Below are 576,716 nucleotides of genomic sequence, written 5' to 3'. Positions count from 1 at the left end.
ATTTAATATTAACATTAAAGATGGACCAAAACAGTTGCCTTTGCAGTTCATATAATTTTACAGCAATCTATGGAGGATTTATTTTTACAGGAGTTTCTTTTAGAATATGGGTGTACCATTAAGAATATGAGGCTACATCTTTACAGAGCAATTGGTTGGCCTAAATACTGACTTTGCATGCAAAGAATTTAATTTTCTGTTCTGAGACAGAGAGGAACTTCTGGCAGACATGACATTCAGTTTGCAGTAATATCTGAAAGTTATGTGCTATATAAGCTCTTGTCCCCAAACAGATAATAAGTAATTTTGACAAAATTGCTAGTCAAAAGGCACTGAAGGAACACTTTAAGAGCAGCTTTTCCAAAGAATCAAGATTTCCACATTACCTTTCATTTGCAAACGAGCCAGGCTAGAATCTACTCTCGTGCCATCTGAAGTAAAAGAGTGCCAAAAGCAAATGGCTGATACAAGGCAATGAGGCTTTTATTTACTGTAGGGGCCTTAATGGCTCCTAAAAAATTATCTTAATTTTTAATGTTACATTTTATTTTGAAGAGATCGAGTAGAGTTTCCTGAACACTTCTCAACTGAAACTTTAAATGACAGAGTACCCTCCTGGCTTTAAACTGAAGGATATTCATTATTTATAACCACTTATACGTTTTAGTAATCCATCAAGTCATTACCTAATACTTGCTCTTCATTGTCCAAATTCTATTTGCTACATACATATATGTATATGGTAGAGTGCACACACGTTCACCTGCTCTGCATGGCCTGAAAACTTGTGAGTGCCAAGCTATTGCCAATACCAAATATCTTATGCCATCCACAAAGTTTCCATTGTGCAACCAGAAGGCTTAACTCAGTGGCTTATAAATTCCCAATTTGCATTTCTTCCTTAAAATAGTAAATATGTAATTATCTCTAATATGGAGGTCAATAGAAGCAAATATTCTAGATTGGTGTGAAATTTGTTTAAGTTTTTTTTTTTAATCTGTTCAATTGTGTCCCGTTCTTGGAGACTGCCTGAACAAGTCCCTGCAGTTTTCTTGACAAGGTTTTATTTATTTATTTATTTGTTTGTTTGTTTGTTTGTTTGATAATCAGATTTATTACTGCCCATCTCCCAAAAGGGACTCTGGGTGGTTTACAATAAAACATAAATAAGAAAAATATAAAACTGTAAAATACTATAATACATAATAAAATAAATATGATAAAAACCCCAATGGCTGGAAGTTCTCTGTGATTTGCAAGCAGAGCAGGGTCCTTCTAAGAAACTAACCATCCCCAGGAATGACTATTCTCTCCCGCCCCAGGCACAATTACAGAACCAGGTCTTTAGTTGTTTCCTAAAGCCCAGGAAAAAGGAAGCCAATCTCACTTCTGGGGGAAGGATATTCCAAAGGGCAGGGGCTGTTGCAGAAAAGGCCCGCCTCCTGGACCCCGCCAGATGGAATTCTCTTACAGATGGGGTCCGTAGCATGCCCTCTCTGCATGACCAGGAGGAATGGGTTGATATGATGGGGAGGAGACAGTCCCTTAGGTAACCTGGACCCATGCCATGTAGGGCTTTAAAGGTGATGACCAACACCTTGAATTGGATCTGGAAGCATACTGGCAACCAATGCAGCTCGCGGATCAAAGGGGTGACATGTGCTGATCTTGGGAAACCCAAGATTGCCCATGAGGCTGCATTTTGCACCAGCTGTAGTTTCCAGATACTCTTCAAGGGTAGCCCCATGTAGAGCATGTTTTAAGTAGGCCAAAGATTTAATTACATTTTGAATAATCTTCTGGAAGGAGGAAGGTAGGAAAATCAAGGTATGTAGGCATAGATTTATAATTGGAAATGCCTATGGATCATGTGGTCCAAGCTCATGATCAGTGCAGGATCCACTACAACATCTTTGATAGATGATCATCCAACCTCTGTTTGAAGACCACACCCACCACCATGACACACCTCTTCTTTTTCACACCTCTTCGATTTCTTTGATCCATGAGAAACCATGTGTCTTCTACAATGTTCTGTGACATGGTTGCTCAGATAGCTCCTGATCATCCTCTAAAGTGAGAGCCTGCTCCTGGTTTTTGAATTCAGGCACCAAGTACCTCCTGATCTTGCTTCCTTGCAAACACTTTTTCCATGTGTTTGCCTCTGCTAAAGGTTGTTTTTCTCCCAGTACATTGGCATTGTCTTCATTACTCTTTTCTTCCTGGAAAGTTTCTGTTCTCCTATCTAGGAACCTTTCATCTTCCTTGAAAATTTCAGTGTAGCAACTCAAGTCCCTTCCCTTTTTCTTTCCAACAAGCAAATAGAGTCCCACCTTGGGAGGGAGATGGGCAGTGATAAAATTTGATAAATAAAAGTAAGTAAGTAAATAAATATAGTTTGCTTTGGGTGGGAATACAAACACTGCACATATTTTAAAGGTCAAGATGATGCTTCTCTAATTGTCCATGTTGCTTGGACCACTTCCCTGCCAGCTCCCCTAGCCAAACTATTTCCCTGTTCACTTGTTCTGGTCACAAGCTTCCAGAAGCTGCCTTTCTGAGTGTGGACTAGCCTGTACTGATCTACTAAAAAGAAAAAAGAAAAATCCTACCCTGGGCAACCTGTATGGTAGTATTTTCTAACCTATTACTCTAACACTAAATCAGAATACTAAAAGTTGCTGTCCACTGGGGAAGACTGCAGGATGACATGATCAGATATTAAAATGAATAGAGCAATTGATTCTATAGGACATCTGGAGAGGGCTGTGTGATTCCTACTGTTTATGAGACTCTGTGAGGGTTCAGGGGCCAGAGGTTGCACACAACTGAATTAAAGGCTAGCATTTATCCCATTATGGGAGAAGATAGATAGATGGTAGATAGATAGATAGATAGATAGATAGATAGATAGATAGATAGATAGATAGATAGATAGATAGATAGAATCTTGAATATAACTCACAAGTCTAAAAGCAATCCAAATCCTGTTATGATACAAGCTCTGTTCCTCTGCATGCAGTGTAATGGCATGTGTACAAAAGAGTGGAGGTTGCATTGTGCTGTCACGCTACTGCTTTCATCATTTGCCCCCGCTCCCCTGCAGATACCTCTGGGTAGTGTAAATGTGCAAAAGATTTACCTATATGGAGGAAGTAGCATGTTGTTCAGATTTGTTCTGCAGAGAAACGTGAGGAACTAATTTACAACATGGAGAGATCCTCCAGCAATCAACAGACCCCAGATCAGTTATTGCATTCTTCCGCAACTTGTTCTCCTCATAATATCTGTGAAATAATGGATTATCAGGGCCAAGCAGGATATTTTAAGATCAACCATGGGTGGTGATCTTTATTAACTCCACAGCATGCTGAAAGACCAGATGCAACATTTCACTCCTCACCCATAATGCTGACAAAAACCCTTCCCTGGGAGGGTAATTAGAAGAAAGTCCCATTGGTACCAGTGAGAACTTTTTTCCCCTAAGAGTAATCACCAAATTGTGGGAAATGAAGAGCAAGATGATGATGATGATGATGATGATGATGATGATGATGATGATGATGATGATGATTTTAAAAATCCTGATATGGTTGCTGTTTACCATTGAAGTGATATCTAGTTTGGTTTTTTGTATGATCAATAATAGAGAAAGGTGAAGCAAACAGCTCATTTCTTTATTCTTCCCCAACATTACACTCTCTTTGCTGTTCCTCACATTTCTCCCACTGAAAGCTTTTGGAAAGCTTCTGCACTGGTTTCTCTAAAGCATCCCTGCCTGCTCCTTATCTTTAGGCACTGTGTAGCAAATTCTCATCCCAGTTTTGGGAACATTTACTTTCCTTCTTCCTTTCTGAATTGAAGCTTTGTCAGTTGTGCCTGGCTGAAGCACAAATAAGAACTGTCACAGCATTTTGGAAACTCAAATGGAAATACCACAAATCCCATGAGATCCTGGCTGCTCTGAACATTTTGATAGCTGCAGATTTTCATTTTCATTTTTTGTTTGTTTGCTTTTCTTTAGAAAATACTGTTCAATATCCTCCAGTGGGCCCATGCTTGGCAGTGCATGGTGACCTGGGGAACTTTGCCTCTTGCCTGGAGTGAATAATAAACATTTCCCAGGGGAGGCATATGCTGTTTTATGACCTTGTTCTGGTCTAGGCATTTTTAGACTAGGCATGTCTACTCTAGGCATATTCAACAATGCCCATGTGGAAGTGTGAAGAGCAATTTCAATCAAGTCTATGTCAGGGCTGCACAGTTTCATATATTATACTATTTCATTTATTTTTGTTGCAGTTTATTAAAAAGGCCCCTGAAAGCCTTTATTCAAAAATTTCAATTGGTCTGTATATTTATCTACATCTGTACATATATTTATAACTGTGTTGATATACATTAAGACAACTACCCATAATATATGACTTTACTGTTATCTGTCCATGTTATGACACACAACCTTATCTCAAAGACTGCATCATTTCACTCCCATAGACATTTGTGGCACATTTCTTCTATATCTTAATTGTATTTTTTTATATTTTATGGTTTTAATTGCTGATTTTATTGTGAAATGCTCAGAGTCCTCCTTTTTGGGGGAGATGGGCAGTGATATAAATTTGAATAATAAACAAATAAAATGAATAAATATCTCTCTTCCCATGTACCTTTTCTTTTCCTATGAAACCCTCTATAATTTCTAGAGAGAAGTGAAATCTCTCTCCTCCCAGCTTCCCCAGTCAACAGCCAGGACCTAACCAAGAATTAAAATATCCATGATTATGTTATCTGTTTCTCTCAATTTTAATACATAGCTGCCTGGGGAAGAGGCAGCAATTCAGATGCAGAATGTAATGTTTGCAGGAAGAGATTTAATCCTTTTCATCAGTGTTGGATTGTTAAGGACAGTTGGATTACTTGAGTGCTGTCATTAAATATTGAATTTCTATCCTAAACTGGCCAATTTATTAATAGAGGGATTCAATAAGCAGAATGGATACTTAATACTGAATAATTGCCTTCTCTTTCTGTATCATTTTGGTATCTAGCATCAGAGACCCTAAAACAGATCTTATCTTTAAAGGTGCAAGCAGCTGGGACAAAAGAGAGAATTTTTTTATATTGTGTCATCCAGACTATGAAGTTCCTCAGAGGGGTTCAAAAGATCTATCCTCTTCTAGATAAGGAGCAAAGCCATTTATTTCTCCAAGCTTTTTGAATCAATTGTTATCTCCCCAACTCTCTCTACTTTGATAATATCATCTGTTTCATTGTGTTTCTGATTTTTACTATATTTAAGGTATTTATCTGTTAAAATGTGAGACACAGAAGCTCCTCTGATAACCTGTCAAGAGAAGTGTACTACCTCCTTGGGGCTCATGTTCAGGACATGATGGAAAGAATCCCATGACTTTTTAAGCCCACTGACAATTATCCCTTTCTGCTGATTCATGTGGGAAGAAATGACATAGCACTGAAGACACTGCAAGGGACTATGAAGGTAGGCGAAGAGCGGGACTGAGAGCACAGTTGGGGGGTTTTTACTTCTTTTTTTGTCCTTCCTCTTGTTGAAGTACATAGCTCAGGAGAGGAGGAAGAATACTGGTAGCAAATAATTGCCTACATGGATAGTGCCAATGGGAACAGTTTGGATTTTTTTACAATGGGATGCTGTAATGGTATGTAAGACAGACCTTGGGAGCCTGCGCAAAGAGACACCGCCAAGGGAACAATCAGATAAGAGACAGCATAGTCCACAGCTAGACTGTGGGAGGGGGTTGAGGCTCAGAAGAGACCCTCCCTAATTTATCGGGCTGTAAAGGTGATGTGGGGCACAGAGAATTATATTGGCATACTTGCAAGGTTCTGTCAGTGTAGCTTTACAATAAAGTAGAAATAGCTCATCTGGTTGTGGTTCCTATCTGATTTACCCCAGGAGGCTGACAGATGCATTTCTGCTGTAAGGAATTCTGGCAAGAGATGGGTGGCACCTCACCAGAGCTGAGAAGGATGTGTTTGGAAGGCACCTTGCCAACCTGATCTGAAGAACCTTCAAATGGAATTCTGTGAGGGAGGGAAAAGAGAGTCCAGAAAGTAGTGTGATGCTGAGTACAGTGAATGGGACAGGGTGTGATAGCTGCCCTTAGCCACTCAGAGCTGGTCTGGAATGGAATAGCATGGAAATCTTAGTAATAAATTAAAAATGCACAGGATGTGGAGGCACCAAATAACAAGCATATAAATGTAGGAAATAATAGGCCCCAAGGGTAGAAACACAAGGAAAGGGAAACAACAAAGATATTATTGTCACTATGCATTATAAACCAGCAAGCCAAGCAGAACACCTGGATAATGCCTTCTTGGACCAGACGGCAGAACTTTCAGGGAGGAGAGACATAGAAGTAATGGAAGATTTTACTATTCAGACATCTGGTCTTTCTTTAGGAAGTTTTTTCTAGCATTCAATCAGAATCTGCTTTCCTATAGTCAGTCAACTATTCATAGTCCTGCACTCTGGAATGACAGAAAACAGGAGTTGACCTTCTTTAACACAGCCTTCTTTCAGTTATTTTAAGACTGCTACCATATTCCCATCAGTCAACTTTTCTCCTTCAGTCTTTCTTCCTAGACCTTCGTTTCTAGCACCCTGATCAACCTCATTGCCTTTTCCTTAAACTTTTCCAATTGTTCTGAATCCTTCTTAATGTGTAGTGCCTAGAAATGAACAGAGTAGAGGTGGAATATGACCAACACAGAATGTAATGGTCCTGTGAGTTAGAAAATGTTCTGTGGGTTAGAAATGTTTATGTCCCATGATTTAGAAATGTATATTTCTGCTGATGCAGCCCAAAACTGCATTTGCCTTTTTTGTAGCCATATCACATTGCTAAAACACTTTGTAATCTATTTCACAAAGCACTGTTGCCAACTCAAGTACCTCCTATCCTATACCTTTATAATTAATAGTCTACTTCAGTCTACAATCAACTACTATTCTAAGAACGTTTTCGTAAGTACTATTTCCAAGGCAAGTATTTGTTGGCAGAGTGCTAGAAAGCATTTGGCCCAGGAGAGATCAGAAAAGTCACACACCAGGCATTTCTATAAAAATAAATTTATTTACAGAAAGCACAAAAACATATTTATAGGCTTTTTGCTGAGAGGAGAGATCTCTCTCAGCTGCATACTCTCTGCAAGCCTAAAGAGAAGGAAACTGAAACTAACAAGCAAAAACTGCCCTCGCTTCAGGCAATTCAACTATTAAAATTCAATTCAGCTATTAAAATTGTCCTCTTTTCAACCTGAAAAGAGGACAATTAAATTCAACCTCTTCACCCAGCCAAAAGTTACCATAGTAACCTTAATCTGTAGCAGAAAACAATATACCAAACAGTATTCCCATCCTATACCAGTTGATTTGATTTTCAAAATCTTTGCACTGCTCTCTATTAAATTTCATCTGTTACTTTTGACCTATTTTATAAACTGAATGTGATCATTTTAAATTTTATTTCTATCAGTGATACTACCTAATTCAGTCATCTCCAGATTTGATAAATATTCCCTTTACCTCTTCATAAAAATATTAAACAGTGGAAGATCCAAAACTGATTTTTGTGATACCTCACTTGATACCACCTCCAACGTGATAAGACACCATTGATGAGAACTCTTTGAATACAATTTTTGAGCCATCTGTATATCTACTTAATTGATATTCCATCAGCCTATTCTTAACTAATTTGATCATCAACACAACATTGGACACTTTGTCAAATGCTTTGACTATTTAAAACAATTATATCTACAGCGTTCCTACAATCTATTTAGGACATTACCCAATCAAAACATGAGTTAAGGTTAGTCTCACATGATTTGTTCTTGACAAATCCCTGCTGACTTCTAATAATTGTTTTCAAGACACTTACAGTACATATAAATTTCTTTACAATTTTCTCTAGAATCTTCTTAGGTATCAATGTCCGATTGACTTGTCTGTACAGTACAGTAGTTTGTTTGATTTTCCTTTCTCCCCTTTTTGAAAAGAAATAACATTTGTTCTCCTCTAGACATGTGGCACTTAACCTGTTCTCCAGAAATTCTCAAGAATAATACATAAGTTTTCAGCCAGGTGATCAGCAATCTCTTCAGTATCCTAGGATATAATTCATCTTGTCATGGGAATTCAAATTCAAAGTAAAGAGGTATTTCTGGATCCTATTTTTATCAATCTCAAGCTTCAGTATAGCCCCTGTAAGGATTGCCTACCCTAATAGACTCAGACTCACAAGCAGGAACTTAATGATATCTGATTTATTAAAGAATAGTATGCAAATACAGAGAAAGCTGAGAATGAGCAAAAGCGCGCCAAATACAAACTAAAAACCCTCAGCTCAAACGTAATCCCTCCCCTCCCAGACAAAACACGCATCAGCCAAATGACATGCGAAACGTTATGATGTAACATTGGAACGGTGAACATGACATACCGCCCCCCCAAAAAACACTAAGGAGCAGGTTTCAGAGGATAAGCTAGATGAAAGCGTCTAACTAAAACAGGAGAGTGAACATCACGGGCATACACCCACTCAGGGTGGGGAAAGTGTTTCCACCGAATGAGGTACTGCAGGGTGCCACGAAGTCGGCGAGAATCAAGGAACTCCTTCACCTCAAAATGTTGCTGTCTGTCAATCATGATCGGAGCAGGAAGTGGGGGTTGCGGATGCCAATGATCGGAGTGGTTGACAGGCTTGAGCAAACTGCAATGAAAAACAGGATGTAAACATTTCAGATTGTGTGGCAAATCCAGTTTAAACGTGACAGGGTTCACAACTCCCACAATGGGAAAAGGACCAACAAACTTAGGAGCCAACTGCTTCAAGGGCTGAGGGGACTTAATGAACTTGGTGGAAAGGTAGACCTTATCACCATCTTTAAAAGCAGGTTGAAGGGCTCGTTGCTTATCAGCGTGCAGTTTATAGGCAGATTGGGCATCAGCCAACGCCTGCTGAATCACTGGCCATGAATCTGCCAGTTGAGCAGCCCAATCAGAAGCAGAGCAGGGCTGCGCGGGGGGTTGAGGCAACTCAGGAATGGGAACAAAATCCCGTCCAAAAACAATATGGAAAGGGGTGTGCCCTGTGCTCTGATGGACGGCATTGTTATAAGCCACCTCAGCAAAAGGTAGCAGATCAACCCAATTATCCTGCTGATAGTTGACAAATGCCCTCAAAAATTGCTCCAGGGTCGAATTAAGAACCTCCGTAGATCCATCAATCTCTGGATGCGACGCAGTGGACAACGCCTGCTTGGTGCCCACCAGCTTCAAAAATGCCTTCCAAAATTGGGAAGTGAACTGTGTCCCGCGGTCCGTGACCAAGCGGGAGGGGCTACCATGAATCCGGTAGATGTGGATTAGAAAAAGGCGGGCCAATTGCTGAGCAGATGGAATAGAAGCACATGGAATGAAATGGGCTTGTTTGGAAAAGTAGTCCTTTACCACCCAAATCACAGTCTTTCTTTGACTAGGAGGCAAATCCACAATGAAGTCCATAGAAACCTCCTCCCAAGGATGGGAGGGGCTGGCCACCGGCTGCAGCAGCCCATGCAGCTTACCCCACTTCCGTTTTGACATGGCACAGACAGGACAAGAAGCAACATAATTTTTTACATCACGTCTTAATGTGGGCCACCAAAATTGGTGGCATACCAGATGCAAGGTTTTGACAAACCCAAAATGACCATCCACCATGAGACCTAATCAAAATTTCCTTTCGCAAACTGTCACGGACATAGAGGCAGTTTTGCTTCCAAGCTAAGCCTCTGTCAAATGTAACATTGTCTCTATTCGCTTGCAACCAAGTATCAGATTTCACCTCTAGCAGAAACTGTTGTTGCAATTGCGAGGGAATTGGCGTCCTTCCCCCGGCTGGTGAAACTGAAGCTGGGGGCAGCTGCGCACGAGTTTGACTGCGTGTGACAGCTTGCAAACCCAATTGGGGTTCTGTCCACAGTGTACCCACGTCAGGTGCCTGAACCAAATCCTGGGGCAGGTGGGAAAGCGCATCAGCTAGGAAGTTTTTCTTGCCCAGAATGAATTTCAACTTAAAGTCAAAGCGACTGAAAAATTGAGCCCAGCGGATCTGCTTAGGACTGAGCTTATGGGGCATGCTGAGCACTTCCAAATTTTTATGGTCAGTCCAAACCTCAAAAGGACATTTAGCCCCCTCTAACAGGTGGCGCCATGCCTCCAAAGCAGCCTTGACTGCAAAAGCTTCTTTCTCCCAAACATGCCACCACCTTTCCGTCTCAGAAAATTTCCAGGACAGATACCCACACGGCTTCAGGCGGTTGCTAGCATCCGCTTGCAGCAAGAGCGCTCCAATTGAGAAATCGGAAGCATCCACTTGAACCACAAAGGGTTTAGTGGGATCAGGGTGTTGAAGAATGGGTTCAGCAGTGAACAGGCTTTTGAGTTTGTCGAAAGCCAACTGGCAGTCAGGTGTCCAATTGAGCAATGCCCCCGGGTTCTTTACCTTGAGTGTGTCCCCCAACCCCTTCGTACGTAACAAGTCAGTGAGAGGCAACGCAATTTCGGCGAACCCCTGGATGAATTGGCGGTAATAGTTGGAAAACCCAAGAAAACTTTGGAGCTGCCTGCGGGTGCGCGGGCGCTCCCACCCCAAAATAGCTTGAATCTTCGCAGGATCCATCTCAATGCCCTTGTCAGAGATCCTGTACCCCAGGTAGTCAAGCTGAGTCTGATGAAATTCACACTTAGAAAGCTTAGCACAGAGCTCAGCCTTTCCCAGTTTGCTAAGCACCTGTTTCACCAAGTGCTCATGCTCCCCTTCCGTTTCAGTATAAATCAAAACATCATCCAAATAGACCAGTACACCCTTGAACAAATGTTCATGTAACACTTCATTGATCAATTGCATGAACACCCCTGGTGCCCCTGCCAATCCAAAAGGCAAAACTTTATACTGAAAAGAACCCAGTGGACAATTGAAAGTAGTCTTCCATTCATCCCCCTCCCATATGCGGATACAGAAATAGGCTTTCCGCAAATCCAGCTTAGAGAAGATTTTCCCCTTAGCCAGATGTGCTAACATGTCTTTTATTAATGGCAGAGGATATTTGTTTAATATCGAGACCACATTTAATCCGCGGTAATCTGTATAAAGTCTCAATGTCCCATCCTTCTTCGCTCGAAACAAGATGGGGGCGCCCACTGGCGAATTTGCTGGTTCAATAAAACCCCTGGCCAAGTTTTTGACCACAAACTCCCTCAACGCCGCCAGTTCCTTTTGAGTCATGGCATAAATTTTTGGTTTGGGCAGTTGAGCGTCGGGGACCAACTCTATCGCACAGTCAGTTTTTCAATGGGGTGGGAGTTGGTCCGCTTCTTTCTCACCAAACACATCCGCGAAGCCTTGGTATTGCTCCAGCAAGCCCTCCAGTGGTGTGACAGCGAAATGCGGGGTTGCTGCTGCCGCCCTCCCCACTGCAGTCTCCGGAGCGTCGTCCTCCCCAGGGGCTTGATAGAAACCATCCCCAAACGTCAAAGTCCTTTGTACCCAATTTATATAGGGGTTTTGTTGGACCAACCAAGGAATCCCCAGAATGACTAAAGAACCCCCCACAGGCACCACCACAAACGGCAGCCCCTCACGGTGGCTGCCCATTTGCAATGCCACCATGCCCGTGTAATGGGTGACCGGTTTCCCCCCCCCCCCCCCACCGTAGAACCATCCAGCTGGGTGAAAATCATGGGACGTTGCAGTGGAAAGCTGGGTAACTCCAAAGCAGCCACCACGTCAGGGTGCATCAAGCAACGCGAACACCCCGAATCGATCAATGCCCAAACTTCAACGGTTCTTGTGCGGGAGCCTAACTTCACTTTCACGTTCAGTGTGGGATAGTTGGCACTCACCAAAACATGTTCACACCCATCCTCCACCACCTGCCCACAGGCGCTCCCTAGATCAGGTGGCTGGCGTTTCCCGCCGGCTGGTGTAGATCGGGCTCCCCCTCGCCCCCGAAGTAAGGAACCTCCTCCACTTCAGTTTCAGCCTTGGCTGCCTTCATTTTCCTGGGTAGGGAGGGAGATTTCCCCGTCAGCTTTCCCGAACGATCATCGGTCTTGCCCTTCGGGCACGCCGCCACTCGGTGACCTTCCTTTCCACATCAGAGGCACTGCCCTTTCGCATAGCAGCGCTCCCTCTCCACCTCCCAGGCACATTGACTGGACTTTCCAGTAGGCGCAGCAGGGCGGGAACCCTTGCTGAGCCCGGAATATCTCATCACCTTCCTGTGAGCGAAGGTTTCATGAGCATGCTCAGCCTTCCCTGCCAGCTGTATCCATTCATACAGGGTATCTGGGTCGTCCCTACCGAGCGACCACCTCAGGACCTCCGTGTTCAGACCGTCCTTAAAAAGTTCTATTAAGGTAGATTGGGACCAATCCTCAACCTTCCCAGCCAGAGCCTTAAATTCCAGAGCATAGTCTGCTACCAATCGTGGCCCCTGGCTAAGCTCCCTCAGCGCCCATTCTGCCCTTTCTTTAGCTAACGGGTCTTCAAAGTGTAGCTTAAATGCCCACAGGAATTCTTCGAACTCCTCCAGCTCAGGGGCATCCGATTGACATAACTGCACATACCAATCGGCAGCCCGCCCCTTGAGCTTAGTGGCAATGGCATTAATCTTGGCTCTTTCTGAATGAAAATACGGTTCCCATTCATCCATATAACTCCTTGCATTGGTAAGGAAGAATGATAGCTTAGTTGGATCTCCATCAAATTTAACTGTAAAGTCCTTAACCCCCACTCCGGGCAGTCCCTTCACCACAGCTGGGCGGTCAGACTTTCTTTTAGCTCCCAGGAATCTCTGCTCTCGAGGAGGGGACCTTGAAATTCTCACCCTCGGCGCCCGTGCCTCCTCTCTGCGCCGGGTCCTACTCCTTTCCTCCGAAGAAGGTGGGGGCGAAGGAGACGAATGCTGATTACTAGACTCCTCTCTCCTCCTCTCCTGGGGACCCCAGTCCATTGACATTTTCTGAAACATAAATTCTAGTGATTCCAATTTGGCCTCCACCAGTCTTATACGGTCAGGGGTTTGGGAATTCTCCTTTCCCTCCTGCCTCACCACAGTTGGGGAACTCGGGTACCGCTGTTTCCAAGACGTTTTGGATGTCCCTGGTAGGGGTCCCTGTGTTTCATCCCAGGTGACCAGTTCGCCTGGCGACTCGCCGGTCGGTTCAGGGGCTCTTTTACCTCCAACCTCCTCTTCTCCCAGGCTGGAGCTCGACACCTCCCGAATTTCTGAGAGCTCCCGAGTAGGGACCCTCTCTGTTCTTATCACCATGGAGTCGGGTTCCCCCTCGCTCGATTCCTCGCTTTCTGTGGTTTGGGGATTTGGTTTGCTCATCGCTAGCACTTCTCCCTCACAAAATAAATCTGGAAAGGGGCTAACGGAAATTTTTTTGAGATTCTCAGCTTTATGTAAGGATTGCCTACTGTCATGTTCGTTTCAATGATCTGTGTACATCGTAACGGTTCACATGTCAAACCTTTCTGCTTACTATATTCACGTTACTTCATGCTGGGGGTTTTCCATTCCTGCCCTCCTCTTTGTTTCCCAACACTGGAATGTATGTTTGGGTTTGCAAGCCTGTTCAAGGTTACTTTCCCAGGCGCGTGTAACGGTTGCTTGCACCTGGGAGGGAGTGCTGGCTGTCATGCATTCGGGGCGGGACTGGTTTGAACACAAGGCTCTTAAGTTTGTATTTGGCGCGCTTTTGCTCATTCTCAGCTTTCTCTGTATTTGCATACTATTCCTTTAATAAATCAGTTATCTTTAAGCCCGAGCTTGTGAGACTGAGTATTTGGGATTAGGCAATCATTACATAAAGCTGAGAATCATTTCAATCATCTCCCGTTAGCCCCATCCAAACGTTGGATAAAAGGGAGCGCTAGCGATGACCGACCAACAGCTTCGCGTGAGTGAAGGGAGCGAGGAAGAGCAGGATTCAACAAGGACCCGGCCCGCTCTAACTTCGAGAGCGCAAAGAGCAGCACGTCGAGAAATGCGGGAAGTTCAATTAGATGAGTTGCTGCTATCCATGCAGGAGAGCCTCAGGAGTGAACACAAATCCATAGTGGAAAGGGCACCGGGGAGGGGGTCCCCACAACTATCCTGGGAGCCCGAAATCCCCTTGTCACCGAGGGTGGTGGTAACCAACCAACCTATGGAAGAGCCGGTCACTCCTGCTCGTATAAAAGCAATCGAGGACAAAATGAATCTGATAGTGACAATCCTAAAGGATCTCCCCAAGGGTGCAGAGCCAACTCAGGAAGATTGGGAGGAAGAGCCGTCACAGCTGGCTTACCCAAGACACAGCACCCTGCCACCCAGGGGAAGGAGCAGGACTCGAGCGTCCCGCCAGTTGGGGGGGCGAGAGGCAAGACTGCCCAGAGATTGGCCACCCCTGGGGGCTCGGCGTACGTTGACGTTTACGGAACTGCCACAGCCAGCCGAGCCGGTAAGAAACTTCCCACCGTTTGGGGTGAAGTTTGATGGGGATCCCACTACACTCTCCTTCTTTATTACTAATGCTAAGCATTATATGGAGGATTGGGGCCGAAGCTTTCATTAGGAACATGGCAAAATCAATTTTATTGCCAACAAACTGAGAGGGAGGGCAGCTGATTGGTATGTGCAACTGTGCCAAACCGAGGCAACAGAGTTAGAGGACTTTGATGACTTTCTGTGGGCACTTAAACAGCACTTCGAAGACCCTTTAGCCCAAGAGACAGCAAAAAACACCCTGAGAAAACTCTATCAAGGGTCCCTCTCCGTTGCCAACTACGCGCTTGAATTTAAAGCCTTATCAGGGAAGGTGGAAGATTGGTCCGAGCCAACTCTAATCGAAATGTTCAAGCAAGGGCTAGAACCAGAAATCCTCCGTTGGGCGCTGGGAAGAGACGACCCTAAAACGCTATATGGATGGATTCAGTTGGCGGGCAGCGCGGAAAACGCCCTGCAGACCTATGCCCATACTAAAGAACTTAGACAATCCCGAATTGCCAGAGGAGCGCGTACGACTGGACTTGCCAGCCGCCCCAAACCAAAAACCTGGGAAGAGGAAAGGGAACGACGGTTTTCAAAAGGTCAATGCCTGAGATGTGGAAAAGAAGGGCATCGCGCCACTTCGTGCCCTAGACGCCGTCCAGAGGAATGGCAGGCGAAACCTTCAGTGAAGTCGCCTGCCCTGCCCAGAAAATGAAAGCTGCCATCGCGGAGCTAGACTCACCAGAACTACCATTCGGGGAAGAGGAAGAGGAATTACAATTCGAACAGCCGGCGGGAAAAGGCTACCACCTGCCCTGAAGGGTACCATTGGGCAGGTGGAAGAAACCGGGTGTGACCACGATTCGGTGAGTGGGAATTTCCCTACACTGACTGTAAAAGTTAAAATAGGCTCTAAAACCAAAACTGTAGAAGTCTGGGCCATGCTCAACTCGGGCTGCTCCCGTTCCCTTATGCACCCTGATGTCGTAGCGGCTCTGGAACTGCCCACATTCCCTTTGCCAAGACCTAGGATCTTCACCCAATTGGATGGAACTATGGCGGGGGGGAAAGCAGTCACTCATTCCACAGGACTGGTTGCCTTACAAATGGGTTCCCATGGGGAAAAGCTACCATTTGTTGTAGCTCCAGTGGGGGGCCCTCTGGTTATTTTAGGTATGCCCTGGTTCGTACAACAAAATCCTTTCATCAACTGGCTACATAGAACTGTCACCTTTGCGGATGGATTTTACAAAGTACCCGAAAAGGATCTCCTAGACGACATGGAGGGTGGAGGGGTAGCGCACACCACTGTACAAACACTTCAACCTCTCGAGGGACTACCCAGCCAATACCAGGATCTAGCTGAGGTATTCGGGGAGAAGGAGGCAGATACATTGCCACCTCACCGAAAAACAGACTGTGCCATTGACTTCCTCCCTAATGTGAAATTACCTCCGCCAAAAATCTACCCCATGTCTCCGAAAGAACTAGCTACGCTAAGGGAATTCATTGACAAAAATCTTGCTAGGGGTTTCATTGAGCCGGCAAACTCCCCGGTGGGGGCACCTGTTCTATTTAGACCAAAGAAAGATGGTTCCTTAAGGTTATGTACAGATTTCCGCGGGCTCAATGCGGTATCAATATCAAATAAATATCCTTTGCCCATAATCAAAGACATGTTATCACATCTGTCCAAAGGCAAAATATTCTCAAAATTGGATTTAAGGGAAGCCTACTTTTGCATTCGCATAAAGGAAGGGGATGAGTGGAAAACGGCTTTTAACTGTCCCTTGGGTGCCTTCCAATACAAAGTTTTGCCTTTTGGTCTCTCTGGTGCCCCTGGGGTTTTTATGCAACTTATCAATGAGGTCTTGCATGACCACCTATTTAAGGGGGTATTGGTGTATTTGGATGATGTATTGATTTATACTGAAACCATGTCTCAACATGTTCACTTGCTGCGTCAAGTGCTTACTAAGTTAAGGAATGCGGAATTATATGCCAAATTATCCAAATGTGCTTTCCATCAATCACAAATAGACTACTTGGGATACCGAATTTCTGCTAAGGGTATTGAAATGGACCCTGCCAAAGTTGAAGCCATTGTGGCATGGGAACCTCCCCGCACCAGAAGGCAATTACAAAGTTTCTTAGGATTCGCAAATTTTTACAGGGCATTTGCCCAAAATTTTGCAGAAATTGCCCTCCCCCTCACTGAACTGCTAAAAACCAAGGCGCAAGGCGATACGCGCCGTTCCAAAAATCCGGGAGTGCTCCTTAAATGGACTCCTGCTTGCCAACAGGCTTTTGAGTCGCTCAAGCAAATCTTCACAAGAGAACCAATTCTGCAGCACCCTGACACCACTAAGCCTTTCATAGTGCAAGTGGATGCCTCTGATTTCTCCGTGGGAGCTTTACTGCTCCAATCTGATAACTCTAATGCCTTAAAGCCCTGTGCCTATCTCTCCCATAAATTTACAGAAACAGAGAGACGCTGGCACGTTTGGGAAAAGGAGGCGCTTGCTGTAAAAACAGCTTTGGAAACCTGGAGACACTTATTAGAAGGCGCATCCAACCCCTTTGAGGTCTGGACTGACCATAAAAATTTGGAAGCATTAAGCACCAGCCGCAAACTCAGCCCCAAACAACTTCGCTGGGCTGAATTTTTCAGTCGCTTTGATTTCACCCTTAAATTCATACCCGGCAAGAAAAACTTTCTAGCTGATGCCCTCTCCCGGAGACCACAAGATGCTGGCCCGGGGCCATCAATACAAGGTACAGTCTGGACAGAAAAACAATTGGGTTTGGCAGCGGTGACGCGCAGCCAGGCGCAAGTGCAACAACCTCAGCCTCCTTCCGCTCCGCCGCCCTCCACTCCAGCGCGCTTGCCAATTCCCTCAGATTTGAAACAACAGTTGCTTTCCCACCTCAAAACTGATACTTGGTTGCAAGCAATCCAACACACTGTAACTTTTGCGGACAGTTTTGCCTGGTGGAACGATCGTCTTTACGTTCCTGCAGCTTTACGAAAAACGGTCCTCCAGAGATGCCACGATGACAAATTAGCTGGACATTTTGGGTACCTCAAAACCCTTCACTTGCTCAGACGCCAATTCTGGTGGCCATCTTTGCTCAAAGACCTAAAAACATATGTCACTACTTGCCCTGTCTGTGCCATGACAAAACGCAAGACTGGCAAACCACAGAGACTTTTACAACCCGTTTCCACCCCATCCGTCCCATGGCAGGACATATCTATGGACTTTATTGTTGACCTCCCTCCCAGCCAACGAAAAACCGTCATTTGGGTGGTCAAAGATTTCTTTTCTAAACAAGCCCATTTTATACCATGTGCCTCCATTCCTACCGCACAGCAGCTCGCACGTCTGTTCCTCCTTCACGTGTACCGGCTCCACGGAATACCCTCCCGTTTGGTGAGTGACAGAGGCACACAATTTACGTCACACTTTTGGCGGGCATTTTTGAAACTCCTTGGAACCAAACAAGCCCTTTCCACTGCTTGGCATCCACAAACAGATGGATCTACTGAAGCCGTTAACTCTACTCTAGAACAATACCTGCGAGCATTTGTCAACTATCAACAAGACAACTAGGTTGACTTACTCCCCTTTGCAGAAGTTGCCTACAACAACGCCGTTCATCAAACTACTGGACAAGTTCCCTTTAAGACTGTCTTTGGGCGTGAGTTCGTCCCAATCCCCGAGCTCCCGCACTCACAACCACTTCCGACTTCCCTCACGGACTGGGCTGACAACCTCAAAGACTCGTGGCACAATATTCAACAAGCTCTAGCCCACTCCCAAACCACCTACAAAAGACTTGCCAATGCCAAGCGCTCCCCAGAACCTGCCTTTGCTGTCGGGGATAAAGTCTATTTATCCACAAAATTCCTTAAGTCCCCACAACCCTCCAAAAAACTGGGTCCTAAATTTGTGGGGCCATTTCCCATTGTTGCACAAATTAACCCTGTTACATTTAGACTTGATTTACCACACAACCTAAAACGTTTACATCCTGTTTTCCATTGCAGCTTACTCAAGCCGTATTTGCCATCCGACCGCTGGCACCCCCAACCAGTCCCACCTCCTCCGATCCTGATTGATAACCAACAACACTTTGAAGTGGCCGACATCGACTCCCGTCGCCAGCGCTCTATTTTGCAATACCTTATTCGCTGGAAACATTTCCCTCATCCCGAATGGGTGTCTGCCACTGATGTTCGTTCACCTATCCTTGCGAATCGCTTTCATTCTGCCCACCCTACCAAGCCGGCCCCTTAGCAATTTTCTGGGGGTGGGCGATATGTCATGTTCCACGTTTCAATGATCTGTGTACATCGTAACGGTTCACATGTCAAACCTTTCTGCTTACTATATTCACGTTACTTCATGCTGGGGGTTTTCCATTCCTGCCCTCCTCTTTGTTTCCCAACACTGGAATGTATGTTTGGGTTTGCAAGCCTGTTCAAGGTTACTTTCCCAGGCATGTGTAACGGTTGCTTGCACCTGGGAGGGAGTGCTGGCTGTCATGCATTCGGGGCGGGACTGGTTTGAACGCAAGGCTCTTAAGTTTGTATTTGGCGCGCTTTTGCTCATTCTCAGCTTTCTCTGTATTTGCATACTATTCCTTTAATAAATCAGTTATCTTTAAGCCCGAGCTTGTGAGACTGAGTATTTGGGATTAGGCAACCATTACACCTACCCTAATAGACTCAGACTTACAAGCAGGAACTTAATGATATCTGATTTATTAAAGAATAGTATGCAGATACAGAGAAAGCTGAGAATGAGCAAAAGCGCGCCAAATACAAATTAAAAACCCTCAGCTCAAACGTAATCCCTCCCCTCCCAGACAAAACACGCATCAGCCAAATAACATGCGAAATGTTACAATGTAACAGTAACATTGGAACGGTGAACATGACACCCCTTCATTCTGCACTTCACATTTTTCTTGTGGAACATATATTTCTTGTTGGAAAGCTGAACCATTTCTTATGAACAGACTATTATATTTTAAAAACTGGATTACAGAACATAACAGGCATGTTCCATTTTCTGTTAAATATAGTTAGGATCAAACTATTTCAGTCAAGTTAAACTTAACACCAAATGGCTCAGATCTCTGTGGTGCATATATAGCACATGAGCCATTTTCTTGACAGCTTTGGGTATGGCCCTACAGCCTTTTCATTCTTAAAAAATAATTATCAATTCATCAGATGCACAAGCTAGTTACGTTCACAGAAAACCATTAAATCCAGAAGTAATCATCACTTTGGTTTGCATAGGGAAGCATATTCTAATTTTTTTCTGCCCTACATGGAACTCTATTTGCATTTTCCTCACTACATAAACCCTGGCCCACAAATTTTCCCTCTGTTCTTGACTTAAAATGTACTACTAGCATAGTAGTAGATCTTATTTAAATCCTAAATATTTGTTTAAATATCTGGGTAAGGGGAGATACAGATCTCTTTACCACTGCCTCAGTCATCTTGGGAAATGCAGAGATTCATCCAGCACCTATATTATCATCCTTTTGATCACAACAAAGTAGTTCTTTTATTTTCACAGATATTTGTGGAACTGCTGGTTTTAGTGAGATCTTACCTGCTGCTTTATCATCACTGTTATTGAAGCAATTACTGCTTTGAGCAAAGTATTTATTACACAGGGATGGGATGGTGTAACACATACATATTTTCTAGATGCTTGACAAAATGATTCACATTACAATTTGACTTACACCTTGAAGCTACACTGGTCCACTCCATTCTGCTCTGGAGAGGTTTTTGCATTATCATCAGGCACTGACATTATCAAGCCTTTAGCTGGACTCACTTCTGTTTAAGTTCCCCATTACACATCCAGCTGATCTATGATCTGAGTGTGCTTTAATTTCCTGAATATCTACTTTCAGAGTTCTCAGTCACAATTCCAAAAGGTGTCATGTCAAAAAGAGCCTTTCAATTTCAGTTTTTCTCTTTTGTAAACTGAGTGAATGTTTTTACATGTTATCTCCAATAATCAAAGCTCAAGAATATTATTATATGATTTCTTGTTTCTAAATATTTAATGGTCAGATAATATACAAGGCATGCAATCTCAGGCTGGGAGCATCTGTTTGAATTGTGAATTTTTGCTCCATGCTAATAGGTGCTGGGCCCGGGATTGTGAGATAGGTCTAGGATGGCTGAATGAAAGATATGCCATAATTGTAGAGATTAAGGCAGAGGTATAAGAGTGCAGAGAGTCAGTTTGGTGTACTGGTTAAGGTACCAGGCCAGAAACCAGGAGACTGTGAGTTCTAGTCCCACCTTAGGCATGAAGCCAGATGGGTGACCTTGGGCTAGTCCCTCTCTCTCAGCCCTAGGAAGGAGGCAATAGCAAACCACTTCTGAAATCTTGCCCAGAAAACTGCAGAGATTTGTCCAGGCAGTCGCCAAGAGTCAACACTGACTCAAAGGTACCAAAATAAATGAATAAATAAATAAATAGTGCAGCTTGGGGCTATATGTGACCCAACAGCATTTGTCTTATGAGCTGAGAACCCCTGCAGAATGAGTAGCACTAAAAATGTAGGGCCTTTTTTATATTTGGTGGAGTTTAAAGGAATTGAAGTAACAAAATAGGGCCTTAAGTCTTGCAGGTGTTTAAGGTATCCATTTCACCTCCAAAAAACTCTCAAAGTGTAGCCTTGAACTGTAATATACAGACTGGCATTGTCCTCAAGCTGCTAAAAGTTGTTCCCCTGGCTTAGGTGAAGAAAATATGGTGGTACATCTCAGCTCAAATGCACTCAGCTCAAATGTTCTGCCCTCTTTTGTACCATGCTCCTATCTGCACTGATCATATTCTATTCATATGACTATGTCTAGGCTTCAGTGTAAACTTTTTCAAGAAATGGCAACCCTTTTACAACAGTGCAACAAGTGCTCAAGTTAAACAAGGAACTCACCTATATGTCATGAATACCATTTCTTATGCATTCCTATGCATAAGAAATGGTACACTTTGAACAGAAACATTTGATGTGCATAATACATTTATATGCTCCTTTTCTTCTTTCTCCCACATAGATATAACTTCAAAATTCTACTTATCCAGTTTCAGCCCCTAAAATATTGCTCACCATTACAGTGGGGACACTGTAGCATTAAGGACAAGATATACCAGCTATGGTTGAATTTCCCAGAGAAATCTATCCCAATTTTTTTGAGCAATTAGGCACTATGACAGTATTTTACACCTCTTTTCTAGTCTTTTCCAGTAAAGGCTTTTAACTGTCAATGCATTTCTCTGTTTATAATGTGTTTATAAAATACATTGATGTTAGAGATAACTGATTTTTACCCCTTTTTGTTATGTTTTGCTTCAAGTAAACAAACCACATCAAAGACATTAAAATCAATAGTTACAATTTAATGTAACTACCATTCTATAAAAGGTAAAGGTTTCCCTTGACGTAAAGTCCAGTCGAATCCGACTCTAGGGGGCGGTGCTCATCTCCGTTTCTAAGCCATGGAGCCGGCGTTGTCATAGACACTTCCGGGTCATGTGGCCAGCATGACGACTCGGAACGCCGTTACCTTCCCGCCGAAGCGGTACCTATTGATCTACTCACATTTGCATGTTTTCGAACTGCTAGGTGAGCAGGAGCTGGGACGAGCAACGGGAGCTCACCCCGCCGCGCGGTTTCGAACCGCCGACCTTCCGATCGGCAGCTCAGCGGTTTAACCCGCAGCGCCACCCCACCCCCGCCCCCAGTGCAGATGGCCTTGAGGTTATCAGCCTTCTGGAAGGCCCTGAAAACCTAGCTTTTCCCTCAGGCATTAGCTAGGTTTTGCAGAGCCTGCTATATGTGTGTTTGGGATTTGGCTTGTTTGCCAGATGCCTTGACTTTGGTGTTACGTTTGCTTTTAATTGTTAGCTGCCCAACACTGTTTGCTGTATGCATTTTTTTGAATAAATAAGGAAATTCTTATAGTCAGTTGATTAAATTAAAGCCATATCCCTCAATTTGGCATCATAAAACCCCTAGCTCTCTAGGAGAGTAAAAGCTCTCCTTATTAGTTGCACGTGATCGACTTTTAGATTTTTGGGGTCTTATGAGCATGACCTGCTCCAAGGCAGGTCAGTGCTTGAATTACAGTGGAGCATAGAAAAACATCCCATCTTATCTTTTGTTTAGGTTCCTTTTAGAAAGGCTGATTTTGGAATCATGATTAGGCTAAAATTGGGGAAAATTTACATGGTTTGTCATTGCTTCTCTTGCACACATATCTTTTTGTACTTGAGCACATGTTCGTGCAATATTAATTAAAAGTAGGGCATCCTTCCACAAGTTCTTTTTCACCACTACATCCCCTTCCATGCATATTTGCACCTGGATTCCTTGTTCCAAAAGAAATGCATATCTGGTATTTTAGATTTTGTTCCCCAGCCCCCAGCCCTAGCCATTACCTTAATGATCCTTTCTAAAAGGCAGCTGCCACACCCATCCACTTGTATAAAAGAAGGTTAAGGAATCATGAGTTGGCATAGCAAAAAGGAGCTTAGCTTTATTTATAAATGTGAAATAAATTGTCCCCAGCAAGTCAGAGGTGTAAATCAGGTTCTGTCTCCATAAACAGACACATTAACAAGAGGGCTTTAAAATTAATGCTGTTCTTAAATGCCATTTGATAGTGCAGGCTTTTTCCTAGAAAGAAAAGGCTCTGTGATCACAGATCACTTTATTTATCCTAGTCTACGGAGAATGTTGCCCCCTCTTGATCATGTACTGAAATGTCAATAGATGACAATACTATGAAGTATTCTAACCACAAAGGCCATAAGTGAGCTTACAGCTGGCTTATGCTGGTTTTTATACTCAGATATGTTTGAGGGTTAATTATATAGACTAAAGATCCTAAGGACAGCACTGATTTAAAAAACAAACTTTTTAACAAGTCAGTTCCACTTAAATTTAACACATCTCACTTACTTTCTTAAATTCTCTAGCAGGAATGTAGACTTATATTTGAGCCCTGGATCCTTGCACTGAAAATAGTGCAATAAAATGCAAGCAATGATAACAACAGTGAAGCTGCTTTTATAAAAGTTGAGGAGCAACCCTTCTACTAGTTCTAATTAGCAATATCTTCTGAAAGTCTTCCTAAAGTCTCCCCACCTTCCCAAGGACAAAGTTCTAGCAAGTTTGGCAGAGGGGCTAATATATTTTCTTAACCAAAGTAAGGACTAGTATGTACACATACCATTGCATATGTAATTGTGATCACTATACCAAGATACTTCATCTTGAAATGGATAAGGATATCATTCCATCTGAAACAGCTCAGGTTTTCCCAAGTGTTCTGCCTATTCACAAAAATGTGAGCATCCAATTCAACTACTGACAAAAAGGTGAAAGATGCAAATCTATCACAATTTATGTCACTGTTCTTCTGGTCCCTAAAATCCAAGAGGTTAATGGTTGGAGCCAAGAAATAAAAAGATAGTGGAGATAATCCAGTCTTGTTTCTATAAGACAAAGAAGTTTTACCAGAACATTGGAAGCACCCACCCATACTGCAGCTGTTCTATGTTGCAAGTGAGTTACAGGAAAAAGAGAAAACAGCAGAGGCACAATACCACCATGCCTGGGATTTGCAGAGTTTTGTTGAACTAGATTGCTTTATTCCTCTTCAGTACAGATCAGATTAGATGATTTCTTTTCAGAGCATCCTATTTTTATGTTAGCTCCAAATTCATTAAGCATTCCTAATTTATCTAAGTCATTAATTAAAAGTCATTAATTAAAAGTCATTAATTAAAAAAATTAAAGATAGAGAGCCTAAGACTGAAACCTGTGGTTCCCAGCTTAACACCTCTTTCCCATTTGATGAGGAACCATTGATCACTCTTTGAATTTGTATGAGCCACCTATGTATTAATTTAACTGTCAAGCTATTTAGCCTTTACTTACTTAGGCTGCTAATCACTATATCACGGGGCATTTTGTCAAATGCTTTGCCTATAAGTTTTATTTTGCCAATAGGTTCTATTGTGACTTCTGAATTCCCACATTCTATTAAAAATATTACTGCATGATAAAAATGTGATGAAGTTAGTCTGGCAAGACTTGTTCTTGACAAATTCATGCTTTTGGTAATTGCCACAGTGTTTTCAAGGAACACGAGTAATGATCTGTTTGATTGCCTCTAGAATCTTCCCAAGTATTGATGTCAGATTGACTAGTCCATGGTTTCTTCCTTACCCCCTTTTCGAAGATATAGACATTTGTTCTCCTTTCACTAGATCATTAGCTAATTCCTTCAATACCCTATAATGAAATTCATCTAATCCTAGAGATTTAAAGTCATTCAAAGTGAAAAAGTACTTCCTGATTGTGTTTCTGTTAGTTTCAATCCTCTGCACTGCCAATTTTCTTCCTTTTCACAATTTTCTGGTAGAAGATATGATTTTTTTTTTTTGCTGAAGATCACTGAACCAAAGAAAGAATTTAGTTGCTGTGTGTTTTCTGTACTACCTGGGAACTTTCTGCCACAAAAGAAAGAAGGCCAGGGCACAAAGACAAAATAGAAACAGGTAGACTACAGCTGTAAATTTCATGCCAGGAAAGTGATGCTTAGAACAGATGCTAAGGATAGCAAAAAAGACTTCTTTCTATATGTTCTTTTTTTTTCCTCTACTGTTCTTGTTAAAATATCTGTTCTTCACTGTGTTTTTTGTAGCCACATTATCTTCTTCTGCTGATCTCCATTTGTTTCCTCATTGATATTTTTTTTTTGCAATTATGTTTTTAGAACCTGCCCAGCCCCCATGCCCCCCATCTTGGTTTCCTAGCCATTCATCTTTAGCTTGGTCTCTTATGGCACTACCAGCTGTACTCTTTTTGTTTCTTCTTTTTATTTTGCAGGCTCTCAGGTTATACAAATACAAACAGTGCCTTGCAAAGTAAATCAGAGTTCATAAAGTTATAATAATTCATCATAAATTGACTGTTCAGTTATGACACTGGATACTGTAAATATATTACACTAGGAATATGCAGCAATTTGAAACTAAAACAGGAAAGATGCAACCCTGTCAGACTCCTCAGTTTAAGGCATATCCTCCAAAGTCTGCATGGCTACATATAAGTACAGGAAAAAGTGAAGCTCCTTTAAAAAACTGACAGGTACCATGAAAATACCACAGTGTATCCAAAGCACCTTTCCAATCCTCATATTAAACCTAAATCATTTAACATTAGGGCAATTGCACCATATTTAATAAAATATTCCTTATCAATCATAATAGCAGATACAACAAAGTTTCTGAGAAGTCAAATAACATTTACATAGTAGTTTAAAAGGATTTCCTCTTAGTTTGGCATCAATGATTTTACAGGAAGGTTTGATACATTTTTCATCACTCCTCAGAATCTCTTATTTTTCTGAAACAGATGAAATACAGCCTACACCATTTGGGTGAGAATATTAATGAATCCAATCAAAAATCTCTAATAAAAAGTATTTGAACATAGGCTAATGGAACAAAAGAATTCTGAGAACAAGCTAAAAGTAGCGTGATAGAAAGTATCAGGGGCATCCATGGTGGGAAAATAAAAAAATCAGGATGGCAGGTGAGACCATGTGATTGAAGCCCCAACCCTTTTTGTATGTGTCACATCCTTTTTAAAAAAGGATGGGGTTTTGATTGCATGACTGTGCCCCCCATCTTGACTTTTCAGACCCACCGTTCCCCAGTAGATGCCACTGGAGAGTAAGCTACGTTTCTTATTCTAACTGGTTTTGATATCTAATGACACTGTATCCTGTAACTCAAGGCCAGGAAAGACTATAAAATGAGGGTATTAGAATCATATATTCTTTTACATAGGCATATTTCTGCAAAGTGACAGAAATTTTTAGAAAATCCACTGCACAGATATTGGGAATATTATTTTACTTGATTGATTGCTTATGTGCCATCAAGTAGTTTTCAATTCCTAGCGACCACATAGATAGATTTTCTCCGTGATGATCTATCCCCAACCTGGTCTTTCAGGTCTTCCAGTGGTATACTCATCACCACTGTAACTGAGCCCATCCATTTTGCTGCTGGTTGTCCTTTTCTTCTCTTTCCTTCTACCTTGCCAACATTAGGGCCTTCTCCAGACAGCTAGTTCTTCGCTTAATGTCAAAGTAGGATAATTTGAGCCTATATTTACTTGAGATACACACAATTAAATATTAGATTAGTTCCTTCCTACAAGCCAGTTCAGATAAACCTGTTAAACAATTTTCTTTATAAGCCTGATGTATAAATATGTTAATGATCTGATTATGTAAATGCTGTGCCATACTAAACTGATGTTGTAATCTTTTAATACTATTTCAGCCTGCTATAACCTGTAAAAGAATTATGTTTTGGTAAGAAGAAAGTACAATATTTTTTGCCTCAAAGAATGATTTAAGAATTTTAAAAAGATTAAGGAAATCTATTACTATGGAGATTTGTGTTGCTTTACCAGAGAACTACAACTCACATTGCTCTGACACAACCAAGGTTGACAGAACAATAAGGTCAAGGAAGAGCAGCAATCTTCTGCTCAATCAGTTTTTTGTTTGTTTGTTCCCCCACTGGCTTAAAAATAGCAAGAAGAAGAAGAAGTAAGCAATGGCAGGCATTCAAGGAAAATATATTTTAAAGCAGACCAATGACTTTTCTGATTTTTATTCCAGGTTGTCCAGACTGTGGGTATTGGAGGGTGGGAGGAAGAAGGGATTTGGACCTTTTAAATCAAATCCCTTCCCACTATACATCTTCATGAGTTTCCAACTTTGAAGATTTCCATATCATTCATTCATTCACTCATTTACTCACTCACTCACTCACAATATGTATAGTCTATCCCAATTTCAAGACTCTGGGTGGTACAGATTGGTTCTTTCGCAAACAGGTGATATGGAATTTTGAATTCTGCCTTCCAGTGTTGGAGCATCTCTTCCAACTTCAGAGGGAGGAAAATGATCAATGGATTAGGATACAGCTTCAGCCAATGGCAGTATTAATTGAAGTTGATTGGAGATATTGTCAGTGAATCTTGAGGGAATGCCATTGAGGAAGACTACGCCAGAATATGTGAAAATATCATCTTATACTTTCCAATAATGATAGTGAAATCTTCAGGAGCAGAAAAAGCTGATCTTTGACAAGAAAAAGTTGGAAATATGATGTGATAGGCTTTCAGAGAAAATAATGTTGAAGATGCACTAAGCTTTGATTCAGGCTGTTAAAATTATTAGACAGGAAATGGCTGAATATATCAGCACTTTTAATGGGCACTTTGAGAATGGCTGTTAAATTAAATCTATGGCCCCAAGCAGTGCTTGTTATTGTGAATGAGATTCTTTATGGACCTTGAATTGAAATTTATGGGATTATCATTCACCACCCAGTTCTTGCAATACCAAATTGTAATCTTTTGTATTTTGCAGGCTCAGCTCTGCCACACGAATTCCTAGACAAATATTAGTACTACAGTCTTAGCAGGCAGGCTGATGCCATTTATACTATGTATCTGACTGTTCTGGATGTAGCTGGTATTGGGAAACTGGGTCAGTTTGATTTAGCAAAACTGCTAAATGGAGTGATGCTGGGCAGCAAAGTACACTCAGTTCACTGGCAGGGCCATCTTAATTGCACAACTCCCACTTCACTGTTGCTGTTGTCATTAGGCAGCCAATAAGGCTGGGAAAGACCTGGTGGTAGAATTCTAGGACCATACACCTGAAATCATGTCTATTACCATTTTAATTATCCCAATATATGTACATCAGGGGCAGTGTAATTAAGACAGTGCAACCCAGGAGAACAATCTGACAGTCTGTTTGCCAAATACCAAATTATGGGAATAGAGTGCTGTGCACCCTGGGATACCCATTATAAAAGGGTCATAGGCTCTCGAAAACCCAGGAACTGATTTTTGCAAACAAAGTTGAAAGTCAGCTGGAAGCAGAGTAACACATGGGATGGACAGAGAAGCAATATATTTTAGATTATCAACTTACAGAAAAATGAGAGAGAAAAAGAAATTGTGGATAATGGAGATACTACTCAACCCTGAACTTCAAATACATGGAAGTTGCAGATCTCAGCCCTCTTTACATGTTGCATGTTGAGAAACATCTTTTTTATAGTCCTTATTCCTCCTTCCTATATGGTGTTCAGCAAAACTGGCAAGAAGTTTTACTTGCTCTAAAGACGTATTTGTATAATTAAAATACCACCTCCCCTCCCCACAAAAAGGAAGGTTGTATAGTGATACCTAGAGCTGATATATAACTCATATAACTAAATGGTTAAACATGCCAACCATTTTTGGTCCCAAATTAATATTTTGTCAGCAAAGCTATAAGCATGGACAAAAAAATGTATGTACAATGAAGAGCAAGAAATAGAAAGTGTGTGGCCAGGAATATTAGCATCAGGAAATAGAAGAGTAAGAAAAATGGATGGAAGAAAATGAAACAATGAACTTTACTATTGGCCATGCTGTGTGAGGCCGCTGAAAGCTGTAATTTGGCGACATCATGCACGGTAGGTGTCAGATTGTCCATTCCTGTTTTTAAGATGGAAATGTTTATGATGAAATGTGTTTATTTTCATTACCACAAACTAATATAACTTTCTCAACCTTGTGCTCTCCAGCTGTATTGGATTTTAAGTTCATAATTCCCCAGCAATTACTATTCATTTCATTATATATACCAGATTGGACTAGCAGATCAATCTGTATCAGTGCAAGAAAGAATGGGAAAAGAGAAAAATGAGGATCATGGGTAAGGTAGAGAAGGGTGGGATCATGGATTTTCATGTACAGTAATTCTAGGTGGAATTGTACATATGAATTACACATAAGGACTATGAAGTCTGGTCTATTCCTAAAGCAGATTGCAAGTGAACCTGCAAGAGAAAAATAAACATACTTTCTAGCAAGTGTAAAATTGCTATTGTTTATTAATAGTGCTGAACATTTAATCAGTGTTGTTGCTGACCATTTACGTAATGCATGTATGATAACGAACTAGATTTTTTTCAGTTTGCAAGGTATTTAGTCCAGACTGCAGATTTACTACATCCTCCCATCCTCTCATTGGACAATTCCCCTTCTGCTGGGCCCTCCCAATTTCCCATTGCAGGAAAGCAATTGCCAATCACTTTCCTTCCTGTGGGAGATCTTACTTGATATATATACTACATGCACAATGACCAGTTTTAAACAGAAAAACCTTTCCTGTCACTCTTTAGGCCTCTTATCTCTTCTGAAGCAAATATCAGCAGTGATTGCTACAACAGCATAGTGGTTATAAAACTTTCCTGATATGTAGGAAATAAACCCCACAGAAGTGGGTTTTTTTTAATATAATTTTCTTTCCATGAATTTCCCACTTTTCTGTTGGCCATTTTTCCCCTAATCAGTCTGTAGGATGCCCTTTCTCATTTGTTCAGTCATTTGAGTTTGTTCAGTGCACTGATGGAGTATTAAAAAAAAAAAAGCCCAGCATAAAAAAATAAGCTGAGGGAAAGAAAAATAATAATTAAAACAAAATATTTCTATCATCTTCTATATGTTAAGGAAGTGTTGTAACTACTATGCTATTGCACTAGCATTGCTAAAAATAACTCCAAAAAAGAGTAGAGATCTACAAGGCAGAACCACTGATTCAGCTGAGGGAGTACTCCCTCGTTGCTCATTAGGCATCACTAAACTTCTTTCTGTGATCATGACCCTTTTAATTGTTGTTCTTGTTGTGTGTGGGTTTTTTTTTTTTTTACATTTTCAACAGCTATTTCACTATCTCTTGGAAGAGGTGGTACTCATCCATGTCACTTCCCTCCATTACCATAGCTACCACCAGCACCACACCACTCAGGTGTTGTTGAAGACAGCCCATGTATTGTGCTTTGGAAATGTTACAACCCAAACAAGACTAAAATTGGGGGGAGTCTTTAGCTTGGAAATATGGTGAATGAGAATGGACATGATCAATGTGTATAAAACAATGCACAGCATAACAAAAGTGGAAAGGATATGTTTTTCATATTTTCTCACAACATTAGAACTAGTGATTATCCAGATAAAATGACTGAAAGATTTAGAACAAACATCTTCACACAGCACATAATTAACCTGTGGAATTCATTACTGTAAGATGTGATGATGGTCACTAATGAATGGTTTTAAAAGGTATTGAACAAATTCATGGAGGACATGACTATCAAGGCCGTTTAGTCAATGTTATTTCCAGGTTAGGGGCAATATACTTTCAAATACCATGTACTGGGGAAAAATGGCTGGAGAGGGGTATGTTTTCATCTTCTGCTTGCAAGCACATGAAAGACATTTGGCTGACCACTTGAGAACAAAATGCTAAACTATAAGCCTTGACCTAATCCAGCACAAGTGCTGTTATGTTCTTATATATTGTGGAACATCAGCCTAGTGCAGTTCAGTGGTGCAGTAGAACTGTAGATACTTTAATGAATTATCCTATGCAGAGGGATTAAATGGCCAGATTGCTCAGATGCTAATGCCAAATCTCTTTGCTTCTGTCCCATGACCTGCCTTTATCTGGACGACAGATGGGAGAGAGACTGACTTTGAGGCCCTGAATTTTGGGCCCAAGCAACATTCCTACAACTCTTGTATCCCCAGCTAGTACTGCCATTGCGAAGGCTGGCATAATTAATTGCAAATCATGCCTCTTTAATTTGGAGCTGCTTATGAAGCACATCAATAGAAATAGTGATACAATCCTGAAAGTTGGTGTGCTCCAACATATCTCATTGCTATATTGGGATGTGATGAGCATCAGTAAGCAAAACTGAGTACCGAAGATATTCGTAACTCCAGTCTCTTCTTTAAAATGGCTGGTTTAACTACCCACCCACTTCAAGTCAGTAAGTAGCAACATTGGGAAATTTAATACATCAAATATCTATTTTCAGGAAGGAATGTGGTAGTTTGTATAGAGTATGCAGTCAATATTCTACCAATAGTCTAAGTTCCCTTAACTGGACAATTTCTTAATACATAAATGGCCAATTGGAACCTTAATGCCAAATTCGGAACATGTCATTTATACCTAGGCAAGACAGGAGAAGTGTAATAATCATAAATAAACTGTGCTTTCAGAAAATGCTTTAGCTGTATGTATTCAGTTCTGCAAGTTTACATTTGCTTAACTCTGAACCACAAATCTCAAGATTGAATTATAAACTGATGTGTAAATATCATCCTCTGCATTACTCAAATACCACCTCCTCTAAGGTCAAATGCTATGTTTTTTTAGCCAGTCAGTTAGAGATCAATAACATTTTGAAAGAAAAAATATTATATTGAGTTGTACATAGAAACTGTATAAGTATTTATGAATTATCAAACATTAAGCACTGATAATTTGTTCTTAATTTTTAGCTGGAAAATCAACATCAAGGAAAGCCCTATTTTTTACCTGTTACTTCAAGGCTCCTAAAGTTGCAGCAGTCCTTGAACATAATCAGATTATTAGTAACTGGTTCAAAAGGAACAATGCCATCTAGTGTTATATGCAAAAGTAGTCACATTGGCAATGAAAAAAAAATCCTTATCAGTACAAAATTTGACTCAAGATCTTTTTACAACCATGAATTTATAGCTGTAAAAATCAATTTCTGGAATAGATGAAACTGGTTTATCAAGTTTAGCCTTCAATCTCTAGACCTCTAATGTATTAACTGAGTCTCAGCAAAGTAAGTCTGAACTGAGTCTGAACTGAGTAAGAACAAAGAAGTCTGGTGAGTTAGCATCTAGTTGGTATTGGACCTATGTCTGAAATGGGGAAGAAAGTTGACTTCGCACTTTGTAAGTCATCCTATAGCACAATGCAGTTCCCCTAAGATTTCTAGGGAAGCAGGAAACAGAAATATGTAAGAGCCATGGATCCTCATCTTCTGCTTCAGTCTTATACAGTTTTATATTACAGAAATATGATAGGCCTCCTTTGGCTTTCTTCTAAGGAAACTAAACCAGCATGGTTCTTAGAATTCCTGGTCCTTCTTGCTGCCTGAAAGTAGAGAGTCAGTACTGATGTTGGGAGTGAGACTGTGTTTTCTAGAAGACAAACTGAGAGTTGATATGCTAACACAGAATATCTAGAATGAGCATACTAGAAACAGAAGCACTTGCCACTTTAACAGCAATGAGAGCTGACAACCAAAAAGCTACTAGTGGACAGCAGTAGCTCCAGCTGCTGCAGAGTCTGAAAATGACTAAGTATTATTAAAGGTACATCAGAACATACCTCAAAGCTTAGCAACCAAATTTCTAAATAAAAAAAAAAAACCCTGAAGAAATCCAGGGAATAAATTGGCACTGAAAAGCTTGTATTGTGGAGATTTGAAGTTGGTAGTAGATAAACAAAATGCTTGTCCAGAAACCTGCTGGCATGAATGGGAATAAGAAATTGGTGGTGCTGATGCAACCCAGAATACCAAAAGTGCATGCCATGGGAAAATCAAATTGCAGCCTGAGAATAGTGAACTTGGTTTAGAGTCTTATGACTAGAAAACAAAAAAAGTTTCTATTTAAATCATAAAAATTATTTATATAAATTTATATGTACCATCCATTGTTCTTTTTAATTATTCAATTCATTTTTCTGCTCTTCTCTTTTCTGGCAGGGGGAATGTGTAAGTGGCTATTCTAGTTAAAAGTGAACAAAATATGAAACTGCTAGCGGTTTCAGAAATCGAAAGCAGATTTTTCAACCTATAGACTTATAGGTTTAATAATGTTGATAAATCATTTATTGTAATTTATGATATTTTGTATGTTATTCTGTAAACCATTTAAAGTCATATGATTTGGGGAACACACAGGTATTTCTAATAATGAGCAAATAAATGAAACCTTTTTATAATTAATTGTTATAAAAGTGGCTGGGGAACCCTACAAAGTGGTAGTTTGGAAATTCTCACATGATAACCTTAAGTAAAAGGTGAGCAGTAAAAGAATTACTGTGCAAAAAAGCAAATTCTCTAATAGATCAGTTTGGTTAAGTGTGGAAAGATTTGTGCGTCCATTATGTGTTTTTTCCAGCAGGTGGGGCTCTACGGTTTCCTTTCTGCTCAAAGCTGAGAAAGTAAGCTTCCATTTGCTTTCTTCAACAGACAAGATTATGTTTTTCCTCAACTTTGCTTGTGACATTCAAACAAACAACAACAACAGAAGCACTTCACTGAAATGGAAGGAAAGAAATAAATAGATTTCACATCAATATGTTTGGTAGTGTCCTGATTACCAGGAAACACACTGAGACAATGACTTGGTCTCTAATATTTATTAGTAGTACTTAACAAGAATCCTAACAAACTGAGGAAGCGTGGGAAAACCCAGCCATATAAACCCCAAAGGTTAAGGCGGTCCCGATCTGTGTCTCTTTGAATGGCTGAACAGTTCCTCAGTGCTACGCATGCGCTTGACAGTCTGGGTGGGAGCCCCCTGCTCGCCATCCTTACTCATGACAGGTAGAGTGAATTATATCACAGCCATGATTTATTAATTAATTTATTATTTATTTATTAATCAAATTTGTAAGGCCAGCTATCTACCTTACAAAACTCTGGGCAGTGAACATACCATATAAAATATCTCCAATAAAAAAATACAAACACACACACACACAAAATGGTTGAGGCCCTCTCATTAAAAACACAAAAACCTGTGCCATACATCTGCATTGGAGCTCCCAAACTAACAGCCTGGTCCCAATGCCTGGGGGAATCACCAGGTGTTCACTGCCTTTGGAAAAGCCAGTAAGTTTGGGGTTGTCTCTGGGGAGACTGTTCCATAGGGCAGCTGCCATTATACAGAAGGCCTACTTCCTAGGACCCACCTGGTGACATTTTCCCACCTAGAGGACCTGGAGCATGCCTACTCTGCCAGACATATGGGATGGGCAGAAACGATCAAGGAGAAGCAGCCCCATAACTAATCTGGCCCCATGCCATGCAGGGCTTTAAACATGAACAATCAGCACCTTGAATTGTACTGAGAAGCCTACCAGGAGCCACTGCAGCTCACACAGCAGTGGTGTTGTATAGATGTACCATGATGCATCCAATACTGCACATGCTGCCAAATTCTGGACCAGCTGAAGCTTCCAAATGCTTTTCAAGGGCAGCCCATGTAGAGTGCATTACAATAGTTTAATCAGGAGTGACTAAGGCGTTAGTGACCATGAGCACTGCCCCCTGATTAGCACAAGTGGTGCACAAAATATATTTGTGCAAAGGTCCTCCTGGCTATGACTGCCACCTGATCACTGAACAGCAGTCATGATTCCAGGAGTACCTCCAGACTGTACACCAGCTCTGCCTGGAGAAATTTAACCCCATTCACAGTTAACAATGGAAAATCACCAGATATGGGTTGCCTTAAAACCCACAGCTATTCAGTCTTGTCAGGGTTGAATCAAAGCTGGTTCCTCCCCATCTAGACCCACACTGTCTCTGGGCACTAGGAAAACACTTTGACAGCCTGGGGCAGAGGTGTACAACTGAGTGCCATCAGCATACCCAGTGCCCCCAGACAACCTTACCCAGCAGTTTCATGTAGATATTAAATAGGAGCAGGGAGAGTGTCAAGTCCGGTGGCACCCCACATAACAGCTAAGCTAGCTGGCACCCCACATAACAGCTAAGCTAGACCTCTCCCCTCCTACCAACACTGACTGCAACCAGTCTTGGAGAAAGGAAGAAAACCACTGAAGAACTGTGCCTCCTAGTCCCAAGCCCCAGAGCTGGCCCAGAAAGATATCATGATCAGTAGTACTGAAAGCCTCTGAGAGATCAAGAAGGGCCAGGATGGCAACACTACCTGCATTCTGAGCCTACCAGAAGTCATCTAGAAGTGTGATCAGTGCTGTCTCGCTGCCATATCCCAGTCTGAACCTTGACTGCAATGGGTCCAAATAATCCACTTCCTCCAGGGTCTTTTGAAGCTGTAGGCCTCCCCCTTTTGGAGGCTGAACAAAAGTTGTCCAGTATTGCTTGGTCCTGTGATGGCCTCTTGAGGAAGAGGCAGGGCACCACCTCCTTCAAGGCAGGTAAAACATCCCCTCACATAAGGAGGCATTTATCACTACTTGAATCCAGCCACATGTCACCTTCTGGGATGCCCTAACCACCCAGGAGAGACACACTTTTAATATACAGGGGGCAGGGGGCAGCATCCCAAGGATACTCTCCATTTCTTTTGAAGTAATTGGATTGAACTCAGCCCAGATAATCAGACAAGACTGTGCCTTAGTTATCTCCATGGGGTCAGCACAGCTGGAGTCCAACCCCAAGTGGATCTGAGCAATCATCAGATGCAGAACATAATCCTCACATCAAACCTGCTAGGGATCCCCTATCAGCTTTGCAAGGTAGTCCAGACAAGAAACACACTCAGGAGTACTAGTTCTAACTTTATTGTAAGGTTACATTAACAGAGTCTTGCAAGTCTGAAAGTATATCTCTCCCTTCACACTTTACAGTCCAGAAAACTAGACAGGCTCCCTTCTGAAAAGTTTGCCACATCCCCATTCCTTTAGCAAATTCAGTTGCCTCTTATCTGACCATTGTCTAGTCTGCTGCTCTTCCTCTTGTCTCCCAAGGTCATTCCCACATACCATAACATCCTCTGACCCCTTATAACCCAGGAACGACCAAATGATCTGAAACAGGGTTACCTGGCACTATCTGTGGTTGTAATAAGGGTGGGAAAATAAGCATGTTTTGCAGCCCTTATTGCCATAAGTTAGTCCTCAATGCAGGCTCTTACCTTTGCTCTGTTGGACTTCCTCTATCTTCCTCCAGCAGTGATCTAGCTGTCTCTTCCATCACTCCATTTCCCACAGTGCCTCTGAAAACCAGGAGACTCTTCAGGATCTTCACACACAGAGTCCACCAGCGCACAGTCTGATCCAAGGCCACCACTGCTTGTTCATTCTAATCAGTAACTAAGGTCTCATCCAAACTATGCACTAGAGCTTCAGAAATTGTCCCACATTCTCCCTGGAACCTCACCAGGTCCATCAGTCACCTGGGACTGACTGATCAAACAGGTGGGAAGAAGCTGCAAAGAACTCCAAGGCCAACAAGGAGTGATCTATCCATAACAGGGACAGATGACAGCATTTTCCAACTCCAGATCATGTTGCCACTGGCAAGATAAAAAACAGTTCCAGTGTTTGACTCCCATGGTGAGTCAGGCCAACAATAACCTGGAACAGGTCCATGGTTGCCATGGTGACCAGATGACCAGGCCCCACTTCTTTCCTAATCTCAGGGGTCACAGGATTTCTCTGTCATTGGATTCATTTGACCTGGAGAGCCACATATGGTACAGCATGCTTTAATTTCTTAGCACAAGAAAATGGTGTCCTTTCTAAAGAAGAGAGACCTCAAACAAGCCAAAGTACCCAGTAATTTTACAAGTTTCCAACTATCAGCTTTGGCCATACAATTGTCCCCTCTATTCCTCTTCTCATCCATATCAGGGTAAAACATATCATTTCTTTTTCCTGCCATAGAGAAAAACATTCTGTCTATTTCTCATTAACAGTTTTCCAGTGATCAGCAACTTCTTCCTTCACTATCAGCAATTGTACTTCCTCTTCCCTTTAACTACATAGGCTAAAGATCAGGCATGATTGCAACATGACAGCTATCTTGTTCTTTACATTCCATTCATCCCTTACAACACAGTTTCCCTACCCCATTCTTACAGTTAAAATGTCTTAAACTAGCAGCTGCATGTTTACTATATGTTTACTACATATGTGTGTATTCTGGATACATTTATTTATTCGTTTGCTTGATTTATATGCTGACTTTCTATTGCAAAGGAACACTCAAAGTGGCTTACAGTTAAAAAAAAAAATTAAAATATTTAAATTAAAATACAAAAAGTAGATACAAGGACAGTTGTACTAACTCCCCAAAATGTAGTAGTCATATCTTGGATATTGTCTGTTTGGTGTCTCATGATAATAGAAATAGCTAAAAATGTGCTCTTTGGCAGGGAAGGAAAACTCAAAGATGAATCACAATGCTGTCAGGAATGACTTCTGCCAGAAAAGTCTCAGCCTATGCTGATTTCCATGCACAAAGAGGGTGTTGCAATACTTTTGACAGTGACTCAGCTTGTGTGTATTGGTTTTCAGCAAGCCCCTATAATTTGAGGTGGCTGCAATCAGATATATGGTGATATATGTCAGAGATGCAATTCTTCAGATATTTTCTAATGGGGAAAGTAAGGAATGTAGCTGTGATATATTTTGGTTCCTTTTTGACATTTTAATAATTTATTTAAACTCTGTTATTCTCTAACATAGTTGAAGTCTGCATTCATACATCTCTGTTTTAACTCAGACCCACAAGGTAAGTCTTATAGACCAAATGTGGTCCCATTGTCTGCAATTTGTTTCCATCATTGAAAGTGAGGATGAGGACGGGACAAAGTTTCCTCATACTTTTGCAATACTTTTCCTCTTATTGTGCCAAATGCTATAGTCCAGCTGTGAACAGTTTTTCCATCTGTGACCTCAACCTGTGTGAACTGCTGGTAGAATAAAAGTCTTGTGTATTGCTTTAGCCAATTAGAAGAATAGGGTAAGGCAATCTGAATGAAACAAATCAGTGCTCTGTGCAATTATCTTTGTTTCATTACTTTCAACACAGTGCTGGAGGAGTTGAAATTTTATTCATTCTTGAGGGACAATCCAGATAAAAAGTGGGATATTTTTAACTACTTAAAGTAGGATTTAACAACTTTAAATCCTGACTCAACTAAGATGACGGTTAGGAAATAACTAAAGGCACTGCAATAATGTCTGAGGTGTTACACTTATTTGCATTATTAATGGTTCCAAGATTCTTCTACTTGCTTAAGCTATTGCATCAATTTTACAAATGAACATTGATTTTGCAAACTTTTGAAAGAGATTGTGAGTCACATCAGAGAGTATTTTCAGACAAAGCTGTTATAATGTGAACATTCACAAACTTTATGTGGAAAAATTCAGATATTGTCATGTTTATTTGGTAACTGCTTTTTTCACATTACTTTTTCTATTCTTTTTAGTTATGAAAGAAAGGAGAAAAAAAATCATAGGAATTGGGTCTGAGAGCACCCCAAGATTCTACCACATGGGGATTCAGAAACTGGATATCTGCATAGATACAAAAAGAAGGCTGATTGGAGTGTCAGGTTTTTAGTACTGTATGTGAAACCACACCCTGTACAGTTGTAAACCTAGGAGCATGTATAACTGTTACATTTATAAATCTAACTGTGGATAATTTGTTGTAAAAAAGATGCCACAGAAACGAGAACTTGACAAATACAGAAAGAGGTCCTGGAAGTAATCACATGCTTTTTTTTTTTTTTATGAGAAGGCAGCCCTTCCTTCTCTGCCCTGCCTCAAATTACACTCCTAATTATCATATTTATGTACTGGGAGGGAGAATCCAAGTTATTTTGGCTGGATCTATTTTGCTTTCCTCTCCAACCTTTTTGCTGCAAAAATCCCCTGCTTGTGCTAATGAGTTTGTTTCATTAGACATATTCATTCTTTGTTCTTCTGGAGTGTCTGTCCTCCTCCTGCACTACCATCCCTCCTGTTTTCTGCAAACTGTAATTTGGGAAATCAGTAGTTGCATTATTTTATTACATGGGATAGTTTATTATATTATGAATATTCAGAGAAAGAGATTATGCTTCTTGCAAAAGATTGTTCTATATTCAGTACAATATACTGTATATATAAGATAACTTCTTTAAAACACATTGAGGTATAGCAATATGCGAATGTATGAGGCACTACATTGATGCTATTATTGTGAAATGGTGGCACATTTGCAGATCAGCTTCTGGGCACAGAAAGTTTCTTTTGCACTTGGTTTTTTTGGCTGAAACTTGCAGCACAGAGCACACAGTGTAATAAAATCAGAGATGAGTTCATAGCCTTAGCTCCAGTGTGTCATGCTGCCCTTCTTAAAGAAGGAAACAATTATGTGTCCTTCCTGTCCACAGATTTACTGGAATCTTAATGGTCACTTTGTGAAAAAAATAAGCACCAGCTTAGCCAATGGCTGGCAAGTGCTATGAGCCATGGTTTGGCTTCATGCAGTCTTTGGCATAAACTGAGCCATCATTTTTCCTCTCACTTTGAATTAAAAAATTGTCTCTTATTTTTGAAGCCTCAAGCAACTTGGGTCTTATATATCTCAAGATACTGTTCTTCACATATATCCTGTTGCAAACCATACCATTTCTTGAGTTGACAACATGTAGCAAATTAGAGTAACAAAATCTATTTTCCAATTTGATTTAGAAATTCCAGAAATTCAACATTGCCTAGAGCTTGAAGTTATTTTGGAGTGCAGCTGCATATTTCAGTTGCTGCACTGATTGGTGAGCAGGGACTCTTTAAATACTAGAGTTAACATGAGCGATGTGCAAAGGAAAGTGACACAAAAGCCAACCATGTTCCTTAGGGGGGGAGAAATCTTTATGCATTTGTAAACAAGCCATTCCAATCTTGTGCCCCTGATTGTTGTTGATGTACCACCACAACAATTCGCACTAGGGTGGTCTTTGAGAATTCCCAGTAAACACATCTGGTGACACTAGGTTAGAGAAGGCTGCCATAAACCAGTGAACTTAACCGAGTTGCAAGGGCTCGATAAATTGGATCTGATCTTAGCATCTTTGCTAAGTCTTTTTCATTTCAAAGTAACATTTCTTTCTAGTTTTCTTTCATTAAGCACTAGTAATCCCCAATCCTGCAGTATTGGGTTCTTGTCAGCAATAAGCTACCTCTAATATCAGAGGCAGCATACTTCTGAATGCTGTTTGCTGGCAAATAAGAATAAGAAAGTCCTCCTGGACTTCAGAAAACAGTTGAAGACCTGGTTTTGCCACCATGCTTGGAGTGGGGAGAGGAAGAGCCATTCTCGGGCTGGTTGGTTCCCTAGTCCTGCCCGGGACCAGTTTTATCACCTTATCAGCTGAATTAGATCTGCCGTTTGTTGGATTTGACTGTATTTTACATATTTATTGATTACTGATATTATTTATGCTTTTATTGAATTTTAAATTCTTTTATTGTGAACCACCCAGGGTCCCCCATGTGGGGGGGCAGTGATAAAAATATGATAAATAAATAAATAAATAAAATATATGAGCTTCCCATAAGTATATAATGCCATTGTGGGAAAGAGGATGCTAGACTCAGTAGGACTTTGGTCTCAGCCAGCATAGCTCTTCATATTCTTATTTTCCTCTCAGGAATGTTTTCATTCTTATGTTCCTTTTATACAAAAGGCAATGTTGTTGCTGCTGCTGCTGCTTCTCCCCTTGTCCTTGTCCTCCTCCTCCTTAAAAGTCTCCCTCAAAAACAGGTCTACCATGAGGCTAAGAGGAGCAGTTATCTCAGGCAGCAAGAGCTTAGAGGTGGTAGTAACACTCTGTAGGAAACAGCTGCTTGACATATAGTCTGCCCATTAATTGCTAATCGAATACATTTTTTTCAATAAAATGTTTTCGGCTGTACCTTCACATCACCTTTAAAGCTTCTGTGCATACAGCTGGCATTAGCTTCCAATTCTAGTTCCAGTTATGGTGTTGATCACTGTTAATTTCTACCCTCTGTCAGATATTAACACCACCTCCTCCTTCTTCAGAGCAGAGAATGTTAATTAACTACTATCTCATCCAAGCACACAAAGCAATTTTTTTTAAAGTACAGGATGTATTCACCTAAAGTACAAAGTATAAAAGTTGTACTGATCCAGAATGTCCTTTTAATGGTAATAAAAAAGAAAATAAATTATTTTTAAGTAGTATGGCCACATAAATCAATTACTGTAGAATATTTGGATTCACATAATGCCTGGTTATCCAACACAAATCAAACACAAGTACACTCAAACACAATTAGCTAAAAGTAATTATATATACTTAACAAGCCTATATTGAGCTTCAACTCTAGGATATGACTTTTTCAGGCAGGATACACTACATAGTTCTATATGCTTTTTCTGAGAAGATTGCAGTGGTGATCTGAGAGCAGGCTGTTCATGGGGAAGTTAATGTTGATGGCTGATCCTGCCTTCCAGTCCCCAGTATCCACCTCCGATATTTGGTCAACAGATCCTTAGTGGCCTCGTGATTTGAATTAGGCAGCAAGACCTGGCATGTATAACTGGGACTTGGGTGGCCCCAGAGAGGGGTTCTCCCCATCAGAGATATGCCCACCTGGATTTTGAGTCTGGCATCAGTCATGACCCCAGGGTAAGGGTGTAGAGTTATAACTTTCATTAATGAAGGCCTCATGACTTTCAGGGGGTCTGCAGTGCAGATAACTAGATGTGAGAAATCCTGTGAATCTGGACTTTAGGGAGAAGTTGAGTTTGTTGCTGCTGCACTGGCCTCCCTACTTGAGCCGCTCAGCTCCATCACCAAGAGGACTGTCATTCAAGAAAGACAAAGATCAAATCCAACTAAGCATGAATAGGAGCCCATATTAGAGGTTGCATCGTAGTGATAAGAGCAGAAAAACATCTATTTGTACTTTATTTGTAATCTAATTGCATCTGCATAGACAGGAACAGCCCCTTTTAAGGCAGCCCTTTCCCTGCTGGGGAGAGGTGGGCTACAAGAACATCTACTGTACAGGGCTGCTTTATCTGATGAATAAAGTTGTTTGGACTTTGGGTTCAGAGTTAGACTTTGGGCAGGTCCAATCAAGATGACTGAGGCAAGTGTTGCTCAGTTATCTGGGAAGAGTTTGATCCTGGAACTCCTTAAGAAATAGAAAGGGTTCTTGGACTGTTATCCCTGCCATCTGTTAGATCTATGTCCCTCCTTAGTGAAGACTTCTCAGGAGGTAACATATTGTTGAGATCCATGGACTGGTGACTTCCTCTGTGAGGGAGGGGGTGGTTCCACCTACCTACCCTCTCCTCAAGAGGCCATTGCTGGATCCAACGGTCCTGGGCAAATTTGTCTAGTCTCCAACCTCCCCTTTCTGGGGAGGTTGTTAAGAAGATGATTGGGCTGCAGCTTCACAGGGTCCTGGAGGAAATGGATAATTGGGACCCTTTTTTAGTTGTGCTTCAGGCCTGGCCATTACACTGAGATGACATTAATCACACTTATTGGTGACCTCTGCAGGAGCTGGGACAGGGATGGTGCAACAATCCTGACTTCCTTTTATGTCTCAGCAGTTTTCAATATCATTCAATCACTTTATCCTTCTGAATAAACTAAGGAGATTGAGAGTAGGGGGTATGGGGTTGCAATGATTCTCCTCCCTTCGTTGTTGTTAGTTCTAATTTATGTTGACAGGAGGAGAAAAATCAAGTCCAAAGGCCCTGGATATGCAGGGGTTCAAAGGGCTCTATGCTTTCTCCTTCTCCTGTTTAATATCACTATTATACCACTTATAAACAAAATGTTGTGCAGGTGAGGACAAGATGCACTTTGAACTCTGCCAATAAGAGCTAGTAAGGAAATATCCCCATTCCTGCCAGTTTTGCATGACTTGGGGCACAGGGTTACACTGAGGCATTGAATGACATGTTCCAGACTTGACTTCCAGTGGGAATATGGCCAACTGAGCAGCTGTGTCCATGGGCTCTGCAGGCAGAGCTGACAATGCACACTTTTTGGGGGGCTCTGCAGGCTTTTTTCTGGAGCCCAGAGATTTTTCATGAATAAAAAAATAGCTTGGAATCATCCCATCTGCTCTCCTGAATGCCGTCTTGCAACCAGAGAATCACAGTGTTCACGACAATCCAGTAGAAGATGACAGGAGGCGGTGGATGTCACCATTTCCTAGCCTCATTTGTAGCCTTAAGGGACATTAGGTCGAGCCACCCCATTTCTAAATCACTAGATATATAGATACAGATATAGATATATTATAGAGACAGAGTGTGTGTGTGTGTGTGTATGTATGTATCTATGTATGTAGATAGATAGATAGATAGATAGATAGATAGAGAGAGAGAGAGAGAGAGAGAGAGAGAGAAGTTTATGTACCCCAAGAGAGGCTTTCTACATCAGGAAGAAGCAGACTGTCTTGGTGCCTACCGTTATTTCTGGATTAAATTTTTAAAAAACTTTTAAGTTTTGGCTTGTTTTCCCGTTTAAAAATTAAGGAGGACTGAGAATAAATAATTACCTTCCTGTTATCATTTTTGTACTGAATTTGAAGGATTGAATATTTTGGATTTGCTGTTTTGAATCTTCAGCTTTTGTACACTTTCTCTGGGACCTGCTTGTTAGTGTACTTTCTCTTGTGCCAATTTCCTTTGGAAGCTTTTCATTAACTCATTAACTCCTATCTGAGTCAAGTATCTAGGGGGCGCCATAATCTACTGCCTGAAACATGGAAGATTTCAAAGAGGATTTTTCAGAGTTCCATTGTGAGCTTAAGCAGACCTTCAAAGAGATCCTTTCAGAATGCTGTCAAGCTATTCTGCAGAATATTCAGGACTTTGGGGAAGAGATTATTTCTAAAGTGTGTCATCTGTCTGAAGATGTTATGGAGAAAGATGAAGATTTTGGTAAAGATGGAGATGTTTCTGCTGTCAGTGAGATTGAAATAATGCCAGGCGAAGATTACATTTTGGTGCTGAAGGGGTTAAAACGACAGTCTGAGCTGCAGATTACAAAGAAAGTTGTTTTTTTCTGTGGAATTGTTATGGCTTTCTGAGGGAATGTTATGGGAGAGAAGGGAATTTGTTTGTGGGAGTTTTTTTGCTGAGAAGTCTGAGTTGTCAAGGGGAGCCATTGGGCTGTTTGATTTCTGTATGAAAAATGCCTTGTGTGTAAAATGGAGATTTATAAATGTTTTAGTTTATTTCAAAGTGGGGTAAAAAATTTAAGAATGCTTAATTGGATTGACAATGAGGGTTTTTCTTTTTTTTATGTTTTTTTAATGATTTGGATTAAGATGTATTGGTTTCTTTTTAAGGTTTGTTTGATTTTTAAGATTTATAAGGTATCTATGAGGTATAATAATAATTGCTTGGTTTAGGTTTAATAGGATTTAGATTGTTGTAGTATTATTAATATAAAAGTAGACAATTTATATGTTTTTATAAATTTGATTTTTATTATAGTGGACAGACGTATATAGAATAGTGTTAAGAAGGAAATAATTGAATAAATGTTGTGTTTAGGGGAGGGAAGTTGGTGTATATATATTTTTTTAAAAAATTCCCTTCCAACACATATGGGTGGTATGTGTCTTCCGCAACCTCGGGTCCTCTACCAGAGCCCTGGGAGTTTGAGGGTTCTGCACAGTATCTTAGTTGTTCTTAGCACTGCACTCTTCTGGACACAGAGCTCTGATGTTGTTCCTGGGATCTGTTGGAGCCACTCTTTCAGTTTGGGGGTCACAGCCCCAAGTGCCCCTACCACCACAGGGACCACTTTGGCCTTCACTTTCCACATCCTCTCTAGTTCCTCCTTCAGGCCCTGGTACTTCTCCAGCTTCTCATACTCCTTCTTCCTGATGTTGCTGTCACTTGGCACTGCTACATCTATCACCACCGCTGTCTTCTGGTCCTTATCTATTACAATGTCCAGTTGATTGGCCAGTACCTGCCTGTCCGTCTGGACCTGGAAGTCCCACAGGATCCTAGCCCTGTCATTCTCCACAATTTTCTGTGGAATCTCCCATCTGGACTTGGGAGGGTCTAGCCCATATGCTGTGCAGATGTTCCTGTACACAATGGCAGCTACTTCGATGTGCCGTTCAGTGTATGCTGTTGCTGCCTGCATCTTACACCCTACCACTATGTGTTGGACTGTCTCTGAGGCCTCTTTGCACAGTCTGCACCTTGGGTCCTGTCTAGTGTGGTAGACCCCTGCTTCTATGGATCTGGTGCTTAGTGCCTGTTCTTGTGCTGCTATGACCAGTGCCTCAGTGCTGTCTTTTAGTCCAGCCCTTTCCAGCCACTGGTAGGATTTCCCAAGGTCAGCCACCTCAGCTATCTGTCGATGGTACATCCCATGCAGGGTCTTGTATTTTTATTTTATCTATATCTATATCTATATCTATATCTATCTATCTATAAAATATAAAATAAGGGGAAGGAGCAATTATTTTGTGATTTCTATGTGTATTGATGGATTGATTTATAGAGTGATCTTGGTTTGATACAGAGTAAGGGATTGATTATGGAAATTGCTGTATATTCTTGTTGTTGAAAGTTGGAAGTCACTTCTTCATGTAATCTTTAAAATTCTTTTTCTTGTGTTTCTCACTTTTTTAGGTTTTTTTGTAGGGTTTTTTTTGGCTTTTTTGTAGTATTTATCTTTGCTCTAAACTAGTTCTTATAAAAAAAAGAATGACATGCCATACACATATAGATGACTACCCTTTCAAATAGCCGGTAATAGGAAGATGACAGTGTGTCTTTCTCCTGTCCATGATGCCACTCACTAGAGACATCATGGAGATGTCACTGGCTGCTAGGCAACAAGTCAATCATACTCTCCACTATTAATACAGCTTTGTCAATGTTCGGCAACAATGAACAATGAGCAGAACCAGGTCACCTCACCATACAGCAAAGGGGGAGGTTACTATGATCCAGGCTTACTATTTCATGATAGCCCACCAAGATAGCATTAAGAGATCACCTAAGTTAGGTATGAAAAGGCACTCAGTACTGATCTGCCCTCTATCACATGGCACTGGCTGCATTGGCAGTAGAGGTCTCTCTGTGGTGCCACTGGGTCAGGTGCTTCTGTGGTGACTGGAGGTACAGGGTTTCCCTTAGTCTTTGAAATGTTGCACAGGACAACACAGGAAGGAATGTCATTCTTTTCTGCCACCTGTAGCCACATGCCTAGGAAGCACTACTGAGCCTTTAGCCATCCAAATGTGTGCTCTACAATGTTTTGGCAATGGTTGAAGATGCAATTATTAAGCTGTTGCTTTAGCCCCAGGCAGCCTGGGAATGATTTCATGAGCTACCATTATATCGGTTATATACTGCTCCTATGGTTATAGGGGAATGGAAATACCCCTGTAGATAACTGTGGGGTTCCCAGGGACAAACATACCAGCCTCCATGATGCTTCAAAGCAATGAGTTTTGCCTATAGCGTGCATTAACTGGAATGTAGCAACCACTGGCAGTACTGTATCTCCCTGTAACTGTCCATGATCTGGAAAGTAAAACAGAGATATTATGGATACACTACGTGCTCTGCTAGGACATGTTTTATGAACCTTGCAGCCAATTAAGAAACATGCACTCTCCATGGCGTAGGTAAGTTAGCACTATCCAGACGAGTGGACTCTGGCTGCCTTTCCTTGCAGTGGTTCCCAAGGCAAACACCCATTTTCAGCAGAGCATTCTCAGTAGCTGTGCATTCTCAGTCATAGTTGTTGTGCAGTTTCCCAATAGAAAGCCTTAGTTGCCAGTCACTACACCATAATTGCTTCACACTCCTTGACTCGGATTGCTTTCTTGATGGTTGTGTCTTGCTGCTGCAGGTGGTGGCAAAGCTGGTCAGAAATTTCAAAGAGGTTGGTGCAGAAGTTATCAGGCCAATACTCATTGTCCACGCTGTCAGCACCACTTTGGACCATCACCAGGATCCACTTGGGGTACACACCATTGGCACCTCCTATGTATCACTTCCGGTGGGCTGGCAAGGATCAACCAACTTCCCAGTTATGTCTACAGAGTCACTGTCTGAAGTTGTCAGGAGTCTTGTAAATAGCCACTGATGTAACAAGATGTAATTGCTACTACCACAGATTCCTGGTCAGTCTCCTCCACTGTGGTTGCAATGGTGGAAAGGGCATTGATTCCACAGCCAGCTTCACTGACAGTCATTAATAGGGAAGGCATAATTCCCTGCATTCCCTGAACCCAAGACTCCATCATAGCTGTTAATATGCAGTGCTAAACATAGACACAAGTGGCCAGTAAGATGAGCCAACAGTCACATCTACCAGCTGTGACCTCCTCCCAAACTATTGTTTGTTGACTTTGGAAAGTGAGTAGCAGGGTATTGGATGGCATACAGGGCATTGGATACCAATCGAAGTAAATATTTGTAGCTCAGGGTTGAATTGTGGAGTCCTTGGTGCTTTCTGAGCCTTGTTGTTTTCTTGCAGACATTTCATTGCCAGACTAGACAACATCTTCAGTGCAAAGAGGGAGTGGGCCTTGCTCTCAGTTTATATACTGTGGCTTGCCCTGCTTGTGTTGGTAGGGGTGTTGTTCTCTCCTTGGGAGTTCTTTGATTGGGCTGTTGTTTGCTGCTTTATTGCCTGAGTTAATCGTTCTTTGATTAGGGTGTATTGTGCTGTTTGATGTTTCATCTGGTGTTAATCCTAGTGTTGATTTTTGCATATCTGGGTGTTGATTGCTGGCAAGGGAGTGTATTGGTCTTTTGTCTTTTCTATTGTCTCTTTTGAATGGTATGTAAATGTTGTTTACCTCTGTGTGTCTGTTGATGGCTGCTCTGTCTGAGTGCCAGGCTTCCAGGCACTCAGGCAATCAACCAAGCAGCAAACAACAGCCCAATCAAAGAACTCCCAAATCAAAGAAAACAGCAAGGCTCAGAGAGCACCAAGGATTCCACAGAGCACTGGATGGCACGCAGAAAAAGAGATCAATGAAAAATACATCAACATTGGCCCAGAACTATTTCCACAATTTTGGATGGCCAGTCAGCCTGCTTAAGTCATTCTTTGATCATCTTCAATCATCCTCCTTCAGTCATCTGCTCTTGTTCTTATTCTTCATCATTTTCATTTTTTTTCCATGTAGCATCACGTGATTCATGCCACAACTACTCATGGCACATATTAACACAATCTACATATTATCCTTAGAAGTTCATGCCATGTGAAATAGTTCATAGCATGTGATAGACTATCAAGCATAAAGTACTTGAATTCTCACAAAATGTTGTGAAGAACAAGAGGAAGAGGGAAGTGGATGGAGGTCAGTTTTATTTTTTAAAGTATGTTTCATGTGCCATTTACATATTGATTTAATTTCCTACTGCTTTCCCCTGCTTCATTCCAGTGTCTTTTCATGATAAAAAAAGGCATCTGGAATTTTATGGATAGAAATGTAAATGGGGCAAGTAGCAGAACGCAGACAGGATTCAGAACATGCATATAACATTTGAACAGGCACTCTGGAAGCTGGTTTTACTGAGCTACTGAGAATTTCCAACACTCATATGCCAGCAATGTGCTGTTTAATATACAACTTGGGAAACAATGGAGATTTAGCTTGATTCTTCATTGCCATGTTTTAGTGATTAAGCTGGCTTAGTTGATTTGCTATTTAGGGTCTATTAGCTAAGGCAGGAAGATGATTTTAGAAATATCTGATTAGTTAGGGTCAATGAATATATCTTCCTCTAAGTGCTGAGGTCAAAAAATTTGAAAAGTGAGACTGAGTTCTCTTTGTAATTTCCGGCTTCCATAACATGCCAAACTAATTTACAATGTCATTAAATGCAACTGAGTGGAATTTTGCTATGATCGTCAGGGACTTACATGACTTTGTATAAATACTCTCATGAAATGCTATGATTGTGAATGGCAGCAATCCCTGTTAAATCAAAAGACCTAGAAACAGGGATCACAATGCACAAAGGCATACTGCAGTCACATGGAATCCTTTTTATTAGAGTTGAGTTATGCTTTCAGGAACTGGAAACATTTTTGTTTTGTCCTTACTGAAACAGTCTCCTTGGTGGTGGCACTTTCCTTTGCTCACATAGGACAGAATCATCATAGGCACGTACTGCTATGAGAGGTAGGGAAGGTTTGGATGTCTGTCTTCACATAGGATGTAGTGCAACTCATGATAAAATGTGTACCATGTTAGGTCATTCCAGGCCCTATCACCATTTATTTATTTAGTAAAGCTGCCCATTTGTCTGATAGAATTCTGGGTGATGAACATATGATACAAAACATCAGCAACAATAAACAAACAAAAACCTAGGTCGAGGCCTTCTTATTAGAAACACAGAACACCTATGCCATACACCCATGCCAAAGTTCTCAAACTTACAGCCTGGCCCCAACACCTGGGGAACAGGCAGGTCTTCCTGGCTTTCCTAAAGGCCAGTTAAGTTTGGGTTATCTGTATCTTTGAGGGAAGGCTGTTCATAGACTAGAGCCATAACACAGAAGGCCCACTTCCTAGGATCCACCAGTTGTTATTGCCTCAGCAAGAGGACCTGGAGTATGCCCACTCTGTCAGAGGTGGTGGGTCAGACAGAAACCACATAGCAGAGGCCTCGGGCTGAACCACACGCCCCCCCCCCCAAAAAGAAATCCTTACTGGAAAACAGCCAAGAAGGAAGGAGAAAACCACTGAAGAACAGTGCTTCCCACCCTCATCCTCCTCAGCTGCCCCAGAAGGATATCATGATTGATGGTACTGAAAGCTGCTGAGACCATGGCTACCATCTGCTTGTAATCCAGTCGGAGTGATTTTGGTTTGGTTATGCACTCTGGCACTCTGAGTGCAGAAATCCCCTGATCCACAGATCTGCTGCTATCTGTACAACCACAATGATGTTATAATGACTGGAATTACTTCTGCACCTTGTTTTTACTCCGTATTTTCAGGAAAGTAATGTTTTCATCTTTCTTCCATATGGTCCTGGAATGGCACTTAGAGGGTTCTGTGATGCATCACCCAGAATTATGCTGCCACCCTGGATAAACATAGGGAAGTAGAGCAGTGTAATCACAACAGCAAATAATTGGGCACAGGAAAGATAAAATTGAGGCAGCAAAGAAAGCAGGTAGATTGGTCTTTTCTTCTATGGGAGATTGAGTAGTAAATTGCACATTACAAAATAAAATTGAAGCAACTCAAGTTCTTACTTGAAAGTTTTGCAAGGAAATGGTGGGATGACATAAACTTTTGGTCCAGTCCTCCCGATATTGTCTTCCAACTGGTCCAAGCTCCCATTAAAGATCCTGATAACCATAGGAACATCACACCTCCCTATGAAATGCATCCAAGTTGTATGCCCTACATAACAGTTTCATCACAGTTCAAATTGGATGAACAAAGCATGTACAGCACACCTGTCCCCAAAGCATACCCACGGTATCACTTGCCCACAATGCAGCATGATTTATGATTAGCAGCTGTAGAGATAGTTTTGGGACAGGGCTGATATTTGGTTGTTGGAACAAAAGGCTGATGAAAACAGTACATTAACTCATGATGAATGGGAAAGTCATGTTTGCCAGGTGATAAAACAGTAGTTTAATAGGGATGTCTGTTATTGATGAATTGTAATGAACAAAAAGTATGCATAGCTGCATTGTGCTTGCATGGTCCCAACATGTAGTCAACTGGTCAACCTAAAGGTGCTCCCCCAAAAGGAAACAAGCAAGCAAGTTTTGGGGAAGCGATTCTGTAAGCCTCATGTAGGCAAATCCTAAATAAGCAGTTAAGGGCAGAAGCCAGTGTGCCAAGGAAGAGGACAGTTCCAGAGCATAGTTATGGAATCCATATGAGGACCCAGTAACTGCAATGGAGAACATGTTATGCCCAGCAACTGCCCCAATGTGCATTTACATGCCACACATTGACACCATGCCATAACTCTCTCCAGTAGAAGGCCCACTTTGATGGGAAGCTCAGGTTGAGCAGCAGAGCCCTTAAAGATGCTGCCAAGTGCTTCAGCTTCATGAAGAGGAATATGGACATAGCCAGTTGCAAGTTTTCATCTAATGCTTCAGACAAATCAAACTGAATGCAATATACTACTGAACAAAGTAAAACACTTATTGCTATATAACATACTGGGGAGAGAAAATACATTTATGTGCAGTTAGGGAGAAAATAGTACAATTTTATAAAGAGAACAAGTTGGTAAGAAAGTAGTATTACAGTATGTCATAGGTATTCAGAACCAAGGCATTACACATTCTATATGTCAAATGACAGGTTGCTCTGAAAACACTTTGCTCATTTTTATCATAATATATTCATTCTGTAGAAGTAGAATGATATACTTACCTGGGGGTTTTACTCAGTTACTCTTCTATATGAACTATATAGGTAAAATGGAAACATTTTCCTTTGCATCAAGGAGTTGAATCTAGTTTAGATCCTGTTCCTTAGATGTTTTCAAAAATATATCAGAGATACTTCCTAATGCGGCTGTTTGTCTTGATCAGACATCTGTGATGCCTAGGACATCTGCACAGTTTAAATTGATAACACGGTTGTCACTCTTCCTAGCAAAAAACAGTTTCTGGTCGGTTTCCATCTATATAACGTGACTGTCATGCAGGTTTTATTTAGTGTTCCATTAACAGTAACCAGTTCCATTTCAGACAAGATGTCTGCAGTTTATTGAATTTCAGGATAGTGTGGTGTGTGATAATAGATAGCAACAACACAAACATTTTTGCACTAAGCATTAGCTTCAATGATTTCTCTCCATTTTAAATCTTCAGATTCACTCAGATACAAACTCACAGAATTTGCACCCAATATGGCCTAAACTTTGTGGCTGGGAATTCTGGGAACTGTAATCCTAACCCATATGTCAGGTATCAGGTTAGAGCGTCTGCCTGTTTGTTAACACCACAGGATCTGCATATCTACCTATTGTTTAAAAAATGTTTTAAAATGTTAACTGTTACTGACTAAAAACAGTAAAAATACTTACCATTTAAATACAGCATCTTGATTTGTTCAAAATAGAATTACTTTGTGTTTTGACCAAGAGAGAGATACATTACTCTGTATACTGTACAGAGACCTAGTTATGATCTTATTTAGTAATAATATGCATGCATTTACTTGCAACTATATACTTTACTTGTAACTATATACTGAAATATTATTTCTGGGAGTTCAAACTGTTAGCCAGTAAATAGAATTCAAGTGTTTGTTAGAAGAAAACAGATTTTAGCGGGTTCTCTTTTCACCACAATTAGAAAACTATTAACAATTAGAAAATTATTAACATATAAAATAGTGCTGGGGGTTATAGTATAAGTCGTCCGTTTACTTGAAAGTAAGTTCCATTGAATTCAAGGCGCAATACACTGCAGCTTGTCCTTCGGACGCAAGCCAAATTAATCACATTGCTTGCCCATCTCTTTCCCATTTTCGGAATATTATACTTTTTCCTTAAAAGAAAACAAAAAACCCACATCTTATTCCCCGCTCATTTGAAAATTGAAAATTCTGCAGCTTCCCTCCCTCTCTCACTTTCCGTCTCTCTCCCCTTTTATCTACTAATGGTATCGCCCACTTTCTCGCCAATCCAGACAGTGATTAACGCCGGTCGCCGCCAGCCGCTGGTGCCGGGAGCTTCAAAACCTGATTGGCTGGTAACTAGCTAAGTACGCAGATAATATCTCATTATGATTGGTGAAAGCGCTTCTAGGCTCCTCCTCTATTCTTTCTGCTATTGGTCACCATGTCACAGCAAGCCTCCCTTCCCCTCCCTTCCGAGGTCATTTAAGTTTATGAAGGAAATAAATAAATAAAGGAAGAAATAGAAATGCGTAGAAAAAAGAAACGGGGGGAGCGGGCGAGGGTTCGCAACCTAACATGCTAGGCAGCGTGAAGATCATTTGGAGCCAATCATTTGCAAGCTTGGGTCACTCTGGCAGCTAGCCCGGGCAAATGAAACACGAGTTATTAAAAAGGTCAGCCTTAATCATAAGGATATCCTCCAATGATAAGCATCACCGATGTCTGATTGACAAACGTCAAGACCAATACACCGGGGACATAACGGAGATTTATTTTCTTAAAGGCTGGAACCACTCCAATGAGAAGGCAGTAAATAAAGGCGGATAAGAAGGAAGACTGTATGGTTGTTGGGGGAAGCGAGCTCACTATGGAGTGGCAGAGGCGTCAGCTAATAGAAAAGTTGAGCGGAGCGAGTGGGAGGGGCTAAGGGCCAATGAGAGCGTCGCCTGCGGGGAGGGTGGTGGCTGTTCTACATTAAAGAGTTGAATTGGCGCGGGAGGCTGACAGAAGATGAGAGAGGTATCGCTCTTCCGGGGTCAGTGGGGGGTGAGGAGGTGTGGTTGGTTGAGACTCCGCCCTCTTCAAGGGTAGTGAGAGGGGAAAGCAATTAGGGCTATGTGTAAAAATAAAATAAAATAAAAGCTCTGAAAGACTAAAGCGCACGAGAGTGGAATCCTGTGCAAGTCTCGTGGGAAGTAGATCCTTGCATTCAGGGAGGTTTACTCTCGGGAAAGTGTGAATGTTATGAGCTGCGTGTCGGATCAGGAACAAGCCCCGCCGTGTTTAATTGGGATTTCCTTTCGGGGAAGTGCGTACTGCCCTACAGCCTTACATTCTCGATCCGTGTGAACGGAGTGACGAGGTAAGGCTGCAGTTCTGCGCGCACTTCCTCGGGGATACGTGCTTGGGAGTTTGCTTAGGAATCCCGCGTCAGGTTGTATCTTAACTTTGCATGCTGAGAACCTTTCGTCTCATGTACAGTTACACTTCTATACACACGGATCCGGACACAGACTCACACAGAAAAATAAGTGGTGGACTAGAAAGATAACCTTTCTGCATTTTATCAGAACAGTTACAAAGTCGGGGTGGCCTTTGCGGACGGCGATGATTCTCGCGTTGGACAAGCAGTCGTGAAATGCAGTGATAGATCCCTCTTCTTCCCCCCAAATTTTCTTGGGTCGGGCTGATTTCAGGACGCGCACTCTTTCTCTATAAAAATGCTTTATATTCATATCCGAACAGTGTGGTCGGGTTATACAGAATGGATGGTTGTAAGAAAGCTAAATGGATCTGGCAAAACAAACTGGCGCTAACAACCCGAACCCAATGCACGCTTGTTCAGAGAAAAGTCCCTTTCAGTTCAAGGAGGGTTTCTCTTGGGTAAATTGAGCCCAGGAGTAAAAAAAGGTTCGCATGTTTGCAGCCGACTCCTATACTCCATCTTGGACCATTGGCTTTAGTACCAGCCACGTTTTCTCCCTCCCTCCCTGCTTAATCCAGTTATTTTTTACCACTTTCCTTAATAAAAGAGTTCTTCGGAACTCGAATTATTTCATAAACGTTCAGCTGTTTTAATAAAGACGCTTCCTTAATGGGTTTAAAATAGTAATGTAACTTGGGGGAAAAAGTAATTTAGAAAGTTAAGCATAACATTTGAATGCTTTCCATGAGAATTTTTATTTTACAGTGAACTTGAGTTAATTTATATACTCAATGATAATAAATAAATATTCAGCTGAGGATAAGGTGCCTCGGGCTGGAGAATAGGGCAGTAAAGAATGAGGAGAATGAATGGACTCAGTCAGAAACTTGTTAGTGATCAAATCTTTAACTTCACTGTTCTTGATAAGGAATGTTAAACTAGGTCATCTGATCCACCAGAGCATCCTTTTTGCTGAGTTGCCACTGGAACCTATGTTGATGCTTTCTGTTCCACAGTTAATCTGTTTGGGTAATAAAATTTGGTTTGTGTTTGAAACATTGGGCTGAAAGCAGCTATTGGCAATCCTATAGGCTATGGAGTAGGGTAATTGGATGAATGCACTTTGTGGCTTACTCTCAATTTGTAGCTTTATCCTTTCACTCTTATCCACTGGCTAAGGTCTGCTTCTTTTCTTTTTTCTTCTTGATAGAATGGGAAAGAGCAGGCTTTGCTCTGACTTACCTTCCTTCCCTAACTCAAAATAGTTAAATTCAATTCTGTATGTTTGAGGAGAGAGATTCAGGAAGGAAGGAAGCAGAGGAAGCTGGTGTTGAGTGACAGGACTGAAAAATGGTAAGCTGAGTGGGGATCGTCATGCTAAGTCACAAGCAAAGCTATGCCCATTGAAGAAAATGGGTGATATTACCCTTCTTGGACCTTGGATGTAGGTTACGCAAAGATGTACTATCAATAAAGGATCTCTCTGGTGTACTTATTAAAAGTCTTCATATACTATTTTTTTATTTAAGAAATAAGACAGTGTGTGTAGTATTGTGATCATTAACTAGCACAAGGGAAATAAGATAGTGAGAATAGGTAAGTCCTAAAGAGATTGATACAAATTGTATACACACTTCTGAACAGATTTAATAAAACGTGATGCAGCAAATTAAATTTGGTTACCAACTACCTTATTTTGCACGCTGCAAAGTTACATTAATAATATTACACTAAAAGAGCATAATGTAGACATTTCTGCACTAATCACATGATCATTAATGTAGATTAGAAACAACTTGTCTGCTAACAATGAAATCCCACTCATACTGCTCTGAATTAACAGTGATTGAACTCTAAATTTCTAAATATGTTTATCTGGTATATATATTCCTAAACTCTGAAATATTTTAAGTAGCCTTGTTTTATATAGATTGGAGAAACCTCTTAATACATTTAATCAAGCTTTACTTTGCAACACAACAAATATAGGATTTTTTCCTTTACTCATCAGGTAGATATTTATGAGACAGTTTTATCAGTACTGTTCTAAATCCACTTTCTTCCCGGATTAAGTTTGAAAGCTTTCACAATATTGAAAATAGGTTTAGACTTTCAGTAAATTATTTTTTAAAAAACAGCAAGTACAGCTGTTTCAACTGGCTGGTCACACTGATATGGTGTAGCTATTGTGCCTTTCATTTGTATTTAGTATGGAACTTTACCTATTGTTTTTCTTATGCTTTTGCTTTGCCTACAGCAGACCTGCTAGAAATTGCTCATTACCCTGCTGTCTGAAAACAGATCATAGAAGGAGATTGGTAAAACAGCTAGGCTTCCCCTCTCCCTGTGATACTGCTCGGGAACCCTGAAAGGAAGATTAGGTTTCCTATTCTCCTTGCATAATCCTGTTAAAATCTCTGGTTGCCTTCAGGCTGAGGTAGCACCGCTTTAATATCTGAAAACAGTTCAAATCCTGTCTGTGGGGTCCACAAAAATTAATTTTAATATCTTGCAGAATGAATTGTGATAAATCTAGTCAGGAGAAACTTTAATGTTCATGGGGACATATCCGGAATTGCTGCAAACTTCATATATATGTGGCTTGAGTTGGAATGATGTGACACTGGCAAACAATACATTTAAAAATTAATAATAAAATAACTTTTAGATGTGGCTTGGAATATCATCTACTTTGGAAGCTTTAAAATTCTTAAGAATTTGGAGTTTTATGTGTGTGTCCTCCCTTCTTTTTTTAAGGGAGACACTTTCTAAATTAATGTTTTTGTATCATAATTTTACAGTGGGTATTAGTGTCTTGGTCGCCAGTTGTGGAATATATATGCCTGCTCTTCCAGCAAAAAACTGTAGTAAAGGACTGGCAATTGTGACCCACCCATATTACAAAAGAAATGTATTTGAAAAATGTGAGTATTATGCAGTAGGCTTTGGAACGCATAAAAGCTTTTTTCTCCATTGTGCTGGACTACAACTTAATTCCCAGCAATGCAGCTATGGTGCATGTTGCAGTTTTACAAATGTGAAGGACACCAGGTCTGGAAATGCTATAACAGCTTGCCATAGGAAGGTTACTTCTAATTTATCTCAGTAAACAGTAAAGATAAAGGCTTAATAAACCTTGAACTTGTTTTGTAAAATTGTATTGTATACCCATCTGGAAACTAAGACACTAATCCTTACCATAAAATTATGATCTGGAAATGTTAATTTAGAAAGAGTTTCTCTGAAAAGAAAACAGAAAAGAAAAGGGAACATGTAAAACTCCAAATTAATAATGTTATTTTAAAGCTTCCAAAGCAAATGACATCCCAAGCCACATCTAAAAGTTATTTTATTATTAATTTTTAAATGCGTTAGGTGCCAGTGTCACATCATTCCAACTCCTGGTGTCTTGAAGTTAGCTTAAATACAGTAAAACCTCTATGGTAAAGAAAATGTGACATATTTACATGAGTAATCTTGAGCGTGTCTCCTAATTAACTTGGATCATTCCAGCCTGAAGTGAGTCTAGCCATACATGAGATGGAATCTTGGGCTATGAGTGGTCCTGCTTCACCCCCGGGAGATCACACCATGCAGCAATCCTAAAAAAATAATCTGTGCATCAGAATGCTAAAGTTAATGCCATTTATGTCATCAATATTCTTACAACGATATGATGTTTATGCTATAGCACTGCAAGAAAGCTGTTGCTAGGTATTTAAAAAGAGGAGGAAAGTTAAATTTTGCCCCAGCCTGATAGCTAGTGGAACCCTGTGGTATTGGGGATAGATTCCTGCCCCCACCTCTTTCTGAAGGTTCCCTTCAGTGTGTCATAATGAGTTCAAGGGATCAGGATTTGGGCTTGCTATTAATCTTCAACTATTAAACAGATAATGCAATGGAGATGGACGTGAATGCTTCTGAATATATCTTCTTGTCCCTTATACATATATAGATTTATATCCAGGATGCTGCATGAAAGTGCAAAAAAGAATCTCTTAGTTTCACCCTTTCTTTCTTCAAATGACATCTTCAAATCCCTTGGCTCAACTCCCCTTCTCTCAGGCTGAGGGGTGGACCTGCCCTTTGAGTGGCATATTTCTTTTGAGGGAGAGTAGAGGTAACCACTTCACATATAATTAATAATGTTCCTCTTCCATTATATTAAATATTTCAATTTTGTGGCAGTGATTTGAAGATATCACCCAAGTTTTCAGGAGCTACAGGTGGGTTTCAGGCCATAGGTTGGTGTATTTAAGTCTTGGACATTATATGAAAGCTCATAGGATCATTTAGGGGAGAAATGGGGATGCAGTATGAGCTTTCCTTTATTGGTAGACATGTGTATACTTGTGCAGTGATAAAGAGTCCCCATAGCTATCAGAAACCCTTTTATTTTGTGTAGGTACTCAGATCCTCCAGAAATTATACCACTGAATTTTGGGAATTGTATGATTTCCCACTGTTTTGCAATGGAAAATATCCCCCTTCCTGGTATGCAAGAATTTACATAAGCTGAAAATCATAGTATCTTTTCCCCAACCAAGCCCCAGGAAAAAAACTGTTTTACCCCTCCCTTTTTTTGAAGTCTGTCCCTCTATCATGTCAGTGGGTTTGCTGGGGAAAATTTTGTTAGACACTTGTAATAAGTATGACTTAGGCACTTAGCTTTTAAGGTTGAATTCTGTACCCAGCTTCCTGGAAATAATGTCCATTAAACTCAATGTGTATACTTAAATATACTATATTTAATGTGTATACATTACTTGTGGCTTAAATTCCAGTGCAGGCAGACTTTCATGTTTAGATGAAATAAAGTATTTGTGATTAAAACAATTCTTGTAAAATTATGCTATTCCCTTTTGTGAAAACACTGAAACAGTATCAGCATTCCTAGGCATAATAGGAGTTGTGAGCTGGTAAAATAGACCTGGTCTAAAGAAGCCCTAAAAACTTTTTGAAAACCCCAAACCTTTATTTCAAAAATGATTATTTATATTAGAGTTAACACATTTCAATGATTGAATTTCTGAAGTGTATTTTTATATGCAAAATTAACAGTTATACTGCATTTCACCAGTAGTTCATGTTTCTGGAGTTCAGCTTTGCAAATGTTAGTAAGTCGAGGCAACCCATTCCCTAATAGTCGAAAATATCCTCGTTTTCAATAGGTAATTAAACCATGGAAAGGTTAATAGCAGTATTGTCTATGAAACTTTGTTCTTTGAAACTTGGGGATAAGTTTAATGGGAAATAATGTCACATTTTGACAGATAGATCATGTTCTGTAAGTGGAGTTATCAAATACCATTAAAATGGAAATATGATATGAAATTTCCTGGACACTTTAATTTGTTATAATAATCAGCATCTCAAAACCTAAAAAGTACATCTTGACATAAGGGTCAAATTATAAATAGGAAATTGTTTTTTCTTTCTTTCTTTTTTGGTGTGAGCAGGCATGATAGTGTTGAATCTAAGCTAGATCAAGACACACAAGGTAAGGTTTAACACTTTGTCTCATCATAGCCCCAAATGAATTTGCTTACTGGTTCCAGTGGTCCTTAGAAAGAGCCAACATTTAATTAGATAACTTAGAATTGTACTGTAAGAGTGGGAAAAGTTTTCAGAATTAGTAATTCCTAGCATATTGTTAAATATATAGCAATTTGATATAACATTTTCACTGGCTTATCTGCCTGGTTTTCTATATGGAATGAGAATTGTTCACCTGTTGCCAAATTGAAAAGCGATGTTTTTTAAACTGGGAGGCATATGTCTTGAGGGTTTTCTTCATGACAGAGATATTGTCCTAACAGTCAGAAATCACGCTGAGACGAGGAGTAGGTCTGTAGTGTTTATTACTGCTACATTAAACAGAATCCTAACAAACTGAAGAAGCGTGGGAAAAACCCAGACAGATAAACCCTGAAAGTTAAGGCGGGTCTGATCTGTGTCTCTTTGAATGGCTTAATTCCTCAGTACTATGCATGCCTTTTCCGCCTTGGATAGAGGCCCCCTCCTGCTCGCCATCAGTACTCATGACAGATATGCTGCAAATTATAACATGGGCATTTGTGAGCAGGCACAATATTCTACATGAAAAGATTAGGGTGGTTGTTAAGCCTTTTTTAGCTTTTTTTTTCCTGGTGTATTGGGCGGTTTGCTTCCAGATGCACATGTCTTTTTTACTTCATTTTATTGTTTCTTATTTTTGGGCTGTAAGTTGCCCAGTCATTTGAGAGTTGGGTAGCCTCAAAATCCAGTAGAGAAGTAAGTAAATATCTAGCCAATTTTGACTGTTTTTGAAAAGGTAAGCAGTGGTAGACCTGGGTGATACTCTGACGGAAGATCATTAAGAAATCCAAGGGCTGTAGGCTAGACTTGATTAAACATCCTAGAAGAAGATAGGGCAAAACCATTTTTCTATGACTGTCAAGAAAACTACATGGGTGTGTTCATATAGTCACCAGGAGTTGAGTTACACTCAAAGGGTCTTTACTTATAGTATTCTATATTCTTACTACACGGTACTATCCATATCAGCAATTAGTGTACTATGTGTTCCTTGTTATTAGTCATTCTTCAGGGTACTCCTGAATTAGTCAATCCCCCACTTTCTTTAGAGTTAGAATTTCTTTTCCTATTTGTCTCTTCCTTGTAGATTGGTCCAATAAAATTGCTCTGTGTGTCTTATGAATTGGATTAGCTGAGAAACTATACAGTGAAAGAAAAAGGTTTTCTACAGTGATGCTTAAAAGTTTCTGAACTCTTTTGAATTGTCAATATTTCTGCATAAATATGACATAAAATGTGATCTGTTCTCTACACAAGTCCTTAAACTAGATAGAGAACCCAGTTAAACAAATGAGTCAAAAACATTATACTTGTACATTTATTTATTGAGGAAAATGATCCAAAGCTACATATTTGTGTGTGGTAAAAGTATGTGGACCTTTACTTTTAGTAACTGGTGTGCCCCACTTGGGCAGCAATAACTGCAACTAAATGTTTCAGATAACTGTTGATCTGCAAATCAGCTTGGAGGAATTTTAGCCCGTTCCTCCTTACAGAACAGCTTCAACTCAGAGGTGTTGGTGGGCTTCCTTGCATGAACTGCCTGCTTCAGGTCCTTCCACAATATTTATATGGGATTAAGGTCAGGACTTTGACTTGGCCATTCAAAACATTAACTTTCTTCTGCTTTAATCATTCTTTGGTCATATGACTTGTGTGTTTTGGGTTGCTGTCTTGCTGCATGACCTACTTTCTCTTGAGCTTCAGTTTATAGTCAGATTCCCTGATATTTTCCTGTAGAATTTGCTGGTACAATCCAGAATTCATAATTCCATCAATGATGGCAAGCCATCCTTGTCCAGAGGCAGCAAAGCAGGCCTAAACCATGGTGTTGCCACCACCATTTTTCACAGATAGGATAAGCTGCTTATGCTGGAATGCAATGTTTGCCTTTTGCCAAATACAATGCTTTTCATTCAAGTCAAAAGATTTTGGTCTCATTCGTCCACAGAACATTCTTCCAATAGCTTTCTGGCTTATTCATGTGATCTTTCCAAACTTTTAGGACCTGTGTGGAGAACAGATCACATTTTAGGTCATATTTATGCAGAAATATTGATAATTCAAAAGGGTTCACCAACTTTTAAGCACCGTATATCTCTGCTCTATATAAATCCATAATGACACAAACATATGATTTTTAATAATTACAGGAATCAGGAGAATGAAATAGTTGAGAGAAGAAGCAATCAAGTCATTTTTTGAAAAATGCCTCAAAGAAATGGATCTGTAAACTTACATATGGTCCCTTTTTCCCAACCAAAACATCTTATTTGTAAATAGTAGACTATTACCAGTGTGCTGGAGAGGGTATCAAGGTTGTGGACAGAGGGTTGGGAGGGGAAAAAAAAGGCTGGTTTTATTGTACAAAGGCAAAATACCAAGCTTTGGCAAATAATATTGTCAGAAAATTGTCCCAACCTAGTAAATGGGCCCTTCAGCAAAGGATCGTTACCTTGTCGTGGTGCTGGAGCTTGAGCACCTCAATGATGCCATGAGCTAAACCGTGAAGGGCCACCCAAGACGGGAAGGTCATGACAGAGAGGTCAGACTAAATGCGATCCCTGGGGAAGGTAATGGCAACCCACCTCAGTATTCTTGCCGTGAAAACTAAATGGATCAGTACAACCAGAGATATGTCGGTATACCATCGGAAGATGAGACCCCCAGGTCGGAAGATGGTCAAAATGCTACTGGGGAGGAACAGAGGATGAGCTCAACTAGCCCCAGACGTGATGACGCAGCTAGCTCAAAGCCGAAAGGACGGCTAGCGGCCGACGGTGCTGGTGGTGAACGGCGAATCCGATGTTCTAAGGATCAACACACCATCGGAACCTGGAATGTAAGATCTATGAGCCAGGGCAAATTGGATGTGGTTATTGGTGAGATGTCAAGATTAAAGATAGACATTCTGGGCGTCAGTGAACTGAAATGGACTGGAATGGGCCACTTCACATCAAATGACCACCAGATCTACTACTGCGGACAAGAGGACCACAGAAGAAATGGAGTAGCCTTCATAATTAATAGTAAAGTGGCTAAAGCAGTGCTTGGATACAACCCAAAAAACGACAGAATGATCTCAATTCGAATTCAGGGCAAGCCATCTAACATCACAGTGATCCAAATATACGCCCCAACCACAAATGCTGAAGAAGCTGAAGTAGAGCAGTTCTATGAGGATCTGCAGCACCTACTGGACAACACGCCTAAAAGAGATGTTATTTTCATCACAGGAGACTGGAATGCTAAGGTGGGCAGTCAAATGACACCTCGAATTACAGGTAAGTATGGCCTGGGAGAACAAAACGAAGCAGGACACAGGCTGATAGAATTTTGCCAAGACAACTCACTCTGCATAACAAACACTCTCTTCCAACAACCTAAGAGACGGCTTTATACATGGACTTCACCAGATGGACACCACCGAAATCAGATTGATTACATCCTTTGCAGCCAAAGGTGGCGGACATCTGTACAGTCGGTAAAAACAAGGCCTGGAGCTGACTGTAGTTCAGATCACGAACTTCTTCTTGCACAATTTAGGATCAGACTAAAGAGATTAGGGAAGACCCACAGATCAGCTAGATATGAGCTCACTAAGATTCCTAAGGAATATGCAGTGGAGGTGAAGAATCGCTTTAAGGGACTGGACTTAGTAGATAGGGTCCCGGAAGAACTCTGGACAGAAGTTGGCAGCATTGTTCAGGAGGCGGCAACAAAATACATCCCAAAGAAAGAGAAAACCAAGAAGGCAAAATGGCTGTCTGCTGAGACACTAGAAGTAGCCCAAGAAAGAAGGAAAGCAAAAGGCAAGAGTGATAGGGGGAGATATGCCCAATTAAATGCAAAATTCCAGAGGTTAGCCAGAAGAGAGAAGGACTTATTTTTAAACAAGCAATGCATGGAAGTGGAAGAAGACAATAGAATAGGAAGGACAAGAGACCTCTTCCAGAAAATTAGAAACATTGGAGGCAAATTCCAGGTCAAAATGGGTATGATCAAAAACAAAGATGGCAAGGACCTAACAGAAGAAGAAGAGATCAAGAAAAGGTGGCAAGAATATACAGAAGACCTGTATAGGAAGGATAACAATATCGGGGATAGCTTTGACAGTGTGGTCGGTGAGCTAGAGCCAGACATCCTGAAGAGTGAGGTTGAGTGGGCCTTAAGAAGCATTGCTAATAACAAGGCAACAGGAGACGACGGCATCCCAGCTGAACTGTTCAAAATCTTGCAAGATGATGCTGTCAAGGTAATGCATGCTATATGCCAGCAAATTTGGAAAACACAAGATGGCCATCAGACTGGAAAAAATCAACTTATATCCCCATACCAAAAAAGGGAAACACTAAAGAATGTTCAAACTATCGAACAGTGGCACTCATTTCACATGCCAGTAAGGTAATGCTCAAGATCCTGCAAGGTAGACTTCAGCAGTTCATGGAGCGAGAATTGCCAGATGTACAAGCTGGGTTTAGAAAAGGCAGAGGAACTAGAGACCAAATTGCCAATATCCGCTGGATAATGGAAAAAGCCAGGGAGTTTCAGAAAAACATCTATTTCTGTTTTATTGACTATTCTAAAGCCTTTGACTGTGTGGACCATAACAAATTGTGGCACGTTCTTAGTGGTATGGGGATACCAAGTCATCTTGTATGCCTCCTGAAGAATCTGTATAACGACCAAGTAGCAACAGTAAGAACAGACCACGGAACAACAGACTGGTTTAAGATTGGGAAAGGAGTACGGCAGGGCTGTATACTCTCACCCTACCTATTCAACTTGTATGCAGAACACATCATGCGACAAGCTGGCCTTGAGGAATCCAAGGCTGGAGTTAAAATCTCTGGAAGAAACATTAACAATCTCAGATATGCAGATGATACCACTTTGATGGCTGAAAGCGAAGACGAACTGAGGAGCCTTATGATGAAGGTGAAAGAAGAAAGTGCAAAAGCTGGTTTGCAGCTAAACCTCAAAAAAACCAAGATTATGGCAACCAGCTTGATTGATAACTGGCAAATAGAGGGAGAAAACGTAGAAGCAGTGAAAGACTTCGTATTCCTAGGTGCAAAGATTACTGCAGATGCTGACTGCAGTCAGGAAATCAGAAGACGCTTAATCCTTGGAAGAAGAGCAATGACAAATCTCGATAAAATAGTTAAGAGCAGAGACATCACACTGACAACAAAGGCCCGCATAGTTAAAGCAATGGTGTTCCCTGTAGTAACATATGGCTGCGAGAGCTGGACCATAAGGAAGGCTGAGCGAAGGAAGATCGATGCTTTTGAACTGTGGTGTTGGAGGAAAATTCTGAGAGTGCCTTGGACTGCAAGAAGATCCAACCAGTCCATCCTCCAGGAAATAAAGCCAGACTGCTCACTTGAGGGAATGATATTAAAGGCAAAACTGAAATACTTTGGCCACATAATGAGAAGACAGGACACCCTGGAGAAGATGCTGATGCTAGGGAGAGTGGAAGGCAAAAGGAAGAGGGGCCGACCAAGGGCAAGATGGATGGATGATATTCTAGAGGTGACGGACTCGTCCCTGGGGGAGCTGGGGGTGTTGACGACCGACAGGAAGCTCTGGCGTGGGCTGGTCCATGAAGTCACGAAGAGTCGGAAGCGACTAAACGAATAAACAACAAAAGTAAATGGGCCAATGAGCACATTTGGCATGTTGAAAGTATCTTGTGAGTGATGTCAAAATGGCTATATGATAAGAGTCACAAAATGGTTGTCATGGGTGGGCATGGCCAGTGACAATGCATTCATTTTCCAGAATGAACTTGATGAAATTGTTCCTTGTAATTCCTTCTAGCCATTCAGGATGCTCAGTCTACTTTGTGTTTTTTTGTGTAGGTGGCACATTTCCAAACAAAGCATTCAGCTGCAGCCACCAACCACTTCTATTTTCTAAGAATGTATGTGGAACCTGTACGCGGAAGCACAGAGGAAACAAATATGAAATTGGAGGTTCATCTTCCAAACTTGCAATTTATTATTAAAAACATTAATACATATAAAAACTAAAGTTGAGTAAGGTAACTTGGAATCTGGGGTTCATGAACATCACACTGCCTACCCTTGGATCAGCACTGGTCCAAGGAAATTTGATTTCCATTAATTTCCTATCGGAACAAATGAGTGGTAGTTTTGGATGATCAGTTCATCAGGGATGATTTGGGACAGATGTGGTAGATTAAAAAATGTAATTCTGGAAATTTTGCGAGATCAGATTTGTTGTTTCCAGAATTTTGATTACAGGCAATATATTTACTTGCATTGAAATAAATACATTTTTTTTTTTTAAAAGGGTAGACTGCACATTTGTTCATTTTTTAAAAAGTGGCGAAATCACGTGCCCAAGATGAATGCATTAGCATTCTTGTTAATGGAAAGATCCTGCATCCCATATTATAGCAAATATTGAAGCATAATTTCCTTTCAGTATGCATATATGTTATCCCCTTTAAATCATAGTATTTTCCATATCCACACTGATGAACTGTTTTGCATGATAGCCCCTAAAATATGACTGGACTTCTAGTTCACCATTCAAAACTTATATGATTTGCTAGTACTCATTAAATAGTAGACTATATAGATTTTAAAATAACTTTTACTAAACAAGCTCCAGTAAGGCAGAAAGGGCTTTCAGAAAGTAATTTGATAGGAAGATAGCAGTAGCAAATGGTTAAAAAAAAAATAATTGCTTTTGTCCATAGCTTTTCTGAGGAAGGAAAAATCACATGAACAAAAGGAATGTAAAGTGCAGAAAGAACAAACTGTGTATGTCCTGTTTCTTAAACAGTATATATAAAATCACAAGACAAAAAGTGAAGTGAAATGTGTGGCAGAATAGATTTCAGCTGTGGAAAAATTATTCATTTGGGAGGGAGGACTATCCTCCAGCAGTCAGTAGTGTGAGACTGAACAAGAGTATGATTAAATTGTACAACAGGGAAGTGAATCCAAAGCTCAAGGTGTCATTTTTCTGTTGGGATCGTTAAACACATTATTTCCTCTTGTTACAACAGAAATTTTATACAAAGGGTTGCTTAGGCATATTAGATGTCCTTAGACACCTTAATAAAGCTCCAAATATGTGGGATTATGACTTTTTATTTTTTTAAAAAAGGAGGGGGTGAGAATCCTATTCTTTCAATTTGAGGCTGATACAAAAAAATACATTGCAATTATCATATATAGGTGACACTGACTATAGTGTAAGGGGAGGCCTGCAAAAATGCTTTTGTTAAACCATTTTTCAGCACACAAAAGCATTTGATTGGCACTTCACTGGTTTAATGGCCCATTTGTAATGCAGAAAGAACATCACCAAAGATTGTAGCATTATCCTAAATTTAATAATTGAATTTATAGATGCAAGAATCCAAGATTTCTGACACATAGAAAATTTTTGGAGAGCATGAATGAGAGAAGTTGTAATTTTGATGTCTAGTCTTTTATCTCTATGGTTTTTAATGTAATGTATTTGTGGAAAATTTGAATATAATGATTATGTGACTAAAAGTTTTTCAGTGGCCTGCAGCAAATCTTGGCTGCAATCTTACATTCACTTACTAGGGAATAAATCCTTCAGAAAACTTTCTCAGTAAATATGAATAGGATGTATTACCACAAAATACATTGCATGGCTTACACTTTTTTGTGTGATTTTATATTTTTGTCTGTAAGCTGCCCTGATTTTTTTTACATAATAGGAGAGGTTCTCATCTAATTAACTGACTCATTATTAAAAATACTACAGCAGGATCTATTACAGTCAGAAAATATATTTGTTAACATTTATTTGCAGATAGCATGTGAACATTAGACTCATTATGCAATACAGTAATGCTGAAAAAAGTCTTCCATGTGATCTTTAACAATATGATTCTTTTCAAGTGTTTATGAAGTTTCCAAAGAACTTAAATAATGTCTGCATCTTCCTACTAAAAAGCGCTGAAGTTTAGATATTTAACAGTGTACAATATGGCAACCACATATATAATGGCTTTTCTTTATGGTGAGTTGCTTCTTTGATTTCCTGAAATAGTGCCTCCTTTCGTTTTGTCAGATAATTCTTCACACTGTCTTATGAGCTGAGCTGTACAGTTGAAAATACAGTTGCTTGCTTTTTCTTCAAACGCTGCTACAAGCTTGCATTTGCTGCAAATACAAGTTGATTTTAGATAGAATACTAACCTGCCCCAAGCATTGCAGGGTCATGCCTGCAGAGTGATTTTTGTTCATCTTCGCTTCTATCTCTTAAGTTGGCATCATCAATAAAAAGCCCTTCCTTTTGTCAAGTACATCCTACTAAGGCAGTAGGAAAATCTGTTTTGAACTTTCCCCTTGAATACTTCTGGTGAACTCACTGAACTCATTCCTTGGAAACTGGACATCTTACAAAAATTTTGAGAGTGTCATTGCTTTTAAATACTCATAATTACAAGCCATGTGCAGGTGCAGTTCTAGCTATAGTGGGCTCAAATCACATTAACCAAAGGTAAAATGAAAATGGGTACTCATTCATGCTCACTCTCAGATTGTTTCTTAAAATATATTTTCTTTTTTTCTTCTGTAGCTCTTGCTACTTCTGCTCAGCTCTTGTGACAGTATTTTAGATTGGCTTTCCACAAGAGCTTACAAATCAAGCAGGTTAATGTCTTCATTAAAACTGAATTGCAGTTTACTTTGGGAAAAAACATATTTAATATTTCAAGGTATTGAACACTAAACTACCATTAAGCTTTAACTAATGCGTTTACTTTGCTGACACTTGCTCTCCGATGGGACATGTAGCTTAAGTTATATCAGTAGAAGTGATGTTTAGAGAATGCTTCAGAGAATGTTTTAAACCAAGTTTTGATTCTTTTATTCTCAAACGCACTCTCTACAACTGAGAAAAAGTTTTAAATGAGTGATCTAGTTTCCTCATTAACATTACTTTAGAAATGGATAAGGTCCTTTTTATTGCTATAAGTTGAAATACCCTAAAAGTATAGGTGTACACAAGACAAGACAGGGAAGTATTCACTTTTGAATATGGAAGGAATAATTTATTTGGAAGGAATAATTTATTATTATTGGCGCTGTAATATTATTATTGGCAATGCAAACATGGATATTATATCTGTATATACTAGGATTTTTTAAAATTGTCCTGTATGTGATATAAGACTTCAGGACTGGTACTTTTTCTAATTGGCCTGATTGGTATTCTGAGGAAATAGCATTATCTTCTCCAACATTGTTCTGGAATTTGCCATGTATATTTGGATAATAAAACAATTGGATTTCCATCCCTACCTTTTTTTTTTTAATATGTAACCTGGTGAGATATATTTATTTTATGTATTTATTTAAAACATTTGTATGTTACATGTGTAATGTCCAATTACACAATTTCAAAGTGGTTTACAGTACAGGTAGTCCTCACTTTCTGACTGCCTCACTTAATGACCATTTGAAGTTACGACTGTATAAAAAAACAGCTTTGCAACCAATCCTTGCATTTACAACCATTGCAGCATTCTGTGGTCACGTGATTGCTATTTGTGTGCTTCCCAACTGGCTTCTGACAAGCAGAGTTAGTGAGAACATGGCAGTAAAATCGCAACTCACAATCATGTGATATCTCACTTAATGACTGAATGGGAAATGTCATCATAAGTCTGTTGCAATCACATGATTTTGCACTTAGCGACTGCTGTGCTTATTGTGGTTGCTATGCAAAGACTACCTGTAAATTACATAGTTTACGTACATAGTTTACCTACATAGAAAGAAGGAGGTTTAAACCAAGATACGAGAGAGGCTAAATAGTAGCCCTTCTTACACTTTCCAGAGATAGTGCCCCATTGAGTTATAAGGAGGGAACAGGGACTTTGCCTTCTCCTCTCTGCTACATCAGTGGGCTGTTGTGATCCCTGAATTATATTCAAAAAAATTCTTATTTTCTAGAATAGGAAGCAAACCGCAGATTTTAAACTATTGTTCTTTATTCTACATTTGAGGCTAAATAGGTAAACATACAGAATCTTATATCCAAATTCTTCACATATGTGTGAGTATGTGTGCAAGCACAAATTTGCTTGAGGCTGACGTATCTGCTTTACAGTATGATGTGGAGAATGTACTGAATCACAGTGCCTATCCTTTGTGATTCCTACATACAGCACCTCTAAAAAAACCCAATTAGGAGTGATTGTTGTTCAGTGGCTTTCAGACCATTTAAAATGGGATTGTCCCATATTCTAGTTCTCATATATTTGAAATGCCCTTACAGAAATATGGCACAGGCAGATGCTGCATTAATGGCCAACTTCTATATCCAGGAAGCTGACGCATCATTCTACTCTTCTGTGTTATGATCCATGATAATTACAACAGCTGTGTGGATCACCAGTACAGTTGAGGACCATACAGAAGGTGATTTGGTTTTTTAAAGTGGCCAAAGTACCATCCCTAAAGGCAGATCTTTAAGGAAGGGCTTATTTTTCCTTATATTCTTACCCTCTTTATTGAACTATATATATTCACTCTTCAGAGCAAAACATAAAAAGGTCTGATTTGAAGTGCCAGTAATATGTGTGACAAGATACTAGAATATTTTATTCTCACTGTACTAAAGAATAATTAAGATGTAAAGAAAAGGGTGAGTCATTAGAATTTTTGAAGATAAATTTTGGGATCCTATGGCTGCAATTCTAAATACACTATTATGGAAGTAATTTGTGACTGCCACTTCTAAATACGTATCTTTAAAAGCAGGCTGTAAGTGGCAGGTTAAGCTTTTGTGCACTGGAAAATAAATCAGACTTTCAGAGCAATTTGTCTAATGTTGAAGGCAGAACATGCTGGTGCAGCTGTTTGGGACAGGGCTGGATTTTGTTTTTGCATAATAACTGAAGAAAAATGATAATTTGTTTTTAAAATAATAACACACAAAGAACCTTGACTCTTACTGAAAAAGCAAGCAAAACATGTTGCAAACTATATTATCAAACAATATAGCACAGATTCTAGTGAAAGTAACGATTAATAAACATGTGTTGTCTTGTACTTAAAAAAAAATCCCATTCACTGTTAGATACTAAAAACAGAATCAGAAAACCTCCTGTTTAAAGTTTAACATGTTTGTTAATAATTTTAAAGTAAGATGAGAGTACTGCCATTCTATCACTGACAGTTCAACTTGATTTTTAACCAGATTGTGTTGGTTTCTGCCGGACAAACAAACACGAAGAACAAGTTGGAGGTCCTGGCTTTAATTGGCCTAATTGCCAGCTTGTATTTTTCTTTCTTAAACAGAGTTATGTGAACTTAAATTAGTATCCAAAGTTTTTGAGCCTTATGTCCTTGAGAACAGATGTTTGAACAGAATTATCCAGGACAGATTATAATGTAACAATTAATTTGGAAGTCAGCAATGATTCCTTACAGAAATCAAAACACCTTGCTTTACACTTTTGCAAGTATCTGTGTTTATGCCATGTGAGATTACATAAGTTAAAGAAATTTTTGATGGTCATTGAGCAGAATTATGGGGTAGTGGTGGTAGTTATTGTTACCTACAAGAACAATTGTTAGTGGTAGAAATGGTGCATACAAGAGCAGTTTTCTCATGCTGATCTCTTCAAGCTTTTAGGTTAAAATAGGCTCATCCTGCTGATTACAAATTTAGGAATCCATTAAGTGGATTTAAAGCTGTAGCCTTTATGTAACGGCTCTTTGTAATGATTATTGCAACAAAGCTTCCTTTAGATTTCAGGGTTTGTTCTTTCCTTTTTTTTTCAATTCTTGGAAATGACATGTCACACACATGCTACTGGACCATAATAAAGTTGATGTTTGGGTTTCATCTGATTTTGTTAAACTAGGACTAAGGATAAGCTGATGTATTATATAAGCTTTCCTAGAATACAGTTACTAGACTGGGAATGCTATTCAGGGCTCCAGCTAGGCTAAGTTTCTATGCAGGAGAAGGAAGGGAGCTTAGGAAGCTTCCTTTTAAGGAAGTGAGGTATAAACCTCTGCATAAAAAAAGTGAGTTTTCACATTTGGCCAGTTACTACTTTACAAGTGAAACAATGCAGCAAATACAGTACAACATGCCTGAATTCCTTCAGGTTATTTTCACACAAAATGTTCCTTAATCTTCACTGTGAATTTTCCTTGTCTAAAAAAATAAAATAAAATTAGATTTACCAAATGGGAGATATGCAAATCTGTTGGGGGCTTTTTTGGTCTCTGATCATAAATCAATAAAGTAAGCATGTATTGACATATAGTTGAACAGCATTTGATCAGTAAAGATGAAGGTAAGTTTTAGGAAAGGCTTATTTCCTAAACAGGTAAACCCAGAAATAAGTACTGTTGCATTGGGTCAGTTTTACAACAATGTTCTCTGTTACATCCTGGTTTGGTTTGTGCAAGATTTGATGTACAAGAATCCTATTTAATGTAGTTTAGCATATTCACACATAGTAATATATCTAGATAATTATTAATGCTTTTGATATCTGATAATTCAAGATTTACACAAATATGTTCAACAGGAGCACGTTTAAGATGTCACTAGTGCCTTTTGTGAAGGACTGGGGACTAATCCACTTTTTTTTCCTGCAATCCAGTTGATGAGCCATAAATGATTAACAGGAAATAGAGGGAATCAGAATAGAGCTTCCCTTCTTCTGGCGATTCTGATTAAGATCACTGTAGTCTCTTTATTTTCATCATCGACCACTATAGATTAAGATTACTATTTCCCTATTGTTAATAGCATTTTTGCCTGCTATTAGTATTTCTTTGAGAGAGAAAACTAAGTATTTCCTTTCCCCTACAAATGCTAATCAGGATCATGGGTGGGTTGGTGACTAACTTAAAGCCGGATTCCCACTCTACAGTAGTCCTGCTGCAATGTAGAAAACGCAGTGTAGGTGGACATGAATCTTCATGTATGAAAGAGAACAGTAGAATGTGTGATCTATGCCCACCCCACACTGCTAGTCTTGTCCAACTTATAGTTCTTAATGTTCCTGCCCTGCCCCCTGCCCCACACTTAGAGGATGCAATAACTTTTTCTAAGGTTGTCTTTGAAGTTGCTGGAGAGGCAGCATTGGTACTGTGCTTTACAGTTTAGCCCTTCTTTCTGGTTAAAGATGGCTTATTTAGGGGTTATTGGCCATGACCATTGGCTGCTATCACAACCCCATTAAGGATTTTGTTGTTGAGCTCATCTATTTATCTCTTTTAAAATCTTCTACCTAACTCTTTGATCAGCCCTGTATTGTATAAGCTATTGTCAGAAGGGTCAGACACCTTCTTTTCCTGTGGTTCGTGACCAAGCCGGGAATCCAATAAAACACACCAGACAATCAATGGAGGTCAAAGGAAATACATTTATTCAACTCCAACTTGTCAGGTAATGTTGGGTGGTGTCTCCCTTCTTACAGATTTTTAGTTTAAAGATTTAGCCAATCATCAATAGGATGGAATGCATTGGCTTATTACAATAGTTCATGCTCTATCAGCATGAACATCTTCCTCCCGTACAATCCTCCTTTCTTCTGATATCCTGTTAAAACAGATGTTTCCTCATCTATAGTTAACCACATACAAATGGACATTTTTATCTTTCTATACATATGTCTTCCTATACATAAGATATATGTTTTCCTTTACATCTGTTTTGCTACGTGATGTGCTCATTTATTTATAATGGTGGGAGCCAGCCTTTCCCTTTTATAAAATGGCATTACTACTGCCTATACAATCTTTCATCAATCCTTATTTTAAAGTTATTGTGAGCATATAAATATAAACAAACAAACAAATAAATAGAAAATATTCCAATGCTACTTTCAGTACTGTGAGTCAAATTTAAATGATTTCTATCATGCCAATTATGAGAAGATGAATAACAGTATTTCCCATATTGCTGCATTCTCTCATATTTGAAACCTAAGTTGATAGCCTTCCACCATCTTCAATATTAATCTTCTGTTGCAAAAGCACTATCATACAATGCACATCCATCGGTACAAATAGCTTTTCTTCACTACCTATACCCACATAAAAACACCAAGCAGTATAATGTATGAATAGCAATATTGTATACTAATTATACAGCTATGCATACTTTGGCAAAAAATTAAACTTCTGTATAAGAAAATGTATATAAATAAGAACTGCATTTACATTTGTTTGTGTAAAGTCATCAGAAACCTGACAAGTTTCCCACTGTTGTTCATCCTAGGGTCTCTCCTGATTTCTTTTTGTAAAATTGTATGCAAAAATAGAAAAAGAAAAAAATACATAAAAATACGCATCTTATACACTAAATATCCATGTCCTGTTATAAGATTAAACCATTAACATTTAAATTAACATTTAAGTCATGCTAGTTAAGAATTGAAATAGGAAATTAAGGATATAAGCACATATTTAGTCTTATTTTAAAATAGTCTTATTTTCTGATTTCTAATGGCTGCTTTTAGAGTCTCTTCCATATTTTTCAGAAAGTTGTTGGGACAATTTAGACATAAAGTTTGTCAATTCGACTGGCCTGCAGTACTTTTAAAATTCCATTTTTATGAGTGTTCCAATATTGCTTAAGGCATTTCTAGTCAAGTTAGATACCTTATGTAGAAAGATAGTCCTGATTAATGATGTTTGCAGAATTACCGAAACATTCTGAATACCTCTGTTTCTTGTAATCACAGATTAAGTACTTTCCTATTAATTTGCTTTTAGAAAATGCTGATTATTCATGGTATGTAGGCTAAACCTTAGGTTTAGGTTTTAAAAAATACATAATCCTTGCTGAGCATTTTTTAGAAACAAAGTCACTTTGAAAAGATAAATCTACGATTGCAATCATGTATTATACCATGAATTCCTTTAAGAAGTACATGATTTTATTTAAAAAATAGCTGAGAAATCTATCTCAGAATATCTTACCTGATTGGTCCCAGAGGCCTATAAACTCATATTCAACAAAGCACCTTTAGTGAGTCCCATCAGAGACATATTTAATATCAAAAGGTAATACTGTCTTTTCCATTGTAGATCCCAGCTTGGATTCCAGTATCAAGTTAAAGCCAGACTTCTCTGTGGTACAGTTCAGGAGGGGTCTGGAAACATTTTGAGACATCCAGTATTTCATTTTATCAAACTCCTAAATTTTTCACAGTTTCTTAGAATTTTTATGTTGCTGGATTTTAATGGTTTGTTAGTTTTGTCTTTATTGTGTATGAATGCTTATAAACTGCCTATAGCTTCAAAATGAGAATGGGTGGCATGGAGTTTCTGAATGAATAAATAAAGTTGGGTCGATTTGCTTATGAAGAGAGAGGTAGGTTATTGATTTGACCACAGATTTAGAATCTCTGAAAACTTAGACAGACATTGCTCTGTTTAGATAATATTAAAGTTTATTTTGGACTCAGCATATTTGACCCCAAACATACTAAGAGTTGTGTAGAACTGGCCAAGACTATTAAATTCCTCCAGTGATTCCCATAATAATGATGAATGTCTTTCATAACTCTCTTCATAATTAATACAGGCTTCATTGTGGCCACTACTATTCTCATATTGATCATCTCAGCCATTTAAATTGGGACTGGTAAAGCTGTCTCTGTTTACTCTGCTGAGCAGACGTTTATTTTATTTGGATAGCTCTCATCATTTGTAAATTATGTTGGGGATATTGACTGTCATGGAAACTACAGGTATTTCAGTGCTCTTGTGATGCAAGAGCTGGAGCCTTTTTAGCTTTTGAGGTTAATGCTCTGCTCTGGTGTTTTTTTGCATGAAGACCTATAAGAGCTTTATGAACGCTAATTAGTCAAGCTTTACAGAGGAGCATTAGCAGCCTTGTTTTTACTCATGGCTAAGGCTTCATCCCCCCCCCCCCCCATCACTACAGATGTCTCTGAAATATGTTGAGTGCTGCAAGAGCTAGACTTGTACATTTACAAACACATGTTAATTGTACCACATGTGCACATTATTCTACAATATATGCACAGTTGAATTGTATGTCACAGACAGTTTATTTATGTGTGGGTGCACACATAAACCTCTCTCATATCTTGAATTTTACTCTAGTAAAATGACTGGGCTATGCATTCCATCAAGCACATGGAAGATGTCATAGTAGGAACTTCTTTTCAACTTCATTTTAAGGAACAGAAAGTTTTTGCTCATCAAACAATGCAGGACTTCTAAGTGCTGTTACCATTTCTCGCTAACTGCTGAATTAATTAGGTGGGGCTAAATAATATTTTGTTTGTAGTGGTTTTTTTATCATTTATATCTAATCATGGCATAGTTTTTAGCACTAGATTATTACATCCTTCCTCCTGTGCTGTATGTAAAGCAGTGTCTTAGGAGAGTGGTTCAATAATTTAATAAAATTGCTGCTTGTGTCTTATACTGGAGCTGGTGAATTTGGTGTTCCAACTTTCTATTATCAGGTGTTTTAATGTTGTAACTTAATGGGGGGGAGTGTTCTAAAGGGTTTCATTTGTGATGCCATGATTGCCATCTTGCCTGTTTTAAACACACCTCCCTGTGGATGCAGCTTTGCAGATTACCACAATCTGGAGTTCTCTAGCCTTCAGACCGGTTGTCATGTGCAAATGCTCCTTTGTCCCACTCATACAACTTTGTCTCTTGCTTATTTGGACAATGAGGATGGAGAGAGATCCACTTTGCGAGTACCAACAACTTTTTTTGCAATTGTGATCACTATAAAATAGTTCTGTTGCAATTGCAGAAATGGTTGCCACAAGTTCTACTGTATCCCGAAAAAGTCCAGGTCACCAGAACTATTTATTTGTGTACTTCTATACATTGTGGGGACAAGAAAACAAGAAGCCAGCTTGCATACAAAATTGACTACAAGATAAATAAGATTTGGGTTGTGTATGCTAGTAGTATATACCATTTCAGCCCTGAAGATAAATAGTGAGACTTTGTTCCTTCTGTCCTTTTTTTTTCTATACGAGAGCTTTCAAACATTTGAACCTCAATGTGTTGTCTAAACTAATACAGTATAGCAACAGACTGCATCATTAGGAAAGAAGCATAAATCATTTTGTTGATTGGAAAATAATTTTAAAAAATGATTGAAAACTTATTTTTCTGGAATGGCAATTCAAAAAACATCCATTAACTAACTACTAAACTGCAGATTATAAACCCCATCTAAAAATGTTTTGGGAAAGAGTATGGGCTGAGAATGGGATTATTTACTTGATCAATTAATTGTCATTAAAACCTTTGAAAGGGTAGAAAAAGAATATAAATTGCTCAAACCTTCTGAGTGTCAGTATATTCAAATAACAGACTTGTTATGTTTTCTGTTTGGACAACTTAAATTGGCTGCCTCATAAATCCCTACTCTTTTGAGTGTATTTAGAGGCTAAATACTCAGTTTTATCAACAATTAAAGAACTTTACTATAATAAATATGGATAATTTACAATAAAAATTAAGAGTTGGAGATTCTATTTGGCCATAGCAGTAGTCCCAGTTTTTTAAAAAAATGTTGGATATATTTCTTACAATTCTAAAATGAGATTAGGTCATCCAAAAATGATGGTTTACTGGACCTCTTAATATAGGTTCAAAAAAGGATTGCCTATCTTCTTATGTTGGAAACTCAATAAATGTGAAGTTTCATTAAAACATACGGTTTGGTTATGTCATGAGCACTGATGGTGAGCAGGAGGGGCCCCTATCCAGGGGGGAACACCCATGCATAGTAGTGAGGAGTTGAGCAGCCATTCAAAGAGACAGAGAACAGACCCGCCTTGACTTTTGGTGTTTATCTGTCTGGGTTTTCTCACGCTTCTTCAGTTTGGTAGGATTTTCTGTCTACTGTAGCAGTAATAAAACACTAGAGACTTATTCCTCGTCTCGGCATGGTTCCTGCTTGTCAGGACAGCTTATGCCCTTTGGTTGCTCATATTGGTTGTTCCAGGTTCCTGGAAAGAAGTTAAGAGTTAAAGATATTAATGTGTTGTTAATTATATCCCCCCTGCAAAAATAGAATTTATCTAGAGAGAGATTAGGATTTATTGCTAAATTCTTTGCCGTGTTGTTAGAAAGATACTTATGTACCAGATGCTAAAGGTTCTCTTGATGAAATGTGTTAAATTTCATCCTTTGAACTAGCTCTTTATCAGGGTAAAGGAAATCCTGGACAATATTTATTTATCATCATTTATTTATCATATTTTTATCACCGCCCATCTCCCACATATGGGGACTCTGGGCGGTTCAATATGTTTCTGCATGGTCAAGGTTCAACGTTATTTAAAATTAAATTGTAGTAATTTTCACATACTTATCATTATTGTTATCTTATTATTTATTATCTTATAAAAATGTATAATATAAATTTTGGTTGCTGTTGGTCTGTTTGTTCCCTATGCCTCTGCTAATTAATTTGTATTCATGTGTTAATGATAACTTTATTCTTTTGGTAAATTATCATTTATTATAATATAAGATATTTATTGTATGCTAAACTGTAAACTGCTAGGTATTATATGATTTTAGGTGTTATAGTAACATTTCTAATAAATAACATTAAATTATTGATGGAGATGAGGGGTTGAGAGAAATTCTAAAAAAAAATCATCCAGATTGGGTGAATGGGCAATATGGTGGCAAATATGATTCAGTGTAAAAAAGAAATGAAATATATATCAAGATAAAAAATCCTTAATTCACATATATAAACTTATATTAAAAACTGGCCTTGTGGTGAGTGATTGGGAAAGAATATGTGGCTACTGTAATAAAAAATTTGAACTATGGCAAAATGATAGGAACCTTAGAAAAGAGAAGGGTACCAATATAAAAGACATTGATGAACAAAGACCCCTTTGTTATGACATAATATATTTCTGATAAAGAAGACACTTTCCAACTTCTGTAAAAGTCTTAAAACATATGCAGCTGAAAGGAAGATGGGCTCATTCAGGAATTTATTGATCCACAGTACTTAAATCTTAAACTAGGTAATGAAAACAAATAGATGTGTAGTTCTTTAAGATAGATATAACATAAATAAGTCCAACTGAGCAGTAAAATATTTTTCTTGTACTGGCCTGTACTAGTTGAAGCTCAGAGCTGTGATCAAGGGCAGCCCCACTTGGATTAAAGTAATACCCCTGAAAGTATTGTTTGTTACTATTTGTTAATATGCAACAAAGCGGATTATCCCTGCTTATGAATGACCACAGATAGAAAATCAGCCAAAGCTAGTAAAAAGTGTGTGCCACTGATATCACCTGAATCAGTAGTGTTAAGACCAGATCTACAATCGCCTCTGGGCTATTCAGTTGCTCTTGTGAGGATAATGAAATCCCGTGTAGAATAAATGAAACACTGATTTATTGAGGAACATCCACCTCAGTGATGTCTCCTTGTAGGATTTGGTTTAATTTATTGAGCATTATTGAGAATTTATCAAATTCAGACACATCTGATTGAAGATATAACCAGATCTAGATCCTAAATTTATCATTCTTTTAGCACATGGCCTGCTGCAGCATTCTGCTTGGGGGCAGCTTGCCTATGTTGAGGCATATCTCTACCAGCAAAAGTACATCCCTTTTCCTTTCTGACTAAAATTCCCCTGTCCCTGTCCCAATGCCTGGTCTTTTTGTTTCTGGGAAAAGAAAATGCTACTTTCAAATGCTGGCAGATATCAAATTCATCTCCTTTACTCACTCAATTTTTACTATCCACTTTGCTAACATAAATAAGGATAACGGAAAGAGGTTGAATTGGTGACCTCCATAGCACCTAGTAGCACATTAGTTCTTCATTTTGCTGGGACATCTATTTTCTAAATCCAGATTAAATATCCACAAATGGGCTGTTTCCTTGTAAAGGTGAGTTTGGGGGACTTGACATTCCTAATTCAACTTCACTGGTTTCTGTTCTCTAGGAGTCATAAGCTTTTCTATTGATGTCCCATCCTTAAAAAAATATATTCCTCTTGCATAAACTTTTGAAGTCTTTAGAAAGATCTGAGTGGTGTCCAATATTATTTGAAATAAGATTTGTTGTGAAATGTTGCATGTACATTTTATTTCTCTTGTTTAATTCTCATTATGCCTTAACTAGACATTCCATGGGGATATTGTACATTTGCATTATACTTTTACGTTTTTGTTGGCCCCTGCTGTTAGAAATCAAATGTACTGTCCTCTTTTTATTAGTTGGGTATAAAAACCCTAATTTTAATCTGTCCATACAGGTATCTAATTTGAATCAGACTGGCAAACTGCAGGGCTCTTGTGTTTGTTTAATTGGTATCTTTCTCATCACATTTGAATGAAGTTGCACACGCACTGCAGGACACCACTAGAGACAACTGAATAGTTAAGGCTGTCACTCTGGAAACGGGATGGTGAGATGCAGCCAAGCTAAAGAAAAGCTGGGATCAGATAGATTTTTAAAAAGTGTCCCCCCCCTCTTTTTGAGAGGGGTACATAATTCTATGAAACTACTTGTTATGACTGATGCCATACGTAATACATGGCATTGATAATTTTATACAAAGCCACCATTATGTCTAAGTATTGTGCAAACTGTATATGTCTGCCAACAAGTATATAAAACTTTTATGTGGCAGAACTTCAGACTGACTTTGTCTTTTTTACCAAGATTGACAGGAACATGCTCTTTCTGGGACAATCTCCAACAGTTTCTGCCAGAATTGGCCAACAGGAATACCAGTTGTAGTTCATCATTATCTGAGGATTGTTGGTTCTCTGTCCCTGGTCTACAAAATGACTGCAACTTTATGGACACTTATTACCAGCAGGCTGAATCAAAACCCATTCCTAGTTGCTATACAAAGTTGCTTGTTTAGCCCTATTTCCAAGGCTACATGGCTCTTCTTAACCTCTCAGGTGTTAAGGAATAACTTGCAGCAGGAGCATTTTCTCTCTGTGGAAGTTCTTCATATAATTTAGTACCCTGAAAAGGTAGGTAAAAATTGCCCTTTTCCCAAAATATTGGCATAGCCTGTGCTGGTCTCCATTACTGGAGTTTGGATAAACTTCAGATTCTTTATTTTGCCGACAGCAAATATTTGCTAACAACCAAAATGCTCCATTTTCAGATGTTTCATAATCACAGCAGATTGGTTAACTGTGTGCCAAATTTTGACTTTCTTTTAATGCCTCAACTCCCTAAGATGCCTTAACTATTTGGGATTTGCTTTTAAGTCCCAACTGTTTCATGTGAAACTCTGTATGTTCCCAGTTGTCATATATTTCTAGTACAGTCATGCTTTCATTTATGTGTGCAGCAGTTTTAATACTCTACTTGTGAACTATTCTGGACCTTACAATACTGGACAATGTTTGTCCAGTTTCCAACCTTCCCTTTCTGGGGAAGGTTGTGGAGAAGGTGGTTTCCTGAAGGAAACAGATTATATGGACCATTTTCAGTCAGGATTCAGATCTGAATATGGGACCGAAACAGCATTGATTGTGCTTCTGGATGGTGTATCCATCATTATGCTTCTTGACCTCTTGGTGGCTTTTGATACCATTCATCATGGTATCCTCCTGGATCAGCTCTGGGAACTGGGACTGACATCTGGCGGGGCCTGAGAGAAGAGCCTTTCTTTTGTGATGCCTGCCCTTTGGGACATCCTCCCCTGAAGATCAGATTGGCCTTTCGTAAGTACTGTATTGTGCTGGTTCTATTTCTTTTGTGATGATGTCCTTTGGGACATCATCCCCTGACCCTGTAGGCCTTTCGTAAGTACTGAATTGTGCTGGTTCTATTCCTTTCTCCAGGGTTGGTTCCAGTCAGTGTTGGCCAAGGAAGAGAGATCAAGCCCACAGCCCTACTTTGTGGGATCCCACAGGGCTCAGTTTTCTTTCCTTTGCTATTTAACATGTACGTGAAGCCACTGTAAGATTATCCAACAGCATCCAGTTTTATATCTCCATCCCTGGATGCTCAAATGATGCTGTAGCAGTTCCGTCTGTATCTGGAGGCAGCGGGGGGGTTGGATGGGAAACAATAGGCTTTATCTTAACCCTAGCAAGACTGAATGGCTTTAGGTATTAGGGCCTCTGGTTCTGGAGATCTTCCATCTTTAGTTCTGGATGTGGCTAAACTTCCCCAAATATAGCCAGTACGCAATCTGGGAGTCCTCTTGGACTCACAACTCCTGTTTGAGGAACAGGTGGCAGCTGTGAACAGGAAGGCCTTTGCACAGGTTAGTATTGTGCACAAGTTACGCCCTTGTCTGGATTATGAGGCCCTGCTCATAGTTACTCATGCTTTAGTTACCTCCAAAATAGACTACTGCAATGTGATCTACATGGGCTGCCCTTGAAAAGCATCCAGAGGCTACACTAGTAGAAAATGGCGGTGCAGGCAGTTATGTGTACTCCTTCATTAGTGCATGTTACAGCTCTGCTCCACAAGCTGTATTGGTTGCTAGTTTGCTTCTGGGTTCAATTCAGGCTGCTGGTTGTAACCTCTAAAGCTCTTTGTGGCCTGGGGACCATAATATTTGAGGGAGCGCCTCTCCCTGATTATGTCAACCTGTCCCATTAGGTCTGTCAGAAGAGGCATGCTCCAGGTTCTACCTGCCATCTGGTGGGGCCTGAGAGAAGAGCCTTTCTTTTGTGTGCCTGCCCTTTGGGACATCATCCCCTGGAGATCAGATTGGCCCTTACCCTGTTGGCCTTTCGTAAGGTTTTAAAAAGTTAGGTTTAAAGGGTCGGGATGTGGAAATGAGCCTGTGCATTGGTTATATTAATTTGTGACTGATGGGTCTGTTTTTATTCCAGCTGCTATCTTATATGGGTTTGGTTTTTGTTTTTCTGTTTTTTTATGCTCTTATGCTTTTTTAACACTCTTAGCACTCAGTCATGAATCTGAGATGGGCTGCTGTATCAACTGATATTATTATTATTATTATTATTACTACTACTACTACTACTATTCTAACAACTTCAATATAATCTTGGTCATCTCTGATAATGTCACTTTCCTTATGAACCACTTTTCAGCAGATCTTATATGAAAATTATATTGGCAGGTACAAAAGAGATCTTTTCAGTTGTGGCTATGAAACTTCAGGAGAGTTACCCACAAGAAAGCAGACTGACAGGTTTTCTGTTACCCATACAACAGCAGGTTAAGCTCTTCCTTTTATTAGAAGGCAGTTCTCAGAGTGGCTTACATAAAATACAATAAATGATCAGTAGAAAACTACAAGAGTCAGATGAGATTTTGGTAAAAATAGAAACAATAATTAAAATTAGCCTCTGAAATGTAAACAAGAAAAAAAAATCAACTAAATCGTGTATATTTATATTAAAACAAAATTTGGTATCAGCTAGGTCTCTTTGAAGAGTTTCAGAGAGAGAGTGTCACTGCTGCATCTCTGACTCATCCACTTTACATTAGTTGGTGAGAAGACGACGAGTAGGGTCAAGGTCAGTTACAGCCTTTTTTCCCCAAAAAAGACATCAGGTTAACAAAAGAATCTGCACAAATTCTTAGAGTATAAAGATATTTTAATAGCTCTTTATCAAGAGAAAAAAAATCAATACACGGTAAACAAAACTGCTTGAAACAACATGTTATCGATCATACCAAACCAGATTGCATTAAGCTGGATCTGGAAATAACTGAAGGCACAATAACTGTGGCACAATTTATATAGTGAAGTTTCACATAGTAGCATTAAAATCTCCCTTGAAGTTTCCCTAGTTCCAAGACTTGTATAGTATAGCGTTTGTAGGTCAAAACTAACTCTTTGCATTGTGTCCTGAAACTACGGTATCAATATTGGAAAAACAAAAGCAAGCATTTGGAGAATTAAAGCTTACTTTACTACCACTTGGTTCTTCCTACTATCTGGACTAGCTTTAATATTCCAGAACCAGGAAGCAGTCTACAGAATTTTGATTTACAAGTTTTGTGTGAACTCGGCCAAATCCTGTTTTGGATGTAGAAACTCTTAATATGCTTTCTTCTCTAATTGTCTTAATTTTTTGCATTTATTTTTATTTCGATGATAGTATGTATTATTTTCTGTTTTACAGTATATTATAGGCTGTTATTAAAAGGTCATATAAAATCTGGCATATAAATAAAATTTCACGGTAAGTTGAGCCAAAATGGTTTTATATTAAATTATATCCAATTCCTATTTATATCCCATCTTTCTGCACATGGAACCTAAGATGATATAATACAGACCAGAATGGTATGCAGACCATGAGAAGATATAAAATGCAATTTCACAGGAAATGTTGCAACTCAACTTTAGATTGATATTTGATGTAAGTACCCTACATAAGTCATTAAAAAACATGCAGGTTGGGAAAACTTCCTCCTTATATTTTAATGATATATTTTAATTAAAAATTTTAATATTTTAATTAATATATTTTAATTAAAATTTTAATATTTTAATTTCATGCATTAGAAGTTGCCATTCTGGCATAAATATGACATCAGTTTAGTCTAAAGGGGAGTTGCAGACCTTAAGGCTACAGCACAGAGCCCAGAATAAATTTAATGTATGTTAGTAGCTATCACACTATGTTTGTAGCATTTACAGACATTTTAAGTTTTGGTAGTTTGGAAGGAAATGTTCAAATAGCTTCACTAGCAGCCTGATTGGTTTTTCTTATTTTTTTTTCAAAATGAAAATCTAACTATTAGCACAAAAACAAAACTACTTGGTTACACCAGTTGGTTGCCATGCTCAGGAATGTTGTTAACTTGAAACAGTCTAAATTAGTTAATGCTGTGAGAGTTGAAATGAAAGGTTCAATATACTTTTATGTGGAAAAGGACTCCTAAGATACCTTTTCAGTCTGCACTAAAGGTGATTCTTTCCATTAACAATAATATTTTATACTTTGAGGTAGAGGTTTGGGGAGCATACTGAGCTAATTATCCTAGACCGTTTGGCTATTAAAATTACTAATATGTACTTGAGGAGCTGATAATTATTTAGTGCAAGCAGACAAGTTAGATGCTCTTTAAATAGCACCATCAGATTAAAGAATTTATCAGATTCAGAATGAAAGTCTTTGAACTCAGTAAAATTTTCTATTCAATGACACTAGAGAATTTTTCTGTTCCTACAGTACTTCAAGATGAGTTATATTAACTTATTAGTCTCTAAACTTATTTTCCTGTTAAAGCAAGTGATGAATAAAACTAAAGTAAAAAATTAGTACTTTAAATACTAAAATTATTAAGAAAAACAATTAAAATTATGTAAATAAATAAATCAAGAAAGAAACTAATTATGGAGATGATTAGATGTAAATGACATGCTAAAGATAAAATGAAGAAATGTTCTGCAACCTTCGGTTATAAAGGAGGCAGGCAAAATTTCACCATATTGAAATTAATAAAGGATAGGGCAGGATTGCATCCATCCAACAATTCCTGAAGAACTCAAATAAATATATACACACACACACAATTTGTATATATTTCATTTGAACCATTATTTAAAGGAAATGCTAACTATGTCAGTTCCATAGTATGGTTGCCTATGAGTATGAGGAACAATTATGGGCATGATTTAGTTAAAATTATGTGTGTGGGGTCTGTTGATTTGGAGCTGATTCACTCTAAATGCAAGAATGTATGGAATTTCTTATTGGCCTATTGTGACTTCCCAAAGAACAGAATGAGGTGAGCAGTCCTGTGAATCATTTCCTCAGTCGTGGCTGAAGAAATAAGCTGCATTCCCCATTTTCTCTGCCGTTAGTTATTTCTTCCTCCTGGGTTGGTGGATTCTTTTCCAATTCATTAGGAGAAAGTGAAATGACTTCAACTTTAGTAATTCCTTGGGAGAAATAATGGGAGAAGAAAAGAAGAAATAGCTAGTTTTGTCTTCCTTTGTAAGCAGAGGGTTGTACTTTATCCTTGGTATAAACAGTCTACTCACTAACTTAAGTTACTGCACTACTGCTTAAGTAGTATAAGGCATAAGTACATGAAACATATGTCTACAATTCCTAGTCCTATGCTATATCTATCTGGCCAGAGTATTTCTCTCTTTAAATATTTATTTTATTTATCAAATTTTGCCACCGCCCATCTCCCCCCAAAAGTATATTTATACTTAAATATACTTTGAATTGCAGCAATAGGTCAAATTATTCCAGTTAGGTTTAGAACTGAGGTTGAAAATTCAATTTTTTTTCCAACTTCAGAAATAGGGAGTGGCCAATAATCAAGAACTTGTATTACACTGACTTCCAGTGGGAGATTGGCAACTTGAGACGTGTCTCCGTGAGATCCGTGGTTGACCTGGCAATACAGACTTTTTTGGGCTCAGGCAGGATTTCCTAGAGCCCAGAAGTGTTCTCCGGATTATGGAGAACCCCAGGAATTACCCTATTTGTCCTCCGGATGTCTGGAAGCAGACAGAAGACCGCAAAACAGAGTTTCACGATCAACTGGTAAGCTAGCAGCTGGGAGGCAGGGATTGCCATCATTTCCTAAGCCATGTTGAAGCCTTAAACGGACTCAAAAGCTGCCTACCCCATTTCTAAAACACCATTTTTTTCTTTTTTAGTTATTACTAAGGAGAGGCTCTTTGCAACAAAGAAGATGAGTTTGACTTTACAAGGCAGGTTGAGGATTACAAGGAGAAAGCCTTGTGTGTAACAGTGAGATATATAAATGCCTTAGTTTACTTTGAAGTAGGTTAACTGTTTAATTATGCTTATTAGGATGGACTTTTAAAGGTTTAGACAGATGTTTTTGCTTTTGGGATAATGAATTTATCTTGGGTAAAAGGATATTAATAAGGTTATTGTTTAAATATGTAATGGTGGAGATATAATATTTAACTATATAAATGTTTTGGTTAGGAGTAAAATTGTAATGAGGAAGGATAATATTTGATTATCTGTCTATTAAGGGGGGAATTTTTTTATGTTACTTTTTTATATATGCATTTCAAGGGAAAAATAGTATGTTAGAGGAAATATTATATTGAGAAAGGAAATGTTTTATAGAAGTAATGCTCATTCCAATTTGAACTAGAGTAAGAGATTGATATTGACTTATTTATATCTTTGTTGTAGAAAGTCAGAAGTTAGTATGTACAGTATGCATTATGTAGTATGTAGTCTTTTTTTGTATTTTCACAATTTTTAGTTCCTTTTTTCTCTTGTAGTATACTTTATTTCATTTCTTGTAGTTTTTATGTATTAGTTGAAAAACTTAATAAAGCTTTATTAAAAAAAAACTGGTATTACACATGGTGGAAAAATGCACCAACAACCCCTCCACATCACTCTATGAAGCCTTTGCTGACTTCAGATGTACTTTTGCTTTCATCTCAAATCCAATGGGAAAAGCTCAAGTCTTTAACTAGAGATAGCTGTTTTCTCCTCATTCGTAAATTGCACAAAATGACAAGCATGTATGTAAGATGAACTCCACAGGGGCAGTTTTCAAACTTGGTTCCTATACAGAAAGCAGCTAAGTGGGGATTTATATTATACCCTCTTTAATTTCCATGCTAACTCTGTTATCAAGCATCACCTCAAACTAGACCTTCATCCATCCAAGATAGCTGGTAAGTGTCTGTCATTCCTGCTATATGCTCATGCAGTGGTTTTGTCCCAACCTCAATTTTGTTTTAAGAGAATGTGAAGGGGCCTTTCCTAATATTGCTCTGATAACCACCACCAGATTTACCAGAAAACAGTGATTTGCCAAGAGATGTAGAATAAGCAAATGGCAAATTACAAAGAGTAGTAATATCAAGCAATGAGATGTTCTAACTAGCTATACATAGTTTTTTGTGCCTCAGGCAAGAGGAAGGCTCAGACTGAACCCACAATGCTGATAGTGCAAAGAAGTGCTGAGGTTCTTTTCTCAAAAGGAAGAGAGCTTGCTTCTGTTGTATAAAATTATTTGTGACTGTGCCTTTGGCATCACTCCTCTTTGGAGTTCAGTTGGCTCGTAATTCCAGCTACACTTCTCTGGAGTCAGTTCCATCAACAATTTTGAGAACAGTGTTCCAGTTCGCCAGATGTTTACTGAATGTAGTCTTGCAACCAGAAGAAGGGCAACATACAGTGGAAACTTGAGCTTGTCAGGAAATTTTCCATTTCTGGCTAAAGCTCAACTTTGGCCCAGTAGGTTTGGTTGCCTTAACAGTCCATGACAAGTGTCAGTCTGACTGGAAAGAAGCCTCATTGAACAAATTGCCATCATATGGTGTTCGTAAGGACTCTTGTAACCATGAAATACAAGGTAGAGGGATTCTAAAACAATGAGTTATGGTCACAATTGCAAAATGATCTAAAGCTCCAATGATAATAGGTTTTGGAGACTGAATATTAGTGTGGAGCTGACTAACTCTCTCAGTACCTTGTAGTTATCTAGATGGAATATAGCTTTTGGGCCCAACTTTAATGCACTTGTCTTGCTAGAAAGATTTTGTGTGAGAAATGAACAAGTCCATATAGGACATATGTAGTCAGAAGAGCTACCCATGGCTTGTTTTACTGTTATACGGACAGAGTGAATTAATTTTGTCAAATTTTCCTGGCCAAACAAATGATTTTTACGTAGTCCTTTCTCTCTAGGCATTACATATAGTGCAGCCAAAGTCTGTACAGCAACAAGTGAAATGCAAGAAGAGATAACAGGCTCTGTAATATTCCTGTAAAATTTGAGGATTCAATTACAGGTTGCCTCAGTATAGTTACTATTCAAGTATTATCTTTGCTTTTGGTATGCCTTATACTTAATATTGTGGCATTTTGACTTAAATAATAAAGTTTCATTTCAGTCCAGGCCATCTGGATTGAGATTGCACACTCCCTTACTTCTTACCACCCTGCTTATCTGCTTGTTATGTAAACAGAACTGTAATATTAAATAAATAATATTTAATATTTACAGGCTGTGAACAGAACAAAAATATTTTTTCCTTGTATTGTTGCTCTATCAGAGCTAGGAAAAAAGATATATCCCAGTGCTCTTGGGGCTTGACTTGTAGCCTGAACTGTGTGCCATTGTCACAGCAGAAAGGATGGCTGGGAGGGGGTTTGAAATCTTAAAAGACATAACGATTCGCATTTCTGAGGCCGGAAACATGAAATTCTACTATGTCAATGGTAAATTGCTTAAGTTCTCTGAAGTTGATGAAGCGGAAAATTTGTAAATAAATTATTTAAATAAATAAAACATAACAAAGGAAATGAGACTAATTGTATTTATGTGTTTGCATACGTAGTGTGATGCCTAAGCATATGGCAGCACCCGGCTGACCTTTTCAGCTGAGAAACTAAGGAGGATTAGGCTTGGTTGGTACTTGGAGGGGACACATCTGAGGAATATTAGGGTTGTTGACTAGACTGGGAAATCGAAAAAAAATATCCCAGAAGTGCAACTTAAAGGCAATTTGACCTTTACCTTGTCTAAGAATGAGAAGATGAGTTCCTTCCCACATCAAAGGGACAATGTAAAAATACAATTTGAAGATTGAGTTTGGCAAATATATTATTAGCTTTGCCAAAAATTATCACAACTCTGTTCCTAAAAATTTATTGTGACAATGTTGAAATAATTACTTTAGTTTCCTTTACCAGAAACCTTCTGTGGCAAGACAAGATAACTTTGAGTCTTGATGGTAGTCGATGTGAACTTTTTTCTAAGGCACATAAACCAATCGTCTGATTTAGTAAGTTTTTTGTTCAGAGCTATAACATTTGTTCACATGCACTCATTTCTAAGCTAGTCTGTTAATGACAGTCATAATGAGGGAACATCTTAGGACTGTATCTACTTTGTATTTGAACTTGTATATTAAACTTTAGTTTGTTGTGATACTGAATTCTATCTTGGTCATTCTCTGATGCATGCATGTATATTATTACGCTTATCAGATATGAGCTGCAAAAAAATCCAGGTGATGACAAGAAGGCAGCAAAGATATACAGAAGATCTTAACTCTAGCAGTCATTTGGATTTTTGTAGTTCAGTTATGGTATGTGTAATATTGTGAGCTATATTCGTGATATAAAGTTTAGTATTGTGTTGCACATACCATTATAAGTAGTTGCCTGTTTCTTACCTGAAATAGATAAAGTAAGAAAGACCTCAAAAATGTAGTACTACGGCTGTCATCTTTCTAACAGTAGTGAACACCCATAAGTAACAATGATCTGGGGGGAGAAAAGTTTGTTGACTTTTAAAAATTGTAATTATATAGTTATGTGGAAGTTGCCAAATATAGAGATAGGGTCTCATGGTCCTTCAATTGTTGTTGGGCTCCAACACCTCTCAGCTTCTCCAGCATGATCAGTGGTTGGAGTAGATAAGACTGTGACTCACCTTCACTTTTGGGGCCTTTCTATGATCATGAGTGAACAAATGAACTTCTAGGGGAATCTGCTCAAGAGATACATGCATAATGTGCATCACATACATACTTACCTAGATGTGCTCCTGTGTTGTACATTGCTGTAGAGTGGCAAATCTTTGTCAGTCTGATGACTCTGGATTTCTTTGAAATATTAGACCAGCTTTTCTGAACTGGGGTTCCATGGAATCCTACGGTTCTGTGAGAATTCTCTAGTGGTTCTGCAAAACCTTGTGATTGGGAAAAAATAAACATTGTTTTTGGATTTTGCGTGCCACATGATGCTAGTGCTTGCAGTGGTGAGAATTTTTCTGTTCCATGACTCAGCTGCTGGCCTGCTACTTTGCTGCTGTTGTAAAATATGATTCTGTAGGTTAGAAGTGAATTGTATTGTGAAATTTTTGTATTTTTTGCAATTTTTATCCAAGGGTTCCCTGAGAACTGAAGATTATTTCAAGGGTTCCTCTGGAGTAAAAAGGTTGAGAATGGCTACATTAGATTGCTGTGCTGAAAATAAATTGACCATGCTGTGTGTTCTAGCGGGCTATGGAAAATTAAGGGGCACATGCTATTGGAATATTTTGATACTATTTGTTTTTGCAAACTGACAGTTCTGAGTGGCTTACTTTTACTTAGAAATAAACCTAGTTGCTTTGTTGCACAGTCGAACCAAATTCAATGTATAGTATATGGCAGCATTTCTCAACCAGAGTTCCATGCAACCCTATGGTTCTGCGAGAGGTCACTAGGTGTTCCCTGGGAGATCATGATTTATTTAAAAAATTATTTCAAATTCAGGCAAATTCCCATTAAAGGGAGAAGTTTCATTCTTTATTTTTAGTTTAAGAACACTGTTTATATATACAGGCCTACACATGAAAAGAATATAATAATTTTGTAATTTATGGCCTATATTTGAGCCTATGGGGGTTCCCTGAGGCCTGAAAAATATTTCAAGGGTTCCTCCAGGGTCAAAAGGTTGAGAAGGGCTGGTAAATATGTTCTAAATATAGTACATAGTTAGAATTGGGTGATACTGTGTGAAAAGTATCTTCTGCTTTTACAGTTTGGAAGGGAACATGAAAAAAGCCAGTAGATCCTTTTCAGATAAAACTAAGCATTTACCTGCCTTATATCTTTAAGTATATACATATTTTAAATGAGGAACATATTTAACATATTTTATTGTCCAGACAGTGATGTTTCCCTTCATGTAGCCTACATATTTCCCTTCATGTAGCCTCACTCGTGAGTTGAACTGAATGTGAATTTTAATAACTATGTCCTATTTGCAATGAAAAATGTTTATTTCTGCCCTTTTTATAGTATGTCCTGCACTACAAACTAGTAAATTTGCACCTGTTCAGTTATAAGCAGAGGGTGTTATTATACACGTTATTATATATTATGTACGTATGTATGTAATTTGAGAGGAAATGCTGGGATAATGACCTTCTCTTAATTTGTGCCCTGGCAGCATCTTTTAGAGCTTTCATCTCCAACAAGATCAGTTTTCCATGCTTCACTATTGTCTTGGGAAATCTGTCTTCAGTAGTTGCTTTCTTAAAAGATCTCATGCCCAGCGTCAGTGAGCTTTGTGTAGTTTGCCTATCAAAAGAGATATGTTTACACCTTCCATGCATGTGTTAAAGCTATCAGGTTACAAAGCAGAGTGGCTGATGCAGTTCAATCCTTCCTACTAATATGCACAAAAAATGCATCTATGGTAATTACATGGATTGCCTGGAACAATGCATTCCAACATCCTGTAACATAAATAAGGAAGGTGGGGCCAGCTGACATTAAACGATATGTTTGCCAGCAATCTTGATCTCCACTACATATACTCTTTCTGTTACACAGTCTCAGTCTGGCAGTGCTGAACCTGTTGCTGCATTAGCCGAGTTGTATTTTGCTAGATAGGGAAGGAGGCTTGTCTGCTGTCTGGTAGGAGGGCTTTGTCTCTCTCTCTCTCTCTCTCTGTGTCTTTCTCTCTGTCTCTCACACTCTCGCTTGCTCTTTCTCTCTCTCTCTCTCCCGTCTCTGTGGTTTGTAAGGTAGGTTGCAGTGTGTGTATATACACAACATCAAGAGCAGGAAAATGGACTCATTAGGGAGACAGGCAGTCATTACCATTCACACTGCACTTCCAGGGAGACAGCGACTATGAGGAGACAGACTGAGGACTGGGGAGCAAGGTAGGCCAGCCAACTTTTATAAAAAATGAAAAGAAAGAAAAAGAGAGCAAAATTCCCTTCCTCCCCCCACAACACCCCTTTCCTCTTGATACTCCTCTGTTATCTCATCTCTTGTTGCTTTTTTATTTATATTTTAGTGATGTAAGTTTGCGAGACCTGTTAGTGGGTTTATGTTTTGGAACATATATAGGCCTGCTTCTCCATAAATGCATGCCCCCTTTCCACTTATTCAAGGATATGCTTTTATAATTCACTTTAATTACTTTATTTTAAATCAGTGAAGGAAACAAATATGTTTTTCCAACACTAGTTCCAAGTAAATCAATATCTTTCACTCCTTTAAAACAACCCTCTCCGTATGTTAGTGGGTTTCTGCTTTTTTCCCCCCTTTCTGTTTATGCAGTTCCATCTGTCTGTCCATATATCATGTACTCCTTGTTTACTGTTACATGTTTTTGGATTATTTTTTTTTTGTTAGTATTTGTAAACCAGTTTTAACTGTAATGCCGGTGACCAGATATTACAGTGACTGCTCTTTGTTTGGTGTATGTAAGTTTAAAGTCCATAGTTACTAGGTATAAAAACAGATTTCACCCTGGTATGTAGGTTTTACTATCCTGAAAGGTTTTTTGTTGAAAAAATAAAATAAAATTCATATTTAGGGAATGGATGCATTGTTGTATATGTATCTTTCCCACTTGATATCTTTAAAAATACATTGCTCCTAGTTCGTCAGATAGAAAAAGGGGTCTTTAATTTTGCTTATTTATTATATTAAAGAGAATATAAGAAAACAAACTTTTAAAAAGGGAGCTAGTGTCCTTGATTTCTTCCTTTCCAACCCCCTCCTTTATATACAGAACTCTCCTCAGCTGATTCTCTTCCTTCTAGTCTTCATTCTGTGTTCTGCCCTGTGTTACTGAAGGGAGGTGATACCTTTTACAGTGTACCCAGTATATATTATATAATTTTGAAAATTCATCTGATAACTTGTATATTCGTCAGGCACTGAAGATAGTTGTAAGTTTATTTTTATTCTTCAAAAAAAGAAGGTGAAGTATGTGTGTACTTTATTGAAATTTTTTTGAGCAGCTTTTCAAATGAGCTTTTCCCCCCCTCCTGTTTTTAAGTCTGTATAAACTGGACTATTTAATGGGCTTTTAAGCCTGAATTTGTGTCAGGGCTGCCACAGGGTAAAACTGCTACTCTCCTGGTTGTATAAAAACATACCTAGAGAAACTACAAGGAGTTGTGTAAAAGATTCTGGAGAAACCTTGAGTAATTACTAGACTTTGGAAAATAAATGCTAATCAAAGGGAGTTAAGTTTTTAATGCTTAGTATTTTTATTTTGTATGTGTTTATATTTAAACAGTGATAAAAGCCCCTTATTTTTCAACAATCCATTAAAAAACCAAGTTTATTAAATAACAAGAGACTGTTCTTATTTTAAACTGTATTGGGCCTTTCTTGATATCAGAGGCCTCGAAGCTAACTCAGCTAGCTTTATAATGGAGTTTATTTGCATCATTCATGTCCTTTTTTCAAATAAGTTTTTGAGGCTATCTGTGTTGTGTACTTAGAAATACAAGGGTTCCTTAAACAAAAATAAATTGATAAGGTGCCCACCTTTACTGAGACTGCTGCTTCTTGCTGGATGACCAATAATCCAGAGGCTTGGAAAACAGAGCTCCCCCTTGCTTTGATCTAAGCGTACTTTGAAGGAGTTTTTACTGACTTACACCATTTAGAGTAAATGTTTTAGGTCTGGGGTTATTGGTACAATTCTGCAGTATCTGCCATCCCCCAAATATATTATTTGTTACGGCAATAGAGCATGCCCATGTAGCCTTACTCTTCATATACTTTATGAGCACCTCAACGGTTGCCTATAAATATAATTCAGTTGAAATATATATGAACTAGGGTATATGTACATGTGCAATTCTACTACTGGGAATGTTAAATCTTGAAATGTTGATTAGATATTGATAAGTTATTAAGAGGGCTGTAGTGCAATCATTTAGTGCCATTGAAGGTGGACCACTTGGTAAGTTTTAGCAGTGATTGGGAGCCACTTATCCCAATAGCACAATGTCATTTAACCGATATTGGTATAGCTACTGTTTGGGAATAGGTTTTTCACTTGGAGGGATTCTTGTGTAATCTTTATTTAAATCTGTTTTTTTTTTAATGGCATAGTAGTAAATGCCAAATGAATTACCCCTTGCACCACCTTAAAATGTAAAAATAGATTGTTTAATTTAATGCAAGCCTCAGATGAGGTATATATCTCATTACAGAAAGCAAAGTTGTGTTTGAAATAATTTATTTTACTGGTTACAAAATAAAAAAAAAACCCTGCCTTTATAAAAAGAGAATTTATCAATAAAATACTGAGTTTTTCATCCAAAATAGATTTCTTCAAAAAGTTGTAATCAGAGGAATGGATTGTGAAGACAGCAAAACTTGCAGAAATGGCTAAACTGATTTGTTTAATTAGGGAGGGAACAACAGCTACTTTTATAAAAGACTGGAAATCCTTTATGGGCTTTTTGCTGAAAATGGATAAAAATGTACTGATGATCTCTGGATTTACTGATTAATAAGGGTTGGGAAGGGGAGAAGGGAACCATGTTACATAATTTAGAAGGGTAATGATCTCAGGTGTCATAACTGCTGTAAAGAAGAACAGAATTCGCTTCTTTAAGTATTTTTGTTTTCTTTTTCTTTCTCTTGGCTTTTTATTTTCAACACTTTTTTCTTTTTCTTTTTTCTGTATTTTGTGTTTAACTTTGTAAAAAAGTTTTTTACAATTTTTTTATATATAACTTTTATTAATCAGATGTGCCAAATTTGATAATTTACACAAAGAAACAAAGAAAAATGGTTTTGGTGTAAGCAATATAGCAGTAACTCACAATAGCCAAGCTGGGTGTAATGAATTATGCACCTAGAAACTCTTTGAAGCCCCTTCCCATCTAAGTCTAGAGCATCCTATCGTAACATTGGTTCAGTCACAGCATGCTTTATTTTAACATTGGAACTGACAGTTATCTAACACACCCACATGAGGAAATGCTCTGAAGTAGTTATTTCATGCTTTGCCATGCCCTGTAGCTAAAATAATTGTTACTGTCTATTTTCTAGTAAGGTCAGAATATGGAGATGCCAAATGGTAAGATTTAGTCAACAGGTTTTTTTTTTTTCAGGAATTATTTTGGCTGGATTTGGCCAAAATACAGTTTATTGACTTCAGTGGACTTTGATTTTCTCTAGAACTTTAACCAATCCTATTTATTTTGATGAAGTTGCTTGTTTTGAACTTTTTTTTTTGGAATGGTTTTATAAATCACTGCAAATATTAAAATGTCTTTCACTTTTCTATGCCAGTTCAGTTTTAACTTATGAGTGAATAGCTTTGCAGCAGTAATAGAGATGAGAATCTGTATTCTAGAATTTTAAATCACTGTAAAATAACTTTACCACATCTCCATTCCTTAAAGTATTACAGTTGCAAGAAGAATGGTTCCAAGTAGCATTCTGTCTATAATAAAACATATTTTAAATAACCTGTCTTGATTAATGTTATTCTTATATAATTATATTGAACTTATTGGGTGACATGACAAAGATATTCCAATGGTAAAGAACTTCAGCATATGAATAATTCATGTTTTATTCAAAATTATTTAGTTTTTTTAAAATGAATCTTTTCATTACTTTAAAAATATTTCATTGGAGACTTTCTTTCCCACTAGCAACTCCTCTCACTGTGTAAAGTTGGCAGTACTGCTACTGCAGCTAAATAGAAGCTATAGTAACAAAAGTGAAACTGATTTCAACTAAAATGCTTATCCAGCTCAAGCAGTAACAGATTAAACAATAAATGAGATCAGTTAAAAAGAAATATTTCATCACTAATAAACTAAAGTTTTCTTGGAGAACAGTGTTGCTGTAGTAAATTCCTTATGCCATGTTTTACCAATTTCATATCAGCAAAAGTTTGTTCTTGAGTTTGGGCCAGATCAACTTATTTGCAATGTGCGTGAGTATTTTGTTACTCAAGATTTTAAAGATTCATAATTAACTCAACACTGCTTCAAGCAACAAGATAAATAAATGGAAATGAACTGTGCCAAAGACTGGATTCTTTATTTTTCAGTGTAACTGTGCCTCAGTCTCCTGAAATTATTTTTTTGGTGAGAATTCAAATGAAGAGTTTTGTGGAATCAGTTTTAACGTCTTTTTTAGTTATTCCAATTTGGTTTAGAATAGATACATATAGTAATAAAAAGAACTGATATTTCCAGATTTCATTAGGCACAATTATGAAGAATATCTAACTTGGTGCTTTTGGTATGGGTTACTTCAAAATATAATTATACTGGTCTGTATGCCAATGAAATAGGCTCCTATTAATTATCTTTCATCCAGATTGCATTCAAAAGGATGATGCTAGAATTGGGAGGGGGTCTGTGTTATGAATTCTGTCACTTGGATCTTGAGTTGGCTGTCACATAAATGTTAGCCATTTTTTTTTAAAAGAATTGTTTTCTTGCTTTTACCTCTGTTAATTTCAGTTCCATAAATACTATGTTTTACACTCTTAATATACCAGTTATCATCTAATAATACTTTATTGCAATGTGTATGTGTGAAAATGTGATGAAATGCTTTTTTACCTTTGCCTCCTGATTCCCTATTCACAATTTAATTCAAGTTTTGGAAAATAATCTGTAATTTTCTTTGAATTGTAAACAGTATAAGACTGAATCCATACAATAAGGAATTAGTTTCAGATTAACTAGAGTAGTTAATCTGAAACTAAACAAGCCACATAATGATTTAGCATGTTAGGAGCAAGGCCATGATATTAAATCATGATGTGGTTTGTTTGGTTTGATTTAGCATATTGTGGGGACACTACCGTTGCAGTTATTTAGCTGTGATTGATGGGCTTAACGTGTGAAGACAGCATATACTACGTGATTTAACCAGTAAATTTAACTGAGTGACTCAATATCTGGGCCACAATTTTGGAATAGTCAGTATACTCATAGGGTTTATCCTTCTGTAAATTCCCAGCTTCATGTAAAATTTTCCCTCTGATTTTTTTCCCCTCATGAAATGAATTTCTGCTCTTATACTTTAGTGTTAATTAAAATTATAACCATACACCATGGTTTGGAGAATTTGATGCAATTGTAATTGGTTTGTGCTGTTGACATTAAACCTCGATTATAAAATACCATGGAAATTGGAATTTGATAGAATGAGAAGGAATGAACTTCCATGCTTTAGAAATTGGGATCTTATATCTGAATGGAAAAAATATATCAGTAAAATCATATGCTTGGTATAGATACAGGTAGTCCTTGACTTATGACCACAGTTGGGACTGGAACTTTGGTCACTAAGCAATGTGGTTAAGTGAGGCATCACATGACACCACCCAATTTTACAACCTGTTTGACATGGTTGTTAAGTGAATCACCATGCTCATTAAGAGAACCAATTGGTTGTTAAGTGAATCTGGGTTTCCCCAATGACTTTGCTTGTTGGAAGCCAGCTGGGAAGGTCGCAAATGGTGATCACGTGACCCCAGGATGCTGTAACAGCTGTAAATATGTGCTAGTTGCCAAGTGCCCGTGGGGATGCTGTGACGGTACTAAGTGTGAGGACCAGTCATGTCACTTTTTTTAGTGGTGGTGTAACTTTGAACTGTCGCTAAATGAATGGTCATAAGTCAAGGACAACCTGTAAACACTAAGACTAGTCATGATGATATACATTTGTGACAGAAAATTATTTGCACTCTAGTCAATGTGGGCTTATTTGTTTTAGTTCAAATTGAAGTTTTTGCACATATTTACATAGGAGTAAATACTAAGGAATCTAACAAATTTCTTCTGAATGAACACGGCAAAGTTTGAACTGCTTAAGGAGATTATTTTGGTTTGATATGGTTTAAGACTTATTTGTCAAATTTATATGGCTGCCCATCTCACATGAAGTGACTCTTGGTGGCATACAATAAAACCTACTATTAAAACATACTACAAAACCAATTAAAAACAATTAAACCAGTAAACATAGATGAAAACAAGACCACAAGTAGGAGAAGATCACACATGATACAGCCAAAACACAGGCTCTCTATTACCAGGCAATCCCCAGGCTTGTTGAAAAACCACATTTTAAGGGCTTTCTGGAAGGCTAACCTTACCTCAGGATGGATGATGTTCCAGAGGTGGGTGCCACAGCAGAAAAGGCTCTCCTTCTAGGTTCCATCAGATGGAACTCTCTTGCAGACAGGACTTGTAGCATGCCTCTCCTGCCAGACACGATGGGAGAGGTAGATGTAATCAGGAAGAGGCAGTCCCTCAGATAACCTGGCCCCATGCCATGTACGGCTTTAAAGCTCAAAACCAGCATCTTGAATTGGACCCAGAAACAAATTGGCAACCAATGCAGCTCATGAAGCAGAGACGGAACATGTGTCCTTTTAGGGACACACATAGCTGCCTGTGCTGCTGCTTTTTGCACCAGTTCAAGCTTCTGGATACTCTTCAAGGGCAGCCCCATGTAGAACAGATTACAATAGTCCATACAGGAGCTGACTAGGGCATGAGTAACTGTGAGTAGAGCCTGATGATCCAGGAGCAAGCATAATTGGTACACAACATGAAGTTGTGCAAAAGCCCTCCTGGCCCCGACTGTGACCTGCTCCTTGAGCAGGAGCCTGAGTCCAGAAGGACACCCCCCCCATTGCAAGCCAGTCCTATTGGGGCAGTGCCACCCCATCCAGTGCCAGAGCTGGCAAAGTCTCAGATCTGGAAGGCCCTAAAACTCAAAGCTGCCCAGTCTTGCTAGGGTTCAGTTGAAGCTTATTGTTCCCCATCCAGACCCTTACATCCTCCAAGCACTGGGACAGGACATCTACAGCATTGCTTAATTTGCCATGGGCAGTATCATCAGCATACTGATGGTATTTCACCCTATGGCGATGGATGATCTCCATCGGCGGTATCATGATGTTAAATAGGAGCAGAAAGAACACTGAATCCTGAAGCACCCTACATAGTATGGGCTGAGGGTGGGATCTCTCATTCCCAGTCAATGCCAGCTGGTATTTGCCCCTGAGGAAAGAAGAGAACCAGCAGAATACTGTGCTGCCCACTCCCTATCTCTGGAGCCAACCCAGAAGGATACCATGGTTGATGGCATTGAATGCCCCTGAGAAGTTAAGCAGAGCCAGGATGGATGCACTAGCCCTATCCCGCTCAATTTAAACCTCCTAAATAACTAATTCCTCTGCAAATGAAAATTTTCAGGCCTGTTAGTGTCACTGCATCACTGTACATAGAAACTGTAACTCTTGGAGTCAAAATAATCAATGAAAAGTGCAGCCTTCCATTTTCCACAATGTCCCTGATGTACTTAAGGTAGTCCTTGGCCTACATCCATACATTCAGTGACTGTACAAAGTTATGGTGCTGCTGAAAAAATGGACATACAACCGGTCCCTGAAGTTCCATTGCAGCACCCCCATGGTCACGTAATCTCGATCTGGGCACTCGGGTGCCTGGCTTGCAATTACAACATTGCAGGGAGACGTCACATGATCACTCTTTGCAACCTTCCCTGCTGGGTCCCCACAAGCAAAGTCAATGGGAAACTTGGCAGGGAAGGTCGCAAATCACTCCAGTATGTTGTGCCCACAGTCTCTGCCAGCACTCCCCAGCCTTCCTTAACTCTCACATGGCCTGTGCTGGGGCTCCCAAGCCCTCCCTAACCTCCCACGATTTTCACATGGCCTGCACCGGGCCTCCCAGGGCCTCCCCCACCCCCTCATGGCACCCCCATATTCCTTACATGGGATTCCTGCCACTTCCTGCTTAACGATCAATGCATCTTGGGCTTACAATAGCAACTGGGACTGTTGGGATTGCCGTCGCTAAGTTATGCAGTCACACAATGTTTTGTTTTGCGACTGCATTGCTTAGCAATGGAAATCCTGGTCCCAACTGCCGGTGTAACTAGAGGGCTACCTGTACACTTAAAACAATTTTATGGCTAGATGTCTGGGACTGACTACTTTGTATAGCCATAGTATGAAAAACACAAAAAAGTATAAAGAACTTAATAAAAACTTCAAAGGAGGCAGCAAGAAAATAGGTAATATTTATTAAAGTCTTGTGTTTCCAAATGTATAAATGATATACAGTATGATTACCAACAAGGCAAAATGTTGTAGACCCAAACACAGTTGTTAAGATTACCATCTTGATAGGGTGCCAAATGAGATAACGGTGTCAGGAAAAAATAGCAGATCTGTTTATCTTGTTAAATGAGGTACATCCATTTTCACCATAGCACATATGCTATATTACACACAGCATAATCACACGGAAGCAGGTCACTAAAATGCATTTTGTGCAATGCATTCCCACTCAGCTGAGTTCCTATCTTATTTCTTGCTAGTTATTTTCAGTCAAATGTAGCACTCAGGTGATTGCTGCTATCTTTGGTTGAGGTAACAATGAGAACATACTCCATTGCTAGTTCTTAGGTTGAAGAGGAAACATCCTGTATACTTTATAGTGACAAACACCTAAATTCTTTCTTTCAAAATGAAATTTTAATTCCTTTTTAGAAATTTTTACATGTTCAGACTACTGTACCCAACTTTATCTAATTTTTTAAAATATAAATTTATTTTCTATCCTGCCTTTATTATTTTTATAAATAACTCAAGGCAGGGAACATACCTATTACTCCATCGTCCTCCTATTTTCCCCACAACAACAACCCTGTGAGATGGGTTGGACTGAGAGAGTGACTGGCCCAAGGTCACCCAGCCGGCTTTCATGCCTAAGGTGGGTCTAGAACTCTGTCTCCTGGTTTCTAGCCCAGCACCTTAACACTAGACCAAACGGACAAAGATTATCGTATTTTTCCCTAAAATGGTATTAATTGCAAAATAAAGGAGGAAATCTTCCCTGGAATAGGTAAAGGTAAAGGTTTCCCTTGACGTAAAGTCCAGTCGTGTCCGACTCTAGGGGGCGGTGCTCATCTCCGTTTCAAAGCCTTGGAGCCGGCGTTGTCATAGACACTTCCGGGTCATGTGGCCAGCATGACTCACGGAACGCCGTTACCTTCCCGCCGAAGCGGTACCAATTAATCTACTCACATTTGCATGTTTTCGAACTGCTTGGTGTGCAGAAGCTGGGACGAGCAACGGGAGCTCACCCCGCCGCGCGGTTTCGAACCGCCGACCTTCCGATCGACAGCTCAGCGGTTTAACCCGCAGCGCCACCGCGTCTTTCATATATTTTGGGGTTGCCTTTATTTTTTAAAAATCTATTTTTCAAAGCAGCATAAAAATTAAAATTGCAAAATTAACAAAATATTAATTAAAAACAGTTTTTAAAAAGCACATAAAACAAGCTAAATAAGTTATTTTAAGTACAGTCAGCCAAGTAATTAATGAAATCAACAAATAGGTATAGAACCAGAACTTGAGCTTCTGCTTAGTATTTAAAGAAAAAATGCAAGATAGATATCACTCAGAAATTGGTCCTTTGGGTAGCTTCATTCCAGATGGTTTAAAGTTCTATAGCTTAAAATCAGCACGTTGAACTGTGCCTGTGTGAAATTGATTCTTCAAGAACTTAACTAAAATGGCTTGTAAGTTAGGGTGTGAGAGGAGTGTGAGTTTGCTTGGACTGGAAGGATAGTGAATGGATGGGGATGGCTATTGGCGACCCATGGCAGTGATTTATTCCCAAACTGCTGAATACCTATGTGCAGGAAAGCTGGGGAGATTATGTGGTGGTTATGTGTGTGAGGAGATACAGTTGTCTCTCATTGAAGGCTATGATCTGGAGGAGGAAGAAGTTAGGGCAAGTAGTTTAATCAAGATCGTGATGAGTAGAAGAAGATATGGCTAGAAATTGCAGGTTGGCTGCTCATGGGGATGACAGGACCAATGGTTTAAGTCCATCTCACCCTCCAGCTCTCAAGATTCATCCCCAAAGCCAGGTTATTAGATCATTGATGGTCTTGGGCTCTGACAGCTGTTGAATGCCAGGTTGGTTTATAATGAGACTATTATCATCAATGATTTTATTGTGGAAGAGGCAGCTGATCTATCTTCTATAACAAGATCTGGTTGGGCCTGGCAGAAGGAGTTCCTCTTCACAGATTTGTCAACCTGAGTTTTGGGTTTGACACCAACCACTATCTCATGGCAGGGTGGCAATTGTAAATTTATGAGATTGCAACGACTTTTAGAGGCTCTGCTCCCCAGATAACTGGGTATGAGACCCTGTGGCTGATGTTGGTCTCTAGAGAGCTGTTGAGTTTGTTGCTGCCATACTAGCCTCTCTGCTGTGCAGCATCTTATCTACCTGAGCTGTTAGATTCTGTCACTGAGTTGGAAATGAAATCCCCAAGGTTCTGGGCACTTCAATCTGTCCATTGGTGGTATGGAATCTGGAGTTCATGGAAACTATGGACATGGCCCAAGTTGTGGGGGGGCTTACATGCTAGAACTGAGTTTTGTCTTGGGGCGGTTGCAGTGTGATCTGGGAATGGAGGATATTACCATCAGTCCTTTGCCCTGAGTCCTGTCTTGTGTAGTTATCTGGAGTTAGAGCCTGTAACACCTGAAGAAGTAGACAAGATCCTTGAAATGATTAACCTAGCCATCAATTTCATGTCCCTCACTGGCAGAGGGGGTGGGGTGATGTGCAGTTGGCTTTGTTGAGGCTCCTGCCTTGAAGTCAATTAAATGTAAGCCCCCCTCCCCCAAGAACCCTTCGCTGGACCCAATTCTGGATAATTCTTTTCTAGTCTGCAACCTTCCCTTTTGGTGGAAGATTGATGAGAAGGTGGTTGAGTTACAGAGGGCCTTGGAGGATATGGATTATCTGAACTCTTTTCAATGAGGTTTCAGGCTGGTTGTGCTGGTTGCACTTGTTGATACCCTTTGGCAGAGCCAGAATGGGGATGGTGCAACTATCCTGGTTCTCCTTGAGCACGCTGTAGTTTTTGGTACAATTGATTATGTTATTCTGGAGGGCCTATGGGATTAGGAATGGGAAGCGTGGTGTTACGATGGTTCTCCTTCTTTCTCTGTGGTTGTAATGATTGCCTATTCTAGAACACCATCAGACTCATGAGCAGGATCACAAAGATATCTGATTTGTTAAGGAATAGTATGCAGGATCACAAAGAAAGCTGAAAATGAAAAAAGCGCGCCAAATGCAAACTAAAAACCCTCGGTACAAATGAGATCCCTCCCCCTGTAGAATCTTCCCAAGATCACAATCCCAGGTGCTCCTAACGGCTTCTGATGGTCCGCGGGAAAAGTCCTTGAACAAAGCACATAACCCAAACACATTCCATTGAAATGAACATAGATACAGAGCTTGGCACAAGGTTTCACAGCAGCTCCCTCCCAAACAGAAATGCGCATCAACGCCATGGCATGTGAAACGTTACAATGTACAGTGCACATTGAAACAGTGAACATGACATACTGCACCCCAGAAGAAAGAAAACACTAAGCAGCAGGCTTCAAAGGGTAAGCCAAGTGGAAACAGTTTACTAAATGAGGAGCATTAACGTGGCGAGCAGGCACCCATTCAGGATGAGGAAAGTGTTTCCAGCGGATCAGATACTGGAGAGTGCCTCGAAGCTTGTGAGAATCAACGACCTCCTTGACTTCAAAGTGCTGTTGGCCGTCAATCATGATCAGGGCAGGAGGTTGGGGATGTCAGCGGGAAGAGTGGTGGAAAGGCTTGAGCAGGCTGCAATGGAAAACAGGGTGCAAGCATTTCAAATTGTGAGGCAGGTCCAACTTAACAGTAACTGGATTGATCAGACCAACAATAGGGAAAGGACCAATGAACTTGGGAGCAAGTTTTTTAGGGGGTTGTGGGGACTTGATGAATTTGGTAGATAGATATACTTGATCCCCAATTTTGAAATCATGTTGCAAAGAACGACGTTTATCGGCTTGAAACTTGTAAGCAGCCTGGGCATCAGCCAAAGCCTGTTGAATCACTGGCCAGGAATCAGCCAGCTTAACAGCCCAGTCAGAGGCAGAACAGGATTGCGGGGGGGGTTGTGGCAGCTCAGGGATGGGAACAAAATCGTGACCAGAAACCACACGAAAAGGCGTTTGCCCGATACTCTGATGGACAGCATTGCTGTAAGCCACTTCAGCAAAAGGCAGCAAGTCCACCCAATTGTCCTGATGGTAGTTAATGTATGCTCTGAGGAATTGTTCAAGGGCGGAGTTTAAAATCTCAGTAGAACCGTCAGTCTCAGGATGGGATGAGGTGGACAGCGCCTGTTTGGTGCCAATCAATTTTAAAAATGATTTCCCAAACTGGGAAGTAAACTGTGTCCCGCGGTCGCTGACCAAATGGGAGGGCTACCGTGGAGACAGTTGATGTGGATGAGAAATAGGCGGGCCAATTGCAGGGCCGACGGGATGGACGAACATGGAATGAAATGGGCTTGTTTGGAGAAAAAATCTTTTACAACCCAAATGACAGTTTTCTTCTGACTGGGAGGTAGGTCCACAATAAAATCCATAGAAATCTCATCCCAGGGACGGGATGGACTGGCCACTGGCTGTAGAAGCCCCTGTGGTTTCCCTCCTTTTCGCTTTGACATGGCACGAACAGGACAGGAAGCAACATAGTCTTTTACATCACGCCTTTAAGGTTGGCCAGCATAGTTGACAGTGAACCAAATGCAAGGTTTTGACAAAACCAAAGTGTCCAGCAAGTTTATCATCATGGGAATGCTGCAAAACATCAGCCCTTAAAGTTTCAGGCACATAAAGGCGGTGTTCCACCCATGCCAGACCGTTTTCAAAAGAAACATTGTCTCTATTAGCTAGCAACCAAGTGTCAGATTTCAGTGCCTGGAGAAAGTTCTTCTGTAGCTGACAAGGAACTTGCACTTTCCGCTTCCCAGACTGGGCTGGGGGCCGGGTTGCCTGCGCACAGCTCTGGCTCCGAGTGACGGCAACCAAGCCCAGTTGTGGTTCAGTGAGAACAGTCCCAACTATATCTGCCACGTGGTCAAGGTCCTGAGGTAAATATGACAAAGCATCAGCCAGAAAGTTTTTCTTTCCTGGAATAAATTTTAACTGGAAGTTAAAGCGACTGAAAAATGGAGCCCAGCGAATTTGTTTAGGACTGAGACGCCGGAGGGTGCAGAGGGCTTCCAAATTCCTGTGATCAGTCCAAACCTCGAAAGGGCATTTAGCGCCTTCCAGGAGGTGACGCCAGGCTTCCAAAGCGGCTTTTACAGCAAAAGCCTCTTTTTCCCAAACATGCCACCAGCATTCAGTTTCAGAAAATTTTCTGGACAAATAAGCGCAGGGTTTTAAGTGATTTTCAGAATATCTCTGTAACAATATAGCCCCTACTGAGGAGTCAGAAGCATCAACTTGGACCACAAAGGGGTGTTCAGGATTGGGGTGCTGTAAAATAGGCTCAGCAGTGAAGAGGGTTTTTAACTTCTCGAATGCTGCCTGGCATTCAGGCGTCCAATTCAGCACTGCCCCAGGGTTTTTTACTTTGCGCGTCTCCCCCAAACCCTTGTTACGGAGTAAATCAGTAAGGGGCAAAGCAATCTCAGCGAACCCCTGGATAAATTGGCGATAGTAATTACTGAACCCGAGGAAACTTTGCAATTGCCTCCGGGTGCAAGGACGTTCTCAACTTAAAATCGCCTGAATTTTTGCAGGGTCCATTTCAATGCCCTTGTCAGATACCCTATAGCCTAGATAGCCAGGTTGGGTCTAGTAAAACTCACATTTGGAAAGCTTGGCATAAAGCTTGACACCTCTAAGCTTACTTAACACTTGTTTGAGAAGGCGTTCGTGTTCCTCCTCGGTTTCAGTGTAAATGAGTACATCGTCCAAATAAAGGACCCCTTTAAACAAATGATCATGTAATACTTCATTAATAAATTGCATGAAAACTCCGGGCACCCCTGCTAACCCAAAAGGGAGGACATTGTACTGAAACCAACCCAGTGGACAATTAAAAGCAGTTTTCCACTCATCTCCAGCTCGTATGCGGATGCAGAAATAGGCTTCACGAAGATCGAGCTTGGAGAAAATCTTGCCCTTAGACAAATGAGCTAACATCTTCATGAGTGGCAGAGGGTATTTGTTGCAAATTGAGATGGAATTTAACCCCCGATAGTCTGTACAGAGTCGAAGCGTGCCATCTTTCTTTTCCCGGAAGAGCACAGGTGCCCCAACTGGGGAATTTGCAGGTTCAATAAACCCCCTTGACAGATTTTTGTCAATAAAGTCCCGTAATGCTTCAAGCTCCTTCTGAGTCATTGGATAAATTTTTGGCTTGGGCAATTGAGCGTTGGGAACCAACTCTATTGCACAATCAGTTTTCCGATGGGGGTAGCTGATCTGCTTCCATTTCCCCAAAGACATCTGCAAAGTCTTGGTATCGATCGGGCAAGCCTTCTAAATGTGCCAAACTAGGGTGCGGTGTGGCAATTGCAGCCCTTCCAACCCCCGCACTTGAAGCTCTCTCCGCGGTAGGGACTTGGTAAAACCCATCTTTAAAAGTCAGAGTTCTGTGTTCCCAATTTATATGTGGGCTTCGATAGGTCAACCAGGGAATCCCCAGAATGACCAAGGGGTTGCCAACAGGTGCCACTACAAATTTCAAAGTCTCACGGTGGCTGCCCATTTGCATTGCAACAGTTCCAGTGAAATGGGTTGCCCCCCCCGCCGTTGAACCATCCAACTGTGTGAAGATCAAAGGCTGCTGGAGGGGGAAGCTAGGCAGATCCAAAGCAGCAACCAGATCAGGGTGAATCAGACACCTGGAACACCCAGAGTCAACTAAAGCCCAGACCTCTGTAGTCTTTGTGCGGGAGCCCAATTTCACTTTTACTGCTAAAGTGGGACAGTCAGCACTCACCATAGCATCCTCGCGCCCATCCTCCTCCACTTGCCTGCAGGCGCTCTTCATGGCAGGTGACTGGCATTTCCCGCCGGCTCCTTAGAGTCATCTTCAGGCTCTCCCAAGAAGTAGAATACTTCCTCAGCGTCGGCTGCCCCCTTGGCTGCTGTCATCCGCCGCGAGGGGGGCGGCGATTTGGCCGGCAGCTTGCCTGCTCAATCTCCAGCCTTTGCTTTTGGGCAATCAGTTGCTCGATGCCCTTCCTTTCCGCATCGTAGACACTGACCCCTTGCATAGTGCCGATCATCTCTCCTCTTCCCAGGCTCTATAGCCTGGCCGGGCAGCAGTTGCAGCACTTCGGGGTCCCCTCGTGGTGGCTGGTTGTTTTTCAGGTCATTTGATTTTCATGAAGGTATGCTGGGCATGCTCAGCCTTGCCGGCCAGACAGATCCATTCATACAATGTCTCTGGGTCATCTCTACACAACGCCCACTGCAGGACGTCCTGGTTGAGTTCCTCTTTAAACCGTTCTTTTAAGGTTGACTGAGACCAGTCGGGGATTTTCCCAGCTAAAGCCTTAAACTCCAGGGCATAATCAGCTACAGACAGTTGGCCCTGGGTAAGATCCTTCGGCGCCTTTTTAGCTCTTGCCTTGGCTAGAGGATCCTCAAAATGCAGCTTTAATGCCCACATGAAGTCCTCAAAATACTCAAGCTCAGGGGAGTCAGCCTCACTTAATTGAACATACCAGTCAGCTGCTCGTCCCTTCAACTTGGTGGCAATGGCAGTTATTTTAGCCTTTTCGGAAGGGAAGTATGGTCCAAACTGCCTCATGTAACTTTTAGCATTAGTGAGAAAGGAAGATAACTTGGTTGGATCCCCATCAAACTTGACAGAAAAGTCTTTCACCCCCACTCCTGTTGGAGCTGTATCAGCGGCTGCTTGAGTGGTTGGGCCCCAGTTTACAGTAGTTCTCCCTCCTCGGGGTGAGGACACTGGTGGTCGAACTCTGCGGGGTGGAGATTCATCCCGGCACCATCTCCGGCCCCGCTCCACCGGCGGTCCGGGTGGGGGGATGGGGGATAATTGCGTGGAGCTGGAATCTCCTCCTCGCCTTGGCTGCCCCCCCCCCCATGATAGAGACAAGTTTCTTAATATGTACTCCATCGATTCTATTTTGGCCTCCACCACTCTTACCCTTTCAGGGGTTTGAGATTCCTCCCTCCCTTGTGTGTTAGGCTGTCTCCCTGTTGATACCGTGGTAGATTCTACGTTTGGGGTCAGCGGGAACCGATACTTCCAGGATGCCTGGGATGTCCCTGGCTGGGGTTCTCCCATTTCATCCCAGGTGATCAACTCTGCGGGCTATTTGCTGGGTGCCAGTTGCTCTGGTTCTCTACCATCGTCAGATTCCTGCATCTCAGGGCTGGAACTCGAATCCTGCCGGAAACCTGAAGGTTCTGGGGTGAGGCTCAGTTCTCTGCTCTTGACCGTTGACTCGGGCATCAAGCCAGTCGGCTCCCCAAGTCCCCCGGTCGTGAGCTTGGACTCGGCCATTGTTAACTCTTTTTCCTCACAAGAAACTAATCTTGGTAGGAGCTAACGGTACAACTTTGGTGATTCTCAGCTTTATGTAATGATTGCCTATTCTAGAACACCATCAGACTCATGAGCAGGATCACAAGGATATCTGATTTATTAAAGAATAGTATGCAGGATCACAAAGAAAGCTGAGAATGAAAAAAGCGCACCAAATGCAAACTAAAAACCCTTGGTACAAATGAGATCCCTCCCCCTGTAGAATCTTCCCAAACTCATAATCCCAGGTGCTCCTAACGGCTTCTGATGGTCCGCAGGAAAAGTCCTTGAACAAAGCACATAACCCAAACACATTCCATTGAAATGAACATAGATACAGAGCTTGGCACAAGGTTTCACAGCAGCTCCCTCCCAAACAGAAATGCGTGTCAGCGCCATGGCATGTGAAACGTTACAATGTACAGTGCACATTGAAACAGTGAACATGACAGTGGTCAGGTCCAGTTGGTGTTTTCAGGCGGGAGAGATCAAGCCAGAGTCTTATGTCGGGTGCTTCATGTCTTGATGCTCCCACCCCTTCTATCTGCATAAGACCACTGGGTGGTTTTATGCAACCATCTGCATAAGGCCACTGGGTGAGGTCATCTGTCAATTTGCAGTCCACTTCATCAGTATGCTGATTACCGAGCAGAATGTCCCTGGGCTGACCAGGTGATGCTGGCAAAATCCTGTCCCAGTGTCTGGAGGCTGTCTGGGTCTGGAAGGGGAGGAATAGACTCAAGTTGAGCCCTGACAAAACTCTGCCTGCCGATTAGACTATGCTTTTTTTTCTGGGGTTTTTGCTTTTTAGGCTATGCGTATCACTATTTTTTATTCTTTTTATTTTGTAAAGCAGAGTTTTGATGGAGTTGGGCAGTCTATAAATTTCATACATACATGCTGTGCAGTGTAAAAATCTTCTCTATTTGTTTTCTTTGCCATTCATTTCCCAGGCAATTAAGAGCAAGAGTCTTCTCTAGTAAGTTCTGCATTGTAGTATGGTTACTATATGGAATCTTTTTTATTGTATTTGCTATTCCAGAAGAACATTACCAACCATGGCTTCAATCAACATAAAATTTCACAGCAGGAGTAAGGGGCCTGGGATGGTGGAAGATGCCAGTTGCATTGATCTGAAGCCATATCCAGAAATGGCCTTTTATATGAGCTACCTGGCCCTTTGATTTATGCAGCAATCAGAACTTTCCTGTTCTTGTACTTTCAAAGACACAATAACAATTTACTTTTTACCCCTGAAAATTCTTATTTATATTGGACCACTTACAAAAGGACATCCTGCCTTTTTTCAGGCTGTCTTGGCATTTAAACTTTATAGTCAGAATCTACAATCCAAGGTTATTGTAAGATATGATTTAAAATATTTAGGTAGGTTTCTAAAAATATATCTCAGTTTGACCGTGCTATTTCTGCCTTCAGTTGCAGGCTTGATACAGTTTTCTGTATATCCTTCCATGCACTGATGTATAGAAGTGTCTCTAGAATCTATGGTGGAGTTCTCAAAAATAGACATTGGAAAAAGCTACTATTTTGACTCTTCTATTTTGGTGTTTCTGTTGATTAAAAAAGTAAATTGCTCAGAAGCCCCCCCCCCCCCACTGCAGAAAGCTGAAGTTTGGATAACACAAGCCTTTTGATCTAGTAGATGTACCAACATAACTAGTGGGAGCAATAGATGTCTCTTCAAAAGGCTGGTTGGTGCTGATTCATGGACATACTATTTGAAGTCCAAGTAATCTGTTTTGCAACTTCCAGCATTTCATTTGTACTGTATCTATATTGGCATAGTGTGTTATATCTATTTTGTTCAAGTTTTTTTAGTAATGTTTCCTAAATAAGCTGGTTCTTTCTCTGACATACAGACTTCAAACAATTTGTCCTATGAGCCAGTACAGTTCGGCCTAAAATATTTCACTGCTGTGAAGGCAGCTGCTTCTGTCTTGTTCAGAAGTCTGTAGTGTTTTTTTCCACATTATGTTCAGCTGAATCATTACTATTATGTAAGAAAAAGTCTAGTTTTTCCTTACCAATGTAGGGATTTATTAAGTTTTTCTTTAGCTTGTTCCCAGTAAAATGTTTTGTTTTCTTGCCAAAGGGTTTAATTTTGTTTAATCTGATTTTTTTTCTTGATATAAAAATGGTGGGAGGATATCCTTTTGTTCATCAGATAGTTTAATCAATTATTTATATAGTAGTGAGGCTTGATTTATTTCATTGGAATTTACTAGAAATGCGCATGCTTACGATCGGCACATATGCTGCAGATAGGGTGATTACAAGTTTTTTCTTTTAAAGACTCTGTGGTAGCTTCCTGTAAATGCAACATGCAGTTGGGATCATAAAAATATAGAGGAGAAAGATAGGACTTTTTAATGCTATAGTAGTAGTCTTAGTGAATAAGGAATAATTCTTGAAATGTCTAAGATTGCTTCTTCTAAGTATTCGAGATTGATGATTCCTATTTAGGAGTCAGTATTTCTGAATCTAGATTGCAGGAATTAGAAACACTAAAACACAACTGATGATTTCTAAAATTAGAATGGGATGAAATCTAAGAGTTTGTTGTTATTTTTTTCCAGTGGAAATGAAACAACCTTCCATTAATTTAGTGGAAATGCATATTGAATTAAATACATTTATTTGCTAAAAACCTTGAAGAAAGCTTTTACTTCTGGTATAGTTTTATAGATGAGCCTATTAAACATGATTTGCTTTCTATCTGTTCTTGTTAAGTGTAAACGAGATCTCATGAGTCTGTTTTAAAAAGCTATAAAAATAAATAAAAATACAATTAATTAACTGGCCATACAGTCTTTGTATGGTATTTTTTCACTAACACATTATTCTAACATGGTTAAGCAGAATTATAGGCAATCTGCAAAATTAAACTATGTCTGGATAAGATACCAGTACCCATATTCTCCTGTAATTTTTGTAGTTTTACATTCTTAGTGTGATTGTCAACATCAAGCTAAGAAATCTTACACAAAGGGAATGCAAATGTTCTAGCACAGTTGGGTCAGATGTTTCTGGGATAAGAATTAATTACTGTTGTCACTATTCAAGACATTTTTACACTGCTGATTTTATAGTCATAGACTGTATAAGCTGTTGTTCCCCTAAAATGTTAAATCATACTAAAGGTGGTGATATCCCATCCATCTACTAACCAGACCTGATCCTGCTTAACCTTTTCAAGATCAGCCAAGTACTGTATGGTGAAGTGTCTGGAATTAGATCCCATAGAAACCATCTTATTTCTGAATACAAATGATACACTTGGAATGGACAGTAGGAATTGTATACTATGAATCTGAGTCAGAATGAATTTCAAATCATTAGTGAAAAGCCTACATTGTAGAAAGCACACTGATTCTTTCTCAGCAAAGCTTGTTCTTCTAGGTTTTTTAAAAAATAGTTTATGACTACCCCCCCTTACATATAAAAATATTATTTAATAATACAATCATTTACATAGAAGTTAAGCTTGATGGGTCTGCAATTTCTTCAGGCATTTTACTTTCTCTTAGATTATATAATTTTAAAAATAGCGTATGGAAGTTTTTTCTAATTCTTTTGCAAGTGGGCAGATACATGTGACAAAACTTGGTGAAATAATATAGCACATCATTTCACATTTAAGATTTTTGAGATACCATTTGAGACAGCCATATTACATATATAAATCTTAATATAGATAGCTATATTAAGATTTATATATAAATAAATATTTAATTGTTAGATAATTTCAGATTTATTTATTTTTTTTGCTTTGATTTTTCTAACTATAAGACAAACTCCGGGATTTTTGGGGGAAAGGCTTGGTTTTTTGATAAACCAGAAGAACTATGTAGATAATAGCTTTAGTCAGGGCTAGATCCATTTTGTTTCATTGAGTAAAACTTCAATTTAATGGACCAATTGGGGGTCCCAATGCCTAAGTTTCCATTAAATTGCAAATTATGTCATTTGTGGCAATGTATGCCATTTGCATAATATTCTGTATATGATGCACATTATTTGCATCATGATGTCATTTGATTCTTCTACCATTGTGTGATTACACAGTCTTAAGTGTATCGATACACATGATCAGTTCAAAGACTGAAACATAAAGGGCTGTATAGACTTACAAGTACCTTTATTGATGGGAAGACTATTTCTGCTGAGAATACTTTGCAGAAGATATTGTCACAAATTCCAGCCTGGTTTGAAAATGAGAGAAATACATTATTTTTTCTTAACCTCATAGGATTTTGCAGATCAGGAACATCAACTATGTTTGAAGAATGGTATATATCTATTGGTTATGTAGAAAACTCAGTATTCTGAGGATCAGCAAAATGTTCAATTTTTCTTCCCCAACATGGTTATATAGCTGACTTGGGATGGTTTATAGATTTCCAGTAGTAAATCTTCCAAAATAGGAATTGTTTGCAGTATTTTGGATGTGGTCCATCCATTAATATATACATAATTTAAAAACAAAGAAAAATTTTATATAAACATCATATGTCACATTATGCAGGCTCTCTTGAAAGTCTTAAAAATATGGGAAGAGGATTTGAGATTTAAATGATTGTTCAAGATTCAGGATTTAAATTATTGAATTTTTCTATGGTACAAAATTCTTGTTAAATCTGTTTCAACTAATTATCAAGAATTAACCCTAAAAGTAATTTATAGAAGTGCCATGCCCCTTAAAATATATATTAGTCAAAAACTTTCTAGATTATTCATTTATTTACAGTACTTGTATCCTGCCCTCATTCTAAAGGACTCTGGACATACAATATCATACAAGGGGAAAATCATAATAGATAACCCCAAATCTATATCAGAACAAAAAAGAAGCAAAGATATAATCCAAGATAGGCATGGATAGTCAATCTGGGACTGAAAACAAATTGAAGATAATTGTGCACCAGTTGTGCCTGTTTCTGGAGCAAGAAGTCCCACCCATGTTCATTCATGTGCTGATCACCTTGCATTTGTATTATTGCAACATGCTGTACATGAAGCTACCTTTGAAAACCATTTGGATGCTGTAGTTGGGCAGAATGTAGTGGCACAGATAGTCATGGTGTGTCCATGTAACACCATTATTTCATGAGCTTCACTTGTTCCCAGAAGGTTTCTGCATGCCATTCAATATGTTAGCTATATAAATCTCTTCATAGCACAGGCTGATTATGCATGGGACCACCTGTTTCCAGTTATCTGTGCTTGTTCCATGTGATTCAGCAGGGTAGGCATGCTTTGAGTCCCTTCTATGAAACTGTCTTCTAGTGGGACCCAAGATTTGTGCCTTCTCTGTTGCAGTGCCTGCCCTGTGGAACAACATTCCCTTTGAGGTTTGGAGGGCCCTGACTCTACTGGTCTTCTGTAAGGCTCTGAAAACCTGGTTCATCCCCTGGGTATTGGGCCAGATCATGGGATGAGTCTGTCTAGTATGAAGGCTCTTGAATGGACTAAAAGTTTGTGGCATTGTATTATTCCATGCCTGTTGTTATTCTGATTTTTTATTTGTTTGTTCCATATATGTGTAGTATTTTGGTTTGTTTTTATTTCCTTGTTTTTGTATGCTTCTAAAAAGCGAATAACTTAGAATTGAATTGAGAATTGGGTGGGCATATAACTAAAAAAAATATACAAATACATAATTGCTTTATTGTCCACTGTTAGTGCATGATAGTTGTATTTGCTATCATAATCATTTTAGAAGTAGACATTCACAACCTATGGTATGAAGGGAATAATGCTTTAGTCCTTATTTCTTGTTGGCTAGAGAACACAAATTAAAGTAAAAACCAAGGTAATGGAATCAGAGCAAATTGAAAAAGCACAGCAACTGAAAACCATAAGAAGCAATTAAGTCTAACTCTTTTTCATAATGATCCTATTTTGTATGATAAGATGTGAGCATACCTCATTTTTCTCTTAATATGCATTAGAATTTGAAATTAATGGTGATGGCAATTGTCGCGTCGCGCGACCAGTCCTTCGCCCTTCGGTCTATGGGATTCCCTGGGGGGGAATGAGCCAACGATTCCCTCGCAAGGGTGAGGTCGAAAAAACAACGGTAGGCACAGGATTCTTTTGTGGCAAGTGACGCTACATCTCAGGAGGTTGCTGGTACTGCCCCCTGGTGCCACGCCCCCACCTCCTTTTATTCAGCAGTTCTATCAGGGCGGGGGAGTGAGTACAAAGAGAATAGGGAAATACAAGTCATGCCCTTATAAGGGAATATACAGCATTCTGAGGCTACGTGAGAGACATGCAATCTAGCTGTGCAGTAATGGAGTCAGGTTCGTCACATTTCCACCTTTTTTATTTAATTTTGTCCTCCCCCCAGAGGGTCTGAGTCGGGGAGCCAGGGACTCTTCAGTCCAAGGAGACCCATCCCAGCGTCCTCTCTCGGGGGGTAGTGTGACTGGGGGTCCTTGTCCATTTCCGATTCACTATCAGAGGACCATCCCAAGAGTGGTGTTTTCTCCATACCTACAGCAGTGACCAGGTGTTGAACAGCAAGCTTTGTCTCGGATACCTCTGAGTCCAATGTATGAAGTCTCTGCTTTAAGAAGCGGAGAACGCGACCCAGCACACAGGGGCCTATGGTGCATACGAGAATCAATAACAGGAGGGGCCCTAACAGGGTGGACAACAGTGTGGTTAGCCATGGAGAAATGCTAAACATATTTTGATACCATGACATGGATTGTTGGCGCTCCAATTCCCTTGTTTTCAAACGGGAATTGAGCTCTTTCATAGAGTCCAATACTACCCCTGAGTTGTCGGCATAAAAGCAGCAGTCTTCCTTTAGAGCAACACACAGACCCCCTTGTTTGAGGAACAGAAGGTCGAGACCCCTACGATTTTGCAAAACCACTTCGGATAGAGAGGTAAGGGAATCTTGTAGCGCCACAATAGATTGTTCGATGGCGCGAAGGTCAGTGTCAATGATAACGCTAAGGTGACGCAGGTTCTGATCATTGACAACAAGGGCTGACACACCGGTGGCGGCTCCGGCCGCACCTAAGCCCAGTAGGACTGATAAAGTTACAGCAGTCACTACTTCGCGCTTAGCCTTGAGGGGATAATGAGGGGGTTCTAAAATGGAAATAAGTTCGTCAGGGGAATAGATAGAGATTTTGGGGAGTAGGAGCACCTGAATACAAAAGGCGTTAGTTCGTAACAAAGTATCACCATATACACATGCGGTGAGGCCAGAAGAACATGCCCAAACAGAGTTGTTCCCAGGGATAAAGTATTGCCCTGTCAAGCGGGCAGAGATATTACCAGAGGTAGTGTAGAGTACACCGTAGCCACCATGGCCGGTGTAACCATAGATGTTCAAGCGATTTTTTGGAAGATAGAGGGCACAGTGATCATGAGAAGAATTAAGGCAATATTGAGTATAGTTAGCAGGAACACGGCCAAGGCAGCAGCCCTGCCCTATTATGGAGGTGATAGTCAACGTGGTGTTTTGCCAGCGGCAGGAGGCGGCTGAGGTAGAGTTTCGGATAGGGTCAGGAGAACCGACTGCTTCATAGAATGGTGGAGAGGAAGACAAACAAAGCCAACATCGAGATGTGTTAGAAGCGGCGTGAACAAGGGAAAAGGAGGAGTTAAGAAGAGAGACAAGGGGGTTTTCTTGTTTGGCGAGGGGTTGAAGAAAGGTGGAGTGAATGTCGTCGGCATTGGGCCCAACAGGTGGGGACTGAGGGAGAGTGACCTGTCGTTGAATGTAGAATATGTTGCCATAATGATATGCGGGCCATCCGGGATATATGCGACCTCCCCATTTTACACCTGAGTCCCAGGCATTCCCCTGAGCTTTTCCTGCAGCAGTGAATTGTACAATAACCGGATTACATTTATTCCAGCCCCCCTGTCCTGCCGCACCCTTTCTGGTCGCGGTGCACTCAATGTCCTCTCTCAACCGAGTGAGAGTGATGTAATCAGTCTTATACGGAGGGGTCCAGTAGATGTGGCCGGTGGAAACGCAGGACCAAGACTTGCAAAAGTAATCTGCTAAGCCTCCGCAGTCGTGCACGTGGTCAGGGCGGGTGTCATGTCCTGGGCACACGTAGAGGGGATGGCTTTTAACGATGGAGTGGGTGGGCTGTGTGAAGCCGTCGAGTCTCCTGTAGGCTGTCACCCCTAAAAGCATTTCTGAAAAGTCAAAATACAGGTTAGGGAAACAAGATACAATTGGGCTATAACAAAAGGAGGTATTAAGGATCTGTCCCAAGGCATCGCGGATTGTCCAGGTGATATTGTAAGGGCGATGCGATTCCTGGGCGTCGGATGCCAGCAGGCGTCGTCCCTGCCAACGGGCGGGCTCAGGAAGGGAGAGTTGAAACAAGGTGAGCGTAAGGCGAGATGAGGTGGCGAAACCCTTAATTAATTTTGTTATTTCACAGTGATATTGTCCTAGATCGGTCAACTGTACGTTGGTGATAGCAAGGGTAGTTTGGCGAAAGTGATAAGTGATGGAGTAGGAATCGCCATCTTGGAGAAGAGTGTTGTTGCGAAACCAGCGCCAGAAGGTGCCTTTTCTTTTGATGGGAGAGCGTTGAAGACATTCCATGGCGTTGGATGCTGAGCTGCAGCCGATGGTGGCAGGGTAGCGTAAACGATGGGTTCGAATGAGAGAGGTTGTTTTAGGGTTCGTTGTGAGGGGAGCAAAGATGGAAGAGAGATAACAGAGAAGGAGGGTCAAGGAGGTGCTTGTCAGGAGGCTGCCCATGATATGGCCGGATACAGCGAGCAGGAACCCAGAGCACTCGATCAGGAAGTTGCACAGCAGCGTAGCCTTTTCCCCAGGTGACGAGTTGCGCAGGGCCTTTCCACTCAGGGCTGGGCAGTTGCCTAAAATAAACAAGGGGACGGGAAGAGGGAACTACTGGCTTAGAAAAGTGTCGAGATGCAGCCGTAGCAGGGGGGGTACCGGTAAGATTAAGGAAGTTCAAGGTAAACAAGGTGAGATTAAGGATATTTTGTAACATCGGGAGGCTTGGGGGGCCTAAGGCCTTTTTCCCCGTTTGCCGATCAAGGGCATTCTTTAGGGTCTGGTTAGCCCTTTCCACAATAGCCTGACCTTGGCTGTTGAATGGTATACCGAATCTGTGGGTAATGGACCACTTACGGCAAAACTCAGCAAAGGGAGTGCTGACGTAAGCAGGGCCATTGTCAGTTTTCAAAGTTTTGGGACATCCCGATGTGACGAAAGTGCGAATACAATGATTGATAACGTTTTTTGTGGCTTCTCCTCTTTGCAAAGTTGCCAGGATGAATCCCGAATAAGTATCCACAGATACATGGATATACTTCCAAGGTGCAAAAGAGGGATAATGAGTGACATCCATCTGCCATGTGTCACAAGCTTGGATACCCCTGGGATTAACTCCCTCAGGGATGCACTTTGCCTGCAAACTGCAGGTTGGACATTGTTGAAGAATGGCGGTAGCTTCTTGATATGTAATGCCAAATTGGCGCACCAATGCTTTTTTATTTTGGTGGAAATAAGCATGGCTGTCCCCTGCTAAAAGCGGTGGAGGAAGAGGGGAAGAGGCCATAATTTTGCAAGCCTCATCTGCCATGTGGTTGCCTTCGGACAGGAAACCGGGTAGCTGTTGGTGGCTTCTAATATGCGCTACAAACAAAGGGGATGTTCTGTCCTTCAGGAGAGTTTGAAGCTGCAAAAAAAGCGTCATGAGAGAGGGGGGGGTAACAGGGGAAATATATGCATCAAACATGGCCACAGCCATTTGAGTGACATACATACTATCTAATATAACATTCAAAGGCTGTTCTGGGAAAAGAGACAAGGCTAACAGAAAAGCGGCTAACTCAGCCTGTTGGGCAGATGCTTGTGGGCCTGTTAGGCGTTTATGCCATTTGCAATTATTTTGCCATGTACAAGCCCCTATGGTTTTGGAGCCGTCTGTAAAAACAGTGAGGGCTTCCTTGAGTGGCTGCTGAACGAACGGCGAGGTTAGTGTGAAGGGTACTGTTCGCAACAGTTGCAATCGAGGATCAGGGGGAAGATGGCATGACACCTGGCCACACCAGTCCTCCAAGGCATCCTGCAGTGCAGTGGAGTTTTGTAGGAGGGGTTCCCATTGAGTAGCCTTAAGGGGAATGTACAGGGTGGAAACATCCAGTCCCATTAGGGCTCTAATCCTCTTCCGGCCTTTCTCAACAAGAGAGGCCATTTGTGCTGCTCTGGTGATGATGGATGTCTTAGGTGTGTGTGGCAAGTGTAGCCATTCTAAAATATGTAGATGTTTGTTATCAGACGTTTGGACAATGATGGCAGTTAATAATTGATGTGTTGAAAGAATGGCAAGAGAGGGTGGTTTGTCAGTGAGCGCACGGTCCACCCATTGGGTCGTAAGGACGGCATTGACCTGTTGTAGGGCATGCAATTGTTGTTCTGTAAGGTACACCTTGTCAGCTGGGTTTGTCAAACCCACTAACGCTTGGAATAAAGGTGATAACATGGGTGTAGTTAAAGCGAGGTATGCGCGGGCCCAGTTAATGACCCCCAGACATTGTTGTAATTGGACCAAGGTGGTCGGCTGGGGAAGCGTGAGCATAGGTAGAAGTGGGGCAGCCGTGGAGGCTAAAACTTTGTGGCCTAGATATTGCATTGGATAACGAGACTGGACCTTTTCTGGTGCAACGTGCAACCCTGCCGTCGCTAGGGTGGCTAAAAGAATAGGAAAAGTTTTTTGAACTGTCCCTTTCGGGCCCTCAGCAGCGACTAAAATGTCATCCATATAATGATACACAAGAAAATGCGGAAATTGGGATCTATAGGGTTGCAATGCTTTATCGACAAAAAATTGGCACATTGTGGGTGAGTTCAACATGCCTTGTGGGAGGACCTTCCACTGGTACCGAGCAGTAGGCTTTGAATTGTTGAGCTCCGGTACCGTGAATGCAAAAATAATTCTGTCCTTTTGTGCCAAAGGTATGGAAAAAAAACAATCCTTGAGGTCTATTACAATAAGGTCGTGTCCTTCCGGAATCAAGTTGGGGTTGGGAAGTCCACACTGCAGAGGTCCCATGGGCTGAAGGATGGTGTTGATAGCCCTAAGATCCTGTAGGAGGCGCCATTTGCCAGACTTCTTTTTGATGACAAATACCGGAGTATTGTATGGGCTGGTGGAGGGTTCGATATGGCCTTCAATTAACTGCTGCTGGACCAGGATATGTAAGGCGTCCAGTTTCTCTTTGGTGAGTGGCCATTGATCAACCCATACCGGCACAGAGGTTTTGAGAGAGAGAGAGAGAGACCCTAAAGGGTCCTGTAAAGCCATTAGGGAAGTTGAATAAAAGCGTGGAACTGTGAAAGCAAGTCACGGCCCCATAGGTTACAGTGCAAAGGCAAGATATAAGGCTTTAGATACGCTGTAATATGAGAATGAGCAGTCACAGCAGAAAGCCAATGACAGCTGACCTTAGCGGCCTGTGCTCCGCCTACTCCTTGCACCGAGGAGGCTTCGGCAATAGGCCAGGAGGAGGGCCATTCAGCGGAACGAATGACAGAGACGTCGGCGCCGGTGTCAATCAAGCCTTCGAAAGAGCGACCATTTAGTGTGACAAGGAGGGTGGGTTTAGAGGTTTGGACTGGTTGCTGCAAGGCAAACAATGATGGCATATCAGGAGAAGGGAGAAGTATGAGCGTGGCGACAATTGTTCCTTTATTTAAAGAAAAGCACCTATCTCCCACTCCTGCCAGAGCAATTTGTGTCAAATCTGACGAGTCATACAAATAGGGAGCAGCAACCATTCCCTCAAGCGTAAGCGAGGAGTTGGGAATAAGCAAAGCAGGGGTAAGAGGAGGGAGGGGTTTATGCAGCGTGACAACAAGAGGAAGGGAAAGGACAGCCCCCGGATCGTCATACAAAAGATCCTCTGCCAACTCCACAGGGAAGCTGGTGATGGGTAATTCAGCCTTTGGGGCGGGGTTAGCTGACAACCCCCGATCTAGTTTTCCGAAGGCTGGTGAGGGGAGGAGTTGTTACGACATTGCGAGGCCCAATGATAGCCTTTGCGGCACCTGGGACAAGGAGTTTTAGGTTTGGAGGGGGGGGGCGGCCCCTTTTGAGTGGAAGGGGGCGCCCCACCTCCCCCGGGTGCACGGCATTGATTCTTAAAGTGGCCCGGCTTCCCACAATTGAAGCAATTTCCATGACGAGTGATTGCGAGGGCTTCCGGGGAATGGAGCTGAGGGGAGGGGTTAGTAGAAGGTAGCGAGGTGGTAATGGCGGCAGCGAGAGCGCTCACTTTATGAGAGGTGGTACCAACGATTCTGCAGAGTTGCAGGAAGTCTGCAAGCTTTACACCCGGTTGATTGACTGCGGGTTGCAGAATGGTCTGGCAGTCATGATTAGCGTTAGAGAAAGCAAGTTTCATTAGCAGCTCTTGTTTAGCCGTGGCATTATCAATTTGTCGGTCTAAAGCAATCTGAAGGCGACTTATGAAGGAAGCATATGGTTCATTTGGTTCTTGCATTATTTTCAAAAACGTTTGGGTGGATTGAGAGTCGGAATCATCCACTCTTTTGAGAGCATTCATGGCGCACATGTGAATAATAGCAAAACAACGACGGGGGGAGTTCTGTTGCTGGACTAAGGTTGCGAATTGTCCCTTTCCTAATAATTGATTTGCGGTCACCCCTGCGGGAAGACCTCTTCTAATTTCTACTTCCACCCCTTTGTCGTATTCAGATTGCCACACAACGTATTGCGCCGGGGTCATAAGCATAGAAAAAAGCATTTTCCAATCATACAATAACATAACAGTGTTAGCAGTAACTAAAGAGTCTAAAACTCCCCTAGTAAAAGGAGAGTGCAAGCCGTAGGTGGTTACAGCATCTTTGATTTGTTTCAAAACCTTAAGTTCAATATTGTTATACAAATTTCCTCCCGCCGCCCCTAGGCCGATGGTCATGGGAAAGGCAGAGGGACTCTCCATTTCCAATGAGAGGGGGGAGGAGAGGAGTTCAGTGATGGCGCCTCCTAGGGGGTGGTGTTGAGGGGAGTCGGGGGTTGGAGCTGAAGGGGGAGGAGGAACGGCTGGGTATGGAGGGGGTGGTGGTGAGGCAGCATCGAGATGGGCGGCAAGAGGGGGTGGGGTTTTTGGGCCGGGAGGAGAAGGGCAAGTTTCCGAGGAAGACGGGGGAGGGGAAAGAGTGTTGATGGCCGCCATAACAGCCTTCCAGGCAGTCAGAATAGGCACGGGTGCTCGTGGGGTATCATGAAAATATTTTCCTATCCTTTCCCAAGTGGATGCTTTGAGCGTCCCCTCTGAAGGATAGACAGGGCAGTGTCTGTCCATGTACAGTAGGAGCTGAGTCACCGATTTTTTTGAAATGGGAAAGATGGTCGTACCGTTAGCCTTTTGACAAGAGTTAGCCTTCTTCACTAAATCATAAAGTTCGTCCCTATGAACTGACGAAACTTTGGAGAGTGGGGAGCCCATTACTTACGATTGCAGAGCCTTTTCCAGGTGCGTAGTAACGAGAGTGAAGGCAGTGCACCTCTAGACAGAGATCACACTGTGAGACCGAAGGGATCCCGGACGAGCCCCCAGTTGTCGCGTCGCGCGACCAGTCCTTCGCCCTTCGGTCTATGGGATTCCCTGGGGGGGAATGAGCCAACGATTCCCTCGCAAGGGTGAGGTCGAAAAAACAACGGTAGGCACAGGATTCTTTTGTGGCAAGTGACGCTACATCTCAGGAGGTTGCTGGTACTGCCCCCTGGTGCCACGCCCCCACCTCCTTTTATTCAGCAGTTCTATCAGGGCGGGGGAGTGAGTACAAAGAGAATAGGGAAATACAAGTCATGCCCTTATAAGGGAATATACAGCATTCTGAGGCTACGTGAGAGACATGCAATCTAGCTGTGCAGTAATGGAGTCAGGTTCGTCACAGGCAATGATTGAATTTTATGGATAGATTCATCAATGAACTCTTTCATTGCAGATTAAAAACTGTTCACCAATTAAACATTTAAATTAAGACTGGATGATGTATTATTGTACTGTTTGTAGAAAAACAATGGTCCCTTCCTCCCTGTGCCATATTTGATAAGAAAAAAAAGTTAGATGGCCTTCCTTCAAACACTTACATATTTTTATTTAGTTTGGAATCGCTGTGGTTACTAGAAAAGGAAGCTGAAACTCATTTGAAAGTAATGTCAATATACCTTTTAAATCTTCATCTTCCATGATAATTATGAGATTTATGCTTGTTCCTTTCAAGTCATTTTTGTCTCTACTATATTAGTTAAATGGAGACTAGTCTGTACACAATTTCCCTACCACTGAAAAAGGCAAAGACAGTTTATAATTGAATAAACAATGTTAACATTCTATCTCAAACTTTTAAAGGAACTTTTTCCACATCTTGAGATTTTTAGAATATACAATATTATTTGTAATAAATTGAATACTTGAACCCTCTGTTTTATTATATCTTTTCTTTCCTTCTGGAATTCAAAGTGGCATACGTAGTCCTCCCTCCAACTTTTACAACAATTTTAGTCACAAGTATCAGAATTTTTATGAATATCAATTGATTTAGTTTTTACTCCTAATTTTTGTCTAGACAATATATGATCTTATAATAGAGAATTCCCAGGCATATTGCATGACATTAAGGCCTGACTGTCTTCTATGAAGCTGTTTGGTTCCTTATACCAGTAGTAGAAGCTCTTTTATTTAGATCAGCAGGAAATGTCAAAAGCTCAGTTGCCAAAAGCTCAGTTATCTGGTACTCATGGACGACCTTCTGTGTGGCTCCGGGCTATGGAATGTTCTCCCTGGGGAAGTTAGTGTGTCCCCAACTCTCCCAGAAAAATGGTAAAAAACATATTTTTGCCACAAGTTTTAATTGTTAATGGATTGTAATATGGATATTTATTTTCATTTTTTATTGTATAAAGTTACTGTCATGATTTTTATTTTGTAATTTGTTTCAGTTATATTAAGAAGCTTTGACTTCTAATGTAAGGAAAGAAATTGTTTCTTAAAAGTTCAAGGAGAAGTTATGAGTAGATTCTTACACTGAAAAACAGAAGCTGACATGGGATGCCAGTCAATTACATACGTGTATATTTCCTGATGCTTAGGAGATGGCAACATTTACCTAACCTTGACTTTTCTTGAAATGTTGAACAGATCTGGACCTAGTTAGAACTTGGATGGGAGAACCTCAGGAAAAGCCAAGCCTGTAGGATGGATCCTGAAAAATATCTGGAAGACAGCAGTGCAGAGAGCAAACTACTTATGTGCTGGTCAAAAAACTATACATATTCACATAATTCTATTTATTTATCAAATTTAGTCAGCACCCATCTCACTCAGAGAGCAACTCTGGGCACCATGACTTAATTATACAGAAGGTACTAATATATGCAAGCAACCAGTATCCATTGCTCTTTCAAAAACTGCATACAAATAAAATACATTTGAAGCAGTTTCATGAAAAAAATAATGTATTTAAGAAAGTTGCATTCAAAAAAGATCCATACTAATATAAAATGTATAAATTGCTATATTGGATAAAGTTATATCGGATTCTGTTCCATTTGAATAGAAAGGCAGGACATAAATAGTGTAACTTTTCTTTTTTAAATTGTAGGGAAGTTGATTGAATAAGTAAAATAGGTTGAGTCATCCATATACATGCCTAGACTTACACCAATACACCTGTCCTTGTTTGTTTAGGATTTGTCACAAAATTTTCAACTACTGAATTTCTTTTGGATTTGATGGTTTCCAAATCACTTCTCTTTTGTGTGGCATTGTATGGGTACATCAACAATGTGGTTACTTTTATTTATTAAATATAATTACAGTCATTGACCAATATAAAACACTGAAATAATGATAAAATAAAACAGAAGCAATAAAAAGTCATATAAACTCTAAGAAATTGTGATTTAAACACGTTATCATCATGTTTGTGATTTCTAGACTTCAGACCATTTTATGTGTGTGGTTTTAAATATTTTTATGTATTGTGTCAATTGATAAAAATAAAGGGAGCAGAAACTGAAGCCGACAACTGTTAATGTGCCAACTGAGGCATTAACTACAGAATATTTCTAAATAAGCTCAAAAAGTATTCAGAACAGACCCTGGCAGTGGAAGTATAGGCAAACTGGTGACATCATTTATCCTTATTTCTTGAATTACTGTTTATTTATATTTCATACTTTGTCACCACCCATCTCACTAAGAGCGACTCTGGGCAGTTTACAATAAAATTAAAATAACTGCAGATTAAAATACTATCTAATATAGATCTAGGTAGAATCTATTCTACACTCTTCCTTCATGCTGTTTGCTTAAATGCAGGGCTTGCAACAAGTCAAAACTTAACTTTCGGAATCTTTTCTCTTTGCCCTCTTTTCCCTGTTATGTAATGACTGTATTACTCAACCTGCCATTAAATTCGATTCATATGTGACTATAGTAGAAATCCCTTTAATGGAGGGTAGTATACAGAACAGTGAAAAAGTTGCAAATGAAAGTTCCTGCATTTTCCCCAAGTTAAACAACCCAATGAGTTCAAACCTCCTCCGTTTCTCAGGTGTGCTGCCCCCCTCTTCATGTCAGTCAGTTCAGCTCCGTGCAGATGTCTCCAACAGCTCGGCAGCTTGATCTTGTATACCAGAGATAATCCAAACAAGATGCTTTCACACTCCTGGCATGTTCCCCCTCCCAGTTCTACTGACCCGCAAGTCCCAACACGTGTTAACTCCATTCATGCATGCAAATCCAATCAGATATTCTGGGAATGTTTGATCAGGGAGCATGACAGTTACCAAATTTGTATTAAGTATTCCTCAACTGCCATATTTTTGAATTTTTCATGGATAGCTGATGCTTGACGCTGTGTCAGTTTCATCTTTGTCTTTACCAATTCATCAGAACCTCATTTGTGACAAAACAGAATAGTGACTTCCTTGCCTACTTCCCCTTTCAAATGTGTGCCTTTTTCCAAATTGTAGTGGCTTAAATTTGCACTCAGGTCTGTCTGTGTCTCTCTCCCCTGCCCTTCCCTTCCTTCTGCATTAGAAAATGTGATGCTTTTTCCATAGATTTGTCTGTCCATCTGTCTGCTGGTCTTCATTAAACTGTGTAGCAAGACAGCAGGTTACTATCTGTGTATGCGTGAAATTAGCTAATTGGTGTTAGCAGCAATATTTTTGCATGTTTTATAAGCAGAGTGCAGCAAGGTATATAAATGTAGATATGATCCAGACACACACACACATACACGAACACAAGCCTGTAGCTGCTCATGCATAGATGCTCAGAAGTAATTAATGTTAATAAGATTTTAATGTGCTTGTGAGATCATAATGAGGAGAAATGAATGCTCTGATTAGAAAAAGGTAACTGTGAGCGTGTTTTAGATTAGACAAGATTTCCTTTTTTTCTTTTTAATAAACTGTAATTTTAGAAGTTGTTTGTGATTGCACCAGTTGTTTTTTATTTTTATTTTCAAATTAGAGGTCTGTTTAGCCATTTGAATGATTAGTCAAATAAATAGGTAAGCCCTTGATCAGAAAGAACTATGCAGAATTCTTCATTTGTAAAGCAGTATTTATATGAAGCTAGGCTAGGCTCATTAGTTTTGTATAGAATTTGTTTTTGCCGTTTTAAACTAGTGTTATAAGTTAATTCTAGAAAGAATTGTTGTTTTTATACATCTAGCCACAATCTGTATCCATTACAAAAAAGAAACAGAATTGTCCAATGATGTATTTATATTTCTCAGTTAATTGACTTGCATGTGGAAATTTGCTTTAATTAGACAGCAAAATAGATGCTATGTTATTAATTGGAATATTTTAAAGACATTTGAAGCTATTTGCAGTAAGAATCAAAGAAACCAACTTCTTTCTTGTCTGACTTTGGTTGTGTTTGATTTGAAAGTATACATGTATTTAATTTATTGTGCAGTGGCAGTATTGTAGCCAATGAGATTTATCTGAGGTGCAATTATTGCTAATTGAAAGCTTTTCCCAATACCCTGCCTTGAAGACTTGAAATATTCTTCTGGCCTTCAGGAAGAGCATCAAGACCTGGCTCTGCCAACTAGCTTAGGGATCCAAGAATGATAGGTAGCCCTGGGGTGGTTGGTGGCTTAAAGATGCTCTCTCCGCCTTTAGTTTCCCTCTTTTATCTTCTATTTTTGTACTTTTTCTATTTTTATAATGGTTTTATAACTTTTATTTGTAAGTCGCCCAGAGTCACTTTTATAGGGAGATGGGTGGTGTATAAATTTAATAATAAATAAATAAAATATACCTCATAGAAACCGTAGGGGTTGTTCACCCGGCCAATCAGTTCAGTTTATTATGAACACAATATTTGCCTTCCATTTTCATGGTGATCATTCAGAAAACAAAACTGAAGAGTTCTGGAGTAATAGAAACATTCTGGTTTTAAACACACATAGCAACAAGGTATTGTAGTATCTCTGTAGGAATATGTTAGATTGTTTGATAGCTTTGTTCATTTCCTAGTGAAAGAAAAGATAAATTGTTTGAAAAATAAATATGCAAATGAAATAAGATACATCTTTAAATTTTTAAACACAAATCAACTTATAGTTCTTTCAACACAGTATATTTATAAATCACCTGATCCTTAAAAAGTTCTCCAGACAACTTTGCATAAAGGTTTCAGGCTTGAGCTATTTTGGAGAATCAGAAAATACTAGTATAGTACTCCACTCAATTCATCCTGCTTAATTGCTTAATTACTTAGTGTGGATCATTGAGTATTAGTACAAAGCATGATTGGAGTACAAGTGACCACAAAGTCATTAGTGTAGCACCAGCTTTCAAATAAATTCTTTCGATCTATGGAATACTTTTTGTGAAACTGTTCTTTGTTTTCTTAAAAAAATCTAAAAAAATTTCTCTTGTTTTAAAAATTAAAAAGAGTCCTCCGTTGGGGGAGATGGGCGGTGATATAAATTTAAATAATAAATAAATAATAAAAATTAAAATTAAAGAAATACCCTGCATGTGTGTCAGTCTACTGCATACATCTTCTGTTTGATGGGATATGGGTTACATCATGGTGACCTGCAAGACGGTCTCTAAATATAGATTCTAGCTTGAATAGAATAGCATGAGCATGTTTGGGGTAAAACTGAATTTTGCTTTTGCTTATGGCATACAGGCCAAAATGTACCTGTAAGTTGTCAGAAAATGCTTCATTTGGCACAAGTATGGTTAAGGTTGGCTACCTAATCTACATATTTTCTGTCTTACAAAAAGGTGCTATGCGAAATTCTGGATTGACCAAAGTCATAATGATTGGTGGAAAATAATCCACCAACAGAATGAATGGAAAGTGGAAATAAGGGAAGAGGATATGCATACTGCTTAGAACAGATTGGAAAGAATTACATTAGATGTGTCACAGGAGTGTAAGGAGTTATGCTAATGTGAGGCATGAAAAAAGATGGTTTGTGAAAGACTGAAGTGAAAGAGACTATGGATAAGAAAAAATAATAATAACCAGAGCTAATTGCGTGAATACTTCTTTGGCTTCTGTCATTACAGTGAAGTTCTCATTAGACAGATTCTAGACAAATTTTTTTAAGATTCCAGAAAGATTCCAGATCCATTTCTAAAGCTCTGGGTTTCCACTGATCTTCAGTTAAATACATAATTTTGGAATGGGGATAATTTGAGATGATATTAATGAGAGGACATTTGTCAAAATCACTCTCAAGAACACACATAATTGAAAAAAGAATGGGCCAGAATTCCTACACACTGATTTGAGATACTGATTACCACTTACAAGAAGCATTTGATTGCAGTTATTATAGTTAAAGGTAATGCAACCAGTTACTGAATGATTTTCATACTGACACATTGGATGTTGAATTACTTTTGTTTATTAAATAAAACAGACAACAAACATTGTTTTTGTTCAATCTCCGATTCACTTATGTAGGACTCACATGAAGCTCTAATAATACTCAGTGGCAAACATATGCAAAAATTCAGAAAATCTGAAAGGGAACTTTTACATAGAACTCCATATTTTTTCTTTCATATTTCCTTCTTTTCATTTTTGTGACACATAATGTTTTTGCTTAGTGCCATGACTACATAGTAGCATTGGCTGTTTCTGAATAATGGCTGTGAATTATCCTGCTGTACTAGCATGACATCCTGAATAGGCTTGCAATGTTGGCACAAGGCAATCAGATCTACTTTGCTGCTGCAGCTTTATTATTTTTATTTATTTATTTATTTTCTCTGTTATTCAAGTATTCATTTGCCATGCATCTTATAAACTGATTTGAAAGAAACTCCCTGGCTTGAAAAGTCACATTTATGATAGAAATAATGGTTTAGGTTTACTGAAGTCTGAGTATAAAATCCAGTTGTTCCTTCTTGTGTACTTTATAGCATTTAGTTCCTTTTTCCTCCAACAAAAATGTGCTATCTTCTGAAAATTAGCTTATAGGATGCCTAAAATGGAAAACTGGGAGTAAATTTATGCAGAATCCAAAGCAATCAGCTATTGATCTGGATTAAAAAAGCCATAGACTTTTTTTTCCCCTTCCAAAGCCCAGAATATTTTAGTTCCCAAGACTTACCAATTTAAACCCTGTAAACACTTAATAAATGTCAAAATTTTCCATAAGCCATATAGCCATTCTATCCAGATTGCAGAGTATAATTAAGGGAAACATGAAGGCTGATTGCCACATGAAACTAGGATAAAACATCCCATAGTGTTCATAAGCCTATAGTTTGGGGGAAAAAAAGGAAACACAGCTATTGAGATCCTCTCTCACAAATGAACTTTTTGGTGATAGTTCATAGTGTACATGCTGCTACATTACAAATTCAGCGTTTCCTCACCCAGCTCTCTGTTTTAGAAGACTGGGAAGGCTAGTTCAGCATGGTGTAGTGCATATATGCAGACAAAGATATTTCTGATTACCAAGTGTGGGATCACTACTTTTCAGTGCGTGCAGATTAGAGGCTGTCACTCCACTCAGATGAGATCTAACAGAATTCTCAATGAAAAGTCAATTAACAACTTGAATATTTTTCAAATTATGGGTTTGATTTTTGTAATCTCTCCCTCTTTCCCCCTCCACCCCACAATAATTATTGAGCTCTTGAACATCATGAAGATCAGCAGGGAAGACGGAAGAAAAATACCCAGTCTTGGTGTTTGGTATTAGCAGAATAGGAGTACTTTTGTTGTTCACACTCTGTCTAGCACTATTATATTTATATTATATTAATAAACTTATGCTAAGTGTCTTAGAAATGTAACTCTTGAACATAAAGTTAAGATAATGGGTGCTATGATTCATGCATGCATCATCAAATACATGTTTAATCAGTTAAAGTTTTAATTGCAATATCTAGCTGTGGACAAAGTCTCATTGAACTTAGTGAGGCTTGCTTCTAAGACTTAAAATACAGGATTGTACAGTAATTGGATGACAATCCTAGTATATTCCTCTCTTGAATCATGAGAAAAATTTAGTTGAAAATGTTGCTAAATTGTATAGCTTTTTGGAAAGCCTAATTTCAATTAATTAAAACAAGTATAACATATTAAGATAAAATTACATTTGGGCTCTGGCATTCAATCCATGTTATTCTTTGAATATCTCTGTATAGTTGAAAATGCAATATAAAGATAATAAATAAATAAATTATAATTGAAGATTGTGCTAAAGAAATTTTCTATCACAGAAAAGTATAACTCAAATGTAATAAAATGCTGGGTTTTGTCCTAATATATTTTATGTTAAAACATTGAAATACAAAAGAAGCTAAGAAAAGAAATAGAAGAAAAAAAAAAGACTGCTACATACTCATAAAAAAAATCAGTAAAAACTTTCTGATAGATCCTCCCTTTCCCTCCATTTGTGTTCCCAACCACTATCTATAGTTTGAATTTATGTGCTTTACATAGAACATTAGTCATTGTTAATTTATATTGAAGACCTAAAAACTTCAGATATATAAACTTGCCTTGTTGTGTGATACATTGTATATAAGAGAGCCAACGCTGCTTAAATTTGGTTAAACTTCTGCGATTAATATATACTGTCAATTTTTCCATTGCAGCATACTCCCTAGTTTCAATCTCCTAGTCTGATAGGGCAAGGTATCTCTTTTCCAATCTTGTACTAAGTTTGTTCTTGCTGCTGTCAACATATATCTTAGTAAATTATGATATTTTCATTTATGTTTTCTGGAATCATACCTAATAGAAATATCTGTGGTAATAAAATGTTCTTTAAGGAAGTTGTTGTATTAGGAATTGTCCAGCATTATTATGGATGTTACTGTATAATTTCCATTATGCCCATTCTACTGTTATTTTACCATTTTTACTGATTGTAGGAAACAGAGCAGAGACCAACTAAAACAGCATTCTTTTGATATGCTGTGTCTGACTTACCAGACATTTTTTGAAGAGAATCTTTCCTGCAAAAAGATGCACAAAAGACTCCTTTGGGGTGAGACTATCAAGGGATTATTATAACTAGGTAAAATACTTTTTGTGGTTTAGATTTAGCATATTGTTTTCACTGTGACTGAAATAAAGCATATCCAGTGTGAGTAGGTTGCATCTGGAGGATGTTGGACTATGTGTACAAACCAGTCTTTTGATGATAAAGTTTCACATATTTGCTGGCACACCCCTCTGGCACACATGGGCAACTGTAGCTAAATTCTGAAGAATCGGGATTCTTTTATCTCTTTGTCTGGCACATTTAATTTTACATGTTTGGAGAATCTTGTTCTGTAAAAGCAGACATTTTATTTTCTGGATTCATCAGAAGCAGAGATACATGGCTTGGGGATAAGCCCTCTGTATGCCTCAGATTTTGTGATACTGGAGGCCAAAATGTCTAGAAATGAAGAGAAAACAAAGCAAAACAAGGTTGTGTGTGGGGGTGTGTGTGAGAGAGAGAGAGAGAGAGAGGTTTATTGGATACATAGTTATGTATCTTTATGTTTTATATTGTTTTCTGGGAACAATTTAGAATGATTTAACTTGTGCAGGATGTCCAGGGCTATATCTCTTGTGCAGTCACCTCTTCTTTATAATATTTGCATAGTAAATGAGGAACACTAATTAGAATGCCAAATTTTGATAACTTTATTTAGAACACATTTGCACTTTCCATTAAAACATATAGTAATTATGTAAAATATTAATAGTTAGATTTAACATTCTGCAAATTTCTGTGTTTTTATTAAAAATTGGGAAGTGACAGTGACAAAACAGGATAAATAAATTACTTTTTTTTTAAAAGAGTTGAGAAGGAAATCCTTAAATAGGTTGATTGAGCAGCCCTAAACTAACAAATAAAAATGTATTTTAAATTTAAAATTTTTTTTTAGATCTTCAGTATGGTTTGTTTCTCCATGAGAAGGAGAAACTAGGAAGAGAAGTCATTAATGAAAACATTACTATGGAAAAGACACTGGTCCTAGTAATTTGTGCAATGAAAACAATGAGACCTAAAGCAGATGCTCCATTGACCATCTAAGGAGGGATGGGTTTGAGGATCATAGATGATTATGATTAGAACGTTCTCAGTCCAGTTTGCTAGAAGCCTCAAAGAATTTAAGACTAGTGGACTAGTGCCTTAAAACAGAGTGACAATCAGTTAAAGTATCTGAGATGTGTCTTCATTGGCAAAACAAAGCTACTGAGCTCTGCTGAGCAACATGTTGAGGGCATCTCCATGTGGAGATTATCTAAATCCAATTTGGAAATTGATGAGTCCTCATGACAGTAGCTTAGCACTTAGATGTCAGCAAGACTTTCAATTAACTCTTGGCCCCACAGTTAAAATAATCTGCTTTCCTAATTTTTCTGGTTTGTAGATTAAATAGACTTTCCCATGTTAGTATGCTGGTCTGTGACCAAAATAAAATTGATTGATTGATTGATTTCCTATGTTAAAACAAGAACAATCTAGCAATTCTTGGAAGTGTTTCATTCCAGTAAAGGAGCGAGGGAAGATAGAACCAATCCAGAATGCCAGATAAGTATAGCTTCTAATGTGGTGCGATGCATTTACTACAGGTAATTCTCAGTGGTAGCTGCTGCAGATTAAACAAAATTGCAATGCTTCTCAGCTTGTATAGTATGTTATTGGTGGCAAAGCTGACCCTAAGTGTGTTTTACTGTAACTTAGTGTGCCACTCTTCTTCCTTAACTTCTAAACAGTGTTCCTTTTATTACTCAATATTCAGCTAATGAGAATAATGTTTCAGTTTTCTAACCCTGTATCTTAGACTCTATTTGGTTTCAACTTTCATTGCTAAATAAATGTTATCCAGTTCCTTAGCATCTGCCTAGCCTTATCCTTCCCCTTTAATTTTGGGGGTATACACTATGTTATTAATTAAACCAAGATGACAATTATAACATTTTATTCTTAGATTAGGCACATTGTCTCCTTTGGAGCCTTATTCCAGCAAAATTCATTCATCCAGAACTTTTTAAAATCTGACTTTCATATCTCACTATCCTTTTTGTATCCATTGACTCATAGAGTAATCATCTATAGTTACTATAAGATGGTTTTGTTGTGGTTTGCTAAAATGTGGTTACACAAGTCACATTTCATAATATTAACAAAAAGATGGTAAATGGATTTAAAAGAATCTATTAACTTAAAACATCAAACATTAAATTTTGTGTTGCATTATTAAAAGGGATATATAATAATAAATATATAATAATAAATATTAAACAGTAAGAATGTATTAGTTACAGAAAAGTCATAGCTTTAATAAATTTTCAGTAAAAGCAAGGGAGTGGATGAGGGAAACAGGTAAATAGTTTTTATTTAAACTGCTTATGTGATTCATATTCATATATGTTTTTAAAATTTATTTGAACATAATGTTAGATAAGCCTGTAAGTGAGTGATCTCAGTGGTGAAAGTGCTGAGGAAATAAAAGTTTTTATTTCTGTAATGTGTTCCCTTTGGAAAGTGATGACAAGGAGGGGTGGGGACCAAAGTGGACTCCTACTGAAAGTATGCATATCATTTTGCTGTACATTGTGAAATGTAAGAATTAATTACATACACAGCACTAATTTTTGCAGTAATTATTGGTGATATTTGATTATTTTCAAATTTTGGTGCTACATTAAGCTTTGTTTTTCTTTTTCTTTTCTCTCTGTCTCTTTTAGTATTGAGTAATTTTGGTATAATTTAGAACTGCAGCATGGCAAGCAAATATCAGTCCCACAGGCCAGATTATGCAACAGATTTTTCCACTATTAAACTGCATAGTCTTTTTTAAACAATGCATAGTTTTGATCTGATTCTCTTAAATGTCCTAATTTGAAAATGTTAGACAGCATATTAAGAACAATTTTATTTTCAGTGAAATTATTTTCTGATCTTGATTTTCTTTCACTACTAAAGGCATACATGATTTAATTGGATTTTGTTCTTGAACTAACCTGCTGACCTCCAGAATGCATCCTCCCTATACAAAAATCTATTCCTGTTGGAGGCAGGAATATTTGAAAAATGTTTAAATGTTTAAAATAAGTTTAAATGTACTTATTAATGAAATGGATTCCTTTTGGAATGCTTACTCTTATTTATTTAATTTTATTTAATTTTTATTTAATTTAATTTAATTTATTTAATTTCTATAGCCGCCCATCTCAACAAGTGACTCTGGGTGGCTTACAACAATAAAAACCATAAAACGATAAAACAATTACAATTAAAACAATTACAATAAAAAATAAATATACATGGCTGCCAAGTAAACAATGTAAGATGTTAATACAACCAAGAAACGGGACCATTACCACACTCGGGGACCCAGGCCCAGGCACATAACCAGGTCTTCATGGCCTTACGGAAGGCCAACAGGGTTGGGGACATCCTGATCTCTGAGGGCAGAATATTCCAGAGGGCAGGTGCTACGGCTAAAAAGGCACGCCTTCTAGTCCCCGCCAACCGACATTCTTTGGCTGATGGGATCCATATCATGCCCAATCTATCAGATCGAATTGGACAGGTAGAAACAACTTTATCCCCAAATAACTGCTTTCCTAGTTTAGAATAACTAGGTATTTATCTCTGAATTTGAAGCTGAAACACAAGGTACAAAATTTTCCACAAAGTAACATTCATTCATTCATACATTTTGTATACCCATTCAAAACCAAATTTTCCCAGGTTGGTTTATAATATATTAGTGTCTGCTTAATATTCAGGTCAGACCCCTGTTAGATAGTCAATACTGTATGATTTTAGATGCCTATATGTTGATTTTTACTGAATGAAAAGTGCAAGTTATCCCAACAAACGTGTTTGTAGTGCAGGACAATGAGAACAGGTTGCACTGTCTGAGAAGATCACAAGTGAGTCCTTTAGTGCAACAATATCAGTGGTTGTGTTCTGCAAGAAGAAACTGCTTGTCCTAACAACCAGGAAACACACTGAGACAATGAACTGGTCTCTAATATTTATTGCTAGTACTTAACAGGAATCCTAACAAACTGAAGAAGCGTGGGAAAAACCCAGACATATAACCCCCAAGGGTTAAGGCGGTCCCGATCTGTGTCTCTTTGAATGGCTGAACAATTCCTCAGTGCTACGCATGCGCTTGACAGTCTGGATGGGAGCCCCCTGCTCGCCATCCTTACTCATGACATCACCCTCCCCTCCAGATTCACATTCCATTTCATCCCCCTCCCCTCCAGAGTCTTGATAAGATGTGCTGTCTGCTTCTAAAGTCCCATGGGAACTGGGCAAGGAAGGCAAGTCTTCAAAGGACAACTCCTCCAAGGACGAAGCAGTGCTGCCCTCCCAATCCGATAACACCTCCGGGCCAGGTGGCTGCTGCTGGAAAACATCTAGAGAGTTAGCAGGGTCAGCCCCCCTCCCCCCTGGGAAATGCAAGCCCGAGGTTGAGGGCTGTGGTTCCCCCACCTCCTCTGTAACTGGAGTCGAGGCTTCAGGCGGGGGCGGGGGGAAATACACACTCACAAACTCCTCAGCTTGGGCTTCTTCGGCCTGCTCAGGCGAAAAAGGAATCTCGGGTAAAATGCGAGGCTTGGGTTTGTGAGGGAAAAGCTGATGGAATCGATGAACCAGTGCTGGAGCATGTACATCTCTGGCATTCTCCCACGTGCGCTCTTCCTCAGGGTACCCTTTCCAGTGTATGAAATATTGGATGCCCCTTCCCCTTCTCCTAGAGTCCAGAATTTCCTCCACTTCGTACTCTTCCTCTCCCTCCACAATTACTGGAGGTGGGGGGGGGGTAGTTGCGATCGCAAGTTACTTGGGGGAGGGTCTTTGGCTAGCAAGGCTCTGTGAAACACTGGATGGACCTTCATGGATGGTGGGAGCTGTAAACGATAAGCTACTGGATTTATCTGCTGCACCACAGTGAAAGGGCCGACAAACTTAGAGTCCAATTTCTTGGAGGGTCTGGTAGAGATCAAAAACTTGGTAGAGAGCCATACTTTGTCTCCTACTGCAATTGCTGGTCCCTCCTGCCTGTGAGCATCCGCCGCCCTCTTGTAAGCACTCTTTGCCCTGTTCAGCTGCTCCTTTAACAACTCCTGTGCGGCTTGTTGCTCTTTAAGAAAATCAGCTGTGGCTGGAACAGTTCCCTGCTGGGAGGAGGTGGGCAACACCTGAGGGTTAACCCCTTAGAGCGCTTGGAACGGAGACATCTGGGTAGATGACTGCACAGAGTTGTTATAAGTAAATTCTGCCATGGGCAGCAGGGCTGGCCAATTGTCTTGCCGATAAGTGGTGTAACACCTGAGATACTGCTGTAACCACTGGTTAATTTTTTCGGCTTGCCCATTACTGGCAGGATGATGCGCTGATGACAGGTGGATCTGGACCCCTAATGACTGGAAAAGGGCCCTCCAGAACCTGGAAGTGAACTGTGGGCCTCTGTCACTCACCAAGTGATTCACCATGCCTCTATATCTAAAAACGTGGTCTATGAACAACTGCGCTGTGGCTGGTGCAGATGGGAGGCCCTTGCAAGGAATAAAATGTGCCATCTTTGTGAAAAGGTCCACCACCACCAGTATGGAAGTCAGGCCCTGGACCGGGGGTAAATCAGTGATGAAATCCATGGAGATCGTATCCCAAGGCCTACTGGGGGTGGGTAGGGGTTGCAAGAGTCCTGTGGGCTTCCCTGGGAGAGGCTTGGCTCATCTGCAGGTGTGACAAGAAGCAACGTACCCCTTAATGTCTGCAACCATCTTAGGCCACCAGTAGTCTCTCAGAGCTCTATGGAGAGTTTTGAAAACGCCTCCGTGGCCTGCCGTCTGGTGGTCATGACACAGTCTCAGTACTTCTTCCCTCAATGAAGGGGGAATATATAATCGCCCACTATGCCAGAGGATTCCTGCCTCCACATTGAATGGGGAGGCAGTGTCTTGCGGGGCCCTCTGGAGGTCATCCATCCTGGCCCTGGCATACGGGTCCTGTTGCTGCTGAGCTCTGGCTCTTGAAAATAGGTCCTCTGCTTGTCTGCCTGCTGCTAAAATCTCTGTTTGGCTCCCCCTCATCGGCTGATCAAAGTTGTGAGGTTGTTGTAGCTGCTGTAGCATGGCAGCTTGTAATGTGTTGATCTGGAGATCTACTTGTTGCTGGTGTTGTTGTAGGGCTGCTGCTAATTGTTGGATGGCGAGCCGCATTTCTTGGTTTTCTGAAGACATTTCTAAACGTATCTCCTTAATTGCTTGTTCCTCCCTCTTTCGATGGGAGTAGGAGTTTGTTAGGATTGATGTCCTAACAACCAGGAAACACACTGAGACAATGAACTGGTCTCTAATATTTATTGCTAGTACTTAACAGGAATCCTAACAAACTGAAGAAGCGTGGGAAAAACCCAGACATATAACCCCCAAGGGTTAAGGCGGTCCCGATCTGTGCCTCTTTGAATGGCTGAACAATTCCTCAGTGCTACGCATGCGCTTGACAGTTTGGATGGGAGCCCCCTGCTCGCCATCCTTACTCATGACAGTGCTGGTGCTTTACAGGCCAGTTAATCAAGGCAACCTGGTATTCAAAATAAAATATTTTCATATATTTGCTGTGGAAAGAAAGAAGCATTACCTTGGGGTATGTGGCCATGAAGGCACTGGTATGGTGAGAGAGAGGAACCCATCCATATCACTCTGGAGCCTTCACTGAAAAAGCAGTATTGGATTGCACATTATTTAAAAATGAAACACAACTGCAATTTTGATTGTGGGTGGGGCCAAGAGAAAAATTAAAATGATCTCATCTTATTTCATTTACTATGATTATTCCCCAGTTTAATAGTTTATTCTTCTGCCATATTCTAAATTACAGTCCTTATGGGAACACTGGTGTATGGGAACAGTGTCAAGGCTTTCAAGAACTTTGGATCTCTGACTTAAATGGCAGTAAAGAATTCTGTTTTTATGTTAAGGGAATTTATTTGCTAAAAAGTGCAGTTGAAATGAGAATCCTTACCTATATTATGTTAGATCTGAATCAAAGTATTTCCAGTATTGGAACCAGACTGAGGACAAGCTGAAAACACAGAAGTGAGGAAGTATGTGTCATTATGTGCCAAGAATCCACAGACTCATATGGAATGCCTGCAAGAATTTTAGCACTCCCATATTTCCTTAGAAGACTTTGGGTAACTCTAAACCAACCCACTGGATGGGATATGTGGATGCAATAATGATGGAGAATAATTGCTGTTTTATCATCATATTGCCACTATAGGCTTGAACAGAAGTTCTTTCTACTGCTTGGTTGCATGTATTCTGGTTTGTTTGGTTTTTTTTTTTTTTTGCCATTGGCACCTAGGCATCCTTTCAGTTGCTTTATTTCTTTCACTTCCTCAGTCAACTGAGAAGCCTCTTGGGGTCAGCAATTAGGTAGAGGCTAACTGGAGCAAAATCATGAAGTTATCTGGCCACCTCTGTGTTCTACAGTTTGGCCAGCCACAAGACAGAAGTGCCCACACAATTGTCCAAACTCTCTCTGGAATCATTAGGCAGCTAGGTTGGATAATTTAAATCAGTCGTCGGTCCTTGTAGAGATCCAGATTGTCAGCAGGTTGATGAAGCAGTAATAAACCAATAATCTGTCATGACAAAGGACTCTTGTCAGTGTCCTCCATATTCAGATCACTTCTTATCTGATCCAGAGTAAGGTAATGTAAAACCAGATCTAGCATGTGCTCTCCCATATGAGTTGGGTCACAACTACTTGTGACTAGCCCATGGTGGTCATAGAGTCCATGAATTCACAAGTGATACTGGAACTATCCCCCAAGGCATGGAGGTTAAGTCATTGAGATTAAAAGCCTTGGGTGCTGCAACACCAGCCTTTAGATGAGGTCCAGGAACCTAAGGACTACTGCTGGGCAGCCAAGGAGTTATAACACTGCAGTAACCCTAACTTGTCAAAGCTGCCCAGTTCTATGTATGCACAGGCATTCTTATCCAGTCAATGTACTCACATAAATATTTTAATACATTACAATTTTTTATAAAAAATGAATACTTAATCTTTTCAGATAACCACTATTAAATGAAAAGACTCCTTCCATCTTTTCTGTAAGACAGTAGAGATAGAGGTGAGATCTGTTCTACAAATCTGTGACTATCTGTATGATGATCTGAAGTAAGTAAATGGAATGACATACTGTTGTCTTTAGATATATGGAAATAAGGACAATGCTGCATTTTTCAAAATCAGATAGCTTTTACTATTTTGAAAAGATACTCCCTTTATCAAAGAAGAAATTAGCGAAGTAAAAGTTCATTAGAAGTCTAAATATAGAAGCTGCTGTAAACTGGAGATATGAAATATTTTGTTGCATTCCATAGCACGCTTGTGGATCTTGTGACTCTACTCATTGCAGAATTAAGGATAACTCTATATGAATTCTCCACCCACTGATCTTGCTGTCCTTGTGGGTAGTATTTTACTCTTTTAGGTTTTTGGAGCCATCGGATGTGATTGAACACAGGAAGTTACTAGTGCCCTTAGAATCTGCTCCTTGAAGCTGTGAAGTCACTTTCAGAGGTCTAGTGAATGCATTTAGGTCTTCCTTCTGTCTTTTGTAGATGCCACTGTTATGGTGAAAGCAACTTCTGTGCGTACACCTGCATGATTAGGACAGCCTCAAAGCACAACAGACTCATCAAAGTTTAAGTAGCTTTGCAGCTTCAATCACTGGTCTGAGGCTTTGAATGATTTGCCAGGTCTAGATGGCAATAATCCTGTACTTCCTGGCCTATATATGGTTTGTACCTAAGAAGGGTTTGATTAATATTTAATCTCTCATCTCATTGCTGACAGAGTTATTTTACTGTGGAGTGGAAGCATTGTGGGTATATTCTGCCAAGGAAGTCGAAAAACATGTTGCTCATAAATAGATTTAAGGGATTTGGGGGCATACTTCAAAGGAAGAAAGACCCATTTCATGCAGATTTGAAGTATTAAAAAAGAAAGTTGAGTTCATTACTGTTTGGATTCTGTGTCACACCTTTCTATAGGTCAACGTCTGAACCATTGTTAAGTTGTCACAGTAGTTGTACATTATGCTTTTGCAGTATTATTGAGTTAGGCTTCTCTTGAAACCATACCATATTTCTGGGCAAATACAGAATTAATAGGTTCTGAGTAGGAGGAGAAGAAAATTATTTGGCAGACTTAAAACTATGCATTTTTAATTTGGCACAGGAGACATCCTAAAGAATAAACAACAACAAAAGATGAAGACCTGCCAGAATAGTAGGAATTTAGTACTGGACCCAAGCCAAAATCATTTAATAGAAAAAGCACTCTGTTACTTAGAAAAATAATAGTTTGATTCTGTGTGCTATTTAAAGGAAGGTTGTTGAAACTTGCCTTCACAGTATAACAGGTACACTTACTGACAGATTTGCACAGTACTTTTTATATGAAAATGATTCCATTTGATCCCCTAATTTTTGACAGGGTCAAGCACCATCATTAGTTTGCTGCATGAAATCATGCCAATCTACTATTGTATTCTCTTAAATAATCCTTCTATATTTCTAATGGGACCCAGTGGAATTATAATATTTACTTTTGAAAATTCTAGCCTCTGAATATTTATAATTATGTTACCAATAGAGTTTATTCTATTCGCTTTTCAGGAAATCACTCTATAGCTTGAAATCTTGGCTTGATTCCTTCAGTAAGCCAAGATTTCAAGCTGTAGGGTGATTTCCTATGAACTATGAACAAAAATGTTATTCATTATTATAATAGTATCCAGTTTTATATCTCAAAGCATTTTAATATATAAAATATTATACATTAAGCACAAACCATTCCAGTTTGGGTGACTGTAGGGACTTTGGTACCAATAGAATGATTTTGAGAGATGAATGATAAGCCTTTAAAGTAAATGATCCACTGTAAGTGTAGCTTGTGGGTATATATCCACCGTCTTGCTTGGGGCGGAGAAGGGAGTAGCTCCACTTGAGGATGGCTAGCACCCTAGAGTGCTCCTCACATACTGTACATGGTCTGTGTTAGATCTTGCCACTTGGACTTCATTTTTACTGCTAACTTTATAATTATTTATTAATGCTGTTTATATTTTTATATATTGTATTGTTTTTATATTTATTGTTTTAATTGACTACTTTTGTGGTAAACCGCCCAGAGTCCCTCTGGTGGGAGGAGATGGGTGGTGACAAATTTGATAAATAAATAAGTAAAAATGTATCCTGACACCATTTACTGTGCCGCTTAAGAATATAGACATTTCTATAGATTAATTCCTTTCACCATATTTTAAGCAAATTATCCTTCACATTGAAAAATTCTCCTTCCCATGGAATATTTGGAAGAAGACTACTTACAACTTTTCAAATGCAAGATTTATATTAAGTAGTTTTATTTGCATGTGCAATTGTCTATTATAAAAATATTGTTGATTGGCAGGGCCCAGGAAGGGAGCCTTCTCTGTCATGGCCCCCACCCTATGGAATACTCTTTCCCCAGAGGTGAGGCGGGTCCCTTCTCCTCTGGCCTTCTGGAAAGGGGTAAAGACCTGGCTCTGCAATCTTGCTTGGGGTGGGAGTGGGGTAATCAACCCTGGGGGTGGTTAGTGCTCTAAAGTGGCCCCTGTGTATTTATGAATTTAAATTAAGAAGTTTTAATATCTCCATCTTATACTTTATATTTTATATTTATATTCTATTTGAGAGGTACTGTTTTTACTGTATTTTTAATATGTATTTAGTTTTAGTTTCATTGTAAATCGCCCAGAGTCCCTCTTTTGAAGGAGATGGGCGGTGACGTAATTTGAAATATGAATAAATAAATAAATAATCATCAGAATTTTGTGATTTGTAGCACATAAATTTTAATAGGTAAAGTGTTCCATACTAGGAATTGGTGTCTGCTCCAAATCTAATCTGTAAATAATTTTGACTATCCAAAATACCTGTAGATTTTCTGAATTATAAAATAAGAATTCTAAAGAAGTCAATATATTTATCATGTGTATGTAACAGACAAGAGGGTTCCATTTTCAATTTTGGCCTTCCTGGTCATGAATACAGTCCATATGACATTTTTTTCATTTATAAATGTTTTAAACTGCTTAATAGCTAAACCTCTCTGGATGTTTACAATAAAACACACTAAAATACAATTTAAATAAAAACATACAGAATAAAATCAAATAAAATGCAAAATAAAAACATATACACTAGGAAGAAGCAAAATTTAAAACAATATGAATTAAAATACAATTAAGAATTAAAAATTAAAAAGCCTGGAAAAATAGAAAGGTCTTCTCCTGCTGTCAAAATGATGTTAATATATAGGTACCAGTTGAGCCTCTCTGGGGAGGAAATTCCATAAATGGGTGCCAACACAGAAAAATCTCTCTCCCTTATAGAGACTTATTTCATTTATTTAGGATCAGTAACTAGCACTGTTGTTACAATATTAAATAAAACAACACCTAAAAGGTTTGAATACAATAAGCAATAAAACTCTTAAGGACTTGCCAGTTAAATTTTACATATATAGAAAGTAAGCAAAATAAAACTGCAAAACAAAATAGATAAATAATAAATTTAAAATAAAAGAATGAAAGAACTTCCTCATTATATTCTTCCAAGATTAGGACATCTTAAGCCTTCTTGTGGCAATAGCTGCCAATAAGAACTTAGCAATTCTTTTTGTGATAATAGGGTTCTAGTCCAAGAGTGGGAACTCAACCACTTCTCTGTCATTAGAAGCTTGATCTCTAAGAGGAGGAAATATAGGTATATCTGTACCTATCTCTTCTCTTACTGGGGGATCTGGAGGGGGGCCTCACTGAACAATCTTAAGGTATATGAGGAAATTTAATTTTAGTGAGGAGATACTGATACAATATGGTGTTGTAGTTTGGAGACCTGATCATCTAGATCTTCTGAGGACTGGTCTAAAACAGATTCAAAATATGAGTTAAATAGGTTTTGTATAATTTGCTACTTATTTCTAGACTGTGAAAATACGGATAAATGCTTTTTAGTTTTAGCATTCTTCCTGAATTGCATGCTTTAAGCAACTGAAAATAGCAATTGACTTTTACTCACTAAAACTACATGTGATAATCTTTATGTATGAATATACTATGTTCATGTAAACTTCTTTATGTTAGCTAAGTGTCTCATGTTTAGGTTGATGTTGAAAAATTCTAGGATTTTGCTTTGAAATTGTGTTCTGTCTATGTGTGTGAATTAGATAGGATCAATGATTATCTAGAGTGATAGGGCACAAGAATTTTTTTAACTACACTTCTTTTAGGAGTACCTAAATAGCTGTAGAGTTATGTCCCTTCTCATACTTGCCAGTTGTAAACTACAGAGGACCACTAAATAGTTAGCATAGCCTTATTCCTTCTACTCTGTTTTCAGTTGTCCTATTCAAGCCAATATTAAGTAGATGAATTGCATAGAAAGAAAAGGTTTGTATACACAGAAGTCATAGGAAATTATTAGGTGATGAGATTTTTGATAGACCGTGGATAGTATTTTGAGCTCTTGATATCTAAATCTAAATTACAGCTGTCAACTGAAACCACAATTTCTCTGAGTGAAATGTGTTAGTATATTAAGTTACTGTACATGATCCAGAGGTGTTCCTCTCGTAAAATTTCCTTGTAGGAGAATTGAATTTTCCTATCACTCAAACAGCTACACTAGGTCACACTAAAAAATGTAAACTCAGTTTATGGGGAATGTAACTGCATGACTTTACAGGAGTGTGTTGGCCAATCTGAAGACTGTTGCAGCTTGTTCAGTAACACTCTGAATGCATATGCATTTTTAATCTGTTTAATATTTTAAGGTAGAACTATGCATTTTAAAAAGGTGCTTTGCAACCTTCAGGAACATGAGCAAAACAGCTCTCTAGAATCCTTAAAGCAGCTGTGTCTTTTGCAAGGCTCCTTTAGCTGTGTTGAAAGCTGTTCTTGACTGTTTTCCACTTCCATTTTTCTAGAGTTTAAAAGACTGAATGTTTCACATGTTTGTAACTGAACTGCATTAGTGCAGTGTTCTACATTTTCAAAAGCAGACAGAGACAAAGCTACCTTTACTGGGAGACCATTTTAAGCTAGATATCTAGTTAATCCAACACCAAAGTTCTTATAATATCTGATTTTTAAAAAGTGTTTCTAAATCAGGAAGTCAGAAAATATTCTAGAAGAAGGCCCTGGCAAAATACTTTTGTAATGTAGTCAAGCAAACAGCATCAGAATAGTCCCTAGGAGCAGAGCTCAGCTCAAGCGCTTCCTGTTTTCTATCCCCAGTTTCACAGCAAAGTTCCTTTAAAGGATGTGGGGACAGGATATATTTTTTTAATGTTAGATGGGAGCTGGTACAATAATTTTTTTTCTCAATCATTTGCAAATTTGGCTTTGGGGAAAGATTTTTAGTGGCAACTTAGTTTAGCTGAGTTCAATTTTTTTTTTTTTTTTAAATAGAGTCACAGGAGGGGGGAAGTATTTAGGTTTGCTTATTTACATTTATCTATCTTATCTATCCATGTTTCAAGGATTTCCATGGTATCGACATTTTCATCCGAGGAATTTGAATAATGTTCCATTATGTGTGTGCCATGAAACATATTTACTTTTTCCATGTTTTATTCTGCCAACTTCCTCTTGCCTGCCAAAGTTTAAATGGAGCTGTTATAACAAGATTATTTTTCTCCCTGTCCCCATTCTCATACCCCATTCTCATTATATCAAAAAATCTATTTTATTTTCTGTATTAATTCTTGTCTGTCTTGAATTTATGTAATGCTCTCATTAATGGTTATATCTATTTAAATTATCCAATAAAACAGTGCAGCTTTAATTCAAATAAAAATTCCATGTGTTTTCCAGTTTCTTTTCTGTTGTAACAGGTCAGGCTGCTTAACAGATGCCTAAATAACTTTGTTGATAGCAGGAATTTCTCAGACCTCTTTGTTACTTATTGAAATGACCTATATATGCAGCAGATGGAGAGGAATTTCGCTTACCCTAATATTGAAAGTAAAGCTTTTCTGCGTTGCGAGATTTGTGTTTGTGTCTGTGTTATTTTTATGAGCACTTCTGTTCTTAACTGAAATACTATTTTAAATCAGTTCTACAGAGGAAAAAAAGGAATACTTCATGCGTGTGTATGTTGAGAGAGAAAAAGAGAAAGATCCTAAATGGCCACAAGTTTAGAGTAGTTCAGACATGTACTGCTTTTATTAGGATTTTAAACTTGGGACTACATAGGTATGATTTTGGGATGAAGTCTTTTCTCTTTGAATGTTTCCCATGCCCCCCTTATCAGACACGGGGGGACACATGTTCAGTTAGATGCCACAAGTCTCACAAAAATAGTTTCTTGGCATGCTGATGTGCCAGTCTGTGTTAATCTGAATTTTAGTGCAGAAATGAAAAAGGACCTGTTTTCTGAAAATATTACTGGATGATGTGCTATATATAAAGCCTGCGGGCCAGCTGTGGCGTTGCAAAGTATGAAGAGGTATTTAGTGGTAGATTCTGCAGAATGACTCCCAGGTATTCTATGTATTAGTGCAGGTGGAAATTGTTCTTACTGCTTTTAATGCAGGTTTGATTGGAATATCATTAATTACATACAAAGTAAAATAATACAACAATAATGCATAAGCATGCCTATTTAAAAAGCAGTATGATGAACATCTCTATTAATCAAGAGTTTATAGGAAAAAAGCACAGTAGACTTGATGACAGCTATCAGTGATGTGACTAGTTTCAGGTCATCACTATTACCCATTTCAACATTAGTATTACAAACACTATTTTAACTCTGGGCAGTTCACAAAAACATAGAAAAATAATCTAGTAATAATAATATAAAATACCAAGACTTCTGGTGGGACATGGCTGTCTGAACAGGTGTGCCCATGGGCTCTGCAGGCAGAACTGACAACATGGCAGTTTTTGGGGGCTCAGACAGGTTTTTCCTGAAGCCCAGGAGCATTTTTACAGAGAAAGGAAAACTCTTGAAATCACCCTGTCTGTCCTCCGGATGGCTGCTTGCAACCAGAAGATCACAAACAGCATTTGCGTTTGACTGGTAAGAGCAGCTGGGCGGCTGGGGCGTCACCATTTCCAAGCTGTGCTGTAGCCTTTAAGGGACATAAAGACCGGCTACCCCATTTCTAAATCACCCAATCTATTTTTTTTTAAAGTATGCGTACCCTAAGAGACGCTTTCTACAGCAAGGAGAAGTGAGTCCTCTTGTTACTTATTGTTATTTCTGTGATTAATTAAAAATTAAAGTTTTGGACTTCACTTTCCATCCAAATACTAAGGAGGGTTGAGAGTTCCTAATCGTCTCTCTGTTATTATTTTTGTACTAAATTTAAAGATGTTAGCATTTCCCTACACGTTGAATCTGCTGTTTTGAACTTTCAGCTTTCTGCTGCTACTTTCCCTGGGGAACTGCCTGCTATCTTAGTCTTACTTGTGTAAACACATTCCAGAATTTTTCTATTACCTTCCACTTTCCCTGGTTAAGTACCTAGGGCGTGCCGTAATCTACCGTGTGAGACATGGAGGATTTCGATCAGACTTTTTCTGACTTCCATTGAAACTTAAACAGATGCTTTCTGATTCCTGCCAAGTTCTCATGCAAGGCATTCAGGATATTGTGGAAAACATGAAGTTTGGGGAATGTCATGGATGAAACTGACAAATTTAACAGTGATAGAAATGTTTCTTGTAACAGTGAGATTGGGTCTTCTGTTGAAATGCTGGATGAAGATTGAAGAGTCGAGTTGAAGAAAATTAAGGGAAAGATCCAAGTTGCAAGCCACAAGTGAAATGGTCTTTTTGATGGAACGCTATTGAAAAGAAGGGGTCATTATGTATGGGAGGTTTTCTGAAGAGAAGTTGGAGTTTTTGAGGGGGCATTTGGGTTGTTCGATTTCTTTATGAAAAAAGTTCTGTGTGTATTGTGGGATATGTAAATGCTCTGGTTTATTTTGAAGTGGGGTAAGGGTTTAAGAATATTTATCTGGATTGCTTTTACAGTCTGGTTGATTTCATTTATCTTTAACGATTTAGATTAAGATTATTAAGGTTTTAAAAAAAACAAATGGTTTTGGATTTAATATGATTAAGATTATTATAATTGTATTATTAATTACAAAGGCTGATAATTTATTTGTTTTTTTTAGTTTGATCTTTATTGTAGTAGACAGGAATGTATAGATTAGTAGTAGGAAGGAAATAATTAAATGTTATCCTGGGGGGGGAGTTGATTAGGAGATATATATATATACCTAATATATATTAACATAAGGGGAGGGAGCAGTTGTGTTTAGTGTTTGTGTACAAGTTGTGTACACAAGCAGTTGTGTACAAGTTTATAAAAATCGTACACCTGTGCTCCCAGATAGTACAAAATATCTCTTTTAAGTGTATTCTTTTAATCTGTATACATTTCATGTATTTTATATTGGGCCAGTGGAATGATTTATAGAAATAATGTGGTTTTGGTTCAATATAGAGTAAGGGATTGATTGTGGAGGCTTGTTGTATATCCTTGCTGTTAAAAGTCGGAAGTCATCTCTTTTTGTAACTTTTTTTTTTAAATTCTCTTGTGTTTCCATACTTTTTTAGTTTGGTTTTTTTTCTCTTTGTAGTTTTTTGTTTTTTTTTAGTTTTTATCTTTGTTTGAAATCAAATAAAATTCTTAATTAAAAAAATAATAATATAAAACACCACATAAGAAAAGTGAAGTTTGACCAATCCATGCATCTTTTTAAAATGCTGTTATTGATAAATAATGATATTGAGTTGTTTTACAACATGATTGTAGAAAAAATGAATTTCTTCACCATCTAAGGTAAAAGGGATAAGTTGTAGCCCTGCTAGATTTTTTTCTTTGTTTCAATGAAGTAAACCTCTTTGTATTCCAAAGATAATGTAAAATTGGAAAAATATTTCCAAGGTAAGGTTGTATCTGTCCCCCAATATTTTCCTCTTCCAGATTGAGTTGAAATGTCTAGCATGGTGGGGATGGAAGGAGAAATAGTGGTTAAGGGGCTGGGCTAGAAACCAGGAGACTGTGAGTTCTAGTTCCACCTTAGGCATGAAAGCCGGCTGGGTGAACTTGGGCCAGTCACTGTTTCTCAGCCCAGCTCACCTCACAGGGTTGTTGCTGTGGGGAAAAGAGGAGGAGGAAGGAGTATTAGGTATGTTCACTGCCTTGAGTTATTTATAAAAATAATAAAGGTGGGATAAATAAAATAAATAAAATTAGTTCATCTCAACCATCAAAATGTTATGTATTTTTATTATTATAACAAGGGCAGGTTTTCATTAGGGAAGATTTCCTTGTTTTCTGTAACATTTAAATCAGATAAAATTTATTTAACACATTGTTTCTGGCAGTTTTTTTCTGTTCTGTAACATAAAGTTGTAGAACAAAGAATTTGCATTCATGACCTATATTGTTTCAAGAAATGACTTCTTTCCAAAGGAGAAATATTGATTGCTTATTTGAAAGCATTAATTGATAGCCTTTATTATTGAAAGGTTCACTGACAAATGAGGAAGTATGGATGTAAAAACTAGCTATTCAGATACATTGTCCTGCATGTTTCATCTCAGATGTTTATAGCTATTTAAGCACCTTGGTTAAAATAAATCCTTGAGTACCTCTAGCTGCTTTCAGCACTTTTATAAAAATTGTACACCTGTGCTCCCAGACAGTACAAAATGTACTGTCTCTCTTAAGCGTATTCTTTTAATCTGTATACATTGCATGTATTTTTTGTTTAGACAGAGAGAAAGAGTATGGAAAGCACAGGAAGTGTATGGAAAGCACAGTGGAAAAGGATACATCCTGTACTTATGAAAACAATGTTGGTTAGCATCATTTACCACAGAATATAGAGATAGAGATAGATATAGATTATGTGGCTATGTGTCTTACTATCTTTTCAAATTGTTTAGTTTTCATTCTATATATATATATATATATATATATACACACATACATACACATATACATACATACATACACACACACATACACACACACATAAATACAAAGATCACAATCTTTTCATGTTTCTCTTTAGTTAAAACTGAGACACACACATAAACATCTGTATCTATATATCTGTATCTATATACCTATACCTATGATACAGATATAGTTATGTATCTGTGTGTGTGTCTCAGTTTTAACTGAAGAGAAACATGAAAAGATTGTGATCTTTGTATATATATATATATAGAATGAAAACTAAACAATTTGAAAAGATAGTAAGACACATAGCCTCTTCAGAAATGTTTTTGAAAATATTATTAGATGATGGCTCTTTCATCATAAATGCAGTACCCTGAGGATCATAAATGCAGTATTAATGCTTCAATAGCATTGTTGTGAGGACATCAAGGCAGTCCTTTTTAATCGCTTGCTGGCTTGAACCCCAATACATAATGTTCTTGTAACACTTTATGGGTGACTGCAGTAAATTGGTAGTGAATGTATTCCATTTCTTTGGCTTTGGTTCTTATCTGATCTGCTGGTGGAACATTTTGTCCTTACACTTTTGTATTGTAAAGGCAATTGATCTACTTTTGGATGTATGCTCAATTTTGTCTTTAATTTTTTAAACAAAACTGCTCCATATTGTAAGACTGTGATCTGTAGAAAAGTGGAATATCACCAGAACTAGAAAGAAACCCGAGCAGTTGGTTTAGTCCTTTTCAAATCCACCCACTCATATCCATGTTCTTCAGGCACTGCCAAATAGGCACACATTTTCTTTCCCCATTGTTTTAGTTGTTTCAGTTTGTTCAGACAATGCTTGGAAAATTTATTTGTCTGTAATTGGACAGTGTTGCTTCACATATGTTAATTTTGAGTCCAAACAATTATTTAAAATTTCATTGTGCTTTTCTGAAAAAATAGTTAAGATGGTTGTTGAATTAAACTAATAGTATAAGATCAAGATCTTGGCTAAAGATGTAATCTGATTGAATTAATATGTATGGTTCTGCCCTGTTCTGAAAAGAATAAAAAGCAAAGGTATTTCACATTATATACAAAGTTAGATTATAATAACAGGAATCTTTTGATGTCTTTAACATCAGTGAACATAGAATTAAGTATCTAAAAGTTGAAACCCAGTTTTCCATTCCTGATGGTTTATTAAATTGCACAAGTTGCAGATAATGTGAAGAAAAAAAAACAAATCAGTGATGTAATGTGTTATTGCTCTCTAAAAATCATAAAAGTTAGTGGCCTTAACTTGCATGAAAAAGTTTAAGCATTTCTCATCAAATGTTTCCATGAATGAATAAAAGCTGATACAACCTTGCATGGTACAGAGTTACGCCTGACACCTTTCTGCAAATTTGAATGCATACTTGCTATTTATTTGCAGTCCTTTACAGATTCAAAATAAGAAAACAGTGAATATGGCAGGTGCAGAAGCTTGGAAACCTTTGTAACAAGTTAACAGTGTTCACATGTTTCCTGAGGCCAGCAGGTATCTTTCTGTCTTCCTTTTGCCATTTTTCCTCACTCTTTTCTTGCAGAATCTCTAGCTCATAAAAGTTCTGAAGGTTTCTTGCATGCACTACATGTTTGAGATCTCTGCATAGATTTTAAAATAATAGTCAATTCTGATAACTGAAAAGCCATTCCCAAATGTTTTCTTTCTGTCTTGTAAGTACAGGTAGTCCATGACTTATGATCATTCATTTAGCGACTGTTTGAAATTACGAAGGTGCTGAAAAAAGTGACTTATGACCAGTCCTCGCACTATAACCATCACAGCAACCCCAGAGTCATGTGATCAAAATTTGGGTGCTTGGCAACCAGATGTATTTATGATGGTTTCAGTGTCCTAGGGTCACATGATTGCCATTTACAACTTTCCCAGCCTTCTTCTGACAAGCAAAATCAAGGGGCGGGGACCTGGATTCACTTAACAACCATGGCAAAAAGTCATAAAATCAGGGTGGTCACATGATGACTCACAACAACCTCATCACTTAGCAACCAAAGTTCCAGTCCCAATTGTGGTTGTAAGTCAAGGACTACCTGTACATCATAAGTTTTGCAGAAATAGCCAACCTGTCTTTATGTTCTTCACTGACTGAGGGACATTAATTTGAAGACCAAGAAAAACCTCTGCTAGAACTTGGGTACCTGTGGTTGTCTTCCTTGGTTGCCCACCCCTGTTTATACCTGTTTTCCTTTTTTTTTTTTAGATATTTTCTAAGTTCTTTTAACATCAACATGTGGCTTCTTCTGCTTTGTTTTTACTCTTTGGAATTGTTTGGAACTCTGCATTATATCACTTTTTTAGGAGTTCCCATTATAAGCTCCTTTTCTCATTAGCTTCCCCTACTATCGAGTGCTAATTACAGCTCTGATACATATTTGACTGCATTTTTTTTTTTAATCCATTCAATCATTTCTGATTCTTGGAGACTGCCTGATCAAGTCCCTGCAGTTTTCTTGGCAAGGTTTTTCAGAAGTGGTTTTGTCATTGCCTTCTTCCTAGGGTTGAGTGAAAGTGACTGACCCAAGGGCAACCCAACTGGCTTTGTGCCTAAGGCAGGACTAGAACTCACGGTCTCTCGGTTTCTAGCCTGGTGCCTCAAAGTACATTTTAATCTCCTAGTTTGAGAGGATATTGATTCTTAGCCGGATTAATAGATTGTGATCATAACCATTTTCTGATCATGGCATAATACTATGACTTAACAACAGTTGATAAGCAACTCGTTCAAATGAAATGGTTTCCAGTTGGTAGATAGTAAGAAACTAATCTGATAAAATATACTTAACTATATTTTGGAAAACTGTATAAAATGTCCCCAAAATACATTTAAATATATATTCCCTGTGGCATCCCTTGTCCTGTGGACCTCTTTTCCTCCTGAGATCCAAAAGTCCCCTACCTTCTTAGCCTTACAGAAAGTCTTGAGGAGCTGATTCTTCCTGCAAGCATTGGTGTGGTTAGAGCACAGTCTGGGGGAGCGTTACCTCTGTGAGACGGGGATTTTTGTTATGGTTTTATAGCTTTTTAATTTTTTTATCATTGTGTGAATTACCCAGAATTATGATATATAAAATATATCATATTTTAGTGGCCCTGACATTTTTTTAAAATAAGTACTCCTTTTATAGTTCTTGGCTTTCAAAATGATCATAGAATTGTAAGTTGAAGAGTTCATTTAGGCCATCAAGTCCAACTACTTGGAATCCAAAGTAGAGCATTCCTGACAGATGGGCTATGGATTGATTAGTGCTACCATAGTCATGAGAATTAGTAATACCATATTCTGACATGTAGTAAAGGTAAAGGTTTCCCTTGACATTAAGTCCTGTCATGTCCGACTCTAGGGGGTGGTGCTCATCTCTGTTTCAAAGCTGAAGAGCCAGCGTTTGTCCGTAGACACTTCCGTGGTCATGTGGCCAGCATGACAGTCACAGAATGCCGTTACCTGCCCACCGAAGCGGTACCTATTAATCTACTCACATTGGCATGTTTTCGAACTGCTAGGTTGGCAGGAGCTGGGACTAGCAACAGGAGCTCACCCCGTCATGCGGATTCGAACCGGCGACCTTCCGATCGGCAAGCTCAGCTGCTCAGCGGTTTAACCCACAGCGCCACCGCATCCCTACATTCTGACATGTAGTACATTGTATATTGTTCTGCAGAGTAGAAAATAGGAGTATGGCTGGATTGCTGATCTCTGGAAAGCCCACTGGGTTCAAATAAATGCTGTTTGTTAACATGGAGCATGCATATAGTTGTTATTTATTTATTTATTTGTATATATATCAAATTTATTCACCACCCATCTCGCTCAGAGAGCAACTCTGGGCAGTTTACATAATATAGGAATAAAATATTAGTTTCAATACAATAAAACAATACAATAAAAACAATAATATAACCACAATAATAATACATTATTATGTATCATAATAATCTTTGATACAGCACTGCCCTTTCCCTCATTTTAGCCCCTTTTACTGCTTTGAAAATAGCCAACCTTTAAAAGAGTGGTGAAAATGTTAGAAATCTATTTAAAATACAGTGAAACCTTGATTTAGCAGTTCTCTCTTTAATGGACTTTGGATGCAACAGACTAAATCTGTGTTTGGAATTCATCCCCAAAATAATGTAAAAGTCTGTTGTTTCTGAAGGCTGCCCAGACAGTTGGCATAATTTATGACATTTGCATAATGACATAATTGTCATTTTTACATCATTTGCGTCAATTTGCATTTGTCATTTGCATTATGTAAAATGTCAGTTACATCACTACACAAATAACACAAATTGATGCAAATGATGTAAAACAATTGAATAATTATGTAAATGGCATAAATAATGTCTGTTCTATAGATTCGGATTTAACAAAAATTTGGATTTAATGGACACATCTTTACCCCAAATGTCCTGTTAAATTGAGATTTTGATCTATGTATAATTATTATAATTCAAACTATATTCCTTCATTGGTGTTACATTTATATATCTATATTAGTGATTTCCTATAATATTTCTTTCTTTTCAAAAAATTACTGTACTTTTTTTTTATGTTAGGAAAAATAAATGGAAGCTGATGTGATGCAGTGTTGGCCAAGGAATACTGAGCAACTGAAATACATACAATATGTAGTATGTGTTTGCATTGTCTTGCTTGAACTGGTGAGCATGGATATCTGCAAGGTGGAAGGGAGGCTCAAGAAAATATTTGCTTGCCCCAGATAAGTCATAACACCATGTTTCCTGATAAAAAGAGCTAGATGTCTCAGCCTTCTATACTTTGAGACATTATTATTATTATCCATTATTATTCATTAGTCAACATCCATTAGTCAACATTAGTTGTTACTCATTAGTCAATTCACTTTTTAAGTTGCTTTTCAGGGTATTAAGCCTATGAATGGTTCCAGTAATGATTGATATACACACTCTGGAAAAGAAAGTGTCCAGTGCAAGCATGCTCTATTTCTTCCCCCATCTGGCTGTCTTCATCTTCCCTGGATGAAAATGTGTCCCTTATTAAAAGAAGAAGGAGAAATCCAGACTTTTGTTGTAATTGTGATTAGATAATAGTGTGTCTGCCTAAAATGAAAAGTAAGAGCGAAGTCAGCAGTGTGCAATTCTTGAATTCATTTATTTTAAAATGGGGGATTTTTGGGACTTTCTAAGGATTTAAGAAAATTATCCTGCTAGTATATGCAGATGAAGTTCATCATTGCTCATTGCATGTTGCAAAAATCAACATGGTGTCTGAGGGGCTGGGAGTTAAACCACTCCTGCAAGATAGTCTGTTATTGTTACGCCCAGGCAAAGTGATATATAACAATCATGCATAGTAGTCCTGTTTTTTATCCAATTTCCTGATTTGCTGGGCAATGTAATATATCTGTGTGAGGAGAGCTTTGCAATTTATTAAGGATTAGGGAAGATCTGTGTAATAGATCTACAGTGTTAAGCAAAGGTGCAGGTTTTTCTATTCGTTTTTTCCTGGTGGAAGCTTTTGTTGTGTCTTAAAGCAGGCGGTGTTGAGGCAATATGGCCACATACAAATCAAACAGCTGAACTGCCCCTCTTAAAAACTCTGACTTTTTAGCAGAAAACCTCCCATAGAAAAAAACCTCTTCCTTCTCATAACTTTCCATCAGAAAAAAACAATTCCATTTATGGTTTGCAATTCAATCTGTTCCTTCAGTTCCACAATCTGGTTGTCATCAGCAAAAGCTTCAATCTCGTCAGTAGAAACATTTCTATCGTTGTTGAGTTACTCAACCTTTTCCACAACATCCCCAGCCAGATGACACATTTTAAAGCTGATGTTCTCAACAGTGTCCCTAATACCTTGCATAATATCTTGACAGGAATCTAAAAATATCTGTTTAAGCTCACAATGGAACTCTGAGAAAGTCTGTTTAAAATCCTCCATGTTTCAGGCAGTAGATTATGGCGTCCCCTAGATACTTGACTAGTGAAAGTAGGAGTTAATGGAAAATTTCTGAAAGATGTTGACACAAGTGAAAGTATGCTAACAGGCAGTTCCCAGAGAAAGTGGCAAGAGAAAGCTGAAGATTCAAAACAGCAGATTCAATGTGTAGGAAAATATTAAATTCTTCAAATTCAGTACAGAAATAATAGGCAATTATTTGCTGTCAATACTCCTTAGTATTTGGATGGGAAACAAGCAAAAACTTAAAAAGATTTTAAAAAATTAATCCCCAAAATAACGACAAGCACCAAGAGAGATCACTTCTCCTTGCTGTAAAAAGCCTCTCTTAGGTTACATAAACTTAAAAATATATATATAAATTGGGTGATTTAGAAATGGGGTGGCTGATCTTGTCTCTTTAAGGCTACAGCGTGGCTTGGAAATGGTGATGTCCCAGCTTTCCAGCATCTCTTGCCAGATTAGTGCGAACACTGTTAGCAATTTATCTGGCTGCAAGGCGCCTTTCTGGAGGACAGATGGGATGATTCTGAGTGATTTCTCTCCATGAAAATGTTCCAGGGCTTCAGGGGAAATCTGACTGAGCCCTCAAAAAACTGCCGTGTTCTCAGTTCTGCCTGCGGAGCTCGCGAGCACAGCTGTTCAGATCAACATATTCCCACTGGAAGTCGCAATATAAATCTCTTACATGTTACTTAGAGAGCAAAATCTAGGGTTGGTAATAAGCAGAACATGTAACAGCTGAAACTGGCAAGGTAAGAAGCAATACAGCTCAGAGTAGACCAAAGTGTTGTATAAATATAGGGCAGATACATTCTAATATCAGTGGTCAAAATTCATTGACATTAAAGGGCAGCAAGAGAAGGCTTAAGTGTGTTCTCTCAGGCTCTCTCGTACACACACGTACCCATACAACACAGAGATAAATGGGCTTGAAGGGGTATGTTCCATGCTGGAAGGGTACTTTGCAAAATATGATTTCCACCTTTTCTGAAATTAATCCAGTTATATAGGAATATCAAATCCTTGAAGATTCTTCAGCTATCTAATTCAGGAGTGTAGGGTTCCGTTTCTGGAAAAATAGAGATCTGTAGCCATGCCTGTCCTGTAGTTGGAAACCAGAGAAAATAAAGATATTTATATGCCACTTTCCCCTTGAAATTGTACTCAAAGAAGCTAATGAAGTCTTGTCTTGGCTTCCCTGCTGCTCAAGGTACAAAACGGTAGCTTCAAGGGTATTTCTGCTATATACAATTGAAGAAATGAAAATGCTATATTACATTAGCTGATGAAAAAGTGATTGTTCAACAGTGTGAACGTTTACCCATTTCTCCTGGCCAAGTAGATCCATTTATCTTCATCCTCATTGTAGACAATACGTCCCACAAATTCTGACTGAATAGGCATCAATTTAGTGGACTTCAGATTTAATGGACTAAAAGCAGTGGAAAATTAGACATCGAGGGCGTGGTGAAGTATGTTATGTTGTAAGTTCCATAGCAAGATCAGCTGAGGGGAAATGGGAGGGAGAAAAGAGAAAGCATTGGAAAGTTCCAGCAGTGAGCACGTCCACAGGACGTTGGTAGCCATGATGGCTAAGGAGATGGTGGGAAGGAAAGATCTGGAATGATCAATACAGTTAGTCCTTGATTTATGAACAAAATTGGGAATTTCCATTGCTAAGTGATGTGATCATAAAGCAAGATGTCATGTGACTGCATCACTTAGTGACTGCAAACCCGTTGCTCCCCTTTGCCATCATTAACCAAGAATTGCAGGTCGTTAAGCGAGTACCCCTTCAGCAAAGGATCGTTACCTTGTCGTGGTGCTGGAGCTTGAGCACCTCAATGATGCCATGAGCTAAACCGTGAAGGGCCACCCAAGACGGGAAGGTCATGACAGAGAGGTCAGACTAAATGCGATCCCTGGGGAAGGTAATGGCAACCCACCTCAGTATTCTTGCCGTGAAAACTAAATGGATCAGTACAACCAGAGATATGTCGGTATACCATCGGAAGATGAGACCCCCAGGTCGGAAGATGGTCAAAATGCTACTGGGGAGGAACAGAGGATGAGCTCAACTAGCCCCAGACGTGATGACGCAGCTAGCTCAAAGCCGAAAGGACGGCTAGCGGCCGACGGTGCTGGTGGTGAACGGCGAATCCGATGTTCTAAGGATCAACACACCATCGGAACCTGGAATGTAAGATCTATGAGCCAGGGCAAATTGGATGTGGTTATTGGTGAGATGTCAAGATTAAAGATAGACATTTTGGGCGTCAGTGAACTGAAATGGACTGGAATGGGCCACTTCACATCAAATGACCACCAGATCTACTACTGCGGACAAGAGGACCACAGAAGAAATGGAGTAGCCTTCATAATTAATAGTAAAGTGGCTAAAGCAGTGCTTGGATACAACCCAAAAAACGACAGAATGATCTCAATTCGAATTCAGGGCAAGCCATCTAACATCACAGTGATCCAAATATACGCCCCAACCACAAATGCTGAAGAAGCTGAAGTAGAGCAGTTCTATGAGGATCTGCAGCACCTACTGGACAACACGCCTAAAAGAGATGTTATTTTCATCACAGGAGACTGGAATGCTAAGGTGGGCAGTCAAATGACACCTCGAATTACAGGTAAGTATGGCCTGGGAGAACAAAACGAAGCAGGACACAGGCTGATAGAATTTTGCCAAGACAATTCACTCTGCATAACAAACACTCTCTTCCAACAACCTAAGAGACGGCTTTATACATGGACTTCACCAGATGGACAACACCGAAATCAGATTGATTACATCCTTTGCAGCCAAAGGTGGCGGACATCTGTACAGTCGGTAAAAACAAGGCCTGGAGCTGACTGTAGTTCAGATCACGAACTTCTTCTTGCACAATTTAGGATCAGACTAAAGAGATTAGGGAAGACCCACAGATCAGCTAGATATGAGCTCACTAATATTCCTAAGGAATATGCAGTGGAGGTGAAGAATAGATTTAAGGGACTGGACTTAGTAGATAGGGTCCCGGAAGAACTCTGGACAGAAGTTGGCAGCATTGTTCAGGAGGCGGCAACAAAATACATCCCAAAGAAAGAGAAAACCAAGAAGGCAAAATGGCTGTCTGCTGAGACACTAGAAGTAGCCCAAGAAAGAAGGAAAGCAAAAGGCAACAGTGATAGGGGGAGATATGCCCAATTAAATGCAAAATTCCAGAGGTTAGCCAGAAGAGATAAGGAATTATTTTTAAACAAGCAATGCGCGGAAGTGGAAGAAGACAATAGAATAGGAAGGACAAGAGACCTCTTCCAGAAAATTAGAAACATTGGAGGTAAATTCCAGGCCAAAATGGGTATGATCAAAAACAAAGATGGCAAGGACCTAACAGAAGAAGAAGAGATCAAGAAAAGGTGGCAAGAATATACAGAAAACCTGTATAGGAAGGATAACAATATCGGGGATAGCTTTGACAGTGTGGTCGGTGAGCTAGAGCCAGACATCCTGAAGAGTGAGGTTGAGTGGGCCTTAAGAAGCATTGCTAATAACAAGGCAACAGGAGACGACGGCATCCCAGCTGAACTGTTCAAAATCTTGCAAGATGATGCTGTCAAGGTAATGCATGCTATATGCCAGCAAATTTGGAAAACACAAGAATGGCCATCAGACTGGAAAAAATCAACTTATATCCCCATACCAAAAAAGGGAAACACTAAAGAATGTTCAAACTATCGAACAGTGGCACTCATTTCACATGCCAGTAAGGTAATGCTCAAGATCCTGCAAGGTAGACTTCAGCAGTTCATGGAGCGAGAATTGCCAGATGTACAAGCTGGGTTTAGAAAAGGCAGAGGAACTAGAGACCAAATTGCCAATATCCGCTGGATAATGGAAAAAGCCAGGGAGTTTCAGAAAAACATCTATTTCTGTTTTATTGACTATTCTAAAGCCTTTGACTGTGTGGACCATAACAAATTGTGGCAAGTTCTTAGTGGTATGGGGATACCAAGTCATCTTGTATGCCTCCTGAAGAATCTGTATAACGACCAAGTAGCAACAGTAAGAACAGACCACGGAACAACGGACTGGTTTAAGATTGGGAAAGGAGTACGGCAGGGCTGTGTACTCTCACCCTACCTATTCAACTTGTATGCAGAACACATCATGCGACAAGCTGGCCTTGAGGAATCCAAGGCTGGAGTTAAAATCGCTGGAAGAAACATTAACAATCTCAGATATGCAGATGATACCACTTTGATGGCTGAAAGTGAAGAGGAACTGAGGAGCCTTATGATGAAGGTGAAAGAAGAAAGTGCAAAAGCTGGTTTGCAGCTAAACCTCAAAAAAACCAAGATTATGGCAACCAGCTTGATTGATAACTGGCACATAGAGGGAGAAAATGTAGAAGCAGTGAAAGACTTTGTATTCCTAGGCGCAAAGATTACTGCAGATGCTGACTGCAGTCAGGAAATCAGAAGACGCTTAATCCTTGGAAGAAGAGCAATGACAAATCTCGATAAAATAGTTAAGAGCAGAGACATCACACTGACAACAAAGGCCCGCATAGTTAAAGCAATGGTGTTCCCTGTAGTAACATATGGCTGCGAGAGCTGGACCATAAGGAAGGCTGAGCGAAGGAAGATCGATGCTTTTGAACTGTGGTGTTGGAGGAAAATTCTGAGAGTGCCTTGGACTGCAAGAAGATCCAACCAGTCCATCCTCCAGGAAATAAAGCCAGACTGCTCACTTGAGGGAATGATATTAAAGGCAAAACTGAAATACTTTGGCCACATAATGAGAAGACAGGACACCCTGGAGAAGATGCTGATGCTAGGGAGAGTGGAAGGCAAAAGGAAGAGGGGCCGACCAAGGGCAAGATGGATGGATGATATTCTAGAGGTGACGGACTCATCCCTGGGGGAGCTGGGGGTGTTGACGACCGACAGGAAGCTCTGGCGTGGGCTGGTCCATGAAGTCACGAAGAGTCGGAAGCGACTGAATGAATAAACAACAACAAAAAGCGAGTACCCACCCTATCCAAGCCATTCTGGCTTAGATGGGTTAGTGGGGGAGTTGAAGTGTGCCTGCGGTCGTAAATGCAGGCAGGCTGCTAAGCGTCCGAATTTTGATCAGGTAATCATGGTCCCTCCCAGCCCTGAGCCTCAGGTAAGAGACTGCCTCCAACTGCCCTCATCCTCGTATCTCCCCCCATCTCTGCCCTTTTGGCTACCCTGCACCCTGCCTTGCGGGGCGGCAAGCAGCCCCAGAATCACAAGGCTCTGGGGCTTATTGCCACACCCCGGGAAGCCACAGCAGCTCCAGCCCAGTCCCAGCAGCAATTTTGCCACCCTGCGGTGCAAGACCCCTGCTGCCCTGTGCTCCACAGGTGACCTTCTGACCTTCGCCGTCTTCTTGTTCCTGCTGAGGCATGGCCAGCCTGGCTGCTGGGCTGGGCTGGGGCTGGACTTCACACTGCCAAAAAAAAAAAGCCAAAAACAGTCCCTGAGCCACAGCAGCCAAAAAGCCCCTTTGCAAAGAGTTCCTGGGTGGGGCTGGGCTTTGTGTCCCCTCCCCCAAAAAGCCCAAAGTGGTGCCTGAGCCATGGTGTGCCAAAAAGCCCCTTTGCCTTTGCTGCTTTTGGCTTTTTTGGTGGGGGGGGGATGTGAAACCCAGTTCAGCCAGGAGCTCTTTGCAAAGGGGCTGTTTTTAGTTGTTGCTGCTTCCCCCCCCCCCCAGATTTTGTATCCTGCCTTTATTATTTTCATAAATAACTCAAGGCAGGGAACATACCTAATATTCCTTCCTCCTCCTATTTTCCCCATAACCACAGCCCTGTGAGGTGAGTTGGGCTGAGAGAGCGTGACTGGCCCAAGGTCATCCCAGGCAGCTTTTTTTTCTGGAACATGAAGCCCTGCCCTGCCCAGGAGCCTTTTGCAAAGGGGATTTTTTGGTGCACCACAGCTCTGGGATTGCTTTTGGCTTTTTTTTTTTCACAGTGCAAAGACCAGCCCAGCTGCCAGGCTGGACACGCCTCGTCAGAGGCAGGAATAGGAAAGTGGTGAAGGTCAGCTGGGGTGGTGGAAGTCAGGGTGTCCGGCAGCCAAAAGGCCATAGATGGGGGGGAGATAGGCGAGTGGGGGAGTTAAAGTGCTCCTGCAGTGGTAAGTGCAGGTGGGATGCCAAGCACCCAAATTTTGATCATGTGACCATGGGGGCGCTAACTTCAGGCATGGGTCATAAGTCTGTTCAGCACTGTCGTAACTTTGAATGGTCAATGAATGAATGGTCATAAGTCAAGGATTACCTACAGCAGGCCAGTGGAAATGTTACATGGGGAGCTTCTTGCTAACCTAAGTTGTTGAGTGTGTTTCTGAGTTCTTGTGGCAAGGGCCATGAACCTGAAGCCATTGTAAAACTGCATAGTTGAAGGAGAATGAAATGGATTCTGTTTCATGAATGGAAAAGCGATTGCTTCTCTCTTATCCAAAGAATTACAGATTGGTTCAAGCACTCACTGTGGGAGATTTTGTTCATATTGTGTAAAATGAAGTAGTTAAGAAGGAATTACTAGAGAATAACTGTACCCCAAGGACAAGAGAACACACAATTCATGACTTCTGCAAATATACACACATGGCTTCCATAAAGAAACTGGATCTTCTGAGATTCAGCACTGTAATGCCAATCATGTTCTTTTATATATGTCTGTGCAAAGACAAATATGTTCTGTTAAGATGCAAAGAAAAGGATCTTTTGGTCCCAGTAGAAAGCACTGTTTTTCTGCAGATCTGCTTTCTGACCGCCTGTTTACTGTAATAAACAAGTTCCCATCTGTTACATTAAACACGCTAATATAGGTCTACAAAGTACAATGACATCTAGTGCTTAAAATATCCAAATGAAATGTCAGAGTCCAATTGCATATACAGAGTTCAAAAGTGGTGGTGTCCTGAATCCACCTCTGTTACTAAAAGGGCATTTCATAATCCATGTAAGTATCTCACTAACATCCTTAAGTAATTGGCATGTGTGGGACCAGATGTAGATATATGATTATAGCATTAAATTCTGGCAAAAGATTTTTAACCACATTATTGCAACGATATTTCAGCTTTGGGGATTTTTTAAAAGGTTTCCTTCCATGCAATTGAGTTCTGAGATTTATACAGGCATATGACTTTTTGTAAAGTCTATCTTGAACTATTGAGATAAACAGTATTGTTTCATTGATAAAGGACAGGTTCTTCTGGATAAAGCAAGGTATTTTTAAATTCACTTAGTGTCACAATATAAATGCAGTTAACAGGACTGTGCTATTTTTCCCCTACATTTTTCTATAGACAGTTAATAAATGCTCATTTTAATATATATCCCTATGGTGACAAAAAAAGTTGAGTATGTGTTCTCTTTTGTTCTTCCTCCCATTTGTCTCCATGCATTTTTAAATTTACAGGCATTGTAAAGAACAACCTTATCTCATGTTTGTGGCACACATTACTGTTTGAATTTTGCCCGAACAAAAGGACCATTCCTCAGCTGGCTTTCAGTGTTTTGGCTATGTTTGCTATGTAGGTCTGCAAAACATTGAACACAAATATCTGTATTGAATATAATTTGTCTTTGTTCCCTAGTTAACTGATTTCTGAGGACTGTTTTAAGTAGGGAGAAAACTGATCACTGGATAAAAAGAGTTCTTTAAAGATAAGTGCTCTAAAATTTTTGATAAAAAAATAAATTGTTTTGCAAAATCAAAAGGACTATAAACAACAGTTATTTGATGTCAGATATAAACAAGTAAACGTATCTAATCATTTGTCTTTCACAAACAGAAATTGGTATTGTGAGCAGAAGTAACATCTAAAAAAATAAATAAATTTCATGAAAAATTGTTTTAAACGAAATGGACAGTAGCTGGTAAATCTCAGAATTTCACTGCAGGATTCACGTTAAAACAGAATTATGCAAAGTGAAATGTATTTCACTTGCAAAATTCTGCTGTTCTTGTTGAAGTATTTGGACAATGGTAATGGTTTGTATGTGTTTCTATTACAATGTGAAGTAATTGAGACCATAATGACCACAGCTAGTTCAATCTGTCTTTGGCCATCTGTTAAAAATCTGAGGAAAAAAAATATGTTAGGAATAAAAAGACCTTGTTTTTTAATCAAAGACATACCAAAATGTACATAGATGCAAGATGCACCTTTGTAAACATAATTGCACATGCATACAATAATGACATAATTGAACATGTTGCTGGGAATGAAATAGCTTACTGATATGGTGGCCTAATTAAAACATTTCTTTCTCACACCATACAAAAGGTAATTCTATTCACAGTGGTATGATTTAAACATTCAGTGAAGAATAAATGATGTCCCATGGACAGTAGAAATGGATGAAATCTTCCCACATGTACTATGGAGACAATCGTTTGATATCACTCTGATTTCTGATTTGATGAGAAATGTCTGCAGAACTTAAATTTTATTTATTTATTTTTTATCAAACTTTATCACCGCCCATCTCTCTCCCAAGGAGGGACTCTGGACGGTTTACAATAAAAATGAAGTTAATTATCTAACCATACATAGAAAGTAGTAAATAGAGCATCATAAAGGGTGGCTCAGAGTGGTCTCTCTACCAGCTTGCTCAACTCCAGTTACTGACAGAACATGCAGTTCAAGTTAATGCAGCACAATCATGGCCTTTCTGTAATCCTGCCTTGAATTTTTTGAGCTTGTATCTAACCATTGCTTTATATCAACAATTGAGCAGAGGAGGGACCTTTGCACTTCGAATTTGGCACTTTAGTAATAATAGTTTGGTCATATCTAGATGGGCAAACAGATCCCCTTTAGAAGCAAGAAAATGACTTACTGTCAATGAAAGCTAAAGTATGTCACTGTGTGTTCCTCAGTGAATTTTTTCCCCACGATGTATGTGGAAGGCTACTAAAATGTGTTATACTGCACTGATTTGTTTAAGATTTCGAGAAAAGCAGTCTTCTTTTGCTTAAAAAAAGAGAAGAATACATTAAAATATTCATAAGTGAAAACAAAGTAATATTGTGATGAATGCCATAAATAGGTTTGAAATTATTAGTTCAAGGGATGTATAGTTTTACCAATTTGCATCATGAAATTTCTCATATCTGTGTACTATCTACTTACTTGTCAAGTCTTTGTCTCTGAAAAAAAGTAATACATCCAATCTCAGTAGTATTTTTCTTTTTGTTTATGTCTTAAATTTGATAGTAATGAATATTTGTGTGAAAAAAATCATTTCAAGTCTTGATTGTTCTGAAAGTGAATTAAATTAAAGTGACAGTCCAATCAGTGTCAGTGGAGCGAATTGGAGCTAAGTTGTGAGTATCTATACATTTCAGAAAACACCCAATTTTCATACAAGATAAAGAAGTCTCTTGTGTCATCTTTGTAGTTTAATGCAGGTAGTTCTCACTTAATGACTGTCTAGTTAAGCAACTGTTCAGAGTTACTTTGGTGCTGAAAAAGTAACTTTATGATTGGTCCTCATATTTATGACCATCACAGTGCCTTACAGTCATATGATTGAGACTTGGACACTTTACAACCTATGGGCGTTTACGACTATCACAGTGTCTTGCAGTTACATGATTGCCATTTGCACACTTCACTGCCAGATTGTGACAAGCAGAGTCTATGAGGAAGCTAGCAATAACATCGCAAGTCATGTTCATATGATGGTCTCGCTTAATGACCATGTTGCGTAGCAATGGAGTTACTGGTCCCAATTGTGGTGAGGATCTGCTGTAGATTTATTGCAGCACATAATGTTTATGTTGCAATTAATCTGGTTGAACTGAAGATCAAAACAGAAGTGTCATTCGGCTTTGCAGTGGGGAGTTCCAATCCTTTAGTGTCTTCTAAGCTCTACTGTGCCACCTGTAAAGTTCTTTCTTCTCAGGTTGAAGACCATCCACAGGGGCAGACCTTCCTGAAATAGCACTGAATGTGATTCAGATAGCTGCAGTAGCAAATCGAAGAGGAAATGTGCAAGCAAAAGTGCATGGTTCATGTATTTTTGTGTGTAACAGTTGTTGCTATATTAACAGCTATTAAAGGTTGCCTATCCATATTAATACATATTAATACTTTTCAATCAAGTTGCATAATATCTTACGGCAGGATTTCCCAATCTTGGCAAGTTTCGGATGTGAGAACTTCAATTCCAGAATTCTCAGCAGTGGCCATGCTGGTTGTAGGATTCTGGGAACTGAAGTCTGTACATCTGGAATATATTATACTTAGTTATAATAGTAACTAGCTATCAGTTACTAGCTTATAATATGCTTTTCAATGAAAACCCTTCGAAGGAGTATAAAAAACATTTTAAATGAATCCACTGAATTTATACACAACTATTAATTTTTTTTAGGTGACTGCAGAATTATTAATAAGCCACCTATATTTTAGCAGTAGAGGTAGGGTATTGGGTTTTTTTTTAAGATCTTAATTTTCAATATATTATTAAAACTGATCTGTTTGGTTAGGGCATCCATGAGGGAGGCAGTGTAAAGAAAGGTAAAATGATAGATGCAATTGCAGGATCAAAGCCACCATCTTGACTTTCTTTTACTTCTCCCCATGGACACCCCACTATATTGACTTATTTTTGCTGTTGCAGTTTTAAAACTCTGATGTAATTGATTTGTTTTAATTAACCTATACTACCATAAAGAGAAAGATGGGATACACAGATATTAAATAGTAATTCTGTGGGAGATATTTTCACAGAACTTTAAAGAAAATAAAATTTTCTTAAATTGACCTCAATAATAATAATAATAATAATAATAATAATAATAATAATACACTTGCTGTATTACAGAAGATATTCTTATGGAAGTTATCTTGGTTGTGAGAAAATGTTTTATTTATTGTCAGTGGTACACTCCACTTTATATTGTGGACACTGGAACAGAAAAAAGAAAAGCTCTTAGAATACACATTATAGTGTGAAAATAAATCTGTTGGTCAGCAGCCAGTTTAGTTTTTTAAGCACAGGCATTTGATGCCATACCTTGCATTGTTTAGAAACCTGGCTGACATATATTCCTGCATGTTTTACTAGTCAATATGGGTGATAACCAAGGCAAGGATAGCTGTCGCCAGTCCAACTGGCTCAGGAAGGGCCACAGCTGGTGTACTAACTGTAGTTATTAAAAAGTGCTCCATGCCATAGCTGCCAGCCACAAATCCAGTGACAGCTGAGGGTCAAGGAGCACTCCCAAATTGTGAGACTGCTCTTTCTGGGAGAGTGCAATCCCATTCAGAACAGGGTTCACCTGAGTACCAGAGTCTAATTTTGTCCTAAATAATACACCTTATTCAGGTCTGGATTTGATTTCACTTTCTTCTCTGAAATCTGGCCATTATTGAGGTTAGGCAGAGTTCAAGGATACTGATTATTTCTTTGGAGTAAGACAGTAGAGAGCCATAGAACTAGGTTTCATCAGTATAGGAACAAGATACAACCTGTGGAACACCGTAAACAGTAGCTTAGGTGTTGACAGTAGTCCCCAGCACTGGACAGGTTCCAATATGAAGGAGCAGAATAAGACAGCCCAGAAGGATAGCATGGTTGATAGTATCAAAAGCCCAATAGGTCCAGGAGAACTAGCAAGTTTCTACTTCCCCATCTGATTTTCTACAGAGGTCAACCAATTACGCAACCAAGGTTATGTTACTACCATATCCAGATGAAAATGAAATGAATCCAGGTAAATGGTTACAGCCAATTACATAGAGAGCTGCAAGGACATCACTTTTTTGATCATTTTGCCCAGGAATGAAATATTTGAGAGAGGTTTGTTACAGTTTACAGGTACCTTCTGGGTTAAGGAACGACTTTGTAAATAAAGATCTTACAATTGTCTCCTTTAAGCAAAGGAATATATATCCCATGTTTAAGGAGAGAATGATCATCTCCTTTATCTATAGGTTAGGTACTCTGATTTAATCAGCCAGGAGGAACAATGGTTGAGCAAGTCAAGGTGACTCTAATTACTGTATATTCACTGACCTTGAAATATATAAGCTGAAAAAAAATCCATATGAACAGAACAGGCAGTTGCCATGTTTATTTCCCTATGACCTGCCCAAACTCGAAGGACGAGATGCTGGACAATACTTATTCTATGTTCCCTACCATCCTGAGCTGAGGAAGAAAAGTTAGCCCTCTTAACTGAATCCATTGCTGTGAAGCAGTGTTTCACATAAGTCTTTTAAAAGGTCTACCATGTATTTGATCCAATCCCATTTATGAGTTGCTCCTATCAGTTTCATTATTCTCAGCTAAAACAAGGTGATTGATGAGATCTACCAGAGGAAAAAGGGCAGTTAGTGACAGTGTCAGCCACTGGGCCATCTCTGTGTTCCACAGGATATTAATAGAATCAATTTCCCTAAGCATATTCTGGAAACCACCTGCTATAAATCCATCATGTCCTGGGTGAGACCATTTTATTCTTTCCTTCAAAATTGCAGATGTTTATAGAAGCGGCTGGTCTAAAATTGAGAAGAGTGATCTGTCCATGACAAAGAGCTCCTCTGCTCTCTTTACAGATAGTATGGTGGCCTCTCTGGGAAGGAAAGGGAGTGGGGCCCTTTTGCCCAGATAGCCCAGCAGCACTGAATGGACTTCCTTGCTGTCTCTTTTTTCCTATTACAGAATGTGCTCCTAGAGGCTTTAGTGAAAAGGGAGAATATAAAGAATAATGGAGTTGGATGAATATCTATGCTTTCCCTGCCCATTTTCTACTAGAGTTCCAGAGATGTGGATGACGCTGTAGCCCTGAGATTACTAGAAATTTAGAATTGTATTGATTGATTTGATCATTTGATTTATATCTTGCCTTTTCTGTAGGAACTCAAGTTGGCATACATAGCATTCCTTCCTCCACTTCTTTCCTACATCAACTTTGTGCAGCAAATTGGTGTGAGAGAGGGATGGTCCCAGAGTCACCAAGTGAGCTTTCATGGCTGACAGTGGACTTTAACCTGGGTCTCTCTGGTGTAGTCCTTAAAAGCTACACCATACTGGCTCTTGGGTACAACTGTTAGAGCGATGCAAATTGTAATTTTAACTTTAATGTGAGAGAAGGTAAAATTATTAAACATAACTAAAGATTAATTAGAATAATTATATAGTGATTAAATATAAATCTAAATGAAATTAAAAAACTAATCTTGGCTTTGTTCTGGCCTTACCCACTACTATTTGAGCAATTCAGTACAGTCCTTCATTTGAAAAAAAGTGGCATAATCACACTAACTAATTGAAGATTCTGCCTAGAAAAAAGGGTAAGATTCAATAGAATCATCAGCTAGATGATTCATGGATTTCTTTTCCTAAGATGAAGTTGGTGAAGAGATTTCTCTGAAAATTAAAAGTAGGTAGCTGGTATTCTAGAGAACTGAGATTATGGGCAGAATTTATTTCTGATGGTGGCAGGACAAAAGGGGTTTTCCCCAGATAGATAGAAACTTGGGCAAGCTAGACCAACCATCTTTCAGATAAGATACTCTAATCAAATCTAAAGTATTGTATTAAAAGACACTTTGAATTGTACCCAGAAGTGGATAGGTAGCTAATGAAACTGATGCAATATGGAAACTGGGACTCATGTGTTTCTTATAACCAGCCCTGGACAATAGCCTAACTTCAATTGAAATTTTGGACACTCTTCAAAGGCAGTTCAATTTAGAGGGCATTATTGTGGTCCAGTTGCTAAACATATTTCCTGTGAGCCTGATAAAACATCTTAGGTGTTCATATAGAAATAAAATGAGTCTGCAGTGTCACACAGTTGCATTTGTGGTTTCCAGCTGAGTGTGTACTCTGGATCTGGGTTTGCTGCTGTGTAATATATTCAGGGACTATACAACATTTTAAAGGTATTCGGAAAAAAATATTCATTTTGCCTTAGCTGTCAGCATTATGATCAGCTTTCAGCTTATTAAATGGAGACTTTTATTTGTATTGTGGCAACTGAAGTAGATTCCTGGGCGTTTGGGACTTTAGAATCAAATAAGGGCCAATCCAAGTTAGCACTACACTGAATATTTATTTAGATATAATTTAGAAGGGCACCCAAGTCAATGCTGACTCTAGGTTGTATACAAATTAAAAAGCAGTATATTTGTGTGATACATACTAAAAAAGTTAAGTATGTTTCCCCATTCCAGTACTTCTGGTGTATTTCTCTTTTGAATTTATTTCAAAGAAGAAAACAAATACCAATGTTCCAGGGAACTGCATGGCTATCTATATGACAATTTCAGTAAATGTTAATGTTCATAGTCAGTTTATGAGGCCAAAGGTCTATTTGAATTAAAACATATTTGCATGACTGGGAAAGTCATTAAAGATAGCACTGCTTTTCTCATAAAGTCTCGGAGTCGAGGATCATCCTTTTATTGGCTATCTTTACCAGGAACTAATGGTGAAAGTGCTGAAGTCATTGCTGGATATCTGGTGGGAGGAGATGGGTGGTGACAAGTCTGATAAATAAATAAATAAATAAATCATTCCAATGCACACGGAGGTTGCTGGAATAAGTGAGTAAACACAATAGTGTTTATTTGGACAGGGTTAGCTATGGCATCTCTTGTCTCCAACAGCATCTCCTGATACAGAAATTACTACATCAGCATACATTTTCCCTATTACCAATCATTGGTGGCTGACAGTCTTCCTAGTGGATTGCCTCATTATTCATGCTAAAAGTATAGCAGCCTGAGATGTGGCCAATGCTCAAAGCAAAAGGGATTTTACTGATAAGCAACCAACTTCAGTGAGGTTGCATAATCTTCAGTGACATATTCCCCAGAAGGCTGGGAATTCTGTCTGGAAAGTTTTTAGCAATGTTGCTTAAGATTATAATGGAAGCAGCATTCCACATGGTCATCTGTATACGCACCATTTGAAAGTATACTTTCTGTTGACAAACTAACCATTGTGTTCGTGGATCACTTGCAAATGTGTTCTGAACATGGCATTTCTCTATCAATTCTCAAAGACTAGACAAATTTAGTCATTAATTTGCATGGACAGTACATTTTTTTCCTGTGTTCCAGAGAACAATTTCAGCTGTCTGAAGTTGAACTGGCCAATACATTATTAGCTATATATTTTATTAAAAATAATGCCAGCAGTCTAACACATGAATAGAATTTCAGGATGACCACCTATTAGAGCCATTATGTAGCTAACAAAAATTGTTTTACAATTAATTCCATAAAAGAAATGTGATGTTGGAATCTTGTATAGTACTTATCTCCCTCCTTGCCTGGAATTCTGGGGCAATGTAATATAGGAGTTGTAATTTAAATGTTTAGTACTGCTTTGTAAACTTTGGTTGTAAGGTAGAAAACTAGGAATTTAGGGAAGACTGCAATAATCCTGGTTGCTAGTTTTCTGCATGCATAAAATCAAATGTTTTATATGAGGGCTCATTTCAAAACTATTTTAACATCTTGCAGTATTAAGTAATACAATCATTTGGCTATATCAGCGTTCTGCTTTTTTGTTTTGTTGCATGTGTGTATCAGGCATCATTCTTATATTTTCCTATTCTTTGCTCCTCTTGTGAACCATTCATACAAATACCTTATTGCACATGCAGTTGGGCACAGGTACCTTTATGGAATGTGAGCCATTGTTTACTCTCTCATGTAGCCATTTTTATCTGCACCCACAGCATTGGCTGACCTTGCATTGAAGATTGGCTTTCCAGTTCCTGTCTTTGCCTTGGCTTCTTTGCTGTGACTCATCATGATTAGAAAAACAAACAAAGGAGATAGGCAAGGATGGATTTAATCTCCGTATCACTCATCTCAAGATAAAAGTAAATGTATTTTACCAGCAGGCTCAACGTGGATGGATAGATTGTGTGTGTGTGTGTGTGTGTGTGTCCATGAGCATGCATGTGCACGTGCACACACACACTGCTCAAATAGTTTTTTTTTTCTGCGGTTCAATTGTGTCTGATTCTTGGTGACTGCCCGGACTAGTTCCTGCAGTTTTCTTGGCAAGATTTCAGAAGTGGCTTGCCATTGCTTCCTTCCTAGGGCTGAGAGTGACTTGCCCAAAGTCACCCAGCCAGCTTTCATGCCTAAAGCAGGGCTAGAACTCACAGTCTCCTGGTTTCTAGCCTGTTGCCTTGACCACTAGACCAAACTGGCTTTCAAATGATTTAGCCTTGCCCTTTTTCTGGAAATGACTAGCTCTTCTGCCTTGAGAAGTTATGAACTGTCCTGATTCACAACAATACCTACAGGAAAATAACAGTTTTAGGTATAATAAATAAAGTGGGCATTCTTTAAAAATCAGTGTTATATTTTTTTTTCTTATTTTTCCAAAGGTTACATCTCTTAAAAGTGAAAGTAGGAATCCTTCTTAAGAATGTTCAGTCTGGTAGATTGAAAGAGAGAAGGTTCATGCCTTTTGTTACAGAAACCCTTTCTGTCATGTATCAGGCTTTTTCAGATTTCTGAATGTGTTGGGAGGGGGGCCCTCTCTTTACAGAAAAGCGAGAAACTTGAAAAGCTCTCTTCCCCTTTGAAAGAGATGTTATAGAAAATTACTCTTGTAAAGAAAAGGCCAAAAGACGTTGAGTTGTTTTTAAGAGCAAAAAAGTTCCACCTTCCATGGATCCCTCTCACATTTTTCCAGCTGTACAATTACTGGAATAATTAATGCAGCATTGCCTTACCACAACTAATGTTTCCTTAAGCTGTTATTCTGCACATCTCTCTTTGCTATTTACTAGCTTGTTTTCTGTCTGGCTGCTTAGAGAAATCATTTTTCTAGAGAGATTTTTGTATTCAGGAAAAATCTGACAGTACTGCTAAAAGAATTATACGCTTGCTAAACAAGTTTCTTGGTACGGACCAGGCAGCACTTGCAAACATTTGATTTTAAACAATGACCACTACTGTACTTTAACACACACTGAAATACAATATGGGCAATGGCAGGATGGGGTTAACTAAAGCACATTTTTTAAAAAAAAATGCTTTTCTAAAGGAATTGTTTTGCATTCTTAAAGCAAGCACGTATTTCATGCTCTAAAACTCTGAGGTTTGTAGTTGAAAAAGATTAAGTAAATAATTCAGGATGTGATGTGTTTACCGGTTAATAATTAAGTACATTTCTGTGTGTACTTTTTATAGGTTTTTGAGGTTTTATTTTATTTTATTTCTGGTTCATGTGTTCTGATTCTTAAATTAATGAAGCTCCGTATTTCTATGAAAGGAAGAGAAAGACTGCAATGGCTTATATAAAGAACCGAATACACCCCTCTCCAGTTTAGCAGTCATTTTATTATGGAAATGTGATTACCCACCATTCCCCAGTTAAGTAAATGCTAGAACCCATTTTGCCTTTGAATCTGATCACAAAGGACTTTTAAAAAAATTATCTATCTTCCTCATTTAATAATATGCTTTATCAAATGCAAGTGTCGACTGCCCAGATAAAGAAAAGGTTTTGTATATGAAGGCTGCTGTTTTAATCTGTTATAATCAATTATCATTAAAACAGAAAGGGAATGTCTCAAATGAAATTTTGTCAGTGGGAATTATCTGAAATTTTTTGAAGTAAAAATACTGGTAACCTAATAATATACTAAATATGTTGAAATTTGAAGCTAAAAATTGCATGAAGACTGCTGGAAGAAAAATGGAACAGTAGCGTAACAAATGAGTGAGGTACTCTCCCATTGGAAGCAGCAATAAATTGCCATTACTTTTATTATAGATAGAAAAGTGCATCTTTTCAGTTTTACTCTGTAGATTCTAGGACTAAGGTTTTCAAAGAGCACAGGAAGAGCAGAATACTTTTTCTCCATCTCTTCTGATAGTGCTTTGATGGCATGGGTGAGTGAAACTTCAACAAAAGCTATAGCATGTAGTTCTCTTTGTGGCCACTTGGCATAGAATTGTTTTGCAAATTTTGTTTTTATGATATACTTATTCTCTTGGAATCCTACATATATAAAGCACACACTAATTTGATAGGTAAAATCTGATAACTTTCAGTTAATATTTAGAAATTGCATCCTGAAGGGGGTATTTGTATCCCCTTTACAAACTTTCTAACTGTAAAAAACACCTGCTTTTCTTTTTCCCTGTTCTGCCTACCTACTGCTGTACAATGAATAATAATTAAATGTATATAGCTTTTACAAATGGTGCTTGGCTCCTTTATAGAGAAATAATGCAACAATTGAATAAACCAGTATGAAAGCATTTTGAAGGGTGTGTGGTGATGAGGGGGGAAGGAACCAGAGAGGTTTTTAAAAAAAAAAAAATTAAACAGTGGGAGTCACTAATGATGGATTTTTGAAAGCACCTTGTGCATACAAAAAGCTTTCAGGCATTTTTTAAAGGTGACACAAGAAGAACAAAGAGAGCTATCTAGAAGGAACAAATGCCACACTTAAAGGGCTTTTAAAGATGTTGGCATTTGTTTGCTCATTTAATAAGGCTGATTTTCAGCACCCACCAGAACAAATCTTGAATTGATAGGTCATCAGTTTGATGTACACAAATGAGGTGAGGTCTTAGTAAAAAGAATTCTTGCATAGACCATTTTCATTTGCCAGAATAAAATTCTGATTCTTAATATTTGCTTAAGAAATTATGGCCAGTTTGGTAGCATTTTGGCTAAGGTAACAATCATGTACATAATTTCTTGAAATAAATCCACTTCATGTTGTTAATTTTTGCTCCCAAAATCCTCGAAAACATAGGCTGATCCACAGTCAACAGAGCCACTGCTGATTTCAAAACATTGGGCACAAGAAATAGAATGTCAAACAATTACTCTCACAGGTCTTGAGCAAAAGCCCTTATTCCCATTCCACAGAAGAAATGAAATAAATAGCACTTCCTTCTTTGGGACTTCATTTCATGTTAGGCATGTTAATCTGGTCACTTGGAAAAAAAGTCTGAGTGGTTGAGCTGCTAAACCACTGAGCCACCTTTTTTAATGAAATATTGCAAGGACTGCTGAAGCTGGGAGGTCGAGTGAGACAGATCTTCTCTCTAGTAGGAAAACGGATTGCTGTTGCTAGCTGGAATTGCATCCTTTCAAAGTGCTGCAAAAGAAAATACTGGGTACACTTTGGTTTCAACTATGTTGCAGCAAAGCCACAATTAAATGAACTCAGCTCTTCAGTAGTGCCAATGCTGGAATTAGAAACATTTTATTGGTGCAAAATTGTATGAAGTGCCCTAAATTCCATTGAATTATTAGGCAAGTATAGATCACACTGTAAATTAAATGTTTCTAATTCTTTGGGGTGGCATCTGTTGGCCTAATAATGTGAAGCTGTGTTTCTTGTAGTTTCAGGTGCTTGCTGTTTTTCTGAGCAATCAGATCCAACTGAATTTATTGTGCTACATACATTCCAAGAGCAATTTTGAAGAAGTGGGTATTCTAACAGTGTCAGTATAGAGGACATGATGCTTTTAGTCTGAATAAAACTTAGTAGAGGTGGTAGAAAATAATACTTTATTTATTTACAGTCACAATGACATCTCACTTTTCAGATAAATTTGAATTAATTTTTTAATCTTATTTTTTATTATAGTAAAAAAGAAAGAAAGGATGTGTATATAAACATTTAGGAAGGGGAGGAGTTCAAAGTAAAGTTCTATCTTCTCATTTGTTTCATTTGTATTAGAGAAACTCTAGATTTGGGTTACATTTCTTACAGTAGATGATAGCCATTCTTACTATATGGCAAAAATGCTTCTTATTAATTAGTTTAAAACATATTTTATACTCTGATGAACATGGCTTCATGAGGCCCTCAGGACACCTGACAACATAATAAAGAGAGGATAAGTATAATATCAAATTAAACTTCATAATTAACTGTATCACATACACTAGAACTGAAAATGAGGAAAGCTTATTTTGAAATCTGAGTAACAAAGAGCACATCCAAAAGTATAAGTTGTTGCTTACAGCTGGAGAGAAAATCCTGTAACAAGTTCCCACCCATAAAATCATTTTGTTCAGTATATAATGAGGACAGGTGTGTGAAAGGTCCCCTGTGCAAGCACTGAGTCATGTCTGACCCTTTGGGGCGACACAGCTTTTGCAACGTTTTCTTGGCAAACTATAGCGGGGTGGTTTGCCATTGCCTTCTCCAGTCATCACCTTCCCCAGCAAGCTGGATACTCATTTTACCAACCTCGGAAAGATGGAAGGCTGAGTTGACCTGAGCCCGCTACCGGAGAGAGAATCCAGCTTCCACTGGGATCGAACTGGGGTCGTGGGGAGAGTTTTCGGCTGCAATACTGCTGCCTACCACTCTGTACCACACGAGGCTGTGTAATGAGGTCAGGCAGTAAAGAGGAAATACATAATGATATGTATCCCATGACAATTTAAACAGTTTAATTTAAGTATAAAAACCAGATATTTCAATATATTGGAGAATATCACTTTCCAGCTCAAGCCAGGTATTAGAGTAGCTTTGCAGCCATTATTTCCTTTGGTTGTTTTGTCTTTCAGCAAGACTTGGAGTAGACAAGCCTTCAAATGGGCAGTGCTGAAAGACAACTGTCTTCTCTAAAGCTAAATCTGACTACCCTATTTCACATTAACATTTATATTATTTTCTGTGTCATTTCCTAGGAGTGGTGTAATTTTGACTGTGTATTTATATGGTTAAAAATTAGTAATTTACCATCTGCATGTGAAACAGTATTTTTGGGGATGTCAGGAAAAGTATGAGTTGTCCATTTTCGTGGAAGTCTAAATATGATACATACTTTCAGACATGGAAGAATTCTGTGCTTTTCAGTCTTTTGTGGTGATTCCACTCATGAGAATATATTAGACTGAGTCATATTACTTGTCCCATTTAATATCTGCATGATACTACTGAGAGAGGTCTTCAGAAACTTTGAATTCAGTGTAACAAAACTCTTAAATAAGTATTTCTTTAGATGAAATGGGTTTTCTGAATGTGTGCATGGTGGACAGTTAGGTGCTGAATGAGAGAAACACACTCAAGTTTATGAGTTTACTTAAGTTTATTTGAATTACATCAAGCTGCCCCAAATGATGCCATTAATGTCAGCTAAAAATTCTTCATAGCAAAGTGCAATGCAGTAACTTTTCATGACTAATTGTATTAGCACACTCATATTAATAGCCACAAGGCTTTTTATTCTTGGACTTACCTACCTGCTTTGGATGAGGTCACATTCTGTTTTAAGGATCAGTTGAATTTTATTTGTTCAGTATGGGAGGGGCATTGTAAGCTAGGCAAGAATCAGTAATTTTCTTAGGAAGAAAAAAAATAAGATACCTCTCTAACCTGGTTCTGCAAGAATCAGGTGGCTATTTCCATGTGTCTGAGAGAAGTCTGGATTTGTATTTTTCAAATAGCCTTTTTCTATGGTACATGTCATAGGCTTTGGGAAGAGAGGGGTTTCATCAGTTTATAATACCGAATGACCTGCTGTTCAAAAGAGAAATGCCAAGAAGTTACTGGGCTTGTGTGAGACCTTGGGCGCTCCTAAAATAAATACTTGGTTCCTGGCTTTTGAGTGATTCTGAGGATTTTGAAGTTTCTGACTGCAAAATGACTAAAGGAACTATAATAGAACATATTATTAGAAATGCATAGATTTTCTCTGGGGAGTGAATTACAAAATAAGGAACTTTCAAAAATAATTTTACCTCTTTTATTTTGGGCTGCTATTTTTTGAGGGCTTTTAAAATAATAATCTTTACTAAAGAGAAAAAATCTTCTAATAACACTTACCTAACATTTGAGATGTTCATGAAGTTTCACCAGTCAACACAAAGCCATTTGTAGAGAGATTTTAAAAGCACTAGATGCTATTATTCAGATTTTTAAAACAAGTGATTTTTAGCTCCTAAATTATTTGTAGTATTTATTTGTAACATTTCTGATAAATGCATATTTAGAGAGAATGGTGTAATCTTCATTATCACAAGGAATTACTTTCATAGCTAATAGAAAAATAAACCTCCCTTTAATTAAAAATAGGTGATAATTTTAACTGTGGTCTGTTGCCACCTCCATAACATGAGGCTATGTCTGCTGTATGCCTTTTTAAAAACTCAGTTATATAACTGGCAGAGTTACTGCTAGTTTTCATGCAAACTTACTTATCACCTGCACTATAAATATGACTGAACATGGTTTTGTTTTGTCTTATTCAAACAGATGGCTATATGTTGATATATATACACAGTAAGACAGCTAAATGCTGAGTCTTTCAAATGTTATGAAAACGAAATATGTTGTTTAAGTAGATCCCTAAATACAAATATTTCTTTTCTTTACAGCAGTGCAGAAAAGAAGTGTTAGGAACCTCTTTTAACCCTTTTGGAAACTGAAGAAATGGGACCACTGAAAATATTTTAGGAAGATATTGTAAGTGAGCGCTTATCCTTTAAGTGAGGAGTAATCTCAGTAATTTCCTTTAAAATCGGTTAGGCCTGTTTTAGCCTCCTCTAAGATTAATATGGAAATCTGGGATCTTCTTTCTCCCCAAATGACTTTATTCCTAATCTCATAAACTGGCCCATTATTCAGTGTTATGAAATAATTTAGTGGAGAACTTTATGGGCATAGAAACATCAAGAAAACCTTCTGAAAAATTCATCTCTCTCTGTCTCAATATTATGTCATATAGTTGCTCAAATATATATTTTTCATAGCCTTTTCTCACACAGTATTCAACACCTTTTAAAATAAAACATTCAGTCATTGTATTCATCAACATTGGAAGGCCTTGAACTAACCAACCAACCAACCAACCAATTTATTTATTTATTTATTTTTATCCCACCTAACTCAAGGTGGCAAACATACCTAATACTCCTTCCTCATCCTATTTTCCCCACAACAACTCTGTGAGGTGAGTTGGACTGAGAGTGACTGGCCCAAAGTCACCCAGCCGGCTTTCACAGTACTGCATCCATAAGATATTCTGTTCAATAATAAACATTTCAAAATTGGTTGAAATTCGGAATTTTTGTCATGTGATTAGAGCTGTGAACTTCAGTAATACTGCGAAATATATCTTATATTGGTTAATGTCTGTTAAATATAAATACTAAAAGTTAATATTTTAAATACTGAAAAAATACATATAATGAAACTTAAAATAATACAGCCATACGCAATTGGAATCTTAATATATGTCATTATGGGCAAACAGGAAATCAGTGAAAATTTGGTTGTTTTTGGTTTGCTGCTGTTGAGCAATATATAACCATAAAATGTATTTAACAATTTCACTGTTTTTGCCTTAGAAATATAACTAAAATAATAGTATAAACAAAATGCTATTTTAATGCGTAGGAAAGATTGGATGGATTCATTTCTTTCATAAAGAAAGTAGTTCTCTCCATTCTATGCACAATATAAACACAAAGTGCAAGTGCTTACTTTTGAAAACCAAAAAATCTTGGGACCAAGGTACCTGAAAGGATGCTGGTGTCCATTTCCCTCTCCATATATTAAGGTGAGATGACTCATGACTACAGAGAATGTTCTGACTTTTCTGTTCCTGTAATTCTTTTCCCAAGAGGATCCACTTGGAAAAGTTTTTTTTTTTAATTCAGTATCAGGCAAAGTTATTTATATTCACTCAGGCTCTTAAGTATATTTATTTTCATTTATTTTTTAATCCTAGAATTTATTTCTTTTTATTTCGATTCCTGCATTTGTCTTGTTTAGTGAAAAGTCCTTTGTTAAAGAGAAGCATAGAACTATCATAAAGAAAGAGAATGATTGGAAGAAAATGCTATTTTTCTGCTTTTGCACTCCTTGGAATTGAAGTATAGAGTGCTAAAACTTCTAACAGTCTTTAAACAAAAGTTCTACAGCAACGTGCAGAAAATCTGAAGATTCAGAAGTTTAGTACCATATGTACACCTGTTAACCTGTTTTCATATCTTTCATTTCTGTGTTGATATGTCCTTGTAATCATTGGAAATTAGTTGTAAGGTTTGTGACTACCCTGGGTGCATGTAGAAGTAACGATAGAAAAAACTGTAGGGAAACTATTAATTCATGCATAAAACTGAGCTACATTATATGCTGAATACAGCTGCTTTTGTGAGCACGTACAGAAGGTCTCTAGTTTTCCAGACTTTTCTGACAACCTTCTTGACTTTCAAGGTCTGAATGCCTGCAAGGTTGGAAAATGCAAACTCCCAATTTCATGTGCTTTTTCATTTTAATTTTTTTTTCTGGGCTTTTACTTTCTGTTTAAACTACTAATCAAATGAACCTTGATGGGAGCAATCAAATAGGGTAGAGATTTTACAGCTTTGTTTCTGAAATATATAAATATTTTAAACGTTTAGAATATAACTTTGTTCATGCTTTTTAAAAGAATGCAAATGTGTCCTTAGAAAGATTAAAATATTTTAAATGAAAAGCCTTAATGATATCAATCATTCCAAATTGCTTTTCTTTAGATTTTTAAAATGTGTACATTTTATATTTGGCAAAACATTTAGAATTTAGAATTTAGAAAGCTTGCCAATTTTCTGTTGTAATGCAGAAGCCAGCTGTAAAGTATGTAGGCAGATATAGTCCAGCAAAGCCAATGAGTTTCATTGAAATGTCTAATATCTGTAAATCCACATATAAGAATAATGTGCTAAAAACAAGAATATTCTTATGTTCTTATAACTTTCATTCAACCTGGACAGTTTAGTTTGTTTGCTGCAGGAATTTCCAATTATAGATTAATTGTCTTCACTAGGAAGGGTTAGGAATGCTGTGTTGCCCAATAACCATATTCACCCAGCCCCCTGCCTTTCCTAGCATAGTCTTGTCTTTTGGAAGGATAGTTTGGAGAAGAGATCTATGGATATTCCTTGGAACTGTCCTCATAGTCACAAACTCTGTTAAAGTAATGCTGGATTCTATCCTATATACATTAATATTGCTGCTGAACTAATTTTACTACCTTTATTTAAATGAAGGATGTAAGAGTAATAATTTCATTCATACAGAATCCAGTTGACAAAAACTAGTTTATATTCAGAGGTTGTACAGGGATTTCTTTTTAAAAAATTACCATTGCTTGTTCTACAAAAAATTGGAAGAACACATTATTTTATGATATTTTCATTTGCCTTAAAAAGAAATGAAAAGTAGCCAGAAATAGGAATAAAATTTTGGTTCCTGTGATAAATATGTATAGTGAATCAAATGGTACAGTGATAACCTCAAAATGTCATGATTTCTGACAATTTATTGGATCAAGTCCTGTACTCTAAAACATTATTCATTGATACATCTGTTTCTACAATATGACCACAAGATGAAGTTTAATAAGAACAACAGCAAAGGAACATTTAGAGAATTGCTTAGAAAATCTGAAATGTTAACAGGTGATAGAGAAGATAGAGAAATTTGATTCCTATCGCAAGATTTTTTCAGCTTAAAGAATAAAAGTTGATCAAAGAATGCCTAGCTATTTTGTAATTTTGTGACATGCCAGAAGACTGGAATTGGGCAATAATACCTCTAAATTGAAAAAGACGTATCAGTCAATCTTACCTCCTCTTTTGAAAGAATTACAAACTTCAGAGGTTGTGGGGATGTGGTAGAAATAATCAGTCTTGAATTCAAGGAAGTATTTTATTGTAATATTATTTGAAAGATGATAAATTTCTGTTTTGTTTTATGACTTAAGAGACATTTAAGCATTGTACTATAGTGCTTATTAGTGAGTCTTTGTCAGCCTGCAGAGAAAAGTTTTAAGGCGAATATTGGAGGGCATTGCCCTGGCCCTGTGTTGCTCAGTAGTTATATAAATGGGTTGGATAGAGGAACAGAGAAAAAATTATGTTTATCAAATCTGCAGATGACATGAAACTAAAACAGGAAAATAATTGTCAGATTTAATGCCAGGTTTGGTAATAAATCTCAACGCTGAAGGCACTTTAGCAGCAGAAGTTCACATAGAAGACAGAGCCAGATAAGTTGATTTATTGCAGACAAGATAAAAATCATGCATATATAGAAGCGGTAGTTCCTGCAAAACACAGGGAGTGAGAGAGAGAAGTGTGTGCACATGCACACCCATGTACATAGAGTGAGTTTAAATCCTAGGCCTGTTAGAGGAAATGGAAATTTGGCTGTTCTCTCCACAGCTTGAGATTGGGAGCTTTTGTTTACATCAAAGTTCTGTATAGCCTGAACACTGCTGATTCTCACCTAAGTGGTTTTGATCCTTATACCACATCTATTTTCTCCTATCTCTCTTCCTCTGAGTTGGGAGGTGTCAGATACATCTTCATCTTCCTAATTCTGGTTGGTGGTCATGGGTAACTATAGGGTTAATGTTGCATCTTCCATTTTCATTTCTTTTCTGGCTATATCTGTGAGATATTCCCATTTTGACACCTCATTCCCTCCTCTTTCCTAAGACTAACAGGAAGAAAGGGAATTTCATTTCTTCTTTTATCAAATTGGTAACATTTCCATCCCTTTTGGCCATTGTTTCTTTTCTTGACACCAGACAGGAGTAACAGGGTATTTCCATCTCTTCTCCTCTTTAACAGGAATTCCCCCTTTCTCATCTCCAGTTGGGAAATATACTGCACCCCTCCCTTAGTCGTAGAAATGTCTCCCTTCCTCTTCACCATGAGTATTGCTGGCAGGTAATTTGGTTAGAGGCTTTGCACGGTAATAAATGTCCCAAGACAAACCATAGGCCTTGACATGAACTCTTTATGTGTGGCGACAAAAACTCATAGAAGTTCTGCAATCTGGATTATTTTAGACAAAATCTCTGGGATGGCCTATGAAATGTGCTGGTCTCCCTCACAAAGTGCTTATCTTATCAGGGTAACTGATTTCATGGCTGAAATTCACTTGTTTGATGTTAGTCACAAAAGTGGTATATTTGTCCAAGCTCTCTGCATCAGGAGGGGAGTTGCCCATATTCTAGCTTTCTCTGTTACTAGGCCAATTATAACTCCAACTTGTATTGCTCCATGGGAAAATCAGGTTACTTGAGGGGGTCTAAATACATTTAAACGGCCAGCTGGCATGGCAGAATTTCAACACTAAGGGACAGAAGAATGTATAGTTGGTTGCTGTGATGCAATTCTCCCTATTTCCAGGAAAAGGGGAGGGCAAATTGGGAGTAGATCTTTAATGTTAATTTTTCTGATTTGCCTACTTTGCTAGTCTTCTCTAGCACTTGTAGTTGTCAGGAGTAGAACTGAGACAGAAGTATAAGAAAGCTCTCCACCTCACGTTGACAGACAGCAATCAGCTGCTTTAAATGGCTTCGTTCTAATTTGCAGTATGTATTCCCACCTAGCCTTGCCCTGCCACGTGTCTTGCGTAGCTTTTGCTGAGTTCCAGCCAGCTAAAGGAGTGATTTTGGTAGGCTGAACTGAATGGTGTAAATGGCCTCTTTCAATAGTACGATTCTATGACTCTATAGAATCATAACTACTCTGAGTGGAAACATTGTGTCAGTTCCCTACAATATTAACAGCATATTCACATACAGAATTTACTGTTTCTGATATAGAGGCAGTACTGTTGAGAAACTGCGTAGATAGGCAATAACACTGCTATGTGAAATAGGTGCGGAGTAAGACAGGTATGTAAACATTGTGTAAACACCACATGTGCTAGTCTGAAGAGAACATACATTGTTACACAAATTGCTTCTGCTGTGACAAACTATGGGAAAGGGAAAGTCATCTGTCTTTTACGTTTCCTGGCAGAAGACTACAAAACCAGAAACTGGGGGGTGGGGGTTGCTTTTTTCTTTTTATACTTGCTTTTATTTTGAACACTGGGCAAGGATTAGCAGGGCTGCTTGATGGGAAAAGGCCACCTGTGCTATGCGGTGGCTGCTCTTCTTTTACCTGCCATGAATGCCCAGTAGGCGAGTTAGTCATTGCATTGAGGGGAAAGGAAAAATTTGCAAAGCTGACCATTGCCTAGAGAATGTGGGCAACTACATTTTTTTTTGTCACAAAGTTAACATTGCGTGCATGTATTGGTATTTTCTCATATGCATGTAAACAATATTTTCAGTGTATACTCCTGTAAAACTAATTGAGGGAGACCAGTCATTGCCTGTGTTGATTTTCTAAAAAGGCAACACCCACCTTCTTATGCCCAATGCTGAACTGCTTCATCTATTTATAAAACAGCCATGATTGTATTATTTACTTCTTAAAAATTTTAGCATCCATTATGAAAGTAAATATTTTGCATCTTTTAGCTATGTTGGGTAAATACTGTGATCTACCACTTCCCCTTTTTCATTTCTCGAAATGGTTCCGCAGAATATTTAAGCCGGCTTTCAAAAAAAACAGTGAACGGTTGGTTAAACTATAATCTTGGGTTATATGAAAGACAGTTAAGAACCATTATTTCTGCTCACATCTTTACATTAACATTATTTTAACATGGAAAGAGAGTGTGTGTGTGTGTGTGTGTGTGTGTGTGTGTATCTGTGTATTTCTTACATATAGGTGTCATATGGGAAAGGAACAAAACAAATCTTCTCATGGCACTTATTAAACTGAAGGCACACCTCCCCACTTCCTTTGCTTTTATTATTTAGGTATTTTTCACTCTCATCTCATTTCCCTTCAGGTATCAGGTTAAAATCCAGGATATTCTCTCCTGTCTTTCAATATATATCTTGAAAACGTAGTTATTATTGACTCTTTTGCTTTAAAATCTGTTTTAAGTTATCTGAATTACTGTTGCTTGTTACAGTTGCAACAAGTGAGTGGTTTTAGGTAGAAGCAATCAACATTGAATTTTTGGTTTTCTATGCTTTTAAAACACTTAAAAATAACTTTTACATTAAGTAAAGATGAAAAGTGTGGGAGACGAGCAAAGAAGAAATCTAATGCCTTTTCTTGCTGGACTGGTTGTTGCTATCATTTTTCTTAATTTATCTGTTTAAATATGTAAATTGAGGATCAACAGGATATGCACTAATTATTTAATTAACTAACAGTAGAAAGATGTAAGAAGCTTTATTGTACAGTGGTGGAATACTTAGTTAACTAGGGGGTTAACTCACATTCCTACAAAGAATTTCTACAAGCTGTAAGGACAGTTGTTTTCTTGATAACATTATGTACAAAAACATGCTAGATAAAAAAGCTTTCTTGTCTAGGAAAGGATACCACTATGTGATATTATGTTGGTTTTACAACATCTCAGCCAAACAGGTTTGATCAATTAAAACATGGCACTTACAGGGTATTATTAAGTTAGCAAAATGAAATTGGTAGGGAGTATCATTTAGGAATTACATTCCTATGTACTATTAGTAAAGAGGATCAGTAACTCTTGTTAAACAAAATTAAACTTAATACTGACTGTAAGCTGTTACTTATTCTTAAATTCTTTGCATATGATTTTGGGTAAGGCGTAAACTGAAGACAGAGACAGTAATTATTTATTGATAGGGAGGTGTTGATAGGGAGCGAGACATCCAGCCCGCGGCCCCTCCTTTGTGGGGTGCCGCAGGGTTCAGTACTCTCTCCGCTCCTTTTTAACATCTACATGAAACCACTGGGCAAGATCATCCGTCACTACGGGGTGAGGTATCATCAATATGCAGATGATACCCAATTATACATCTCCATCCCGGGTGAAGTACGTGATGCGGTGGCCACCATTTCCGAGTACCTGGGGGCCGTGGGGGCCTGGATGGGGGACAACAGGTTGTGGCTGAACCCGGGGAAGATGGAGTGGCTGTGGATTAATGGCTCCTCGATTTCTGGGAAATTGTCATCTTTAATTCTGGATGGGGTTGCACTGCCCCAGACAGACCCGGTGCGTAACTTGGGGGTCCTCCTGGACTCACGGCTCCTGCTTGAAGAGCAGGTGGCAGCCGTGGCTAGGAGGGCCTTTGTGCAACTTCGTGTTGTACCCCAGTTATGCCCCTTCCTGGAGCGAGAGTCCCTTCAAACAGTCACTCATGCCCTGGTTATCTCCCATATAGACTACTGCAATGCGCTGTACATGGGGTTACCCTTGAAGAGTATCCGGAAGCTACAGCTGGTGCAAAATGCAGCTGCGCGGGTGATCTTGGGTTTCCCAAGATCAGCACATGTCACTTCTTTGCTCCGCGAGCTGCATTGATTGCCAGTATGCTTCCGGGTCCAATTCAAGGTGTTGGTTATCACCTTTAAAGCCCTGCATGGCACGGGTCCAGGTTGCCTAAGGGACCGTCTCCTGGCCATCACATCAGCCTGTCCCACCCGGTCATGTAGAGAGGGCATGCTATGGACCCCATCTGCAAGAGAATTCCATCTGGCGGGGTCCAGGAGGCGGACCTTCTCTGCAATAGCACCTGCCCTTTGGAATATCCTTCCCCTGGAAGTGAGATTAGCTCCCTCCCTCCTGGACTTTAGGAAACAGCTAAAGACCTGGTTCTGTAATTATGCCTGGGGTGGGAGGGAGAGTAGCCATTTCTGGGGGTGGTTAGTTTCTTAGAAGGACCCAGTTCTGCCTGCAAATCATAAAGAACTTTTAACCATCAAGGTTTTTATTATATTTATTGTATCTGTATCATAGGGTTTTATATTTTTATCTATCTTTTATTGTAAACCGCCCAGAATCCCTTTTGGGAGATGGGCAGTGATAAATTTGATTAATAAATAAATAAATAAATTACAATCTCCTTTACATAAAATATATGATCAGGAAAGTCTGTATTCATAAATAAAACATAATATGGGATAAGAGAATGAGAAATATGTAAATATAATGCAAGAAAAAGAGACCAAAGGTTAAAAAACAAAAAGGAAAGGAAACAGAGAAAGGGAAGAGTGATGCTAAAGAAAGCAAAATGCACTCTAATTACCATGAAAAGCATGATAAATCATGGACATGTATCCTTGACTTTTGACTGATAGATTGCAGTCTTTCATGCATCGCTGCCTCTTCACCTAATTTAAACTAGCATCACTATCAGTACAAAAAATGGATCACAAGAGGAGAAAAAAGAGAGTGCAAAAATATTCCTAGTGCTCTTGCGTATAGTTTATTAAATTATACATTTGGCTCCCCAAAATAAAGAGCAATAAGTGTAATTTAATCATATAACTTACTTTATTAGGGAAGGAAGTCCTGGCTGATTGGACTGTCAGCTGACAACTTCACGGTTGGCTTTCTGCTAAAGCAGAATTTATTAGTGGTGAACTGAAATGAGATAATGCATGTTGGGATCGTTTCCTCTTCCCTGTAATGCACTCTACCCCCAATGACTTGTTCCACACTTTATAAAATATATATTGTATACAAGTGTTTGCATTGTACCTGAATGCATGTTAATACACTGCATGTACCTCTTAGATGGTAGGTACAGAATCAGGCAAGACACGCCATATGTTGATTCCTTTTCAAAAATATATTTATTAGAAAAGTGTGTTGCTTTAATTCAAAAGAAATGTTACTTATCACTACCATATTTATCCTGTGTCTGTTATTCTGTATCTTATAAACTCTGTTCTATTTTCCTTATTTAACTTTATTCTAGCTTTACCTTCTATGCTATTTTACGGTTCGTTTACTTCATGCTTATTTCTTCAGTTGGAATGGAGCTGGGATTGCTGCTGCTGTTGTTTGCCATTGTCCCTAGGCCATATCTTCTAGGCTATGCAAGACTTCTTCTGTTTTAGCTTGCACTGGTTGCTACTAGTGTTGGGGCTCAGGTAGTCTGATGCCAAGTCTTTCATCTCTGCGCATGCCACTTGGGCATTTCACTACTTTTGGTCTGGAGTCTTTTTCTGCTGGATTGCCCTTCACTGGCATTTAACCAGACTGACTCCCTTCTGTTCTCTCTGAAGCTCTTCCTCACAGGTTCCCCTTCACAGGTATAAAGTATAAGCCTAAGCCCATGTTCATATTTGATTCACGATGCAGTAGCAGGGAACCAATAAAAAGTATCACTGAAAATCTTTACGAAGCTAATTAGCCATACTTCTTCTACCTAAGTTTACTACTTTCATGTTGCTTATAGGAAAGCCAGCACACCAGAATCAATAGAACTTTCCTTCCAAATAAGTTGTTTTAGGTCAAATTAAGCATTTTTCTTTGAATTCAGAGCTGAGTGGAAATGTGACATAACTAAGTTGGAATGTTTCTACTTAGTAATTTTAATGGTTATTCATGCACACAACATGAATCAAAGGAGTTTTTTTGTTAGGTTCACAGTTGTAATGATCAACAATGATGATCTTGTCTAAGATTTTTTTTGCAGAATAATTCCTTATTAATTTTGCCCTGGGTCAATATGTTCCATTGATAGTCAGGAATTGTTTCTTGATATCTTACTCTAAAAAAAATTGGCATTGTATCTTTTCTTTTGGGAGTTGTGCATATTTGTTGTGGCTGTGTATTACATAGCTTGAAAATATATATGTATCAAAAAGAACTCTTAAATATTTTCTGTACATTCAGAGATTACAAATAGGCCTGTACTTATTGTGCTAAAAAAGAGTTTGTGCTTGAGTAAGCTAAAGAGTGACCAAAACTGAAAGTGCAGCATTCCAACAGAAGCTTTTGAAGAGCAGAAGAGTTGCATGTGAATTATATACATTCTTTTAACAATATATTCCATAATCTTTTCAAATTATTTTAATAGTATCAGTATGTTGCTGACTGACATGTAGATTGTCAGAAGGGCAATTTAATGTATACTGTTATCTTGTACTCTGAGATGTAACTTGTTCTCTGCCCATTTAGTGAATCAAAGTTCCACTTTATTAGGATGTACACGACAGCCTAATGATGCTTTAGTCATTTGACAAGTATAGTTTTTTGGTCATTCATTATATTTATATTTAGAATAGAAAATAAAAAGGTACTTCTGTTTTCTTCAGTCTGAAGAGAAACCACTTTATTTCAAAAGGTGCCTCTTCTGTCAGTCATGCCAAGATTGCTGGGTTTTATTTTATTATTTTTAAAGGAGTATTCAAGAATGAATGACAAATACAAGTCCCCAACCAAATAATAGTCAGTGACATATTGGGAATTATTTTTGTCTTAAGCCTTACCATTGATGTAACTTTCACAATAGTATTTTTTGTTAACTGAGACAGGTTTTTACAAAATTAATGTTGACGTGCTGTGTATTATTTTCTGGATTTGTATGAAACTATTGACACACACTGAATGAAAAAAAAAAACCCAGAGTTTTGTGAAGCTGTGGGAAACATGTTCTGTGCCTTATATGATTTCCTTTATGAGAAAGAAATTGATTAACTACTTAATGCAGTCTTCATGTATCGTGCTTTTAACATTTTACTTTCCTGAATACGTTCATCTCTGTGAAACAAGGAGACACAGTTTAAATTCTCCTAAGTACTATCCAACTGTGAAGACTAGTTAGCAATAGCCATGCTGATTAAGCATTATGGCAGTTGAAGCCAAATGGAACTGAGACACCAGCTTGGGAAACTTTTATAAGACTGAAGCCTTATAAAAGAAAAAAAGCAAATAATCCAAGTACTAGATTATTAACATTTATTTAATTATTTATATGCCACTCTTCATATATCACTGTTCCCTAAAGGGGTAAAAGCTTAAAAACAATAAACCGTAGAAACAAATAAATAAAACAATAAAAGTACATCTAGTTCTATAATAATGACAAGTATGGGCAATAAAAATACATTCACATACAGTTGACTATCATTTACTTGAAAAAGTTTGTCCTACAAGTGCTCAGGATAATATGTTTTAAACTGCTTTGTGTAGTGAGCCAGTCTGGGAACTTGTCATGCTCACACAGGGAGAGAGTCCCAAAACGAGGACACCATTAGCAATCAGTCCTATACTGAACCATCTGTGGGCCACAAAGACAAGGGGACAACAAGCAGAGCCTACCTGGGGAATTGTAATACGCAGGTTGGACAATGCTATGATGCTGATGCTGCCAGAACTATCTGAAACTATAATCCTGGTTCTGCCAGAAAACCAGCAATGTAGATACATGCTGTGTCTACCCACAGACAATATCTATTTTATCACATCAGTCTGTTGTGTGAACAGATTGATTCATACCAAGTCTCAATCTGATTTGGCATGCCTAAACCTTATGGCTAGTATTTTAATATGAACACAAAATTACTTCATTTGCTGAGTACGGTTCCTTTTTTAAAATTTTACAAATACAAGCAGTTGACATTTTTGAGGGGTAGTATGTGCCATGTGTGAAACAATAGTTAAGGTAGAGCAAGGTTTTCTATGTCTTTCAACTTAGCAAAGTGCTCATGAACCCTAACCCCTAAAGCTATCACCTCAGCAGCTTCCTTTTAATTGGAGATTGCAATAAATGCACCAAGCTAAGTATTAAACAAGATAACATACCTAGAAATTCCCTGAGAAATTAGCTAACAAATAGATAAAATTCATTATTTCACTATCAAAATAATGAAAGTGTAATGGTTGCCTATTCTAAAACACCATCAGACTCATGAGTAGGAATTCAAAGATATCTGATTTATTAAAGAATAGTATGCAGGATCACAGAGAAAGCTGAGAATGATAAAAGCGCACCAAATGCAAACTAAAAACCTTCAGTGCAAACGAAATCCCTCCCCCCATAGAGTCTTCTCAAGTTCACAACCCCAGGTGTTCCTAACAGTTTCTGATGGTCTGCGGAAAAAGTCCTTGAGCAGAGAACATAACCCAAACACATTCCATTGTAATGAACACAGATACAGAGCTTGGTACAAGGTCTCACAGCAGCTCCCTCCCAAACAGAAGCACGCGTCAGCGCCATGGCATGTGAAATGTTACGATGTATAAACTACATTGAATCAGTGAACATGACATACTTTCCCCCCCAAAAATAAAGAATACGTTAAGCAGCAGGCTTCAAAGGATAAGCAAGGTGGAAACGGTTAACTAAATCAGGAGCGTTAACATGGTGGGCAGACAGCCATTCAGGATGAGGAAAGTGTTTCCATCGGACCAGATACTGCAGGGTGCCTCGAAGCTTGCGAGAATCAACGATGTTCTTGACTTCAAAGTGTTGTTGGCCATCAATCATAATTGGAGCAGGAGGAGGAGGTTGAGGGTGCCAACGCGGTGAGTGCAAGTGGAAAACAGGGTGCAAGTGTTTCAAATTGTGAGGCAATTCCAATTTAACAGTAACTGGATTGACAAGATGAACAACAGGAAAAGGACCAATGAATTTGGGAGCAAGTTTTTTAGAGGGTTGAAGTGATTTGATAAATTTAGTAGATAGATACACCTGATCCCCAACTTTGAAGTCGTGTTGTAAAGAGCGATGCTTATCAGCTTGAGACTTGTAAGCAGCCTGGGTGTCAGCCAAAGCTTGTTGAATTAGTGGCCAGGAATCAGACAGTTTAACAGCCCAGTCAGACGCAAAACATGTTTGGGAAGGGGGCTGTGGCAGTTCAGGGATGGGAACAAAGTCATGACCAGAAACCACGCGAAAAGGGGTTTGTCTGGTACTTTGATGGACAGCATTGTTGTAAGCAACTTCAGCAAAAGGTAACAACTCCACCCAATCGTCCTGATGGTAGTTAATGTATGCTCTAAGAAACTGTTCAAGAGTGGAATTTAAAATCTCAGTAGAACTGTAAGTCTGTGGATGGGACGATGTGGACAGTGCTTGTTTAGTGCCAATCAATTTTAAAAATGATTTCCAAAATTGGGAAGTAAACTGTGTGCTGCAGTCAGAGATTAAACAGGAGGAGCTACCGTGGAGGCGGTAGATGTGGTAGAGAAATAGGCACGCTAATTGTGGGGCTGATGGGATGGATGCACATGGAATGAAATGAGCTTGTTTAGAGAAAAAATCTTTTACAACCCAAATGACAGTTTTCTTCTGAATGGGAGGTAGATCCACAATAAAATCCATAGAAATCTCATCCCAGGGGCGGGATGGGCTGGCCACTGGCTGTAGAAGCCCCTGTGGTTTCCCTCCTTTTCATTTTGACATGGTGCTGTATAATTTTCCCATTTTTTTCCTTAGTTATTAAGATCTTTTTATTTGTTATTTCCACCTTTTCCTTTTTAAAAGATTTTAAAAGATACTTATATTTGGATATTTTAATTTTGATTTTTGTATAAATGTGTGTAAGAACTATACAAAGCTGCATATATTGTATATGGTTGATAAGGGCATATAGGAAATGAAAGGGAGACACAGACACACACAAACACATTCATACTCTCCTGATAAAGGATATTATCTAAAAAAATGTAAAATTTTCTCCAAACCAAGTGTATATTATAGCAGCTCAGTATAAATGTCTCTACCATTCACTGCTTCCCTAATGCACATTCACTAGAATCCAACAATTGCGGATCGTTTTGACCAGGCAAATGATAATCATGTGACCAGAAGAGGGAGTGGTGCAGCTAAATCAAATCCTCATCTTTTCTTCTTCTGATGATGACTTGTTTTTTTGCTTTGCTTTGGTTTTTTGTTAGCCTCTTGTACACTTCAGCAGTTGTTACCATGGGCAATACCTTCTTGTGCGTGTTATACATATGTCCAGCTAGATATTAGACATCTTAGCAGAATATGAGAACACTGATACTGAATAAGGACTAAATTCAACAAGAACAAGTTACTCGGCCAATTAATTTGCTGATTTGTATTATAAATAATTGGTTAATCATATGAATTCAATTAATAGCATTCATTTAGTTCATTTTAAAAACAAAGTAGCTTGACTACTCCCCTTTTATCATGGTATTTATAAGGCCACAACTAGCATTTTTTTAAAGTAAGTCTAAGACTAAATTTAGAAAATATAAGAAGTCTTGGCAGGCAGTTTAGTTTTTATCAAACTTTACTTAACTCTGTAGTCATTAATTTGCATTTGTTTTTAGTATCAAACTCCATGATAGACTCAGAATTACAGCAACAAGAAGTGTGATGAAACAAATATTTCTAAACAAAAATCACACATTTTTCATAAAAATAAGGTGGTATTAACTACAGGGGCTCATCTCTATATTCCATGAAGGGAAACTACAGAGGCTTAATTCTATATTCCATGAACAGAAATGGAACAGGAATGTAATGTTCACCAAACTCTGAAATTCCTTAATATATCACACAGCCTCACAGTGTACTTAGAAATAATACTTAACTCTTGAAGACAACACATATAAGGACTTCAGAGATTTCAGTTATAGCCACAGAGGCTATAATTCTATTAACAGTGTAATAACAATGTTGTACTCCTATTTCTCTGTAGGTATGTGCATCTTGATATATATTATCTTGGTCTTTTCAGCTATATTCTATTCAAGATGTTCATACTCCTACCTCTATGTTATCTGATCACTATAATCATATCACAAAACTGATATCCATCGTATATAACTCCTTTTCTCTTCCTTGTCTTGCCTCTACTCTTCCAAGAAATAAAAACAAAACATAGTGTTTTTAATTTTTTTTTTTTTTGCCTCTTGCCATCTGGGGACTTATTAACTTGAGTCAAGGTCCAAATAAATGTGCTTTGTATTGAAGGGGGAAAAATGGTTGAATTGTGAGGTGGATCTCTGAGGCTTTTGTGATTTGATTTCACAACCTTGTTCCAAGTTGGATAAGCTCTACACAACCTGTCAGCCATGTGCTTCATCTTGGTTCTTCAAGCAGTCAGTAAGATAACTTGGACTCAGACCACTGAATGCCTTGAAGACACACAGAGAGAAACAGAGTGTTCTTGAATTGGTGTCAATATCTGCAGTGTCTGTAATGTAATAACTGAAGGACTAGCCTGATGTACTCACAGTAGTTTGTGTAGATGAGCAGATGGGCTCTTAGAGTAAGTTTGAATGTAAGAATCTGCAATAAAGTAATACCAAAGAGATACTGAGCAAATTAACAACTTTTTATTAATTGTGGTATAGTTTCTTGGGATTTAAAAATTGATTTCCTGTAGGCATCAGTGTTTTTTGCTATTAGTTTAAAAAAAACATTTTAATAACATTTCTGTTTAAAAACAGCTTTAAGCTTAAATTTAAAATCTAAAGTAAAAATTTAAAAGAGCATAGGTAAATGTGCAGTGAGTAAGACCTTTGCATTTCAGAGAGGGTTCTGTAGGCCCCTATTCTCCATAATAAACCTCTAATCATGTCTCCCTAGTCTTATTTATTTATTAATTATTCAAATTTTGTTATTGTCCATCTCTCCCAAGAGGGACTCTGGGCGGTTTACAATAAAATTCAAACCACAGCAATAAACATTAAAATCCGATAAAATAAACAATTTATCAATATAAAATACAATGTAAATAAATATAATTGGCTCTAAGATGCCAATCCGGTGGGAGGGGCTCTAAGGCGCAAGCCACCCCCAAGACTGGCTACCCACCTTCCTGCCCCAAGAGAGATGGCAGAGCCAAGTCTTCAGGGCCTTCCTGAAGGTCAGGAGCGATGGGGCCTGCCTCACCTCTGGGGGCAAGATGTTCCAAAGGGTGGGGGCCACTGCAGGTAAGGCCCGCTTCCTGGACCCCGCCAGATGAAATTCTCTTACAGACGGGGTCCATGAAATAACATCGGGGCGGGCTGATATTATGGGGATGAGATGGTCCCTCAGGTAACCTGGCCCCATGCCATGTAGGGCTTTAAAGGTGATAACCAACACCTTGAATTGGACCCGGAAGCAAACTGGCACCCAGTGCAGATCACGCAGCAAAGGTGGTATGTCCCTAGTCGTCTTGTTGATACCAAATCTTCATATCCAGGAATTGGAACTGACCTGCATTCTATTTTAATCTTCACATGTCCTTCTTTTTTTAATCCAGCTCATCCCAATTTAACTGGCTACAGCACAGTTTCTGAGAAGTCAGAAATTCATAAAAAAAAAGACAGCCATGCAAGACACCCCAGTTTTCTGAATCCCACAGAATCCCATCTAGCAGAGAGAATCAGCTTCAGTGAGAAAATAACAAGGTAAATAGTAGTTAAGCAGATGCTTAGCTAAAACGTTTGATGACATAGAATAATATCAACTTAGTTCTGGTGTGAAGCAATTGAGTGGAGTTGCCCTCCTAGCTTTCATGGGACAAAGTTGTTGTTTTGAAATCAAGATAAATACTGGAAGAAGCTGAAAAATAGAGCTGTGGAAGATGCATTTAGGCACTGAATAGTAGCATCCACTCTCTACAGTTGCAGAAGACTAGGGGATCTCAGGGAAGGTGGCAGTTACTGAGGAAATGGAGAATTTGGATTGTATGGTCTATAAAATGGCAAGTGAAGTTCCTTATAAGCTAGTACAAAATGATGTGTTTTGGAACAAAAAAAAGGTACATACAATATAGAGAAATGAGGGTTGCAGTTGTCAGTGACTTATTAAGAAAGGGATACTGGAATTGTGATAAACTAAAACATTAACTCATCTGTTGTATATTGTATGCTGGAATCATGCAAGGAAAGATGAAAGTGTTTCTGGTTTTCAGCATAAATTGAAAGTGAGAGACATGAGCTCTGTTCAGGTAGTCATCTAATTGTGTGGAGAAGCTTGAGACAGAATGGGACCATACATGCAGTCACACTCCTGGCTCACTCTGACTTTACACCATTCCACTGGAGGTCTGAAGGGGAGGTGTACTTAAATTGGCTTGAATGCTTGTGTCTCCCTTCAGAGAGCTTCACTTGCATTCAATCAAACAGAAGAATGCTTAGCTTTTAGACCTCCCAGCTGGATGTGTAGAGATTGAATAGAGATGTACAGACATACCAGTGAGTAATAATCAAGGCCAGGACTCCCCAAACATGTTGGGCTAGGAAGAACATTTGAGAGAACATTTTGAATGTACTGTTGTAAAATGGCTGCTTTGGTGGTGGGAGGGAAAAAAATGCTCATTCATAAGAAGACTGCCATGTAACAAAACTAATTTACAAAGCATACATTTTACCAAAATACTCTGTCTAGTTTCCCCCCTGCCCCACACATTGGTGCTTTTGGCATTGACTCTGAGGATCCCCAAGTGTAGTTGGATAAATACTACTTCCAGAACCAGAGATAGTATGTTTTAAATGCCAGTTTTTAGGGAGAAACAGTGAAAGGGGACTATGTCTTCTCACTCTGCTTTATGCTGCCTGGATGCATCTGTATGCCTTTAATGTGACCTAAGATGCTAAACTATGCCTAAAATTGGATCTAGTGGGGCTTTTGTTTTGTTCTCATGTGCAGCAAGATTGTGCTTTTTAAACTGGAGAATTAAATCTGAATTTCAGTCATTCTGATACATGATCTTAGTAAATTCCAGTATGATCACAGCTCCTAGATGTTCAGAATAGAACATTGTTACTCACTTTTTATTTTATTCCCCATATATTCTATTGAACCAAACAACTGTTTTACTTCAAGTAAATGGAGAAACAATTAAACAGTGCACCCTTGAACATAAACAAACAAAACAGGGATAAAGCTAGCTAGCTCAGGACAAGAGGAATAGTAATTAAAACTCACATGTGTATTTAACTCTCTCTTTGTGTATGTGCACATGTGTGTGTGTGTGTGTGTGTGTGTCTGTATACAAATGCACACGTTTTTATGTCCAGAAAGACCTGCCCACAGGAGAGAGAGTGTTTGGCTTTTGCTTTCCTTGAACAGAAACGTGGGAAAGCACAGCAGCGGCAGCCGAGGAATTGTCTAGTGGGAGGAATGGTAGCCTGATGTTCAAATGAACACCTTGCAAGCTCTTACTTCAGTTGGACAGGATTTTCTTAAGGCATCTTAGAGTCAAGCTGGCATGAGCACAGGACAGGGACAGTTTAAGGGTACAGTGTGGATATGCTCTAATGACTATAATAAGAAATTATAGTTTTAGTACTTCAACTATTACTCCAGTGAGTTAGAGTAGCTGTCAAATGTGAAATACACTAAGTATATTTTTGTTATTTTTTCACTAGGATTTAAAGGAGGTATCAGTATTTATAGTGCAATGATAGTCTCTAACTATCTTGCTAATTTATCTGGACTGACAGTCAGGATTGCCACACTCTGAATATGTGGATGTAGTCTGATTCACAGCATTTTGAGAAATATTTTATTGTGTTTTTATAAAAGACTGGAAATCTTTCAGACTTTTTGCTGAAAATAAAAAAAAATGAATTGGTGATTTATGGATTTGCTGATTAAAAAGGGTTGAATAAGGGAAGAAGAGAACCATGTTGTAATTTTAAAGGGGAAGAGATAATGAATTTGTGATTGCTGTAAAGAAGATCTGAAGCCTTTTCTTTCTGTATTATCTTTTCTACTTTTATCTTTCTCTTTTAATTTCATTCTATATAATTTCATGTTTATCTTTTACTTATGTGAAAATCTTTAATAAAAATATTTTTAAAAAAGAATTTTTATTGTGTTTTGATGAAAAAGAAGTACCCAGAAGACACATACCTTATCTTCTGTCACATAGGTGCATGAACAACATCTAGAAATAAAGTGTGCCTCTTTCAGAATATTGTTTCTCTAGATAAATTAAGGAAGAATTAATCAACTGGTTAAAATTAGTATGCGCTTGTTGAGTTTATTTTTGTTTCTATTGTTTGATAGCATGCTTTATGATTCTCAGAGTAGTTTACAATATAATTAGAATCATAAACAGAAGAACTCATAATAGGGTATATGCAGTAACAGCACAGTGTGCAATAACATACATATACATATACTTTTGTGGGTGTGTATGAGAGAGAGAGAAAGAAAGAGAAAATAAAGGTGGAATTTATGATCTGCCATGAAAATAATTATTGGATAAAAATTCCAAAGCCGGGTTATAATTAAAATAACCCTCTATCCACTCAAGTTACCTATAGAAAAGGGCCTTTTGAAAAATATAGTACAGTTCTAAAAACTTACATAAATATTGTTCTGAGTGCAAGTTACTGAAATAGCGATTTTCGCCATTCCCAAGAATAGTTTTTTGTTTTTTTCTTTCTTTCCTGATATTTTGTACTGATGGAATTTCAACTCCTTAATAATACCTAGTAAATTGGATAAATGTCCAAATGTACCCAATGTACTAGTATTAGAAAACCTACACATACTAACATAAGTTGAGTACTGTGTCTGGGAACTTAAGATATACTTTTTTGTTATTAATGTGTGTTGTTTTACTGAGTTAGAATTGCTTTTCCTATTAAAAGTGAAAACTACACATTTTAGCTCAAGCTGTATTCTGCTAAGCCTCCCACATTTATACCTATCATCTTGGCAATCATCCCAAAGTATACTTGGGTTAAAATATTGCACATTACTTTTGATGAGGCTTTAGCATTTGATCTTGCTCACACCAATTTTTCTTTGTGTTTGTTGTCACAATTTACAGTTAATGAAAGTTCTAAATTCACCTTAGTTTTTGGTCGTGTTTGTACCTTCAAACTTTTTAGTCTTGCATTGAAATGCAAAACAGAATTAGGGAAAACAAAAAATTAAGTGAATAGTACCATTTTTAGACGGGATTCTAAATATTTATTATTAGTAATAGGATTATATTGAAAACATATTACAAACTGAGAGACTGTGACTTTTAAATCCTGCCTTAGGCACAAAGCCAGCTGGGTGACCTTGGGCCAGTCACTTTCTGTCAGCCCTTGGAAGAAGGCAGTGACAAACCTCTTCTGAAAATCTGGCCAAGGAAATTGCAGGGATTTGTCCAGGCAGTTCCCGGGAGTCTAGACAAGGGTTTCATTTAAAAGTATTCTTTCATTGGAGCACATTGACAATCTTGTGTTCTGATATACAAATTGGCAGTATAATAGAATAAGTTTAAAGATTTTGTGCCATGCACTGATTCCTGGAGTTACAACTACCTTACTTACTATGGTAATAATTCCTAGTTCTAAGCTATAATAAGATGTGCTTGGTGTATTGCATGAATTCAGCCATTCTGCTTTGCCAAGCCATGGTTAACAGCTAAATACAATGGATAAAGACTGCTAATTATTCAGGACACCAAGTTCAAGTATATTGTGTAAACAGCCCAGAGTCACATATGTGAGATGGGTGGCTATATATATTGAATGAATGGATGAATAAATAAAACAAATTGTTTGCACCATATGTGAATGCATTTTCAAGTATTTTGCACTCGTATTTTTCTCTTAAGGAATGGGCCTTGATCTCATAAAAGGTAGACTTGGGGAAATAGGTAAATTTAGAGTGCTTGTGCAAATCTGCCCTTGTTTTTCATTCTTTTATGTTATTATCTGCCAAAGTTTTTTTTCCACACTGTTTGCCCAATATTAAAAAAAAAAAATTGCCTTTATATTCCTGAGCAGATACATCAGCAATGCGGTGTTTATGGGCCAGACTTCCGCTGGGGACACAGTGGACTGAACAGCTGTGCCTGTAGTCTCAGTGGGCGGAGCGGACAACATGGCAGTTTTTTTGGGCTCAGGCAGGTTTTCCTGAAGCCCAGGAGTGTTTTCCAGAAAAAGGAAAAGACCTGGAATCACCCCATCTGTCCTCTGGATGGCTGCTTTGCAGCCAGAAGATTGCATAGAGCATTCGTGTTTGTTAAGAGCTAGCTGGGAGTCAGGGATGTCACCATTTTCCAAGCCACGCTGTATCCTTAAGGGGACATTAAGACCAGCCACCCCATTTCTAAATCACCCAATTTATATTTCTTTCAAGTACGCATGCCCTAAGAGAGTCTTTCTACAGCAAGGAGAAGCTGGCTCTCTTGGTGCTTATTGTTACTTTTGGGATTACTTTTTTTAAAAAAATTCTTTTTAAGTTTTGGACCTTGTTTTTTGTTATGGAGATCACTGGTGAAGAAGGAGGGGGCCCTTTCCAGGGGGAAAACACACACGCAGTGTAGAAAGCCTTGGGCTCCCAGCCAAGAAGATCAGAAAGGAACTGCCTTAGAGTTCTGGAGTTTTTCCCTTAGAGTTTACTAGTTCTGTTCAGTTTTGGCAAGATTCTGTCAATAGGGTAGAACGATAAAGACTAGAGCTACGTTCCTGACTTAGTGTTGTTCCATTGCCTTATTCCTGACATTTTCCTTCCAAATAAGGAGGATTGAGAGTAAATAATTGTCTCCCTGTTATTATTTTTGTACTAAATTTGAAGATATTAGCATTTCCCCACACATTGAACTGGCTGATTTGAATCTTCAGCTTTCTGCTTCTACTTTCCCTGGGGAACTGCCTGCATATCTCACTTTCACTTGTGTAAACACATTCTGGAACTCTTTCATATCTTCGACTTTTGCTGGTTAAGCTCCTAGGGGGCATCATAATCTACTGTATGAGACATGGAGGATTTTATATAGATTTTCTCAGACTTCCACCAAGATTTTAAAAAGAGTCTTTCTGACTCCTACCAAGTTTTTATGCAAGACATTCAGGACATTGTGGAAAATATGAGGTCTAAATGTGTCATCTGGTTGGGGATGTCGTAGATGAAACTGAGGATTTTAACTGTGGCAGAAATGTCTCTTCTAAGAGTGAGATCGGGATTTCTATTGAAATGCTGGGTGAAGATTGGATAGTGGAGTTGGAAAAATTTAAGGGAGAGAGCGACTTGCAAGCCACAAGTGAAATTGATTTTCTGGTGGAATGCCAGGAAAAAGAAGGGGCTATTATGTATGGGAATGAAGAGAAGTTGGAGTTTTTGAAGGAGGCAGTTGGGCCGTTCGATTTTTTAAAGAAAAAATGCTCTGTGCGCATTGTGAAGATATGTAAATACTCTGGTTTAATTTGAAGTGGGATAAAGGTTAAAGAATATCTGGATTATTGTTAAGGTTTGGCTGATTTCATTTATCTTTAATGATTTGGACTAAGATGAATAAGGTATAAAAATGTCTACTTGGACGGTTTTGTGTTTATTAAGATCAAGATTATTAAAACTGTTGTACTATTAAGTATAATGGCAGCCAATTTATGTCTTTTTTAGTTTGAGTCTTATTAGAGTAGACAGAAATGTATAGAATAGTTGTAGGAAGGGAATAATTATGTGTTATCTTTGGGGAGGGGAAAATTGTTTAGGAGGTTTATATGAATTTTTCTTTTCTTTTTTTTTTAATATAAGGGGAGGGAAAGACTGTACTTAGTGATTTTTATGATGTGCCAATGTGGAATGATTTATAGAAGTAAGGTAGTTTTGGTTTAATATAGAGTAAGGGATTGACTATGGAATTATTGTATATCCTTGTGTTAAAAGTCAGAAGTCACACTTCTTTGTAACTTCGAAAAAACTTATCTCTTGCATTTTCACTCCTTTTTAGTTTTTTTTTCTCTTTGCAGTTTTTTTGTTTTTCTATAGCTTTTATCTTTGCTTGAAACTTAATAAAATTGTTATTAAAAAAAAAACCAATGCGGTGTTTTTGGGCCAAAGTACCTACATGTATGGTGAACTCCTGGATCATATGAATTTAAATCATATTAAGTCTGAATTAAAACACTGCTTGTTTGGTCTGGTAAATTACCTATGTGAAGAAATGTTCTGGTTTTAATTATCCATTTATAAGAAAGACCAAGAGAACCTGTTTTGGAAGTGTTCCTATTTAGTTACTAAACTGAGTAGTGGCTGAGTAATTTCAGCTTCTTTTCAAAATGATTTTTTAGAAAGTAAATCATCTTGACTTCCACATTCATAGACAACTGGGTCTAGAGGACAGGGGTATTGGCACTTTATTAATCTTTCTGGAATTTTTGTGTTTTTGCGTTTGTTGTTATTGTCATTTCTTTATGGATGATTTCCAGTAGAAAGTTACTGTAGAATGAAGTGTTATAAAGTCATTCAATAGCTTTCAACCCTCATTTATTTTTAAAATACTTGTACCTATCTTTTCCCCTAAAACTTTACAGCCAGTGATAATTTAAAAGAGATAAAAAGCAAGTTAAAAACATCTTCCTCCCTTCCCTTTCCTCACCTTTTGAAACATCTCTCGCATTTAGGATTGCCATTCACCTTAGAAATTAGAGCCCTTTCTGCACACTAATTCAGTTTCTTTCTCAACTGCCTTTAGTTTGGACATTGAAGATCTCACTTCACAGGGATTCAGGATACAATGCCAGATCTTTGTGTTGGGAGTTGTTCCTTCCAATCAGCACTATTCCACAGAAGTATTTCATACATTTTAATGTTTAGGGTGCATGTGAAATTCTTGGAAGGTATCTGGAATTAGAGAATGAAGTAGAAAAGATGACCAAGCTCTATCTTTCATCAGAATCAGGATTGAGAATAGCTTGCTTCATCTGAGATCTGTAAAGTACAGATTAAAAAGTACTGTAAATATTATCAGTGTAGAAAGTGCAGATATTACTACTGGTTTTGAAGATGAGTTAGTTGGAAAAATATCCTTCTGCAAGCTTCTATTTAAGAGCAGGTTGGAATTATATTTTCATACCCAACCCTGGCCCACTACATTAGGCTTTTTAACAGCTTACATGGAAAAGAATAATAAAAAATACAGCTGCAAAGTGGACATGAGGTGGAACAGAAGCTCAGGACTACAGCAGAATGCAGTGCGTATACCTTTTATGGAAGTCTTAATGTACACATAATCATATTGCCTGTTACTTATATGCTATATTCAGTTTCAGAGCTTAGAAGACTGATAGCAGGGTTCCCCCCCCCCCATCCCCCATCCCCCAAATGGCTGGATGTTCTTTACTGCAATATATTTTTTACACATCACCAGACAACTAATACAGTTTTACAGTCAGGTTCCTGTGGTTTGGTGGCATCTGTTTAGTGCAACAGCTTCAGTAAAGCACATTTTTAAGTGGATTGTATGTCTTTAACTTTGGTTATAAGTCACAAGTAGTGTCTTTAAAGAGCACAGTATCCACATACTGTTTTCAAACATTTAAGATGTTAATGTGTTTTGAGGACTGGAACTGATCTTTTGTAAGCAGCAGCTTTTAACGCCAGGATGGAATGGACTATGTGTAAAAAATTCTGTGTTTCCTCTTGCATAGATGTGATCAGAAGGACTCTACATGGTAAGGAGTTAGAAAAGGAATCTATAGTTTTAGTAACAGTGGAGCAGTAGAAACAGAGGCAGAGTCCATTTCAGAGTCATGCTGAATGAATAGATAGTGGTAAATAGCTTTCCTTGAAGTTGAAAACCTTGCACATTAGAACTGTTTTCCCCTTATAGCAAAGTGAGCATTGCAAGGAAGATTTGCTTCTTTTAAAGTGCAGGGAAACCATTCCTTGATACTGTACTGCTTTTTATGGGTTACATTTAACTTCTAGACCCTCTTCCCATCTCTGCCTTGCTCATTGTCCCAGTTCACTGAGCATGACAATATGCTGAACTGGAACAGATATAAAGAGTCAGTACCATAGAGAGATAGAGTAATGTAAGATTACATTTTTTTTATTCTTTTGCTAAATTTTTAGAGCAAAGATGCAAGAGCCAACTGAAAGGATATTACTTTTTATTACTTATCTGCAACAGTGCATGGAATCATGTAGAGTCTGCTGTGTTATGGGTTTCCCCAATTTGAAACTTACACTGCATGAAGTGAGTATCACAAGGGATTTGGTGAATATTTATAGATCAGATGGTCATTGTAGTACTTCTGAACATTTCAGTTTTCCATATTTGAGATATTTCTTAAATCTTTTATTTAAATGTGACTTAATTCTATGTCAGTGAGCATCAAGAGATTCAAACAGGAATCTTTTCCTGTCTTACTTGGAGATCCCAGAGTCAGAACCTGAGAGTTACATGTAAATCATATAGTCTGTAATTCAAACACAAAGTTTTATGGTTATTTAACAGCTCAGTACATAAATCAGTTATATGGAGTTGTAAACATCAGGCAGTTTAAAAGATCTTGGGACAGCAAAGACTAGATATAGCTCAATTCACTGTTTCAATTTAATTTTTCTCTACTGATCGAAGTGTGAGTAAAAGATAGCAGTGCAAAGAAATCAGCAACTGGAACAGCTGACCATATAAGCAAAAAGAATCTACAGAAGCAGCTTTCCATGTACCTATGCCATATTTTTATATGACCTTCAACAGTTTCATGTGCATTATATCATACTGCAAAAAGGCACACAGTAGATACAGTTCCATGTGGTGCTAATTTAACACATACAAAAGAAATGACTAAATGTAGGCTTATACAAATGGGATGTAGTCACACTAAGCCATAGATTCTTAAAATCATGGTTAGCTGATCAAATTATGTATAGTGCTCTGCTTCACACATAATGGTAAGCCACAAACTCTAGCTTACAAACCATTATGGCTGGATTCACATATTGTGCTAAGCAAATAAAATAAAACATCAAATTTTGTTTAGCACAGTGTGAGGACAAGGTCTATAGGCAGGTCTTTGCCCTTCTAGCATTGCATTTAACTTTGGTTTAAGTAAAACTATGTTACACTGGCTTTTAGGCAGCTTCATGCTGTGGGTCATTTCCCAGCATCTACTTGTGTGTCTTTTGCCTTTACTTACAATTAGTAACAATAATTGTAAATAGTTAGGTGTGTCCCAATTCCGGTTGAACAGTGATTTGTATATATTTTAAATTCTAGATTATCCATGTTAGAATGAAAATATTTCTCCCTTCTTCAAAGCAGTTCTTATGAGTTCTAAGGCAGAAGTAATAGTGACCCACTTTAGTTAACAGTTTTCTTAACTAACCTTTGTACTCAAACATGTATTCTTTCCATCTTCCATCCACTATCTAGTCTAGTTTAAAAATTTTATATATGTACTTTTAAAAAATTTATTAGTTGGAGTGCTGCCTATTTTTCAATGCCATATAAGGTTCATACAAAAAAAGTCTTGCACACCAAATTCTGTATAGAGTAATTTGAAATGACCCAGATTTGAACTTGGGAACACGAGGATTTAACCAGACTTGGAGTTCTGGCTGCAGATGGGAACTAATAAAGATGCACTGTTCTCCAGAATTTCCCAGCTGCTTGGCTCCTTTTATACAAACAAGGTCTGGAGTAAAATCTAGATCTTGAGAGTATGGTCAGCAAATGTGCTGCACCCAGGGTTTTGGAAAGTTGGCAACCCTGGCACTCCATTTCAAAGTCTTTTAAGACCTCGTTTCCCAAAGGCTTTCTGAATATAATCAAATGTTAATGCAGTCACATTACAAACAAGCTTTCTCCTTCTCCACTACTGCTGGAAAATATTACCTGCTTCAAGCTTTGCTTTGATTTCATATTTCCTTCGTGCTGTCATAGAACAGAATTATATTTTATTGAGCAGGACACAGTAACACCAGAATGTAGGGTTGTTGTTTTTTTTCCCCCCACCTATATGTTTTCAACTGATTCAGCATCCTGGAACTATTCGGCCAGATGTAATTGAATCAGGCTGAAGCAGCTGTAGCTGGCATGCAGTTTCTTGGATTGCTAGCACCTGTTTTATTTATTTATTTATTTAATCTCACCAGTTACAATAGTTGTGCCAAAACAAGCATTAGAGTGGGTAAAGCATTTTGCAAGTTATATCCCATTTCTTGTCCAACCAAGCTGTGCAATTAATGCTGTTGGGGAGAGTGGTCTGATAAAATATATAACAGACTTTGGGAAACTGAAGATTTCCTGCAGTAATTATTTGGTAGTGAGTGTGGATAGCCTTGTACTGCTCCTTATCCAAGACTCACTTTAACAAATGTTCTGCCAATACAAGCTCCCTCCTCCATAAGCACTGACAGTTTTAATACTAATCAAGTGCTCTAGATTTCACTGCCCTCCTTAGAAAATTGAGCAACCCATTTTTTTCCTACTTCTCATTTAAATTCCAGGCACCAGATTTTATTTGCTGCTTGAACAGTCTTGCTAGCACAGTTAGGGGTTCTTAATCTCAAGCAAATAAATGCTTATACCTATCCTGTCCTAAACAATGAAATATCCCAGATTTCTGAACTTTGATTCTGCTGTGTGGTTTTGTTTTTTCCCCCCCAACAAAGCTTATGCTTCATAATAAGAAAATCTATTTCAAGGATAGGCATTTTGGTACCTGCTAGACTGCCTAGGCCATATCAGTTTTGGATTGTGTTATGTTACTTGGATTTTCCAGAAATCCAAGTCGTTCTTGTTTCTTGAGCTTGCGAGTTCCACAGGGCATGATGTTAACCTTGAAAGCCTACCAAAATAATTCTCTGCATATTTAAACATAACTAAGGTGGAGTTGCGCTAAGTCTCTTTCTCATACTTCTTCCCTCCCTTATGCTAAGATGTCTCTTTTTCCTCCTCCAATTTCCCAAAGTCTGTTAGATATTTTATCAGAACACTCTCTCCAACAATAGACTGGCCTAAACTTACCCTGCCAGTTTCTGTGCCTAAGGGAGAATTAGAACTAGTCCAGAACTTTAACCACTACAGCACACTCTGTGTGTGTGTATGTGTGTGTTCATTCAGTCTGTTCACTGCAGCTTGAAGGCCTCTTAATTGTTTTTGACCATAATCTACCATGCTGGTCCAGTGCAAGTTGGTTGATAGATAATAATTATATAGGTAGTCAAATATATGAATGAATATGGATACAAGTTCAAGTGAAATTACCATCAGCCACCTTCTCTACAAGGATGACGTCAAGCTGTATGCTAAGAGTAAACAAGACATCGACTCGCTGATCCACTTGATATGGATCTACAGTGAGGACATTGGGATGTCATTCGGACTAGAGAAGTGTGGCTGAATGGTGGTAAAGAGAGGGAAAGTAGTTAAAACTGATGGGGTAGAACTACCAGTGGGCCACATAGCAGACATACAGACCACCTACACGTACCTAGGTATCCCACAGACACATGGGAACCATGATGAGGCAAGAAAGACAGCAACATCCAAGTACCACCAAAGGATAGGGCAGGTCCTGAAGTGCCAGTTCAATGGGAAGAAGAAGATTCAAGCCATGAACATGTATGCCTTACCAGTCATCAGATACCCTGATGGTCTAGTGAGCTGGCCAAATGAAGACATGGAGGCTGCTGATAGGAAGACCTGGAAACTCTTCACAATGTATGTAGGCTGTACTCCTGGATGCTCTGGGTTTTGTCCAGTAAAGTGGCTTTGACACTGACCAGACCCTGCCCTCCTTCTTTTCTGTTGATGTACAGTCTCTGGATGTTGGACTTGGATGTTGGACTTTGGTCTCAGAAGTCAGGATGATGGAACTGACTGTACATTGAAGCCCTACACTTTTTAAATATGTATTATATATAAAAAACAGTGGAACTTGAATTTGCCATCTTGACTATTTGCCCCCACACTGCAGATGCTTCTGTTTGGAAGGCAATAGATAACAGCTTTCAATCAAAGCGAATACCAACACAAGCCACGGTATATAAATTGAGAGCAAGGCCACTCCCTCTTCGCACTGAAGATGTTGCCTAGTCTGGCAATGAAACGTCTGCAAGAAAACAACAAGCTCAGAGAGTACTAAGGACTCCATATAATAGCTTTCTTTAAAGATTCTGTGCACTGTTCTGAGTGCTTAGTCTTTTCAAGAAAAGAGCAGTTAATTTCTGAAGTTTTTTGAGCAGATTGTCAGCACCTGATCATTCGAGCATTCACATCATCACAGTCAGGAGGCTGGGATTCCTTTAACTGTTTTAATGAAGCGTAATGAACGGTACAGAAGGCAAGCTGCGAGTAAAGATTTCCCACTCAAACCTAACTTAAAAACTACATTTTCTTAGTTAGTCCCCTTTCCCATGAAACCATGTTATCCCCCCTCCCATCCAGATGGTATTCCTGGCATATCTCAACCCCGTGTCCTCGATGTCCTCCATAGCCATAATAAAACACTTCACACTCCAGCTTCACACCCCCTCCCATCTGGCAACACGGATTCCATTCCTTAGAGAAGGAAATGATGGTAGGTGCTCTGATAAGGGTTTCTATGAAACCTTTGATCGGGGAGATCTGACACAGATGGCCATATAGGAGATTCATGTAGGTCTGTTGTTTCCTGAACTACAGTAGTGTGGCACATGTGCATTTATCTGCATCTATCTCCAGAAAGAGAATGGGATATAGCAGCTTCTAACTATGATCTGTGGCAATCTTTGATGCCCAGCTGCTGTATACAGGTAGAAAGATAACCCTTAAACTTTTAGAGTTGGATTGATAGGTGATAATTTACAATCCCTCAGTATTTCTCACTTTTTCTTCCTGGTATGTTACACTTTTTAAATGTCCATTTCTTATCAGTGCAGGAATGCAAGAAAGATAAATGAGAGAATAATAGAGGAACTTCAGAGACACACACAGACACACAGTTGAGATAGCACAGAATTGGACATAGGACCTGGAGTGTTGCTGTTGTAGATGATTCTTAGCTCCTAAATCAGGTTTTGTAGTTCTAATAAGAAACAAATTATTTTATGTAAGAAATATTTCAGATAATGTATTGATTCTGCCTTTCAAATGCTGAATAACTTGCATAAATGATGGATTGAAATTGATTGCATATTCACACAATGCTTTTGAAATTTGGATTAAATATCAATTGGTTTGGAAATATGAAAGCAACCTAACTCCCTTCCTGTATCTGTTATAGTGTGGCAGATTTAAGATTAATGCATATGAATTGTAAAAATATGATTTACATTTGTCTGTCGAAGTAGAACACAAACTCCAGTTAATAAAATTGAAATTCTGGATAGGAAAGCAGGTAAAAATCATGATTTGTAAATTTGGATGCAACATCAAATTTACAACTGAACTAGGGAAAGCAGGTGCAATTAGAAGTGAGCTAGTTTCAGTTTCTGTGCTTTTACCATATCTGATTTACAAAGAGAAAGGAATAACTGTTAAGGTTTAGGTTCATCCCTGACTTTCCACAGAGACATATATCAAACAGCAAAATAATTTAACAATCATAAACATAGAATATAAAAATAACCTTTTGTAAATATACATTATTAAACTGAATGTCAATCAAGCAGAAGATGATTATTACTATTTATTATTTATTTTCTGCCCAGAGGGCAGAGATTAAATATGATCATATTTATTAGGATAAATAATCAGTCCAAATAGAAGGCATGGAATGAGATGTTCATTTTTTAAGTTATTTCATTATACAGAAGCACACTAGTTTATCATGTTTTTGGCCAGCCCCACTGCTTCCCAGAAGACAAGCCCAGCTAACAATTTAGCTTATTAGGATTAGGGTGATACTTCCAGGATTCCAGCTTGGCCTGATAACCAAACAGATGGAATAGGAGGATTTTAAATGACTAAAGCTTTGCAAGTTGTATGAAAATGTAGAATATTCTCTAGTTGTGCTTAATCATGAAATGTGTTACATTGGGTTGATCTCCCAGAGAACTCATTTAGCCTAATGACACATCGAAAGGCAGTATAACTGAATAATCTGCGCAGTAATGGCAGTACTTTACTTTTGGCTAAAGTCTCTGGGTTAAGTGATGTGTGGCCAGTTTAATGAGTGAAAACATCTAGTATTTTCAACACTACCATGTTAAATTTGTTACATCAATTTACAAAGCTGAAGACTCATTTACAAGTCTTTTTTTATTTCTATATGTTGACCTTTTTTCTTAAATTCTTCAGAATACATAGTAGACAGGACAGAACTGATAACTATCAATTGTAATTAAATCTACCTGAATTCTGATAACCTGCTGTTATGTTACAATAGAGTAATGAATTACCACTCAGTTGTACTGCCTGTTTGATTTGTTTTAGTAATCATTCATAGACCAGTATTCATTCACATTTCAAAGCATGTTCAAATTAAAATAGTATTATAGACTGGGGGGGGGGGAATAAAGCCAAACACCCAATGGGAATAAAAAGTTCAACAAAGAGCTAAAACAGCTAAAATAAAATAAGGAGAAATTTGGATTTTATTTTCATTAAAACAATGTTAAGCCTATTATATGGCTTTCCATATTATAGAAGGAAACCTTCAAAATGGCAAGAAACTGCATTGTTGATTTTTGACAACTGTATTACCAGAGTTCAGTTTTGTGGTCAGAGTAATCTGCAAAAAAAAAAAGGGGCTGGGTGGGTGGGGAATATGGAGACTGCATGTGTTTCTGAGACTTTTAATTGAGTGTTTTTAAAGTTCAGTTTGTACTTTTAAACTTGTACTTCCGAGTTCAGAAGTAGATTATCTTCCAATGCATAAGGCTACCTCTAGGCAGCAAAAATTGAGATGACCACCAGATGGCAGCAAAGAGAGTTTTCTTTATCTCATGATCATCCAGATTTTTGCCAACTAGTAGCTCTGTAAGTATAAATATTTCAGAAACAAGGGATCTGTGGCAATATCACTCTAGGCTTGCATCAAGTATACTTGGTGAACATTAGGTTAGTCTAAACTTTATGTCACTGAAGCCTGTAATCTGGTTCTGTCTTCATCAGTGGCCACAACTGTGGTTGCTCAGTCACTTCCAACTCTTTCTTGTTTGGTAGAATTCTCTGTAACTGCCCACATACCATCACATCAGTCATTCTCCCTGAAACTGCCAAATTTGTAGAATTTGTAAGATCAGGGAAGACCTCCTGGTTGTGACTGTTCCCCCAGAGATGCTCAAGCTGCATTTGGATTGATGGGGACTCTCCTTGCTTCCCTGTTCACCCATATTGACCAAACAGGTAATATCCCTGAGGACTGGAGAAGGGCAATAGTGGTCCTTATTTATAAGAAGGGTGTGAAAGGAGACCCAACCAACTCTAGGCCTATTAGCCTATTGAGTGTAATAGTCAACTATCCTAGGCATTTGAACCAGAAATGACAGGACTGGCTGGATTCCAAAGGTATCATCGGACTATAACAGGCTGGATTCCAAGTAGGCTGTTTCATGGTAGATCAAACATTTGTGCTGCACCAGCTCTCTCTTATATGTGGTTTTTCTTGACTTTAAGTCAGCATTTGATTTGATATCTTGAACCTTGTTATGAGAAGAGCTTTCAAGTACCAACATTGACAGATTGTTATTTCCATTCAGAAGCTACATATGCTGCAAGTAAGATGTAACCCTCAAAGAGCTCTCACAAGGAATATACATACTCCCAGAAGTGTGAAACAAGGATGTATTTTAGCACTCGCATTATTTAACTTTTATACCAATGACATGGCAAAAGTATTAGATCCCCTTATTGTCCACGCTCCCCAAATTTATGGATATTAGATTCCTGTACTATATGCTGATGATGCTGTGGTCATCTCCTATTCTCAAATTGGAATGCTATTACACATGTCTGTGATATTCACAAATTAAGTATTAGCCATCAGAAGTCCAAAATAATGGTTTCTGACTGTAAGGCTAAACGGCACAGATGAATGGCAGGGGGAACTAACATAGAGCAAGTGTCCTCCTTCAAATACCTTGGGACAATATTCCAAACCTCAGGATCCCAGGAAGCCCACCATGGACATATAAACAAAACAGCAGCTATATTCTCAATGGCCATTAGGATATTTTCTATGTCAGAGGAAGAGAGTATATTCCTTCAGCCCTTAAACTGTTTGAGGCAGTTTACATTGGCCCAGACCTTATATGCATCACAGGTTGGCCTGTTTGTTAAGAACAACTCCACAGAGGTCATACAAACTAAATTTCTGAGGTCAATACTTGCCATACCAAAAAGCATCTCTCTAAAGAATCCCTCAGACTTGAATAGGGATGCCCAAAGTCAAATATAGGGCTTGGAAGCAATTTTGACTTACTAGTTGAAACTTACTACTTGAAATTGTTTTTCCCAGTAGGCCTAGTACCACTGACCCTAACATATGACTTTGCTTTTCCATGGGTCCTGATAGTACAAAAAATAAATTAGCCACCATTGTGTCATGAGTGCCGTTGAGCTAAAGTCATCAGCGCAATGGCACTCATGACAATGACAAGGAAATAAGTGAAGGGGCACAAGTTAAGTAGCCATCATCCCACAACGACTAACGGCTAACAAACAATAGCTAAACGAATCACGGAGCCACCCAAGCCATCAGCGGCAATACAACGGGGATCGCCCAGCTGAAAGCAATCAGCAGAAGAATGGAAACCTGAGGATGGGCGATCCCGGAAACCCTCAACCAATGGCAGGGCAACGCATGGGACAAAGGGGGGTGACGTGACCGAGAGCGAGGGGGCGCTGACCGGCGTGGGGTATTTAAACCCCGCACCGGCGCGCTCCTGTCACTCTCAGCTTTTTTCTACCAACGTTGTACCTACCCTGAAATAAACCAGAACCTGCTTTGCAAACCAGCGTCTGAACGTTATTCAGAGGTAGGCAGCGCATGACATAAAGCTGAGAGTCATAAACTCAGCCTCGCCGAGCCCCACCGGACGACAACGAGCCGCGGGAGGAGTAGACGGCGAGAAGACCAGCAAGATGAGGCCGGAACGGCGCGGGCAAGGAGGGTGAGCCGCGCGGCAAGAGACAGAGGAGGACCGACCGAGGCCAGAGGCACCGCGGACTCCCGGAGCCATGGACGCCCACCCCACCCGACCCGAGCCTCAGCTCCAACCCCAAGGGGAGATGGCGACGGAGGCAACCCGACCGCGGGAGGGAGCAGCACGACTTCCGAAACCAGCGGAGGACCCCGCGCCCCACATCGCACCCCAGCAACGGGCGTGGAGCGACAGCCCCACGGTGCTCAACACGGAGGAGGACGACGGAGACACCCATCAGACGGAGGAGGAAGCGGACCCGCGGCGGAGGGATGATGAACCCCACCGGCAACCCACCCCCGAGGACGCGCCAACGGAACCGGCCCCAGCGGCGGCGCGGGCTGTGGACGAGGAGGCACGAGCTGAACTCGCGGCCATGCGGGCTCAGCTGACGGAACTCCGGACCATGCTCCAGGCGCTTATGCCCCCCACGCCACCCAACGACGTCCCCGCACAAGCCCACACCTCGAGCGAAGCACCGAACCCACACGGGCCAGCGGAGAGCCAGCAGACGGCACAGGCGGCCGACACCACACCCCGGGAAGCGAGAGGCGGGGCCGCACAAAACGCCCGGGCCCCAAAGGACTTCCCCATCTTCTTCGATGGGACCCCCTCAAAACTCTCGTTTTTCATTACCAACGCTAGGGAGTTCATGGGGAGGCACGGACACTCCTATGACTCCGAGGCCGACAAGATCGCCGCCGTGGCGATCAAACTCCAAGACAGGGCGGCGGACTGGTACGTCCAACTGTACGAGTCCAGCTCCCCCGCCCTCGCCACCTTCCCTGCTTTCATCAAAGAGATGAAAGACTACTTCGAAGACCCCCTAGCTAAAGTACGGGCGAAAAGCGCACTCCAGAGACTTAAACAGGGCACACGCACGGTCCCTGACTACGCCCTGGAGTTCATAGCCCTCGCGGGAAAGGTCTGCGACTGGTCTGAGACCACCCTGCTGGAAATCTTCAAAAGGGGGCTCAACCGCGACGTTCTCCAATGGGCCCTCTACCGCGACGACCCAGAAACGTTACACGGGTGGATCCACCTCGCGGGGAGAGCCGAACACGCGCACCGCACCTTCCTTATGACAACCACGGAAGACACAAACTATGTCGGGAAAAAGGTACCCGCACCACACGGGGGGATGGCCGGCCCCATATACCCAAAAAAGAGGTTCAACCGGGAGCCCTGCGGGAAGTGTGGCAAATTAGGGCACAAGACGGCGGATTGCTTCGCCAACCGACCGCCGACCAGCGCGCCCAAGCCCGCCCCGAAAATTAGCCCCAAACCACCCAACCCGGGGCCGCCCCCTCACCGCCGAATGACCGTGGCCACAGCGACACCGGAAGAGGGCTGGGACGCGTACTGGGGGGAAGAGGACAATACCGACCCCGACCAGCCGGCGGGAAATGCTCCCCGCCTGCTCTGAGACGCGTGGCGAGGCAGGCGGTGGGACAGCAACGCGGACCACCTCAACGAAACGACAAAAGCTCCGTAATAATGGCAGCAATCCAACTCTCTGCCGGCAACGGAGCCACCACGGCCGCGGCACTAGTGGACTCGGGGTGCTCAAAAAACCTCATCCACCCCGACCTAGTCGCCAAACTCGACCTCCGCTGCTTCCCCCTCCCCACGCCGCTGGCATTCCACCAGCTGGACGGCTCTACAGCGGGAGGGAAACCAGCCACGCTACAAACCGAGCCGGTCACCCTGCAAATGGGCACTCACACCGAGCGCACATCGTTCGTAGTCACGCCCATCGGACGGCCCATGGCAGTCCTGGGGATGCCATGGCTCGCGAAAAACAACCCGCGGATCAACTGGGCGACCCGCACCTTCACATTCGGCGACGGCAAGTATCGAGCACCAGCACCAGCTGGCAAAAGCAACCCCACGGTAGGACGAGCGGAGGCGACCACACAAGACAACGCCGCTACCACAGCAGACCTACCAGAACAATACGCCGACTTCTCCGAGGTCTTCGGAGAGGCAGAGGCAGACCAACTACCCCCCCACCGCAAGACGGATTGCCGGATCGACCTACTGCCCGACGTCCCCCTACCTAGACCAAAGATCTATTCGATGACCCCGAAGGAGATGGCAACCCTCCGGGAGTTCATCGATAAAAACCTAGACAGGGGATTCATAGAGCCAGCATGCTCACCGGTCGGAGCCCCCGTCTTATTCCGGGAGAAGAAAGACGGGACCCTACGGCTCTGCACCGACTACCGGGGCCTAAACGCGGCTTCCCTGTCCAACAAATACCCCTTACCCCTGGTAAAGGACATGCTCGCCCACCTCTCCACGGGCAAAGTCTTTTCCAAATTGGACCTCCGCGAGGCGTACTATCGCATCCGAATCAGGGAGGGGGACGAATGGAAGACGGCGTTTAACTGCCCCCTAGGCGCCTTCCAGTACAAGGTACTGCCCTTCGGACTCGCGGGGGCCCCTGGGGTGTTCATGCAGCTCATCAATGAGGTACTGCATGAACATCTGTTTAAAGGGGTCCTGGTCTACATCGACGACGTCCTCATTTACACAAAAACACACGAGGAACACGTAACCTTAGTCAGGCAAGTCCTCGACAAGCTCAGAAGGGCGCAGCTCTATGCAAAGCCTACAAAGTGCGAGTTTCACAAAGAGCGCCTAGACTATTTGGGGTATCGAATCTCCGGGGATGGCATCGAAATGGACCCCGCAAAAGTCGAAGCGGTGCTAAACTGGGAGCGGCCCCGCAACAGACGGCAACTACAGAGCTTCCTGGGATTCGCGAATTTCTACAGGTCCTTCGCCCGGGGGTTCGCTGAGATAGCCCTCCCCTTAACGGACCTCCTCAAAACCAAAGGGGTGGGGGACACCCGACGCGCCAAGAACCCAGGCACAGTGCTGAATTGGACTCCCGCGTGCCAGACCGCATTCGACAAGCTGAAAGCGCTGTTCACGACGGAGCCAATCCTCGCACACCCGGACCCAGAACGGCCGTTCGTGGTCCAAGCCGACGCCTCAGACTTCTCCCTGGGAGCCATCCTGCTACAAAAAGACTCCACGGGGCTCCTGAAACCATGCGCCTACCTGTCAAGGAAGTTCTCCGAGACAGAGAGGCGATGGCACGTCTGGGAGAAAGAAGCCTTCGCGGTGAAATCGGCACTAGAGACATGGCGTCACCTACTCGAGGGAGCCACCCAACCATTCGAGGTCTGGACGGACCACCGGAACCTCGAGGCCCTACGAACGCCCAGACGCCTTAGCCCAAAACAGGTCCGATGGGCCCAATTCTTCAGCCGCTTTGATTTCCAGCTGAAGTTCATGCCGGGCAAGAAGAACTTCCTGGCCGACGCCCTCTCCCGGCTGCCCCAAGACGAAGAGCCCGCCCCAGACACCATTGGGACGGTCCTATCCGCCTCGCAACTGGGAATGGCCGTGACCACCCGAAGCGGCGCACGGAGGCAGCTCGACGCTACGGCGCAGCCGATGGCGGGACAACCGGCGACGGAAAGAAGCCAACCGCAACTACCAGGGGGAATGCGCACGGACCTCGCCGCCGCCCTCAAAACCGACCCCTGGTTCCTGGCAAACCCCGACAAGGTAACGATGGCGCAAGACCTGGCATGGGGGGAAGGCAGAATCTACGTCCCGGACTCGCAACGCCAGGCGATCTTGCATAGGTCACACGACGCCAAGCAAGCGGGACACTTTGGGTTCCTCAAGACCCTACACCTAACACGGCGCCAATTCTGGTGGCCCGCGCTCAGGCGAGACGTAAAAACCTACGTGGCGTCCTGCCCAACGTGCGCTAGGGCCAAACGGGCACCAGGCAAACCCGCGGGGCTATTGCAACAGGTGGCAGAACCCTCCCGCCCATGGGAGGAAATCTCTATGGATTTTATAGTGGACCTCCCACCCAGCCAGAAGAAAACGGCCATTTGGGTGGTGAAGGACTACTTCTCAAAGCAGGCCCACTTCATCCCCTGCACGTCGGTCCCATCCTCACAACAACTAGCCAAACTCTTCCTCATCCACGTGTACAGGCTACACGGATGTCCCGCACGTGTGGTGACCGACAGGGGCACACAGTTCACCTCCAAATTCTGGCGGGCCTTCCTGAAGCTGACGGGGACCCAACAGGCCCTATCTACGGCTTGGCATCCGCAGACGGACGGAGCCACTGAGGTTCTTAATGCCACCTTAGAGCAATTTATACGATCATATACGAACTACCACCAAGACGACTGGGCTGAACTGCTCCCGTTCGCCGAAGTCGCATACAACAACGCCGTCCACACGAGCACGGGGAAAACCCCGTTCGAAGTAGTCTCGGGGCGCGACTTCGTCCCCATACCGGAGCTACCTCAACCCCCGGAACCACAGGTGGACGCCAGCGACTGGGGACGGAAGATCGCGGAAGCATGGCCAGTAATCACGGCGGCGCTGAAGGAGGCACAGGCTGCTTACAAAGAGCAGGCCGACAAGCACCGGCGCCAACAACCGACGTTCCAGGCGGGGGATATGGCCTATCTCTCCACCAAGTTCCTAAAGTCAACCCAACCCTCGAAAAAACTGGGGCCTAAGTACATCGGGCCGTTCCGAGTCACGCAAATAGTGAACCCGGTAGCAATACGCCTGGACCTGCCACACAACCTCCGGAGACTCCACCCGGTGTTCCATACCAGCCTCCTAAAACCGGCAACCACCTCCCGATGGCACCCAAGCACGCCACAGCCCGCACCGCTAATGATCGACGGGCAACACCACTTCGAGATCAGGGACATCCTCGACTCCCGCAAGCAACGAGGAACTCTACACTATCTGGTCAGGTGGAAACACTTCCCCCACCCGGAATGGGTGGCGGCGCACAACGTTAACGCGCCTGACCTGACCAGAGCATTTCACCGGGCATACCCCGACAAACCGCAATCAAGGTCAGCAAAACCAACCCCCCCCGCGCAGGCCCCCCCCCGCCTCCCGTGCCCCAAGGGAAAGGGCCCCCCCCAAGCCCGCGACTTGGGTGGACCTTCCCCCCCCGGGACTCACTCCCCCCGCCCCGGGCCCACGGGGTGGTGACAAACGATCGCCAGCACCCTCCCCCCGCCCCCCGGCCGCGGGGGAGTGGCAAGCAAGTCAACAGGGCAACCTGGGGGCAACGCCCAGGAGACACAACAAAGGCGACGCACTCTAAATAAGAAAAGAAGGGCCCTACCTGGAGCTGAGCAGCACCCGACCAGCCACGCCTCTCGCCTCGCTGAACTGAGCCAAACAAACAGGGTGTGGTTGGAGCATGCGCACGCCAGGTCAGAACCCGAGCATGCGCACCATGGACACACCCTGGGAAGGCACGTGGTAGAGGGAGGAGCAAAGGGAGGGGCGACAACTACTCCGGCGGGAACTTTAAAAAAAAAAAAAAAAAAAAAATGTGGCGTTTTGACAGCTCCACGGGGAAAACCAAGAAAACCGGGGGAGAACACTATTCGAAAAGGGGGCAGTATGTCATGAGTGCCGTTGAGCTAAAGTCATCAGCGCAATGGCACTCATGACAATGACAAGGAAATAAGTGAAGGGGCACAAGTTAAGTAGCCATCATCCCACAACGACTAACGGCTAACAAACAATAGCTAAACGAATCACGGAGCCACCCAAGCCATCAGCGGCAATACAACGGGGATCGCCCAGCTGAAAGCAATCAGCAGAAGAATGGAAACCTGAGGATGGGCGATCCCGGAAACCCTCAACCAATGGCAGGGCAACGCATGGGACAAAGGGGGGTGACGTGACCGAGAGCGAGGGGGCGCTGACCGGCGCGGGGTATTTAAACCCCGCACCGGCGCGCTCCTGTCACTCTCAGCTTTTTTCTACCAACGTTGTACCTACCCTGAAATAAACCAGAACCTGCTTTGCAAACCAGCGTCTGAACGTTATTCAGAGGTAGGCAGCGCATGACACATTGGCCTATCTAAAGAACAGGTAATCTCTGTTGGCTACAGTCAAGCCAAAATGAGAATACATCAAAAGTTGGAAGATGTAGAAATACAAACCAAAATTAGCTCCCTGAAACAGTGCTCCAGAATGCTCATCACCATGAATATCTGCAAACCTGAAAACTATCTAAGCATGTTAGCTCTTCCCAGCCTAAGGAAAAAATTCCTTAGAGCTAGACATAATGCATTACCTTCTGCCTTTCTCTGTGGCAGATATAGTGTAATAAAACACCTATAAATGAAAGACTCTGTCCATGCAATTCTGGAGAAATAGAAACAGTCAAGCATGTCCTCCTCTATTGCAATTACCATAGAGATCTCTGAAAGTACCATATAACACCAAACCTCCAGCAATTCTCATGAAAATCAGATGAGGTTTATACTAAGCTATTATTATCAGACACCAACCAAGAGATAGCAAGGAGAGTTGCCACCTTTTGCCGGGCAGGAGTGAAGACACAACCCTCTGAAATAATTTTAATTTTGCTCTATAATTTATATATTTTAACTATATTTTGTAAATAAAAGTATTTTATTTTATTTTGATTTGACATATACTTAATCACTAAGGCAATGCTTTATCAATTCCATCTTAACTAAGTAAAGCATATTAATTTATCCATTCCTCCATGTATTACAAAGAAGCACTCAAAAACTACCTTCTCTGACATAGGTTTGATAAGGAGAAACAGAGCTGAATGGCATCAATATTCAAATGACTTACTTGTAAAGCCATTACCAATGAATGCCGGTTAGTTTCTTCTGAACTTTAAAATCATAACTTTGACCAATATCCTTTCTTTTTAGATTATGGGATCATCTTATAGTTCAGTAGTAAAACCTGTGTTTGCATTGTCATCCTTAATTTTATATCAGTGTGAAACTTAATAAGGATGTTGTAGGTTATTTTGTTGGCTTCCAACTTACCACATCTGCTTAAGAGTTAAGTGTGTATATTATTATTTAGCATTTGATGAATAACTTGTTTTATTCTTATAGAACTAAATGCCAGTATAGAAATATACTTCTTTATGATCTTCATTTGTTTGTTTAATATATTTTGCTTTTAACTCAATTATAATAAAGCTATAAAAATAAAACAGATTACACACATATAAACACAGATATTAGGGTAAGAAAGAAACGTTAATTACCAAAGGCTTGATAAAACAGTACTTTTTTTTACTAAACATGTAAAGGTCTACAATTAGAGAATGTAGTTATTTTAGGTCTGGATTGGTGATGCTATTCCCATAAAATGCAAATAATTAAATAAATGTGAAATTACACTTGTTAGAATATATTACTAATGAGTTTTTCCAAGTTATTTTACTAATTGTGTAAATGAGACAGGTTAATTAGTAACTTCATGTCTTAACAAATGGAACTTAAGCCCCCCTCTAAATTTCTGCTACATCTTCTGTTGTCTGAATGTTACCTAATGCTTGCAGTGGCATTTGTCTAAAAACTAAGCTAGATGTGTTGTTCATCTCATATGTTAAGATTTATTAACTTAAAATGTATAAAAATGAATTACTGAGGAATTACTCATCTTAAAAATGTAGGGAAGTGGTGAATGTGGAAATCTGGAATGTATTCTGATTTGGTTCTTCTCTCTCCCTCTCTGTCTCTCATGAAAAGTTTTTTCATGTGCAATTTTGTGTTTCTTTTCTCTCATCTTTTAGGGAATTAGAGAGCTTAACACTTCTGCTGCTTCCTGCTTTTGCTGCAACAATTCTTCCTTTTACTTACAAACAGAGCTCAGCCTTGCATCCCATCCCACCCTGTTGATTTCTCTTTGGTTACATGGTAAGCACTGTATTCGCGGTATATATGGCTGGAGTAAAGTCTTCATCATCATCATCACCATCTTTATTATTATTCACCCAATACTAACATTGAGCATTGAAATCAATACCGCATGCTGATCCTGAAACAGTCAGTCTTTCCTAATAATAGAGGAAAGGTGAACGTACTGAATTAGCTGTGGAGTCAAGCTTTCGCATAACTTTTTATATATAAAATGCGAATTAAAATATGTGACAAAATTAAATCCATCAAATCTAATAAAAGAAATAAAGAGAAGCAAAGAAATCTTGGACCATAAATCCCATTAACCAGGCCAAAGAGAAAATGCGTTAAGAAGAAACTGCACTGCATCTTTTTGCATTGTCTGTTGGAATAATCTTTTTCCCCCATTAAGTGGAGTGTTTAAAAATCCTAGTTTTTCTGAAACAAAAAGAATACACAGCCACTGAGCTAGCTGGTTTTTATACCTTCTTTTTCTGAGTATTGTCCCTTACTACAATACAGAGCCATTTCTTTGTTCTCAGAAGCAAGCAGTTAAATTGTATGTAAATGTATGCAAATTAGATGCTGTCTAATAAAGAGAGGCATTAAATGGAAAAATATTTAGTTTGGCAAAAGAAGAGAAAAAAGAGGAAAAGAAAGCAGGTGTATTTTGGAAGAAATAAATCTATGAATTGCTAAAAGCCCTCTAACTTTGGATTAAGATTTCTAAAAAAACTATTTAAAATTCTTGAAGAAGAAATTTATTCTTTTGTTCTTCCATTCTCTCCCAACATTGTATATGTGTATGAAATTACATACATATAGTGGTTATATAAATTTGACACCTTTGACATGCTGCATTCAATTTCTGTCTGTTTATGTGTCTGTCTATCAGCTATTATATCTTTTCATAAACTTAGAAACATGATGGCCTAGGTGAATAGGACTCTATTTTCATATAGCTCATGTAAAAACAATTCCGTTGAGATAAATTATATCATAATTAACATGCCTCCATATATCTTACTAGTATTAGAAGAATGATGCTATACCTCATAGATTATTGTTCAGACAACATGAAGTCTTGGTTATCAAAACCAACACAAGGTATCTCCATTTATTTATATAGACAGACAGACAGACAGACAGACAGATAGATTGATTCACTACAGTTCATATGACAACAACAAAACCATAAAATACAACTGTATCTAAAGCAATAATTCCCTGCAGCCTCCCCATGGTAAAAAAGCAGTGACATGAAGTACAAATGCTCTCTGGGACAATTTTGTCTTGATGGCCTGTTTAAAAATTTCAGAGAACCATCTGAATTTGTAGATGTAAGCTCTTCCACAATAATGGAATGCATACCAGCTCGGTAACAGTCATTGCTACTGATGTTTCAAAATGAAGAACCATCAGTTTTTTGCAGTGCAAACTAAAATTATTATTATTAAATTTATATGCTGCCTGAGTCCCAGAAATTCTGGGCATTAAAATTCCAGTTAGGACCAACCCATTTAACTGCAGAGCTTAGAACTGCCTCCAGCCTTCAAAAACCTTGAGTGTGGCCCCAGAAATTTCCAAAATTGCTTACCATAATCCTTTTTTCTTTATTGTGATGGAAGAGGGAAATAATGAAATACATTAGTACAAAGTAGTTACATTTTTGTATGAATGAAATCACCTTTATTTACATGGTCTGGTCTCACCTACTAGTTTATGGAGTGAAGCCCATGATATGGCAGTCAAATAACAAATGTGGCTATTGGTTCAAGAAGAATTAAGAATTGTAGCTAGGATTTGTAGAAATAGGACTTTTCTTTCATTGTAAGCTAATGATGTGCTGTTACTAATTTCATAATATGTTGTAATGGAAGCCTTGTTGAATAGTTGCAAAAGGAAAAAGGGTCAGACTTTAGGTCAGCAATGGCAAACCTTTTGGGCTCAGCATGTCAAAAGTTCAGAAAATGCCTAACTTGACTCGGCTGGCATGTCACCTCCCCCTCCGAACAAAAGAGAAACAATTCTTTATATATTCATTTATTTTTTAAAAAATACAATCCAATCATGTGTTTGATTTGAGTTACCAAAGAAGGGGTCTTGGAGGTGGTGTGGGCGACTGCAGCTGGGACTGGGCTAGGGTGGCTGCAGCTTCCTGGGCCATGGCAAGCAGCCCCGGAGCCACGTGGTTCCAGGGCTGCTTGCTGCCCCACAAGGCAGGATTCACGGTAGCCAAAAGGGCAGAGCTGGGGGAGGAGAAAGGTGGGTGAGGAGAGTTGCAGTGGCTTTTGTTCAGTTTTTTTGGTAACTCAAACAGGGACAATAGTTGTTGTCGGGTGTTGATGAACACTGGTGCGTCACCCAAAACATCATGGCATATCACCTTTGACACACGTGTCATAGGTTCTCCATCACTGCTTTTGGTGTAATCTTCTGAACTCTCTATTAGCTCCAGCCTTTCTAAGGAATAATTGTAGCTTTATGGTAGAGTACATAAAGAACAGCATCTCCATTTTAAAAAAAATCAGAAAGTACAGGTTTTGTGCCTGAAACTTTGGAAAGCTAATATAAACTGGCAAACCTTCTCCAGCTCCAAATCCATAATTTGAATGAATTTATTTCCTCTCATTTTTTCTTTATATTTAGTTTTCACAGTAGTATATTACTGCTAAGAACCTTTGACTAACTATTCTGATCAGGAAATGTCTTTAAAATACAGTTGTTCTTCATGATCTTGTTTAAATCTGTCATTGCATACCTCCTCAGGATTAATTTCCTGTTTACTTCTTCAGCACACCATCCATCTTTATACTTGAGCCCCCCAAAATCAAAACCCACTGTCATCTGTCATAATGTCCACCTCTGTTCGTTGAAATTAAATACTCCTCCTTTGTAACTAGAGTGTCTTCTAACCTGGAGATCTCATTGTCTGACAATTCAACTCCACTATATATTTCAGTCACGTCTGTACAGTTTCCTTTCTAGCAATGCAAAAGTAGTTGGCCATTACTTTCTTCTTGATTTGATTTTGGAGATCCTTCTCCTAGGCGAGTTGACTTTCTCAAATCTGCACAGTGTATTTACTGTCACCCTATTGCAGACTATCCTTAAGTTCACTGCTATCTTTACTGGCAAGGTGAACTTATTTGAACTTCTACTCATGCTGGCATTACTTTCAGGGTAATTGAAGATACTGAGCCCCCTTCCCCACATTAAGATGTCAGTCCCTCACAAGGATGTTTAAAATATATGTATATTAAAATAATGTTTTTAAAATATTCATATGTGCACATATAGCCAGGAATTGGCATAAGCCCCATAAATACTGGAAAAATTTTCCCCAGAAATTTGAAGTTTAATCATCACTCTCAATGTAGTATTCACCATCCACCGCCAAATTTAATATTTTTGTGCTACAATCAATAGGTTGCCTCTTTACTCATAGCAGTAAGACTATATTTTTAAAAGGTAAATTGAAGGAAAGGTTTTCTCCATGTAGTAATTGCTTTAAGAGAATGTTAACTCTGAGTTTTAGACATACTCCAACTTCTTGCTAGTTGCAGATAATATTGAATCAGTCCAAAATTTTTGTGTGTATTTCTTTCATTCATTCTTTCTTCCTACCCAGCCACATACCTCAAATTAATGTGGATTTATAAATACATATTTAAAGCATCAAAATATACATAACTACAGTTATAACAGCCAATTTTAAAATAAAATTCCTTTCTTACTGCCCTGTTGGTCTCTAATGTCTTCTGTTTTTCCCAGAAATGCTATAATAACAGAATGGTTATATCCTTGCCTTGTAAATAAAAGATTACTTGTTCAAAATGTGGCAGAATTATTTTAATTTACTATTTTACTTTCCCTGATTTCATACATTGTTTTCTGTGACTAAAAACAATGAAATAGTGTACCATTGGAAAAAGTAAATAGCACAGGAAAGAAATACAGTAAAAATAGCAAATTTGGTAATGAGTGTTTTTAAAAATTTAGTGATATTGGAATATGCACTAAAATGCTTCCATTTAATGATGTATCTATTTGGATAACTAGTCTCTAGTTATCATCCCTAGAATTTATTGTTCTCTGGATGACTGTCAATTTACTGAAACAGTTTCTGGTATAAGTACTCACCAACTAGAACAATTTTTAAAGAATAATAGATTCTGTACTAAAATAATTCTGGTATTAGCAAATTGCCTGTTTGACTAGCAGTTATTCATATTATCTAGTTATTGTTGTTATTGCTATTATTTCTTTTTAATTATGCAAAGTGCTAATCAGTTTGATTATGCACAGTGCTAATCAGGTTAATTATGCAAAGTGCTAATCAGTTGTTCTCTAAGCACATGGGGAGTGCAGAGGTGCTGATGGTGAATAGCATTGCTCCATGGGGGTAGCCACGGCAGTCGTCTTCTGTTAGAAAAGAAAAGCAAGTGGAATGATACAAAGTATTTTGTCTCTTAAAATTACAACTATGAAGAGGGCTGTGTGGACAGGGGTTCTAGGAGATGTTTGAGTTTAAAATACTTTCTCTACTTTCAAACTGATTCCTTTATTAGGCAGGTTTGAATTTATTGGTAGAGACCAAGACAAATGAAGAGACTTTTTTCAGACATAATGAATTTCCAGAAAATTAGAATGTATGTGGTGTTCAACATTTCTAAATCTGTTCATTTTATGTATTTGTGCAGGATTTTGGCCACTATCTCTGTGAATATCTTTTGCAGCAATAAAAACAACATTTGTGATTGATCCCTCATAGTGCTCAAATAAGAGAGACACATGAAAATGATAGAAAATTAAGCAACTTCACTCTTTGATCAGTCAGTTAGCTTATTGGATTTTCTTTTTATAGGACTGGGTATTGAGGTGATCTGCTCTCTTAACTAAAAGCTACCTTTCTCATCTAAATTAAGATTTTGAATATTTTATATTAGAATAAAAAACATGCACTGATTATCATAACCTGTGATTTCTCTTTAACTTCTTCTTGACATTTGGTTTTCAGTGAAAGGAAAAGCTCTGTCCAAGGAGTTTTGAGTGAGCATCTTGAGAGCAAAAGGGCCTTCTTGTTTTTAAGAAAATGCTAATAATTTTCCCTTTATAAACCCAACCTTTGTAAAAATGCCTCAGTTTGAGAGGATTTATTAAGTGGAAAGAGGAAAAAAATAAGACATAGATTTTTAAAATAAATATGCTGAGTTGAATACTGGCTGTCTTAAGCCTGTAAAAATGCATGTAGGAATTTGATAATAGACTTTGTACCAATCGTGGAATTTCTGTGGAGCTTCATTTAATATCTCATTAAAGTTAATATGAAGTAGACAATAGTTTCAATATATGTTTAAATTACACACTGATTACCCCCCCTTAACAAAAACGAAAAGAAATAAAGGGAGGAGGTTGATAATGATGGTATGAAGTGGGATTTATGCCTTCTAAAATAATTGTAAACAGGTTCTTTTTAACATCATTCTAAACAGATACAATTAAAATTTTCTAATTTTAGAATGTAAGAAAATTGGTTGGTCCATTTATACAGGGACAATATCCTAATAGAAAAAGAAAGCAATTTCCCTGTTAGTAATATGGGGCCTCTAAACACATTGCAGTCAGGTTTTGATTCCTCACACATCATCAGTTAATGCTAAGACTTGGGCCAAAATATGAGTACCCATAAAGGAAAATTGGAGGTCTACCAAAGTATTGTCCTTCTCTTTCTATGCACATACACATGTATTTGTGCTTGTGTGTGTTTGTATACACCAATGAGAAAAGGTAGGAGGACACTGGATTTTTTAAAATTAATACCTAGAAATCAGGAGCTGTTCTTTTTCTACCCCTGAATTTTACCCCAGGATTGACATAAGCCCTGATGCAAGAAAACACTGAAGTTCTATTGAAAAATAAATAATTTTGCATTGAAACTTGTAGGCAATTTGAATTTTATTTCATTATGTTTTATTGTGATTTTGAAAATTTAGCTCTTGGACAGAGTTAATGACCACTAACATTGTTTAACAATGTTGGGATACTGAAGCTCACCAGAGGGAAGGAGAAGTTGGTAGATCAGGTTTCAGAATTGGAAGGACTTTATATGTCATACTCCTTTCTTTAAAATTCTGCTCTTAAGGTTCTGTGCTGTTACTTTGTTCCTTAAAAGATCAGCGCTGTTTGGATAATTAGGAAGATTCAAGGAGATTCAGAGATATTCTACATTTCTGAATTTTCAGCTTTAAAATGAAAGTAATACTCTAACCACTTTAGTTACATAACTATAAAATTTTCATGTGCTACGTGACCTAGTTGTTCACAAAGCAGAAACCTTCTCCTGACTTCCAGCATTTTATCTATGAACTGCAGAAAGTACTGGATTGATAGACAAGCACTTCCTTCTATAATTTTATTAAATAATAATTGAACATACAAGATTGCTTATATTTTTCTTATAGAGCAATATGTTAAGATATTCACCATTTTCATCCTGAAATATATCTATAGGGGTTTTTTTTGTTGTTGTTATTTATATACGCTACAGTAAACGTTTAGGAGGGATTTGGTCCGTCCTTGGAGGGAGCAATACCGAGTCTCACTTACAGGGTTGCCATGAGGAATATGCTGAGCATCTAGTGGATAAAGTCACATTCGCTCCTCGTTGGACTCCAGCCTTAAGGCAATGCCAGTGGAGGCTACAGGGGCTAAGTCTGGCATGGTTATCTGCAGGGAGTTTGATCCGCTTGCACCTGAGGAAGTAGACAGGGCCCTTGCAGCTGCTAGTTCGGCCACTTCTGTATTAGATCCATACCCCTCCTGGTTGGTCAAGGCTGCCTGGGAAGAGGCACGTGATTGGGTCTGGGTGGTGGTTAATTCCTCTTTGACGGATGGGGTGGTCCTGCCGGCTCTTAAGGACGTGGTGGTGCGCCCTCTCCTCAACGCTCGACCCAACCAGCCTGGATAGTTTCCGTTCAGTCTCCAACCTCCCGTTTTTAGGGAAGGTTGTGGAGAGAGTGGTTGCATGGCAGCTGCAGAGGACCCTGGATGAAGCGGATTATCTGGACCCCTTTCAGTCAGGGTTAAGGCCGGGTTATGGGACTGAGATGGCATTGATCACACTCTTAGATGACCTCTGGTGGGAGGGGGATGGGGGCAGTGCAACCATCCTTGCTCTTCTTGACCTCTCAGCAGCCTTCGATACCATCAATCATGATATCCTTCTGGACCGGCTTCGGGAGTTGGGGATGGATGGCACAGTGTTGTGCTTGTTCTCCTCCTTCCTCCAGGGTCGGTTCCAGTCGGTGTTGATGAGGGGGAAAGGTCCAGCCCACGTCCCCTACTTTCTGGGGTGGCTCAGGGCTCGGTTCTCTATCCTATTTAACATCTAAATAAGGCTGTTGGGGTAGGTGATCCAATGGTTTGGGGTGAGGTATCATCAATATGCTGATGATACCCAGCTTTATATCTCCACCTCTGGCCACCGGAGTGATGCTGTGCATGTCCTGACCCAGTGCCTGGAGGCTGTAAGGGCCTGGATAGGGTGCAATGGGCTTCAGCATAAACCAAGCAAGACTGGATGGCTTTGGGTTTGTGGGCTTTCCGGTGACAAGGTTTTCCCATCGTTGGTCTTGGATGGGGTTGCACTGCCCCAGACAGACCCAGTGTGCAATCTGAGGGTCCTCGTAGACTCACGGCTCCTGATGGAAGAGCAGGTGGCAGCCGTGGCTAGGAGGGCCTTTGCACACCTTTGGGTTGTGCACCAGCTGCGCCCATTCCTGGACTGGGAGGCACTACTCACTGTCACTCATGCCCTTGTGACCTCCCATATGGATTACTGCAATGCGCTCTACATGAGGCTGCTCTTGAAGAGCATTCAGAAGCTTCAGCTGGTGCAGAATGCGGCTGCATGGGTAGTAAATGGAGTAGGATATTCGACACAATGAAAGCTGCATTGGTTGCCAGTGTGCTTCCGGGTGCAATTCAAGGTGCTGGTTGTCACGTTTAAAGCCCTTCATGACTTGGGACCTGGTTACCTAAGGGACCGTCTTCTCTCAGTTGTTTCTACCTGTCCAATTCGATCTGGTAGATTGGACATGCTATGGATCCCGTCAGCCAAAGAATGTTGGTTGGCGGGGATTAGAAGGCGTGCCTTTTCAGCCATAGTGCCTGCCCTCTGGGATATTCTTCCTTCAGAGATCAGGATGTCCCTGACCCTGTTGTCCTTTCGTAAGGCTGTGAAGACCTGGTTATATGCCCAGGCCTGGGGCCCTGAGCGCAGTAATGGTCCCGTTTCTTGGCTATATTAACATCTTACATTGCTTACTTGGCAGCCATGTATATTTATTTTGTACTTTAACTGTTTTAATTGTAATTGTTTAATTGTTTTATAGTTTTTTATTGTTGTAAGCTGCCCAGAGTCACTTGTTGAGATGGGCGGCTATGAATTGAATGAATGAATGAATGAATAAATAATTTCTTTTAAAAGCACTTAAGCAATTGCTTCAATGAATACAGAATCTTCCATTGAAAAGTGGCCCTTTTGAAAAAAAAAAACAGTTCATAACTGGCTAATACCTTTGCTACAAGTTAATTTTTTTACTTTCATAATAGTGTGATCATTTACATTCAATTTTAGATGATACCTCTTCTCAAAAGCAATTTATAGTGCAATATTACATAAACAGCATCTCAATTGTAGCTTTGTCTCAACAATAAATTATTGATTTAAATTAGTATCTTTTTTAAAAAAAATTGTTGTGCATAGTTCCAAAGAGAGCATGGTGAGAATCCTGCTATAGATAAAAATCAGTTAAATAAGGTATTATTTGTTATAACCCAAAGTCTGCCTTTTCAAAACGAATTTCCATCTGCAAAACCTATCTGCAGTAAGGTATTTGTGATCAGTAGGTGTGAAATACATTAACTGTAGTATGTTGTACACCTAACATCACAGTATGTTGACAAAGTTATATACTGTGATGTCAGGTACATTGTGGTAAGGTTGAAAAAGTCAAGACAGTGACTGCAATCATGCAGTCAAAGCCCCATTCCTTTTTAAAATTCATCACATGTAAGAAAGGGGCAGGACTTCTTTTATGCCTACCCTTTCCCGCTGCAATGCTCATATGTAATACTACTCATTGTCTTGGTCAACATACTGGTTGTCCTTTGCTGAATTTGTACATCCATTGTATTTTTAAAGTGGAAATAATTTTAAAGAATAATATAAAATTAGTTTTCATGAATATATAGTCTAGGTTGTTTTTTTTCTCTCATCTGGATTGTCATTTCAGTCAGTTACATAAAAAGAATAGGCTCTGCAATTAGAAATATATAGACTGTTTCTTACCTAAGAAATTTCTTTTTACTGTGTTTTGGAAATACAATTCTCACTCGGATTATATAATGTTGGGCACATTGATGCACAAAAATCAGATATGTCATAGCTGTCAAGCATAAATATTAGTAATGATATTAATGATACTATGTTACACCCTATTCTGAAAGTCAAAACAATACATCTGGCATGGAAATAAGGAATTTAATTTGTATGAAGAATTAAATTGCAGTGCTTACACTATAAAAGTATTCAGATTTTGCTTGCTGCATCTGCTTAAAAGAAAGTAAATGAAATGTCCAGCTCTGAATGAATTTTTTCTGTGATTTTTGATATTGTAGTCCAGTGATTAGAAAGTAGTTGCTTTATTTAGCGGTATTCTTACTGGTAATTAAGTGACAATTACTGGTTGACTGGGCTGCTGTCTTTGAACTCCATATTTTGCATGTGTAAAAGATTTGTCTTGAGTTCTAGGCAGTTGCATTTCCTTAGATCATTGAATATATTGGCAAAACTCTTCTTTCTTCGAGGTATTGATTTAATATGTATATATACTGGCAGAATGTATTTCCTTTGACATGTATCTTCAGAGTCAACAACTATCACTCAGGAGAATCTCTACTGCTTAACAACAGTTGGATATATTGGGCTTTTCTAACTTTTCAAGTGGCTACATGATTTGTTAGTTAAGAAAATTTGTTTGAAAGTTAATGTGAATTTTTGGAGCAAAAACAGTAGTTTCCTCATTCCTTCTGCACTGTCTAACAGGCCCTTACTCTTCGGCAGTCGGTTGAGAGGCCTTGCAGAACAGATAGAGTTAGGTAGGAGACAGAGAGAGACAACAAGGAAAGAGCATTAATATCCTTGTTTAACGTATTAAAAGAGAAGTAGCTTACTATGGCATGATAATAATAACTTGTGGTGAAAGACGCAAGTATAAAAATAGAACTGCTGAATCCAGAGGGCTGTTATCTCTTCATTCTGATACCACCTCACTATCATTCGTGTCCCACTTCTATATTAGTAAATGTGTAAAGAAGGACACAAAGTGTCTTATAGAGAAAAACCTATTTATTTTCTTCATAACTTAATAATTGTATCTTGTTCCCCCTTTGAATCAATACAGCAGTGAAAAATTAGAGCAAAATATTAGCAGATTAATAACCCACTCATATACTTTTAAAAGAAATCAAATTTAGTTTTGTTGTAGCTCTACTCATTTCTCACAGGCTAAGTGAGTAAAGAGCTGTGATTGACTGACTGATTGATACGTGCTATCAAGTCATTTTGGATTCCTAGCAACCACATAGATTGATTTTCTCCATGACAATATATCCCTAATCTAGTCTTTCAGGTGTCCCAACAGTGCACTCATCGCACTGTAACTGAGCCCATCCACCTTGCTGCTGGTTGTCGTCTTCTCTTTCTTTCCACCTTTCCCAGCATTAGAGCCTTCTCCAGTGAGCTAGGTCTTTGCATAATGTGTCCACAGTAGAATAATTTTATGAGTTGTGTTAAAATAAAGAGATTCAACTGAGAATGTAGTCAGTTATATATGAACTTTTTTCCCCTTCATAAAATCTAGAACTGCTTTTCTTGATGTTCTGTCTCAGCAAGTGGCGGTGGCTATGGAATGGGCAGTGCATAACGTATTGAATTAGGAAATGGGGAAGATACAAGAAAAGGAAAGGGAGATCTGCTCCCAGGATGACTCAGACTTCAGTTCTTCCCATTAACAAGGGAAACTGCAAGGTCAGGGAACTGTGTAGTGACTTTTGAGAATTAGTGATAGGCCTTCTTTCAGTTCATATCAGGATAAAATAAGGAAGAAATCATTTCCAAAGAAGCCCTAAGTTTGGGTTAATGATTTTGGTTTATATAACTGAATGTTTGCGATATCAAGGAAATATCTTGATTAAAATTGTACAGCTGATACTGCTCTAGAAATGGAAAGCAGAAATAAATGCTGGGTTGTTAGGAATTATCTTTGTCTTTCTGCCGTGACAGACATAAAAGAAGAAAACTCTCTAAACACATACATATCTTATTATGACACAGACATTTGGAAGAAGCCCATTGGCAAAAACTATCATAAAGTGACACGTTGTTTAAAAACTTGTTTTGAATTTCTTCTCCTGTTGATCATATGCAATCGGGATAAATAAACACCCTGTGTGTGGGGCAACCAGGCTGAGTATTCATGCTCCAGCAACTGTTTACATCTTTGGATGCTCCATGGCTGTTTGTTTATTGTAAACATCATACCTGTATATGTTTGCAATATATACATTAGCAGTTGTGGCAGAGTCTTGGCTGCATGGAAGTTTTCTGTACTCACCCCACATACACACCGATCCTTCTAATGCAATGAATTAATCTTTGTACTTCTGTTGAAACTGCTTATTCAAGCAGGACATAGTGTGCTCTGCTAAAATTAATGAAGGTGAATATGCAAGAAGAGCAACATAGTCAAGCTCGTTTAGCTTTTTGTCTAATATAAAATAAAAACAAGTCCACTGGGGTCTTGGTTTACATACTGATGGTGGAGATGATGCATATTTCCCAGCAAAGTGGATTATTAAAGATACTATAGATATACAGTGAACTAAATCCTTGTTTCAGAGTTCAATGCCATGTTTTTAATAGTATTTTAAACTTATTACTTTTACTGGTAATGGCTACATTCAAAGAGAACATTGAGTATGACATAAGGCTCATGTACTTCTCCTACTCTGATGTAGTCTCGAGGACGTCTTTTTGAACCAGCACTAACTATGCTTAGTTTTAACTATAGTTAAAAATATAAAAGAAGAAAAGTTTATCATTTAGTCTGTTTAGTTAAATCATATCTAATTTTTTTTGTACATAATGAAAACCTGCCTTTAGCATAATGAAAATGTACAAAATGCTGAAAATTTGATCTACCTTTTCCAAGGTTCAGCAGGATGGAAAGGCAGGGAAGGTCAGTTACTGACTTGGGAGACTTGCCTTCAGGGGCTGGGTGGGAAAAGGGTAGAAAGGATTTCCAGTATCATATTTATGCCTCTGAGATTGGAACTCTCTTTTTTCCCTCTGAAGGAAAAATGGAACCTTTTGGCCCTGTGATACTGTTCTTAGGATCATAGTTTAAGTTTTTAAACATGTAAATGTTAAGTTGCTTTCAAGCTCTTTTTAAACCCAAAATTGATGCAAATAATTTATATCATTATAAAATGTATCTTTAAAAATGATTTTTTTTCTTCTTGTCACTATAAAATGATATAAATTATAAATTTATTTGTGGGAGAGGAAAAAGTACTCTCAAAATATGCCAGTTGAAAGGAAGTAGAATCTACTACTGTAGAGCCAGTTTGGTCTAGTGGTTAAGGTGCTGGGCTAGAAACTAGGAGACAGAGAGTTCTAGTCCCACCTTAGGCATGAAAGCCAGCTGGGTGGCCTTGGGCCAGTCACACACTCTCAGCCCAACTCACCTCACAGGGTAGTTGTTGTGGGGAAAATAGGAGGAGGAGGAAGGAGTATTAGGTATGTTGGCAGCCTTGAGTTATTTATAAAAATAAGGCGGGATAGAAAATAAAATAAATGAATTTTTTTTTTTACTAGGAATATGCTGTCTGTGAAAATTGCTCTCATGTTCTGTATTAACTACAATATATTTTGTCTAACAATAAATATTTATATATTTTTTAAAAAAATATTTTAACTTTCTTGTAGCTGTTCCCCCCTGCCAGTTGTATTACTGACAGTCTAAAAAGGGCTTCTTAATAATAAGAGGCTTTAAATGAACCCAGTCTGCATTTTAATGAAAAAATAATACAAATTTTGAGAAAAAAATCATCCATATCTTCAACTATAATTAAAGTTACATGATTTTTACACACTTCAAATGGCTGCTATGCACTGTTAATAGGATTTTTCAGACAAGTATGTGGACACTCCAAAATGATGCCAATGTGGGCTGAAGTATGTCACTCTGCAGACACCACAAAAAGTGGAAATTGCAATGCACTCTGCTATAATTGTTTTTAAAAATATACATGACAGTACTGGTTGTATTACCTGCATTTTCAACAGAGTAAAACTATTTGAGTTTACTGAGTGAATAAGCATATGAAATAGTATGTTGCCTGTCAGCTTAATGATTGTAACCAGCTGTAACATAAATTCAGTATGATGTTAGATGCTGGGTTTCAGTTATGGTGTAGCTGGATTAACCTACATTTGGCAGACAAAGCAATAGGAGCCATTTATAGTGGGTTGTGTATACCTTGTCTTGTACTGCTCCTCTACTGTGCAAATAAGAAGTCCTTATTTCTGATGTTCATCTGATGTCTTCCTAGAATTTTTAAACATTATATTATAATAAATTTGAATAGTATAATGCAAAGAGGGACTTAATTTATTCTATTTTGTTCTATTTATTTGAATTCAAGATCAAACTGATATTGTGGGTATGAGGAGAGGAATCTACACAGAACCTCAGTTTGAATAATTACTGAGATAGATGCAAGTGTGTGTGTGTGTAAATACACACACACACAAAGAACACTTAAACCCAAAAACTTGAACCAGTTTTAGTTCACATATGTGAAGATGTGTACAAGTTCTTAATGTGTACATCAGCAGTATCATACATAAATTAATTACAGTTTTTTATACTAATGCCTTTGTAATAAAGAGGAAGTAAACCCAAGACACATCTGTAGTTCTCATAGCTTTTTTGTCAATTTGATTTTTCTTTTCCAGAATTGGAGGTGATACTGAGACTGAATAGATCACTATGGCAATTTAAATTCTGTTGTTCTAGCAGCTTTGGTGGTGGATTTAGCACAGACAAAATAAAGATTGGCAGACTTATTGAGTCCATTCCACAATAGGTTCATAAGTATTTACTATATTTTCATTTATGTTCCAATAATAATTATATTATTATCATTATTATTTCTGGTCCTCTTGCTCTTTTTGAACTCATACTACAGGTTAAATAAACAACTTTGTAGCTTGACCAAAACTACTCATGTTAAATTGCATCTGTTTATGAGGCCAGAAATGACTGAGTTAGCCACATTAATTCATAGATCTAAATATATAAATATTAAAAAGGCATTGATAGGCATACATACTCCTACCAGCTCTATCTCATGAATAGGAATCATATCTTTATAGTTACCTTACATGGTGTATTTTGAGGCAATGCAATATATTATACATTGAGTTGCTTTTGGTAGTGTAGTCCAAAAGTCTCTCATTCATGTGATTTCCCTCCCCCCCACCATTTCCCCCTCCTCTGAATCCCCTACCCCCCCCCCCACTGTTCAATGACTTATGATCTGGCCATATTTTGTTTTGTTTTCCAGCAATTCAAGTGCTGGTTCTGACTTATTAAGAGTGAAATGGCTGTAATCTAAGATAAAAACACTGTCAGTTCTAAAATAAATATATAGTTTAAGTCACAGTGAAAGCACCAATATCAAACATTCAGCTTCCATCATGAAGAAAATTTTATGTACCTTTGAAATACATTTGATTGTTTCTCATTCTTCTGTGTGATGCTTCTATGATATTTTGACAGTTTTATAATGAGATGTATTTGCACCTTCTACTTTGTGTTTGTTTTGCCCTTTACTTCAAACTCTTTAATTGCTGTAGTCCCATTGATACCAGGGGCATTTTAGCCCAAGTAAAATTCAGCCACCTGGTACTCCCTTCTTGCAACACAGTTGAGGATTATTTTGTCAGGTATCTTCTTAGTTTACTATTCGTTATCAACTAAATCTTTGTGTTTTTGTGTATGTGTGTGTAGAGCCAGGAGAAGAAATAGCTGGAGATGACTACGATGAAATTACATTTGAGAGAATTATCTGTCTACAAGAAGCACAACAAGTGAATTGAAATTAAAGCGAAGAGGTTGAAATGGACTAGTAATCAATCTAGCCTCCTATTTCAATAAATTAGGGGTGTTTTTCCCCTCACAAATTCAGGATAGATATCTCAGCAGTGCCACAACAACAAGCCTCTCCCCCTTCTATTAAATTGAGATTTGAAGACTGGATGGTACTGACTCATAAATTAAATTGGAGTAATACATACAGTGTATATATATTTCTGTCACTTTGTCTCAAATTAAACATGAACCTTCTCTCCTGACAAGATGATAGAAAAGTTAATTGCTCGCCCTGGCTTTAAATTGGAATTTGAATTTGCAAAATGCTAAAGGTTTATGAGATCTAAATCATGAGCAGCTTAAATTACATTCCTGTGATAAAATATTAATAAATCAATTAAAACATAAGCCGAGTATAATATTACTTTTCAAAGGAACCTTGAACACAATAATTCATTAAAATGTGCAGTAGCAATTATTGTATCTTTTTAATATTAGATTTCAGTAGTTTTAAAATGCAGCCTAGACAACATTTCAGTAGAACAGGTTACACTGAGGGTGAAGTGGAATTACCTAGTATGGATCCAGAACCCTTTTGATCAAGAGAGTGAGTAACGGGATGCATTTTCATACTTTTTAATTCCAAATATTCTGTTGTGAAGCTGGGTTTTCCAGTAAGATTCCACATATCCTCTAGCTGCAGGTGTTTCACAATTGGTGAATGTTGCTCCTTCTTGGGAAGATGCCCATTGACATCAGTAGAAACATTGGCTTCAGTGGCCTTTGGACTGAATTTGCAGAGTCTATCATTTCATAATTGCCCACATTATACTGCAGAGAGACTTACATTAACTGTGATGCTAGAAAATCAATGCTGTAGCAGATGTCATGGTATCTGGCTGCACCTGACCCATGGAACATCATTTCCCCTGTGACATCCACACAGTCCTGACCTTTCTATCTTTTTGTAAACCTTTAAAAACCTGTCTTTTACACCAGGCCCTGGGCCAAGGTGAGTTGTTTACTGCTACCTGATACTGGATTTATTTCTTACAGCTGTGACTGGTTGTTTGGTTGGTTCCTCCAATGTGGTATAATTGTTAATCATCATCATCTAATTCAAATAGACAAGTATCTGCCATACAACACCGCAGACTTAACAAATGTTGATAAGAAAGACATAAAAAGTATGGATAGTGGACATTGCAATACTTGGAGACAGCAGAATAGAAGAGAAAGAACTGGAAAAAAATCACAAAATATAAAGACCTGCAAATAGAAGTAGAACAATTGTGGCAAAAGAAAGCAAATATAGTACCAATAGTAATATGCGCCTTGGGTGAAATTCCAAAACATCTGGAGAACCACTTGAACACCATCAGCATTGACAAAATCACCATCAGTCAATTGCAAAAGGCAGCTTTACCTGGAACAGCTTATATCCTGCAGTGATACCTTTAATATTATTAAACAACTTCTGCCTATTCCAGATCCTTGGGAAGGATTCAATAGGTGGACAAAAATGTCAAATCGAGTCTAAACATCTGGCTGACTGTGCAACAAACCATAATAAACTTTTCTTTTAATCCTAATCTGTAAAGTGCTTAGAGTTCCCTTTGTGATTGAGATGGCATACAAGACAGACAATGCTCACTATGGCAGAATTACAGGGAAACCTGGAGGTGGCTCCTTGTTCTGGAAAGGCAAAGGTTGATAAAATTTGGGGAGGGGGAGAGATTTTCTCCCTCCACTGTAAATATATAAATCATCAGTGATGTTAGCTGAAGCCAAGACTAGCTTTTCCCCCCACAAAGCTTGGTTCGTTTTATTATAAAAATATCACCCTAATCTCTCATATCTGTACAGCTTGTTTTTGGCATTATAAAAAAAGCTCTTCAAGGTACAGTGTGATCCATAGCTGCTGTTTGAAGGCAGTATACAAGATAAGCATTTTTATTTGTAAAGCGTTATTCGCAAGGAGTGTTGCGTTTTGCATATTTACTGTCTTGTGGAGATTCTGTATTGAATATCACATTGCTTGTTTTATGAAGAAGGAATGTACCAAACTTAACATAAATTCTTCTTATAAAGTACCAAACAAATACCCTTTGTCTTATCCATAAACTGTATGGTACATTTAATAGAGAGCAGCCATTTTCTGAGATGTTTATATACAATAGGTTTAAAACTGGTTATTCTCTGTGACCTCTCTATATGCTGCTAGTGGAACTGTAATTTCTTAACTACCGTTTTATCATGAACATTTTGAAGATAACTTGGCAATCATTACATTTCTCATTTCTTAATTCTTAATGCTTCAAACTTCAACTACGGTTAACCATATAGCTTTGATACAGCACACAAACACATAAACCTCAACATTTGCATTGATTTGTAGATCCTAGGTTCTTATGAGATAATGCATTTTAATATCTTATATTCTATAGTTATGATATGAAAAATGGAAGAACAATATACAAACGTAAACATGGAATAGTTAGGTTTATGAACTTGGCTCATTATATTGTTTCCTAAGGAAGCAGCTATGCATTAATTTTATGTTACTTCATGAAATAAATGCCACAGAGTGAAACTGAGTTTGTAAACGGTACACCCATGAATTGCTCCTGGATTTTTTTTTCCTAACTTAAAAGACACAGTATACTAGATTTCAGTTTAACAACCTCCCATGTTAGCTTACAGTATTTATGAAACTTAAACTAATTGTAAGCTGAACCATACAACAAAAAATCAGCAAAAAAGAATAAAACTTTCCACACAAGAAAAGCAAACAGGTTAAAATGCCTTAGTAATTAAAACTGAACTGGGAAAAAACACTAAGATTTAATCCCAGATGAATTTTTCTAAAGAGAACACGGCAAAGATGCCACAATGAAATTGGTTCACCTGATAAAGAGCGACCATCAATCAGGTCATTCATATGAATTGTTAATATCAAGCAAAGGCCCTTACACATTGAGCCAATCCATATTCAGTGCTCCCACATAAAACATTCTAAACAATATATGTATGGCATTCTGTTAGTCCTCTTGAATCTTGAATATAGCCTTCTCTTATGGCTATACTGTCATCCAATACTTTTGCTTTTAGAACAACTACTGAAGATTTACATATGGGCTTAATTTAAGGCAATTGGTGTCAAAATTATGTTGTGTAGAGTGCATCAATTTGAAGGTGGATTCCCATTAAAAAGTAACAGATTGGATTGCTCCAAATTTAAAGTTTAGGAACCATTTTTTTGGTTTTGTTTGCTTTACAGTAAGAAAAATAAGCTTTTTATGAGCTTCTGTATATGTTCATGACTTAAGGTTTACTTAATTGAAAGAAAACGGCCTGACAGCCTCATTTTCTTTTATAGCTTGGAAAAGAGGCATCAAGGCAATGGAAGGAACATTGCTTTATTCTCTTTGTGAACCTATTTCTTGTATGTTTTTAATTGGAAATATACCTGCCTCTGCCAAAGGAAGCTTTCTTTCCACTTGTAGAAGAGCTCCTATAAGAATTTCCATGTCTTTTGTGGGCACAGAAGTTCTTCTAGATTATGGTAAACAGGATTTGGTTTGTATGCTCCTATAATCAGGCTGACTTGAACTGAAACAGAGATTGCTTGCTCTACTGTGGTGCCAGGCTTCGAGCAATACCAACTGTTAAATAATAAACAGACCCTGGTTATTGGCAGCAGCTTCTCCAGTCCTGACAAATGGAATACCCATTTTCTGGGTCTCCCTGCCTGTATGTATTTGATACACCTTCACGTCTATATGGAGGTCAGAGGCATCAGTCTAACTGTAATCTGCTCAGTTTATTATTCTCTCAGGACCTTGGCTGATATAGAAAACATGCAGTGCCTTGGCAGCAATAACTGTACTGTCATAGCAGATAATATTACAGACTTGCTTAATGCCTAGGATAATTGTTTTTTCCTGTCCTCATTTTTTCCTTTTGTTTATGGATTTTTTTCTTTGTTTTCTTTCTTTTTTTGGTCAGGTTCTTAATCAGCCCCTCTTCCCCCTTTTTTTTGGTATGAATTAAAACTAATAATTCTTAAAGAGGTTTAGTCTGCTTGTTGGTAAAACTAGGCTTGCTGTCATCTTACATTAGGAAGCGTCATTGTGGCTTGATATGCTACTGCTTCAAGGGTGGTGCTAGTACGGTTAGGAAAGAATTGGAATGGGATAGAGGGAAAGTGTTGTGTCTGTTCCTTCCTAAGGTTCCAAATCCTGCATTGCAGCAATGATTTTGTACACTTAGTATAGAACATGACCAGCTATTTATTTATTTATTTAGAGACAAATTGTTCAAAATAGTAGAAAATTGCAATTCTTCATAAAAATTGTTCTCATGTTATACCATCAGATTTGCTACCATTATACCTGTAGCCATTCATTGATATGAGTTGTTGTAAGGTGTGGCTTTGAAAATAGCAAAAGGTTGAGGTGGGAGAAAACAAAAATAATTAAGCCTCCCAAATTTGTTAAAAATGAAGTATTATTTTCCTAACATTTATGTTGTGTGGTAGAATAGTATGTCGACATTTTAGGATGCTAGATCATTTTTGAAGGCCTTCCAGCAACCTTAGAAAGTTGGCTTTATAGTGTGTGTGCTGCAGCCAGTTGGACGCAATCATTTAAAAATGAATTTGTATTTTCAAGTGGAACAAAGACTTTTGTGGCACCATAAAGAAGCTAATAAACTGATATTCACCAGCTAGAAATAAATATAAACCTCATTGTTCTATAATACACAAAATATTCTGGAGAATATGAAAAGAGAATGAACCTTGTCTTATATTGAGCCAAATATTGTAGCTTTCAAACTTTGAAAATGGTATATAGTATACAGCATAGCCAGCATCTCTAGTTTTAGAAGCAATCTGCTGGACTGCTTACACATTTTTCTGCCTTATTGTTCTACTCTTGTGCATATTATCTTTTCCTGGTTTACATTAATCGAGACTCTCATCAACCCATATAATAAACATAGATGCTTCTCTATGTCATGTTAAAGAGCCTCATGACATCCTAGAGTTCCCGGTTTAATAGTTTACCTGAATGCAAAGTTGTCCTTAATATCAAACCAAAGTAGAGATTGTTCAGATTAGTTAGTCTTACATCCTATTCCTTAAGTCATAACTGTATTTTGTGTGTTTGTGGCTGTCTGAATTTTATCCCCATCTCTATATATCTATATTTTAATGACCTATATAATCTGTACTTCTGTAGTACTGTGGCTACCTATAGCTTGAGACACTAAGCAGAATAATATAACAAAAACATAAATCTATGAGATAATATTGCTTTCTGTGGAAGGTAGTGATATGCAGAGCTGTATCTTTGTTTTCTGCTGGCTGTAGGAATATGTTCTTTTAACTCCCAGATGCAATTCAAGTTACCACCTATAAAGCCTCTATGGCACTAGGCTCAGTTACTTGCAGGACTGCCTATTTCTAAATGAATCTGTTCGTCCCATTAGATTTGACAGGATGGACATGCTCTGGATCTCTTCTATAAAACAGTGTCATTTGGCAGGACTCATGAGGAATGCCTTCTCTGTCTCAATGCCTGTTCTTTAGAACCATATGCCACTCCACCAAGATTTGGCTGGCCTGACCCTGATGGCCTTTTGTAAAGCCATAAAGTCACGACTTTCCCTAGGCAATGGCGGATGAGCCTTTCTAATAGTTGGATACTGAATGACTGTCAGTTGGCCTCAATTACATCATACTTTTGGTTGTTTTACTGTTTTTGTATTTAGTTTTAATCTTATCTTAGCCTCCAAGAGTCAAAATTTGCAAGCTGGGCAGCCATATAAATGGATTAAATAAATAAACTGTAGATTTTGATATAGAAGTGAATACTTCCTGTTTTTTAAGTCAGTAAGGCTTACTGTTTGTCATTCAATATATAGAAGTGTGGACCATATCACCTGCAATTTTTTTTAAGTTACTCCTGGAGGTAATGTTTGACATATACATTCACCCATCCTGCTCTTAATTTATTTGGAATTGATTTAGAGTCAATAAACAATACTTTGAAGGATAGGAATTGGGCAAGTACAAGTGGTTAAATATATGAAGCAACATCTTGAGAAAGGGCTGAAATCATCATAATGCTTAGCCTGAACTCAGGTCTTAAAGATGATACAAAACAATACCATGGCTGAAATAAGTCATTCAAATGATTTAATAAATTATTAACCAGGTATATGAAAAAAAAGTGGAAAGAAATAGAGAAGAGAAAGAAAAGGAAACATTTAAAGAAGCAGCTTCCGATCTTCTTAAGAGCAGTTACATTAATATTTGACCCTCTTTCTCAAAGTTAAAACATAATTTCCTTCTTTATTTAGTCTACCCTTTCTAATAATCAAACCCAGAAATCAAAATGCATTTTTTCCAGCAAAAAGTCCCTAAGGGGTTTCCAGTCACTAATGTAGTTATTCTCCTCTCTCTAATCAAACAAGTCAATTTTGCCATCTCTGTCATCTTCACCGGCCATTTCTCCACTGTGGGTATTTCAGAGACTTTCCCATTTTCTGCATATGATAATCTTGCAGCTTTTACCATACATAAAAACAATCTTCCATAACTGTTTTCTAATTGTCTATCCATTAGTCCCAACAAGAAGAGTTCTGGTTTCAATTCAGTATTCATCTTTAAAATTCTTTGTATCACTGTGTGTATTTGAACCCAAAATTTTCTGACTTTTTTGCAAGTCCAGCAGGCATGATAAAATGACCCTTCATGTTTTCCACATTTCCAACATAAATTTAAATACCTTTATACATTCCAAATAATTTTTCTTGAGTCATGTACCAATGGTATATCATTTTATAAAAGTTTATTTTAAATTATAACGTAAATTTCAATCCTTTCAGCCACGTATTTTCCCATTGTTCCATCAGTATATTATGTCCAAAGTTCTTAGCCCATTTTATCATACACTCTTTAACTTCTTCTGTTTAAAATTTCAACAAATGTTTATGCATTTTAGCAATTACATGTTCATCATTTGTACATAGTTCAATTTCAAATTCTGTCTTGTGTGTTCAATTCCAAATGTCCTGTTATCTACCTTAAATCTTTCTCTTAACTGTGCATATTAAAACCATTGAAAAATCCCTCTGCAGTCAATTGATCTCTTGATTTCATCTCATATTCTCCATGCTCTCCATATGTTAACAATCTCTTTGCCTGTTGTTGTTTTTTGCTATAAAATATTTCTTTTGCAGAGACCTATAAAGGCGTTTTCTGGCACAATCTAGGTTTATATCTATTCCATATTCTTAATATGGCACTTGTAATATAAAGCTACATTAACCTTAACTTTATCATACAAAAGAAAGCCATGCCATTCAAACCTCAGGTCATGCTCTTCTAGTTTTAAGATTCTCCTATTTCTCAGCAGCACCCACTCCTTCATCCAAATCAAGCAGCAGACTGCAAAATAAAATTTCAAATCAGGCAATCCCAATTTTCGTTCCTTTGCATCTTGGAGAATTTTATATTTAACCCTTGGCTTTTTTCCCTTGCCATTCAAACCTAGATATATCTTTTTGCCATTGCTTAAATGGTACATCAGTTGTCAAAATAGGTATTGTTCAAAGCAAAAACATCATTCTAGACAATACATTCATTTTTATCACAGAAATTCTCCCCAACAATGACAATTATAATTTCTCCCATTTTAGTATATCCTTCTTAATTTCATTCCATGTCTTAACACAATTGTTCTGAAATAACATAAAATTCATATTAGTCATAGTAATAGCCAAGTATTTCACTTTTTTCTTAGTCTTAAAACCAGTTTTTCCATCAATTCTTTTTGTTCTTTTATCCACATGTTTTTTCCTTTGTTTTCTCATTATTTAAATTTTAAATCCAGATAACACACCAAAATCCTTTAATTTTTCCATTAATATTTCTATTCCGAGGGATTTTCCAAAATTACCACCAAATTATTGGCAAATGCCAGTAATTTATATGTTTCCCTTTTAATCTCAGTCGAGCATTTCTTTTGTCTTGTCTTATGTCTCTATTTAATACTTCCAGAGCTAAGATGAATAACAGTGGTGACAAGGGACATCCTTGTCTTGTTCCTTCTGTATCTCACAAGGTTTTGTTAATTCTCCATTTACAATTATCTGTGCCTTTTTTGAAGTACAAATCAATTTTATCCATTTAATAAAATTCTCACCAAAGTCAATAACTTCCAAAATTTTAAACAAGAAAGTCCAGTTCAAAGTGTCAAAGGCCTTAGGAAAGATAAATGCAGCTTGTTTTTCATTATGTTGTTCTAAGTATTCCAAAATGTCCAATACATTTATCTCTCAACTGTTTTGGGGTAAAAACCCACAGTGAGCTTCATGAATGAAGTCCTGTAAAACAATTTTTATTCTCTTGGCTAAAATAATCATAAATAACTTATAGTCATTATTCAATAATGATATTAAGCAGTAATTTTTTGGCCTTCTTTAGTTATTAATGCTATATTAGCCTCTATTCAGCTGTCTGGTATCTTTCCACTCTGTAAAATAGAGTTCATCTTTTGCAAAGGCTGTAGTAATTCCTCCTCGAAGTGTTTATAAGAGGCTGGTAACCATCTGGTCCAGGTGCTTTCCTTATTTTAGCCTTTTTTTATGGCTTCACTGACTTCCCTTATTATATGTCCATTCATTATTTGTTTCTGTTTTTCCATAATCTTAGGTAAATTTTGTTTCTTTAAATCTTTATCAACTTTTGCCAGGGAAATTTCTTTATATACTTTAGAATAATATTAATGAAATATATTTTGCATATTTACGTTGTCTGTTATTAGTGTTTCCATCTTGTAGTTTTAACACCATTTTTTTCTTCTCTTTTTCTTTCCTTAATTTGTATGCCAACCATTTCCTTGGCTTGTTTGCAAATTCAATTTTTTTTGTTTTGCATAATTCATTTTTACTTCCATTTCTGTTATTGTTAACATAGATAGATGCTGCTGTAAAAGTTTAATTTGTTGCAAAATAGTTTTCTTTTCTGGAGATTTGATTGTTTTTTCCTTTTTATCTAATCTAAAATCACTTGTGTTTTCCCTTGTTTCTTCTTTTTGAGTTTGCTATTATGTTGTATAAATATCTTCTCATGTAAGCCTTATTGCATCCCAAACTGTCCTTATATCTACTGTGTTTGCTACAAGTAATCTTAACTCAAAGCAAAATTTAAAACTTAAAAAAAATTAAGGGTTTACTATCCAGGTTTACTGTGTAATGGATTGAATTTACACATCATTAATTTTGGGATATAATCATTGTAATAAATATTCTGCTACTTTTGTGCAAGAAATACAAACCATTTTTAAAGATATCCTGCTGATTTTGGTGTGTCTTAGTTAGGGATGTATGCAGATACTTGAAAACAAGCACTGAATGTGTTTCCAAGTAGTTGTTCTGATGTCTGGTTATTTATTTATTTATCAATCAAATTTGTCACCGCCCATCTCCTCCAACTGGAGGGACTCTGGGCGGTTTACAATACAAAAGAAATATACAATAAAATTTGAATAAATACACAATAAAATTCTAATAAAATCGCATTAAAACTAAAACTAAAACAATTTCTTAACTACCCCAGCTCATAAAATCTAGATGGCTATGATCTCTTCAGTCATTATGTAGGAGGGGCACTTTAAGGCACTAGCCAACCCCAAGTATGTCGATTGTCCTCTCTGCCCCAAACCTGGTGGCAGAGCCAGGTCTTCAACTTCCTCCGTAAGGCTAGGAGCAATGGGGCTAATCTCACCTCCGGGGGCAAGATGTTATTACATTCTTGCTGCTGAAAGTAAAAACAATATGACTTCAATATGGATAATTTTTTTCTGGAAGTATTTGAAAATTGTTATGATAATTGGTTATCATAACCAATTGTTTCAGATGTAAAACAGCAATTGTAATGGTAAGTTCGACTTTACCAATTGTTGTGTTATATTTGAGTTAATGGTAAATATTCATTCTATATACCTGGGAAAGTTCACATAATGTGAACAATAGACATTCTCTGCAACACAATGGGAAAGTTCTTTGTTTAAGATAATTATGCCTTGCTTGAGTAGAATGATGTATGTGTCTCAATCTTAGAACTGCCTAAATGATTTGCAGAACTGCTTAGTCTGTAGGATTTCCATAAAAGTTTGAATTTATGATTATGACTTCTTCGTATGCAACCTCCAGCCCTTTTGGTCCATAGGATTTCAGTATATGTCATAGGACTAGGTAATTTGAGGGTTTTCCCTTGTTACTGCTTCTGGTTACTGCTTCTCCCTGGTTGGCAGGACAGACATGTTATGAGTGAGTCATCTGGCGAGACCCTGGAGAGCCTTTTCTGCTCTGTGGTGGCACCTGCCCTGTGGACCATCATCCCCCCAGAACTTAGATTGGCCCCAACCTCCCAGCCGTTAGGAAGGCCCTGAAGACATGGCTCTGCTGCAATGTTTGGGCATCTAGCAATGAGCTTTTGCAATGGCTCTGTTGAGCTGAAGTAAGGATGGATTCTGCAGCTGATCATGATAATTTTTTGTTTTAAAATGGTTGATGGTTTTATATGTTTTTATATTGGTTTTTTTATTTTATTTTATTTTATTTTATTGTTATTTTTACCTATTGTGAGCTAGGTCACTTAGATGAGATGGCCAGCCATACACACTGAAAAAATCATCATCATCATCATCAACTAGAATCTGGTTAATTTTTAAAATATAGAAATAGATTTTACAGCTATTTAAATGCAACCATCTTGCTTGAGTCTTTTGAAACTAGGTGATTCTCTATATGATGATAGTGATTCTGGTCTCAGAGAGTACTAATTTTTCCCAGATAAAGCCATTACTATATAAATACAATTACCCTCCCAGTCTTTATTTGAGCATGATCAAGAAATGAGAATAAAAGCAATAGAGGAGCATTCTACACCATGAACTCCAGGCCATTACTGCATTTCTCAGAAATGGTTGTTTATCCCTGTTGATACGTATAGTTCAGATAATAAAATGGAATGACTTCCAGCTACAGGGACTAAGAGAGTCATTCCACTGAGTTGATGGGTTATAATGAAAGTTAAGTTAGGCAATTGCTAAAGTCATTTGTATTCAGTTTGGACTATTAAAAAATATTAGCTTGGATTTTGCATTATTGACTTCTAAAATTGCTGCCTCCTCAAATTCTGTAAGCATATTGTTCAGGTCCAGGATCATTTCCCGTGAGTTAGAGAAAATTAATAAAACATCATTCATAAATAAGATTATAACATTCTTTTTATTAATCATGAACCTTTTCACCTTATTCTGAATGGAGTTAGCAAGGATTTCAATGACTGCTACAAATAGTAGAGGTGAGAATTGACAGCCCTGCTTAGTATCGCTAGGCAGTTCAATTGGTAGAGAGTCAAAAGCATTTGAACAGATCACAGCAGTAGAGGTGCAGTATAATGACTAGATTATGTTCATGTTTTTTCTCCAAAGTTCAGTTTAGTAGACAATTTGAGTAGAAAGGACCATTCTAATCTGCCGAAAGCTTTGAAAGAATCCAAAGGGAACAATGAAATAAGGGTTTTGCAAAAGTTGCTATGGTGAATAATAATCAAAATCTGCCATACTGACTCAGCTAGCTGTCTCTTCAACATAAACCAGTCTGATCATTGCACATGTATTTGGGGATAAATGAGAAATTGAATCTATTTGCTAGTACCACCATTAAAAGTTCAGCACCTTAACTGAAAATAATGATAGAACTATGAACTCATAGATAGAAGATTCTTACTCAGTTTAAATAAAATTAAACCTTGTTCTCAAGCTCTAGATCATACTACTACTTAAAATGTTGGGTAGGTTCTTCAGATGAGAGAGTAAAATTTTGCTACAATTTTTATAAAATGCCCTGACAAACCTATCTTTGCTACTTTTTAATTTTATAACTTTAATTTGCTATGTTATATTTCTGTTACAAATGTTACTTTACATAGTTTGAAATATTTTATTTTGGTGAGCTTTTTTGTCCACTAAAGTTTTATAAATTTTACGTAGGAAGACCTTTTTAATATATAAGTTTAAAAAAAACATTATTTTTATATTGGCTGTATGAATTATGTACTGTATTGGATACATACATAAAAATCTGTGGAAATAACACAAAATATGAACTCCAGTGTCATACTGATGATTATTACAACATGTGGAAAGTTACATTAATTATTTTTAAGTGAGAAACTGTAGTCATAGGTGAAGCTTATGTTTTATAGATGTGTGATTTGGTAACTAATTAGGCCTTATATACTGTGTGTGTCTGTGCGCACGCATGTGTGTGTGTGTGTGTGTGTATCTGACAATTTAACTTTAAGGAAGCTGCACTGAGATATTGAACCTTCATGGGTTTAAAAGTTTTGCCATTTTCTTTTTTTAAAGTTTTGTTTTCCTTAAGACAAAAGAATAACTCCAACAAGAAAGGGAAACCCATTTCTTTCTTTCTTTAAACTTACATTTGATTGAATAAAAATAAATACATTGTAACAAAATAAATAGAATCTTACAATAAATGAAAATGGAGCTATAAACACAAACAGTAGCTCTTTTCGATACGAAAAAATATATATTGGTGAATCCAAGACAGTTTCCTGTTCGCAGAGGAGGAAGGATATAATATTTAAAGAAATTCTTTTAATCTATAGTCTATTATCAGTTTATTTTCACATGTAATCTTTTAAACAATGCCAAAAATTTAGTTCTCTGGATTAGTTATCTGAATATCCAAATGTTCCCCAGTGTTTATCAGCTTCTATTCTTTCCATCATTCCAGTCACTAGAAGATAGAATAGAATGAAGTAGAGAAAAAATATTAAATTTCATAATGAATAAACTTCCAAGATTTGAGAATGCTGTATGTATGTATGTCTCTCTCTTAATCAGTCACAGAACTGTCAAGATATATATATATGTGGGGCCACAGAGAGTTCACTAACACTTCGAAGTTTAGTTTTTTTTTAAGTTTAAAGTTAAGAATTGTGATTTCATATTTGTGAAATCCATTTGGTTTGTCAAGCCATGGATAATCGGTAAACAGGAGCATTGTAAGTTTAGAGGGTTATTTATTTATTTATTATTAATTTGTTTATATGTGTGCTCATGCAGGTGTGTATATGTAAGTATACACATGTATGCACACATCCGTATAATGCATGAAAAGAAAGAAAAAAGTGGCAATTTATTTTGCATACTTTTGCCAGCTAAATAAATGGCTTGCAACAATCTGAATTAGAGGGTTATTTATTTATTATTAATTTGTTTATGTAGTGCAACCCAACTTAATGCTGACTATTGAGCCTAAATGCCCCAATTTTGTAAATAAGGTTAAAATATATGTACCTATAATTAAAAATAATTAACAAATTAGGAATGAGGTAACTGGAGTTATAGCACAAGATTTGGAATTTCAAAATTTATGTAGTAAAATGAATGAAATCTATGAAGACACTTGAATGAAGTAGATCTAGAGCTCAGTGTGATTCATTAATTAATATCCATATTGCAATGTACCCTCATGCAAGGCAAACAGAAGATGAATATACATTCTTCCCACTTCAACAAGACCCCATTGTTCCCCATTTGATTGATATAATAAACTAGTCATACCTTAATGTGATTGTGCTGAGGAGTCATACCATTTGATTCACCAGCTCAAATTCATAATTATATTCCTATCCTTTCCTGTACAGTTGTTGAGATTAAGATATAGTGAAGAATTCAAGTAGAAGTTTAAGTGGCTGTGAAATGTATTCAGATGAAAGACTTTTCAAACCATGTAAGCATGAGTGAAGTACCTCCCTAAATCTGTATGCATGTACATGTACCTACACAGACAATACTTCTGCTGGAACCACCAATAAACATGCAAGTATTCCAACAGATGCAGCTGCTTTTAAAGGAAAGATGTTTACCTTGTGCTAACCTTCGTTATAATGCATCTTTTTTGAAGGCTTCTCAGATCACTATATTGTTAACATGCTATCGACATTTCTAGAATTTCATAGAGGGTGAAATTAAGTGCAGTGACAAAAGACAAATTTTGGACTGTGGCTCAGCTTTTAGATAATTTATATATATCGCACCAGCTATCTACACCTAAAATTTGAATTCAGATTGTAGTCACTACTTCCTCAATTAAGAATATTCTTTGTTGCTCAGTTGCTTTATATACAAAGAGAAAAAAATATGCAAGGGGTAAAGCAAAAAGAAGAACAAACAGGGGTAGTTAAGTAGGCTGCCCCATGGTATTTTCTTGGAACTCAACTGCCTGAGTTAAGGTATAGACATTTGAGCTCCAAGAAAATACCATGGGACAACCACAAGGTATAGTATCTGTTAGTGTGTCCCAACTGTGTTCGATTGCTGTTTTGTTGATATTTTGTTCTTTGTTTTGTAATTGTTTTTATTGTTGTATGCTAAGCGAAGTTGCGTTTTTGTGAGTTGGACAGCCATATAAATCCTATAAATAAAACAATATTTTCTATGCACAATAATTTATGACCATTTATTTATTCTGCTGCTCCATAATTATTATTAGTATACAGTATCCCTTTACAGTGTCCTTTTCACATGAAAGTATTCCAGGTATGGCATGCTGTATTTCTCTCTATAAAGCTACAGAAATTCCTTAGCCCCCCCCCCTTTCTTCAAAATGTGTGGTGAGAATAAAATGAGAATAATTATGACTATACAGTTACAGCTTTCCTGAAAGACAAGATAATTCTGAGAGAAATTGCTAACAAAATCAGTAGTGTTTAATAAAAGTATGTGGCACTGTCAAACCAGAAATTAAAACAAAGGATAAATAAAGATTTTAATGCCACTGAAGGCCAGCTGAAAAGCAAATTACCTGTGTGAACAGGCAGTAAAGTTATTTAAATATATATTTGGTACCATCAAAGAAACATCTTGTATGTTACTAGAAAAGTGATGCTATCATTTATACAAAAGGAAGATGTTCCCTCACTTTTTGTAAAAGAGATGGGACAAGCAGTGTAACAGCAAGCTGGAAAGGAGCAAGTAGAATCTATGCTGTGTACATGCACAAGTGCCAGATTTATACAAATTATACATATTATATTATGCCTCTATCAGTTTATTTGATAGCCTTTCTTTAAATAATTCATGGAGAGAACTGATCACTTCATAATGCCACAAACTCACAGCAGGCAAAACTAATTTTACACAATATGAAAACAGATTTTATTTATTTAAGAGTAATATTTAAAAACAACAACTTTTTTGACACCAGCTGCTGAGAAATAAATAGAATATTTTATGACAAAAAAAATCTAAATGTGTTAAAAGCTGTTCAGAACAGACTGATGGTTTTCAGTTGACAGATATATTTTAAAAAATCCAAAATTGGTCAGTCAAAAAAATTAACTCCTAAGAGTATTATCAACATGGATATTTTTTTAATGTCCCATGCCACGAGAAGTTTTTTATAGGTAATTATGCTACCTGGAGGAAGTAGGTTGTATGTGTAGAGGGGGGAAAGGGATTTCATTCTGTACTTCACAAAAATAAAACATTCTTGTATCTCTTTTCTCAAATCACAGTTAGATTCCAGCAACATCCTTAAAGTGATTTTAAAGTAGCTGCAAGACAAAAAATATTTTAAAAATGTTTAAATTTAATACAACGTTTTGCCCTGTCTTGGGAAGCAGGATAGAATTTATCTTAATATCCTGGTTAGGTCACAGTCTAGTGGAACGTTGATAGGAAAAGGATAGAAAAAGGGGTACAATTTTTTTTAGAATAAAGGCAATGCACGTACGTTATTTGGTATATCACTTTTCAGTCAATAGACAAGTGATGTTCAGTACAAAGGTTATCTCATTGTTAACAGTTTTGTTTCTTTTTGTTTATCATTACATTCTTTAGCTCAGAAATTTACAGTGATACATATAAGTTGAATATATATGTAAAAGTTGTATGTATCAGCAGAAGCTTATTTACTTTGTTGTAAGTGCCATATTCTATGTTTTAATGGGACATTTTTCTCTAACCTTACTCCTTCTTTTTAAAGAAGGTTGTATTCCAGCAACAGCATTATGCTGCAGCCCCTGATATCATATATATGATGTGTTGTACAATATGGATATCTAAATGGAAAAAGGTATTTCCGTATATACATGTGTTGGCATCTACACAAGCAGAATGGGACCTGATGCACACAGGCCTTTGTGCTTATTGCAGGACATCAGAAAGTCTGTTCATTACACAGGTCCATACTGTATTGCTAGTGTTGTCTATACATCCCTGTTGCAGGGATGTATAGACAAAAATGGGACTTTTTTCCACAGACTGCATACATGTTTATTTAATAACTTTTGAACTTTTGTCTTATCACTTTAAGAACCAGGTAGCATGCTGTTATGTGCTCCCATAGACATGACATCACTATTTTTATGTTTTGTAATTTAGTTTGGTATACTCAAATACCAGTTGCACACATGCTTATGTTAAATTCAGAAACGTTATATCAGTGATTCTTACAGTCTTACCACCCCTTTTAAAAAATGCGGTAATGGAAAGAAACAGGGTAGAAGTTGCAAGGATGTGATGATTAATAATCAGGAGCGCATGAATATAACTATGGAATTTAGTTGTACCACACTTTATTCCCTGATCAATAAATGGAGGCAAAGTGAAAGTAACTCTTGATTATTTTGTCATGCTTTGCCTTCTGTTTAACTCTGAACTCTGTTGTTCTGTTTTTATAAATGAGGCACATCTGTAGATGCTTGCTGACATTGGTAAATATGTGCCTAAAATACATTTTGTTCTGTATGGTTATAATTAAATCACATAAACATCTCAAAATGCAGGACAGTCATAAAAGTGCTTTTGTGAGAGACTGATTTTAGTGTTCTGGCCCTGCTTTTGGTTCTGGCTCCACCTCTCTTTTAGATCCCTGAGAGTTCCTCCGTAGGGGAGAGATGGGTGGTGAATAAATTTATAAAATAAATAAATTAAATAAAGAAACATCCTAGAGGCCCTGTGGCCTTGTCTCTAGATGGGTGGAGGTCAGCAGTTGCAGGCAGTTTTATGAAGCACACTCAGGGACTGTCCTGCATTTTGCCATTCACAGATTAATAAAAATCTGCTGAGTCGATCACTTATAATTTTGCTTTGGTAATGATTTGAGCAAATTTTTAAAACCACCAGAACATTCGCAGTCTTTAATGTACTAATTTCCGACATAACTCTGCAGTGTACAAGTGTTTGTGTGCATGTGTGTACTCTATATGGTTGCTTCTCTGTAATTCCCCAGCATATTATTTTCCAAAATAGCCCCAACATATTTTCTTATTTCATGCAAAGTTTGTATTGATTTTGCACATATCTGTAAAGAAATGCTGCTTTGTATTAACTTTTAAGTTTGGAAGGACAGGGATCAATAGACTCAGTTGCTTCTGTTGTCTACAGTTGAGTCCACTTCAGTGGATCATAGTATTTCATGTTTTTTTTTAATCCCTGCTTGCAACTCAGAGTAATAGTAATTGGTTGAGTTATAATTACTTTTGGCTTCAGGGAACCATAAATGTTTCCAGGCAATTTTCAGTGAAATTTGATAGCACTTTTGATTGTCCTTATTTGTACCAATATTAATGTTTTTCCTCTTTAGCTGATAGTGCCCAATGCCGCTGCAAGGTGTCTATTATCTATTATGCTTTGCCAAACATCACATTGAAGGTTAAGTCAGGTAACAAGGACTGGGTGGAAACAAGAATAGCGCCTATTGGTTATTTAAAGCTGTTGTGGGCACTTTTGCCTCCTTCAGGTCCTGGTTAGCCACAGGGGCTAATAACATACAACTGTTTAGTGGGAACACAACAGAATGGGGAATGTCTTCCCCATTCTGTTGTGTTCCCACTAAACAGCTATATGCAGCAGCACTGTGGTTGTGGTCACAGAAGTGCTCAACTGCTCAGCCAAGAATATGGTAAGCATGTTCATTCTCTAGTCCTCTACCTATTACCTCTGAAACATAGCAATCTGGAGGCCAGTATTTGGCACCTATTTAGTAGAGGAGAGGAGAAGAAATTCTTAAGTAAAAATGCAACTTTTGACTCACCACCCTTAATGTTTCTGTTCCCCACAACATTATTAAGTTCAAATTACAATATAATGGAATGTGGAGAACACACACAGGAGATGATGGACGGAGTCCTGCAGCCAGACCCACCATGTTCTTTGATTAGCAGATGTTTTTCTCACTGACATTCAGTTACTTATCTATTATCTATGCTGTACACGCATTACAGGACACCAGTGAGTCAGAACAGAGTCAATAGAGGCAGGATAGCACTTAGCAATGGAAGCAAAAAATGTCATGCCAATGTAGTTTTCTTCTGACTCAAGCATGGTGCATAGAACTTTTAACTCGACAAGAAGGGAAAGAGCCTAAAAAAACAACAACACTTTGCTCTTTTATGTATTGTGTGATTTTTGTGTACTTCAGTTGATGTCATTTGGGAATTAAAACTTTATTCTTTATATATAGGCAAGACATATTTCGTAACAATAATACTGCAGTCTTACCAGAATGCCTCTAAGCTATGGTTCTAGATGCCTTGTTGTAGTTATACAATTTCTGGACCAGTCTCTTTTAAACTAGCATTTCCAAGGACATAATTTAAGGAATAGGCTCTGGTAATGTTTTTAATAATAAATGCAAAATACAAGGTCTGAATTTGTGAAAAAAATCAGTGTGGTATGTTCATCTTTATTATAGTAATGGAAACATGGTAACTGGCAATAACAATAACTTATTCTCCTAATGTGCTAGTTATTAGACAACTATACAAATATCCATGTGTCCTGCAAACACAAAAGGCATATTTCTAACAGTCCAGGTGGGTTGTAAAAGTTGTCATTCTAAGTTAGCAAAATTCCAAGTGGAAAAATTTAAATTCAAATAAAAACCTGGCCTGAAATATGGATTTATCTACGTCAGTAGCAGATGTATCTCTGCTTTGAAAAAAGAAAAATAAATTATGAAGATTGCACCTAGATAGGACGTAAAAGGAATCCAATATATTTGAAAATGTTATCTGTAAATTCAGCTTGTCTGTCTTTAAAAAACTGACTCATTGGATTATATTTTGGATAAAGTATATAGTTTTAAGGAATTTTAACAGATTGTATATGGCCTGATGAACAACATTTATAAGTAATTCTGTACAAGACCAAATGAATAATTATGTAAATCCTAAAGTAAATTCTAGTGAATTCATTGGGAAGAGATTAAGAAAAGGCAGGCTCTCACCCTTTTAGCCTTCTGGAAGGCCTTCAAGGTCTGGCTTTTTACCCAGGCACTGGGGCAGAGTGAGGGTGTTTGGGGTTGGTTGTTGGTGCATCCCAAGGGGATGACTGAGGCGCTAGGTTTGGGTCGTGTTTATAGTTTTATGGTTTTTATAATTCAGGGTCTTTATTGTTGCTGTGAGCCACCCAGAGTTGTGTTTTAAGATAGGTGGACATAAATCTTTTAAATAATTTTTTTAAAAACCTTATTTATTTTAGTCAATTATATTTTAAAAAGCAAGTTTGCATGTTAATATATTAAAAGAGATTTTTATCCTATTAAACTTTATAAGAGATAAACTCTCATCTGCATCCTGGAAGTTTATATGAATGAACCTTTTTCCTCCTCATTCTCTATAGCCCAGAAATAGTAGCAGAATAAGCTCACAGGCAAGTCGTTGTACAGTTTAGCTTCTTCATACATGTTACATTGCTGATTATTGCTGATATTTTATTTTCAGATTTAATTCTAGCTGGTAAATATTTATCCTAACACATAATATTTTTAAATAACTTTTGAATTACCCAGCTATCAGTGACAATTGCATTCATCTAGATTATCAGAAGAAAATCCAAAATCTTAAGCTTCTTGTAACTAGGGATATATTTGACACACTGTACCATAAGCCAAGTAATTGGTTGCTATGTTAGTGTTTTAATTGTGTTGCCCAGAAATAATTTTTTATTTCTTCTTCCTAAACATAATACATTTTAGGCTACCCATGAGCATTTTTTAGATATCAGTAACTGTAGTGGTGTTACTGCTTTGCTTCATTCAGTTGGTAGTGAGCAATGCAAAGTATGAGGATAAACTTAAGCTGTTTAACTGCACATTGGTTCTTAGCTTAAAAAGCATAAGTGTTACCTTTCAATTCATTTTTAGATGAAAAGCTAATGTGAAAAATCAAAAAGGCTTATTTTCTTATATAGATGAAAGGCTACTAAATTGCTAAAAATCTCAGTAACACAGGGTAAATGTTAAAAAAAACAACCCATAATGGTATACCTTCCAGTGTAATGAAAATGCCATCCTAAGCAAAAGCATAATGGAAATGCACTTGGATAGTTTTGAAAGTAGTATTTGTACATTCTAGAATTTATTTTATTTATTTATTTATCAAATTTTTATCACCGCCCATCTCCCCCTCAAGGACGGACTCTGGGTGGTTTACAATAAAAATTAAAGTTAAAATTCAAACAGTTATAAATACAATAAATACCTAAATATAAAAATGAGATAAAATCCAGATGGCTGAGAGTTCTCTAGCAGTCCGTGACTATAAAGGGGCCCTTTCAAAATCATTGTATGGCGCTAGCCATCCCCAGGATTGGCTAGTCCCCTTCCCGTTCCAGGCCTGCTGACACAACCAGGTTTTTAATTTTTTACAGAAGTCCAGGAGCAAGGGGGCCTGTCTCACTTCCGGGGAAAGAATGTTCCATAGGGCGGGAGCTACTGCAGAGAAGGCACGCTTCCAAGACCCGCCAGATGTAATTCTTTTATGGATGGGATCCGTAACATGCCCTCTCTGTATGATTGGGTGGGACGGGACGATGTCATGGAGATGAGACGGTCCCTCAGGTAACCTGGTCCCATGCCATGTAGGGCTTTAAAGGTAATAACCAACACCTTGAATTGGACCCAGAAGCAAACTGGAAACCAGCCCAGCTCACACAGCAAATATGGATATTGAAGACATTCATTGCAAAATTTCGTGTAGATTTCAGTAAGATTAGTTGGATTAGGTCAAAGTAAACATGCATGACATCACACTAACTTTATTTATACTTTATTTGCAAGTATAACTTTTCCAGGTCTAAATTAATGCTATTTTTTATGATGCTACATTACCAATAACAAAATTACTGTGCTATTAATCCTGTATATTTTTGTGTTTTTCATTAGAATTGAAGGGTAAAAGATATATAGCTTTAATCTCCCAAATAGCAAAGTAATAGTAACAATAATAATAAAAAATGGTATAGGCTTTATTCCATAGACATAACACTGACTTTATTATATTTGTGTTCATCTTTCAAATTTTTGATAAAGTGGGATTTCATTTTATTTCAGTGTGTTGCTTTTCCCCCTCCCCCCAATAATAATATATTACTTTTTAATACATTATGTAATTGGTCATATATTTTTTTCAGCTTGTATTTAATCATATTGAAATTAATGTGAAATCAGCAGTGGTTCAACTGGCTTTCTGCCTGCCTCCACCTTTTACATTTGTTTTTAATTTTTAAAATTGAATGGCAAAGTGGCATGTTATATTTTATTTAAAAAAATGAAAATGTAGAATATACTGTAAATTCTATGACTGATAATAAAGCACAAGCTTCTAGCATTCCTTTATTTTCAAGTATGTTGCTCTGCTTGCAGGAGGCCCATAAGGCATTCTTAGAAAATTGGAATTGCAAGGGACAACATACTTCCCCCCTAAAAGAATAATCTAAGTTAGAAAGCATTCTGAGAGGCTAGGTTGGGTTATGAGGAACATTTTCACAAGTTTATAGATAAATATATATTTCTTGACTCACCTTACCATTTATCCATCTTTGCTACTTTCTAACAGTATAACTAACATAGATGCAATATTTCTATCATTTATTTTTTTATCATCTCATATGCCTTTATTATTTTCTATTTTTATTGAAGATTAAACCACCCAGAATCTCTCCTTTGTAGGGAGAGGGGCATTGATAAAATTTAATAAAATTAAAAAATTAAAAAATAAACATTAAACGAACAAGGAAGACAAGGAGAGGGAATGCAAAGTAAAATACAAATGAACAAGGGATTTAGAAATGGCATGGATTTTATAATTTTCTAGTATAACATAGCTGTAAATTATTGAATGTATTATATTGCTTTTGCAGACTAAAAATCACTATTAAACCCTAAACTATGAATAAATACTGGAAACTATGGTCAACACAGTATAAATCACAAAGTAAACTTATATCTATAATTAATTTAATCCACATTTCTATCATGTATACAGGTAGTCCTCACTTAACAGCTATTTGTTTTGCCTGGAGTTATGACGGTGCTGAAAAAAACTGACAACCGTCCTTCACACTTAGAACTGTTGCAGCATCCCTGTGGTCATGTGATAGTTGCAGCATTCCACAGTCATGTGATTGCCATTTGACCTTCCCAGCTGGCTTCCGATAAGCAAAATCAATAGGAAACCATGTGATTCACTAACGACCATGTGGTTCACTTAATGACCATGTGATTTGCTTAATGACCACTGCAAAAATAATAAAATTGGGTTTGGATTCACTTAACAACAGCGTTGCTTAGCAACCTAAATTCCAGTCCCAATTGTGGTAATTAAGCAAGGACTACCTGTATTTAGGTATTAAAACAATAATACAATAGATATGCACTTTTTAGCATGATTTTGACCTTTTTAAAAAAAATTCTGGTTATGATAAATAAGTCCCACAATCTATGCCTAAAGTGGTTTGGGAATTTTTTAAAGTTTTAAAATGTGATCTCTAAATCTGTGTGCTTTACAAAAAGTAGAAGGCAATTTAGGTTCACTATTACTTCAAAATTCATGAACTAGATAGCTTTGAAAGATTAGATTCATTTATTGCTGAAACTGACTAGTTCACAACTCCTTGCAACTAGTGTGCTTTTGCTAATTTCTCAACCTTTTGGCTTTGAGAAAATCCAAAACCAGGAAAAGAGCTTTGTCAGGAGGAAGCTTGAACAAGAAAGTGAAATGATCAGATATTTTTAATCTCTGGAGTCAATTATTTTCTTCTCCTTGATTTTAATTTTATACAAGTATTAAGCTTCCAGTACTTGTTCAAGATAAATCCACTGTAAGATGGATACTTTTGCAACTTTTTTGTTGATGAGCTTGAAGCTTCCCATGTGAACTGCTCATAACGATAGTCAGCAATTTTAGAGGAAAAATAAAACAGCTTGGAAAAGGAAGAAAAATTTCAGAATTCTTTTTTATTTCATTATGGCATCCCATAAATTTGTAACTAGTGTTGGCAGCCTTCTGTGTAGTGCTTTAAGTTACACTCTTTTTTTGAGCAATATGACATTTGTAAACTCATATGCAACTTATCTACATGTGCATTTTGTAAGAAAAGATTAAACAAAAATTTATTAGATAAAACTCTCTTAAAATAACTCACAATGATGGTCAAGTATGTGTCAAGAATCTAATCCCTCAGTCAAATGGTAGTGGGTTTACAATTAAATTTAGCGATGAGAAATAAAGCAACAAATGTTTGTCTCACAGTTTATGCAGCACACACTCTTAAATTGCTGTCACTTTAAGAGAAACGGTTTTAGCATATTGCTTTTCTAAAGTACTCTTGTATAAACACTACACTGGAACATTTCATTAGCATTTAGAGAACAATAAAGAAACACAGTTTAATAGGGTAATACGTTTTAGTGGCCTTAGCAGAACTCTACTTAACACAGTGGGATTTTCTGCAGCACACAGACATAGGAAACTGTTCTGTATACATTTACTGTGTGGGACTTCCTCTTTCTGGGTAGCATGTGGTTTAGAGCAAAGGAAAATAACTTTCCTCCTGCAGTTTACCAATGAAAGAAGCATTTTAAAATACAGTGTTTGAGAGAGAAATCTAAAATTGTCACTGGTAGGATCAGAGACCAAACAGCTCTGCTGTATTTGTAAATATACTTTCATTATCAAAGAAAGAAACAAAAAGAATTACTTATTTTTTGCATTTGATTTTATATCAAAGCATTATGGTGGCCTTCAAAGGAATCCATATTTAAACATTATGGTAGCAGTCCAGAGGATGTGTCTGTGGGATGTGGTATATTCACCTGAATAATGCAGATAACAAATATAGGCTAACTTAGAATAACATGAAATCTGAAAAATGTAGTGCACTCAAGTTTGTCATAGGCTACTGAAACGTATTTCATATTCTGGTGATTCACACAACTCACATTGTGTTCGTAACTGAATATTTACAAAAAAATTGAGAGTGAAGAGACACAAAGGAAGTCATGTTTACTTAGGGCAGGAACCATGAATTCTGGCTCCCTGATCCTGTAAGACACTATTCCTTCAGGAATTTATTTTCCTTTTAAAAATAAGATTTTGTGGCCAATTTAAGCAGTTCATGAGCTTTTCAAAATATGCACAAAGTATAGATTTATAAATCCTGGACACCTTTTTTGCATTCAGCAAAAAAGTGGCTTCAGTTTCTAACACATCCAGCTTTTAAGCTTAGTGATACTTTTTCCAAACTATCTAGCTTGATTATTGCTCAGATGAATGTCCCAGTGTCTTAACCTTTTTTTTTTATTATTTTCTTTGAAGTTTTAAAAATGTGTTAAACAAAGTTTGGAATGACAATTGATATTTAGAAAAGTTGACAATTTGCAAATTTCTTCCCTAGATCTTAAAAGCCAGCTTGCTTCTTTCCCACAAAGAATTAAAGCTATAAAAATCAAATCATGTAAATTTTCAAGCATTTTTTAATTGTTAAGTGTTTACCTTGTAAAAGTGAAACTTTTGACATATGGCAGTGAGACATTACATGGGAAATTTCAAAATATTAAAGCAGCTTGCTATGTGCCATGGAGAGCTATTGCCAAAAGAACAGAGCCTAGAGCCATTGGATTTCAAGCCATGTCTAAATGAGTGAAGTAAGTCCATAGATTCTGACTAAGAAATAATGTCTTAAAAATTTAACGGAAATCAAATTGAATAAAAGTGCTCTGATTCTAATCTAGCTACAATGACCACCATACAGGATATACACTGCGTAAAAATAGAGAAATCCCAAAGTCCATTCAGAAATTCCAAAACCCCATACGGGGCATGACATAATATGATATTTATATCTCTCCACTCTGAGAGCTTGAGGGAAGATGATTCTAATCTAGTAATTTCTCGTTTACTTAATTTGCTACTTAATTAAGCTGTTCTAAATCTTCCAGATTTAAGCTACCCAACAGTAGCTTTGGAAGTTTATTGTCACCAAATTAGCTATTTCCACTTTGGTTTCTCAGGGGTTCTTTTAAAAGGTATCTGGGATAGCCTTCCTTCATATATGTGGAGCAATTGTTACTATAATATTGCATCATATAAATGCACAGAGATAAAACATTTTTTACAGAGTTGTCTGTTTTGTGAATTAATTTTATTCTTATGAACATGCACCTAAACAATGTTAAGGCTGTTCCCTTGAATGAGAAATGTATTATAAGAATTTTCAGTTCTCCAACTAACTTTAAGTATAAACTTTTAACTATACAATAAAAGACAAAGTAGTAGTATGGTCCTATCATAATGGATATTTTCCCTTGAAGGAAATTCCAAGTAAATTGTATTAACTACACTTACACCATAAATGTTATTAATTTAGTCATTAGTATTATAATCCATTATGCTACAGAATATTAAGAATTGTTAAAGGAATCTTGGTTTTCCCAAAGGACATTTTAGAAAACAATTCGTGGCATTTTAATCTGATTCCCTGCTAAAATGTAACAAAAAACAGATGCTGCCTAAGAAGCTAAGGTCTATCTTGAAGGAACACTGATTTTATTATTTATTTCTTTGGTGGTTTTCATGGAAATATGTCTTTCATGCAGTATTTTAGTTTATAAAACTCCTTCATTTTAACTGTTTTTCAGTTTTCACTAATGAAAATGAAGTCCTTCTCTCACTGCCTTAATGGTGATTTCCAATTACATTTTTCTTCAATTTTCATCTAATATAATTCATGTTCCTGCTGTCAGATCATTTTTGCCTGCATTACTTTATTACTGTCCAGTGTACATTTGTTGAACCAGTGTGAAAGGCATTGCTAAAATCCAAACAATTTATATCTGACACCATTTCCTTTACCCACCCAGTTTCCTACTGTAGCATGATATGTTACACAGAGATACTTATTTATATTACAGCAGAATGTATGTAAAAGAGTTGTGATTTTATGGATCCCCTGTTTATTAACTGGTATTATTTTGTGGGCAGCAATTTGAAGCATGGGAGACAATATCATTTCATATAAAAAGGAAGGTTGTAAACAATCAGAGCATTTGCACCTTTGAGAAATTGGAGAGTCTTACATGTTATGAAGACATGAAGTGTATAAGCAAACGTGCAGATGTATTGAAGGTTCAGATTGTCAGCTTCAGAGAATTTATATCTTAAATTTAGTAAAAAAATTATTTGTGCAAGGCCTCTCAAAAGCTGCATGCTGTCAACTGTTCCTGTTCTTTAGGAACATAAACAGGATCTAGGGACAGCTTGTGCAAGAAAACAGTTGGAATACTGGAATACTATAGTTTTTCTGTAGCCAGCTTACTTGTCGTCATCACCCTGTGTACGAGGGAAGTGTCAAGAGGTATTATGAAAAATGCTTAGCCCATCTAATCAGCAGTCATAAGAATAGTTTAGTATATTTTAAAATTCCAGCCTTAGTCTTCAACACATCCATTAAATTTTAAAAAGATGCATCTGCCAATGCTTTAGTAGCTGGACTTGTTAGTAAAATTATTTCACTTTTTTTTAAAAAAAGAAATAAGAGATATAACAGACAATTCTTGTGGGAACAAAACTGCATATACTACACAGAATCATTTATTCTGTATGTGTATCCCAGTTCTGTTACTCCACTTCTTTTTACTTACTGCTTAAAGGCCTCATTAATAATTTATTGGAATAAAAAGTATTTTAAAATAAAGATGCTTTGTGAACTGAAAGAGATCATGTTTGATAGTGGAAACTAAGTTGAGCAATGGGGCTGTGGTTCTGGGAAACTGTATGGTCCATAAGTTCAATACTTAATCTATATAACTATAGAAAGTTTATAGATGGAAAAAAACCATATGCAAATCCACTTGGTTGTGATTTGTTGATTACCAAGACAAGAATAATTGTGGTATTTACTTTAAGAACTACACAAGCATATAAAAACAAGAGATTCACTGATTCATTTAACAGAAGAGTAAAACCAAACTAATTTTAAATAAAAAAATTAAATTTCACTAGATAATATCTCATGGTGTGTTTGTTTCTTATTTTAAATTTACAGCTTTGATTGTGCATCTCTCTTACCAGAAGCAAAATCTAGTAAAGGGTTTGTGGAAGATAGTTCATAACTTCTCCTTGATTTTAAGATTAACATGGGATGTGTGACTTTTTTTCCTGAAAGTAATTTCTCATAATATTTTACCTTATGAATAATTGCAATGCATGAATATCTAGTATCATATTTTTTTCTCCATGAAGTCCCAAAAATCTGCTTTGCAGCATTGCCCAACCTTTTGGAGCATGGAGAAATGCTGCAGGGAGCTGGGAAATTTTTCCTTGATGGAATAGGTTCCATAATCAAAACAACTTATTGGGGTCAATTGCAAAAAAGCAGTAAGACCGTATCTCCACAAAATTATTAGTTGATTATCTTGCAATTATGTTAATTCTGAAGTATTGTTTAGAAAATAAATTAGTGATTTATAGTTCAGTAAAGCTAGCCCCACCAAAGTATCCATTATTGTGTTGATAGTATTAGTATTCCACTGAATATTGACCCTTTGTTATAATTAGTCCCTTTATAGAAGTTATTTTCAGTCTGAATGATTGAAAATAATGCCCAAGTAACTGTATTTTATACATGTTATTGCTATAGCTAGAAATAGTAAGCGTCTTCATGAAATACTTTAAAATTCATTATTAATAACAATGTATTTCCTGTTATTAATTAAAGCTGAGTTTTAGTATTGATACCGTGTGGATATTTTAAGAAGGTAGGGAAAGCAGGTAGAGGTTTTACCACCTTACCAGCAGTGGCTTTAGGAGATTTCAGTTTTTCCTTTGGGTAATCAAAAGCCTTACAGTAGTTATTGTTGCATCTGTGTGTGTGTGTGTGTGTGTGTGTTTCTGCTTCTGCTTCCCACTCATGTTGTGGCTATGTGTGTATGTTTGTATGAGTGCACTGGAAAACACATATGCTCTGATTTGGGTCATGTTAACAGGACGGAGAAGGGAAGAGGGCTTAGACTGGAGAAATCACAGCATTCTGAGTCAGTGCCAGTAACTTTTCCCTGGGGAATGCATTTGGGGTATTTTTTCTTTATTTTTTTCCTGCAGACCCCAGCCTGATCCAACCAATTTTTAAACTTGATCTTTCTTTTGCTAATTTCTCCCCTGCAACATCAAAATGATTACTTTTCAGAGAGTTATCCTGTTGATGGCAGACAGAATCTTATCTCCCTATAAATAACTTCTCTCTATTGGGTTAAAAAGAATAAAAATAGAAATGTGGAATATCAATATCTTAATAAAGAAGCAATTGTATAAATGTAATATCTACCCCCTTTTTCTATTGCAATTTGCTGTGATAAGTTTGTATATCATTTTAACTTTTATGCTTTTCCTCTTTTATATTATGGCATTTCAGATGAGCTGTATTTGAAGGGGAAAAAGGCTAAAACACCAGTTAAGTGCAAGGTCCAAAAGACTTTAGACTTGTGTTTTATGAATGATCAGCCATATGCACTGATTTATTTCACTAATAATAGCAGACATGCCTAAATATAAAGAAAATTGCAATTATCTAATTAAAATCTGGAAACAAATCAGTTTAAAGCATATAAATCACAAGGGCCATCTAAAAGTACTGTAAATAAATAAATAAATGGCGCCCACCAGTTCAAGCTACTTTAGCAAACTGATGATCAGGTATGGGACTAACCTGGGCTTCATTAACTGACTGAATTCTAGTGGAGTGTTCCTGCCAAATGTTGTGTTCTTCTAATGTTGTGTTCCTCCCAGATAGGTTTCCAATTGAGGTAGGATGGGGGGAAAGCCTTTTTGATGATCTTTACATTCAGACAGAAAGATAAGCTTTTCTTTTAAGTAATCCATTCCAAGTCATGTAGAGTTTTGTAAAGCAGGAGCAGTACTTTAAACTGCCCTGGATATGAAGCATTATCTAGTTACTTGGGAGTTAAATACTTACGTCCATGTCTCTGGTCAGTTATCTGACTGCAGTATTCTGGAAAAGTGAAAAAAGCAGTTCCACCTAGAATGCATTATGCAGTAGTAGTCCATGAAGCAGGTAACTGCGGCATTTGTCACGGACACGGCATATTTAGCACTGTAACTTTAGTTGTGCAATCATAGTCCTGTCCATTGCTAAAACCTTCAGCAACACACCCAAAGTATGAGCCTAATTCTTTAAGGGGGTGTAACCCCATCCCAAGAATGGTTGAATTCATATTACTGGTCTACCTTTTGAGTAAATAGTAGCAACTCTCTGTTAAATTTTAGTCTGTTTACTACAGCTAGGTCATTACTCAAATTAGATACTTTTTAGAATTTTAAAAATTCCTTTGAGTCAAGGAGAGATTACATTGTTCAGCATGGAAAGCAAATCTCAAATTTCTCTCTTCAGCTTCCTGTACATATTAGGTATTAAAAGGAAACCATAGCTATATCTTTTTGTGCTCTTTCCCTCAGTCATTTGACCCTTGCAGTTGTTTAGTTTACTACAGTAATGCAGTTGCTCTGAAGACAATACATTGCATGGGGAAGTGTGTGTGTGTGTGTGTTTGTGGATGGGTGTGAGATACACATACATACATAGTGCACAAATTCCTAATGCATGTGAGCCTGATTTATAAGCTTATAGGCAGCTATAACTAGATAGGAATAATGTAATATGAAATGCATGGTTCATTTAGTTATATTATCTCTGGGAAAACACAACACGGTCTTGCAATGTTTCTGGACCTTTTTTAATACTTCTAACTTACTAGCTCACCAGTATAGTGCAAAATACAAAACAAGAAAACTGCAGATACCTCTGCAGATTCCTCTGCAGGGAGTACAGTTATCTTTGCATCAAATTGCAGGTTGGCAGAATGGGTTCTGTTACCAGTTATCTTTGCATCAAATTGCAGGTTGGCAGAATGGGTTTTCAATACTAAATCAGCATGCACATGATTGAATGCAGATGTTTCAAAGTTAAAATTCTGTAATGTACAAAATTCATGTGATGCTTGGTATATTGTTTCACGAGGCTAACTGACTGAGAGCTATCTTTATATGTGGAGAAAAGCAGCTATTGATTATTAAATGGGTGTACCTTGTAGTGTTCCTTCAAGACCCTTTTTCTTACCTAAACAGATGCTCTTCTGAGGGTTCAGAACGTCATCTGCCCGCTCTACATATCCCAACAACTCTTTGGCTATGTGAACTGATTTTATATATCTCACTATGCTGATTTAGAAAGGGATGCTCTGTGCATTAATATCTGTAAATACCTGGTATCAGGTTTTGTTAAGTTGTCTGAACTAAAAATCCAGGCTGGACATGTTACCATTTTGTATTTTTATTCTGGCTTTTCATTCTTGCTTTGCTGCTTTTATATACTTTAGTTATATCTATAACTATGCAGTACTATTCCCAGAATGGCATGATAACCCTGAAACTTTGACACCACTATTCCACCTGTGTATATTTAATTTAAAAAACAACAACACTATCTGATCCTATAGTGAGCTAAGCGCAACATCCATGCCAAACTGTAAGCAGTTGTTGCTTCTTCCTTTGTTTTCTTGTATAAGTCTTATATAATTTTCTGAGAAAAGAGATTTTTAATCAGTTGTTTAGGATACTACATTTTGTTTTTCATTTCTGTGCAAGCATTTCCAGTTAAATATACTATAATTTTAAAAAATGTGAATGTAATCTGCCTTAGCAGCACTGACGCCAGCAGCACATCGATAAAGCAAGAAGATTTCCCATTTATTTCATACCTCTGTATAAAAGTAGTTTCTTTTTCATTACAGTTTTGTCCTAAAATCTCCGTGTGTATGTGTTTTTTATTGCTGATTCCTCCCATAATCATGCGTATGTAAATTCATATCTTTTTTTTTAATTATAATGCCTATTCTTTTAATAAGTTAGCTGTTGATATAAAGGTTCAGGAGATGTTCCCATCCACCCCCCACCCTTTCAGAATGCTATTTGGGAACCTTTATTTCAGAGCTATATTTTTCTACTCTGAAGTGTCGTCTTTATTTCCTTTCTTCATTACAAACTGCTCTGAAAAAGCTTTTCTAACTAAAAAAAAAAAAGAGAGCTATGCTTGACTGATAATGCATTGCTTTGGATGGTGAAACATTATGAAAGTTTAATTTTTAATTAAATCTGAAATAGCAATTATTACTGAAAGAGATTTTAACCTGTTTCTTTTCAGAGTGCCTGAAGTTACATTTTAGATGCTGAAATCACTGCACCTTAAAAACAAAAAAGGTTGAGTTGAATTCCATTCCTGTAAGTAAAAGCTTTTCTAATACTTTTTTCACTTTTTGTTTAACACACGTTTGCAGAATATTTGGATCTAGGAATATACATTCGCACACGAACATATCCATACACACAGTGATTCATTTTATACTACATTATTTTTAGTAGCACTCATTGCAGACCCTATATTTTTTGTTTGTGCTTTCATTATGAATGGTATAAAGCTTTGTCTCCATTAGCATACATTTTATTATCCTGTCACTAACAATGAGGAATATTATAAAGCAATGCTTCCCAAACTTTTTCCTTCATTATCCAAAATCACTTATCAGAAAGTCCTTTTTACCCAATATAGGTAAAACACTTAAAGTCAATTTAATGGGTTTGTGTGTCATTACCTAAAGAAAAATCACTTTTACCCAGTTTTGGATAATTTACCCAGGTTTGGGAAGCACTGTTATAAATTATTGGAATGGCAGTAGAAATAGTATTCTTTCCCTTGTCAATGGAGTGTTAAGCTGAAATAAGAATAGAGAAGAGTTTCCCACAAGAAGATTCAGATATATCAAACAGAAAATGCCTGATTCCTTGTGTCTATATTTTGGATATCTGAACTATTGCACGCCAGAGTCAAAATGGTATAATTCATTCCTTTTGAACAAGTAAGAAATTATTTCCAAAATCAAAGATAGGTAGACATTACGTTGCAGTATCTATTTTTAGTTTCTAGTTAGAACTCTAAGGTCGACTAACTGAATCCATGTGCAGAGTGATGGCTGAAGAGGATTAGTATTGAGGAATACATTTTCACTGAGTCTATGTTATTAAATAGTAACCTTTGCAGATCTGTTCACAGTTGGCCAGATATCTTCTAATAAAATCCCAAACTATGTTTTGCATTCTTTGCTATAAATGTAAATTATGTACTTATTTTTACCTTTTTTTGCCTTTCTTTATTGGGAAAATTTATTCATCAGGAGCTGCAGAACTATCATAGTGTTTCTAAAGCTGTTTCTTTTAACACACAGTACTATATTTTTCTCCTTTCCCACTTGACTGATACAGGAGTAGTGGACTTAGTTTTATGCATTATGCACTGTGCTATTTGGTTTCATTTCTTTAAAACATTGGCTTCTTTTTCTTCTTTCTCATTTACCCTTGTGGATGTCAACATTCATTACCCTACTGTGCTTTCATAATATTCTAGTTGCAATGTACAAAATTGCAATTTTTTTCCTCTCTGTCTTTGAATTTATGTTCTGTATTTTTCTAGTACATGACTTCAACTCATCTGTCACTTCAAGAAATTCATGACTCTGTCTCTTATTCTTGTTTTTTTGTTTTAGCACCTTTCTTATTATCACTTGGTTCCATATAATCGTGCTTTGTCACATTTCTTGCCTTTATGTTCAACAACTGGTTTTCTGGTTGGAAAAAGATAAAATATGATGGTTAATCAATTTTTAACAAGTACTCTTAATATAGTGTCTACCATCTTTTTTCTGAACTAGCAATAATGTTAAAATTCCATGTCTGGTATAAACAAATAAAAGCCTTCTTTATTTAACAGAATCTTCTTTGGAGTAAATAATATAGGATTGGTTTAAAAATGGACAATACTAAGGTATTATATTTAACTCTGTTAATCTTCTACCTATTGTCCTTGCTTTATTCAACTCCAGTTCTGTTTGAGCTCACAAATCTATCTTTAGCTAATCTCATATTTATCTTTTCTGGATGTATTCCCAATTTGTTGATTGTTTTGCAACATAGCAATTGAGCCTTGTTTTTTATAGCAGCAAGCTTATCTGAAAATACACTAAAATGCTCATTTCCAGGCTATTCACCATTGTTGGTTTTACAGGTACTTATGAATTTTTGTAAAAATGCATAAAGCTGGTTTTACTGTGTCAGAGTTCATCTAACTAAGGAATAAGCAAGCCAGTTATTGGCTGAATGTGGCTTCCCAGCCCCTCTTCTTCAGCATCCAGAACAGCTCCAGAATAGGCGGGATGAAAGTTTAGACAGTTTTTGTGCTTTTGTGGTGCATGATTAAAGAATAAAACAGAACCTTATTGCAAGGCTCTAGATATTATTTAATTTCATAACTCTTCCATGTGAGAAAGAAAAAGTCAGGAAAACATTGCCTCATTCTGGTGACATCATGGTGTGACTAGCTATAGTTCTTGAAAGACTCAGAGGAAAAATAAATTATGCTTCATAATCACTGCACACATTGTCCATCTGTGATTTAGCTAAGTAGACAAAACTACAGATAACTTTATATGCAGTTTGTATTTATGGAGGATGTAGTTTCCTGATACTTTCAAATGTAAGGTGGAAAACAATTCTTGATTTTTAGTTGGATGATAGCAATGGACAATTACTGGCAAGTGAATGGTACATCTAATGGATTTTATTTTTCAAATTTAAGAAGTTCAGTAAAATGGAGGATGTAGTTTCAAATAAAAGCTTGTGAAATTCTACATTCATCCTGTTGTTCTCTTCAAAGATGTACACATCGTTCCGAAAGCTGCATGTCTGTTATGTGGGATAAAATGTTATGTTTTAATAGCTGTTAGTCTCTCTTTTTCTCTCCCTCCCTCCCTCTCTCTCTTTCCTTTTTATTATATTTTGTAAATCTTGATACTCCGTATTGTTTCAATATGGTGATGTTTATATAATACAATTATCAATTATTAACATTCTATTATTTAGAAAGCTTAAAGTATTGAAAATACAGAAATAAAAGTAAAAGTTATATCGATATTAGTTACAATTTAGGCTGTCTATATTGCAAGCATAAAATTATTTGGCTTTTCATCCAAAGTTAAGTATAACATTAAAAAGAAAACTGCAACTCATCTCAAAGTATTGATTATAAGATTATTCGTTTCAATCTTAAACCCTTAATATTAAAATCTCCATTGTATTGTTACTTTATATGTAGACAGATAAAAGGGAAGAAATAAATGAAGCAAATTTAACAAAGTTTAAATATCTAAAAAGTAAAAAGAGAGGAAAGGGAAGTAATAATAAAAAGAACTATTTGTTTCTGACTTCTTCCTTTTTATACATTTGCTAATCTGTGATATTTGTAGGCATTCAGGCCCCCTTAAAAGCCAGGCTATAAATAGTTACATTTACCATGCTGCATATACATGGGAACCATTCTTGCTTAAATTTAGTTAAATGTCTAATGTGTAGTCGCTTCTTTTAAACATAATTCTAATAAAAATAGAAATAATATAGTGCTGAACAACCCATTCAGTATAGAATGTGAGCCAAGAATCAAGCCAATTTTGACTTCTTCCTCTGAGCTATATATATAGGAACAAAAACAAACATAAAAACAACACGCATATTATTATATATTTATGTATATCTGTATGTGAAAATCAATGCTATTTTATTTTTCAGGAAATAAAAAATGTTCTAACAATATAGTTAATTGTATAATCTCTAGTGCTTCACTCAGGCTGCCCACCCCCACCCCAAGTTTTTTTAATTAATATATTTTTACATTTTGTTGTAAGTTATTTTAATGTATTATTATTTGTTGTTGTAAAGAGCTTCAAGATCCTTCAGCACAGAAAGTGAATATACATATATTAAAAAAGAATAAATGTTAAATAGTCTTTGTCTATTTAAAATAGGCTGTTGCCCTGACCTTCAAAGAGAGAAGGAAGTAAAATCTGTAAAACTAAGTTCAGAACAGCACCTGGTTTTTCATTCAAAACTAGGTTATTAAGAAGTCAGTTTGTAACCATTACAGGGCAGTGATCAGTTGTAGTGAACATAGATGGGTCAAAAATAAATCCTTTGTCAGAAATGCATATATTTTTAATGGATTTGTAGCCTGGTGGATTGTAGGAATGCTTTTGACATAATTTATCTTGATTTTAGCAAAACAGTTCACAATGCTTTGATATTTTGCTTAGTGATTGGATACAAGGTAGATCATAATAACATACATATTTACATATATTGTAAAACCATATTCAAAGAATGTTTATTTTTTTGTTTCCCATTAAGCCGCAGAGAAATTTTGGTAATAACATGTGGGATTCTGTCTTAGGCCAATAGAATTAACATTTTCATCCTTAGTTTAAATTACTGTGTGGAGGAATTGTTATCATATTTATAGATTATACAAAATTATAAGGATAGTTAACTCAGCAGACAAAATAACAGCTTTTGATAATTATTTCAATTTAAACTTCTTGGATTACTATGTTTTCCATTTAGAGGAGGGTTTGTTTTTGTGTTGTAATATTAATTTGTTGCATTTGAAATATTTTTTGGCTGAAGTCAGATGATTTATTACTTTGATTTTAGAACAGACTTTTAAACATAGGATTTTAGAATTTTAAGCTGATTTATGTATATATTTATATAATATGTGCCATTTTCCATGAGTTATGCAGGTAAATCAATCACATTCTCCAAAGCACTGTGACTTTTTAGCTAATTGGCAAAACTGAAGCAATGGTTATCTTCTATTCTGAGATTTAATTTCATCTTATTAACTTTTCTGTTTATTTCTTTTGTATTTGTCATTTGTATGAACTACCATTTTCAGATCAAAGTTCTTTTTCTGTCTATTATGTTAATGACCTACACAATAGCAAAGGTCATTGTGGATCTTTTAAAGTTCATTCAATGTTAGTAGCTTGAGAAAAGAAAATGCAATAGTGTAAGATAGTGTGATGTAGAATATGCATATTTAAAATGGTCTGATATATATGGCATTGTTATTAAAGGACCAGAATTAAAGGACATCTCTAACAGAATACCTTGTTTAAGATAACAAAATGTTTCTGGTGCAACTCCTGCCTTCAAGTCCCATCTACAGGCATCACATGTATCATATCCTGAAGCATTCTTAAAATAAATGCATCACTGTTAACACAGAGACACAGTCAATTTCTTTGAGATGTTCTCTTTCCAGCCTTGAAGGTGGAAATCCAATCTGTTTTATAACACCTAAAATGCTGTCTCAGAGATTGTCTCTTGTTTATCTAGTCTAAATACATCTGAAGAAGAAAATTCACAAATAAGTTGTTGTGAGTTGTGAACTTCAATTAACTTTATTCAGAAAATTCTACAATACCCACATAGAGCAAGAGATCTGCGTTTTTTATTAAAAAGCTGAAGCTTTCTTTTCATGCCGCTTTTGAAATCAGTCATCATCACATACAGAAAGTCAAACCTGAATATTTTTTGCTTTACCACCATTCTTAGATGCTATTGTGTACAATGTAGTCCTGTGTTATAGGTCTTAAAGGGCATTTAGGTAACAATTGACACAATTTCATTTTTATTAGCCAGTATCTATAGATTATATAAAAATGTTAGGAAAACAAAGGCTCTCTGTTTGCCTGTGGCTATTTAAGTCCTACTGACAGCAATTTGCCATCTCATCCCATGCTTGAATAAGCAATCCTAAGAAGTAGCAGTATTGCCAAAATCCTGTTCAAAATCTTAAAAATATTACCACAGAATACTCGACTGTGTTGATCATTTCCCCAAGTCAGTTTGTAGTTCTGTTACAGCATTGCTTCCTGGCAACCCAGGGGAACAATAATCTTGTTATTACCTTAAACCTTAATTACCTTTGTTGCTCCTCCTACCATGGAAGGATGTGGTGAACTAGGATTAGGAGCATTGTGGGTAAAGACAAGATGTGGTCTTATTGTTCTTCAAGTAATTTAACTGGGAGTGTAGTGACATTGCTGAATGTTGTATTAGAATTGGAGTAAGAAGCAAAAAGGTAAGGAAATTCCTTGTATTAGCTGAGCTCAATTGTGGAACAAGCCAAGTGAGTTTTACTTATCACAAATAAATGAATGTTGCCCACTTTCCTTTCTTCTGGATTGATGCAGCAATATGTCATGTCTTCAATGCTTCACTGCACAAACTTGTTTAGTCGACAAATAATCAAGTACTGGGAGGTGTGAGAGAGATGCCAGGAAAGAAAATTTTGCTTCATGGAAAGGCCTCTATTGACTATTGCATGGTTGTCTGGGGCCTTACATTTCTTTTTTGTGGCTTTTGAAGTCATCTTTGACTGTAATATCAAATTTGGGATTATTGTTATTTTTAATTGGGAGACACCTGAATACTGTAGTGTAATCTGAAAATAGACCTACCATAGGTGGGTTTGTTTGTTTGTTTGCTTTTAAAGTAACCTCCCAATAAGCAGAAACAAACCAGGAAATCCTAGCCCTGCTGTCTTGCATGATGCAGCCAAACCCATTTGGTAATCATCTTCCCTGAGTCACCTTTTCCAAAACAACTGTTCAGTGTGGTCTGTACTGGCCAAAGTTTTGTCTGCCACTGATGTAAAGGAACAGGCCTGCAAAGATGCAACAAACTCAGTCCAATAGCAATGCACAGAAGAGAGGCTTTGAAATTAGAATTATAGAGTTGAAAGATGCCATTTACACCATTGAGTTCAATTCCAAATTCAGAAAGGAATGCTACACTGGCTTCCAATACATAAAGATAGACTCCCTCAAGTTGACCTCAACTTCCTGATATCCATATGGGCTTGTCCACATAGTTTTGTTAACAACAACATTGAAGTAGTCTGCCGCTGTTTTTTTTTTTTTACTTTCCAGTCTGACCTACAGCTTTGCTGTGGTCTCCATCCATTACTAACGTTCAGCTTACTAAAAGCTGAGCCTACTTAGCTTTTGTGAGATGAGCTACATTGGTAACATATGGCAAATGGCCTGGTGTGACATTTTCTGTATGTTTCAATTTCTCAGTTTGCTATCTGAAATCTCTGAATAGCCTAGAAGGCTATTAAAGAAATTATGCAAATATTTTGACTTCAACTTCTTTTAAGGAAATATTAGTTCTGCTTCTAAGCATAGATGAATAAAGATTATAACTAAATATGTGTGGTATGCACATAAAATTCACTGGTAGCTAAGAAATTATTACAGTTTTGCAGAGCATCTCTGTTTAGAGAAAAACGTAGACTTGCATACACGGCCTGGGCAGTTAAATTACTAAAGGTTTGGAAAGTGAATATGAATCTGTGAGACATCTGCATTTTTGAAATACCTGGGACAGCTGCCTGTCTACAAAATGGTGGGTTGAAGTAGATGGTACTGTCAGTCTGAGATCTCATCCACATGTCCCACTTGCTACAAGCTAGGAGGGGGACAAGTGAACTTCATAGTCTAATCCCCTCTTTGGGTGAAATATTCCTCCTGTGTATAAAGTGATCTGAAGTGGTCCTCTGAGGCTGGCAGGAATAAGAAACGAAATTTGTAAATTAGAGGAAACAGATTGAAGAGTTATACATTTCCAAAATAAGGCTGAATTCTTAGAATGAGTAACAGAAGTTAGTTGATTCCAAGACACTCTCAGAGCCTTTCTCTTCTTTGCCTGTAGCAGCTGTTTCTATTTCCTCTTGAGGAGCAACAGATCCTGGGTTGAATAGGAAAGAGGATCATTTTTATATTCCTTAAAGCAGGTAATCAGTTGTTTCTTAGCTGCATGACATTCGCTATCAAACCAAGGTTGGTTGAAAGAGTGCTGCTTTCTATTTACACCAGCTGGGCGAGGGGGGATGATTGGTTGAAGAAGCTGAACTAGTTGAGTATAAGATGGCAAAATTTGGTCAAGGGACCTATCATCTAGAATAGTTGTACAAAGTTGGAGTGCCTCATCAGTAGAGACCATTTGGGTTAATTTATCTTTCATGTGAGCTGTCCATTTCATTTGTATTTGACCCTTGGGGGTATCTTCAGATGGAATAGGATATATTTCCAAAAAGGAACACCAAAGAGCTTCAAAAACAGCACGTTGGGACAGTGATCACTTTCAGAGAAATAGGCATTATATAGTGATTGTACATTTAATAGTCTTGCAGCAGTAATCATATATAAAAATAATTTTCCATGGCTCTTTTCTAATTGGCTGTCCATTAATCCCAGCAAGAAAAATTCTGATTTCAATTGAATGTTCATCTTTAAAATTCTTTGTATCATTATATGTATTTGAACTCAGAATTTCTGGCTTTTTAATTTTTTTTTCCAATAATTTATTAAAGATTATATAGTATAGTACAGAAATACATTTTTTAAAAAAATCAAAAATGTAGGAAGTGCATTAAAATTAAATTAAAATTAAAAGTGCAGGAAAAGAAAAAAGGAAAGAGAACGTTAAAAAAAGAAAGCTTCATCCCCAGCAAGTATAGTCAACCTTAACTTATCACTATCTCTTAAAATACAACCAAAGACCTCTTCATTCCACACTTCACCCCATTTTCAATAAGCCCATCTCTTAAACCTCATCTTCTCCATATTAATCAGCAAAACTCCAGTAAGGATTATCAAAAATAACAATATAAGTATTACAAACTTTACATGTTACACCCAAATTGAATCCTTCCTTTAACTCAGTTTCTATTTAAACAGATCCCCCCTATTTCCTCTCTTCGAATAGTCACAGTCCCGGTCAAAAAACAATTAAGCATTACCAGAAATAACTATCATCATCCAGTCCCATCAGAAAACAATTAAACATCACCAGAAATAGCAACCCATTATTTTAACCTTGATCAAATAAACCAATTTTATATTCTTTCTTCTTTCTCCCATTCCTCAAAGAAAGCTTTAACAGCTGCTTTCTCATCTCTGTCTCTTCTCTCAAAGCTCTTGTCATCTTTGTCATCTTAGAATTACAACCCTTTTGTAATTCTAGTATGGCAACTCCAGCAAATCCCTTTTGTAAATCCAGTATATGAAAATTAACCACATTGCTCTTCTGATTTATTTGTATATCTTTTTTTAATTTTTAAATTTTCATCCAATTTCATGTGTAAATCCATTATTTCCATCTCTTTCTTGTAGTTTATAGTTTTTAAGTCAATTGCAGTTTTATTCAATGGGGCTTGTTCCTCTTCAATAACACCATCTGATTCTACTATAGAGTTAAATACTGTAACTCTAAGACTCTGCACCCATTCAACAAACATTTCTTTTAAGATAGCCATCTGGTGCCCTCTAGTGTCCAACCTTCAAAGTTGTTTTACCAGTTTCGAAATATAAACATAGGGATATTCCCATGAGAAAGGATTCTTTCAATTAGCTTCAAAGACTTAAATCAAGTCCATCTGACCTTAATCTGTTTAAAACTCTCTAAAGCCAACAATAATAATCCTTTTGTTATATATACAAAACAAAAATGGTTAAATTTAAAAATTTAAACTTGTAGTTAAACTCTTTTTTTAAGGCTGGATGGAAACTCACCCAGTGATTCAATAAAGCTTACCAGTCTGAAGGTTCTCAATCTTAAAAAAAAACAACAGCCAAAGGCAGGAAAAATGAAATCAAGAGTGATTAAGAGATGAACCTTGGTTGAACTTAAAGTTCATATAGGTGATATTAATGGCTATAAGCACGATAAAATCCTGTGACTCCCAGCCGATTGTAAGCCGACTTCAAAAACACAGTTCCTGCCATCAGCTCACAAAAAAACAAAAAACAGCTGTATGGAGTACATACGGATGATCTTGCAATTTCTTCTTACTTCGGAGAGTTTTCTGCAGCCTGAATCCAGTGTTTGGGTGCCATTTTCGGCTGCAATGTGTTCCTCTATTCTGGAGGAACATGAGTTTGGCTCATGGGAATTCTGAAATTTCTGGCTTTTTTACAAGTCCACCAGGCATGATAAAATGACCCTTTATGTTGCCCATGTTCCCAACATAAATTTGAAGTACTTTTATACATTTGAGATAATTCTTCTGGAGTCATATACCAATGGTACATAATTTTTTTATTATGAATTTTATTAAGTTTGAAGAGAAAGATAAAAGCTACAAAAAAGAAAACTACAAGAAGAAAAACTAAAAAGGTGTGAAAACACAAGATTTTTTTTTCAACATTACAGAAAGATGTGACTTCTGGTTTTTAACAGCAAGGATATACAAATTTTTTCCATACTAAAATCACATTATTTCTATAAATCATTTCCCTTTAGCACATTATAAAAATCACTAAGTACAGTTACCCCTCCCCTTCCATTTAAATAAAGAAAAAAGAATTCATATAAACCTCCTAAACAGCTCCCACCCAAAATAACTTACTTGATTATTCCCTTCCTACTACTATTCTGTACATTTCTGTCTACTATAATAAAAATCAAACTAAAACATATAAATTGTCTGCTATTATACTAGGTAATACAACAGTTTTAATCTTAATAAGAAAAGCAATTCAAAACAATAACCTTAAATCAAATTCTTAAAATCATACAAATAAACATTTTAATACCCTATTAATATTAATCCATATCCTTAAAAACAAATAACATCAGTCAAGTCCTAAAAGTGATCCAGATAAATATTATTTAACCTTTATCCCACTTCAAAATAAACCAAAGCATCTAGAAATCCCCACAATGTGCACAAAGCTTTTCTCTTGAAAAAAATCAAACAGCCCAACTGGCCCCCTCAAAAATTCTAACTTCAGAAAACCCCCCCATACATAATGATCAATTCTTTTTCATGTCATTTCACCAAAAAGTCAATTTTACTTATTGCTTGCAGACCCCTTTCTCTGTTAAATTTCTCCAACTCCTCTATCCAATCTTCATCCAGCATCTAAACAGAAATCCCAATCTCATTCTTCAAAAAAACCTTTCTATCACTGTTGAATTCCTCAGTTTCATCCACTACATCCTCAACCAGATGGCACATTTTAGAACTCTTTTTTTCTCACAATGTCCTGAATGTCTTGGATAAAAACTTGATAGGAGTCAGAAAAGATCTGTTAAAATCTTGATGGAAGTCAGAAAAAATCTGTTTAAAATCCTCCATGTCTCACGGAGTAGATTATGGCGCTCCCTAGGAGCTTAACCAGTGAAAGTTGAAAATATGGAAAAGTTCCGAAGTTTGTTTACACAAAGTGAAAGTGAGATAAGCAGACAATTCCCAAGGGAAAGTAGAAACAGAAAGCTGAAGGTTTAAATCAGCTAATTCAACATGTAGGAAAATGCTAGTATCTTCAAATTTAATACCAAAATAATAACAGGAAGACAAATGTTTACTCTCAATTCTCCTTTATATTCGGAAGGAAAACGAATTCCAAAACTTAAACAAAATTTTTTTTTGAAAAGTAATCCCAAAAATAACAGTAAGCACCAAGAAAGCCAGCTTCTGCTTGCTGTAGAAAGCATCTCTTAGGGTACGCATTTAAAAAATATATAAATTGGGTGATTTAGAAATGGGGTGGCTGGTCTTAGTGTCCCTTTAAGACTATAGCGTGGCTTGGAAACTGATAACATCACAGCCTCCCATCTAGCTCTTACCAGTCAAACGCAAAACGCTGTTTGCGATCTTCTGGCTATAAGCAGCCGTCCAGAGGACAGATGGGATCATTCCTGGTGTTTTCCTTTGTCTGGAGAACACTCTTGGGCTTCAGGAAAACCTGCCTGAGCCTGAAAAAAATTGTGTTGTCAGTTCCACCCACTAAGCCCGCGGTCACAGCTGCTCAGTCTGCCATGTCCCCACTGGAAGTCCACCAATGGTACGTCATATTATGAAAATTCTCTTTTAGATTATAACATAATGTAAATTTCAATCCTTTCAACCACATATTTTTCCACTTTTCATCCGTATATTGTGTCCAAAGTTCTTAGCCCATATTATCATACAGTCTTTCACTTATTTTTCTTCTGTTTCAAATTTCAATAAAAGTTTATACATTTTAGCAATTATATGTTCATCACTTGTACATAGTTTAACTTCAAATTCTGTCTTCTGCTGCTCAGTTCCAGATGTCCTATTATCTAGGTTAAATCTTTCTCTTAACTGTGCATACAAAAACCACTGAAAACTAAATCCCTCTGTAGCCAATTGCTCTTTTGATTTCATCTTATATTCTCCATTTTCCTTTTTTAACAACTCTCAATGAATTATCCATTTTTATTTACCTACTGTTTCTTTTGTGTAAAATGCTTTTTGTGTTAATTTTGGGCATGGTCTGGGTTTATCTCTGTTCCATATTCTCAGTATGGCACTCCTAATATAATGATTCTTAAAATCTACATTAAGCTTAATGTTATCGTACCATAAAAATCCATGCCATCCAAACCTCAGATCTTCTCCTTCTATTTCTAAAATTCTTTTATTTCCCAGCAAAACCCACTCTTTCATTCAAACTAAGCAGCAGGCTGCAAAATACAATTTCAAATCAGACAGTCCCAATCCTCCTTTTTCCTTTTAATCTTGAAGAATTTTATATTTAACTCTTGGGTTTTTTCTCTTGCCATACAAACTTAGATATACCATTTAAACAATGGAAGAAAGATATATCAGTTTTCAGAATAGGTATTGTCTGAAACAAAACCATCATCCTTGGCAAAACTTTCATTTTTATCACAGAACTTCTTCCCAACAATGACAATTGTAATTTCTCCCATCTTAACATGTCATTCTTAATTTCATTCCACGTCTTAACATAATCATTCTGGTGTAACATAAAATTCATATTAGTCATAGTGATACCCAAGTATTTCACTTCTTGTCTCAATTTTAAAACCATTTTTCCATCAGTTCCATTTGCTTTTTGATGTTCATATTCTTTGTTTGTCTTTTGTTTATTAATTTTAAAGCCAGCTAATACCCCAAAGTCTGTTAGCTTTTCCATTAATATTTCTATTCCTAATGTTTTAGAGGATCTGCCAAAATTACCACCAGTTTATCAGCAAACTCCTGTAATTTATAAGTTTCATTTTTAATCTTCACTCCTGCAATTCTCTCATCTTGCCTTATATCTCTATTCAATACTGTACTTCCAAAGCTAAAATACATAGCAATGGTGACAAGGGGTATTCTTGTCTAGTGCCTTTCCGTATCTCACAAGGTTTTGTTAATTCCTCACATTCACATCTGTGCCTTGTGTAAATTGATTTTACCCATTTGATAAGATTCTTATTTTTTTAAGGTTTTATCAAATTGTTGACATAGATACCTTCTGGGAAGCAATGGTGCATACAACTTATGGTACCAAGAATGATAACAAGTTGGCACTTGTTGGCACTTGTCTCCAAGAAATAAACCCAGGACACAGAAATGGATTTTCACCAAAGTCCATATCTTTCAGAATTTTAAAAAAGGTCCAGTTCAAATTGTCAAAGGCCTTTCCCACATCAAGAAAAATCATTTTCATTATGTTCATTATGTTTTTCCAATATTCCAAAATATCCAGTCCAAAATATTGTCCCTCAGCTGTTTTTTTAGGTAAAGACCCACATTGATCTTCATGAATACAGTCCTGTAAAACCATTTTCATCATCTCAGCTAAAATAATAGTAAATAACTTACAATCGTTATTCAGTAATGTTATCGGGTGGTAATTTTTTGGTGAGGTCAAATCTTGACCTTTTTAAGGTATTAATGCTATATTAGCTTCTGTTCAACTGTCTGGTATCTTTCCAGTCTGTAAAACAGAGTTCATCATGTATTGCAACCGTTGTAGTAGTTTGTCTTCAAAATGTTTATAGTAAGAGGCTGGTAAAGGCACTTTCCCTATTTTTGCCTTTTTTATAGCTTCACAAACTTCCCTTATTGTTATAGGTCCATTCATTAATTGTTTCTGTTTTTCTGTGATCTTTGGTCAATTTTGCTTCTTTAAGTATTCATCAACCTTTGCCAGGGAAATTTCTTCTCTTTTATATAATTTAGAATAGTATCGATGAAATATTTATTGCATCTTTAAATTACCAGTTGTAGGGTATTTCCATCTTATAGTTTTAATATTTTTTTTCTCTTTTTCTTTCCTCAGTTTATATGCCAATCATTTCCCTGGCTTATTTGCAAATTCAAAATTCTTTTGTTTTGCATAAATCATTTTTATCTCCATTTCTCTTACTGTTAACTATGGGAAAAAAGTTGTTTCTAGTGCAAAAGGAAACATTACATAAATAACTTTTTTGTTGTTGTTTTAAAAGAAGAACTTTTTGTTACCTTTAAACTGCCTTTGGTTTGCTCTTTTTTAAATATATGTTCTTCCTTACCAGTTTCTTTCATTTTTACCCGTATTTAGCTGTTACATCTGTTATTCCACCATTAGCTTTCTATTACCTCTTCAATAGCTAAGGGAGAAAGGGAAAGCCAGAATCCTCTTTCCCTCTTTTCCCTGCTCTACCTGTCCCAGCTCTCTCTGTTGCAGAGGACTGCTAAAACTAATTAGCCTGTCTCATTGTGACCTTCCAGTTCCTGGAGCTGTAGTTGCTAGGTGCAAGGAAAGAACTTTGGGGCTGCTATTTAATGCCGTCATGGCTCCTACACTTGGCTTGTCCATACCAGCTGCTTGGCTGAGCTACTGCTGTCTCAAATGTCCCCCACTTCAGGTTTGCCCTGCTGCTGTGGAAATGCTCTTCTCCTGGCTGGAATGATCTGGGCTTAGCATGGCTGTTCAGCTGGCTCAGATGGTTTGGCTCCTACAACTGCCACATGTTGCTCTTCTCTACATTGCCCCCTGGCCCCATTGACTTCTGGCTTTTCCCAGACAATTGCCTGGATCCTGTACCAACTTCCATCGTTGACCTGGATCTCTGCCACTCAACTCTGCTGGCTACCCTGGCAACTGATCTCTGCTGCACGGAAGTGTTGCTGTTGCTGATAGACACCTGCTGGCTGAATGTCATTTCTTCCAGAACTGGCTCCCATTATTGAAAATCCATCATTAACTTACTGGGTAGCTGGATTCTTCACACTGTTACCATTTGATCCCTATACCACCACCTTCAGTGTGGTAAGGCACCCCAGAATCCTTCAGCCACTTCCTGGTTCAGCATTTATCAGCAGAAGGAATGCACCTCTACAAGTCTTTTGCCATAGCCCCAAAGCCCTTTTCCATTGCCCACTGTGACCAGCTGCTTTTAAAAAACATCTGGCTCCTTGTATGGGATGAGCCAGCGATGCAAATGGGAGACCACATATAATTCTTATAACCTAGCTACTCTCTCTCAGTATTTGTCATTTCTTATGACTCCAGGATTGTAGCTATACAATCTTTTAAAGGTATAAGTAGCATACTGTACCATCTTTGTTGGGTAAAGCTTCACTCTGCCAGAGCAAAGGTTTCTAACAAGCATTCCTCCCATGGTTGCCCATTTTTCTCTTAAAACTAAAGCATTGTATGCCACTGTAATATTATACCAATATTCTTGTTTGTTTTTTCTTTTAGCATGATATTCCAGCAGACTGTACAGGAATAAACTTTGCTTACCCAACAGGCATAGTTCAAAGATAAGTTAGTGCTGTACATGCTGACTAACATAGTGGGCAGTATGGCTTTTGAAGCTGTACTGTTGTCACCACAGAAGGCGACATTTTTCTTGGCCCTTTCTTTAGATTCTGTATTTTGAGTTACTTGAGAGCCATTTTTTGTTATGTGTGACAAATGGTTCTTCCAAGCTGATGAGATGTGCATATTTTATTGTTTCCAAAGCACAGAGATCACAAGTGTGAAATGAAATATTGCAGGAGGCATAAAAGTGCAGAGATGAAGGTAGAATTTGCATTGGCTTCACTTCAACACAGATGGTGAAAAACTTGAAGCTACTTTTGGGTCCTGAGACCTTGCCCCCTCAGGCTAATAAATAATGGAAGAAACAGGGAAAATTAATTCCACTGAGATCAAATGATTCATACTCCTTAAAAATATGAGCTATGGGAAACCTGCCTGAGTTTCATTGTGTTCTTGTAGGCTTTGAAATATTTATTCAGTACTGTAGGATTTCTAATCAACAGTTAATCAAGGCTTAATAAAATGAGATATACTCTTAGTGCAGCATAGGCTTCCCATATATCCTGTTTGCAGAATTGGAAGAACAACTGCATCTTTATCATGGTATAATGAACCAAGAGTATCCAAGACTTAAGTATTGAACTGTAGACACACTGAAGCTGAGCCAGGCCAATGTAGCAAGGAAAATATTCAAATTTCATTTCAGGATCAGGTCACTAAAAACTTCCGCTTAGTAAGCAGAACATAATGGTTTGTTATATAGACAAAGGCAAAAGGTCAGATCTATGATATTTATACCAAAGGTTTGCTGACTGATACTTATAAGTAAGGATATTGCATATCCCATTTTCAAGTGTTCTTATCTTACCTTATCTGTATACTCACTGTCATATTGTCTTTTGTGTGTGTGTGTGTGTGTGTTTGTGTGCGCCTTTGAATCAATTTTTGACTCCTGATGACTGCCTGGACAAGTCCCTGCAGTTTTCTCGGCAAGGTTCTTTGGAAGTGGTTTGCCACTGTTCCCTTCCTAGGGCTGAGGGAGACTGTCCGGCCCAATGTCATCCAGCTGGCTTTGTGCCTAAGGTGGAACTAGAACTTACCATCTCCCAGGTACTAGCCTGGTGCCTTAACCATGACACCAAGCTGGTTCTCTGTCATATTGTCTTAGCAAGATAAATTCAGACAACAGATCTTGCAGTTTCCAAGTCTGAGATCCTTAATGGGCATTTCAGGGAAAGTTTCAAAATATCTGTTGCCCAGTGTTCATTTCATTTTTTTATGCTTTCTACAAGTATGTACCAAATTGAAAACCTCCAAAATGCAATGTCTTTGACCTGGGTAAATGTTTTCTAGATTTGTGCATATGGGCAGAACTAGTATTTTTTCATGCTTGGGGGAGTTTGGGGGGCTTTCTTGTCAAGTCATAGCAAGCTTTAATATCTTATAGTTTTTTCTGTGTTCCCACTTCAACACAGTGGGGAGTCATGTTTTTGCAATTGTATCCGTGGGCATTATTGGGAAAATAGGCTTGACTCCTCTTGAAAACTATTTTGTTTCTTTTGGGAGGGGGATTAGATTAAATCTTCCATTATGACTTCTTAAGTATTTTTCTGTTCTTAGCCACCGCCATGCAGCATAAAAGTTTGGGATAGAAAGAGAAATCATTGTTAGGCGACATGAAATCATCAAAAGAGATGTCTCTTCTACCTTGGCCTTATCCAGCCCAGTTTCTGGCCAGAAAATAAGTTAAGCAGTTGGTCCAGGTTTTTGGAGGCAAGAAAACCCTTAGCTACATTGTCTTTTTTTCTAGGGGCAGAGGAATTTATTTAGGTGTCTTCTTTAAAACTGGAGGCCTAAAAAATCAGGATAAACACCATAATATAAAATATTGTTGTATTATGTGAAACCTTTCTGTACAATTATTTTTAGCTGGATGAGTGATTAATAGAGAGGGTGGCATGGAATATATTTTGAGGAAAACAACTTATACCACATTGGAATTATCCTACCTCAATTTCAGAAAGACAGTAAAGCCAGTTTTACCTTGGATTATCTGAAGACATAGAACAGGATATTAACACCAAATGAACAATCAAACAGCACAATAAACCCTAATCATGGAACTATTAACTCAGTCAGTCAACCAAGCAGCAAACCATAGTCCAATCAAGGAACTCCCAAGAAGAGAACAACACCTCCACCAACACAAGCTGGACAAACCACTTGGACTTTTTTATTTTTTACTCTTATTTATATTATTTATTATTGTAATTTTATATTGTGGATTTTATGATTGTTGTTGTAATTGATTACTGTAAACCGCCAAGAGTACCCTGAAGGGAGGAGATGGGCGGGGACAAATTGGATAGATAGATAGATAAATAAATTATAAACAGAGAGCAAGGCCCGCTCCCTCTTCACACTGAAGATGTTGCCTAGTCTGGCAATGAAACGTCTGCAAGAAAACAACAAGGCTCAGAGAACCCCAAGGACTCCACAGAACAGGATATTCCTAAAACAAAAATACTTAAGGTAAATTTTGGCAGGCTGGAATAAGTGACATAAGCCTAGAGGTTTCTGAAACCCATTTTGAAAAAAATCATGCCCAAAATGCAGTGGCCTTTGCAAGACAAATAAGTTGTGCTGAAAAAGTAGCAGCAGATGCTGTGTTAAGCTGCTAAGAGCCTTTTAAAAAAGAAATGAAAACAGTGTGGGTGGTTGTGTCATCTTCACTTATACAACACCTAGAGAAATGTCTAAAAAATATCATAAAGTACGAATGTTTCCTTTATATTGGGTGTCCAAATGAAACAAACAAACAAATGCTTAGTTGATATAGATGGCAACAAATGAACATTTTAAAAGCGTGTAATTTCTGAAGCAGCTTAAAATTAAATATCTCTAAAATGTAATTACAGATTTTTTTCATAGTCAACTAGAATACTTAATTTTCATTTTCACTGAAAATCAGTGTGATCTGAAGTGTCCTAGTACAATACAGTTTGATAAAATGTATTCCTTGAATCAGTCATTATCAGTGGTAATAATAATTGATTTAGGAAATTATAATTTATCTTGTATGATGATTTCTGAAGACAACTTTTGATAAATTTGATATGCTTCATAAAATATGTAGAATAATTATTTTTTGGCAAAGATAAATTTTAGGAGTCACTTCATTTTACAGTTTGTAGCCATCTTTGCCCATTATGCCAGCATGTTTTCCTTTCTTCCCAGTATGAGCATTTCCTTTCCAAAATATCTTGGGATGTAGCATCTGATTTCTCTGTGAAAGACCTGTTTTCTATGAAATTCCTCTTTCCATATTTTTCCTCATTTTGTTTATAATTATCAGTTAAGTTCAGTAATAAATATAATGAGGATTTGCTTCAGATTTTGAAACGAAGTAGCATTATTTGCTTGTCTTGGATTAGGGTCCAGATTGGAATATATATATGTAGATTAGTGTGCACCATTCTATAAATATTGCCACAATGTTTTAGGTACTAAAAATGTTATATAATATGAAGCTGCTTTTAAATTATAGCCCATTATGTTTAATCTGCTGAAAGAGGTGAGACATCATGAGGCCCTGTCATTTTCAGGGCACAGAACTAGCAGTGGCTTCCTTTTGCTCATATACTTCCTTAGGAAGGGAGGGGTCACTGGAAATAATGTGCCATGTCTGCTAGAATACTCTCAAGATGCACTTTGAATAAGCATGGAAGATGCTGTGCTCCATAGCTGCTCCCAACATAAAGTGTAAAAGAAATAAAAAAGTTCTGACCTCTTAAGAGTCAGTAATTTGTAGGGGCAGCATTTATAAGTGTGTTGACTGATCTGTCTGTCTGACAGACAATTACTAAAAATGGGGCAGAAGAGACTTACTAACAGTTATGTACAAAACAGACATGGAGAGAAGTGAGATAAATCCATCCACGTGTAATGGAAGCTTCTTTATATCAGATTAAATTATCTGACCATCAGATGTAATGAACCACTTCTGGTTGATAGAATTTGTTTTGTTTTGCTTTGTTTTTATTCCAGTTGTGTATATCTGTGTGTATTCATTCCCAGTGAAAACCTTAACCTAATGAAATCCATTTAAGTAGAAAATAGCAATTTGACGTATCTTTTCAGCAATTATATACTTTACCAAATCACTGAATGAGGATATAAGATTACTTGAGTATCACTCCATTAATGCCAAAGTACAGCAAAATGTAGGCTGAATCTAAAGAAGGCACAGCCTCTATGATACAATTAATAGAGTAGTCTTATATACTAGTCTTATATAGTAAAAAAATTCAGCACAATTTAATATTCCCTCCATATGTGAATGAAATTAGACTTTATACTTGCATTCTTTCTTCCACAGATCAGTTTCTAAACCAGAATAACCAAATGGGAGGAGTGTACCATTTAGATTTGAGATGACACTTGCTTTAAATTGGCAAGCATGGAGAGAGTTGGATGGGCTTTGCAGTTTTAATGCCTCTAGTTGCATTTTGCGATCTGTTTGCCAATCATGTATAAGAAAACATGGATTTGTGTTTCTTATGAATTAAAATAAGACATACATTTGAAAGTAGCCCTCTGGATCTTGAAAAACCTGAAACCATTGTAGCCAGGAGGTGTGGATACTCGTTTTCAGAAATGTTGGAGTATATGACAATATCTAGGGCCAAACAGATCCCATAGGGAGAACATGGGTTGATAACAGGTACTGAAGGTATGCAGTGCTTTGGATAAGAAGCAGATCATTGCAGAGGAGTGCAGAGATAGCCTTGACAAAGGAATGGAAGAGTCATTAGGAGAACCATTAAGAGAAAATAAATGACAACTCAATTCTGGAAAAGGAGGGAACATGAGAAAGAGATTCAAAAGAACTCCTGCATTAATTCTATATGGAATACTGCTTACAGCTTTGGAAAAGTTCATAATGCCAAGATGTCCTTGAAGAAACATTATCAATCCATGTGATTTTCTCTAAATTGAGACTAACACCTTAATCTCCTGTTCAAACTTTTTTTCCTGGTTTGGTTCAGTAGTATAATTATATGCTTATATTGCATACAGAATATGTTAAATCATCTCTGCAAACTGCTCATTCTGCTTTTGTCTCTTGGTTTTTCAATTATTCCATATGAGTCTTTCCAGTAAAACAAGTCTTTTAGGTTAGAAGGAGATATATAAATAATCAAAAACTGAAATAGAAAACAAAGTTTGGACAAGACATTATTGTCACTATTTCTTATTATCTCATTATTGTCTATGTATCTCTTTATATATCTAACTATATGTAACTACTGTATATATTTGATAATCATTTATCTTCTTTGCAGAGAATATTTACATATCATAAGCTTAGTATTTTATTAAAATGAATTTTAATCAACAGTTATACAACTGCAGATCCAAATCACACAAAAAGACCAAGTCTGGAGAAGATCCAGACCTGTTTAGGAACTGACAGATAATAATAATAGTTTATCAGGTAAATAAACCGTATGATTACAACTGAAATTGGTACTGGAGATTGGAAACCAAAGATGTTTTAAAAATTCTTAAAGTAAGATATGTTTTAAGGAGGAAAGAAAAGAAGGGAGATATATGAATCCAGAACATTTGTACAACTGTGTTGTATGAATTTTTAATAAAGCAAACCTAATATAAGATGGGCTCATGGGAATAAAAGAAAAGAGTTTGTAAAATTAAAGCAAAAATAATAACTTTAAGTACAAAATAAAGAAACTTCTGAGGATGATAGAGGAGACAATCCATAGAAGAGAAAAAGAACACAGAAAAATGTATATATGTAACAATTTATATTCATCGTGAATATCTCCAAAATTAAAATTTCTTAGGGAACTGTATATCGCCAATACGGTATATGAGTTCATGGTATAGCATGAAATGAAGTGGTATTGTGAACAATTTACATTGTTAACTGGTATTTGATGAGGTCTTTAAATACACCTGCCAGTAGCCCAGTCAAACTTTGAAGGAAAATGGTTTTCCACTCTCCTACAGGGTGCATGTATATGTATGTATCTGTGTACGGAGAAGCAACTTTTTTTTTAATCCATCCTTTTTATGTTTTCAGAAAAAAGAATTGTTCAAAAAACATTTATTCCTAATGTAGCAGTAAAAATGTATTAATACTCTTTCTGTTGCTAATATATGTTACAATTACATTTTAAAATAGTATATTTATTTACTGCCATCCAGAGGTCTTAGACAACAACTCTCAGAGTTTCTAGCAAACATGGCCATGACAGTTAGAATTTCTGGGAACTGCAGTCTAAAATATATAAAGGCTAATAAATTCAAATAAATAAATGAAATAGTTTTGGGAAAGCTATCCTCAAGCACTTGCTAAATTGTTATATCGTATCACTGTGTGTTTTCCAATCCAGTTGTGCTTTGTTATGTCAAAAAGAAAAATCTTCATATCAGATAAATAAGCAATATATTACTGAATGCAGATTCATGCAGAATATACTGCCAAGTATCAGGATCAGAGTGGAGCTTGCTTAATAGCAATTGCAGCAACTGAACATTTATAATGAATTACAGGTCAGCACTAATTTACATATTTTGTTTGCATAGATTCATATAATTTATTTTAAGTAGGTAAAATTACATGTTATATCCCATTTTGTTTGTGGGTGCTACTGAATGGCATTTTCTTAAAAAAACATGTTTTACTGGCTGAATCATACAGGTAGAATAGAATATTTATAAATTTGATATTTAGGAATCTCAATACCAGTAAGGTACTGTAAGTGTATACCATAGGAATAGATACAAGAAAACAATGTGTTCTGGTTTTTCAGCCTGCATGTAAGACACATATATAACAGATTATGGAATTACTATAAGGCCTGTATCTGGACAAGATTTTACAGAATCCATAAACATTAATTATATGTCATACATAGATTTCTTCCAAATTTTTCTCTATGCTTGTATAATATGATGCCTCTGTGTGTGTGTGTATGTGTGTGCGTGCGTGTGTGCATGTGTGTGTGCATGTGTGTGTATGATGAATGTGAACAATTCCTTCTTCTTCAATTTGGTATCCTCCATATGCATTGGATGACAAGTTACAGGATTCTCAATCAGAAATATCTGGTAACTTATCTGGAAGACATAAAATTGGGAATAGCTGATTAAGAGTTTCACAGTCTTCTGTTATATGTAGTCCAGAACATTGATGATGGCAACTAAAGTGTTTTAACCTGCAGCCCATTTTGAGAAAAGAAAGGAAGAAAAGGAAAATAAATAAATGAACCTAATACATGGCCATCTAGCTCATAATTATTCTGAATGAACTAAGTAGTATTAGTCACAAATATACAAAAATGTAAGAGTCCTAGTGAATCAGTTGAAATGTTTCACATTCCCTTTATTGTGAGATCTGTTTTTTTTCTGCTGATCCTTACAGAGTATTGATTCATAATAAAAGTAATGCTGCTGTGCTCAATCAACTCAGAAAAAATTGGTGACCAGCAAACTGAAATCACAATCTCTATAATAGATGCAAAGTATCTATTTGATATTAAAGCAAATATGCCTTAATCTCAGACAAAACTGCAATTATATGTCCATCTTCTCAATATTTCTGCTTCTCCGTGGCTGTGTTTTGTTCAGAAAGATTTGGGTGAAAGTCTGTATTGTATGCACTATTCCAGTTGGGTGGGAATCCCTTGCTAGTACTGACAAAAAAAATGTTGCTTAATTAAACAAGTAGATTCTGTTTTGTTTAGAGAATAAATGTAACAGCTGCAAAATTAAACATTCTGAAAGAAAGATTTCATCATATCCACCTTTAATATTTCCCTTTTCTAAAAATGTGTTTAAAATGGAAAAAATCCCTGCAGCAAGATAATTTGGGCACTCAGAATATGTGAGACAAATTGACTTGGAGGGACTGATATCTTGGTTGCAGATTCTGCCAGAATGTGGAGGCTGGATATCATACTAAAGCTTGGAGCTCCATTTGGTGCCTTTTACTTCTGTCTTGTTTCTATCTGTGCAGGAGATGTGAAAACTAGCTTTGTCCTGTTTCCACAGCAGGGTTTTGGTTTATTTTGTTTTTCATAGCATTTTATTCCATGGCCCAACTCCAGAGCAGAGCGTATTGCAAAGATGGATTTGAATGTCACATTTAACAAAATGACTTGTGTATGAGACAGCCTTCACTGCTATACAATTTTAATAGCTGATTAATTAAGGGTGCAGTATAATTATTAATTTGTTGGCTAATACATGGAATAATTATATTTTACTTTACAGTTGAATTTAACTGAATAAACCTAAAAATTGAACTGTGTACGCTAACAGCTGTCTGGTTGTTTGCTATTATCTTCTAGGTAACAGAAATATGTCTCTGAACTTTTGAAGAGCAGTCCTATATTTTCCTTATTAACAATAATTTTTCCAGTATCATATACCGTATATTTCTGTCAATTGCAGGTGAATACAGATTTTAGTGTTCCCAGTTTAGTTGTAGAATACTGCATTGTTTTTTTCTGCTGGCTAAGAATAGTCTTAAGAATACTGTTTAAACCAATGGTACAAATCTCACAATTTTTGTAAACTTTTTTCTCTTGATATAGAATAGAAATAAAGGAAATACACATTGGTACCCCATCCTTCTAGAAACTATAATATTCAGTGGTACTGTTATAAGTGATGAGGATCTTGGGACAGAATTTAAAAGAATGAATGTAATTTATTATTCTCTCCAAATTTTTAAAAATATGTTTACCACTACAGAACAGATAACTGAGCCATATTTATACTGATATAGAAGTTCTTAATGAATATGTTTCTTGTGCTAGTAGCATATTCAGTCTTCTGTGTTTCAGCCCCATATAGCATATTCCACCTGTATTTAATTTAAATACTATTATTACTACTACTAACCAAGATTAAGAAGAAATACGACCATTATAAAATTATATAACAAGATGAGTAATTACAAATATATTACGACAGTTACATATACCTTACTTTTCATGAGCAGTATAATTAGTCTTGGATTCCCACTTCTCATAAAATTTAAATTAAATTGGCTAAGGATGAATAAAATCAAAATGTGTATCTTTATAATTTGTTGTCTGTCTTGTTTCCCTAAAAGATGACCAGATAAAATACTTTCTAACACAAAAATAAGTCATTTATATAAGTCATATAAATGACCATGCTATGATATCAGTAGAATTCCCCCCCCCCCTTATATTGGAACAATGCACAGTTTAAAACTAATAACAAAAGTATACAGTTGGTGGTTTGCATACTGCATGATTTGGGTGTTCCCAAAGGCAAGACTGAATAAATAGATAAATGATACTAATAAAATATTGGTGCTAATGCTAATGGATATTGATCTATTAACTGTTTTCCAAACTAGGAACACCATGTCATATGGAGAAAGACACTTCTCTACCCAATTTCTCCAACATACCCGCTATTTATTGGGAACAGTGTGTGGATTCTAATTGGACACAGAGGCCATATACTTTGTACAAAATTGTCATATAATAAATACATGTGGAAGACCAATAGTTCTGTCCCATATAACTTTCACTACTTTATTAAAATCATTATGTTGTTTCCATGTCTAGCGGTCCCATCTGATGCATGCTTGCTTAAAAGTGAGTTCTATAGAATGTGGTTGGGTTTAACTCATTTTATATCAACTTTTAATAAACTATATCAAGTAGAAGTGATTACATTACATTATAGGGATTACCAGAAATATATTACTATATGCTTTAGTAAGAAAGAGATTATAGTGTTGAACACGTAACTCCATGCATATTGCACTTCAGTCAGTGTTTCCCATCTTGGCAACTTCCAAGTATGTGGACCTGTCCCAGAATTTTTAGCAATGCTACACTGGCTGGGAATTTCTGGAAGTCAGAGTTCACACTGGCATGAAAAACACTTTCTCAGTGTTGAAAAACACTGGCATGTCTTCTTTATGAAATAGGGAAACGTGTATATCCCTACTTAGACTTACAGTATTTATTTTTCTCTATCAGGTATTTTACAGTCTTCCTTCTGAGAGTTTATAAACTTTTCATTTTAGTGGAAATATTTTTTACAGACATTCACATCATTTCATATTGTTATGGTCTGTGTTATTACAATTAAGGTGGACACCAACCAGTTGATGCCTTTCTATCCTTTCTACAAAGAATTTCATTTAACTTTTATTATATGGTGGTACTGATAGCACAAGCAGTTGTAAAATGACTATATTGTACTAGATAATCTAAAGAGGTACCATGTTTGCTCTACTAGAAATTACTTACAATAATTGGAGGAGGTAGTCGCCAACTTTTCTAGCCTGAAACAGATAAAAAATCGATTACCTATGGACTGTAATACCCTCAGTTTATAAATTATTTTGTGAAATAGTAACTATATGTGTTGTAGTCGTTTCTGGGAGGGGGAGTCAAAAAAAAGGTAGGACAAAAGAGGCAATAAGTTGAAAATAAAAGTTCAGATAGGCAAGGATGAACAGAAATGGGAAAAGGTGAGTAACTAAGAAATGAAGTGCAAACTGTTGGTTATCCAGTGAAATGGAGAAAAAAAATGTACAGATGAAGTGACAGCACTAGAAGTTAGAGAAGAAAGGATTATCTAAGAGAGACACATGGAAGTATATGAAGAAAAGAAAGTATGCACAGTGAGGTACAGAAGGGACAGAATTTATATAATTGATTAAAAAGAAAATATGGATTAAAATAGTAACAAAATTTTCTTCCAGTTAACATAGTGCTATTGTAGTCAAGTCTTAATTAAATGATAAAAATTGGCCTTAGAGCAAAATTGTACATCCCTGTTGTATTGTAAGACAATAATTAAGAATGCTGAAGTTCATTCTGATCCATCAGAAATCTTGTAGAAGCCTCCTCTCCTGCAGTCCCATCCTTTTTGCTGACAAAACATCCTTTTTTGGTGTTACTAAATGCAAATTTCATTGCTGTGAACATGAATTTCCCGCAAGAACTTCTTGGCAATCAGGATTTATTAAGGCTTTTTAAAAAAAAATAGATTCTAAACTCAAATCAAAAATTAAATTCATAGAATAAAAATGAGTTGCCTGGTATATTAACAAAATTATAACAAATTTAAATTGCAATAATTATGAATATCAGAGGAATGGGCAGAGCCTATTGGCTGAGTTCCATAATTAATTTGTTTTTATAAATTAATTACCACTCTGGTAATTAATTACCACTCTGGTAATTAATTGGAGTACCAATATGCAATCTGAATTTATTAAGCATAGCCCTCGGCACCTTGCTAGGATGAGTGTGCCAAGACTGTAAGGTCCCTGAGTGTGGTTTCGTTTCTGAGAATATGGGAAATTAGGTTCTTCTGTGTGAAGAGGCATTCCAGATTTTGAGTTAAGTGGCAGCGTGAATTTTGAGAGACTGAACTCTGCTACTCCTCAAAGTCAGAAAAAGATGTTGGTTCTCATATTTTTGAAGCCTTGAATGATGATGATCAAGTTTTCCAGGCTGTCCCAATGGAGTCATCTAATAGGAAGAAGGTTTGAAGAAGCTCCCAGAAACCACTCTCTTTAAATTCCAAGATGGTTGTTGGCATATGCAAATACATTTACTAATTTTTTCTGTATTGTATGTATTTGTAAATTTGACCAGATCTTTTCTTCTGTTCTTCACATTTCCCAAAGAGTAACTTTTGTGGAACATTGCAGAAGAAGAAATCCTGATACATGAGGAAAGCAACATGTTGAAAGGCCCAGAGGCATAATCCTCAGGTCTTCTTTAGGATGAAATCATTCATAGAAAACAAAATGAAACAAACAAATTTTTGATTCTAAAAACTAGCACCAATCTTGATAGTAGAAGATGATGGTGATATCCTTTGAACAGCCTTTTCCGCAAATAGGTAACTTCCAGATGCATCCCATCTGGAGGTGATCAGATTCAGGAAGGCTGCCTCTAATCTATTGTGCTTTTACATTTTGTAATTCTTACATTTTTGTTGTAATGAGTTTTGTATTGCAAATGGATATAAGAACATTTTGACAACCCTTTTTACTTTTTACTTCCTAATTACTGTTGTTTAAGGCATGCTGCCTTTAATTCTGGCCATCAGTTAGCTACTGAGAGCCTTATGCTCAATGAATTTGTGAAATTCTATTAAAAACCTTAATATTAAACTCTAACCTTAAAATTCTATTAAAAATTTATCTACAAATCTGATGGCAGTTAATCCCATAGTTTATGTATAGTATAAGTACTTTTTCTTAGCATCCTGAATATCCACCCATATTGTGAAAGTGGAGAAACAAATTGATAGTATTCTACCATGTCCCTATAATGGTAATAAAAGTAAATGAAAAGTCCTTCATTTAAGAAAAAGAAATCAAATACAAATATATAGTTTGGGGAATACTTATCTTAGTAATAAGACATGAGTAAAGGATCCTGGAACTGTAGTTGCTTGTAAGCTAAACATAAGTCAACAATGAGATATGGCTGCTAAAAGAGCAAATGCAATTTTAAGTTGTATCAATACAAATCCTGGGTAAAATAAAATTTCTGCTCTATTGTCCTTAAATACTGTGTCATGTTCTGTGAAACACATCTGAAAAAATATTCAGGGAAACTGGGACAGGCTCAGAGAATTGCAACAGGACTGAGCATGGAAACAGAATTTCAGGAAGAAAGACAGAGAAATGGATATGTTTAGTACAGCTGTGTGAATAACTGGAGAGATGCTTTGCTGCAACACACGTAAAATGTTGAGAATCTTTCATCTCATCTTGAGAATCTTTCATCTCACCAGAGTTCTATGGCCCATGCTTATGAATTTTTCAGCAGGCAAGCCAATATAGTAAAATTATTCCCTAAAGACTTTGGCTGATCTGTTGGTTAGAAAATATTCCCTAAAGATCTTGATTAGTACTTTGATAGGAAACTACCAGGAAATATCAGAGCTGTAGGCTAGACTGGGAAATTGTAAAAAAAAAAAAAAAACTCCCAGAGGAAGGTAATGGCATATTGTTATCAAGTAAACCTCATGGACATGTTCATAAACTCACTAATATTTGAGCCCCACTTGAAGTGAAAAGTTAAAAAAAAAAAAAAGTCACTGTTCTAAAACATTTATCTTCATCCAAACGTCACCACAGGGTGCTTGAAGAGAAAATAAACATATGTCTGTTAAATCTGTTTAGCAATATATTTGAATTGAAAACAGAACCAAATCCCAAGGCATATTTTAACAGAAACCAGGTGTTTGTGGGCCTTCTCTTTTTTAGCCAATGGAAGGCTTAGATATATATTTAACACATATATATAACATACAGAAGTACAGGACTGCTGTTAGATGTTGAGCTGCACTGACACTTCCTCCTTAACAGGAAGGGCCTGTTCTGCATTACTGTCATTCCTAAGGGAAGGAATGTAAGAGAACTAAGTGCTTCAGAGTCTAAGAAGAGACTCTGAAGGCAGCTGTTTGAGGTTACCTGAGGACAGAGTCTGCTCTACTGACTGAATGCATACTCTGTGCTACACTAGTTATAGATATATTTTAATGGGCACACCTCCTGAACCAATTTAAACAATATTGTATTCCTGGGTAGCTTCCTTTTGAGAATTATTTGTAGAACTCAGTCAGCAATTGATTAACTTATTAATTTCATTTGGCAATACATATTTCTTTCAAATTCCTTAAATGTCTTAATAGAGTTAAACACTTCTAGTAATGTGCAATACAGATAAAAGAAAAGTATAAATCACTAGCAAGTCTGCTCTGAAGACAACCAAAATAACATTGATTCTAATATACCTGGCTAAAAATGTGGCATTTAACCATGAAGGCGGGTTACAGAAGCTATTCTGTGCTATGTAAATTACATTTTGCAATTTAAATATTTTTTCTGATTATTTATTGTCTTCTGCCTGGAATATGGTGTTATCCAAGATACATTCAGAGCGGCTGTGAGGCCTGAGAAGATGTTATCCGACCAACCAAATCTGCATACATTGGCTACTTTTATATGTAATACCAAACCATAATTAAACTTTGAGAAAGTACTGACAGGCTTTGGCATCTCCCCTCACTTAACCTCCCTTACCGTTGATGTGATTTCTCAAAGCGTGTAAAGATTCTCAGGAACCATAGCAAATTATCATTTGTTTAAATCATAGTTTGCTTGATGTATCAAGATACACGTTTTGCCTATTATCTGAAAATGAAGCAGATATTTTGGGGAGGAGAGTTATGGCAGGTAAGAGCAGGAACCACAAACCCATGCAACTGCTGTGTTTTCATCCTGGAATATTAGTGTTACATGATTTAATTTTAAATTTGAAACTTTGGCGGGGGGGGGAATAGATCAATATTTACCAAATTGTTGAATAGTTTCTATCACAGTTTAGAATGCTACAAAATTATTCAAAATGAGCAGCTTTTAAAATCCCCAGTAATAATATTCCTCACTAAGGATGTCGATGAAGATTCTCAGTCATCCAGGTGGAATTGTCTGTAGGTTGAGTCATGGCAACTGGATTTCTTTTTGGTTGAAACGTTTCGCTGCTTGAAGAAGCTGCGAAGACAAGCAGCGAAACATTTCAACCAAAAAGAAAAATCCAGTTGCCATGACTCAACCTACAGATGTCACCTAGGATGTTTTGGATGTATCTGGGATAAGTTTTGACTTACATTTTCCGAAAAGTAAAATTTATAGGAAACTCTTCTACTTCTTCAAGCTGTTGAAAATATTTTTCCATGCAGAAAGCAAACTTGTTGGTGACGGCAAATCATCTAGATTTTTGCATGCAAAAATTGATTAATTAATTAATTATATGGATGAGTACCCCATCCTACGTTTCCCCTGTCTGTGGTTTAATGGTAGATTGTGTGCATAAGTTTATCTGTAGAGTACAAAGAAATTAGTATCAGTTTGGTAGTAATTTATAGCTGAACCTTAACTTCTCTAAGAATAACTCTTAGAGACCTACAGTGCCAGGAATCTAATGGCTTACAGAAAAAAATATCCTAATTTTTTCTGCAAATTATTTCTCTTGTGCAGCAATTCTTTATCAACATCTATGTATGCTAATTCTGCATGATTGCATCTCTGTAAGCAACATATCACAGTGTGAAGGAGATCCCAGCACCAAGACCAGAGGCAGAATTCCATTCCCCCATAGTATAGCGGTTTAGGTTCTTTCTAGGAGCAGGCTTTTCTAGCCTGGGGTAATTTGGAATTTGAATCCCATAATTTTCCAATAGCAGTTTGCTACAGAGGGATAATGAATGTTCACACAGTTCTACAGCAATGATTATATAAGAGAAATAGCATTTTAAATTAGAATAAACAGTAGTTGTGTATAATTCAAAGAGGAGTGAGAGCCAGTTTGGTCTAGTGGTTAAGGTGCTAGGCTAGAAACCAGGAGTCTGTGAGTTCTAGACCTGCCTTAGGCATGAAAGCCGGCTGGGTGACCTTGGGCCAGTCACTCTCTCTCAGCCCAACTTGGTGCAATGTAGACTAGCCTCCTCGTGGTGCACCCTGGGCAATGTGACTTGTCACGGCTAAAGAGACTACACATCTGGCTGCTGGACCTCACAAGGATTTCCCAGCAAGAAAAAGCAGCATGAACACTGAACTGCTATGCCATATGATTAAAAAAAAAAAAATTCAAAGATGAGAATGGAGGGAATCCTGAATGTATACCCTGGTCCTGACCTCTTATCCATGTTGTAAGTGTGAAGCCTAGGAAGACTGTTTGGATGACAACAACTTTGAATTACTAGAAGCTCTGTAGATATGGTAAAGCATATGGACATATGCTTTTAAAGATGGAAATGAAAGTATTGCTAGCTTGTTCTACTAACTGACCTAGACTGTCTCCCTGTCTTTATGCAGAGATGTGTTCTTTCTTTGTAGGTGCTAAGCTACATTACTGCTAACTATTTCTATTTTTTAAAAATTCACATTAATATATTACATTATTTTATTGGGTGGGCTCCCAAACCAGTGTTAAGCAATAATAAAAAGCAACATCAACAACAAAAAGGCAATGAAAATTCTTTAGAACCTAAGTCCATGGTTTTAAATGGTTATCAGGACGACACAGTCTAATTAACATATAGCTGAAAAGAGGAAAACATGAATCCCAGATAGATGAAAAAGCACCTGCAATCAATATTAGCCAGTATAAAGCATCAACGCTGTATAATTAAATGTTGAGTGTCCAGTATTCTTTTAGCAGAATATATTGCAGCATAGTTGCCAGTCACAGCTTCATGCTTGTTTAGCTTGGTAGCCTGGAGGTTGGTTGTTTTCATTGGAGATGGGGGTTTGTTTTGTTTTGCTTGATGACAGCCAGTTTGGTGTAGTGGTTAAGGCATCAGGCTAGAAACCCGGAGACCATGAGTTCTAGCCCTCCTTAAGCACAAAGCCAGCTGAGTTACCTTGGGCCAGTCACTCTCTCTCAGCTCTAGGAAGGAGGCAATGGCAAATCATTTCCAAAATCTTGCCAAGAAAACTGCAGGGACTTGTCCAGGCAGTCACCAGGAGTCAACACTGATTCAAGGCACAAGATTTTTTTTTTAAAGCCCTGGATAGTTCTGACTGAAAAATTTAAATCTACCTGGAAATAATAGTTGGAAAAGTTGCTAAAAACATAGGACTTTCCCCTTAAATGTGTTACTGTCTTTTGTCTTAACATGTCGAAATGATGAATCTTAGTTACTGATTCTATTCTGTTGGTTCAGCTCAAGGCTGAAAGACTCAAGACTGAGTTGTGGCCATTCTTATGTAGGGATTCCTTATAACTTTTACCTATTCATTATTACAGTGCTGAAATATCATTGCGTCTTTAAGTTAACCCAATTTAGTTTCTTCCTTTAATAATGTTAATACGTAGGCAGATACTATCACATTTCTTTTTAGAGATAAAACATGGATATTATTGTTTTTATCAGAATTTCATGTATATTTTTGTAAGCAACTGTATTATGCTGATCTTTTAAAGAAAATTTGTCTATGTGTCTTTACTGGTACTAATCAACTTTGCTCTATGAATTTTGAGAGCTAGTCTAGTACAGATTCTCCTCCACCTCTTACATGAATGCAAACCGGGTTCAGTTTATTATTCTGAGTTGCCCTGAATGTTACAAAGTAGGCCAATTTTATAATATGTCACAAATAATTATTCTGTTGCTCATAATAGTCTACATATAGGCTATGTATATATGTAGAGTCTTACTATATATGTATTGCTAAAACACATAGGTTGGGGACTAATACTGATATTCTTTCTAGGTATCCAGGTCTAGAAAGATGGACCTAACCTTTCAAAGCATCCTATAAAGTATCAGATTAATTCATACCCAGTTATTATTTAATAAACATAAACTTCAGGAATGAATGAAAAGTAGATATAACAGAGATAAGAACCCAAGTGTGTGAATTCTTAGCTCCTGAAATTCCCCACCCCCTCAACATTGATAGAATCTCCAGTACTCAGAATAGAGGTAGAAGATACCAGGCCATCGAAGATAAAATGAAGCCACCAGTGTCAATCTACTGTCATAACCCAGGCTAGTGCAATATATCACAAGAAAGAAGCAAAAAGTAAAATTGTGTGCAGAGCCAATAAATCACACAGTGTCATCTACAGATACACATCAAGGCACAAATATTTACCAGGCAACTTTGAAAAAGCCCTGCACATTTAAGGTTCTAAACATTTCTAATGATTTTGTTAAAAGAAGAGTAAATATATAGATACTGAGATGGTGCTGATTAGGGAAGCTGAGCCACTTGTCTATACCCATACTGTCACATCTGAATTGCACTACTACCCTAGATATTTTGTCTTCATCATTCTTGGAGGCATGAGATCCCTCTTCAGTAAAGTAGATGGTATCTGTCTATTTGATCCTTATTAAAGTTTTTTAGAATACATTTCCAAATTTTGCCTTCTAGACCTATTGATACACACTGAAACTTTTGTGTGGTTTTTAGATTTCACTTGCAGTTTTCTAAAACCTGAGCTTCTTTTTATTTTGTTTATGCCCTTCTACAGAATATTTACAAGATCAGCTGTATTTCTGTATCCCCATAACTGAGTGAGAAAGAACAGCAGGATAATGATGAGGGGCATTTTCCTAGGGAAGAAGACTGAAACTGTTGAACTTTCATTTAAAGAGAAAAGGTTGACAGATGGGCATAGCAATAAAGATATGTTATGAATAGTGTGAAGAGGGCACATGGAGAAAGATCATTTTCTCACAATCCTGGATAAGCAATATAACCAGTGGACTGTAAGCTGAGAAAAAAGAACAGGAAGTAATTCTTTACACAACAGATAATTTTATGGAACTGATATACTAATGTAATTGTGTTTTTGAGAGGATTTAGCAAATGTATGAAGGATACCTCTGTTAATAACTACCGGCTTGTATTTATGTTCCCTTAAAATCTGTAGTAAGGAGGAATCAGTAAAACTGTGAACTTTCTCTGCCCAATCTCTTACTAGGTATTACTGGATCCTGTCCCTTACTAGATCATTTTCTGTGTCAATGGAAGAAGCCCTTCTCTTTGGAGAGGATCAACTGTGTGTCTATATATAATTTAGAGCACCTGCTTTACTTAGAGATTATCATATTATGGCTATTAAGGTGTATTGCATTTGTTTGATTGTTGTATAATTTCATTGATTGTTGTGAGCTGTCCAGAGTCATTGAGAGTTGGGTGGCATAGAAGCTTAACAAAGTATTATTATTATTATTATTGCTATTATTATTTGTATAAATCAACTTGTTTGCTTCCACTTTTGGAAAAAAGGCAAAAAATGACAGCCTTAGGTTAAAGAACTGCAGTGTTCAAAGGTAAATATTATGGCTGAAAACATTAAATTTTTTTAAGTTGTTGAGTTGTATTTATATATGATCTTCCAATAGCACTGTTCTTTGAGTAACCCAGAATATAAAACGACATTGTACAGTTAAAAAGACAGTTACAGTCATGTGAAAAAGGAAGTACACCCGCTTTGAGTTCTATGCTTTTATGTATCAGGACATATATTTTTGTAAAATGAATAATGACAAGGTGTAATGTGTCATGTGTTGTTGTTCATCTGAGGTTCTATTTACCTAATTTTAAGACCTGCTAAGGACCAGATGATTTTTATTATGCCCTGATACATAAAACCATAGAACTCAAAGAGGGTGTACTTTCTTTTTCACATGACTGTAAATATAATGAAAATATAATATTTGCAGCATAATTTTTAGCAAGAAATATAAAAGCAAATCAGTAAAATGCAGCAATTTAGAATAATAAGATGCAGCAAAAAAAGGAGTCACCAAATTTATTTATGAGGATCTGGGCACATCTCTTTGGGAATGGTTTTCAGCAATAGCGTGGTATAGCTGAGAGCCTTTGGGCAGAGAGGATTGCTCAAGGTCAAGTCTCTGATAGAATCCTAGGATTTGCTTAAGTATGTGAGAAATAAGACAATATCTGGATCCTAAGATAATAAGGATGTTGCATAATAAAGCATGTTGCCCATACTATGGCTATCCCAGATTTAGATAGCTACCCCACCTAGGGGGCTTCCAAGCGTATGCTTTTCCCTGATCATCTCAAATAAAATGAGGACACTGAAACATTAAAAGGGACAAAATCTACAAGAGCTTCTGAGCAGCCTTGAATATCCAGGGAGAACAACAGTTAAGTCAAAATGTCAGTTCCTGTACAAATCCCAAATAAGTGATATCTCCAGGGAAAGGGCATTTTCATTGTTTGCCCATTCTACTGTTATACCCAAACCCTTCCCCATGTGGAAATCAAATCTCATTGTAAAATTGCCTAAAATATAAATTCTATAATCCATTCTTCTTTTACCATGTTATCTTTTAGAAATTGGTTTTCTGTTAACTTTTCTTAATTTTTAATACCTTTAAAGCTTCATCTGTAGTACAATTGTACCACAGTGGGCTGACTAAAATTCACTGCAGTGTTCAATGTGAAGTAATAATATCTTGGTTGTCTAGCAGCTCTAATCTAGCAAGTGTGCATAATTTTTCTGAGAACAGAATTAATGGCTGTAATGTAAGCCTGATTTCTCCTTTGTATTTATGTATTTAGACACGGGGGGGGGGGCAAGAAATTGAGACCTCTTTTTGCAGCATTCAGAATAAATAAGTAGCTGCATATGAAGGATCTTTAAAATTAAAATTTGTGGGAAGGTGTCTGTGCCTTGTGGTAAGTGGGACATATTCCATAAAATGGAACTAGTATGAAGTACAGTTTGTTCTGTGGCTTTTGGACCATCTGCAAATGACTGGTAAGAGACACAAGGATACCAAACAAAAACATAATTGTGATATAATGGAAGTATGAATCAGCCATTCGGACATTCAAACTGGAAAAAACAGGCAAAGTCTGGGAGTATTTCTAGGATGGCGTTACATTTTGTTATTGACTGGCAAGATGTGAGTTTTCAACCTTAAGAGCAAAGATTGTGAGGTTTGGAATGACCTTTTTTCAGTGTAAGATGGTAAACTGAATCAATGTAAAAGGTATTTATTGGTTGTATGCTAGCAGTTTTTTTAAATGGCTTGCCCATGTGGATTAATACAGACTGAAATACCGTAATAAGATATAGGAGGTAAGGAAAGTCTCTGAATGAAGACCAGGTAGATCAGGTAAGTCTCTGAATGAAGAATAAGAAGGTTTAGCTTGATCTGAATAACTTCATTATTGATGCTTTTTCACAGAAACTATGAAAGGCAATTGGTTTTTTAATTACTTATTCTATTTTTGTGGATGGGTGTGTTAACAGTACATTTTATTTATTTGTATTCTAATTAGATAGAAATATAGTATGTAGTTTCTTTTACAGTGGAGGCTGCAATTCTAAATGTGCCTTCTAGGGAGTAAGCCCCATTGAACACAATGAGTATTATTTCTGAGCAAATATGATACAGTCATATTAAAGTAATAGAAAGAGAAAATGTAACTGAAATGAAATTATGTTTATTAGGCTCGAAAAGAAAACATGACACTGTTGATTATTGAGATGTACTGGAAATATGCATGTATTTATTTTGAAGATATGAATTTGAAATGTCCATGTTTACATAAGTAATGTAAAAAAATGAGTGCCTGATATTGAAAGGGTGTGAGCGAGAGAGAAACCAGTAGAAATGAATGGAGGAATGATTTCATGTATATTGATTTATTTCTGACTAAATTACTCTAGTTTCAAATCTGAAACAAGAATAAAAACGAAAAGCAAATTGTGTCAGCACTGGGAGTCTCATCAATTAGTTTTCCAGAGATTATGTAGGAATATGTGTCATTCTGTCATTAAAAAAATTCTGTGGTTTGGTTGTTTTCATATTCTACACTTTAGTCAACAGGTTGTGACATTTTTTTCTGTGTTATAATTAATTTTTACCATGTACTTCATCTGTTTTGAAAGTTGAATTGGATTTCTTAACTGATGTTTTATCAAACTCATTGATAGTGGTAACATGTAAGAATTTGTTAGGATTCAGGCAGAAGATAGCTAAGGAGGCAAAGTTAATTTATTATTTGAATTTGGATTGAATTTGAATTCAGAATCACACCACAGTGTGTGTGTGTGTGTGTGTGTGTGTATTTTAACCACATTCAGTTATTACTCACTGTCTTAGATACTGTACTATGTACAATGGTTCAGGCTGTATACACCGTTTCAATAGATCATATACAAAGCACTATGCAGTCAAGTAGACTGCAAGTGATTCACCACAAAAGGTTTTTGTAGATCAGGAAACCCCAGTGCAATACTTTATGTTACATTTAGTTTACGTCAAATGCTGGGTTGAAGAAATACAGTAAGTCCATTTATTTCACATGTACCGATTTTATTAAGATTTTTAAAAAATTTCATACATGTTATTTTCTTAGATTTCTAGAGTATAGGTTAGTGTAGAATTCTTGAGGCTGATTACTTGCTGGCCCAGGAATAATCCAAGTTAAATTCATGACTGACTGGGTTATATGTAACTCATTAATGAAGCATCTTGCTTCTGGACTCATTTATTTGCCCCAGCTTGGCCTTCTGGTATTGCAGGTTCAGGCTTCATTGCCTAAGGCACACTGAGAATATTTATGGTGGCATACTAAGAGGGCCACATCTGGGGGGGGGGGAAGTGGGGCATGTGCTCTGGGCGCCGTGCAGGGGGACGCCAAAATGGGCACGGAATCCACGTTCACCCTGGGTGACACAGATCCTAGTTGCGGCCCTGCATACCAAACTGTTGCATAAGATGACAAACAAATGTGTTAGGAGGGTCAGTGCCATGAGTTAAGGGGGTAGGCAAACTGTGGTTTTGATTCTTGGGAAATTTAAATTTCATGTTATTTGATTATTGACATTTGACAAGCTCCTACCCAAATTACTTTAGTGTATGATACATGGGTCTGTCCTTGAAGTCCAGAAACTTTAGTTACTACAAAATATGGCAATAAGAGTACTGACTAGAAATAATTATTATATCATGCCTTCTATGCAATGGTTCTTGTCGGTGGTTTCTCAATTCTGGAATGTCCTGCACAATGAGGCATGTTTCATTCCTACTGTCACTACAAAAATAACCCACCAAGAAAACCACAAACTGAAGAGGGTTCAAACAATTATTAGTGCAGAACCTGTCCTAACAGCCAGGAACCACGCTAAGACAAGGAACAGGTCTCTAGTGTTTTATTGCTGCTACATAACGGGAAAATCCTAACAAACTGAAGAAGCATGGGAAAAACCCAGACATATAAACCCCGAAGGTTAAGGCGGGCCCGATCTGTGTCTCTTGGAATGTCTACCTAATTCCCCAGTGCTATGCATGCGCTTTACAGCCTGGATGGGAGCCCCCTGCTCGCCATTCTTACTCATGACAGAACCAGCTGATTACAATGAGTCACTGTTCTTCCCTGCAAAGAGCAAGAGCCACAAGGTTACATAGATCTTATATAGAATATTAATCAAATACAGTTTTGAGCATGTGCACACACTAGGAGAAGATCCCAAATACAGAAAGAATTTTATTTATTTATTTAATAAATTTATATTGGTTTACAACCCAGTAGAGAAACAAGATGGCACTAGAGGAAGATACAGGTATTTTATGGTATGAAAACATTGCAGGTAACTTGCAAGAAATACAACATAGCAGCTTTGATATGTAAGTTGAGCCAAGGCCTTAATTGTTATTCTAGCAGACTGACCCTGCATTTACAGCTTTGTAGGAGGAGATTCCTGTTAATCTGTAGTAATAACAAAAATAGATGTCTGGTAGCACTTTTCATCCATGCATATGATGAAGTGAGCTGCAGTTCACAAAAGCTTATGCCTTTTAATAAATTGTGTTAGTCTGAAGAGGCGCTACCAGACTCCTTCTGATTTTTGCATTTACAGCAGGAAGAGATAAGGAGCCATGGTAACATAAATCCTTGAGTTGCTAAGGTGTGAACTCTACCATCAATTAGTTACTAACAGGCACAGATTGGCATAATAATAAAAGTTCCATTCTTAAGGAGTTAAGATACAGTGAAGGACATCTGTAAACCTGAAGAAACATATAGCAGCAGTATCTGTAAAAACAAATACAAGCATGATCACAACATGGGTTCAACTCCAACTCACCTATTCCCCTGCTTTTTTTTATTAAACAAATGTAATGCAAAGGCATAGGGAGGAGGAGCTTGATAACCAGGACAATCTTTTCTGTTCAATTTAACAGGTAAAACAGGTGAAATAGAGGTAACAAAGCGATTAGTATAGGTACAAAAGTAAAGAAAAGTTTTGTTGTTTATTCATTCAGTCGCTTCCGACTCTTTGTGACTTCATGGACCAGCCCACGCCAGAGCTTCCTGTCGGTCGTCAACACCCCCAGCTCCCCCAGGGACGGGTCCGTCACCTCTAGAATATCATCCATCCACCTTGCCCTTGGTCGGCCCCTCTTCCTTTTGCCCTCCACCCTTCCTAGCATCAGCATCTTCTCCAGGTGTCCTGTCTTCTCATTGTGTGGCCAAAGTATTTCAGTTTTGCCTTGAATATCATTCCCTCAAGTGAGCAGTCTGGCTTTATTTCCTGGAGTATGGACTGGTTTGATCTTCTGGCAGTCCAAGGCACTCTCAGAATTTTCCTCCAACACCACAGTTCAAAAGCATCGATCTTCCTTCTCTCAGCCTTCCTTATGGTCCAGCTCTCGCAGCCATATGTTACTACGGGGAACACCATTGCTTTAACAATGCGGACCTTTGTTGTCAGTGTGATGTCTCTGCTCTTAACTATTTTATCGAGATTTGTCATTGCTCTTCTCCCAAGGATTAAGCATCTTCTGATTTCCTGACTGCAGTCAGCATCTGCAGTAATCTTCGCACCTAGAAATACAAAGTCTTTCACTGCTTCTACATTTTCCCCCTCTATTTACCAGTTATCGATCAAGCTGGTTGCCATAATCTTGGTTTTTTTGAGGTTTAGTTGCAAGCCAGCTTTTGCACTTTCTTCTTTCACCTTCATCATAAGGCTCCTCAGTTCCTCTTCGCTTTCAGCCATCAAAGTGGTATCATCTGCATATCTGAGATTGTTAATGTTTCTTCCAGTGATTTTAACTCCAGCCTTGGATTCCTCAAGCCCAGCATGTCGCATGATGTGTTCTGCATACAAGTTGAATAGGTAGGGTGAGAGTATACAGCCCTGCCGTACTCCTTTCCCAATCTTAAACCAGTCCGTTCCGTGGTCTGTTCTTACTGTTGCTACTTGGTTGTTATACAGATTCTTCAGGAGGCAGACAAGATGACTTGGTATCCCCATACCGCTAAGAACTTGCCACAATTTGTTATGGTCCACACAGTCAAAGGCTTTAGAATAGTCAATAAAACAGAAATAGATGTTTTTCTGAAACTCCCTGGCTTTTTCCTATATCCAGCGGATATTGGCAATTTGGTCCCTAGTTCCTCTGCCTTTTCTAAACCCAGCTTGTACATCTGGCAATTCTCGCTCCATGAATTGCTGAAGTCTACCTTGCAGAACCTTGAGCATTACCTTACTGGCATGTGAAATGAGTGCCACTGTTCGATAGTTTGAACATTCTTTAGTGTTTCTTTTTTGGTATGGGGATGTAAGTTGATTTTTTCCAATCTGATGGCCATTCCTGTGTTTTCCAAATTTGCTGGCATATAGCATGCATTACCTTGACAGCATCATATCGCAAGATTTTGAACAGTTCAGCTGGGATGCCGTCGTCTCCTGCTGCCTTGTTATTAGCAATGCTTCTTAAGGCCCATTCAACCCCACTCTTTAGGATGTCTGGCTCTAGCTCACTGACCACACCGTCAAAGCTATCCCCGATATTGTTATCCTTCCTATACAGATCTTCCGTATATTCTTGCCACCTTTTCTTGATCTCTTCTTCTTCTGTTAGGTCCTTGCCATCTTTGTTTTTGATCATACCCATTTTTGCCTGGAATTTACCTCCAATGTTTCTAATTTTCTGGAAGAGGTCTCTTGTCCTTCCTATTCTATTGTCTTCTTCCACTTCCGCGCATTGCTTGTTTAAAAATAATTCCTTATCTCTTCTGGCTAACCTCTGGAATTTTGCATTTAATTGGGCATATCTCCCCCTATCACTGTTGCCTTTTGCTTTCCTTCTTTCTTGGGCTACTTCTAGTGTCTCAGCAGACAGCCCCTTTGCCTTCTTGGTTTTCTTTCTTTGGAATGTATTTTGTTGCTGCCTCCTGAACAATGTTGCGAACCTCTGTCCAGAGTTCTTCCAGGACCCTATCTACTAAGTCCAGTCCCTTAAATCGATTCTTTACCTCCACTGCATATTCCTGAGGGATATTAGTGAGCTCATATCTAGCTGATCTGTGGGTCTTCCCTAATCTCTTTAGTCTGATCCTAAATTGTGCAAGAAGTAGTTCGTGATCAGAACTACAGTCAGCTCCAGGTTTTGTTTTTACGGACTGTATAGATGTCCGCCACCTTTGGCTGCAAAGGATGTAGTCAATCTGATTTCGGTGTTGTCCATCTGGTGAAGTCCATGTATAAAGCCGTCTCTTAGGTTGTTGGAAGAGAGTGTTTGTTATGCAGAGTGAGTTGTCTTGGCAAAATTCTATCAGCCTATGTCCTGCTTCGTTTTGTTCTCCCAGGCCATGCTTACCTGTAATTCCAGGTGTCATTTGACTGCTCACCTTAGCATTCCAGTCTCCTGTGATGAAAATAACATCTCTTTTAGGCGTGTTGTCCAGTAGGTGCTGCAGATCCTCATAGAACTGCTCTACTTCAGCTTCTTCAGCATCTGTGGTTGGGGCGTATATTTGGATCACTGTGATGTTAGATGGCTTGCCCTGAATTCGAATTGAGATCATTCTATCCTTTTTTGGATTGTATCCAAGCACTGTTAGCCATTTTACTATTAATTATGAAGGCTACTCCATTTCTTCTGTGGTCCTCTTGTCCACAGTAGTAGATCTGGTGGTCATCTGATGTGAAGTGGCCCATTCCAGTCCATTTCAGTTCACTGACGCCCAAAATGTCTATCTTTAATCTTGACATCTCACCAATAACCACATCCAATTTGCCCTGGCTCATAGATCTTACATTCCAGGTCCCAATGGTGTGTTGATCCTTAGAACATCGGATTCGCCGTTCACCACCAGCACCGTCGGCCGCTAGCCGTCCTTTCGGCTTTGAGCTAGCTGCGTCATCACGTCTGGGGCTAGTTGAATTCATCCTCTGTTCCTCCCCAGTAGCATTTTGACCATCTTCCGACCTGGCGGTCTCATCTTCCGATGGTATACCGACATATCGCTGGTTGTACTGATCCATTTAGTTTTCACGGCAAGAATACTGGGGTGGGTTGCCATTACCTTCCCCAGGGATCACATTTAGTCTGACCTCTCTATCATGACCTTCCCGTCTTGGGTGGCCCTTCACGGTTTAGCTCATGGCATCATTGAGGTGCTCAAGCTCCAGCACCATGGCAAGGTAACGATCCTTTGCTGAAGAATTTCATCATTACTTCTATATAATCTTTTCTATTTTTTTTCTACCACAGCTGGGATTCAATAAATTATTCTATATACATCCAAAGATTTAGGTAGAAGTTAGGGTTTATTATTTTTTTCAAGATCCTCATAAGTTACTTTTGAAAGTATGTTCAGTTTCAAAACTTGCTTGCTGTGTAAGATGAACTTACTCTTTGAAAAATGCAGGCATAGAGGCTTCAGTATGCATGACAGACATAAAAAACTTCGGATCCCTGACAGTCACAGGATATTTTTTAGAAGACCTAAAAAGACCACTGGGATAATTTTGTTTGTTTATTCCACTTTTTGTTTGTTTATTTTGTGTTAGCTATGTCTGCTTTTAAACTTTTTCTTTCTTAGTGATTCAGCAGAAATGGTTTTTAAGGGTGAAATATTGTAATGTCAGAATGTTAAAATAATGCTCATTTTTGGTTTGCTTGTTGCATCTATCTTGGACTTTTTTTCTAGGAGCTCAAGGTATCTCACAGGGGGAGCTATTTTCATGTTGTTGCACACAACAATCCTGTAACTAAGGCTGAAGAAAAAGAAAGTGACTGGCCCAAGATCATGAGCTTCTATGGTTGTTGGTGGACTTGAATGCAGGTCTCCCCAGTCCTAGTCCAACACCCTAACAACTGCATCACACTATCTGTTGCTTCTTTCTTTCAGGAGACAACACTGTTGAAATCAAGCTAGATAAACCACAAGGTATCAGGGTATTAAACTACAAACAAGTATTGAATATATGTGCATACATATATACCTTCCTTCCCTTCTCTCTCTCTCACACACACAGATACACAGATAGAATAAAAAAACTCAACATCAAATGAACCATGCTGAATCAGACCAAAGATTATATAGTCCCCATAACCATTCAGATTAAGACGCATCTTCCTACACTAGCAAACCAGATGCCTCTGAAAAGCTTACAGACGACATGAAAGCTTTGGCTGTCAAGTACTGCTGCTCTCCAAGAGCTGGCATTTTCATACTTCCATTGAACACAAAGTTAGATATAACATGCTAACTAATGATGTACAGTATAGATGGATGTATTCCTTAGAATGTTAGTATATTCCCTTATCTGGTGTCTTCTAGATTAGGACTGCGGTGCATAGAATTCCCAGGCAGCAGAACCAGTAGTTAGGCATGGTGAAAACTAAAATCCCAAGTCAACATGGAGGACCTCATATTGGGGAATGATAAAGTAAATGATTGGATCCAGTAATACAGAGCTTCATTCTTCATTACTTGTATTTATCTGGGAATAAATCCTAATGAATAGGACTTTCTTTCCAACAAGTAGACATGAGATTGAGCTTTATAGTGCGTATTGTTCTAATAAATTTTACTGAGTTTAGTAGAATTTATTACCAATAACTACAGTGGTGCTTAAACTTTTGTGAGCCCTTTTGAATTTTCAGTATTTCTGTATAAATATAACCTAAATGAGGTCTGTTCTCCACATAAATCCAAACAATAAAGAGAATCCAATTAAACAAATGAGTCAAAAACTTACTTGTCCATTGATTTATTGAAGAAAATTTAGATCATATTTATGCAGAAATAGTGAAAATCCAAAAGTGTTCACAAACTTTTAAGCACCACTATAAGTTGGGATAGTAACTTATAGTTTATAAGTGTCAGTTTATCCATATTCCTGATGGATGGTTATTCTGAAGAGAATATTTTCTATTTAAAGCTATTTGCCATAACTACCAGATTTTGAATAAGCAGTAATCAAGGCACTATGCTTACTGTTAGTAATGTGCTTACTATTATTATAAAGACATGATAAAATGCTGATATTTTATCTAAATTATCTGTCTGCATAATTGAGAACAACAAATGTAATTACAATTATAATTGAAAAATTACAAATGAAACCACAAGAAACTACCTTCTTGATATAACTGTTGCTTACATTTCCAATTCTGAAGTGTAATGAAAATTCTTCTATGAAATAATAATAAAAATAAATTTTCTAGTTAGTAATGTTAAATTCACATACATGCCTTTAATGTTGGGGTTTTTTTTACTATTAAGATGATTTTGGAAAATTATGGATATCAGTGCTTTATAACTAAAAGGATTAAACTCTGTGGTGTTAAAAAGGATAATTCAATGGATTTTAATTTTTTATTTTAAAAAGTAGCCTGATTATTACTTGCATGGCAGATTATCATACAAGGGTTGTCTGTAGACTGGACAGGAAAGTAGGAAAAACCTTCCAGAATAAAAGAATGGCTCCCAGAATAAAAGAATGGTGAACCACTTCTGTGTTGTTTCAGAGAAAATTGCATAGCTGTGTCCATGAAGTCATCAGGATTCAGTCTTGACTTGGCATTATTTAAGATACAGTAATTACTAGATTGATTGATTGATTGATTGATTGATTATGTGTCATCAAATTGTTTTTGACTCCTAGCAACCACATAGATAGATTTTCTCCATGATGATGTACCCTAAACCTCTTCTTTCAGGTCTCCCAACAGTGCACTTATCTCCTCAGTAAATGAGTCCATCCATCTTGCTGCTGGTCATCCTCTTCTTCTCTTTCTTTTCACCTTTCCCAGCATTAGAACCTTCTCTAGTGAGCTAGGTCTTCGCATAATGTATCCAAAGTAGGATAATTTTAGCCTGGTCATTTGTGCCTCTAGTGAAAACTCTGGGTTGATTTGTTGAGTGATCCATTTGTTTATTTTCTTGGCTGTCCATGGTGGTCTTAGGAGTTTTCTCCAAAACGAGATTAGTTTAGTGAACTAGTAATAGTAGAGGTAAATACTACAATTTACTTTACCATTCCAGCAATGTTTTGATTTGTGAAGACAAGCCTCTTACACGTTTTCCAACATTAAGTGTTGTATATCAGTAGTAAAGCCAGTGTGCTGCTCATAGCAAGATAAATTTAGAATTTAGAAAAATATATATGTAGTGCTTTAGATGTTCCTGTGTGCATATATGTACATAATGTGGTACATAACATTCTGGTGTGATTAAGAGAGGGTAAATAGTTTTTAGGGAATAAATTTGGTATCAGATGGAACATACTATACATGAGTGTATTCTAATATTTTTGTTGTGGAATGCTTTGCAAGTGATAGGTTAGTATAGGGAAGGTCCAAAATAACTCATTGTTATTTTGAAATTTGTTTTTCTAAAAAACAATCACCTAATAAAAATCTGTCCCTTTCTTTAGTGCCAAATATATCAGGGATACATGTATGTATCCATTTGTATCTGGATGGATTTGTATGTGTGTGTATTTCCCTATGAGAGAAATGTAGATTAGGTTAAGGAGTCTCAATATATACCCAACTATATACAAAAGACTAATTCATTTTGTGTTTAATTTATTATCATTTCCTGAGTCTCGGGACTCTCACTGATTGTTGAATCTCTTCCTCAATTTCTTAATTAATTTATTTTTTCTGTGTTTGCAGCCAATGCTTGAGATGCTGGAATAAACATAGTAATCATGATCAGTTCTCAGTCCCTGCCATTTTTTTTCCGCACAGTACACTGGGGATATTTGTATTCTAGGGCATTGTCTGCATTGTGTAATGGTAGTGAACTAGTTGCAATTATTTGAGCTTATTTGGTGCATCTTTCATAAATAAGTTATTTATGTGAGCAGCTATTTTATTTTAGAATTAAAATGAAATATAGTTACAGGAAATGTGCCTGCAACTAGATGGTATTGAGGTTTTTTATTATAATAATTTTATTTAGCCATGTAATGCTTTACCAGTATGAATAAGATGGTATAAGACTTTTATTCTTGCCTGTTCTTTATTGTTGCACTAGAAGTCTTATTTTGAGATTCTGTATATTTGGCATTGGAGACATCTGTTGGATTTTGTTAGCTAGAGGTCTTTTGCTTTTTTTATAGTTCTCTTCCATTACTGTGGCAAATAATTTGATCTTCATAAAATTACTCTGGACTTTGAATTATTAATTAATAATCAGTGAAAAAATGGAAAGATGCAATTAGCACATATATGCTTAACAAAACAGGTGCAGAGTGAACTTTAATGTATAATATTATGAAACCCAACACATGAGTTATTGACTTTATGTACCATTTGGCAGAGCATTTAATAGTTAATGTTAGCAAGTAATATTAATATGGTTTTAATTCTTTATTTAGGCTGCATTATTTAAATACAGATCCTCAGATGGTGTCACAGCAAAAATTTAGCTGAATTCAGTGGAATAGTGTGAGATTATATAAGAAAAGGATCTGAACTACTGTAAGCTCTTTATTATGAATTACTGAAATGGACTATTCTTTGTGCTAGGCATTTATGTTGTGGATGTTCATAGTATATAGGAATGGATACAATAATTTTCTAAATTTTATTGATAAGCTTTAAGAATGAGAACATGTAGCTTGTAAAACTCCATTTGCAAGCAGGATGCATATTTATTAAAACCTTATACTAAGATTTGAGATTGTTGGAAATTTAGTTGATTAATTGAATCATCTTACAATCCTGGGTGTATCTACAATATTTACAAAGATTACTTTGCTTCACATCCTTTGCACTTGATACTCCAGTTGTGAAAGTCATCATACCGCCATGTATAATGGTTCTGCAGGTCCTTGACTTCTATTTTGACATGAAAGGACCAGTAGCCCTTACATACTGTAAGTGTTGGATTAATAACTAAAGGACAATAGTTATACTCTCTCAACACTGACAATACTATATATCTCTGTGACCACAACCCAGTTTGCTATTAAACGTGATAACAAGTACCTGAGGAAAAACACTGATGTGAAGCCCCAGGCAGCAGGGCACTATCAAGCAAGTAAGAATTACACAGATTTTAAGAAGATGTTTTAATGCAAGTATTTAGGGTCAAGAGCAGAATCTTGGGACCTAAGATAGGAACGTTCAGTCCTCATTTATTAGTGGGAGCATGAAGGTGAAATTTCCCTGAATGTTCCTGACTTTTTGGAGCTGGAACTGAGCTGCTGTTTACAAAATAAGCTACTAATGAAGTACTCTCTTCTTGGTTGGTGGGTTAGTTAGTCTAGCATTCCTTCTGCTACTTTCTCAGATTTCCTACAGTCTCTATTTTGAAAGGCTTAACGTGTGATAAACCTTACCTAGTTTTCTTCTCAGCTATTTTCCAGATTCATGTTGTTGGCAAAAACTACTATTTGTATGGTTAGGTAGTCATGAAATAAGATAGCTGAGTGTTTATTTTCTTCATTCTCTCACATTCTGTAATGGGCAGTAGCAATAACCTTGAAGAACAGGAGGATGAACCACAACCAAGAAGAAAAAACAGGAGTTATTTACAACATATAGTGTAAGGACTGTAGCAACCACTATGTAGGACAGACAGGCAGAAGACTAGCAGAGCGCATCCACGAACACCAAGTAGCAGTCAGAAGACACGAAAACTCCTTAATCTCACAACGCATGGACAGACTTAACCATACTTTCAACTGGGAAACTGTGAGCAAGCCAAATCCAAAAACACTAGAGAATTCCTGGAAGCTTGGCACTCAGACAAAGCAGCCATCAGCAGACACATAGAGGTAAACAACATTTACATACCTTTCAGAAGAGACACTAGAAAAACCAAAAGACCAGAACACCTCCTTGCTAGCAATCAGCACACAAATAGGCAAAGATTAACACTAGGATTAACACCAGATGAACAATCAAACAGTACAATATACCCTAATCAAGGAACCATTAACTCAATCAACCAAGCAACAAACAGCAGCCCAATCAAGGAACTCCCAAGAAGAGGAGAACACCTTCACCAACACAAGCTGGACAAACCACGGTATATAAACAGAGCAAGACCCACTCCGTCTTCGCACTGAAGATGTTGCCTAGTCTGGCAATGAAACATCTGCAAGAAAACTACAAGGCTCAAAGAGCACCAAGGACTCCACAGAACCACAACCAAGACATCAGTCAGACAAAAGACATTTGAATCCAAAGCAGAAATGTAATTTGAGAAAGCATCTCAGACTTGACCCTCCCTAGTTCTGTTGAACATAACGGGAGGGAAGTGTATTCAGACTTCCAAGATTCCATTACTGTAACCTTATAATAAAAGTTTTTACCAGTCATAACTTTGGTTTTCTAGTCTGGTCTACCTCGAAGGGTTGATACATCCCAAGGTTAATCAGAAGATCTATTTTATTTTTCATTTGAAATTAAACATCAGTATTTTGGGAGTGCTAGGCTTATGACACTTCATAAAATAATGCTTAATTGTTTAAAATAGTGTTGATTTATATATAATTTTCTTGTCATGAGTTCTTTATGATTGATCAAATGAAACATAGTACACAAGGACCTTTTTATATACCAGTTCATTTTTTTTCTTTTATCCATGGTGTATCAAGTGTAGGCTGACAGCAAGATAATTAAGCCACATTTAGCTGAAGCATACAGAGTTTCAGCTCCCCTTAATTTTTGGCTTCTGCCTTTAAACAAATGTAGTAAACAAATGTAGTAAATTACTCTACCATTCTGAGATTTTTTTCTGCTTTAGTAGTGATACTTGCTTATCGTAACATACAATGCTACTAAACTCCCCAAGAGGTAATCAAGGTCTTTAATTAAATTTAGCAGGCTGCCCTTCAAGGAGAACTTGGTTTTCTTTTTGATGTCTTCTGTTCCTCTATTCCTCTGCTCCCTTCTTGAACTGTGTGTCTGGTAAACAGATCCCATGCTGCATTATTCTCCTTTTTGCTGATTTGAATCACCCTGGGATCTACATCTCTTCAGTCCAAGACTGCCTAACTCCATCTCCATCTCCATCCCTCTCTCCCTCCTTTTCTCTCTCTCTCTTTGTCATTTTCATTTTTCTGACTTCAAGTCCAACACTTTCAGTTTCTTAGCCCTTAATGAGAGCCTGAGTGTCTGACAAACCTTATCTGGTTTTCCTCCCAACTATTTCCCAGATCTATGTTACCAGAAACAGGTACAATGTTAGCAGATAATATTTACTTTCTCCTTTCTGTCACATTCTTGGTTTTATTAGAAGGTCTATTTTATTTTTTATCAGAACATTTATTTTATTAAGATGTGCATTGTTGGTGATCCTATTATGTGAGACATAAGGATAATTCTACTACGCTCAGTAGTGTTAATATTTTCCTAACCGTAAGCTGACTTTTTAGCTGATATCTAAGTCCATCTATCTTGATTCCTCCCAGGAATATTGGTACTTCAACTCTCAGTATTCTCAGCCAGCATGCTCAGTAGCTATGTGACTGAATACTGAGAATTGTAGTCATAACACATGTAGGAGAGAGTCCTATTCTTTGATCCTGGCAGATCCTGCCTTTAGAAGCCAATGTATCTATTTGGTATATGTTGCTTTTGTTTCTTGTAGTAGTTAGACCCAACTATCACACCCGTTCCCTTTATTTTCTTATAGGGATAATTGCATCCAATCTGTTTTTTATGGTTCCAGACTCCTGTTCATTAGGGACTCCTGTTGTTCTTTTGTGCCTATTTCTTCGGGAAATACCTCAAAGCAATTTCTTATTAATGGTGCAGATTGTCATCTGAATTTCTTGCTTCTCACAGTGACTCTCATTCTTTAACCTTGCCCCTTAGTCTGCCTCTGTTCCTTGTGGAGAGTTGCTTCCTCACTCTGTGAACTCTTGCTAAAGTGCCTTCTGTGTTTGGTTGAATAAATCTTCATGGCCTCTTATAAGTCAAAGTGTGCCCACAACTATTCTGATACTTTACTTCAAACCACAAGTTTACACTTGTTGAACTGATATGGCATGTTGTTTTCAGAAATACTCTATGTTATAAACAATACATATAAAAATGGAAAAAAAATGGGCATACTGAGCCCCAAATACTAAGGTTGGAAGTTTGTTTTCAGTATCTTACGTGCCAGTAAGCACCAAACAGAAGTCAATTTGCTGAGTAAAGAAGTAGGTGGTGTTATATAGAGTACTTTAAAAAGTAAATATTCAAAGCATTTAATTATATTACATTTGTTAATCAGTTCACCAATTCAGATTTATATTATACCAGTAACTGATTTGTGAATGGCCATTAACAATAAAGTTACTACCATTGCATTTCATACCCTACTGACCTCACTGTTCACTTTTTATTCTTCAACTATATGTACTTCTCAGGATAATACTCTGTGTAAATTGTATAATCCACAATACTTAATGATATAATAAATATTTCAGTCATTAATATACCACAATATTCGTTGTAGTTTTAAACAAGTTAGGGCAAGCAAGCAGAGTATGGCTTCTCAAATTCTTTCCAACTCTTACCCACAGTGGCCATGTGTGTATTTTATTCAGTATGCAGTAATGAAGTTATATATGTGTATGTGTGTGTATTTCTACTTTCTCCTTTTGTTGTATTTGTGTGTGTTTGTACTTTTGTACTGGGAAGCCACCCTTAGTAATGTGACCAGAAGGTAGGAGAGAGGGGGTTAATATGGGGCAGTCTTCTACTGGCCCACTACCTTTCTTAGAGATGTGTTGGTAGATTTTTTTTCAGTCCCAGATCTGGTCCATTTTTGAAATTATTCTTTCTTTTTATGGCTTCTCCCAACGTGCTAAATCTACTACCATTCTGTTAGTATCATGCTGACAGACAGAAAGACTTAATAGGGTCCTGAACCCATATACATATTCATATATACTTTTTCAACAGTCTCTTGGATTGGAAAAAAAAGTAGCTAATTTGTAATTCAGCATTCTTTTTCAAGCCATGTATTGTTAACTGCAGTGTTCACAAATGTAGCTCCCCTTCTTTGGCTGCTAGACCTAATTTGCAGTTGTTATGATTTTCAAAAATTGACAGCTTGAGACATTACCAGGCTTCATCTAGAATATGACTTGCTCTATTGCTGCCTTGCAGCATTATCAATCTCATCTCCCAGAGTTCAAGATTTTGTTTTTAAAAAAAATCTTACAAAACTCTTGGTTTATTACAACCAAACCATATGATTGCTCACCTGATGTATGCCTAGTTACATGTGGAGCACATGTGGAAGTAATTCAGTCACTTGTTAAAATGGATGCAAATTCATTGAACATATTTCTGTTTTGTCAGTGTTAAATTTGTTTTAAACTGGTTCCAAAATGTTTCAGGACTCTTTGATCCGAAAAGGCCATCTTTCTCCTTCTCTCCTGAAGTAAAGATACCATGGCACTTGCTACTATTCTCCTCTTGCTTTCTGGTTGCTCTGAGGTAGCTTTGCTAGGACTCTGCACAGGTTTTCCTCATTAGACATAAGGGGAACAGGAAGAAGCCACAGTTAGGGAAGAACAAAGAAGGGAGCAGGGGACCAGCTAGGTTTTAGCGTTACCTCTTTTGGCCAGCCCAACCAAGCACAGAGTGCGTCAAAAGGGTTGGTGAGGATATCAAGGAGCACTAAATAGCAGGACCAAAATGCTCCCAACAGTTGAGCAGATGGTAAATCAACAGCCATGTGGAAGAGGCCTAAGAATAATGATGTTTTTATTCTGCTCTCCTGGCATCTTTCTTTTTTATCTCTGATTCTCTGTATTCTTCTTGTTATCCATTACTAAGAAATGTTCAGATTAAGACTTCAGGTGGTGGTTGCACAAGAGAAAAAAAAGTCCATTAGTATATTACAACTCCTATGAATGAGATGACTATCAACGTCCTTTGTATTTATTCTTTTAAAAATTGCTCTTTTACAAAATAGATTAACGTGTTACAGTGTTGACTAGCTTGTAGGTTTTGTGATAATCTCCAAAGATGGAAGGCAAAAAGGCAAACATTACCAAGATGTGAACTCTACAATCTGTCAGAGAGCCTTGTAAGCAACTCTTAATATAGAAACTTTTACAGCTTGGATAATATTTCTTAACTGTATAAGCTGGCAGTTCTATCATTGTATAAGTAATATGTGCTTTTCATTATCAAATGGAAAATAATTTAAATCTAGAAAAAATTATATCTTATATTGCTTTTTATAGAACCATGCTCAAATATTCAGATGTTAAGCTTTTGCTGGGATTATATAAAAAGGTGATTGCTCCTTTATTTTGAAGGGTCTGCAGTCTAACAAATCTGGATGAAGAGCATAAATAGCAAATCTTTTTCAATCTTCATTTTTTTTAAAGTAACTGCAGTCTATTGATAATAGGGCAACTATGTTAATCATGTTTGAGCATTTAATGGTAAAGGTACCTTTACAGACAGACTAAATATAGCTTACAGACTTCTGTTTTTTAAGAAACAAGAAGAGAATTTTTTTTTCTAGTTATATGTTGTTTCTGGAAGGATGCCATTCACATTCATTGTATTATGTGATAAGACACTGCATAATCTACTCTTCCAGGGTGAAATGCCAAACCAGCATATATAATCGATCCATTGATTTTTTCTTTAATTAGTTTAACAAAACATCTGAGAACTTGAGTAACATAATTACATCTATATTCTAATTTTAGCTTTTGAGGTAAATAGTCAGTCTGGGGACATAGGACATGGAATATAGTATTATTTTAATCTTCAACTGAAAGACATTAGATCAAATTCACTTAAAATTAATAAAGGGAAGGGTAAAATCTTGCAAATGCATGTTGATTTAACATGTTTTTTGCGAAGTACTCAGATGTCCAAACCATCCTCTCAATACTATCTGTCAGTTCAGAAATCTGTGGACCATCTTTTCAAACTTAGTACTAATCAAAATGATAAAGAGCTACCTTTTTATTAATCCTAGCTTTGCATTTAGCTGAAATATTCTGCAGTTCAGTTACTGAGTGAAATATTATTTGCATGATCCAGAGAGGGGGGAGGGAGAGAGAGAGAGAATGATAACAACATTAAAAAAAAATCATTGAAAGCCAGCATAGTAAAGTGGTTAAGATGCTGGACTAGGGATAATGATAACCAGGTTCTACTTCTTTAGGCTCAGACCTAGACTAGAAATTAAAACACCCCCCCCCCAAAAAAAACCCTATCTACCGGTTTGCACTAGACCAGCATGCCAGGACTTCAAGGTAGACAATGTCAAGAAAGAGAAGCAGTATGGATTCTGGTAATGTTATTTATTGTTGTAGAGTAGAATCTTAAAAGCCTGTCTGTCATAAGTACTGATGGTCAGCAGGAGGGGGCCCCTATCCAGGGGGGAAAACGCATGCATAGTTTAGAGGCTTTGAACTTTCCTTCAAAGAAACTCAAAGAAGACCCGCCTCGAGTTTTGGGTTTATCTGTGTGGGTTTCTCATACTCTTTCAGTTTGGCAGGATTCTTTCTTCTAGAGCATTCAATAAACACTAGAGACAAACTCACTGTCTTGGCATGGTACTTCGCTCTAAGTTAGGACACTGTCAGAATTTCATTTTTTATACTGTGGTGGATTTTGGCAGTGGGGCTGGTTCTCAGGAAGGAGAGAGCACATTCCAAGGAGGTGGGGTAGATAAGAGGAGGCATAGTCTGGGAGGCAATGGTGGGAAAACAAAGACGTTCAGGATAGCCCTGCCCTAGAGCTCTCCCAGGTTATTTCTCCTTAGATTAGGTAGAGTAACTTTAGTCTGGCAAGATTCTGTCTATACAATGTGAGAAAATAAAGAACTGAAGTTTGAATGGACTGATTCTTCGTTGTTCTTGGGCTTGGCCCAACATATACCAAGCAAAATCAAGATGGTGTTATTCTGAGTTTCTTTCTCATGCTCTCCACTTTCCAGGAATTAGTTTTCTTTTCTCCTCTCTTAATGGTTCATTGCTCCCTTACCCTTTCGCAAGGCTAGATATACATTCTTTATAACTTTCAGTGAAAAGGCCTTTTTCCTGCAGTGGATTGATTTGATTTGAGTTGTTTTTATTTTTATTACTACTATGCTCAGCATCATTCCTATCTGAAGCTCTAGGATGGTGAACCTGTGCTGTGCAGATATTGTTGAATTACAGTTCCAGCATGGTCATTTATCTAGGGATTTTAGAAGTTGGGCTACTAGATCAGAAATTTGAGGGCAGATTATAGCTGATCCTCTCTTCTGGCCCTATTATTTTATCTTAGGAGCTAGGTTGCTGTGGTTCAAACAATCTTCTAGCTATTGCTTTTGAATACCAGGCAGAATTACAGTTCTGTCTGTAATAAATCTGTCCGCATCTGTGATTTGATTATAGATGAGAAGGCAGACTTGGCTTGGAAGGATAAAGAAGGTTGTCCCCTTCTTTGAACTATGCCCACCTGGGTTTTGGGTTTTGTACCAGCTGCAACCTCAGGGCAGGGGAGGAAATTATCTGGGAAGCTCTGCAAATTACTAGAAGCACTGTCATGCAGATAACTGGATATTAGGCCTTGTGTGAGTGATTAAGCCAAGGGAGAAGCTAGGGGTATATCAGTTGTCCCTGTTGTGTAGCTTCATCCTTATTCAAGCTATTGACTTCATAGCCAAGCTGGTCATTTATTTGCACATGGCTTCTATTTCTGGAGGTCTTCAATCTTCTGTCCTTTGATGAGGGATCTGAGGCAACTTGTGAGTTTATGGCTACTATGACAACCATGTTCCAAATTGCCATGGACCTAACCCATATAGAATGCCATACATTAGATCTTGTTTTTGTTTTGGAAAGCTGAGACATGATTTGAAGAAGCAGGGGTATTATTATCAATCCCTTGTCGCTACATATTCTCTGATTTACTTGGAGTTTTTCAGTGCTACCAATCTCTGTTGGGATATGGACTCATTTGATTGATCTACTCCAAGTTCCTGATACCGTAAAGCCATTTAGTTTTAAGAAGACAATTGGGGAGTTTATGAGACAATGGCAAGGAATCCTATTAGAGCCTAGCCAGCTTGGGAACACAGAAGCAGCCTGGCTGTGGAAGAATTGTACCTGAGCATCCTCCTACTCTGTGCCAGTACATGGTTGCTCCTTGTTTTATCAAGGGGTTCCAGGAGATTAAGATTAAGTAGCAGAAGAGATGCCCAGAGTGATAGTGGTGCTCCACAAAGAGCAAATATGTCCAAACATATGTAAGAGCCTTGAGCCTACATCATGGTAGTAAGACTAAAGAAGTAACAAAATTTCTCTGTACCTACCACATCCATTGATTGTGATCTGTTGATCTTGCTTAAGGTTATTTGGACCGTTTTAGAGAAGGATGGGCTGAAAGAGCAGTCTGTTGGCTGCTATAATGAATTGGCTGGACAAGGCTGACAGTGATGACAGAGGCTTTGTGTTGCAAGGTTATGTGGGATAAGTTTAAACCTGGGAACCCTGAAGAGGTAGAAAGGGTCTTCTGTGATTTAGCATTGCCAACTGTGTATTAGACCCTTGCCTACCTGGATAATGAAATCTGCCAGGGAGGTGATAGAAAAACTGGTTGTGGGTGGTTGCATTCTTAGGTGAGGGGGAATACGACCTGTCTTGAAAGAGGTGGTGTGTACCCTTTTTTCAAGAAACCCTTTGACCCAGCAGTTCAAGACAAATGTGGCCTGTTTTTAACTTCCTCTTTCTAAGGAGTATTATTGAAAAGCTGGTGGATCTTTAGCTACAGAGTCCCTGCAGGTAGTGAATTATCTGATCCTTTCGACTTGGATTCAACTTTGGGGTTGAAGCTCAGAGCTCAGACAGCATTGTTGATGATCTGTGGCAGGACTAGAATTGGGTGGGTGTGACCTACTGGTCCTGCTGAATTTCTCAGTGCCATTAATTAAATACCATTGATTATCATATTCTTTTGGACCACATATGAGGTTGGGAGTGGGATGCATCATGTTACAGTAGTTTTCTTTCTGAGAGTATGGTTTCAGTTGTTGGTAGTGGGGATGAGAGACTGAATCCATGGGCCCACCCCTGTGGGCATACCTCAGGTCTCAACCCTCTCCCCATATTATTTGTAATCTATGTAAAGCCACTGGGGGAGGTGATCCACTGGCACAGGCTGAGTTATCATCACATGGATGATACACAGTTGTATCATCCATATACACAAACAAGAAATACAATTTAGCTTCTATCCCAGTGGTGGGATATTGTGTCTGGATAGGAAAAACAGGCAAAACAGAGTGGAACTATAAATTTGAAAGCTCTTTGATTCCAGAAATATTCCATCTTTAGCTCTGGAAGTGGTTCTGCTCCCTGTACAGAGCTGGTTTGCATTCTTGCTTGAAGAGCAGGTGGAGCTTGTTGCCACAAGAGCCTTTGTATAACTCCATCTCTGTTTCAGCTGAAATCTATTCTGGATCCAGAGACTCTGTCTACAGTTACTATCCCCTAGTCATTTCATGTTTGTACTATTTCAGTTCGTTCGGCTTGGGGCTGCTGTTGAAGATCAGCTGGAAGCTTCAGCTGGTAGAAAATATAGCACCTTGGATTGTAATGTGTGTGACTTGTTTCACCCAACTAAGACCTCTGCTACAGGAGCTGCACTGGTAGCCAGTTGGCTTCCAGGTGCAACTGAAGATGCTTTTTGTCACCTTTATGGATTAGAACGTGTATATTTGAGAAACCAACTGTTGGTCCAGTTAGTTCCAATATGGAAAGATTCACTGGTTTCCTACCCTGGGGAATTTGGGGATGCCCCTCTATTCTTGTATAGCTTACCTCTGGAGATAAGGACAGCTCCTTCTTTGTTGGGATGTTAGGTGATGGTGAACATGAGTGTGCTTCTTTTGTTTAATGTTTGTATATTTTTACTGTTAATACTGAATTGAGGTTTTTGAAGCTACTCAGGGTCATCATGACTGGAGTTCATACAAGACTGGATAATCAAAAACTAAAAATAAAACAGTAAAATAATTCAGCAACTTCTGGAGAACCACAGTTTGGCCAGAACTAAGGGGAAAAAAAATGTTTAGTCTTAAAATTATGTTTTAGTTTTGCTTTAAATAATAAAATTTCCTCGCTACTTTTTATGTGGACATCAGAAGATATACCCTGTTATAAAAATAAGTGACCAAGTTTTAAATAGTGGACTAGCAGACTCTTTGGAGTTGGAAGAACTCATTCAGGCCCTTGAGTCCCGTCCCCTGCTTAATGCAGAAATCAAATTAAATTATTTTCAAAAGGTGGGATGCTTTTGAGCCACTGCCAGAGTGCTTCCATTAAAGGGGAGCCTATAATCTCTATAGAAAATAGAAATTTTTCATTATTCCTAACATTAATCTTGAATCAGCCGTACGTTAACTTAATTATTATTTCATGTCCTCCGTTCTGGGATAATAGTACTATTCTTGTGGCTTTCTTTGCATTACAAACTTTCAGGTACTGTAAGCAGGGTGTTGTATCTTCTTTCAGGCTTATTTTCCCAAGGACAAAAGTACCTGTTTCTCTCACTCTGACACTTAGTTTCTAGTCTTCTGATCACGCTCATTGCTTGTTTTTGAACAAATTCCATTTTGCCTGAAGTGTGGGGCCCAACTCTGCACATGCTCATCAGGGCAGGATCCAACCAGCACAGAATACAGTGAAGTTATTACTTCCCGTAAGACAGAAGTTATACTTCTATTATGATCCTAAAATTGTATAACCATTTTTTCAGCCATTTCACTGAGACCAGATCCACACTTTCTGCTTCCCTATCATTGCTACTTGTTCAAGTTCTTCACTTTGTGAATACATTTCTCTAGTTAAAGCTTGGATGTCTCTGTCAAGGCCAGTTAAAATACTGCCTCAGACAAATCTATGGAGGTGACTCCCTAGTCTAACTCGTATTAATGGGCCAATTTAATATCTGTGGAAGAAGCAAATAACATCTGATCTGGTCCATTGTGATTATCTCCCCAAAGTCTAGCGGTTTAGACAAACCATGGAGCAAGGGGAAGCAGAGAATTTTTTACTTTGATGTGCAGAGGGATAGATGTAACACTACATACTTCTTCTACAACAAGCTCATGTATCCACCTTTCACTATCCACAAATATTTTACTTGTACTATGGTTTATCAATGGTGGCTCATTAAGACACTGAACTTGTTTTGCCCATATTTTCCCAGCCTCACCACATCATTCAATCCTAATATCTCCCAGTGGATATTCTTTCTGTTTCTGTACAGGCTGGGTGAAGTGTGTTCTCTTTGCTTCCAACCCATACCCACAATACTGTGGTCCATACTCACAATTGTCATGTTCACTGTTTCAATGTACAGTATACATCGTAACGTTTCACATGCCATGGCGCTGACACGCATTTCTGTTTGGGAGGGAGCTGCTGTGAAACCTTGTACCAAGCTCTGTATCTGTGTTCATTACAATGGTATGTGTTTGGGTTATGTTCTCTGCTCAAGGACTTTTCCTGCAGACCATCAGAAACCATTAGGAGCACCTGGGATTGTGAACTTGAGAAGATTCTATGGGGGGGGGGATTTCATTTGCACCAAGGGTTTTTAGTTTGCATTTGGCGTGCTTTTATCATTCTCAGCTTTCTCTGTGATCCTGCATACTATTCTTTAATAAATCAGATATCTTTGAATTCCTGCTCATGAGTCTGATAGTGTTTTAGAATAGGCAACCATTACATAAAGCTGAGAATCACCAAAATTGTCCCGTTAGCTCCTACCAAGATTAGTTTCTTGTGAGGAAAAATAGTTAATGATGGCCAAGTCCAAGTTTACGACCGGGGGACTTGAGGGGATGGCTAGCTTGATGCCTGAGTTGACGGTCAAGAGCGGAGAACTGAGCCTCACCCCAGAACCTTCAGATTTCTGGCAGGATTCGAGTTCCAGCCCTGAGGTGGAGGAATCTGACGATGGGGGAGAACCAGAGCAACCGGCACCCAGCGAATTGCCTGCAGAGTTGATCACCTGGGATGAAATGGGAGAATCCCAGCCAGGGACGTCCCAGGCGTCCTGAAAGTATCGGTTCCCACTGACCCCAGACATAGAATCTACCACGGTATCAACAGAGAGAGGGCCTAACACGCGAAGGAGGGAGGAATCTCAAACCCCTGAAAGGCTAAGAGTGATGGAGGCCAAAATAGAATCGATGGAGTACATGCTAAGAAACCTGTCTCTGTCATTGGGGGGGCAGGGGAGGCACGGAGAAGATCCCAGCTTCACGCAACCATCCCCCATCCTCCCATCCGGACTGCCGGCGGAGCGGGGCCGGAGATGGCTCCGGGATGAATCTCCACCCTGCAGGGCTCGACCACCATTGTCCCCCCCCCCAAAGAGGGAAAGCTACTGTAACCTGGGGCCCAACCACTCAAGCGGCTGCCGATTCCGCCCCAACCAGAGTGGGGGTGAGAGACTTTTCTGTCAAGTTTGATGGGGATCCAACAAAGTTATCTTTCTTTCTAACTAATGCTAAAAGTTACATGAGACACTTTGGAGCATACTTCCCTTCCGAAGAGGCTAAGATAACTGCCATTGCCACCAAGGTGAAGGGTCGAGCTGCTGACTGGTATGTTCAATTAAGTGAGGCTGACTCCCCTGCACTTGATTATTTGGAGTAATTCATGTGGGCATTAAAGCTGCATTTTGAGGATCGTCTGGCCAAGGCAAGAGCTAAGAAGGCACTGAAGGATCTTACCCAGGGCCAAATGTCTGTAGCTGATTACGCCCTAGAGTTTAAGGCTCTAGCTGGGAAAATCCCCGACTGGTCTCAGTCAACCTTAATAGAACGGTTTAAAGAGGGAGTCAACCGGGACGTCCTACGGTGGGCGTTGTGTAGAGACGACCCAGAGGCATTGTACAAATGGATCTGTCTGGCAGGCAAGGCTGAGCATGCTCAGCATACCTTCATGCAAGCTAGAAGATCTGAAAGAACACCCACCACCATGAGGGCACCCCGAAGTGCTGCGACTGCTCCCCAGCCAAGCTATAGAGCCTGGGATGAGGAGAGAGATCGGTGCTATGCAAGGGGTCAGTGTCTACAATGCGGAAAGGAAGGGCATCAAGCAGCTGATTGCCCAAAAGCCAAGGCTGGAGATCGAGTGGGCAAGCCGCCGGCCAAATCGCCCCCCCCCCCCCGTGGCGGATGACAGCAGCCAAGGGTGCAGCCGACTCTGAGGAAGTATTCTCCTCGGGAGAGGCTGAAGACTTTAAGGAGCCGGCGGGAAACGCCAGGCACCTGCCATGAAGAGCGCCTGCGGGCAGGTGGAGGAGGATGGGCGCAAGGATGCTTTGGTGAGTGCTGACTGTCCCACTTTAGCAGTAAAAGTGAAATTGGGCTCCCACGCAAAGTCTACAGAGGTCTGGGCTTTGGTTGACTCTGGGTGTTCCAGGTGTTTAATTCAGCCTGATCTGGTTGCTGCTTTGGACCTGCCTAGCTTCCCCCTCCAGCAGCCTTTGATCTTCACACAGTTGGATGGTTCAATGGCGGGGGGGCGGCGGCAACCCATTTCACTTGAACTGTCGCAATGCAAATGAGCAGCCACCGTCACGATGCAAATGAGCAGACTTTAAAATTCGTTGTAGCACCTGTTGGCAATCCCTTGGTAATTCTGGGGATTCCCTGGTTGACCTATCGAAGCCCATATATAAACTAGGAACACAGAACTGTGACTTTTAAAGATGGGTTTTACCAAGCTCCTACAGCGGAGAGAGCTGCATGTGCGGGGGTTGGAAGGGCTGCGATCGCCACGCCACGCCCTAGCTTGGCACATTTAGAAGGCTTGCCCGATCAATACCAAGACTTTGCAGACGTATTTGGGGAAATGGAAGCAGATCAGCTACCACCCCACCGGAAAACTGAGTGTGCAATAGAGTTGGTTCCCAATGCTCAATTGCCCAAGCCAAAAATTTATCCAATGACTCAGAAGGAGCTTGAGGCATTATGGGACTTTATTGACAAAAATCTGTCAAGGGGGTTTATTGAACCTGCAAATTCCCCAGTTGGGGCCCCTGTGCTATTCCGGGAAAAGAAAGATGGCACGCTTCGACTCTATACAGACTATCAAGGGTTAAATTCCATCTCAATTCTCAACAAGTACCCTCTTCTGCTCATGAAGGACATGTTAGCTCATTTGTCTAAGGGCAAGATTTTCTCCAAGCTCGATGTTTGTGAAGCCTATTTCCGCATCTGCATACAAGCTGGGGATGAGTGGAAAACTGCTTTTAATTGCCCACTGGGTTCATTTCAGTACAAAGTCCTCCATTTTGGATTGGCAAGGGCGCCCGGAGTCTTCATGCAATTGATTAATGAAGTATTACATGATCATTTGTTTAAAGGGGTCCTGGTTTATTTAGATGATGTTCTCATTTACACTGAGACCGAGGAGGAACATGAACACCTTCTCAAAGAGGTGTTATGCAAGCTTAGAAGTGCCAAACTCTATGCCAAACTTTCCAAATGTGAATTCCACAAGACCCAACTTGACTATCTGGGCTATAGGGTGTCTGACAAGGGCATTGAAATGGACCCTGCAAAAATTCAGACGATTTTAAGCTGGGAACGTCCCTGCACCCAGAGGCAATTGCAAAGTTTCCTCCGGTTCAGTAATTACTATCGCCAATTTATCCAGGGGTTCGCTGAGATTGCCTTGCCCCTCACTGATTTACTCCGTACCAAGGGCTTGGGGGAGACATGCAAGGTAAAACATCCTGGAGCAGTGCTGAATTGGACGCCTGAATGCCAGGCAGCATTCGAAAAACTGAAATCCCTTTTCACTGCTGAACCTATTCTACAGCACCCCGATCCTGAACACCCCTTTGTGGTCCAGGTTGATGCTTCTGACTCCTCAGTTGGGGCTATTTTGTTACAGGGAGATTCAAAAAATCACTTAAAACCCTGCGCTTATCTGTCCAGGAAATTTTCTGAAACTGAGCGCTGGTGGCATGTTTGGGAAAAGGAGGCATTTCCTGTAAAAGCCGCTTTGGAAGCCTGGCGTCACCTCCTGGAAGGCGCTAAATGCCCTTTCGAGGTTTGGACCTATCACAGGAATTTGGAAGCCCTCCGCACCCCCCCCCCCCCAGCGTCTCAGTCCTAAACAAATTCGCTGGGCTCAGTTTTTCAGTTGTTTCAACTTCCAGTTAAAATTTATCCCAGGAAAGAAAAACTTTCTGGCCGATGCTTTGTCGCATTTACCTCAGGATTTTGACCAGGGGGCAGATGTGGTTGAGACTGTTCTCACTGAACCACAACTGGGTTTGTTTGCTGTCACTTGGAGCCAGACCCAAGTGCGGGGAACCCCGCCCCCAGCCCAGTCTAGGAAGCGGAAAGTGCAAGTTCCTTGTCAGTTACAGAAGGACTTTCTCCAGGCGCTGAAATCTGACACTTGGTTGCTAGCTAATAAAGACACTGTTTCTTTTGGAAACGGTCTGGCGTGGGTGGAACACCACCTTTATGTGCCCAAAACTTTAAGAGCTGAGATTTTACAGCATTCCCATGATGATAAACTTGCTGGACACTTTGGTTTTGTCAAAACATTGCATTTGGTTCGTCGTCAATTCTGGTGGCCTACCTTGAGACATGATGTAAAAGACTATGTTGCTTCCTGTCCTGTTCGTGCCATGTCAAAATGTATGGGGGGGGGGAACCACAGGGGCTTCTACAGCCAGTGGCCAGCCCATCCCGTCCCTGGGACGAGATTTCTATGGATTTTATTGTGGATCTTCCTCCCAGTCAGAAGAAAACTGTCATTTGGGTTGTAAAAGATTTTTTCTCCAAACAAGCCCATTTCATTCCATGTGCATCCATCCCGTCAGCCCTGCAATTGGCACGCCTATTTCTCATCCACATCTACCACCTCCACAGTAGCCCCTCCTGTTTGGTCAGTGACCGTGGGACACAGTTTACTTCCCAGTTTTGGAAATCATTTTTAAAATTGATTGGCACCAAACAAGCGCTGTCCACGTCTTCCCATCCTGAGACTGACGGTTCTACTGAGATTTTAAACTCCACTCTTGAACAGTTTCTTAGAGCATACATTAACTACCATCAGGACGATTGGGTGGAGTTACTACCTTTTGCTGAAGTGGCTTACAACAATGCTGTCCATCAAAGTACCGGACAAACCCCTTTTTGTGTGGTTTCTGGTCACGACTTTGTTCCCATCCCTGAACTGCCACAACCCCCTTCCCAAACATGTTCTGCATCGGACTGGCCTGTTAAGCTGTCTGATTCCTGGCCGGTGATTCAACAAGCTTTGGCTGATGCCCAGGCTGCTTACAGGTTTCAAGCCGATAAGTATCGTTCCTTGCAACACGACTTCAAGATTGGGGATCAGGTGTATCTATCTACCAAATTTATCAAGTCACCACAACCCTCTAAAAAACTTGCTCCCAAGTTCATTGGTCCTTTCCCTATTGTTGGTCTTATCAATCCACTTACTGTTAAATTGGACCTGCCTCATAATTTGAAACGCTTGCACCCTGTTTTCCATTGCAGCTTTCTCAAGCCTGTCCACCACTCTTCCCGCTGGCATCCTCAACCTCCTCCTCCTGCTCCGATCATGATTGACGGCCAACAGCACTTTGAGGTCAAGGAGGTCATTGATTCTCGCAAGCTTCGAGGCACCCTCCAGTATCTGGTCCGATGGAAACACTTTCCTCATCCTGAATGGCTGTCTGCCCGCCATGTTAATGCTCCTGATTTAGTTTGCCGTTTCCACCTTGCTTACCCTTTGAAGCCTGCTGCTTAGTCTTTTCTTTCTTTTGGGTGGGCAGTATGTCATGTTCACTGTTTCAATGTATAGTATACATCGTAACATTTCACATGCCATGGCGCTGACGCGCGTTTCTGTTTGGGAGGGAGCTGCTGTGAAACCTTGTACCAAGCTCTGTATCTGTGTTCATTACAATGGAATGTGTTTGGGTTATGTTCTCTGGTCAAGGACTTTTTCCGCAGACCATCAGAAACCGTTAGGAGCACCTGGGATTGTGAACTTGAGAAGATTCTATGGGGGGAGGGATTTCATTTGCAGCGAGGGTTTTTAGTTTGCATTTGGCGTGCTTTTATCATTCTCAGCTTTCTCTGTGATCCTGCATATTATTCTTTAATAAATCAGATATCTTTGAATTCCTGCTCATGAGTCTGATGGTGTTTTAGAATAGGCAACCATTACACTTTCATGATTTTGATAGTGAAATAATGAATTTTATCTATTTGTTAGCTAATTTCTCAGGAAATTTCTAGGTATGTTATCTTGTTTAATACTTAGCTTGGTGCATTTATTGCAATCTCCAATTAAAAGGAAGCTGCTGAGGTGATAGCGTTAGGGGTTAGGGTTCATGAGCACTTTGCTAAGTTGAAAGACATAGAAAACCTTGCTCTACCTTAACTATTGTTTCACACATGGCACATACTAACCCTTAAAAATGTTAACTGCTTGTATTTGTAAAATTTTTAAAAAAGGAACCGTACTCAGCAAATGAAGTAATTTTGTGTTCATATTAAAATACTAGCCATAAGGTTTAGACATGCCAAATCAGATTGAGACTTGGTATGAAAAAGTCTGTTCACACAACAGACTGATGTGATAAAATAGATATTGTCTGTGGGTAGACACAGCATGTATCTACATTGCTGGTTTTCTGGCAGAACCAGGATTATAGTTTCAGATAGTTCTGGCAGCATCAGCATCATAGCATTGTCCAACCTGCGTATTACAATTCCCCAGGTAGGCTCTGCTTGTTGTCCACTTGTCTTTGTGGCCCACAGATGGTTCAGTATAGGACTGATTGCTAATGGTGTCCTCGTTTTGGGACTCTCTCCCTGTGTGAGCATGACAAGTTCCCAGACTGGCTCACTACACAAAGCAGTTTAAAACATATTATCCTTAGTAATGTGACCAGAAGGTAGGAGAGAGGGGGTTAATATGGGGCAGTCTTCTACTGGCCCACTACCTTTCTTAGAGATGTGTTGGTAGATTTTTTTTCAGTCCCAGATCTGGTCCATTTTTGAAATTATTCTTTCTTTTTATGGCTTCTCCCAACGTGCTAAATCTACTACCATTCTGTTAGTATCATGCTGACAGACAGAAAGACTTAATAGGGTCCTGAACTCATATACATATTCATATATACTTTTTCAACAGTCTCTTGGATTGGAAAAAAAAAAAGTAGCTAATTTGTAATTCAGCATTCTTTTTCAAGCCATGTATTGTTAACTGCAGCGTTCACAAATGTAGCTCCCCTTCTTTGGCTGCTAGACCTATACTTTCCCAGCCTCACCACTTCATTCAATCCTAACATCTCCCAGTGGATATTCTTTCTGCTTCTATACAGGGTGGGTGAAGTGTGCTCTCTTTGCTTTCCAAGCCATACCCACAATACTGTGGTCCATACTCACAATACTGTAAAGCTTCCTTTTTGTGTCTTTGTGTACGTTTCCTTTCCCCCTAAATCTTTAAGCTCCAATGTAGGGACACTGGAATAAAGCTACAAAAATATCAGTGAGTGCTACTTTGCTTCTGTGAAGCTGAATCATAGTTCTTTGGTACAAAGCTTCAGTGGGACTTCACTGGAATATCAGAATGAAAGATTATTGTAGGATCGAAGCAACAAGGTGTAATAAGGAGAAAAAAGGAGTCAGTGTCATAGGAGAGATGTGGGAAGGGGATCTGAAGGCATCCATGTGGGCAAACATTTGGGAAGACAAAGGAAAGATGGAGGAACTAGTGACATGGGAACAGTCCTTAAAAAGAAAGGGCAGGCACATATAGGGGACAGTGAGCAAGGCATAGATCAGAAGGGCAAGAAGCAGAGGAATAGCCAGTTAGGTCCTATGCATTTGTAGTCCCGACCGAGTATCAGTCCAGCCCCAGTGTCAATCCTGGAGTCAGCTTTAGCAACAGCCAAGAACAGCACGAGAGACAAGCAACTTAGGTGCCGTGAGGATTATCCAGCCTTTTAAACCCTTTTTCACACATGCTGTTGCTGAGCCAGTTATTCCTCATCCCATTCCTGTGCATGTTTCTGTCTTATTAGTTATTAACTGTTCTACCCAATTGTGTGCCATCTGTAAATTTGGTTTTCTGTTGCACATTCATAGCAACCATATTCAGGTACAGAAAATCTGAGGACATGAAGGCCATGTACACTGAAGCTAAATGTGGAGAAGTTCATGATATGTGGAGAAGGGAATTCTTTATTCAATTTACAGTTAAAATATGAGGATGGTAATTGAGTTAGGATTTTTTTCCCCCTAATGGTCACTAGAGAGTTTAGAGATGAGAACCTATCAAAAGCTCCAAGCTCTTAATACTGTGAGAGGTGGGGAAAGGCTTCTTTCTTTTTCTATCTCTCAACATTTTGTATGTCGTCTATTGTTCAGTCTATATATCAATAATATATTTCCTTTTCCATCTTTTTTTTAAGCTAAAAGATCCAAACTGTTGCAATCTTTTCTTATTCGGGAGCTATTCTAGTCCCCTGGTTATTTTGTTTTCCTATTCCTACATATTTTCTTGTTCTACAACTTGATCTATTTGATAGTAGTATCCAAATCTGGCAGACATAGGAATATATAGAAAATATATAATTATTTTTGAATAATTTGGGAACCAAAAGCTAAGCAAAACATGGGTGACCCCACATTGTAGTTTTTATTATCACCAGGTTTAAAATTTTCAAGCAAGGTACAGTCTATTAGAGATACACTATATGTTTTAGTTCCTAAGGTAACAAAAAACCTCTTTGAAGCTTTACAAAAAAAAAAAAATGTAATCCTAGCTACTTAGACTGCCTGATTGCACAAATGTCACCATAATTGAAATATTCTTCACTGTTGCCAACATGGAAGATGATCTTTAATCTGATGGTTTTCCTGTCTCACATTCTGCTTCAGTAACACTGCATCTGGGGTTCATATAATCATCTTTCCTGTAATAGCAGGAGCTTTGGGTGTGTGTTCAAATATTGTGGTAATTGAGAATGTATCAGGAGTATAAGATGTCTAGGTGGACACTGAGAATCATGCAATGATTCTTGGAATCATTTCCATGTAGAGAATTAGCATTGGGACAGTATTGTCAGAGCACTACAACTTCTCAAGGACTGACATTTGGGTTTACATCTTTGGGCTTTTTTTTTTTTTTTGGATGAATATGTTAATTTGGAAACGGGATGTAGAACAGACATGAACATTGCTTACTGAGGGCATTGCAGCCGGAGAATTATTGTTTCTAAAGCTATTGATTTTAGCAGCAGCTGATATTTCAATCTGGATGCAGCATGTCTGTGCCTCTACGCACACTGTCAAGAAGAAATATGATAGTGTCTTAAAAGATTAATAATATCGCTGGTCCTCAGGAGGCCTGTCTTAATTCACTGGCCTGTTCCTTGACATGTACTGTAATTTATCTAGTCTGATTTGAATAGCAAATGGCAATCGGCTGCCATTAGGGAAATAGGCATCATTCTTATTGATCCAGCATAGGCTGGATTTTATTTAAGGGGAACTGCAAAATGTTATTAACTTCACAATGAGAAGCCAAAACCATTCTCTTACCTGCCCCCTCCCTAACTATATAACGCAAAACATTTTCTCCAAAATGGCACCCTCCAAATAAGTTTACAAGTTTCATCTTTCCCAGCTAGTATGCCAGCACAGACTGGAATTTATGGAGTTTCTAGTCTGACATATCTGGAAAGTATAGAGCATCTTAAAATGACAGTAAAGTGAATTATGGGAAAAGAAAGATTGAATGATTGCTCTCAATGTACTTGCAATGTATTTCAAGTAGTTAATAAATAAGTTGTATAATAGTTTTTTTAAAAAAAAATAAATGCTATTTGCGTACAAGTAGTTCCGAAAAACTATAACATGTAACTTTTGGGCAACCAAGTTTAAGCATGCTGTCAATAAGCCATGCTATTTTTTTTTCTTTTACTGACCCAAAATTCTCCATAAGGTTGGAGGCTGCTTCAAAGAATGGACCCTCAGTCCTCCGTGCAAACTGAAACCATTGTCAAGATTGCTGTTATGGAAAAGTATGAGGTGGGAGCGTTATGCCCATCTTGAATGAAATATAGGATATATATTTTAAAAAATGAATAAATAATGGCTATTTGGTGGATAGATAGGCTCGACTTTAGCAGCAATGTTATGGAAGTCCCGACAGAACTTCTCCAAATGTGCTCATTGGCTCAGAAACGTTGAGGATTCTGGAATGAAATGTAAAAAGAATGTCTGCTGTTCTTCCAACATTGCATCTTAAAATTGTAATTAAAATAGGCTCCATGATTTAAAATTTTAGCCAGCAATATTCCTGTTCTCTTTTCTTGTTTCATCTACCTAAATTTGTGGCCTTTTGATTAGTCTAATTCAAATATTACTTTGACATGGATTAATTTTTTTTTTTTAAAGGCAACATGGCTAACTTAGCTTTTCACTTGGTCTTTGTAGCAGTATAGCTTGAAAAATGAAGACAAGTTTTTTAACTAATTCAGTTCCAGCCTTTGAGATAATCGGCACTTTAAGAAAATGTCCACCTTGGGAGTGCAAGTGTCAGGTCTCCGAGAAAAGAAACCACGCTGAGACCATATTCCAACTCTAGTTCTTTATGACTCCTATCCTACAGACAGAATCTTGCCAAACTGAGGCTACTGCATAAGCTAAAGGAAATAATACAAAGGAGCTCTAAGGAGGGGCTGCCTTGATCTTCTTAACCTTCCCAGCCACCTGGTCTGGGACGGGAAGTCATTTATCATTCTGGAATGCTCTCTCCCCCTGGGAACCAGCACCCTTGCTGGAATCCACCACATCATCCCCTCCTTCAGGAACACATTCAATCACAGCAGCCACATAGATTCACAAAATTGCTGTAATGATAGGTGTGGCCAATGAAAATACCCTTTTACTGGAAGACAAACAGGTAAGACTGCCTGATACCTTGTCTAATTTCCTATAATGCATCCTAGTACTCTAGTCTACCTTTCTTTTTGTTTGTTTTTTGCTATACAAATTTCAGACATAGCATTAGTTTGCAAAGTTTGAAAGAATATCTCTGGGCCTATAGGGTTACCGAATACCTGAACAGGCAAGAGAACATGGAAAATTGGAAAGGAGGACAAATGAGGGAAAATGAGGACACACTGTTTAACTTTCTTGGCATCCATGACAAACATTACAGTGAAAAACTTCAAAAAAAAAAAAAAAAGGTACTTAGGCCTACATGTATATGAATTACTTTTTCCAGGATCAGAAAGACTAATTTTTCACTTGCAGGTAGAGCCCTTAAGAGGAAAAAGCCTTTAGCATGTAACTGATTAAGGTCTTGTCAATTTCAGGTAGCAGCCCAAGCTGGTAGGGTACTAATCAACTAATTAAGGTCACAGAGCAGAAATTGTTAACTTGCAGTTAGCACTTATTAGGGAAGCACAGTGCCATGGTGAAAAGCTGCTCAGGAAGAGAAAAAAGCTAGACAATTTGATTTTAAGGCTGTGCCTGTCAGACGGAGACATGAGGCCAAAAGAAGGATGTATCCTCCTTTTTCCGGACAGCTAGTAACCCTAGCCCAGAAGCAATTGTGAAATCAAAATTAGATGCGAAGCTGTCATTTTGTTATATTTTAGTTTGAAAATGATTTTAAAATTAAGTCAGCTGCAGCAAAAAACACTGACAGGCACAATGGGAGGTATCCACTGGCTTCCTAACCTAGATGTTAGCCAGTTTTTCTTAATACAATCAATCAATTATATTTATTTGGTCAATGACCAGCAAAGTTTAAAAGGAGTTAATTAGTTAGCACAGGAATATTATATAGGCAGTGACAAACATTCTAGTTAGTACAGGAGCATTAGTATAACCTTTTTTTTTTTAATCTGTTCAATCATGTCTGATTCTCAGGGACTGCTGGACAAGTCCCTGCAGTTTTTATTCATTTATTCGATTTCTATGGCCATCCTTCTCAGCAAGTGACTCAGAGCAGCTTACAACAATAAAAACTATAAAGCAAAACAATTTCAATTAAAACAATTAAATTACAGAATAAATATACATGGCCACCAAATAAGCCGTGCATGGATGTTAATATAATCAATAAATGGGACATTCACACATTCGGGGCCCCAGACCTGGGCACATAACCAGGTCTTCACAGCCTTACAAAGGGCCAACAGGGTTGGGGGCATCCTAATCTCTGTAAGGAGAATATTCCAGAGGGCTGGCGCTATGGCTGAGAAGGTATGCCTTCTAGTTCCCACCAACCAACATTCCTTGGCTGATGGGACCCGCAGCATACCCAACCTACTAGATCAAATTGGATGGGCAGAAACAACTAGGAGAAGACAGTCCCTTAGGTAACCTGGTCCCAAGCCATGAAGGGCTTTAAAGGTGACAACCAGCACCTTGAATTGCACCCGGAAGCACACTGGCAACCAGTGCAGCTCACGTAGCAGTGGTGTTACGTGCGTTGAATATCTGACTCCATTTACTACCCGTGCAGCCACATTCTGCACCAGCTGAAGCTTCCGAATGCCCTTCAAGGGTAGCCCCATGTAGACCGCATGGCAAGATTTTTGGAAATGGTTTGCCATTGCCTTCTTCCTAGTGCTGAGAGAAGGGTCATCCAGCTGGCTTTGTGCCAAAGGTGGGACGAGAACTCACAGTCTCACGGTTTCTAGTCTGGTGCCTTAACCACTACACCAACCTGGCTTTCAAGTATATTCTGGTGCTATATAACATACTTTGAATTCAGATATCCCATTTTATCTTCAAAACAGCTGTTCCAACCTTGCCTGCGTTGTTCCAACACAATGTTGAACATTCTGGAATATTGAGAGAATAACATTTTTAGAATAGTCTGAACAGTATCAGAATAGTTTCTATAAGACTGAAACAACCCAGTTCAAACTTGAAACGTTTCAAATATGAAACATTTTGCATATATCCTATACACTATCTGCATTAAAATTTTTATAGTGGTCCCCCCCATTTTAAAAAAAATGTTTTATGGATTCTTTCTGGGCAATTTCAGGCACTATTATAATCATTCAGTACAACTTAAATTACTATGAAGGATTCAGTTACAGTACATATATATGTCTGCAGAAATGCTCTGAAAAAATAACCATAAAAATTATCTTCAGACTCTCAGTTTCAAACCTCTATACACTTTGGGAGAAAGTCTCAGTAAATTCAGTGGGTCTTTCTGTAAAGCAGACAAAAGTGCTTGCACTGTTACTGTTGCAGAGAGAACTTTTTCACTGCATATATAGAAAATCATACTTCTTTTTTCTTCATTCTGGGAAGAAAAATTAAGACCTTTTGCTTAGCTCGTTTCTCCTGTTGCACTGAAATCTATTGTTGAATAAGACAAAATGCTTCCAAAATGATCAAATACAAAACAATAAAATAGATTGAAAATGACTTCGTTATTCTGAGTGGCAGTAATTGCTATATATTGTGAAGCTTGCATAAGAAATAAGTTAATGTGTAGAAGAATGACATGTGAAACTTTTAATTTTCCTGATGATTTCAGTTTCTGAATGAATGATTTCTTAAGTTAATAAAGAAAAAATTGATTGTTGACTTGCAATTAAGTAGAATCCTTTTAAAATAATGGAGGATGAAACCTCATATAGGTTCTACTGCTTGCCTATTTATGATTTTATCTGCTAATAGAGCCTTGAAAACAAGCAATGAATTCTAAATTGTTTCTCAGTATTTTGCTGGCCTGCCTAAGCAAGAACACTACAGCTTCCTTAATTCTCCTGTGATTTATCATTCCCAATTCATTGTTTTGCATAACTCTGCTTAAAATGAAGAAATGTCATTATTTTGCAGTGAAAAAGTTGTCATTTGCATAATGCCTGCCATTAATTATTGTGAGACTAATGCAGCTGTTGATATTTTTAGGGCACGATGGTACAGCCTGCACCCTGTATAATGTCATTCTAAAAACATTGGTAGTTAATAGGTGCCACAACATTGCACAAATGCAAGAAAGGAAAATAAAAAGAAACACAATAGAACAGGCTGTGATCTTTATTTAGCATTTTCTCCTTGAAATACTTGGTGAGAGACAGCTTTAAAAGGAAATCAAGAGAGCAGAAAGGTGCAAAATAGCAATTTTTAAAAAAGGATATAAATGCTATGTTTTTAATAACTTTTTTTTGCTATTATAAGGCAACATGCATTTACTCAGTTTAAAAAAAAATCCTCTTAAAATACAAACAATTCCTCCAAATTAAATTTAACTCCAGGGATTTGAGAGTTAGGGTTAGGGTTTCTACAAATTATATGCAACAGTGGCTATATTGTTTACCTTTGATTGTATTGTTTACAATCCCGCACATGGTTATGTTAAGGCACAGTTTCCCAATCTTGATGACTTATAAATACATTGACTTCAATACAGATACCTGGACTTACAGTTCTGGCTGAGAAACTCTGGAACTTGCACATAGCAGAAAGGTACCTAATAACACCAACTTGTTAAATTAAAGGAATTTATGCAGCTGAATTTGAATATAATTTGTAATATGAAGGTGATATTTTGTTTTTTTTTAATGATTATCAATAATCTATAAAAGTTAAAGTGGCATTTATATGGCAAATATTCTGGGCATACAATAAATTGGAGTAAGTCAAATAACTCCAATTGGCAAGAAGGTTCCAAAGGTTGTGGGGAAAACATTAGGTTTCATAAATTGTTCAGAATATTAAATGCCTGAGGATTAGTAACCCCAAGAAAATACCCGGTTTGGTGGATAAAAACATTTCAAAATGTTACGTCCTGATGAAAGAGGAAATTAAGATTACATGAATACCTTCAAGGGACTGAATTTTATATCAAGGTTGGTACGTGTTTTGAGAGCAATTCCTATGTTGGTTCTACTTAAATATTTTAAACAAATTGAAAAGTTAATGGTTAAATCTTAAAATATCCAGGAACTCCTTTTCATGATGATAGTGATTTTAATTTTAGGCAAAACCATTGGGTTTGTTTGTTAATATCAGTCATATAATGGAATGGATCATTACTCTTAATCACCTATTAAATAATGAATCTTTAAAAATATTTGCAGTTTTACAAAAGAAAAACAATTTACTTACAAATTTTACATACTGTTAAAATACTAGTTATGTACATGGTTTCACCTCAATAACTTCGTGGCCTCTAAAACTCCAGAGTGTATGTGTTGGAGAAGGCCTTTACTGAACATATATTGATAATTTATTATTACTAAAAGTTTTAGAATTTCAAAAATAAATTTGGACAGTATATAATTTGGATTATAAAGAATAGGTATATTGTGTATTAGAGAATAGGTGTATCCAATAAGTGGCTTCAGGTTTTAAGGATTTTTTCTTAAAATCTAAACATTCATTTAGTTCAGGGGAAAAAAAACACTCTTTAGGTCTGTCAGATCCCTTAAAGTATTTTTGTTAAAAAGTTGGTTCTCTTATTTTCTATGCTGGACACGTAATACATTTTAGGCAACTTTGGTACATACTGTATGTTATGGGCTTGTCCATTTGTATTTATTTATGGTTAAATATTATCACCATGATAAATAAGATTCTTAGAATTCAATTAAGGGTTAAAAATGTTAATGTCCTATTAACTGTATTCCAAAAATCTGGAAGCTTTTAATCCATGAAGACCTTTGTACGTATAGAACTTGATTTGCTGCAAAAAAGTGAATATGTATTTATGGAATGCTTGTGTCCCTGACTCTAAAAGTTGACTTAACAAAACTCTCAACCTTTAAATTAACTTTGTACTAAAGGACAGTAAGACAGCACAATATAATTTTCTATGGTCTAGAATTAATTCATTGTTTTAAAAATTGAACCATAGTGTTGAAACATAATAAAGTTATATAATTTTAATACCTTGAATTATAGTAAAATTTTTGTTGCTTTGTTGTTTTCTTAATCATAGCTCTTTTTAATAAAAACTAGGTTTTGTTTTTAAAATATTTAGTCTTTAATTCAACAGTAGCTATATAATTATATTGATATTTAACTTATATACTATATTACAAAGTAATAATTAGGTTTTTTAAAAGAAATCTTCATTGTAATGTTTTAAAGGTTTTTTGTTTCAGTTTTATGTTTGTGTATATATATATAAACATAAACATAAATATAAATGGAAGATGCCTAGCTTTGGAAACACTACCATAGAATAATCCACATTGAAGTTTACACCTTCTTCTGGGAAACCATGCTTACTTTTCTAATTTTATAGCATTGGAAAGCTTTATGTTATACACTTCTGCACGTGGGGGCCTGCTTGAAGAGGCAGGATAGATATAATTAAAATAAATAACGTGTATTGGATGCAAACACATTAGTTCGTTAGGATTACTCACTGGTAAGTGTGTTTAGGATTGCTGCCCTAAGGATCATTCTTAATCTAATCAAGACTTGTTTTCATAACACCTTTTCATATATATTTATATATATCCTTCCTATATCAAGAGATCTGTTTGTTCCTTTTCCGCTTCCACCTTAGCTAGACTTAACTGCCTTGAAGGCAGACAGTTTGTCTTGATGTAATTTTGTTAATTAAGACTTACTTTTCCTCTAAGGCTGCAACATTCTCTCAATTTATTTTATTAGATCTCTCAGTTAAAATAGTTTGGTCATCTTGCAATGTGGTCTTAATGAAACAGACAAATTTTTAAAATATTATTCCTATTTTAATATAAATATTTACAAAAATAACGAGTCATGTTCCTTTTTTTTTTAAGGTTAGCTTCTTGTGCACACATGGCCAATTCCCTTTTTTAAAACAGTGTGCCTGCTGTGGAACATATGCATATATATCACTTAAACTTGGCACAATCAGCTAAGATTATTTTGAGAAAACCATTGTTTTTCATATTTTTGGTCATCTTTTGACTCTCTATTCCATCAAATTCTCTTCTTTTAAGGACTAATCTACATTAGATATCAATTACTCAGTTGTGATGGTGGTGCCTAGATTTGAAATTTGGTATGTGGAATATAGCCATTTTTGTCTTTTGTGCCTTGCTGCAAGGAACCTTTCCTGTAAATCATAGTTCTCTTCTTTTAGAATCACCAGTTATATTGGTGTAGAATGTAAACCAATTTTTAAAAGTCACTAGTGTAAAGATAATAATGCTAACTGTGTCTTATCTGGTTTGATCCTTAATATCAGATCAATTCGTAGTCAGATTCTTGCAACTGACTTTACTAAAATTTGTAAAAATGCAACACCTTAAAAGATAATATTTGCTTTTCATGCTTTTCACATATATTAGTTGTTTTATAATGGCTGTTTATTCTCTCTTCTATGAGCATTAAAAGAAGGAAAGGAAATTCGACCACACACCCTGAATTAATAATTCTAGGATCTGTTTGAAATCTGCAAATGAGATACAGCTCCAGAGCTGCTATTCTTTCCTCAGATCATCCTGCTGTCAGCTACAAACTTTAAAGTTTGTTACTTAACATAATAAGATTCTATAGGAATAGCTAAAGAGATGGTTTGTTTGTTTATTTATTATTTTGATGACGCCTAACTCCATACTGACTCTGAGCAGCTTACAGATAAAAATTAAAAGAACGTGAAATATATCATGAAGAAAAAGGAAACCAGAAACCAAAAAGCCAGAAGCCATGCAACCAGTAACCAACCAAGGGGGCTCAACTCCCATCCTTGCTCAGGGCTCGGGAGAACAACCAGATCTTAATCAGTTTGCAACAAGTAAGAAGGGGAGGCAATACAAATCTTGGGAGAGTAGCGTTCCATAGGGCAGGAGCCATCACCAAAAAGGTATGCTTCCTAGGTCCCATAAGATGATACTTCTTTAGATGGGACCTGGCAGATGCCCACTACAGCTGAGTTGACCAGATGGGTAGAAACATATGGAGATAGAAGTTCCTTCAAGTAACCAAGCTTTATGCCAGGTAGTGATAGCACATTACAACTGAGAAGATATAGAGGAGGGCTTTGCTGCTGTTGGCTTGTTAGAGATGTTCTTCATGTAGGATATATTGGATGGTACTGTTTGGAAAATGATAGTCTATTTCATAGTTTCCTTACTAACAAAGTTTGGGAAACTCGTGTGTGTGTGTGTGTATGTGTCTATGTATCTCTAAAACATACTGTGCTACTGAAATGAAACTCAAGAGACACAGAATAGAGTGGTTTGATCACAATATGTCTCATGAGGATATTTGCATAAGATCACTGTCCTCCTGAATGTGAAGGCTAGAATTATGCCATGTACTAGACACAAACAGTGTCAGTGTGTGTGTTTCCCAGGATTTATTTAATGCACTGTTTATCTGTGGCTTCATATGAGCACAAATCATATTCTAAAAGCATGTCTATTTGGATTGTGGTTGCTTTGAAAATGAGTGTCTTGGACCTTGCAAAAGGATGGCACATCTGTTCATTGAAATAGCCCAGCTTTTTTTAGCTGTTTTCATGAGAATGAAAAAGGTGCTGCTGCTTTAATGAGTGAATTTCTTAAAGTAACCACAACTTTTTTCTGTTTTGCACCAAATCCAAAGCATTTTTTCAAACATTTTCAAAGTGTGCATTGCCCTAATATCTCTAAATAAGGCAATTGGTGGAAAACTGTCCCTGATGAAAACAATGGCAAATTTCATGCAACTGTACTGTAATTCAAAGTTTTCATGCTACTTTGAATTACAGTACAGTTAAAACCTTAGTTTAACTGATGATTCAAGGGAGGCAGTGTCAATTAATTTCAATTTACATTATTTGGGTCAATTGACACCCTTAGTCTTAATATGTAAGTGACACCATTTGCAGTAAAATGTCTAATAAACAACAGTGGTCTGTTAAATGTGTCTTAAGTCCAAATAAAAATTTGGTCCATTGTATCTGAAATCCATAGAACCAAGATCCATTGAATTAATGGCTGATTATATTTGTCAAACATATCAACAGACCTTTAATGCAGCCCTTGACTTTTTGGTTTCTAGCTCTGATTAGTAGTAGAACCCTGGTCTCTTCATGGTAGATACAGTTTTACTAAAACTGACCTAGCCAGTGAAAGGTACTAGACTTGATAAATCAGGAGTATTCTCAATTTCTATTTTTGCTGATTTGAATAAATCAAAATTTTCAAGGTAATACTAAAATAAGAATAGTAATTATCCAAACTTCATTATTATGTTGTTATAATTATGTTTTTATAATTATGATACTAGTAATTATTATAATTACTAGTATGTATATTTTACTGAATTGATAGGGAGAAGGTACTTTTGTTGCTTGCTTTTGAAACCCTAATGCATGCAAAATAAACACTGTCACAAAACATCCTGTAGAACATTTGTTGTTTTTGTTTGTTTTTGTATGTGTTGCTTTCTTCTGCATCTCTGTGCTCCTCCTTTCCTTTTCCAATATCCCCTATTGAGCCTCTGTTTGCTATTGTATTGAAACCCAAATAACCTATTTAAGTGGGTGGAGGTGGGCAATGTGTGCAGTAAATATGCTATATATTTCTGAACTGTGCAGACATGTTATCTTCTTAATGAGTTTTCTGGATCTAAAGCAGTCAGTGGTGTTTATCTTGTGAAATCTCACAAATATTCACAACATTAACACAGTAAAAAATAGTATTTCGCATACACGACAGTTAAGATCTGGTTCTGATCTAATGTACCTGATGCATATAATTGCCTTCTATGAAGCTAATTTGGGACTTCACAGCAAACAGGATCAGAGCTTATTATGAACATTTGGAACACTTTGTGACAGACAGTGTCTCTTTGTGTCTCTACAAGAGAGGAAGTAATGTGCGCAAGCTTTTGCTTTTCTGTCTGGCAAACTTTTTATAGGTCTGTGATAAAATGCAATATAAAGTACAAAATATGGTATCTTGAAATGGACCAACAGCTAGTAAAAGAGAATGGGTGTTTTTGAGGTGAACAGAAAAGCAATTTGATTGTTAGAAACTACTGTCTTTTCACTTTGGCTCATTGAATGTCTAAAATGTATGTGTGTGGGTGTGCATGCATTCATTCAAGTGCACACATACATGAATTTTTAAATATGATTTTTAAAAAATGATGTGAATGTGTGTGTTTCTGATGTAAAAGTCTGTTTCTGTTCTTACATGGGGATTTGTGGGTTTATATTGTCCAAAATGCAGATGAAGAGAACTGATGAAGTTATAGTCTCCAAGGTTACTGTGTGCAGTGTTCAGGAAACTGGAAATCTGCAGAGTGTGAGTTAGATTCCCTGAGAAAATGTAGAATATGTCTGGAAACGATACTTTCATGGTTCTTCCAAATGTCATTAGAGGTGATGTAGATTTGATAATTTGGAAAAGTTAACAAATTGTCTTTTCTAATCCCTACTTGCATGCTACTTTTCATTATTCATCACTTTATTAATTAGTGTTAACTTGACAGTGTTTTAAGGAAACACTTATTACCAAAGGAGCCATTGCTCATAAAGCTGAACCTGCAGGTGGATTTCTTTTTCTTTAAAATAGACTTAGATTTGATAACTGTCTAGTTTTGAGCAGTGTGATTGAAACAAATATATGCATTTATGGGCCTTGGACAGTATGCATTCATGAGAACCAGCCTGGTATAGTGGTTAAGGTGCTGGACTAGGAGTGAGGAAACCCAGGTTCTAATCCTCCTTGGGCAAAGGAGCCAGCCTGTCTCTCTACTCCAAAACAGGATCAGGCTCTGCAACAAATCATCTGAACAACAAACACCTCATTCATCATCTATTGATAGCTTTGCTGTGTAAAAACTAGGTAAGCCCAAATCAAACAATGCAACCAATCAGGACAAATGCTATGAAGAAGACTGTGCCTTTATGTTGTTTCACATTACTACTGGCATAGCCATACCAAATTTTAACTCAGAATCATACAACAACTAAAATAGCAACAATGCATGCATGTCTGTCTGTCTTTCTGTCTTAAAAGATTGTTATCTTACATGGGACTTTTCATTGCATCTGTTCATTCATTCATTCATTCATTCATACATTTTTTTATGTTGTTTCTTTTTCATCTGATATGCCAACAGGTTAGAAGGTGGGGCTCATTTTGATCTTCTTCTGATGTCTGAAATGTAACTGCAATACCAAGAAGGTATCAATAATATAATGCATAAGGAATATAAATACTATTATGTAAACATTCTGAATGACACATCAGTCTTAACCTCTAAATTATAAAACGGTAAAAATTTTAATTTCTAAAACTTGATTTAATTTATGAATCTAATTGTTTACTAATTTTCTGGTCCAAAAAGAATGTTGGTGTCATGAGTAAGGATGGCGAGCAGGGGGCTCCCATCCAGACTGTTAAGCGCATGCGTAGCACTGAGGAATTGGGCAGCCATTCAAAGAGACACAGATCGGGACTGCCTTAACCTTTGGGGTTTATATGTCTGGGTTTTTCCCATGCTTCTTCAGTTTGTTAAGATTCCTGTTATGTACAAGCAATAAACATTAGAGACCAGTTCCTTGTCTCAGCGTGGTTCCTGGCTGTTAGGACAGTTGGTTTCTCTGAAATGGCTGGAAGATAGGATAGAAATGTACGATTATTTAATACATAATGAAGATATATATTTGAATAAAAGAAAAGACAACAAAATGAAGTTAAGATTTTGTCCTGTTGGGAATGTTTTAGTGATGCACTGAACTTTGAATATCAACTTTTAAATATGGTTTCAGTGTAATTAAATTTGCTGCTAAATATTGAGTTTATTATAAATGAAAGCTTGATTTTTGTAAAGTATTTTTTTGAAAATGACATTGTCACAGAGAATTGCACTGATAGTAAAATCCTGGATTGAAGAATCAAAAGTAGCCTACTTACATATTTGCTGCTGCATTTATCTGGTTGAGTAAATTATCTTCTCCAAGATTGTGCAGTTCAAGAAAAAGACAATTAAGTATTGATATTAAAGATGACAGTATGTGACCTCCTCTTCCAAATATTATTGAATTATGATGAAAATTCTATTCATTAGGAAGTTTAAGTGCACCATATCAGAAAGCATCCACGTTTGGAAATTCCATCCATCTAATATGTTTGATTATTCCATAATAGTTTGCTTAGTTAAAATCTGCGGCTTATTATTAGGATAAAGCTAAATGGAAAAAAACCTAACTTTTCTACATTGTATTATCAAAATATCTAAATAATATGAAAGGTAATTTGTTGTTTATTCGTTTAGTCTATTCCGATTCTTCGTGACTTCATGGACCAGCCCACGCCAGAGCTTCCTGTCGGTCGTCAACACCCCCAGCTCCCCCAGGGACGCGTCCGTCACCTCTAGAATATCATCTATCCATCTTGCCCTTGGTCGGCCCCTCTTCCTTTTGCCTCCCACTCTCCCGAGCATCAGCATCTTCTCCAGGGTGTCCTGTCTTCTCATTATGTGGCCAAAGTATTTCAGTTTTGCCTTTAATATCGTTCCCTCAAGTGAGCAGTCTGCCTTTATTTCCAGGAGTATGGACTGGTTTGCTCTTCTTGCAGTCCAAGGCACTCTCAGAATTTTCCTCCAACACCACAGTTCAAAAGCATCTATCTTCCTTCTCTCAGCCTTCCTTATGGTCCAGCTCTCGCAGCCATATATTACTACAGGAAACACCATTGCTTTAACTATGTGGACCTTTGTTGTCGTGTGAGGTCTCTGCTCTTAACTATCTTATCGAGATTTGTCATTGCTCTTCTCCCAAGGATTAAGCATCTTCTGATTTCCTAACTGCAGTCAGCATCTGCAGTAATCTTTGCACCTAGAAATATAAAGTCTTTCACTGCTTCTACATTTCCCCCCTCTATTTGCCAGTTATCAATCAAGCTGGTTGCCATAATCTTGGTTTTTTTGAGGTTTAGCTGCAAGCCAGCTTTTGCACTTTCTTCTTTCACCTTCATCATAAGGCTCCTCAGTTCCTCTTCGCTTTCAGCCATCAAAGTGGTATCATCTGCATATCTGAGATTGTTAATGTTTCTTCCAGCGATTTTAACTCCAGCCTTGGATTCCTCAAGCCCAGCATGTCGCATGATGTGTTCTGTGTACAAGTTGAATAGGTAGGGTGAGAGTATACAGCCCTGCCGTACTCCTTTCCCAATCTTAAGCCAGTCTGTTGTTCCATGGTTTGTTCTTACTGTTGCTACTTGGTCGTTATACAGATTCTTCAGGAGGCATACAAGATGACTTGGTATCCCCATACCACTAAGAACTTGCCACAATTTGTTATGGTCCACACAGTCAAAGGCTTTAGAATAGTCAATAAAACAGAAATAGATGTTTTTCTGAAACTCCCTGGCTTTTTCCATTATCCAGCGGATATTGGCCATTTGGTCCCTAGTTCCTCTGCCTTTTCTAAACCCAGCTTGTGCATCTGGCAATTCTCGCTCCATGAATTGCTGAAGTCTACCTTGTAGGATCGTGAGCATTACCTTACTGGCATGTGAAATGAGTGCCGCTGTTCAATAGTTTGAACATTCTTTAGTGTTTCCCTTTTTTGGTATGAGGATGTAAGTTGATTTTTTCCAATCTGATGGCCATTCCTGTGTTTTCCAAATTTGCTGGCATATAGCATGCATTATCTTGACAGCATCATCTTGCAAGATTTTGAACAGTTCAGCTGGGATGCCGTCATCTCCTGCTGCCTTGTTATTAGCAATGCTTCTTAAGGCCCATTCAACCTCACTCTTCAGGATGTCTGGCTCTAGCTCACTGACCACACCGTCAAAGCTATCCCCGATATTGTTATCCTTCCTATACAGGTCTTCTGTATATTCTTGCCACCTATTCTTGATCTCTTCTTCTTCTGTTAGGTCCTTGCCATCTTTGTTTTTGACCATACCCATTTTGGCCTGGAATTTACCTCCAATGTTTCTAATTTTCTGGAAGAGGTCTCTTGTCCTTCCTATTCTATTGTCTTCTTCCACTTCCGCGCATTGCTTATTTAAAAATAATTCCTTATCTCTTCTAGCTAGCCTCTGGAATTTAATTGGGCATATCTCCCCCTATCACTGTTGCCTTTTGCTTTTCTTCTTTCTTGGGCTACTTCCAGTGTCCCAGCAGACAGCCATTTTGCCTTCTTGGTTTTCTCTTTCTTTGGAATGTATTTTGTTGCCGCCTCCTGAACAATGTTGCGAACTTCTGTCCATAGTTCTTCCAGGACCCTATCTACTAAGTCCAGTCCCTTAAATCTATTCTTCACCTCCACTGCACATTCCTTAGGAATATTAGTGAGCTCATATCTAGCTGATCTGTGGGTCTTCCCTAATCTCTTTAGTCGGATCCTAAATTGTGCAAGAAGATGTTCGTGATCAGAACTACAGTCAGCTCCAGGTCTTGTTTTTACCGACTGTACAGATGTCCGCCACCTTTGGCTGCAAAGGATGTAGTCAATCTGATTTCGGTGTCGTCCATCTGGTGAAGTCCATGTATAAAGCCGTCTCTTAGGTTGTTGGAAGAGAATGTTTGTTATGCAGAGTGAGTTGTCTTGGCAAAATTCTATCAGCCTATGTCCTGCTTCGTTTTGTTCTCCCAGGCCATGCTTACCTGTAATTCCAGGTGTCATTTGACCGCCCACCTTAGCATTCCAGTCTCCTGTGATGAAAATAACATCTCTTTTAGGTGTGTTGTCCAGTAGGTGCTGCAGATCCTCATAGAACTGGTCTACTTCAGCTTCTTCAGCATCTGTGGTTGGGGCGTATATTTGGATCACTGTGATGTTAGATGGCTTGTCCTGAATTCGAATTGAGATCATTCTATCCTTTTTTGGATTGTATCCAAGCACTGCTTTAGCCACTTTACTATTAATTATGAAGGCTACTCCATTTCTTCTGTGGTCCTCTTGTCCACAGTAGTCGATCTGGTGGTCATTTGATGTGAAGTGGCCCATTCCAGTCCATTTCAGTTCACTGACGCCCAAAATGTCTATCTTTAATCTTGACATCTCACCAATAACCACATCCAATTTGCCCTGGCTCATAGATCTTACATTCCAGGTTCCAATGGTGTGTTGATCCTTAGAACATCGGATTCGCCGTTCACCACCAGCACCGTCGGCCGCTAGCTGTCCTTTCGGCTTTGAGCTAGCTGCGTCATCACGTCTGGGGCTAGTTGAACTCATCCTCTGTTCCTCCCCAGTAGCATTTTGACCATCTTCCAACCTGGGGGTCTCATCTTCCGATGGTATACCGACATATCTCTGGTTGTACTGATCCATTTAGTTTTCACGGCAAGAATACTGGGGTGGGTTGCCATTACCTTCCCCAGGGATCGCATTTAGTCTGACATGACATTCCCGTCTTGGGTGGCCCTTCACGGTTTAGCTCATGGCATCATTGAGGTGCTCAAGCTCCAGCACCACGACAAGGTAACGATCCTTTGCTGAAGTGAAAGGTAATATAGTGTATAAAGCTTCAGCATTTTTGTGTGCACATTAACATGACAGCAGATATCTTACAATATGTTATCTCAACGCATACAATACGGTTCCTAGGTGAACTGGAATTAAGAATGGGAGTCCGCTTGTGCTTTAAAGTTAGAAACAGTTTCTTTGTGTTATTATCTTCTAGATTAATAAATATATTAAGCAATAGAGTTTTTGCTACCTTTCTGTCAGATAAAGATTACTACTCCTTCTTATTCTCAAAATGTACTGGGGCTAAAAACATGTATGCTGTTTATCAAGAACTATAGTCAAATTTCTTTTATGCAGTTAAACAAACCAGAAATTGATTTAGGTTGGTTGTTGTACAATGTACAATGCTTAGAATGTTCAAAACGCATACAACTTCAGAATGAATTGTAATACATTTAGAAACATTGCTGAAGTAATGTAGTGCTGATTTCAGGAAGCTCCCCACACAGGACTGCGACTGGGGGGGGCAAGCAGGGCATGTGCCCTGGATGCCATGCTGGGGGGGGGGCAAAATGAGCACTGGGGGGTGACAAAATGGGCGCGGAATCCATGTTTGCCCTGGGTGACACAGACCCTAGTTGTGGCCCTGCCCTCTCCCCCACCCTTAGAGTTACAGAAACAAATGTAACTTGGAAACAGTTTAGTGAACAGAGGTTTGGGGAATAATACAATATTATTAAACCAAGTGAAATAATAACTCTCATGTTCATGGACTTTTTTTCATTATATCGTAATTACAAATTAGAAAATTTTCAAAAGTAAGTGTCATGGCTAATTGACAGAATGATAAAATAACCTCAGGCTTTTGCCAGGACTGAAATAAATAATTTATACTCTAATATAACATTGCTATAGCCTAAAGGAAAAATATTAAAAACTGATTATGTTTTCTTTGAACTAGCAAACTGAAATAGGTTGATCTTGACTATGGCCATCTTGATCTGAAATGCATGTTAAGCTGCCTGGCAAGTGTTGTATATGGCAAGTGAACATTGTCCAAGCTGTGTAGGTAGCCAGTATTTGGTGGATAGTTTTATCACCTATTTTTTGGTGTGATTTCCAAATGCCCCACAGAGTTGGGCTCCACTTCATTCTTCTTGCACAAACTGGGCATTTCTAGTATTAGACAGAATTTTGCTAGCTGCATATGGGTGACTGTATCCTTTGCTATGTACCAAGTGACCTACTCCCTTTTTCCTGTAATCCCTTGTGTTAAATTCATTGGTATGTTGTCTATCTAATTGTTTCAGAAGACAGAACATATTTTATACAAATCAGATTGGAAAGGCAGTAGAATATCATTCTTTCATAACTTGCCATGTGGAGCTGTTATGAATTCTGCAAAACAGAGACAGTTCCAAACATATCAAATTACAGCTGCCCAGTTATAGAATTTCCAGTTCTGACAGTTTATAATTTATTTCTGTCTTTGGAATCTCGGTGCTCTTTATTCTTGGTATCATTCCATGCTATATACAATTGTTCCATGTTTCAATTTAGAATACATAATTTAATTGGATGAGCTTTGTACCCCTAGCTATGTGAACTTCTCATAGTACCACTGACATGGAAAATTTGACTGTCATTTCCTGGATGATCATCATGTTCAATTCAGTCATATTTACATTAAAACTAAATATAGTGCTCTGGACCTCTAAGATATTTTAGTCCCATGAATGGCCTTTTGCAGAAGAAAAAAATGTGTTTATAAAGAGCTAGCTTTTTCTTAGTGCACTGCCACATCTCTGAAGTCCACAAAGTTTTTTGATAATTATGTACTATATACGTAGAAAAGTGAGCATATAAAGCTGTATGATAACTTGACCTGTAATCTTAGAGACTTGCTTTCCAGAAAAGATATTTTTTTTAGTTTTAAATCAGCCTCCCCAGTTTTGTTACAAATCATTCAAATTAATCAGTGTGTGTGTTGAATTTGGAACAATATGAAGACTTACAGTTTGCTTTGCATAAAGTTCTTAAATGGAAATAGGAATGTTCAGATTTTAAAAGATTCTGTGCAATAGAATCTCTTTCTGCTATAGAATGACCATGTTTGTTAGTATGCTAGTTGACTAATGAGAAAAGAGAACCTGTTCCTAAACCTTTTGATATAGATGTCTCTGGAGTAAAACCAAGTTATGCAGCTTTCAGGACAATGTCATGCCTGTCAGCATGATACTATTTTTTAATAATGGTCCAATATAAACTAGAATTTACCCAGTTTCATTCCTTATAGGTCTATTTTCCCTGTTCAATATAGTAATGAAATATTTCAAGTATTCTTAGCACAAGAAACTCTTGAAAAGATTTATAGAATTCACCCCCCCAAAAAAAAATCCCTCGGGAGATTTGCCATTTGGACAGTCCTTTATACCATTTTGAACTTCATCTGTCGATATTTCTGTTTCAAATAGAACTTTTTGTTCTCTCTTCTGTAGAGATTTTACTTTTTCCAAAAAGCCATGTATTCTAAATTATTAAATTCTGTCACTGTGGAAATTCCTAAGGATGCAAAACTTTGTTGTTGATGTTGACAAATGTTTCTCTTACTGTTTTCTTTTAATTAATTCATTCTGTACAGTTGGGGGTATAATGGTTGGGGCATTAGTGGGATAACATATTTTGAAAGCATACAGTTGGCTATCCTTCCAAATAAAAAAAAATTGGGCACATGAGAAAGCTGCTAGTGCCTAGAGAAATGAAAATGTTGCCAAGTTGCACATGAATATCTTCAGCTTTAGCTTTTGTTTCTTGGGAAGTGTCAATAATCAGTTGTTGAAGAGATTTTAGCATCTTTTCCAGGATGATCTGTCGAGAGGGCTGCTTTGGTTTTCATCATTTAGGTAATGGCCTTCCTCTTATATTTGCTATAAATCATCTGGGGTGGGGGGACATCCTCCAGTCAGTTATTTCAACCTATGTATGTGTATCTTCAGTAATAAATTAAGAAGAGATTTCCTTTTTCTAGATTTTCAGAGAGGAATCTCCATATGGATAGCCAAATGCTGACATCCTGTGTTTTGTATAGAATGTTTGATAGGATGGATCCAGCATCATAACACAGGAATCATACTTTTTGAGGTTAAAAACTTGATTATTATAATAAGTTTAGTGGTACTACTTCTACAGCAATATGAAAAATAGAGTTGCATCTTTATATATTTGAAGCCAACTATGTATCTTTCCACTCTTAATTGTTTAAAGAGAATTGATATTTTTAGACATGATTTGATTATAATTGGTCAGTATTTCATTTTACATTTTATTAGCTAATACTCAAAAATTATGCTGAATATATTTTCTGAGGACCAAATTTTGCTGAAATCAGAAGAACTTCTAAGCAGTTGACCAAAGCTTTAAAAATCCTATGCATCCTTAATTGGATATTATTTAGAAATAATAGCCAATTATTATTTATTCTGAGTAAATGAACATGTAGTTGCATTTGAGATCAACGGACAATACATGATATTTGGAAAACACAAAATTATTTCAAGAAACATGTTTTTGAAATCTGAGAATGATAAAGCAAAGTATATTGGTGCAATCATAAATTATAAGTCTTGAAATATTACAAATTATTTTTGATGTCTTTCCCCTATAAAATAGACATTCAGTATTATTTGCTTGAGAATTGTATTTGTTACCTATTTTTTTAAAATAGATAAAATGCATATTTTGCTGTGTATTTTACAAGTTTTTGTTTAAAATAATGAGTAGCATTATATTTCTTCAAATGCATATTGTATGGACAATATATTTTGACTGTCCTATATTTCTGTGCATGTGAGATGCCACTACTCAGTAACAAACTATTGAATAATTATGGTTATAATAAAATATTTTGGAGGAAATTCATGTACCTAGTTATAACATGCCATGTCTTCAAGTTTATTATTTTATGATGCCAGTTTTTGCCATTTATGTTGATCAAAAGGTAACTCAAAAGGCATTAAATGCATTTTGCAGGAATGTTTTCAGGTTCTGTCAAACACAAATGAATTATATTTTTATAGAAATATTAAAGATCTGAAAAACAGTGGTTTAAAACAATAAATAAAATATGCAGTAGACAAGCTATTATCTAATATTTTAACAATTACTGTGTAGAAATGGAAAATAAATGCTCTATAATTGAAATAAGTCTGTGCAAATATATTTTACACATCCTTGGATAAATCTTGATACATGGACTTGGAAGTAGGAGACTTGGAAAATATGATTGCTTGTTGCCAGTATTTTAATACTATTTGCAATCTTAATTCTAGGTATTTCTAAGAAATAAGAGCTAGATAACTTTGGTTCTGTTTCAGTAAAAGCCAAGATTCTCCGATCCAGTGAGAATATGAAATGAGCGTTCTGAAGACCGTTGGGATCTTGAAAACTATATATTTTATATACAGTTCCTTTATTATTTAGTTGAAACATTTCTCTGAGGTTTTTGATGCTAAAAATAATCATAATCATAATGCTACCCATTATGAAAATCAGTTGTATTTTAGGCATGGTACATAATTAACCTATTTGTTAGAGTCAGCTAAGTAGAAGGATGATGAGAAATGTTATTGTCATAGCAGTTTCAGTTCAAATCACAACTTCTCTTGAATCATAGGCTTCACATTAAGAACCATTAAGGCCAGTAATTTATATATGTTAATGTTTATATTATTATGCTGGTATTTACCAATGCCATAATGTACTGTATATCGTTACAAGAGTTAATGGCCATTTTTGCCTGGAGTTGAACAATTAGATTTCTGCTGAGAGATTTTGTCCATAATAAAGAGGCCAGTCTGATGCTGCGATCTTACATGGAAATGGAACCTTAACACTTTTTTAAAAAGGAACCATTGTTGCAAACTGACTGTGAGAAGTACTTGCCAGTTCCTCTGGCATAGCTCTACTAATGGTTTTATGTAGAGGTAGTACTAGAGGCTGTGTGCCAGTACTTCTAGCACTGTGAAAGTGAGGCTTAGCCAGAGTAACTCTACGATATAACAGTATTTCGTTTTAGCAGCTGTTCCTTTGCACCAATCCATAATTGCATCAGAAGGGATTTACATAGTGAACAGTTCTAAATCCCATGTTACACATGATGCTGGCATGTTTGTATCAGACCAAATTATCACTGCTTAGCTAAAAATAGTTTTGCTGCTGTTATTTGTGATGTATGTTTTTGTGAGAGTTTGCATTTATGTGTATGCACAACATTAATTAGTCATATCTATATTTCAACATTTTTATTATCCTTCTGTTGCTGCTCTTAGAAGAATGACATGCTGTACATTCGTACAAATACTTAAGAGCAGTGGAATGTGTGTTTATATATATATTGGTAAGTGTGTATATATATATATTGTCTGTGTGTATGAGAAGCAGATGCACTGTAGGCAGATAAAGTAGATAAATATAGTTTCAAATAGAAGCATAAGTGTATAAATATAGACACTATAGGGAGTGAAGACAGGCAGATCAGCACAGTTTCATTATTGCTTGTATTCTGTATAATAAAAGAGCAGCTGACATTAAAATGACTGACTGAATGACACTGTCAGATTGCAGAAGACATAGTGTAAGGTAAGAAAATAACCTTTCTAGCAGTTTGAAGAGCAATTACTCAGGAAGGTTTAGTCTCTTTCATTATTTGGTTAATACAGTACTGTTTCCTAGGTTTTATTTTTGCAATCAGAAGCTAGAAGCAAAGCATGAATTCTTCTTCTGTCCTAAAATGAATTACTAAATTAGTTAAATAATAATAGCAATTCTAGTTTTATAACATGCTGGAGACTCCTCTGCTCCATTTCTTTAATTGTGGTAAGCTTCATCTGTTGTGATTTAAATTATTTGGCTTCTATTGCTGATGCAGAGAGGCTTGACCTACTGAGTTTAGGTGGCAATTAATAAAGATAACAAGGCAGAAAATTCTTCATGGTTTAAGCGATTGTTGGCTCTATCTTGTGCACACTATCAATGCTATACTCTTCATATTTTGATCCTGTCTGTTGTCAGAACTCTTTTGAATACATAGCTAGGCCTCAACTATAAATTTACTGTGGGTTATTAATGTAAAATGGAACTGGACAAAGATGATGCTAGAGTACTATCTCAAAGAAAACGCTACTTCTTCACATTGCTTTTTACTTGCTTCATTCTTTCCCTACACAAAAATGATTTAAAAAAAAGAATTTGAATGTTGCCAACAATTGTATCAAAAAACAGTTTCTTCGTGATATGAAATCTTATGTATTTAAAACAAATTCCTGTGTTCTATTTTTACTGGAATCACATAAGTAACAAGAACTACATGGATCTGAATGCACAAGAGTCTTTTCTTGACAGTGGCCTTGAATGTTTTTGAAAGCTTAGACTAGATATTTAAAAGTACCTCTGAGACATTTGGACATGTGAGTCATTCCCAACTGAATTTCTGCATCAAACTGAAGAGCTTAATTTAAAATTTGGATTGAGAACCTAGCTTATTATAAAATCCGAAATAATTGTTCCCATCTCCGAGTTCCATCTTTGATTAGGAGTGCACATTGTGTTCTTGTGTGCAGAAGTCTCATTAATTTTGTGGCAGGCTTAGATTATTATTTTTTATATTAAAAATGAGGATGTTAATTCAGAACAAGTCACTGGATTGGGAAAAATACATTAAGTGTGCGTGTGTGTGTGTGCATTTAATATTTATGGATGTAGCACACTCTGATTCTTCACATTACTGATATTTATTGACTTCTTATAAGTTGTTGAGTAATTTACTTTTTATACATGGGTTGAAAATAAATATGGAATCCCCACTTTAATTTAGTTTTTTTTTAATAGCTTCCCTTGTGTTATAAGAGATTTCAAGATGATGGACCTTTGGATATTCATTTGACTTAAAAAAGCTGTTATGAGATTTAAAAAGGTAAGTTATAAAATGAAGGAACAGCGTAGATGTTGGAAGATATGGGTGTCTGTTTTCTTTTTGTTTTGCTTTTTTAAACTTGTTATGCCATTTGTAGCATTTTTATATCTGTAACTGTTATTAGTGGCAGTTGCAGATGTGGATGACAAGATCTATAGTCAGATGATCTGTAGTCATTGTTCTTAGCAGAGATTATGAGAAAGATTTTATGTACTTATAAATGAAAACTTTTATATTTACATTTCCTTTTGCATAAAGAACATTATTTACCTTTTAGTCTTTTTTTTAAAATTGTTTCTATATTGTAGGAAATTCCAAAATGCAAGCGACCCTAAGGTTTATTTATCCATTCTTTATGAAACTCTCTATTTAAAAGATCAAAGTTTTCTTTTGCAAGTACAATATGCTATTTTCTTGAAAGCGTTAGCTGCATATGAAAAATCTTTTGTTTCTTGGATGAATTCCCTGTAAGAGAACTAAAGGAGGAAAATGAATTGTGAATGAAGTTTTTAAATTTGTAGAGTTGTATAAAAGCAGTGATTGAAGGTGAGCATTCAGTATTCCCCCTTTCCTTGCAATCTGAGCTTTTCACCTTGATTTTGGTGGTTGTATCACTTGGCCCTGACTTGCTCTTGAGATGCCTTGAGATAAAGGCGTGAATTTAGTGATAGAAAGCGCTCCTGTGGGAACCTGCTTTGTTCATGTCTTGAATTGCTGAATTCAGTTTGCTTTATGAAATTCTCTATTTTGTTCCTTTTGAAGTCAATATAAAATAGTTTATTGAGTCAAGGGATGACAAGAATCCTAGATACATATTTAAGTATACCACTCAGAAGGTACATAAATCTGTAAAAAACTTTCAGCTCTAGAAGCCATAAGGTTTTTTAATGGGTAAGACAATGCTTACTGCTTAAAACAAAGTTAATGCTAAATTTAGGGCAATTCCACCTCGGCATCCCAATTCTTTCATAAACCAGTTTGAAGCTGACTTTTGATTTTCTTCACTCCTGGCCTCAAAATGTCAAAAACGGGCAGGAACAGCATGATCTCATCAGATCTCCAGACCTCTAGGAGAGATTAAAGAAATGGGACTCTACCGTATAAGTTGCCACACTCTTCCACATACTGTATGAAAGAAAAACTAAATTGGTGGTGCCTGAATCCCAATCATATTTTCAGTACACATTTTGTGTATTTCTCTTGATATTTGCAAAAAAGTTATTTGGGGAAAGCTATTTGAAGACAATTTCTGTTAAAAATTCTCTGCTAGATATGATATTGGAGGATACTGTGGTGGCATTTTTTAAACAATTCATTCTACATATAGTCTCTGTCAGGAGTTTGGTGTATCCTTTTGATATAGTTAGGGAAATGAAGTCGACCATTTCGTTACAGAGCTGACTAGAAGGGTTAAGGCTGGATTCAGTAATAAGGTGCCCTGCGTTTCTTTGCTAGTACAATTAGATTGCAAGGGATAGCGTGTGCCCAGGATTTTGAAACATGGCGATGCAAGACCCAAAAATAAAATAGACCAGAATAAACCCCAGGATTGCAACAACAACAACAAAAGTCCAATTTGCTCCAGTTTTAGATAAACCTGTACAAAGCCAGAAAAATGTTGGATCAGCCCTCAAAGTAAACTGACTTCATGGGAACTGGCTGTTCAAGGGCCAATCATGGAGCACACATATTATTCTTAGTCATTCTTTGCCCTTTCTGATCAAGCTGATTAATTGCCTAAGTTATTCAGAATAAATGGTGCAACCAAGAGTTTTATGAAAGTATTTTTTTTCCATCTTTTGGATTATGGCCTAAATTAATGGGTTCCCATATTTTTAATGCTTTCAACTATTTTACCTTTACTGGTTGGCACTATTTTTAAATATATTTATGCAGAACTGCCATTAATAATACAAACTGCTTTTTTTAAGCTATCTGAAAGAATGAGGCTATCTTTGTAAACAACCAGTATATGGCCATTTCTCCATGGCTGTTAGCTAGGATGGACAGAATTAATAATTAAGAAATGGCTTATAACTAGTTTAAAGAAGCCTACAGAAGCATATAGGGTGATGTAGTTACAAGTGTATGTTTACATGTTTACAGCTCATGCAGCCCAACTGGATATTTGTTCTACCAAGATATTGAGACTTACAGCAAAAGTGGCCATAAAATATAACCACTCTTCCCAAATGACTGTTCTATATAGAGATTTCATCAGAGTAATTTCAATCCATTCAGTAACAGGACTCATATCATGGGCATGCCATGTCCACTTTCTAATCCAGAATAGAAAAAAGAAATTTGAAAAAGCTAAAAATGTGACAGAAGGATTTTGTGTTTCCCAATATCAGGCATATTTTGTTTTCTTTTAGAAATCAGTGCTTATTGGCATTTCAATTTTTATAAACCTATATCATTTTTTGCTAACTATATTGTAATCCTAGATACATTTATCCAGAAATAAATCTCAATGGATTTAGCACAACTGTTTCCCTCCCTTCTTTGTAATATTAACAACATAAAGACAGTTGTGTACTTTCTTTCTCCTACATTAATATTGACAGTTAAATTACTTTTTACTTTCTAGATTTAGAGAGAAGGGAGTAATGTTTTGCGGTTTTCTTCCTTTTTCTTTTTTGGCTTTTCTTTCTACCTTATTTGTATAATATTTGTATTTTTTATTTTATTTTGTTTCTTTTTTATTGTTTTTTTTACTTGCTTGAATTTACTACTAAAAACTGTATCAAATGGTTTAAATAAGGTAAAAATTCCTCACAAACGTGACCACGATTTTCATTATCTAAATAGAAAACACTAGATATGCATACATTGAAGTTCTTTTTTAATCACCTATTAACTTCAAAGGGATGAAAAGAATTAGGACAGTCATGTGGTCCCAGGAAAAGATGCAGCTGCTTTAGAGAGTGGCAGAAAAGTGCTATTATCACGCATCTCACACTTGAAAGCATCTTTTTGAAATAAAATTGAAAGGACTGCCCAGTCCTAAAGAAAATTCTCAAATAAGCAGAGGTTATAATGCTTCACATAATATAAATTATTATATATTCCTTCAAATGCTGGCAAGTGCTTTCCTACTGTTTGGACAACCTTCTTGGGCCCCATGGTATACGGAGGAACTGAGAGGAATGAACCTACCCCAGACCCCAATGGATCAAGAGACGTTTAGAGCATCGCTGGCAGAAGACAAAGAACGAATCCGACCGAACATGGGTAAGAGCTGCTATTAAAGCCTACCTTGTGGTGATTCGTGCAGCTAAGAAGCAATACTTCTCTGTGCAAATTGCATCTGCAGATAATCGCCCAGCAGCGATTATCTTTTTAAGGTGACCCGTATCCTTCTAGGTAAGGAGGATTCGTGGGTGTATGAAGAATTTGCAGATTTTCTGACAGATAAAATCACTCAGATTCCTTCCCAATTGGATGCCAGTGTGGATAATGGTCCGGTGGAGATGCCTGGGGTAGGTTCTTGCCCATTTATCTGGGAACACTTTGACCCCGTTGCTCTTGAGGAAGTGGACAGGATCCTAGGAGCTGTGAGCACAGCCACCTGTGTGTTGGATCCATGTTCCTCCTGGCTAGTAAAAGCCTCCCAGGAGGTGACGTGTGAGTGGGTACTGGCGGTGACTAATGCATCTCTGGAGGACAGGGTAGTGCCCCAGCCTTTTAAAGAGGCTGTGGTTCGCCCTTCCTTAAGAAGCCATTGCTGGATCCCACCCTGATGGACAGTTTGCGTCCTGTCTCCAACCTTCCCTTTTTGGGGAAAGTGGTAGAGAAAGTCGTGGCATTGCAGCTCCAGAGGATCCTGGATGAAACGGATTATCTGGACCCTTTTCAGTCAGAATTCAGGCCTGGATATGGAACAGAAACGGCATTGGTTGCTCTTTTTGATGATCTCTGGCAGGAGCAGGATGGAGGGTGTGCGACCATCCTGGCTCTACCTGACCTCTCAGCAGCTTTCGATACCATTGACCATGGTATCCTTCTGGAGTGGCTTTGGGGGTTGGGGCTGGGGACACTGTGTTGTACTAGTTTACCTCCTTCCTCCAGGGCCGTTTCAGGTCACCGTTGATTGGGGGTGAGAGGTCCTGCCCTCAGCCTCTGCTTTGTGGGGTGCGGCAGGTGTCGGTGCTCTCTCCACTCCTGTTTAACATCTACATGAAGCCACTGGGTGAGATCATCCATCACCATTGGGTGAGATATCATCAGTATGCTGATGATATTCAGTTGTACATCTCTGCCCATGGTGAGTTAAGCGATGCCATGACCACACTCTACGGGTGCCTGGAGACTGTCGAGGTCTGGATGGGGAGCAACAGGTTGAAGTGGAATCCTGGCAAGATGGAATGGCTGTGCGTTTGGGGCTCTTTGGTTTCTAGAGAATTACCATCTTTGGTCTTGGATGGGGTTGCATTGCCACAGACAGACCCTGTGTGTAACCTGGAGGTTCTCCTGGACTCACGACTCCTGCTCGAAGAGCAGGTGGCAGTTGTGGCCAGGAGAGCCTTTGCACAGCTGTGTGTTTTGTGCCAGCTATGCCCATTGCTGGACCAACGAGCCCTTCTCACAGTCATCCACACCCTAGTCACCTCCGGTTTGGACTATTGTGATGCACTCTACATGGGGCTGCCCTTGAAAAGTATCCGGAAGCTTCAGTTGGTTCAAAATGCAGCGGCCCACATAGTTTTGCACAAGCCTAGACTTGCCCATGTGTCACCTCTTTTGCGGGAGCTGCATTGATTGCTGATATGCTTCCCAGTCCAATTCAAGGTGCTGGTTATCATCTTTAAAGCCCTACATTGCTTGGGGCCATGTTATTTCCAGGACCACCTTTCCCCGGTTGCATCCACCCAGCCCATCAGAGCAGGGAGGCAGGGCATGTTGTGGGTCCCTTCAGTTAGGGAGGTACATCTAGTGGGACCAAGGAAAAGGGCCTTCTCTGTAGTGGCTCCCTCCCTTTGGAACATCATTTCCACAGATATAAGATTGACCCCCTCTTTGCTCCTGTTCCAGAAGGCCCTGAAGACATTCTGTCAACAGGCCTGGGGACCCCAAGCTTCGGAGCCAATCAAATGGCTGGTATGAATGTGTTTGCTGCCACTGGGAGGGTGTCTACTGTGTTTTTATGGTTTTTAATTCTGTAAGCTGCCTGGAGTCACCGTGTGTAAGTTGGGCGGTCTTATGAATCTGTTTAATAAACAAAAAGCAACTTCCTACATCTTTAAAAACCATTCAAGGGGCCTTTGATTTTATGATTTCTTTCTCAGACAGATGACTAACTGAAACATGGGATTCCTAGTCAGCCTAGTTCTGATATCAATGACTGAGAGTTTTTGGAGCTATGATCCCATTGTGTATAGAGGGTGCTAGCCGAAATAATGCCACATGAAGTTTGGTGGTTTTATTAGGAATGTCGTTCAGAGACATAAATTAGGTACAAACATTATTTCCTACACAGTATTCCCTTTGAATACTGATTTTCTTGTAGTTAAATTTTTATCATGTTTGTGGGTCCATAGCCAATTAATACCTTTTTTATAAGAATTTTATTAAGTTTCAGCACAAACGTAGCTAATTAATATCTTGATGACATTTCATATTTTTCTGTCTTTTGATTTTTCCTTGGTTGTAAATTTTCTTAGACTTCTGACATGATATTATACATTTGAATATTAGATAAGATAATGTATTGATTATTTTTTACTTTCATTTTATTGTCTTTTCCTGTTTCTATTATAAATTATGATTTGTAAATATGATAGATCAACCTTGCATGTCTTAGAAGTTAATATTCATTTTTGATGAGTTAAAATGAATATTTAAATTTATTCCATAATATATAAAAATAAAGTACTGTTATTTAAAAATGAGGGTTTTTCCTATGTAGAAAAGAGTCATGAAATTTAGAAAAGCAAAAAAGATGGAATTCAAGGTACTTCTTTGTAATTTATATCTAGAATAAATACTACTACACAGACAGAAGTCCCTTATGTCTTGTAGCTTAAGTTCAGATGAGGCCACACATAAGGCATAGTGTACAATGTACTGATTTATTTTGTAAACAGGCAGTGGATAATTAATCATAAAATACAACTAACATAATACCATTAGCTTTGCTTCTTGCAAGAAGTCATTCAGGACAATGAGTTGTTCATGACTGGTTATAACTTGCTAAACTAGAGATTAAATTCAAAACCAGGTTAAAGGACATGTTGCAACTATGCAAAATTCTAAGTCAGGAAACATTGATATGCCATTAGCAAAGTGAAATATAGAATTTTTGCATTTGGTTTCTTTGGCTGTTCAATTATTCTAATGTGTGAAACACATATAAAGAGATTCAGAAGTGGGAACCAGTTTTATGTGTATATCTTCATGGTTATTCCTTGGATTACATTTTTAAATGTGGTGAATATGTGTTTTTCTTACCTAGGTTGTTTTTTTGGCCCATGTATCTTAAACAATGATTAAAATATCTTGTTTAAATATATATTCTACCTGGGAATCTATCCAGTGCTCGACGTACTAGACTCAAGACAAACTTGAAGATGAAGAAGTACTTGAAGTGCTACTATATGTATGATTGATATTATAATCTAATTTTATGAACCATGCTGAAATGCATTTAATTTTTTTAAAGGTTCATTTAGCTGAAATTAGATCAAATGCACCACAGTCTCTTGCTTATGTTCAATGATACTTTACAGAAGAGCTGCATTTAAACCAGCCACTTAAATAAATTGGATGATATTTAAGTATTGTATTAATTAGAAAAAAATCTAATCCAAATAAACTAATTACAGGAAGGACCTTCCTTCCTCCCTTCCTCCCTTCCTTCCGTATAGAACTTTTGTGTTCCTTTGCAGCAATTATAGACCTATATAAAACATAGAATGTCATATTTTATGACTTCTGTATGATTGTAGTTTTTACTTGCTTACAAATCCATCTTTACTCCTTTTGTTCTTTTTCTTTCATTAGAACTGTGAAGGACACAACTTTAGGATGTTATTCCAATTTTATATGTTGTTGATCTAGTTCTGAAACAGTCCAGCTGCTTTGATGTTAATGTGACTCTTTATGCTCATGGTATACTGTATGTCTATATCAGTACCAGTATCTGGTTTAGACAGCCAGTCAGTTTTGCATTTGAACAGAGGAAAATATAGCTTGTTGTTGTTTATGTTGACTGGAATCATTGAACTCTAATTAGATGTCAGAGTGGAAAGACTTCAACAATGCCATAAAATAGTCTTTCAAATATCTGCACTTACTTTTCAAGGGGCAGTGAAACATTTTCTTAGGGGAAATTATATTCATTCATAATATAATGACAGATTATTAGTCGAATGTACATTTTGGTTCATGAAAACCTTATTTAATTCAACATGTCATCTGCACAATTTCAAAGAATACATATTTAGAATAACTCCTATAACAATAGGTTTTAAGGTAGGAATCTTGTTTGGGCTGGTTTCAGTTGCACACTCTGGAAATTACAAAAATAAATTTGAAACAACCCAAAATAGGTCTGTAAAAGCAGTGTAATCTGTTTGTTAAATATTGCTACAAGATGAGCAAATGTTATCATAAAAGCATCTTTCTAGCAACTATAGGATAGTATTTAATAAATAATTTGTATCAAATTATTTATTTAATGCTGTTCGAATGTTATTTTACTCATGCAATATTAACAAGTGGATGACAGCCTCCTTGAGCTATGAATGCTCTGGAATCAGAATTTGCTTCCTATGGGAAATGACATAAGCGTAAACAGTCAATTTCTTCCAAAACATTTCAGCTGATCATTGTTCCTGATGCTTTTCCCATGGAAATATTTTTTTAACTCCTACTATGAATTAAGCAATCACAATATATTTGATAGGCATTACTTTTATAGTAAATACATTCTTAATGAAAATTAAAACTAACACAATACTGTTTCACTGATTTTACTAAAACTAGTAAATGAGTAAGTTGAACATCCTGGAGAATTTTATTTCTGTTTTTGTTTTTCATGTTTTCAGTTCTCTTTAGTGATTAGGTAAATGCCTTCTTGAATTTAGGAAGAGTTTTGTCCCAAGTTAAACCAAAATATATTGCCATTTAAGCTTTCCTGTGTCAGAGTCCAATTCATCTGACAGTGAGCCTTAAGTGACTCCTTTCACAAAACTTTAGCTTATGGGTTTGTACCTTCTCTGACATTTTTGAGTACTGTATTTTATCTGAATATTTTTTAGGGTTGTATTTTATCTACAGTAGTAATACATTGACATTCAGGGCTGATAGGATTTTTGCTGAGCTAGATGGGCCATCAGTTCCACCTCTGTTATTAACTTTATTCTAGATTTCCCCTGGATACAACTCTTCGGGATCTAGATTGCCTCTGTGGTTGGTTGTATTTAAATCTGTATAACTGTACAGATAGCCCTTGCTTAACAACCCTAACTGGGATCAACCTCCTGTTAGGTGAAACATTGTGTGACCACATGACTGCACCGTTTAGTGATGGCAGTTCCAATAGTCCCAGTTGCGATCGTTAGGTGAGAACCTCACACTTCTCCTGCCCTGCCATGCTTGCCTCTGCTTCAACTCCCTTCACCTGCCTATCTCCCCCATCTCTGCCCTTTTGGTCTCCCTGCACTCCACTGCCAACCCCCGCTGCCCGCAGTTGACCTTTGCCATCTTCTTCCACCCACTGCTGACAAGGCGCACCCAGCTGAGGCAGCTGCTGGCATTTCTCTGGACTGGGAGGGGTAAGCGGCTGAAGCAGATTTCAGGGAAGCTGAAAAGGCAGAGATGGGGGAGGAGATAGGCAGCCATCAGCAGCAGGAGGAAGATGATGGTGAAGGTCAGTGGGGAGGGTTGTCAGGGATAAGCAGTGCAGCAGAGTGCAGGGCAGCCAAAAGGGCAGAGATAGGGAGAGATGGGTGTGGGGAGTTGAAGTGCACCCTGCGGTCGTAAATGCAGGTGGGCTGCCAAGCACCCAAATTTTGATCATGTTGACTGTGGGGGCACTGCAACATCCATAACTTCAAGGACCAGTCGTAACTACCATTTGTTCAGCGCTGTTGTAATTTTGAGCTGTCACTGAACAAATGTTGTTAAGCAAGGACTAGCTGTATTTGAAAAATGTTAATACATATGAACTTTGTCCAAGTAAGACAAGGTTTAATACATACTCTGAGTCAATTGTCTTCATACAACAAATTCCACCTCTGTTCCAAGCCTATACAAAGAACACTCAGAATGGTAGATATGCGTGCATTTCCTTAGTCCTAATATGTTTTATCTTGGCTGGAGTTGGGCTTCTTATATAGTGGATTGTTGGACCTTCAGTAGTGTGCTGGTGAATACGAAAGCAAGAGTCAGAGGACTAATGGAAGGGAATGAAGATACTAAGACTGTAAGACAGTAAAGTTATATGAGAAACGGTTCCAATCATTAAATATATGTTTATTGTATGGCTGCTTCATACTGAGCAGAGAGCATAACTTTTGTGTATAGTATAGATCCACTTTCCAAGTGCCTGAGCCTCTGAGAAATTTTCTCACAGTTTTCCCTGCAGAGCCTGTCATTAGCAGTCAAGTAAGGACAATTTTACCATTCTTTCCTGCTGCTCTAATTTTTTTTTCAATGCCAGTACATATATTTGTTATTCTTTATATTCCCTTTGAAGTTGGGAATCCAAGGGGAATCTAAAACCGACCAGATGTTTCTGCTACTAGAGATGCAGCAGTTCCAGTTTAACTGAAATACAAGGTTGTGCAAATGCCATTGCAGCTAAAATTCCATTTGCTAAATGTATTTATTATTTATTTTTATTTGCACATGCCATCCAGAAGAGGTGATACCTCATGTCACTAGCTCAGGAGGGAAAAATGGCTGAATTATCCAAGTAAACAGCATTTCAACAGCTGCCTCTGGTGATTTCCCTGATGAGTTTTTCGTTCCACTGCACTGCATATTTCCACCCACCATTTCTTTTCTAGCAAGGAAAAATAATATCTAAATCACATTGGTTTTGGAGAGTGGATATATTGATCCATCCATTTGGGTGGTCAACATGTAATGAACACTTTAGAAAGAAGAAAAAAACCCAGAAGATTAATGACATTTAATTCCTCTCCCATGTGTTTTTGTGTAAGGGGGTATACTAACTTTTGTTATTTATCTCTGTAAATTTCTATGCCACTTTTCTATGCCTTTCTTCAACCATCAAAACAGCTTACTGTGATGAAAGAGTAGAAAATATAAACTAAAGCAACATTAATACAATTAAAATTGATAATAGACATTAGAGTAAATTAGCAGTTAAACAGGTGATTGACAAGATGTGTTTTTGCCAACTTCCTAAATATTAAGTGAGTGGGGAGCAAAGACATCTTTCTTATGCAGGAAAGAAGGCCTTTTCCTGCATACCAGAAAGTTGAGCTTTTGGCAGTGATGAGGTCTTCCAAAGAGCTTTAAAAGTAAAGTATGGAAATTCTCTTGACATAAACATAGACAAGCTATACATAAAATTTATGTTTTGAAACCACAGAAGTCTGGTCTTATACCGTACCCAACTCCTTCCAATGTTTAGTGCAATTTATTTCAGAGTAATGTGGTAAACATTCTTTATTTACTGATACATTTTGGTGTTTTAAGATGCACTCCAAAATACACATACATAGTTCATCTTTAGACATAGATGACATGTTCTAATATTTTCACTTCCATTTGGTTTCTTGAGGTCTGAAAACTCTCAGGTCTTTATCAGAGATGTCAACAGATCTTTGTGTATACTTCAAATTCTTAAAGTCTATGTGGAATTCACTGGTTTTCCATAAATGACTTCGCATATCCTGGGTTGAAAATAGTAGTAGTGGTAATTTTATTTTTCATGCAACTGTAACTGGGCACAGTTCAGAACAGTAAGTTCAAACATCAAAGAAATGAATGCACTGGCTCAATAATCCAGTTTAAGATCACAACTAAAATAAAAATCTTATTTATTTATTTGTTAGATTCATATCCCACTATTTTTTTTTACAAATCAAGACAGTGTACATAATGCTCCCTCTTCCTATTTTCCCCACAAAATCAACCCTGCGAGGTGATATGGCTGAGAAAGAATGACTGGCCCAGTTACCTAGTCAGTCTTCCAGTCTAAAGGAGGACCAGATTTCTGCGCAAAGAATGAAACTAGCTTCATGAAGACCCATAAAAAAGAAACTTCTTAGCACTTTTGAATATTTTGATCAATCAGACTCCAAGCAGAATTTCAGGCTGATTCTAGAGAACTGATTTAGATAGGAAAATTCCTTCAACCATGTCTATTTTAGTACTAGAGATATCATTCATCCCTGGCTAGATGAGTGGATCATTGTCATTTTCAACATCTCATTGCATTGTCCGGAATGAAAGACTTTTGAATGGACTATACAGTATTGGCCTCAGTATGCTGTTATTCCAATAATTTGTCATTCTGTTTTTCTGGGTGTAGTTGTATTTTTTGTTTAGTTCTTATGTTTCTATCCAATTATAAAATGTCCATAGTCACTTTTGTCAGGTTGGTGGCTTTATAAATCAACTGATCAATCCATGTGTTTTTCCATATTTAATAAAAAAGTAAATACACAAGTAATTTGGATAAAAGAATATATACTGTATGTATCATTTACAAATAGTTTTTTCTTTGAATATTTTAGCAAACCACAGAATCTGATAAAAATGGATATCAAATATTATCAAACAATATAGATCTTATTCCAGAAATGTTCCATATGTTTATACTAGGATGTCCAGTTCAGAGAAATCAATCAAAATATTTTCCCAATCATTATTTTATCTTCCTTTTAATGTATTTGAAATATGCTATTTACTTTGTTATTATTACAACTTGTAGTGGGGCTATTTATTAAAGCAAAGGTTTCTTTTTATTGCTTTTGTTGCTGATGATGGTCAACCTAATTATATAAGGCTCAAAATTAGGGACTTAAAAAAAATCCCAGTTTTTTTTTCTTCTATTCAACAATTGTAGAAAATTTTATTAACTGACAATAATCAGTAATTAATATCCTGCCAAGAGAAGATTTGTGCAACCCTATTACCAGAGCACAAAGTCAGATCATTCTGGATTTGAACAATCTAATTGCTTTTAATGTGTTTCTTTAAAAATTGTGTACCACCTTAATGTCTTAATTTTAATGGAGTTTCCATTAAAATGAAACAGAGGAAAAATGCATAAGTTACACCCAGCTTTAAAAAATAAACTTTAAAGAAGGTAAATGTTTAAAATTATAGCGGTGTTCCTGCTTGATAGGGACATATGTTAATATACAATAATTGTGAGTCAACTTTGAGAGCCAAGCCTTCATAAATTGGGAATGTACTGGGAACGTTCTTACCCAATTATCTGGGAATAGTTTGATCTTGTTGGGCCCGAGGAGGTGGACAGGATCCTCCAAACTGTACATGCCACCACTTGCCAATTAGATCCATGTCCCTCCTGGCTGGTGAAGGCAGCTCAGGAGGTGACGTGTGGTTGGGTCCAAGCAATGGTAAATACATCCTTGAGAGAGGGGGTGTTTCTGGGGCCTTTAAGGAGATGCTGGTGCACCCCCTCCTCAAGAAACCATCGCTGGACCCTACTGTACTGGACAATTTTCATCCAGTCTCCCATCTCCCCTTTTTGGGGAAAGTGGTTGAGAAAGTCATGTCATTGCAGCTCCAGAGGATTCTGGATGAAATGGATTATCTAGATCCCTTTCAGTCAGGTTTCAGGCCCAGTTATGGGACGGCATTGGTCACACTTATGGATGTCTTTGGCAGGAGCGGAATGGGGGCAGTGCATCCATCCTGGTGCTTTGTGACCTTGCAGCAGCTTTCGATACCATCGACGGTGGTATCCTTTCGGGGAGGCTCAGGGAATTGGGGGTGGGCGTTGTAGTTCTGTGCTAGTTCATTTCCTTCCCCCAGGGCCAGTCCCAATTGGTGTTGATAGGGAGCAAGAGATCCGGCCCATGGCCCCGTTCTTTGTGGGGTGCTGCAGGACTTGGTACTCTTTCCACTCCTTTTAAACATCTACACAAAACAGCTGGGTGAGATCATCCATCACCACGGGGTGAGGTATCATCAGTATTGCTGATGATACCCAATTATACATCTCCATCCTGGGTGAAGTAAGTGATGACATGACCACCCTCTCCAGGTGCCTGGGGGCTGGGGGGCCTGGATGGGGAACAACAGGCTTTGGCTGAACCTTGGTAAGATGCAGTGGCTGTGGATTAATGGCTCCTCAGTATCTGGGAAATTGTCATCTTTGGTTCTGGATGGAGTTGCACTGCCCCAGACAGACGCAGCACATAATTTGGCGGTCCTTCTAGAGTTGCAATTCCTGCTTGAAGAGCAGGTGGCAGTCGTGGCCAGGAAGGCCATTGCTCAACTTCGTATTGTGCACCAGTTACGCCCTTTCCTGGATCGAGAGGCCCTTTGGTCACTCGTGCCCTGGTCATCTCCCACATACACTACTGTAATGCGGTCTACATGGGGATACCCTTGAAGAATATCCAGAAGCTACAGCGGGTCCAGAATGCAGCTGCGGGGGCAATTCTAGGTGGCCCAAGGTCAGCACATGTAACACCTTTGCTGCGCAAGCTGCACTGGGTTCCAGTTTGCTTCTGGATCCAATTCAAGTTGTTGGTCATTACCTTTAAAGGTTACCTGAGGGACTGTCTCATCCCCATCACATCGACCCCTCCCACTCAGTCATGCAGAAAGGGCATGTTATGGACCCCATCTGTAAAAGAATTTCACCTGGCGGGGTCCAGGAAGTGGGCCTTCTCTGCATTAGCCCCGCCCCCGGAACAACCAAGACAAGCCCTCTCGCTCCTGGACTTTCAAAGACAACTAAAAACCTGGTTTTGCCAGTGTGCCTGGAGCGGGAAGGGGAATAGTTATTCTAGGCTAGCCCCCTAGAATGGCCCTTTACTCACGGATTGATATGGAATCTTTAGCCATCTGGAGTTTAGCACATTTTATATTTTTATTGTCGATTTATTTATATTTATGGTATTTATAATTGTATTGAATTTTATATTTTGCTTTTATTGTAAACTGCCCAGAGTCCCTCCTTTTGGGGGGAGATGGGTTGTGATAAAATTTGATTAAATAAATAAATAAATAAATAAATAATTGGCTTCTTTCCTAGACTGCATTTGGATCATACAATGAGCATACCTATTGTTGGGTGTTGAACATGCCCAATTGCAACCGATAGCTCCTAACTGCTGCACCTTTCCAATGACTGCCCCTCAGTAATTTAAAGGCTTCTTGTGTTGTCCTCCTGTAAAAGTAAACCATCAAAACTTCAGTCAAATGAGTTACTGACCTATGTTTGAACATTTACGATGATGGAATCATGAAAACCTTTACTGGCATAGAGTTTCATACAGATGCAGCCACTGTCAAAACATCTTCTCCATGTTCTCCATTTTCTCCATGGTCCCCATCTGACTAGCAAGCAAATGGATAAGGCCCCTGAATCTATACTCCTACTCCTACTGCTAATAATAATAATAATAATAATAACAATAATAACAACAATAATATTATTTATTTATTATTTATTTAATTTCTATAGCCGCCCATTCCAACAAGTGACTCTGGTTGGCAAACAAACCAATTAAAACCAAGTACAAATACAATACAAAAATAAATATATATAGAAGCCAAGAAAAATTATAACCATAGATGTCAATACAACAAAGAAATGGGGCCCTTAACACACTAGGGGCCCCAGGCCTGGGCACATAACCAGGTCTTCAAGGCCTTACAAAAGGCCAACAGGATTGGGGCCATCCTAATCTCTAGAGGGAGAATGCTCCAGAGGGCAGAGGCTATGGCAGGAGAAAACCATACCTGCACCAACGCTGGCAGGGCAAGCTACTGTATATAAACAGGGAGCAAACTCCACACTCACTAACATTGATGATGTTACCAAGTTGGGTAATGAAACATCTGCAAGCAAACAACCAAGCTCAGAGAGCACCAAGGACTCCACTTCTTTATGAAAAATATTTTTTGTGAATTGGGTCCAAAATTTTCAGTTGCTTCGTGTCAAACATTCCAAAATATATATAAATGTCAGAAAATGTCACTTTAGAACTTGCCTATAAGATTAGTAATTATTCTAAATTTCTTGAATTTGATCATGGAACTTAGTAATAATAGTCAAAAACTTGGGGTGGGTGGAGGAAGCTGCGCTGTCACACCTTCCAGAAGTCTAGTTCACTTACCCCAAAACAATTCTCTAAATAGTTCTCCCATTTATCATGCTTTCTATATGAAATATTACTTAAAGTCTATTTTCCTCATGTTCTAAAATCAATCTTCGTTGAAGTATGGGCTTGAAGTTTGTTGTTTATAATTTCAGTTTCTAATATCATTGAGTCCATTACAATTACAAACATAAACAATGGACCAATAAACAATGTCAAAATAAATGGAGAAGAAATTGAAGTTGTCAACGATTTCATTCTACTTGGATCAACTATCAATGCCAAGGGAACTAGTAATCAAGAAATCAAATGACGTATCGCGCTGGGAAAACCCGCCATCAAAGACCTATCTAAAGTTTTCAGAAGTAAAGACATCAGTTTAAAAACAAAGGTGCATCTGACTCCTGCCATGGTCTTCTCAATTGCCACATATGCCTGTGAAAGTTGGACATTAAAAAAGGAAGATAGAAGAAGAATTGATGCATTCAAATTGTGGTGTTGGTGAAGATTATTGAAAATACCATGGACTGCCAGAAGAACAAACAAATCGGTTTTAGAAGAAATACAACCAGAATGTTCCCTAGAGGCGAAGATAACTAGGCTTAGACTCTCATACTTAGGGCACATTGTCAGGAAAGACCGATCACTTGAAAAGGACATCATGTTTGGTAAAGTTGAGGGCCAGCGGAAAAGAGGAAGACCTTCAATGCGATATATTGATACAGTTACAGCAACAATGGATGCAAACATTGGAATAGTCAGGCATATGGTGCAAGACCAAATAGCATTTCATTCTGTTATACATAGGTTTGCCATAAGTCATAAACGACTCAATGGCAACTAACAACAACAAATACTATTGAAACTATATGCATTCTGCATGCTAAACAAGGTAAAGGATCAGAACAGTTACCTAATACAGTACTGATAATATACCTGAACAAATTAATACATTTTTCATTTGTTTTTGAATATACAAAACATATACAAAAAATACATAGCACTATGCTATATATTTTAACTGTTGGAATATTTATTTTTTCTTAACATATTTAATACATACCAAGTTTATTGGTGTAAATATTAAGGTGCATTGACTGCTTACTTGGGTGGGGCAATTTTTTTTTTATTTCTCAAAATAATAAAACTTTTTCAGTTCAGGTGAAGAGTTAAGGAAGACAGTTGTTTCCTATGTGATAAATCCTATTTCTCATGTGACAATCTGAACTGAGAAATAATAGAATTATTAAAACCTAGAACTATCACATGAGTGGGAGAAGGAGAAAGATATATGATTCCATGACAGAGTAACTGTGTTGCACATAATACTGTATGTCTCTGTTATAATTGTGATAATTCATATTATAAAATCTAAGATAAAACTGGTAAGATAGACTGATCTGTAAGTTCTTTGTTTGGCCCTGGAACTTTCTAAGACTACTCATTGCACTGCATATGTTAATTTTGTTGAGATTTAGAAATGACCTTAGATTTACAATGACATATGGGTTTGTTTCCCTTTCTCTTTCTCTTTCTCTTTCTCTTTCTCTCTCTCTCTCTCTCTCTCTCTCTCTTTCTTTCTCTCTCAATATGTTACTTGTGAAGGTTGTCTAACCATTTCACACATGCCCTGAAAAATTAGGGAATATAACCCGGAAGAATGTTTGCAGAAGTGCATTGGTTGTGTCTGCACAGTATCTTAATGCCTGTTTCTAGTGCTTCATGGTGACTTGGTTCAATAGATTTATTTTTATTTAGCTTATATGGAAATGGGAAATAGCTACATATATGAAGTGGAAAACTGGGAAGGAACTGGTTAAATTCCTCACTCATCTTTAGTCATCAGGCTTCCAGAATAGAATATGTCATAGGATGAGAGTACTTTTTTTGTGGTTGTTCATACACACACACACACACACACACACACACATGCATATATACATACACACACACACATGTAAGTTGATCTAACTGTGCATCCAAAGCTTTCAGTTTATTGATTAGTCAAACAACCATATCAAATCATAACACATCATCAGGATAGTAAAATAAGGTAAAATTAATAAAGCATATCAAAATATATACAAATATTCAATAAAATAATCTGATAAGATCATTCCCTTGGCAGTTAACCCAATCTAATCTAGGTAGGAAGCTTTCAGTTGAATGGCTTTAGCTATAAACATGGCAGAGTTTCTGACTGTCCATGTGTTTGTATCTTGAAGGAGGTAAGATGGGCTGACTTGTATATCAGTGGCCTTAAATGTTGTACTCTGGTTGGCAGTCAAAGAGGAAAGCAAACAGTACATTATTTGATTTAGATCTTACAGTTGGGATGGATGCAATGTTTAATAGTATTGTTCTATTTTGTGTTTCCTACCTTCATTAAAAGGAGGGCTATACTGTTTTATCTAGAGGTGACGGACTCGTCCCTGGGGGAGCTGGGGGTGTTGACGACCGACAGGAAGCTCTGGCGTGGGCTGGTCCATGAAGTCACGAAGAGTCGGAAGCGACTAAACGAATAAACAACAATACTGTTTTATCAATCGAAGCGAATATTTGTAGCTCAGGGTTGAACTGTGAAGTCCTTGGTGCTCTCTGAGCCTTGTTGTTTTCTTGGAGACGTTTCATTGCCAGACTAGGCAACATCTTCAGTGCAAAGAGAGAGTGGGCCTTGCTCTCAGTTTATATACCATGGCTTGCCCTGCTTGTGTTGGTAGGGGTGTTGTTCTCTCCTTGGGAGTTCTTTGATTGGGCTGTTGTTTGCTGCTTGATTGCCTGAGTTAATAATTCTTTGATTAGGGTATATTGAGCTATTTGATGGTTCATCTGGTGTTAACCCTAGTGTTGATTTTTGCATATCTGGGTGTTGATTGCTGGCAAGGGAGTGTACTGGTCTTTTGGTTTTTCTATTGTCTCTTTTGAATGGTATGTAGATGTTGTTTACCTCTATGTGTCTGTTGATGGCTGCTCTGTCTGAGTGCCAGGCTTCCAGGAATTCTCTGGCGTTTTTGGATTTGGCTTGGTTTAGGATGCTCACAGTTTCCCAGTTGAAACTATGGTTGAGTCTGTCCATGTGTGGTGAGATTAAGGAGTTCTCATCGTGTCTTCAGACTGCTAGTTGCTGTTCGTGGATGCGCTCTGCTAGACTTCTGCCTGTCTGTCCTATGTAGTGGCTGTTACAGTCCTTGCATTGTACATTGTAAATAACTCCTGTTTTTTCTTCTTGGGCTATTGGGTCTTTTGGCTTGCTTAATATGTTTTGAAGAGTTTTAGTTGGTTTATGTGCTACGGTGATGCCATGTGGTTGTAACAGTCTGTTGGTGGTTTCTGATGTATGGCAGTGTTATCCTTTTCATAGTTTCCATTGATTGGGTTGTAGTGGGTTGGGTGGTGAGGCACTTTTTGATAAAGTTGAGCAGGTATCCATTTTGTTGGAAGATGCTGTGCAGATGATTTTTTTCTTTTTTCTGGTGTTCTGGGTTGCTGCAGTGTGTAAGTGCTCATCTGAATAATGTTCTTACACAGCTTCTCTTGTGGGAGATAACTACAACCAGCATCCCTCAACTTAGTCATCTCCACAGGTCTGTGAGAAGAAATTGGAGCAGGATTCAATATGGAGAACAAATACTAATGTCAGTAAAATATCTGGTATACACATACATACTCAGGATGTGTATCCATGTTTACAAGTATTTTTAATCAATAATCATGACATAATATATATGACGAGAGCTTTCTCAGATCATTCTTCCACACTATGACAGGTGATGTCCATTTTAGTAGGAAAAAATAAATCCTGTCTGTGATTAAATGTTTAGGAATATGAAAAGTACAGGATCTTTGTCAGAAAAAAAGGGTATGATAATGTTAATTGAAAGAGAAAATTACAAGGCACAAATACCTCATGCTGTGCCTTTCATGCAATGCTGTCAGTTTCTTCACTTTGATAAGAAATATAGAGCATGTGTTATTACTAGTAGGTATTCCCACTGGTTGGATGCCTGATGGATTGGGCAGAGACTTGTCTTGAGATGCTACCCGAATCTATGGAAGAGATAAAAAAGAGGAAGCAGGATCCATAGAAGTAATCCTTTAAGTCTGTTGAAGCAAAAGGGTAAGAATCTGAAAGAGAAGCAAGTTTATTGCAACAACAACCTACTTTATCTGATATATGATTGGCCAGAATTTTCATTTTCCCCTAGGGAAAGTTTTCAATGTTTTCTTTGTTTCTTAAGCTACCTTAAGACTATTTAAGATTTACATTATACCTTTCATAAGTTTTCCCACCAGCAACTGGTGAAAAATTGCATTGCTGATTATCAACAGTAGTGGTAACGTACAATTCTAGAGATGCTAAAGAAAGTGCTTAGGAGCCTCATATCACTCTGAGATCACAGAAGATCACAATCCTCTGTGGAATACACTCATTTGATGGAACATATTCAGTTATCATAAGATGTCCAAGAAGTAGATAGAAATGGGTTTAAAGAACACTATCGCAGATTGCTTCCCCACTGAAAATCTTTTTGTTTTAATCCCATCAGTTTATTTTATTTGCTCAATTTATATCCTGGCTTTCTGTTTAAAAGTTTAAGTCAGCTTACATCATAAAGGAAACAAGACACGAACAACAAAATGATACAGATTATAAAAACATATAATCTCCACAGTATAGATGACATTAAGGTAGATAATATAAATGAAAATGAATTAAATGACTCACAGAATCAAATATATATTTAGAATTACCTTTTTTGTTATTTTCCAAGTTTTTCCTTTTTAAAATAGACAACAGGCATAGTAAATGAAGATTTAGTTGCCTGAATTTATTAATTTATTTAAGGCATTTATAAAGACATTCATATTCTGTAGTTCATAATATTTATGTCAGTTTGATAACAGTGTAAATTAAAATAAAATAGTCAGTTACATAATAAGTCAATAGGAAGCTATCAATAAATAACAGTTAACTCAATTTCACAATTAAAATGGCAAGTGAGTAGCAAAGTAAATCTTAAACTGCAATATTTTAAAATACATAGTGTCCTGTTCAGACTATGCAACCAGGCAGAGTAATATCAAAAATACTCTTTATTAAATAACTATTTACAATAAATAAGTCCTTGATATATGAAGACTTGGGTTCAACGAGCCATCTGGGCCACAACAAGGCAGCAGAACAGGACTTCTACGTGGAACTGTAGGCAGGATGAGACTGGAACGCAATGTGCTGATGAAGCTGAAGGCAACAGGTCTCGAACTGGAATCTCAAAGCAGGACTAGGAACTGGGAACAAGGCTGGACTTGACTAGAAACTCTGGACTGGGTTGAAGACTTGAAGCAAGATTGGAACTCAGAGCAAGGCTAGACTCAGTTGAGATCCCCAGACCAGGCTGGATTCTCTGGACTGGAGACTTGGAGCAAGGCTGGGAACTCAGAACAAGACTGGACTTGACTGGGAGCCCCAGACTGGGCTGGATTCTAGATTCAGAACAAGATAGATGTGAAATACCTGAACACGGCAGAGCACACGAAGCACGGTTGGACGGAACCAAAGGCACATGGTGGCACTGGAGTTTCAAGGAACGATGTAGCCTCTTGGAAGATCATGGAGTTTCAAGACTGGAAGCAAAACTGAGACTGATGGGCTCAGTGAGCAAAGGATCCTCGATGGCAACTGAAGCAGGATGCAAGTCCTCTTCAGAGCGGAGCAAAGGCACTGATTCCTCTTTGGCAACAGATGCTGTCTCCAATGCAGGTAAGGACTCTTCCATGGATGCTGGAGGCTGTAGGCTGGATCGGTTGTCTCCGGCAGCTCGCTCTTCATGTGGCTGCCTTTTATCCCAATCTTTGGCGCACTTGGACCCTCCTGCAGCCAATCGGGCTGCCTTTTCCTTCATGCGCTTTTCAGCCCATTGTTGGTGCGCGCTGATTGGTGGATTCAAATCCTCCCTTGAATCTTGGCCAATCAGTGCCTTGGACTCTTCCCACGCTGCTGACTCATCCTGGAGTTTTGCTTTCCCAGTTTCAGCCCGGTAAGTTTCCAATTCCTCCTCTGACTCGGAAAGCGTTTCACTTTCCGAGTCAGAGGCAGGCTTGACTCTGACACATAGTTACCTTTGGATTGGAAACAACAATCTTGTTTTCATCCCATTTGTTGTTATTAACTTATTTGCTTGTATTGGATTTTTCTTATAAATTATATTGGAATATTAAATTGTCATTACAGATTTTTTCTTGAATGACTGTGCATCCATTATATATTGATAGATTTTAAGAACCAATCTTGTCCCAGCCTTAACATTAGCTACATTGACAAGTCATCAGAAGAGATCCTTTTGACCAGCACATCTAATTACTTTGCTTTAATATGCTCTTTAGCCTTAATGAGCAGAATAAAATGTCTCTATTCTTATCTTAGTTTGTCAAAGCATCTCTTCAAATATTTGTCTTTAGTTTTATGTTTTCTCCCTTGATTGCTCCAAGTTCTGAGTAAATCACTGATCAGTTAAATAGTTCACATAATGGATCCCCCAAAATGTAGGTTGTTAATTATTTTTTCAGTACAATGGCAATTTAATGTACCTCAACAGAGCATTTTGGTAATACCTGAAATAGCTTTGGACCTAGTTTAGAACTCTGAGAATTATTTTTGCTTACATAGCACTAGGCTTTTGAGAATATTGCCGCACTTTGAAGTCACTAATGGATAAAGCTTTATGGACATCTTGGGGAGAAACTTGTGTAGTATTAGTTTCATTGGCAGGTAAGAAAACTGGCGCACATAGAGGACAAGTGACTTTTTCAACAACTTGCCGTGTATTAGTAGTACTGCTGGGAAATCAAATCTTTTCAAGGCTGGTAGGAGAATGAAACAAAATCTGAGATGTGTGCATCTCATAAATCTGTGCTTCTGCTGTACTACTTCCAACTGCATGAGAGTGTTCATGAAAGCAGGATCCAGATACATGGGGTGTATTCCTTCAGATTAGGGCTTGCAACTCTTGTTTGTTTTCTGTTTCTGATATGCTAGAAATGCATCAAGGTTGGGGCAAATCCTCCAAGAGAATTGCTTCATGAGTGTGTATGAATCACCTCTTTTTCAATTAATAAAGCAGCCACATCTTTTCCCAGATTCACATGGTTGCTTCAGAAGTACCCACTAGCCTGGAGTGGAGACAGTCTGGAAGCACCTTCTGAAACAGTTCTACAAGCCTGAAGAAAGAGGCAGCTGCTATAACACTTGGAAAAGAGCTGCTTTTTGCATGCCCCTGCATGTTTTGAAGCAACTGTTTCAATGGATTTGTCAAACCCTAGAATGTAATAAATAGAAAAGTGTAAAGAAATGAGATTGAAATCAGCACATCAACAGAAACCTATTTAGAACTCCTCCTTTCTGACATCTAACTCCTACATGAGGTTGTGTATGTGTGCATGTATACTAAAAAGCAATGTGTTCAGTTTCTTATTCTAGTCTAGGTAAGGTTTGTTTGATCTGTTGTATATGTAAGACTTTGCAATGAGCTTCTTAATTATTGTATACCCTGCTGTATTACTTCATTTCTTATTGTAGAGGTATGCTATATGTTTGTGGAATAGCACCCACAGTGGTTTTATTTATAGCATTGTACTGAGAGTTGTACAGAACTTAAACAAGCATATTATAGAATTCTTAGGAATGAGCAGTATAGCAGAATCAAATAATAAATGCCAAGAAGGCCAGTGTAAATTGGCTTTAGACATCAAAACCAGCATTTTAAGTCTATCAATAAAAAAAGCTTCCTATAACCCCACAATAAGTAATCTGCATCCTCTTTAAAGGCAACCCAACACTGAGCATATTCAAATGAAATATGAGTATCTCCAGAAATTGCAGAAATTAGATTTATCTATGCATAAGCACCACTAGCCACAACCTGAACAGCAGTTGAGAACTAAATCCAGGAGAACACCCAGATTTTTAAGGGCTATGTGATCTCATCTAAAATTTAATCTCAGTCTGGTAGTTAGGATTGAACTGGTAGTTAGGATTGTTTCTGTTTGGTTTAGATTTAGCTTAAACTTGTTGTAGTAATTTGATCCGTTACTGATGTCAAATACTGATTCAGAACTTGAAAAACTTTTTGGGAGTTACTGTAGAAAGAGATTGAAGTCCCTTATTTCCAAATTAGGGAAGACTGTAATACAGGCACTAGTTACACAATCAGACTAGCATCCTAACTTAGGTATGGTAATATTATGGGGATTATTTATAAAATCAGATGCATTCAAAGATTTAAAATAAATCATTGTGTTGTCTCCAAATAATCAAGTTGGGATCATTCATACTGATGATTTTTCATAAGAGAAGTACTTCCTTCAGTACTTAAGAAGATATTGTGGGATATTGAGTGTCCTCTAGAAGGATGAATTAGAAGAAGAATAGTGAAGAATAAAGACCATTTACAACTTCAGAACAAATTTGATTACCAGCATTCCGAATGCTTATGATGATTCATATGTGTATTACACTATATGTATCAGCCCTTTGAGGTAGGTCAGGTTAGGTAACAGATAACACAAGGACTATTGGAACTCTGCTTTATTCTTGTAGGGTATCATAACAGAATCTTGAAAGCTTGCAAAAATATTCCTTTACTCCCTCTTATATGAAACAAAATCAAGGTGGAGTTATCTTGAGCTTCTTTCTCACCCCTTGAGTTTCTTTTGCAGGACTGAGTTGTTTCCTTAACATGCATTCTTGCATTCCTTCTTCAAAATTAGCTCCATGTTCATCTATAGAATAAGTGGGTTATTTCCCTGGAAATATTTCTTCAGCTATTATTGGACATAGATTATTATGAGGTTCTTTAGAGCTTTCTTTTTCATTTGTTCTTTCTTGCCTTAGTTCTCTGGTTGAATTCACACATTGCTGTAAACCATAATGTGATTTGTTTACTATTGGTTTAGTGCATTATGTGGGTTCAGCCACTGTGGTTACTAAACGACAGCTTATGAAAGTGTTATATCTGAGCAGGCCACTATGGCTTCTTCAACAAACTGTCCTTAAATAATTATGTGTTGGCAAGATGCACAAACCCAACTCTTTCTTTTCTCATGCTCCCATGCCCTATCTTTTGTCTACTCTGACAAGCATCAACATTTCAAAAACTCTGACAAAGATTCTTCCTAGCCATCTAGCTTGCTTTTTGCTTTTTTGTTTTTAAGTGGACATGCCAGGGACTCAAACTGGAACCAGTTGCACACACAGCTAGCTGCCAACCTTTCTGTTAAAATAGATTGACTTTTGATGGCTTCCAGCATGGAGTAGCTGGTTCTGGCAAAACAACTGCATATTTCAGATGCCTCATATTAGTAATAATTAGTAGTGATCACTAATGATCTGCGGTAAGCTGTTAGTTCACATACTCCATAATATTTGTATAATGTTCTGACTCTTACAGAATATATTAGTTGATTCTGCTAAAGTAAGACAATCATTTCCAGGAAATGGTTTTTAATTACCATTCTTTTTGTGTGATTTTCTCCATTTCAGGGAGAGCAATTCAGTACTTGTGATGTACTCTTTCTTCATCATGGGGAAAGGGGAAAGCATCTCAAGCTAAACTACCATCAACATTTTAATTTTTTTAAATGTAATATTGGCTTTGTGGCTAATGTGGTATAGTCTTAATGGATTATCTTCTAAGAGCTCCAGACAGTGTGTGGTGTGCTTAGCATACATGGACAAAGGATGAAAAGATCAATATTTATTCAGTTGATTGAAATCCAGAGACAAGAGACATTTATGGAAGTAGGCCACTGTGCTCTATTTCCTCAGCAGTTCTGGGTTACTAACTGTAAATGTTGAGACCAGTTTTGAGCTCTTGTTGAATGTGGTGAGTATGTCTATAGGCTTAAAAAGCTTGTCAGAAAGGAATTCCACAAAGAAAATTAATTGCACCTTTCTTTTCAGCATGTGTCTACTAAAAATAATCAAGGCTGAATTGTGAGGAGCCTGTAGTAGATATTTAGTGAAGGATAAAGGCCAAGAAAAAAATAATGTCCTTCTTTTCTACTGTATGCAAACCACAATTTTATTTGCAACATAGATTTTGGGTGTTGTTTTAAACAAATGGCCAGGATAAGCCACCAACAGATTTTTGTGATTTAAGGGTTTAGTGAAACTTTTTAGAATTTTGAATGTAGCCAAATGTGTGTGTGTGTGTAGATAGATAGATAGATAGATAGATAGATAGATAGATAGATAGATAGATAGATAGATTGATTGATTGATTGATTGATTGATTGATTGATTGATTGCTCCTCTCCAGAACAAAGTTTGTAGTCTGGAATAATAGTAGAAAGCAATATGCATAAAGATTGGGAAATGCATGGATATGCAGCTATTCAGATTCAAAGAAGAAAAAGTGCTTGGGAGAGGGCATGGATCACCTTCTTAAAGAAGCCACATCTCTTCCTTGTTTCACATGGTAGTTGTACAATTCCAGGAAAATACATGTTTGAGTTAAGAAAGCACAAACAGGGTGAGCTGATTGGAGTTGCAAAAGTTACTCATGCCATGGTCCCATCACAGTTAAAGAATTTTCAATACAGGTAGTCCTTGACTTGTGACCATTTGTTTAGCAACCGTTTGAGTTACGACAGTGCTGAAAAAAGTGATTTGCAACTGGTCCTCACACGTATGACTGTCACAGCATCCCTGCAGTCTCATGATTAAAATCCATGCACTTGGCAACTGTCTTGCACTTATGGTTGCAGCATTTCGGGGTCGCTGTGTCACCATTTGTAACCTTCCCAGCCAGCTTCTGACAAGCAAAGTCAGTGGGGGTGGGGGTCGGATTCACTTAATGACTGTAGTGATTCTCTTAATGGCCATGGCAAAAAAGGTCATAAAATTGGGGGTGACTCACTTAACAATGGAAGTCCCAGTCGTGGTTGTAAGTTGAGGACTACCTGTACTGTATGCTTTTGTTGACACTGCCTTGGAAGAGTAAGTAGAAACTGCTCTTGGTGCAAAATAATGAAGTAAACTACTAATTGTTGCATGGCACTGTTAATTTCATTCTTACACGTTTAAAGACCTGCACTAAGTGGTAATTATTTTTGGTGCCGTTTAGGATATTGATTTTAAAGCCCTCGACAGTCACCTATTATTATTATTATTATGAACCTGTACGAGTTTTGTATTCTTCAGGAAAGGTAGGGGATAGATTAGTCCCTTCCTTCTGAGTACTGTTTGTTGGGTAGGCAAGAGAAGCCCTTTCTGGTGTTCGGTAAGCCTAATCTGTAGAATGCAGGGTTGTCCACTCAAATCAAGATGACGGTGTAGTTGAAGCCCTGCCTGTTCTGTATGTGCGTCATACGTGTGACGCATTAGAAAAGGCAGATTTTCAATCACACACATCTTAACTTTTTTTTACTGTATCTTACGGGCATCCCTGCTCTCCCGTGAGAGTTTGATTCCTACTCTGTGCCATCATTGTGTATGGGGTCCTGACTCCTCATTAAAGTTTCATTAAAACTCATTGCCTTCTTTTTAATGCATGTGTGCATGTCATTTTTGTCCCATTGATTGATTGATTGGTTATTTATTTTGGTGGGAGATAAAATTACCAGTATTATCTTTTTAAAAAAAAATTATGGGAACTCTGTTTGAGTTAATAACTAGCTTGATACTTCTTTCCTGAACAAAAATTTAAAAGCATAGTAAAATTTTAAGATAGCTTGGTTTTGATACTTTTTGATCCCCCATTTTTGTAGCATTTTGTTGTTTATTCGTTTAGTCGCTTCCGACTCTTCGTGACTTCATGGACCAGCCCACGCCAGAGCTTCCTGTCGGTCGTCAACACCCCCAGCTCCCCCAGGGACGAGTCCGTCACCTCTAGAATATCATCCATCCATCTTGCCCTTGGTCGGCCCCTCTTCCTTTTGCCTTCCACTCTCCCTAGCATCAGCATCTTCTCCAGGGTGTCCTGTCTTCTCATGATGTGGCCAAAGTATTTCAGTTTTGCCTTTAATATCATTCCCTCAAGTGAGCAGTCTGGCTTTATTTCCTGGAGGATGGACTGGTTGGATCTTCTTGCAGTCCAAGGCACTCTCAGAATTTTCCTCCAACACCACAGTTCAAAAGCATCGATCTTCCTTCGCTCAGCCTTCCTTATGGTCCAGCTCTCGCAGCCATATGTTACTACAGGGAACACCATTGCTTTAACTATGCGGGCCTTTGTTGTCAGTGTGATGTCTCTGCTCTTAACTATTTTATCGAGATTTGTCATTGCTCTTCTTCCAAGGATTAAGCGTCTTCTGATTTCCTGACTGCAGTCAGCATCTGCAGTAATCTTTGCACCTAGGAATACAAAGTCTTTCACTGCTTCTACGTTTTCTCCCTCTATTTGCCAGTTATCAATCAAGCTGGTTGCCATAATCTTGGTTTTTTTGAGGTTTAGCTGCAAACCAGCTTTTGCACTTTCTTCTTTCACCTTCATCATAAGGCTCCTCAGTTCCTCTTCACTTTCAGCCATCAAAGTGGTATCATCTGCATATCTGAGATTGTTAATGTTTCTTCCAGAGATTTTAACTCCAGCCTTGGATTCCTCAAGGCCAGCTTGTCGCATGATGTGTTCTGCATACAAGTTGAATAGGTAGGGTGAGAGTATACAGCCCTGCCGTACTCCTTTCCCAATCTTAAACCAGTCTGTTGTTCCGTGGTCTGTTCTTACTGTTGCTACTTGGTCGTTATACAGATTCTTCAGGAGGCATACAAGATGACTTGGTATCCCCATACCACTAAGAACTTGCCATAATTTGTTATGGTCCACACAGTCAAAGGCTTTAGAATAGTCAATAAAACAGAAATAGATGTTTTTCTGAAACTCCCTGGCTTTTTCCATTATCCAGCGGATATTGGCAATTTGGTCTCTAGTTCCTCTGCCTTTTCTAAACCCAGCTTGTACGTCTGGCAATTCTCGCTCCATGAACTGCTGAAGTCTACCTTGCAGGATCTTGAGCATTACCTTACTGGCATGTGAAATGAGTGCCACTGTTCGATAGTTTGAACATTCTTTAGTGTTTCCCTTTTTTGGTATGGGGATATAAGTTGATTTTTTCCAGTCTGATGGCCATTCTTGTGTTTTCCAAATTTGCTGGCATATAGCATGCATTACCTTGACAGCATCATCTTGCAAGATTTGTAGCATGCAGCAGTTTATTCTAACAATTTTTTCCCCCTTAATCTATGGAGAGGACTACTGGGAACGTCCTCCTTGTTTTGAATGCTTCCATTAAATTTCTTTTCTGTCTGTTGTGTTCAAGCATAGCTGCTGAAATGAACATAATGAGAGGGAAAGGGAGAGGCTTGATTTTCCTCTTCCATTTTTTCCCAACTGTCATTTTTGCTTTTAGATATTATTCAGTCAAAAAGGCAATTGAAGCCTGTTACCAAAAAGTGATTGCTTTCACTCATAAACAGTACTAGATTGCATATATTTGGCTTAGTGCACACCAAGTGAGGCAAGTCTGTGTCTGAGCTGTGTCACTATAGGTGGAGATGTGCATGAGTGGATGTTCCTGAAAATAAACAAGCAAACAGTCCATCACACTGAAAAATAGCATGCCATGGAAATGGCTAAGTTGAAATCTTTTCCATTTACCAAGACATATTATGTTCTGGGTACAGGTATTTTTCACACTTTAGTTTTGGCTTGGAAAAGTATTCAGAGGCAAGGCACCATCAGCAGCCTGAGGCTATAGAAATGGACACCCGGTTCCCTCCTCAGATTCATACTGAGCTGATGTCTGCATTCTATTTCATATTTCCAATGGTTAAATATAAGCACTGGTACATTATGTCATCTGTGTTTTTTTTTTCATTTATCCATCCTAATATATATCTTTGAATGATGTGCTTCTTAATGGTTACCTTGTGTATACTGCCAGCTTCAGTTCCGTCTGCAGGGATACATCTTGTCACCTGTCAGTTTTCACTAGATCAGTAACTTGGTGAATTGTTTTAATTTTAATTTTAACCACCAACTGGGTCCCATTAGGGTTCATGTAGGGTTTGTCTTTTCCCTACATATTATTCTTTTTTCTCTATGCCTCTTAAGAATTTTTGGACTGTATCACTTCTACTTACTACTGCTTTTCTTAGCTCATGGCACTTTTACCACTTTAGCTTCCGATTTTTAAAAAGTGTATCAGTATATTGACTCTCTGTTGTGTTAGAGACAGACAGACAGGCAGACACACACACACACACACACATACACACACACACATATATACACACAAAGTATGTATATGTATATATGTATGTATGTATGTATGTATGTATGTATGTGTATATATATATATATATATATATATATATATATATATATATATATAGTTTTTATATATAAGACCCACATTAGGATTATTTGAATTGTAGCTTCAAAGGAAAACCAGATACAGTATTGGGGATGTTAGTATGATGCAGCTAAAAATACACAGATAAAGGAAAAGGAAGAGATTTTGAGAACATGCACATGTGACTTTGTGGCTGCTGCTAATCTTAATAGGTTTCAGGTAGACCTTTAACATTTTGTTATAAATAATAGAAGTTACATACTGCACTTTTATAATATCTTTCATCTAGGACTTCTTATGACTTAATTAAAAGGGATACTGCCAGGTTAAAAACCAGAGACTTTTCTTATTAAGTAATTTCCTTACCTGTATTACTAATAACACTTTGGGTTATTAAGCAGAAACAATTTTTAAAATCTAATTTACTACTTTATGTATTTAGGCAATTGACTTTTTACAGCATCCAGGGAAATGAAAATAGGTTGTCAGCTTCCATTTCTGTTCATTATCAGTTCTACTGAAGATTTTTTGACACTAGAACTGGGTTCTGGATTCTGGAATTTATAAAATAAAGGGCGAGTACAAAGCAAAAAATACGGCTTTCGCCAGTTGAAGCAAAAACAAAAAAGCCCTGACAATATTTTTTTAAGTCTTCCTTTTTTTTTTTTTAATCTGTATTGAAGTCAAATAACACCTCTGCTTCATGAGCTGCAGTGGATATCAGCAGGCTTCCAGGTGCAATTCAAGGTTGAATTATTACCTATAAAGCCCTTCATTACATAGGGCTTGGTTATCTATCTGCCATTCTTTCTGCCTGCCTATACAAGTGGCAGGATCAGCATGCTTGGATCCCCAAAGCACTTATCAGATGGCACCTAACAGATATAGCACCCCAGTCAGAACTAGACTGGGCCCCAAACTTACTTGCCAATAAACCCATCAGATACTCTGCCTCCCTCATGGCATACCTAACTAAACTGGAAGTCCCTAAGCACAGAAGAGCCTTCACTCTGGCGTGATGCTGTGCCCTCCCCTCAGCCACCCCTGAGGGTCAGTACAGGAAGACTCCTAACTTGGAGTGGCAATGTCCTTGCAACTGTGGAAACACAGAAACAATAGAGCATGTGTTTCTTCAGTGCTCATACTACAGAGACATTCATGCTAGTCTCATCTTACTATTAATACATAAATATCAGGGTGCACAGGACAATTTTACACCTCCCTGTTGCTTTCAAACACAACCCTAACTTACAATGTTACAGGTACAGTAGTCCATTCGTTCAGTGACTGCTCAAAGTTACAACATCACAGAATGAATGGTAGTTATGACTAGTCCTCAAAGTTGGAAGCTGCTGGCCCTTTGCGAGGCCTTGAAGGAGGAAGGCTGGGCTGAGTGAACAGAGGACCTGTGGGTAGGCTCTGTCGGTGCTGGACTTGCCTCCACCCCACAGGCCGGTTCTTCAGGAGTGCTTCCAACACGAGCTGCAGAGTTGCTGCGCCTCTGGGAAGCCCTCTTCCCTCTGCTCCCACCAGTTCCACTGCCACCCCAAACAGCACCTCCCACACAGCCACCACCTTTGCCCAGGGAGCCACTGCTGCTGCCTCTCCTGCCTGGCCTGGCGACAGAGCATGCTGCAACTTGCTGGCCCGTCCCTCTGCACTCTCCATGGTATGCTGGCTATTACTTCTAGTGGCAGAAGACGGGGCTCTTCCTCCTGAACCACCACCCTTCTTCTTTCACCAGCTCTGTCCTCTGCCTCCTCCCTGGCCAGGCCTGGGAAGCTCCCTTGGCAGACTAGGCTTTGCTGCCCTGCCACAGTTGCTGTGTGCATCACAGGGCTGCGCTCTCACCTTGTGCCTGGATCTTGGGTCAGCAGTGGGAAGAAGGAGACGGCGAAGGTCAGCTGGGGGAGGCAAGTGTAGGCAGCAGAGTGCAGGGTGGCCAAAAGGGCAGAGATGGGGAGAGATAGGCAGGTGGTGGGAGTTGAAGCAGAGGCAGTTAGCGCAGGGCAGGAGAAGCGTGAGGTCCTCGTCTAACGACCACAACCAGGACTGCCGGAACTGCCATCACTAAGTGGCGCAATCACATGATATTTTGCTTAATGACCACTTTGCTTAGTGACAGAAATTAACAGAGGGTTGTGACCTCAAAGCTCAAAATTCATCAGATGATTCTAGCTTGTGCTTGGGACTCAACATTATAAACTAAAACTTTTATGCTCACTTACTCCCTTCTATTGCTTCCACCTCTCCTTTGAGATTCTCACTTTTTATATCTTCTATACCTTCTGTGTCTCTGATATGTTTTAGTTTTTAATTATATACATTTTATACATTCTGTGCCTCTAACACATTTAGCTTTTTACTTTTTATATACAATTCCTTTTAGATTCACAGCTAAATTGTGGGTGTAGATTCACATATATCTGCTATGTCTCCTGTTTAGCTTTTTTACTTTATACCGTTTATAATGATTTTGCCCCATCCCCTTATGTTGGATTATGACCATAATAAAGACTTATTTGATAGTCTGGGTCCCATTGATTAATCTGTGTCACCTAACGGGACCCAGAAAGTAGGCCTCCTCTGTTGAAACTTCTGCCCTATGGAATGATGTCCTCCTTGAAATTTGTATGTCTCCCACTCTGATCCTATTCAAATGAGCCCTTAAAACCTGTTTCTTCCCCAGGCTTTGGGCTAGAGTGGTTGGTAGGCTGGTAGAAATGGATTATTTTTCTATATGTTTGTTTTTGCATTTTGTGCATTATATTGTATTGTATTATTTTAAATCGTTTCCCAGTGTATTCTACATGAAGTCAAGATGCAGCCTATGAATAATAATAATAATAATAATAATAATAATAATAATAATAATAAAAAATGCCCAGACTGCTTTGTTCGTCCATTGAAAAAATCTTGGAAGAAATGGTGTGAGGAATTGGGTTAGTTAACTTATCTCCTGCTGTCCTCTTTCAGCTGGTTTAGCTCATTCACATCCAGGGACCCCCACATTTATCCCATCCATAGAGATCTGGAAGCCAGTCAGGAGAAAGTGAAAGTAGCCATTTTGAGTCTCTTAGTCAAAAGAAATTAATGCTGAAATCAATGTTTAATTAATTAATGTTTTCTATTTTTTATCTAGTTCTTTAGAGCCATTTTCTTGACTTCCAGTTCTATATTGTAAAATCAGTAAGGCATAAAACTTTTTAAAAGCATTGTTGTACCATTTCATTCTTTCTATTTTTTGATCTTTTATTTCCTTCATGGAGGAACATAAACATCAGAACGTAAGGATGGCTGCTTCAAACACACTCCAGTTTGGGTTCTGTAGCCTTAGTAGCCCTAAAATCTGCAAATTACTTTTGAGGAGATACTAAGAGGTGATGCTACAGTCCAGCAGCATATTAATCATGTGAACTTGCATCTAATGTTTCAGTTCATAGATGGAGTGGATTTTTCAATTGAGAAGTGCCAATCTGTTAATGTTAAGTAGTCACTAAGCTGAAAACATTCAGTTCTCTTGTGACATCATTATACTGAATGAATAAATCCTTTGTCTTGGGCAATTGGTTCTTAAGTAAGGCATCTATGATAATTAGAAGATATGCCTAGCAATAACAGTGCACTGATTAGCTTTTTCTATCTTAGACTAGTGGCCACATGTATTTGGCATTAAGGTTATGAAAAATATTCAGAAAAGGTGCTTTGCAATGCCCATGAATCTCCTGTTTTTGGATTGTTAAAGCAGCCAGTTCATTTGCAGAGTTCACCTGGCTGCTTCAAAAGTTGTTCTCTGCTGTTTCCCATTCATACAGAGATAACAATGGAGAGTTTCCAAAGCAGCCTCACAACTCTTGTAAATGTAAGGTTAGTTATCCACAATAGATGTTTAATATTTGTTCCTGCAATGCTCCTGCAAGGTACAAAGTGCCTATTTCATATACTTTGCACATAGTTTAGTATACTTTACTTTATTGATTAGTCAATTGACTATATCAAAGCGTAGGCATCAGCCACAATAAAATACAATAAAATGAAATAAAGTAAGATACAATAAGAAGAGATAAAATAGGCTACAGTGAGATGAGATAAAATATAGTAAGGTAAAGTAAGGATAAAAAGTAAGATAAAATAGGATAAAATACAGTGCAGAGATGTATAATAAGATGAATATTAAACTGGAAGACAGTATGTGTTTAGGTGAATTCATCACCTTTGCATGCAATCCCAATGTGTTCTAAAAAAACAGCCTTGACTATAAACTTAACAGTTCTAGTGACTACATATATATTTGTGCCCTGAAGGAAATAATCTTTCGTTGGAATCCCAATATATGGTTCTGTCGAGTTGTGTCTGCAAGTACTGAGCCCTTGATGAGGCATATAATTGACAGTTAAACAGGACATGTGTGATGTCTTCTATTTCTGATGCTCCACAAACACATGTTGTCTCCGAATATGGCACTTGATGGAATTGTCCATATTTGACCATAGAATCTAACCCCTGGAATCTTGCTCTGGTAAGAGCTATCCTATGGCATTGAGTCAAACCCATTGTCAAGTATTTTTCTGTTTGGAAGGACATTTTGTTTTTGGCCAGCCATTTCACCGACCTGATGTTTGCAAGTGATTCAATATCGGTTTGGTCATTAACATCCAGAACTCTTTGTTTAACTATTGCCATGGCCTGATGTCCAGCTGAGAGTAGATATTGTGTTGAGAAGCTGAGATGTGAGATGATTTGGAGAAGTTGATTGATCCATGTAGTGGGTTGAAGTGTGCCCATCTGTTCTTACTTTGCACATACATATTCATGGAAATTCCAGTTTGTATTTTTGTACCTCACTAGAAGAAAGAATCAGAACCATGATTAAGTTAATGACTCTCTTGAGGCCACATTCCAGTGCTTCCGGTTGGCTTTGCTGCAGTAGCAAATAAAACTTCCCCTTTGAGAGATTCTGTCATTTTTATGTTAATTCTGAAACAGGGCTTGGAAGACAATTTGTTTGGTTCAGCCATACTATGGAGGGGATGCTTAGCCCACCCGTACCCCACAGATGTAGATCCACTTCCCATCAAACTACAGGTAGTCCTCGACTTAGGACCCTTCATTCAGTAACCATTCAAAGTTACAAACACACTTAAAAAAGTGACTTACAACCAGTGACCAAAGTTACAGCCATTGCAATACCCCTGCAGTCACGTGATCAAAACTCAGATGCTTGGCAGCCCACCCGCACTATGACTGCAAGGGCACTTCATTTCCCCCTTCCCCATATCTCCCCATCTGTGCCCTTTTGGCCCCCTGCACCCTGTCTTGTGGGGTGGCAAGCAGCCCCAGAACTGTGTTGTTCTGGGGCTGGAAGAAGCCCCTGAGCTGCAGTGTCTTTCCGAAGGCTCTGAGAAGAGAATGCAGCTTGCCACATGGAAGAAATGTTCGCAGGAGAAGCTGGGTCTGAAAAGCAGACAGCAAAGGCAGCTGGGCGAGCGAATGCTTGCTGGCACTTGTTGGCACTTCCCAGCTACTGTGGCTTGCTAGGGCAGGCTGGGGCGGCTGAGGCTTCCAGGGGCAGCTGCGGCTTTGCGCTGTGCTGTGGCTCAGGGGCTTCTTGCTGCTCTGCAAGGCAGGTTGCAGGGCAGCCAAAGGGCAAAGATGGGGGGGAGATGGATGAGCAGAGTTGGAGGCAGTCCCTTACCTTACGGAGGCTTGGGGCTGGGAGGGACCAAGCCTGGAATGGCTTGGATTAGGATGGGTGCTCAGCTAATGACCTGTATAATTTGCTTAACAACGGCAGGGGGAATTGCTGGATTGTGGTTGCTAAGTAATGCGGTCATGTGATGTCTCACTTTACGGCCACATCACTTAACAATGGAAATTCCTGTCCCAATAGTGGTCGTAAATCAATGACTACTTTTTGTTCTACTGAGGAAAAAAATACAACAAACTGAGATACTCTTTTGACTGGGAAAATACCATGTGAAGAAAGAATTAAAACTTATTTTCCTCTTTTCCACTACTCTGATCAGGCCTTTTTCTTTGCTTCTCATTATAGAATAGAAAGGTATGCAATGCAGTATCACTTGTGTATTAGAATGAATTTCCCCATGATTGCTTTATTTCATACCCCATTCAGTTACTCCATGTAATTAACTAGATTGGGCAGTGGCTGATACTGATTTTGTTATTTTTACCCATAGGGATATCCTTTCTAGTTAGAAAATGTACAATATGGTTTTTGGTCTGAGATACTTCCTCATGCCTCATATATACCTAAAAGTATTCATTATTATGACATCTGGACTGTAGCCCAACAGCCGCCATGGAAATAAGGGATAAGAGTCCCTGGTGAACTAGATGGCCAATCAATACAACAGTTGGAAAGCCCATAATTCAACCACAGGGAGAGTGCTTGCTCTGTAGGCAGAAGATTCCAGGTTGAACCCCTGTCATCACCAGGTTCAGCTGCAAAAGACTTCTGCTGAACCTGAAGAGCTACTGCTATGAAATGATAATGATAATAATTGAACACTATCTGCACTGACAAAATCACCATCAGTCAATTGCAAAGGGCAACTTTACTTGGAACAGCTTATATCCTGCCATGATACTTTAATATTATTAACAACAACATCTGCCTACCCGAGGTCTTTGGAAAGGACTTGATAGGTGGACAAAAATGCCAAATCCAGTCTAAACATCTGACTGATGTGCGATCAACCCTAATATATTAAACTTGAATGCCACCTGTGTCTCAACGACTCTGGGCAGTTCACAACCATCAAAGAAATCATGCAGAGAAATGGCATGGTCTAATGGTCTAACAATGTAAAAGTAGCTTCCTATAGTCTTAAATTTTAATCTAATAAAAGTGCCATTACTTTTTTGCGGGAGTACATCCATTTATGGAGGACCAAAAGAGGCTGGGATCAGGCCCCAACTAAGGACATTCAGACTTAGCCCAAATCAAATTCATCTGTATTTTCATTATTAATTTTAAAGCACTCCTATGCTGAGTGTTAATAGCCTTTGCTTCAAAGTTCACTTGAAAGCAAACTAATAATATTTTTCTATAAAATGCCAAAAAGCTCTAAAATATACGTTCTGCTGCCTTCAGCCAGGGTGGGAAATTCCATTGTGGCTTCATGCCCATGGCAGGTAGAGTGGAATTTAACGAAGGAAACTGCTGTGTTTTTGTGTTTTTCTGTATGTTTTTCCTTTAAAACCAAGAGCTGGGCAGGCTTCCCATTTGACCTGATATGACCCAAACAAATTGCTTCTTACATAAAAACAACTGCAGGCTTAGAGAATGTGAAAATGTGCACTGTATCTTTTTTCTTCCAACTCTGGGTAGGGGGGAGTAGAATAGCTCTGTCAAAGATCAGCAAAGACTGCAGTTCTCTCTCAAGTTTGATAAAGGAATTTAAAACAATTTTACTGAAGCCAGAAGGTTTTTTGAAAGTTAGATTTGGTTACTCTTAACTTTAATTTCATTTGCTTTTGTATGCTTGCTTTTTTGTCATGCAAAGATTAGTTTTAAAGGAAATGCTTTTCCTGGAGTTATGATACTTTCAAAAAGGGGGAGGAGAAATATGACTCTTAAGGGGGAAGATACATGTATTATTCGAAAGCTAAAAATGAAAGGAAAAAAATTAAGATGATTAACAGGGTGAGAGGAGGGAGAGAGTTAGATTCCTATGCTGTGCCTCCTGTTTGGGATTCAGATGTAGATGATTTAGGGCATGTCCATTGATACTGTATTCAGATGTCTTGTCTTGGCATATATACAACCATTTTTTTTAATAAAGCAAAAAGATGTACAATTTGCTTCTGAAATGACTTAATGAAACATTCCCCTTTATGGATTATTCTGAGCACAACTCCTGTTTAAATTTTCTAAAGTACTATGCTCCCCCCCCCCTGCCCCCATGTCCTTCTTTGCAGAACTGTCTGTTCTGAAGTTGGCACCTTCCACAAAGCAGCACACAATAGTTAAAGACCGGGTAATAGAGAGGCTTTAATCTGCCTGGACAGCTAATGCAATGCATAATAAAGCTGAAATCTGCTTGTAACAAATAAAACTAATTTTAAGGTCCCATCTTTGCAATGTGTAGATAAATATAAACTGGAGAATGTGTCTTTATAGTAGCTCTCCCCTTTTAATCAAGAACACTTTATCTGAGGTCCAAGTAAAGCTTTTATATACGTGTTTGTGTGACTTAGAATGATAGGCTGAATGCATTGAGAATATAAATATTTAAACAATTGAAAAACTTCAAAAAAGTTTTTGTGAGGCAATCACATCTGTATTGATATGTGCAAGTGGGTCAAAACTTGATTTAATAGTACTTCTAGAATAACGGGAAATATTATTATCGTTATTATTTTATTTAATTTATACGCCACCCATCTCACTATAAAAGTGACATGGGTAGCTTACAAATAAAAAAGTCATTAAAATACCATTATAAAAATACAAAAAATACATAAGATAGAAGAAGATAAAAGAGGAAAACAAAAGGCAGAGAGAGCGTCTTTAAGCCACCAACCACCCGCAGGGCTGCCTACTACTCTTGGATCCCCAAGCTAGTTGGCAGAGCCAGGTCTTGATGCTGTTCCTGAAGGCCAGAAGAGCAGGGGCCAACCTCACCTCAGGGGGCATAGTTCCATAGTAAGTTAGCTATGATTTTCCTAACACAATGGGATTTTGCCATGATTATAAGTGCCTCAGCTATTTCCAGGTTAAACAATGTAAAAATAATTTAAAATAATATGAATTCATAATTACTGACTTTGGTATCATGCTAATACAGGTAGTCCTCAGTTAATGACCACTTGTTCAGTGACTGTTTGAAGTTACAAAGGCACTGAATGAGTGGTACTCATGACCAGTCCTCAAAGTCTGGCTGTCCCAGCTCCCCCGCTGTCATGCGATATGGAAATCAGCTCGGACTTACGATGGTTGCAGTGTCCCACGGTCATGTGATCACCCTTTGCAACCTTCTCTGCCCTCTTCCCACAAGCAAAGTCAATGGGGAAGCCAGCAGGGAAAGTCGCTAGTCACTCCTGTAAGTCGCTTCCACTCTTGTCACTTTTCTCCCAAGGAGCCTGGCTACGAAGTACGAGGTCTCAGGGATCTCGGGCTCTGTAGCACGCGCATCTGCCCTCAGCACCTCCCCGCCCACACTCCATAGCACATGCACACCCAGCTGCACTCAGGTGGTGCTGCAGCAGCTATCTATGCACCTGGCAGCAGCCGCCCCTAGCCATGCTTGTGCAGCACCGTGGTGACCACCTCCACACTTCCCTGCACCTGGCAGTGGCCACCACCAGCCTGCTTGCCTGGCACCACAGTAGCCATCTGTGCACCCTCCCATAACCTGTAGCAGCGGACCCCAACTGGCTACATGTGTGTCATGCCGCAGCATCCACTTACTCACCCACCGGCCTGCTTGTGAGCCACCTGGGACTTGCAACTTCCTGCTGGCTTCCCCACTGACTTTGCTTGATGGAAGCTGACAGGAAATTGCAAGGAGGTCCTCACTTAACAACCTGCAGTCCTCACTTAACTCCGGCAACAAAACTACCTGTATGTCAAAAGACCTCTTCACAAATGAGAAAACAGTTTTGTAGGAACAAAACATGTATATTAAATGAATAAACAATGTAAACACCAAGTGCACCATGGATAAAGTCTAACTCAGACGACCTGTGAAGAACAGTAAAAAATACTTAATATAGTAAGAAAGAAATATTTGTTAGGACTTCTTAACTTGGGTCATGACACATACTGTACATACACAAATCTGTACATAAACATAGTTACTAGTTTGATAATAATTACTTTACATCTCATTTAGGTTGCTGTGATTGATTATATATGTTCAAGTAGAGTGCTAGATATTCTAGAATGTGCCAGGTTCCAGAGAGGATTAATGTAGGACTGTGAAAGCCCCCATGGCAAAAAAACTTTCTGATGTTCATACTACCTACATTTATTTATTTATTTATTTATTCATTCATTCATCCATCAAATTTCCAACCATCTCAGGAATGTGACTCAGTCACATTCCTCAGTGACTTACTCAAGGATATACATCTGGTCTCCACATCACCTACCTGGTATAACGCCGCACTGCACATTGTCATTCTTGTCTACTTTCAATCAAAAATTTGCCACCTTCCCAATGACACTTATTTATTATTTATTTATTATTCAATTTTGCTACCACCCATCTCCCCCAAAAGAGGGGGGAGACTTAAGAGACTAATCCTCCTACAGTTTTTCCATTCAGTCTTGTCACTTCTTTCTTTATATAGGGCAACAGTAATGGCATTCTTCTAATTGTCAGGCACAGCTGCAATCTTCATAAACACATTAAACATGTCGGATAGGCAATCTGTAACCAAAGCACGTCTATATCCAATTCTTTAAGTATACCACCTATACTTGCAGCCTTACCATTTTTCAACATTGTCACATTATTTGTGACTTTTTTATTGCATTTTCATGCAAAAGTGTATACATACCTGGTCAATTTTTTTGTTTCAGTGAATCCCTAAGTGAACAGGACGTAGCACAACCTTATGGTACGAAGTTAAACATGACCACTTTCTGCATATTTGAATGCATACATTTGACCTCTACCACCCATTATATCATCCATCACAGTCAATTGAGGCTTTTATATAACACTTTTTTGGGAAAAAAACGATGAGGTATTGACTGGGTTGCCAGGCTTAGCCATACCTGTGCCACAAGCAGCATTCCTGCTAACAGTAAGGACAGTACTTGCCAATTTTGGCACACTTTGGCTAGTATGCCACCACTGCAGCCAAACCCAAGTTTTATTCTCATGCTATCCTATGCAAGCCAAGCTTTGCAAGCTAACATACTATTTCCTGCATTTTACCACCTAGTCATTGTATTAGAATGAAGCCAGTTTTAAATCTGGTATCTGCAGATGCTTGGAATACTTGCTTTCTTGCTTAATTTGCTTTGTGGAGGCTTTCATCTTGTTGTTTTGGCCTTCTGCAACCTGCAGGATGTATATTCATTCTCACCATGTATGGAAATAAAAAGCACTTTGGTGCTTAGGGCAGATGTATTGCCATTCCAATATTCCAACAGTACAGAAATATTTCCAGGCATTAGAAATAGCTGCTACCTTACAATATTACTTTTTAGAAGCTGAGTAACTTAACAGAAGTTGTGATTTTTAATGACTACAGACCAAAGTAGTAAAAATAGTCTATAGTAAAAACTTGCCTATGCTTAGTCATTTATCTCTTTTAAAGAATTACAGTACTTCCCGGTGATTCAACTCCACCTAACATTCACTGAAAAAGTTAAGGGGAGAAAAAGCCACTTACATTCCTGTAACATTAACAGTGTTATCCATTGTAATTTCATCCCAGCAACGAAGCATTGTATTCATCCAATCAGCAGGCATTTGTCTATCCCCAGGACATTTGACATTCTTTTTTAGGACAGTTTCAGTAGAATGCCGATGATACAGCAGAAATTACACATTGCTTCAAGAATGATGAGAGCTCCCATTTCAAGTGTTGTCCCTGAGCAGTGTAAAGAAATTTAGGAGAAAACTGATTTGCCATTTTGATTAAGAATATCTCCATTATTATTTTATTTATTCAATTTATATTCTTCCTCTCTACTTAAATAGGTAATCATGCAAGCCCACAGATTAATACTAAAATTAATTTTAAAATTAATGGTAAGTAAGTGCATCTTGGCTGCCTTTTTGAAGGCAAAGGGAGCCAAACACCACTCCCAAGAAGATATATTCCAAACTGCTGGACCAGCACTGCAGAAGTCCATTTCTAAGTGTCAGATAAAGTATGAAAGTATGCTGCAATAGTCAAGATAGGATGAAATAAAAGTATGGATAACTTGCTAAATCTAACAGACTCAAGAACGGTTGAAGTTGGCACCACAGCTACCACCTGTTAATCCGTTGACATTTAATATCATGGAGCACTCCTAAATTGTGAACTTGGTACATCTTCATCCTAAATTGGTTTCCTTTTAACTCTCAGCAACTCTGTCTGTCTGACTTTAACTTCAGTTCTTCTTCATCATGTTTTTTGCTCCCTTTCACATGTTTTGTGCTATTTATTGAAATAAACTACCTTCTAATTTTTTACTGATTTCATTTCATGATGAACTCTGCTTGTTAGGTAAATGAAAAATACAATCTGTACATAATAATTAAAAGAGTGTCAGGTATATGACTTGCAAAAATGTCTACTTTAGAAAGCCCATCAGGGTTATAAATAAATATAGGTGAACTGTTGTAGGTATAGATTATTTCTATAATATTTCTATTATTAAAGCTTTTGGTTTATGCTTTCTGATTGCTTTTTGCTTTAACAGCTTTTGATTTTGGTCTAAAAGTTATACAAATTATAAAGGCAACCTTTGCAAAATTATTAGAGGTTATTTTTAAATATTTTTTCTCTATTTGTCATGTGTTTTCCATTCCTTTCACAGGTTACAAAAGAATATTATAGGAACCATAAAATAACTAATTCACTTGAAACAGCAAACTCTGAAATTAGCATCCAGGTAAAAAGGATCAACAAACTTTAAAAGTTGATAAAAAGTCAATAAATTATGTATTAAACAAATATGCTAAAATATGAGGCTTATTTTTAGCATCAGCTTATTTTATTTCAAATATTATGGTACAATTATCTAATATATAGTTTATCTCTCAATACATCCGTGCACTAGTGGACTATATTCTAAAAACGCTGGTTTAATTGCTGTTTTGTGAATGTATTCATTAAATAGTTACTCTAACCTACTGTCTTTTCAACATGTCATCCTCTTTTTAATCTCTTCTTTGACACATTTACTCCCAAAATACCCCCATTCACTGAATAATACATTTTAAAATATATTATATATATTTATATATATATATAATATTTTTGTTAGTACAAAAATCTACTTTTTTTGATAGAAATAAGTAACTTCTAACTGTATCAAATACAAAATTCTCCTGCCCACCTCCAGTTTTCCACATCTTGCACACTTGAAGTCAACAGCCTGTGATTAAATCCTACATCCTTGTAATGGGACAAAATAATGTCAAGAGATAAATTCCAGAACAACTGAAATATATGTGATGTTTCAAAACTGAAAATCTTACAACACTTTGAAAACTATTATTTGTATAGGGTGACCTTTCATTCCCAAGATGTCCATGCATATGAATATATATGTTTCTACTTTTGCGAAACGTATGAACCCAGATTCCTTCTTGTTAACCACAATACTAGATTATGCAGTTTTGCTTCAGTAGATTTATGTATTGCATGCGTACATGGAAGCATAGTAATGCTCCTCCACACCACCTACCTTCCAAGTTCAGACATCCAAAGGAGAAAAAAGAAAAATGCAGAAGCTGTTGCAGTCATACAACTCAATAAATTGCTAAACTAGATGCAATCAGAAGTAGTTAACAAAATTTATCTTTTTTCATTGAGACAGTGTGTATACATACATGCATACAAACATACACACCCAATTATTGTGCACAGTGTTCATTTGTACAGATTGCCATCATTTATAGTCATGAATAAACAAATTAAAATTATATGTAAATGTCAATAAAACTGTATCAAACTTGCATACACCAGTTCAGCTAATCGATTCCCATCTTCTGTGACCAGTATGACAGATCCTACCTTCATACTGTATGCTGCTTTTTCAAGTAGAAAGTATATTCAAAATCATTTAAAACAAACAAAAAATCAGAATAAAATAATAGATTATCATAGATTAGAATGTAGCAAAAATAAAATTTAAACATGTATAGAAAAGTCACAATTCATGAACACTAAATAAAATCATTCAAAACATATTTTAATACACCCCAAAGGACCACTAATCATTTGAAAACCTGGTTCTTCTTGGGACCTGGATTTTAGGTGAGCTTGTCCTGGGAAGTGGAACCCAAATGTATTTTGTTGTTGTTTTTGTTGTTGGGATGTTGTGATTTTAAAAAAAATTGTTGTATGCCATCTGATCTCACATTCTCTGAGCTAGGTAGCCATAGAATTCAATCAATCAATCAATCAATCAATGTTAGTAAACATAAAATACAAAATAAGCTTTCAGTTTTAGTGGTAGAGATTGCCAATTATATTTCTAGCTGAGCTTCTAAAATTAGGTCTAATTAGGAATTTTCTGTATTCTGTTTAGTGAATGTTGCCTAGTACATATATTCATATAAACTATTTAGAATAAGTAGAGAATGTGTCTTACAATTTTGTGGCTCTTCTCTGAAGCTTTCCATCTTAATTATGCAATCAAAGTAGTTCTCGGAAGAGTCTGAATATTTTGATCCACAGAAACATTAAAGTTGCACAAATCAACATATATGACATTATTTCAATTCACCAATTTTTGGATCATTTAATGCTAATATTTGCTTTACATTATATATTTTAAGTAAATATTTTTGGGTTTCTGTTTGTTTATCAGTTCAAAAATATTTTCCTAAAGGTTATTCAGTGATACTAAAATCCCCATTTTTGTTTTTTCCTTCCTTTATCTAACCTGAATGTCCTAACTTGTAATATACTGGATCTGGGCTTTTCATTTTTAATATGCCCATGTTGCTTGCCTGTGAAACATGCTTATTAAACTTTGCTGTTCTTTCAGCCAGCAACCCTTTATGCATTCTGTTCTGAATTAAATTATATTTAGAGCTTGCCAAATTTCCTATCATGGGTTTCTTTGTAATTGGGACAAACAGTTCAAACCAGTAATGAATCTCAACCCATAAACTGGAATAATCAAGATAAATATATGATATTTATATATGAAATTTATGATAAATATATAAAGATCTTGGGATATTGTCCTAACAGTCAGGAACCACGCTGAGATGATGAATAGGTCTCTAGTGTTTTATTACTGCTACATTAGACAGAAAATCCTAACAAACTGAAGAAGCGTGAGAAAACCCATACAAATAAACCCGAAAAGTCAAGGAGGGTCTGTTCTGTGTCTCTTTGAATGACTACTCAACTCCTCCCTACTACGCATGCGTTTTCCCCCCTGGATAGGGGCTCCCTCCTGCTCACCATCAGTGCTCATGACAGATATAGGTTGTTCCTTCCTGTATAAACCTCTTCCTTCTCTCTGTTTTGGATATGCTACCACCTGGCCAAGTTGGTCTAGGCCCAGAAGCTTAGCAAGGTTTGCTGTAGGCTAGACTGGATACAGTTGGTCCTCACTTAATGACTTAATGACTCACTTAATGTTCAAACTTGCACTGCTGAATGAGGAGACTTATGACTGGTCCTTGAAGTTCTGGCCATCGCAGCATCCCCACAGTCTGTCATGTTCTCTGATCCAATGTAGTTTATACATCGTAACGTTTCACATGCCATGGCGCTGACGTGCGTTTCTGTTTGGGAGGGAGCTGCTGTGAGGCCTTGTACCAAGCTCTGTATATGGAATCATGGAATGTGTTTGGAATTACGTTCTCTGTTCAAGGCCTTTTCCTGCAGACCATCAGAAGCCGTTAGGAGCACCTGGGATTGTGAACTTGAGAAGATTCTATGGGGGGAGGGGTTTCATTTGCACCGAGGCTTTTTCAGTTTGAATTTGGCGCGCTTTAATCATTCTCAGCTTTCTTTGTGATCCTGTATACTATTCTTTAATAAATCAGATATCTTTGAATTCCTGCTCATGAGTCTGATAGTGTTTTAGAATAGGGAACCATTACACAGTCACATAAATGAGATCCAGGCACTCGGTGATCAGCTTGCAATTATGATGTTGCAGCATTCTGTGGTCACATGATTGCCATTTGCGACCTTCACTGCTGGCTTCCAAAAAGCAAAGTCAATGAGGGAGCTGGAAGAAGGTTGCAAATCACGATCACATGATGTTGCGCTTAATGACATTGCAGGATTCACTTAACAATGACAACCAGAACTGCTGTCTCTAAACGGTGCAGTCACGTGACATTGTGCTTTATGACTGTGTTGCTTAGCGATGGAAATACCAGTCCCGATTGCCGCTGTTAACCAAGGACGACCTGTAGTCCAAAAAACATCCTAGAAATAGGAAATGACAAATTGCTTCTGTACTAATGCCAAGAATATTTCATGGATAAGCCCATATTGTTATCAGGTGTCAAACATGACTTAAGCGTTTCTTTACTTTTATTTAGCCAGTCACAAGATGTCTGCTTGAATCAACTGCAATAAAGACAGCTATGTAGCAGGTAGAGATGACTCAATTCCAGCATGATCCTATTAGTAGTCAGTGGTTGCTGGTCAGGAGAAAAGGTTTATTCCTCTTTGTGTATTTGTTGGTTGGAAGAGTAGCCTGTGTAGGTAGCCAAGAAGTGATTGTTAGACTTAACTGAGGTTGAAGAAATAATAAGGTTTGAGAGCTCTTGCTTAGCCATGAAAGCTTCACTCTATTTGGTTGATGCATCTCCCATCGTACAACAGTAGTTAAATAAAACTCAGATCACTATCTGGGAATCATGACAGTGTGAAAAGGGCTTGATGGCTTGATGAACTGGTCAAGGTAATGTTTGCTTGAACCATTTTGATGTGTATGCATGTGTGTGTGAAAGAAAACTTCATTTGATATGACTACTACATACTTCATTCCCCAAGTTACTGATATAGTCACATTTTTTTTCAGCTTATAAAGCAAACATCCTCTGGACAAGAGTCATTCCTCCATAGCCTTCATATTGTGCTATTATACCTGGGAGGAGGGAGGAGTTACCTTAAGCTTAATGCAAATGAACATCCAGTTTAACTGGGTGTTCATTTGTGTAGGCTACATAGAACATTTTGTCTTGTTCCAGGCTAAGATGGATATTTAAATCTCTGGAATTCATGCCCCAAAAGATTGTAATCAATAATTTCAAAGGATAGATTTCATTTCTCCTACTTGCTCTCCTTATATTTAAAGTCTGTATTATGTTACGTATTGCAGATTATGTTACATATTGTGTTATGTTACATATTGTAGATTTGAGTTTAGTTTCCACTGAAGTTTAAAGCTGCCATGAAGCTGCAGCTTCAAAGGGCTCTGGATGAAGCGGATTATCTAGACCCCTCTCAGTCAGGATTCAGGACGAGATATGGGACTGAGATGGCATTGATCACACTCTTGGATTACCTCTGGCAGGAGCAGGATGGGGGCAGTGGGACCATCCTTGCTCTTCTTGACCTCTCAGCGGCCTTCGATACCATCGATCATGATATCCTTCTGGACCAGCTTCAGGAGTTGGGGGTGGGCGGCACTGTGTTGCACTGGTTCTTCTCCTTCCTCCGGGGTCAGTTCCAGTCAGTGTTGGTAGGAGGGGAGAGGTCCAGTCCACAATCCCTACTGTGTGGGGTGCCACAGGGCTCAGTTCTCTCGACCCTCTTACTTAACATCTACATGAGGTTATTGGGTGAGGTGATCCCACGGTTTGGGGTGAGGTATCATCAGTATGCTGATGATACCCAGTTTTATATCTCCTCCCCAGGCTGTCTGAGTGATGCCGTGGATATCCTATCTCAGTGCCTGGATGGGGCGCAATGGGCTTCAGCTCAACCCAAGCAAGACTGAGTAGCTTTGGGTGTTTGGGCCTCCCAGTACCAAGGTTTTTCCATCTTTGGTCCTGGAAGGGGTGACCCCAGGCGGACCTGGTATGCAATTTGGGGGTCCTCTTGGTCTCACAGCTCCTGTTGGAAGAGGGCCTTTGCATACCTTTAGGTTGTGCACCAGTTGCGCCCATTCCTGGATCGGAAAGCACTACTCACTGTCACTCATGCCCATACAACCTCCTGTTTGGACTCTTGCAACGTGCTGTACATGAGGCTGCCCTTGAAGAGGATTCAGAAGCTTCAGCTGGTACAAAATGAGGCTGCCCGGGTAGTAAATGGTGTCAGCTACTCGGCACATGTGACACCACTGCTTCGGGAGCTGCGTTGGTTGCTGGTGTGTTTCCAGGTGCAATTCAAGGTGCTGGTTGTCACCTTTAAAGCCCTTCATGGCTTGGGACCAGGTTTACTTAGGGACAGTCTTTTCCCAGTTGTTTCTACCCATCCAATACGGTCTGGCAGGATGGGCATGCTCCAGGTCCCGTCAGCCAAGGAACGTCGGCTGGAGGGGACCAGGAGACTTGCCTTTTCTGCCATGGCGCCTGCCCTCTGGAAAACCTTTCCTCCTGAGATTAGGATGTCCCCGACCCTTTTGTCTTTTTGGAAGGTCTTGAAGACCTGGCTTTGTGCCTGGGCCTGGGGCCCTGAGTGTGTGAAGGGCCCCATTTCATGGTTGTGCTAACACTAATAGTTTTTAAGATCTCTCAGCTGTATTTATATTTATATTTAATGTTTTGTATTGTTTTTATTCTCTGTTTTTATTATTGTTAGCCACCCAGAGTCACTGGTCTGAGATGGACAGCTATATAAATTGAATGAATGAATAAATAAATAAATAAATAAATAAATGATAGGTGACTATGGGGCATGATCTTTCATATTATCTCTGAGAACTTTAGAAGATTTGCTGCACTTTCCTTTCTCCCCCTGCCCCATGTATTAAGTCTTCATACTTACATTTTAATTCCTTATCATTTTTTTAAACAATTTCCATTAAAATGTATTTATTTAAAAGTCATGAATTTTATTCCTTGACGCAACAGCACTTAAAGTGACATGCAGGTATTATAAGCAGTCTTGATAGTTATGATTATTTTAAGAAATTTTGACCTGATACTTCAGCTTTGAGATATTTAGGGCTAACCTTCTTCTGTTCCTCCATCTTTTTCTAGTCAAGAAAATGGGCATAGCCAGTATATTGGTAAAAGTGTTAAACGGAAAGTTTGTACTTCCTGCTAAATAACCTTTAGCCTGAAGGACTTTTCTGCAGATGATGGAGCAAATCAGTTTCCTGCTGCCCTAGAGGGCAGTACTAGAAACTGTAGGTCTATATTGCAGAAAAGCAGAATTCAGTTAAACTTAAGAATAACTGTCCTAATAATAAGAGTTGTTTGATCAAGAACAGAAGCTTTAGGAACTGGCAATATTTTTGTTTGTAATACATAAACAGAAAACTACATGAGGCTGCTGGGTGAGCTCATCTGTTGCCATGGGGTGAGGTATCAGTTTGCTGATGATATTCAATTATGTATCTCCACTCCTGGCAAATTAAGCGATGCCATGAATGTCTTATCTTGGTTTCTGAAGCCTGTTAGGGTCTGGTTGGGGACAACAGGCTTCAGCTGAACCCTGACAAGACTGAGTGGCTGCAGTTTTTGTGGCCTTCTGGTTCCAGGGCTATGCCATCTATGGTCCTGGATGGGGTTGCACTACCCCAGACAGTCCCAGTGTTCAGTCTGGAGGTCCTCCTAGATGCACAACTCCTGCTCAATAAGCAGGTGGCAGTCGTGGCTAGGAGCACCTTTGCACAGCTTCATCTTATGTGCCAGTTGCACCCATTCCTGGATCAGCATGCCCTGCGTACAGTAACCTATGCCCTAGTTACCTCCAGATTGGATTACTGCAATGTGCTCTACATGGGGCTGCCCTTGAAGAGTATCCGGAAGCTACATCTGGTACAGAATGCAGTGGTACAGGCAGTTTTGTGCCATCTGAGGACAGCGCATGTTGTACTGCTCCGCGAACTGAAATGGTTGCCAGTTTGCTTCTAGGTCCAATTCAAGGTGCTGTTTTAACCTTTAAAGCCCTTCATGGCATGGGACAGGGCTATTTGAGGGACCGCCTCTCCCCAGTTACATCAGCCCGCCCCGTCATATCTTGCAGAGAAGGCATGCTGTCAGTAACATCGGCTAGGAACCTGCATTTGTTGGGTCCCAGGAGATGCACCTTCTCTGTTGTGGCCCCTGCCTTGTGGAATATCCTTCCCCCAGAGATTAGGTCATGATCTATCTCTTCTGGTATTCCAAAAGGCCCTCAAGACCTGGTTATACGATTAGGCTTGGGCCTCCCAGGGAACTGGAGACTTGCTCCAATGGCTCCATTGTTGAGGGGGCCATTTTTATCCTCCATCAATGATTTGTATCTTTGGTTTTTTATGGTATTTATTAATGTGGTTTTTATATTTTTATCTGTTATTTTTATATTTGTTGTTTTATGTGTTTGTTGTATGCCACCCAGAGTCGCTTTTGGTGAGATAGGCAGCTATATAAATTGCTTTAATAACATATTTTAGGGACTATTAAAACTTTCCAGCCATATTGCTTTAGGCATTTGAGTTCAGTAATTTTGTGTACGAAAAGTTAGAAAAGAAATAACTTCTTTGGAAACATGAGGGAAAAAAATGATGCTGACAAGAAAAAAATGATGCTGACAAGACTATGCTCCTTGGCCAATATAAAGTTGTATTTTCTTTAATTTAGTTATGTATATGACCACTTTTCAAACCAAGTTAATTTTAATTGGCATCTTTTTTTAATTTAAATTATCTAATGTGTGCGCTACTGTACTTTCGGCATAGCAGCTCATAAATGTCCTTGGTAAATTTTCTTTTGGCAGAATTTGTAGAGCAGTGGAGTTCTCATGAACATTGGCATATTTTATTGGCCATCAAAAATTGATTGTATGTTTTGTTTTGAGGGCATATTGTTTTCTGTATTATATAGATTAGTCTGGGGGTAATTGATTATGGATGGATAATTACATCAATGCAGGAGGGTGGTTGTAATGGTCCTTAGAAGTCCTTTGGTCCTTAGAATTCTGTGTAGTGTCAGTCATTCTTACACTAATTCTGGGAGCCTTCAGTCTAATCCTCACATTCAAAGGAGGTATCAACTATGTCTCCTCTCCTGGCCACAATGCTAACTATATATTTTTATAAGAAATATATGTTTTATTGTTTCATCCATTACATTTTTCATAAGAGGACATAAGTTCATGCCAGTCATTGTTTCACAGTAAATCTGCAGCTAGAAAAAGAGGTATGTGTGATCTTCATATCTGATGAGGAAGGTGTTTTCTTCCACATACCAGGTACCAAAAACATGTGACAGTTCAGATCACGTATTTGTTACTGTTATAAGCTTATTGTAATGACTGCATTCCTCAGCTTGCCACTAAATTCGATTCATAATTGATTAGGGTTTGTTTGTTTTTTAATCGTATGGCATAGCAGTCTGGTGTTCATGCTGCTTTTCTTGCTGGAAATCCTTGTGAGGTCCAGCAGCCAGATGTGTAGACTATTTAGCCGTGACAAGTCATGTTGCCCAGGGTGCACCACAAGGAGTCTAGTCTACATTGCACCAAGTTGGGCTGAGAGAGAGTGACTGGCCCAAGGTCACCCAGCCGGCTTTCATGCCTAAGGCGGGACTAGAACTCACAGACTCCTGGTTTCTAGTTCAGAACCTTAACCACTAGACCAAACTGGCTCTCACAATTGATTAGGTTAGAAATCTCTTTAATGGAGTGTAGTACACAGTACAGTGAAAAAGTTGTGAATTAAGGTTCCTGTGTTTTCCCAAGTTAAACAGTCCAATGAGCTCAACCCCCTCCCCTTCTTTGGCATGCGCCCCCCCCCCTTTCGTGCCAGTCAGTTCAGTTCCCTGCAGATGTCTTCAACGGCTTGGCAGCTCCACCTTGGATGCCAGTGACAGTTCAAACAAGATGCTTTCACACTCCTGGCATGTTCCCCTCCCACTTCTGCTGACCTGCAAGTCCTGACACATGTTAATTCCATTCATGCATGGGAATCCAATCAGATGTTCTGGGAATGTTTGATAAGGGAGCATGACACTTACTACTTTTATCCAAAATATAGCTTGTAATATATATTGTTATATATTTTAAAAAAAACAGTGAAAGGATTTTAAGTTGGATGTACATCTTGGCTCTTTGGTGTGAAATTGTTTAATATATATATTTTGTTGAGGAGTAGGGGTTGCCTTAAGCCTGTTTATTAGTTAATAACCTCCTCCGACCTCCCAGCACTAATCTTGTAAAAATCATGATTTAATAAATCCAAGGAATTACTAAATAAATTAAGTATTTTATACTACTTGTCCTCATTGAACCAAATTGCAATACAACACAATCACATTTTATAAATAACACCTTTCATACTAGCACCACAGGGCATAGTACAAAAGAATCTAAATAGAATGTGAATACTGTAATCAAATGCAGACCCCAGGAAGGCAGATTGAAAGGGCCTGTTGCTGGATAGAAGAATAGACAGGGTAAGTATAGATGGTCACAGCAGAAAAGTTGGTTTTAAATAGAAAAGCTCATTAGAATAAAAATTATTTTTGACTGTTCCAAAATATGGGTGATTGGGGAGAGGGGAATAAATGAGTTAGTTGTATGTATAAGTAGTTGGAGGAAGGACTCCAAGAAGTATATTGCCTTCTTTATTTTATTGTATTTCTTTTTTCATTGCTTTAAATAAAGTAGGAAAAGGTAATGTTTCCTTTAATTAGTTTTTATGACAATAGCTTCTTTGGCTTCCATCATGAGAGCCAAATTGGCGTGCATAGGGTTCCAAAACAGTTCATCCATTGGCTGAGTGTAGATCTTCTTACTTTCAGCAAGATACTGCATTGTAGGTTACATAAATTATGTCCACAGGCCAATGGAATAAACATCATTTGGCAAAAGGGATTTCATTCTCCCCCTGTTGCACAGTGAATGACCCTTCCAATCCACACCAGATTTTGGGATAAGGAATAGCAATAGGATTTGTAAAGCTGCATGTGGCTATACCTTTGAATAGTTTGAATCTGTCAGCCCTTCCAGGTAAACCAGACAGGAAATATGCCTAGATGAACTAATTCTATTTTATTGTAAAGCTACATTAACAGAATCTTGCAAGTCTGAAAGTACAAATCTCCCTCGCTCCCTATTTATCGCTTAAGTGGTCAGGGCGGGTCTTTCCTAAGTTTCTTCTTTAGACTGTTACACTCTCTTGAACTCCCTTTCTTTTTATCTGATCATTCCCTAGGCAGCATCTCTTCCCTTTGTTCTCCAAGGTGGACCTCACATCCTCTCACAGAACCATTCAGAGAGCTGCAGAAATTATCGAAATGGGAGGCGTTTCAATAAGGATACAAATGTTTGAATTCTTCAATTACCTTAGTAGTAGTAATGCTATTAATTAATAATACTTACACATTTTACTACTTTTTTTCTATTTTGAATATCTTATTCTATTATCTTATACTTGTTGCAAATATGTATATGTATAAGCATAAGCTGTTCCTTCTTACCTAGCTTTCTTTCGGTAGATTATAATGAATGAAAAGAAGAAGAAAAAAGCTTGCTTGCAAACTTTCATGTTTTATACGATTCAATGTATTATGTATTATACTATTAAATATTAAATTTGAAGGTAGTAGACAGGATAGACCTAAATATAACCTTTATTAGTATGTAACTAGGAAGCCATAACTTCCTAATAGTTATATCCACTAACATTTTTGTCATGTCCAGAGGCTGGATTGGCTATTACCATATAGCTCATATCCTGAATGGACTTCATATGTTAATGGACCACTACTTCTATAATCCTTCATCTTAGACCTTGCTAGAGCCCATCTCTCAGCCAAAAAGAATTTTCACAGCAATGTAAAGATTCTTTGTAAATTAGTGTTAACCAGCCTGTAGAATCAGAAAAGTATGGAGTATGTGGTAGTCATTTTGTGTTTACATATATCAGTCTTATAACCTCCTACTTATGAAGATACTTTCCCTGGGAAGACTTAGTTGTTGGTAGCTATGTGAAGGGGAAATTACTATTAATGCCTATTGTAGCATGACAAATCTGTTATAAACTTTGGGGATGAATGTATTGTATTACAATTCAGACATTAACTTGTTAATTGCAGTTTTCAAAAGGGTGATCAACAGAAAGAGCAGAATAGTCTTGCTGGGATTTTTTGCAAGCAACCAAAAAAATAGGTATGTGAACTAATGCAATATGCCCACTGCATCTTTAAAAAAAAAAACACAAAACATTACTGACTTGTAAATTCTGACTCCCATCTGCTTCCATGCCATCCTCATGCCATTGCCTCATTCTCCCTTTTTCAGTGTACATCATTGCCATTGAAAAGTTTCCTGTCTCAGCTCTAAACTATGTACCAAACAATTTCTTAGAGTTAAGAACTAATTCTTTGGTCCTAAGTACATGCATTGATCTCATGCCATTAAAAAAAAAATCCCAAAATGAATCTCTCAGGACATATCACAAGAACAAGCAGTACTGAAGGTGGCTACTTGATTACTTTTGCTTCATTAGGTATGAGCAAACTGGCCTAATGTTGAAGAACAAATCCCCAAAATCAACATGTAAACAATGTCAGAGAGAAAGAAAATATGGGGCCTTCTAAAGCACCCTGCTGTTTTAAAGATAAATGAAATATTTAGTGGCACCATCAGGACACAATGAAATATGAGATCTTGCATCCCAAGTTATTCGTGACCTGTTAAAAGACAAACTTAAAAGCAGCTTTACCAAATTAAAACTTTGGAGAAGGGCACATCTGGGAAATTCAGAACACTGGAGGAGCATGATTGGCCTCTTGTTTCTTATTGCATTGTGAGTTTCAGCTGTGCACACAGCAACACAGGTGATACTAGAAGGATGGCATTATTTGTATTTGCGTCTAGCATGGTGAAATTCCTTTTTCCTACAATTCCTACACATTCCTACAAGGACTGTTTTTTAGGTCATATTCCCATTCATCCCCTTTAGTTGCCAACTTGGGAAGCTCTTTAGGTTTCCTTGAGGACACTATTCATTTCTGTCCCTGTCTTCGGTTTGCCTGACAATCCCATTTGCTTTCCCATTTGCTTGGGAAAAAGTTCTGCGGATTACTGCTTCCTGAATGTTTCTCATTCAGTGACTGAGTTCATGTACTTCAGTAAGCCAGATTGTAGTTTATTTGATTTTGGCATGGCATTCTCAGCTAATTGTAGTTTAGTCAACACAACACGGGGAAGTAAACAATGCCTTAGGTTGATGTGTGAATCCAGGTCTATGACACATAATCATTCTAAATCAGTTAGTCACAGATAGACTTTTGGAGGAGGTCACCATGCCAGCCACTAATATTTTAGGGAGACTAGTGAATTTGGTGCAAGAGATCAACGTGTTTATTCAAACCAGCAGAATAAAGTACCCTTTAGTGAATACTTCTGGTCCCTTAACTGATCTTAGCCTACACATGTCTGAGTGAGCACTGTATATGTTTGGGATCACACCCTCCATACTTGTTGCCTTCAAGTAATAAAGAGTATCAGTACATTAAGTCAAATTATATTAGAACAATATAAAAAAAGGGAAAGCATTTAACTTGTTAGCATGGTGTTAATCTATATGAGCTTTGTAAAAAGCTATGTGTTGAAGGTGTTGGACTAGAACAAGGGGTACTCAGGTTCAAGTGCACCCTTGTTATGGAAGCTTATTCACTGACTTTGAGCTAGTTACCCTGTGTCAGCCTGATGTACCACAAGGGTTGTTATGTGGGGAATGAATAGAGGAGGGAGTGGTATGTATCCTGCCTTGAGCTCCTGAAGACAAGGCAGAGAATATAAATGTAACAAACAAATATAAGTAATACGAGTACAAAAAATATGTTCCTTTAATATTAGTATATGAATGTCAGTGGAAGGCTGTTTTGGCATCTACATTCTATAGATTTAAGATTTAATTCAGCAAAAGTTTTTGTTTTGTGGCTGTTGGACACCTGTGTGGCCTTTCAGGATGAAATGAATGGGTTCAATCCATTGTTGGTGATCTGATGCTTGAGTGTAACATTAGTTCCTACAAATCTTGTTCTTTTGGATGTATGGTATTTAGATATATGATATTTCACTAATTAATTTTGTTCTGCAGGTTGCACTGTGTTTTTTGTTTTTTTTTGCTCTTTAGTTATATACCTATGGTTTGGAGAATAATGGAAACACATATTATGCACTTTTATTATATTGCTTGTAGCGGAAGTAGAAAAAGACGCTTAGAAGCATACCAGTTATTTGTAAGTTATACAAAGGTATTTAAAAATCCTCTGTTTCTATATTTAAACAAGTATTTTACTGACTGTACTGCCAACTGGAAGATTATTTAGAAATCTGGACCTTATACTGTGTGTTTAACATCTCAGTTTTTTGTAGAATTAGGTAACCAGAATTAAATATTAGTAATTTAATTGTACAACACGACATGAATGTGTATGGAAGACTAATTTTGGTTAATATATAAAAGTTGTATTTTTTTTCCATAAAAAATAAAAATATTTAAAAATAAAAATAACATGTAGTTAGATAATATTGTCTGATAGTTTTAAAAAGTACTTCTTTTATTTTTAAACACTGGTTGGCCCAGTAGCAACAGGTATATCATTAGTTGATATTTCTCCTTCAGTTTATACTAGCTTTATGATAGTAATAATCAGGTTATCAGGGCTCTTTATTTACTTATGTTGTATTTATGTATATAATACACAAATAAATGATATTTATACCTGCGCATTTCTATTATTATAGGTATTATAAAAATCAAGCTGCACTTATTCTAATGTGAACTTTAATTTGGTAATACAGGTTTTCTTTCCTGAGAACTGAGATTTTTTAAATTTTAACTAATTTTCTTATTGTTTTGTTCAGTGCTGTATGAGGAATGAAATTTTAAGATTCTTAGTCAATTTCACATAAATTTATATAAAGAAATAAGCAAATAAATGAGGTGTGTAAGTGTCTGATGGTATACATAATGACTCCAGCCCAGCTATGTGGGTCAATGAACTATTAAAAGCATATGAATTATTATAGTTACAGGTAACTTTTCCAGTAGAATCAATAGAAAAAAGAAACATTAACGAAGTGAATTCAAATGGAAGTTTGATGAAAAAGCAGAGTCCTAAATGTTTTAAGTCTTTTTCTTGAAGTATAGTACATAAGTAACAGTAAGTAATGAAATTTAAGGGAAAATTTCCATCTCCCCAAACTGTTACGTTTCACTTTGAGTAGATGTGATTTTTTAAATATCTTTGTCCTTCCACTTTCTCTGTAAACGTTACTGGATAGGATTAATGTTAAAAGTTTTAAAAAAATTAAAAAGCTTTTTTAAAATTTAAAAAAATAAAAGTTACTGGACAGGATGATGTTGCTGCTGATAAAGACTATATACTGTTCACAATGATAGTCCCCACCAAATACCTCACAGTCTAAAGTCAGTCAAGTAAATAGCAAAGGAAAGGAAGGAAGCAGGAAAATAGAAGTAATCCACGCTTAAGAGGCTGAATCGGAGAAGTCATATCTGGCAGAGATACAAATGTGGGTCCATTTTGCATCCCTCCGCCTCCACAAAGCACTTTTAACTTTTTTTGTTGTTGTCATCTTTATGTTAAAAAATACCAGCATTGCCAGATGACAGTTATTCAGAAATATAATGAAGTTGCTGGTACATTTGATTGGACAAAAAATCAAGTTTGGGTAAATAAATTTACAATGAACTTGTTCAGGTCAAGTTATTCCATACGGTATGCTTAATAGCCTGATGCCAATAAGCACATTACAATAACTGCCTGGGAGGTTGAGAAATTTGGGATTGTACAGCACATAGAAGCCATATGCTTTTGTGTACAATTAATAAGTCTGGCAGAATCTATTGCAGTAAGATTTTCCATTACCACAGCTCATATTTTTACTTTTGAAGTTGGCTTGTTTGTTCTCTTTCTGCAGAAATCTTAAAATCTTGTTTTCTTTTAATTTCTACCATTTCTTACTCAAATGTGCTTTATCAACACCATTTCTTTAGTTGATCTGAATCAGAGTTTTGGCTTCTGCTGTAGGGATTTTCAGACAATTCTTGTCTGTACTAATAGACTGACACCCATGGAGTAGCTAACATGGGAGTTTATAGTAGCTATGTAGTGCAGCACTTCCTTTGGAACTGCCTTTTAGGCATTTTCTAAGTACTTCGTTTTTTATACAAGTTGGCACGTCAGAATCTGTGTTTTTTATTTGGGGCAATCATAGCATGTCTTGTGTTGACTGATAACAGAGGGGTCAACAATTCTGCAGTGGCATGGAATTAGGTCAGTACTTGGTGCCAGGCTGGCTGAAAAATTAAGTAGCCAGGCTAGGGCCAACAGCTATAGAAGGCTGTGGGATCCCATGAGTTCTTATGGTCTGTCAGTCCTGTTATACCCGCTTGCAGTCTGTGAAAATCAAAGCAGTAAGGGCAGCTAAATATTCCTTCTGAGTACAGACTCACCCAGTAAGATTTCTGACCCTCATTATCCTGGTTTGAGAACACTTCTTGCTCTGCATTCTCTGTATCTTGCCCATTCACTTACTCTATGTCTCCTTTGCATGACTTGAAATGTAGAGTGACCCTTGTAAAATAATTGACAATAAGCCTGCCATTACTTTCTCTTTTTTTATACAGTGTATTCTGGCTATGTCTAGAGAAATTGGTACACTAAGATTTGTGCTGACCTATTCAGTAGTTATATACAAAAGTAGAGCTAAGAGTTTATCTAGAAGGTCTGTACAGAGATCATTACATTGCAATCTCTGTTTAGACTAAGTACGTCCTTTAGACTTTAAATTCATAGCTGCTTAAGGCTTAGAGTATTGTCCCCAGTAAAACTCAAATATAGCATTTAGGTGATTATTAGTGCTGAAGAAATTTAATTTAGTAGGCTGTGATTATGCTGAATTTGAGCTGTTTGCTTTTCTACTTGAAAACTGCATGAATCTCCAAACATTTTTTTTTCTTTTTATAGTTCTGCTCTTTCTCTCTCTCTCTCTCTCTCTGTGGCATGGCTGTTTCTCTGCTGTTGTGTAAAATGCTCCATCAAGAAGCAGTAATTTACATTCTTATGGCAGGACAGGGTGGATATTTTTGTTTTGTTTTTCTTTCTGTTTATTTATAAGACATTTCCTTTTAGTTAGTGGAAGTCTGATCGTTAGGAGGCTCCAGTGATTTTCCTTCCCACCTCTTTCCTCCCTAAAGTTTTTTGCCTCGGCACTCCCTGTGGATCCTTGTGAACTCAAAAAGCTAAGGCAGGCATCACAGCCAAGCCTTGTCACTCTCCGGAGGCAGAAAGGCTCCCTCGTCATCACTTGGAACAGGAACTACAATCATTGTGGTGAGTGCTGTGGATTTAGAAGTTGCTATGCGGATGCTGTTAGTGGTGGAAGAACTTCTTTCTCTCTTTCTGTTTTTTCTTATCACACTAGAGGCTGAACATTTTAACAGCTTTTACAGAGCTGAGAAAGCTTTGCCGTATATTCATTGCTACCAACAGAACAATCCATATTATTTAGGTTAACTTTAGCTTGCCTTGGTGGGCTTTCCTGCTGTCACCAGTGGGTGTCAGCCTTGGCAGTAGCTAACAAGGTGCTTGTATGGAGACAAGAGTGTGCTTGCTACAAGGAGTTAGAAAAAAGGGAAAATATTAATCCTTCACTTGGACTCTTTGTCTGGCAACTTTTCATGCCTGTGTTTCTCAGCATTTACATTATGTTCTGAAGACCTGATTGTCCAGCCAAGCATAAAAGAAGCTCTCCAGTGAATGCATGATAAAAGAAAATACTTCCATAAAAGCAACCTCTGGGAATAGAGAGAGGCGGGGTGGTGGGAAACAGTTTATAAATTAGACTTCCAAGGGAGGAATTTTTTCAAAACTTTACCCTTCTGTTCTGTTTGCTAGTAAGATGATATAAATGATTCACGTGTGTTATTTTGAAAGAATCTTTACATAGGCTTGATATCTGCTATGTATTTTTCTCTTCATGAAGAAAAGCAGCTGGAAGAGGGGGCACTGAGCAGGAAAACTCCCAGAGACAAGAGGCTTACGCAACCCTTTTCACTCCTCCTCCCTTTCATGTTTGCAGCCCCTGGAACTCTCTCTGTGTGTGTGTGTGTGTGTATGTACATGCAGACAAACATGTGTAGAAAGAGTTTTTAACATTTGAAGATAGCCAGAAAAAGGGAAAAAATGAAATAATTTCATTAAAACAGATATATTCAACAATTAATTAAGTATATCACTGATATTAAATGCTAAATTCATATATTGCATTTATACATTTAGAATAAGCAGAGAACATCCATGCTGTTTGTACTTAGTGGTAAAATAGGCAGCCTACATTCTTAAAAGACTTTCTTTTAAAGTCTTTTAAGAAAATAGAATAGCATTTTTTAAAATAGAACTCTATAATCCTCAAAAATTGGAATAATTCAGAGGTCAGTACTAGAAAATATATTTGTATGAAAAAAAATCCTCAGTCAAAACCTCAGTATCACCAGTGAAATAGCAAACAAAGCTGGGAAGGGATTCGACCTGGCTACTTGAAGGCCTACTGCTCATTAAAATGGAATGCTTGAGAATGCATTGGTGAGACATTAAAACAATTCCTTATATCCTTAAAAATATTTTTCTATAGAAAATGCTTGTGGTAACATATTACTGGTAATTTTTTTAGTAAGGAAAAAAGGATGTAAATTATATAAATAAAAAATAAAGTAAAATATGTTTATGATAAAAACCAGTCATTTTAAAATTAATATTGTGTACAATATTTTAATAATGTATATAGCAAAAACTCCCTAGAATTACAGCTATTTCCTGAAGTCAAAAGAGTTGCAAGGTACCTAAAAGATTATCTATTCTAATCTATTGCTAGACCCGTCCAGAGAGATGGTCATTAAAGGCTCTTGTATGAGAGGGAAAAAAAATAGTACGTCCTGAACAACTTTGCCACTTTTGAATATTTGTATTGGGAATTCCTAACTTATAAAATTCTCTTTTAAAAAAATCAAAAAATCTCATATCTCTATGACTTCAGGAATATAATCACCATATCGATACACATCTTTGGTTGTATTTAAGAAACAGTTGCATAGCCATCTCTCATGGGTGCAGTGGCTATATTCTGCATTCTGAGTCCTAGATTCAGAGAGAATGAGATGATCTTAAGCCCAAGATCTTTTCCAGTTCTGCATCTAATTCTATGTAACTCTGTGGCAACGAGCCTTAATTTCTAAGCGTTTGTCTGTCATTGTAGGTTTTATTTGTTATTTTTTCTTTCTTAGTAAGTTGCATTAGCCAGCTGAAGCCCAATCTTGTCTTTACCAGCAAAGACTGGATTTGCCATGCCATGGTATCATTACTAAGTAAAATTCCCATCTGTTTCACAACCTAATTTCATATAAATATACAGCTAAGCCTTTTCTTAAGGTCTTCACTGTGGAATCTATAAACTCTCTAGTTTTCACTGTTAGAACTATTGCAAAATGTCTTTCCACAGTTCACATCTCCATTTCAGGGGCAAATCAGGAGAAAGCATTTTGCCAATTTTTAGGAGGGGGTCAAAGAGAATTAATTTGTTCTGGTGGGAGGGAAAGCTGCACTTTCTTAATTATATGTGGCAGCTGTTGGTTGGCTAGCTGCCATCAGGCTTACTGTAATAGCACTTTATGTAGAGCATCTATACTCAGCTCACAGTATTATGATGCTGTATATGGGAATCTGGCACTCTATCTCAACTCCATTGCAACATCATCATCCTCATTATCATCTCCATGTTACTGTCTATCATTATTACATGTTATACAACTATAAAGTTTCTTTGATGTTTATAATGATCAGATTGATATTTAGGTAACTAGTTTGTGGTTTTATCCCACAACAGTCAGAATTTGGGGGAGGGGAAGATAAGCCTTCCTCAGTTTTTAAAGTATATCGCCTAAAATATGATGGGAACGAAAGACATTTTATTCTATACCTGATTTGATTAATCATTTTCTGATTAAACTGTGTAATAAAACTGTCCTGTCTAACTTTTACCCAAAGGAAAGAGTTTTTGTTTAAACAGTTGTCTTTTTTATGGTATTCTGTACTTATATGTAAGTTGTCACCTACTTGTATATTATGTCACCTTGGGTAGATATATGTAGTTAGAAACATTTTGCTCTTTCTGTTTGCAGTTCTATAGTCATGTGTGATTTACTAGCTGTTTCTGCCGTTGTTTTGGAAAGCAGCCCTTCTACTCTTTATCATAAACTGCGTCTGAAACTCCTCTGAGTTTTCCTCATGTTCAGAAGATTCTCAAATGCTTTAATAACTAGTGCTATCAAATGGAGTAATAAAGGCATCTAATACAACACCCCCATAGGCATATTATTTAGTTTTATTTTCCTCTCTGCATGTTCTAGGATTTACTATTATGTGTGCTAAGTTCCTGAGCTAGCGTGGGGTTATGCTGCTGGCAAAATAATGTCAGTGCAGATTACAGGGAATTACATTGCTGAGGCCTTGAGGCATTGGATTTCATAGTGTACGTCAGGGTACATGTCTCTGAGTTCACTAAAACATGGGTATCGTGCACACGCTGCATCATTAGATGTGTTATGCAGAAAACAAGAAGGCTTAATCACATATTCAAAGGAGCAGGCTTACAATAAATTTTGCCTTAGCAAACTGCCGTGCATAGAGCAATTTCTCCTGGCTGTGCATATTACATGGTAAAGAAAAGATACCCCGCTGTACATCAGAAGGTTGTAATTTCATTTAGGTGTTCTATTGATGTGGTAAACTGTGAGCATACAGCTTGAGTGGTTATTTTAAATAGGAGTTTTAAGCAAAAAATCTTGCTTGGCAAGAATTTCCCTTTTTCTCAGGGTTGCCAAAAGTTTTCTTTTTCTTTTTCTTTTTTTAATAAATAACCTTTAAAATAAAATGGTGTGATTTCTAAATCATGGCAGGTATCCATGTAAGTTGGCAAAATCCAAAGTGGACAAAAGAAGGTAAATGTTCCTCACTGGGAAAACTGCTGGCATTATAACTTCCCTCTCTCTGTCTTTCTCTTTGTCTTTTCAGTTATAGATACTGCTGTCTTGTCATTAAGTAAGTACTGTTATTAACAGCTGCCGTCCATTGTGTAGGCAAAAAAGATGAAAAAAAAATGGAAAGGATGGCACCGAAATGGAGAAGGTGCTGCCACACTCACTGACAAGTTACTGTACCTTGTTCAGGGCTCAACCAGTTGTGACTAGATATAACTTGGTTCAAATGAACTGTATTGCTTCTGAATTATTACACCATAGATTAGGTTAAGCCTTGATTCATAATTATCCGGGTCCATTATTTCAATGGATTGTTCTAAATCTCTCTCTAAATGGTATTCTTTTTTAATCTTTCAGCAGAATACCCACCTCCTGGCAAAGATCATGAGGCAGAAACATTCCCTCACGTAACTCAGTTCAGGTAGTCCTTACTTAATGACCACATTTGGGAGTGGCAACTCCGTTGCTAAGCAGAATATGTGATTGTGTCAGACTTAAGACGTCAGTTCCACTGCGATCACTCACAGTTGTTAAGTGCAACATCACGTGACCGCAACTTCAACTTACCGCTGGCTTCTCCATTGACTTTGCTTGTCAAAAGTCAGCTGTGAAGGGACGCTGCAACTGTCGTAAATGCATGCAGGTCGCAAAGCGCCCGAATTGCGATCACGTGACTGTGGAGATGCTGTGATGGTCATAAGTTATACGATCAGTCATAAAGCTATCAGTCATAAAGCTATGTTTTCAGTGCCATCATAAGTTTGAATGGTCGCTAAACAGAGCAGTCATTAACTGAGGACTACCTGTATATCTTCTCTCTCATGGAATTTTCTGTACAATAAAAAAGCAGTTTTTCTTTTGAAATGTTCCATGATAGCAGCATGATTATTTATTTATTAAATTTTTATCACCGCCGATCTCCCCCCACAAGGAGGGACTCTTATTATTATACTTTTGCAGCCAGGAAGATGGTCTTTTTTACAGGAAACATTTTTCATCATGCCCCACCTCATCATGCTCCTATCATGCACCTTTAGAATTTAATTCGTGTTTGAAACCAAAGCAAACCACCACTTTTCTTGCTTCCCCTACTCGGTCTTGTTCATGGAATTTCCAATATGTGTATACATTGTTTACAACTGTTCTTCTTTCATTCACTTTCTCCAGTCACTCACTCACACATACAAACACATGTCATCAAAATGGTTTTTGAATGCTGATTCAGCAGAATGCTGATACTGTTACAGCTACTTACCTGGGCACATTATTGGACACATTTATTGCTGTATTACCACGAGACTGTTGGTCCATGGCTATCCATTTACATATTTTAACAGTGACTGTCTTTTACCACCACCTCTCAGCATCTCTGAAGGTTTCTTTTTTCCTTCCCCAATCCTCCAGGCATATGTGTAGATAAATGCAGGGTATAGGTAGCAAGTTATTTTATTTCATTATTATGGAGGGGGGTGATGAGAAGATTTTTTGGTAATTCAGAACTGCAGATGGAAGGTTCTACTGACATTCTCTACATGGCTGGCTGGGGAAATCTGGGAGTTGAAGTCCACACATCTTAAAGTTGCCAAGTTTGAGAAACACTTGGTCTAGATTCACAGAACTAATATAAATGTGTCAGAAACAATAACATTGTAATTATCAGCATGAATCTGTAGTAAGTTTAACAATAAATATGCAGAATTCATTGTTACTGTATTTCTTTATTTTATTAAAAGTGTTCCTCTAGCATTTCTCATTACAAAGAATCCCAGAGTACTTAAAAGTTTAGAAAATGAGTGTTTGGAAGGCAACTACATCTCTTTCAGAAGGAATGCAAAAGAGCTGCAAGATTGCAATATGCCTTTGGTAACACTTGTAGCTGTTAACTTGTAAGTGCTCTCTGCTATTATTCTTGTTTAGTTTTCCTGTAACCTGGAAACTAATGTAAAGTTTGAAGAGTATACTGTTCAGCTAGTGACAAACAATAACTAAATCTTTAAAAGAGATGGACATGTTTATCAAAACAATTTCAATTACAATAACCTCCTTAAGATCGGTTTATTTAATCTTCTCGTGGCTAGAATGCTGTCTTACTTTGGGGTGGGATGAACAAGTGGCATAGTTAATTTTTATCTTTTTAGATTTTTTCAAGGAATTTTTCTCTTAATATTAGGCATGCAGACATGCTATGGGGTTTTAGGTGATGAGAAAGGGCAGATAAAGTCAAGGACAAACTATTGCCGTTCATTCTCTTGCCTTTGTCCTGGAAAAACTACTATTTTGGCAAAAGCATAAATTAATTGTTCAGTAGACTTGTAGTTTCCACAAACTATACTTGTGTCTTGAGGACAAAACTGCTTTTTTTACCTGCTTTGTGAAAAGCAGATATGCTGTGATATACCCTTAGCGGCTTACCATGCCACTAGTGAAATCTACAATAGTTTGAGTTCCTTAGATATACAGCTATGTCATTTGACTGTTATCTTTTCAACAGTAGTATGTGTCTACTTGTAGCATGTGGAAAAATGAATAAAATATCTAAATGTTAAAAGACAGTTTATAAACACCATATGCACATTCATACCATGCAAAAGAAAACTTTTAGCTGAAAATATCATAATTGGAGTTTCTTTACTTCTACAACTAAAAGTTTAAAAAACTGTATAAAACCTTATACATTAATCTTTGGTGAGGGCATGGGTGTCACACTGTTTCCTCTGGATTCCAGGAGAATTGTAAATTATGTATGTATGTATGTATGTACGTACGTATGTATGTATGTATGAACACTGTAAGTTGCCTGCTTCTGATACACTTGCTATGTGACTGAAACAAGAAGCAACTTCTAGCTTCAGTTGAAGCTCTTTCTAAAAAATATAATGCCAATGAGATAGCACATGGGAAAACGTAAGAGTGAATTTTGGGCTTTTATGCATATGAACAGAGAAAAAAATATGTCTGCGGCTACATTTTAAAGCTGTACTAATAAGAAATATGACCCCAGTCTAGATGTCTGTCCTAATTGTTACGTCCTGTAGCAAGTGCAAGCAGAGAAAATAATTATAAGATTATATTTAATTTAAAGATTTGATGTACTTCTTCAAGCTTACCTAGTAATCAAAGCTACATAAACACATTTTCTTTTCTTTTCTTTTTTTTCCTTGCACTGATGTTTTGTGTTCCAGGATAGGACTGAACTGTGTGTGCAGAAGTAGTCGACTGAACCTAATGAACTTTATGGCTATAATCGAAATTATGGCTATAATAATAAAATTAGAGTGAGTGAGCGTTGTAATGGATTTTTGCAGAGACAGATCATATTCACATTTTGGAGAAAAATAGCAGTTGATCTTTGAACATTATAGGACAGAAATATTTCATAAATGATCAAGGGACAGTTGATTTCTTGGGTTTTATAAAAATATACAACATGATAAAGCAATTATGATTTAAAGCAGTTTTTAGTCTATACATATTAGGTAGGGAAAGAGAAAAGGAAGATAACAAGACAGCAAAGCAAGCCTTATGTTATCTTGGAATATTCTTTAACTCAAGTTTCAGTAAAAATTAAATGGTGTAGTTCTTGTAATATTTTTTAAAAGTTTCATTTTTGCAAATAATTCAGTCTTGGAGGTTTGTAACGAACAGGTGGGATTTTGCAGACCCAGTTTAAAGACTTGGAAAAATGTATTTTAAGGAGCTAGAAAAAACATGGCAGGCAAAATAATTAACAGGTCATAAATCTAAATTTGGTTTTCAGACCCACAGAAAAAGCATAAGAGCTAGAAAGGAAACAGTATGAATAGATGAATAAATACTATACTGTCAGCCTTTCCAGACAGATAGATCAGACCAGGAAACCAATGCCATGTGAGTCAGTACTACTTTTATTGTAGTTACAGTAACAGAATCTTCAAGTCTGCATTTGAGGCTTCCCCCCTCCCTCTCTTTACCTTTTGGTGGTGGAGGTAGAAATGTATTGTTGGGAGCATGAAAATACATGTACTTTTGTATCCCAATTATGCCATGTTGTTGGCATAATGATTTGCAACAAGGGTTAGATAGATTGTATAATGCAAGAAGTATGAATCTGACAATTAAACAAAGACTTAAGGTTTGACAGGGAAAATGGATTGTAAGCTATATACATGATAAAAAAGAGTAAGTAGATGAATTTGTGTATCATTTATTTATTTCAATTCAGGCACTGCCAAACACCAAGCCATCTCTGAGCGGCTCACCATATAATAACCAACAAAAACACAATGCAAAACAAAACAAGGTGGAACCTGGTCGCTCAGTACAAAAATATAGAGAAAAACATATTCAACAAAGGGCTCTATCCACCTTAACCCAAAGCCTGGGAGAACACCCCTTCAAGGCTTTATGCCAAAAAGGTGGAAGCCACACAGATTTCAAGGGGTCTTATTCCAGAGGGCAGGCACTGCAGCAAAGAAGACATGCTTCCTGGGGTTCTGCTAGATGGCACTGTTTAATCAAAGGAATCCGCAGAGTGCCAACTCTGCCAGCACGTACCACCATGACAGAAACCATGGGAGACAGGCAGTCACTCAAATAACATGACCTGATCTTACACCATTTATAACTTTATAGGTGATGATCAGCACCTTGAATCACACCTGGAAGCATCCAGGCAACCAGTGAAGCTCATGAAGCAGAGGTGTCATGTGGGTTTACCAAAGCATGCCCATCATTGCCCACACTGCTGCATTCTAGACTGTGGAGAGTAAACAGGATGACCTTGGTGGAGAGAGGGAAGATCCATTACCAAAGCAACTGAAAAGGAAACATTGCTTAAGTCCAAACAGTGGAGGAGGATTACAAAAACATCTCAGATAGCCCTAGGAAGCAGGCAATGACAAACCACTGCTGAAACTTTGCCAAGAAAACTGCAGGGACTTGTCCAGACAGTCACCAGGAGTCAACATTGACTTGAAGGCACAAGAACAAAATTCACAAGATTATAAAAGAGGGAGGAGGGGAAGCATAATCACACTTTTAAGATTATATTCTATAGCCAATCTAAATAAAAGTAGTTTTTACTCTTCTGTGGAATCAATTTCTTTTTGCCTTGTAGGGCTGACACAGAGTATTTGAAGCTTCCAAGTAGTTTTCAAGGGTAGCCTCATGGTGAGCGCAGTCAGTAAGCAAGCTTTGAGGTGACTAGAGCATGAATGACTGTCTGAAGAACCTCCCAATCTAGGATCATGGTAGAATGTATACTCAAGATGGGGAATGGAAAAAAATTAAGTTTTTTTAAAGTTTTTTGTTTTGAAGTTTAAGTTTTAAGTTAAGGAAATGCTGCTGAAAAGGTAATGTAGTCTGATATAATGAATACTTATTTATCAAAATAAGTAAAAAAGAACATTTTCCCTGTTTTGTTATATGGCAGTGAATGTTAGTTATACATATTAGGAGAAACATGAAGGTGAATGGAATGCAATGGGAATGAGGTACATAAGAAGTGTAGCCAGTAAAACAGTAAGAGATAAGGTGATGAATGAATCATTGCTGAATAACTGAGAATTGAATGTCAAAGTTAGTGACCAGTAAAAAAAAGAAATGTATTGAAGAGATTTGGTTGTATAAAGAAAATGAATGAGTATCAAATCACAAAATAAATATATGAAGAAGGAGTAAAGATGTCAGAGGAAGGGGAAGATGAAGAAAGCTATGATTGAAACTATCTTCTGACTTCTATGTAGGACAGACAGGCAGAAGACTAGCAGAGCGCAGCCATGAAACGCCAACTAGCAGCCAGAAAACATGATGAAAAATCCTTCATCTCACAACACATGGACAGACTGAACCATAGTTTCAACTGAGAAACTCAGCATCCTAGACCAAACTAAATCCAAAAATGCTAGGGAATTCTTGGAAGCTTGGCATTCAGACAAATCAGCCATCAGTAGACGCATAGAGATAAACCACATTTATACATCATTCAAAAGAGACAATAAAAAAGCTAAGAAGGAAACAAAAAGACCAGAACACATCCTCTCCAGTAGACAACACCCAGTTAAGCAGGGATGAACACCAAACAAGCAGAAAACAATACCCTAATCAAGGAACTGCCAACAGAAAAACCGCATCCCCACCAACACTGGCAGGGCAACTACTGTATATAAACAGAGAGCAAACCCCACACTCACTAGCACTGATGATGTTACCTAGTTGCGTAATTAAACATCTGCAAGCAAACAACCAAGCTCAGAGAGCACCAAGGACTACACACTTCAACCCTGAGCTATATATATTCTCTTCTATTGGAACTTCATAGGTAGATTATTGTTCTGTTATATAGACCTTATTCAGAAAGTTTTTTATTTTCTGACTTAGTGGGAGAATTTGCATAGGCCTGAAAGTGAACAGAAGGTCACTGTGAGCACAAGAGACATAAGACTTTGTCTCATCTGCTCAAGACAGTGGCCTGGAATGATTCATTGGGAGAATTTACACAGGCCTGGAGCATTCTGGGAAGTGAGCACAAGGTTAGTGTGAGCAGCAGAGAAGAGAATATAGACAAGGGAGTGTACAAAGGAAGGAGTTAATTTGATCTGCACAGTCTTCCAGAGACACATAGACATGGACAACAGGCAAGAACTCTGGTGACCTGCTTAGTATGTGCCATGTTTGTATTCCTGCCTGATGAGGACTAATTACACCTGCACAGCATGCAACTCATTGGATTGTTGGAGGAGAAAGTGGTGAGGCTGGAGGCCCAGCTGGCTACACTGAGATTTAATCAGGGAAGGTGAGGAGCTTCTGGGTGAGGCAGAAGGAAGGCTCAGAAAATAATATAGGAAGGAATACATTACTGCAGAGAAGAGGAAGAATACTGGCAGCAAATAACACAGAGAACCAAGAGAACCAGGAGACAGTCCTGCCAGCGGAGCTGCCCAGTCAATTTCAGGCACTCCACTTGGAGGAAGACTCATACATATCTAGGGAAGAAATTTCACCCAGTGTTTCAACAACAGGAAGCATAGACAATCAGACTGCTTCAGAGGCAAGGAATCTGGTGATTCCTCCAAAGAGAAAAAGGCCTGTGGTGATACAGGTGGCTTATTGCTCAGAGGAACAGGGTTGGCAGTCTGTAGACCAGACATAAGATTAAGGGAAATATACTGTCTCCCAGACATGAAGATCCAAGACATGAGGAGAGGCTACCCAACTAATCAAACCTACCAGTCATTATCCCTTTCTTTTGTTTCATGCTGGAACAAGTGATTATTACCAGAAAAAGCCTGGGAAGAATATCAAGAGATTATGAGAAGCTAGGCAAGAAGGCAAGAGGGGTTGGAATGCAGGTGATCTTTTCACCCATACTTCCAACTGATGGTCATAGCCCAAGGAAGGAACACAGGATTCTGGAGAATGAACCATGGCTCAAGGGATGGTATCATCAGGAAAACTGGATTCCTTGGTAACCACATAATCCTAGAATTCACCATGTTGCAAGCAGGGAGAACCAAAGGTAGCCAAATTAGTATCCTAGATTATAAGAGAGCTGACTTCAAGAAGCTAAAGGAAAAAGTAAAAAGGATTCCATGGATGAAGTTCAGGAAAGTTCCTGAAGTTCAGGAAGGTTGGGAAATTCTGGAAAAATGAGATAATTAAATCCCAAACAAAATACCAAAGACAAAATAAACAGGGAGACTGGATGGTTGCACCAGGATCTCTCTGACAAACTGAGAAACAAAAAGGATAAGTTTTTTTTAAAAAGGGAAGAAGGGCATGTAACAAAAGCAGGATATCAAGGAATAGCCCAAATCTGTAACGATGGGGTCAGGAAGGCTAAGGCTCAGCATGAGCTGAGGTTTGCTATAAATGCCAAAAATACGAAAGAGAGAGAGAGAGAGAGAGAGAGAAAACCAAGGTTCTTTGGGTATGTGCGGAACAAGAGAAAAGGCAAATAAACAGTTGGTCTACTGGTTGGAAAAGGTGGCAAGATGGTGACAAGCTACAGAAAAAAAGACTGAACTGTTTAATTCCTACCTTGCATCTGTATTTCCACAAAAGGAAGAAGGGCTCCAATTTGTCAGAAATCTGCACTGTGGAGAAGAGAAATGCAGATCAAAATAGGGAAGGAATTGGTGAGAGAACGTCTACTTGCTTTGAATGAATTCAAGTTTCCTGAACTGGGTGGATTACATCCCAGGGTGTTAAGGGACTGGTAGATGCCATCGCAAAGCCACTGACTCAAATCTTTGACAATGCCTGGAGCACAAGGAAGCACCAGAAGACTGGAGAAGATCCAATGTTATTCCAATATTTTAAAAAGGGGGAAAAGTGGAGCCAGGAAACTATAGACCAATAATCTGAAGGTCAATACCTGGGAAAACTCTAGAAAAGATAATCAAACAGTGGGGTTACAAGCACTAAGAAACTAACAGGGTGATTATCAGAAACCAGCATGGATTTGTAAAAACAGATTGTGTCCGACAAATCTTACTGCTTTCTTTGACAGTGTGACTAGATTAGTGGACCAAGGGAATTGTTAGTCCTGCTAGGTAGACCAGACTGGAAGATCAACTCCACAGGAGGGCCAAAACTACTTTTATTGAGATTGGCTATAATAACAGAACCTTGCAAGTCTGATTGTGCTTGTACCTCTTCCTCTTTCTTTTGCTCCAATGAATTAGGGAGACATCTGCCTGAGCAGCGTCCAAATGTTATCTCATTGCTTTGTAATTAAAAATGTTTCATCCCTTTTTGCCTAGGCAATGGTTCTTGCACATTTCTGTCAAGGTCATCTTCCTTAACTCTCCACAGAGATGCTGTGGACTCTCTAGTAAGGCATTTGATTAAGTAGACTATATCCTTCTTCTTGATAAACTGGAACAAAGTAGGATGGATGGTCCCACTACCAGATGTATTCACAGTTAGTTAGCTTGGTCCTTAATAGGTTTAGGTCCATATGGAGGGAGGTATGCAGAGGGTATCTCAGGGTTCCTTCCTGGGCCCAGTACTTTTCAACATCTCCATAAATTGATGAGGGAATAGCAGGTGCTCCTAAAATTTGAAGATGACATAAAGCTGTGGGTATTTCTAATACCCCAAAAGACAGGCTTAAGATTCAAAAAGATCTTGCTAGATTTCCTATCCAACAAAATGTTCAGTAGTGAGAAATGTAAGGTTCTCCACATAGGCAAGAAAAACCAGCTACAAAGTACAACATAGGCAGTACCTGGCTTTGCAGTAGTATTTGTAAGAGGGATCTGAGTATCTTGGTAAGCCACAGATTAAGCATGAGCCAACGATGTGCTGCAGCTTCCAAAACAGCCACTGCAGTGTTGGGCTGCATTGACAGAGGTATAGTGTCATGATCACAGGAACTGATAGTACCCCTCTATGCTACACCAGTCAGACCATGCCTGGAATACCGTGTCCAGTTCTGGTTGCCACAGTGCAAAAAGGATGATGAGGAACTGGAAAGAGAAGAACAAGAAGTATGGAAAGAGGCTTAGAGGCTAAATTCTGCACAAAGAACAGTTAGCCTACAGAAAAGAAGACTAAGGGAAAGCATTATAGTAATCTTCCAATACATGAATGGATACCACAGGGCAGAGGGTTTGATTTATTCTCTGTAGCAACTGAGGGTAGAAGGCTCCAAAGTTGAAATAAGGAGGAAGTTCCTGACTGTGATAGTTATTAAGCAGTGGAACAGCCTGCCTACTGAAGCCATCAGTGCTATTACTGGAAGTCTTCAAGAAAAGATTGGACAGCAATTTGGTATGAGGATTCCTGCACTGGGCAGGGGAATCAGACTGAAGCCAATTCAGCGGCCTGCTAGAACCACTGAAATGGAGCAGAGCTTATAACACAGCTTAGAAGCTGGCACAGAAAAAGAAAATTATCTTAGATAGCTTCAATGAGCATGCCAAAGAAACACAGGTTATTGCTCTTACACATTCAGCCCTCCCAAGCATAAAGAATCACATGCTTAGACACATTAGATTAAGAAGAAAAAAAAATCTTACTGTGTTTATTGTTGCTTCTGCTATATCTAACTTGGTGGAAAATATGAAGTTCCTTTGTTCTTCTTTTCTTTATAATTACATAGTTTGCCCTAAACTCTCAGCCCTACAGCTGCCAAGAGGTGTGTGAAAGAAAGGGGGAGAATCCCTCATCAAGGCCCAAGCACATGGCCCTGATGGAGAGAGCTGCATCCATGCTGCCTCTCCCTGGGTGGAGAAGAGGGAAAGAGAGAAACAGGAAGTGGGAGTGGCAACAAACAGCTTCCTCAGAGTTGCATTTTGGGCAACTTAATTTACATGTTAATGAGGCATGCTGGATTTGCCAAAACTTCCAACACAGATGACCTTCAAGATCCCTTCCAATCCTGTAATTCTACGATTCTATCATATTTAAGCAAAATGTAGCTGGCTTCTGTTCCTATGCCATCTCCCCTCTCCCTCCCGACTCAAACTAGCTACTGTAGCTTCAACTTATACTCATTATTTCTGGCCCCAGTTTTGGTAGCAATGGAAAACAGTTCCTGGCCATCTCTTTGGCACTCTTTGTACCTGAACACTGATACCATGTCTGCCCTTGCTCTTCGTTTCGCCAGACAGAACATCCCAAGTTCCTTTAGCCCATCCGCACAGGGCATGTCCTGAAGTCTCTGTATCACCTTCATTCCCCTCCTCTGCATCATTTCTAATTTGTCAGTATCCTCCTGGAAATGTGGTGCCCTGAATAGATATACTCCTTGTACAATAGAGGCTGAGGGTTGTCTCCTTTTGTAAGTAAATTTTGCAAGTAAACAAATTCTCCCCCATCCCCCAGTTTACCTTCACATTCTCTTTTTGTTGAAGATATCCTTTTTGTTGAAGATACCCCCACCCCAGCTCTAATATCATAAGTGGGTTGGCTGTGTGGGGGTGAACTCTTAGAGTTTGTAGAGATAGATCTACAGATTGAAGGCTTCAAACTGAAGACTTCAAGTGGCAGCAGAGCCAACTAACAGCTTGCTGAGCTGATTATGTTTAAAAAGAAAAGAAATTCAGGATAGATCACCACCCACTGGAATTGTATATCATCTCTCTTTTTTTTCTAAATTTAATACTGGGGGCAGGGTGGGGAGTATGATGATTGATAAAAGGGAATTAATTGAAAGGATATTTTGATTTTGAACCAGATCCATCTGTGAGAGAATTGGGACAAATTAATTGAAGAGAAATTCAATGAACAGATTTGGTGTGATCTAGGGGTGGGATGTAAATTAGTTGAATAATTTGCTTTGAGGAAAATTAATTGGATTTCCCCCTTTAAAATTTTAATAATTCTAATAATCATTAATTTGCATATATGTATATAAATTACCATATGCAAACTTAATGCAAAAGACTTGCTTAAATCTTTTCAGTAAAGTAGTTTACAAGGCCCCTTTTGGTATGGTTTTAATTCAGATTCTCCCTATAGTAGCCTTACTATTTCTTTTTTACAGATGGAATTCTGGGGCTTCAAATTTAATAGCTTGTCAAAGCCATATGTCAGGTTAGTGTTTACATACACTTATCCTGTGAAAAATTCTAATATGCTCTTTGGACTATAGTATTTCAGAAAAATCTTCTGTCTTTTGTTGAAAAGCTCTGTCTAAAAAGAAAGCTATATGGGATGGTGCCTTTTTTTTTTTTTAACACTGAGAATGTTTGTCTTTTTATATGTTTTTTTCAGTTTAACCTAAAACTTTAACTTTGTCAGCCTGGCTGGCATGACGGTTCCATTAGTCCTACATCCTCTTTTCCGCAGTGACTTGTCAGGTGCTTTTGGGAAGGTCACAAGCAAGATATAAAGCAACAGCACCCCCTTATTGTTTGTTTCCGTGCTCTGAGCATTCAGAGAGTCACTGTCTTTCAAGTAATTCCCTCTACTGTTCTCTCTATCATTCATAATTTTGCTTTGCCCCTTTTTAAAGCCATCCAGTCTAGTGGCACCTCATCTTCTAAGCGGGCATTCTGCAAGATCTAGATTTTATGTATTTAAATAAAACAGAGGCAAATATGCTTTTTAAATAACGCAGTGAATTGTTCAGAAAATTCTGAAATCATAAACAATGTTCTCTTTTTGCAGTGTATGGACAAGTTGCATTGACTTCAAAAATGAACAGATAAAAGCATCATGGCCAAAAAAAAATAAGAGGTCATGGTGACATTAAAATCCACAACTTTGTTTTTTTTTCAGATTGAATTTCTTATTTAGTTTGTAATAACGTGTCTTCTTAATTCCTTTAAAAAAAAACAGAGCCCCTCCTGAAAACAACTTAGTAATAAAAAATGTCTAAACAAGAAAACAAAGGAAGGTTTGCAGAACTAAAGAATGTATACATATGTACTATAGTAAGCATCCTTGAAAATATAAGGGATACTGGATATATAAGGGAGTGAGAGATACCTTTTTATATAAAAAGGAGAGAATCAAGAGCAGTAATACTTAATAATATTAATACAGTAATCCCAGACTTTAACATTGAGAAACCAGACTTGAATTTTGTTCCTAAATACCAGTTTAAATAGAAGTAACACTTCTAGCAGAGACAAGTGGTTCTTTAAAACTATAGAAAAGATCGTATTTTCCTTTTCTCTCTCCTCTTTAGCAGTGGGCAGCCCTTCAGACTTTTGATCATCCCGACTTTGTACATTGCATGACTGAACTCAGCTATGCCAAACATCCTCTGAGGAAGTTGACATTTGTGCAGTTTCTCAAAAAAGAGGGAAGAATGAATCCCAACTGTTTCCTTTTGCCCTTTTGATTGAGAGAGCAGTAAGTCAGCAGGAGAGGTGCAGCTTTTAACAAGGAGGGGTGTGTAGAAGCTGATTTCAATCCTTCTACAGGCAAAACAGAAAAGAAAAGGGAAAAGACTGATGTGAAGCAACACTAATCAGAGCTGATTATGGAGAATGAATGGACTCATTGATGAGGGCAGACAAAACAAAGAGATTAGGCAATAGGGAAAATCCTGAGCTAGTGTGATGGAAGTTGTTTTTATGACCCAGGAGCTGCCTTTGAAATCTCATTTGTTTATTCGGTAGCTCTTCCTTTATTTCTTTTGTGTTGCTCCATGCACCAATAATTGGAAATATCCTAAGTTGCAGTGTTTCCTACTTCTGCTTTAACACAGCACTGTCTGACCTCACTGTGCTAAGAGACATCAAAGCTCTACCAGTGGAAGCTTTTTACAAATAGGATGCTTGGAGTAGGCAAGTAAATACACATGGGATCTTAGCATTGTTGTAAAATGGTTTTAAGAATGAATAGCGGTAAAACTTAGTTAACTATAAGCCAACATAGCTTACAGTGGAAATGTGGGATAAATAATGTGACCTTCTGTTGGTACCACTTTAATCTGAAAGCCCGACCCACAAATACTTCACATTTTTAGGCAAAAATCAATGATATATAGGGATATACTATAAAGCACTTATGAAGGCAAAGATCATTGCAGACAGCCTCTGCAACAGATCATTCTGTTGTAGAGCATGACGTATCACATCTGTCTGTAAGACAGCACCAGACTGAGTTGGTGCACCAGGAAAGAACTGGCTTACAGCCACACTCACTTTGATGGCAGCATTTTTGAAATGCATTTCAGCTAAGAAAAAGGAAAGCAGAAAAAGCAGCAAAGTTAAGGTGGTGTTACCAAAAAGAAAGAAAGCTCTTTTCCCTACCCCAGTATCATTTGCAAAAAAAAATATTGAACTTATATTGTGCATGAAAAATTAGAAATATCTGCTGTGATATAAATAAGGTAGGAAAAGGATGGTTAAGTAACCCATATGCCTGTTTAGTCTTTATCTGGCTGCTGTTGAGTGGCAACTCCAAGGCCCCATCTCTCATTGCTTAAAAGTCTTTTTTTTTTTAATCAGGCCGAGACTGGACACAGGCTTTTTTTTTTTTTTTAAGAGGAGTCTTTAGTAGACCGCTGTTCTGGTTTAGTAAGGTAGCATAAGCAAAAGTAGCTACATTTACACCAAATATATAAATTTTTGATGGTTGTCTGTGTATTGAGCTGCCACCTAAATGGCAGTATCTAGCCAATCTTGGCTAAGGTCAAGGTCGACATAGTTTAGTATTTGGGCTAGAGACCACTAGGAAATCTAGACTGTAGGCTTTTTTTTTTTTTTTTTTTGTGCCTTCAAGTCAGTCTTGACTCCTGGTGACTGCCTGGAAAAGTCGCTGCAGTTTTCTTGGCAAGATTTCAGAAATAGTTCGCCATTACCTGCTTCCTAGGGCTGAGAGGAAGCAACTGGCCCAAGGACTCCCAGTTGGTTTTGTGCCTAAGGCAGGACTAGAACTCACAGTTTCCTTGTTTCTAGCCTGATGCCTTAACCACTATACCAATCAGCTTTCTAGGTTTAACTAGGAAGTTTTAAAAAAGGCACCAGAGAAAGGCAGTGGCAAATCACTTCCATATTATTGCCAAGAAATCTACATGGACATATGTATGCATGCAGTTTACCAAGGGTAGAGCTCAACTTGAGAAAGTATATATTTTACTTATTGACCAAATACTTCACTTGTGACTGTATTTCTATAAAATCCTGAATTTGAAGATCAGTCCCTGGGTTGTTGTAGACATTGCTTGAGTTTCTGTGGCGTCACAACGTATTTGTAAGTCTTCTAACTGCTTTTGGAGTTTGTGGGTTTATTTTTATTTTATTATTTATTTTATTAATCAAATAATCCCAATATTTGAGAGACAGTTTGGTGTAGTGTTTAAGGCACTGGGCTAGAAACTGGGAGACCATAATTCTAGTCCCAGCTTAGGCACAAAGCCAGCTGGGTGACTTTGGGCCAGTCACTTTCTCTCAGCCCTAGGAAGAAGGCAATGGCAAACCACTTCCAAAGAACCTTGCCAAGAAAACTGCAGGGACTTGTCCAGACAGTCTCTAAAAATTGGACATGGTTGAACAGATTTTTAAAAAAACAATGTTAAACAAATTGATTGATTGATTATGTGCCAGAGACCACATAGATAGGCCTTCTCCATGACAATCTTTCCCTAACCTGTTCTTTCAAATCTTCCAACAGTGCACTTATCACCACTATAACTGAGTCCATCTACCTTGCTGCTGGTCATCCTCTTCTTCTTTTGCCTTCCACCTTTCCCAGCATTAGAGCCTTTTCCAGAGAGCTGGGTCTTCGCATAATGTGTCTGAAGTAGGATAATTTGACCCTGGTCACTTGTGCCTCAAGTGAGAACTCTGGGTTGATTTGTTCAATGATCCATCAGTTTGTTTTCTTAGCTGTCCACAGTATTCTCAGGAGTCTTCTCCAACACCAAAGTTCAAAGGCATCAATACTCTTCCTGTCCTGCTTCTTTAAAGTGCAACTTTCACTTCCATAGAGTGTCACAGGGAATACCATGGCTTGCAGATTCTGATCTTTGTAGGTATAGACACATCATCGCATTTGAATATCTTGTCCAAGGCCTTCATGGCTGCTCTGCTAAGTGTTTGCCTGTGGTTAAACTAACAAATTAAAAAAAAAAAAAAAAACAGCCAAGGCCCCTTTAAAAATTTCTTTAGGAGGGTATTTAACTAATCAAAGTAACTATGATGAGGTAATGCCTTAGGGGGAAAAAGTTAATATCCTATAAAAATAAAACATACATTCATAACTTCCATACATCTTTGAGTTTACAAACCTGGAATAAAGTTTTGGTTGACTACTCTTTTTAGACTTGAGGAAGAACATGCCTGTCCATCTATTCTTACAGTCATTTTTACTTTCACAGTTCTTTTTTTAATCTTCACTACCTTTTATTTAAAATCTCATAAATAGTTAACCTGTGTTTCAGAAATTCATAGCAATTAATTCTGAGAGCTTTGCATTGGGTTGTGAAAGGAAAATGTGCTGTCATGTTTGTGAATTCTAAGCTGTTATTGAAAGTGGCACAAAGAATCCAAAATAAAACTTTTTAGATTTTTAGTGGCCATAACTTCTAAGAAAGGATACCTGCTGTAAAAGCAGTGATACTCTACTTGAAGCCTGACACCATAGAACAAGAATTGGTTTGCCCTAGTTAAATAAACTCAATAAAATGTTACAAACCTCTCATATTAGTTTGTGATGTTAATAGAGAGAAAAGAATTTTTCCAGGCAATCTGAAAATAAGACTTCTATCATATGTTGTTCATGATACCATTTTGTCTTCAAAATTAACTTCAGTGGTAGTCACCAAATCATGTAATGGCTCAGGGTCCATTGAAGTAAGTTGTTGTGGCTTTTATTTTTTCCATAGGGAAAAGACTCGCAGAGTCGTCTTGTCTTGGCCACACTTATTATGGTTTCACACTTGATGTAAACATTTACAGTGTATAGACAGAGAAAACATCTATTCCATTTGTGCAGCTATATAATTGCTGGGTATAAACTGTTCACAGCTGGCAGCATGTCTAACTGAACTCATATCCTCCCCCAGTGTCTAAGATGCAGTTACTTTTAGTGCCATTGTACACCAGGGTCAGTTGAAATTGCCCTTCACAGATGGTTAGCTTTCAAGATCGCTCTTTTATTTTATTTCGAGAAATAATTCTGAGTTTTCCCAGACCTCTGTTCCAATCCTGAGTTAGCTGGACAAAATTTGTCATTCTTGGTATCAAGCAATTTTTTTTCCCTGTGGGGTTTGAGTGTAAAGTAGTGAATGAGACATATAAACTACAAGCAGTAAAACTGAGATGGAATGATTTGACATTCTTTTCCTGCAGACAGAAGCCACTCCTGTATTTCTTTTTTTTAAAATGCATGTAACGGTCACCAGCAAAAACATTCTGCTAGGTGCACAAATGATGCTCACACACTGGGAATCTGTGGAAAATTGCCACTGCCTAACGTATGTATTCATAGCAGTATATTTATTCATGCAGAATGGGCATACACAAATCTTTCTCCTTCCCCTTTCAGACTTCATAACAACACTTCAAGGTCAGCCATGCCGAAACATAGCAGTTGTCTAATCTAACACTCTAACCTTTATATTAAGTACTTAGATGTGTATATTGTTCCTGTATGGGCATTTCAGTGGTCTGTTATTCAGATTGTTGTTCAGGTATGTCCCTGCTTTCTTTCAGAAATGGCAGAATTCTTGGCCGTGATCTTGCCGTTGTTAGTGAGATTATATATTGTGTTTTTGATATAAAGAGAGCATAACTTTTGTATTTCCCTGAGAGCAATAGTTCATAAGCTATAAAGAAATTGAACTGAAACTTCTGTCAGTTTATCTGTTTTGCCCTTTTCTTTAAGGGGAGGTTCCTGCAATGGTTTGTAGGTTACTCTTCCTATTTTTCATTTTAAAGACACTTGAGGTTTTTAGACACACAAAAGTGAGTGCTATTAAACAGGGTGAGATAACTTCACTCAGCATCTGCACTTAAAAATCCAGCTATCAAAAACAAAGCCATTTCCCAGGGCCTTAAAAATATGCTGATTTAAGAAGGTTTTGAACAGTTCTCTGTCATCAATCAGCCTATACTTTATTTTCCAAATCAGAAAGCCAAATGCTGCAAGTATGTTAATGCTGCCAAATCTTTCCATGCGCAGAAACAAATTTATTTATTTATTTACATCACATTTATTGTACTTTTTTCAGACAAATGTCACCTTCCTCCTGCCAAAGTAGTACACAGCAGTTAAAAAAGGATTCAGCTAAAAAGATTTCAAACTAGGATGGCAAGATGCACAAAGGGAGGGGAGTGCATGAAACAGCAAGGGAGGGGATAGAGTCAGTTTGTAAATGGCAGAGCAAAGTTTATATCCAGCTGGAACCAAGTTGAACTTCCCCTGCTGATGGTCTTGCTTGGATAGAAGTGCAACAGTTTCCCTAACAGCTGTTGTTTCCTCTGAATGATCTCTGATTCCTTTTTGCTTTGCAATCCAGTGAAGCTGAGTATTCCTTCAGGGAGAATGGTCCCTTGTACCATATGAAGATATTATTCCTGGGACTGATGGCAGTGACCAGACTATACTCTCTCAAATCATTTAATTGTATGTAGGTATATATGCATATGTGTACTTACTATATTTGCTTTGTACACTGTTGCAATAAGTCAGAGTTTTGGCAATTCATTACAAAGAAAATATAATAGTTAAAACATCCACAGTAGAACTTGAGTAAATAAAATATATCAACAAACATGTATTCACATCATCTCAGTTCCACAAGCTCTTCAAAACCATTCTGTTTCAGTAGTTTCCAGAAACCTAGGATTGTGGGGCAGGTATGATCTTGAATAGGAGACTATTCCAAAGTACAGGCATTACCACTGAAAAGCAGTGCATGCAAACCTTAACTCCCTCACTTCAGAGAAATGGAGAGCCAAGAGCAATTTATCTAAGGATTCTGGTTTGAGGAAGCAACAAGAGTCAAGGGAGCTGCAAGTCCAGCTAGACCCCCAGATTGTACACCAACCTTGAAAGGGGAAGTGCTACCCCATCCAAGATTAAAGATGGAGTATACCCAGATCTGGGGATAAGTAGGGTTGAGTCGGAGATAGTTCCTCCCCATCCAAACCTGTGTAGCCTCCAGGAACTGGGACAGAGTCTTTACATCCTCACTTGGCCAGCCTGAGGTTGAAAGATATAATTACCAAACCCCAAACTGGCAGATGACCTCACCCAACAGTTTTGTGTGGATGTTGAAAAGGAAGGGAGAGAGAGTAGAACACTGTGGCACCCCACACAGGTGGAGCATAGGAAGCGATCAGTATAACAGTGCCTCCAAATCCCAAGCCTCAACGTTGGATCAAACAAATTCCATGGTTGGTTGTATCAGAAGCCACCAAGGGATAAAGAAGCACAAGGGCAAATGCATCATCTCTGTCCTGGCTCCACCACAGGTCATCAGTCATCACCAAGGCTCAATACTAAATCCTTTGACCATAGCCTGGACCCAACTGTGGGTCTCCTCCCTGACTGCTTTTATGACGCAGGAGTAGTCCACTTCCTTGGAAGTCACCAGCTCAAACTAATCCCAGATCTCACCCTCAGGCCATTATTCAAACCCCACTAGACATCCAACTTCTTTGATGCAGCACTTAAGACAGTTCACACTTCTATCTTCCATGTTGCCAGGGTTCCTCTGCCTAATATATAGTGGTTCAGGCAGGGCCATGACACTTCAGACCTCCAACATCACCAACTACTCTATGCTGGGCACTGTTACCCAGCAATAGGATGGTAAGCTATTTGAATTTTTCCAGGTGTCTTCCTGTAGCTGCAACTATGCTAACTGATATAGCTCAGCAGGCTAATTCATGTAGCTCATGCTGTCATCTCTGGAACAATTTACCCACTAATGCCATCATAGCAAGACACTCAGTACTAGAAACCAGGATTTGCTATATTACACTGATGGCTGAGATCAGCAATCCACTGCTAGTCAGCAAGTAAATCTTTACTTCTGAAAATCATCACTCTTCCCCCACAAAGTCCATTCCTCATCCTGCTTCATCCAGTCTAAAATAAGCTCCTTTCAGCTCCAACAAACTCACTTTAAAATTCTTCCAACTCTCCACTTCACATTAATTGCTCTCCTGTTCCTCTTACTCTACGAGCATGTTTAAGCACAAACCACCTAACTGTCCTTATGAGAAGTAGTACACTGTTCTGACACCACCTTTCAAACATAAGGCTGGAGTATTATGTGCAAAAAGGATCTTGCACATAATATTCCAGCTTTATCATTTTAAAAAAATCTATGGGACAAATTTTGGAAGAGTCATGGCTACTTGTGTATAGACTCTGAAATTTAATTGTTTTGATTTCTTCTCTTTTTTCTTTTCTTTTATAAAACACATACACATACAGGCACATAGTTTCATGAAAATTCATTAATCCATGACATTTAAAGATTCTGTCTGATAGGTGTCTGGAGCAGAGGCCGGCTGCGTACATCAATAGTTTCTTAGTCTGGCACTCTGTCAATATGTGTGGGCCTCAGTAACAGCCCTTAAATGCAGTCCCTGTAACCATCATGCTCTTAGCATGTCAGTAAGTGTCTAAATGAGCAGATATTAGCACGTCAGGCCCTTTTGTGACTGACAATACTTTTAGAAACAAAACACTTAGAAGAAGATAGCTTTATCTCTTTGCCTTTAGTTTGCTTTCTGTTTTTTCAACTGTTCTTTATCTGATGGGGTTCAAGTATTTCAATGAAATAACTATCTTGCAAATAATCTGTTATCAAACAGGAGAGTAACAGGAGTGTTAGGCACATATGTATTTTACTTGGCTAAACCTTTATTTCAACAGAGAAATGCATTACTATTAAAATTGGCCTGGCATCTTAGTATTGGGTTGTGCGGTATGGAGAAAGTCCCCTTGCCCCAATATGCTTTTCTTTGTCATATTGAAAACATATGCAAATATTTATTTTGGACTCACAGAGAGAAAGAGGGTGCAAAGAATGGATAATGGTGAGGGAACATTTAAGCATTAGCTACAATTACTATTTCTCTGCTTAAAATCCCTTCTTGAGATGAGGGGATTTTAACACAGTTTCCCAGATTTCCTACATAGCTGGAATAGGCAGTGACTGTACTGGCTGCAGGTTATAGTAGTCTACAGTCCAAAATATCTGAAGGGTAACTTGCTGTAGAAGGCAGCATTAGCCCCTCAACAGTGTAACAAATACTTCATAACAAGACAAGATTAGAGCAAAGGCTTTTCCAGCCCAGTATCCTGTTACTCATGATAGTCAACCAGATGCCAATAGGAAACCCCCAAGCAGAACACAACTGCATAAGCCCTCTTCTATTTGTGTTCCCATGAAACTGTCACTGCTAATGGGAGCTGCAGTATAGAACTAACCTGACTGTCCAAATTGGCAATCCTCATGGTTTATGGAAGCAAATTTCACAGTTTAACTCTGTGTTGTGAGTAGGTGAGAGTATTATGGGAGGGATGGGGAAATCCTACTTCTTGTCCATTTTCATAGGCTGTGCAGTTGGATTTCTCAGTCTGAATCTAGGAAAAAAATAAAATTTTAGCACATAATCTTTGGAAGTATAGGTTCTGCAAGAAGAGTAAATATTCAGTCTACTGGATAAAGCATTATCCTGAGAGAGAAGGGTGTTTTTTTCTTTACTGGAGGAAGAGTTAGAGTGATTTTGCTATGGAAGTAGAAAGGGGAAGGGGGGGGGGGTCAATAAGCAGTGATCCCAGAAGTTGATTTGCTGATGGAAAAAGGATTTACCACCACTTGAAGATAAATCAAGGGAGGCTAAGAGCAAGAGATACACAGAATACGCTATACTGATTGCAGAAAACAGTAAAAAAAGGGGATTAAGGGCAAAAACAAATTTACTTAGGATGTTAAGAGTTGCATACACTAATGAACATAAACTTAGGAGATTTTAGAACTATTTTGTAATAGGCCTGTGTGAATTGTACCTGTAGACACTTCACTTCCATGACACATCAAAATGTGGGCACTCTGATTTGACCTACTGCTTCAACTTAGTAAAAATAATTTCAATGCTTACATAGAAGTCTTTGTGCATGTTCATGTGCAGACAGCAGTCTTACTGGTTCAGAGTCTGGCTGCTGTCAGGACACCTCTTCACTCATGGCATCACTTTTGAAGGGATCTTTCAACAAAGCTGTGATTGAAGTAACATGTCACTTTGAAGATGAACACAGTTCTAGTGGAATCTCATTAGTTTCACAGGCTCTCTGCTCCCATAATGCGTTTAACCGAGTCATTGGGGTGGAGGAAGTTACTCTGTTGTAGCAGCACCAACATTGGATTATTTGTCCCAGGGGGCTAAATTTTACCTAAAAACAGATTCCTCCTCCCCCTTCAAGTACCGGGTCAAGCTAAGTCCACCCAGTAATCCTGTTTTAAACCCAGTTAATTGATCAATTTTGTGTGCTTAGTCTTCCAAGAAAAAGAGTTGGAGCAAAAAGCAACCTACTCCATTAGAAAGCTCATTGCCAGTGCTATAGAACACACCCCTTAAACTTTAATTAGTTGTAGTTGCCAAGCCATTCCTACTGCTGCTTGCATGGCCAATCAGAAAGGGGACAGTGATATGAATATTCACTACTGGAGCAAAATGCTAGCCACCATGGGGCAGGGACTCTTTATTCTAAAAACAATGGCCATTCCAGTAATAAAATGCTGCTAAAGAGATGAGGAGATTTGACTGAGTTAGTGGGTGACTGGATTGTGGCAATAGTCTGAGTGCTGCCATGAAAAGGCTTGTCAGTATTGCAAGTAACAGTCCTACTGCTAGAGGAGGTCTCTGAAGATTGCCAAAATGGACAGGAAGAATTAGGAGGAAGAAGCTTCAATATTGCAAGCAATATAAAGAGAAAAATTCATCCCAGAGGGGATGAGATAGCTTCATCCTTAATGGTATTTAGGTGGTCAGTGAAAACATTTCATTTCCATTAACAGGAACATTCTAGGCAGCTAACCATAGCTAAATGTAAACTAAAATATAACATCATAATCAAAACATAAAAGTAATTAAAAACACACTGGCATCCTTATTCTTTTTGACTTTGAATGATTTTTAATATGTGCCTGAAGATTTTAACTCTGCTCTGTTTGATTTAAATCTTCCTTTTTAATTATTGTTTGATAATATTTTGAGTTCCGTTTTGCAAACCACTTTTTGGGGAGTCATTGTTTGAACTGAAAAGTGACACGAAAATGCTTCTATAAATATGGATCAAACAAAATAAAGATACTGTGGACCTTATGTTTAGACATTTGTATATCAGTGTCTGATGCTGGGGAAATTAAAGAAGAAATGGTTATTGCTTACCATACTCATAGGTTTCCTAAAGATATCTTACTTTCAGTATTGGAAATGGATGGTACATTTGCAGATATATATTACTTGGCAAAATTTTGGTTTTCATTTAGTATAATGTGTGAAACAAGCCATTGTAATTGGTAAACCTTGGTTTTGGCTTAACATGAGGTTTAAATCCAGCCAGTTGTGGCTTCTTTCTGATTTTCTATATATACTGTAAAGCACCATTCCAGTACCTTATAGAACTAAACTTACAAAAGAACACAATTCTCCTATGTGCTGTTCATGACTTAGGCCACTTTCCCATTATTATCTTAGAGTGTTGTTGTTGTTGTTGGCTTCAGTGTTAGGGTATTTTGGGCTTCTGTCTAGTGTTTATTCTTAAGTTCTTAAGGATCTTAAAGATCCCTTTCTGGAACTGCTAGAACTGTAGGAGCATTCTCCCATCATATGATGGTCATGGTCTCTGCCTTTTGTATCTTGGTGAAAGACACATTATTGATTCATGCCTACATTGTCAGGTTTCATGAGAAAAGGCTACTGAAATCATTTCTCAGATCTTAAGGCAGCACTTTCAGAGCAGACTTTGAAAATAGCCAATACTTTAGCTTCTGCTCCATCAGTGAGGGAGCTTTCTTCTCCACTCTGCTATTCAGAAATGCCTACCTGACATACCTGGAAAGGCTACTGTAAGTGGGAATCAACAAGAAACTCTTACTTGAGGAAGTAGAAATAACAGAAACATTTGGTGAAAGTGACAATGTAATGCTAGAACTTTGATCTTAATGTAAAACTGGTAATATTGGAGATCTTAATCTTAAGGTAAAATAAAACCAAGCATAGTCAAACAGATCTTGGCCATGCAGCTGCTGGTCAGCCATTCGTTCCATTACTTATGAGCCACCAACAATGGTGTGTGTGTGCGCGCCACTGGCTGTACTTCCTAAATGGTTAGTGCCCCACTTTTGTCAAGCCCCTTGAATGACAGCTGAAAGTTCTGACTTCGTTCCCATACGGGTATGTTTCCTTTCAACTTCAGTGTGGTGGTGTACAGAGGCCAAATGCTAAAACAGTTATCCTTGTTCCAATATTTCTGGTCCTGACTGTACTAAGGTAGCTCAAGACACATGAATTAAGTCATTATTGTGCCCTCTAATTCATACTGTATGTGATAAGGAATGTCAGTTTCTGTTTCAGCACCCAGTCCCACTGTGGTGGGGGCTCCTCAGGCTCATTCCTAGTATAGGCAGCACTCCACTCATACAGACAAGTTTGGCAGAAAATTGAACATAAGCCATACTCCTCAGGGCTATTTAGCTGTGTTTTGATATTTAGGCCAATTTTTAGTGGGAAAAGAGGGCCTCAAGTTTTTGACATCTAGCAGAGGGAAAGCAAAAGGTTGTATGATTTTTTACAACTGGTGAGAAATTTACACAGTCTATTATACTGCTGAGTCAGCTACCTGATCATAGCTTTTGCTGTAATGCTCCAACATCTTGCTTAGGTCCACGTTACCAGCCTGATATGCTAGGTCTTATGTAGAGGGCCTGTGTTTTGATGGAGATGGTGTGTCAGTGATGAGGCAGATGTCACCTTTGGACAAAATATACTGTAAAAGTTCCATATGATAGTTTGGGGCTAGGATTTGCAGCAAACATGTAGCCTACATTTTGGAAAGTTCCATACCAATTGCAAGCAGCTGTCATTGCTTAAAGCTTTCAGTTTTTATCATGTTCATCTTTAAAGGAAGCTGCCATATGCAACTGTGATCTCTACTAATGATCAAGGCTCTCTTCCTACATCCCAGGACTACATTTAGAGGTATGACGGTTATTTCATGCTGCCCAATCACAAGTCTGAATCCATATTTCTCTTACTGCATAGAGGATTATGGTTATGGAAGTACTGATACACTGGAAATGCTTACACTTTATTGAGGATGTCCTGTTTTATGTTCACAGTTGTTACAATTTATTCTAACTAAATCAGCTTAGCAGCTCTAATGCTAAAGGAAAGTCAAGGGAACCAGGTTAAAGTCTGAGATGTATTGTTTCTAAATGATAGTATAGTCTCTTGTACACAGCCAAGTTTTTATTAGAGTTCAGTGGTAGGAAACATGTCCAAAAGAGTTGTTGAGGAGAGGAGGTCATGAGATGCAAACAATAAAGTTTCATGATATGCTCAGGAAAGAATTTTCAGTTGCAAACAACACCAAAGGACCTCAGAATACAGTCATAAATCTGCAGACCAGGATGTTTCCCCAGTTGTTGCCTAATTATTTCAGGAGAAGTCCTGATCCTGCCAGCTCTTGAATTCCAGCATGCACTCTGATTTTGCTTCAGCAGCTTCAGTTGCCTCTACTATCTTGGACCAGGGGCAAGAGCAGATTCCAGTACATTATAATCTACAGCTGTGTTCTCTTTTGGAGAGGTGGTGTCTCAAGCTGTGTTGATCCTGTTGACATTGTATACTTGCGAAAGTATACAAAATGGCTTTGTCAGAGTTCTCATTAAGAGCTCTTAAATTTAGTAAACTCAGTGGCCAAGGGATAAGAAGACTTACCTTGGCTGAAAAACAGAAAGCAAGAGTAGGATTAAATGGGCAATTTTCTCAGTAGGAGAAATAAAAGTGGAATCCCTGAAGGATCTGTTTTGAACCAATGCTTTTTAACATGTTTATAAATGATTTTGACTTAGGGGTCACAGACATGTCCCTGGTTACCACAACACAAAGATGCCCACTATTTGCCAAGGATACTGTATATCCTCACGGTGAAGTCTCTATCTCACTATCAGCCTGCTGCTGTGGCAGGTTGAAGTTGAGCTAAGGTGTTCTGATATGAAACTAGTGTTTTACATTCTATAACAGAAGAAGTCCTCCCATGTGTATATCTTATATCTCATGGAGGAGGTCAGCATCTGTCAGGACAGACCTCACTCTTCTGGCCACTGGCTGCTACACCTACATGGTATCTGTAAGTTACCACCTTTATGGTAACTATAGTTAATAGAGAAACCTCAATGGTGCAGCTTTTCTCCCTCCCTTGTCATGGCAATGCATTTCTACCATGAGGTTAGTATTTTCACTGAGGGAGGGTGGACTAAATGTATTGCAGAACCTGCAGGGGAGCCACTGTCCTCCAGTGTGCACAAGTGCTCTAGCCTGACTTCCCACTCCCTACACAATCCCCTAAATTTACAAGATCATCTGGAATGGTGGTTTTCATTTTTAAAAAGCCCTGGCTCTGCTGCTAACCACCCTAACCAAGCAGTAGCCAGTGGCCACCAAATAAGTAGTTCAGTATATTGTGCCTAGAAGAATTGACCCTGAACTGTCTCCTCCCATCCCAAAAAACCCCCTAGAAAAATATGAGAGGAGCAATTTGCAGTTCATTTTCCTGCTGGTAGATAATGCTAAATGGGAGAGGGATTCTTCCAGCTGCTGCTCTGAAACTGTCCCATAGTATAGTATATATAGGCAGGGATACTGATTTGCCCCATTCCTAAGGCATGGTAAAGGTAGTCTGTGGAGGCTCATGCTGACATTCTTTCCTCCCAACTTTAAGAACAGGAAAAAAGCACATTGCTGCCAATGGGAAAAATAGTAAACTAGTCAAATTTGCAGAGGATACTAAAGTATTTAAAATGGCAAAAACCTGAAGTGATTGTAATGAGCTACAGAGGATCTCTTTAAACTGGATAAATGGTTAACCAAATAGCAAATGAAATTCAATTTAACTACAGTGAAAGCTCCTTTTAATGATCATTTGCATCAGCTTATATTATTTGTGTAATGCTGTTATTATATAAATTACACAGATAGGAGTAGAATTTGGCCAATTGCATGCAATATCCATTATATCAAGGTCTGATAAATCAAAGTCTCACTGTAACTGCAAAGTGATGCACATTGAGGCAAAAACTCTACCTTCACATAGACATTAGGAAAAAGATCATGGGATCATAGTGGAGAGCTCAATGAAGGAGTCAACCTAATGTGCAGCACAGGTTTTTTTTCTTTATGAGGTGATTGCAAAAAATGAAAAGGAACAAATTATGAAAAAAAAACAAAATGATAATTATAACAGCAGTATCACACAGGACATATATTCGTAAATACATACTCATATATACTGTGGAAAAGATCAGTTTACATTCCAATTCCAAAAAAGGGCAATGCCAAAGAATGTTCAAAGTACCGCACAGTTGCGCTCATTTCACATGCTAGCAAGATTATGCTCAAAATCCTACAAGCTAGGCTTCAGCAATATATGAACCGAGAACTACCAGAAATACAAGCTGGGTTTCGAAGATGCAGAAGAACTAGAGATCAAATTGCCAACGTTCGCTGGATCATGGAGAAAGCAAGAGAGTTCCAGAAAAACATCTATTTCTGCTTCACTGACTATGCTAAAGCCTTTGGTTGTGTGGATCACAACAAACTGTGGCGAATTCTTAAAGAGATGGGAATACTGGACCACCTTACCTGTTTCCTGAGAAACCTGTATGCGGGTCAGGAAGCAACAGTTTAGAACCAGACATGGAACAGCCGATTGGTTCAAAATTGGGAAAGGAGTACAACAAGGCTGTATTTTGTCACCCTGCTTATTTAACTTATATGCAGAGTGCATCATGAAAAATGCTAGGCTGGATGAATCACAAGCCGGAATAAAGATTGCTGGGAGAAATATCAACATCCTCAGATATGCGGACAATACCACCCTAATGGCAGAAAGTGGAGAGGAACTAAAGAGCCTCTTGATGAGGGTGAAAGAGGAGAGTTCAAAAGCTGGCTTGAAACTCAACATTAAAAAAACTAAGATCATGGCATCTGGTCCCATCACTTCCTGGCAAATAGAAGGGGAAGAAATGGAAGCAGTGACAGATTTTATTTTCTTGGGCTCCAAGGTCACCTCAGACAGTGACTGCAGCCATGAAATTAAAAGATGCTTGCTTCTTGGGAGGAAAGCTATGGTAAACCTAGACAGCATATTAAAAAGCAGAGACATCACCTTGCTGACAAAGGTCCGTATAATCAAAGCTATGGTTTTCCCAGTAGTAATGTATGGCTGTGAGAGTTGGACCATAAGAAAGGCTGAGTGCTGAAGAATTGATGCTTTCAAACTGTTGTACTGTAGAAGAATCTTAAGAGTCCCTTGGACTGCAATGAGGTCAGATCAGTCAGTCCTACAGGAGATCAACTGACTGTTCATTGGAAGGACAGATACTGAAGCTGAAGCTCAAATACTTTGGCCACCTAATGCGAAGAGAGGATTCACTGGAAAAGACCCTGATGCTAAGAAAGACTGAAGGCAAAAGGAGAAAGGGACGGAAGAGGATGAGATGGTTACATAGCATCACCGATGCAATGAACATGAATTTGAGTAAACTCCGGGAAACAGTGGAGGACAGGAAGGCCTGGTGTGCTATGATCCATGCGGTGAATGATAGCCATATTTCATCATGATCTTCCGTAGCTATCATACATTGATAAGTATGTCATTTGTAAGTTGCTGGTAACTTCAGCTCTGCAGACCATTTAGTAGTTGGGGCTATGTTTGTCTTTCCAATGCTGAAGCATAATCATCTAGATATTCTTAGGGCATGGAAAATCCACTTTTTTGTCCAGATATTAATTTCCTTGTGATGAAAATATAATTCAAAACGATACATACATCTAAAAATATTAAATCTTGCCTCAAAGTTGAACTAATAACTTCCTCCCCATATAGAATAGTTATAGAACATTGTAGAAACATATGTTTGAATTAATAAAGCATTAATTTCATTGCATCTCGAACATCCTGACAATTTACTCAAGCCTTTATAATATAAATGCAATGGAGTCCAGTACATCTGAAATACTTTTTCTTGTTGAATTTTAAGATCTGTTGAAGCTTTTGATATTGAGATTAACACTTCTTCCTACTGTATAGGCAAAATCAGAATCTATCATTCTTTTAGGCCATTCACCCATTAGAATATGAAAAAGGCCAATTTCATATTAGGGGTCATTAGGAAGGGAATTGAAAAGAAAACTACCAATTTTGTAATTTCTTTATACAAATCTATGGTGTGCCTGTACCTGGAGTACTGGTCTTGTCACCACCTTTACCAAAGGAAAAACTGGAAAAAGTGCTGAAGAGGATAACTAAAATGGTACATGGATTCAATACATATCCTTTGAGAAATAGCCAGAATATTTGGGAACCTTTACTTGGAAAAAGGCAATTGAGGGGGGCTTGACTGAGGTATGTAAATCATACATGACATGGAGAAATTTTTCTCCCCCTCAAGAGTGAGAGCATGGGGCATCCAATGAAGCTGGCTGGAAGATGATTTTTTAAAGATTAAAAGAAGCAATTTTTCATATAACACAAAATTCATCTTTGGAATTTACTACCCCAAGATATGGAAATGGCCATTAAGTTGGATGGGTTTAATAGATAATGGAATAAATTCATGGAAGACAAGATTAAGACTTCTTTGAACTATGGATTTGGAGATGGTTACTAAGAGAAGGCCCATCCCAAGCCAAGTTTTGCTGTGCTGCTTTGTCATAGCAGGGTGGGTGTTTCTGGAATGGATGAGCAAATAACACTGGGAGTGTATGCCAAGAGTATATATTCCCAGAAAGGTCACCCAAAGTGTGAAGGTCATGCCAGCTACCTAGCTAAGCAAGCCGACTCCTATATCGGGCAGGAGTGATATAGGAAGATAATCACTTTGGTGACAATGGCTAAGGCATCAATTCATAGTGTACAGGAAAAGGCAATGGCAAACTACATGGATCGAAAGCTTAAATTTCTTGATGATATAGTGCTAGAGGATGGGCCCTTCAGGTTGGAGGCACTTAACATGCTACTGAGGAAGAGCTACTGATTTCAGAGTATTAATAGTATTTATGACATAGCTAGATTAAAGCCTTCAGGAAATCTAGTTGCTGATGTTGCCATATAGGAAAAGAACATCCAAAGCTGCAAAGATAGAATTATATTGGGAATATGGAATGTAAGAAGCAAGAACACAGGAAAGCTCAACGTATGCAAGCAAGTTGTGCTGCTTGTAATTGGAGAGTAGAATGCCAAAGTTGGAAATACTAAGGAGGAAAATGTGGTTGGATTGTATTGGCTAGGAAACCAAAATATAGCACTTACTATTCCTATTTTCAAACAGCCAAAGATACATGTATGCACTGGATATCACCAGATGCAGTACACAGAAATCAAATTGATTATATTATTGCTAAAAGAAATGGAGAAGATCGATTATAGTATCAAAGACATAGCGAGGTGCTGACTCTGGAAGAGATCACAGACTGCTCATGTGCAAGTTCCATGTTAAGCTGAAGAAGCCAACCCATTTCCAAATATGATCTTGACCATATACCCACCATTTTAAAGGAGAACATCAGGAATTGCTTTGAAGTCCTGAATCTGAAAACAAAGTCTTCCAAAAGATGTCTGAACTCAGGAGGAGGTTGCAACCTTAAACTGGTTTGCTAAAGGATGCCAATAGACAGATAGTAAATGAGTCAAAGAAGGTCAAGGAGTATACTGAAATGCTGCACAATAGATATATCAGCATCCAAGATACCTTAAAAGATACTCCCTTCTGAAAAGAATCTCTAATACCAGAAGAAGTTAAACCAGCACTTACCAAGTCGGAAGGCTACAGGAACTGATGGAATACCCTGAGAAATAAGGCAAACAACAGAAGAAGAATCAGTCAGGGTTCTAACCAAGCTATGCCAGCAAATCTGGAGAACAAACAGTGACCAAAAGATTGGAAGAGGGCAATACCAGAAAAAGGAGACTTAACAGAGTGTGCAAAATGTACACTATCCTTAGTTCCACATGCTAGCAAAATAATGCTTGGGATCATCCAACACAGAGTAGAGCCCTACATGGAAAAAGAGATGCCAGTTGTTCAAGCTGTCTTTAGAAAAGGCTGAAGAACACAAAATATTATTGCTGATGTACGTTGGATAATTGAGAAAGCTAAAGAATACCAAAAATAAGTCAGTATGTGCTTCATTAATTACAGAATGGGCTTCAACTGTGTTGATCATGTCAAGTTGTGGAATGTGCTTAGGAAAAATGGGAATCCCAGAACATCTTATTCATGAAAAACCTATATACAGATCAGGAAGCCACAGGATGGACAGAACATGGTGAAACAGACTGGTTCAAGGTTGGCAAAGCAGTAAGACAAGGCTGTACACTCTCCCCTTATTTATTCAGCCCATATATTAAGAGAAGCTGGATTGGAAGAAGATTAACATGGTTTTAAAATCAGAGGAAGAAACATCAATAACCTGCAGTATGCTGAAAACACTACTCAGCTGTAAATGCTAAGGATCTGTAAGCTCTAGTAACAAAAGTCAAGGAAGACAGTGAAAAATATGATTAAATTTAAAGAAGTCAGAACTAATGACAACAGGTTTAAGTGTGTGGCAGTGCAGGACAGAAACAGACTTGTAAATTTTGTAGTTACTGATTGAGACATTCACAACCTTCAAAACTAGGGTTGCTTGCTGTATTTCTATTTTACTTTAATTTTTTAATGATGCAAACTCTGGGAGCAAGTAAGGAAATGATGATTCAGGGAATAGATTTACAGGAACTGAAGTCTTGGATTGAGCTAAATCAAGTAAAAGACAGCTAATGAATCTTAGATCATGTACATTTAGATTTAAAAACAATGGTTCATGCTTATATTTGTGCTCTTAGAGCTATTCAAGACTTTTCCTGATCTATGTGTGAATATTTTCCTTATCAAAAAAATGGCAGTGTATTGCTACATTTGTATGCATGCTCAGTTCTAATGCAGGGAAATCTTTTTTTAATTGCTTTTGCTGTTAAGTTTGAATTCTACATTGTCCTGTATTGTTTTCCAGTTTTAGGCACCAAGTTTAAAGGAACAGAAACCTTGGCTATTTGTTCATTATTTTTGTTTTGAACAGTTTTGTTCTTTTTAAAATACATTTGCCTGTTGCTCAACAGCCTGTTTTATATCCCACTTCATAAACAAGTGGGTTCTTTTGGTTTCTGATCCAAATCTGTTTGGGATTCATTCATCACTGTGAACATTTGATAATAACAAGTATTCAAACACATAAAAATATCCTACCCCTGTAATGCTAGATTTGGGGAAAATCTTTGGAACTTTCTTGAAACATCTTCATCAGCTCTAACCAGTCAAATTAATATTAACTATTCTATTCAGCATTTATAGGCCGTAATGTTCACTAACGTACTGTATAGATAATGGATATTATAGGAAGTCGCACTGACATCTGTTAATTGGAAATAATGAATGGAAGGCTTAACTATATTAGTATTATAGTTTAGTATTCTATAGCTTAACTATATTAGTATTATAGGTAGCTGGTATGGAGAACTTGTAGAGTTTCAGATCTTAAATGGGCTGTCCAGAATATTGAAGCCAAGGTAGTACTATATTGATAAAACTTAGGAAATTGCCTTGAGTTTATAGCTTTCTTGTGACCTTTTGTATTCCCAGATAAACAAAATCAGCCTACTTTTCAGTTTTTTCAGCTTCCAACATCCTAAGTATTCACACCTTCAGCATTTCCTCCCCCTCCCCCCATCATAATGATTAGACTCACTAACTCTTGGGGCTGTGCAACAGCCCTTGACTCTGCACTGGGTCTTGTGCTGTGTGCTGCAGTCAGCAAGCTTGCATTTTTGTGTAATATATTTCTGTACTGATTATCTTCTACTGAGTTCTTCAAGCCAACAGAGATCCTACATTATATTAGAAGAGCTAAGTAAAGCGATTAAGGCCTCTTTGCTCCAATCACACCAAATTTTGTTTTCACTTTAGAGGCATACTTTAGGATCATATTGGTAAATGAATGGGCAGTTACTCAGTCATGCTTTTCCCATTAGCACTAGTTAAGTTTTAATCAACTTCTTTAAAACTAAGTTCACAATAAAAAGAAAATATTTTCAGATTCAGTAAAGCAAAAAATATTTTCAAACAGGAGCAATATTCTATTATTTATTATTTTATAATGAGATATAAATGTTGCTTAAAATGTTTGGCAAGCTTGCTTTTTTTTTTTAACTTATGAGGTAAGAACATCGCTAAATATTCCTAAGTTCCAACTGTCATCTAGAAAAGCTAGCCAAATAGAACATGGTACAGGTTTTTTAAACAATAACCTAATGGTCAAAAATATGTAATTGTGCGGAGGACAGATGTAACGACACATTACAATTTACCTGTCCAGGTAAACATTTCAGTGTAATTTTCAAAATCGGCGTATCCCAATCTGAGAAGTATTAAATTATCAAAACTGAGAAGTGCATTATTTTCAAAGATACTTAAAGTTGAAACTTCTGTCAAGGAGAGAAACAAAATGTGATAGCCTTTTTGTGAAATCATCAGTAGAGGTACCTTCGTGTGTTTTCGTGATACTGAAATACATTTGCAAATCTTCATTTCATGTACTTTCTAGTTCAGCTTATAGAAAGGTGTAGAGTACAAACCAGTTTGTGGTTTTTAGCATCTTTCTGTACAAAAAATTTTTTTTTGACCAAGTATGAAAAAATGAAATACATTTACCATTGCTCCCATATAAAACAGTCACAAATGTTTTATCATTTGTTCAAAACAATTTGTGCTCTATAATCTGTTTTGTTTTCTCTTTCTCCCAATCATCTATCTTATAGCTTGATGGGGAAAATAGTACAGCTATGCAATACTTCAGACTCCATTCCAGAAAGGTGCTTCATAGCATATCGGGACTTAAACACAGCATCCGTCTTCAACTCTTGAAAGCAGCTACAACTTTTCCCAGGATCTGACAGTTGCAGACAGGTGCTATGTCCATGCCCCATGCATTCCAAAGCACCTTTTTCAAATTGCGTCTGAATGCTGCACAGATGGAAAAAATATTACCGGTGTTCTTTATCTCCCCACCCCATCCCTCCATTTCGAAAGAGATAGGGCAAATTGGCCAGAATGAAACTCCTTTCTGTTCATTTAACATAAAATGCAGGATTTAATCAGTATTGTTTATTTCCTTTTCCCTGTTTTTTCTAAAACCAAAAGCGAAAGCCTACAACATTCGTCTGCTTGCCAAACCACTTACTGATTTACAACCTAAAATCTTTGGGCAGATCATTCTTTACTGTGTCCAGCTGGAAACAATTGAATAGCTGACATTTGTGTCCCATCAGAACCTCTTAGCACCAGGCCTTAGGTGCAGAGGAAAAAAAAAATGTATAACTGCTCACCTAAAGAGAACTGAGTTCAGAGCAAGATTAAATCAGAAATGAAAAGAATTTCACAGAAACAGAGCATTCCTATGTTGACATTTGTCAGCTTTACCTGATCACCTTACAAAACTTTTAGCCTTGTGGGAATGGAAAAAATATTTTACCTAATCTTGTTGATGCTGCTCTGTATAGAACTTGTATTTGTTGCTGCTTTGAGATTTTTTTACATTTTTAAATTTGTTTTCCCCTTGTCTCTGGCCTAATTAATTTTATAAGACTTCTCTATGGACATAATTTATATGACAGATGACTTATAGTAACAGTCACTGATGTGGTATGAAAGTCTTTGTTTATGGTAAATTTAATGTGTTCCTGCATTCTTTTCCTCTAAAAACTCTGATCTATTCTTTTCTGCACTTTTCTCATTGCCCAATAAGCATGATTTTTAAACAGTTTTGTTGGTAAGATAAAAAAAACAACAAGAAAAGTAACTTGCTGTACCTATGTAGTTTTAGTTTTAGATTTTAAAAATGTGAATGACAGAATCTGGCTGCAAAATCAAATCTTATGTCACTACTCTTCCATCTCATGCATTACAAATAGGAAATGTTTCTCTGCTTTTTAAATTGTCGGCCAGTGTCAAGAAGCACCAGATGTAAAACTGAGTGGAATAGGAAATCCACTCGGAAGGAAAACCTTTATTTCTTTATGAAACTCTCACCAAAACTAACTAAATTCCAAAAATTAAAGACAATAGAAAGACAATTGATTAAGTATTCTCCTTCTCCAAGTATTGGCTACTTTTCTGTTTAGTGTTTTTAAGCTATCTGTCAAAGCTTTAGTGGACAGCATATGTTCTCAGAGGTCATTCAACTAGCACAAGCATCCACAATGACTTCTACTTCCCTTCAGGTCTAATGGTGTCTTGGGAATTTGTTTTAAAGACAAGAGGCCAATCTGGCTTGCTGAGTTCATTTCTTAAGCCAAAGCTTAGCTTGTGCAGTGATGTTACAGCCAGAAAGGGAAGGAATTCTTCAATCCAAGTTCAGATTCTTCAATCCCAAACACATCTCCTGATGCTAGGAAAGATCACTAACAACTCAGTGGAACCCAAATCTTGGAAGATTTACCAGGCCCTCACTTCCACGTTATTTGAGCCATACCTTCTTTGATTTGGGTAGGATATGACTTGAATGAAACAAGTAAGGGATGATATATTGACAAGAATGTGGATGAAGAATTTTGCTGGGTTTGCAATTTTACATGAATCAACCTAATTAAAACTTCTGTATTAATGTTTTACAATATTTACCTGAAAGGAAGATAACCCTAAATTTAGAATTATCTTTCCTCCCGCAAAGAGTGGCTAGGAAGAAATTATAAACAAAGAAGAAAATCTGGTGTGATGCAGGTGCTTTTCCACCATGTCAACTTTGTGCTTATCAGCTTGTCTAATATCTCTATGAAGCCATTGGGGAGAAATAATCCAATAGTTTAGAGTTAGATATCATCAGTATGCTGATGATACCCAGTTACATATCTCTATTTCAGGTTGAATGGGAGATGTGATAGAAATTCTACAGACTCTGAGGGCCTGTATATGAAAAACAGGCTCAGATGCAATCCAGGCAGAACTGAGTGGCTATTAATTCAGAACATAATTAATTCTGGGGTGATAGCATATTTGGCTATTGATGTGTTGTGCAGGCCCACACTCTGGTAGTCCTCTCGGGATTCATTCTTCCTGCTGGAAGAACATGTGGAGGCTGGAGCCAGGAGGACCTTTGTTCAGCTTTAGCTGCTGCATCAATAGGGCCTTACATATAACAGAACACACTGAGAATGGTCACTCATGTGCTTGTTACCTCTTACCTGTATTGCTGTAATTTGCTCTACATGGAGCTTTTGAAGACCACCTGGAAATGGCATTTGGTGCTGAAGAAGGCTGCCTTCCTTTGTGTTTATAATAATGATGTGGAAATTGCACTGGCTACTGTTTTTTTTTTCCTAATGTAACTTAAACTGCTGATTAAGACTGCCTATCCCAGATTGATTTTGCCTGCCCGATCTGAGAACAATAAAGAATGCCTGCTTAAGGCCCACACCTGAATAGGTACAGTAAACAGAAGAAAACATAGAAGTGGGCATTCTTGGTGGGCTTTCCCTTCCTCTGGAGCATCTTCACTACCAGATGAGAGTGGCTGTACTCACATGACTTCTGGAGATTTGGTCAAGACTTGGCTTTTCTGGAAGTTTTGGGAGAGCGAATAGTTTCATGAGTTTGGCACGAGAATGTGAGGATGCTGCCAAATGATTATTGTTTTATTTTATCAATACTGAGTTATGATTACTTATTTTTATCATTATACACTGCTTAGAGTCCTATTGTATTTGATAATGTGAATCATAAACTCCAGATGAAATCAATCCAGCAAGTTTTCCCCTTTTACAAACTGTAAAGGAGACTCCTTTAAGTGCATTGATAGACCCATTCTTCAAAGAAATCTCCATTAAAAGGTAATTATAATGAGCTGCTACAAATCAGGCTAAGCCTCCTGAAATGTATAATTTATCCAACTTAGATGTTTTCAGTTCTTCTTTGAAGGACATCTGCCTTCAGCACTTCGTTAGGAAAATAGGGAAGAAGGTGCTTTGAGCCTTCCTGCCCAAAGTCCAGAAATATACAACTTTTTAAAAAGTATACTGATTTTAAAACTCAAAGGGTACATGTAGTCTTGTGCATGTGGAAGGCTTAATGATTAATGCTGTTATTAAACCAATGAAGCTAAATCTCTACATATAGAAAGGACTTTGTAGGGGAAAGGGATATACAAAAAACAGTCACAGGAACAGTTAGTATAGCTAAATTAGTTACTTATTACCTCCTTGGATAATAAAGTTTCAGAACATGTTAGGAGCTACAAATAGGATAATTGGACAGAGATCATCCAGCTTCTGGCTTGGTGCTATTAGACTGGATATTTCTTTTATTGTTGCTGCTGTTTTGTCATACTTTGTGCTCCTTCTCTCACTGACCAACAGCAACAATCAAGAGAAACACTGTATTTCTGATGTCCTAGGTTTAGGCAGGAAATCAGAAATTACCTAATGACTCAACTCACTTTCCTAGTGACCTTTGTTGGAATGATAAAAGTGCAGACTAATTTTCCCCAGTTATACGATTATATAAAAAGGATTACATAAGAAAGGCTTTTAAAAATATATTATTTCCATCTATTCAGGCGTCTCATCATGGAGTCAACTTAGCAGGTGCTTTAGGGGTCACAGTTGTCCCATATCCCAGAGATAAGTCAAACAACGTCAATGAATGTGTTCCTCTGTTTGCATCTGGACATGTTTTTTATAAACTAGAGATACACATGCCTGGGAAGTGATTCAGAAGTGCCTCAGACTTTCTGTAAGCATGGCATCTTGTTCATTAAAGGACTGTGACTTTTTCAGGCTGCCACATGAGCCTGAAAAACAGTGCCACTGCTTAACTTTAATGAGCAGATCCTTTAAAGCAGTGGAGGTTTTTTTCCGGGTTCATGTGGAAGCTTTTAAAAAGGCCAAGTTCCTTTAATGAATAACAGAGTAGTACTGTGCTTGCTCAAGGTCCGAATGCTTTTCTTCTGAATCATTTTCCAGGCATACACAGGAAGGAGGGAGGGAGATCTGCAGAAGTCATAATCCAAAAGAGGGCAAAATTAGGATAAAAAACTTTAATTGAAATAACTACTAATTAAAATTAATTGCCTATAAAATAAGGTACCTCATTTATAAAATTAATTGATCCCATGTCTGAATATACCAATCATTCTCACTAACAGAAAAAACCATACCCATACATTTCCATTCTTCTTTCTAGCAGAAACAGCAAGAAATAAAAAACAGGAAGGAGGAAAGGAAAGGGTTGCTGAATGGAGAAGGAAGGAGAACTAGGGGAAACAAAACTGGTTAGATGTGAAGTGACAGAAAGGTCACTGGACAGAGAAGAAAATAAAAGATAGGGAAAAGCCCTGTTTAGACATTAAAAAAGAGTTACATTCCACAGGTAAATAGGGCCTCCCAAGCAATGGCTAATCTTTAAAGGCATCCATGTAACCATCATTTGCAACCATTGGTACCTCTGCCCATTCCCATTCATTAGGGGGAAAACTCCATCTTTGAATAGGGTAAATTCAGTAAAGCATATTAAAATGTGTTGGATTAAATTGTATATGATACTATTGAATGGCATCATAAGATTTATGATACCATTTTCAACACAATATTAAGTACAAAAATTCATATATGTGGGGAAAATGTATGTATGTATTCCAAAATAAAGGAGTTTTAGATAGATGGGGAAGAATAACTGAGCAGCCAGTTAGAGAGAGTTTTAACAAGTTTGTCTGCATAGATTTTTTCTGTTTAGGAACAACATCTTATATAAACTTTGATTCTGTTTGGACTGGAGTTGGACCCATCCACTTCTGTGGTATTTACCTTCTCAAAAATGTTTTGTCTTTCCATTTCATTGAAAATGGTCTCACATCAAGTCATAGGTTTCACTTAAAGCAAAGAAGCCCTTTCTGTTTTGTTAAGATTGTTTCCAAATTCTTTAACATAGCATTTATGTAAACATAAAGGTTCTCCCAGCTTTCTAACTGAAGCTTAACATAACCTACCAGGTCTTCTTTTCTCATGGCATCCCAAGTAGTTAGTACTAAAGTGAATTATAAGCAAGGCATCCAAGTTTAGGAATTCAGGTACCCAAGGGCAGAATTTTATCTTCATTTTTAACACATGTTTTCATGTTCTTCAAGTGAGGGGAACTTGAAAATGTATGCCTCATTCTAATAAATAATGATCTAGTGAAAAACTGTTTTTTCCAAAGGGCTAATATTCATAATTTGTTCAGCAGCAAGCTAGTTTTGACATAAAAACTAAAATTAGTGGTATATTTAAGCCACTTTTTACCTGGACTTAGATATCTTAAGATAAATACAGAACATTCTTTAAGGAGTGGAATATATTAGTTTACTTGCTGCATTTGAGACCTTGTTCATTCTTCTAAATGAGGCTCTGGACTTCTGCCCCAAAGTCTGTCCCTGATGACATCACTGGCCTTTGAACTCATATTCCATTCCATTCCTTTACCCTTAACCCTCCTTCAGTCCAGTGGCCTCCCTGTTTACCAGTTTGGTATACAATCTGTTATCTTCATTCAGGCATTACAAAGGAATGTATAATTCACCTTCAAAAAGCAGGGAGCATTCTGTCCCTCTTGTAAAGTCATGCTGATAATATCAGTGAAATGTTAGTCTCACAATTACAGTGCAATTGTGCGCAGTATGTAGAACTGTACATGTGAAGGCTTCCATAAAACAGGAAGCCTGATAGTGCAGGTTTTGTAATTGAGTTAAAACATTTTACATGTAAGTTGTATACATTATCTGTGCTTCCTGTCCCAGTCAGAATTGCACTCATTATCCAACCAACTTAAGGCCCATACAGATGTCAAGCAAAATAAATAAAAAAGTATATGAATATCTTTGCAAGATAGGAGAATATGTAAAAGGTGTATTCTGATATTATATGTAAACCAGCTCTATAATTCTTTTCTATGGCTCCTCTTTCTTACTCTCTCCCACTCTATGCCACCTGAGACTTACTAATCTCTATTAATATATCCACCTTTATGACAAATAAGAGCCTGTACCTGCAATCCTGGGAGGTAGAATTAGCTACTAGACCCTCTTTGTTATATTTCATAGGTAGATACTCTACTATATCTCTAGGGATTAATAATAATAGCCTTTAACTTGAATATATGAAAATATGACTTGGCAGGACTCTTATTCAAGAGAAGAGCCTGTCAATGGGGAAGGAAGGATTGGATTTGATACATCTCTCTATTTCTCTTTAGCTACATTCTTGTGTCACTAGCAATTAATGCTTTGAAAACTGGATTATTTACATAGTTTAAGTAAATGTAAAGAAGTTGTACAGTTTGTTATAATGAAGAATTTGGTTTCCTTAATTGCAACATTGGTTTTCTTTTCTTTTCTTTTTTATAGAGTATAGGGATCAATCTTCCTTAGCTCAGAGAATGAGGTTCATCTTTAGATAAAATCATTTTCTGGAATAGCTGAAGTTTATTTACTGAGTAATTTGCAGAAATGTTAGTACTCTTTCAAGGTGTGTAAAAATGGTTGGAAGATTCGTGTTTCAAAGAAGTATGGAGAAATAATAGCAAAATTAATTTATCTTTATACAAATTTTGTCTTCAGCTTCAAAATGAGATTGTATGAAACAGTTCATGATAGAGTAGCTGTTGTTCTTTAATTCTTGTCAAGTTAAAATTTTCATTACACCCAGTAAATATAGATTTCACAGTCACTTTTGGGCTTTCAAGTTGTATGCCTACAAAAAAAATCGATAACTTCCTTTCTCAACTGGTGTGTTCTAGATACATTATACTACAATTTATGTCATCTCTAGTCATCATAGCCAATGAGAGATTATTGTTAAAAGTAATAGTCTGGCACATTCAGAAGACAAGAAGTGCTGGGCAGCTACTCTACAACTTGAACTTAACCTGTTTAGTTCCTTACTTTGAGATGAATTCATTTTTCAGAATACCAATTCCAGTATAACCTTGAGATCTGGCTTACAACTCCTTGGCATTAAAGCTGTAATGTGGAATCCTACCTATGTACCTCTCATATATTTTTAAGCTTAATTAATATATATTTGCCAAGATTCTCAAGCTCCATGAATGAATGTCCCTATATAAGGGCACAGAATTATTATTGTTAATTTTTTTGACTATATGCCTGAACTTAGACAATGGTGTTTGCACATGTAAGTAATTACAATGCAAGGTATTCTATTTTGTCATGCTTTTCTCTCCATTTCTTACAAATCAAATTACTGTGGATAGATTTCATTTCCACATCATTTTGAAAATATATATTTTTAATTTTCCTTTGTATTATTTTTTCCAAAGTTCAGAATAGAAGCAACCATGACTAAATGCTTGAAACCAAGCAGTGCTCCTTTCCCCAAGCATTGTAAGAGGATACATCATTAAACAGTGTAAATTGTACATAAAAACATACTTCATCCATTTCCAGTACACTAGTAACTGCTTTTCAAATAAAAAAAAGTTCATTATTTTTTCTTACAAGACAGTTGATGAGGAAGAGATACAGAAATAACTGAAGTTGAAACTTACAATGACTCAGTTCAGAGGCACACTATGAGTTCAAATAGCAACATAACAGCTGTGGTTCTATCTCATAAAACTGTCATCAGGAGCTACAGTTCATTTGGACAATATGTGACCACTAGCTGTTGAACTTCAGCTGTAGTTTGGCCAATGGTGAGGGAGAAAGAGAACTGCAGTCCAATAACATATAGACGGCTGCAGGACACCCAGTTCTGAATTCGGGAATAGAAAGGACTGCAGTTAATGTAGTAGCACAGTTGGAATGGGATCAAACAAAAACTAGCACAGAATGTTCATATCCCTCATCACCAGCACTTTTACATTTTGTAAAATGAAACCAAATATATGTTAATGAGCGTCCATCAAATACAGAGGCTAGCAAAACTTATATCTCAAATATCCTTTTTTTGCTGTTGTTTCTATATTGCCTGCCCCTTTGTAACACTGGAGTCTGGTAGTGATCAGGATACAATCACAAAAGTTGATTAACTATAGCAGAAATACATACAGAGGCCAGAACAAGCCAGTACTGTAGAATCTTATACAAATGTCTTGGCTGCAAGAAAGGTTTAATCACATGGACCTGGCTGTCTTCTGATGCCATCTGATAATGTCTTCTTCCAGATGCCACCATTATCAGCATTACAGTTGGCAGTGAGCTCAGATAGGAGCCTTTTTGTATAATGATGTTCAGTCTGTGGAATTTGCTTCCCCTGGAGGTTTACCAAGCGGCCCCAATTCAGAACATTGGCCTGGCTTTCCAGACTGTGCTATTTCACTGAGCTTGGGGACTTGTATGATTGTCATGGCTGGGCACTGTTTACTTGATGGTTTTCATTTCCTTACTCTTTGTTGCTAGTCATCCAGTTTTGATTGTCTTTTTAAATATTATATATTTTAACTGTTGGTTGTTATATGCCTTCCCTCTATCACTATGCTAGCTCCCAAAATGCTTCAACATATTTATTTATTTAAAATTTATAACCTTCCCACATTCCAGAGGCTTCTATGGCAAATTACAATTGATCGATTTCATGCGCTGGTTTGGCTTTTTAAAAGATTCAATTTGCACTAGAGATGTGTGGATCAATGGCACTAAAATCCACTTTAGTGCCATCAATTTTATCAAGCATGCACATATATATATATATGAGTGAATGAATGAATGAATGAATGAATGAATGAAAAATATGTGCTGGTTGGTATGCTATTGTCAGAAATAAATGCTGTTTTGTATGCTATTGTCCCAAATAAATTAAAAGTTTTGAATGAACTTTTCCAGCAAAGAATAATGGATGTCAGTGAACACTGTGTATGCTGCTGCTGTTCGTCTCTCTCTCTCTCTCTCTCTCTCTCTCATTCTTTCTCTCTCTCTCTCTCTCTCTCACACACACACACACACACACAGACGCACATATAGATCAGTGTTGGATTTCTTTTATATCCATAAATTGCACAGATAAAAGCTTTTAAAAAGACATGTGGTGAAGAGAACAATTTCAGGGATTTTATTCCTAAAGTAATGAAGATTTGCCCTGATGTTTTTCCACAGGACATCAATCTGACAGTACCCTGTTCACAGGCATTGAACTTGTACACTAGAGGTTTAAAAATGTGATGGAAGCAGAAGCACTTGTGCAGGCGTCACCCGCCTTACCTTTATACTTGTTACTCTTCTAAATGCGGAGAGGAGGTGTTCAGATATGAAGAAAAGGTGGACCTGGTTTGTACACTCTCACCCAACATCCTTTTAGCTTCTGGAAGACCCTTCTACTCCTGCCAAAGGAAGTATAACTTTTTCCTCCATCTTTTACTTCCCAAGTCATATTTCTCTGTCCTTCCCAAATCATCCCTGCTTTCCCATTATGCTGCTAATGAAAGTAATAATGCTAATCTATTTTTCTATTTTAAAAAAATCCATAAATGAATGTGGCAATATTTCTTATCTGTTAGTCTGACTGGCTATTTCCTGAGTGATTCTCTCTTCTACCTGGAATCCATCTGTTTCTCATTCATTTGAAATTAGTGCTTCTATATAAGCAAAACATTTTAGCAGACATTCATGCAACTGATTAGTTCAGAGTATGTTACCAGACTGTCATTTATTTCTTATTTGCTTTGGAGCAGAATAATCTGCTTCTTATCTGTTAACTTCATCCCAGACTGTTAGTCGAAGAGGCTTGGACAGAGATTATTTTGCTGTTTTTAAGATAAGCCTTTAAAATTACAGGAAGTAAAATGTGTCAGTTTGAGTATGTGCTGGACAGAAGCAAGATTGGGATTTATGGGTAGATCTACAGATAATCTGCAGTAGTTTGGTAAGGACAAATAATAGCAGTAGCAGTAATTAAAAAGCTTTTCCTAAATTTGGTTGCTGGAAAATGGTGGGGGAGAAACAGAAGTGTATTTTTATGTGAAAGAAATTCTGAGCTTATAATTTACCAATTCCTGACCCTGAGTTTGCTCAAAAGCTTCCTGTTCACTAAATCTTGGTATGTATCTCTTATTCAGCACCAGTGGTGGTCGTCTTGATTTTATAAAACAAAACAAGACAGAAAATACATTAGTCCCACACAGCTGATGCCTAAGCACTCTTATTTTAATAAATTTTCAAGTGTTTTTTCCTTTTCTTCCTGGATTGTGCCTTCTGGTAATATAGGGAAGGAGATCATAGTTTGTATGTACATTCCCTTTGATACTGGATGCACAAAAGAAGCATTTTGCCCAAAGTAGTGTTAATGAGTTCTGCTTCAATTTCATCCAAATGTAATTCAAAATTTGTATTTTGAATATTTACTGTAGCATTTATTTATACTATATAACATAGTTGTCTATGTGGCTCACAGTAATAAGTAAACAATTTAAATTTCAATATCAGAAGCAAAATAGAAGTGTAATATAACATAAAAGCTCAAGTAACAGAGAATAACATCCACTTAAACAAAAGTAGATTTAACAAACTGGAAAAAATCAACAATTTATATCTGACACTGAAATTGTTCCAGATTTGGTACTAGCCCTGCTTTCTATAGCGAGGGTGCCACCACTGAAAATGCTCTTTTCCCCACAACTATTTCTTTACCGCATTTGGTGGGGGTATTGAAGAATTACATCTGAAGAAGGCTTGAACATCTGAGAACCTATGGAGAAAGGTAGTCTTTTAGTTCCATTGATTTCAAGCCATTCAAGGCCTTATAGATTGAAATAAGCCTCTCAAATTGAGCCTGAAACAAAAGACACAAACATTTTGAAGTAAGTAAAGTCTGTGAGACGATTTTGAAAGGAAATTCATCTATAGTGCTCAGTTCCTAATGATTATGGTTATGTACAAACATCATGTATTCTTTTATTTTCTGTTATATCCAGTATCCTCAAAAACCAGGTGAAAATAAAATATCTGGAAAGGAAAAGTAAAAATTTGGAAAGCAGAGGGTGACTCAGTCTAAGGAATTCTCACTGAATGAAATTAGGCTCACTGAAGTTGTTTGGAGGATCATTTCACAAATAAACTAGAATAACAGGAAAAATAGTTATTTACCTGAAAATTATTCTGGATAATTTAAAAAATTGGTGATTGTTTCATTATCTACCTGTGGTCTCAGATTCATATATAACTTGAGTACTTTTCTGTTTTTATCAGATATTACAACTTCAGATGTCATCATTTTTTAGTGTATAAATAAATATAAAAATACCTGTTTAAATATATATTTTTCTCCAAAGCATACATTGAAAAGCCTATAACTGGACCAATTGTATATACTTTTTGTTTTTGCATAAGAAGGTAATATGATATCTAAACTTCTGATCCAAAAGCTGATGCTTCTAAGGTAATAGTGAATTCTGATATTTCTTGGTATTTATCATTGGGGACTAGCCTGGCCTGAACACTGAGCCTGCAAATTTTAGCCTAAAGCCAGTATTCTCAACTAGAGCTGACTGACACCTTAACTTTCTCTTCTGATGTGTTTAGCATCATTTTCAGATGCTACGTAGTACATTTACTGTATATCATATTAGCCCAAGTTCTAAATTCCCAGATACTCCTTGCTTAAGTAGTATCAATCTACTTAGGTTGGATGCAGTGCCTCCATATTGCTTTCTATTATCTGTATTAAAAATACAGTATATATATTTATACTGTATACTTACAGATGAACAATTGAGTTGATGATGTTAATTAAGAAGTATTGTGTTATGACTGTAATATCTTTTTTGTCAAATAGATAAAATGCTCAGTATCATATTGATGCCCTTTGACCCCTTGCTCAATATTTTAGATATCTCTTAAAATTCAACTTTAACTATCTGTTGAAAAACTAATTAGCATTTGGCTAAGTTGCAATGACTTAAGGCTTTATGTTGTCTCACTTCTTTCTCTCCTACAGCAAAAATGCCAGTTATTTTTTAGTTAGAATTTTGTAAGGTATCTCAATATAATTGGCTTGCTGAAGTTGTGACAGAATTTCTAAAAGTATTTTAATACCCTCACAACTGCTTTGAATGTTCTTCAGAACTCCTCTATTCTCAGCTTCTTGGCCTCATCTAAAGGTAAAGATGCACAGTTTCTTGATATAGGTACCAAATTTCTACATCCCTGTTGGAGACACGCATTGGATATTTACCACTTTATATGCATGGAGAGTGTCTTGTGATGGGGGATGTACAAATGCTTTCTCTTTCATTGATTCTATAAAATGTTGGGCAGCCCAAGAAGTTAAGACTTGTAAAAATTCAATTTGCATCCTCCAACAATGTCAGAGAATTAGTCATGGAGAAGGTTTAATAAGACTATGGAATTCCTGAAACACTTAAAAACAGTCTTCTACAGAAAAGTTTCACTTCTACACAAAGACTCATAATGTCATGATTTAAATGAACATGCTTTTCTAAGTGCACAGTACATTGAATAAAGGAGTTTTCACTGACCAATCAGTCTGATAATTACTCATTGAGATGAAGACTTGTACAGCATACCTAAATAGCCATTGCAAATTGTGCTTTCATCTGCTGGTTGACAGATGCACATACTAGCTTTTGCCAATCAGTTGTCTGTCAAGTATTATATCGTATTGTAATGTTTATTATAGCCAAAAGACTCAAATATGTCTGTTATGTACATTGGATTGACTTCAGTGGGACATGAAGTCCAGTATGTTGGAATTTGTCAGTTTGGAATAAGCTGGCCTACATCATATTCTGCTTATATTCATTGGAAAATGTGTGCTGTCTCTTCTTTTCCACAAATACTGTAACTAAGCTGATATCAATGCAGAATAAGTATCATACATTTATGTAAATATTGCCATGTACATGTACACGATGAGATAATTCAAACATTCAGCAAGTTTTAGTAACTAACTTGCAGGAAAATATATTCATTTGTTTGTAAGGTATTCCCATACTGTAAAAATGAACATATATAATGATGTATTGCACATCAGGGATAAGCACTGATTATACCCAGTGCAATTGTCACACCTTGAAAATCGACATAAATTTTTAAACCAATATGAATACAGTGTTCCTAAAACCTTAATACAGTAGATCACACCAGAGCCAGGTACATCTGTTCACAGTACTAACCATTATCATTAACATAAAACACTTAAAACCATTAAGTTTCAGGTCTGGGGACAGATTATTCCAAGAAGAATCTGCTAAATAAATTTTAGCAGTGCTGCAAGGAGGGACCTTGGCTACACTAGACTTACATAATTTTGCATCTCCAAGGCCTGTGAACTGTTTTCAGAGGAACAGTTTGAATATAGAGTAACATTCACACTGTATAGTAAATTCTGTATCACTGCTTAATATGGGTGTAAAAGCCTTGGAACTGAGTGAAAAATGGATAAAGAACTTAATAAAATAGCTCTGAAAGCCCTGAATTATTGTCAGTAATGAAAGGGTTGAGTGAACAAAGCATGACTTAATATAAACAAAGGAATGAAGTTGGCCACTGTTTCCAGGAGTATCTTTGCTCAGGCTAGTAAGACATGTGAATCCCTTACAGGAAGAGATGATATGGCCACAGTAATAATCAGGTGTCACATTAGCTTATCCATAAAGATTATTGGGACACAGCAGCTGGTGCAAAATGTAATTGCCAGAGGACAGTATAGCTTTGCGAGGTTGTGGTTAACATGAAATATTAGGACAAGGGAGACCCAGTGTATTGGACTGCTTAGAAGCCAGAGATAATTATGATTTAGAGTCATTGTGATTTATTCCCAAGAAGCAGGCCATAAGTTTGTTTGCTTGTTTTTTTGTGCCTTCAGAGTTGAATCCTGGTGACTGCCTGGATTAGTCCCTGAAGTTTTCTGGAAAGATTTTTGGAAGTGGTTTGCCACTGCATTTTTTCTAGGGCTGAGCGAGGGTGACTGGCCCAAAGTCACCCAGCTAGCTTCATGCTTAAAGTGGGACTAAAATTCACAGTCTCCCAGTTTCTAGCCTGGTGCCTTAACCACTTGTACTGACTAAAAAGAAAAAAGGAAGGGGCAGTGTTACTGGTTTAACTCAATTCATGTTTGTTTAATCTTTGTGTTGCTTGTGCGATTCTGTTAGTAAAAGTGTGTGTGTGTGAAGCGATGTATAACCAAAATCACAGGGACATATGAGGCTTCTGCACTACATGGTTATGATATTTTTATCTTACTGTACATTTAAAATAGCTAACTTAATTTGCCAAAATGAATCTATTGTTTTCATAACTGTTTTGAAATCAGTCTGCGGTAAATCAGAGAAAATACAGATTTGGTCTGGAATTAGACCAACAAAACAAAGTCAAAATAGTAAACTATGTTGGAGCATCTTGAAGGTTACCAAGGTGGGGTTGCTTGTTTGAATATGACCTTTGTGAAAACTGATTTGAAAAACAGTAACATTGAAATGATTTAAGTTGCTAAAGTGTCAGAATTGCCTCTAATGAGTGATCAAGAGGTATTATTTGCTTAACAGTAAGTGAATTTCTGCTGGAAGTATTGCTGCATAAAATACATTTAGGATCAGGCTTCAGCTTCCTAAATCTAAGCAAAGCAGAATTCCAAGAACAGGATAATTAGTAGCTCCATCCATATATTACTAGCAAAAAAGGGTACTCCATGTTTAATAATGTACTGCTTCCCCAGCTTGCTGTCCCCGTATTAGCTGTGCCTGATCTTAGAGTCTTGAAGCAGTAAAAGGGGCTCAACCCACATTGAAATGGAAGTAGACTATTCAAGCAGGGACTTGTTTCAAGCTTCTTTGTTTCTATTATAAAGCATTAGTGCATGGAAGCCATATTAGTCATTCTTGCCGTGTAGTCAGTGAATGGAATGGAGGCATGTGACACAGTTCTGTTCTATCTAGATGGGAGACCACCTGAAGGTAGTATGTTCACTGCTCTGAACTAATTGGTGAAAGAACAAGGAATAAATATAAAAGATTATTACACACATTCTTAAATAAGAAACAATTGGAGTGAAGGAATTTGGGAATCAGGGTGTCTGACTTAATACCCCTTTCCTTTAATTCCAGCTCATTGTATTCATTCATTGATGAAAAGCAGGCATGATTTAAGGAGAGTGAGTTTTGAGCAGGTACAGTGTATTTGACCTCTTCAAATTTAGCCTTGAAGTTAAAAGAGAAACAGAGCTCAGTGCTGCATGTGTGGATTCCAGTTGAATCTGACATATCCAGGTAATAAACAATCATGTCTTTGGCCAAGTGAGAGATTCTGTTGGAGATCCTTATGAGCCACTGTGAGTCAGCAATATTGAGTTAAATGCCTAAATTCATATCTGATTTATGGAACTTCCTTGGCATAAAAGAAATTTGAAAAGAGGTGACTCTCCTATCATTCAGTTTTACGCTAAAACAATTTTCACAGTCTTGGGGCTAAATGATCCAATAGAGTGAAGACTCTGCTTTTCTTCTGCTCAAGTATTTTGGTATAAGTCATGTCAATGCTTAAATTGCCTTTACAGCTATGCTGGACACTAGCGGTTTAATAGGTAAAGTAGTTTATGTTTAAAATAACTTGGTAGAAAGGAGGACACTGTATTAGTGTTGTCAAGGGACAGGAATAATAAAAATATCTGGTAAGTATAATAAATATTGTTAATGCAATGAGCTCGTACTAAAACAGTAATACTTGACCCTTTTCTTGTAAAGCCTATCTTATGTTTGTATGTATGTGTGTTTGACAGAGAAAGAGAGAGAGAAATTGATAATCCATTATCAGACTGTTGGAGGGATAAAAATCAATATTTTATCATGTTATAATTGTAGCTAGTTGCTATATCTGTGATGAAGGATATCTGGTAGAGACATAAAAGAGAGAAAGTTTTTGCAAAAAAAAAAATGCTAAACTTGCCAAGAACAGATATTTTGTGATCTGTGCTAAATCTCTGCTGGAAAAACATGAACAGCAATGAAGCTGAGAAGACACTAAAAGAAATTCAGGGCAAAGTGCCAGGCGCCCAGACGGAAGCAGAATGTGGACCAAAAAGATTGCGACAATCGGGTAATTATGGTTTATGAATTTCAGCTTTAATCTGTAGTTCAGTGAATCCTGATTAAATATCTGTTAAACACAATTAAAGTTTGTTTTTGTATTTCACCGTCTTGATCAGAATAATTAGAGACTGCGTGTTTCATGTCAAAAGTAGCAAGAGGAATTTAGTGAATGAACATCGTTTTTAAAAGCCATTTGTAGCACCAGCTGTTGGCATTATTTTATATTTTAGTGTTATCAGCATAAAGCTGGGCCTTCTCAGTACTGAGTGTTTTCCAGCAGGACAAGGATATTTCTGTCTATGGTGGAACACAGAGAAAAGTGGTGAAAATGGTAGCTGTGCAGGATAGTATTTGAAATATGCAACAGAAGTCTCTTGCCTTCAGAAGTTACAATTGTGCATTCAACAAGTAGGCAAGAAAAATGATTCAAGTTAGATTGTAAGTTTCATCATATAGTATGTCAAGGTGAATTGACAAATGGAGAGTATTTAGGACCTTATCTCAAGAGATAATGGGTTGAATATAAAGAGGATACCTTGTCATCCCAGTTAAAAGAGGCTCTTTGCAGTTCTCACAATCACACCAAAGTCTGCAGATCAAACAAGATTATGACAGATTGTTCAATGTGTTTATGGATAACTGTTTGAGGAATGCTTTCTGGTGGCATTAAAGATGTGTTGGCTGGGGATGTCAATATACATCTACTTTTGTTTGCAGATGATGCTGTGTTGTTGGCTGAGAGACCAAGTGATTTGCAGGGAATGTTACATAGGTGCAACTAGAGCATGGATCTGAAAATCAAGAGAGTAGTTGGCCTAAAGTCACCCATTGAGATTTGATGGCTGAGGATGGACTTGAAACTTAAGTCTTCTGGAATAATATTGATGACAAGAGAACACAAAACAGTACTGTGATATGACTATAAAAAAGCAAATGCAACATAGGCTGCATCAACAGAACTATAATTTCCAACTCATAATGATCATTCCACTTTATTCCGCATTAGTCAACTCTCACCTAACAATTTAGTTCTGGGCACCATACTTTAATAAGGATTGAGATAAAGTGAAACATATTCCAAGACAGTGAAAGAGGATTATCAATAGACTAGAAACTAAGTTCTATGAAAAGAGATTGAAGGAGCTGGAAATGGTTAACCTTGAGAAGTAAAAGCTAGGGGCAGAGGCAGAATATGACAGCAGTCTTCAAATACTTGAAAGGATATCACACAAAGGAAGGTCAGGTTTGTTTTCTGTTATTTGATGGAATGGTATATAGAATAATGAATGTAAGTTACAAGAAGGAAAAATCCAAGTGAACGTTAGAAAAAAAATTAGCAGAGTAACTGCACAGTGGAGTAAATTATTTCACTGGATGTACTCAAAGACAGACCAGAGAACCATCTATTGTGAATATTTTACTTAGGATTTTTGTACTATGCAGGAGGATGGACTCAGTCACCTAAATGAAAACTTCCAACTGCATGATTTTGTGATATTCTGTGCTTGGTGATGAAACTCTGATCTAGATCTTGGTGATCTAAACTTTGAGGTCAAAGGGAAAATGAAAGTATAGATGCTTGTATTGTTAACAGTGATCTTTGAATCTTGCTCTTCTGCCCTTTTAATTTGATCTTATAAAAAAAAAAAGCTTAGTACATTTATTCAGTGCTGATTATAAAAAAAGTCATGCTATCAATATCCTAATTAACTCATATACAGTGACAGAATCCCAAAGGCTGAATTCAGATCTTGTCATATTTAAAGTAGATCTAGTTAAAGCAAAGAGATTTGCTGAAATTATTTGTGTGGATCTCCTCAAAGTCTGGATCCAGTGGCTTCACATTACAGATTTCAGTAGTAAACCTTCAAGTTATTAAATAGCTTTCAGTGAAGAGAACTTGCATTTTAGGAAACCTAAACCTTTCCAGGGTAGAAAGAGCAGTATGGTACATGTGACCCTCCAAAATAGATTTTTGCTCACACCAAACTTCTGTAATTCTCAATCAGTAATCATGGGAACCATTAAACTGAGCTTGCCAACATGCTAAATGAACCAAGTGTGCCATTTACAACTCTACATTCTGTAACATTTAATAGTTAAAAAATGTTTAAATGTATGCATGATTATGTGTATGTGGAAGAGAGAGAAGATAAAATACAGTGCTATTTAACCCTTCTGTGTTCCTATCAAGAAAGAGAAGAGGCTCTGGATTTCCAAACGGCTTTTGAGAGAGCCATTACAGGTAGTCCTCACTTAACAACTACCCTGTTTAGTGACCAGTCGAAGTTACAGTAGCACTGAAAAAGTAACTTTACAGCCGGTCCTCACACTTAACAACCGTCATAGCATTCCCTATGGTCACATGATCCAGATTCAGGCACTTCGCAACTGTAGATCTTTATGACCATTGCAGCATCCTGCGATCACATGATCTCCATTTGCACACTTCACAGCTGGCTTCCAAGAAGAAGAGTCAATGGAGAAGCTGACACTAAAATCGCAAGTGGTGATCACATGATGTCTTGCTTAATGACCATGGATGATTTGCTTAATGACCGCTGTAGAAGTGAGGTCTTCAGGATCACGTCATGATCACGTGATGTCTCGCTTAACTACCACGTCACTTGGCAAGGAAGCTGCTGTTCCTGATTGTGGTTGTTAAGCAAGGACTACCTGTAATTTTAATTCCAAAATAAAATCAAGGTTAATTTTTTAAAAAGTTGAATAAAACTTTAGAATCAATTATGTTTAAGGATGACATTAAAGTTGTATAAAACATGGTAGCCTTTATAAACCGCAGTCCCTGCAGATATAACACCTTGGAAGCCAGCTGTGAAGTGCGCAAATGGAGATCACGTGATCGCAGGATGATTATAAAATCTGATCATAAAAAAAGTCATGCTATCAATATCCTAATTAACTCATATACAGTGACAGAATCCCGAAGGCTGAATTCAGATCTTGTCATATTTAAAGTAGATAAAGTTCAGTAAAAGTTAAGAATTTCTTATATGGAGAACACTTCCTAGCATGCATGCACTAACACTCACACACACACACATACACAAATAGATGAGTGAAAGAGGATCGCGAATTTTGGAGAGGTGCTGCTACTCAGTGCCAGAAACATAGAGCTAGATAATCCATTGTTATCTAAGTATGGTTTTGTTGGGGTTTAATATGTGGAGTTTGTTAATCCATCAAGTGAATGGCTTTTTTATGAAGCTAAATTGAATAGACATGGAAAAATCTGGAAAAATATAAGGAATAAAAGCTTCATTTTATTTGTTTTTTGTTTCTGATCTCAACAGTATTCCCTGGCAGGACATTTTGAACTTTTCTCAGTAAGCATGAACATTAGCAGTTTACAACAAACTGAACTAAAATGGAATTTATTAAAAATGTACCAAGTGCTCAAGGACCACATTTTGCACTACTTGCAATAAATAATTTGTCCACACCAGATAATGCTAACTTACTCTGAATCAAATGCTTGGTCCATCCTGCCATACTGTCTTGTAGGGGAGGCAGCTTTTGGAATCCAGTGGAATAAAATGTGGCTCTACTGCACTTTGGCAGCTACATTGCAAGTAATGATTAGAAACTAAATAGAACTGGAAGCTTGTTTTAATAAAAGGTTTACATTGTTTAATTTTGAAAAATAAAAATAATGTTAATGATCTTTTTAAAGGTATATGAAGTATACCCTTAGTTCTTAAGGCTTCTCATGCTTTTTAGGTGTGCAGAATCAATGCAGAATATTAATTTGAATAGACTACTGCAAAAAAAAATTCTATTTGACATTTTCTCAATGGTCGCCTTCTTGTATAGCAGATTTATGTCACAATTTTATTTTTTTAAAAAAATTTCTAGAATACATTTTAAATGTATAAGCTGTTTTTATTGCAGCTGTAATTAAGAGAACATTTTCATTATGAGTTTTTTCTGTAGGTAAGTTTTTATATTCTGCAATAGTAACTTTTTAGCTGACATTTCTCATGCATGTTGTTACAGAAAGTCTGAAAAAGTAAAGCTATTTATGAGAACTAGACATTTCAATAAATATAAGTATATTTATTTTCTCTATTCATTCCAATTAAAGTAATTTTATCCCTTTTCCTTTAAATGCTATTTTTTTCAAAAATCATATTTATTTCATGTTTTATTTTTATTTTACATTCTTTTATTTCAGTTTTCAAAGGTTCTGTGACAAACTTCATTCATTGTTATTGAACTATGTATAATATGCACATGTCCTTGACAAAAACCAAGGGGTAGTTCATGCATAAAACGTGATTAGTTTCTCTGTACATTCTGCTTATTTAAAGTAGCTAAAAAGTAATAATTTCATTTTCCGTAATGGTACAATCTTTTAAAAATCATTTATAATTATATAGCAAGGATCAAGCAAGTAAATGAGCAAGCAAGCATAGGCAAAGCTTTTAAAATTTCATGGGAAAATACAGAAATCTTGCAAGATTTCAAACATTTTTTATTTATTTTGAAGATAGTGTGTTTCATATGCTGTAATTGTTTAGCATCTTAGCAAGTTACAAAGGATGGTGGGATATGTTCTGTTTGACACACAATTCATATTACAGACTGTTTTAGAGTACTGCAAGAGTTGTCTTCAATATTTGGAAAAGTAATAATGGTATGGTGTTTTCTACTGTTTGCTAGATTCTTGTTCTAAACCTCCATGTATCCTGATGCCCACATAGTGCTCCTACATAAATGATTGTGCCATTCAATTCACTTGGGAGACCAAAATACTTTATAGACTACTACAAGTTCTAGGACATGTCAGGTCAACTTTTTGGGTGATTTAAGAGCATATTGCAACTCCCAAGAAAGTGCATAGTATAAGAACAATACAGATAATCAAAACTCTTTTCTTAATTTGCTTAGTCTTTGAATATTAACACAGGAATCTTAAATGGTGTCTGCAAAGCAACTGGCAACCAGGGTAGTACTTTCAGCAGAGGCATCATCTGATCTCTGTACCTTGCATCAGATAGTAGCCTTTTTTTCTGTGTTTTGCACCAGTTACAGTTAGCTATAACTTTTCAAAGTTATACCCATGCAAGACACAATGCGCATATAATGTTTCTATACTGAATAGTTTTGATCATCTTATTATAATAAAGCTTTCTTCATCCATGATTTAATTGTGGATGAGAAAATGACTTGCTATGTATTCCAAAACCTGGTTGGGCATGGTGGAGGTGTTCCTCACTCAGAAATATGCCTTTCCATGTTTCAAATGTGGCATTAGCTGTGACTTGAGGGAAGTGGCTAGCATACCACAGGAGAAAAATGAAGAGGGAATATGATCAAGAGCCTTTATTAGGACTTACCTTGTGGTGATAAAAGCAGCAAAGAGAACATACTTTCCTGCTCTCATTGCACCCACTAATAGCCAGCCAGTGGCCCTATTTTGGGTGACCAGTTCTTTGCAGGGCCATTGTGAGGATTATTCTAGGCACCTATCGGATAAAGTCGCTTGGATTAGCTCTGATTTGGACTCTAGCTTGGGGAGGGGGGCTTATGGAAGAGACTGAAGCACATCTTCACTCAGTTATTGGAGTTTCAGCTTGTTCACAGTGGACAGGGTCCTTGCAGATGTGAGCTTGGCCACCTGTGTTCTGGACCCATGCCCCCCTTGGCTGGTCCAAGAGTCCCGGGAGGTAGCATGTGGTTGGGTCCAAGCAGTGATTAATGCCTCTTTGTGGGATGGGGTGATTCTGCCTGCTGAGAAGGAGGCAGTGGTTTGTCCCCTTCTCAAAGACGATCATTGGACCCAGCCATGTTGGAAAACTTTGGTGCTTTCTTCAACCTTCCCTTTTTAGGGAATTCAGGCTGTGTTATAATACTGAGATGGCATTGTTTGTGCTTGTGGATGACCTCTGGCAGGTAAGGGATGGGGTGGTACATCCATCCTAGCCATCCTGTATATCTTGGCAGCTTTTGATATCATCAACCATGCTATACTTCTGGAATGGCTTGGGGAGGGGGAATGAAAGGTGTAGTTCTTCAGTGTTTTTCCTCTTTTCTCTGTAGCATATTCCAGTTGGGTTGGCAGGGAGAGATCTAGCCACAGGTTTCTCTTATGTTGGGTGCCACAGGGCTCTGTTCTGTCACCTCTCCTATTCAACATCTACATGAAGTCACTGGGCAAGGTTATCCAGCAGTATGGTATGTAGTATCATTAGTATGCTGATGATACACAGTTGTACATCTTTGCCTGAAACTGGACAAGTGATGTCATTCAGGTGCTTACACAGTGCCAGGAATCAGCTGTGGCTTAACCCTAGCAAGATAGGAAAGTTGCCATATTTAACAGAGTTGGTGTGCAATTTGGTGGTCCTGCTGGACTTGTAGCTCCTGGTCAAGGAATAGGTAGCAGCCATGGCTAGGGGACAAATTCATCTTGTGTATCGATTGCACTCATTCCTGGACCAGGAGGCCCTGCTCATGGTCATTCATGCTATAGCCACATCTCCTTTGGACTACTTCAATGCACTCTACATGGATCTGCCCTTGAAGACCACCTGGAAACTTCAGCTGGTCCAGAATGCAGTGGCGCATGCATTCTGTTGTGCCTTTCAGTTTGCCCATGTTACACTGATGCTTTGTAAGCTGCACTGACTTCCAGTTTCTTTCTAGGTGCAATTCAAGATGCTGATGCTGGCTATCACTTTTAAATGTGCGTGGCACGGGGCCAGTTTATTTGCAGGACCACCTTTCTGTGATGACATCTATATTGGAGAGATGGGCTTGCTCACATCCCCTTTATCAGTTGTCATGTAGTAGGACCTAGGAAGTGAGCGTTTTCTGTAGTTGCTTCTACCCAATGGAATAGCCTCCCCCCTGAGACCTGGATCTTCCTTCAGGCTTTGGGTCAGGATGGGAGGTGAGCCCAGCATTTGTTTGTATTTTTCTTGAGAGAGCAATGTTACAGCACTGGTGATGTGTTAGAGTTTTAATCTTGTGTTTTTATTATTTGTGTATTGGTTAACCATCTACCATTGTTTTATATGATATAGGCAGCCATATAAGTTTTTAAAAAAATTGTGGGAAGAAATATTTGAACTCATCTCTGTTGCTCCACTGAGTATTTTAAATGGTTAAAAATTTCAGTCATGTATTCTGGGCTCCTTCATGATTTGATTATAGGGTTAGTTTTAGCCAAGTCTATTCAGCAAATAGCAGTCCTCTGGCAAAATAGACACTAGGTAGCAAGCTGCTTCCTCAACATAGCTTCGCACTAAGTTAATAATCATTCCAGAGGGGCTTATTCACTAAACCCAGATGTATATAAAAGCACACATCCTGAGTAAATGTGGATGTACCTAGTTGAAACCTAGAGAACTATTTTAAATAACTGTAGATGATACTGACCTAGCATGCTCTCAAGTCTTTCAGAAGGCATTTCCTCTGACTGTGTGTGTGTTTATTTCTGGTTATACAAACATGATCAATTTCTCTTACATCTGCAACCCAAACACTTGATTGTTTATTTTCATTGCTGCAAAAGCACATAGTTTAACTAAAAATTATTTTCATTGATGGGAAGCAAATGTGATATGTATTATGTAAAATTGTGCCCAGATTTCTGTGACTTTTGTACAACACCCTACAGCACAAAATAATTGATAATATGGCACTGATCTAGCTTTTAACATTTAATTACATCTATTGGGCTAAAAGCTCTAAAAGTTGTTAGTATTTTAAATCTTTTCTACTTTTTGCAATTGATTTTTTTTTCTATTTTCCATCCTAATCAAAAAGACATTAACATGGACAGGAAATTAATCTAGCACTCTAGAGATTAATATTAATCTGATAATGCACTGTCCTCATGATTTCGGGAATCCTTTTTCTTACAGTGCATTATGGCACTGAATTTATAAGCTGTTGAGATAAAGGTTCCTTTGCTTGAAAAATAGAGCTGAAATTTCTTTTCCTTTTGGTTTTCCAGAACAATTGTTTTTCATTTCTTTCAAGTAATACTGCATATTTCAGTTTAACATGTTAAAAACTCTTGAATGATTTGTATAAAATAATATATTTAATATAATTTACATCTTTCCATACTGTGTTGTATTCCAGCTGTACAGTGATAAATAAGATTGGCTTGGGAAATTCTCTAATTGCAATTTACAGAAGAATGATAATATTTTGAGTTCATCTCCCTGTATATTTTGATGTAGGTGCTTGCCTTGTTGCCACAAAACTATAGGTAAAATTGCTTGAGTTCTGAAATTTAACATTATTTAAGAAAAAGGAGGGGAAAAAGGACTTATGGAAGATCATACTAATAGCTGAGCCATGCTCTGTTTTTACACTTAGGTTTAGCTAGTTTACATAGAATAATACACTTAGATAATACAAGGCCAAATCCAGATGTCTTGGATTTGGGAGCTCTATAGAATCAAGTTAGCTTTGGTGTTGTCTGAGTGGAAAAAAAATAGATGGCAAATTTCAGGGTCAAATGTTTTGGTATCAGGAGCCCAGTGTAATTAACCAACCAATAGGAAACCAAAAAGTAAAATTTATACATTCATACATATGGAACTTACTGTTTATCTTTTGTACAGAGGTAGTATACAGTACGTACAATTGGAGCTGCATATAATTACTGCGAATTTAATGTTGGTAATGAAATGTAAGAGAAGTCTGACTACAAAAAATTATGTAATGTTAGGGGATGTCATTATCTTCATATCTTGTTTATAAACAAAAATATATCCTAAGCCAAATTATTGCAATAGATGGATGGATTAGAAAATGTTTTCTCCAGCAAAACAGTACTTATGCAAGTAACTAATACAGGGGTCCTCACTGTTTTTGGTCACTGGACACATTCAAATGCTATGTTGGTGGGAGGGAATCATGCCCATTCGTGTTTTAATCCACATCTTGGACCCTTATGATCCAGCATAATACTGAGTAAAGATACACAGCATCTGCTGTTCCTAGAGACAATCAAAGAATGACCTAATCATAGTAATTCATTTCATAATAGTGTTCATAGTTGAGTGTTGCAATGCACTTCTCTAATGGGCTACATACAAGCTAGAAAGCAAGAGATAATTTAATTTTTATCTGCATAATAGAGGAGAATTCATTACGATTTTTAAAAGTTGTACAAAGATACTAATTTAAGGAACAACAAAAAATGGAGCTCTGGTACATAGGAATGCCTATGTTAGAAACTAGAGCTTGCAGAGTGGAAATTGATTTTTCCATGACACCTTTAATTCTAGTATTCATGTAACATTATAGTTGCCACTTGATCCATGTGAAATCATTCTGAGGAGTAACATTCTGATGAGTTGATTTCTACAGCACAAAATTATCTCTACAAGTTTGCTTTTTTATGAGGATCTACAGTACTTATTTGGCCAGCTTAAACTGAATAGCAAAGTCATCCTATTTAAATGTTTCATGAAAAAGCTGTCACAGAAAGGCATTTGTGAATTAGAAGGGACCCAACTATTAGACTGATATTGATAAAATAGGGCCTGTAAGTTCTAGATCTTTCCATTCTGAGCCTTAGCAACATGAAAAATAGAAAATATTTTCCACGACACCCTGTGGAAAGCATTATTGGTGACCTACCAGAGACAGACACAAACACAGAGAGGCATTTGTTAGAATATGTATCCAGGGTTGCTGATATTCTCTCCCTTCATCCCTTCCCCTGCCCCATATATAAAACAGGAACTCTGCATTTTAAATTCAGTAAATCTTCCCCTACTGTTTATGAAAGATAAAAAGAATCTAGGTTTTTGTGTAAGAAAAGGATTGATTAGTGTCATGTACATATGCGTTCACTTCTGTTTATGCAAGATAATAAGAGCATTAACATGGAGGTGGAATAATGGTGTTTATAATTCCATCGCCACTGTTTATATAAGATAAAAACAGTGCTTTTTTAAAAGTAAAATGTTGAGAGAACATTTGCTGTTATGTACATACATTAATTTTTCCCACTTCTGTTTATAAAGAATGAGGATGAAAAAGTTTAACAAGTTGAAGTGAAGTCAATACTGTTTATAACATGGTTCTTGCTGTTTACCTAAGATAAATTAATTTAGAGTATGTAATTTCTGTCTCTTCAGAGAGGGGAATTGGGGTGACAATATTTGGGGCTATACTTTTAGCAACCTCTGAGTTTTTTCCCTTATTAGGAGATATGCAAGATATATACTAAATAACACCAGGCTGAGTATGATATGACTTCTTAAAATAAGGGACATATTAAGATGACTTGCCAGGCAGCCATGGCTTTTCAACCTTGAGATACTCAGATGTGTTGGAATAGAACTTTGTTCTCAGCAGCTAACATATCTAGTTCCTGTAATTGCTGGAAATGATGTGAGTTGTAATCCTATACTTCTGGAAAGTGCCAGATTGAGAAAAATTTCAGAAGAACATAGCTTGCCACAGGGGTTCTAAAGAGACAGGAACAATTACAGGAGAGCAGAGATCCAAAATGGTCTACAAAACAAAACAAACAAGAGAACAGCCAAAAAACCTCACAGCCCGGCATTACTTCACAGGTACTTGTTTCATATTAAATAATTGTTCCCCTTGTGATAGTGTTTCCATTTTAGAACAATTTATACAGGTATACTGACATCAGATTATGTTTAAACTTATTAGTTCATTGAGTTAGTGAGATTAATACAGATATTCCTTTCACAATATAGTGCTGAATATAAGGGAAAAGGGACTCTGATCTTGTATACTATACTTTGAAAGAGACAATAGAATTGAACAGGTGGAAAGTTAATTTGTGTCTTCCTTCTTTGCCTTCCAGGATGTTCTTGGGGTACATGATAGTTCATGTGGAAGGAAGGTTTGTCCACAATTAAGTAGAAGCACTTTCCACAAACAGTAACTGACCAGCACCTAGTTTGTGATGCCAAGTACCTCACTAGCCACTTTTGTAGGTGATGGGTCTAATGTTTAGCTTAGTAGCAGACCAGCTATCAAAGATAAATCAGCTATCAAAACCAAGCATGAAAAATGTTCCACATATTTGCACCTGTGTGCCATATTTTCTTGCAAAGAATTGGTGCCGGAAATTATGATAATCCCAAAATGAGAGACATGCACGCTTTTCCAGATTTAATTGTTAGATACCATTTCAGTGTTGGGTGGAAGCCCTCCCTAGTTCAGTTAATGAGTATACATTACAGACTAGTTTTGGGTAGATTGTATTTACTTGCATTGACTTTAAAGCATTATATTTCTCCTTCTGGCCTTACCTGCTTTTGTTGTTTATTCGTCGCTTCCAACTCTTCATGACTTCATGGAGCAGCCCATGCCAGAGCTTCCTGTTGGTCGTCAACACCCCCAGCTCCCCCAGGGACAAGTCCGTCACCTCTAGAATATCATCTATCCATCTTGCCCTTGGTCGGCCCCTCTTCCTTTTGCCTTCCACTCTCCCTAGCATCAGCATCTTCTCCAGGGTATCCTGTTTTCTCATTATGTGGCCAAAGTATTTCAGTTTGGCCTTTACTATCATTCCCTCAAGCGAGCAGTCTGGCTTGATTTCCTGGAGTATGGACTGGTTTGATCTTCTTGCAGTCCAAGTCACTCTCAGAATTTCCTCCAACACCACAGTTCCAAAGCATCTATCTTCCTTCTCTCAGCCTTCCTTATGGTCCAGCTCTCGCAGCCATATGTTACTACTGGAAATACCATTCCTTTAACTATGCGGACCTTTGTTGTCAGTGTGATGTCTCTGTTCTTGACTATTTTATTGAGATTTGTCATTGCTCTTCTCCCAAGGATTAAACATCTTCTGATTTCCTGACTGCAGTCAGCATCTGCAGTAATCTTTGCACCTAGAAATGCAAAGTCTTTCACTGCCTCTACATTTGCTCCCTCTATTTGCCAGTTATCAATCAAGCTGGTTGCCATAATCTTTTTTTTTTTTTGAGGTTTAGCTGCAAGCCAGCTTTTGCACTTTCTTCTTTCACCTTCATCATAAGGCTCCTCAGTTCCTCTTCACTTTCAGCCATCAAAGCAGTATCATCTGCATATCTGAGATCGTTAATGTTTCTTCCAGCAATTTTAACTCCAGCCTTGGATTCCTCAAGCCCAGCATGTCTCATGATGTGTTCTGCATACAAGTTGAATAGGTAGGGTGAGAGTATACAGCCCTGCCGTACTCCTTTCCCAATCTTAAACCAGTCCATTGTTCTGTGGTCTGTTCTTACTGTTGCTACTTGGTTGTTATACAGATTCCTCAGGTGGCATACAAGATGACTTGGTATCCCATACCACTAAGAACTTGCCACAATCTGTTATGGTCCACACAGTCAAAGGCTTTAGGATAGCCAATAAAACAGAAATAGTTGTTTTTCTGAAACTCCCTGGCTTTTTCTATTATCCAGTGGATATTGGCAATTTGGTCCCTAGTTCCTCTGCCTTTTCTAAACCCAGCTTGTACTTCTGGCAATTCTCACTCCATGAATTGCTGAAGTCTACCTTGAAGGATCTTGAGGATTACCTTACTGGCATGTGAAATGAGTGCCACTGTTCGATAGTTTGAACATTCTTTAGTGTTTCCCTTTTTTGGTATGGGGATATAAGTTGATTTTTTCCAATCTGATGGCCATTCTTGTGTTTTCCAAATTTGCTGGCATATAGCATGCATTACCTTGACAGCATCATCTTGCAAGATTTTGAACAGTTCAGTTGGGATGCCGTCGTCTCCTGCTGCCTTGTTATTAGCAATGCTTCTTAAGGCCCACTCAACCTCACTCTTCAGGATGTTTGGCTCTAGCTCACTGACCACACCGTCAAAGCTATCCCCGATATTGTTATCCTTCCTACAGGTCTTCTGTATATTCTTGCCACCTTTTCTTGATCTCTTCTTCTTCTGTTAGGTCCTTGCCATCTTTGTTTTTGATCATACCCATTTTGGCCTGGAATTTACCTCCGATGTTTCTAATTTTCTGGAAGAGGTCTCTTGTCCTTCCTATTCTATTGTCTTCTTCCACTTCCGCGCATTGCTTGTTTAAAAATAAGTCCTTCTCTCTTCTGGCTAACCTCTGGGATTTTGCATTTAATTGGGCATATCTCCCCCTATCACTGTTGCCTTTTGCTTTCCTTCTTTCTTGGGCTACTTCTAGTGTCTCAGCAGACAGCCATTTTGCCTTCTCGGTTTTTCCTTCCTTTGGGATGTATTTTGTTGCCGCCTCCTGAACAATGTTGCGAACTTCTGTCCATAGTTCGTCTGGGACCCTATCTACTAAGTCTAGTCCCTTAAATCGATTCTTCACCTCCACTGCATATTCCTTAGGAATAGTAGTGAGCTGATATCTAGCTGATCTGTGGGCCTTAGTCGGATCCTAATTTGTACAATAAGAAGTTCGTGATCTGAACTACAGTCAGCTCCAGGTCTTGTTTTTACCGACTGTATAGATGACCGCCACCTTTGGCTGCAAAGGATGTAGTCAATCTGATTTCAGTGTTGTCCATCTGGTGAAGTCCATGTATAAAGCCGTCTCTTAGGTTGTTGGAAGAGAGTGTGTTTTATGCAGAGTGAGTTCTCTTGGCAAAATTCTATTAGCCTATGTCCTGCTTCGTTTTGTTCTCCCAGGCCATGCATACCTGTGATTCCAGGTGTCATTTGACTGCCCACCTTAGCATTCCAGTCTCCTGTGATGAAAATAACATCTCTTTTAGGTGTGTTGTCCAGTAGGTGCTGCAGATCCTCATAGAACTGCTCTACTTCAGCTTCTTCAGCATCTGTGGTTGGGGCGTATATTTGGATCACTGTGATGTTAGATGGCTTGCCCTGAATTCGAATTGAGATCATTCTGTTGTTTTTTGGATTGTATCCAAGCACTGCTTTAGCCACTTTACTATTAATTATGAAGGCTACTCCATTTCTTCTGTGGTCCTCTTGTCCACAGTAGTCGATCTGGTGGTCATTTGATGTGAAGTGGCCCGTTCCAGTCCATTTCAGTTCACTGATGCCCAAAATGTCTATCTTTAATCTTGACATCTCACCAATAACCACATCCAATTTGCCCTGGCTCATAGATCTTACATTCAAGGTTCCAATGGTGTGTTGATCCTTAGAACATCGGATTCGTCATTCACCACCAGCACCGTTGGCCGCTAGCCATCCTTTCGGCTTTGAGCTAGCTGCATCATCATGTCTGGGGCTAGGTGAACTCATCCTCTATTCCTCCCCAGTAGCATTTTGACTATCTTCCGACCTGGGGGTCTCATCTTCCGACGGTATACCAACATATCTCTGGTTGTACTGATCCATTTAGTTTTCATGGCAAGAATACTGGGGTGGGTTGCCATTACCTTCCCAAGGGATCACATTTACTCTGACCTCTCTGTCATGACCTTCCTGTCTTGGGTGGCCCTTCACGGTTTAGCTTATGGCATCATTGAGGTGCTCAAGCTCCAGCACCACGACAAGGTAATGATCCTTTGCTGGGGCCTTACCTGCTACTTAATTTAGACTAAATGATCATCTGGGGCACTTTTATATTCTTGATTTGAGATTCATCATGACTACATACCACTTATATGTTGATGGTGTTTCTTCCTTCTTCTGGATTATTATCTGACTTAGATAATATTGCCTGGGGAGGAGGTACTAAAAGCTAAAACTTGTATCTGTGCCCTACAGTTTGTTTTAATGACTTTTTGTGGGAAACATAGCAATGAAACCAGAGAAGAATTATGGCCAAATAATTAGGCAGAGAATACTGAATGATTGAAGAAACATAGGATTATTTATATGTACAACGCCTTTAGTGTAAGATTTAAAACAAAAGGGTTTTTTACAACTAAATTTGAAGAATGTAATGAGTAGGATAAATTTAAGGGATAGCCTATTTAAAGTTTTATTTTCACTTCTGGGCACATATATCCTTGCAGATACTATAGATTCTAAAACAACAACCTAATAGGGATGGCAGAATTTGAAATCCATGGGCATTTTATTAAGAATCTAGTAAGTATTGGGATTTGCCAAATTCCATTTATCTGGCCAAGAATATATTTCAATGAACTATCCCAAGGAGATTGTCTGAAGAGTCTTACACTTAGTATCTAAATTAATGATAGTGCTCTTTTTCTCCTGAGCAATGACAAAAGCCACTTTGCACTTTTATGTATTATGTTAAAGTTTTTGTGTCATGAGAAGATTCTATAAAAGCTTTTTCTGCTTCATCATTTTGACAAGTGAGTTCTGTTAAATCTTCCTGATTATCATAGTTTCTTTTTAACTTTTTCAGTTCCAGAAAACAGCAAACAATTCTGAGCTGCATAACAGCAAACACCAGGGATTAATTTGCTGTAAGGTAAGTCATCTATGTAGTAACCAAGAAAAGTAGAGCCAAGTACATTTCCTATTATCACTGGTTTGAAAATTATGAGTTGTCAGCCTTGTCTCTATGATCCAGGAATCATCCTTTGGAAGTTACATCTTATGAAACAATTAACCCCAGTAACTTTGGATTTCTTAAAGTCTTTGTTAAAAGTATGCTATAAATTACTTTTTAATTGTTTGGCTTTCTTGGCTATTTTCTTGACTGTTTAGTTGTATATTGTAAAATAGAAAATGCCTCTGAAAAATAAGCATTTTGCAATATTTGTTCCTATTGTAGCAGATCCAGATTTTCTTGAGCTGATGATGTTTATTATTATATCCTCTTTTCCTGAATATGAAAATATCAACAAACAGAGAATAGGTTTGAGTTTTTAAACATATGCTTTGATCCAGTGATTGACTTAACAAGAATTCTTGTTTACAAAAATTTAGAACCATTTAATCTAACAATGGTTTGTTTTTAGTTTGTTAATCTAATTATGCGGTAATTACGCAGCGGAGCTGCGGGTTAAACCGCTGAGCTGCTGAGCTTGCTGATTGAAAAGATCGGCGGTTCGAATCCGCATGACGGGGTGAGCTCCCGTTGCTAGTCCCAGCTCCTGCCAACCTAGCAGTTCAAAAACATGCAAATGTGAGTAGATATAGAATAGGTACCGCTTCACCAGGCAGGTAACGGCGTTCCGTTTAGTCATGCCAGCCACATGACCACGGAAGTGTCTACGGACAAACGCCGGCTCTTCAGCTTTGAAATGGAGATGAGCACCGCCCCCTAGAGTTGGACACGACTGGACTTAATGTCAAGGGAAACCTTTACCTTTACCTTAATCTAATACATCTCTATCATTTGATGAGCAAGAAGATTGACAGTAGACAAAACTGTTATTTTGTTTTGTCCTAACTGGTCAGCTGTCCTTAAGGCCTAAGGATGGTGAAGGTTTAAAAAATTGTACAAATGTAGAGAAAGTAATCAGAAGTTTTCTTTTTCATATAACATTAACACCTGGAATTATAAAAATATATATATTTGGGGGGAGATTTAGGATACACAAAAAGAAATACTGCTTTGTAATACATTCAGGTAGTTTATGGAAATTGCTTTCACAAAATCTGATGACACACACACAGTCTTAGATAAATTTAAGAGGATAGATTGGCTATTAAGAGGATATTTGGCTAATGTTTGGAAGCTAAGGAGGGCCAGACCAGATTAGTACTTGGAGGAACATACAAACACTCCTGCCGGACCAAACTAAGGCCTATGTCAAGTTTGTATTTTGTTTCTCAGTACACTCAATCAGATTCCCACCATATACCCATCCCCACCATTTTTTCCTACAACTGGAATTTGAACAGATACTATTCCCAACCCAGGGAAAATATTGAGTCTTTTTTATAATAACTTTATTAATTTTAAAACAAAGAGATAAAATCTAACAAAAAGTAATGAAGAAAAAGAAAGAGAACAGAAGTGCAGGGAAAAAAAGAAAAAAGAACAGAAATAGAAAAAGGAATAACTCACTCCTTTTACAACAGATACAAGTTAAACCTACATTAAACTCTTACTCTAAGGTTACAACATAACATCATTTTTTCTGTTGTCAACTAATATTATTAATCATCAAATTTGTATATCATAATTTCATTATTTCCTGTTTCACACAAAAAGTTGAAAAGGGGCTTCCAAATTGCCATAAAATTAGTCAATGTCTTTTCTCTAATCAAAGCTGTTGATTTCACCATCTCAACCAACTCCATCAAATTTATCATCCATTCTTCCATTTTAGGTAATGTCGAGTCTTTCCACCTTTGAGCATATAAAAGTCTCACTGCAGTTATCATTTATAAAAGCAAAGTTCCATATAATTTTTCCAATTGTTTATCCATCAGCCCCAAAAGAAATGTCTCTGGTTTTGATTGTATATTAATCTTTAAAATCTTCTGAATTAATATATATACAGTATGTTTGAGTCCAAAATTTTTCAGCTGTTTTACATGTCCACCAAAGATAATTAAAAGTCTTTTCTTGTTGTTCACATTTCCAGCAAATATTTGAAGTCCCATTATACATTTTTGACAATATTTCCAGTGATAAATACCATCAATACATAATTTTATAAAAATTCTCTTTAAGGTTATAACATAATGTAAATCTCAGCCCTTTCATCCGCATGTTTTCCCATTGTTCCATTTGTATATTGTAGCCAACATTTTTAGCCCACGTTATCAATCTTTAATCTTGTTCATCTTCAGTTTCAAGTCTCAGCAAAAGCTTATACATTTTAGCAATAAGATGTTCATCATTAGTACATAACTCAATTTCAAATTCAGTTTTATTGCATTCAAGACCAAAAAAAAACTTTTATCAACTTTAAATCTTTCTGTTAATTGTACATGTGAAAACCATTGGCACATATATCCTTCTGATGTCAAATCTTGTCTTGATTTTATTTTTAACTCTGGCTGTGAGTAATCTAATATATCACAAGTTAACCATTTTGCTCAGTTGCTATTTCTCTTTAATATGCTTCTTGGGGTGATAACCATAGAGGTGTTTTTGGACACAGTCTAGTTTATACCTATTCCAAATTCTCAGGATGGCACGTCTAATAAAATAATTTTTAATTTATATTAGCCTTAACTTCATCATACCATAAATAGCCGTGCCACACAAATCTCAAATCATGCTCTTCTAGATTCTATAGCCTTCTATTTCTCAGCATCACCTACTCTTTCATCCAAACCAAACAGCAAGCTGCAAAATACAATTTCAAACCTCCTCTTTCTTTAGCATCTTGGAAAATACTGAGTCTTCAAGACCGATAGCCCTTGACAGATCTATCTTCCATGAATGTATTCAATCTCCTTTTAAAGCCATCTCTGTTAGTGGGCATCACCACATCTTGCAGTAAGTCTTCAGCTTAATTATGTGTGGTGTGAAGAACTGCTTCTTTTTGTCTCTTTCAAATCTTCTTTCAAGCATTTTTATTGGATTCTAGTGTTTTCAGAGTTAAAGAAAAACTACTTTACCAACGTTTACTTTAATTACTCTACCAACTAGCTAGTTACTTGATCAATGAGTCAGCTAATGCTATAAGCCCCTTCTCTTCAGATTTTGTGTTCAACAGACAAGCAGGCACATATCTTACTTATCCAAAAGAACACATAACACCACCTAATTAGTCAAACACCCTCCTTAAATGCTGCTAATCAGTTCCAAAAGCTCACCAGCTCACCGAACTCCATTGTTTTTGTAGGCCCTTCTGTTTGCTGTGTCTTTCCAAAGCCCATCAGGGAATACCAAGTCTATAGGCTAGATTTGGCAACTAAAAAAGCAAAACAAATCCCAGAAGACAGCAATGACAAACTACTTCCATAACGTTGTCTAGAAAACAGCATTATTTTGTCCTCGTAGTCACTAGAAAAAGAGCTCAAATCAAGGGATTTATCTTTTTCGACGAGGCTTGGAATCAGCAGTTGGCATGAAGGATTCTGTCATCTATTTTGAGAGATTTGTTTGTTTGCAGGGGACTTTTCTTTGTTGGTTTAATGCTCAGCAAAAAAGCAGCAGTTAAGTGGCTGCAAGAATCTCCCCATCCCTTCAGTAATACTCCTGTGAGAAAAGAGCCAGAATAATGAAATGCTTCATGTGCTTCATGAAGTCACAACCAAAGCACTGTCCTGAACTTGCATTGCAACATTGTAAGGGACAGAGTTTGTGTTCCAATGTCACAATGCCTATCTCATCAATCCCACCCATACCCCCCAGTGTTAATAGGGCTGTTCCTTCCTAATTGTCATGTTGGCTATAACCAATTCCAGGATCAGAAGCAGAATCTGTGTGTTAATAGTTGAATGTTGGCCCTTATGTTTCCATAACAGACTGATTTATACAGATTAGATTTTATCAACCCAAATTCTGAATAATAAGGTTCATATAATAAGCATCATCAGGGTAATTCCAAAACATTAGGGAAAAAAAAGAAACTTAAATGGTCACTGACAAACAGATCACTGAAAACTGATCATGTCCAGTGCCCATGGAAAACTAGCTGATGAGGAAATGGGTTTCAAATCAGAAGAGGGCAAATAGTTGCCTGCAATTTTGAACTAAAGTACTACTGTCTGCTGCTGTATTGTGTGGATAGTTTCCCTTGTGCCTTTGAAACCCAATTGGAGTTTCAATTTGAAACTGGAGCAGTTGGAGAGTTATAATAGCTTTCGGATATTGCAAGAAGCACCAATTCGCCTCCTCCCCTTGTGAGAGAATTAAGATGCTGGCTAAAAGGGTCCTTGACCAGACATCTTTTTTTACATTCATTAGAAATATGTGTGAAATCTAGCATATTCGCTGAACAGTGTACCAAGAAAGTAACTGGATTTCTTCTTTTTTTGTATGTGCATTTATTCTTGATAATTTGCTTCGGTGGCTTCTCAATACATTAATTTCTTAATATTACACTGTTTTATACTGCTGTTTTACCCTTTGGTGCTTCCTTGAGTACTTCATAGCAGGTCAAAGGCTGCAGCATCTGTTGAGAGTAGATTTATCTGATGTGAGGGCCAGTTAGTTGCTAAGCAACTTTTCGATTTAGCAGCATTGAATGCAAAGCAGTTACTTTTTAATGCAAATAAGTATAAGGAGTGATAGGCGGTTGGCTGCTGCTGATGACACATACACAAATGAGTATCACACATAGTAGAAATGATTTTCAATTCCTGAATCACAAATCACATATTCACATTTGTGGGTGAGTGTTCTGAATAAAGGAGCCAGCTTACGTGATAAAACATACCGCAGTATATGAGAATTGAGGAAATATATAATATAGCTTCTATGTTTTTAGTTGGAACTTATGCTGTCTCCATCCTTGAAACAATTTTTCTTTCAGAAGAATGGGAATAAAGAGTTATGCCTCCAGGTGCCTCTCTTACATAAAAATGGTCTGAGGCTGTGAATGTTTATAATTCCTGACTGAGAAAGAAAAGAGTCTTACAGAGTTCTATTTTCTGATGTTTCAGTGCTTGCTAAAGGACAACTCCATGGAATTAATTACAAACTCCCCACACCATTAAGTGTGGAATTATGTAACATGACTTGCAAACAAACTTGCAAAATAATAACTAGGAAATTCCTACTCCTAAAAATTAAGCTTTTGCAGGAAAAAGACCCAAATATGTGGTGCCACTATTTAGCAAGATAACAAATGCCCCAGAAATAATTGGGAAAGTTTTCTCCATCATTCAGTACGGCAGTTTTTCAACATCTAAAATACTTAATTTCAAATAAAGATTTCTGTTTTTCAACAAATACCTGTGGGAAAATGTAGATTCTTTATTAAAAAAAAATAGGATGAAGTGAAAAGTGAGTGAAGGTTATCTATGCAGCATTTATTTTTCACAGATATAATAGCTTATTGATTGGAAGAACAAAGGCCTAGTTAGCCTCACTTTCCAGCTTATGTTCAGTTTATTTCCCTTTTTAAAACTAGTAGAAGAAATTATTGTACATAGGCCATTATCGTCACTGGGTTATAAAAGGTGTGTGTGTGTGTGTGTTTTCTTTCCTGTTCTGTAGTGCCACAGAAATGTCCTTCTGGATGCTGATCACTGTAATAACTAATCTAAAGGAGTCATTAGTGAGGGTTCAAACAATATCCTATAATGAGTATGTTGTGAAAAAATTGACATAGTTTATTTCTGTGATTCATATTCATATGGAAATAATGGGTTACAAATGGGTTGACATTTTTCTTGTACTGTACAAAATCATTGTAAGCAGTGGTAATATTTTACCTAACAAATCTTGGATAGAACCTTTTAAAATATTCTAATAGGTACAGTTCATCTACAAAATTGTAGACCCAGATTGTTGCATACTAACTCTGGCATACCAAAACAATGACAGTTTTGCTTAGGGTTGGTATAAGCAGACGTCAGGTTTATGGGACTTGGTGAGTTAGTTAGATGCTACTCAGCTGGGCCCATTAACAATATCTGCTATTTCAGCTTGTCCCAGCAACAGCCCAAGGACATACCAGTGGCCGCCTTGATCCTGTCCATTAACCTTATTAGTTGTCTTTCTTTCTGCTAATCATGGTCATTTGTTCTGTTCCTTATCCACTTTCATCATAGACCTAAAGCTGCTGATCATTGCCTCTGAGCAGCAGTCAGTCTGTTTTTGTTCCTGGATTGGTTAATTTTTCTTGAAGTCCCTGTGTACTCTTTGTAACTACCTCTGCATTGATAATTGGAAGATGTCTTATCTTCTTTTTTATGTTCTTTCACAAAATTCAACATTTTAACAGCCAAACATTGAAAAGATTATGGCTTTAATTACTCTTACCTTTGATGACATAGAAACATGCACATCCTTTTAAAGTTTGCTACTGGCTTATTCCCTCGGATTAATCTCTTTATATCGCCAGTGAATTATCTTTATCTGTTCTTGAGCCCAAGAAAACAAAACTATTTACCACTTTAATATCTTTGCCAACAACTGTAAGTTCACTTAACATGCTTTACATGATCTTTCTCCTAATATTTAATATTAATTTCCATGTTTACTTTCATAATGAGATCTAAGTCTTTATATACTAAATAGATGCAGATATGGGGATCCTTGTCTATCCTTTCATTATTCTAAGCTATTCTGTTTCTCCAAACTCAGTTCTTACCATTCTTGGTCATTGTAAGGATTCCTCAGAAGATGAGCTTGATGTATTGCCATAAGCATTAGCTTAGTCTAAATTCTTGATGATATGCACAGTTAAAGCCCTGCTATTATCCATATAGCAAAGTAAATTCCTTTTATATACTCTTGATTTTTCCATTATATATCTTACTTACAGTAGCTATCTGAATTCACATCCCGTTGTCTTTTCTGAAATCTCTCTGTTCGTTTGACACATCTCTCTCAGTGTACTTTTCAGTTCTTATGAAAAAACCTACGTGAGGAACTGGTGTAGTAGTTTAGTAATTCGCTGGTGGAGAGACTGCTAAGTGGTTGTACTTTTAGGAAAATGAATGGTGCCTTCCCACAGATTATGGTTTTTTTATTTTTTTATGGTTTTAATAGTTTTATTGTTTTTAATTATTTTTCGCAGTTATTGTGGGGGGGGGTCTGGTTTTGTATCTTTATCTCTTTGTTTTTGTGTTTTTAACTTTGTAAGCCATCCAGAGTCACAGCAGTGAGATGGGCGGCTATATAAAATTAATAAATAAATAAATTTGCATATTCTCTTGCATCTCCATCCTTTGGTATGGGTATATCCACACATCTTTTCCCATCTCTAGGCCACATAATCTGGTTACATATTTGTTGTCACATAGCTGTTAGAACTTTAACTGACACATGGGTATTTTATCTGCAGCTGGTACTTTACTGTTTAACAGTGGGCCTATTGCTTCTCACACCTTACTATCCAATAGAGTCTGTTCTTAAACATATTCTGTCTCTAAACGTGTTTTTATTTTATAATACACTCGGTAAAGTTTCAGTATACTATTTATATATTCTTTTAACCATATTTGCCTCTATTAGAACTCTTTCATAACAATTCCTGAGTACTCCTACCTTACCTATAAATTTTCCTGTGGTTTTTCTGGTATTCTCAAAAATATCTACTAATTGTTTCTATTATAGAATCTACTCCAACTTACAATACCTGCATAAGTGGTTCAGTGATTCAAATTCAAGGGTTTTTTTGTGGGAAGGAATGGCTTTTTCCCATTAAACATATAGCAGAATGCCATCAAGCATATAAGTAATACTGGTTTTCTCCTGAAATGTTGTACAAAAGTACACAGAAATCTGTGGAGGTAAACAAGTGGTGATAGACATGGAAGTGGAAGTGATGATTTTAAATGTCATACAGTACCCATCCTGAAAATATTTTGGATGCAGGTGATGTTTTTCCAGCCACTGGCTGTAGTTTTTAATAATATATTGTTCCCAGTGACTGAAAGCTGCAGGATCCATGACAAGACTCTCTTTGTCTTCCCTTCCTTTCAACACAGCCACTCTTCCAGTGTCACAGTGCCACTTATTACATAATCCATTTGTGCTGCATTCATACTTTTATGTTTGTCCTAAAATGCCCAACTCTTAATTCCATTCTATATAACAAATGTGCAGAAATATACTCTTACATGTAACCATTTTCACTTCTTTTGAAAAATACTGGTTCCTCACATTTCCTGCTTTACATTCCTCTGCCTTTTTTATCTTTTCTGTGCTGTTTTTGACTACATTCTTTGAAACTGTTTTTTATTTATATATGCATTATACAATGTTTCTTATCTTCACTTTTGCAGCAACCATTGTCTTTTATGTATTCTCATCCCTATTCACTTCATCTTTCTCCTAAGCATTCTTTTTCTTAACTTCTATTAATTTAACTTCCACCCACTTTGGTGGCACTTTAAAACAATTCTTTTCACTCTGTTCCAAGCAGCTTCTACATCATCTCTTAATTCTCTAGTGAGATTAATACTCTTTTCATGCAAGACTCATACGTTCTCTTCCTACTGTTGTTTTCTGTTTGCTTTCACTTTCCTCACTACTTTCCTTTTCTTCCATGTCTATTCTTCCCAAGACCTACTTATGATGCTACCAAACAAATGATCTGTCTCACATTCAGAACTTCTCATCATCCTTGCAATCCTCACTAATTATGTCAATCTTACATCATAAGCAATCAACTCTATCATGATTTTACAGTCATTCCTTTGCCATGTATGTAGATGGATATATTTATAGTGTATAAAACTGACATTTTCTAAGTAGATAATCACTACTGTCATTCATTCTTTGTTTTCCAAGTTGTCCAATTACTTTTCTGTTCTCAAACATTCAAATCTCTTGCATCTGTCCCTTTTCTCTTAGTTTCACAAACAATATATATGGCCTTTTTTCATTCATTTCATTAACCAATTCATGGTCTTTACATATATTCTTCTTCCATTCCAAGTTACAGTCTTCCATATGTTGTGGTCATCAACAGATAAACTTTCACCATTGATTCCACTGCCTATCACATTTTTAGTCGATCAGTGTTAAATGATGCTTTTTAGTAAGGTAAAGAAGGAGCAGGGTATGTCACCTGCTTAATCTATCCATGATAAAAGTGGCATTCCCAGAATGCCTGTTGGTTCTGGCAAATTTTGGTCCAGATGTCACCAGTGCTACCAAAGCCCTGTTTCACCCTGTATGCTCATGCAGTTCTTTGCAAGCTAGGATATCAAATCTAGAGATCACCTTGCAAGCCAGCATACCAGTTGGAAGGCTCATGTAGCGTACTAATACTCAAGATAGCTCACTTCTAAAAACATACTACATCTTTTTTTTTAACCTTCATTCTCTCAGGCTGCATAAAATTATCCACTTAATTGACCACTTCATGCATTTAATGAAGTGGGTTCTGTCCCATAAAAGATTAAGCCACAAAAATGCATTATGCTTTATGATGCAGTGAATGATTTTTACATTGATGATAGACTGGATTGTGTACTGATGTCGTTTAACCCCCCCCCCTTTTTTTTAATTCCCTACGTCAGTGATTATTTTTCTCCTTTTGTTGTTGTTACTGTTCTTGTCCATTTAAGTCAATTTGCCCTCTAGATTAGAATGTATGGGAAACTCAGAAATACAGAAATGATTCTTCATGATGTATTTAAACTGATTCGGTTTTGGTACTTTGAATGAAAAAGATTAATATATCTGATAATTTCAAATACTAAGATTCAAATACTAAACTAATAATTTCAAATACATTATTGTATGGTCCCTTTCTATGCGTGCCCAGGTAAATTACACTTGTGTTTTTAACCACAAAATAGAAACAGCCTCTGGTAGATGCTAAAAACAGCGGTAGAATTTGGAAATTATTGCCTTTATGTCAACAAGTTAGTAATATTTGGACATCTGTATCTGTATAGTAACACTTTGATGTTTGTGGAATGCTGGCTTGAATTGTTTATTTTTAAAATAAAATCTTAGCAGCATTAACAATGGGAATTATATTATTTTTGCTTACCTGAGAAGTATAAAAGGGAAAACAGTGGAATGGTCTTGTTTCCTACACATATTTTATGACATCTTGGAATTTTTAGATAAAATATTTTAACTAAAAAAAAAAGACCATTTGGGATATACAGCTTTCTCACTGAATGATGCAGACTTAGCTTCCTCCCATCATCATATAGCCAAGTAAACCCAGCTTACTAACCCATCCCAGAACAGCTCTGGGTATAATTGAAAAATGATTCTTTTAAGAATATTATCAGAGTGTGCTTCACTTATGGGGAATCTTTATACTCCCAAAGGAAAGGATAATTACTAATAAGAACCAATCAACTAATGAGTTAATTCATCTCCCAGGGTCATTTCCTCACATTAGTAACCTATTTATATGAATTACTGGACCTTTAGAGTAATTACCTTATTATTAATAATAAATAACAAGCAAAATTTCAATAATTGCATTTATTAACTATCAGTATATGTGCTCAGTAGTATAATGTGTCCACCAACTTTTCATGTTTTTAGTGCTTCTATTATTTATATATTTGGTTTTTATAAAACTTAATACTACATTTTTAAAATTTCACTATGTCTTCAAATATAAACACGTTTTGAAAGTCATGTCCTACGTGAGTTTTTTAAAACCATCTCGGATGGATTTATTTGCTGAACTGTTTCCTGAGTTGCAGTGGCTTCTCCGGTATAGAAAATCTTACCTGCTAATGTAAGGTAATACAAGGAGGAAGACAGTAAATTAGATATAGATTAGTTAATACAGTGTATTTGTCACATTCCATTTCTACATCTGCAGAGTAAAAAAAAACAAAAAAAATTATTTAAAATATTTTTGACAAATATGGACTTCATATATATTTTCCCTGAATGTACTTTAAAATGTTTATTTTTGTATCTTATGCTAAAACTGTATTTTAATGCTAATTTCAGCATTTGAGCTGAAAATTCCTCCAAAATTCTGAGATGTTTTACAATACATTATATACAGTATACACACACACACACACACAATAAAATCCTTAATATTACTGCTGCTACATGATGGTATTTCTCTTACACACACTCATGTACTCCTTTCATACCAGCTTTGTGAAGCATGAGTAATAACAAGTCTTCATGGTCCTATTCCAACATGCTTGCTGGTTATCTTTTTATCAAATTTGATGCCTCCAATGTATTATTCCTTTCTGCAGTATTGATTATTTGGGCTGATTAATGTTTTGGGGGTACATGCAGCTTTATTTCCTTAATATGGCTTTAGAGACTTAGTTAAATTTAATATTTCTTTCAAGTGCTTTAAAATGTAAACAGAACCAATGGCTTCTGTCAGTGGCTAAGAGTAACAAAATCAGCAGACTAAAAGTATCACAAAGAATATTAGGAAGTTCCTAATAAATTCCTTTACGGGTGTTTTTTCTTTAAATTTTTGCAAGCAATGCCATTGTAAATTATAATTAACAACATATCATGTCACTATGTTAAATCAAAATACTTACACCAAATATGGGAAATCGACTTCTGAGTAAAGAAAAAGAACTCCTTCTGGTGTTTTCTTCAAGCAACCCCTATTCAGAGGTTTGTTTGTTTTTTCCCCCAACCTTCTTGCCTGCAGAAGGAGGGAATGTGATGTTTCTGCAAGAATACTGTCTAGGTCTTTGATGCTTTTCTCAAAGGTGCTTTGCATAGAGACTTCCTCTTGATTGAGGATTCTTTTTAGACAGCTGAAAATTCCTGATGGATGTTAATTGGAGTTCAGTTTGAAGATACAGAACTGCTTTTTATTGCATCTGTCTTTCATTGATTTTTGTGAAAACCGTAATTAGACTTTTTTGTGGGTGGAGATACCCAAGAAATGTTTCAGTTCAGTGCCTTCATCCATTTAAAGATGGACTTTACATTCCTTTGTTTTCCTTAAAGCTATAGCAGCCAGTCTTTCTGACAATGAGAGTTCTGTTACTTCTGAACTTGCTCTTTGGGTTCGATGTAGTGTGTATAAATGAATACATTCTGAAGCATCATCATACTGTGACCTTAAATATTTAATATGCATTGAACACTTAATAGGTTAAAAAGTAGTTCCATCTTGTTAAGCAGAGGAAAATTTTAAGATGTACATGTATATCTGCCAAAGCTAAATGTAAATTCTTTTAACTATTTGGAAGGATATATCAATTAAAGTAACATTTCTATAGTATTAGATATATTCTGAGATATTTGGCAATTTTTAAAGAGGACTAATAGAATATTGGTAGTAATTTTTGAATTAGTAGGATGTCTGTTTTTCAAGTGTTTTCCTTTCAGTATGTACTATATCTATGTCTGTATATACAGTATATACTGAGTTGTAGAACTTGAAATGTGACATCATGCAAAACTCATATTGCCTGGTTTAAAGCAAATCTATCTTTGCCAACAGCATATTAGGGATAATAAGAAGCAATATTGAAAATAGAGATGCTGATATCATAATGCTCTTGTATAAGTCAATGGCACGACTGTATACAGCATATTGTGTACAATTCTGATCAGCGTACCTCAAAAAGGATATAGTGGAGGTAAAGAAGAGGGCAACTAAGATGATCAAGAGGCTGGAACAGTTTCCCCATGATTATAGGTTGCAACATTTGGGCCTTTTTAGTCTAAAAAGGAGGCTAAGAGAGATGATTGAAGTATACAAAATTATGCATAATGTGGATAAAGTGAACAAGAAGAAGCTGTTTACCCCTTCCCCAGAATACTAGAACCAGAGGTCACCCAAAGAAATTGAATCCTGGAAGAATCAGGACAGAAACTGTTTTTTTTACACAACATGTAATTCAGCTTTGGAATTGCTACCACAAGATGTGGTACTGGCTACTGGCTTGGCTAACTTCAAAAAAAAGAATTGGACCAACTCATGGAAGTCTTGGGGATCAATGGCTGTTAGCCTTGATGGAAGTGTGACTGTCTCTGAAGGCCATCTGCTGGGAAACTATTGGGCTTCCTTGTGTAGTTGGTTGGCCACTTTGAGAACAGACTGCTGGAGTAGATGGGGCAGGGGTCTGATTCAACAGAGTACTGCTTATGTTTCTTATGTTCTTATGTTTATTAAAGTCACCAAACCGCTGAGATGGGCAGTTATAGAAATCAAATAAATAAATAAAATAATTAAGAACATAAAAATAACCCAGCTGGATGGAGTCAAGCCGCATCTTCGTTCACATTTTGTTTCTCACCATCCAATCAGATGCTTCTGGGATGCTCTCAAGCAGGTAGTGCAAAATAACCTTCATCTATCACTGTTCTCCAGTCACTGATGTTTGGAGGCGTGTTGCTGACATCTCAGAGGCAGTACTGAATCTTCAGCACTAATAGTTCACAACATACCTATTCTCCGTGAATTTATCCAGTCTTCTGCTAAAGTCATCCAAGTTAGGATCACCACATTGTGTTGTAATGAATTACACAAGTTAATTACAGGTAAGTTTTCTTTTGTTTATCCAAAATCTCCTTTTTTATTCTTGTTTGTGAATTCAAATCAAGTTTTTGACTCCTGGTGATTGCCTGGACTAGTCCCTGCCCTTTTCTTGGCAAGTTTTTTTTTCAAAAATGATATTGCCATTTCCTTCTTCCTAGGGCTAAGAGAGAGAGACTGGCCCAAGGTCACCCAGCTGGCTTCGTGCCTAAGACAGGACTAGAACTTACAGTCTCCCAGTTTCTAGTCTGCTGCCTTAACCACTACATCAAGAACTCCTTACAGTCAGCTTCATAAGATGACTCCTGGTGCTAATGTTTTTGCAAAAGGGAATAAAGGATCTGCATACATACTTTTTTCAAAGTATGCATGATTTTATATAGCTCATCTCCTTCAGTTGCTTTTTTTTTTTTCTAAGCTAAAGAGTCCCAGTCATTCTAGGCTTCTCTTGCAAGGAAAAAACACAACACCCCTTAGATTTTTTTCCAGCTCCATTATATCCTTTTTTCAAATGTAGCAACCAGAATTGTAATCAGTATTGCAAGTGTAGATATTCTATGCATTTATATAACACCATTAAATTTTGGCAATTTTAATTTCAATCCTTTTTTTTAATGTTCCTGAGCATAGAATTTGCCTTTTTAACAACCGTTATACACTGAGTTGACATCTTCTTTGAGCTACCCATTATGACCCCAGGTTTTTTACCTAGTTACTTACAGACAGTTCAGGTGTCATCAGTGTATCCATGGAGTTAGGGTTGTTGCCCTATTGTACATTAGTTTACACTTACTTAACTTTAATCACATTTGCCACTTAGTTTAAAGAGATTTTTCCAGTTCTTCCAGTTTAAAGAGATCTTTCTGGAACTCTTCATAATCACATTTGGTTATCACAGGCCCAAATAAATATGAACATGTACCGTATCTATAGCAGTTTATTATTTCTATCAATTTGTCTTGGACCAACACTAAGCTGTCAGATCTCCCCAAGTCCCTCTTAGAACTTGGTGTCACATTGATTACATTCCGCTCTTTTGGCACTGAACCCAATATGCAGGTTAAGGCACATATTTTTACTAGAAAGTCAGCAGTTTCACATCTGAATTCTTTAAAATGCTACCAGCTCCTTGCATAGCTTCTCTGTTTTTGTTTGCCTTCCTATTTGCCAACTGTTGGCAGTTCCTCTCTTCTTTTGCAAAATTGCTGGCTGGGTTTCTAGTTACTCTGATCTAAGAACATCATCAGTTTAATTCATAATCTTGATTCCAATAATAATTTTATCCTGCCTTTCTTAATATATATAACTCAAGGTGGCAAGCATACCTAATACTTCTGCCTCCTATTGTCCCCTCAACAATAACCCTGTGAGGTGGGTTGGGCTAAGAGAGAGAGACTGGCCCAAAGTCACCCAGCCAGCTTTCATGCCTGAAGCAGGCCTAGAACTCACAGTTCTTCTGGTTTCTAGCCTGGTATCTTAACCACTAAACCAAACTGGCTCTCCCTAATGTCTTCAACTTACTTTAGTTCTTATTTAATAAGATGTTTTCTCTGCAATCTTTTGGAATATCAAAATTTCCTTAAACTTTCATGGTTCAACTTCATAAGTTCCAGCTTGCTTGCTTGCTTGCTTATTTATATATTTTTTAAAAAGGTGGCAATGCTATCTCTTTCACAATTTGTGACATTAGGTTGCATACAAAAAAGAAAAATAGAAAAATAATAAATACAATACATAAACCAAAAACCTTAAATTAAATTTAAAAAACACAGTCAACATATAATTGAAGCTGGTGATCAAAACACACACATCACAGACAAGGCCCATGGTTTTCTTAATTTTTCATTTATTTATTTGCTGTGGCTTATGCACCACTCCAATCCAGCTGGACTTTGAGTGGCTTGCATTTTACATAGTCGGTTTGAAGTCAGTCGGTGCCTAAATTTAAATAAATAAACAGACAAACAAACAAACTTCTTCCAGTAAAAGGGCTAAAATACAAAAACAACACAATAAGTTAACAAACTTCAGGAATAAATAATAACAAGTTACTAAGAAGATAAGGCCACTGAGAACATAAAGTTCCAAACAATCCAGAGTGATGGTTCTAACTTTCAGGATTTTCGTACAAAACAGATTTTAATGGTGCTCCTAAAATACAACAAAAATGCTATTTCAGTGGTATATAAGTTTAATGATTACATGTATAATATCATATCATTACAAGTTGGGTTAAAGACCAATCATAATCCACTAATTTTGTGCTGATTTCCAAACAGCAATCTATAGTATTTTAAAATGCTTTGAAAAAATTCAGTTCACATTATTTAGTGTGTATTTATTACATATTTATTCCATATGTCTTTCAAGAAGCTTATGGCAAAATATCTGGCTCTAAACTTGATTTTATTTTCACAAACAATCTTGTGAAATTAGTTAGGAGAGGGACAGTGATTGGTCCAGAGCTACTGGAGCTTCATAGCTGAATGTGGCTTTAAATATTCAAATCTGAGTCTGTAACTGATATATCACAATTGTATCTTCTTTTCATATAACTAGTACTGTAATAGAAAAACACTTCTCTCCAAGGTGCTGTTTATTGTTTGTAAATCATTTAATGTTAGTTTTCATTTAGTTTCATATTTCAAAAGTGGTATCTCTTTTTTCCAGCTTCCTTTGAGAAGCAGTAAGGGCATAATTTCTACAGAACAAGGCTATGGATGGACAGAGGCAGGCATTATCTGTACCATTTTGTTTATACATCACCTAGTGGCCTTGAGAGGTTCTTCCTAATTCTTATTTCGATATAATTTGGAAGCAATTCTGTCTTGTTTCAGCTTATAGTATCCTATGCTCATATTTCTCTCAAGTTGGCCTTGATGTAGCAATCCTCGGCTTGTTTTCCACCACAGTTGGTTTTGATGATTCTTTTAAATTGATGTAGATGGACTTCTAGGACCGCTTTCTCGTATTTTCTCACTGGTTGCAAAGTATTATTAATCATTAATTTATGCAACCACAATCCCATGTTGTGTTTATTCTGTGCTCTTTATGTTGGCTGTTTCTGTTTCTTCTGATCTTCTGAATTTAAGATTGTGGGCATTAATGCATAGCATATCTGGCTTTGGATTGTTACTGATTCTCCATGGGACTGGGCAGATTTAAAGTAGAAAAAAAGGAAGCAGGAGCCTCTTTATAGTCACCTCTGATTTTCTGCAGTATTTTATTTTATTATTTTTATTTATTCCAATTATACTACTTACTCAAACAATTGAAGATGGCTTACAACTTGCATATATTAAAACATCCATAAAAATCAATAAAACATCCATATCTTTAACAAGTCTCTTGCCATCTCACACTAAACATTCCTGAAATGCCCTGTGAAAGAGGGTTTTGGTCTGCTTCCTAAAAGATAAAAGGTTATGGGCTAACCTGACTTAAGGGGATGAACTGTCTCAAATGGAGGGGGCTGCCACTGAGAATGCCCTTCTTTCTTCTTTAAAAAATATTTCTGACTCAGTCCTCCAATTATATTTCATCTCTTTTTCTTAAATGGTTATTTTTTGAGTCTCATCTTATACCGTGTCCCCCATCCCCACCCTGTTTAATATGAACAGCTAAGCATATTCATAGTCTTTGTGTAACAAAGAACACAGGAGAATGGCTCTGAGCTCCTCCAGTACTTTGATTACAGCAACCTCCATCCCTGATTATTGATAATGTTGGCAGGAACTTCTGAAAATTCTAGTCCAGATGAAATCTTGATGGAATCAGGTTGAATATTGCTGCCATAACAGGATGTACTGTGCAAAAACCAGTAAAGATGATGTGCTAGAAACAGAAAGAGTAATAATCATTTATCACATCAAAAGGGCAATGTTGTATGTGAAGTATTTCTAATGCTCCCAGTACTCCAGTACATACTGGTTGGGGATCGTGTATGCCAATATATACCCGTATATACCAGTACATACTGGTTGGGAATCATTTTAGTGCTCAGGGTACCAGTTAATACATAGACAAACTGAAATTTGAATTGTAGCTTCTGTTAATTTCATTAATATGTGCCTTCTACAAATGGAAGAAAAATCATTTTAGCATACTTCTCAAACTATTTTTCAAAGATGGCTGTCATTTATTTCATCATGTAGGTTGAGAAACAAGTTACAGAAAAATGAAGTGTTTTGAAATAATTTGACAAGTTTTGAAAAGTGTAGTGCCCATCAAATGCACTATATTTTTACCATCTTTAGGAATGTTAATAATAATCATGGACTGTTCCTACTAGTGAGAGTCCATTTGGAATGACAGCTTTAGCATTCCATTAAAGGATAGCAAATTGTCAGTTACTTAATTACTGTTTTGTCAATAGCATAGCCCAATTCAAATATCTTTTATCAACCTTTTTATCTTTTTAATATGAAAAATTATATTAAGCAGACACTGTAAAATAAGATACAATTACTATTGCTTGATAGATTTGCTTACAGAGATCAAGAGATAGAAGATGTTTGGAAGGAAGGAAGGAAGGAAGGAAGGAAGGAAGGAAGGAAGGAAGGAAGGAAGGAAGGAAGGAAGGAAGGAAGGAAGATTCAATTTGCTAGGCTTCTGTGCTGCTCCTTTTTATCTTTTTAATATGAAAAATTATATTAAACAGACACTGTAAAATAAGATACAATTACTATTGCTTGATAGATTTGCTTACAGAGATCAAGAGAAAGAAGATGTTTGGAAGGAAGGAAGGGAGGGAGGGAGGGAGGGAGGAAGGATCAATTTACTAGGCTTCTGTGCTGCTCCAATTGTTGCCTAACTCTGAAAGGCTTATTGTTAGGTCACATTTTCAAAACATCTCTGCAGTATAGTACTTGGTGAGACCTTAATGACTTTCAGAGGCTCTGCTACACAGATAGCCAGGCATGAGTTCCTCTAGTTGAAGTTTAGCTCTAGAGAACAGTTGGGTTTATTGTTGCTGTACTGGCCTCCCTGCAAAACAGCAACATCCCTGCCTGAGTTGCTAGATTTCATCACCAGGTTGGCAATGGAACTTCAAGGCTTATAGTTTTTGGAAATTTCAATCTGCTCCTAGGTGACATAGAGTCTGGGACAGCTCATGGCCACCATGGCAATGATTGACCTAACCCTGTCATCAAGAGCCCAATACATGGGGACTGTGTGTCACATTTGGACTATTATGCTGCGTACTACATGGGGCTGCAGCTCAGAAGTGCAGCTGCTTCAGAACTTAGCAGCAGGGCAGTTATGAGCATGTCTTAGAATGGCCATGTAACACCTCTTCTTTGGGAGACATAGGGCCTACTTATTTGAGGGTCCTCGGTCTTCTGTAGTTTCTGTCTATATGATTGGGCAGAGTCACCACGCTTCAAGTCCTATTGATAAAACAGTGTCACCTAGTTCTTCCCTCGGCCATGGGCTACAGTGGACGAAGGAGACCTTGTGGGATGTCTGGTCTATTATGTTGGCATTAGTTTTATTTTGTGTGGTTTTATATTATTTAGTTTTAACTGTTTCGTGTTGTACACTGCCCAGGTCTGTGATGGAATCAAGCAGCTTATAAATAAAATAAAATAGAATATTTCTTTTCCACTTTACCAAATAGGTTATGGTTTATATTTGCTAATTCTAACATGCAGTATTGATTGTTATATGGAAAATTATTAAGTAGCAATAATTAGATAATTACAAAAATACATAAGCATCAAAGTGCCAAGTCTTACTTGTTTTTCAGTAGATATTGCACTATTAAGAGCTGTCATTCTTTATTGTAAAGCATGTGTTTAGATTACATTCTAGTCCTGAAAGACACTTAACAAAAAGATTGTGAAGTTTAAATGAACATTTCTCATTCTCTCGTTTAGTTTCACAAAGTATTTTACGTTCATTTAACTTTGAAAACAAATGATATAAAAGCAAAGAGACGCATATCATATAAGTCAGATTATTCTTCTTAAGGCATGAAATACTGGAAAGATTTTCAATTTTCATAGATTTTAATTTTGATACAACAGCAGTGTGTTCTGGAGTTATCTACCATGTTAATGTAATGTAATTAGGTTAAGTCTCTCTCTGGTGGAAACAGTGCTGTATGATTTTTTTCTTTCCTTTTTTTAAGGTATATCCTAATATTTTAATGGATCAAATCCTATTCTTTTGATAAAATGAAGCCTGTGCTGTGGTGGACAAATAGAAATACTATTATGGCCTTACCACTCTGTGTCTTGCTTGATTTTGATGATAGATGATTCATGCTTTTTTCCACTTAAATATTCCTGCTTATAGATACATAGTTTTATCTTCAACTGTATGTTTAATTCATCTTTAGTTACCTGCATTATTAGAAACATTAATTGGATCTAGATTTAGTAAATTTAGATCCACTGATATCACTGACATAACTTAATGATTTCAGTGAGTCTTTTCTAACTGGTTAAACCTGAATCCTTAAATGTATCGCTGATATATCTGCTACATTATGTGCCTCAATTTTCAGTAGAACCATTTACACAAACTGTATAGATAGTTGATCTAGTGCAATCTTCCCAGCTGATCCCTGACTATGTGTGGACTTTACATTCTCCATCCTCAGAGAATAAAGCCAAATACATATGTGGAACCACACATTAGAGAGAATGCTGGTTTATTGCCTTCCTTCCCTCCCATAAATCGTTTCAAGTTTGTTGCTGTTACTTGACCAAAACTACATGACTAATTACTTAATTTAAAAGGAAAGAGAAAGCTGTCAATATTGTTTAAGGAAAAAAAACATTTAGTATAAGATATCATAGTGAAAGTTGTTGAGTCATTGGCTGGCTTTTATTTGGGCCTTAAAAAATGTAGGCAGCCAGTGAATCAACCTTTCCCCAAATGAACAAAAGTCAGGTCCTCCTTTTCTCCTTCCAAAATATTTTGAATTATTTTCTACCTGGTATATATGTAGCATTTGTGTTCTGCGGTGACCTCTATGATAATATTGCAAGCATTTTAAAGGGTTTCCTGAATGAGATATGTCCATAAGAAATATGTATTTCGTATTTATCCAGAAGAATAGCCCTGCTGATTTTACAGTTTTAAACAGAACTGGCTTTAGGATTATTTTTAAAGCAAAAATAGGAGTTTGAGTTTTTTGTTCTGTTCTGTTTTGTTTTACAAATAAATGACCATTAGAAAAATTTACCATTAGAAATTTTTTTCATGAAGATATTTGTCAACTAAAACAAGAAGAAATCATATTCAATACACCAAAAAGCCATTTCAGTTCTGGACATTTCTATACATTACTTCAATTACAAACTGTGGAATGATCTCACAGTTGCACTGGAGCTGGCAGCGGAAGATTCCTTATAATTCAGGCATACGTGCAGGTCTGGGTGGGGGCAAGAGAGGGAGATTTATGACCTCTTTTCTATATTTTCTTGACTAGGGTGATTCAAAGCCCAATTGCATGGAATGATACTTTCTGCCGCTCTAGTATACCTACAGTAGTTGTATGCTGCTATTATAATATAAAAACATTTTAGCTACAGTATAATACCTCTGGGTTGTCAGTCCAACAAAAGCTCCATTCATTTTGCAAATTGAAATATAATTTCCATGATCCTTTACTCTATAGAACAGTCAATATTCTGTGCTTCCATGGATCTAATTTCTTATATCTCTGCTAATTTCTCCAGATTTTGATGTATACACACGTTTTCAAAACTTTTAATTTTCTGGCATAATCCTCATTATAGATCAGATTAATCTACAAGGGTTGAATGAAAAGTAACAACTCCAAAGTTATAAATCACCCACAGATGACAGTACTAATGCATTAGAAGCTCTGACGTGTTCTTTAGAAACTGTTCTTTCACTTTCGGTTCTTTAGAAACTGTTCTTTCACTTTTGGTGGAAAGTTGCTGTGAAGGAAGGTTGTTTTGGTATTGTTAATGAAATGGAAGCCTGTGGTATTTATCAGTGTGCTTTACACCAGGCACTGTGCTTGAATTTTTGACCTCTAGAGAAGTCCCTCTAATTGAAATTTACTGCCAAATGTAGATAGTTTACGGTGATGACTGTGTTGATGTGACATGATTTCCTTGAACCTGGCACTAATGTCAACTCCAAGCACAACACAACACTAAAAACTTTGAAACAATGATTAAGCAGATTTCTAAAGCACAAGAAAGATACTATGCTACAACATGACAATGCTAACCTCATGAACCACCAAGAGGTCATTGCAAAGTTGGATCTCACAGTCTTACTTCATCTGCCATACAGTCCAGACTTGGTGCCAGGTGACTTCTACCTTTTTCCCAGTTGAAGCAATACATTTTTGGGCTTTTATGTGGATAAGTCAATAAAGGTAACAAAAGAGCTCATTTGAAGGATTATTTTCCTGTTCATTTATTAAAACATCCCTATTTAAAGTTATGGGGTGGAAGCATTACTTTTCACTCATCCCTTTATCTCTCTTTCAGAATATTAGTTTCTAAGAGGTGGTATAAGATATCAGAGGTTTTGCTCTGCAACAGATTTGTTTTGGATTTTTTTGGAATATTATTATACCTGCTAAACACTGTATTAGAGATATAGTAAGAGTATCATATTGTATATATAAAAAATCCTTTTTCACCCATATGGGTGGTATGTGTCTTCCTCAACCTTGGGGCCTCTACCAGAGACCTGAGAGTTTGAGGGTTCTGTGCAGGATCTTAGCTGTTCCTAGCATTGCACTCTTCTGGACAGAGAGCTCTGATGTTGCTGCTGGGATCCATTGGAGCCACTCTCCCAGCTTAGGAGTCACAGCCCTGAGTGCTCCTATCACCACTGGGACCACTTTGGCCTGCACTTTCCACATCCTTCTAGTTCCTCCTTGAGGCCCTGGTACTTCTCCAGCTTCTCATACTCCTTCTTCCTGAAGTTGCTGTCACTTGGCACCGCTACATCTATCACCACTGCTGTCTTCTGGTCCTTGTCTACTACCACAATGTCTGGTTGATTGGCCAGTACCTGCCTGTCCATCTCGATCTGGAAGTCCCACAGGATCTCAGCCCTGCCATTCTCCACAACCTTCTGTGGAATCTCCCATCTGGACTTGGGAGGGTCTAGCACATACATTCTGCAGATGTTCCTGTACACAATGCAGCGACTTGGTTGTGCCATTCAGTATATGCTGATCCTGCCTGCATCTTACAGCCTGCTACTTTGTGTTGGACTGTCTCTGAGGCCATGGCCTTGTCTTGCCATGGTACTTCCTCTGCTTGATCTTTCTTCCATGCGTGCTGCTGCCTCAGGCATTCTCTCAGCAGCTCATCTTTGGGTGCCATCTTACTTATGTACTCCTGGATGCTCTGGGTCTCATCCAGGACAGTGGCTTTGATTCTCAACAGACCCCACCCACCGTCTTTCCACCTGGTGTACAGTCTCTGAATGTTGGACTTGGGGTGGAAGCCTCTGTACATTGTGAGAAGCTACCAGGTCTTCACATCGGCAGCCTCCTTGTCCTCCTTTGGCCAGCTCACTATACCAGCAGGGTATCTGATGACTGGCAGGGCGTACATGTTGATGGCATGGATCTTGTTCTTCCTATTGAGCTGACTCTTAAGGACCTGTCATATCCTTTGGTGGTACTTGGACATTGCTGTCCTCCGTGCCTCCTCATCATGGTTCCCATGTGACTGTGGGATACCAAGGTACTTGTAACTGGTCTGTATGTCTGCTATGTGGCCTGATGGTAGTTCCACCCCACCATTCTTAACTACCTTCCCTCTCTTTACTACCATCTGCCCACACTTCTCTAGTCCGAATGATATCCCAGTGTCCTCACTGTAGATCTGTGTCAGGTGGATCAGGGAATCAATGCTTTGCTCACTCTTAGCATACAGCTTGATGTCATCCATATAGAGGAGGTGGCTGATGGTAGTTCCACTCTTGAACTTGTATCTGTATCCAATCCTTGTGATTATCTGGCTGAGGGGGTTCAAGCCTATGCAGAACAGCAGCGGGAACAGTGCATCACCTTGGTATATGCCGCATATGATGGCCATTGGTGCAAGCTGTCTTGAGTTGACTTCCAGTGTTGTCTTCCACAGTCCCATTGAGTTCTTGAGGAAGGTCCTAAGTGTCCTGTTGACTTGGTATAGTGCCCGGCATTCACAGATCCATGTATGTGGCATTGAGTCATAGGCTTTCCTGTAGTTAATCCAGGCTGTGCTCAGATTGGTCTGTCTAGACCTTGAGTCTCACGCGACTGCTCTATCTATGAGCAACTGGTGTTTTGACCCTCTAGTGTTGTTCCCAATACCCTTCTGAGCTTGGCTCATGTACTGGCCCATATGGTTCTGCAGCTTGGTGGCTATGATACCTGAAAGGACTTTCCATGTTGTGGGGAGGCAGGTTATTGGCCAGTAGTTGGATGGTGCTGTTCCCTTGTGGGGGTCTTTCATGATCAGCACTGTCCTACCTTGTGTTAGCCAGTCTGAGTGGGAGCTTGCTGCTAGCAGCTGGTTCATCTGTGCTGCTAGGCATTCATAGTTTCTTTAGCCAGTAGGTGTGGATCATGTCCGGGCCAGGTGCTGTCCAGCTCTTCATGTTCTTGACCCACTGTTGGATGTCTGCTACAGTGATGGTGACTGGTCCCTGTTCTGGGGGATTGCTGTGGTCTCACTGGTGTTATGTGTCTTCTCTTTCTCCCATGTGTTCTTCCAGTACAGTTCAGTTTCTGCTGTTGATGGCTCTGCTGTTACTTTGTTGATGCACTGCAGTTGGACGTATACCTTGAATGGTTCTTTGGAGAACAGGGCATTTATCTTCTTGGCCTATATATTATATATTACATTATTATATTATATATATAGAATTATTATGAAATATTTTTCCATCAATTTCTGTCATAGCTAAGTTCCATATTCCCTGTGAAATTCCACAAAAGTTTCCTTTTTTTTCTTTTTCTTTATTTGCTAAATCATGTTTTAGGACCCTCCATACAAACATCAATACTGCATTTCCCTATCTTCATACAGAAAGCTGGAGTCCAGGATCTTAATATAGGTTTGGGAAACTGAGTTTTGTGGTTTAATGTGATTTTACTCAATATAATAAATCTTTCTCAGGATTTATAATGTTGAAGCTGGTATACAGGAGCAAAAGAGAAATGCAGGTGCAGTGTTCATTCTTGGAAAATAAATTACTGTTTATAAACCAAGAGGATAATGTCCGCTCTAACACAGTATATACTTTCTTCTGGTCCATCTCAACTTCAAAGAATCAAGAATTCTAGGGGCAGTTTATTTACTTGTGTTTTAGTAGGCTTTTTGCTCCTTAGCTTGTAATTTGTAATTTTGCAAGATGTATAGGAGGAGCAGAGCTGAATATAAATAAATTCAGTGATAGAATTGTTATCAATTGCCATGGTGAAAAAATAAGAAAATATTTGGTTATTTAGCATTGTAGAACAAGCAGATGTGAAGAAAACTAATCTGAAGGTATATATTAAACAAATATACAATGGTTTGACAGAATATTTTCCCAAGAATATGTTTGAAGTGGAGACCATAACACAATTACATTGAAGCACAAATTGATTTTGTGGAGCAGAATAGAAAAGCCTAAAAAGGGGTGGAGCTACAAGCTCTGTTATGTAATTTATTCTTTTATTTGATAAGTTAAAATAAAAATAACTAAAGATGGTCCTTAGTTACACAACAGGACATAGCATTCAGTGTGATTGATAAGGTTAACCTTACTGACTGGTTTAATTCATATGAGTATTGGAATGTGTAATAAGCATACACAGTGGCTCCTTTGGATTAAACAAAAAGGTCTAAGAACTGGTGTCTAAAGTTGTAAGAACTACAGACCTCTAAAAACCTTGAGTTTCCAATGCTTATTGTTAATTCTTTGCAGCCATGTCTCCATACCTGCGGTTAACACTTTCACTTATCTTAGTGCTTGTTACATTCATGTACCTGGGAATTCCTAGTGCCTTATTGCCTTTTAATTGAGCTAACAAAACTGTTTTATGTAAATTATATGTATGGATTAGGGTCCTGAGCTGGACCCCTACATGTTTAATCAAAAAGCATTTTATACACTGAGCAGTTGTATAGATTAACGAAGCCAATAATGCCTTTGCTTCAGCTATCCAGCTAAGTGTTTAATTTCTCTTCAGAAAGTTAAGAGAGGATACTTAAAACTAATCATATCAGTTGCCCAAGATCATCTCTTCATTTCACAGATCAACCAACATTTCAACAGTATTAACCAACTGGAAAAGTCCTAGAGCTTTCCAGATCCATTTGGAAAAAAAATGAAATGAGAAACCCATGCTTGAATAAAACCTTGGCATGAATTACAGTAATTGGATTGGGTCCAGCCTACTTATGATGGTATCTGGAGATTATAGAATCATTAAGGTGCAAAATAACTTGAAGGTCACAAATTCCAGCCAGTTGTTCTATGTAGGAATTATAGGATTACAAATGATCATATGTCTTGTACTTAGATATCTCCAGAGATAGAGCAACTTATAACTTCCCAAGGCAGATATTCCATTGTCAAGCAGCTAGTTCTGTTGATAGTTTTCAGCTACTGTTAAATTGAAATCTGCTTCCATCTAATTTCTACTCATTGGTTCTAATCCTGGCCTCTTGAAGAACAGAGAACCATGCTGTTTCAATCTCTGCATGACAGTTTTTCATCCATGTTATGTTTTAGTCTTCTTTTTTTCTGAATAAATGTATCCTGTTCTTTCCATAATTGCTCATAAGGCTTTGTTTCTGTATTATTTATCGTATCTTTCATTGTCTGTATTTTTCCAATGTAGAACATCCCAAAATGTTAGGTATACTTACTTGGTTGGTGAAAGACATAAACATATTTGACATACAATTTTGCCTCTTATTGCTCCAGAATCCAAGAATCCAGAATGCTAACAGAACTGCCCCTTTAACTGCTGAAAATTTTAACTTGTGCATTATTATATAGAGTATATTTATTACATTAATCACCAAGGAAGAAAACTCTGTAGCTGAAGTATACCTGGATGTACCTCCGACTTGCCTCTGATCAGTTTTTGGGTTATATACTCCAGTCAGCATGGACAGCAGAATCAAAGGAACGTTATGTGTGCACATCTATTTTTAAAAATAGTGATTTGTATTTTCCTTTTAAGAAGCTATGGAAGGGTTCCAGAAAGCAGAACATAAAAAATGCGAAGATAAATGGTCTTCCCTCCAAAACTCAGCCCCAGAAGGAAGCTCTTAGCTTAATCATACAAAGAAAAAAATGACTGTATTAGGCTAACTTTCTCTGTTGATGACCTTTTTTAAAAATGGAATATTAACATGTGAGTTCCTACCTGCAATCTGTGATGATGAAAACCAAAAACAAGTTTATTATTTTAGTCTACCACCTAAAGTCTTATAACTATCTATAGAGTTTTTCCAAATATCATTCAAGATCTGCTATTTTTTCTTCTCCTTTTTTTTAAAAAAAATATCTGTAGACTGAGATTTCATCGTTTCCTGTTCCCAAGCTATGACAGGTTTTAATGGTAAAAAAAAATACATGTATCTCTTTTCAGAAATACAGTATATGCTTCATGGTAGGATGGTCTTCATGGTGATAACTAATGTTACTCAGTGCAAATGTTCAATATTTTACCTGTATCTTTTAAAAGCCCTTTTTTTAAAAAAAAACTTGTTTATTGAAAAATGAACTACTGGATTGCATATATACCATTAACAAAACAAAATGAATTAAAAACACACAAGGTCAGAGTGTTATGTTTCTGACTTTCCTCCTAAATTAAAAAAAAAAGCAGATGACCTTCCCAAATGTAATGGTAAGTTCTTAGATGTAGTTCTGACAGATATGCATAGCTTCTAAAACCTCTGATTTTATATGGAGTTACTTAATTACTTTAACTCCATTAAAAGTTAGTTCATGATGAGATTTGCCTGATACTTCTTTGCTCTTCTTTCTCTAATTATCCCCTTCTTCCGTTCATTATATTATCCTAGTTAGTTTGTTGATACCTGTTGCAGATGGGATATAAACTCTTCATCTGAAACAGAATTTCCAAAATGAGTATGAATGGAAACAGAGGACCACATAGAATGCAGCATGCTTTACATCTAATGTGACATTTATTTGATGGCAGAAGAAAATTGATTCAAGTCCCACCAGACCTTTGCCATCATGTTTTATGTATTTATCCAGCAGTGGTGGATCATAATGTCCCTTGACAAAACCTATTATTCTGTCAGCTATAAAGCAATGGAAAGTGTTCATAGTCTTAAAATGTGCATTTTTAAAATCTGTTCTGAGACATGAACATAGGGAATTACATAAAGTGTCTGCCCATAGATAGTTCTGAGGAACTAGGTAAACATGTCTTAGAAATAAATTAGGATTGTTTTAATGCTCTTTTAATTCTCTCATTGCAAAAAAAAATCACTTACAAATTGAAATATTTTTGCCCATTTTCTATGCCAGTTCGTATGTGCTTATTGAAGCAGAGATGATGATTGAGAAAATGGAATATATTTACACTGGTTTTTAAAAATCTCTTTAAATCTTTAAATGGTTGCCTTGTATGAACAGTTTTGTTATCCAGCAGTGCTGGCTGCTTGCTTATTTATTTATTTATACATGCATGCATGCATGTAGTGGCAGAAGGAAGGGTTGGGCTGCCTGAGTACAAGGTAAAAAGTGGTCTTACCCCTCAGCTCTCACAAATCCCCTGGCACTGCCCATCCACCTTTTAACCCTGACTCCAAGCTTCGGCTCTGTTGCTTAGTAGTATTTCTGCCACCACTTATTTTTGGTTTTTTTGGAGAACATGTCCTGACCTGACTTCTTCCCCTTAAGACTGGAAAGGGAGGGAGGGACCTTCTCAGAGCCTGAGTATTTGAGTATTACTTACTTGTACACTGAGCATGAGCCCCACACAACCAGGCAAGATCAAGGAAGCAAGAGCTACACAATAAAGACACTAAAGTGTCTTTAATGCTAATTTGGGGATAAAATCTTGCAAAGTGTATGAGTTATATGCATGCCTCATTTATAGTAAGTTCATTGATCTGTTTGATACAAAAAGCTTTTTTCTGGGTTTCTTGAGATAAGCTGCCAATGGACTCAACTTTTCTCTCCTGATCATTTACATTTACTTTCTCTTCCATTCCTTTCCCAGCCTCCTCACAATCGGTGTGGTGGTGGTGATGATAATACTCTGTAGTGTATGATAATACTCTGTAGTGTACACCTCTGGCCCTTGCATATTGAGGCATGTTGCCAGGGAAAAAGAGCCCTGGAGAGGCAAGCAAATGCAAAAAATATAGTTTAAAATAGATTTTATTAAAAATAGCAAAAAGTAATAGTCAACCTTCCTTTTAACTGTAGGTATTTACAAGCATAACCTTATGGAGGTGGGTAAAATAAGGGCTAAACACAGGTAAGATCTCAAACAGTGGCTTAAGCATCAGTCTCCCATCAAATGCTACGAGGAGACTGGGCACTAATCCACAGTTTAGGCTCAAAGATTAAGATGGAACAAAAGTACCAAATTGAATTTATTTTGCACAAGTACAATAATCTTCAGATGCAAACACTGCTAGAAGCAATTATCAGAAACAATCAGAGGCAATAAAACAGACCATACAATAAACCATATAATACTGACGGTACATCCTAACTGATCTCTGTTAGACTCTTGATTCAGTATTTATCAGAATAAACCTTGCTCATTGCATATTTCCAGCTTTTAATTAGGGGCTTAGAAGCAATTCAGCCTTATTTCTTTGCTTTCCTGGAGACTTCTGGGTCCTAATCCAGAACTTTCCCCCTCACCTCCATGCTCCAGAGAAACCACTTTACCTCTGTTTACCATGATCCAGACAGTTTTGCCTTCATGTAGTCCTGGATAACTGTTATCTACTTTTCACAGCTGAACCTTACTCTGCCAATTTCCTAGAGCTTCTTGCATCCCAGGCCAGGCTCCTTCCATTTTCTGCTCTTTTTCCAGCCACATCTTCCAGCAATCTCACTCTGATCTCTTTCTGTTTCCCTTCCTTTATCTTCGTCTCTTTTATTTGACAGTTGTCTTGGTAGCAGCTCTTCCTCCTGTCCCTCAAGGTCATTCCCTCTGCCCACTACACTTTCCAAACTTTCATCTTCACATCTTACAACAAGGTTTTTTAAACAGAAAGAGTGGAACTGGGGAAAACTCCTTTTGGGCTTGTCTAGACAAGTTACATTTTCTCTGCTCCACTTTGAGGCTTGGATTCCAGAAGGATTACACTTCTATTCCTGCTAGCCAAAAAGGAGGGATTGTGGGTCATCCTCCAGTGTGCATGTTATCAGGCATGTTCTATTCAGGAAGCAAAAGTGTTGATTCCCTTTCTGGAAAATCTGTGAATTAGTCATTTGAGTAAGAGTGAAAGGCTGCTAGTCTCCCTTGCCTATATGCAGTAGATTTTGGAGCGAATGGGGGCTTGCTCATGCACTGCCTTAGATATAGGATCCTTCTGCAAAGACATGCCAATAAATGAAACATGAAACATGAAAAGCAGAAACAGTGAAATTATTTTTAAAAAACATTTAAACAGCAATAAAAATACTGGAAATAACTCAAAAGACCAAGTTTAAAAGAGCATCATATAGAACCTTTATTTATTTATTAAATTTATCATCCACAGAATATGCATATAATAATGAAAAATGAAAAACAACCACAATAAGAAGAAATAAAAACAATAAGTATATGGAAGTAATCACAACTCAGATACTTTCTAGGTAACTCTGTTTTGAGCAGTTTAATAAATCATCCTCTATTAATGAAATACTATAGAAGATGATTGTGTCTTATCTGTTAGGCATAGCAATCGAGAAGCAGCACCACACAACCCTCCATCCCTTTTACGTTGCAAAGGTTGGGGAATACTAACCAATTCTTCTATGACATTGGGCAAATCAAGACTGGTTGGAGATGATGGTCCTGGAGCTATCTCAGCCAAGCCATGGAGGGATTAATGGTGAAAAACAGCAGCTTGAATTGTACTCCCCTACCATTGGGAAACAAGTGCAAAGCCCAGAGCACAGGTGTAACGTGCTGCTGTTGGTGTGTACCTGCCAACAGCCAGGCTATTGCATTCTGAATCAGTTGACACTTCTTGGTGATTCAATTTAACATACAGGCATTCACATCTAGCTATCTCAGGGGCAGAGTCATTTCACAGTTTAGGAATAACACAGGAAAATATACTTTCCTATATGACCAATAAAGATGTTTTTTCAAGTGTCTGCATGTACAGAAAGGTCTGTCCTGCTGATCTTAATAACCAGATAGGCCCATAATAGGACAGGCAGTTTTCATGTTTAAATGAGAAAGTTATGGAGATGAATATTCAGTGAAGTGCATAGTTGAATTTATACCACCTCAAAAGAAAAGCAGTGTGGATACATGCCATCCTATTAGACAGCACAGTTTTGCTCTCACCTCTGTTTTGTTATTTTATATATTTATCATTTAAATTTCTAGGTCTGTCCACTAGCCTACAGTTCTGGGTGGCCTACAAAGATTTAAAAAATAAGAAATGCATTAAGATTTCTAATAAAGACAGTCGTGCACAGAGGAGGGAAACTCTTAAATGTGATATAAACATCTTAAACAGAGGATGCACAGCCCATCCTAATCCAGGGCCTGGGGAAAGAGCTGAGCTTTCAAGGGTCTTGTGAAGAAAAACAGTTCCCTTGACTGTGAGACAGCTTAGGGCAAGATAATGTTGGCCTTTTTGCAGATTCAGTAGTGGGGATATATTCTCTCTTTCCAATATAATTAACCTTTGCAGAAAACTTAGTCACATTGGTGAAAGGGTGAAAACAACCTCTAAAGAGTTGGTAGTACATTTCATGAGGGCTAACAATTGTGAAAAACTTGTACACCTTCTGAGTCTGCGCTATTGGCACAGAGAAGCTGATGATAATTTGGACTGCTTATTAAGCATGGGTAAATACTCAAATGCAGAACCTGTCTTCACAGCCTTAGCAATTTCTTTTTCAGCACTAAACAAAACAATACTAAATAGTTTTACAAGCAAAGCATGGCTAAAGCATTTATGAAAGACTTTTTAAAATGTGTCCATAGCCTGCAATTCACATAGGAGTAATCCAATAGGCTTCTATTATATTTCATTGAAACTGTTCCAGAGTGGCTTGTGGATTACATAGCAAGACAAAACCACCCCCTTTTTTATTCTTATTATTAATTCATACTGTCCTGTAGTCGACCAATATGGAGGATTGAAACCAAAATGTTAAAAAACAGCTCACGTGAGGGAAGCTTATATGCACATTCATTGTGATTAGATTTGGCTTGTATACAAATACCTAGGAGATAAATATGCCAAACCAACCATTGCTATGAATGAATTAATTGAGATACATCCCAATAGCCTTAGATTTTTTTTTTCCTGGAGTGGATTAGTGGAGGCATTTTGCCTGAGACATTAATAATAATAGTGTTGCTCCCCTTGGCGTTGTATAGACATTACCTGAAATAATATGCCCCATTTGGATACCATAATTTAATAGGGGAATTGACAAAGAGAAAAGGGTTCATATTGAGACAACATAGTGGCAATTTTATTTCTAGAATAGAAAATATGTAAGAAAGTTTAGAAATTTGTAATATTTAACCATCAGAAAAGATTATTGACTTAGTAACAAATACAAATAATTCTACCTTATTGCAAGAGGCCAGAATAAGAAAATGTTGATAATTTCAGCTATAATTCTTAGGAGCCTACAGAAAGTAATGGTTTGTGGACCAGTTCACACAATTTATCCTTCTAACTAGATAGCATATTCAGTGCAGGTTTAGGTTAGAAATGAGTAAATACAAAATGTGGCAGTTGCTTAACCACCTGTAACAGCAATTGTGATTGTGTCTAGAAATATCTGGCTATAAAATCCGGGTTATGAACTAAGCTCAGCACTATCTTGAGAGACAAGGAAGAGGTGTAGCTGTAATACTAAGTTATCACATCACATACAAAACGTTTCCTCTCTGTGTGCAGCTATGATGTGATTAAAGGTTATCTGTTTCTCCCCATTTCATAAGTTGCAGTGATAACTTCAGATATAAACTAGACTTATGGAAAGCATTGCTTGTTAAATTTGCAGACCCATCCTTCCTCAGATTAGCAATTTGCCTTGAAACAATCCATAAGAAGATTTAGAAGGAACATTAATTAGGATGAGGGAGTGGAAGTTTAAAAGTCACATTATTTTGGATATAGTAACAACAATGCAAGGAGAAAAAAATAAGCGACAACATGAGGCCATACAAATTAGAATGAAAGTTTAAAAGGGAAGAATAGAGAAGAACTGTTTATAAAGAGGATCAGTATTGCAAGTAAAAACTTCAGTGAAGTTTAGTGTATTTTTTAACCCGTTCAGTCATGTCCAGTTCACGGAGACTGCCTGGATAAGTCCCTGCAGTTTTCTTGGCAAGCTTTTTGAGAAGTGGTTTGCCATTGCCTCCTTCCTAGGGCTGAGAGAGTTGGGCCAGTCACTCACTCTCCTTCAGAGAGTCAGCTTGGTCCACTCACTCTTTTCAGAAACCTTGCCAAGAAAACTGCAGCGACTTGTCCAGGCAGTCTCTGAGAATCGGACATGATTGAACGGATTAAAAAAAATGCAAGCGGAATCTTCAGTAAAATCCAGTGTACACTGATTTTCAAACAGGATTGTTTGTTCAGGATTCAGGTCAAAGATGCAGACTTCAGTTCAATCCTCTTTTATATTTTCTTTTTCCAAATTATATTCTATACTCTGTGTCTATTCATATCACCTAATTCTTTTAGTAGTGGCTTTTGGAAGAGTTTTGTCTTATGTTTTAAAAATGTTTTATGTACAGTTACAAACCTTGAGCTCCCCAGAATAAGCTGGCACCATCCTCTTATTCTGGCTCCATGTTATTGACATGTACAATCTGAGTTTGCTGTTAAACAGAGTGATATAGATATTAAAGTCATCAGGGATAGTAACAAGAAAGAAATTACGATAGGTGATTATTGAAATGTTCACACTAATGGAGAAAAAAAGCTGAGTATAGCAAAATTCAGAAAAGAAAATGGTTGACAGAAATTAAGGCTGCTGAAATAAAACATCTAATCTATCCTGCTGCTCCTGTATGTGGGCCAAATAGAGAGAGAGAGAGAGAGAAAGGAAGGATCTGTAGGAAAATAAAAGAGGAATCACTAAATATAAAGTTGATCATATTTCAATCACCTAGGGAAAATGTCCTGCAAAAGAATTGATTTGTTAAGTTTTTAAAAGCATTCATTAAAAATAGTGAGAAGTATAAATACAATATGAAGGAGGTTGGAACTGGCTGAGTGTGAGACAGGTCTACAAGGTATAGAAATATCACTATTCTGCAGTGACAAATCAATAAAGTAAAATTGAAACTTAACTGAATGAGAATATTACACTATGAAAGAAAAAGAAGCCAGGTAAAAGTTATAACCCCTGATTTAAAAACAATTTCAGAGGGTAAAGAAGACAAAAGAAAGAAAACCAAAAATCATTTGGAAGGAAGAAAAGAGGAGGAAAAAAAATCAGACACAGACTAAGAAATGTCCTGAAGCTTGTTTTCTGCTTCATAGAGGGGAATTATTTTTCATATCAAGGAAATCAGGATGGAGTCAATGTCTGATCATTGGAACATACTCACAGATTACAGAATAAGTGATTCCTGTACGAAACACCCAAGAAATGTGATTCATGTAAGATGCATGTAAGCCACAGTTGGTGGAGCAGTCAACCACACGATCAACCTCATAATCAATTAAAACACTGCATTCTATGGGATACCAAATATAGCTGTTCTCTAAACTTTCTCTTACTTTCAAATGAGGTAAGCATGTAGCTGTTTTGCAAATAAAGGTTCTGAAAAGTGACTTTTATATTACTGACTTTTCTATTATACTAGATTTTTTTGTTAATGCAAATGTAGGAGATCATAAAATTCAAAGTGGATTATTTTCCTTCTATATGCAAAGGGGTTAATATCTTTGTTAACAGACAATTTAAATTACCATTTAATAGCTCATTCCATGTTAGCAAATAATAGGCAAGCAGATTTTTCAGCTTTGGCTGGAGAGGGTTTGTGGTGAAGCCTGTGTTTAAGACAATCAAAAATATCTACCTGCACATGAGTATTTGAATACATGCAGTTGTAAAACCTTAATTCATGTATCAGCAATGAAAATCTTAATTAAGGAAGCTGAATCTTAGTCCATGAATGCTTTTTCTTCTCTGATGAAGTCCTTTGTGTATTGCAGCATCTACCTGGCCCAGACAGACAGAGCTCTCCAAGAGCTTGTCTGGCAGATCTTCTCTTTATTATTAACAGCTACCAAATAACAAAGTCTCCCTCTTTTGTCTTATTGCTGAGGCTGGGAATAACAGAGCACATGATGTTCTGTAAGGTTTATTTATTTTGGGAGCTTTTTGGGAAAAAAATATTTTGCAGGTTGATTAAAAATAAAGAGAAGTAAAGATGTCAGTTTAAAAACAAAGGTGTGTCTGACTCACACCATGGTCTTCTCAATTGCCTGTGAAAGTTGGACATTTGGAAAGTTGGAAAGTTGCACAAAAAGAAGATAGAAGAAGAATTGATGCATTTGAATTGTGTTGGTGAAGATTTTTGAAAATACCGTGGACTGTCAGAAGAACAAACAAATCAGTTTTAGAAGAAATACAACCAGAATGTTCCCTAGAGGCAAAGATAACCAGGCTTAGACTCTCATACTTTGGGCACATCATCAGGAAAGACCGATCGCTTGAAAAGGACATCATGTTTGGTAAAGTCAAGGGCCAGCAGAAAAGAGGAAGACCTTCAATGCGATGGGTTGATACAATTACTGCAACAATGGATGCAAACATTGGAACAGTCAGGCATATGGCGCAAGACTGAACAGCATTTCGTTCTGTTATACATAAGGTCGCCACGAGTCGTAAAGAACTTGATGGCAACTAACAACAAGAAGAACAATATATGTTCTACATTAAGACTAAAAACAGCTCTTATCTCTTTTATTTTAGAAACAGTATATTATCATAATCTATAGATAATAGGATTAAAAAAGTGGGGAAGAATATTTATTAAATAAGCTTATTTAATGCATTTCTCATAACATAAAACTTTTAAGGTTTTAAAGTCCATTGTTTACAATTATTCAGGATGTGATATGCGAACTGGACAATAAATGGTAGTATTACAACAAAAATATGTTCTTTTATCCATTATATAATGTTTATTTATAAAGTAGTTCTACTGTTTTCACTTTTGGGGGGAAAAAAGTCCTATCTGGAACAGGGATATTGGGATTAGAAGTGTGTGAGAATATCTAGGTAAACTTGAATTTCCAGCAAGATTCACATTCATTCCCCAGCAAATACCCTGTTAATTCTGTGTTAGCTTGTTACTCGTTGTTGTTGTTTATTCATTCAGTCGCTTCCGACTCTTCGTGACTTCATGGACCAGCCCACGCCAGAGCTTCCTGTCGGTCGTCAACACCCCCAGCTCCCCCAGGGACAAGTCCGTCACCTCTAGAATATCATCCATCCACCTTGCCCTTGGTCGGCCCCTCTTCCTTTTGCCCTCCACGCTTCCTAGCATCAGCATCTTCTCCAGGGTGTCCTGCCTTCTCATTGTGTGGCCAAAGTATTTCAGTTTTGCCTTAAATATCATTCCCTCAAGTGAGCAGTCTGGCTTTATTTCCTGGAGGATGGACTGGTTTGATCTTCTTGCAGTCCAAGGCACTCTCAGAATTTTCGTCCAACACCACAGTTCAAAAGCATCGATCTTCCTTCTCTCAGCCTTCCTTTTGGTCCAGCTCTCGCAGCCATATGTTACTACGGGGAACACCATTGCTTTAACAATACGGACCTTTGTTGTCAGTGTGATGTCTCTGCTCTTAACTATTTTATCGAGATTTGTCATTGCTCTTCTCCCAAGGATTAAGCGTCTTCTGATTTCCTGACTGCAGTCAGCATCTGCAGTAATCTTCGCACCTAGAAATACAAAGTCTTTCACTGCTTCTACATTTTCTCCCTCTATTTGCCAGTTATTGATCAAGCTGGTTGCCATAATCTTGGTTTTTTTGAGGTTTAGTTGCAAGCCAGCTTTTGCACTTTCTTCTTTCACCTTCATCATAAGGCTCCTCAGTTCCTCTTCGCTTTCAGCCATCAAAGTGGTATCATCTGCATATCTGAGATCGTTAATGTTTCTTCCAGCGATTTTAACTCCAGCCTTGGATTCCTCAAGCCCAGCATGTCGCATGATGTGTTCTGCGTACAAGTTGAATAGGTAGGGTGAGAGTATACAGCCCTGCCGTACTCCTTTCCCAATCTTAAACCAGTCCGTTGTTCCGTGGTCTGTTCTTACTGTTGCTACTTGGTCGTTATACAGATTCTTCAGGAGGCAGACAAGATGACTTGGTATCCCCATACCGCTAAGAACTTGCCACAATTTGTTATGGTCCACACAGTCAAAGGCTTTAGAATAGTCAATAAAACAGAAATAGATGTTTTTCTGAAATTCCCTGGCTTTTTCCATTATCCAGCGGATATTGGCAATTTGGTCCCTAGTTCCTCTGCCTTTTCTAAACCCAGCTTGTACATCTGGCAATTCTCGCTCCATGAATTGCTGAAGTCTACCTTGCAGGACCTTGAGCATTACCTTACTAGCATGTGAAATGAGTGCCACTGTTTGATAGTTTGAACATTCTTTAGTGTTTCCCTTCTTTGGTATGGGGATGTAAGTTGATTTTTTCCAATCTGATGGCCATTCCTGTGTTTTCCAAATTTGCTGGCATATAGCATGCATTACCTTGACAGCATCATCTCGCAAGATTTTGAACAGTTCAGCTGGGATGCCGTCGTCTCCTGCTGCCTTGTTATTAGCAATGCCTCTTAAGGCCCATTCAACCTCACTCTTCAGGATGTCTGGCTCTAGCTCACTGACCACATCATCAAAGCTATCCCCGATATTGTTATCCTTCCTATACAGGTCTTCTGTATATTCTTGCCACCTTTTCTTGATCTCTTCTTCTTCTGTTAGGTCCTTGCCATCTTTGTTTTTGATCATACTCATTTTTGCCTGGAATTTACCTCCAATGTTTCTAATTTTATGGAAGAGGTCTCTTGTCCTTCCTATTCTTCTTCCACTTCCGCGCATTGCTTGTTTAAAAATAATTCCTTATCTCTTCTGGCTAACCTCTGGAATTTTGCATTTAATTGGGCATATCTCCCCCTATCACTGTTGCCTTTTGCTTTCCTTCTTTCTTGGGCTACTTCTAGTGTCTCAGCAGACAGCCCCTTTGCCTTCTTGGTTTTCTCTTTCTTTGGGATGTATTTTGTTGCCGCCTCCTGAACAATGTTGCAAACTTCTGTCCAGAGTTCTTCCAGGACCCTATCTACTAAGTCCAGTCCCTTAAATCGATTCTTTACCTCCACTGCATATTCCTGAGGGATATTAGTGAGCTCATATCTAGCTGATCTGTGGGTCTTCCCTAATCTCTTTAGTTTGATCCTAAATTGTGCAAGAAGAAGTTCGTGATCTGAACTACAGTCAGCTCCAGGTCTTGTTTTTACCGACTGTATAGATGACCGCCACCTTTGGCTGCAAAGGATGTAGTCAATCTGATTTTGGTGTTGTCCATCTGGTGAAGTCCATGTATAAAGCCGTCTCTTAGGTTGTTGGAAGAGAGTGTTTGTTATGCAGAGTGAGTTGTCTTGGCAAAATTCTATCAGCCTATGTCCTGCTTCATTTTGTTCTCCCAGGCCATGCTTACCTGTAATTCCAGGTGTCATTTGACTGCCCACCTTAGCATTCCAGTCTCCCGTGATGAAAATAACATCTCTTTTAGGCGTGTTGTCCAGTAGGTGCTGCAGATCCTCATAGAACTGCTCTACTTCAGCTTCTTCAGCATCTGTGGTTGGGGCGTATATTTGGATCACTGTGATGTTAGATGGCTTGCCCTGAATTCGAATTGAGATCATTCTATCATTTTTTGGATTGTATCCAAGCACTGCTTTAGCCACTTTACTATTAATTATGAAAGCTACTCCATTTCTTCTGTGGTCCTCTTGTCCACAGTAGTAGATCTGGTGGTCATTTGATGTGAAGTGGCCCATTCCAGTCCATTTCAGTTCACTGATGCCCAAAATGTCTATCTTTAATCTTGACATCTCACCAATAACCACATCCAATTTGCCCTGGCTCATAGATCTTACATTCCAGGTTCCAATGGTGTGTTGATCCTTAGAACATCGGATTCGCCGTTCACCACCAGCACCGTCGGCCGCTAGCCCTCCTTTCGGCTTTGAGCTAGCTGCGTCATCACGTCTGGGGCTAGTTGAACTCATCCTCTGTTCCTCCCCAGTAGCATTTTGACCATCTTCCGACCTGGGGGTCTCATCTTCCGATGGTATACCGACATATCTCTGGTTGTACTGATCCATTTAGTTTTCACGGCAAGAATACTGGGGTGGGTTGCCATTACCTTCCCCAGGAATCGCATTTAGTCTGACCTCTCTGTCATGACCTTCCCGTCTTGGGTGGCCCTTCACGGTTTATCTCATGGCATCATTGAGGTGCTCAAGCTCCAGCACCACGACAAGGTAACGATCCTTTGCTGAAGTGTTACTTCTTAGCCACAACTTAGCCACCTAAGATTCAGTGGAAGTATCTAAGGTCTCCTGTAAAGATTCAATTTTATATTACCAGCTAGTTGCTCTCTCAACTTCCCCAAATTGCTCAGCATTAGTATTATCTGGAGGGTTGGCAGTACAAAGTAGGAAGGATACACTGCTTTAATACAGTATCTTGTGAGTGCTCTAGGAACTGAAAATAAAGGAATGAAGATTCTTCAAAACTGGCAACTTTCTTAGAAACTGGTATTCTAAATGTGACCTTCTATGGATGTTTCAGAGATATGTCCTTTAAAGGGGCCATTAACAACTCCTGATATTTAGAATCCCGAATTCCCACTCGCAAAAAAAAAGTTTTCTTTTAAGGTGCTTCCAAAAGGGCATTGCATGTATTGACAGGGGAGTTCAAGATGAGTAAATTATAAAAGCAGCATCACTCTCATGCTGCAAGCTCTGCCCTTTTTGTACATGTGTCAAGACATCACATTTTGATAAAAGTCTCTCAGCCTGTGGACACCTCTGTTGCATGGACCAAAGCTGGCAAAAGCAAAACTTGATCAGATTGTTGACACCTATGTGTACATGATTAGCATCTCAGAAAGGACTACTTATGCATCCTAGATGTTTGATGTGCTAACGGATACAGTATGCATAGACTGTAGCTTTATGGCTAAGAGAAATAATAAGTGTGCACAACATCACAAAGATGATTCTTTTTTCATGTTCACCACCCTTTTTAAATTATTCTGGGAGTCTCAACTCATTTCATTTAACGATTCCACTTCTTAAACATATAGATACTGTAGATCAGAGATTTTGTGGTGAATATATTCTATATTTCTGTCATATCAACTTCCTTGAGCTGATATCACAGTTACATATACTTTTGCAGTGCATTAGTAAAATGTACATTGCTATTTAAAAAAATATTCCCAACTTCGTGCTATGATATTGAAATGGCAACTCCTCTTTGAAAATGCTAATTTATTTGTTTTTTAAAAAATAACTTTCAAATGTGGCAGAGTCACTGTTACTACTTCTCTTTCACGGCTATATATATATGTCATACCTGACATTTCAAAACATAGCCACTTCTTAATTAGCTGAGTATGTTTAAAGAAGAAAAATAGATTATGGAAAATTTAACAGCGGGAAACAGTTCCACGTAGCTGCATGATTTAAAAACAAATAAATTAATTTCACTGTAAAACTTTCCCCAAAATGTCATATTAAGATGGAAAGAAGTAAAAAAAAAAAAAACCTTTAACATAAGAAACACTTTTGAAATGTTGCAAATTAAGTAATAATGACTACCTGTTTCCACACTGGAAAAGTTGAAGTAGTGAACTATTTTATAGTATTATGTTGTTATTTCTTCTCTGTGTGATCCCACATGTTGTTATCTACCTTTCTCATTAGTTCTCATTAGATGACAACAATAGGTTTATTTGGAATTTACTCCTTCCTTCCTTCCTTCCTTCCTTCCTTCCTTCCTTCCTTCCTTCCTTCCTTCCTTCCTATTATGCTTTCCCTTTACTATTTTGTATTTTTGGTTCCTTTTTTGAAGTTGTTTTCTACCCATCTAGTACTGTTTATTAGATGTTCTGTCTCTAGGAATAAGCAACTTTAGCTGATGACCATAATTGCTTCTTGCTCTGTCCAAATAAAGGCCTAAGGATCAGCATAGGTAGCATTATGGTCTCCTCATTACAGATGTGAGGACTGAGATTGAGAGAATATTTATTTTTTCTGTATGTTTGGCACGTTTATATGTTGTCCTTTCATTTTAAAAATCTCCAGGGTATCTCATGTATTGTCAGATGGTGATGATGATGATTATAATGATATTTGCATGTATGCAGAGCAATAAAACCTAGCAATAAATTAACTAAAACCAAGTAGTTCAGAACTGCACATAAGCAGTGGATGCTAATGAGAGTAGGGTCCAGCCTCTCTGACTCCCATCTTTCCAACATACAGTGGGGCACAGAATAGGTAGGATGCTGGAGAATTATGGAATTGTGCAATATGTACTTCCATAAGCAAAGTGCAAATAGTTCTTCACTAAAATCATAACTTTGACATTATGTGAAAATGTATGAAGTGCTTATGTATGTGTATTTTAATATACACATATATTATAAATATGATATAAAAAGTATATTGAGAAAAATTTGCATGCATTTCCATGCAGAAATTAATTCCAGTGAGTAAAATGAGAAACTGAGTTATACCAAAGTTGATAGATTAACCTATCTTGTACACAAACAGACAAAAAAGAGAATGCACAGTCTCACAGAAATTACAGGCTGCATGCAGCAGAGTTGTTCCCCATATCTGATTTAGGGAGGGGGGCAGTACCATTTAGAAGAGGTTCCCATCAGATAAATCATGAGCCAACAATCATCTATCTTGTCTGAATTAAACTTACCTTTATTATTCCATATCTAAGAATATTGCAGATTCCCATATAAGTTCTCACCCTGAGCACTAATTAAACACTTCCAAATGCAAAATGTACCATTCCAGGGAGATTCAAATGTTAACTATTCCAGAGAACACCAGAACTTTCCTTTTTTCTTTTGGGCAATCACATTGTTCTGCATGACTTATAATATTAGACAGTTGGGTTAGGGAAAAGAAATAGAGTTCCATTCCCAGAATGGCAAAATTTTGTGCATCCTTATTATGTAAGTTTTCACTTTCAGAAGGGCAATAGCCAGCCAATACATCCTTCTGAAATCAAACATTTAACAGAAGACAAACCATTATATACAGTTCTCTGAATCTTCCAGAACAGAAAGTCTTTTCAGAAGAATTATATGGTTAGACATCTCAAAAGTTGTTGAAAAGTCCAGGAAAATAACCAGTTTGGGATTGTCGTTTTTCATAGAATTTTCAGTTTCCTCTTCAACTAAACTTAGGGTTTTGTTAGTTTGTGATCTCGAGTCAGTGTTGACTCCTGGTGACTGCCTGGACAAGTCCCTGCAGTTTTCTTGGCAAGATTTCAGAAGTGGCTTGTCATTGCCTCCTTCCTAGGGCTGAGAGAGAGGGACTGACCCAAGGCTTTGTGCCTAAGGCAGGACTAGAATGCACAGTCTTCAAGTTTCTAGCCTGATGCCATAACCACTAAACCAAACTGCCTCTCATAAAAGCTACATCAGAAAGACAGTGGTCTTTTCTGTACCCCAGTAGCACCTTTCCAAATGTTTAGGACATAGTCATTGAATTGAATTTAATCTAGATTGTGCAGTTGACATACTCACATATAGAACTATAGAATTAAGCAAATGCAAGCAGTTTTATCCTTTTAAGTTGTCATTAATTACAACAACTTAGAAGTCAAGGAAGACTTGCATAAGAATAGTTTCTGACAGCAGCTTCATGAATAATTAATTGTTAAATTTATAAACAGCTTTATTGTGAAAGATAACATTTGAAGTAGGAAGTTTCTGGTTCATAGTTCAATGGCTTAGTATCTAAGCTACTTCATTATATCAATTTTTATATGTGTTATATCAAAAACACTATTTCAAATGAAAAATAGAATGTTTCAAGCATTTTGTGACACCCTTTTTCTTAGGTTGGGCTCTAGGGATCAGTTGGGATTGCTGCTGCTGTACCAGCCTCCCTGCTGCATGTAGCAGCCTCCCTGCCCGAGCTCCTTGACCTCACTGCAGGGTTGGCGGTGGAATTTCCCAGGCTTATGGTTCTGGGAGACTTCAACCTGCCTTCCCTGGAAGTGGAATCGGAGGTAGCTCAGGAGTTCATGGAAACCATGACTTCCATGGGCCTGTCCCAAGTAATCCAGGGCCCAACTAGGAATAGTGGTCACACTTCTGATTTGCTGTTCTTGTCAGAACATTGCTTATGTGATCTGGAACTGGTGGAGCTATCTTTGGTCCCCTGTCATGGTCAGATCATGCCCTAGTGGGCATGAGCTTCTCTAGGGCCACACCCCTCTACAGGGAGGCAGGACCTATTACATCAGTCTGCCCCTAGTGACTGATGGACCCAGTTGGGTTCTAGAGGGAGCTATAACTGAGGATCTCCTGCATAGTCCTGCTGAGACCTTGGTTGCCACCTGGAATAGGAAGGTGACTGAGGCTCTAGACAGGATTGAATGCGTGTGACCCCTCCTGACCTGTGGACCTTGTCGGTCCCCATGGTGTATGGAGGAACTGAGAGGAATGAAATGGATCAAGAGACGTCTAGAGTGTTGCTGGCAGAAGACAATGAATCTGACTGAACATGGGTAAGAGCTGCTATTAAAGCCTACCTCATGGTGATTCACGTGGCGAAGAGGCAATACTTCTCCACACAGATTGCATCTGCAGATAATCGCCCAGCAGCTCTTTTTAAGGTGACCTATCTCCTTCTGGGTAAGGAGGATTCGGGGTGTACCTGCCAGGGTGCACTGAGGAATTTGCTGATTTTCTGACAGATAAATTCCCCAGTTGGATGCCAGTGTGGATAATGGTTCGGTGGAGATGCCTGGGGTAGGTTTTTGCCCAGTTATCTGGGAACACTTTGACCCTGTTGCTCCTGAGGAAGTGGACAGGATCCTAGGGACTGTGAGCTCAGCCACCTGTGTGTTGGATCCATGTTCCTCCTGGCTAGTAAAAGCCTCCCAGGAGGTGATGTGTGGGTACTGGCGGTGACTAATGCATCTCTGGAGGAGGGGGTTGTGCCCCAGCCTTTTAAAGAGGCTGTGGTTCACTCCTTCCTTAAGAAGCCATCACTGGGTCCCACCCTGATGGACAGTTTTCGTCCTGTCTCCAACCTCCCCTTTTGGGGGAAGTTTGCTGAAAATGTGGTTGGGCTGCAGCTCCACAGGATCCTGGGTGAAATGGATTATCTGGACCTTTTTCAGTTGAGTTTCAGGCCCTGATATGGGACAAAAATGGAATTGTTGCACTTTGATGATCTCTGGCGGGAGCAAGATGGAGGGTGTGCAACCATCCTGGCTCTACTTGACCTCTTGGCAGCTTCTGATACCATTGACCATGGTATCCTTCTGGAGTGGCTTTGGGGATTGGGAGTGGGGGGCACTGTGTTGTCCTGGTTTACCTCCTTCCTCCAGGGCCGTTTCCAGTCGGTGTTGATTGGGGGGCGAGAGGTCCCGCCTCGGTCCCTGCTTTGTGGGGTGCCACAGGGGTCGGTGCTCTCTCCGCTCCTGTTTAATATCTACATGAAGCCACTGGGTGAGATCATCCATCACCATGGGATGAGATATCAGTATGCTGATGATACTCAGTTGTACATCTCTGCCTGTGGTGAGTTAAGTGATGCTGTGACTGCCCTCTCCCAGTGCCTGGAGGCTGTTGAGGTCTGGATGGAGAGCAACAGGTTGAAGTTGAACCCTGGCAAGATGGAATGGCTGTGGGTTCGGGGCTCTTTGGTTTCCAGAAAATTACCATCTTTGGTCTTGGATGGGGACCCTGTGCGTAACCTCGAGGTTCTCCTGGACTCACAACTCCTGCTCGAAAAGCAGGTGGCAGTCATGGCCAGGAGAGCCTTTGTGCAACTACGTGTTGTGTGCCAGCTACGCCCATTCCTGGACCAACAGGCTCTTCTCACAGTCACCCACACCCTAGTCACCTCCAGTTCGGACTACCATAATGCACTGTAAATGGAACTGCCCTTGAAAAGTATCTGGAAGCTTCAATTGGTTCAAAATGCAGCGGCCCACATAGTTTTGCACAAGCCTAGACTTGCCCATGTGTTATCCCTTTTGCAGGAGCTGCATTGGTTGCTAATTTGCTTCCAGGTCCAATTCAAGGTGCTGGTTATCACCTTTAAAGGCCTACATGGCTTGGGACCAGGTTATTTGCAGGACCGCCTTTCCCCAGTCACATCTACCCAGCCCACCAGAGCGGGGAGGCAGGGCATATTGCGGGTCCCTTCAATTAGAGAGGTACACCTAGTGGGACCAAGGAAAAGGGCCTTCTCTGTAGTGGCTCCCTCCCTTTGGAACATAATTCCCCCAGATATAAGATAGGCCCCCTCCTTGCTCCTGTTCTGGAAAGCCCTGAAGACGTTCTGTCAGTGGGCCTGTGCCCCAAGCTGCTTCGGAGCCAATCAACTGGCTGGTATGAATGTGTTTGCTGCTGCTGGGAGGGTATTTATTGTGTTTTTATGGTTTTTGATTCTGTAAAATCTTCGAAAAATCGAAGAGGAATGGCATGGCGTTCATCATTAAGAAGAATATTTCAAGATCAATTCTAAAGTAAAATGCCACCAGTGATAAACTAATATCTATATGCCTACAAGGAAGACCAGTTAATACTATTATTCAAATTTATGCACCAACCACAAATGCTGAAGATGAAGAAATTGAAAACTTTTATGAAATGCTGCAATCTGAAATTGATCGAACAGGCAATCAAGATGCTTTGTTAATTATTGGCGACTGGAATGCAAAAGTTGGAAACAACAAAGCATCAGTAGCTGGAAAATATGGCGTTGGTGACAGAAACGATGCTGGAGATCACATGATAGAATTCTGTAAGACCAATGATTTATTTATTGGCAATACTTTTTTCCAACAACTCAGTCAATGACTATATACATGGACCTTGTGAAAAACAAGGCTCCAGGAATTGATGGATTACCAACTGAGATATTTCAACAGTCAGATGCAGCAGTGGAAGCACTTACTCTTCTATGTCAAGAAGTTTGGAAGACAACAACCTGGCCAGCTGACTGGAAGACATCCATATTCATGGCCAATCCAAAGAAAGGAGATCAAACAGAATGTGGACATTATCGAACAATTTCGTTGATTTCATATGCTAGCAAAATTTTGCTGAAAATAATTCGACAACGTTTGCAGCCTTACATCGATAGAGAACTGCCAGAAGTCCAGGCTGGATTTAGAAGAGGACACGGTACAAGAGGTATCATTGCTGATATCAGCTGGATTTTGGCTGAATGTAAAGAATACCAGAAAGATGTTTACCTCTGTTTTATTGATTATGCAAAGGCATTTGACTTTGTGGACCATAACAAGTTATGGCTAATATTACAAAGAATGGGAATTCCAGAGCACTTAATTGTACTCATGCGGAACCTGTACACAGATTAAGAGGCAGTCATTAGAACAGAAAACGGTGACACTGAGTGGTTCAAAATTGGAAAAGGTATGCAGCAAGGTTGTATACTTTCACCCTACTTATTCAATATGTACGCTGAACAAATAATTAGAGAAGCAGGAATATATGAAGAAGAATGGTTATCAGAATTGGTGGAAGACTAATTAACAATCTGCGATATGCAGATGATACAACTTTGCTTGCTGGAAATGAAGAAGACTTGAAGTACTTGCTGATGAAGATCAAAGATTGTAGTCAGCAATACGGACTACACCTGAATACGAAGAAGATGAAGATTCTCACAAATGGACCAATAAAGAATGTCACAATAAATGGAGAAGAAATTGAAGTTGTCAACGATTTCATTCTACTTGGATCAACTATCAATGCCAAGGGATGTAGTAATGAAGAAATCAAACGACGTATCGTGCTAGGAAAATCTGCCATCAAAGACCTATCTAAAGTTTTCAGAAGTAAAGACGTCTGTCCTAACAACCAGGAAACACACTGAGACATGGAACTGGTCTCTAATATTTATTGCTAGTACTTAACAGGAATCCTAACAAACTGAAGAAGCGTGGGAAAACCCAGACATATAACCCCCCAGGGTTAAGGCGGTCCCGATCTGTGTCTCTTTGAATGGCTGAACAATTCATCAGTGCTACGCATGCGCTTGACAGTCTGGATGGGAGCCCCCTGCTCGCCATCCTTACTCATGACAACGTCAGTTTAAAAACAAAGGTGCATCTGACTCACGCCGTGGTCTTCTCAATTGCCACATATGCCTGTGAAAGTTGGACATTAAAAAAGGAAGATAGAAGAATTGATGCATTCGAATTGTGGTGTTGGCGAAGATTTTTTAAAATACCATGGACTGCCAGAAGAACAAACAAATCAGTTTTAGAAGAAATAACAACCAGAATGCTCCCTAGAGGCGAAGATAACCAGGCTTAGACTCTCATACTTTGGGCACATAATCAGGAAAGACTGATTGCTTGAAAAGGACATCGTGTTTGGTAAAGTTGAGGGCCAGCAGAAAAGAGGAAGACCTTCAATGTGATGGATTGATACAGTTACAGCAACAATGGATGCAAACATTGGAACAGTCAGGCATGGGGTCGCCACGAGTCATAAACGACCCGACAGCAATTAACAACAACAATTCTGTAAGCTGCCCGGAGTCACTGTGTGTGAGTTGGACAGCCTTATACACCTGTATAATAAATTAATAAATTTTGAATGTGCTACACCCTAAAAATGGAGGCTTTTGAAATTGAAACATTTTAATTTGTTACCATTCATATATAGCACTATCTTCATATTTCCTTGTGATATATAAAGTACTATACATTTTCTATAAATCTGCTTACAGTAACTACAGTAAAGTTGGTTTATTTTATTTATTAAAATACAACTTAACTTCAGCTGTTCACACTTGTCAAATCTGTAGAGCTATTAACTATATAGAAAGAGTTAGGAATTCATTCTGTTACAATTCAGTAACGCTATTTAAAGTGTCTTTTAAAAAATCTTTAAATTTTTAGTATAAATTCAGTGAGACCTATAAAGCTGTATTTTAATCTATGTATGTACCCACACCCATTCACACACATATATATTTCTGCTTTTTAACACTTTGGGCTCCAGTAATTAAAGTCTAAACATGGAAATGGGCCAGTGATGACTGTCAGGTGAAATAATGGTGTTAAGTCACACCTTGTGGAATTTTTAAAAAAAAATAGTGCATCCTGCACAAAAATGGCAGTAGGAAGGATTTGTTTATGTGTCTGAGAAAGAGAGATGGAGAAGAAGGAAAATACTGTGTTGTTTTGTTTTTTCTTTTCTATTAGCACATATGTATTATGAGTGATTCTTCTTTCCTCCCAACCCTGATTTTTCCCAATAGATCTCTTCAACATAAGCTGGCTTTTCTCCCAGTCCCTTCCATAGTTTGAATTTGTCCATAGACAATTTTGTTTCATCTTTTTCTCTGATCCCATCCAAGATGCAGATCCCTGAAATCATCTTCAGTAGAAGTACCAGGTATAAGTACAAGATCAAATGATACCAGTCTGAAACCTTATAGAGGTCCTGAATTGGTTGTATCACTCGATAAACTAAAAAAAATAACTCCTAGTAATCACAGTTCACCACAAAATTCTTAAAAAGTTATTGAAAAGGAATTTAACACAAAGTAGTGCAATAACTGCTTAGGGAGAAGAGTCTAGGGCCAGGGTGGTTTGATGACAATAGTTTGTGGCTGTTCTATCATTTTTGGTCTGGTTTCCCAAGTTTTCTTCCTTCAAACAAAGAGCTTGCTAGGCCCAGTGTGAATTATGAGTTGCCAGAAACAGAGTTCACAATAGATAGAACAGCCTCTGGTCAAAATCAAAGCAAATGTTTGTAGCTCAAGGTTGAACTGTGGAGTCCTTAGTGCGCTCTGATCCTTGTTGTTTTCTTGCAGATGTTTCATTGCCAGACTAGGCAACATCATCAGTGCGAAGAGGGAGTGGGCCTTGCTCTCTGTTTATATAGTGTGGTTTGTCCAGCTTCTGTTGGTGGAGGTGTTGTTCTCTTCTTGGGAGTTCCTTGATTGGGCTGTTGTTTGCTGCTTGGTTGATTGACTGAGTCAGTAGTTCCTTGATTAGGGTATATTGTGCTGTTTGATTCATTCCCTTTTCGCACTGAAGATGTTGGCAATGAAACGTCTGCAAGAAAACAACAAAGCTCAGAGAGCACCAAGGACTCCACAGTTCAACCCTGAGCTACAAATATTCACTTTGATTGGAAAACTATATTAAATATGCAAATATTTATATAAATACAAGTACCTATGTATTTATCTATAAATAAAAAGAGATACATGACAATTGATTTTTTTTAAAAATGACCATAAAAGTATAGGTGTCCAACACAACTCCTAAATTGGGATTGAAAGCCTGCAGGCCTGATAAATGAGCCTCCTAAGGAAGGGTCATCTTCCAAAGGGCATTGCCTGCAGAACTTAATGTCTGGACAGGTGATTTCTTTTTTGCCTGTCAGACTTGGCATGAGAGCTCTGCCTCTCTGTCACCTGAAACTTCCTACAATCCATACAAAACCTACAAGATTTAAACTTTAACCAAGCAGCTGGTTTGTTTCCATAGCATACCTGGTTTCTTACATCTCACAATCGTTGTAACAGAAATTTAAAACTTCTAGATTGTGCCAAAACCACACATCATCTCTTTATGTTACTTGAAATTTAAGAATGATACTGCATTTTTAAAATGACATTGAAATATTTTTTTCATTTTAAATCTAATTTCCTGTGATCTCTATGAAGATTGCAAGAGTCTACAGCTTTATTTATTATATTTTTAAACTGTCCAATAACTTAAATTCTTTAAGTGGTATAAAATTAAAAACATTAAATACAAGTAACAGTAAGCTTCATATTCAAAGGCAGAAAAGGGCACTTGTCTGTAACTCCTTAAATCAAACACTTCTTTTCTTAGATCACACTGCAGCTGTGAAAGGCAGTCATGCATTCCTGCTCTAAGGAGCTGTAGAGTTGTGTTACCTGAGCACCCAGTCCCACTTCTGAATACTAGTTTGCTTTCTAATCCCAAGTGCTACAAAACTATAATATCAATATCTGCCTTAGTACAACAGTAAAATTTCACTACGATTTAGAAGATGAAGTAATGTAAGTATTTCATATTTTGCTAAAGCATAGTATGTTTCTAAATGTTCTTTCTCCTTTCATTTTAAATATTTTAAGGAGTGGATCATAGTAATAGAAAATTATGCCTTGTTTGTAGAAGGTCATCAAAATGTTTAGGTGAATGGAAGGGAATATTTATTCTCACACATAGATCTTTTTAGTGGAGTCCTTGGTGCTCTCTGAGCCTTGTTGTTTTCTTGCAGATGCTTCATTATCAGACTAGGCAACATCTTCAGTGCAAAGAGGGACTGGGCCATGCTCTCAGTTTATATACCGTGGCTTGCCCTGCTTGTGTTGGTAGGAGTGTTGTTCTCTCCTTGGGAGTTCTTTGATTGGGCTGTTGTTTGCTGCTTGGTTGATTGCCTGAGTTAATAGTTCCTTGATTAGGTTGTATTGTGCTGTTTGGGGGTGAGATCTTTTTAGTATATTCCACTGGAGTCTGGGGAGGTACACGTGTGCACCATGTGTAGGACTGCAAAAACACTGAAGTACATGTAGTCTTCACCTACCGACCACAATGTTGCTAAGTGGCACGGTTGTTAAGTGTGATGTCATGTGACCACATCAACCTACATCAGTTCTAGCAGCAGTCATGAAACAAATCACCCTCAGTCATTAAGCATGACCGTGACTTGCAACTTCTTGCTAGCTTCCCCATTAACTTTGGTTGTCGGAAGCTGGCTGTGAAGGTTGCAAATGGTGATCACATGACCACAGGATGCTGCAACCATCATAAATGCACGCCGGTTGCCAAGTGTGCACATTACAATCATGTGACCATGGGGATTCTGCGACAGCTGCAACTTCGAGGACCAGTAGTAAGTCTCGTTTTTCAGCACCATCATAACTTTGAACAGTTACTGAACAAATGGTCGGCAAGCGAGGACTATCTGTAGTGCTAACTCAAACAAGCTTGCTTTTATTGTTCAGTTACTGTTAGTACAGAATAATGTGAAAAGAAAGAATTCGAATAATGGAATCAGCAAAGAAACTTGCTCGCTTGCTGGCTATAGGTTAGTAAAACCATTGGTATGTTCATGTGCTAAGGAACTAGATGGTATATCTAGAAATACAACTGCAGTAGCAGTAATGATACAGATAGTGTGACTGTTCTGGGAAAGTTATGCATAACTATGTCATCCCTGTATTTAAGTACAAATTCAAGAAAGTTTTCTTTTTTCTTTTTCTTTTTAGCTTCATGCCATTTTATATATTGCAGCTTTTCCTTTCAAATGGAAGCCCAAGGTGGCTAATTCCAACATATTACAAAATATACAACATTAAAATACAGTATGGGAAAATAGTCTGACAGTAGAAGTTATAACAACAAGTATATAAATAATCTTTTAATGAATATAAACACATGGTCATCCCATAAATACAATGTTCATAAGCAATATAAATGTAAAAATAGAGGATTCCTGTCTTCACTGAACATCACTTTAGCCTTAATGCATGTGGTATTAATTCTTTTAGTACAGTTACCTTGTTGTGGTGCTGGAGCTTGAGCACCTCAATGATGCCATGAGCTAAACCGTGAAGGGCCACCCAAGACGGGAAGGTCATGACAGAGAGGTCAGACTAAATGCGATCCCTGGGGAAGGTAATGGCAACCCACCTCAGTATTCTTGCCGCGAAAACTAAATGGATCAGTACAATCAGAGATATGTCGGTATACCATCGGAAGATGAGACCCCCAGGTCGGAAGATGGTCAAAATGCTACTGGGGAGGAACAGAGGATGAGCTCAACTAGCCCCAGACGTGATGACGCAGCTAGCTCAAAGCCGAAAGGACGGCTAGCGGCCGACGGTGCTGGTGGTGAACGGCGAATCCGATGTTCTAAGGATCAACACACCATCGGAACCTGGAATGTAAGATCTATGAGCCAGGGCAAATTGGATGTGGTTATTGGTGAGATGTCAAGATTAAAGATAGACATTTTGGGCGTCAGTGAACTGAAATGGACTGGAATGGGCCACTTCACATCAAATGACCACCAGATCTACTACTGCGGACAAGAGGACCACAGAAGAAATGGAGTAGCCTTCATAATTAATAGTAAAGTGGCTAAAGCAGTGCTTGGATACAACCCCAAAAACGACAGAATGATCTCAATTCGAATTCAGGGCAAGCCATCTAACATCACAGTGATCCAAATATACGCCCCAACCACAAATGCTGAAGAAGCTGAAGTAGAGCAGTTCTATGAGGATCTGCAGCACCTACTGGACAACACGCCTAAAAGAGATGTTATTTTCATCACAGGAGACTGGAATGCTAAGGTGGGCAGTCAAATGACACCTCGAATTACAGGTAAGTATGGCCTGGGAGAACAAAACGAAGCAGGACACAGGCTGATAGAATTTTGCCAAGACAATTCACTCTGCATAACAAACACTCTCTTCCAACAACCTAAGAGACGGCTTTATACATGGACTTCACCAGATGGACAACACCGAAATCAGATTGATTACATCCTTTGCAGCCAAAGGTGGCGGACATCTGTACAGTCGGTAAAAACAAGACCTGGAGCTGACTGTAGTTCAGATCACGAACTTCTTCTTGCACAATTTAGGATCAGACTCAAGAGATTAGGGAAGACCCACAGATCAGCTAGATATGAGCTCACTAATATTCCTAAGGAATATGCAGTGGAGGTGAAGAATAGATTTAAGGGACTGGACTTAGTAGATAGGGTCCCGGAAGAACTCTGGACAGAAGTTGGCAGCATTGTTCAGGAGGTGGCAACAAAATACATCCCAAAGAAAGAGAAAACCAAGAAGGCAAAATGGCTGTCTGCTAAGACACTAGAAGTAGCCCAAGAAAGAAGGAAAGCAAAAGGCAACAGTGATAGGGGGAGATATGCCCAATTAAATGCAAAATTCCAGAGGTTAGCCAGAAGAGATAAGGAATTATTTTTAAACAAGCAATGCGCGGAAGTGGAAGAAGACAATAGAATAGGAAGGACAAGAGACCTCTTCCAGAAAATTAGAAACATTGGAGGTAAATTCCAGGCAAAAATGGGTATGATCAAAAACAAAGATGGCAAGGACCTAACAGAAGAAGAAGAGATCAAGAAAAGGTGGCAAGAATATACAGAAAACCTGTATAGGAAGGATAACAATATCGGGGATAGCTTTGACAGTGTGGTCGGTGAGCTAGAGCCAGACATCCTGAAGAGTGAGGTTGAGTGGGCCTTAAGAAGCATTGCTAATAACAAGGCAACAGGAGATGACGGCATCCCAGCTGAACTGTTCAAAATCTTGCAAGATGATGCTGTCAAGGTAATGCATGCTATATGCCAGCAAATTTGGAAAACACAAGAATGGCCATCAGACTGGAAAAAATCAACTTATATCCCCATACCAAAAAAGGGAAACACTAAAGAATGTTCAAACTATCGAACAGTGGCACTCATTTCACATGCCAGTAAGGTAATGCTCAAGATCCTGCAAGGTAGACTTCAGCAGTTCATGGAGCGAGAATTGCCAGACGTACAAGCTGGGTTTAGAAAAGGCAGAGGAACTAGAGACCAAATTGCCAATATCCGCTGGATAATGGAAAAAGCCAGGGAGTTTCAGAAAAACATCTATTTCTGTTTTATTGACTATTCTAAAGCCTTTGACTGTGTGGACCATAACAAATTGTGGCAAGTTCTTAGTGGTATGGGGATACCAAGTCATCTTGTATGCCTCCTGAAGAATCTGTATAACGACCAAGTAGCAACAGTAAGAACAGACCACGGAACAACAGACTGGTTTAAGATTGGGAAAGGAGTACGGCAGGGCTGTATACTCTCACCCTACCTATTCAACTTGTATGCAGAACACATCATGCGACAAGCTGGCCTTGAGGAATCCAAGGCTGGAGTTAAAATCTCTGGAAGAAACATTAACAATCTCAGATATGCAGATGATACCACTTTGATGGCTGAAAGTGAAGAGGAACTGAGGAGCCTTATGATGAAGGTGAAAGAAGAAAGTGCAAAAGCTGGCTTGCAGCTAAACCTCAAAAAAACCAAGATTATGGCAACCAGCTTGATTGATAACTGGCAAATAGAGGGAGAAAATGTAGAAGCAGTGAAAGACTTTGTATTCCTAGGTGCAAAGATTACTGCAGATGCTGACTGCAGTCAGGAAATCAGAAGACGCTTAATCCTTGGAAGAAGAGCAATGACAAATCTCGATAAAATAGTGAAGAGCAGAGACATCACACTGACAACAAAGGCCCGCATAGTTAAAGCAATGGTGTTCCCTCTAGTAACATATGGCTGCGAGAGCTGGACCATAAGGAAGGCTGAGCGAAGGAAGATCGATGCTTTTGAACTGTGGTGTTGGAGGAAAATTCTGAGAGTGCCTTGGACTGCAAGAAGATCAAACCAGTCCATCCTCCAGGAAATAAAGCCAGACTGCTCACTTGAGGGAATGATATTAAAGGCCAAACTGAAATACTTTGGCCACATAATGAGAAAACAGGACACCCTGGAGAAGATGCTGATGCTAGGGAGAGTGGAAGGCAAAAGGAAGAGGGGCCGACCAAGGGCAAGATGGATGGATGATATTCTAGAGGTGACGGACTCGTCCCTGGGGGAGCTGGGGGTGTTGACGACCGACAGGAAGCTCTGGCGTGGGCTGGTCCATGAAGTCACGAAGAGTCGGAAGCGACTAAACGAATAAACAACAACAACATAAGCACTAATAGAAGAATTACTATCTTTGTAAAATTCAGAGAGCATGCTACCTGACAACTATTAATAATGGAATATACGTTAACTTTTACAGGCTAAACTCTATATTTTGTGCAGAAAAACTAAATAAAAGTACATTGGACAGATGATTCCATAATTAATTTATATCAGTTTTGTCTATGTTCATTCATAAGTCCATTCTGTCATTTTTCTTTATCAGTTCATTGGGTTTTTTAAATAAATCTGAATGAAAATTGATAGTGAACATGTTTTCTTACAAAATAAATGCATTTTATATCAGAGTACACATTTCTAAATATATCTTATTAGAAAAATATGCATTTTACACATTGTACTATGATTTTTGAACTGAAATTACCATCCACCCCATTAAAATAGACCCCCAAATTAAAAATGTTCTAATCTGCACATTAGACTAGGATGTGCAGACAGTATCAGTTCACTCTGGTACATCCTTGAGCATCCCATGTTCTAATTATAAATTTTTACTTTATGCCCATTTATAATATTTATATCCTATCTTTCCTTCAAGAGCTCAAGACAGATATATGATTCTGTAACCATAACTTAGCCTTGTAAACTGTGAATTCAGTTACTTTGAGAAATAGTGATACGGCTAAGTGGAGATCTGAAACTTGTTTCTTAATCTAAGTGAGCAGTCTAAGCACCTCATTAGCTGTTTTTGCATGGTGTGCTGAATTATAAACTAATTGGGAACATTTTAGCCTAGAATACAGCATCATCTTCAGGCTCATCCTGCTGTTGTCAGAAATAATTAGAGCAATGTTATACGGGAAGCTCCACCTCTTTGAAGAATGGTTGTAACATCGTGATGCATATAGGAAAGGGGCACAGCTTGCATCATGATGCTGCTTTCGTCGGTTTGACACTTCTTGTTTCCTCATGCACTGCTAGGATATTATGCACATCCAAGGCATGTGGTTAGTATTTGTGCAAACTTAGAAAATGGATTTAATTGAATCTGGCCCTGGTTCATTTAACCAGAACAACCCCCTGGTTCCTGTTAACAGAATATATAAAGCACTTGTCCTCTTAACACCTGCTTTTCTTCCAGTTGTTGTTCCATGTTTCCCTGATTTTATATTTAGCTATTATCTCTCCCAGGGCCAGTTTAAGGAATTTAGGAATCCAGTACAAGGTTTGGATTCTTCCCTTAATAGATCCATAGATGCAGATATTCCTGCAAAATGAGATGATCAATTATGTATTCAGAATACTCACAGAACCTGATTAAAAAGTCAAGTGCGTTGTTGTTTATTCGTTCAGTCGCTTCCGACTCTTCGTGACTTCATGGACCAGCCCACGCCAGAGCTTCCTGTCAGTTGTCAACACCCCCAGCTCCCCCAGGGACGGGTCCGTCACCTCTAGAATATCATCCATCCACCTTGCCCTTGGTCGGCCCCTCTTCCTTTTGCCCTCCACTCTCCCTAGCATAAGCATCTTCTCCAGGGTGTCCTGTCTTCTCATTATGTGGCCAAAGTATTTCAGTTTGGCCTTTAATATCATTCCCTCAAGTGAGCAGTCTGGCTTTATTTCCTGGAGGATGGACTGGTTTGATCTTCTTGCAGTCCAAGACACTCTCAGAATTTTCCTCCCACACCACAGTTCAAAAGCATCTATCTTCCTTCTCTCAGCCTTCCTTATCGTCCAGCTCTCGCAGCCATATGTTACTACGGGGAACACCATTGCTTTAACTATGCGGACCTTTGTTGTCAGTGTGATGTCTCTGCTCTTAACTATTTTATCGAGATTTATCATTGCTCTTCTCCCAAGGATTAAGCGTCTTCTGATTTCCTGACTGCAGTCAGCATCTGCAGTAATCTTCGCACCTAGAAATACAAAGTCTTTCACTGCCTCTACATATTCTCCCTCTATTTGCCAGTTATCAATCAAGCTGGTTGCCATAATCTTGGTTTTTTTGAGGTTTAGCTGCAAGCCAGCTTTTGCACTTTCTTCTTTCACCTTCATCATAAGGCTCCTCAGTTCCTCTTCGCTTTCAGCCATCCAAGTGGTATCATCCGCATATCTGAGATAGTTAATGTTTCTTCCAGTGATTTTAACTCCAGCCTTGGATTCCTCAAGCCCAGTACGTTGCATGATGTGTTCTGCGTACAAGTTGAATAGGTAGGGTGAGAGTATACAGCCCTGCCATACTCCTTTCCCAATCTTAAACCAGTCCATTGTTCTGTGGTCTGTTCTTACTGTTGCTAGTTGGTCGTTATACAGATTCTTCAGGAGGCAGACAAGATGACTTGGTATTCCCATATCGCTAAGAACTTGCCACAATTTGTTATGGTCCACACAGTCAAAGGCTTTAGAATAGTCAATAAAACAGAAATAGATGTTTTTCTGAAACTCCCTGGCTTTTTCCATTATCCAGCGGATGTTGACCATTTGGCCCCTAGTTCCTCTGCCTTTTCTAAACCCAGCTTGTACATCTGGCAATTCTCGCTCCATGAATTGCTGAAGTCTACCTTGCAGGATCTTGAGCATTACCTTACTGGCATGTGAAATGAGTGCCACTGTTCGATAGTTTGAACATTCTTTAGTGTTTCCCTTTTTTGGTATGGGGATATAAGTTGATTTTTTCCAATCTGATGGCCATTCTTGTGTTTTCCAAATTTGCTGGCATATAGCATGCATTACCCTGACAGCATCATCTCGCAAGATTTTGAACAGTTCAGCTGGGATGCCGTTGTCTCCTGCTGCCTTGTTATTAGCAATGCTTCCTAAGGCCCATTCAACCTCACTCTTCAGGATGTCTGGCTCTAGCTCACTGACCACACCGTCAAAGCTATCCCCGATATTGTTATCCTTCCTATACAGGTCTTCTGTATATTCTTCCCACCTTTTCTTGATCTCTTCTTCTTCTGTTAGGTCCTTGCCATCTTTGTTTTTGATCATGCCCATTTTTGCCTGGAGTTTAGCTCCGATGTTTCTAATTTTCTGGAAGAGGTCTCTTGTCCTTCCTATTCTATTGTCTTCTTCCACTTCCGCACATTGCTTGTTTAAAAATGATTCCTTATCTCTTCTGGCAAACCCCTGGAATTTTGCATTTAATTGGGCATATCTCCCCCTATCACTGTTGCCATTTGCTTTCCTTCTTTCTTGGGCTACTTCTAGTGTCTCAGCAGACAGCCATTTTGCCTTCTTGGTTTTCTCTTTCTTTGGCTTGTATTTTGTTGCCGCCTCCTGAACAATGTTGCAAACTTCTGTCCATAGTTCTTCCGGGACCCTATCTACTAAGTCCAGTCCCTTAAATCGATTCTTCACCTCCACTGCATATTCCTGAGGGATATTAGTGAGCTCATATCTAGCTGATCTGTGGGTCTTCCCTAATCTCTTTAGTCTGATCCTAAATTGTGCAAGAAGTTTGTGATTGGAACTACAGTCAGCTCCAGGTCTTGTTTTTACCGACTGTATAGATGACCGCCACCTTTGTGTATCAGGTACAAATACCTAAATACTATTTTTATTTTTAAAAACAATCAAATTTGTATTTAGAGAGAAACACACATTGGCAAAGACAAAAATTGGTTTTATTTTTGAAATGCTGTTTTGTTTTGTTTTTGCTCTCACCTCTGTGCTTCTGCAAAACTGCTGTGGCAACAGCCTCAATCTGAAAGAAAACAGAACAACAAAAATTCAGTCTTGTGGGAGTCTTCCTATTCCTAGAAGTGGAATATTAATGTCCTTCAGATTCCTGTCCTTTAGCCAGCTGTCCATCAATGGGATGGCCTCTCCTCTTGATTCACAGCTGTTAAGCTTACTTAGAAGGTTTGGTGAGGGAGTTGGCCAAAGCAGTTTGAAAGTCCAAATATACATGATCATTTGATCCCGTCTAGCTCCATGCCATTCACAAACAGTGGTCACTCTCCTTTGCCTCTCTCTTCCTCTGCAGGCATAGCAGGCTGCTAATGGGACGGAAGGGGGAAAATATATGGCTTGCTGCTGCTCGGCTCACTCACTTGGCCCCAAGTAATGGTGAAGGACTTATGGTGGCAGGTCAGCATGGTTGTCCATATGATTCAGTTCCCTGCAAATAGCCTTAACAGGCAAGAGGATGGAACTGGCCTGGACAGTGGGGTGGCAGTGGTAGCATGACTGGATGTTAGGCAAGCATTGGCTGGACTGGGGATAGCCATAGGGCTATGCCCTATTTTGGACTTTGGACACACAGTCCAGCAAGCAGGCAAGACAGAGTGTCTCCTTCACATCCCTTGGGAACAACTACAGAGGACAATACTTGTTTCCACATTACCACATAGTGCCTTGCTCTGCTCCACCTCTGTTGCCTCATACAGAGTGTGGCGGAAAGGTGCAGGAGCATATGCAGAGCAGGTACAAGGGATTGGCAGGGACAGCAGACAACAGACCATTGTTGTGAGGGACTGATGCATGGAGGATGTTGCAACTGCATACTTTGCAGTCCTTCATTTGGGCTTGTTTATTTTTTCCCCCACATCCTTTTCTTGATTTGCTCTTACATTTCTTGCCACAGAGCCCAGATGATTTCCACTCTTGTTAAAATATAAGCAACAAATTTGTACAAGTCTTACAGCTGAAGCTGTCAGAAAGGTGATACCTTCTTCTACTTTTGATTCCTCAGGCTGTTTGATTCACAGTCATATGGTTCTTAACTTACACAGGTTCACAGATCAAGCTAGACACAACAAAACACATCATTAGGAAGTCTGTCAGTTTTATTATTTTTAATTAATAGCAGGTGGGGAGTACCAGAAGAGATAGAGCCATTCCTTCCTACCACAATTCAGGAAACAAATTATTGCTCTGTGACTTTTAATGATTGAAATTGAAAATGCTGAAATCTTGTACAACAAATCTTAGACATACAGCAATGGAAGTTTTTTAGCAAAACTAAGCAAACCGGGTTTGTGATAACAAAAGTATTTGTTGCGTTATGGCTATGTTGCAAGAAATCCATTGGCCTTGATGATTTCAGAAGACAATGGCTGAGTTTACATATTGTGCTAAACCATGACTGGCTGAATTCACACATTACAGTATGCTATGATTTGCAAACACAATGCCACATTATGCCTTACTATGACCGGTGATCCCAGTCGCACAAACATTTTCTTTCTCTTTAGAAAACGCAGAAAAGATATACAAATCATGTTTTTTTCCGTAAAAAGAAAGAAGAATGCTTTGTGCTAGCTGACTCCTTTAAATATTAACTTGAAAGATGGAGTCAAAAGGACTTTAACTAGATTAGTATTAGTTTTAGGGTAATAATACTGTTTTGTAAGTCTCGCTCCAAAAATAAGTGCATATCCCAGAGAAAACTGATTTGCTTCTTCAGAACAGTAGCTTTGTCTGAAACAAAATAATGACCTTTTTGCAAACTCTTTTATCAGCTAAAGTAAATGTTAATTACACTAGCAGAAGTCTCTGTCAGGCTGATAGAAATTCCAGTTTGAACAGCTTATAGGTCTTCTATGGCTGACTTGTGCTGCTTTTCAGGACAAACCTAACACACCTAGGTTAAATGTTTTCAAGCCTTTAAGATAAAATATATGGATATAGTATTAGAGCTACAAGCTATAGAAGCATTTGCTTTCTGTAAACTTGCTGTGTTTATTTGAAAAGTGAAGCCTTACTCTTGTGAAATCATTTGGCTCTTGAAAGTCAGATCAGAAAGGGAGTATCAGTGGTAATTGGCTTTTTATGGTACTATAAAACCAGTCATTTCTCATCAGAAATGAGGTGGGGTATAGGGAAATAGTAGAAATGCAGATAAATCCTTATGAAATGAGCCTATGTTTGGTTTGCAGTGGTCTAAGGAAACCTTCCTGGACATGTCTTTTTCGTCAGCTATATAAATATCTCAAAAGAAGATCACATTTCAGCCCAGAACTGATCATACATTATGTCTGAGGTTTACCGTTTTTTATCATTCCTTTGTTTTCATGAAATTTTCTCACCTGTCTTATGAAATACAGTATTCTTCTTGAATGAAGAGTACGCTGTAGTAACTTTTCTCGCCTTTGTCTTGTGTAAAAAAGAGCCTGTGCAAGTCTTAGATTTGGGCTTTGCCTTTGCATGCATAGGCCCAACAAGGAATTTGGAAGCATTTGATGCCATTTAACCTAACTACAATTTATTATGTTATGTGAATTTGGATAATCATCTATTAGTTTTTAACTTTGGTTTAATAAAATAAATCAATATACAACTACTGAAGCAAAAATGAACAATACTAATTATAGTTTAGGTCAGGTGTGTCCAACCTGCAGCCCACAGGCCACATGCAGCCCTGAACAGCGAGTAATGTGGCCGCAAGGATGAAGCTCACAAAGAGTAAAATTAGAATTAAAATTTCTGATGAGCACTTTGAGGACTCACTGAGAATTGCAACCACTTTCATTGAACCAGACATTGATGCATTAGTTTCAAAAAAACGAGGTCAAATATCCCACTAGTTTTATGTTGCCCTCTTTTTTTAGAATTTTATAATAAAAATATAAAAAAATAAATGAAGTTTTATTACTTATATACATTTATATTATATATTTTATGTGTGGCCCAAGACAATTTCTCTTCACTGAGTGTGGCCCAGGGAAGCCAAAAGGTTGGACACCCATGGTTTAGGTTATTATTAGGATTCCAATATGTTGAACACTAGTTAATAAAAAAGTGTTACCTGGTTTGGTAAGTCCTCATAACACATTATTTGGACATAAATAATGGGATGATGAATGTGAAATTAGAGCATTAAGGAGAGAACAAACAGTTGGGCTTGTTCCTATGCCTACAACTAGCAGGTGATCAGACAGTGGAAGTCAGTAACTAATTCTTATATGCTTTAGAGACTTTCCCCAGGACTAAAATTTATAATCTCATCATTATATATCCCTAAATTCCACTCTTTACAGGACAGATATTACATTTAGTCAGAGTAGAAATAGCAAGCATCATGAATATAATTATTTATGTTATTTGAATTTGTCTGTATTTGGAAGTTGCATTTTCCATCTGAAAACCATTGTTGTACTTGGCTTTATCCCACAGAATAAAAGGCCATAGGCTACAATTTTCCTGGAGGATCAAGAAGTATTTAGCATAGCAAGACATGCCGAAGGCACAAGCTCAAAAAAATGTGTCCAGCTTTGAACCTAGGAGCAATCTATACAGTCCATAGAATTCCAGATAATGTTAAAACATCAGACTAGAAAATCTGTGTCTAGCCACAGACCATATTACTTTTCAGGATTCTCTCCTTGAGTGTTGGAGATTACGTCAGTGAACATGGTTGAAAGCACACTTCTTTACTGAAAGCCTGAAACAAAGGCATGGATGGTGGGGGCCATGGCAGAGATGTGATGGAGTCATGGAGGAGTAGGGCTAAAGGTTTGGATTAACAAAATGTTTTGTTTTGTTTTATTTTATTTTCTCATAGTCTTATTTTACTTTTTATATTACCTAAGCTCATATAAAAGTAAGCCATGCTATTTGAAAGTTAGTAACCAAATAATAGTGGTATGATTTTGAGGTTTCTGAATGCAGCATTAAAAGGGGGGGCTGGAGCTACCAAAAAGAACCTTGTAGTAGATTCTAGAAGGTTTGAAGCAGTGGGGCTGACCCTGTAGAGTGAAAGGCTGGAGATCTCAGACTCTATGGATCTATGCAGTGTAGCTTTGTCTCCTACCTCATGTGCTTGGTAGTTCATGAAGCCACTACCTGTCTTCCAGAAAGCACTTCATCTGCCTCTAACCACAGTATGTGAGAGAGGCAAGACTCCCTCACTCTGTGCTAGTTGCTAGCAATTTAAAATAAAACAACAAATGAATCAGAGAAAATAAATAAATGTTATAAAGTCATCTCCTGGCACTGCAGCACTGAGACAAGTAACTAGGAAATCAACTGCTTTTCCCCTTGTTTCTTTCTAGAGAGATGCATAGAATAATCTCACAACAGATAAATAGAATAGAATTTTATTAAAAAGAAAAAAAGGAACAACGTAAAAATCTCCTTTTAGCTTTAAGTAGTCACATGTAAAGCATTCAGTAACAAGGAGATAAAAATATAGAACTGTTTAAAACACAGAATTTGAAAAGAACCTCCAATAGAAAAATAAACAGGACAATGTAAAGCTCTGAGGAGATCACAAGATGCCATTGACTGACTATGAACATTGAAGCAGTTCTGATGTTAACCCTTCAAGGTAGTCCAGCCAAGAAGCATAACCAGGAGTACTAACTGTACAACTGTATTGTATCTTGCACGACTGAAAGTATTTCTCCCATCCTTTCCTTTTACTCTCCAGAAAACTAAGGAGGGTTTCTTCTGAAATGCTTCCCATGTCCCCTTTTCTTCTGTGGGGTAATAAAACTTTTACATGCCAGTTGTCCAGTCTGTGACTCCTCTGCCTGTCTCCCAAGGTCCTTCCCATTTACCATTACAAATGTAAAATAGTGCCAGTTTGCATAAAATACACAAGGACAGAGATTGTGTTGAGACCATAATCAGAAACAATAGATTAGATTAAACTACATGCACTCAAATGAAATCTTATGCAATATTGCTAGCTAAACATTTTCATCTATCCTATCAAAGGTAGTCATTTTTCCTGAAACAGATTTTCCTCTTTTTCAGTTCTTCCTGAACTATCCTCTAGAACCCTGCAGTCAGTTAATTCTGAGGCTGTTAAGAGATGGCTGCTTGTTTTTTCTTCTGAGCCTTTGTTTGTTTATATGTTTGTTTTACAAAAGCAGTAGTTTATTGCTTCAGAAAGAGAAGGGGTTAAATAATCCTTTAAGGGTTAAGAATATGAAACCATGGGTTAAGGGTTAAGAATGTGCAACTAACTAACTTTTGTACAGATATAGATTCCAGGTCTGAGATGAAATGTGGACTCAGAGATTTCTGGCTGTCAGTGAATGTGGGGGGTGAGCCCATACATTCAGTAAAAAGTTGTTAGCTACTTTTCCTGAAAATCACATTTTTTGGTATGCTTTTCTGATTAACTTTACCCAGGTTCTTCTGCCCAGAACAATCCAGTCATCATTCTTCATGGTGGAAGTATTGCCTGAAACAGTAACATTGTATAAGATTGTTGATTCATGAAATTTCTTGCAGAGGTTTCAGGTTTATTTTTAGCAGAGCTATCCCTTTCTTGATAAATAAATAGGTGAAAGAGTCCTGAGAACCAGTGAGCTAACAGGTGAAATAAACTGCACATTATATCTCATTTAATATCATCATTGTCCTTTTCCTAAAAGTAGCCATAGTGAGAGGAAGGCATTTAAATTATAACAGTGGACAAGGTAGAGCTACAGTATATAGTATCCTCATTCCCTTGGACATACCACTGACCATAGAAGCTAATATACTCACCTGTAATATGATAAATTGCACTCTTCCACTGCAGGTGAAAAATGTTAGGAAATCCAATCTTGCTGCCTAAGTTATACCATTCATTTGTTATTCTATTACTGTTAAATCATATTTAGTTTGAATGCCATAGCAGACACATTTATCCTCAAACCACCTAGCTCTTCTCCTTGTTTAACATGATTGGGTAAGTTTTCAAAATCTTGCAGAAGAACCACAAAAGTAGATCAAAGAGAAGAAATATATAAACACCTGCTGATACTTGTATTTTCACAAAATGTCTTTCGTCAGTTGTGATTTCTTCCTCTTATTTTTTTTCATACGTACATATCTGAATTATCAGCTTGTATTATAACATCCGGTTTTCAGTGACTTGTAATATTTGTCAAATTTTTAAAATGCAATGAATTTCAGTCTTAGGCTGATTTGATTCTTTCAGCAGGTTTTTCAGTGTAGAAGGAGATAGAAGATTTTGTCGTTTTTACTAGTAAAGTAAAAACCATGCACTTGTTTCTATGCAACACTCAAGCAGATTCATTCTTTCAGGAAGATTAAATAATTCTTTCTTAGGGGCTGTTAATAGTGAGCATGAAAAATCCAGTATTTCTGAGCTGTAGATTTCATGACTAAAAGCATGAATTAGTATTCAGCTGCCCAAAACACTGGTGATGACTTTTGTCTGTTTGTCATACTTCCTTTCTAATTGGCTATTTTCTGATTGCCTTCCTCATCCATTTTCAGTATTTTGTGAAAGATGCGAAAGTTCTGTATGAGACAAAGAAACTGATGCCTGATACCCCAATGGATGGGATGAATATGTGGTTTGATATTCATCTCCTTGGGGAAAAAAATGAAATGAAGTAATTATTTTTGCTGTTTGTATGAGAACAATCAGTGGGTCAAGTACTAATACTGGTGGAAATTGGGATCTACTTCAGTTCTGATCATCTCAAGACTTCTAGTGTCAATATGGCTCTAAAGTAATATAGCAAAGTACATCAGTTTAATAGATTAAAATAGTGGAAAAAGAAAATAGAGAAGATTCTTTCCTTCTCTCATAATATTAGAAACTGGACTCATGAATGGAATGAGATTTGGGACACAATTATTCATATAATACATAAACTATGGGCTTCATTTCTACAAGGTATGACAAAGCCTACTTTAACCCTTTGAAAAAGAATTAGAAAAAATAATGGAAAGTTAGTCTGTTACTATTTGTGATGACTGTATATTACTTCAGGATCAAGGTCAGTGTACTTCTGAATACAAATTTCTGGAGAATCCAAGCAGGCCAGTATTATTACATACAGCTTTTTAGGATTCCCTGTGGTATATGAGGAAAATAATTATGCATTATATTAGTCTTTGGTCTCATACAATGTGATTCTTATATTCTAATGTTCTTAGTTTGTGGTGTTTTCCCCACTGTTACTATATATTTTATTTTAAATGCAAGATTATATAGATGTCTTGAAGACTTACAGAATATAGCTGGTAATTCATGAATGACAGTACTTTAAGGGAAAGATTGGAATCTTGGGTCAGCTGGTTTTCTATTAGAAGTTGAAAACCAATATAATTACCTAAAGAAAAGGTTTTCTTCATTGCAAACAAAATGTTAAATGATACTGGTGTGTTGCCATTAGATATGTAATTGCTAATTTTACAAACTAGATGAAGCAAGAAAAAGTTCAAATGTTATATTGAACAAAATTTGTTGGGAAGAATATAGAGTTAATTTACACATATATGCAGCATAAATTTGGACCTTTTTAATAGGAGACCTCTGCCATATCTCAATTAACTCTTGAAATGTCTTTCCATTAAAAAAAAATGAGGCATTTGAAGCTGCTAGTTGAGAATATTTGCTCTCTACTAGTTGCTAGTATTTGCTCTTCGAATACGTTTCATATTTAAAAACATACAATCTATTTTTGACATAGCTCTGTATCCTGGATATCTATGGAACACTTACTCATATGTTATCTTTTCCTAATGTAAGATCAGGGAAGCACTTAGGCCATTAGATGATAATGGAGTAGAAGGGAATCTCTAGGAAGATGTGCAGATTGTAGAGAAACTGAACGAATTGAGTCATTTACTGAAAATATAGGACAAATCCCTGTCCTGATCAGCTCCCTCAGAGAAAAACAGTTTAACTGGAACAGTTAAATTAAATTAAGGTAACAACTGGTGATATAAGGAATATCTTAAGATTAAAGATTTTTTTACACTGTAAAAACAATCACTGAGTACTAGTGGCATTCATTTAAGAGTCCTTGTGGAATTGCTAATCTTGCAAAAATATGAAACTTATCCCTCAAATCAGGATCATTGCCAGAAAATTGTAAGGTAGCCAAAATGAGCCCCCGCTTTTTAGGGGAGTTCTGTGAAACTATGAGACAATAAACTTAATACAGGAGTGGGTCATGATCCTCTAGATCATTTGAATTGGTCATTCACATATTTATGGGTGTCCAGAAGGATTGCAAAGTGCAGTCAGGGAGTGCAGAATCTGCAGAGGAAAATCCTTCACCACCTAAGGAAGGTGCAGTGCTGACCAGGAGAAGACCTACATTTTAACTCAAGATTTTATTCAGGATGGACAAGGTATATGAGCTTGTATAACTTGCTACACTAAGCCGAAAATAAACCACCTGAAGGAGGGCTTGGCATTTTGTGTGAATGCAGCCAAGGCACGAAAACACCACCTTCAGAAAAGTTGAAAGGCAGGGGAACAGGAAGTACTGCACCTGCAGAATTCTGTGTTATGGCCCTGCTGGACTTGTCTTTGGAGGAGGAGGTGAAAGAAGAGCACCAGGAGCTAAGGGCATTTCAGGGAGGCTCATTCCAGCAGTGTTGAAGCTAATGACTGCACTCCAGCTGGGGCATATCCAGCAAGCCTCCAGGACTCCCTGCTTCACCTATTGACAGCCTCTCAGACTCTGAAGTTCAGCCACCCAGGCCTAAGCAGAGACATGGTTTAAAGATACAATAGCAGAGGGCTAATTCCCACAGGCCAGTCAGACTGGCCAAAAAGCAGGCAACAGGAGAGTAGGCTTTAACAAGTCACCCAGCTGTGTATTTGGGTGGAGGTTTGGCCCAGCTTGGCTCTATTGGCCTCACTCCCTGAGAGAAATGTTGAGAACAACTTTTCAAGCCTCAGCTCTGTCATGCATGTTGTGCTGTGGACTCCGGATTCCACCACACTGCACCACTTGTCTATTCAGTCATTCATTCAAATACATATATGGCTGTCCATCTAATGTATATGACTCTGGGCAGTGGATTTGTCACTTTTTTTATTGGATTCCTGGTTTTGACTTGTGCCAAGTCTGTGACTACATTTTCAAGTGCTGTCTTAAGGTATTGGTAAAAAGCACTGCGTTTGCATCTCACTGAATTGTGGCAGGCATCTTGCTATCTTGTTGGCTGTCAGGAAGAACAAGATGGAAGTAGCCCATGCCACATATTGTGTATGGACATGGCTGACAGGGAGAAAAGACCCAGGCCAAAGCATATACACAATGGGAACTGAGTTGTATAACTATTCAGGAAAAAGACTGGGATCCTAGTGGATCCCAAATGAGTTGACATCACACAAATCATTGAAGATGTCAACTCAGTGATATCACACGACTCAGTGAAGATGTCCTGCCACAAATGGCAGGAAAGTCAAGTGCTTAAAAGGCACCCACACGGAGAACAGGTTGTCGGTGACAACCATCCTCCCAGCCGCACTCCCAGATCACACCGCCTCAACCGACCTCCCTACCTTGTATGACAACTCTTCTCCACAGGATCCTGTCTTTGCTGCACCTCCTACTTCCTGCCTTGTCGCCGAGCCGCCACTTGCCTTGGAATCCGTCTCTGCCGCGCCTTCTGCTTCCTGCCTTGCTGCTGAGCCGCCGCTCACCCTGGAATCTCTCTCAGCCAGGTCTCCTGCTTCCTGTTGTGCTTCTGTGCTGCCACTGGTCCTGGACCTGTTCTTCTCAGCTGGGTAGAGCAACTTCGTCTCCTGCTGTGCTGCTGCACTGCTGCTGGTCCTGGATCTGTTGTCCTCAGCTGGTGAGAGCAACGCTGTCTTCTGCTGTGCTGCTGCGCTGCTACTGCCTCCGGAGTTGCTTGTTGCCAACCAGCTGATTTGTCTCTGCTCCTTGCCTGGCTGCTGAGTGAGTTCAGTCCTCCATTCTAGGTACACTCCTGCCTTGCTATTGGTGATTCCATCCAACCAGTCCAGTTTGCCATTGCCTTGTTGCTGTGCAAGCCCAGTTCCAGTCCATCTGTTTTAAAAATGATCCTGCCACTGATGACTCAGTCTGTCAGTCCAGCCTAGCTCCCTGTCTAGTGTCAATCTACACCAGTCCTCGACTCCAGCCACACCGACTGAAATCCTGCTCACACACTTCAGCCTTTGCAGTTGTGCATTAATTTGTAATAAATAAAACTTGTTAACATCTCTTCTGTGTCCAGTCTAGTTGGTCAGAACAGATTGACTTTCACTATATATTATTTTATTTTATCTACTTTATTGAAAGACATTTTGAAATATTGTGATGAAGAGTGGCTTATATATTTGGTGCATAAATAAAATCATCTGCCTTTAACTGACCAGCCTGCACATATAGACATACAAGTGTCATTTTGCAGCTACAAAACATAAGAGAAGCAATGGTATGTGGTGTAGAAGTGGCAAATGGAAGAGGTATTTAGCTGTCTTCCATGAACCATGTTCTTCCTACAACCTGCCATAAATAATTCTTCCAGTCCCCACAAGTTATATTTTTCCAAGGTGTATCAAAGATGAAACTGCAAATTGTAGTTGACACTATTCTGTAATTGAGCATCGCATGTGATTTTGTAATTTATGAACCTTGCTTACCATTGCAAAATGTCAGCCATTGCCACAGCCTGAAACATAAGTAGCTAAGTGTAAGACTTATTGATATCCCTAAGAATTCTGCCTTCTTTATTCAATTTATGGTTGCAACCTTAATACAAATATTTAAGTTAAGATTTGGATCTGGCATAGAGGTTCTGAAGAGTAGATGCTAACAGATCCATCCAATAGTGAAACAATGGTAAGGAAAGCTAGGGTGTAACATTCAACAACTATTAGTGTTCACAGATCCCCACTTATATAACCTAGAATATCAGTATAAATGTAAATGTTTCCCTTGACATTAAGTCCAGTCGTGTCCGACTCTAGGGGGCGGTGTTCATCTCCATTTCAAAGCCGAAGAGCCGGCGTTTGTCCATAGACACTTCCGTGGTTATGTGGCCGGCATGACTACACGGAATGCCGTTACCTGCCCGCCAAAGCAGTAGCTATTAATCTACTCACATTTGCATGTTTTTGAACTGCTAGGTTGGCAGGAGCTGGGACTAGCAACGGGAGTTCACCCCGTCACGTGGATTCGAACCGCCGACCTTCCGATCGGCAAGCTCAGCGGTTATTCATATTACATACTCCTATATAAATATTACCTGGAAACTAAGGGAATATAATCATGTCCAAATGATCTATTTCCCAGCAACTGAAAAAGCAACATGAAGCCCATATACTGTATGTGTAAAGATATATGTGTAAAGATCTCTTTGAAGATACACCACTGGAACACAAAACTGCCCCATCTACCCCACAGGATCCCAAGTCTATTTGATACTGACATGTTTCAACACTAAGAACTGACTTAGAATCTAAAGCCCTGAAATGAATTTTAAATTGTTTGATATGGAATTATAGCTCTTATAGAAATCAAAGAGGTGAAAGGACTATATGTAGAGTGGAGGAAAAAATAACTGACAAGGATGGTTGAAATCATAATCACATATGTCTTTGACTTGATTTACCTTTTTAAAAAATTCTTAATTTACTATTGCCAAATCTATAGTTATTTTTAGTTCAGTTTCTACCATCGTGCAAGGCATTAGTGTTTGTATGCCGAAATAATAATGGACAGAATATTTAGTATTTGACAACCAGGTATTTTATAGTATTTGTATTAGGGTTGAATAAACAGATCAATAATTGGCATAATTAACTACTTCATTAGTTAGTTAATCTGTTGACTCCTAACCATAGTACAACTAAAATAAATTACAAGCAAGGGAGCTTGAGTCCCCTTGGTATTCTCAGAACATGTTATGTCCTACCAACACTGTTCTTAGCATGTTTTGTATATCTCTTGATTGTTCTAGTGGTAAAAACTAGGATGCTTGGAATCTTGCTAAAATACATTTTTAAAAGGTTTCTCACTAGTTTAGTTCTTTAAATATAAACTATAGTTTTATTCAGATAGAGTATGGAATAATTAATTATATTAATAAAGTATATTATCCTGCTCATCTGTTATCCTGTAACTTGTCAGATACTTTAGATTGAAGAAGGGGAGTTGATAACTTCTTCAAGACATGGAGATTTCTCACATTCAGACCCAACACCTTAACCAGTATATGCATTTTCTGATATGGTTACCTGTTAGAGACAGAAAAAATAACAGTTACTGACCATAGTACTCAATGGATAAAAAAGTTAGGATATAATTTGAATGAATAAATAAATGTTCCTGTCTTTCTGTCTAGGCAGCACTCAAAGTGGCTTAGCACAATTAAAAATATAAACAAACACTAATAAAAAAGAATTGTTCAGTAAATTAGATTATTCTATGTTAAGACAGTGAAACTGTTATATATGCTGGTATTTTTTGATTCATGAAGTATCATACTTAGCTGTTTAAAATATTGATGTCGATTAGAAAAACTTCAGTTAAATTACTAGAATAGAATTTCTGCTTTCACTTAAAGTACTCAAACTTTTGGGTCATAGAATTAGCTTTTCATAGCAGCTCTTTATTAATGAAATTACTTCTGGGTATTGCCATGTGAGATGATGAATAAGTGTCGTATTTTGTTTATTCCAATTTTTATCAGAAGTTTTATAATAAAAAATACAGGCAATATTGGTACAGCCCGTAACAGTTTGAAGCTTATATTCTAGTTGGATGCAATTAAAATATTGTTGTTTGGATAGAAAGAGCTATATATTCTATTTTTAGCAACCATCATATAATTGATTAATGTTTATTTGCAAAATATGATAAACTTTTATTCTATAGCAATATGGAAGTCCTGACCTCCGTTAATTGAAACTTTGAGGAGCAAAGGCTACCTCTGTTAATTGATAGAATGAATTTTCCCTTCTTCTTTTTTTCTATGACTGTGCCTGAAATGAGATGTCCACTTAGGGCTAAAATTTGAGATGTAATGGGTAACTTTGATTAAATTCTGTGAAGCTTTCTTCTGAGAAAATATACATAGGTTTCTACTTCCATCTACTTAGCTTCTGTGTACCTTGAAAATTAAACCATGAGTCTGAAACATGATACGATTTTGCAGACCTATTTCCAATACTGAAATTGCTTTAGTTGTCCTGGCCAATGATACGTATCTGGAGTTAGAGAGGAGAATATGACCTGCTTGTTCCCATAGACCTCTCAATGTCATCAAATCCTCTTGAACTGCTTGGGAGTACTGAGAGTTGGAGACAGAATTCTGCAGAGGCTCTACTTCTAGCTTATGGATCAGTCTCAAGGGCAACATTGTGTAACTGGTGTTCTTGTCACTTGTTGGGGTAACCTCAGTTATCAAATTTTCTCAAGTATGTCTTACATATTTATATGCAACTTTTGGGAGAAATTGCCATTATGGAGAATATTAATTTTCTTTCTGTTTCCTCAGATTCAGGAATAGTACAGTAGTTGATTCCTTATACTGAGAGCATTTGATTAAGCTTAATCAATACAAGAAATGTAAATTATTATTTTGGATCAACTCAAAACCAGTGGAGTACACAGTCCCTGGAGATTAAAGTTTTACAGCTTGACGGAGTCCCTGAGTCTTGTAGTATTTTTGGATTTTGTTTTCCAGCTGTAGGCAGTAGTAGTATTTAGTAATATCCTGCCTGGATAGGCCCATTACATTCTATACAGAATGCCTTTTGGAGATGTGTTGGAAGCTACTACTTTAGAACAGAGTACTGTAGTTCACTATTTAATAGGAATAACATTCAATTGTACTGATTGCTTTTACTCCCAGTTCAGCTCAAAATGTTTTTTAAGTAAGTACATTTATTGTAGCTCAGAATGTTGATTTCAGTGATTAAGGTCCTAAACATCTGGATACCATATGGAATAGTGCCTTTTCCCATACATGCTTCACTGTGATTTCTGTTCTGTAAGGAAGCTATGTTCTGTGTCTTAATCTGTTTTAGTAATTATAATGGTTAGGGTTATAAACTGAGGGTAGGGGATGCACTGTACTATAGATCTTTCTGCCTATTGAGGCTGCCTGGGTCCCAGCGTTTGAGTGAGGCAAATAAGGCTGATTGAGTATTTTAACTAAACTTTAATTCTGGTTTGTGGACTTTAAAAAGAGTGTTTGTATTTAATTATGCCCTATGGAACAGCATCTCCCTGGAAATCTGAACAGCTCTGACCCTGTTAGACTTCCACAAAGTTCTGGAGACCTGGCTGTTTCCCCAGACACTTGGGCCAGGAGGTCAGATTAGCTCTGCTGCTGTTTTTGGTGTGTTTTCTTTTTGTGATTGAGGTTTACTGTTTTAACCTTGGGCACCACTGGTTTCATGTTATGGTTTTTGTTTTAATCTCTGTATGCCACTCAGAGTTGCTTCTGGGAGATAGGCGACCATATAATAAATATTTAATTATTATTTAAATAATTAATATTGATTGATGATTTATTATTTGATAATAATGATTTGTATTATCATATACAATGATATTTTGTAAATTGTTTTTCATTTAATTGCAGTTCATAAATCAGTACACTTATTTATGGCTGATATTATGGCAAAAATTTATGGAATTAAGATAATTTTCCTAATGCTAGTCAGAACATTATTGCATTTCTTCTTGAGAATAATCTATTTGAACTGATAGTGATAGGAATCAGAAACTTAATAATAAAGTATGTATACAAAAATGTGTTTTTTCTAGCATGTCTACTTATCATTATCATACTAGCATTAACATGTTAAACGGACATCTTGCCAACACACCACTGAAGATTCAAATCTGGCATGCTTTGTAATAACATGTTACATGTTTCCCTGTTTCAGGCACAAATTATGGCAGGTTTTCAGAAGTGTCATAAATATCTCACCTGCTTGCTGTACAGCACTTCAGTATGATGTCTTATCACCAGGAGTAATCCATTTGTACCTCAGATTGCATCCAAGGTCTGAATGAATAAATTATTCTGCACCTGGTTTTTCTTTTTCTTTTTTTTAAAGTAAGAATTTCCCCCTTTTCTGAACAATTTTCTGTAGTGTAACAAATTGCTTATTCATACTACTCAGCACTGCCTTTCAGTCTATAGAACTCATGAACCCTTATCTACTATTACCATAGACTTTGTCATTGGCTTGCTCTTTTTTTAATTCTATGGTTTGCTTTGCTTAAGTGAAAAGATACTGAGAAGCTAATTTATAATATCTATAAACTTATTAACTAAAAAACAAGGCACAGAGAGTAAGGGACCTGACCAGAATGGTAAATTATAAAGTGGCATTTTTATTTAGTTGGGCTGGGGTGATTTTCCCATGTTAAGTCTTCTTGCTTGAATAGCAATTGATAGTTCTCGGTCTCCTGGCCAGTAGAATGGGCCAGAATGTGCTGCTATTCAGCTCTTTGTTCCTAGAGCAGTTGTCAATTGGGTGAAAACAATGGTGAACTGATCCAGGTTGGGACCACCAAATGCAGGGTGTGGAAAACATAATCCTTATCCCTTTATTTAAAAAAAAAATTGCTAACAACTCATGAAGATATGGGGCAATTATAAATGAACTTCACTGGTTCCATTGCAGTTGTTTTAAATCCCTGTGCTTGTATGTGCGAATTTTTGTAAACAAAGAGGCTACAAGAGGATTGGCCTTTCACATGAACAGTGATTCCAAAACAGATAGTGCTACTTCAGTATTCCCTATCAATTAAGGAAATGAAAACCAAAAGTAGGACAAGATAACACAAATTCCTTTTATTGTCTAATTTGCCCCAAGTGTTCTGTCTCTCAAGAGAAAAATCAAACTCTAAACAGCTCGTTCTTCTCTGGCAATAATATTCTTTTTGGGAGGCAGAGGGTGCAACATTCCAGTAGCACTTGTTATGTATCTATGGAATGGGGGAACAACATTGGTATCATGATAGGTGAGAAGAAAGCATTTTATCTTTCTCTCCACTGTAGTCCTGACAAAAATCACTTACCCAGTATGTATATCAGCTGTAACAGCCACAAACTACAACAACTCCATGGCCAGTAGATGCTCAACCACAAACCGCAGCAACTAGATGGCCAGTAGATGCTTTACTAGATGGACGTTTGGTCTTACTGGGCAGGACTGTTATGTTTCAGGAAGAAGTAAAGTAGGCACTGTTTCCAATCTTATTGTTTTAGCCTGTAGAAGTGCACTAGGTAATATCCATTCGATTCTTTCTGGTAAAGGAGGCCTTGCTATTTACCTGTGGCAGTTGTCTACCATACTTTAGGTATACCAGTTTGATAGTGTTAAAATCTTTTTTGTGAAGGGAAATTCAATAAAGTTTTGTAGGTTTTATTTTTAATATATTGGCTGCATTCTTTTTTGTTTTTGCCAACTTACAGATCTGGGTAGCTTTGGAATGTATATGTTTGCATTTAATCTGCAGCTAGCATAGGTAAAGGGGACAGAGAAAAAGATGAGCATCTATAGCTGGTAGGGAATTGGCTTATGCTATAATTTTATTTGTATTTATACTTTTTGTTTTGTGCAAGTTTTAATAGTTACCCTTTGAGGATTTCTAGTCTAGCTTATCAGAATCCACCAACAGCTTTTTTGTAATATTCTCCTTTCCCTTTTGGTTCAGCCGAGCCCACTGACAGATCATTCAAATTCAATTGTTTTATGTCTAAGCCGAACAGCTAATTAAAGTAGGGATGATTAACCTGACTGGCAGTATCGCTCTCTCACTCCCTCCTGTTCCAATCAGTCTTTTTTCTTCTCTCTCTCTCTCTCACACACACAGTCTTTTGCTCTACTGTTGTGTGTGTGTGTGTGTGTGTTTTTCCTCTTCTCTCCTAAACGTGGTCTGCTTGCTGATGGCAGAATGGCACTCGGAGATTTGTGCATTGTGTCTGGTTTCCTACGGGCAGGCTGACCCAGTGCCTCTGGGGACTTATCAATAGACCACTCAGAAGAGACAGAGACAGGAGAAAGGAGGAGGGGTGGGGGGAGACAGAGAGAGAGAGAGAGAGAATCAATATCAAGAATAGAAGGAGCTCCGAAGCCATTTTTTTTATTTTAAAAAAAGTCTATCAGGACTTGGGAAAAGGGTGACAAAGAAGGTTTTTGAAAGAGGCACTGGAGGAGGTTCTAATAAATTTGGAAGGATACAGTTCCCTGTCTTGGGGAAAAGAAGAACTCCTGGCTGATTAGCATTCACACCAGGTATGAGATGTTCGCTACCCCTTATCACTGCGTCGCAACCGAGAGGAAAGGCGCCTTTCTTTATCTTTTCTTCTTCTTCTTTTGAGGAGATGGAGCGAGCGTGCATTTTCGTGTGTTTGTTATTGCCGCGAGGGGTGGGGGAAGAAGAGCCGCGGGCATTGGTGTGACGGGAGCAAGAAGAATGGGAACAGGGCACAGCGGCGGAGGGGAGAAGAGTCTGGAGTAGGTGGTTCTCTTCAGGCACCCCGAGGGGTTACCCAAGTTCATTCTGAGCAGGTGGATTTAGGCGGGGAGTTACTTAACGCTTGACCGCCAGTTTTCAAAAAAAAAAAAAATCCCGCTTCCTATGTCTATTAAAGGAAGCGCCAATGTTTCTCTCCCCCCCCCCCCCCGCTTCCCGCTCTCTCGCGCGCACTGCCTCTCTCCCCTCTCTTTTTCCTCTCTTCCTCACCAGACAGCGGGAGGGTTCTTGGCACCTGGCCAGCCCAAAAGCCTCTAAGTGTTTTGCACTTGTTTCAGGGAGTCGCTGCCCGGCGATTTTTTTTCCCTCCTTCCTCCAGCATTTTCAGTAGAGAACAAAGAGTTCTTTACAAAGGAAAAGAAGGGACTGTGAGCTTGACGCTTAAGATGTTCCCCCCTCTATTTTTAAGGTCCTCCCTCTTCTTTCGAAAAGAAAAGAATCCGTAGCAGCACCAAAAGAAGAAAAAGAAAAAGGATTTTTTCCCCCTTCTTAGTGCAAAAAAGGAGGAAATAGTTTCATTTTTTTCCTGTTAGCCCTTTTCAAAATAACGTTTTTTTAAAAAAATATAGCTGTTGCTTTGCTAACTTTTACCTGATGGGGGTTCCTTACATAAAAGTTAGGCTGTTGTCTGTCTTTTCCTCCTGGTTTTCTTTTTTCTGCTTCTCAAGGCATTTTACCTGGGCAATAGAGGTAAGGGGAATAGGAAAGATTCAGTTAAGAATAAATTAGGATGTGAATGGAGAATTCCTCCACTTTTGGCCACCTGGCCTTCAAAACTTAGTACTGTATTGAAGGAAAGTGTGTATGTTTGGCTGATACTAAATAAAATGGTTTGGAAGGCTTTTCAGAGGTTGTAATTTGTTTTGCTACCTACTTGTCACCTTTGCACTTGGAACCATAGATTATATTTATATTACATATTTTGGGTACACATTATTTTATGTATATTAAAATATGTATTTGGATTTCTGGGTAGACAGCATTACTTTGGTTAATAGCATAAGATGATAAATTAGATGATCTAATAGTTATTCAAAAATTATATGCTACATGGAAGTATACTAAGACCAATAATTTTTCATGCTATTACATATATTTCAACCATGCAAGCCTCTGAACATTTACAAGCTCAAAAAGGGGTTGACTTGAATGAAAGTCATTCCTATTAATTAATACCCATTTCTAATAAGAAAAATGGCAGTTTAGTACAGCAGGTAGAACTGTATGTGATCTCTATCACTGTGTTAAGTACAATTTTACATAGATGAAAAATCTGGAGTAATTATAGTAATTGTTTTAGGATACAAAGGCTGATGAATAGTAGTAGTATTTTCTTTTTCTTTAAAGAGGTGGTAAGGTACATGCTCTGCACATTTCGGAATCTCACATACTTAACTAGACATTATGTTAGAGGAAATACGTGTACACAAGAGGTTGAAAGAGAAGTTTGTCGTACATTTTACTACTGTAATACTGGAGAAACTTTATTGCAGCAATAGTAGTGAAAGTAGCTACACCATGTAAATATAAGTTACCTTAGGAACCCTCTTTACTCTTAGGACTCTCCATGGATGAACCTGAAAAATCTGTGAAGAGCATTCAGAAATACTGGAAGATTCAGTATTTTATTTGGCTTTCTAAAAATAGTAGAAATTAAGTAACTTCCCTTTCTTTTTATTTGCCATTTTCTTTATGAATCCCGGAAAATAAAATTAAATATCAAATTGCAATATTTGCATATTTATTGTTAAATATTAAAATATAATAAAACAAGTAATATCCTTTAACTTTTTAATTACAGAAAACTCGTGTGTGTGTGTGTATTTTAGACTCTTCTGTTGGTTTGCTTGTTTCTTTTGTTTTGTAGATTATAAATCCATTTTCTATCTGGAATCTCAGAGGTAGCAACAGAAGGGACGGATAGCCAGTGCCAAAATCTATATACCCCTTCTGACTAAGAGTTATCTTCCATCAGATACCTGCATGCAGAAAAGGGAGAAAGAGGATAAGTTTTTCCGGAGATTCCTTTTGAACCTAACCTAAGACTAAGGCATTCACAGTAGAGGAGAAAGGAGAGGGAAACAGATGAAGGAGAAAAAAAAAAGAAAACAAAGAAAAGCTCTTTGAGCAGGAACACACTGGCTCTTTCTTCCTTCAAGCAGTCCTTTCCAGCTCCTGGCGACATGTCCTGTGCTATCAGATATCATATGACTCCCTAGCTGGACTCCTGTTAGCAGAATGGGCCTGTTTTCCTTTAATTCTCTTTCCCCTGTTTCCTTCTGTATATTTTTCTATGTGTAATATTTTCTTTGCTTTTTATGTGCTTCACATAAAGACAAAATGATTTCATTCCCTAGTTCAGTTTAAGTTAACTGCCCAAATTTAATTTCATATAGGTGTGTACATATATATATATGTTTATAAATTCCTTCTGATATTCTTTTCTTCCTTTTTGCAATGGTGTCCAGAAGTCATCTTTCCTGATCTGAGATATAATCCTAGAATTTATGTCAATATATAACTTAGATTTGCATAGTCATTTATACCTGTGTAAAATTTATATTACCTTACTTTGAAAAGTTACTTCTAAAGGTTTGTGATCTGTATGTATCCATGAGAATTATATTGGAAGTTCAGGCAGACATGGAAGTAAAATCCTGCTGAGAAAATAAAGAAAAAACTAACAGTATTATTCAAAGATGAAAAATGTATGGCTTTCATAGCATTTTGTAGCATATTAATTTCTGCTAGTAGAAGAAAAAGCCAATAATCCCTGTGAATGTTTCTAATAACAATTCTTAGGAAGTTGTTGGAAATACTATAGGGGAGTAAAATGTTTCTAATCTTTCTTTCCTTCTTGCTAAACTTTCTAGAAAAGTTGTTAAGTGGTTTTTCTACAATAGAGTATATTTAGAGATTATAAATTTGATTTACTATATCAGTTTTGATGTTGGATCTGCCTAATTATTTCTTCTGATTTAACACATAACTCCATGAAATCCAAGCATTGATAAAATTGACATTTGGAATGCTGTCATTAAAAATATTTTATCCTATGTGTATTTACTTGAAGTGAAATTATATCTACCAACCAGACATTCCTTTAAGTAAAAAGGCTTAAGAATTGGGCTGTATAACAATCAGAAACCAGTATAACAAATCAAGAAATGTATCTCTGCTTCTTTGACATGTACCACTTTTTCCATGCTGTCTTCTAAAGTCGCAAGATTTTTGCCTTAAGCCCCTTCAAACCTAGCTTGTTACTGCTTTTATATGTGTGTGTGTGTGTCTGTGTGTTTGAGAAAACAAATGTTTAGTTGGCTAGAGTTAATTTTTTCCCCAAATTTAAAAGATCCCATGTCCCATTTTGTGAGTCATGAGATTTATTTTAATTTTGTGAGCCAAATTGGGAATGTATCATCAGTGTCTCATTAATCATTCATATACTGGCTTTTATTAAGTATGTTTCCATTAACATTACTAGTTTAAAATTCTGAGATCTAGTCATTTTTTTCTCATTTTTTTCTGAATTTCCCTGAATAACTAATCAAATTGGAACAACACTTGCAGGATTGTATGTGTAATACCTAAATAGGTGAATGGGAAACCTGCATTTCAAATTTCCTTTAGCTCTATTTATTAGGTATCCTTATTCAACTTCCACAGTCTCAATTCTCAAATGAGTAGTAATGTGAAGTATAATTGTAAGAATTGTTGAGAAAATATAAATGAAGCATCTTAATGCTGCTTATTTCTTTTAACAAAAAGTAAGTACAATGTTGACTCATTGTAGTATAATACTCCATATCCCCCAACAGCAGATTTTTCTTCAGAAATTACAACCACCTATAATAATTTTAAGTCATTTTTAAAACACTTCTTTTCTGACCTATAAATATGAATGGAAAAACTCTGTAACTAAGTGTAAAGGGTTGTTTGGTTTGGTTTGCATTAAAGCTTCATTTCATATTGACACAGATATTTCAAGTTTTTCCTGCTCAGAAAAAAAATGATTTTAAAGTAAGTACAATGCATGATACACATATTATGTGTTTCTCTTATATGTATCATAATTACATTATTCATTAATTTATCTACCTATATATCTCAAGGCTGTGACTAGTCTACACTATTCAGCATGTAAATATTTATTTGTGAGACTTTGTCACAGGAAGTAAGGATTGGAAGAAACAGTCTTCTGATTTCCTGAATTCCTAACAATTTGACACTGACACCTGTTCAGGGCTGGCACTTTATACTGTATATCTGATAATATTTCCTTGAAAAACTTAAGGTTGTCCTTTGGAAGGGTAAAACATTTTCCTACCCTGCTGTAAAGTGTTACTTTTTTTGATTTGTCAATCAGTGCAGAAATGAGAGGAAAACAACAATTGAGAACTCACATTAGAAGGAAGTATGTTCAATCTTAACAGAGTTTGTTTTAGTCTGTGATAAACTTTCAAATTATATATGGCTGGATTTTTGCCAAGTGGAAAACTAGCTTATACTACATGTGTGTCATTGGTGCACATCAATGTCGCTTAAAGGCCACAAGCAGGATAACTACTAAACAGGTATCAGTTTTTCCTTTAGCATGATAAGCTTTGAAGTTCCAAAGATTTATAATTAAATATCTTCCTGAAATATAGCAGTATGTATAGAAATTTTGTTTTTAAATGTAGCAGTGATTCACTATATCTTTGTAGTTTGGGTTTTGTTTTCCTACCCTTATTATCATTACATAAGTAAAACATTTCTTCAGAGGACTCACTGACTGTAGTCTTACTCTTATTTAGCTGTAAGTGGTTCCTTCAAACTAAGGCTTATTTTTACATGAAATTGTACTATTAGAATTTTGATGATTTTTAGGTAATACTAATAAATTGACATTTTTGTATCTGTGTTCTCCTTTCTACCTAGGCATAATAATGCAAGGATTTTTATGCTCTTCTTTTTACTTGTAAGCTGCTCAGAGTCACTTATATAGTGAGATGGGCGGTGTATAAATTTGATCAATAATCAATCCTATAGTGGAAAGAAAAGTATCAAAGGAATATCGGTGTGACTCTACATTAAACCACAATACTTTTCCCCATTGTTAATTCATAATATAGCATTGTCATGGAATATGTGCCTTTTTAAAAAGATCAGGTATATTCTTTTGAACAATACGTGGTATGTCTTAATTTTATAAACACTGGTTCACTTCAACACTGTCTAACTTTTGAATCTTATAAAAATTCAGATTTAAATTTAATGGTTCAGCTTCTCTTTGTGTTGTATATCACCCATTATTTTTCTTAACTTTTTTTCCTGAAGTTAGGGAACTTAATTTTTATATTCAGCTGAGATATGCAAGGGTCTATACCCACTGTTGTTCTCAATGACATCTTGAACTGAACTGGTTCCTTCCATTAAGAATTCTCTTGGCATACCTGAAAGACTCATTTTATACTCTGGCAGCTTTTTAAAGTTCTGACCATATTATGAGTAGAAAAGGAACTAGTCTGTTAATGCAGTCTTTTCATTATCCTAGATAATAAAATTTCTGTGTGACCTGTTAATCTCTACTACGTATCCCAGAAAGCATACAGATGTAGCGTGAGAAACAATTTCTTCTCCTTTCCTGCAGCAAATAAGTTCTATAATTATTTTTCTGGCCAGAGAATCAGGATGTACCAAAGAAAATTATGTGTGTTTAGAAAGTTGCCAAAAGCTTTGCCTGGGAGGAGATCAGCTGTTGTTTTTCTTTTTTAAAAAAACAAGTACTTTTCTGAGTCCTAAACATATTCTTAGTGTTAGAGTTCATACAGCAATCTCAAGTATCATAACATATTAAAGATATAACAAGCAAAATTGGACAAATCTTATTCATTTAACCCTCTAGTTCATATGCTCATTTTTCTTCCCTGAGATAATAGAAGAATAACTGGAGGTTTTTTATTAAAAAAAAAGTTGCATTTAGTTCTTACTCACTGATTGGAATCCCTTTTTTTTCCCCTTGCACATTCCTTTTTTGTACTAGGTTCTAAATAGATATTAAATACCTGCATCAGATGCTTCCAGATCATTCTCTAAGAATTTTGCTTTTTAATCTGAAGTGCACTTTAGAAGGAAAAATAGCGTATATACCATTAACTTTTAATTCCATACATTCTTTTTAAAAGATTCAGTTGGATACAACTTTTAAAAATATGTAAACTGTACATGCATATTACAGACTACTATCAAGCTGGCTACATTTCACTGAAGGACTCGGATATAGGAGAAGCTGAATAAGGATGCACATTCAGAGTTAAGAAATTTAACTCATCATATCTTGTTGAATCCAAGCAGCCTGGTCATTGGTGAGGAATGTTGGGAGTTGTAGTTGTAGTAAACTACAGATTCAGAATACTTGGTATAATCATAAAAAAAAATTTCACCAAGACAATTCTATAATTAATAGTGATACTTAATTTTATGGTAATATCCACCAAATCAGAATCAGAATGATGGACTTAAAATTTTTGATTAAATCATTCAGTTGCTGGTAATTTATTTCTGTTTCTTGAGAACTCTGACCTCAGTATGATAATGATGTCAGAGTTCTGACATCATAACATTTGATAACATTTCTGATTTGATTTTCAGTCAAATCAGAAACAAACATTTTTCTTGAGCAAATACCTGAATGAAGATGAGCAAATACCTGAATGAAGATGTAAGTGAGTTACTGAAGATTAATGTAGACATGACCAAACAGCCTAAAGCTGTTGAGATTGTGGCTTTGATAGTGTTATATTTCTCATAAAGAACACTTTTTGCAGGCTGGAGTACTTGTTAAAACCTACATTGTTGCAAGGTTCCTAGATAGCAGTTGTGTATATGACTAGTGCCTTTTATCAGTCTGATAAGTTGCCTGCAGTCACTTCCATCAAATCAGGATTTGGTTCAGGAGATTCAGGCTAGAAAAATTTCCCATGTGGATTACTGCAATATGCTAGGTATGGTTATCTTTAAAGATTGTTCATAAATTGTGGCTAATTCAAAATTCTGCAGCCCACGAATGTATGTAGATGAGCCATAAGAGGTAAATTACTCTTTTCTTAACACACCTGCACTGATTGCTTGTTTGCTTTTCTAGACCCAATTCTAAATGCTGGCAGAGACTTTTAAAGTATTGAACATCCTGCATATATTAGGTTGTGCCTTTTCCCTCCTCTGTTTTCTATAGTGTCATTAGTTCTATAGGAAAGGCTTACTTTGCTTCTATCCTTTATAATCTATAAACTCTTGCTGTAGAATGTTTAATTGTTGAAGTGCATCAGGCTTCTCTACTACCTTTATAAACAACTAAGAAATAGATTTTTTCTTCAGAAAATTCTTGTAGTCTTACCCAGTTTGAAATGACAGCATTGTTTTATAAGGCCTTTCAATTCTGTTTTTCTTTAATTTATTGTAAAATTCATTTTTTCAAATATTTGTTTGTGATAAGCCATTTAGGTACTGCTGTCAATACTTTAGAATGCGTCATAAATTTCCAGGAGGTGCCATATAAGTACTGAAGAAAGTACATGCTGTTTTACAGGTGAACAAGCATTTTCACACAGCTTTGTTGAGGTCCATGTTGGCCAAGCTGCATAAGACCCAGAGCAGAATTTGCAAACATTCATCTTGAGCTTTTGTTCTAATTACAAGGCCCACACTGCTTCTTCAAATGTAAGTTGGGATTACTCCATTTGTTACATTTTCTGTTTCATTTTTTTTTCAACATTTTAAGCTTTGCTTTACTAAAAAGTTGGCCTTGAATCTACATGTGGATCAGCTGTTACACATTTGCTTGTCATGCATTTCTTGTCATTTACTTATTTTACTTAAACCTACCCAAGAAGCCATTAATGCCTAATCATTCAGAAGTGTGGTATGTACAAATGATTTTTTCCAGGTGGTGAAGATATTGCCACTTATCTATGTTTAAGTGTTGAGAAGAGCTGAGATAGAACTGAACCCAGACTTCATTCAAGGAGGAAAAACCTATTTAAAGCTGTAGCTTTCATCCTCATGTTTTCAATATTTATGCAATACATGTACAAACGTTAATAATATATCTTGTAGGTTTGAAAACCCAAAGTTCTTTCATGGTAAAATATTTCAGTATAAGATACAGCATTTGATCTACATAGGAATACTAGCTATGACTGGCTTCACAGAGTGGATATAATGGCTTTCCATGCAGAATAATTATATGAAAATAATAATTGTGGTATTCTTAATTACGTTAAATAAAAACATAAATTATATAAATCTTTTTTATATTTGAAAGTATATGTGAGTTCTCCTTCAAATAGTGTTTATTAATTTTTATTTTCTGATTCTAGAAAATAAAACGGCTTTGGTTCAGTTTGAAATCTTGCCTTACTGAGAAATCATTTTTCTGTAATGGCGTAGAAAATGAAAATATTTTTATTATTTTTTTTACAAAATCATGATGTAATTGCATATTTTTACACAATTAATGTGAAACAGTAATTGCAATGATTGCATCTTGATAAAAACAAATCTGTATACTCTAGAGATTAGAATTAAACTGGGTTTGTAAACCATCTAATCTAATTTATTCCTCAGTGCAGGAAATCTGGAGCTAAAGCATATTATATGATATTGAGATAAATTATCAATAGTTGGCTAGAAAACCTCCAGCAAAGCTGAGCCTATCACTCTTCCCCCATCTATTGTTAAACTTCTCTTGTCATGAAGCAATTTGTTCTACTGTCTAATTAAAATCTATCCTATATAACTTAAACCCATTAGACCTAGTCTTGCTTCCTGGAGCAAATCTTTGCCCTCTTCTTTGTAGCAATCCTTTATCTTCTAGGCTACTCTTTTCATAGGAATTTCCTTCAAATGGAAAATAGAAAGTAGCAGTTATGATTGACCAGCTACATTTAACTGTCTCCTTTTTTATTGAATGTGATATCTCTTATGTAATTTCAGTACACATTTTCTAACATAGTAAAATTTGTAACAAAGTTGAAGCCCCATGAGATCTCTGTTTACAAGTTTAAAGATTTGAGAGAAAGGGAGCATTTTATTTTAAAAGTCTGCAATATGAATCTGCGGTCATTAATGCACAGCAAGGAATAGATAAAGAAGGTACATATAATCAATCTTATCCAGGAACAACATGTACCATCTTGCCTTAACTCCACATTTTTTGTCTGCACCTGCTGAAAAATTACATTTCTTGTTCTGCTCATTTCCTCCTTACTGGATTTTTTTGTATGTAGTTAAAAAATGAATAGGTGCAACAGTGAGGAAATCTAAAATGATTATATATTAATCATAGTGTCATCAGGACACTCCTAAGTCTTCTTACATTTCTAATACTAGAGCAGAATTGGTGCACAATAAAAGCAATATCTGGGAGCATCCAAGGTCAGACTAGCAAAGAATTAAACTGGAACTTGTATTCTGTGTAACCTGGGAGGTATTATACTATTACTGCATCCTGACAATTGCATTAACCTGCTAAACCAATGCTTCTCAAACCTGGGTAAATTACCCAAAATTGAGTAAAACTGGTTTTTCTTTTGGTAATGACACACAAATCCATTACCCAATCACACCAGGGACATTTAAATTGACTTAAAGTGTTTTACCTACATTGGGGTAAAAAGGACTTGGTTTTCGGTAATGGAGGAAAAAGTGTGGGAAGCATGGTGCTAAATTGATTGGCTTGGAGTCTAAGATGGGAAGTAGCATCCATCTCTCTTCTAGTACCTACTGATCAGCCCCTCCTTTATCATTCTGTATCATTCAGGAGGACCCAGTGACTAGCCAAAGTAAGCTCAGAGTGGTGTAGAGGAAGAGTAGATAATAAACTTTCCATCATGAACTTAGCTCTAGTTTAAGTTATCTTAGGCTAAGGAAAGTAGTGTGATTGTGTATGCAAAAAGAAAATTAATTTCAGATGGGCATGCTGACATGCCTCTAAACCAGAATGCAGGTTGAAGGATGCCATTTGCCAATCGATAAAATAGGAACTAATAATAAAAGACACGTGTGGATGTCCAAATTTAAGTAAAGATTTATACCATATCATGAAAGACAGACTGTGTTTCACCAGGTTTCCATACAGTTGAGTACTTTGATGTTGTTAGTAATAATTTAATTAAAAATAAGTTTATTAAAGTAACTGGACTATCCTGGAAATTTTAAAAAAATGTTATCTATATGAATGTATCTGCTACTTCTGCTGTTTCTGGTAGGTGGCTGAATCATCCTGATGGCATTCAACAGGAACCAGCTGTTGAGAATATTAAAATGCAAGCATTTATTCCTCTAGAGAGACAGTAACATCTGCAAAGTTTTCCTGTCGTGATAATCCCACAGAGCATTCCGTAGTAGTTTTAACTTTTCTTTCTCTTTCTGCAATTGTTTGGATCTCTTTTTTGTTTCATAATATGTGAAGGAATGTTACACTATGTGATTGTTACTGAGATTAAAAATAGAATTAGTTTAGGGAGAGTTATAATTTTAAGTATGAGAGATACCTTCAGCAAAGGATCGTTACCTTGTTGTGGTGCTGGAGCTTGAGCACCTCAATGATGCCATGAGCTAAACCGTGAAGGGCCACCCAAGACGGGAAGGACATGACAGAGAAGTCAGACTAAATGTGATCCCTGGGGAAGGTAATGGCAACCCACCCCGGTATTCTTGCCGTGAAAACTAATGGATCAGTACAACCAGAGATATGTCGGTATACCATCGGAAGATGAGACCCCCAGGTCGGAAGATGGTCAAAATGCTACTGGAGAGGGACAGAGGATGAGTTCAACTAGCTCCAGATGTGATGACGCAGCTAGCTCAGAGCCGAAAGGATGGCTAGCGGCCGACGGTGCTGGCGGTAAACGGCGAATCTGATGTTCTAAGGATCAAGACACCATTGGAACCTGGAATGTAAGATCTATGAGCCAGGGCAAATTGGATGTGGTTATTGGTGAGATGTCAAGATTAAAGATAGACATTTTGGGTGTCAGTGAACTGAAATGGACTGGAATGGGCCACTTCACATCAAATGACCACCAGATCGACTACTGTGGATAAGAGGACCATAGAAGAAATGGAGTAGCCTTCATAATTAATAGTAAAGTGGCTAAAGCAGTGCTTGGATACAATCCAAAAAACAACAGAATGATCTCAATTCGAATTCAGGGCAAGCCATCTAACATCACAGTGATCCAAATGTATGCCCCAACCACAGATGCTGAAGAAGCTGAAGTAGAGCAGTTCTATGAGGATCTGCAGCACCTACTGGACAATACACCTAAAAGAGATGTTATTTTCATCACAGGAGACTGGAATGCTAAGGTGGGCAGTCAAACGACACCTGGAATTACAGGTAAGCATGGCCTGGGAGAACAAAACGAAGCAGGACATAGGCTGATAGAATTTTGCCAAGACAACTCACTCTGCATAACAAACACTCTCTTCCAACAACCTAAGAGACGGCTTTATACATGGACTTCACCAGATGGACAACACCGAAATCAGATTGACTACATCCTTTGCAGCCAAAGGTGACGGACATCTATACAGTCGGTAAAAACAAGACCTGGAGCTGACTGTAGTTCCGATCACGAACTTCTTATTGCACAATTTAGGATCAGACTAAAGAGATTAGGGAAGACCCACAGATCAGCTAGATATGAGCTCGCTCATATTCCTAAGGAATATGCAGTGGAGGTGAAGAATCGATTTAAGGGTCTGGACTTAGTAGATAGGGTCCCGGAAGAACTATGGACAGAAGTTTGCAACATTGTTCAGGAGGCGGCAACAAAATACATCCCAAAGAAAGAGAAAACCAAGAAGGCAAAATGGCTGTCTGCTGAGACTACTAGAAGTAGCCCAAGAAAGAAGGAAAGCAAAAGGCAACAGTGATAGGGGGAGATATGCCCAATTAAATGCAAAATTCCAGAGGTTAGCCAGAAGAGAGAAGGACTTATCTTTAAACAAGCAATGCGCGGAAGTGGAACAAGACAATAGAATAGGAAGGACAAGAGACCTCTTCCAGAAAATTAGAAACATCGGAGATAAATTCCAGGCAAAAATGGGCATGATCAAAAACAAAGATGGCAAGGACCTAACAGAAGAAGAAGAGATCAAGAAAAGGTGGCAAGAATATACCGAAGACCTGTATAGGAAGGATAACAATATCGGGGATAGCTTTGACGGTGTGGTCAGTGAGCTAGAGCCAAACATCCTGAAGAGTGAGGTTGAATGGGCCTTAAGAAGCATTGCTAATAACAAGGCAGCAGGAGACGACGGCACCCAGCTGAACTGTTCAAAATCTTGCAAGATGATGCTGTCAAGATAATGCATGCTATATGCCAGCAAATTTGGAAAACACAAGAATGGCCATCAAACTGGAAAAAATCAACTTATATCCCCATACCAAAAAAGGGAAACACTAAAGAATGTTCAAACTATCGAACAGTGGCACTCATTTCACATGCCAGTAAGGTAATGCTCAAGATCCTGCAAGGTAGACTTCAGCAATTCATGGAGCGAGAATTGCCAGATGTACAAGATGGGTTTAGAAAAGGCAGAGAAACTAGGGACCAAATGGCCAATATCGGCTGGATAAGGGAAAAAGCCAGGGAGTTTCAGAAAAACATCTCTTTCTGTTTTATTGACTATTCTAAAGCCTTTGACTGTGTGGACCATAACAAATTGTGGCAAGTTCTTAGCGATATGGGGATACCAAGTCATCTTGTCTGCCTCCTGAAGAATCTGTATAACGACCAACTAGCAACAGTAAGAACAGACCACGGAACAATGGACTGGTTTAAGATTGGGAAAGGAGTACAGCAGGGCTGTATATTCTCACCCTACCTATTCAACTTGTACACAGAACACATCATGCGACATGTTGGGCTTGAGGAATCCAAGGCTGGAGTTAAAACCACTGGAAGAAACATTAACAATCTCAGATATGCAGATGATACCACTTTGATGGCTGAAAGCGAAGTGGAACTGAGGAGCCTTATGATGAAGGTGAAAGAAGAAAGTGCAAAAGTTGGCTTGCAGCTAAACCTCAAAAAAACCAAGATTATGGCAACCAGCTTGATTGATAACTGGCAAATAGAAGAAGAAAATGTAGAAGCAGTGAAAGACTTTATATTTCTAGGTGTGAAGATTACTGCAGACGCTGACTGCAGTCAGGAAATCAGAAGACGCTTAATCCTTGGGAGAAGAGCAATGACCAATCTTGATAAAATAGTTAAGAGCAGAGACATCACACTGACAACAGAGGTCCGCATAGTTAAAGCAATGGTGTTCCCCATAGTAACATATGGCTGCGAGAGCTGGACCATAAGGAAGGCTGAGAGAAGGAAGATAGATGCTTTTGAACTGTGGTGTGGGAGGAAAATTCTGAGAGTGCCTTGGACTGCAAGAAGATCAAACCAGTCTATACTCCAGGAAATCAAACCAGACTGCTGGTTTGAGGGAATGATATTGAGGGAATGATATTAAAGGCAAAGCTGAAATACTTTGGCCACATAATGAGAAGACAGGACACCCTGGAGAAGATGCTGATGCTAGGGAGAGTAGAAGGCAAAAGGAAGAGGGGCCGACCAAGGGCAAGATGGATAGATGATATTCTAGAGGTGATGGATTCATTCCTGGGGGAGCTGGGGCTGTTGACGACCGACAGGAAGCTCTGGCGTGGGCTGGTCCATGAAGTCACAAAGAGTCGGAAGCGACTAAACGAATAAACAACAATGAGAGATACAGTACATTATTGGTATAGAAAGGAAATGGGTTATTCTGTGTTACATAAATCGTTTTTGCTACTGGTATGTAGTATATTAATGATGATAGAATGAAGAAACAGGCTATAAAAGGTGATTCCAGAGATTCCATTTCTGGAATATTGGTGTGAATAATGACAGAAAATCTTCTAAAAAGTTGCTTCCCATTTCTGTGCCTTTTCTTAATTTGTATTCACTTATTCAAACGAATATCCTGGTCTTTGATTAATGCTGTTCTAGTTACTTATGTGTTTAAAGTTGTCCACATTATGGCTACAGTCAGTCTACAGTTATGATGAAATGCAAATGAAACAAGTTAGTAGCATCTAATTCAAGTTTCATTGCTCGCAGTAGGACTTAGTCTCAATAATTTAACTAAGTTGAAGTGTTGTGAAAAAAATGCTGCAAATGTGTGTGCTAAATACAGAAATAAAATACCTAAATACCAGGAGAATCACTTGAATTAGTAGTATGGAGAACTATCAGAGAGAGAGAGCCAGTTTGGTGTAGTGGTTAAGGCACCAGGATGGACACCAAGAGACTGTGAGTTCTAGTCCCGCCTTAGGCACAAAGCCAGCCGGGTGACCTTGAGCCAGTCATGCTTTCTCAATCCTAGGAAGGAGGCAATGGCAAGCCGCTTCTTGCCAGGAAAACTGCAGGGATTTGTCCAGGCAGTCACCAGGAGTCACAACAGACTTGAAGGCACCAAAAAAAAAAGAGGGATGAGAGGCATTCACAGGTCTGGACATAGGTTATAAAGAGGCAACACAGATTATGAAGTACAGGCCCACAAATCTGACACTGAAAAAGGCTGTGAGCCAATTCATGATTGTAGAAGAACAGTATTTTATTTATTTTTATTAAATTTCTATTCCATCTTTTGTTCAGCAAATCAACATAACATACATAATATTCCATCTTCCAGTTTTTTCCTACAGCAATAGTTAGGGATAGTTAGGCTGAGAGAGAGGATGCACTAAACTTGGATACTCCCAGTCCAAGTCCAATATCTTAAGCACTACACCACACTGCATTTTTATATACCACACTTTAATGTATATATTCTGGATCCAGGTGAGCCCTTGGTCTGTTGTAGGCTGTATAATGTGGTTTTGTTCTACTGCTGGTTTTACAAGCCTGGGAAAAATAATTTATGCTGTTCTCTGAAATACGTTCTTTGTCAATGTACTATATGAGAAATATACTGACCAGCAGACACAAGACCCATTCCTTGCTTGGTAGTATGAAACTTACCTATAAACCATCAGACCACTGGAAGTCCTACAACAACCATGTAATTCACTGCTTCTCATGTCATGGTTCTGCTTTGGATTTCCATTTTTGCTTCCTTTTGGATTTGGATTACAGTTTGCTACTTTTGATAGAGAGGTTCTGAACTGCTGAACTCTGCTGGACTTAACTCTTTGCATGGTCAGCCCTGTTTTTGTTTTCTTGTTTTTTTGTTTTTATTATCCTGAATCTATACAGACTTAGAATCACAAAGGAAGGAAAAATTAACCTAATTATACAACATGAAGGCATGGTAGCAGTCTGTCTTTAATACAAAGTTGGTACAGACAACCACATATTCCAACTGTTTATATAACAATGCATTGGCCAGCACTGAGTTACCTACTGTTTTATAATACATGAATATAGTGTCATAAATTAAAGTTATTGTACTTGCTTCTCTCTTATGCTGTTTTTCATCAATTAAATTTCCAGTACAATTTATGTATACATCATTATACCCTTAAGAATCACACCCTGGTTTTTATTTGGAGTAAATGTTTTGCATAACAGAAAAGCAAAGCAGTTGCCATGTAAACAGCATAATTCCCATTTACAGGAAATTCATGCTTCATTCTACCTTGGATTATTCATAGGCATCATACTGTATGAATTTTACTGTGCAACAGCCTGATAGGATGTCAACCATTCAAGGTTTTGACAGCATCTTAGATATACAAAGGTAGAGTTCTCTCTTGCAAAGTTTATTGATAGCCTCTCTCCGAATTTAATAGACTAGCGAAAGTTCTTGTAGAACATGTTGTTTTTAGCTAGGAGACACTTTAATGTCATTCTTGATATCTGCCAGGAATTCAATAAGTAAAGTTAATATGTTGGAACTAGTATTTAAAAGGTGTGCCTTAAACATGTGGTCACCTTAGAAACTGATATATTAGGAAATCTCTCTTCCTTACACACACATGCACACGTACATCTTCTCCTTGTTTAAAATTTTTTTTCTAAATGTCCCTCTTGGTTCCTATTACTATGAAACACTTATGCTGAGAAAACAAGGTAGGAAAAGTTTGCAGGGCATGGCTTCTGGAATTTTTTCCACCAGTAGTTGCCATAGGAGATACTGGTATTTTCTTTGGTATAACAAGTAACTTGTTGCACATTTGTGTGTGT

General features: G+C 37.9%; 1 long non-coding RNA gene and 1 pseudogene across 1 annotated transcript; both read left to right on the top strand.

Annotated features, from left to right (window-relative positions):
- The first annotated feature begins 92,030 nt into the window (after positions 1 to 92,030).
- LOC134498366 (uncharacterized) lies at positions 92,031 to 357,043 on the top strand. The gene is made up of 4 exons (XR_010068028.1): positions 92,031 to 92,344; positions 219,566 to 219,689; positions 266,509 to 266,585; positions 356,962 to 357,043. It is a non-coding gene; the product is annotated as an uncharacterized LOC134498366 (long non-coding RNA).
- Positions 126,884 to 127,006, top strand: LOC134499394 (U4 spliceosomal RNA; annotated as a pseudogene).
- Positions 357,044 to 576,716: the final 219,673 nt, after the last annotated feature.

This window comes from Candoia aspera, chromosome 5, assembly GCF_035149785.1.
Source record: "Candoia aspera isolate rCanAsp1 chromosome 5, rCanAsp1.hap2, whole genome shotgun sequence".
NCBI classification, from domain to species: Eukaryota; Metazoa; Chordata; class Lepidosauria; order Squamata; family Boidae; genus Candoia; species Candoia aspera.
Note: the sequence above shows the minus strand (reverse complement) of the source record. Positions and strands in the feature narration are given on the sequence as shown.